This window comes from Anabrus simplex, chromosome 5 (genome assembly GCF_040414725.1).
Source record: "Anabrus simplex isolate iqAnaSimp1 chromosome 5, ASM4041472v1, whole genome shotgun sequence".
In the NCBI taxonomy this organism is placed as follows: domain Eukaryota; kingdom Metazoa; phylum Arthropoda; class Insecta; order Orthoptera; family Tettigoniidae; genus Anabrus; species Anabrus simplex.
The window spans coordinates 425,102,694-425,584,263 of record NC_090269.1 but is presented as its reverse complement, the minus strand read 5'-3'; the positions used below and the strand labels follow the sequence as shown (position 1 = coordinate 425,584,263).

At 39.4% G+C, this 481,570-nt stretch overlaps 4 protein-coding genes across 5 annotated transcripts; 2 read left to right on the top strand and 2 right to left on the bottom strand.

The window, feature by feature from the left end:
* Window positions 1–5,577: 5,577 nt before the first annotated feature.
* On the bottom strand, window positions 5,578–12,858 carry RpS28b (Ribosomal protein S28b). Its single transcript, XM_067148766.2, has 2 exons — window positions 12,590–12,858; window positions 5,578–5,746 (listed from the first exon to the last, which is right to left on the bottom strand). The coding sequence occupies exons 1-2, from the start codon at window positions 12,781–12,783 to the stop codon at window positions 5,743–5,745; spliced, it is 198 nt and encodes a 65-aa protein (XP_067004867.1). The 5' UTR covers window positions 12,784–12,858; the 3' UTR covers window positions 5,578–5,742.
* Window positions 12,859–69,015: 56,157 nt separating this feature from the next.
* On the top strand, window positions 69,016–119,829 carry ytr (U4/U6.U5 small nuclear ribonucleoprotein 27 kDa protein yantar). Of its 2 annotated transcripts, none has more exons than XM_068227965.1 (5): window positions 69,016–69,157; window positions 71,200–71,354; window positions 74,115–74,246; window positions 98,160–98,281; window positions 119,330–119,829. In XM_068227965.1, exons 3-5 carry the CDS (start codon window positions 74,131–74,133, stop codon window positions 119,524–119,526), a joined length of 435 nt encoding a protein of 144 aa, XP_068084066.1. In that variant the 5' UTR covers window positions 69,016–69,157; window positions 71,200–71,354; window positions 74,115–74,130; the 3' UTR covers window positions 119,527–119,829. The 2 variants fall into 2 exon arrangements, with proteins under 2 accessions (XP_068084066.1, XP_068084065.1); XM_068227964.1 differs by having other exon boundaries at window positions 69,017–69,157; window positions 74,112–74,246.
* Window positions 119,830–133,116: 13,287 nt separating this feature from the next.
* On the bottom strand, window positions 133,117–468,316 carry LOC136874603 (dual oxidase 1-like). The gene is made up of 34 exons (XM_068227874.1): window positions 468,313–468,316; window positions 467,843–468,037; window positions 443,062–443,223; window positions 430,425–430,606; window positions 406,402–406,642; window positions 390,512–390,739; window positions 387,016–387,099; window positions 361,942–362,045; window positions 358,076–358,190; window positions 357,826–357,965; window positions 346,734–346,761; window positions 343,058–343,073; window positions 340,377–340,386; window positions 339,909–340,051; window positions 325,666–325,787; window positions 317,434–317,649; window positions 306,523–306,638; window positions 276,298–276,516; window positions 276,031–276,216; window positions 265,755–265,895; window positions 229,821–229,902; window positions 228,822–228,915; window positions 228,546–228,639; window positions 222,103–222,278; window positions 210,779–210,984; window positions 203,725–203,955; window positions 197,293–197,386; window positions 196,982–197,192; window positions 194,842–194,962; window positions 194,524–194,756; window positions 185,495–185,653; window positions 164,534–164,689; window positions 162,686–162,814; window positions 133,117–133,506 (listed from the first exon to the last, which is right to left on the bottom strand). Exons 1-34 carry the CDS (start codon window positions 468,314–468,316, stop codon window positions 133,378–133,380), a joined length of 4,767 nt encoding a protein of 1,588 aa, XP_068083975.1. The 3' UTR covers window positions 133,117–133,377.
* Window positions 395,085–396,191, top strand: LOC137500950 (pyruvate dehydrogenase E1 component subunit beta, mitochondrial-like). Its single transcript, XM_068227706.1, has one exon. It carries the CDS (start codon window positions 395,085–395,087, stop codon window positions 396,189–396,191), a length of 1,107 nt encoding a protein of 368 aa, XP_068083807.1.
* Window positions 468,317–481,570: the final 13,254 nt, after the last annotated feature.

Below are 481,570 nucleotides of genomic sequence, written 5' to 3'. Positions count from 1 at the left end.
ATCACATGTGCCGTGAATAATTATAATTTGGGCATTGAATCCGGTTTTAACACTAATTGTTGATTTAACATTTTTGGACTCCATAATAATCATAAATAAATTGTGGTAGAAACGAGATAGGCACTTTTATAATATGGTCACGCTATGTTTGAAATCCAGAGGGATTGGAGCCAAAAGTTGAGATTTGGAGTTTTGTGGGACAGAAATCCGGCCCGAAATGAAAGTGAATTGTACTGATGTTGATGAAGAAATAGATGGATCTTAAGGCCCACATAGAGGTTGTATTTATATACCGGTGTATTGAGTGGCAGAATAGAGTCCACACACCGAGGGTTAATTTGTGAAAATGTTTTGAAGAGTTCCAATGGATAAATGGACTTCAAAATGGAAAAGGAAGGAATAATTTAACACTTGCAGAGGTTGGAGGTATTTGCCCAACTGCGAGGTGTTATGGGATTTGAGAATTGTCTTAGGAGCATATGGTCTCCATGAATTAACGACAGTACGAAAATAAGGTTGCGGGTTCGAACACGATTATGTCCCGACCGATGTGAATTCGGATCTTGGTGATTTCTGTTTGGGAGAGAACGCATGTGACTAAATTATAAAGATGGGAAATAAAAATAAAGATTCTCGAAAGAATAATAATACTATTAATAATAATATTCCAAGTAAATCATATCTGGATTGATTAGTGCCAAAATAAATCGGAATTGTAAAAGGGGTCATGCGTTAAACGTATTGAGAGTGGACTACCGTGTAACAGGCGAAATAAATTTTTTTTAAAAATTAATAATAATAATAATAAATATAAAAAAACTACTTTTTTTGAAGAAGAAATTCATTTTTTTTTATAATTTGGACATAATGATGATGTTGGGAGTTGAAATGAAAAATTTGAGATTTTTAACTTATAATAATAATAATAATAATAATAATAATAATAATGAGAAAATTTGAAGAAGGAGAAGAATAATCAAAGAAGCTACTTTTATTTATTTCAGATGAAAATAAAAATCGCGAAAAATTGAAATATTATTCCGAGGATGATTACGGGTTACGATAATCATGATCTCCACAAATAATAATAATAATGTTTAATAAAATATTTTTTATTTTATTTATTTTTCTCATTATTTCGGATGATGATGGATAATACTAGGGAAGTCAGCTGGCGAATTAACGTAATAATGGCAATTGGTTGTAAATAATAAGTTAATATGTGTACAATGAAGGCAAATCCCTACATCTGGACCATTAGGTTGGAGTCCCTTTGTCGTATTCCTTCAACTAACGATTAGCATATCTTGGTTAGGAACCCGGGGAGAGTTTGTAGTTTCCCGGGTTGGTCTCATCTCAATCAAAGTGGAGGCGATAACATGGTCCATGTGATCGCGCCTACTTAGCCAACAGGTAATTGGTCCATGATCAAATATGGTCATGGTGTTAACAAAGGTAAATCTGATACCTTCAGACATCAACGGTTCCACCACCCAAATGGAAGGGTGGTCAAAAGTGATAAATATTATGTAATCATTTTTCAGGAATAATTTGCCAAATTACCGGCAAATCAAGGGTCAACAGATTTTGATTGTGTGTACAATTTCATTTGTTTACTTAAATAAAATGCTCCTTTAGCATTTGCAAGGAAACAGTTCCAGGTTCTTGTTCTTGTAGAATAGAAAACCCTTGGTGACCGATTAAATATCCGTCCCCATTCCTAGGACGGGGCCTTCATAATTTCCCTTTGATCTGTATATAATTTGTGTGTTTTATGATGAGCCTTAAAATTAAAGATTAGAGTGTCCCGTTCAACCCTGTAGTACTGATTGGATGGCGCCCTTACATTTAGTTTGAGATCTTATATCTCAAAATATTTTTTTATTGTTTATTAGTTGCGATGGATTCCGACCGTAACACTCCCTGAGATAAATGCTGGTTGGGACTCAGGCTTTGAGCGGGTACACTAACAAGCTTGTTTGGGCATCACCTTAGCTCAAGTGAACTGGATGTTTACCAGTCAAGAGTTGAATGCCCTTAGCTGTGAAGAAGGCAGCACTGCCATTATTTAAACTTGCTATCTAACCATGAATATTAAACATTGGGGAATAAACTGCAAATTTGCCTAACTTTTTTTGAAATACACAAGGGACAAACATCACATTGGACTTCATTTTCTGGGATGTCTGTAAAATACTTGCTGGCTCATTCATAACATTCCCTTAATAGCCACAAATGTGTAGTAGAGTAGAAGAGTGCAGATCTTTCCAATCCACCATAAATTGAAGGTTCAGGCCCAAATAAAATTACATTCTATTCATTTATAACAGATTCTTCAGCTCTGTCGAACTAATTCAGTACAACAAATTTAGAAAATACGTGACAAAGGTACCACTAATGAAAAACCCAGTGATGATGATAATCTTCAAAGGTGGTTATCCATAGTTTCATGGTCTGCTGTAGATAAGGGAAGGTTATATTCAACCAGGAAACATGTGAAATAACATTCATCCCTTATAACACTAGTAGTAAAGAAAGATGACCACAGTGCCCTTCCGATGTATTCTTACTCTTCATGTTTCTTAGATTTCACATGGTGTCCTGGAGAGTTATAGTGTAGCCATGTTTATCTGAAAAAAATCGCGCTTGCAAGTTTCACAAAACACATGCTTTGGTGAAATTTTCAATGAATAGGCATGAAAACTCTCAAACTCTCCCGCATACCTTTTCCAATAATGCTGATTTACTGCAGATCAATTTTTGTCCATGGTCATTCATCTCTTAGTTGTTTTTACATTTACACAGTATCTTATTTTACTTAACTAGCTGTAGTACCCGTCGTTGAGAGGACAATCATGTAGCATGTGGAAAGCTATCCGATTCCCCAGCTACTTTCCGCCAATAGTCAATGAAATGGTATTGTTGATCAGTTTTATGAGCTTTTGATATTGTAGGCCTTCACATTTAAATTTAATCCGACTCAAATGTAAAGGGGGAGGTACCTTCCTTCTTTCGCAACTCCATCTTATTCTTCAAGCGATCGTACAGTAAAACTATATAGACATAAATGATACGGAAATTGTATTCTACTGTATAACTTTTGTTATGTAGTACTTTTTCACAGAACCAATAACATGGGTATGTAAAAATTATATTTTTTAGTCTCCTTCCCCTAAACTACCATTTCATGTAGCATGAACCAAATTATTTATAGCTTAGACTGCAGTGCCTTATTCTCAGACTTAACAGATTTTCATTAAATTCTGTTCATCCATTTTCTCGTGGTTTCGCACCAATATGGAATAGGCAACAAAAACCGAATTTCATGAATATCTCTTATTGTAGCCAGTATGGTAAAAATGTTGTTTATATTTAACAATAGGACCACAAATAACATACATATTGCTAACATTCTTTCACGGCCTGTACTTGTATAGACATATGGGTTTTTGGACTTATTCTGTATCAAGAAAACAAGGTGGAACTATGTTACGCAGAAAACTTGGTTCCGCATATTGAGAAGAAAATCTCAACTGTTCATGAGGAAGTCTTCTACAATAATGAGGGTTTGAATTTAAGAATACTTACCGCTGGAGCTGTAGGGATACTCTTGTTCGTCACCAGGTGGCTCGCTGCATGCTGGCACAGCGCTCCAACTTGGAGCTGATGACAACATTAAGCTCCAATTAAGATGTTCTATCATACCATGTGTGCATGCCAGTATCAGAGAGGACATCAGACGAATCAGGGAAGAATGTGGTAGAAGAAATAAACAAAAACAAATAAAATAAAATGCAACGAAAGACACCAGGATAGAATAGAACAGAGCTGAAGAATGGAAAGAGACATTTTATTAGTTTCTATTTATTTCTTCCATCACAGTCGTCCCAGATTCACCTGATGTTCTCTCTAATACTTCTCACTTGCACGCAATGTGATGGAACATCTTAATTGGAGCTTAATGTTGCCGTCAGCTCCCGCTTGGTGCACTGTGCCAGCATACAGAGAGCCACCTGGTGACGAACGAGCATACCACTCCAGTTCCAATGGTAAGCATTCTTAAATTCAAACCCTCATTATTGCAGAAGACCTACTCATAAACAGTAGAGATTTTCTTCTGAAGATGCAGAGCAAAGTTCTCCACGAAATGTAAAGAGTTTCACCTTGTTTCCTTGACACAGCATAAGTCCAAAAGCCTTTAACAGGTCTACACAAATATTTGAGAATTAAATTTTTTAAGCCTTCCCCTAAACTACCATTTCATTTAGCGTGAATAGAATTGTTTATAGCATTGCAGTGCCTCATTCCCAGACTTTACACACCAATTTTTATTAAATTCTAATCAGCCATTTTCTCGTGATGCATGGATACATACATACGACAGAAAATTAAAAAGAGCATTTCCTCCTTACTGTGGACTTCCACTATAGCCTCATGGATAGAATGACTTCACTGACCACCTTGCTTCCCGCTTTACACATGTTCGTAGTCTGTACATGAAAACCCTTCAGTGGCAGCAAGAAAACAAGCAGGCTGCATCATAGATGGCTGGCCCAATGAGTATCCTGTACCTAAGGAATCGAGTGGGAAGAGGGAACATAACATGGTCAGCTGTTGGTCTTGTAGCAAAGAATGTATCAAAATGTGAAAATGTTTAATACCGATAATAAAGAGCTGGACATTAATATGGCAGCGTAAGAGAAGTCAGGTGCATCACACCGGAGTATTGGTGTATGCTCTACAGATCTGCATTATGCATGGAACAGAATGTGGGACCCACAGTGCTAACTTAACTCTCCTGCTTTCTTCTTTCAGCAAGCTGAGAGAAAGTAAATGGAGCCCATGTTATCAGGTGCTGTCCTCTCCAGAGTGAGGTTATGTGTGACCGTACTTCACAGGTTACAATGATACAGAACTAATGCTATTCACTGTGAATGTAATACCAAGCTGCCTCTGACTCATTGGTCTGACAGAGATGTCAGTGTGTGTCATCGACCTCAGTACGCTGCGCAACATAAGATTATTTCATTTCCCATTCCAACGGTTCCAATTTGATACAGGCATTCTTCATCTTAATGAATTATTGTTTGATCCATTTTTAACTTACACATTCTTTCATGGCTTGTAGTTGATTAGCATTTCATTCAAAATTACAATATAAATATCAAAATTTGTATATAGTGAAGTGTAACAAAGGATTAAGAACCCTAATTATCTCTATGAAGATCATAAAATGTAGACTATTCTGCTACATAATTCAGAATGGTTTGAACACTTTCAGTAGTCCTTCAAGCAGGATTTTATGAAGATGACTCACAAACTGACCACATAATCGGAGGCCCATTTAATGTTGTAAAATACCATACCGTATTTCTTTGAAACCTGCTTTTAGTTAATATTATACATGACCTTGTACCTTCATACCCAGAATCCAGTCTGAAAATATTCTTTAAAAATGTGGGACTTCGTCTTTTCTGTTTAACAGGTTTCATAACTCGAAGTTCCAAGAGGTTGAGCACAGTTCTTCAGTATCTCAATGACTGCACCAAAGTATAATATTTAATAATAACAAGAAAGTTAATTCACATTCCTTTTTATTGTAATTTAATACACATAAAATGAAGATGGCATTGAGTCGAGATATTCAGAATGTCTCAGTATAGTAATTTTTTGTAAATTAATAACAGATTCATTATCACATGGTTGGAGGCTGATCTTTAAGTCCAAGGCTGGAATGCAAATTCACCTGAAAAATAAATAAAAACATATGTTAAGAGCTTTATACCAAAACATCCTTTAAATATTTGTAAACATTTTTTATGGATACACTTTTTCTAACAAAGAAACAAACAAACAAACACGTACATTAAATTTACCCAGGGAAATGTTTGGTAAATTTCAAAGTTCTTTGATATCATAGAAAGGACTATATAAACAATTCATATGGAATCTGCACCTAGGTGACAGCCCTTCCCTTTCTTTTGCCGATACTACATTCTTTGAAGTACTGAAACTCTTCGTTTTCCTCCCCACCTGATTAGTATTAAGGAAGGATGGTTGCAAATTCAGAAGTGTGATTATCTTCAAAATCTCACAAGTACTCATTCAGAAAGTTACAATGTCAGTACACACTGCCTCATGATTTTATCAACAGCACACTATTTTTTAAGTTTAAAATAACATTACAAAGAAGAAATAAACCATTAAAGATTTTACAAATGGTTGGAAAATCAGCAACTCCCCAACATGAAAGGAAATATAGTCATAGTAATGGAACGATGCTTCCTATCATTCTGTTCCAAGTCGACAAACCACTAACAGCCACTAGCAATAAGGATGAAATGATGACTGGATTCTTTGCAATGGTGTACATGGAAATCACAGCACAGTGAATGGTATTCTGCTGAATCTGATCTACGAGAATACAAACATGACTTCTCAGCATCGTGAAGATGAATTCATAAGACAACATAGCCATAAAGCTGTTCGGCTACACCTTAATCATTTCAACTTTATAAGAACAACAGACCAGGGAAGTTACATTAAGAATTTGAAACAAGGACTCAACATGCATTGTGCTGCATGTAGAGAAGGTAATCACAAAGAAATATTAGATCATGCAGTCGAAGAAATACAGGGTCTTTATTTATGCTTGGAAGGGAGTTTATCGCTCGAACTTGTCCGCCGATGACAGGTCGCTAGGTACCGGCTGCTGGCGCGCACGGTTTCCTACACTCTGCAGTTGTTGAGAGCTGAACTCCGAGATAGTAGGGTGTTCAATGAAGCTACTGCGTACTGCATGTCGTATTGTATAGTGTTTTATTGTGATAGTGCTGTAATGTATGTGAAATATTTGTTACGTGAACGTGTATATCTGCATAATACTTACATTAAATGCAGAAAATCGTGCGCTAGGACAAGACAAAAGTTTTGAGCGAAATTTCCAGGGTGACCCATTCCTGTCAATCGGACAATAAAACAACTGGCCAAGAGATTCAAATCTACAAGTTCAGTAAACAATAAAAATAGACGTAAAGGTAGTTATCTCCTTACTGAAGTGCGTTTGGTACGAGGATCATAAGTAAAAATCTGTGCATCACGGCATGTGATTTTTATTTGTGGGGAATGTTAAAAAATGTAGTTTATGGGAACAACCCTCACACACTAGATGAACTTAAAAGACGATATACGAGTTGCAATTGCATCCATCAGTGCTGAAGAACTTGGTAGAGTAACTGAAAACTTCATTAGGAGATGCCAATTATTTTGGCAGCGCATGGGGAACATTTTCAGCATAAACTGTAAGCATGGTGAGTAAAATGCATGATAATGATTTTTAGCACCGTATTCTCCCGTACATACGCACGCGTGATAGCCGGCAACTGAACCGTCACTGGCGGCCAAGGTCGAGCGAGAGAAAGTCCCTTCCAAGCATAAATAAAGACCTTGTAGCTATTTGCTCTTCATTAAGATCTACAGTGAACATGTAGAAGGGTAGTGGACTTGAACTTCATAATCATATAAGCCTACTAAAAATACACGCAGCTAATGTGCTATGTATCTGAGCATTGGCGGTGCAAAACCAGTGTGCTCGCCACGTCTTTTAAAAAAACAGTCTAGTCCTAAACAGTAACATCAGCAGAACTGGATTAAGCAAATATTTTAAATTACATGGAATGAAACTGTTTCCTAAGTATGAATACTAGGCTGTCAGTGAACTGTAGGATCAAATTTCGATCAATCACATTTTTAACACTTTATTACATCTTGTGTATTATTAAGACCTATGTAAATGTATTAAGTCTCGGGAAGCAAAGTAATATTTGCAAGCAAGAAATATCCTGCACTTGAGACAAAACACAGTGAAGCTAAATGTTCTGAAAGCCAGATCTGATGTGTATTCTCTAAACAGTGAGCGATAATCATAATTATCACTAATGACTGCTCATATGGTGTTTCTTGTTCTTTATTTGTTGTTGGTACCAGCTCCTTTCCCTAATTTTACTGAACAATGATAATTAAAATAGTTTCAATAGCTCCTGTTCATTACTGAGCAATTTGTGATATGCACTAAGTGTTGGAAAATGTTATAATTATACAACAACTACCTGTTGTGTATTGTACGCGCACTCTTTAGTGATAGATGGACACCCTAGTCCTGAATCGGTCGACTTCGGTTATCTTCGAGATTCGTATTGGCAACCTTTGAAACACAAACTAAGAATCGCGCATGATCGCTGTGCGACATCTGGCGTACACTTTACGTACTCGTACTGTTGTTGTTTACACAGCAAAGCCAAACTATAGAATTCATGCTAGGCTCTATTAATCATAAGCAAAAATAATACCAAAGTGACTTGAAACAGAGCTTATTTGGGACTAGTGACCTAGAAATCCTCCCACAATATTCAATGAAGGTAGATGCATGCACATATACCTGACACTGTACCTATAGCTGACAGCCTAACTTGAGGTGTAAAGAAATGAGAATGAGCGCCTAACCTGAAAATCCACAGCCTGTTTCCAGTCATTCGACCAGGTCGGGAATGGAATGAATGAAGCCCTATCTTGCGGCGAGGATAGGAAATGTGCCAGCTGCCGAAGCCTGTCACACTCCTCTGGGTCAATGATTAATGAATGACAGATGAAATGAAATTATATTAGAGAGTGTTGCTGGAATGAAATAAAAAACTAAACCCCATGGCACTACAGCCCTTGAAGGGCCTTGGCCTACCAAGCGACCGCTGTTCAGCCCGAAGGCCTGCAGATTGCGAGGTGTCATGGGGTCAGCACGAGCTGGAATGAAATATGACAGGGAAAACTGGAGTACCCGGGAAAAAAACCTTGTCCCACCTCCACTTTGTCCAGCACAAATCTCACATGGAGTGACCGAGATTTGAACCACGGACCCAGCGGTGAGAGGCCCGCGCATCCGCCTGAGCTACGGAGATTCCAGCGCCTAACTTAAAAAAAAAAAGGAGAATATCTCCACTCATACTTAATTTTTTTTTCATCAGCTTGTTGCTTAAATGTTGTTCCAGGGAATACAGAATACAGGAGGTGCCTTGGAGCTCTGAGAGTGCTCTACATAGTGGGCATAGTCGTGTACAGGCGCAAGAACGCATGTTGCATTTTCAATGAACGAAAATTGTAATTGGGGGAATTTTCAGGCATGAATGCTGTACGACAAACTAAAATGTGTTGTAGGTATTGTAATGTGTTGTGATTACAGTTGCACAAATCTGAAAACCAATAATATTTCTGGAATAACATTTATCAGATAAGATTCTAAGTATGGCTTATAGTATGTGGTACAATATATTACCTCCATTGTCATTGTGATAGTATTTCGGAGTCCCATAAGCACCGTCAACATTTCGTAAGAATTTTCAGATACTACTTGCTTACCGCCTCCGAAATATGTATCCTGTTGTGGGTGGGTGAGGTAGAAAAACCACGGTATCCCCTGCCTCTTGTAAACGGCAACTAAAAGGGGCCCAATGGGGGTCTTAACTTGGGAGTGTGGGGAGTTGGCAACCACAGGGCCCTTAGCTGAGTCCTCCATTGCTTACACTTGTGTCAGGCTCCTCATTTTTACCTATCCTATCCAAACTCCATTAGTAAACTCTTGTTCTTTCTCGACCCCGACGGCATTACATGTGGAGGCCTACTAGGGAGTCTCATTTTTATGTCCTTTGATGCCCTTGCCTTTCTTTGGAAAATACCTTCATTTTTCGAAGTGCTGGACCTCTTCCTCTTTTTCCCTCTGATTAGTGTTAATAGAGGATGGTTGTACTACCTATTAAAACAATCACCACCACCACCACATTAAAATATGTAATAAACAATGCTGCTAAGCCCAGTTTGATGATTTACTGCACATTCCCCTGAAGCATTCAGAATGTGGTATGTCATTATTAATAGCCTACCCCTTGTCTTTACAGTTATCTGGTGAAGATTTATATCTCCTATTTGCATGACACTCAATTTACAGTACAGATAGTCAACTAGGAGATGGTGCATTTAAGCCTACGAGTCATAAGTAATAAAACGCTTAATAGTCCTGTTGGCCAGAGGATTTTTTACAGTTAATCACCGAGTTATTTTGAAAATGATTACACAAATTGTGTGATTCGAAGCTTCCCAACTCCCGAGAATTATCTTACTTTGTATATATATCTACAATGTAAGAACTGCCACGTTTTACCCTACATGGGGGCGTGGTCGTTTGCTTCACATAATAGCCACAGAGAGTAGTGTAGTGGGCAGCTCCCTGTATTCTTTACTCTCCGTGTTTCTCTCTGGAAGAAAAATATCAGTTAGCAGTACTGAAAGATATGATCAAGATCTGCACATCCTTTGTATGAAGGGGAGCATCAGCAAGCAAAAGTTTGGAGGAACCCTTAGGATTTTTTTATAATGAGGTTAATGGAAGTAAATAAGGTATTATACTTTGTTGGGTTCTGAACGTTAAATCAATATTTGATACTATGTTTAAAAACTATATGGTGACTGGAGTGAAAGTTATAAAATATCACAAAATATGGAGGGTCAGCCACTACGGCCTACATCATAGTGGGCCTTATACCTATACCTGACACTTGTCAGCTTAGAATGCACAATTGTTTTGATCTGTTTTGAATTAGAAACATTCAGTTTATTCTAGCTGGATACAGATATACGGTAGTGGCCACGATTCTTCATACGGTCTGTCGCCATGGTTAACAGTCTGCACGGCAAGGATAAAACCAGGCCCTACCCTAACCAGTCCAGACCAATGGACTTTCCACACGAAACTAGAGGCCTAAAGCTGCTTAGCGGCTCTAACCTGCCCCCAGACCCCCTTTACTTGTCCTTATAACAATGGTCTTGTCCAGGCCCAATCTTAATCGTCCACAAGGCAAGACACTTGTCCAGGCTCTACCCTAATTTTACTTCACTGAGGTCCGTTGATTTCTTTACAATATCTTTAACCTCCAAGCTGACTTTTCATTTAAACTTTTCACTGATATCCAAGATTCAGTAAAATATTTCCAATGCATGAAGTTTATATAAACTTATCCGTCTGCAAAAACACTACACCATACTTTGAGTGAACGTAGATCAGACATGATTAGTAACCATAATAGGTAAGTTTCCTGAATACCATCACATTCCTCGCAGATTTCCTGAATTGTCTTGCTATGAGCTAGGCTTACACTAATCTGAAAGCTTTTCTCAAGTATAATTTAAAAATCCATACATTTGCAAATAAGCTATACTTGAGAGCCATTTGTTTCTCTCTCGCTCACTTCGCGTGATATGGTCGTAATCGTGTGGTGGACAGAGCTGCCAACTGTTCATCTAAAGAACTAGTCCTAGTGAAGCGGCGCTACTTTTGAATTTACGAATCTCGGACGGTGACAAAGCCATTGGTCTGGATACGTTAGGGTAGGTTAGTGACAAAACAATTAGTCTGGATATATTAGGGTAGGGTAGTGACAAAGCCATTGGTCTGGATCAAGCAAAAGGGGTCTGGGGGCACAAGCCCCCAATTAGAAACCGCGAAGTAGCCCTAGGCCTCTAGTATCCCGCGTGACACCTCCAATGGTCTGGATTGCTTAGGGTAAGTTAGCGACAAAGCCATTGATCTGGATGAAGCAAAGGGGTACCAGGTTAGAAGCCACGAAGCGGTCCTAAGCCTCTAGTACCCACGTGACACCTCCAATGGTCTGGATACGTTAGTGAAAAAGTTGTGTATTTTACTTCACTGCTGGGAGTGACATCATATCCCATTGTGTCTCGCCCAATGGAAATGCTGGTACGTAGTTAGGCAATGGACAATGGCGCGTGATAAACTGCATTAGGTTATAAAAGCAAAATTATTTCTGGGGGGGGGGGGGGAGGGGCGGTGGGTGGGTTCTTGCCTGTCGCAGTGAACACATCTCTCCTCTACAAGGTATTCCACTTAAGATTTCTAACATATTACATCCTTATCATGCTATAAAAGCATGGTAAATCGTACTGAATTTGTACAGGTAATTCACAAATCTCAAGACACTTTCCACGTATTAGTTCGTTACAACGACCTATTAATACAAAACTAATTTAGAGGAGTTAATGACAACCAAACGTCATGGAATGCCAGATTTAAAAACCTAAACATGCGATCAGACTCATAATTACCAAGTTTTCTCGTAAATCCATACGGAGAAAAGTGCCTCCCTGAATTTGGTAAGAAAGTAATGAAAGCCATATCCATTTAAAAGACAAGAAGGGGTCATGAAATGCCATCTATCTTGATCACCTAATACCACTGTCAGAAAGGTGTGGACACTTGAAACGAACCGGAAGTGCTCCAAGTTTACATGCTGATGATTCTGAAAGAGGATTCGATATATTCCACTGTATGAACTTACTTTGTCCAGATGTGGAATATGGAGAATTTTCCTTGGTAACAAACACAAGCTGGGGCTTGTACAAAATACAATGAACAAAAGGGAGGAATCCAGCTGGCATTCATGAATAACAGTAAAATTCCAACCAAGTTAGCACTCCTGAATATGTAAAACGCCAAAACTAAAAATATAAATGCGACAATAAAATTTACCTTAATCTTCTTGCTTCACGTTCGGATTCCAGAAGGGTTAGGATATCTCCCTCTCGGACAGGGCCTTTAACATTTCGGATAATTTGACGATTTTGTTCACCAATGAATTCGACTTTTACTTGCGTACATTGTCCCTGGGAACCTGTTCGTCCCAAAACTTTCATAACACGAGCTAGAACAACTGGCTTATCCATAACAGCAGAAACTTATGGAATTACCAACACGTGCTCAGCAACCTCCACAGTCAACGACAACAGGAAAAAAGGCAAAGAATAGACGAAATTTATTGTTCATACCCCACACCAAAGAGAATATGCTTCCCACCGCCGTCTCGATCCACGTATACAGCCTGCTCTATGCGAGCCTTTTTAATAATAATAGTATTGCAACCAAATGGTCATGATATATACACTTAAATAACTTAAATGTATATCACTAATAGTGATAATATGCAGTCAATGCTTGCAAAACATGATCAGTTATTTACACAGTTGTGTCAAGCTTCCTTTTCTATGGACACATTCGATAGCATGGTATATGCCGCATCGTTGGTCACAGAAGACACGTACGCAACCCGGTCCTGACTTGTGAAATTCCATGGTTCTGCACACCTTATGGTGGAACCCGTGTACGGCAAACCTGGTCACTGTATGCCTCAGGGCATATCCACCACGCGTCCAGTCCCTGTTTACCATCGACTACGCAGTGACAAAATTCCTCCGCTAGATGGCAGACATAGACGCACAATGTTCTAAACTTAATCTATTGGCGACAGCCTACAAAACACTATGCAGTATGGTCATATGTTCAATGAAGCTCGTAAATGACATCAGTAATATCAAATATAGGCAATAGTACCTGTATGCAGTCGCAGTTAGCCTCTTCATACGAAATTTAAGATTTTCCTGAACGAAGGCTTGCAGTGGCGCCGCACTTTCTGTGTTCTTGCCAACGCAATATCAAATAATATAGGTCTTACGAACTTGGTTAGGATAATATCACTAAGAGTTTGCTGATGTTCTTTGACCTCAAACTGTAACAAAACCCATTCTGAAAGGGGTTTCTTTTGCTATTTGTTTTACGTAGCACCGACACAGATAGGTCTTATGGGGACGATGGTATAGGAATGGGAAGGAAGCGGCCGCGGCCTTAATTAAGGTACAGCCCAAGCATTTGCCTGGTGTGAAAATGGGAAACCGCGGAAAACCATGTTCAGGGCTGCCAATAGTGGGGATCGAACCCACTATCTCCCGGATGCATGCTCACAGCTGCGCGCTCCTAACTGCACGGCCAACTCACCCGGTATTCTGAAAGGGAAGACGTCGCAACTCGTCGTATTACGCTCGTACGTTTGAAGGACTTCGAAAATAGGGCACAGTAGCTTAAACGAACTCCTGCAGATGCTTCACCAGAGTAACAAAACAAGGTTTTGGGTATCGAACTCCTCCTCTGTCCTGATGCATAATCAGTTCAATTTGGCGGTGTCGAAGCTCTAGGCAGTGATATGTTGCTGAGACAAATGTGACACTCCATCCTATCTTCAACAAAACGAACCTAGTACCTGCAAATTAGGATTTGATTTTCTGTTTCTAGTTTGATTGCAATATTATCGTCTGGATATCTGAGGTTGTCCAAAATGTCTAAACATGAAGACGTTTGTTTTGTGATTGTCCGTCACAATTCTTATCACAAGGAATCCACTATCCTTCACGGCTTCAATCACCTTCTGAAAAAAAAACCGCAGCCTGTTTCCAAGCATTCGACCGGGTAAGGAATGGAATGAATGAAACCCACATCTAGCAGCGAGGATAGGAATTGTGCCGGCTGCCGAAGCCTGTCGCACTCCTCCGGGGCAATGAATGAATGACGGATGAAATGAAATGATATTCGAGTGTGTTGCTGGAATGAAATATGACAGAGAAAACGGGAGTATCCGGAGAAAAACCTGTCCCGCATCCGCTTTGTCCAGCACAAATCTCGCATGGAGTGACCGGGATTTGAACCACAGAACCCAGCGGTGAGAGGCCGGCGCGCTGCCGCCTGATCCGCAGAGACACCATCACCTTCTGAAATAAGTTGTAAAGGCACAGATGCGAGAGTAATCTGAGGATATCCAATTACTTCATTTATTAGGTCATTGCCTAGATAAAGCCGACAGACGCTTTTCTCTTAATTCCCTTCTAGACGGTATTTCATGGAGTCGTATCTTTTCTGGCTGCGAACCACCTTGCCGAGATTGGCAAAATGGTACACAACAGTTGAATAATTCGGGGAAAGAATCTGAAGTTCCACTTCTACGAAAATTGTACCTTGCACAAACGGAAAGAAACAAGTACCAACACTTTAGAATCACTTTTGAAATATCTATAAGCATAACATGATTAATGAGTTTCACAGTTGTACACAATATATCTCTTGTACGAACGGAAGTGACCATACAGGTTTACTCATTGTACAAAATAACTCATGGTTTCACACACTTTCATGCACCAATAACACAGTGCTATACCCACACTGACAGCGAAGGTTGTGCGTCTACTGCTGCACTCTTATGGCGACTTTGAGAAATATTGGTAGTCGCGCCTTCCTGCGTTAAACTAGTGGCATAGAACAGGCAATATAAGACGATCGAGACGGCGGTGATGCTTCCAAAGTGCTTCAACAGTCAATAGCAAATTTCAGAAATCGCATTCGATATTTATCGAAAACGCTAAGGGCCCATTCGCAATGCAATCGTAACCGTAAATTTAACGACGTAACGAACCGTAAAATTAACATAAAATTTGTGGTATTCACAATGGTCACATTAACGTAAAGAGTACACAGCAGCCAATCAAAACACTGCCATGTTATTTAGCACGGCAGGAGGGTTTTCGGGCATCTCGCAGTTTTATATTTCAGTGCCTCGATGGAATCAAACAACGTGATAGCGGAATTCATATTACTTTAAACAACTATTGCTTTGCTTCTGGGAGCTGTGTAGGACCACCTGAAAAGGCGATCTAAAGAACAGTGCAGAAAATGGGTTCATCATTTGAATCAAAGAAGGTTATCTCAGTGCGATTTCGGTAATCTACTCTAAGAAATGACCCTCATCAGTTCGTTTTGGACATGCGGATGAAACCTGAACTGTTTGCCTTTCTTACGATTTGCTTCCCCTTTTCTAATAAAAAGAAATGTAAAGTCTCCTTTACCGAAATCTATGTCCCTATCTATCACACCCCCATGAGATGTTAGGATCTATTTGTTTGGATGATATCGTCTTCGTAAACTAGTAGTCCGTCATAATGTTAATAAATATACAGGGAGACTTTTATTTATGGCAGGGATTGTCTCTCGTCCGTTCACCAGCGCTGCGAGCTTGTCTCCCGCCATTTACCGTCAGATTTAATTGCTACAGGATGTATATTTCCACCTATTATTCTTCGGTACAGCGTCTTTGTAATCCTTTTTCATTTTATCATACATATTGAACCATTCCGTTCATTGTATTATAGTCATGATTTTAGCTTACAAGATTTGGAATATTCGAGACCACACAGAAAATACTCGTATACTAATTTATTACATGAGAGAAGTGGAGTGTGAGCAGTTCTCGTGGGAAGAAAGCAGCTATGTAATTATGAAGTTTCTAGAATCTCATAAGATAAATTTATTACCCCAAGCGAAGCTCATAATTGTAGGCAGAGGAAGCCAAACACGTCACCTATGTAGCGTGCCAACAAAGAATTTGGAGCGAAGAAAGAAATTAATTTATATCTGTGAGGACAGAAGAGATGCATTTGATTTGATGACAAAATTGCAACCTCTGTATTTTTTGCTAAATTTTGATATGCTACACGATTATAATTAGAAATGCATACGGTAAGTGAAGTACTTGGCGCGCATTGTGTGTGTACGCATCGTGCCGCGGGCGGGAGAAAATAGCCGCTAACCCGTCGGCGTGGGTAAGCCAGCCTCATTATAAATATAGAGCCGCAGAGTGCTTGAGATTCATTCTTTGACTGTCTTGCTGTCGGGACTGCGTGGTAACTCCGAGAATAGCATCTGAGCTGCGAGCCGTAAACACCAGGCACAATCTAGTTGGGAAAATAAGTAAGTAAATAATCTGCATGACTGTGTTGAAATTTTCATTATACATGTGATGGCTTGACCATCGTGAGAAGATGTACTGCCTATGATTTATCTGCTTAGCTAGTAGCTTCCTATGACTTTGAGGACCAATTGTTAGAAAGGAAGTACGGAGAATAATAATAGCTCAGGTTATTTCTGGTAGTTAAGAGTAACATTTCTATGAAAAGATAACAAGATCTTGTCATCATATGTGAATGAGTGAATTCTTGACTAAACTCTAGTAGAGAACCGCACTTAGAAGCGTGTGAGAGTGGGAATTTGTGGAAACTGGCATCGAATTGGAACCCTCTGTAACACATGTCTCTTTACAGTTTTCCCTTCACCGGCTAGCGGGAGCAACAACACGCTGAGAACAAGAAAGAAGTACGGCGAGTTGAAAAAGACGGGATCTGTCAAGACCCAGAGCATCGACGTGGGGACACCAGGAAGGCGTGCTCATCACGACGCCGAAGGATACAACTCACAACCTTCGAGGAAGCTGCAGGAGAAGCCTTCATCAGCCATCATGGATCCAGTAATCCGCACACCTGTGAAACCGGCGACGACAATTGTCAACATGCCGTAAACTCCAGGAGTCCACAGAGGGGTGCCTCGCAATGCCATCGATACGTCCAGGTTAGATCGCTCCAATTGGTTCTAAGCATGTAAATTATTGAAAGTAGATTCAAATGGCCGTCAGCCACAACAATAGCTGTCTGATGTAAATAACGATTTGGTTAGAGTAATCATGTACAGACCTCGAACTCAGGATAGTAGGACAGGCAGTAGGTTGTATATTCCCACTGGTAGAATTCTGATGTTTTTATTTCTTTATTTTGCGGTATCTGTTCCGTCTGGGTCATGTTTGCTAGGTCTGTTGACCAGATACTGTAGTTAGTGCAGCGAAGCCTATACTTATTTGTGATTGTACGTAATTCTGAGGAGATCTTGACTTAGTCCTTGACTCACATGGGCTAACGGGGATGGGTGTGTGTAACCGATTGCTTGAGATATCTTTACATCAACTTCTAGCTGATCACACGTTTTGTTATAGTTATGCCGAGCGCAGAGAAATAATGAACATTGTAAGGTGAATATTCCGCATTCGTCTGCTGTAGTAGCGCCAGGGAAGTGAGTCATTGTGTACTTATGGATGAGCCCGTGGAGGCAGATATCAGAGAACGTGATTTATGGATACACCCAATGGAGGCAGAGATATGATAGTGATTGAATAATTTCGGCGCTAAGAATGGCCTGTCATGTGATTATTGAAGTGAATTGAGGAACGCGGCAGGTATGCTGTTATCCGATCAGCTGAGCGCTCCTCAAGGGCAGCGGGGCCGACACACATCCCGTTGTTGTTTTTTTGTGGGTTTAAGGAAGTCAAGTTTTACGTCACAGGCTAGGGAGAGTAATATTGCTGTCTGCACTAGCTCAAGTGTTAGCCTGGAGAGACTTCCATGGCCGCGACCTTGTGTAGCCAGCAGGGGATCACATTTTTTGTCTGCATGGCTCTGGTGTAGTGTTATTTTTAGTCTACTTCAATATTTTGGTGAGTGATACATAATAGAATAATGGGCATGCTGGCATAGTGTTAAAAACCTGTTCCCTGTTTTTGAAGTTTCTTGGCAATTTCTTTTGATATTTTATTTCATTTGAGATCGTATCATTATTGATTAAAATAGTGGCCAGAATTTTTACACACTCCGTTATATTTTTTGTCGAAGGAACATCACACTTCCACACATCACTTGAATTATTAAAGTTACTTTCAAAGGTTAACACAAGGCTAAAACAAGGGCTTTATTTTGTAAAAAGTTCCCCAAAATAAAGACTCTGCCATTCATTTTAATACTACTCTCTTCATACCGTAAGTACCAAGGTGACTTACCACAATTTCACATATTCTCGATCTGTCACACTCCCTATTCATGTTTTTAATGAAGTCAAAATTGTTGGGTGTTGATACCTTGATTTTTGTAATGGATTTCCCCTTTTGCCTGTCATTTTACGTCGCACTAAAACATCAAAGGTTTTCGGTGACGGAAGGATGGGGCAGGCAGTGGCCGTGGCCTTAGTTAAGGTACAGCTCCAGAATTTGCTTGGTGTGAAAATGGGAAACCTCAGAAAACCATCTTCAGGGCTGCCGGTGGTGGGATTCGAACACTTTCCAAGGTCACAACTACTCAACCCTGACCCTGACCCTGACCGCGAGGCCAACTAATTTGGTGTAATGCTCGTACTTTTAAAATCCGCTCAAAGCATCTTACTCTCCTAGATACAGAGCGACTTAGCCGTTAGATTAGGGTCGCACAATTGTGAGCTTGCATTTGAGAGATGGAAAGGGTTCGAACCGATCACCGGCAGCCGTGAAGATAGTTTTCCGTGGTTTCCCATTATAACACCAGGCAAATGCCCCAGGCGACCGCTACCTACCTAATCCTAGCATTTTCCCACCCTTCCGTCGCCGAAAACCTTCGTTGTGCTCGTGCGGCGTTAAACAGGAAAACGCATCCGCTAGATAAAGAGCACGTAAAATTATTATTTCTCTTTTACGTATCAAACGCTAAGTTTTTTTTTTTGCAAATCTTCAATAAACATTTTCGTACTACAACATTCTCACGACCATTATTAGGTTATTCCTCGCCATGTCAGCTTTGGCCCGGTACGGGAGCCATGTTTTTGCTGTATTGTGGTCTGAGTATTGGAGTTGGTATTGGCGGGAGCTTCCGGTGTTCAGAAAAATCAAATTGTCAGTGATCACTGCCACGAACATCATTCCACATCCACCCCACTCCCCTCACACCTACACGGAAAAGTAGGCGATGCCTCCCCGCATGATTCATTAAAATGCTTCAGATTACGGTACTTATTTTTCTTTATATTCATTATTTCGGGGTGGGGGCAGGCACCTCATATACGGCCCCTGGGGAATCAAATCGTAAGATAGTGTCAAACAGTTCAGGTTTCATCCATATATACAAAACGAACTGATGAGGGTCATTTCTTACAATAGATTACCGAAATCGCTCTGAAATAACCTTCTTTGATTCAAGGGATGAACCCATTTTCTGCGCCGTTGTTTAGTTCGGCTTTTCATGTACATAGCTCCCACGAGAAAAGCAAGAGATGTCTGGAGATATAAATTCCGCTACCATGTTGTTTGATTCCATCTAGATATTAAAATATAAAACTGCGAGATAGCCTAAACCCCGACTTCCGTGCTAAATAACATGGCAGTATTTTGATTGGCTGCTGTGTACTCTTTAAGTCCATGTTACGTTCCTCCATTGTGAATACCACAAATTTTACGTTAATTTTACTGCTACGTTAAGTCGTTAAGTTTACGGCTCCATTTGCATTGTGAGTGGAGCCTTAGCGCTCTCCATTCTTGTATGAATGCCATCTGATGGATACAGCAGAAAATATCATTTATTAGAAAATTATTTTCATATATTTTCTTTGATTTAACTGTAACAGTGTAGGGTAATTTAATGTACAGATTGTTTTTATACAAATATATTAAAAACATATCTCAAGCGTATTTAGTTAGAATATACAGGTTTATTGCTGGTACATTGTTAGAAGAGCGCCTTTCGTTAGTTTTAAGAGTCCATGTGGCTCGTATTGCTGATGAAATAAGTGAATGTTAATTAAAGCTAGTATATAGAAGGTCCAGCCTTTGAACTAGGCGTACTTAGGCACACTCATTCCAAGGACCATCCATGCAGAGGCAATGAAGTGCTCTGAGTAGGTAATTTCATACAAGATGTTAGAAGACATCTGGAAGAGGTCCTACAATCTCCTACCCATTTACCTCGTGACCACTTAAAGACATAAATGGGAAGGGGTAAGAGGAGAAACCCGCCCACTTTACTTAACTACCAGCAGATATTGGTAGGACTCTTCCAGAGCACATGGCCTCAGCCTAAGTTAAAACTGTCTGCAGTGAGTCACAGCACTGTCACCACCCTACATTTGCTCACTCACTTTGATCATAGCCAAGAGGCCGAGAAACGATTGAAGTACTACTCAATGAAATATTCATCCTTACGAAAGAAATGTACTTCGAAAACAAATTAAAACAGAATTTGGAAATTATAACGAAAAAGGTAATACAATATTAGGAAACATATCCTCAGAAAATGAACATATCGAGGCCATTGTTAAGGACTGGTAAACTACTGAAAACCATCTGCATGGTAGCCGACGCTGTAATTCGATCCCACTACCTCCCGAGCGCAAGTCCGCAACTATGTATGTATGTATGTATGTATGTATGTATGTATGTATGTATGTATGTATGTATGTATGTATGTATGTATGTATGTATGTATGTATTAACAAACAAATGATTCTTGCTGAAATTATTCTTGACCCTCACGAATTTAAGATCGTTGAGAAAGTCTACATAATTAATTAATATATCTTGAACATCGTTGACATGTTGACTATTCGTAAAGAATAAAAAAAGAAAAAAATAGCATTCTATTGGCTACAAAAATAAAATTAAAGTGGATAAACTCCATCATAAACCATCCTGAATCTCAATGATATTTTAGAGCTTGATTTCACTTTTTTATTTATTTATTCACGAAGCACAAGATACAGCTACACTGAGCAAATTTCACTTGCACTGTCAACAGACTATTTAACAAACGTAAACTTTCATAATAAAACATAACAAACATAACAAAATATAACAAGATCAGGTACACATCCTACTAATAACTGTCCAAATCGAAAACCATGAGAATGTCCATGTTCATAGCCAAGTCGTCGTGGGTCAAGATGGCGGTATAATCCCTTCACATCAACTTATCTTTAAGATACTATTTACACACCTCTCGAATACACTTTTATTTGATGCTATATCAAGCTCTTGCCTCCTATTAATATTATAAAGAGTGTTGGGAGGCGGATTAGGAAAGATCGTTGAAGTATTGAGTGCTGAGTGTGGGGAATGTGGAGAAGGTCTTTGGTTCTGGTGGAGCGGGAAGGAACGCGGAGAGAGAAGAGTGAGACAAGATGTTCCGAGCGGTAATGTCCATTTAAGATCTCGTGGAGGAAACTCAGGTCAGCTACCTGTCGCCTGATGTGCAGCGGTGACACATTAATTGCCAGTAATACCTGCTGCGTAGACAGATTTCTGAGCTTGGGTTTCTGTTCCTTACAATTGCAGCAAAGAAGGACACTGCTCTGTCTAACTGCTTAGTATTGGAGGGGGAGGCTGTTGTCCAAATCGGAGAACGGTAGTTTAAGAGAGGTTGAACGATCGTGAGGAAGAAGTGACGAAGAGCAATGGGGTCAGAAATTTCTGTGAAGCGATAGAGAATGCCTAGTAATTTCATAGCCTTGGTTCTATATGTTTCTATATGGCTCTTAAATTGTAATTTTGTATCGTATATTACACCTAGGTCACGCTGTTGCGTAACCACGGTGATGGGCTTGCCGAGAAGGTAATATGATGTCGGTAGAGGTGATTTACGTAGTGTTATGGTCATGTGGCTGCATTTTTGTGGATTGGGGATAAGTTTTCAAGTACGGCACCAGTTCGAGAGGGCATTAAGTGAGGACTGTAGCAGAGCTGCATCTGCTGGATTCCTGATCTCCCTAAATATCTTGCAGTCGTCAGCAAAGTGTAGGGTATTCGTTGTTTCGTTCAGTTTGGACGCCAGATCGTCCATAAACAAAGAAAACAGCAAGGGGCCAAGAGTACTGTCTTGTGGGACACCAGAGGTGACTGGTAACCATGAGGATGAAGTGCCTGATATTACCACTCTCTGCCAACGGTTATGTAGGAAGCCAGCAAGAAGGGTCAGAAGACTGCCATGTATATTAAATCGTTCGGAGAGTTTATGGAGCAACAGAGTATGGTCAACAGAATCGAAAGCTTTCGAAATGTCTACGTAGCAGATATCCAGCTGTGATTTAGCTGCAATAGCGTGTGATGCAAAGCTATGCAGAGTGGCCAGGTTTGTTATACAAGAGCCACCTGGTAGAAAACCATGCTGCTTGGTTGAGTTATACGGCAAAGTGAATGCGAGGAGACGCTGGTGTATAATTTTTTCAAGATAAAGGATAGTGTGGGGAGAATAGAGATTGGTCGGCAAGATGAAACATTAAATTTGTTGCCTGATTTGAGAAGTGGAACAATATTTGCCTGTTTCCAGGTAATAGAAAAATAGCCCGCGTCGTGTAGGGGTGTAGAAGCAAAACTCACATCGCCATTTTTTCAATATTATGTTCTGTGTGAAGGCATATTCTCTACCTTAATGGGCATCATTTCCAATGAAACATCTGTAGCGAAACTAACATTTTACTTGTATAAAATCATTCTGAAATTAAGGGTTAGTTGCAAAACTCGCATTATTCATTTCCCAGCACGAAGCAAAAGTCACACTCTCCGGTTACACCAATCATGTTGCTACACTTGTTTCCGAGTGCATTGTGGGTATCGCATGTTTACACTAGATTACAGGTTATGTCATATTGTTAGGTGAAGGCTTCAGCAGTACATCAGTTGTTGATTGAAGATAAATAGTTCCCCAAAATAAGGTTTTTAAATGGAAGAAAGTGTGAAACCATGTTGTTCGGAGAAAAGAGGTCTGAAGAGGAGCAGCGATCAATCAAACTGGAAAAGAAACAAGGCTAAACAAATGAGGTCAGTTGGATGTGCACTTTCATGCTCTGGAGATGGATTATTAAGAGAAGGCTTCACTATTCCAAGTTTTTGTATTTACATGTTTTGAATTTGTTTTCATCCAGATATTCTTCAAAGAGGTTACCAAATTTTCCGGAATAATATTACAGTCAGGGAGCCGTCTTATGTCGTATAGTCTGATCTCAAGACCTTCGCAGGTTTCATGAGAGATTCTATTTTCATAAGGACAAATAATGCATTAGTGTTTAATAAACTGTATCTTTTAACATTATTCTCCTCCAAGTGTCCGTTCTTCTTTTATTTATTTGCTTCTTTTCACTGTTTGAATCCTATTTCTTAGCTTCAGCCTACTAAACATAAGAATGTTTGTACCAAAACTTACATTATCCACAGCCTTGTGATGCATAACTCTCATTATCCAAAAAAGTGGAGCAAAACTCACATTCTCCAAATTTAAAATGTAATTTGTCATCTTCAAGTTTACTTTCCACAAGAAAAGATTTTCTCCGACATTTATTATCACATTCAAGATGTAAATAAAAACGTATACAGCAAGATTCGTCCAGATGTGCATATTTGAGAGTTTTTCAGATTTACCGTAAATCATGAAAAGTGGACAATGTGAGTTTTGCTTCTACACCCCTCACTTGTATTTCTTTAAACAAAACAGAAACACTAGCCGTCCACTTAAACAGAGTCAATTAAAAATCTGAGCTTAAAGCTCCCAATTTAAAATGTGACTTGAGCACTACTACTCCATTCACTCCATAATCAAGGGGACGGACCTCCCAATTTCTTTTACAACCACAGTAAAAGCAATCAGATGATTTCTATAGAGAAACCGAAGTAATAGATGGTATTAGTGATCACGAAGCTGTTTTTGTCGTAGTTAAAATAAATGTAAAAGAAAGGAAGGTATTAAAATTAGGACTATTAGGCAGTACCACATGGCTGATAAAAAAAGCATGAGGGAGTTTTTAAAAAGTAACTATGATCGCTGGAAAACGCCAAATAAAATGTAAACAGACTCTGGGATGGGTTTAAAGCAATTTTTGAGGAATGTGAAAATAGGTTTATTCCTTTAAATGTGGTAAGGAATAGTAAGGAACCACTATATTATAACAGGGAAGAAAAGAGACTAAGGAGGAGGTGCAGGTTGGAAAGAAATAGAGATAGAAATGGTTATGGAAGTAAGGAGAAATTGAAGTAACTTACTAGGAAATTAATTCTAGCAAAGAAGTCAGCTAAGGACAACATGATGGCAAGCACAATTGGTAGTCATACAAATTTTAGTGAAAAGTGGAAGGGTATGTATAGGTACTTTAAGGCAGAAACAGGTTCAAAGGAAGACATTCCAGGAATCATAAATGATAAAGAAATTTTCTCACGGATCTGGAGTGTGTATCGTAGAGATAGGATAGGAATGGTGGGAGGGGGAGTATTCATTCTGGTGAAAGAAGAATTTGTGAGCTACGAAAAAGTTACAGAAGAGACACATGAAATTCTAGGTGAAGGGCTCATTTTTAAAGATAATAGGCAACCTGATATATTTGGACTGTACAGACCGGGAAATGGTAGCACTGACACGGATTCAGAATTATTTGAGAAGATAATCAGCTATGTAGGAAAAGACATGGAAAGAAATGTGATTGTAGCGGTAGATCTGAACTTACCAGATGCCAATTGGGAAGGAAATGCGAACGAGAGGAAGCATGACCAACAAATGGCAAATAAGATAATATGGGAAGGACAGCTGATTCAGAATGTGATGGAACCAACCAGAAGGAAAAATATCCTGGATGTGGTGCTGATAAAACCAGATGAGCACTATAGAGAAACTGAAGTAATAGATAGTATTAGTGATCATGAAGCTGCTTTTGTCGTAGTTAAAAATAAATGTGATAGAAAGGAAGGTCTTAAAAGTAGGACTCGTAGGCAGTACCATATGGCTGGTAAAGCAGTTATGAGGCATTTTCTAAAAAGTAACTATGATCGGTGCAAAACGGTAAATAAAAACGTAAACAGACTCTGGGATGGGTTTAAAGAAATTGTTGAGGAATGCGAAAACAGGTTTGTACCTTTAAGGGTGGTAAGGAATGGTAAAGACCCACCTTATTATAATAGAGAAATAAAGAGACTAAGAAGGAGGTGCAGACTGGAAAGAAATAGAGTTAGAAATGGCTATGGAAGTAAGAAGAAATTGAAGGACCTTACTAGAAAATTGAATCTAGCAAAGAAGGCAGCTAAGGATAACATGATGGCAGCATAATTGGCAGTCATACAAATTTTAGTGAAAATGGCAGGGTATGTATAGGTATTTTAAGGCAGAAACAGGTTCCAGGAAGGACATTCCAGGAATAGTTAATGAACAAGGGGAGTGTGTATGTGAGGATCTTCAAAAGGCAGAAATATTCAGTCAGCAGTATGTAAAGATTGTTCGTTACAAGGATAATATCCAGACAGAGGAGAAGACTAAGACTAGAGTCTGTCTGTTAGGTCATCAGCCCAGAGGCTGGTTGGATCCTCAAAAAGCACCACCAAAGGTCATGCGGTTATAAGGAAACCGCAAAAACCAATGGCAGCACCAAAATGAGGCGTACTAGGCAAGACGAGGAGTGAGGTAGTTTGCCATTGCTTTCCTCATTGGGTCAGAAAGTGCTATTGCAGCACGACTGACCCTATGAGCAACACCTTTCATAACACTCAGATGCACTAGTCGTTCTCTGAATGTCAATACTCAGCACCACCCATACCCCAGCAGCTTCCATATTGTCACAGCCATGGATGAGACTGGGACTTCGGTGAAAGCTACACTTTACTATGGCCTGTGCCAAGGGTACTGTATCCATCAAGAAATGGCAGCAGGCATAAAGAAGTAGAGAAGTATTAAAATTTACATATGATAACAAGTACATTCACAATAACATACAAAAGTTGAGAAATAGGAAAGCGGGTGGAATTGATAAGATTTCTGGGGATACACTAAAGACAATGGGTTGGGATATAGTAACATATCTGAAGTACTTATATGATTATTGTTTGGTCGGAGGAGCTATACCAGATGAATGTAGAGTTGCTATAGTAGCCCCTGTGTATAAAGGAAAGGGTGATGGACATAAAGCTGAAAATTACAGGCCAGTCAGTTTGACATGCATTGTATGTAAGCTTTGGGAAGGCATTCTTTCCGATTATATCAGACATGTTTGTTAAATTAATAACTGGTTCGATAGAAGGCAGTTCGGTTTTAGGAAAGGTTATTCCACTGAAGCTTAACGTGTAGGATTCCAGCAAGATATAGCAGATATCTTGGATTCAGGAGGTCAAATGGTCTGTATAGCGATTGACCTGTCTAAAACATATTATAGGGTGGATCATGGGAGACTACTGGCAATAATGAGTGCAGTTGGACTAGACAAAAGAGTGGCTGAATGGGTTGCTATATTTCTAGAAAATAGATCTCAGAGAATTAGAGTAGGTGAAGCTTTATCTGACCGTGTAATAATTAAGATGGGAATTCCTCAAGGCAGTATTATCGGACCTTTATGTTTTCTTATATATATAAATGATATGAGGAAAAGAGTGGTATCAGATGTAAGGCTTTTTGCGGATGACGTTATTCTCTATAGAGTAATAAATAAGTTACAATATTGTGAGCAACTGCAACGTGACCTCGAAAATGTTGAGAGATGGACAGCAGGCAATGTTGTGTTGATAAACGTGGATAAAAGTCAGGTTGTGAGTTTCATAAATAGGAAAAGTCCTCTCAGTTTCAATTAATGCGTCGATGGGGTGAAAGTTCCTTTTGGGGATCGTTGTAGGTATCTGGGTGTTATTATAAGGAAAGATCTTAATTTTGGGTAATCACATAAATAGGATTGTAAATAAAGGGTACAGATCTCTGCACATGCTTAAGAGGGTGCTTTGGGTTTGTAGTAAGGATGTAAGGGAGAGGGCATATAAGTCCCTGGTAAGACCCCACCTAGAGTATGGTTCCAGTGTATGGGACCCTCACCAGGATTACCTGATTCAAGAATTGGAAAAAATCCAAAGAAAAGCAGCTCGTTTTGTTCTGGGTGACTCCCGACAAATTAGTAGCGTTACAAATATGTTGCAAAGATTGGGGTGGGAAGAATTGAGAGAAAGAAGGAGAGCTGCTCGACTAAGTGGTATGTTTCGAGTTGTCAGCGGAGAGACGACGTGGAGTGACATTAGTAGACGAATAATTTTGAGTGGCGCTTGTAAAAGTAAGAAAGTTCACATTATGAAGATAAAGTTGGAATTCGAGAGAACAAACTGGGATAAATATTAATTTATAGTAAGGGGAGTTAGTGATTGGAATAACTTAACAAGGGTTATGTTCAATAAATTTCCAATTTCTTTGAAATCGTTTAGAAAAAGGCTAGGAAAACAACAGATAGGGAATCTTCCACCTGGGCGTCTGCCCTAAATGCAGACCAGTATTGATTTATTGATGGAACAAGGTGAGTGTGTATGCGAGGATCTTCAAAATGTAGAAGTATTCAGTCAGCAGTATGTAAAGATTGTTGGTTACAAGGATAATGTCCAGATAGGCGACGTGAGTAATTCTAAAGAAGTATTAAAATTTAACTATGACACAATTACATTTACAGTAAGATACAAAAGCTGAAAACTAGAAAAGCAGCTGGAATTGGTAAGATTTCTGGGGATATACTAAAGGCAATGGGTAGGGATATAGTATCATATCTGAAATACTTATTTGATTATTGTTTGGTTGAAGGAGCTATACCAAATGAATGGAGTGTTGCTATAGTAGCCCCTGTGTATAAAGGAAACGGTGATAGACACAAAGCTGAAAATTACAGGCAAGTCAGTTTAACGTGTATTGTATGTAAGCTTTGGGAAAGCATTCTTACTGATTATATTAGACATGTTTGCGAAATTAATAACTGGTTTGAGAGAAGGGAGTTTGGGTTTAGGGAAGGTTATTCGACTGAATCTCAGCTAGTAGGATTTCAGCAAGATATAGCAGATATTCTGGATTCAGGAGGCCAAATGGACTGTATTGCAATTGACTTATCTAAGGCATTTGATAGGGTAGATCATGGAAGACTACTGGCAAAAATGAGTGCAATTGGACTTGACAAAAGAGTGATTGAATGGGTGGCTATATTTCTAGAAAATAGAACTCAGTGAATTAGAGTAGGCGAAGCTTTATCTGACCCTGTAATAATTAAGAGGGGATTTCCTCAAGGCAGTATTATTGGACCTTTGTGTTTTCTTATATATATCAATGATTTGTTTAAGAAGTGGAATCAGAGATAAGGCTGTTTGCAGGTGATGCTATTCTGTACAGAGTAATAAATAAGTTACATTGAGCGGCTGCAGGGTGACCTTGATAATGTTGTGAGATGGACGGTGGAGAGTTAGGGATTGGAATAACTTACCATGAGAAATATTAAATTATTTTTCCAATTCTTTGCGTTCATTTAAGAAAAGGCTAGGAAAACGGCAGATTGATTGATTGATTGATTGATTGATTGATTGATTGATTGATTGATTGATTGATTGATTGATTGATTGATTGATTGATTGATTGATTGATTGATTGATTGATTGATTGAACTCACAGGTTTCCACCCAATACATGGTTCAAATTTGGAATAGCCTAAGACAGTTACAGGATGCAAAAGGACAGTACATTAGAATCTAGTAAACGACATAAAATAAGAAAATGAGACTAAAATAAAATAAAATTCAATCGGACAAATACTCCTCGGACATGCCATGAAGTCCGTCGAATACTCCGGAAACGTGACCCCCAAAGTGAGGGTCACCACAGCAGCCATCCTCGGTCTCTTCATGCCACGTCTAACTTCACCCCTGAATATTTCTATTGTCTTCCAGAATATGCTATTTACCGGGCGAGTTGGCCGTGCGCGTAGAGGCGCGCGGCTGTTAGCTTGCATCTGGGAGATAGTAGGTTCGAATCCCACTATCGGCAGCCCTGAAAATGGTTTTCCGTGGTTTCCCATTTTCACACCAGGCAAATGCTGGGGTTGTACCTTAATTAATGCCACGGCCGCTTCCTGCCAACTTCTAGGCCTTTCCTATCCCATCGTTGCCATAAGACCTATCTGTGTCGGTGCGACGTAAAGCCCATAGCAAAAAATATGCTATTTAAATAAAGAATAGTTAAAAGGCATATAATCAGATGGCCCACGATCAACTCGCTTCCGGAGAGTCGTTAGCCCTGGCGAAACGCAAACATATAATTAAAAATAAAATTAGAATACCACATATGCAAGCTATAAAAAGAAATACACCTTCCACCTGACCGGCCTCGCCGACGCAGCACATTTTATCACAGCTATTCTCATAACTCCTGACCTCGTTACTCTGCTGATCCAGCTCCCACGAACACTCTAACTACCTCCTCGTCAAAACAATGTCGTCATTCTTTGCCAACCAAACCATTAAATTTGCTTAACAACCACACAAATAATCTAAATCACATTCAAACTTTCCAATGTCATGCCACCAACTCCAACTTTTATACTTCGCCACTTACAGACACCTACTTCCAACTCATCTCATAACACACACCGCTATTCCATTCTCATCACTCTCAACACTTCCGCCAAACCAAAATTTACAAACAAACACCAATTCTCAATTCTCATCCCTCTCAACACTTAAATTCAGCCATTACATGTACCACCATTTCTCCATCTCCACATTTCAACAATAAATTACCAACTGAAGACTCCATCCAACTCCGCAATAATTCACTTACACTTAACATTCCCAATCAACTCTAAATTATCTTACTATATGCCACTTACAACTTACTCCATTATTACCCTATACCTATTATACCAACACATACCACCATCACCATCAAGTTCACTATATAGGCACACCAATTATAACTTCAACTCCACCTCATAAAACACCTCAAGACAATTATTCAAACAAACACGACTTCTCAGTTCTCATCCCTCTCAACAATTAAATTCTGCCATCACACACTACATACCAATTACTATACCTATCATACCAACACACATATCAATTACAACATCAGCAATAAACACACTTCACTACCTGCCAAAAACTACCACCACCACCACCACCGTATACTACCTACTATCAACTCCATCTCTTACTCATCACTTTTCAGTTCTCATCCCTCTCAACACTTAAATTACTTACAGACAGTCCAATACACTCCAGATATTACCATTAACACTATACAAACACCATCTTCATCCCTTACTCATACATTTCAATTACAACATAAATAAGCACACTTCATTACCTACCAAAAAACTACCACCATCATCGTAACAATTCTCTTACTTGTTGCTAAATGTATTAGCGTTTTTATTTTTTGTAGCAATACCCTCATTATTTCCTCCTGTTTCCCACATGTCTCTGGGGCTTCTACTTCTTAAATTTCTGCTCCACCCTTCGTTCCATCTCTGCTCTACTCTCTTCCAGGTTGCCTCCGAGCATCCCCTTTCCCCCTGAGCCGCCATTTCTTCACTGTTTCCACTCTGCTGACTTCCTTTGACTCTAGCTGTGACTGTGTCTGTGCACTTAGGCCTATCTTCTCTCGCCCCATTATCACCTGTTCCTTCATTATCGGTGTTTATGATCGCATTTTCACTTGGCAACTCTCCCTGTCTCTTTTCGCGCAGCACATTGTTTCTTTCGATATTAACATTTCAACCATCCCCCTCTTCTCTCATATCACTATCTTTCACTTGCCTATCTTCCCCACTAATCGCTACAGTTCTCTCTGTTTCTTCGTCTTGTTTTATCTTCATTTCTAGGACCATCAACCTATTCACAGACCAGATTCTACTCCTGTTGTTGCTTGACACCACTAGTTCTTGTCCTCTGATAGTTGCTCTCAGCCCTTGATGTTTAGCTCCTATCATGTGTTTTCTAAGTAGTCTTTCGTTCCTGACCACCTCCATTCCCACGTTCCTCTTGATCCATATTTTTTCCCTCTGTATGTTACTCGCTTTGCCAACCACAATATCAGTCATCAGCGTAGAAAACAGTTGTACTTTGATAGTCCTGTTGCCTATAAATCTTTCCACTCTCTGCACGTCATCTATGTCCACTGTGGATCCATGGTAGAGTGTCGGCCTCCGGATCCCAAGATAGCGGATTCAGACCCGGCAGAGCTGGTCGGATTTTTGAAGGACGGAAAAAATTCCATTCGACACTCCATGTCGTACGATGTCGGCATGTAAAAGATCTCTGGTGATACATTTGGTATTTACCCGACAAAATTCATTAAATCTCAGCCGTAGACGCCCAAGAGAGATCCGGTTTACTCTGTCTGCCATCTAGCTGGTCTAGAGTAAAACGGAACGTCGAAACTGACGAGCAGACAGCCAGATGGCGTCAAATTGAAATGTCTGCACACGGTAGCTGAGGCCATACGATTATTATTATTATTATTACTAAAATTAACTTTCATTTTCCCCTGGATTAAGTCCACCACTTTATAGGTTGTAAGCACTTTGTCCTCTCTCATCTCCTCAGGCAAAAAATTTATAAATAGGCACTTCTTCAAGCGATATAAAGTGTTGGCTTCCACTTCTGTTTTCAGTTTCAGCGTCTCCTATTCTAATCGTCCTATTTTCTCCCTTAATGCTGCAACTTCTTCGGCATTTTTCCTCACTTGAGATGTTGTGTCGTCTGCTCTTTCTCGGAAACATCCCTTCATTTTTTCAAACTCGTTCGTTTGTTCTTGAATCATATCTTTGAGTTGCTCAAAGGGTCAGACTTCTACAACCACCTCTTTTAATACTCTTCTGATTGCTTCCATGCCTTCCCAGCTCATATTTACACTAGATGTCGGGCCTGGTTTCAGCTCAACCCCTCCAATCCATAGCAAAATTATAATCACCGCCGCTGATAGCATTAATTTTCCTTTAATTTCCATTTCCATTTTACACCCTCCTGATTTCACTTCTTTCTTCTTTCTTCCCTGCCATCCTCCTATAATACGCCTGTATTGTTCCACACCAATCATTGTGGGTAAACTCCTCAGTACCTTCCTGCACTCAACACATGCACTCCCTTCTCCCAATCCAGGGACACTCCACTCAATACGTCTGCACTCGTCAGTGGCTTAGGCTGTACTGGATTGATTGATTGATTGATTGATTGATTGATTGATTGATTGATTGATTGATTGATTGATTGATTGATTGATCTTCGTTCTGCAAGTTTATCTAGGAGACTACTCTCCGAACCTTATGACATTACAGCCTTGCAAAGGCACCATTCAACCATTACATTAATAGAAATAATGCCTTTGCTCTATGAAATTTACACTTAGGAATCTTTTTCCAGGAATATCCAGGACTATCAACATTTTACAAATTCAAGCAATATGCTCAAAGTCTAACATCTATACATAAAAGGAATGAAATAGAATTTCAGGGGGGTGTCGAATACCCATTCTACCGGGCTTTTTTAAAAAACAACAGGTTAAAGTTACTGGCGCAAAAATCAAAATGGTGATCAGGTGGACACTTGTGCTCCTTCAAAATTGAAATGAAAAGTATAAAACACTATTTGGGCTTATGGCCCGAAGTTACAGAGTCTAATCTTATACTACTGAGGTGACTAGATGGAGAAAAGGTTTAAGTTATAAAGATTACAAACTGAAAAAGGTTAAACAATCATATTCCCTTCAAATTAAGTTGATAGGGAACACACGAGGGTCGCTTAGTCTCTATTCCACGAGTACGGTTCAGTTTCTTTAGCGTGTTTGAAATTTACATTGGAGGTCTGAAATTTACGTTAGAAGTTTGAAATTTGCATTTTAGAAAATTAAATTTGCATTATTAAAGATTGGAAACCATCCCCTCGAGCTAGCTTTCGAAGACTATCACTCAATTAAACAAGGACTGCCATTACCATGCGCTGATGGACTTCTCGACGTTGGACGAGGCAATCATCCTCCCTTCACAAACTCACACTAGACTGGAACGGTGAATAAGACAACCTGGTCAAAAAAGTGCCCGCTTTTACACCCGTGAGAAAAGTTCCAGAAAACTCTGGTCTAAGACCCGACACACCCCCAATTTTGATTGGGTAATTAAATAAATACTAGACACAGTTTGATTCGCTGAAAAATAAATATACAAAATTTTCCATTGGCCAAAGTCTATAGCTGGCGGGAAGAGATACAAATGTTTTGAAATTTAACACACCAAAAACAAAGAATAATCAACTCCGTTTAGTATACCTTGGAATACAAAATTACTTTATAATTTTAGTAGTCCATCCTCACACCAGAGGGCATAACGTAACTTTATGGTAGAGACATCCGTAGGGAAATATCCAAATTTATATTATTACTTGTTGCGAATTTTAGATGGTAGATGGCGTTCTCCAAGGCGCTTTATTTAAATGAACGGGGCGGGTGTACCTTCCGGTACAGTAACATTTAAAATAACAATTCTTTCTTGAAAATTAATTACACGAATTCACTGAAATTAATCACGTCTTTATATGAATTAAATAATCGCTAGTTATTACCATAACTCTTTCATTTATTTTATAAACTGGCTTATGCTTGCTTTTTAGACAATTTTACGTTCTTATTCACTTGCAAAAATCGCGTTATGATATACTTAAATGTCACTAAAATTTGTATAAAAATTGTTCAACAGCATTCTCAAAGAAATGAACAAAACACAGACAACGCTGGAATTATCTGATCCAACGTGCTGAATACGTGGTCAGATTGATGATGATGATGATGCTCGTTGTTTAAAGGGGCCTATCATCTAGGTCATCATTCGCGTGGTCAGATTAAGAACCACATTTCAAGAATTAGCACTTCAAAATTATCAATAACTACTTAACACACACCATGAACGCATGGATTATCGGATATTATATACAAATTTACAATCGGATCCTAGGGTAATTTTTTATGCTTATTATCATAAAAAGAAGGTTGAATGGAATAGGCAGATGACCTTCCTTTAAATTCAAACATGATCAACAATTGACGTGACTCGTGATATAATTAGACTGATCACTTAATTGAACATTATCTCTACATTATTATTACAACGGCAATCTCATCAAAAATTTAAAATTTTGTTCTGAAGATTCGGTTGAACAGTAATCATGCACATCGCCTGGGTTAACGTTGATTATTATCGGACACGTGGTCTTTGAGTGTCGATAAATTATTATTATTCCATAACCATTGGAATATTTCTCAACACGTGCTCCACATTTATCTCGGAATGCATTGTAACCTGTGACACATGCTTCCAAAATTCAATAAATATCACGCAGGAATACCATTTTCCAGGCAAATCACACTATAATTAAGCACATATTCCACCCAAAAAATTCTAACATCGTTTATCACTCATGACCATTAAATTTTTATTTAACCCGTTCTTAATTTTTTGTTATTATTATTATTATTATTATTATTATTATTATTATTATTATTATTATTATTATTATTATTATTATTATTATTATTATTATTATTATTATTATTATTAGCAGTGACTTTTAAATCCACCATCAACATCTGAATGAATATTTAAATAACATGACACAATCTGCATAGTCTCGTGCCAATGCACTTTATGACGCACAACCCAAATCTCGTCCCAGAATGTTTCATAAAACTCTTGTAATAATCATTTTAAATTCTTATTTAACCGAGAGGTGATTGACTATTAAACATGATTTAAAAAATTGCTTTGAGGTAGAAATATTCCCAGAAGACAAACTACTCTAAATCTACACTAATAGATCCCAATACACACTCTCTCATAATCAAAACTACCTTTACCAATGTAAGATAAAAAGGGAAAAATATCAATAAATTGCTCAAAGCTAATAGAAATGTTAATTAAGAGAAGAAGATAGGTAGTTAAATTTTCTACAAAGATGGATAATTATACAAATGTACTTAAATATCGCGATGAAGCTCGATTCCCGGAGCGGTCTGTTGTGGTCTCATGATGATGAAATCCGTCAGGTTCTCGCTCTGATGTTAGCTGTGCCTACATGTTTAGCACCACATTGTTGCAGTCGATTTCAATTCCCACGTAGAATGAATCGGTCCTCTTGAATGTAAGGTACATATCTTGGAATTGGTGTCGATATAATGCTGGCGGGAGCAGCTTCTTTCTTCGGAAGGTATTTCTCAGTTTAAACTGACATAAAATTTTTAGAACAAGTTCGTGCTAGGCCAGTTTAAATTTTTCAAATGTACACGTAACTTAACTCACTTCGTAGACTCTCGCAGAGTAAGGGGGTGATCAAGGAAACACTGAGTTTTTATAACCTTTCATTTGGCGGCGTGGCTCTCGGAGAAATTATTATTGGCTTTTATGCTCGTAATTTTACCTCGTAAATGGTTTCAGATCGTTCTAAAAATTACACGAAGACGGGCGAGCAACCGCACGAGGCAGTGGGTTTAACTTTGAAACAGGCCAGCTTATCACGTGATCGTCACATGTTATCGATCGATAAGGGTGAAGAGAAAAATCAATAATCTTGCAATTACATCCGGTCAAACAGCTGACTGAATGAGATAGCAGACTGTCTCAAAAAATAACCGAAACTTCGCTCACATTGAATGAATGACACTGGCTATTACAGGCACGTAATTGGACACTTGAAAAGCACAAAATTTACGGGGACAGTATGTATGTATGTATGTATGTATGTATGTATGTATGTATGTATGTATGTATGTATGTATGTATGTATGTATGTATGTATGTATGTATGTATGTATGTATGTATGTATGTATGTATGTAAGTGTGTATGTACGCATCACAAGAAAATGGCTGAAGGGAATTTAATCAAACTTGGCATGTAAAGTCAGGGAGTGAACCACTACAATCTAGGCTTAAATCATTTTATTCACGTTGAGCGAAATGGTAGTTTAGGGGAATGCGTGAAATTTAATTCTCAAATATTTGTTATTAGTGGTCCTATCGATAAATACTACATAACTAAAGTTATACAGAATTAAATTTCCGATCACTTATGTCTTATACATCCTTACCGTACCGGCTGTGATAACAAAGATATTCATGAATTTGTATTTTTTGCTAAGTCCACATCAATGCCGAGACACGAGCAAATGGGTAAATAGAATTTAATGAAAATCGGTATGTAGGGACGGGGAGCGAAACACCACAGTCTGGGCTATAAGTAATTTTTTCACCTTGGATGAAATGGTAGTTTAGGAGAAGGCGCCTAAAATTTAATTTTGAAATACCCATGTTATTGGTTATATCGAAAAGTACTACACAATAAATGTTATAGAGAATACCATTTCCAATGGATTATGTTTTATTCAGTTTTATGGTACAGACTATGGTAAGAGTAGTATTTCAGAGCTGGAAGAAAACTAAATTTGGCCTGCAATGTTGATGGCTCATAAAATTGATCAACAATAACAAACATTTCATTGACCGTTGTTTGTTGTGATGTCCTTTGTCTCTTATGCTCGCACTCATCTCCGATATTTGGGATTACTGCTGCGCATCGAATATAACAGCCTACCACTAAGAACCTTGAGCCTGCCAGAATAATGGCGGGGAATAGCCGGGGAGTTTGATAACTTTCTTCATTAGCATGCCTTTCCTCTGGTTCATACATTCTCTGATACTATTGGTACGTAACACACTGGTTCATCATGGTACCGTATTCCAACAATTCTATCCCTAGTCTGAAGCGCTGATTTGAATGAATAGTATGCAGACTTAAAGGAATACGGCAGACGAGCGTTCACAGCTGTCTGCAGTCTGCTCATTCCAGCTCTGGAACTTTGGACTGTTAGATTGGCAGCACAGTACTGTTCGTTAAAAGTGAGAAGATGTGTTGCTTTTAATTTGATCTAGTATTTCATATGATAGCATTGCTTTTAAGCGCGTCATTCCTACTGATGCCATGGTAATAACCTATGTTAATTTCAGTTCAGAAACCACTAAGGTAGTCTTTCTGAGGATGTTAAAAGGCAGGTTGAGAGCGAGTGTCTGCCATTATAATGTGAACTTATCTCTGGATGGCTTTAATCTGATGGAGCATGGTAAGCTTTCTATCTACCGAGCTCGATAGCTGCAGTCGCATTATTGCGGTCAGTATCCAGTATTCAGGCGATTTGTGTTCGAACGCCAATGTCGACAGCCATGAAGATGGTTTTCCGTGGTTTACCATTTTCACATCTGGCAAATGCTGAGGCTGAACCTTAATTAATGCCATGGCCGTGTCCTTCATACCCCTAGGCCTATCCCATCGTCGCCAAAAGACCTATCTGTGTCGGTACGACGTAAAACTACTTGTGAAAAACTTTCTATCTAGGACTACCCCTATGAATTTAGCTTTGTCGTGCCATGCTATATCCTGATAAAATACCGTTTGAGGTTTAATGTTGGCTGGCCTGCGTGTGCATCTATCCTTTCTCGTGGACAGCACAGCTTGGCACTTGCCATCATTGACCTTAATGCACTATTTATTAATTCGTAGTGCTACTTGTAGCCTCTTCCGAGTTCACGCTATCTGTGGGTGTTGAACTGTGATGTCAGTTTCGTAGGCGTGTAGGTGTGTTGTGGTAAGTTCCACTGTATGCATTTTGTTCGTATATAGAGCGAACAGGATTGGGCCTATAAAGGACCCTTGGGCTACTTGAAACTTTCGGCCCTCCAGATAAGTCTTTATTAGTCTTATATAGCCTGGGTGGAATTCTAGGTCTATTAGTTTCCCTAGTAGGCCTTACTGCCAGACTTTATCGAATGCTTTCTGAATATCAAGCAAAGCAGTGTGTGCGTGGGAGAAACGCTATCTTCTTCAATACCTGTTACATCTGGTATGGCTCAGGGTGGTGTTATTGGGCCAATTCTTTTATACGGTACTTTTCATGTATGATATGCCTGATTCGATAAAATCGGAAGTGCGCCTATTTGCCGATGATTGCCTCATGTATCGGGAGATAAAGACAGTGGAGGACGAACTATCGCTTCAACAGAATTTAGATACGATTGAAAAATTGGCGCGTGAAAATCGAATGAAAGACCACAGCAGAAAAGGCAAGAAATTGTGTTTCAGTAAAAAGAAAATGACGGGAAAGAGGGAGGGTAAATCCGGGACAGATGCCGCCCCGGTAGAGATGCCGCATACACTGTAGCTAAAGGTTCCCATCGTTACAGCTAGATGGCAATATGTGTGGTTTTTCAGTTTCTAAGGAAGAACTACTGTCTGCGAGTGTGACGAAATTTGCTCGTATATTACGCCTATTATAGCCGATATCATGAGGCGAGTACATGTTTCCTCCTGACAAAGTTTTTGCGTGTGTTAATTTATTGTATATTAAGTTGGCTTCAAATGCTTAAATCAGACGTTTTTAGTACATTAGACGTCAAAAACATAACTGTAGCTGAGAGTAAGCTAATTTTGGGCCATGATATCCTTGAGGTATGAAAACAGGAGGGTGCGGCGTCTCTACCTGATAGTTGGCCTTCGGGCTGAGCAGCGGTCGCTGTGCAGGCCAGAGCCATTTCAAGGGTGTTAAGTGCCGTGGGGTTTTATATAACACAGTGAAGAATCCATTGCACATGCACATTTATAGTAAATCGGAATTAAAATATGATTTTAATGTTGTAAATTATCAGATAGATTTTTTTCCATTGAATGATTATATTATGTGGATATAATTGTCTTGTAGTACGTTCTAGTGTTCGGTTATATTAAAGTTGAAGAAATTGGCTTAAATTTGATTTTGTCATTAATTATTTTACTCGTGGCATCTCTCCCGAGCAAAGTCGGTATCTATACCGGGATCCAGGGAGAGACGCCGCAGATGCAACAATTCCTTTGTTCACTCCTTTCTCCCATTTACTTTCAATTGCCAATATTTTGTTCATCCCTGATCAAATGTACATGTTTTCAAATTATACTCGATGAATTTGCAACAATTTTTAAAGTAAATATACTGAGATATAACAAAAGACATAAAAAGTGCGGCAACTCTACCGGAATTACCCTATTACAAAATTGGAGGGGAAAGTGTTGTTGAAGTTGATAGTTGTAAGTACTTAGGTGTTACTATTAGAAAATACTTAAACTGGTCAGAGCAAGTGGAAAATATTGTTAGGTAATCCTGGAGATTGTCTTTTTATTCTTAAATGCTATTTCTTCGGGGCGTCGACCCATGTGGATCTTTTCCCCTACTGGTAAGATATTGCATGAAGCTGCATGTGTTTGGAATGGCGGTAGTGTGGAATGTTATGTGGGAGGAAATGAAGATTAAGGACGTGAAAACACCCAGTCCCCAGGCCAGGGATATTAATCATTACAATTAAAAGCACCTGACCCGGCCGGAAATCGAACCCAGGACGCCGGGTAACAGGCTGACGCGTTGCCCCCTACTTCCAGGGGCCGGACCTGGACAATGCTATATTTTATTATGCGGAATCTCAAGAAAGCTAATTTTGGTGCCGAAAGTAAAGCTTATAAATGCTTAAAGCTTACAGTAAAATAAAGCTTATAAATGCTTGGTAAGGCCGATTCTCGAATATGGATCTGCGTGCTGGGATCCGTACAGGGTGAGTTTAATGAAATCCCTAGAAAAAGTTCAAAAAAGAGCGATGCGTTTCGTAACCGGTAATAGGAGAAATGCCATTAATTGAGAAAGTCTTGAATCTAGAAGAACTCGAGCTCGCCTGTGTGGTCTTTATAAGAGCTACGAGAAGGGCTGTCTGGAGTGGTATGAGGAATAGTTTGGAGCCTCCCTCACACTTACCGAGAAATGATCATAGGCTTAAAATTAGGGCCAGAAACCAGCATACGGATGTGGGCAAGTTTACCTTCGTGAACAGGACCATAAGGGATTGGAATAAATTACCTGCAGCCGCCTTTGATAGATTTCCTTCCGCTATGAGTCATTTTAGAAGACCATTGGTGCTAGTGTAAAATGAAAAGTAAAAGATGCAAATTACGGACACCAAATTTGTGATTTGCTGCTTGGTACAGATTGTGAAACTAGTACTTTTTCTTGTAGTTTATGAAACTAGTAGTTTTTCTTTCCAGGGAATTGCTTGTTGTACACATGTTGTTGTAGTTGTTGTTATTGTTGTGTAATTACCAATGTTTTTAACTTTACTTTATTATCACTTGTAATGTTAAGCTAGTAGTAAGTTCAAACTAGAGTATTGTAAGCTGTAGTGTTAAGCACTGGGAAATACCTAAGTTTTGTCTGAATTTGTATATGATGATGATGGATTCAGAATTTTAAAATTAAACTAGCAGTATTTCTTGTAATATTTCCTTTCCGTGGATTTGCTTGCTGTATTTTGCTGTTCTCGTAGGGTTATTATGTTTTAACTTTATTATTATTGTAATGTTAAGCTAGTAGTAAGCTCAACCTATAGTATTGTAAGCCGTAGTGTAATGCACTGGAGATACCTACTTAATTTGTGTAAGAAATTTTATACGATGATGCTGGATTTAGAATGTTAAAAACCGAACCAAACCAAACCCCATGGCACTACAGCCCTTGAAGGGCCTTGGCCTACCAAGCGGCCGCTGCTCAGGCCGATGGCCTGCTGATTATGAAGTGTCATGTGGTCAGCACGACGAATCCTCTCGGCCGTTATTCTTGGCTTTCTAGACCGGGGCCGCTATCTCACCATCAGATAGGTACTCAATTCTAATCATGTAGGCTGAGTGGCTCTCGAACCAGCCCTAAGGTCCAGGTAAAAATCCCTCACTTGGCCGGGAATCGAACATGTGGCCTCCGGTTAAGAGGCAGGCACGCTACCCCTACACCACGGGGGCCAGCTTGGAATGTTAAACTAGTAGTATTTCTTGCAATATTATTTTCGTGTAATTGCTTGTTGTACTCCAGTTGTTGTCGTTTGGTAATTTACTTTATTATCATTTGTAGTGTTAAGCTAGTAGTAAGCTCAACCTATAGTATTGTAAGTCGTAGTATTAAGTATTAAGTACTTGAAATACATAAGTTGTGTGTGAATTTGTATATGACCGAGCTCGATAGCTGCAGTCGCTAAAGTGCGGTCAGTATCCAGTATTCGGGAGATAGTGGGTTCGAACCCCACTGTCGGCAGCCCTGAGGATGTTTTTCCATGGTTTCACATTTTCACACAAGGCAAATGCTGGGGCTGTATCTTAATTAAGCCCCCGGCAGATTCCTTCCGAGTCCTAGCCTTTTCCTCTCCCATCGTCGCCGTAAGACGTATCTGTGTCGGTGCGAAGTAAAGCCAATAGCAAAAATTCGTATATGATGATGCTGGATTTAGAAAGTTAAACCAGTAGTATTTCTTGTCATATTTTCTTTCCATGAAATTGCTTGTTTTACACTTTTTGTTGTTGTTATAGTACAAGTGAGGCTATTGGTATCAAAAAGAGCAATCTCCACCTTCCTGCACTTTACAGTGGGAGTGATTTTTTATCTAATGCATTTCGATTCACTCTATCTGGGTGATTTTTGTCTTATATACACAACAGACAGGCTGTGAGCGAGTAATCAAAGAAAACCTACCATATAATTAATGGTTAATTAGGTATTTTAAATTGTATTTCGGAGATTGTCCCTTTTGATACTAACTTTCAGATTTTCGTGGATATTGATCTTTTTGATACCAACACGTAAGGAGATTGCTCTTTTTGCTAATAACTTACAGAATTGTGATACTTACACTATTTTTCTTTACACTAGATTGAAAGGTCAAGAAAGTCACTATAATGTACTGTACATTTATTTGAGAATTACAAAAGTGATGAATAATATTACCTAGACTGAAAAACGGAAGACCACCAGCACGAAAAACATCAGTTTAGCTTTGCAAACAATCTTATTACCAATACATTCAATATAGGGAACAATAAAATTTCAAAATTAACATTATCCTTCAGATAGTCAGTAAAAAGAAGGAAGATAAGTCTGTAAACTAAGGATAGCTGTTATATTTTTCGCTAGTTGCTTTACGTCGCACTGACACAGATAGCTCTTATGGCGACGATGGGACAGGGAAGGGCTAAGAGTGGGAAGGAAGCGGCCGTGGCCTTAATTAAGGTACAGCCCCAGCATTTGCCTGGTGTAAAAATGGGAAAACACGGAAAACCATCTTCAGGGCTGCCTACAGTGGGGTTCGAATCTACGGTCTCCCGAATACTGGATTCTGGCCGCACTTAAGCGACTGCAGCGGATAGCTGTTATAATAAAGCGCCCTGAGGTTATGATCAGTTCATATGGATATTGACAATACAAGAGTACCGTATATAAGTCCATTTCCCAATTGAATTTCTACCGGGTAAGAAAATCTTTACTGACTGAATGTTATTGCCACTTTTTTGAAACAACTGATTTCCATTTCCTATGATTGTGAGTCTATTCCCTCACTTTTGTGGGTGACACAGGTGTCGCGTTTTGAGGTAGCATGTCCATCACAGAACACAATGAAGAAAGCTACACTTTATTTTGGTAATATAATATGTTCGTGCACGTTCATATGCTTTCAAAACACCGAAAATACCTCCAGTATTACTCTAAAACCGAAAAATAAGCATGCATAAGCAAGACAGTCTCAATTTATAACTCAGTTGACCAATATGCTAGCACTCACATGGCGTGAGCAGAAAGAGCTGATTGGTAGTTCTGGAGATTGCCCCTTTTGATACCAACCGATAGCGGAGATTGTTCTGTTTGAAAGTCACACTGTACTTTCGTGCTCTGAAACGATGGTATTTTGTTCTTTTTGAGAAAGACAAACAACAGAGTTTTATAGACAGCTATTAATACAATATAACGGTATCAGTAACTCATTTCCAACGAAAAGTGGAGATTGCTCCTTTTGATACCAATAGCCTCAAGTATTGTTTAACTTCACTTTATTATCACTTACAATGTTAAGCTAGTAGTAAGCTCAACCTATAGTAGCCTATTGCAAGCCGTAGTGTTAAGCACTGAAATACTTAAGTAGTGTGTGAATTTTGATATGATGATGCTGGATTTAGAATTTTAACCTAGGTAGTAGGATTTCTTGTAATATTTTTTCAATGTAATTGCTTGTTGTACTCTTGTTTCTTGTTTGTTGGGTTATTATGTTAACTTTATTATTACACTACTGTAAGTGACCATTGCCGCAGGTATATTTCCTACTTGCGATGTACTTTTTCATAATAAAGAACCGAATCCGTTCCCCTTCGCTTATTGAAGCCAATGGTAGCTTGTTCTAAGAACCGCGTGAGCAGTTGGGGGGCAGAGTGCCCGTTCCTAAAACCAAATTTTTCGTTACGTATTTATCCCTTTCCCTTGATATGCCCTATTAACCTTTTCAATAGTATTTTCTCGAATACTTTACTGAGGTCGTGCAGCAGGCTGATTGGTTTATAGTTACCTGGTTTTCCGAATACGAGTATCCTAGAGTGTTTTTACTGTTCCGCGTAGTATTAAACCCTGAACATTGGATTGACGAAGCTGGTAGGTAGTGCAAGGGCTTTTTTTATTAATTTCTTAATGGTGATGTTTTGGATCTCATTCGGGCCAGGAACATTCTTGGGGTTAAGAAAGTATATTATCCACTTAATTTTGTGTATATTACTCCTTTTAATCTCGGCCTTAGGTGCATTTTTGAGAAACTATGGTACATTTGCCTCAGTTTGTCTGGTAAGAGGATGTTACGTTAGGAGTGAATGCCGCCTCAAGCGAGTCTGCTAAGATTTCAGCTTTGTCGCTAATCTCGTTTGATCCCTTAATGGTAGGGATTATGCGTGGTTATCGTGTGAAATGTCGCGCTAAGTTCGACTCTGACCTTGTATTATTGTCGAATAGACTTAATTTGTAGTTCCATTCGCGTGACTTTCTTTCCATTCGTTGGGTTTGTATTTCTGGATTGAGCTGGTTTTTCATTTCGCGAGCGTGATCACGATCGAATCACGCCCAGCTGCGTCTGTGGCTATTACGCGTGCGTATTTATTCCTTAACGTGAGCCGGAATTTCGAAGTGACGGTAGTATTTTGGTTTGTGTACTGGAATGCTCGCTGTGGCAGCTGTTTGGATTGCCTCTACTAGGGTTTTTACTGCTTCGTCAACATGGCCGGGTTTTTTATTAGTATGCCCATTTCCTCTGTACTAGAGTATTCAGTTTGCGTTCGAATTTACCCTATTTGCCCGGTTTGTAATTAAGCCTTCACCTGGGGTTATTTTCGTGTTCTTTATGGGTACGGTAACATGCAATGTGAATAGCTCTGGTTGGTGCCTCGACACTAGTCATGTATTGTAGTGATGGTATGACTTAGAGGAATATATTGTATTATGGCTGTGTCGAGTATGTCGGTACTTGTCCTTCGGGTGCTAAGAAAGTGAGTTCGTCGAGGGCTGTTACCACGTATTCCTCAGCATTAGGTTTTAGACACCCACAGCTAGCATTTTTAGAATTGAAGTTTCCTCCAACAATTTTGTTTCTGTTTAATCCTAGTAAAGTTTGAATAGCTTGCGTTTTTAAGCTTTTCTGCCCGGTGTATGCTGAGACGAAATTCAGTGTCCCTCGCACTGGCATGCTAATTCCACATGCTTCTAGCGCTACAAGTTCTGGTATGTCTAGCTCCATATGTTTAATGTTATTTCTTACCATTTCAACCCCACTGCGAGGAAATTTACTGTTAGGTGTGCTACGTGTATCGAATTCGCGGCTAGGAAGGCTGCGAGTTCAGTTTTATGGGTCCTGATGCCCTGACAGTTCTATAAGAGAACTCTATCCCCCTGCGCGTTGGCATTATTATTATTATTATTTTATATATATAATTCGCTGGGGCCATCAAGGACCACGTTAAGTCTTGTTGCATTTGACACTGAACTTGGCCTTCTTTAGAGCCCAAATTTCCCTCATTCTTTGTGAGTGGGCCTGCTTACGCTCCTCTGTCCAAGGGGCACCGTGTCTTCTCTTCGGCTGCTCGTCTCGGTTTAGCCCGTTCGTCAATATTTTCTTGCGGAAGAGATCTCTGTTAAGGGCGTCTTCAGCTGAGATATGTAGCATTTGCAGGTCTTCTTTGGTATTTCTAAACCAGGGAATTGTGGTTTTGGGGTTTGAATCAAAAAAGTGAAAGATTTCTTTAGTTAACTTTCTTCCGTGCATTCTTTTCAGATGACCGTAAAATCGTGCCCGTCTTTTTCTGATTGTGTCGGTAATTTTCTCTATTTTGCTGTAGACTTCTTTGTTAGATCTCTTTTGATGGATTCCATTTCTGTACTTTGATCCCAAGATTCCTCTCACAATTTTGCGTTCTATTTTCTCCAGTTCTTCAAGGAGTCCTTTGTTGGCATTTAGAGACAGGGTTTCGGCTGCATATAGAACTACTGGCTTCAGAACTGTTTCATAGTGACGTATCTTGGTGTTTTGGGAAAGGCATTTTTTGTTGTAGATTGTGCGGGATGTTTGGTAGGCTATTTCCAGTTTGCGTACTCACTCCTGAAGTGCTTCTTTGTCCAGTCCATTTTTCAGATGATCTCACCCAGGTATTTGAATTTTTCTACTCGGGTGATGTCCCCGTATTTTGTGTGGAGTTTTGGTGGAGCCTCTTTGATGTTAGTCATTACTTCTGTTTTCTCAAACGATATCTGCAAACCAGTTTGTTCGGCAATTTCCTTTAACATTTCAACTTGAGCTCTAGCGGTTTCTATGTCGTTTGAGAGAACAGCAATATCATCGGCAAATGCTAAGCAGTCTGTTGCGATCCCCTTGGATTTGGTTCCTATTCTCAATGGACTGTAGTTGGTTTCCTGTAATCTCACCCGCCAGGTTCTGATGATCTTTTCAAGAACACAGTTGAAGAGTATCGGGGATAGCCCATCACCTTGTCGGACTCCTGTTTTGATGTCAAAGGAATGCGAGAGACATCCGTGGAACTTCACCTTGGATTTTGTATCGGTCAGGGTGGCTCTAATTAATGCCAGCAGTTTCATATCAACTCCAAATTCATTTAAGATGTTTAGCAGGACTTCCCGGTCAATGGAGTTGTACGCTTTCTTAAAGTCCACAAAGACAGACACATACTGCTTGGACTTTAGTGTACAATATCTGATGATTGTTTTGAGATTTTGGATCTGTTCAGCTGTTGAGCGACCTTTTCTGAACCCTCCTTGGTATTCACCTATTTGATGTTCGACTTGTGCTTCCAAACGCTCCAGGATGGCAAGTGATAGAATTTTGTAAGTCACGGGTAGCAAAGATATTCCTCTGTAGTTGTTGATGTTCTTCATGCTGCCTTTTTTGTGTAATGGATGGATCAAAGCTATTTTCCAATCTTCGGGTAGGGTCTCCTTGTTCCAAATTTCTTCTATTTGCTTTTACAAGATATCAAGTGATTCCTCTGGGGCATATTTCCATAGTTCTGCTACTACTGAGTCTTCCACCGGCGTTTTGTTATTTTTGAGACGGGCAATGTGGCCCTTGATTTCATCTCTGTCGGGTGGCCTGGAATCTGGGTACCTGAGTAAGGGTTCCTTGGTCTCAATGGGGCTTTGCGGTTTAGAGCAATTAAGTAAATTCTTGAAGTAATCTGCCAGAATGCTGCAATTTTCTTCATTTGATGTCGCCAGTGTGTCGTCCTTTCGCTCAAAGCATAGAGATGGTGGTTTATAGCCAGTGAGTTTGCGTTTGAGGGCTCTGTAGTACTCTCTGCTTTCATTCTTCCTAAAGTTTTGTTCTATCTTTTCAATGAGAGATTTTTCGTATTTACGTTTCTCAGTTCTGAACACCCTAGCTGCTTGGGCACGTTGGGTTTTGTAGGTTTCCCAATCATTTTCTGATTTCGTAGAGTAGTACAGTTTTGACGCATTGAGTCTTTCTTGGAGGATTGACCATTCCACCAGGCATGCTTTTTGCTTCTCTTGATATCTGCAACGTCTTTGGCGGCCTCAACAAGGAGACTTTTGACGTTGTTAAAGTCACAGTCATTTGGTCTAGCCTTCTCCTGGAACTCCTCGACCCTTTGCCTAAGTTTATCATTGTCGAAGCGTGTGATCTGTTTGGTTGTCTTCCTTGTGTTTGCGGGAATTGGTTTGAATTTGATAAGAGACATATAATGATCTGAGGCCACATTGATGCCTTTCTTTACCTTGACACTCATAATCTCAGGGCTGTTTCTCCTGGAGATTGCAACATGATCAATTTGGAACTCTCCGAGAGCTTGGACGAGAGAACGCCAAGTCATTTGCTTTCTGGGTAGATGGCGAAAGTGGGTCGACATGGCCTGCAGGTTGTGATTTTCGCAAATGGACACCGGTCTTTTGCCGTTGGGATTGGTTCTTTTGTGAGCAGGGTAATTTCCTATAAGTTACTTGTACTTCTGTTCACGACCTAATTGGGCATTGAAGTCACCCAAAAGAAGCTTGACATGGTGTTTGGGGATTTTGTTTAATTTTTCATCCAGTAGGTCCCAGAAATTATCAACTTCGTCTGGATCAGACTTGTTCTTATCGTTTGTAGGAGCATGTGCGTTAACTAGGGCGTAGGTTTTGTTCGCGCATTTAATTGTGAGTATAGACAATCTGTCATTCACAGGTTCGAAATTTGCAACCGATTTAAGGATCTTGGTTCTAACAGCAAACGCGGTTCCAAGCATCACAGCTCCATTGAGGATTCCTCTTTGCGCTTTGCTCTTGAAAAATCGGTAGCCTTCGGATTCAAAAATCTCTTCATATGGGTACCTTGTTTCCTGTAGGGCCATTATGGATATCTGATTTTCGTGAAGAGCTTTGGTGAGGGTTTTCAGCTTGCCAGTTTATGTAAGTGAATTTATGTTGAAAGTTGCTAGAAAGGTTTTAGATTTTGGCCTGAGTTTTTGACTCTTCGGGGTACACCGAGACGCTCCGACTCGTCTCTTGCATGATGTCGAGTCTCCCCCAGAATCCGAACGAGACTCGTGCGCCGTGGCGTTCACGACGAGGGATTTATTCGAAGATTTACCCCCTGGGGTATGTTTCTAGAAATGTTGTGCCATCATGCTTTTTGACTTGACTTTGCTTTGGACGGGTACCCATCCTTTTACAACTAGGGTTGTTAGCCCTAGAGGTTGCCTCAAGATGTTTTCTGGCTTCTGGTCATTTACCAGTCTTCGCCGTAACCCTGGCAAGGGACCAGTTTTTTTTCACGGTGGTATTTTATTTCCCTACTACCCTCTGACTCTGCTGGCGGCAGAGCCAGCGAGCTTCCCCAATTCCAATGGGACGCGCCCGATGGAGGTAACCGGTAAATCCCCACACGGGTATTATTATTATTATTATTATTATTATTATTATTAGTATTATTATTGAAATACCGTGGATCACAGAGGGGTAAGAAGGGTGAGGGTTGAATGGGTGGACAAGGAATTAACTAGAACTGAATCTAACACAACAAATGTTGAAATTTTATTCATTTCCTTTTTCTTTAAATTTAATAATTGATAAATAGAAAATCTGAATGAAAAATATTTATTTGTGAAACCAAAACAGCGAAAAGCAGAATTACAGAGTTCTGCAATGGAAAATATGTATGCAATGCAGTAACACAATGCAAACATAAAAAATAATTGGAAGAACAATGAGGAAAAACATCTAATGATAAAAATACAGGAAAAAAAATTAAAAGCAAACAAAATAACTGTAGGGACACAACAATTAACGACAAAAATAAAGGCAAAAGAAACAACGCGTAACATTAAAGATTGAACGTAAAACGAAGAGAAGAACTTATAACTAGGCACAGTATGATAAATATAGATGTAACACATAAGTAACGGAATGGTACAGTAAGAAATAAATATTACATTAAGTACAATTGAGGGTATAGCAGTGAAAAGAGAAAAAAGGAATATGAAGAAAATGAGCTACGTTAAGTTAAGGAAGAGTCAATTAAAGGAGACGTACGAAGATAAAACGTCCAAATTCAGATAAAGAGAACAAGAGAGAGAGAGAGAGAGAGAGAGAGAGAGAGAGACGGGAATACGGAATGTGAAGAGCTGAGATTATCCTTGTTTTGCGAGTTGGAACATGTAGGGAAAAGAAGGATGCAGGTTCAGCAGAACGAAATAAATAGTTAACAGCGTTATGTGGGAATGTAAGGTCGGCTACTTTCCTGCGACTAGAAAACGGGCGAAGGTTTTTACTTATCCAGTATCTGATTACTGGTCGTGTTTCCACAATCAGATACTCTGGTCCTAATAATGGCACATAAGAATGACTGCACGCGGTTAATGTGATTCTGATTAGTGGGTGAAGTGGTAGACCAAATACGAAACACGAATTCAATAATACGTAGGATGAATGATACATAGTAGGCTCTGAGTGCGCGGATATAGATGATGTCAGAAAATCTATAGAAATGACATTGCTTGTGAGATTATCTTTTGTATATGGGGGAAAAGTAACAATTTACTGTCAAACAATACTCCTAAGTTATTTTGTTCTGTTAGAGTTGGTAACGGGTTACCGAGGAGGAAGTATTTACAAAGAATAGGGGATTTATGAAGCGTGATCGAAATGGGGGAACACTTGGTAGGATTAAGCGTAAGACGCCATGTGAAGCACCCGCATTCAGAGAGTGAGTTAAGATCACTCTATAAGGAGTTTACGTCTGATAAATAATCGATTTGTTTGATTATTTTACAGTCATCTTCAAGTAGTAGAATTCCACAAGAAACGGAGGATATAGTATTAATGACATCGTCAATAAATAGGACACAAAGAAGGGGACCTATAACACTGCCCTGAGGGACGCCAAAATATACCATAACACGAGTCGAACTGAACCCATCAAAACCGCACGCTGAGTTCTGGTGTTGAGGAAACTCTGCAGGAGAGTTAGGAAGCGACAATGGAAATTAAAAAGTTGTGAGAGTTTATAGGAAAGAAGTGCGTGGTCTACGGTATCAAAAGCCATTGCAATATCAATGTAGCACACGTCCAGCTGAGAACTGGCATTAAGAGCAAATGTTGCACGATGGAGAACAGCCAGATTAGTTAGGCAGGAGCTACCAGATAGAAAACCATGCTGCTGGGACGATATATAAGGAAGGGAGAAAGGAAGAAGACGCTGGTGGATAATCTTTTCACAGATGAGTAACAGGGTGGATAATATGGAAATCGGGCGATAGTTTCTGACATCAGACCTCTTTTCACTTTTAAGAACTGGAGTGACTTTAGAGACTTTCCAGTCGTCAGGAGAGTAGCCAGCTAAGAAACAACGGTTAAATATAACAGCAATAGGATGGGCAAGAGTCGTAGAGGTATTCTTAAGGAAGACAGAACTGAGACCATTCAAACTCATCAGCTCTCGCTATAATAAGGACATAAAAGTCTGAAAATCAGGTACCAAATTTACAATTTTAATAGTTTGGTTGATTTACATAGAAAAGGCATTAGTGCTGTTGTCAGGTACAAAATTGTATACGAGCTAGAAAAGCTACAGGAAAATACACTTCGTAGAAGTGTGTGCTCAAACTATATCGTGGTCCAGCCTCCCAGAGGTATCAATTTTCTTATGTCTCACTTACAACCTGTCGGCAGTCCTTAATTAAAGTATTTACACCAAGTAGCCGTGATTTGGGCTAATCTATTGATCAACAGTTGATAACTTACTGTCCTAACGGAAATTTCACACCAGAAGCTATTATCGAATAAAAGGGGGATAATTGCCCACAATAACTGGCCAATTCTTGAATCAAGTAACCCTGGTGAGGGTTCCATACACTGGAAGCATACACTAGTTGGGGGTATTACCAGAGACTTATATGCCCTCTCCTGTACATCCTTCCTACAACCCCTAAATACCCTCATAACCGTGTGCAGAAATCTGTAACTTACTCTTTATTTTTAATCATATTTATGTGATTACCTAATGAAAATCTAATATCGAACAAGTGGGCGCGGGATGATCCGATGTGAATGGGGCCCTGGACCACACAGTACCCTATCTAACCTTAGGCACCGAGAAGCGGTAGCCGGTTGGGGCAAGTAGTGTGGAATATCTAGAAGTTCTCGGAGAGAGGAGAGAGAGAGCGCGCAGTGAAAGGCACGTACGTCCTTTCACTTTCACTATCAAGCTGCTCTTCCAATTCTTTTTTTCCGGGGGGCGGGCGAAACCCGCTCCTCCCCGCGTGGTAATCGACACTAGTCTACATTGCCTCCGACATTCCATTTATTTCTAAGGTGAAAAGAGATAGCAGGGAGGAGTGGGGAAGTTACTACAGGAGTACCTGCCTGTTTGCACGTCATATGTTGCATATGTTGTCTCTTATTATTCCAATTCTATGTAGGTGTTTTTTTCAGATGGCAGGGTAATGTTAACAGTCCTACTACCCATCTTATGTTTTCTCTGATGAGTTTCAACTGTTCTTTGGTATGCTTCTTGTTTGGTCCTTTTTTTCAGTTCCTTTGCAAGCCTGCATCCTGGTGTAGTTTTCCAGTTTTCCATTTGTTTCTTCTGTACCCATTTTCCTATGTTGTATCGGGCTTGTCCATAGGAAATCCCGGATACAGATTCCGGGCCTACAAAATGTGTTTCTGCCCGTTTCCTGGTCAGTTTATCTGCCTTTTTGTTTCCTTCTATACCTGCATGCCCTGGTACCCATTTTATTTTTTCAATGTTGTACTTTAAGAGCTTCAGGAGAAGTAAGTGGCAATACCAGACAATTCTGGATATTATCCGTACTGCCTCTAGTGTCTTAATGGCCGCTTGGCTCTCCATAAAAATGAAAATGAAAATGTTCCTATTCCTATAGTTCATTTTCAGATTTTCTTCAAGATAGCTATCATTTCAGATTGAAAGACTGTATCGTGTCTGCCCAGGCTCATCTGGATTGATCTCTCAGGTCTTCCCCCGTTGATCCCTCGTTACCAGGCATGATGTTGAGGTGGTAAGATGGTGCTGACGCGTGGGTTTAAGGGTCAGGGAAAAAGCACATAGGCGGAAAAAAGAGGCTACATGTAAAACTTAACAAATTTCAAAAGCACATGCTAGGACGTGGTTTCTGTATACTGTAGGTCCAGGTGGTAGTGTTACTTGAGAATAGGTGCCATGCACAAGTCATTAGCCATATTTTCGCCAGCCAGTAATCAGGGGATCAGTCCGTCTGGCCACTGCCGTGACTAGCGCGGGCCTTGCCAGTTGTCGAGCCATGCGTCAATAGCCACTAGGGCCTGCACACCGCTCCGTTTCCTTGTGGTTCCTCGTACCCAGTCTCCGATCCCGGAGAATGGGGCCAAGCCAGCCTTGGCTGTGGCCTTCTGGATGGGGATATGTCATGACACTGGGCCTCCTTCCACTCTGCCCGCGCCATGGCTGGTAAACAGGGCAACGGCGATGGGAGGCCGTGCCCCCCTCGCAGTTGGCCCACACCGGCGCCTTTTTAAGTGCTGTGCAGGCCGTGTAGAAGGGATTACCCCCACAACGGGTGCACCTCACTAAGAGCTCACACCTATCCTGACGGTGGCCCCACCTCAGGCAACGAAAACACTGCAAGAGCTGCCGAGGAGGACGTTTTCCTCTCACCTGATTGACGCTGCCCGCTGAAGTCCTTTCCTGATTGGCTCCTCGGTCGACTGATGTCCTGGGAGCAGTCCTGGGCTGAAGTTGGTTGGCCCCCTCCTGGTGGGCCGGTGACGTCTTCTTCTTCCTGGTGCAGGGGAGGCGCCTGCTTGCTGGCTGAGGCGGTCTCTTCTCGGTTGAGAAGGAAGCCTCGTCCTGGTGTCCCTCCTAACGGCCTGACGACTCTGGTGTTGCGGGTAGCCCCTTCAGCGCCAGGTTCTCCCTCCTCCTGGCTTGCGGCGGAGGCGACGGTCGTTGCCGACACCTAATTGCGTTTCTTCTCCTGTGGAGTGAACATCGATATCTGCAACATGACAGACTCGTTGGCAGGTCAGGCCAGTATAGTAGCCTCTGAACGCTAGGGGGCTTCCTCCTGTACTTTCGTGCTGGCCTGGAGCACCTTTCTGGATTGCTCCCGGTAGTAGGCCCTGCCTGGTAGGCCTTGGTCTGCGTCCACCTCGCAGAGGTGCTCCTTGGAGGAATGGTCTGCGTCCACTTCGCAGTGCCTAGCCGCTCGGCATCGGTCGCACAGTCGCGGCGCCATGGTGCGGCGTGCTCCAGCTCCGTGGTGGTGTCGCTGGTCTCCGGCGTGGATGGAAGGACTAGGTCGGTATTAACCGCCTTATTCCTCGGCAATCTGTCCTTCCTGCCGTCTGGGTGGTAACTGAGCTGGTTTCCGTCTTGATGGCGCCAGCATTCACCCCTGGCGCGCCGTCCCTCCCTGGTAGTCGGACGACCTCGAACCTGACGGAAAGCTACTTCGCCGAGCTTTCCAAGTGCTCCTCGCTGTAGTGCCGGACGATCAGGCCTACCGAGAGAAAGCTCTCGATATACCGAGAAGGGGATACACTTAGAACCCCTGGGGGTTGCGCATCATATAGAGGACTATGTCCCCTTCTATGTTTGTGGGGCACCCCTTTCTGTAATACACGAGGAGAGCCTGGTCCTACGGGGTGACTCTGGTCTCCCGGAACTCGAAGGCATCAGTGAAGGGTCACACGCGTCCCTGTAGGGTTCCCACTCCATCCAGTTGTCCGCCGTAGCCCAGTTGTCCGCCGTAGTCATCCTGGTCCTCCTGAAGTAAATCTCCTGGTACTTTCAGTATTTGCTCCATTATATGTACAAATACTACATTTTTAAACCGAACGATTTGACGGTTCGGTTAGGGCCGCGCAGCTGTGAGCATGCATTCAGGAGATAGTGTTCACGAATCCCATCATCGGTAGCCCTGGAGATGTTTTCCGGATGTTCTCATCTTCACACCAGGAAAATGCTGGGGCCGTACATTAATTAAGGCCAATCCTAACCCTTTCCCATCCTTGCGTCGCCGAAAACCTTTGATGTGTTAGTGCGACGTAAAACCACTAGCAAAAAAACTGTGTATTCAGCAACTGCATGACGAATTGCTAGCTCATGAAGCTGTGTTAATGTTCTGTGCTTTTTCAGATCCTTCAAAAATCTAGTTGTAAATAGTACAGTATCAGTACTCTGTTAATGAGCTCCCAGTCCTTAAATATATAATCGCCGGGCTGAGTGGCTCAGACGGTTAATGCGCTGGCCTTCTAACCCCAACTTGGCAGGTTCGATCCTGGCTCAGTCCGGTGGTATTTGAAGGTACTCAAATACGACAGCCTCGTGTCGGTAGATTTACTGGCAAGTAAAAGAACTCCTGCGGGACTAAATTCCGGCACCTCAGTGACTCCGAAGACCTTAAAAGTAGTTAGTGGGACGTAAAACGAATAACATTAATTATATAATCAACTACTATTGTCAAAAACTGATTTTCTGATGATTTCCCCTCCGCAAATCAGTAGTAGCAGCCACAACTTCTTTTTCTTCTATTCCTAATATTTCCTCCCTAATTACTAGAGCTTGTGTTTTACAGGTGCGTGATGTTATTGTAGGCTCAATTGTAATGTCAGCAGCGTCAACATTACCCTATTTTACTCCAAAATTGATAACTTTCTGAAATGGTTTAGTGAATTTTGGTCCATTGAACAAACTAAATGGCCTTATATCCGCAATATTTGTGTCGATGCAAGAAATTTTATTTCATATTTGGCGTTACATGAACCTAATTTGTACCAGAACATGATTGAACAAACAATGGATAAATACCAAGTATTTTAAAGTGTTCTCGTCCCTTACGTTTCCGAATTAAGTTCAATCAGAGCTTGAATACAATTTGCCTTTTTTTTGTATTACCATAATACAAACTGTACTTGTTTAATGTTTTCTTTTTCATTTCATAATTTTTATATTATATCCGAGTTCCGATTTGAGGTTGACATTGCTGTACCATCATCAAGATTCATCTTGACGCTTAATTAATATGGGCTACAGTTTACTTACTACCGATATTACGAGAGGAGCATTAAACCGGCACTGATCACTCCCTATGACGTGAGCACTAGGTGTGTTTGAATTGGTTTCTCGTACTTCTAGGCTGGGTTATGGATTTTATGCTTTCTTTGTATCTATCCTCCTTCAGAGAACTTCTGTTTTTTTCTGAACCTATTTTTTTGGATTTTGTGATCAACTGTAGGAAGTAATTTGTTTTCACGCCACTAATGTTCGTTTACCTTTCCTTTGCCAATACCTTTATTTTTTAAATTATCCGATTTTTTCATTTTGCACCTAGTATGATTAGAAACACAAAGGAATCGTTGCCTATAGTTGAACTTCTACTAAAAATATAATGAATATATATATACCGGGTGGTACAGCTGCCCCTATTTTTTCCCGAATATATGCAACCAGCTAGGACGTAAATGCCTCTTAGTCCCATCTTGCGCAACACCTTACAGACCTTTCTGAAGTCTCTGATATTCTTCTACGGATTATAATAAACAGGTATCATAAATATCGCCACATAAGCACCGATTGTGAATACCACCTGAAACATAACGCTGGACTCATTCAACCAAGTAACGCGTAGAAAATGGTTGCAACTATCTGGGCGTAAGAGAGACGCGATTCTTTAGTTCACTGTGGTGTTTGCACATTCGAGTTCAGAACTTTTAACATCAACGATCAGTATCGAAGCGATAGCCTAGGTAATTCCATTAGTACAGAGCTACGAGACCAACTCTTTGTCGCCTGCAGTGGCTACATGGCACCAATGGCAGCGAGCATACGATATGTTAGCAGGCATTTAGAGTTCGCATTTAGTTACGAGCTTTTCAATTTTATTTTTATATTATACTTGTAAGGCCATTCGTAATAAATATTTAACGTTCTTAAGTCTCAAAAGTACTTTGCCACCTTTACAAAGAAAGCATACATACGAAAGGAATAATAACATGCGACTTCCATATGGCAAACGACTATAGGGAATGAAGCGCAGTGCACGTGTTGTCAACATTCTGACCCACCCATTCAACCAAGCAACTGCGCACGTTCGACTCGAATACCAACTAACAGCGGTCTACACGTCATACGTAGGGCACATGAAACAGCATATTGAAATCCTAGCAGCAGCGTGTGAGCACGTACTGTACGGTTAGCAAGAAAGCAAACATTATGTATTCACGGGATGATTATGTGAATATGGTACTACTTTATGGAGAAGCAAGGCAAAATGCACGGGAAGCCAGACGCTTGTATCAAGAACGATTTCCTGGACGAAGGCTGCCAACTGCAGATACATTTCGACGTGTTGAAAGACGGTTGCGTGCAACGGGGTCATTTCATACATTACCCCCCGTTCGGGATGCTCCAGTGACGTCTGGAAATAACGACGAAGCTGTCCAAAATGCAATTGCATACAACCCGCACACAAGCTCACGGGCCATACGAAATGAACTGAACATCAGTCATGCATCTGTACTGCGAATATTGCACCGCCATAAATTCCACCCTTTCCATCAACAGCTGCACCAGGAACTTCACGGAGATGACTTTCCAAAACGGATAGAATTTTCGCAATGGATATTAGAGTTGAAGCTGATGCGAATTTCTTAATTGGACATTCTCTTTAGTGATGAATCCAGATTTCACAACAACGGAACTGTTAATCGTCACAACTTCCATTACTGGAGCGTTGAAAATCCTCACTGGATCAGCGGAGCTCGATTTCAGGTACAATGGGGCGTCAACGTGTGGTGCGGGATACAAGGCGACAAGATAATTGGACCATATTTCTTCGAAGGAAACCTCACGGGACGACGCTATCTAGAGTTTCTTCGTGAGTACCTCCCACCCGTATTGGAGGATGTGCCCCTTATGACACGGTTACGGATGTGGTTCCAGCAGGATGGAGCTCCCCCACACTGGTCGTTGGCAGTACTGAACCACTTACATAGGACATATCCTGGACGATGGATTGGACGAGGGGGTCCTGTCACATGGCCGGCTAGATCACCTGACCTTACTCCACTCGACTTCTTCCTATGGGGTTATTTAAAGGAAAGAGTCTACGAGCAGGAGGCTGAGAGCCCGAATCATTTACGGCGGCTCATCACGGAAGCCTGCAGGCAGATTCCACCACATGTTGCAGCAAGCAACAATGTCTCTCCTCCACCGTGCTCAGATGTGCATTAACGAAGCAGGTGGTCATTTTGAACATTTGCTTCATTAATCGAATGACCATGCATAAGCCCATCGCACCGCTGTCGGTACAATCTCACTTTATTGCAAATAGCTCTTTTAAGAGCTCCTTAAAAAACAAACATAGCTGAGTACCTGCAATATGAGAACTGATCATGATTTAGATTTGTCGTCAACAGCACGACTCTCACGAACATCAACAACGCAATAAAAATATTCGTCGTACACAGGACTCGAACCGCCTACTAACGAACACCGGTACTCTCCTCTAACTTTTAGCAAGCTCGGCTATCACGGGTTGCTGTATAGCGCAGTTGTGTTGCTGCTACTTGTAGTCATTCACCAATAATATTCTCTGTACAGGACGTTTCTGCGACACATAATTTTCACGATTCTTTACCATCAATCGGTATTTTATCATTAATGCTGATTTGCTTGACACGAATAAACGAATTATGGAAAGAGTTGTAAGAGCAGGCATTGTAGTGAGTTGTCAAGGTCAATATTTTTAGGTTCGACTATAATCTGCGGGTTGCATAAAACTGCGTGAATAGGGGCAGCTGTACCACCCGGTATTTTTTAACGTGCAGGACGAATAAAAATGAATTGTGTGACGACTCCCTCTGAATCAAACGTTAACAGGCACGGTGTACATGTTCTCCGCCCCCTGCAACGCTGCTGTTGATAAAAATCCAAGTACGCGTACTTCTTGTCCGCTCCGTGTGGAAGTGTGTAAATATTTTGTGGTCTTTTTCCGTAGTTTTATGCGTTCTCCATTTTTCTACGTGCAAAATATCTGGCGTTTTTTCGTGAACTGGAAAGTAAAAAAGATTATGCATTTGAGAAGTAGGACGTATTCTTTAGCATATGCTCTACATCGTAATTTTTTAGCGCATGTGAATATGGCTACAACTTGCTATGATCCGGGTTGCAAGTCGGGTTACGATAAACATTCGACTGAAAAATGGCATTTGTTTCATCCCCAAAAGACCCAACTCTGTTCTCGAAGTGGTCGAACGCTATCCCACGTCAAGATCTGCCTTTAAGTGATTAAAGTCGTATCTGTGATCTACATTTTGCGGCCACATTTATAAAAAAATATGGCACTTTCATTATTAATGGTGACAAAGTAGAAATTCCAAGACAAAGATGCAAACTGGATCCCACAGCATTGCCACATATTTTTTCCTAATCTTCCGAAATATTTAACACGGAACATCACAGTAAGAAGATCTCCATATCAATGCCAGTCTACCGAATTAGGTGTTCCTTCCATTCGTGATTATTCCATAATTGACTCCCCTATTCTCCGGACCACCTTTTGAGCAGACTAAAGCGGAAGTGGGTGTATAGACTAGGGAATGGCGCGGGTGACTGTGGCAGCGCCTACGGTGTAGGCACACGTTCGGCTTTTCTAATGTCTTCAGTAACCTTAAAAAGTGGTGTCGCGGTATTGTGACCCTTCTTAAATCCAGATTGCAAAGGGTCCAAAAGAGCATTTTGATTTAGGTATTCCAGAACTTGCTCGTATACTAAACATTCAAAGGCTTTAGAAAGCGCAGGGAGTATAAACATAGGACGATAGTCAGAGGATGATTGTGGATCTAAACACTTAGGTACCGATATAATACAGGCTGTTTTCCAGACAGTAGGGAAAGTTCCGTTTAGTAAACAGTAGTTCAGTATGTACGTCAGTATAGGCAGGACAGCACCCATAATGTTAAGTACAAAAGTAATAGGAATTATCATCTACGGCTGTGGCCTTTGATTTAATGGAATACAAAGACTTTTTATCTTGATTTTCTGTGACACTGTGAAATGTGAATGGAGGATTGGCTGGAGGAGAGGGCGGTGAGTCGGTGCTGTTAATTGGGGTAGGTTGAATATTTATTCTACTAAAGTAATCGTTCAGTTCGTCAAGTGGAATATCTGGAGTTGTCTGTCTCTGTTGATGTTTTCCTTTCCCAGAGCTCTAAGTTGGATGCGCGATTAGAATTTAAGTTGTTAGCTAAATTCCGGAAGTATATACATTTTTATTTCCGATAACTTCTTTGTGCGATTTCTTCAGATGCTGTAATATTCTAAGTCTGTGTCATCTAGGGTTTGTTTATAATGTCGATAAAACGAGTCACGGTGGACCATTATTCTCTTGGCTTCCTCATCTAGCCATGGACAAGAAGGGCAAGAATCCTATATTCGAAGTGTGTGTGTATTTCTTTGCCACATTATTTGTATAAAATGGCACTTCTTTATTGCTTATGTGTAGTATCGGACCTGTATGTTTTCTTATATATATATAAATGATATGAGTAAAGAAGTGGAATCGGAGGTAAGGCTTTTTGCGGATGACGTTATTCTCTATAGAGTAATAAATAAGTTACAAGATTGTGAGCAACTGCAACGTGACCTCGAAAATGTTGTGAGATGGACAGCAAGCACTGGTATGTTGATAAACGGGGTTAAAAGTCAGGTTGTGAGTTTCACAAATAGGAAAAGTCCTCTGAGTTTTAATTACTGCGTTGATGGGGTGAAAGTTCCTTTTGGGGATCAATGTAAGTATCTAGGTGTTAACATAAGGAAAGATCTTCATTGGGGTAATCACATAAATGGGATTGTAAATAAAGGGTAAAGATCTCTGCACATGGTTATGAGGGTGTTTAGGGGTTGTAGTAATGATGTAAAGGAGAGGGCATATAAGTCTCTGGTAAGACCCCAACTAGAGTATGGTTCCAGTGTATGGGACCCTCACCAGGATTACCTGATTCTAGAACTAGAAAAATCCAAAGAAAAACAGCTCGATTTGTTCTGGGTGATTTCCGACAAAAGAGTAGCATTACAAAAATGTTGCAAAGTTTGGGATGGGAGGAATTGAGAGAAAGAAGAAGAGCTGCTCGACTAAATGGTATGTTCCGAACTGTCAGCGGAGAGATGGCGTGGAATGACATTAGTAGACGAATAAGTTTGAGTGGCGTTTATAAAAGTAGGAAAGATCACAATATGAAGATAAAGTTGGAATTCAAGAGGACAAATTGGGGCAAATATTCATTTATAGGAAGGGGAGTTAGGGATTGGAATAACTTACCAAGGGAGACGTTCAATAATTTTCCACTTTCTTTGAAATAATTTAGAAAAAGGCTAGGAAAACAACAGAGAGGGAATCTGCCACCTGGGCGACTGCCCTAAATGCAGATCAGTATTGATTGATTGACTGATCGATTGATTGACCATTATTATAATAACATTGCCGTACTTATTCTAAACCAGAATATTGCATTTTTACTCAAACTGTTTATTCTTGCATTCATTTCACTTGTACTCGGAATATATGAAATGCTGCAGCGATGTTGGGACGGGAGTTACAGAGGTAGCCGGGGGGGGGGGAGACTTTATCGTCCATGGAATCCAGGTACCCCAGGAGTTTTAACGAATGTACTTTTATTAAGCATTTTATATATAATGTAGGTATATTAATATTAGCTTTTGGAGTTCGACTAGTTGGCTGAATGATCAGTGTTGAGGCCCTAGTTTCAGAGGGGTCCCGGGTACGATAACCGGCCGGGTCGGGGATTTTAATCGCGTCTGATTAATTCTTCTGGCTCGGGGGCTGGGCGTTTGTCCCAACACTCTCCTCTTCATATTCAGACAACATAATACACTACCAACCACCAAATAATCACACAACAGTGATTACATCCCTCATTATAAGGTTGGCGTCGGGAAGGGCATACGGCCTTAAAACAGGGCCAAATCCATATATGTGGCACAGTTCGCACCCGCGATCGCACAGATGTGGGGAAAAGCGGGGGAAGAGAAGAAGGAGAAGATTAGTCCTACTATTTGCTTCCGGAATCCGCACAAATACACCACTCTTACTTGGATCCAAGGACACTCATTTCCTTTTTAGGTTTTCTACACCACCTAAACTCTGGAAGTTTTGACACCTATTAAAATAAAATTCTGGATGAAGGCCCCCCCCTCCAACAGAAATCCTGACTACGCTACTGCAGTAATATCAATTAGTACATCACTTTCTACTACTTTATACTGTCATAAAATCAAGTATTCGTTTATAAACTGAAGTTGTGTAAACATAAATCTAACCAAACATCTATACTCGTACTTACATTTCTTCATTTTTCGGAAATCTGTAGAAATAGGTTGACACGCATGGCGTGTGCCAGCCGTATCGGCAATTACTAGCACACGTTAACAAGGAAAAAACAAATTAAACCATTAAAGAGGAAATTTAAAGTGGAAGCAAAATACTTACCCTCAAGAACACCAACTGGACCATTTAAAAGAGGCAACACAGATCGTTACTAGCGGTTTTCACAGTGGTAAATGTTAGAGAACGTGAAAGAAAAACCCAAAAATCTTATTTGAACGAATTAAAAGTTTAATGACTCACACCAAAGCTTACAGATAACAATTTAAAGAAGTTCATTAAAAGGAAAGGTGCACCTTCATGAATTCACAAATATTAATTATCTTAACCCTAGACTGGTGGATAAAATAGACCTTGAAAGAGAATATCAGTAAATAATTGATTAACTGAGTAAAAATAACAAATACCTTTAAAACGAGGGACGCCCTCTAATAGAAGAAGTAACTTAAAATAAATTTTAAATGTAATGAATTACAAATTAATAATTTGCACCCAAGTTCATGGACTAATTTGACTGTCCCTTAGATGAGCTCAGATAATCCACTTTACTTTTACCAGATTTTAGTAGTATTTTGAACATCATAAGAAAACACATTCTGCAGGAATAATTACCTATGCATTAAGAGGAAAAAAGTTGGAATGAGGCTTCGAGACACTCTCCGGGGTCCGATCACGGGAGCCCAACAAGATTGAATACCAACAACACCACCCGATGGAAAATAAATAATCTTGCGCACTTTGATGGGTTTAGAAAATGCAGTTAACAGTTCAAAAAAATTCCTTTTCTAAAATATTCGTTGTTAAATTTAAAGTTCATTTCCATTGGAGAACAACAAGAAAAGGCAGTCACAGTACACTTGGAGTTCCACAATTTTGTTTAAAATATTAAATGCGACGAAATCCAACTCCCGTAGTTAAAGAGTAGAATGCAATGAAACTTACTTTTGTCCATGCGAAGAAACCAACTCCATGGTGTCAGTAGAAAATGTCGTTACTTACATTTTTCATGTACAGAAAGAAAACAGGCGTCCCCTCCAGGTAAAAATAAAATAATAAAAACCTTAAAATAAGATACATTTGGGCCTCAGCCCATATCCTTTTAAGATCACGGAGGCATTTTATGATGTTTAAAGGCCCTTACGCAGACCTGCAACACAAGGGTTCCAGAGATCATGGCGGACGACAATGAACTGACTCCCTTCCAACACGATTCTCAGAAGAAGCGGATCGTCCAGTGAACGAGCCTAAAACCGGACTCGCTCTCGAGCAAATTTGAGGCGAACTAATAGATAAAGGGAAATGGAGAGGTACAACAAATAAAACATCTAAAATTCTCCGCGGAGAAACAAAATACAGATACAGTTAGCGACAAAATCGCACACAACACAAAATTAAAGAAAATAGGAAAAATATTTCCAAGTAACATAGACTTCAATAGCATTTAGCCCAGGCCTAAAATGTAGTAGGGAAAGGCTAAAATCGTGTGCCAACCGGCACAGGCCTTCTGTAAATATTGCAATATATATAGCGCAAATACTCCCTATTCCAGCCATATTTTCTTTAAACAATTAAATATTATTAACATTTGTCACTGAATTACTTCACAGACGTTGGTACACAATTTTCCGTCTACACTGCGAGCATCGAGAGTGTGCCACAGTCGCAGCAGCAAGTTTTCACGCCTACTTTACGCTATTGTCTTTATAACTCACTAGCTGATGTACCCGTGCTTCGCTACGGGATTCTCAGAAAGACCGACCTTGTGGTTTTCCTAACTGAAATCAACATAGGTCATTACAGAAACGCTAGTAAGAATGTAGCGATTAAAAGCAATGTTATGATATAAAATACTCGATCAAATGCAAAAAGTGCTCATTTTCTCAATTTTAACGAACAGTACTAAGGTTCCTATCCAACAGTCCAAAGTTCCAGAGCTGGAATGACCAGGCCACAGACAGCTGTGAATACTCTTATGCCATTATTCCATTAGGTATGCACACTGCTCATTCGAATCAGTGCCTCAGAGTAGGGATTGAATAGCTCGAATGCTATGAAGAACCAGTGAGTTACGTACCAGTACTATCAGAAAATTTATGAACAAGAGGAATGTCATGTTAAAGAAGAAAGTTATCTAACTCTCCAGATACTTCCCGCCAATATTCAGGCAGGCTGTTACACTCGGTACTACCGGGCGAGTTGGCCGTGTGGTTAGGGGCGCGCAACTGTGAACTTGCATCCGGGAGATAGGGGATTCGAACCCCACTGTCGGCAGCCCTGAAGATGTTATTCTGTGGTTTCCCAGTTTCACACCAGGCAAGTGCTGGTGCTGTGCCTTAATTAAGTCCAAAGCCGCTTCCTTCACACTCCTAGCCCTTTCCTCTCCCATCGTCGCCATAAGACCTATCTGTTTCTGTACGACGTAAAGCAAATAAAAAATACTCGGTACGCAACACTAATTTATCGGAGGTGAGTGCCAACAGAAGACAGAAACCACATCACAACAAACAATGGTCAATGTACTGTTATTATTGATCAATTTTATGAGCTTTCTATATTGCAACCCCTCACATTTAGTTTTCTTTCGACTCTGCGATATTAGGACGTATTATAAAATTATTTATAGCATAGTGTTTAGTTCCTTATTCTCCGACTTTACATACCAATTTTTATTCATTTTCGTTTAACTGTCTTCTCGTGATTTTGCGCTGATATTGACTTACTAACAAAAATTCAATTTCATGAATATTTCTGTGATCATAGCCGGTACGATAACAATCTATAGGACATAAATCCAATTTCATGAATATCTCTGTGATCATAGCCGGTACGGTAACAATCTATAAGACATAAATGATCGGAAATATAATACTATACAACTTTAGTTATGTAGTGTTTATCGATACGACCATTAATTACATAAGTATTTGAGAATTCAATTTTAGGCCTTCCCCTAAACTACCATTTCACTCAGCGTGGTTACAATTATTTATGGGCTAAATTATAGCGACTTATTCTCCGAATTCACATACCGACTTTCATTAAGATAGGACCTCTAGTAACATAAATATCTGAGAATTAAAATTTAGGTCATCATCTAACTACCATTTTTCTCAGTGTGAATACAATTATTTATAGCCTAGATTTTAGCGACTTATTCCCCAACTTTGCACACCAATTTTCAATAAATTTTCTTCAACTGTTTTCTCGTGATGCGTTTACAGTGTATACAGACAGACAGACAGACAGACAGACAGACAGACAGACAGACAGACAGACAGACAGACAGACAGACAGACAGACAGACAGACAGACAGACAGACAGACAGACAGACAGACAGACAGACAGAAATTACGGGAAATTAAAAAGTGCATTCCTTGTACTACTTGCGCAACTTTTAGTGGTAGCTATTGTTACGGGAGGTCGAGTAAAGAGGGAGCTCTCCCGACTCCGGCAATAGTGCCAACTAAATGTAAATGAAATCTGAATTCCATCGACAGTATGATCCAATTTCTAAGCCTTTATTATCTTAAGCCAACAGCTGTGTCACACACACATCATAAACATTATATAACATTTATCGATGCGAATCTTGTTCCTAGCATGAATTCTATAGTTTGGCTTTGCTGTGTAAACAACAGTATTAGTACGTAAAGTGTACGTCAGATGTCTCACTGCGATGCATAAGCGATTCAAGTTTGTGTTTCAAAGGTTGGCGATACGAATCTCGAAGATTATCGAGGTCTACCGACTCATCACTAGGGTGTCCATCTATCACTAATAGTTGCGCGAGTAGTAAAGAGGACACGACTGATACAGAAATATCTCCTTTTTAAAATTCTGAGTAATGTACAGACAAAACTCTTTTTATATATGGATTTGGTTGAATATCGCAAATTAAAAGGAATTTGTAATGAATATAAAAATATATTATCGAACAGTAGATGCTTACCAATTACTGGCGTAGGGATGTGGCGACCCCATCGCCCAGTGGGAAACTACTTCAATCAGCCACCCGGGTGTTGGCGGGAAAACCATAACTTGTTGGGTTTGGAGGAAATGCCAATCCAAAACAAAACCGTGAACATCTTCGGTAAACAATGGCCCAGAGCGTAGCACCTGGGTAGAGTAGGGTAGACAGGGCTCCTTAGCCGTAGTGAAGGCGACCTGTCTAGGTGTGACAACCCCGATTAATAAGCCTCCCAAGCTAACAACTTGGGTAGTATCTTGGACGGTGTCTCGCCACTATCCCACGAAGAATGATCTTCAACTGAGCATGGATGAAAATTTCGCTGAATGCACTACCCCGGGCGGTAACCAATTCATCGACGTCCATGGTGACGTTAGCGGACCTTCGGATTCTGGGGAGTCCACACCGATATGCTTTAAGGGTGAGTCAGATTATCCTTAAATCATCGGACGTAAGCCGGATCAAGACGGCAAATTTTATTTACAACATTTAACGCTAACTCCCTGCTATAAGTGGGTAAACTAAAACATCTGACTGATTCAATAACATTACACAACATAGTACTGATAGCAGTGCAGAAAACGAGATTTACGGACGAGCATGTCTTTGAGTCCCAAGGCTATAGAATCCTCAAAGGAAAAGTTGGTCAGTGGGTAATGAAGAACGTACCCCACTTAGGTACAAGATTTATAATCAGTCACAGGATGCTGGATTCAATCACCGGCTTTACCTCCCCGAGCAGTCATGTATCCATCCTCTCTCTCAAATGTGCTAACAAGGGCTACAGTGTAGTCAATGTGCATGCCCCAACCAACCAGGACAACAGACGTAATCCAGACAGAACTGACAAATTCTGGGAAGACTTAGAAGATATTCTGTCTAAACTTCCCGAGAGGCACACCGTCATACTACTTGGTGACTTTAATTCCCAATTGGGAAGAGAGAAACATACAGAAAAACAGTGGGCAATTATCCTGCGCATATGCGAACCAACCGCAACGGAGGTCGCTTGGTGGATCTGTGTAGGACTTTTGGGTTGTTCATGAAGGCAACAGACTTCAAACACCCGCCAAGGAAACAGAAAACTTGGATTTCAGCTAATACCAACCTTCATGAATTCCAGATAGGGCATGTGACCATTTCACGAAAATCTCAAAAGGAAATACAAAGCGTGAAGGTACTAAGAAGCGCCAATCTGGACTCCAGACTAGAAACACTAGAATACACAGGACTTCCAAGATGGTAAGATTGGACGTAGAGCGACTTAAGAACAGTCAAGAAGTAAGTCAGAGACTCAACAGCTGGGACCAACTTGAAGGAGACTCTTGTTAAGGCGGCCAATGAACTTGCCCCCCTTGCTAGAAGAAGGAATCACCTGTTTTGGACTGAAGACTGTGACAATGCAATAACCAATAGACAATCAGCCTGGGTGAAGTGGAATTCTAAAAAGACCAAGGAAAATTGGCAGAACTTTTTGGAACAAGGAAAACTTACAGCTGAGATAATTCGAGGAACCAAACGGACCTTCACACAAAACCAACCCAAGTCGAAGAGAGCTTTGGTAAGAATAACTCCAGAGGTTTCTGCAGAACCTTCAAGCAGACACTCATAAAATACACTCCGCCATGCCTCCACTTCAGAGATTCACAGGGAAAACTGGCTTTTAATGACAAGGAATATTAATGTCAAGGAAAACTGCCACATTTTAGCTCGGTACTTTAAAAACCTACTCGAATGTGATCCGCCCAGCGAAGACTTCGACTGCAAACAATCCACGCCAAACCCGGACTCGCTGCCTCCTTCATTGGCTTGGCCAAATCATTCAACTTCTTATGAATAATGAGGCAGTTGGAGAGGACTCTATCGTTGCTGAACTGTGGAAATGTGCTGGAAGCAATGCCGTGGGCAAGCTCTCTAAGATCATCCAGGACATCTGGGAAACAGAGAAATTACCACCTGATTGGAAATCGGCTCTGATCCATCCGCTTCACAAAAAGGGAGATTTTTCTGATCGAAACAACTACCGTGGAATTTCCCTCGTCCCGGTAACATACAAGATTGTCTCCAATGCATTACTAACAACGGCAGAAAATCAGCTGGATAGTCAACTGGGAGAATATCACAGAGGCTTCAGGAAAACCCGATCCTGTGCTGAACAGATCCTCAACCTTAAAACTGTACTTGCATACTCCAAGATGAAAAACCGCTAGATGGTCGTCACCTTTGTTGATTTTAGGAAGGCCTACGATTCCGTTGATAGAGAAGCGCTTAACAAAGTACTCCAGGAACTAGGACTAAACAACAAAACCCGCAGACTCATCCTAGAAACCTTGACCAACACCCAATCCAAGGTTAAATTTAGAGGCGAGATCTCAGAAAGCTTCGAGATAAAAACTGGAGTGAGACTAAGGGATGGACTCTCGCCACTTCTCTTCAACTGTGTCCTTGAAAAGGTTGTGAGAGAATGGCGCAAGGAACTGATCAATTTGGGTGTTCAGAATGGTGTCTACTTGGGCCATAAGAAGTAGGGACTGTTTGTAGATTGCTTGGCCTTTGCAGATGACATGGGACAATTTGCTTATTCTCTTGAAATGACAGCAATACGGGTAAATTGCCTCAGGAAACAGGCTGCCAAAGTGTGTCTTCAAGTGTCGCTGGAGAAAACAAAATTCTTAACCAACATCAAAGAAGCAAACAGAGAGATGTTACTAGAACAGGGACACATCATGAGGACCGAGAAATTTAAATATCTCGGCGAATGGATTGATCCTAACTTATCAGAAAGAGCATCATTATCCATGAGAGTCAACAAGTTGGAACTAGCCTATCGACTGACTAAGAACACCTATAACAAGAAATGGCTGTCACGCAACCTGAAACTTAAACACTAGACATCAGTCATACGACCAGAAGCCCTGTATGCCATGGAGTGTCTTTCCTTAAACCGAAGAGGTTTGGCAGAGAAATTGGAAGTCAGAGAGAGGAGAATCCTCAAGAAGGTCCTAGGCCCGGTAAAGGAAGATGGGGAGTTCCGAAGGCGACATAACTCTCAGCTCTACGAACATATTGAGAAGCTCTCTGACTTTGCAAGGGAAAGAAGGGTAGCTTTCTATGTCCGTGTTACAAGATTGCCTCCAAACCGACTAATCACCCGTCTGTTCACTTTCTGGCAAAACAAGAAGGTTCGTACCGCTTGGTTGACGGAAACCGAGAAGGATATTAAATAATTGGGAATAACAGATCTCCAAAACAGACAGTCTGTGAGACACACCCTGAAGGAAATTCGTGGATTTGAGGAAAAATCCTGAAGAAAAGGTACCCCCTGAACAGGAGAGAGAAAGGAGTTACACCAGACGAAGCTGCGAGAATACCGGGCAAATGTCAACTGTTGAACAAGCGTGGTCCAAAGTAGGACCTTTCGAAAGAAGCGCCGGGAGAAGAAGAAGATGTTTACCAATTGGGAGGGAAACCATTGGCCTACTGATAGCTTTTGGCAGCCCTGTCTAGAAATTTAAGTCAAAGTAGATAGACCACTGCCTGCTCGATCTGCATCCGATGGCTGCTTAAACTGCCTGCTCATTCCATACTCAAACGTGTAACACGCCTTACAAACAATCTGCCGCTAGATGGCAGCACCAAACGTACCCATTTACCGCGTGAATACAACTAGATAAGCATACTAGCAAAATTTAAAATCTGAAAGTAAGAGAAATATTAAAGAATTTTACGTATAAAGTGGTGCTCTAGAGAGTTATAGCTTCAGCACTTTTCGAGAAAGAGGTTACGACGAACAAGAAAACCTGGAAACTTTGTCTGTATGGTACTTCCCTACATTACTAAGTAGAGGTTTCACGACTTTGGCCAGCACAGTTTCTGACACAAGTTCCTGGTGCTTATTGTTACTCAAACACTTTAAAAAATTACATTGGCACAAAGAAGGTAGAACATAGTTTTTTATAATCTGGAGCAGACTTGAAGATTTCTTGCAGTACGGTAGAGCCGTCTCAACAAATTTCTGAACCCTCATAATTAGGCCAATAAATCGTTGCTAGGGCTAGCGCAGCTATCAATGGGGATGAATTAAATGAGGTAGAAACGTTATTCAAGCACGTGCTGCATTCTGTGTTTTCTTCGATTACACGCACTAAATAACCACACACTAATCCCTGGTAAGCAGTTTCCGAAGTGACACACACTGACTCAGGGGGCTCACGAAAATCTTCCAGTAAATCAAGTACATACTCAGGGAATAATAATAATAGACGGCCTATTAGGCGACTTGCATATCTGTGAAGATGAAAGCCCTACCTAGGATGATTTCTAATGCTGAAGATGCCATACACACCCCAGCCCCCGAACCACTGGAATTAACCAATTAACTAAATAGGCCCTACTTGCGTAAATAATAATAGTAATAAAAAGAGCAGTATATTGACACGATATTATACTGCTAGCAAAAAACTCGTAATGGAATCTTAATCTGCTTACCCTCCAGGGTTTGCTTTTCCCTCGGACTCAGCGAAGGATCCCACCTCTACCGCCTCAAGGGCAGTGTCCTGGAGCTTCAGACTCTGGGTCGGGCGGATGAAACTGGGGAGGATGACCAGTCCCTCGCCCAGGCGGCCTCACCTGCTATGCTGAACAGGGGCCTTGGAAGGGATAGACAAGGAAGTGTGAAGGAAGCTCCCGGCATTTGCCTGGAGGAGAAACGGGAAACCACGGAAAACCACTTCCAGGATGGCTGAGGTGGGAATCGAACCCACCTCTACTGACCTCCCGAGGCTGAGTGGACCCCGTTCCAGCCCTCGTACCACTTTTCAAATTTCGTAGCAGAGTCGGGAATCGAACCCGGACCTCCGGCGTTAGCAGCTAATCACACTAACCACTACACCATAGAGGCGGACAATGGAATCTATGACAGCATATTATTCTGTTTTGTACCTTCACATTAACAGTACAGTGACCCCAGATATTATATTACTTAGTATGTAATACTTCAAACCTTACGCTTACCATTTTCTGCAATGGTGTTTGAAGAGCTCTTGTTAGACGTCTCTGTGCTTGAATCCCTTCTCTTAATCATCTCTGAAATTAGCGGTTGTTTATAAGCTGGATAATCAGGGAAAGGGCTGGGTACAGATCCTGTTTTTAATTTTCGCGTTTTGCTGGTCACTTTGAAATCGTCATTTACAAAATGTAGACTGCAAACCACGGAATAATCAGGAATCCATTTACTTCCCTTGCTGTTTCCTTCCCTGGATATAATACTTAACCACTTTCGACACAATTGTGTACTTGAAGGTATATCATGGAATGAAATATCACGGCATTCTGGTTTCCCATTCTTTGATTTGCAGAAAGGCACGCAGCAGTACACCATTTTCACTGAAAACAAGTACAGCCTATCCTATTTCCCGCTATTTCATTCCGACAGGTCTGGAGCCGGTTAGTGCTGCCACCTGCTGTGGGTATTTGTAAACGGAGTGTTTCATTTAGTGCCATGTTAAAATGTTGTAATGAGCAGGCAGTATAAGCAGCCATCGGATGCAGATCGAGCAGGCAGTGAGATAGACATAGGCAGTACTATCGAACTATCGACTCAGGTTTATTTATTACACTCAGGGTGTTTATACAGGGATACTTTAAATGAACACATTTTGACATTTCTTGTCTGAACGTGGACGATTCCTGAGCGCAGGAGTTACACTTATTGTTTTGGTATGTATGTGTAATGTGATATTTGTGTTAATAAATGCACATTGTGTTCAATGTGTAGATAACATGTCTTGTTTACTTTTTAGGTTAGGTCTAGCAGAATCAGTCAAAATTTTGCATTAGATTTTAGTTAAGACGGGTTTAAATATCAGACTTAATTTAATGGGTAAAATTTAATGTAATAGATCCTTGTATCAGAGGTTCTGCTATGGATGAAGCTCGTTTATACCAGTGTCATTTCGTCGATCTTGTTTTGCATACCGTGTTATATATATTCAGTGTTTGACATTTTGAATTTGTATGAGCTTAAATTATTGGGTGTTGTGTTCTTAAACGTATAGTACAAGGAGTAGGTTTACATAGTTTCTTTCATTTTTGGTTGTATGGTTGTTCTTTATTTGGTAATTTTGTTTGCACCTCCCGATTAGCGAACGCTAAAACGGCATGATGAATAACTATTTTATCATTGAGAGGATCCTGGCCTCGGATTATTAGTCACGGTACTACTTCGGGTTTATTTTGTTCCAAAGGAAATACATTGGATGCTTTCTTTTCACAAAGATTGTGTCCTCAAATGAACTACCGAACAGTTTAAAATTTAATCATTTCATTCATTTAGGGCTGTCGCTCTGGTGTCAGATTCCGTAGGATTAGTTGTTTACATAGTCGTTTCTTAAATTATTTCAGAGATGTTGGTATTTTGTCGAATATTTACCTTGGTAAATTATTCCAAATCCTTATTCCTCTTCGTATAAACGAATTGCCACAATTTGTCCTTATGGTTTCTGACTTTATAATCACATTATCTTAACAGGTCACCGTTATACAAATATATCTTCAAATCTGATAAGGCTTGTCATTATTGCCATTGCTAACAATGAGATAATGATAACAGCATTGTTTTTCTTTGAAATAAACTTATGCTATAGGCCTAGGCCTACTGGTTTTTGTTCTAGCATACGAGTTCGTAAGTAATGAATTTCTTTGACGATAAGTTTTATATATTAAACTTGGGATTTAAAAATAAGCTTCATTTTGTAATATTTCATCCATAGATTCCCTGCCTTTGTGTTAGAAAGAAAAAATGTGGGATGTGGTTAAAAGTTGCATTTTATCATAAAGATGTTTCTCTCTTGTTGCTACTGGAAATATAGAAAGTACAGTTTTAGGATATCAGTAAATATGGTATCATACAACTTTTATTTATTACTTTGCTTGAAATCATTCAATTGTTAATCATTGATCTGCATTTAGGGCTGTCATCTAGGTGACAGATTCCCTATCAGTTGTTTACCTAGTCGTTTCTTAAATGATTTCAGAAACTTTGGAAATTTATCAAATATTTCTTGTGATAAATTATTCCAAACACTCGATACCTCTTCCTATAAATTAATAGTTTGTCCTCTTGAATGGCAACTGTATATTGTAATCTTTTCTACCTTAAAAAACTTCACTTATGCTTATTCGTCTACTAATGTCATTTCATCTCATCTCTCCAGTGAAGGATAATGCTTAGTCTAGCAGCTTCTCTTCTTACTGCCAAGTTTTCCCAGCGCAAAATTTGTAGTATTTTTGTAACCCAACTCCTTTATAAGAGATAAATAGTATTACATTAGTCTTGGGACTAGTTTCAGCCACTTAGTGGCCATCATCAGCCAAAATAAAAATTAAGCGGATCATATGATAACTAAAACATATGTATATAAGAGAAAGACAATGTTGTAGGAATGTTTATAGCATCAAAATACAAATAACAGCAAAAGTTATGTGTGTGACCTTTGTGTCTTTAAATTGAATTAGGCAATGGAGTAAATTGGGAAATGATAGAAAGAATAAGGAATGAACAAACAGGAAAGAAGAAGGAAAAAAAAAAGGGGAGAAAATTATTTACAAGACTCACCTCCAGTGTGAAATTAGACATCTCATGTCTGAAGGTAAAACTGTAGAACAAAACAGACATGACCTGCCTGCTTCCTCTAGCATGTCCAGTTCCTTACCCATATCATTTATATACATGAGAAAACAAAGGTCTAAAAATACTGACCTCCACTAAATTATTACAGGATCAGGCAAATGCTGCTTCTACTCTGATTCTCTGAATTCAAATTTGTAGAAATTTATCCTTCCATTCAACCATACTTTTGTCTAGTCCAATTGCCCTCGTTTTTAATGAGCAATCTTCCATGATGTACATTATCACTGAGCTTTATAGTTAAGTGCGGCCAATATCCGGTATTTGGGAGATGGTGGGTTCAAACCCCAGTGTCGGCAGCCCTGAAGGTGTAATTAAGGCCATGGTCGCTCCTTCCCACTCCTAGCCCTTCCCTGTCCCATCGTCGCCATAAGACCTATCTGTGTCAGTGCAACGTAAAGCGACTTGTAAACAAACAAAAAAAGAGATGTAAATTATCAAAAGCTTTGAAAAGGTCATCAGTGATACAGTCCATTTGACCTCCTGCTACATCTTGCTGGAACCTAAAAAAATGAGCATCACTGAAATAACTTTTCCTAAACCAGGTCTCTTTTCTATCCAGCCAGTTAGTAATTTCACAGTTACATTTGTAGTAATCAGAAATAATACGTTCCCAGAGCCTACAAACGACATGTCAAACCAATTGGCCTGTAATTATCTGCTTTATAAATATCACCCTTTCCTATGTACACTGGTAGCAACTCTGCATTCATTAGGAGTACCTCCTTCATTCGAACTGTAATCACGTAAGTGTTTCAGACACTAATATTTGTATTTTTCTTTTTCAGTAGTTTGTACAGTGTACATATGGCACACAGTAGATCACCATCTCCCTCCTCTAGAAGACGACGCAGCAAGTCACGAGAGAGGGAGGGAAGAGAAAGAGATAGGCGTAGACGAAGGTCCAGGGAGAGAAGACGCAGGTATAACTTTTACAATTTGGGTGGCTTACGGTTCTAATAGTGCTTTCTTGTACAGTGTTTATGGTGTAGGCTTTGTACACTTGAACACACAGCTATGAATTTGATTCATATACAGTCTGATTAACATCCTTTTTAATGGGGTTAATGTCGAAGTGTATTGGAAAAATGTAATAATAGATAATTGTAGATAAATAAAGTGATTTGTGTTGTTGGTTTGAGGAGTCGTGCCCTAGTTTGTGGGTCCAGAATAATCTTCCAAAGTACATCTTGTCACTGGTTACTTTGGTCACATGTAACATTATTGTCGCAATTTAAGTAGGTCATATGTAGGGCCCAGATATTTTAAAAATGCATATGCAAATGCATATTTTGAATGTTAGTGCATATACAGGTATATTTTTCTCTTATGTGTGATTGATTATTTAAGATTTCTGAATGAAATGAAAATTCTAATGAATTCTATATGTTGTACATCCTTTGGCAAATTAAGAATCCTTCCCCTTATCAAGGAAAGGGCTTTCAGTGTCGCAACACAAGCAGGTAGACAGATAATGACCCATTTCACAACAGCTATTTCCTTCTTTCAGACATTCCTTTCTCCTTACAGTAGCCTACCAAGGTTGGCTTAAACAAGTGCGTTCAGTTGTTAACTTGCTGGTCGTCTATTGCAGTGTTTTATCAGATTCAGCTTTTAAAATGCCTAAAGATAAGAGCTCTGGGTCTTTTTAAATTAAACAGTGGATATCAGGCAATAGTGCCTATACAAGTGACGCTGATGTAGTAACTTCAAGTGTGCAGTAAGAGTGTATAATGTGATCAAAAATTTCAAATTGAACAGCATTCGAAAACAACTTCACATCTCAGATCAAGAGAGCAGAGTAAGAATATGCGACAGCTACTTTTAACCGACATGAAAACACGGTGTGTGTTAGTACATTTTCCGCTGATATTTGTAAAGCTTTTGTATGCAGCAACATTCCAGTGTATAAATTGAATAATTCACATCTACGCTTGTTTCTCAAAGTATTGTGCTAATCACAGGATACCAGATGACTCTACCCTTAGGAAGAACTATTTATTTTCACTGCACGCTTCTGTCGTTGATTCGATACGATCTGACATAGGAGGGAACTGTGTCTGGGTATCGGTAGATGAAACAACCAATTTATGTGGTCGATACATTGCAAACTTCATAGTGGGAAAATTATGTCCGGAAGAACCCGGCAAACCTCTTTTACTTTTGTGCAAAGTGTTAGAAAAAAACCAACCATGCTACAGTTGCAAGATTTGTTAACGATTCCCTGTGATTTTGTGGCCCGGTGAATCAGGGAGTGATTGTTACAAAGTCCGCCTTTTAGTCACAGATGCAGCTTCGTATATGTTGAAAGTTGGTCAGTCTTTTCGAGTATTTTTTCCAGATCTCATCCATGTCACATGTTTGGCTCATGGATTGCATCACATTGCAGAAAAGATATGTACCCTCTTTCCACCTGTCAACAATGTAATTTCAAGTGGGAAAAAACTCTTCCTAAAAGCATCAGCTCGTGTACAGTTGTACAAAACTCATCTGCCTATTCTCTTCCGCCGGAACCTGTTCTCACGAGATGTGGAACTTGGTTAACCGCAGTATCGTTCTACCAGGAGAATTTTAACCAAGTGAAAGATGTAGTTAAAAGTATTGATGACTAGCTGATGTACCCGTGCTTCGCTACGGGATTCTCAGTAAGACTGACTTTGTTGTTTTCCTAACTGAAATCAACATACGTCGTTACAAAAACGTATGAATGTAACGATTAAAAGCAATGCTATCATATAAAATACTCGATCAAATGTAAAGCCGCACGTTTTATCACTTTTAACGAATAGTGCTGCGGTTAGATTGCGGTGCCAATCTAATAGTCCAAAGTTCCAGAGCTGGGATGACCAGGCCGCAGATTGCCATGAACACTCATCTGCCATTATTCCGCTAAATATGCACACTGTTCATTCCAATCAGTGCCTCAGAGTAGGGATTGAATAGCCCGAATGCTATGATGATCCAGTGTGTTACGTACCAGTAGTATCAGAAAATTTATAAACCAGGGGAGTGGCATGCTAAAGAAGAAAGTTATCTAACTCCCCAGCTACTTCCCATCAATATTCAGGCAGGCTGTTACACTCTGTACGACTGGGCGAGTTGACCCTGTGGTTAGCGGTGCGCAGCTGTGAGCTTGCATCCGAGAGATAGTGGATTCGAACCCCATTGTCGGCAGCGCTGAAGATGGTATTCCGTAGAAACAGAGCGTGTTGTCTTCTTCATCTCGCGACATAGCTTTTCCGCCTCATGTCCCGCAATAAACATCACAGAAACCTGCCCCCCCCCCTACACGTAATGCTGCAACAATACACCACAAATACTGGCACAGTCAACCTCCAAACTCTCAAAAACGTATCCCTGAATACCAATTTTATATTCCTGTCGAGCTGAATACCGGACCTGTGAAGATTACAAGATTATTTTGTGCATCTACAGAATGGTTGTTATTGAAGCTATGTAATATAGAGAGAGAGACTTTCATAGGTGGTTAAATGAAGAAGTTATATCATGTTCAAGATCATCCTTTCACATCTCTACACAGTATTTAAAATACAACTCTTCTCAGAAGAACTCTTAAGGTTTCACCTTACTCTTTCCTGCCTGCTGGCTCTTTAGAAATGTGTGCGCGTGCGTTTTTATATTCAGGTATCATTCAAGGCTAATATTTTCGCACTGCAAGTTGTGTGGTTAAGCTCATTTTTAATATGCATTACGATGCATTTGTTTCTACATTCGGCCCTGTTTTCATCTCCTCGTAAGATGTGTATTGTTTAATGTAACACCTTGTGTAAAAATTGGGTTAAATGAAGGAGTTATATCATGTTCATAATCATGCTTTCACGTCTCTGCACAATATTTAAAATGAAATTTACCGTTGGTCTTTATAGCTATTGTTGAAAGTGAAGGAGAATTTCCTGTTGTATATGTTTATCAGGAACTCAAGGGAGATTTCATTAGCTAGTCGGAACATAGAAAAAATGATGAACTCTTCTCAGAAGAACTCTTAAAGTTTTCACCTTACTTTTTCCTGCCTGCTGGCTCTTCGGAATTGTATGCGCGTGTGTTTTGTATTCAGGAATCATTCAAGACGAATATTTTCACACTACAAGACGTGTGGTTAAGACTATTTTTAATATGTATAACTTTCCCTGTTTTTATCTCCTTGTAAGATGTATATTGTTTAATTTCCTGTTGTGTATGTTTATCAGGAACTCAAACGAGACTTCATTAGTTAGTCGGAACATTGAAAGTATGATGAACTCTTCTCAGAAGAACTCTTAAGGTTTCACCTTACTTTTTCCTGCCTGCTGGCTCTTTAGAAGTGTGTGCGCGTGCGTCTTTTATTCAAGAATCTTTCAAATTCAAATATTTTCGCACTGCAAGTTATGTGTTTAAGCTTATTTTTAATATGTACAACTTTTGCTCTCTCAACGGTGCATGTGTTTCTACATTCGTCCCTGTTTTTATCTCCTCGTGAGATATATTATTTAATGTAACACCTAGTGTAAAAAATGGGTTAAATGAAAGGAGTTACATCACGTTCAAGATCATGCCTTCACGTCTTTGAAAAATGAAATTTACCGTTGGTCTTTATAGCTATTGTTGAGAGTGAAGGAGAATTTCCTGTTGTGTATGTTTATCAGGAACTCAAGGGAGACTTCATTATTTAATCGGAACATAGAAAAATGATGAACTCTTCTCAGAAGATCTCTTAAGGTTTCACTTTACTTTGTCCTGCCTGCTGGCTCTTCAGAAATGTGTGCGCGTGTGTTTTATACTCAGGAATCATTCAAGAAGAATATTTTCGCACTGCAAGATGTGTGGTCAAGGTTATTTTTTAACATGTATAACTTTTGCTTTCTCAACGATTCATTTGTTTCTATATTCATCCATGTTTTTATCTCCTTGCAAGATTTGTATTGTTTAATGTAACACCTTGTGTAATATGAATGCCTACACACTGGCCTATTTTCCCATTTTTTGGCTGATGATGACGCCAACACAGCGTCGAAACTAGTCCCAAGTGCAAATACATGTTATAAATAAACCTATAACATTTTTGTATTGAAAAGGTGGAACCTTTCTAGTTTTTCCTATCTTCCGTTTACCCATTTTCTCGTTACTCGGCGCTGATATGGACTTAGTAACAAAAATCCAAATTCATGAATATCTTTGTGATCATAGCCAGTATGGTAACAATGTATAAGACATGAATAATAGGAAATTTAATACTATGTAACCTTAGTTATGTAGCATTCATCGATTACACCTCTAATATATTCACAATTAAGTATTTATTTTCCACCTAGTCGATACAATGATTGCTTAAGGCAATTTTTAATGGTCAAAAGTGGTACATGTTTCGTATATTATCAACATCTTCAGCCACATAACACTGTTTAGATGAAAAATGTATAAAATTGACAAAGTAATGCTTTAGAGGAAGTGTCCTTAAAATTAACATAAGGACACTTCCTCTAAAGCATTACTTTGTCAATTTTATACATTTTTCATCTAAACAGTGTTATGTGGCTGAAGATGTTGATAATATACGAAACATGTACCACTTTTGACCATTAAAAATTGCCTTAAGCAATCATTGTATCGACTAGGTGGAAAATAAATACTTAATTGTGAATCTATTGAAGTGCGATACGGACCATGAAGCTGATTTTATGTAATACACCTCTAATAAGAAATATTTGAGAATTACATTTTAGGCCTTCCCCTAAACTACCATTTCACTCAGCGTGAATAAAATAATTTACAGCCTAGACTATAGTGACTTATTTCCTGACTTTGCATACCGATTTTCATCAAGATAGGACTACTAATAACAACAATATTTGAGAATTAAATTTTAGGCCTTCCCCTAAACTATCATTTTTCTCAGTGTGAATACAATTATTGACAGCCTAGATTGTAGCAATTTATTTCCCAACTTTGCATACCCATTTTCTTTAAAATACGACCACTAATAACATAAATAGTTGAGAATTCTATTTTTGGCCTTCCCCTAAACTACCATTTCACTCAGTGTGAGTAAAATGATTTATAGCCTTGATTGTAGAGGCACATCCCCCGACTTCACATACCGATTTTCATTAGACCACTAATAACATTAATAGTTGAGAATTCAATTTTAGGCCTTCCCCTAAACTACCATTTCATTCAGCGTGAGTGAAATGATTTATAGCCTAGATTGTAGAGGCTCATCCCCCGACTTCACATACCAATTTTCATTAAATTCTCTTCAACCGTTTTCTCGTGATGCGTGTACATACATACAGACAGACAGACAGAAATTACGGAAAAGTAAAAAGTGCATTTTCTTGTTACTATGGACATGACCGATACAGAAATACCATTATTTTCAAATTCTGAGCAATGTACAGACAAAACTCTTATTTTATATATATAGATAGTCATACTGCGTGTGCTCATCAAGCAAAGTGTGCATTTGAATCTGAAACTGTATATAAAGATATCAGTTTCATCCATGTGCATTATTTATCATTTTCGAAGGTGATTAAGGACCTAGAAACTCATGGTGCACCCCTACACAAAAACCCTTCAGTTAATTCAAAACACCATTTGTTCTTTAAATGGTGTCCCTGGTGAAACTGGAGAAAAGGTTAAAAGGAAATTCAGTGGGATGTTGGACTCAAACCCAGGACAGAAGAAGATTCAATCCAAAAGCAACTATATAAGTGGAATCAGGCAGTCTTTGCCAGAAGAATGTTCTGAGCAGTCAGTGCCAGGTACAAGTATTGCCCAGTTACGTCTGTCGAAGTAGAACGTTCATTTTCAACGTATAAATTAATTCTGCCCAACAACAAAGTCATTGACCCCTGAAAACACTGAAAAAATTCTTGATAACCTACTGCCATGTATCATTTTGCAAGGAATGAAACATGTTTGTCAGTTTAACACTGAGTTAAAATTTAATAATACATTTGGTAAGTGTATTTTGTTTTATTTTTAGTGCATATTTTCAACATTTTTCGTGCACATGTGCATGCATATTTTTGGAGTTTTTAGTGCATATGAATCCAGGCCCTAGTCAAATGTATTACTGTCTGAGGTAATGATTATCATAATATATCTTTATCTTCCTATAACCCTTTCTCGCTTGAAAACTTTTGGTGATGGGTACAAAGTGTGGACAAGAGAAAGAGTATCATCACAAGCCACACGTTGTTCATAACGTTTCTGAAGATTATTGAACTTGTTGATGAACAGAGGTTGCCGTAAGGACATAAAAAATGATGTTATCTTCTCTTGTAATTCCAGGATGTTTGCAGGTCTTGAAAACTGATTTTTTTCAACATGCCTCGTGTAGGCCTCTGAGGCCGTGAGATCCAGAGAGCACAAGGGATACGGAAATGGAGTTCTGCATGAAATTAGGCTATCTCCATAGTGTCGTTGCAGAAGGGTAAGTGGGTTCGAACCCCACTGTTGGCAACTCTGAAAATGGCCACGGCCGCTTCCTTCTCACTCCTAGCCCTTTTCTATCCCCTTTGTAATTATAAGGCCTATGTGTTTTGGTGCGACGTAAAGCAACTAGTAAATTAAAAAAACTACCCCGCGGTGTGGGTTGTAGCTCCATCTTGCTACATCCACTGTCGTTGGAGAGGTAAGTTTCTGGCACAACAAAGCCGGTGAAAATCTAGCACGAATGAGTACTCAGTAGACCAGGGTGGGTCAAATCTTAAACAATAATCACTATTAAATCACATTCACTCCTCTAGACACTTGATTTAATGGGCCCAAATGTACTAAGCCCCGAGCATTTCTTATTACGTAATAGTACAGTACACAAAGAACATATTGGAGAAAATCTGGCACCAAAGCCGGCGAAAAGTGAAGGTTTAACTTGTCGATATAGTGGTTATGTGTGATCACAAGATATAGGCCTATCGGACACTCATGATTCAAGTCAGTGTTCAGATGTAACTGCTTCTAAACCTAATAATCTCTGTAATTAGATACACTAGAGACGACAAACAAAACACCTTAGGAACAAATTTTTTGTCGAGTTATTTTAAGTTCCACCAAAGTAATGTTGTATAAGTTGCTATTTTCAGAGTAGAAATAAATTCCAAAAATATTGATTTTCTTCATATTGGAATTTAGCGTTCATAATTTGAAAATGTTAGGTGCCTACACATTTCTTTTCGTCGCCATGGCGACTGGTGCCTGGGATTTTTCCAGCCCTGCTGTAGACTACCTGTTTAACTGTTTATGGATTCTCTGCAGCATTCTGAACAAAATAAGCGCACAGTCTTCCATGACCAGATGTGGTGTGCTAAATTGTAAGCTGCACACTGTGTAGTGGTTTCTGTATAAAGACATCAGGCCATTCAAACCCTAAAGAAAAATGTTGCTTTTGTTGGTTGCCATCAAAGTTAATAAGGTCTACATCTGAAAACCTGGTGTTGCAGAAGAAATCTGCATCCTTGTACATCATGGAAGTTCTGTAATTGGGCTCACTCATCCCTTTCTCTTAGGCACTGAGCAACTTGAACGCAGTACATAAGTCCACCCAGCTCTTTAAACATCCGTCAATAGACCTTTCGCTAAAATCAAGTTTTAGCAATGATAGTCATAGGTTATGCTTTGGGGATTGGAACACCTATTGGAGAAGTCGTCCATGATTCTCACTTGTGGTACCAGTTCTTGGGTGCCCTATTGTCCCCTCTTGTTGACATAAGACCGATCTCGTATGATGGCTATCTTGTCAACAGCAGCTAATGTTATTTGGTCCTGAGAATTGAGATTCCAGGAACCATGTAGTCGGAGCGGGCAGCTTGGACTAGATTATCCTAGCAAATAAGACGAGCAATCTGCTTACGATGTTTATAACAAATCAATCTTAGACCTTTGTTGTGAGTGATGGGAATCCAAATGTGATTCCAGTAAGCGATCTGGGATTCAGTGTTATGTTATGATATTGTAATGAGTTTGCGGGGTAGATTAATAAGCACAGAAACTGGTAGCATTCTGCTTCTAAAAATTATTAAGTAATTCTTTAAACTACACATTAAAACGGGCATACAAAGATCACAACTTACGTTCATAGTACATAACGCCACGAACCTACTACGCTGGCGTAGCAGGGGGAGAGGCGATACTCCCAGGTGGTGGATAGGAGGGTCGTAACCGTCTTGCCGGCGGACTTGAGGGAAATAAAATACTTCTCGCGGTCCAAACACACAACCCCGTGTGGGTGGGGGATGCAGACAAAGAATACACCCACGGTATCCCCTGCCTGTCGTATGAGGTGACTAAAAGGGGCAACTAAGGGATGATTATATTAGAACCATGAAACTCTTTGTGATTAGTACCACCACGCGGGGAACACCATGGGTCCCTTTTCCTTGCGCGTAGTAGCACTATGTTAGGTACTAAATAGGTTTGTGATTATCAGCAAACACGAGCGCGACGGCTTTTACAGTACCTGTGATTAGTAACACTATAATAACGACACCATGGGATGATGGAACCCATGGTTCTGGCTTGCCTATGATTAGTACCCACTATATGAGAAACACCACAGGATAGTAAGAGTCCCTGTGGTTAGTACACTTAGGTGATGAACACCATAGGTTTTCGTTGCCTATCAATGTCGCCGCAATGTGCGAAACACAGTAGGTCTGTAATACATGTGCGAATTTCAGTACCTGTGAGTAGTACCACCATGTGTGGAATACCGCGAGTCTATGCTACTCTTGATTAGTACTGCAACGTGACAAATACCATAGTTCCACTTTTCTAGCGCTAAGTACCATTATGAGGGGCCGATGACTTGGATTTTGGACAACTACAAGGATCATCGCGTCAGTATCGTGCTATAGAGGCAGTCCCTTGGTCAGTAATACTATTGTGTTAAGCCAGCTTCTGTGCATGTGAGGCACTGTGGGTCGGTTCCACTGATCGTTTTAAATTCATATCCATCCATTCATTCTTTGCCCTCACGTTTTGAATTGTGGTCACTGGAGGATTTTGGGTTTTTTAATTTGTCATTTCATTTTGTCTCATTTAGTACCATTAGGGGCCGGTGACCCTTTAAACAACGAGCATAGTACATAATGCACAATTACACAGTTCACTCGTTAGCTCTCTCTCTCTCAATTTCTCTGTTCACTTGCACTAGCAGACCAATATTTACAGGCTAAACAGTTAAGTCACATGGTTCACATACACATGCCCTTGTACCCTTGGGCAGTTTACTATTAACTCACTGTACCATATTTGTGGCCGCCCATGCGCCCGCAGTATTCTCACAAGTCTATACAAGGTACTTGGTTCAAACACTGAAATATTCTGCCTATGTCCCACGTTGCTTTTATGCTCAGTTTTCCCCTGCTGCACAGCTGGAGTACTCTGTCAACAGTCAGTCACAGGACTGAACTGTATCGCTCTCAGACTGAGCTCAAACTGAACTGGCTCGCATTCGTCAGCTGCCCTTATAAAAGAAGACCAAACTTTCCAGAATGTTCCGGGAGTTGGATACATCCAGAAACCTTACGTCGTAGAAAACTCCAGATTAATCATCTCATAATTTCCATCCCAATCTCGCTCTGCCTCTATGAGGGACTGGCCTAGCATTAGCTTGTCGATGAGTGGTGCAGCTGAGGTGGAAGCGGATGGGCCATACGGATGACGTCACAAAGCCCGCACATTTGGAATGGTGGACGCTATAACCATTGCACTATGAATTATTTATTGATTATGCACGAGATGATTTTAACAAGCTTCAAATGGGTTTTAGTAGAGTAAGGATGGGATTGTTTATTTTGAAAACAACCACCACTACCACCACCAGAATCCTATGTTAGAAGGGGGTGAGATTCTTCAAGCATGATCTTAATGAGTTGTGGGGAGGAGAGAACAAGAAATGAATAAAGTGGTATGGTGCCTGTAACTGACTCTGAATTCTGCAGGTCCCTAAGGGATGTGCATATATGATTCTAACCACAACCTGATCTTTAGTGAACTAGGCTACGTATTGCTACCTGTGTGTCTATGTGTATAAAATACCATGCACTTTTTTTTTTTTTCATGATGCCATTTAGTCAATTATTGTTTGGTCTATCATGGGATGTTGATTCTGTGCTTCAGTTTATTGCTGAGAAAGAGGCTTTTGCAGAGTTATAGAAGTTTATATTATTGAACTCTAATTATTCAGCCAGTGAAAGTAATTTCTTCTCTTGAATACCCATTGGAACAGTTAAATGTATACAAGGTACACAAGTGATGAATCTGGAAGTAGTGGAAATAAGGTTTTAAATAAAGGTGACGTGTAACTTTAAAAGGAATGGAGACTGGTTCAGATGATGCAGAACAGATCACCAGTGACCAAAAAAGATACTGGAAGTGATAGAAATGACTAGTGAGGTAGCAGATGAAACTGTTACTGAAATTTTTATTTCACAGTTTCTGATCATGGTTGATTTCTATATCATTTTGAAGCATTTAGCTGTTTAGGGAAAACTCTTCTTCTCCTTCTTTCCCTTTGAGCCGTTAGGCGTCAGGACATTTCAGCCATTTACTAAAGTTTCTTCTGTCATGTGCCATTCTCTGAACCTCACCCAGGATCTTCCCTCGCTTCCTGATCAGTCCCATGATGTACTCCTCCCATTCATTCCGTGGCCTCCCTCGTGTTCTTCCTGTTGGTCTGGCTCGCAACACCTGCTTGTCTTACCTTTTATCTTCCATTATTTCTAGGTGACCAATCCAGCCCAATCCTCTCCTCTCAATGACATCCATTATTGACTCCTGCTGAAGCTCATCTCTCACTGTGGTGTTTCTAATATGGTCTCTTCGTGTTTTCCCGGCAACTTTCCACAAATATCTCATCTCAGCGGCAGCCAAATGGCTCTCCAGCACTGTCCAACTCTCTGCACCATACAGGAGGGTTGGCAGGAACACGGCATGGTATACCCGCATTTTTGTGTTTCTAATAATTTCTTTCTTCCCTATGATTGTGTTGTTTATACCATAGTAAACTTGATTAGCTTTTCTAATTCTGTTGTTTATTTCTGCGTCTAATTTTCCATCCTCTCTGAAAATGGTGCCCAGATACTCAATTTGTTCTACTTGCTCAATATCCTCATTGTTCCACTTGATCTGAAGCTGTACTTTTTCTCCTTTGGTGAACTGCATGACCTTGGTTTTGCTCGCATTCACTTCCATCCCACGGTCCTGGAAGGCATAAGTCCATTCAGTAAGAGCTTGTTGGAGATCCTCTTTCCCAGTCTGCATAGACCAAGGATTGGACATATATTGGTCTCATGTTCCAGTTGCTAACCTTAATTCTTTAAGTTCTTCTTTTACTCTGCTTAATGAGACAAGTTGGAAGAAGAACAGTGTGCTTTCAGGCCAAGTCGACAAACACACGACCATATATACACACTAAGAACCGTTATAGAAAAACGACTTAGTCGAGGGAAAGATATACTCTCGCATACTAGACCTAAAGGCCGCATTTGACTCTGTCCCCAGGAAACAGGTTTGGGCAGCACTTGAAGACGAAAGGTAACCAAGACTCTCTTATGCAGCATTAGGAGCATGTACAGTAGAGTCCAAGGAGTGGTGAGAGTAGCTGGTGAATGCTCCAGGAAATTTGAAATGGCAAAGGGAGTAAAGCAGGGTGACAGCTTGAGCCCTCTTCTCTTTGTGATCTTCATGAACCAAGTCATTAAGCATGCTAATAACTCACGTGGAGCAAAATTAACAATTCAGAGAAACACGTGAGTAGCCAGCAGATAACAAGGCAACAACCTGGCACGAAAAGGTATATGAGAACTGGTACTTGGAATGTGACCTTGCTGTCGGGGAAGGAGGTAGAAATAGTCTAAGAAATGGAAAAGTACAAGCTTGCCATACTTGGATTCAGTGAAACCAAGAGAAAAGGTAATGGCCAAATAAATTTGGATAAGGGACATTTAATGAGATATTCAGGAGTCAGCAGGAATGAACGGGCAAAAGGAGTGGCCATTATATCCGAAGCAGTGGAAAACAAAGTGACAGGATGGTAATCAATTAACTCCAGACTTATCACAGTGGATGTGGAAGTAGAAGAAAGTATTATGCTAGTGCAGATCTATGCCCCCACTGAAGATATGCAAGAAGTAGATAAGGAGCAATTTTATGTTCAAATGCAAAAAGCTATAGACAAAGCCAGGGAAAGAAGTAGACATGTTATTGTGATGGGGGACTGGAATGCTAGGATTGGAAATAGGTTACGTCGAGGACATGGATGTGTGGGCCAACATGGAGCATAACGTACCATCAATACCAATGGTGAAAGAATGTTGGAATTCTGTATTGATAATGAGCTAAGGATTGGCAACACCTTTTCCCCCCAGAAAAGTATCCATAAAATAACTTTGAGGCAGTAGGCCGAGGAGCAAAGAGTTGCATTGACTACTTTTGTTACACTAAGAACATGACTTATGCAGCACTAGATATAAGGGTCTTCCGCAGTGCAGAGATGAGTACAGAACATCGGCTTCTGGTTATGAAAACAAGGTTCAAGACTACACCCACACCCTCTCATCTTCGATTTGAGAAAATAAGAATTTCTGCTTTTAGAGAAGAAGAGGTAAGGCAGAATTATGTTCAGAAGTTGGGGGGAAAACTTCAGCAAACAGAAAGAGAAGAACCTGAGAGAGGTTGAACGAATATTATCAAAGTAGCAGAAGAGGTCTGTGGGAAAACTACAGTAAACACATGAAGGAAACTAACAACGTGGTGGACTGAGGAAGTCAGGGAAGGTAAGACAGGAACCAGAAGATCCAAACGAGGCCATGGGATGGAGCACGTACTATGAGGATGTGTTCCGCGCAGACCAGAATTCACAAGACGACGCTGGTAACAGGCCAGAAGAAGAACTAAAAGAAGGGGAGACAGTTATGCAGAGTGAGGTAAGAGAGGCTGTAACTGAAATCAAGGTGGGCAAGGCAGCTGGTTGGGATGGAATTTCACTGGAATTGATGAAGTATCAATCAATCAATACTGATCTGCAGTTATGGCAGTCGCCCAGGTGGCAGATTCCCTATCTATTGTTTTCCTAGCCTTTTCCTAAATGATTTCAAAGAATTTGGAAATTTATTGAACATCTCCCTTGGTAAGATATTCCAATCCCTAACTTCCCTTCCTATAAATGAATATTTGCCCCAGTTTGTCCTCTTGAATTCCAACTTTATCTTCATATTGTGATCTTTCCTACTTTTATAAACGCCACTCAAACTTATTCGTCTACTAATGTCATTCCACGCCATTTCTCCGCTGACAGCTCGGAACATACCACTTACATGTTATAAATCTCATTTTTGGTCCATATTGAAAATTTACAGTTCAACAACAATAAAGGTGTTTTAATTTAATCCACCTATTCAATACTTTTACACTGACTGACAGAGCAAATGCAACACCAAGAAGGAGTGGTCAGAACTTTATGCCAATTGCAGGGTAGACTGACGTCACTCAGGTATGCTCATGATGTGAAATGCGCCGCTGTGCTGCGCACGTAGCGAACGATAAATGGGACACGGCGTTGGCGAATGGCCCACTTCGTACCGTGATTTCTCAGCCGACAGTCATTGTAGAACGTGTTGTCGTGTGCCACAGGACACGTGTATAGCTAAGAATGCCAGGCCGCCGTCAACGGAGGCATTTCCAGCAGACAGACGACTTTACGAGGGGTATGGTGATCGGGCTGAGAAGGGCAGGTTGGTCGCTTCGTCAAATCGCAGCCGATACCCATAGGGATGTGTCCACGGTGCAGCGCCTGTGGCGAAGATGGTTGGCGCAGGGACATGTGGCACGTGCGAGGGGTCCAGGCGCAGCTCGAGTGACGTCAGCACGCGAGGATCGGCGCATCCGCCGCCAAGCGGTGGCAGCCCCGCACGCCACGTCAACCGCCATTCTTCAGCATGTGCAAGACACCCTGGCTGTTCCAATATCGACCAGAACAATTTCCCGTCAATTGGTTGAAGGAGGCCTGCACTCCTGGCGTCCGCTCAGAAGACTACCATTGACTCCACAGCATAGACGTGCACGCCTGGCATGGTGCCGGGCTAGAGCGACTTGGATGAGGGAATGGCGGAACGTCGTGTTCTCCGATGAGTCACGCTTCTGTTCTGTCAGTGATAGTCACCGCAGACGAGTGTGGCGTCGGCGTGGAGAAAGGTCAAATCCGGCAGTAACTGTGGAGCGCCCTACCGCTAGACAACGCGGCATCATGGTTTGGGGCGCTATTGCGTATGATTCCACATCACCTCTAGTGCGTTTTCAAGGCACGTTAAATGCCCACCGCTCCGTGCAGCATGTGCTGCGGCCGGTGGCACTCCCGTACCTTCAGGGGCTACCCAATGCTCTGTTTCAGCAGGATAATGCCCGCCCACACACTGCTCGCATCTCCCAACAGGCTCTACGAGGTGTACAGATGCTTCCGTGGCCAGCGTACTCTCCGGATCTCTCACCAATCGAACATGTGTGGGATCTCATTGGACGCCGTTTGCAAACTCTGCCCCAGCCTCGTACGGACGACCAACTGTGGCAAATGGTTGACAGAGAATGGAGAACCATCCCTCAGGACACCATCCGCACTCTTATTGCCTCTGTACCTCGACGTGTTTCTGCGTGCATCGCCGCTCGCGGTGGTCCTGCATCCTACTGAGTCGATGCTGTGCGCATTGTGTAACCTGCATATCGGTTTGAAATAAACATCAATTATTCATCCGTGCCGTCTCTGTTTTTTCCCCAACTTTCATCCCTTTCGAACCACTCCTCCTTGGTGTTGCATTGTCACTGTCAGTCAGTGTATTTCCACTTATAGTGGTTACATAAATAGACTCACAGTTAAATGGGACATGTTTTGCCCTCAGCTTAAAAACAATAATCAAAAGTGGAAGCTAAAAGTTTAGCCAATTATTAAAATTTGGGACATAAAAATGTGAAAAATGAAACAATATATAAAGATGCTAATGGAAACACTGTCAATGATTAAACTATAATCTTGTCTGAGACTAAAACTTCTTCCATTAAAATTCCAATTAAAACAGTTCATTTAAAATGTTATTGGAAAACCAAAGTGGTAATAATATAAAGCCAACGACATGAGGGCATGAGCACAAACATAAACATGATTGTTATAAATACAATATGTCCAAGGTTGCTGATGAAATTCGTCAGCATGAAGTGAGACAGAAGCATCAGTTGAAAAATTGTAACTGGCCCTTAGCACCGGTAGGTAATACTATTGGCTGAAACCTTGCCAGGAAATGTCAGTAGATACTGATAGATAGATAGATAGATAGATAGATAGTGGAAATAAAAGTATTGAATTGGTGGATTAAATTAAAACACCTTTATTGTTGTTAAACATACCACTTAGTCGAGCAGCTCTCCTTCTTTCTCTCAATTCTTCCCAGCCCAAACTTTACAACATTTTTGTAACACTACTCTTTTGTCGGAAATCACCCAGAACAAACCGAGCTGCTTTTCTTTAGATTTTTTCCAGTTCTTGAATCAGGTAATCCTGGTGAGGGTCCCATACACTGGAACCATACTCTAGTTGGGGTCTTACCAGAGACTTATATGCCCTCTCCTTTACATCCTTACTACAACCCCTAAACACCCTCATAACCATGTGCAGAGATCTTTACCCTTTATTTACAATCCCATTTTTGTGATTACCCCAATGAAGATCTTTCCTTATATTAACACCTAGATACTTGCAATGATCCCCAAAAGTAACTTTCACCCCATGAACGCAGTAATTAAAACTGAGAGGACTTTTCCTATTTGTGAAACTCACAACCTGACTTTTAACCCCGTTTATCAACATACCATTGCCTGCTGTCCATCTCACAACATTTTCGATGTCACGTTGCAGTTGCCCACAATCTTGTAACTTATTTATTACTCTATAGAGAATAACATCATCCGCAAAAAGCCTTCCTCTGATTCAACTCCTTTACTCATATCATTTATATATATAAGAAAACATAAAGGTCTGATAATACTGCCTTGAGGAATTCCTCTCTTAATTATTACAGGGTCAGATAAAGCTTCACCTACTCTAATTCTGAGATCTATTTTCTAGAAATATAACAACCCATTCAATCACTCTTTTGTCTAGTCCAATTGCACTCATTTTTGCCAGTAGTCTCCCATGATCCACCCTATCAAATGCTTTAGACAGATCAATCGCGATACAGTCCATTTGATCTCCAGAATCCAAGATATCTGCTATATCTTGCTGGAATCCTACAAGTTGAGCTTCAGTGGAATAACCTTTCCTAAAACCGAACTGCCTTCTATCGAACCAGTTATTAATTTCACAAACATGTCTAATATAATCAGAAAGAATGCCTTCCCAAAGCTTACATACAATGCATGTCAAACTGTAATTTTCAGCTTTATGTCTATCACCCTTCATACACAGGGGCCACTATAGCAACTCTCCATTCACCTCTGACCAAACAATAATCAAATAAGTACTTCAGATATGGTACTATATCCCAACCCATTGCAGTGAAATGGATGACGAGGATATGCCAACAGGCATGAAGCATTCAGAAGATTCCAAAGGATTGGGAGAGCATCATTGCTGTTCCTATCCATAAGAAGGGCAGCACTCTGGACTGTGCAAACTATCCAGCAATTTATCTCTCCAGTATGGCCGGAAAGATACTGGAGGGGAGGCTGAGACAAGGTCAACAACAAATGCAACTAGAACATCCTTCCCCTCCTCTCCCGTTCTTCAGCTGAAATTTTCAGTATCCTCTTCTCTTAGCTCCCCCATTGGTATTTTCTTGTACCTTTCTCTGTTGTTCAGCTCTGGTATATTGATTGGTATATATTTCCACCCTGATCTCCACCTCAGTCCAGACAACCCATATGGTTCGTGTCTTTTGTCTTGCTCATTGTCTCGCATACCCTTCTGGTCATTCTGTCCATGACCATCCAATCTTGCTCTTTTAAGACTTTGAGATAATTCTCGTGCTCCAGGACAGTTCTTTCCTTGATCTTTGGTCCCAACCTTCACCTCCTCTGTTTGATCCCAGTATCTTCCTCAGGATTTTCCTTCTTTCTTCAGTCATTCTGCCCCATGTCTTCCTAGTGTCATAGTTTCGGATACATACCATACCACATCCCGCACCATTGCCTTGTGTCTGGTCTTCATATACGTCGATATTGTTACTTGTTGACGGGGTAGATTACCACTGGTAGAACTTATATTTTTTTTATGTAACTGCTTAATTTTACAAACTAATACACGGGCATACCAGGACCACAACTTACACAACACAGTACAGAACACACAATTACACAGTTGGCACTCTGTTCTCACTCGATTGGCCGGTCGGAGTGTAGAGCTATCGAAACACGGACCAGCTGTGGTCACACTAGTTCACACTCAGTTTTCAGTCACTAACACTTCCAGTCTCACTCAGTCCCACAGTTACTCTCACTGCTGCTATAGCAGGCCTCGGTTCACGACAGTCTCCAGCTTAGTACGATGTGCACTGTCCGTACTCACAGAAGAACTTTGTTCACTGTTCCATGCCGATGTCGTGTGATCTCTTCTGTGCTGCACCAGAGACACAACGTTCACTCGCAGCAACAGGCCCGAGAGACAACTCCACGATAACAGATAGGCAGAACAAACGCTCAATTCCACAGACATGTCTCCTCAACCTCAGGCTGTCAACATCCACAGTGACACTCACTCACACACACTGGCTCACCCACCGACAGCACAGCTGGACTCTCCACTGAAACTGAACCAAACTATTACTGGCAAGTCTCATGTACCTTATATAGCCAGACAGCCCTTTGAGAGACTTTGGACACTACAAACCTGTGGAAGCCTCTGGAGATGGAAGGCTCTCGGTTCTCATACTTTCTCATACTTCCAGTGACGTAATGGTCAATGACAGTAACGGCAGTAGGGTCTGACCAATGTGCGCCAGCTCTGTCAATTGGCTCGCTGTGTGGCGAGGGGTGAGGCTCCAACGTAGTGACATCACTCATGGCGGGGCCAGATTGGAATGCTCTCCCTTTGGTCTTGCTGCACAAAATGGCGAATATTCCACAATATATTGTTCTTTTTGTACACTTCTCGGGTTGCAAGGTAGGTCTTCCTCATCCCCCTCACTGTTTCTGCTTCTTCCTGTTATAAAATTTCTCAGATACTTAAAATTGTCTGTATTTTGCTTGGTGCCTTCCAGTATTTCCTAGTCCTGAGTGGTTTTCAGTGTCTTGGTTGGTATAAATACTAAGGGCATTTATAAAAGCCAAAGTAAAAAGAAAACTATGAATTGATGGTTTAAATGCTATGAGCAGTATTTTGCTGGTAACTTAATGCCTTCTCTAACAGGAGATCTTAACTAGGCTCGCTGCTGGAAAAATTCCCTGGAGCACTGTGGTTAGAGTTAAGAATTGTATTGGTGCCAATTTACTTATATCATAATCATCGTCATCTTTCCCTTTGTCCAATTTGATATTGGATTGGGTTATGAATCGTCGATCTCCACGTCTGTTTGTCTTTTCCCATTCTTCATCAAAGACGTTTTGAGAGTCAGAGTTTACCACTCTTTTTCCTCAGGTCTTATTCAATTTGTTCTCTCCATCATTTCGTGGATCTACTTCTTACTCTTTTCCCTCTAACCTCTATTTCAAGCATCAACTGTGGGATCCTTATTCCTCTCATTCTTGGTGTCATTTTACTTGTAAAACCAAAACCAAACCCCATGGCACTTAACGCCCTTGAAAGGGCCTTGGCCTGTCCAGCGGCCGCTGCTCAGCCCATAGGTCTGCAGATTACGAGGGGTCGTGTGGTCAGCATGAAGCACCCTCTCGGCTGTTATTCTGGGCTTTCGAGACTGGGGCCGCCATCTCACCGTGAGATAGCTCCTTAATTCTAATCACTTAGGCTGAGTGGACCTCGAGCCAGCCCTCAGGCCGAGAGAAAAATCCATAACCTGGCCGGGAATCGAACCCGGGGCCTCCGGGCGAGAGGCAAGCACGCTACCCGTACACCACGGGGCCAGCCATTTTACTTGTAGGTGCTGTTTAATGGTGTTCGTTAATACACAAGGAACAAGTTAAGGTGCTCAATTATCAGAGATATAGAATGTGTTTCTTTATAGTCATAACCCAGTCGGGAGTACTTGTTAGGATGGAATCCTCGGTTCCTTGGGCAGATTCTTTAGAAAAAGATATCCAACACCCTTCACATTCCCATCTGACGGGCTTTGGTTGAACACAGTAGTTATACCGTATGAATAGTTTTTACAAGTCCAGCTCGCAGCGCTAGCATTGCTTAGTATAAATGCCTGCTGTTCAAATCCTAACCACTAGATGTCTGTTGTGTACATTCTGAATTGACTGTAGACTTTGGAAATTCCCTAACTTAACACGTGTCTTAGTCGAGAAACAACAGTTTCTTTGTGGTATCTTTGCTCACATTTGATGTTGAATTGGTTTACAGATCATCAGTCTCCATCTCTGCTTGTCGTTCTACCGTTCTTCATCAAAGACATCTTGAGAGTTCACCACTCTCACTTTCGGGAGTACTTGTTAGGATGAAATCATGGGTTCCTTGGACAGATTCCTCAGAAAAAGATATCTACCACCCTTCACATTCCCATGTGAACGTATGGCTCATTCCCTTGTTTTCTAGAAAAGGTGTAGTTGGCGTAATATCAAGACAAGATAAGAAATGTAAATGGTGAGTAAGTAAATCAGGGTGATTTCATTATATGTAGAAGGGACAGAGTCTAGAGGAGGTAAAGTATTTATATGTGTGCGAAAGAACATAGGTAGTTGTTTAAAATGGGTTAATGAGCATCACAAAATGCTGTGTGTGTGTAAATCATGGATCAAGGGAATGCCAACCCCATTCAAATAATAGGAATATATAGGGCGCCTGGTAACAACCTCTCGGTACTCGGTAGGATGTACAATGTTACGTGTACAGGCAAAAAAGTTTTATAATTGCAGGTGACCTAAATCTTCCGGACATAAACTGGTCTGGCAAGACTACGGGAAGGGACTACAGTCAGGTCATGGTAAACAAGCTAATTAGGGATGGTGGATTTACCCAAGTAGTAGACTTTCCTACTAGAGGGAACAACACTTTAGATGTTTATCTTGTAAGACCCGATGACTTACACATTAGTTGTATGGCAGCACCAGAAATTAGCGGCCACTCTGCTGCAGAATTAAATATTAAACACTAAACTAGATAATGAGGAGAAGGTAAAAGTGTACCGATATAGTAAAGCTGACCCCTTTAAATTCCAAGAGTTTGTACGGCAAATATTTCCCAGCTGGGCATCACAAGGTGGGCACATAAACGTAATGTGGGATAATTTTGTTAATATTCTTAATAGGGCTGTTGAGCAGTTTGTGCCCCTTAAATTACTAAAACGGAATCCAGATCCCAAATACTACAATAGTAAAATTAGGAGCCTTAAAAGGGAAATATACAACAAAAGGCAATTTAGTTTGGAGCATATTAATAGGTTTCACAAGCTGTTCAAGTAACTCTCCTCTGAAAAGAAAACTGCACATGACAAATATATGAAAGGCATAACTTTCTTCTGGGGAAAATGGGTGGAAAAATCTCTATATGTTAGGAAAAGGAAAGGAGCCAGCCATGATGTGTCAGTGTCCAAAGAAGGTGAGGGAATTACGATCTACTAATAGCTAATGAATTAAATCATTAGTATGGGAACGTATTTAATGAGCAGAATTGCCTGGCGATAGACGTTATCAATAACACTGATTATCCTCTCTTCCAAATTAGCCATAGAAAAATTCAGGAAAGAATTAAGAACTTAAGGAAAAATAAGTAGACTGGGCCTGATGATATTGCTGGGGAGGTTCTGAAACTGGGAGGTAGTTATTCTATGCTATTTGTAAATACAGTACTATTTACTGTGTCTCTCAACAATACGCAAATTCCAGAAGACTGGAAGAAAGCAACTGTAATCCCAATTTTTAAAGGGGGTAACAGGCTGCTAATTGACAACTATAGACCCATTAACAGTAAGTCCATTGTATGCAAACAAATGGAACATCTCATTTCAGAATATCTAAGAGAACAATGGGAGAAAAGTTAAATGGATTAATGGTGGTCAACACTATTTTAGAAAGGGCTTCTCTTGTGAGAGCCAGATGTTGAGATGTTGTCGCTCTTTCAAGATATTAGCGAGTCATTAGACAAATTTGTGCAAGTTGATGCTATTGTAATGACATTCTGGTCCGAAAATTGGTGACAAACATTGATAAAAGGGTGGTTCTTTGGATCCAGGAATTTTTGACAGACCGCACGCAGAGGATAAAGATAAGAAGTAAAACTCTGACAAAGTTTCTATAACGTTGGGAGTAGTACACGGTAGTATTACAGGGCCGCTGCTATTTACAGGATAGTGTTATAGGGCCACTGCTATTTACGGCATTTATCAATGATCTTCCTAACTAAATTCAAAGTGAATGCAGATTGTTTGTGGACGACTGCATAATATACAGAAAAATTCAAATGCTAACGATAATAAGTTACTACAAGCCGATATAAATATACGCCATAAGTGAGCACTCAATAACAAAATGAAAATACATTCTCGAAGATGCAGTCTCATAAGAATGGTAAAGAAATATAGGCAAGAGGACTTTCAATATTGTCTTGGATCGGATGTTCTGGTTGAGAGTGATTCATGCAAGTACCTAGAAATCCACATAAAGAGAGATCTAAAATGGGACACCCACGTAGGAAGTGTAATTACCAAACCATGCAAGTCCTTACACTTTGTGATGAGAGTGTTAAAGGACAGCAGTTCCCGGGTGAAGGCGCAGGGCTATATATTATTTATTAGGCCAGTCCTGGAATATGGAGCAACCATATGGGATCCATACCAAACGGGACCCGTTAAGGAACTTGAGATGGAACAGCGAAAGGCTGCAAGATTTATGCTTCATGATTGTAATCCTAGAAGTAGCGTGACAAGTATGATAGAAAAACTTGCGTGGGAGACACTGCGGACTAGAAGGAAACAAATACATTACGTGCCATGTGCTTACATAAATAAGCCAGCGTGGGGAGAGTTGAAAAGTCGACTAGAAAAGCCCTGTTACATAATCAGGACAGATCATCCGCATAAAGTAAAAGGTACATCGCAGAAAACTATGGAAAATATTCATTCGTAAATCAGGGAATTGATCACTGCAGCTGTCTTGGAGCCTTTTCCCAAAAATGTAAGATGCTTCAAGAATAGATTCCAGCATTCTGTAAATTGTGTTTAAATTTCTATGTGATGGTATCATATTTCAATGCACTGTAAATTGTAGTATTAAGGCATCTGAATTATTTAAGGTATGTGTGAACTTGTACATGAATGTGCTGTATTTACAATGCTGAGATAATAAATCATAATTGGGCCGCTCAGTCTACCATAAGTCATAGTGTAAAATTTTGAAATACTTAAGGTTCATGTGAATTTGTATATAATGGTGTTGTAATGTTAAGTAACATATAGTATTGTAAGCCGTAGTATTAAGCACTGGAAATACTTAAGTGTATGTGAATTTGTATAAGCTGTTGCTGGATTTAGAGTGTTTAACTAGTAGTATAGGATATTTCCCAATTGCGATGTATTTGTTACTAATAATAAAAAAAATTCCTGGATGATGTTTTATTCTGTGGTTCTGAAGGCAGCGATTTTAGTGATGAAGCATTGTGTGAAGAAAATTCTGGTGATGCTCACAGTAGTAAGAAGGAAGGTGACGTAAACAATGACTACCTGCTGGTCTGTTTGAAGCGTGTTCACACTATAAAAAAAAACAAAAAAAAAAACAAACAAAGAAAACAGTGTGACTGGAATTGGACAAAAATCAACGGAGACCTTGTTATTTACACATTTGGCGAGTACAGTGGAGTTAGTAAAGACATATGTGACGAGTTAGAGATGCAGCCACCATCTGAACATTCAGTTTTCCTAAAATATATGAAATATTTGTTTGACAACATTTCTGACAAAACAGTCAAACACTTCTGACAGAAAGAAGTTGAAAGACTGGCAAATTCCCCCAGAAAAATGTTACCAAAAACTACGTCCTTCGCTATATTTGGGGGAAAAGAAGTGAATGTTTCTGGCGGTGAAAAAAGTGTGGTTATGGTTTTCATTTAGAAGTCTGTTTTGAGTCTGCCATATCAATCATATGGAGGCAACATAACTGTTGAGTTCATGTTCTTGTCAGTAACCTACAAATTTCAGAAAAACATCTTTATTGGTTGATTGGTTGATTTAATATGACTTTTTATATGTTAACATGCTTCTAACCTCTCTGCTAGGCTACTTAAATATGATTTCTAAGTTTACTCACAAGGTGTTTAAGTCAGCGTAATTGGGTAAAGGAGTTCCAATAAGAACATTGGTGAAAACTTGGTTTCTTTTGTACTTGAGATTTGGAGACGCTGGGCTGAGTGGCTCAGACAGTTGAGGCGCTGGCCTTCTGACACCAACTTCGTAGGTTTGATCCTGGCTCAGTTTGGTGGTGTTTGAAGGTACTCAAATATGTTAGCCTCGTGTTGGTAGATTTACTGGCACATAAAAGAATTCCTGCGGGACTAAATTACGGCACCTTGGTGTCTCTTAAAACCATAAAAGTAGTTAGTGGGATGTAAAGCCAATAACATTATTTAAGAAGATATGGAGATTTTATCATTCCCTAGTATATTCATACTGCTAACTCTGGGTGTTCTGTTTTCATCTTTTGGCAGTGTATTTAGAACCTATTTCTCATGCATGTTACAGATCATTGGACCGAGAACATAGACATAGACGGTCTCGATCATGGTCCCGTTCTCGCTCTCGTTCCCGAAGTAAAGACAGGAAAATAAATAGAAGCCAACTGGCTGAGAGACCACCCATAACAGGTAAGAATGATTACACACAATGTTGTTATTTTTAAGGATTTAATTGGTAGATACACTAGGTTTGATTTTTCTATAAAGAAAAGCTTATGTACGAAAAATTTTCTTTCAAAATACATTGGTGTGAACATACCTGACAAGTCACTTATCATCATCATCATCATCATCATCAATGTCCAACTTCAGTCGCCCAGGTGTGGTTAACAAGCCTCCTTCACTCCTTTCTGTCCTTCCACTTTTCCTGCTCCATTACTTCTGCCACATCCAATCCAGCTTCTCTAATGTCCTTCCAAATTTGATCCATCCACATTCTGCTCGGTCTTCCAACTGGTCTCTTTCCCTTAACTTCTCTTTCCAATTCCCTTCTTGCTACCCGTTCCTTTCCCATTCTTTTTACATGTCCGAACCATCTCAGTCTTGCTTTCTGTATGTTCTGTACTAACGGTTCTATATTTAACTCTTCTCTGATTTTAATATTTTGAATTCTATCTCTTCCTGTCTTTTTAACTGATGTTCTTAAAAATTTCATTTCTGCTGCTTGGATCTTACTATTTTGTCTCTTATTAGTTACCAGCGTTTCTAGTCTGTGTGTTACAATTGGTATGGAATACTGTTTATATATTGTTAATTTCATTCTCTTGCCTTAACTTCTCTTTCCAGTTCCCTTCTTGCTACCCGTTCCTTTCCCATTCTTTTTACATGTCTGAGCCATCTCAGTCTTGCTTTCTGTATGTTCTGTACTAATGGTTCTATATTTAGCTCTTTTCTGATTTTAATATTTTGAATTCTATCTCTTCTTCTCTTTTTAACTGATGTTCTTAAAAATTTCATTTCTACTGCTTGGATCTTACTATTTTGTCTCTTATTAGTTACCAGCATTTCTAGTCTGTGTGTTACAATTGGTATGGAATACTGTTTATATATTGTTAATTTCATTCTCTTGGGTACTTTGTTATCCCATAAAACCTCTCTGACTTGATAAAATGTTGTACCTTTACTTGTCTGTTATTAATTTCAGGGTTGATTTCATTACTTCCATTAATAATGCTACCCAGATATGTAAACTGTTCTACATTCTCTAACCGTTCTCCATCTATGTTCACGTGGCTTCTCTTTTTCTCTTTTCCACAGTGCATGGCTCAGTTTTCTTTTTACTAATTACCATTCTAAACTCCTTCAGATTTTCATTCCAAATGTTCAGTCTCCTTTGTACTTTTCTCCCTTTCCGCAAATCACCACATCATCTGCAAATACCAAAGCATTCACTTCATCACTCTGATACTCTGTTTTACACGTTTTGATGATTACATCCATCAATATAATAAACAATAATGGCAGCAGTGTACTTCCTTGCTTGAGACTTTTTGTATAAAATGTTTGAGTCACCACTCCCCACTTGTACACTGCTTTTACTCTCATGATACAACATTTTTATCTTGTTAATTAATTATTTTGGTACATTCCTTTTCAGTAGGCATTCCCATACATGTTTTTCTTTAACTGTATCATAAGCTTTTTCCAAATCCAAAAATACGGATATGATTTTCTTGTTCCTTTCCAGATGTTTTTCCATTATCGTTTGCACTGTAAATATCAAGTCTATTGATGATCTGTTCAGTGTAAAGCCATATTTTTCTTCCTCTAAGTGTGTTTTTATTATATCCCTCAGTCTTTTGTCTGTGACTTTCCCCATTATTTTTAGCCCATGTGATAATAGGGTTATACCTCTATAATTTTCACATTTCTTCCTATTTCCTTTTTTGAACAGTGGTACAATGCTTCCTTGTTGCCAGTCTTAAGGTATCCTTTCATCCTTCCATATGGCATTGAGGAATCTGTATATCCACTATAGTCCAATGCTTCCTACTGCCTTAATCATATCAGCATTGAATTTGTCTTTTCCACGTGCTTTACCTTTGGTCATTGCTTTCACTGCCCTTTCAAGTTCCAACCATGTTATCGGGTTCTCTTCTTTTTCTCCATCTATTATTTCCAGGTTTTATCTCACTTTTTTTTTTTTTTCTTTCCTAAATTGCATATCTGACATCAAATTTTTTGTCAGCACGATGAACTTGTAGGAGATGTGTTCCTGTGTTCCTGCATCACATGGTTTGTATGTGCCTGGTCTGCAATTCATCATTCACCCTGTCACCTGCTAGTTAAGCATTTTGCTACACGTCACACTGTCAGAAATATTGTTGCCACTCTACTGCAAGCTTGATCGCATCCCCTGACTGAGCAGGCAGTAAACCTTGCATGCATGATCGTCGTATGTTGCTAGTTTGACATTGTTAGTAGCACACTAAGGTAATCAGTACTGTTATGATTAACACAGTAACGCATACTGTAAGAAATCTGTAATGTTGCTTGTATTGTTGAACTTATCTCAAATAATTGTGAATATCTATATATATAAAATAAGAGTTTTGTCTTACATTGCTCAGAATTTGAAAATAATGGTATTTCTGTATCGGTCATGTCCATAGTAACAAGAAAATGCACTTTTTACTTTTCCGTAATTTCTGTCTGTCTGTCTCTCTGTCTGTCTGTCTGTCTCTCTGTCTGTATGTATGTATGTACACGCATCACGAGAAAACGGTTGAAGAGAATTTAATGAAAATCGGTATGTGAAGTCGGGGGATGAGCCTCTACAATCTAGGCTATAAATCATTTTACTCACGGTGAGTGAAATGGTAGTTTAGGGGAAGGCCTAAAATTGAATTCACAACTATTTATGTTATTAGTGGTCTAATGAAAATCAGTATGTGAAGTCGGGGATGAGCCGCTACAATCTAGGCTATAAATCATTTTACCCACGCTGAGTGAAATGGTAGTTTAGGGGAAGGCCTAAAATTGAATTCTCAACCATTTATGTTATTAGTGGTCGTATTTTCAAGAAAATGGGTATGCAAAGTTGGGGAATAAATTGCTACAATCTAGGCTGTCAATAATTGTATTCACGCTGAGAAAAATGGTAGTTTAGGGGAAGGCCTAAAATTTAATTCTCGAATATGTTATTAGTAGTCCTATCTTGATGAAAATCGGTACGCAAAGTCAGGAAATAAGTCGCTATAGTCTAGACTCTAAATTATTTTATTCACACTGAGTGAAATGGTAGTTTAAGGGAAGGCCTAAAATGTAATTCTCAAATATTTCTTATTAGAAGTGTAGTCGATGAATGCTAGATAACTAAGGTTATATAGTATTAAATTTCCTATTATTCATGTCTTACACATTGTTACCGTACTGGCTATGATCACCAAGATATTCATGAATTTGAATTTTTGTTACTAAGTCCATATCAGCGCCGAGTAGCGAGGAAATGGGTAAACAGTATTTAATGAAAATCGGTATGTAAAGTCGGAGAATAAGAAACTACAGTTTATGGTATAAAATATTTTATAAATCACAGAGTCGAAAGAAAACTAAATGTGTAGGCCTACAATGTAGAAAGCTCATAACACTGATCAACAATGACATTACATTGACCATTGTTTGTCGTGATGTGCTTTGTGTCTTCTGTTGCCCCTCATCTCCGGTAGATAGGATTACTGTTGCGTACAGAGTACTTTTCATTTGATTTCTGTCGCACTGACATAGATAGGTTTTATGGCGACGATGGGATATGAAAGGGCTAGGAGTGACTTAGGCCTTAAGGTACAGGCCCAACATTTGACTGGCGTGAAAGTGGGAAACCACGGAATACCATCTTCAGTGCTGCCGACAATGGGGTTCGAATCCACTATCTCTCGGATGCAAGCTCACAGCTGCGCACCGCTAACCACACGGTCAAATCTCCCAGTCGGACAGAGTGTAACAGCCTGCCTGAATATTGATGGGAAGTAGCTGGTGAGTTAGATAACTTTCTTCTTTAGCATGCCATTCCCCTGGTTTATAAATTTTTTGATACTACTGGTACGTAACACACTGGATCATCATAGCATTCGGGCTATTCAATCCCTACTCTGAGGTACTGATTGGAATGAACAGCGTGCACATTTAGCGGAATAATGACAGATGAGTGTTCATGGCAATCTGCGGCCCGGTCATCCCAGCTCTGGAACTTTGGACTATTAGATTGGCACCGCAATCTAACCGCAGCACTGTTCGTTAAAAGTGATAAAACGTGCGGCTTTCCATTTGATCGAGTATTTTATATGATAGCATTGCTTTTAATCGCTACATTCATACTTATGTTTTTTTTTTCTTTCTTTCTTTCTTTCTTTCTATTTGCTTTACGTCGCACTGACACAGATAGGTCTTATGGCGACGATGGGATAGGAAAGGCCTAGGAGGAGGAAGGAAGCGGCCGTGGCCTTAATTATGGTACAGCCCCGGCATTTGCCTGGTGTGAAAATGGGAAACCACGGAAAACCATCTTCAAGGCTGCCGACAGTGGGACTCGAACCCACGATCTCCCGATTACTGGATACTGGCCGCACTTAAGCGACTGCAGCTATCGAGCTCGGTACTTACGTTTTTGTAATGACCTATGTTGATTTCAGTTAGGAAACCACAAAGTCAGTCTTTCTGAGAATCCCGTAGCGAAGCACGGGTACATCAGCTAGTTGCTGAATAAAATTTAGGTATGACGGAATTCTTCAATATCTAAGGACTATGAGGTGGAAACATATAAATGACTCCTTAACCCTTTAAAGTTCAAAATTCTATGATAGGTGTAATTAAATATTTTTTGCAGTTTTTAGCTCCTTAGAAGGTCCTTTTTTGACAAAACATGGTTTTCCAAATTTTGGATGGTCAATTCCAACAAATATTTGAAGTGGGACACATATGTCCCACCAAACGTGACATAGGCATGGTTGTATTTTACGAGTTCTAAATATTTTGGGAATAGTTTTCAAATAAGCAATGTAACATATCATACTTTCAAAATGAATTTATTACCAGTAAAAGAAAGCTGAAAAATAAGAAAGAAAATCCCAGAATACTAAGTACCATCAAATAAAACTGACTTCAATTTGCAAACAAGGATGTGAAACAAAATTATTCTAGCAAATGGAACATTGCTATAAAATACCCTTATACTAGAAATACAGAGTCTGCAATTGCAATGTTACAAATCACTTTTCTTCTTAGTAGGAGGGTAGCAAAGTTGAAAATACACCTGGTCCTTGATAGTGAGGCGTCTTACAGATTATGAAAATGTGCAAAGCATGAGCTGGCACACACGGGTACATTGAAGGCCTTGCATAATATTTTAGTTTTCTTCTGTTTCTCTTTTGTGCTGCACATTCTGCACCTCCTTCTTGTCTCAGATTGCTTGAGAACATGGTTGCCCACATTTTGGAGTCGAACTTCATCAGGAACCCCTACATGACCAAGCTTTTTTCGTACCATAAACTGAGATTTGACTCCCCTTTTCTTCCTGGATGAATAGAAATCGATGACACAACGGAACCACTTGCATGCAACAGGGAAGAATTGCCACTTGATAGGGTTTCATTATCTTCAGAATCGTCCCAATCATCTCCTTCGACATCAGAAGAAGTTGGATCATCTGGTAAGCCATGCAGGTAGCGCAAAATGTCTTCCTCCTGCAATCTCTGGAAGGCAAGCAATTTGTATACATTTCTTGAAATATACTCGCCTGAATACTATTCTTAATTAATTAACAATAAGTCAATGACATTTTTACGAGAAAATACATTAGGAAACATCGCAAGTTCAGAAAGTAAACACCATCAAGTTAGCACCTGTTTTCGTATACCAATTCACTATAGTACTTATTTGTTACATTTATGAATGAGTATAAATACTACTTGATTTGTATGCATAAATATATCAACAAAATTAACATATGTTTACTAAATGAAGAAGTTTTGCGATAATATTTTGCTCAATTATAGTACGAATTTTGAGGTTAGGGAAAGAAGTCCACTCACACTGAGGTTAATGTTCCACATAAGGAACACTTGAAGAAACTGCCATTGAAATTAATTATATAACACTTGATTATCAAACTCTGGTTCATTTTACTTCAGAAACAGTATTCAACACAGTGATATTGAATATACTCACTTCATCCATGATGAACGCCAGATAATAACCAATTTGTGCCAAAATAGACTTGTGTAGCCTCCATACTCTGGTGAATCAGCTGTTCCACAGCGGTCAGGCGCTGCCACCACGATCTACAGTGAATGTTCGTATATAACTTCCATGTGTCATCATTATACAAGTCTTCCAGTAGATAGCAGCACCAGCTTCATGTGTTCCAGATAGATCCCAAAGAGTCTATGAAAGAAATTCGGAAGTGTTCCACATATGTCCCACCAAGCTATAAAGGGTTAAGATGTAAACAGGAACTTGTTTCTCAGTTCAAATGTGGAACCTGTGAAAAATAAATAATCACCAATAATGATTCAAAGCGGAAAGTTTTAAGATTCTACTCAATAATATAAGTGTATGCAGGACTCGCCCCATGTGGCCGTAGACCGATCGTAATGCAAATAACATGTAGTAAACAATGAACAGCTCGAGTCAGGTATGCATATTTGGACGAGACAAGGGAGGGGCGATAGGGGTAGGCAGGCGACCACTCCACACGCCCTACTTCTGATATTGTTCATTTTATTAAAAACCTACGTATGGTATTTACTTGGAATCAATAGAAGAATGGCTTGTTTCACTTCCGACTGCATCCATTGCTTTCTCGGAATCTTTCCTGTTTTTGTCATTTCCTATAGCATCATCTGTAGTGCCATCAAGTACATTGGAAATCCTAGTATTCATGAAGCTCTTGCGGACAGTCACTTCTGATATGTTACCCCAAGCTTGAATGACCCATTGACAGATCAGCTGGAACAACGGTCGCTTCAGCATACCACTGGCATGTACCAGTATTCATGGTTTCCAGCAGCCATCCAGTTGGAATACTTTCACCATAAGTGATCTTTAAATGGCTTGTTCACTGACTGCCCAAAGGTTGCAAGATTGATTTTAGACCACAGCAAGATCAGTTTTATTAGTTCCTAGCTCTTGCTTCACAGCATCAATGAGGTGGCCTCCTAAAGCTATCCAGCATAAATAAGGCCTGTTTTTGTAGCAGTGTGCGAGGTCTTCACTGCCAAACGGAAGGTATCCATTCGCACATCATTCATCGTCCAACCAGCCTTTTACCCGTGCACGTGCTGTTGGGAATGTGATGTTCTCTGGTCATGTGTTATGTTTAAATTCACTAAGGTGCCCTGGACAACAATCAGGTATACAGGAAAACCAGACATGGACAGTGGGTGGTGTCCCTCCGCCGGTGGAATACAGAATGTCAATACGGGGTGTAATGACTTCATGACAATACAGGATGCACTACAGCTATCCATACTCGTGCAGTAATGCATCCCATTGCTGGACAAGCACCCTTTGGAGGTCAACAGTGGTCCGTGGTGGTGGTATTAGATCTACAATCCTTCAGTCTAGAGCGTCCCATGCGTGTTCAATATGATTTAAGTCCGTGGAGCGAGCTGGCCACTCTAGACATGTGAGGTACTCTTCCACCGGGTCAGCTCTGTGTGGGTGTGCATTATCATCCATCAGATGGAACCGAAGTCCATATGCACCATGAAAAAGCTGCATGCACTGTTGCAGGATGTCGTCCCTTTAGATGGCACCCTTCAGAGTACCTGTAAGAAACATATGCAGTGAGGTACATGCTCCTAACATGATGCTGCCCCAGACGAGAACACTGGCGCTGCCAAATTGGTCCCTTACCGCAATATTGGCAGGGTTGTAACATGTCCACATGTCCTAGGGGCACACCAGATGAATAAGATGGCGAGAATCTCTCTCCAGGCTAAACCGCGACTCACCTGCGACACTACCCACTGTTTCCAATCACGATGAGCAAGACAGCGCCGTGAATGACGCTACGGGCATCATTCATCTCTTGGCCCCCCGGCGTTGAATGTGGCCTGCCTCTGATCTGCCGATGATCCGACCATGCATTATGTCATCCAAATGTGTTCTCTGTGCAGTCATGCTTCCCGACTGGAATACTTTATGCCAAATGCACACAACATACAGTCAGAACCACTGTTCCCAAAACCTCTGCCCACATGGCCTGTTGCAGGCACACTAATCGGTCTCATTCTGAGCTGGCAGGTTTGTCACTTGTTTTTGTGTTGTCCAGCCACAAAATGAAATGGAAATGGTGAATGGTTTTTAGTGCCGGGAGTGTCCAAGGACAGGTTCTGCTCGCCAGATGCAGGTCTTTTGATTTGACTCCTGTAGGCAACCTGCGCATTGTGATGAGGATGAAATGATGACGAAGACGACACGTATACCCAGCTCCTGTGCCAGCAATATTAACCAACAATGGTTAAAATTCCAGACCCTGCTGGGAATTGAACCCAGGATTCCTGTGACCAAAGGCCAGCACGCTAATCATTTAGCCATGGAGCCGGACGTCCAGCCACGTCCATGCATCATTGCCTTGACATAATGTTTTCTCGTGGATCTCAAAGATCTCTTGATGTATGGACACAAGTGTGTAAATGTATGGAGGTAGTTTATGGCTTAATATGCTAGGTCTAATTAAAACACTTGCTACTATGTTCTCAGAAACAGAAGTGTTCCTTGGCATGTTAAAATAAACGGGGGTTTGGTCAGCATTAACGATCTGTTGGAGGAACCAGTTCTGCTGCCTTAACCTGATTGAATGGTTGTGAATGTCTATAACTTTATCGATGCAGTTTTTGACACAAGGATGTTTACATAAAATCAACTTCAACATATTCACAACTAAGTGTTTCCTTGACAACCGCTTTCAATTGTAATAAGAATTTATATATTTTCTCATGGGTATTTTGTTTTTAATGTTGTCATTTAATCTTATGCTATTTTTAAGGACACTTTCTCTCAAAGCATTGATAATTTATAAATATGTGAATTTTTCATCTAAACAATGTTATGTGGCTGAAGATGTTAATAATATATGAAACATGTACCACTTTTAACCAATAAGTTGCCATAAGCAACTAATGTATCGACAAGATGGAAAATTAAAAAAATACTTAGTTGTGAACAAGGATGTTTTCCGATGCAATGACAGGTTATTAAGCATTGTAAGTTAAGAACTTCATTTTCCCGTATTGAACTGAGATTCACAATTAGAATTCAAGAAGGTTCAACCTATTCAATACAAAATGTGTTGTACAAGGTGTTCAAAACATATTATTTATTATTACTAGTACCGGTTTCGACGCTTAATGGCGTCATCATCAGCTAGAAATCACAAAGTGGGCATAGTACATGTCATAAAAGTTGTATAGAAAATACATACATTGCAAAATACAAATGATAGGCTGTTTTCTCATTAAAAGCTAGAAGAATGATGTGTAAAATATGGTGATATAGTATAACACATAAAGGTGTTATAGTCTAATGAGGCAAGTGAGTATTATACAATAAAATTGGTATGATGAATGAGAATAAAAGTCTTCATATGATAATAAAACGATGTAATAAAATTGTCCACTCTTCTATTGATGTTCTATGGAGACATACATACGTCCAGGTCCAGGGTTGTATGTGGTTGGCAAGACCATCAAATATTTGTCTAAGGCCGGGACACCTGACGTTGAGAGGTTGAATAAGGTTGCATACCTGCCAACCCTTCCGATTTACCCGGAAACTTTCCGGTTTTTAACTCGTCTTCCGATTTTCCGATTTATTTTCACTTCTTCCTATTTTTGACCAATATAACCTCTAGTACGGCCAATACTCTGCCCCTAGGATAAAAGATAAATTCTTATGTGCTTGTTTAATTTACGAAACCTCATTTTTAAGCGTATTTATTTGATGCTTTATTTCGTGAGTGTTTCCCGCTCACCACAGCAGCGTGTGGACAGCTGGGGATTCGGGGCGGCAATCGTCCTGCAAGCAAGAGAGGCTAGCGCGCGCTGGCGACTCAGTCGGGACGAAAGAAAGAGTTTGTTGTTGTGTTAGCGCGCTGTAAACTTCGTTTCTGTGCGTAGTTTCGTCGGAGTTGTAGGCCACGTGTTTTTGCTTGCATCTCTATGCTTTCTCCCTCTGTCAAAGTTGTATTTTAATACAGTATGGGACATATTGAATTGTTTTGTATGAGGTAGTTTAGCGTATTTAAGTGCATAATTTTAATGAGTTGAATGTTTTTAAAGGTGTTGTGTCGGTGACAGTTTCTGGTATTTTCTTTTCTCGTAATGGCGAAAAAATATAACAAACGTTATCTCCAAGTGTTCAGAGATACCTATAAATTTCCGTTCATGTTACCGTCTGATAAAGGAAACTACCTATTTTCTCACGTAATTAACGTCCTTTCATAATCCCACTGCCCTAGTTTTAGGAGTGTTTCGGGTACGGGACATTCTGTGATCTCAAAATTGTTTGTCAGTCCACAGTATTCGAGTAATATTAGATCATCCAAACTCGCGGTGATCAGTTTCGCCGAAACATACGGGAATAGGGCAGCGGGCAGCAAGTCTTCAGTGTCCAAATGAAACGTGCGTTACCGCGGTAACAGAAGTGCATTTAAGCGGCCAACAACTCTCGCAAAGCATTTCGCGGACCAAAAAGCGGCAAGTTTCCGCATGTAGAGGAGGTTCTGTTTAATTATATGATTTTGTTACGCAACGTTGGATAAGCTGTTTCTCACGTAATGCTTTACTGTATTTTAAAGAATGAGAAATAGCCGCTGCACATGGAATCAGTGTCTCTGATATGAAGGTTAGCCGAGGCTTGATTAATTTTATGAAGAGATATGGACTTTCTCTTCGACGAAGAACAACATTGTGCCAAAAAATGACGAATGATTTTAATCATTTTCATCGCTTTGTGATTGAGAAGCGTAAAGTGAAGGAATATTTGATCTCCCATATAGGAACCGCGGGTCAGACGCCAGTCAGTTTCCACATGCGACAAAGTCGAACAATCGATAAGAAAGGAACATATAGTGTTATCGTACGCGCTACTGGAAGCAAAAAAACAACGATGTACTGCAATGCTTGCTGTAACAGCTGATGGCAGAAATCTTACAACTTACATTGTTCTAAAACGAAAAACAATGCCTAAAGTAAAATTTCCGAGAGTGATCCACGTTCGTATTCAAGAAAAAGGGTGGATGGTCACATCACTCGTACAAGATTGGATACGAACGGTTTGCGGTAATGTAGCAGGGTCCCTCCTTCGATGACCATATTTTATGTAGCCTATCTTTTAAATGTAAATGAATTGTTAATAATTTGTAAATATCTGAATTCCTTGAATAATTTACGCATTCGAAGTTTTCGCCTGTATTTTTCGTCAAAAAAAGGCGTTAATTACGCGAGAAAATACGGTATTATGCATTTTGTTGTGTATGTCGGTGTGACAAATATTATTATTCGTATGTAAGTGTCATAAATGAGAATGATTAGGTACATTTTCTTGTAACCATTTTTATGTTTTCTTAGTTTAAGATTTTAAATTTAATGTTCAATTCGCATTGCAACTGTAGGATATGTATGCCTTTTATCCTGACCTTTTTTCACCTAGACCGTGGTGGATTATATGTGATGAAATCCAAGAATTTAAAAAATCTTCCTATTTTTGGTTTCTAAAAGTTGGCAGGTATGAGGTTGATTTATAAGGTTGTCTCAGCTAAACGTGGGTGGTGAAGCTTAAAAGGAAGAAAAAACTAAGTTAATGAAATGGATAGCTAAAAATGGGATCGCGGTCGAATATGATAGGATATGAGACTCGCCTTGTTTAGCGTGCTGGTTGTATGTTGTGAGAAGAGTTGTGGACGAGTGAAATGGGTGTGAGTAAGTTGAGTGAGTGTGAAGGTCGAGTGGGAGGAATGGGAAGAGGAGGGGGAGAAGGAGAGAGGAATGGAATGGAAGGGATGGGAAGGCGGAGTTCAAGGCCGGTCAGGGGGCGGAGTGGCGGTGGTGTGGGACATAGAAGAGTGTTTTGGAGAGCGTAAAAGATCGATTTCCTCTCCGTGATTTTGATATCTTTCAAGGCTTCGATTAGAAAATCGAAAAGGATATTAGGTTTTTCTGAAATTTCATTAAGGTTTAGATTAGGATTGAAAAATTGATCTAAGTGAATAAAACAGTTTTCCGTAACATCGAGTAAAGGGCCTTTGTTTATGTTTTTGAGAATTTCTAGGTCTTGTTCTATGGTAGTGAAATTATGCTTTGAGTCATGTATGTGTTCGCCTATAGCAGAAAACCTATTATACTTAATGGCATTGGCGTGTTCTAGGTATCTAACTTTGAAGCTTCTTCCAGTCTGTCCAATGTATGAGGAAAAACAGTTATTGCATTGGAAACAGTAAACACCTGATTTTGCGTGAATGTCGGATTTGTTTATTGATTTTGTATTGTGAACTATGTCCATATTTCTATTGTTGGTTCTGTACGATATTTTAATATTATGTTTCTTGAAGATGTTAGTTACACTGTGTATGTTTTCATTAAAAGTGAAGGTGGCGTATAGGGCAGGGTTAAGTCTTTCTTTGGTTAATGTTGTCTTTAGTCTATACTATATCACCAAACTTTACACATCATTCTTCTAGCTTTTAATGAGAAAACAGCCTATCATTTGTATTTTGCAATGTATGTATTATCTATAAAACTTTTATGACATGTACTATGCCCACTTCGTGATTTCTAGCTGATGATGACGCCATTGAGCGTCAAAACCGGTACTAGTAATAATAAATATGTTGTGAACACCTTGTACAACACATTTTGTATTGAATAGGTTGAACCTTCTTGAATTCTAATTGTGAGGTTATTAAGCCGCATAAGCAGAGTCGCCCAATGACGACTTTTATACCTTTGTCAAATATTTATATTGGAAACTGTAAGTACTGCAGTACAATAATTTCTAAAATTATGAATCAGCTTGTCGCTTTGTAATAATATTGTAGTCCAGTGGCATTTCAAAATATACTAGCGTCTATTCTACATTACCTATCTGTGAGAGTACATACTAATTTCTCTGGCTCAAACCAGTAGCAAATCTGTGGAGATTCACCATCTATTGTTCATAATTGGCTGGGAGACATCGTGCAGTGCTAGTTTTACTTTGGAAAATGAAGTGTGAGCTGTCCACATCCGTTGCCTACGAGATATTAGAGGCCAGGAAATACAGCACACTAGACTCGGCCCCAAGATACTTCCGACTACCATCACTAGAGATCTCTTTACTAAGCTATCTCGCCTGCTCATTACCACATGTTCAAATACAAAACAAAAAACAAAAAAAAACCAATTCATTAAAACTAGTAATTTCAGAAGACACTAAAGAGGTATGAGATAAAAATTGACCCAGAGCAATTGTATCAGTTTCTACGACGTATTTCTTACACTATGCTAACATGAAATAAGTAATTCACAAAACCTTTATGATAAATTAAAACAAATGTATCAGCAACATTGTTTACAAGGACCATTTCATTTCATCTTCTACAAATACCGGTATTGTATATATTGTGTGACGTACTTGTACATGTCTGTCTGTTAGGTCTTCAGCCCAGAGGCTGGTTGGATCCTCAAAGAGCACCACCAAAGGTTATGCAGTTATAAGGAAACCGCAAAAACCAATGGCAGCACCAAAATGAGGCGTACTAGGCAAGACGAGGAGTGAGGTAGTTTGCCATTGCTTTCTTCACTGGGTCAGAAAGTGCTATTGCAGCACGCTGACCCTATGAGCAACACCTTTCATAACACTCAGGTGCACTAGTCGTGCTCTGAATGTCATTACTCAGCACCATACGCCAGCAGCTTCCATATTGTCACAGCCATGGACGAGACTAGGACTTCAGTGGAAGCTACACTTTACTTTGGCCTGTGCTAAGAGATGGATACAAAAGTACTGTATCCATAAAGAAATGGCAGCAGGCAAACTTGTACATAAGATTAGATTACCTGAACTGCAGGAAGCTATCATAATTTCAGCACTTAGCGGTTCAGTGGTTTCGGAAATTTCCTTGATGCGATTATCCAGAATCAGTTTCAGAAACTTTGTAAGTATTATTTTAACTAGTCTTTTCTGGTCGCTACAACCAACATAGTGAAAGCATTGCAGGAATTTGGGCACAGCATAGACAATTAGCTTATTTACGAGATTTGTTTTTCCCAAGTAATGCAAAGCGGAGCATGTGAATTTTAAAGTATTTAGGAAATACACAAGCTTTCTTCATGGATACCACATTCTATTTAGGTGCGTTAGAGGACTATCACTGGTGGCTGATGATAGGCAGGTTTCACGTTGTGTATGCTCCTCGGCCACTCTTACCAAATGGCCAGCTATCATTGCCTGGGAGAAAAGCTCCTAAACGACCATTTTTACCATTCTTTTCTATTTGGTTTACTTTTTGGTGAAGTTCAGATACCTTCTGATTCTGATTTCATCACCGTATCCTACTTCTCAATTTAAAGATTGTGTTTTTAAAATCTGATATTTAATTTTCTCATTAATAGATATTTAAATTTATCACAACAACTCTTAGCCTTTCCTTGAAACAGGAACAAGACTTGTACTCCTTTTTTTCTTTGTGGCTGACGTAGAATAGTTATTTGCTGAAAATATGACATGTTCATTGTTATCTGAATCAGAAATTTTACTAAATTTTGGTGGCAATACGTTATTTCTGGGAGCTGGATCCTTTCTACGTTTGGCACTTTTGTGTTTGTGAACAGGATGCACATTAAAAACAGAAGGAAATTTGTTTGATATGATTACACTGAAATCTGATGTATTAAAATGCAAGCTACAAGCTCGGGAAGGATTGTTAGGTACTCAGAGATATCCATCCTACTTTATCACCTTGGCTAGAAATAGCTGGTCTGCATTTCTCTCTTAAACTGCACTCCAAAGTGAAACTATAGAACATCACATTTTCTTGCTTTTTAGCGGTATCCAAAGTACATAGAGGTACACAACCTTCACAGACCGTCGCAGGCACTCACCGACAGAAACAGTACTCATAATAAATTACATAAGGTCAACATAGCATCACAACATTAAAGTTCGCCTGGAACAGAAACCTGACATCTAGTGGCCAAACCGTAAACACGGTCTTGCCTTCTTTTCAGCAATAAATTAGTAGCTATATCCCGGTCTTGTATATATTGTAGGCATCGCCACAGCTAACCTTACAACCCACAATTTTTAACTCTTGCTTTAGCTTTCAACTGACACATTTCACTCGTGACTGCACATCGAAACTCTCTCTTTTCATGCACATATTCGCTTACCCTGCTTTTTATTTCTAGAAACTTTGCTTTCTATCTGTTACTGTTTGTTTATTGAAGCCGCTTTATTTCTCCTCCTATCATGTACGCAACTTGTCTACATTGTACTTTCTTTCCACACACACGATAACCAATTTACTGTGCTCTTCAGTAATGTGGAGCTTTTCTTAAGTAAGAAATCACACTGTCCATCCTGAACATATACTACTGCTGAAATTGATGCCGTGACATGTTGTGTATGCACTATGCTGTTCGTCTCTTGCTTTTGTCAGGAACAGAGTTGCCAAAAGAGTGAGCTGAGAAATACTAACTTCCAGATTTCTGTATGTCAGGAGCATTGTACCAGCCTTGATGTAAATACTACCTGCAACCCACTTTTCTACTGCCAGCTTTTGAGAAAAATATGTAGGGATTATTAGTGCATATTCAGTATTTTAATTGTTTTTAAACTCTTTCCTTTTCTTGTTTATGGGGACCTTTTCAGCATATGCACTTATTATAAGAAACAGGCATTTATGGGGAAAGTTGCCAGCTTTCATTAAATAAAAGGTTTGGATATTAGCCCTCTTATGTAGAACTTTGCTATTGTTGTCCCTTTTCTTTTAGTATTATAATCATAGTGCAGAAACTGCCGGGTAGCAAACGGCGTTCTTGCATTTCTGCTAGTGTCGTACTATTATTTTTTGTATAAAGGGATAATCTTAATATCTAAACCTTTACTTGAATTTGCCGTGTAAATCTTAGTGACCATGGCAGCTAGGTTCAATGATGGGTGACATGTACTCTGTCGCTAGGTTGTAACTTTTTCACAACATCGAAGTCTTGACGGGCAGGCAGATAGGATGCTGCTCAGCTTATTGTATTTTCTTGTCTTTTTTAAAAATCATGTTTTTTAAATTTCAGACTTAGCTGCTCATCTGTGCAACACATGAGAGACATCGTTGGTGCCACCAGTGTTAAACACCAACAATACATGAGTGGCTTTTTCTGGTTTGACTCCAGGCCTGGCACACATTTTATGACTAAAATATGGCAACTCTCAGAGTTGTCAGGTCCCATCTATACACATGGCAACGTACTGGAGACGTCCTAGTTGAGCACCAATCGATGTCTCTTTGTGAAGAACATGAAGCAGACAAAAACAGTATTTTCCATTTTTGTGGAATTATCCCATTTTAGTCAAGAGTGATGTAATATCTGTATTCTGTTTTGACTTACCAGATGGTAGAGAAACCACCTTTTTCTTTGCCTATGTTGCTTTATTCACTCTTTCTCTCCTTTCTCTTGTAATCACTGTCATCTTGCTTTTCTCCATCTAATATTCTTCCCCATTCTTCAATATTTGCCATTTACAGGATATATATTTTGGTACCTTTCTCAGACTGTTACTTATAGGTGTGTGGGAAAGCTGTAGCAGTGACCTTTCCTACAGCAAAATTTGTCTTCATAGCTATCTCATACTCCCAGAGGTTATCTTTATTTTGTCTCATAATTAAGGTAGGCTTTAGTGATCTTCTGAAACCAAACTACTGCTGTTGATGAAGTTACATCATCCTGTATTACTACTTTCTATAATTTTGCTGGTCACCATATGCAGTTTCCAGGTGTTGGCCAGGTCTGCTTCGAACATAAACCTCTGCATTTCCTCTTGCCTTCCCACCACTTCTCCCTTGTCACTCTTGCCCAGTCCTCCCCTCTTGTCTGTACACACTCTCCCACTCCTCTTATCCACCTGTCCCTTGGTCTTCTGGGTCGTTTTTCTGTTATCTCCATTTCATGCATCCTCTTTGGTATCGTTTTCTCTGTCATTCTCTTCATGTATCCATACCATCTAAGTGTAGATGCCTCTGTCCTGTTCTGTAGTGGCTCTTCTTTTACTATATCTCTAACCTTCTCATTTCTCATCTTATCCATTCTTGTCACTCCTGTACTGCTTCTCAGAAATTTCATTTCAGTTGCCTGTATACTAGTCACAGCTTTCTGGCTTATTACTCAAGTTTCTGCTGCATACGTCAGAATAGGTACATGGTACGTCCTGTACATCACTTCTTTACTCCTCTGAGAGACACCCTTGCTCAAATCAGGCTTCTGACACTTTTTAGGAACGCTCCTGCTTGTCTTCCACTCTCTTATTTCTTTATCATTTCTTCCACTTTATGATGTCCGGCTCCAAGGCTAAAGGGTTAGCATGCTATTCCCGGTAGGGTCGGGAATTTTAACCATCATTGGTTAATTTCGCTGGCACGAGGCCTGGGTGTATGTGTCGTCATCACCATCATTTCTTCTTCATCACGACGTGCAGGTCACCTACGGGCGTCGAATCAAGACCTGCACCTGGCAAGCTGAACATGTCCTCGGACACTCCCGGCACTAAAAGCCATACGCCATTTCATTTCCACTTTATGATACTTCCCAGATACCTGAAACTCTCTACCTTCCTAAGTTGTTCCCCTCCATCCCTCTTATAAGTCTCTCCTTCTTCCTAGTTGTGATCACGATCTCGCTCTTTATAGCATTAAATTTCATTTCATATTGTTCCACTAACTGTTCCTGGATATCCTTTTTGTTTTCTTCTCAGAATAACAAACTCGTCTGCAAACGTCATGACTTTCATTTTTCCTTTCTCAATTCAGTGGCTTGGTTCTAAAAGGGCCAATGTCAAAAAAAACCTGTTTTTGAGCTATGAGCGTTTGAAGTTTTGCTTATAGTTTTCCAACTATTTTTTTCATACATACATACATACATACATACATTATCATTATAGACTGTTATGCCTTTCAGCGTTCAGTCTGCAAGCCTCTGAGAATTTACTAAACGTCGCCACAATCCTCGATTTGCAACTAGTGTTGTGGCCTCATTTAGTTCTATACCTCTTATCTTTAAATCGTTAGAAACCGAGTCTAACCATCGTCGTCTTGGTCTCCCTCTACTTCTCTTACCCTCCATAACAGAGTCCATTATTCTCCTGGGTAACCTATCCTCCTCCATTCGCCTCACATGACCCCACCACCGAAGCCGGTTTATGCGTACAGCTTCATCCATCGAGTTCATTCCTAAATTAGCCTTTATCTCCTCATTCCGAGTACCATCCTGCCATTGTTCCCACCTGTTTGTACCAGCAATCATTCTTGCTACTTTCATGTCTGTTACTTCTAACTTATGAATAAGATATCCTGAGTCCACCCAGCTTTCGCTCCCGTAAAGCAAAGTTGGTCTGAAAACAGACCGATGTAAAGATAGTTTCGTCTGCGAGCTGACTTCCTTCTTACAGAATACTGCTGATCGCAACTGCGAGCTCACTGCATTAGCTTTACTACACCTTGATTCGATCTCACTATATTGCCATCCTGGGAGAACACACAACCTAAATACTTGAAATTATCGACCTGTTCTAGCTTTGTATCACCAATCTGACATTCAATTCTGTTGAATTTCTTACCTACTGACATCAATTTAGTCTTCGAGAGGCTAATTTTCATACCATACTCATTGCACCTATTTTCAAGTTCCAAGATATTAGACTGCAGGCTTTCGGCACAGTCTGCCATTAAGACCAAGTCGTCAGCATAGGCCAAACTGCTTACTACATTTCCATCTAACTGAATCCCTCCCTGCCATTTTATGTTTTTCAGCAGATGATCCATGTAAACTACGAACAGCAAAGGTGAAAGATTACAGCCTTGTCTAACTCCTGTAAGTACCCTGAACCAAGAACTCATTCTACCATCAATTCTCACTGAAGCCCAATTGTCAACATAAATGCAACTAACTTTAAATAACTTTATACTTTCTTTGTGGAAATCACCTGAATAAACACTAATTTTTTTCTGTCGTATTCTTTAAAAATTGCCAGGTCTCTAATCTTTATTGGTAATCGAACATTATTGGCAAGGGCTTATTTAATTAAACATTAACTGTTCGTTTAGTACTTATCAGAGACATTGGCCTTTTAACATATTGCAAGCCAGGATAAAACGCGTTTGTATAAGTTAATATCTCAGTTTCGATGAAAAATGACATTGGTCCTTTTAGAACCAAGCCACAGAATTTTCCTTGCCACTTTGTTTAGTTCGTCCATTACTACAATGAAGAGCAAAGGTGACAGAGTATTTCCTTGTCTTAATCCACTCTTTTGCTCAAACCAGTTTGTTCTCTCTCCTACTTTCACACAACTGACACTCCCATAGTACATCTCCCACACTTTTTATTGTCTGCTTCCTGACACCTTTTTTCTGTAAGGCTACCCATACCTTTTTTCTGCATACACATTCGTATGCTTTCTTGAAGTCCAAGAAGGCTATCAGTAGATCTTTACCCCACTCATAATGATGCTCTCGTAGTTGTCTTACTGAAAATATAAGGTCTACTGTGGACCTTCCTGATAGAAGCCATACTGCTCTTCTCATAATTTTTCTTCCACCCTCTGAGTCTGTTCTCCAGAATCTTCTCAAATACATTTGCACAGTGACATATCAATATGACTCCCCTATCGTTTTTAAAATCTTCCCTATTCTGTTTCTTGAAGACAGGTATGATTATCCCCTTATTCCAGTCTTCCTCTCCTTCCATACTACTTTCAGCATATGATAAAGCCACTGTTTCCCTACCTCTCCTGCTGCCTTCACCCTCTCGGTGCTCACTTCATCTAAACCTGGGGCTTTCCCTCCTTTCATCTTGTCCAGTCCTACCTCCACTTCTCCCCATGTTAAGTCCTTTTCCATCTTTCTTCTTTCCTCCTCAGTGCAGCCTTCTGGGTTTAGTAAATCTTCAAAATACTCCTGTGTTTAATTTCCATTTTTATCTATCATTATAATATCTTTCTTCATGCCTTTCCTCTTACTCTTGACCATTCCATACAGTACTTTATTTCCTTTGCTGTCTTCTTCCATCATGTTTGTCCACTTTTTCATCCATTTCTTCTTCTCCTCTGTTACAACCTTTTTAGCTTCTTCCTTTTTGGTCTTCTGTTTGGTCTTGTCTCCATTGTCCTCTGTTGAAACCACAGTCTAAAAGCTTTATTCTTCTTCCCAACTGCCACTTTGACTGTCGTTCTACCATGGGGTCTGCTTGCATCTTTTCCTGGTACTAGTTCTCCCACAAACTTCCTCTGCAGCTTTTATTAATGTCTTATTGAATATTTCCCATTCCTCCTCTCCTGCTTTTGTGTATATGATGGTAAGTTCAATCTTATTTTTTCCAGTTATATTCTTCCTTGGTTTTCTTCTCCTACAGTTTCCATATTTTGATAAGTCTTTCTTGCTTCCCTGTCCTCTTTCCTTCCTTCATTGTCCTCAGTTTCATTACCAATGGACTATGATCACTATCTAGGGCCACTGATGGTATTACCCTTTCATCTGTAACATTCCTCTTCATTCCACAGTAAGTAGATCATGTAATCCACGATGGATTTACTAGACCAGTCACTGCTGTACCAGGTTATCTTATGGTTTTCTCTCTTTTTGAACCATGAGTTCCCAACCATCATTCCATTTCTTTTGTACAAATCTAGTAGCTTTTTCCCCATTCTTCTGCTCCAAGTATGTTCTCATATCCCTTCCTTTCTATGCATACATGGGCTTTCAAGTCTTCCATTACTGTGTTACTTTGGCCATTCAACAGTCTCTCCAATTTTTCCTCAAAGTCATCTATATCCTGTTGCATGCATCCTACTTGTACTATTTCCCAACTTTTATTTTGACTTTCATAATTGTGATTCCTTTCTGATTTATAAGTTCTTTAAGCTAAGAACTGTGCAGTGAACAAGTATCATTCTATTTTTATAATTTATTTGTAAATCGTTATTTTGTTACAGAGGCTGATTTGGAAGGCAAGAGCCCTGATGAACAGGAGATGATGAAGTTGATGGGGTTTTGTGCTTTCGATACAACAAAAGGGAAGAAAGTTTCTGGCAATGAGGTCGGAACTGTGCATGTTATTCTTAAAAGGAAATACCGTCAGTACATGAACCGCAAAGGTGGTTTCAACAGGCCTCTTGATTTTGTGGCTTGATGCAGGTTGATTGAAGAGACTGAAGTGAAATTTTTCATTATTTTCTTTTGTGGAAATAAGTTTTCTGAGAACATTTTGTTTATTCTTCCTGTTATATGTATCTTATCATAAGTTTTCAAATACATAATGTAGAACTCATTTGTTTTCCTGTTTGGAGCAGTGAATGACACTGGTATACTGATTTCATAGAACTGAAGACCTGGACATACTAGCAGTACTCGACCTGCATTGAAGTTGGAATTAGATTTGTGAACTGTAGGTAAGAATAATAAACAGTCCAACAATAACTTAACCTCCTATAAATCTCTGTCACATTTCATTTCTCCCTCCGCCCAATATATCAGTATTGCCGGCCATGACTAGGGAACATTGTACTTTCATATAAAACTACTTCCATATAAAAAAATATGATGGTTGTTGATAATTCTCACACCAAATCACCCTAGCTTTACTGTGCTGACATGCGAGTATCCCTGTCTGCATGCTGAAAATGCTCCTATAGCATATAAAAATGCAATTTTCTCATGAACTGTTAGGTACAAAGAAGTTTAATTCTAAATCCTGCAGGTGATAGACTACAGTAGAACCTCGATAATTAGAAATCGGTTGATTCAAAATCCCGCCTAATTCAAAGCAGCTCTCGTTCTCAGAAACCTGAGGTACGGTTTTGCATGATATTTAAATTGTTTAATTCGAAATGCGTATAATTTGTCATTCGAAGAACAATGTCGGTCCCATTACCGAAATTCAAACTTTAAATTCGAAACTGCCCTTACATAAAAAAACAGTATTTTACAGAGGAATTTAAATTCAGAATTTATTCATGATAGAATGTGTCTTCCGGAGCTTGCAGGGGTAGCTTTCAAGTCTGAGGGTTTGATCTCTAATCCGTATCAACCTTCATCTGGCGTCCCACAGGGATCACTGTTAGGGCCTCTTCTATTTGTTTTGTTTCTAAATGATATTAGTACAGTCATTCAGAGCAGTGAGTGTCTCTTGTACACTGATGACTTGAAACTGTACAAAGTCATAGAAGAAGACAGTGATGGTGATTGTCTACAAGAGGATCTGAAGCAAATATGCGAGTGGTGTGATAAGTGGTCCCTTAAAGTGAATAAATTCAAGTGTGGTGTCATGTCATTTACTTGGAAATTAACACCTGTATGTTACAGATATAAAATCAGTGGAGAAAGTTTAAATCGTATGGAGGAGTTTAATGATCTAGGTGTAATTCTTAGTAACAGGAATGGCTTATCCTTTGAGAAACACATCAATGGTATTATAAAGAAAATTTTCAGACTCCTGGGGTTTGTCAAAAGAAATTGTAAAGATTTCAGTAATATTGCATGTGTCAAAACACTGTTTTGTTCCCTAGTGAGACCCTGTCTCGAGTATGGTTGTGAGGTGTGGCTCCCGTATCAGAAAGGCCACATACACCATCTTGAGAGAGTACAGATAAGGTTCATGAAGTGAATTAGTTTTTGATTCCTGGGCATGCCACTCTCTTCAAGCAGGTATAAAGAATTTGTAAACATTCTTGGAATGAATATGCTGACAACGCGCCGAAAATGTGCGAACGCAATGTTAGTGATTAAATGCTTGAAGAGTAAAGTGGACTGTCTGGCTATACTGGGGTTGATCCCACTTCATGTTCCAAGCAGACGAACAAGGCAGATATGTACATTCCACCTGCCCAAATGTAGGACGGTTGCACATGAAAATTCTTGGTTCATGCAAGCCCTTAGGACCATAAATCAGCTGGAAGGGTCACTCAACTTTTTTACAACTCTTCCACTACAATTCGGAAAGTTCTTCTCATGGGTAGAACTTGATAATTTTGTAAATTTGTAAATAATCTGTAGAAAACACGTGAAGATTTATATTTTTTATATATTTGTATATATATTATTTAATTTAATTTTTTAATTAATTTAATTATTTTATTTTATTTCAAATTTAATTTTCTATTACATCATCTGTAATTGAGACATCCTGTAGGTGATAAATAAATAAATTTTATTCTATTCTATTCCGTACTTTTGCTCACTTCGGTGTGTGTACAGTGTGCTTCATATTTGCTAAGTTTGAGTAAAATCGTAATTCTTTTGTATCTAGCATTTTAGGAAACGCCACAATATCACGTGGCAGGTAGTGTGCAGAGAAGCAGAATCCGCGAACACTGGCGATGCCGACAGTTGGCGAAAAAGCGTGACTTACATAATCAATTCGTACACACTGAACAGTATTGTCGATGCCGATGAAAGATTTTTTTTAAATGCCGAGCCCAAATGGACTTACGGTTTTAAAGGAGAGAAGTGCCAGCCGTGAAATCGTACAAGGGTGGGGGGTATTGTACTGTGTTGCAATGCACACGGAAACAAGAGACATCCTCCCCTCGTCATAGGAAAGTTTAATAGGCCACAATATTTTAAGGGCGTCGGGCATTTTCCGTGCAAATACAAGGCATCTAAAAATGCAAACAGTACAGTAATCCAAAGAATAAACCATTTGCACAGAGGAACCAGCATAATTTGCCCTTGTCTTTGAATCTTGAGTTTTTTCTTTTGTTGCATGGGGGTTACGTTTGCCAGTGTTCTATCCAAGTGCATTATTTGAATAATGTAAATGCACCTCGTTGGATACATTTCAGAAATACTTTTCTACGACATTTGAAAGGTTTAAACTGTGAATCAAGGTGATTGCATGCATTAATGGGTCTTAGAACACCACAAAATAACTTCAAAAATAAAAGGACTCAGATACGTAGACGACACGTTTGGAATAATTGACAGTAATCTCAACAATAGCAATGAAATCTTAGATTTTTAAACACCCTCGATCAAAATATCAAGTTCACTAAGGAGGATGAGGTCAACGGATCCATAAATTTTTTAGACTTAACTATAACACGCGAAAAGAACACATTTGATTTCCAAATTTACAGAAAACTCAACCACACCCTAATAACAATAAAAAATTCATCAATACACCCTAACTCCCATAAACAAACTACTTTTTACAGTTTAATTTACAGAGCCTTAAAAATCCCACTATCACCTAAGAATCTAAAAACAGAAATTCATTATATTAAAAATTTAGCAAAATTCAACGGTTTTAAAATAGAAATAATCAACCAAATAATTAATAAATTAAAATATAAACTAGCAACAAACCTCGTCCCTGATAAACCCAAAAAATCTAAATTCGCCACTTTTACTTACAATAATCCAGGCATTTACCAAGCAACAAACCCTCTGAAAAAACAAAACTTTAACATTGCCTTTAAGACAACAAACACCAACCGTAGCCTGTTTTTTTATCACAATACACTCAACATAAACAATAGTATGTACTCAAACTCAGGCACATACAGGCTCAAATGCACGCAATGTGAAAAATCATATATTGGGCAAACAGGCCGGAGCTTCCTTACTAGATATCAGGAGCACTATAATGCCGGTAGACATAACAAGTTTTCAGCCATGGGTTCTCATAAGAAAGATACAGGTCATCATTTCACAACTATCGAACAGGACCTTACAATCATCAAAATAGTAAGCAAAGGAAAATTAATGAACGAATTAGAAAACATTTACATATATCTGGATCAACATTACCACAAAGACCTAAATCTCAATGATCCCGTTGAAATAAAAAATCCCTTATACGAGACTTTACCCAATTTATTACAATCTTTAAATCCAAATTTAAACAAAATCCTTAAAAATCTTAAACTAACTTCCAATAAAGATCCCACCTTCCCCTTAAAGGTAACTCCCTCCGTCCCTGCCCCTGCTAATCCTCCACGGCCAATAGCGCGTAAGCTTAACGCTCCGCCCATCTCGTCTTCTCCATTATAGCCCTCTCGCTCAATTTCACATCTTCAACAGCCAATAGCGCGTAAGCTCAACGCTCTGCCCATTTCCTTTCCCCCATCACACCCCCCTTTCTCAGTTCCACACAGATACACAGATACAACACACGACATTCAAATCTTACTCATTCCGAGACCATACAGACAACCAGTTCATATCACAAAAATCGAGAACATAAGTAATTGAATACATATCATTTTGCCTAATTCAACCTTTTTTTTTTTTTTTTTTCCCCTCTGAACTTCATATCTTTTTATCTGATTTTCATTACAGATTCTTCACCATATACCCTTCAATAGTCAATCTATATTTAAAGCTACAGCCAACAACAAGTAAGAATGTTCCCGTTTAGCTATCAGTATAAGAGTTAATAACCACTCCAGCTAGCAAAGACCTACACGGCAACATTCAGTTGTGAACTTGCTATCACTCTTTCATCAAAATTATGGAGTCTGCGGACCCACTTCGTAAATAACGAGAATAATGGATCCAACAACTTTATCATCTACACAGAGCCATATCACAGTTTTCACAAGTCACAAGTTTTCAACAAGAAAGTTTCAATGTCATCTTAAGTAGCTACTAAGGTCCAGTTAACCTTCTCTTCAACATGTATCTCAAGTTGCTTTTAGCCGAATTTCACTCGAACTTTGATACAGCAACTTTAGCCATAGACTTTCTTGTTATTATGTGGATAAGGACCAGTTTGTCTATTTTATAAAATATTTTAAAACACTAGTGTAATATCATACCGAATTCAACCTTTCCTTCGTAAACATTTTAAATGAAGTTTCAATTGTAAATTATTATTTAAGAACTCATAACAATTTCTCACATTGTATAATACTCATTTCCAATCTTATATTCTCATTCTTATATTTTTTACCATGACAATCAGGATCCTGATTTTTTTATCGAGGTATGAGTGTAAAAAGGCTGATGATGCCCTTATAAAGGGCGAAACATGTCCCTTCAAATTTTATTGTAATAAGATGTAAATCCTAACTTTGGAAACTCAGTTTTATTGAATAGGTTGATCCTAATAAATTTTGGTATTATTTTAAAACCAACATCAGTCTGTCGCCTCAATTTCAGATCATAAAAATCACAGTATGTGACACACGCTAGGAAACCTACCTTAAGTCACGTAACAGAATTTTATGTTACGAAGGAAGAAGGCGGGAAGGGCAAGAAATATTGATTTTTAGATTCAAGCACCATCTGTTAGCCTGTTCCTTGAACTAAGTGATGAAAGATGTGACAGTGATTTGACCATATGGAAAAGTCTTCAAAACAACCTCGGAAACAAGCTGTGCAGTCTAACAAAACCCTACCTTAAGTCGCAATGGGTATTTAACATTGGCGACTTAAGGTATGGTTTCTAAATTTAAAGGCTTTTTCTCGACCAATGAATGACAAAGTATAATCATAATAAAATATCAAAGCCATATTATTAACAGTGCTGATGGTAGTACTCATTATAATTAATCATACTCAATTTTATTTCAAAACCAGTTTTCGGACTCTAAGGTCCACCATCAGTGTTGAAATTCTTTTAAAACATTTGATTTCACATGAGTGTGTTGTCACAGTGAGTTGAGCCTACATGCAAAGAAGGATCATTTAACCCGATGAGTGCTACGCCCGCCTATAGACGGGCTGACGCGGCCGGTCCACCAGTGCCACGCCCGTTTATAGACGGTGCACGAGAATTTTAATTTTTTTGAGAGTCCTGGTTCACTTTCGAGTGCGAAAATGATCTGACATGTTCTGGCATCTGTTGGGCATTATGTAGAACTAACTGATCAGAGATTATAGCTTCGGGAAGTAACCTACAGAGCTTTATGTAGACGTCTGTGGAGTTCATCTGTGATGTGAACAAACGTGGCGGTACAACAATTTAGTTGCTCTTGCAGCGATGTTATTTCGGATCACAGAATCTTTCAGTTATTAACCACAGCGAAAAGTGATGATGGAGATAATCATTTTAAGGAATTGTTAAGTGATTTTGAAAGTGAGAGTGATAGAGAGAGTGCCAAAAATATTGTATGTGAGAGAGAAACAGAGCCTCCTTCTAAACGAAAGAAGAAAAACACGGTGAGTACAAAAGCTATTTTATCGCTAATTTTGTGGCGGATGGATTAATTTTTTTCACCAGAGTTTCAGGTAACTGTGACAGGCTCTGAGGGCCAAGTAGTGTTTGATGACAACCCGAAAATCATTGATTTTTGAGAAACTTTTGTGTAAGTGGAGTTGGTGCAGATAGCTGAACAAATCGGCATCACAAACTACCTGTAGAAAACATTTAACTATCACCACATTCCAGATTTGGAAAGTATTTTAAAATACAAATTATATACTTCTAAGAAGTTAAATGTATTAGTTGCCTACAGATTTTAGGAAATAATATTATTTTGGGCTCTTTACTTTGTATAAAGACAATGCATGCATGGGCACATAAGTGTAACTTTTTCTCTTAAAATAATATTGAACATAAGTGTAGGATTTTCCATTTGCATTCAGATTTATGAACAAACAACATTTATAAACATTTTAAGCTAATCACCCCACTAATAAGTTAAAAATTGAGGCTTCTACAATTTTTTTTACATACGAATGAAAAAACACAGCACTGAGGTACCAAACGGTCAACTGGTAACTCAGCACTTAAAAGATTAAATGAAGAAGCTTTTCTCCTTCAGTTACAAGTTGTGAACACCTACAGTAAATTGGAATGGACCTCTCTTACAACACATATTCACGAATACATAAGAATTAGACTTGAGAAAAAACAAAAAAACAATTCAAAACACATTAAGTAAACTTAAGAAAAAAGACATATGTAATAGCTTTGATGATTTAGTTGAACACAAATTTTGTGAACCTGTTGCCAACATTTTGGACACTTTTAACCCAAGAAGATACCAACCTCGTAAAACTAGGTCTTAAACACAATCTTAAACAAAACCTTATTAAAGCCACACTAAAACAGCTAATAACGAGAATGAATTAGCTATCCAAAAAAGTCCTTGACAACAAAAAAGAAACTGTAAGACAATTAGTAGCAATTGAAATTGAGAAAATAAATAAAAAAACCAATCAAAGAAAACAAAGTAGTACATACTAATAAGCAACCTAAAATCTAAAATAAAAAATAATAACTTAATTATAACTAAAGCAGACAAGAGCAATGTCACAGTTATCCTAAATAAAGACTACATCCAAAAAATAATTGAATTCATAGAAATAAATAACATAAAGGAAATAAAGAAGGACCCCACCAGGAATCTAAACACAAAAATAAAAGAAAAACTGAAGGACACACAGTTCGTAATAAACTAAAAACAAAATTTAGTCCCGATGAATCCAAGATGCCCAACTTTAAAGCCTCTCCCAAAAATTCACGAAGAGAATTTCCCCGTTAGACCCATAATAGATTGTTGTAACAGTCCCACATTTAACTGTCTAAATTTTTACTTAAATATCTACAAAAACACATCAAAGGTAGAAAACAATAAATCAATATCAAACTCTTTGGAAGCCATTTCCAAAATACAATCAGCGGAAATAAACGAGGAAGCTATAATGGTATATGATGTGACCAACATTCATATTAAAGAGACCATAGACTTAATTGAAGAAAACTTAAAGAACCAAGATAGACTAAGCCACATAGAAATTAATGAAACAATAAATTTATTTAATATTAGACAATAATTACTTCACTTTCAGTGGGGAGTACTGCTAGTAAAACACAGATGTACCAATGGGAAGGTCCGCTATCAGGTTTCTTAGCCAACATTTATTTAAATAACCTTGAGAAAACCATCTTGGACGTACATCAGAAGGAAATAAAATTATGGGTCCCTTATGTTGATGACACAGTATTATTTTTAAATGGACACCTCATTACTCCCGGAACACTTCTGGCCATGCAGAGATTTGTCAGCAGACGAGGTGTGCCGCACACCATATATTCTGACAACGCTCAGACCTTCCTCACTGCTCATAACGAGCTTATAGAACTCAATAAGATTATGACAGACACCAAGGTGCACCACCACTGTGCTCACAATTGTATCCATTGGAAGTTTATCGCACCGAGGGCGGCTTGGTGGGGAGGCTTTTGGGAGAGAATGGTTGGCTCTGTAAAAAGATGTCTAAGGAAGGTTCTCGGCCATTCCCAGCTGAACGAAGAAAGTCTCAATACAGTATTGACAAGTGTTGAAGCCACCCTCAATAGCAGGCCAATCACTCAGGCCACAGACACGGGAGATCTCCTGACACCATCCCATTTTTTAGTTGGAAGAAAACTAACGTACATCCCGGAAGGGCCAGAACTGAGCACGAGGAAAAATGGGTCGGTGTTTCATATTATGCGCAATAGCTTTGCAAGTTGCTTCCTACGACCACGTCCTCCAGAGCTCCAACAAATTGCTGTTCCTCAGTTGCTCCTCCCACTTTCCCCTCCTTCCTCTCTTCAGTCCCGTCCAACCTTGGGCACTTGATTAGTATCACAAAACTGCTTGCTGTGCTTCATTGCGCTTCGCATGGGCGGCGATCTTTTGAGGTGAGTCACATAAAAACGATTACGTTATAAGACGTAATTTTATATCTTGCCTCTTCAGTGAAGTGATAGTTTATTACATTCTATTATTACAGGTCCGCATTGAACTGGGAACATTGTCCTTAATAACATCTCAAAGGACTTATGGCTTGTTTCCACCTCACTAGGATTGCTCCATTAAAGCGACACTGTAGTTTTTATTGAATCATTTCTACTACGATTTTACGTCAAGTTTTATGAATTACAATAAATAAACTTAATATTTCCACCTATTCAATACAGTTTTCATGCTGTTGTTCAATTACAACATTAAATTTCACAGGATTAGTTTCGACGCGGACTTGCGTCATCTTCAGCTTTTTCGGAAAATAGGCAACCTTAAAATTCATGACATGTCTTAAAATGTTTGGCATGAAATCCAGTTTTATGAAGCGCGATAAATTAAGCACAAAGTACTTCAAGAGTATTTTATTTTTAAGTTGTTGTTCTTTTAAATCCATGTTATTTCATAAGAGAGCAAACCGGTTTGCATGTGTTTTTATAAGTTTATGGCTTAAGACTCGCAAGTCTTGGACTTGTAGAAAATATAATATAATTTTAACACAGTTTCATGTTGTTAATATGGTTTTAAATTGTGATCAATTTGAAGTAGATAAACTTATATGATTGTCGATTTTTCCACAAACTTATATCAGCTGATGATGACGCAGAGGGGCATCAAAACTAGTTCTGATTGAAATATATGTTGTAATTACATTTAAGCAACAATTTTTATGTATTGAATAAGGTGGACCCAAATTATAATAAAAGTTGTAATATTGTTCCTCATACAAAGATCTTGAAGATGTTCGCCCTCTGTCGTCCTATTCCCATTCCATGAGGACCTAGGGAGGATTCATAGCCCAGTCTGTCTGATCCAACCTGAGCATTAAAATCTCCCATTACTACCAAATTTCCACAATCCATATGTTCTTCCAAGTTGGACAGGAAGGCTTCTTTTTCTTCATTTGGACATCCTGCTTGTGTAGCACAAACCTGTATTATATGACATTTGTCTCCATTCCAGTTTACCGACGCTTAGATTATTCTATCACTGACAAATTCAATCTGGCTACAAACATCAATATCTTTATGAATTATAAAGCCCACTCCAATTCTTGACCAAAATATTTCCAGACCAGTATAGTTTATAGTCTAGACGGAGGTATCTTATTCCTGTTAACTTCCATTTGGTTTTGCTCATTCCCTTGATAAGAATTTTTCCTCCTTTTCATCATATCAACTATTTCTTCAGTTTTATTTGTCAGTGTTAGAATATTCAAGGTTCCAATCCAGCAGCTGGGTTTTGATTTGGGTTTCGTAGCTGGTGAAGCTTCAGGCTGTAAGCCATCATACGCACCTAGCTGTTGTCGTTGTCTGAGTTCTTCGATCTGAGGCTTGTATTTGTCTTGAAAGCAATTGCAATTACTCTCCAGCTGACTTGCTAGGCCTAAAGTTAGAGAAGATTTTCTGTCAGGGTTATCTCCCTGCCACATCTGCATGGCAGCAGCTTCCTGTTGAATTTGTGTCATGTCCTACACAAAGGTTTCAAAAAGCCCCCTAAGGGTGAACTCCTGAGTATATAAAATAGTCCTGTCTGTACCTTTTGATACCTGGTTTTTCTACTGGATGAGAGAAATGCTTATGTTGAGTTCAGTTTATTTTTTTTTTTTTTGTCTGCTACAGCATCACAGAATTGGTGGATTTTCATGAAACTTGGTATTTATGTTTGGGCTAAGAGTGAGTAAGATCTTGCCTATAATTCCTTCAAACAAATTCAGTATGAGATGGACTTCAGAGGGGGTCATAATCATAAAACTCAATGTATCTCTTTTACAAGAAAATTGCTTACGACCAATTTATTTAGAATCAATAGCAGGTACAACAGCTACTCAGTCTATAAGATGAGACAATATTTAGAATAAGGAGTAGAACCCCAAACATCCAATACACAGCTATATAACTTACCTGATGTTTGCAGAGTGAAATGCCTATTATTCATCATCACAGAAATATCTATTAATACGAACACCGTAATCATATGGACTTCTCAACAGCTTAGCAAATAAAAGGTGTAGGAATATTATTGAAACTTTTTATTAAACTACTATTACTTTCAGACACAAGATATAAACAAGTTTACAGGAATACAGTACACACTGAAAGAATACTCTTAAGGATACTGTTTAAGGCAAGCCAAAGAATCCTAATTGTTTAGGTCAGTGGTATTCAAACTTTTTGGTTAGCGTACCCTCAGAATCTAATTGTTTAACCTTTGTATCCCTGAAGTACGAGTATATTGCGATTATACCGGAAATAACGAATGATTGTTGCAGGACGCCAAATAATATTAATTATAACTAGAGCCCGGAAGTTAGGCATTTATTTTTGGTTAAAATAGGCAGGCAAATAGGCACTTGAAATACTGAAAATAGGAAGTACTGTAATTAAAATAGGCATTTATTAGGAGTGAAAGCAAAGAGGAATCTCACTCATTAATGAAAATATGTATTTTAAATATTCATTTCTTTATTATCAATTTATCACATAATTAGCGTACTTACTCTTACTTTCCTTGGTTACAAGCAACAACAAGGTGCTTTTTCAAATTATCAACTGTCATAGACAGACGCTTGTCAGAAATAATGTTTTTCATCATGGAAAAGGAACGTTCTACTTCCATTGAAGTGATTGGCGCAAATTTGAAACAAGCTATTTCGGAAGGACACATGCCAGTTAAAGCAGAATTTTCACCTTTCAGAACATCACGAATGTTCTTCATTGTTTCAATGTCCACATTAGCACTCAGAACACGTTTACCTTTACACTAACATTGTTTCTTTTTTCTCCTGGTGCTTGCAGCAATTGATTTACTGCATCTTCAAAGATCGCTATAGAAGATACCATCATTGCTGAGCTCTTTATGGTCCAACACCTTTTTTACCTCGCGAACTGATGCAACTTCGTCTACAGATACAGCATGAAGTACCTCACACATCTTGTCCAAAGTGTTGCTGTAATATATGACTGCTGAGATACAGGTTCCCCATCTGGTGAGAACTGGCTGTGGAGGTAAAGGGGGCTCTGGTGCCACGTCCTTGAAACCCGGATTCGGGAGGGTGATTTTAGGAATTGGTATTCGAAATTAACTTATCCACGTGAGGATACAAACTTCTTATATCTTCAGCAATTCTGTGCAGTCCATGGGCTAGACATGTGAGGTGGAGCATTTTAGGAAAGAGAACTTTCAAGGCTTTTTTCATGTAAGGTGCCGCATCTGTGACAAAAAAGTAGGACATCATCATGCCGTATTCCATCCGGCCAGGGTAACATTAATGAATTTGTGAACAACTGTGCCACTGTGGAACCATTTGCTCTCTCCATCTCTTCTGTCATCAAAAGAAATACTGATGATAGGTCACTTTGCTTTGCTTCCATAGTTCCAATGATGACGTTGGCCATGTAACGTTCCATTGCATCCGTAGTTTCATCAATGGAGATCCAGATATTTTTTTCTGCAACTCTGCTTCGAATCCTCTGCAGGGTCTTTTCAAAGGAGATATTGAAATACGTTTTTCTTAATGTGGATTCTGACGGAACTTCTTCTTTAGTGTACTTCTGCAGAAACGTCGTGAGGGATTGATTTTCAAGTTTCCAGAATGGAATTCAGGAGTCCAAGAAAGCTTTACATAGATCCAGGGAAAACTGAGATTGCCTGCTGGATGTTGTAACTGCTGTTGATTATTATTTAAATTGATCTTAGGGCCAACAATATTTAACCTAGACGTTTGTTTCGTTGTTGCGAAATGTTGAGTTATAAAGTACTCTTTTTCGTGATTAATAGATTTTTCACAGATTATGCAAAACAGTGTAGCTCCATCAGTAGAAAATGTATCCGAACCAAATTCGCGAACATAACCATGTAATTTACCACGCAACGATGAAAATTTCGGCATGATAAATAAGTTGCCTTTAACAAGTTCAACAGTAGACTAATAGCTTCTTTTATGTTTGACCTGTGAGACAGAAGTGATTTCCTCCCTTCCTCTGCATTATCTTAACATTTCAAAATCGGGAATACCACGTAAATACGCATTGTCACAGAAAAGGGGTGTGAGGAAGGAGAAAAGACATACTTCCCTCATCCTCTCTCTTTCCTTGTGTTCATTATGCTTGTGCATTCCTTTCACTAATGAAGATTCTGCTATTTAAAGAGGTTAAATGAATGGGTTGAGAAAATAAGCTTTCGAATGCCTGAAAACAAATAAACGATTTACAGGGAACAATATTCTAAATAGATATTTGTGACGGCAATATGTTATTTAATTTGTGCAACCTTTTCGTCTTCGATGTACGGAAATACATTATGTACTTTTTTAAATGTGTAATTGGCAGGAAAAAATTGTATAACGATCAAAAAAAAGGCAAAAAAGGCAAAATAAAAATTGTCCCTACACTTCCTAAATGCACGAAAACATATTTATCTCTATCTGATTCTTCAATATATCCAGTTAGATAAAAAAGGCATTTTGCCTAACTTCCGGGCTCTAATTATAACAATCATCATCATCATCATCCGCAGCATATCCCGCTTGTTCAGGGTCCCTGCATTTGCTGGAAATCCCACCCCAGCAACACCAGGAATCAACCCACAGTCACCAGAACGACAGGCAAGCAGCTAATCCTGTTCCCTAATAATAACAATGTATTGTATACAAATATCATTGTTGAGCAAAGGAAATCTCGTGAAGTTTACAGGCGAAGCCCAACATTGAGCAGTGAACAATGGTCGGAGAACTGTTCCCGCCATTTTTAGTTATTAGTGATAGCCCAATTATTCAACCAATGGAGTTTTCTGTTGCCTTCTCAGGCAACGTGGCAAGCCTTTGCAAGGCAAATGGAGAACCGTGATTTTCTCGTGAGTGGAATTACGAAGTTTTCACTGCCTAGCAACAATACAAGAGTATAATTATTAATGCAACAATTACTACTGTACTATATGCGCTGCTACTGAAGAAAAATTGAAATGAGTGGATTTTGAAACAAACAATTAAAAAAAAAAGAACAGAGTAAAGAGTAAATATTTTTACATACCTACTTAATGGGAGGCACAAAGTGACGCACATTGTAGAATGCATAGTTTTGAAAGGGAACACAGGGTAGTGGTAGACCAAAGCACTAAATCAAAACAAGATTTTATTGAAAATCAGCAGGCTCAACTTTTTTTGAACTCCTCACCAAAAACAGTTGGAAGCTACAATAAATTTGCATACCCTTTAAGACGACCCCATGTACCCCTGGTGCTACGTTTACCACACTTTGAATACCACTGCTTTTGGTCATAATCACATGAAAAGTGATTGCCTGTTCTCAAAAGTTCTTAGAGTTGTGCTGGAATATTGGCCCTACTGTTGTCTGCTTATTAAGGGTCATGCATGCCCGTTGTATAGTCCGTGTCATGGAAGGTGGTCCACAGCTGAACACGCCCACTTTGCGCACCTGCAACATATGCAAACTCATTTACAAAGGTAACACAGTTTTTTCTTCTGTCTATGGAATCTAGTACTGACAGTTAAATGGCAGCACTTATTTCAAGAAAATAATTTTACATTTACACTAATCCAAGACTTTTAAAGGCAGTTAATAAATTTGAAACAGGCTGAACAATCATTTAGGCCGAGCTCCAAATAAGTGTATTTAATAAAATAAAAAAGTTCCTAGAAGGAAACAATAATTTAATTTCATCGACTGCAAATGTTAAAAAATTTAAGCTCTTTAAGTTTTTCTCAATCGTGAAATCACCAGCATTTCGCTCCAGTGTAGCAGTGGGCTCATCAGTTGGAATGCTACACCTTTCCAAGACGTTGGCACTAGTGCGCTGTTGAGACACCACTGTAAGCCTCCCATGTAGGACATTGCAGTGATGATGCACCAGGGGAAGCATGTGCCTCCATTTGTATAAATTCCTGGGGCGAAACGCTGATAATTTCACGACTGAAAAAGCCTGAAGAGGATTCCTATTTAAAACAGCACAGTTCTAAAGAAGTAAGCGTGCTCCAGTCCACACTGGAAGAAAAAACAAATCTTTCATTTACTTCACTGCACTTGTAATGGGATATTTGATTCATTTTACTTATTGATTCATTCCATTCATGTTACAGAATTGATACAGTGATCTGATTCACGGCACATTAGTCGCCGTTCCCATTACATCTATGTAGTGTTAACTGATAGACAGCAGCAACAACATTTAAAGCTCACTGTTGCCATCTGGTCTTTATTCTGTGAACTGCTTTCCTATGCATCTTTCAGATTTAGGTTTCTCCTGCAGCCACCTCATCGGATCAAGTTTTGATGTTACAAAGTCTTTCCTCCAGAGTGACAAATTCATTAAATGTGTGTATAGAATTACATGAAAAGATATCTGTACACACAATCACCAATGATCTGCATTTAGGGCTGTTGCCCAGGTGGCAAATTCCTCATGAATTGTATGTTTAGCCTTTTCTTAAATGATTTCAAAGAACTTGGAAATTTCACTGTATTCACAGTTTTGTGATTCAACATCTTTTTTAGTTAAGTTGTTAAGTTATTGTGTCAGTCGGCTTACTTACTCACTGTCCCCATACACATCTTGTGATTCAATTATTGAAATATTGTGCAGTGATGCGACATATGAACTGAGAGAATACTGAGTAGTTCTTCCCAATATAAAACAGGTAATTTTGAGTGGTCATGAGCATGACTCATAGTCATAGGTTAGGCTAGAGAGCTGAGTTGAATCAATAGCCAAATGTCAAATAATACTAAGATTCGTTAAACTTATAGAATAACCTAATAACCTACCTACTTACTTACTAGCTACTTTGGAATTATGTTCTGACTACCTTTTTAATACTGCAAATAAATCCTACTGTTATTCAACACTAGAACCGCCAGGATATATTATATACCTGAAACCACCGATGCAGTCATTTTGACCGCTATTGAAATTATTATATTTTTGTTCTCGATATGCATGGGTTACTCATTATCATTTTCCCTCTGTTTCTGTACATTGCTTCATGAGTTTCAATATTTATTTATCAATAAAAAGATGCCACACACTTGTTACATTGTCGTCAGAAACATTCTGCTCTGAATATGGAGTAAGTGCTGGATTTTCTTTCAAGGGAGTATGGCGAGCAATCCAACAAAGTGTCCTTCCCAGTCTGATACAGTCCACTCCTTGATGCCATCAGTACCTAATGGCGCATTATCTCTCCATGGGAGGCTTTTACCTTGGTTGTCGCATCCCCTATGATACCATGCTTTTACGGGTTACTGTTTCTACGGCTGTAGTATAATAACTGAAAGCTCGTCAGTGCTCAGCCTATGCGAGGCATCGTTGTAATTTGAATACGGTGTAAATCAAGTAATTTCACCAAACGTGTTATGCTGTTAGTTATAATAATACTAACTTACCTTCGACCTGAACAATCTGGTTTTCAGCGTTATCTGAATCTCTGCTTTCCGAGTTATCATTTGACTGGTGGTAATCTTCGTATGCATTTTCTCGTTTTAGGTCTTTTATGTCCGGACCACATTCTACAACAGACATATCTTCAGTAATGCATGCAATAGACTCCGCAACTGATGGTTTACAAGACATATTTACTGTACTGTGACAAGCTGACGAAACACTACCAGGGATGCAGCGGAAATAATGCTCGTACAATTCGTAATATAACAGAGTTCCGTTGTTGTGCTTTTTAACATTGCCGTTGTTGTTAGGATAATTATAAGTAGATGATTATCTCTCACCGAAATATAGGTGTTATAATACATTTTATTATGATAACGAATACAGCGGTCAAAATGACTGCTCCGGCGGTAGTAGGTATACCCGTTACTAACGCCCCATTTATTGATGCAAAATTAATTATACTTAATATGGATTTATCTGACCACTAATCAGGAAAAGTCACTGCAGCTCAATATCCTACAATAAAAACTGTAGACAAAATTGAGTTTGGAAAATCTGTAGCGGTTATAATGACCGCTCCGGCGGTTCTAGTGTTAAACCTCCCTCTAAGAAGAGGACAGTGAATGCAAGTGGGTATTAATTTCAAATGAGCCGAAAGCGAGCATCCGTTATAGCATACAATTCTTTCAATGAACCATGGCTCTGTATGTCCTGGCCGCAGCACAAGTTTGGCTCACTGCCAATGTCCAATGTTTGATAACGAACCGTGTGTGTGTGTTGTGTCTCACCGATCTGTGAGTGCACCACTCAGTCTGCTTGTTACGAGTCAGCTGAATCGTGTGCTGTGAACTTGCCGTTTCTGTGATTTGGTTCACTTAGACAGTTGAATGAATCAATACACTGCTTCAAAACATACAATGAGTAGCCAACATTATACCGCATGCCTTTTTAAGCACAAACTGTAGCAGTGATGTCACGGTTGTCATACAACATCGAACTAAGCTCCACCTCTGGAGGTTGAGGAGGATGAGAGAAAGAGTACTTCACTTCTCTGGTCACTGTGGCCAAAATCTCACTGTGCTCCCTGCCAGAACAGTAAAAGTCAGGCACCATACAAAAATATGTTTCTGTTACATACATGAAAAGGAAAATAAATTTTACAAATAATTCCGGTAAAAAAACTCGTGTCCTCATCCTGAGGTGGTGCAGCTCTTTTCAGGCACACCCCCATTGGAGGTGGGCTGCATGTACCATTTCAACCACATACCAGCCCTCCTGCCAATTTTTAAATTTCTGACAGTACCGGGAATTGAACCCGGGCTCCCGAGGACGGCAGCTAATAACACTAACCGTTACGCTACGGAGGCAGACAATAATTCTGGTAAAAAGTGGTGAACTGCCATTTCACCTGCTAACCCTCAATAGCTGTCTGCCTACCTTCTGAGGTGACATCACATCTGAGCCGCTAGGCAGACTTCTATGAAATTTTGCACAAACATTCTCAGAAGGAACTGTCACATGACTCTCTCTATTATATTTCAATCTGAAAATATATTTGCATAAAATCATGTAATAGCTTACTCATAGACAGCAGGTACCATGGTTATATGTACGAAGCAATGACACGAGTTAATTGATGAGAAAGCGATGGCCGACGCATTGATAGTCTGTAGTCTGCGGAGTGTGGTCCATGTAGGTTTCCTGCCCCAAAAATCTTCCTTTGGAAAATGTTTTTTCTAATTGAACTTGGGTTACTAACACGGCAACTTCAGGAGTGCAAAAAGTTCCACAGTTGCTCAAAAGTATGGGAGAAATTAAATTTTACAACTTCCATTATACTTCTAGGAATTAAGGAATTAAGAATCAGATATCACATATTTCCAGTGTAGGCATGTTGCTGGTTTTCGGTCATCAGTTTTGATGCAGTCTCCATGCCACCCTATTCCGTACTAACCTTTCATTTTAAATACTGCATCTTACATCTACTCTAATATGTTTGTACTATTCAAGCCTTGGTCTACTCCTACTGTTTTTGTCATGTACACATTTCTCCAAAACAAATTGAACAAGTCCTGTGTGCAGGTAAAACAGTCCCCCATTCAGACCTCTGGGTGGGAACTACACAAGTGGAATGGGAGGTGATCATCAGGAAGATAAATATGAACATTCTGCAAGTCACAGTGAGGAATGTTAGAAGTTTGAATTGCTGAGGTAGGTTACAGGACTTGAATGTTAGATGTAGTTGGTATAAGCGCAGCTCATTGACAGGTAGAGCAGGATTGACTACAGAATTATCAGCACAATGTAGAGATAAAGAAAATGATTTGGCACTGTGTCAATTCTACACAACATGTGAGCTAATGATGAAAGTCACTGGAAAGAGCATCTGGCTCTGTGTTTAAATGGTTAGCATGCTGGCCTTTGGGCACAGGGGTCCCGGGTTCAATTCCCGGCAGGGTCGGGAATTTTAACCATCTTTGGTTAATTTTTCTGGCACCGGGCTGGGTGTATGTGTCATCTTCATCATCATTTCATCCTCATCACGACGCGCAGGTCCCCTACGGGAGTCAAATCGAAAGACCTGCACCTGGCGAGCTGAACATGTCCTCGGACACTCCTGGCACTAAAAGCCATACGCCATTTCATTTCATTTTACTGGAAAGAGACTCCAGGGGTGATGGATTGATACATCGCAATAATAACACTAGCCTGCAAATTTCAACTTTACGTTTGCTGCCTGAAATAAATAATGTGATTTTATATAATGTTAATATGCTGAATCCGAATTTTCAATCCGTTTTCTTCTATCACGTCTTTTTTTTTTTTGCCAAATTGCTTGAAATGGATTATATAATTATGTGAATCTCATCATAAACTTCTCCATTTCACTTTTATATTTCAAATTCAAAAATAATATTAAAATAATACAACTTGCTGAAATTATGTGTATTGTTGTTCATACAGCTGATAAAACAGGCATGAGGGAGTTTTTAAAAAGTAACTATGCTCGGTGGAAAATTGTCATCATCATCATCATCATCATTATTTTACAGTTCCAGTTTCCCAGGTACTGTTGGTGAGCCTCTTCCATTCTCTCTTAATTAATGAGATACGTTCTGTTGTTAGTGACGTCCTCCAGTGTCCTTCCCCGATCTGCAATGTCCATCCAGTGGGTTCTTGGTCTTCCCACCATCCGTTTCCCTGCCACATGTCTTTCCAAGTTAACATATGCTGCCCTTGTTGGCTCCATCTTCATTACATGCCCAAACCACCTCAGTCTGGACTTGCTGACCCGATCTAACAATGATGAAACAATCCCAGCTTCCTTCTTAACCACATCATTCCTTAACTTGTGCAGTTTGGTTTTTTGAATTGTGGACCTAAGGAACTTCATTTCGGAAGCCTGCAACCTTGATGTCTTTCTTAGTGAGGGTGCTGGCTTCAATACCATACATTAAGATTAGTATGAAGTACCAGGTTTGATTTTGTTGGTACTTTGGAATCCCAGAAGAGATTGCACTTGCTGGTAAAAGTGAGAGCTCTTCTGCATTCTATTTGCCACCTCCTTTGTGGCTAGTGTATCTCGAGATATTACACTGCTAAGATATGTAAAACTTTTCACTCTTTCTAGTGGATGGTTTCCTAGCATGATGTTTGCTGGTCGTCTCTCTCTGTTTATTGCGATCGCTACTGTTTTGAGTTCGCTTATCTTGAGATTAAACTCCTAGAACTTAACCTTCCATTCATTGAGTCTCGAATGTACTTGTTCGTTAGTTTCTCCCCAGATCATATCATCATCAGTGAAAGCCATTGCATTTAGTTCACCAGAGGTTTTCTTGATGTTCATTATGTCATCCATGATGGTGATAAACAATAATGGGGATAGTGCACTGCCTTGCTGGACTCCACTTTAAGTCTTGAACTAGGATGAATGTCCGTCACCATATCGCACACACAGCTGGTACAGTTCTCCTACAGCATCTGAACTTTCCTTACCAGTCCCTCTGGGACATTCCTTTTTCCCAGGCATTCCCATATCTTCTCTCTTGCAATGTTGTCATATGTCTTCTCAGTGTCAAGGGAAACCATAAACAGATCTTTGCCTTTTCCCCAATATTTGTACATTAACATATGGACACTGAAGATAAGGTCTGTTGTGGACCTGCTAGGCCTGAAACCACACTGTTCCTCTTCAAACTGTGGGTCTAAGATGACTCGCAATCTGCTCTCTAGGATTTTCTCAAGGATCTTAAGCCCATGAGAAAGGAGTGTAGTTGGAGCATTTTCGGTGATTTCCTTTCTTAAACAGGGGGATGATGACACCCTTGCTCCAATCAGTAAATATCTTTACATCTTTCCAAACTGCATTGAGCACTCTGTAGCCACTGTAAACCCTGGATTGCTTTTATCATGTCCGTGCTGACTTCGTCGATTCCTGGGGATTTCCCTTGTGGCATCCTCTTAAAGGCTGGTTCTGTTTCATGCCCAAGTAATGGGAGGTTCCTCTGTGCAGGTTTTAACGGCTGGTTCTTTTGTTCTCTGATCTGCTTCTGTCCTGTTCAATAGGTGATCAAAATGATTCCTCAGAACCTCTCTGATGTCCTCTTCTTTCCTGGCCAAGTTTCCATTAGGATCCTCAATTGTTTTGATGGTTTCAACTGAATTCCTTTTGTTTTTGATCATTCTGAACAATAGCTTCATATTGCCTCTGCTGTCTTTCTTCAGTTTTTGAGTAAATTTCTCCCACCACTTTATCTTCTCCTTTTCTACTACTCTTTTAACTCTCAATTTCTTGTCCCAGTAAACTTGTTCCAGGTCTCTGGTCTTCTCCTCATCCCTTACCTGTTTTGGCTTGGATTTCTCTCTATCTACTTCTTTTTGTGCTATGTTCCTTTCCTTTATTGAGGATCTTACTCTTTCATTCCACTAGGGTGTCTCTTTTTCCCTTACTCATGCACTTGTCTTCCTGCAAACCTCTATTGCTTCTTTTATCAAGGTGTTTTTAAATCTTGTCCACTCTACCTCACCACTCTCCACTTCTTCTGTAGGCAGTTGTCCTCTTATACGGTCCTGATAGTCGGTCTTTTTTCCAATCTGTTGTGTTGTACATAAAAATGTAAACAGACTCTGGGATGGGTTTAAAGCAATTGTTGAGGAATGTGAAAACAGGTTTGTACTTTTAAAGGTGGTAAGTAATGGTAAAGGCCCACTATATTATAACAGAGAAGTAAAGAGACTAATAAGGAGGTGCAGATTGGAAAGAAATAGAGTTAGAAATGGCTGGGGAAGTAAGGAGAAATTGAAGGAACTTCCTAGGAAATTGAATCTAGCAAAGAAGTCAGTTAAGGATAACATGATAGCAAGCAAAATTGGCAGTCATACAAATTTTAGTGAAAAATGGAGGGGTATATAGAGGTACTTTAAGGCAGAGACAGGTTCCAAGAAGGAAATTCCAGGAATCAGTAATGAACAAGGTGAGTGTGTATGCGAGGATCTCCAAAAGGCAGAAGTATTCAGTCAGCAGTATGTAAAGATTGTTGGTTACAAGGATAATGTCCAGTTAGAGGAGGTGACTAATACTAAAGAAGTTAAAATTTACCTATGATAACAATGGTATTTACAAAAGATACAAAAGTTGGAAACTAGAAAAGCAGCTGGAATTGATAAGATTTCAGGGGCTATACTAAAGACAATGGGTTGGGATATAGTACCATATCTGAAGTACCGTATTTTATTTGATTATTGTTTGCATGAAGGAGCTATCCCAAATGAATGGAGAGTTGCTATAGTATCTCCTATGTATAAAGGAAAGGTTGATAGACATGAAGCTGAAAATTACAGGCCAGTCAGTTTGACATGCATTGCATGTAAGCGTGGGGAAAGCATTCTTTCTGATTATATTAGGCATGTTTGAAAAATTAATAACAGGTTGGATAGAAGGTAGTTTGTGTTTAGGAAAGGTTATTCCAGTGAATCCCAACTTGTAGGATTCCAACAACATATAGCACATATCTTGGATTCAGGAGGTCAAATGGACTGTATCGTGACTGACCTGTCTAAAGCATTTGATAGGGTGGATCATGGGAGAATACTGGCAAAAATGAGAGCAATAGGACTAGACAAAAGAGTGACCAAATGGGTGGCTATATTTCTAGAAAATAGATGACAGAGTATTAGAATAGGTGAAGCTTCATTTGACCCTGTAATAATTAAGAGGGGAATTCCTCAAGGTAGTATCATTTGACCTTTATGTTTTCTTATATACACTAGTGTCCAAAAGTTAAGCATAATCACTAAACGAGGCCATACTGCCTGATGGAAATGTCAGACAGATTGCTGAACAAACGGAAGCTGACTCACACACCATATGTCACACAACTTGTCCAAAAAAACATTTGTCAGAAAGGTTCTGATAGCTAAGGTACACCTTTGACCAGTAGCATAGCCAGGATTTCAGTTTGGGGGGGCACATTCATCCAGAATTTTATTTTTATAGGTGTCCAAACTTCCAGAGTTTAGGTGGTGTAGAATACCTAAAAAGGAAATTAGTGTCCCTGGATCCAAGTAAAGGTGGTAGATTCGTGGGGATTCCGGAAGCTAATAGTAAATTTTTTCTTCTCTTCCCCCGCTTTCCCCACATCTGTGGGGTCGCGGGTGTGAACTGTGCCGCACATGTGGATTTGGCCCTGTTTTACGGCCGGATATCCATCCCGACGCCAACACTATATGGAGGGATGAAATCATTGTTGTGTGTTTCTTTGGTGGTTGGTAGTGTAGTGCATTGTCTGAATATGAAGAGGAAAGTGTTGGGACAAGCGCCTAGTCCCTAAGCCAGAAGAATGAATCAGACTTGATTAAAATTCCCGACCCAACTGGGAATCAAACCCGGGACCCTGTGAACCGAAGGCCTCAACACTGATCATTCACCCAATGAGTCGGACTCTGGTAGCTAATATTAATGTACGTTATATATAAAATGTTTAATAAAAGTAGATTCGTTAAAACTCCTGGGGTGTCTGGACTCCTTGGACGACAACCCCCCCCCCCGTCTACCTCTGTTACTCCCATCCCAACATAACTGCAGTATTTCATATATTCCGAGTACAAGTGAAATGAATGTAAGAATAAACAGTCTGAGTAAAGATACAATATTCTGGTTTAGAATAAATACGGTAATGTTATTATAATAATGGTCATGTGATAAGCAATAAAGAAGTGACATTTTGTACAAATAATCTGGCAAAGAAATGTACACAGACACACAGACACACACGTTGAATACAGGTTTCTCGCCCTTCTTGTCCATGGCTAGATGATGAAGCCAAGAGAATGATGGCCCACCGTGACTCGTTATTTCGACATTATGAACAAACCCTAGATGACACAGACTTCGAATATCACTGCATCTTAAGAAATCGCACAAAGTAGTTATCAGAAATAAAAATGTATATACTTCCGGAATTTAGCGAACAACTTAAATTCTAATCGCGCATGGGACCAACTTAGAGCTCTGGGAATAGGAAAACATCAACAGAGACAGACGACTTCTGACATTCCACTTGACGAACTGAACGATTTCTTTAGTAGAATAAATATTCAACCTACCCCAATTAACTGCACCGACTCACCGCCCTCTCCTCCAGCCAATCCACCATTCACATTTCACAGTGTCACAGAAAATCAGGTTGAAAAGGCTTTGCATTCCATTAAATCAAAGCCTTCAGGTTTAGATGATATTCCTATTACTTTTATACATAACATTATGGGTGCTGTTCTGCCTATACTACCGACGCACACACTGAACTAGTTTATTAAATGGAACTTTCCCTACTGTCTGGAAAACAGGCAATATTATACCGGTACCAAGAGTTTAGACCCACAATCACCCTCTGACTATCATCCTATGTCTATACTCCCTGCGCTTTGTAAAGCTTTTGAACGTTTAGTATACGCACAAGTTCTGGAATACCTAAATCTTTTTTTTTTTTTTTTTTTTTTGCTAGGGGCTTTACGTCACACCGACGCAGATAGGTCTTATGGCGATGAAATACCTAAATCAAAATGTTCTTTTGGACCCTTTGCAGTCTGGATTTAAGAAGGGTCACAGTACCACGACAGCACTTTTGAAGGTTACTGAAGACATTAGAAACGCTATGGACAAACGACTGGTCACTATACTTATCTTTCCTGACTTCAGTAGAGCCTTTGACACTATAGTAATTCCGACTATGATAAAGAAAATAAAACTGCTAAATTTCGACCTGGCTGCTCTTAAGATTTTTAGTTCTTGCTTGAGTAACCGTCAGCAGTGTGTAACAGTAAACGACAAGGCCTCTAAATGGAAAATGAAACTTAGTGTTGCCCCACAGGGCAGTATTCCAGGGCCTCTCATTTTCTGTATTTATATCACTGACAAACCATCTGTGACAGGAAATAACACACACCACCTCTATGCTGACGATCTTCAAAAATATCGACGCTGCAAGACAAGATATTAACAATGACCTCCGACGACCCAATATATATGCAGAACGAAACACTCTTATACTAAACTGCACAAAATCTCAGGCAATCATAATTGGATCACGAAAATTACTGAGCTGCTCAAACAATGTCGCAATTTCGCCTATCCTACTGAATGGTAACATTATTCCCTACAGTAAAACGGTTTAAAATCTGGGCGTAATGACGAATGAAACAATTGATTGGTCTGATTACACGAAAGAAATACGTTTAAAAAATATTTTGAGTGCTTCATACTCTTAAATGGCAGAGGGATGTATTTCCATTGGAGCTACAGGCCAAACTCATACAGACACTCATTCTCCCTATTCTTGATTATTGTGACGTTTTAGTTGACATGACGAGAGAAGAAACACTTAAACTTCAACGAGCACTGAATTCCTGCCTGCGATTTATTTACAATATCGGGTACAATGTTCATATCACCCCATAGTATCAGGCTGTCTCATGGCTGATGTCTGATGAACGTCGGCAGCTACACACTTTAACAATGGTGTTTAGAATGGTAGCTGAAAGTCAGCCACTGTATATTTCTTCTAAATTAATCTTTTTATCATTATTTCACAACTTAAATACACGTTCTAGATTCATTCTTTCTATTCCACTGCACCCCACAAATAAAATTAATAGATCATTTGTGGCGACTATCGCCAGATTATGGAATTCCCTGCCAGCTCAGGTCAGAGAAACTAGCTTTTAAAAAAATCAAGGTTTAAGTTTACCTTATTACAAGATAATAACCACATTAAACGTGGAAAGTATTGAATAGGTGGTTTTTTATTAAATTATCCTTGATATCTATGCTTAAGTTTACCTGCCGAGACTACATGCTGTTGACTTAATGGTTGAAGTATGAATGTGTGCATGCCTGAGGATTAGTCATTTTTAAGAGTTTTTAATATTAATTAGTTTTAAGATTAATTTAGTCAGTAATATTTTTACATTTATTTTCAATTCTATTAATTTATGTAGTTTTAACTATTTTAAGTATCTCAGTATTTTATTTAATATTCTGATTAGTATGTGGTTAAGTGTACAAGAGGGCCTGGAGCCCTAACTTTGCCACTATAAATAAATAAATAAATAAATAAATAAATAAATAATGTAAAAAGTATGGGTATAGATATTTTGTTAGTTGGTAAAGGAAAATACACGTCACAACATATGCTCGGTAGGGTTTACCTTGTCCTACTAGTTTCCCTCGCGGTTAGGGCCGCGCAGCTGTGTGCGTGCATACGGGAGATAGTGGATTCGAACCCCACTCTCGGCAGCCCTGAAAATGGCTCCCCGTGGTTTCCCATTTTCACACCAAGCAAATGCTGGGGCTGTACCTTAATTAAGGCCACGGCCGCTTCCTTCTCACTCGTAGGACTTTTCTATCCCACCATCGCCATAAGACCTATCTGTTGTCGGTGCGACGTTAAGCAAATTGTTACTTAGTTTCCCTCGCAAGCCTGGGATACAGAATATAGAAGTATAAAGTTACAGTTTTGTGACGCTACTATTTGTATGTATAATTTTTATTAACGTGCCAGAAACCAACGACACGGAGCTGTTACCATTTCAACACCGTTTCAAGGGCCACCGACCCAAGCCAAGATTTGAACCTGTGAACTCGGACTCAGAAGGACAGCGACTCAACCAACGGAGCCACATGAAAAGGAGGCGTTTGTGATTATTGTTATAAATAGATGCAGTTAGTATTTTTACAAAGGTTTTATGAGGAGCATTTATTACGGCGTATGTTTTTAAACTGTCCTAAATGCATGAGACAGGACGGAAGAACTAGCTTGAAGCTGAAGAGCCTTGCAGGGATGTTGCTTCCTTCTTTGTTCACTTTTCCAAACCAACTCCATGGCGTAACAGCCCCGAAGGGCCATCACCTACCAAGCAACCGCTGTTCAGCCCGAAGACCTGCAGATTACGAGTTGTCGTGTCGTCAGCATGACGAATCCTCTCCTCCGTTATTCTTGGGTTTCTAGACCGGGGCTGCCACCTCATCCTCAGATAGCTCCTCAATTATAAGCATGTGGGCTGAGTGCACCTCGAACCAGCCCTCAGATCCAGGTAAAAATCCCTGGCCTGGCTGGGAATCGAGCCCGGGGCCTTCGGTAAGAGGCAGGCACGTTACCCCTACACCGCGGGCCAGCTGATTACTTTTAGATCTCCTTATTTTAGAATTTGACTTAAGGCATCCTGCATTCAATTCCCGGCACTGACAGAGTTAATAAGGGCATGGGATGGGTAAGATACAGCCTTGTTTGTGGGTGCAGTAGAGTTGGCTTTTGAGTCTCCCGTAATCGAAATATCTACGACCTGGAAGGTAGTCACCTGCATAGGGTGTAGTACCAAAGTGGTTCCTCTTTTTAAGAAGAGAAATTAAATTAAAATTCTACTTCCTCTCAAACGAAGAACGATATTATCAATTTTACCAACAGTTTCAGTAATGCAGCCAGTTTATGTTAAGAGTAACATGGTAACAATCAAAATCACCAATATCTACTGGAGATCAGTCACTGCACTCGGTAGGACCAGCTTTTTTCATATCCACCAGGCAAGTTGGCCATGCGGTTAGGGGCGCACAGCTGTGTGCTTGCATCTGGGAGATAGTGGGTTCAAATCCCACTGTCGGCAGCCCTAAAGATGGTTTTCCGTGGTTTCCCATTTTCACACCAGGCAAATGCTGGGGCTGTACCTTAAGGCCACGGCGTGTTCCTTCCCACTCTTAGCCCTTTCCTTTCCCATCATCGCCATAAGACCTACGGTGCGACATAAAGCAAATTCTAAATAAAATAATATTTTCACAACCCCTTCCAAGGAAACGTATCCACGCTACTGGCCTCGACTTACACTCCACCCGCTGAAATTATTTTGTGGGTGCGCCACTGCATCCACTCACCATTTAAGGTACAAGGTAAACCTGAAGAATGGTTGAATACTCAAAATACACCACCACAAATGATGCGGTTATGGCTCAAAAGTATAAAGAAAGGTAAGGGACGGAATCTTGTGTTTTAAGTAGAATCCGTATCAATAGAACATGAGTTCCCATTTTAAAAATGTTTCATGCATTGACTACGATTCAAGCCTGGGCCGTCCTGATGAGAAGTTAGAATCATTGGAACCGAGTTATCACGCCCGCCAATTACAAAGTATTTACCCGCACTTTTGATGGTGCAATTTGACGTTCCAATCAGTCGCCGGGCATTTGACAAAATATATAGGCCTACATATCGAACTTAGGCACGCATCTCCGATTGTCTTGCTACTGTTAGAATTTAAAAAAAAACTTTTTTATAACTTACCGAGGATGTACATAGTTTTGGCGTCTCAGTGACGAAATGGCCCTCTTCAAAAAAATTTACTTATATGGCACAAAATGGGGAACTAACATGCAGCTCAAAATCCTGTCACAGTCTTCCCAACGCTGTAACTTAAACACAGCACATCTCTCAACCACAGTACAGCCCGAGGATCCCTAGGACATTGTTGTTTCCCAGAACCGATGTGCAAAACTGACACTATGTTGTAAGCTTGCAACTGTTTCTGTCCGTGGCGCCAGTTATCTCGGTGGTCACATTCCGGCCCCCAACTGAGTAATCCCTTGGTAATTGCCCTTTTCCTGTCCGGCTCCATGGCTAAATGGTTAGCGTGCTGGCCTTTCGCCACAGGGGTCCCGGATTCGATTCCCGGTAGGGTCGGGAATTTTAACCTTAATTGGTTAATTTCGCTGGCACGGGGGCTGGGTATATGTGTCGTCTTCACCATCATTTCATCCTCATTACGATGCGCAGGTTGACTACAGACGTCAAATCAAAAGACCTGCATCTGGCGAGCCGAGCTTGTCCTCGGACCCTCCGGCACTGAAAGCCATATGCCATTTCATTTCATTTCTTTCCCCCCCCCCCTTTTCCTCATGTCTTGACATTTGATTTGTCAACACACGGTTACATTCCCAATACTGAGGCCTCTACAGGGAAATATCCTCGTGCATCACAATCCTAAGTGTTTTCCTTTCATTCAAGCAGTATAAATATAGAGAATTGTGATTAGCCCTATTGAGCCTTGCTAGTAGATTCTTTGTCACTACGTTAATTTAACATTTCTGTGCAAGTTTTTAAGTTGTTCGTACCGTAGGTGAAACAACGGCTGATCCTCGCTCTAGTTTCAGGAAATATTTGGGGGGGGGCCCTCTGGGCCTCCCTCTTGGCTACGCCAGTGCCTTTGACAACAACTAACAAAACTTGGCAATGTCTTCCACAACAAAATATGCTGTTAACAGGGTGTATGGTTACCCCTAACGGCCACACATGCTTCGCAATGACGTGGCATGCTCTCTATTGGATGGTCCAAGAGCTCTTGTGGCTGTCGATCCCATTCCTCCAAAAGGGCAATGTGAAGGTCTTGGAGGGTCCTTGGTGGAGGCTGACGGGATGAAATTCGCCTCCCCAATGCATCCCAGGCACATTGCATAGGATTCAGATCCGCAGACCTTGCTGGCCAGTCCATGCGATGAATGTGCTGGAATGAGCGGGACGCACACCGCTGGACGTCGGGCAAATAGCTCTGCAGTTCTGAGCCTCCGGTACACAGTTTGCCGGGAAACGGCAACCCCTGAGACAGCTGCAAGCTCTGCCGACAATTACCTTGCAGGTGCACTCCGATTTCGTTGGGCGGTTAAGGTCAGATATCGGTCCTGCTGTGGGGTGGTTACCCTTGGTCAGCGTGGTACTGGCCTATGACTAACATCACCTATGTCTTGAAATCATATCCAAAGCCTGGAAATGACACTTTGTGGCTCGTTCAAGGATATGGCAACTTTGGTCTGTGTCTGGCCTGCTTACAGGCAGCCGAGTATTCTACCCTGCAAAATGGGGTCCAAATGGCGTCGTTGTGTCATTATGTTGTCATGTTCACCACAAGGCTACACTCCGCACATTATAACAGGGCAAACATGACTGAAGGGTATATGGGGCGCAGGCACTGGCTGTGTTTACCTTGCAGTTATGCCGCTAGTCAAAGCAGGGAACACTCCTTTCCTATACAGAGCGAACACGTTAACACATTGGAGATGCCGCCCGTAGTTTCTATGGGTGCGTGATTTCATTGCTACTGACGGCGCTTGGAGAATCTACAAGCGTATATTTTCACTGTGGCTAGGAAGAGAAGCCGCTGATCCATTAAGTTCTTACTTCACCAGGACACTGTCTGATGCTTCTAGTGAGCATACAGTTTACTAGTTATGAGCTGAAGTCAAGAGCTCTTCTTTCAAAGCATTGATAACACAGCTGCATTCCGACATAGCCTGTGGCTCGTCATCGCTCACTTTCAGCTGTGAAACGAGCGGGAAAGTACATGCGTACGGACAGGAAAAGAGTGTGTTTCAGGAGCCTGGCTTGTTTGTGTCATTCTTGTGGCTATTATGTCTAATTTAAGCACACAAAATTTACATGATGAATCCATATTGGATGTTCTTGTGGAAGACTCGGGTTCTGAGATGAAGGACAATGATGACGATTTCATACAAAGTGACCATGATGATTCTGACTCTTCAGGCAAGTACACTTATTATTTAGGTGTTTTCAAACAGGTACAAAGTGGGTTCTGTAATATAGTTTTATTCCGGGTCCCTAATAATTTGGGTTGTTTCCTGTGTACAGATGACAACCTTCAGCAACCCGATGCAAGCCTGTCAAGTTACGAACTGCGGGAAAAACATCAAAACAAAGGGAGTAAGCGTGCAGTTCTGAGACCCGCTATTGATGACGGATGCTCATCTACCGATAATCTTCCTCAATTACCAGTATTTCAAGAAAAATGTGGAGTCAGTGATGCATGGGAAAGTTTTAGTAATTATCTGAACATAGATGTTTTTAGGGACATAAAGTCAGAAACAAATCGTTACGTAAGCGATGCAGTAAAAAAGAAAAGAAATCGCAGTGAACAGATAAAGCAAATATCACTCTTTGGCTGCTGGACTACAGTTACATTGAGGGAGATTTATCACTTTTTTACAATAATCCTTCATGTGTTTTTGGTTGTGAAGCCAAAGTTGACAGATTATTGGGCAAAATCGCTGATTCTTCGAGCTCCTTTCCCGAGGTCACTCTTATCCTTTCAAGTGATTTTGTCATTTTTACACTTGAATGACAATCGAACCTATGTTCCAAAAGGTCAAACCAACCATGATCCCCTGCATAAAATTAGACCTATTTATGATCATTTTATTAGAAAATGTAAAGAAAATTTCTATCCCACTGAAAATTTGACAATTGATGAGGGCATATGTCCCTTCCGAGGCTGGGTAGGTTTCCGTGTTTACATAAAGAATAAGCCAAACAAATATGGAATCAAGTTTTACATTGTCAGTGATGCAGAATCTGGTTACATTTGCAACTGCAAAATTTATACAGGGTCAGCTGGGGGAACAAATAACACGGTTCAGGAACTATTAAATTGGTTATGTGGTCCTTATTTCAATAAGGTTCACACTATTTATATCGATAGATTCTTTACTAGTGTCCCATTGTTTCATCATTTGTGGAGCAGAAAAACAATGGCAGTTGGCACTGTTCAAAAAAATAGGAAAAACCTAACGACAATTTTCAAAACAAGTAAATTGAGAAAGGGTGAAGTGTTATTCAGATGTAAACAACATTAACTTGCACTCAAGTGGAAAGACACAAGGGATATTTATTGTCTTTCTTCAAGACAAGAGGCAAAAATGACAAGTGTTCAGGTAAAATGTAAGGGAGGAAACATAAAGAAAAGTCCGTTGTAGTATTAGATTACTATTAAAACTGGAGTGGATCAGTTCCTTAGTTATTATCCACTCCATCGTAAGCAACTGAAATGGTGGAAAAAAGTACTTTTCCACACTTTTTGCATGCATATTGTAAATTTCTTCATAATTTACAAGAAAATCCAGTCAAATCCAAAGAAAGCACATTTAGAGGGCTTTATGATTCAATTAGCAAATAAGTTCGTGGAATTGGGAGGCACTGATAATCCAGTACTCAGCTGCGCGACTGACTGGGAGGCATTTTGCTGAAAGAACTCCGCCTACCACAGGGAAGAAGTATGAATCTAGGTACTGTAAAGTATGTTCAGACAAAGGGAAAAAGAATAATGGAAAGAGAATTAGTAGTGAAACACAGTAGTACTGCAGCATTTGTGATATTGGTTTGTGTATGCCGGATTGTTTCAAGGCCTACCACGCTAAAGCTAATTACCGCTTGTAAGCAATGATACCCACGCAAATTGACCTCGTAGGGTAGACTATGTATATACCAGTAGTATGTTTTAGTTGATTTGTTCTCAATATTAGCAAAATTTTAAAATATTAACCTGACTGGTATCCATAGCAACGACAGGAAAAAAAATTTCTTTTGCTCGTAAAACATACCATGTCCATTAATGTATAAAAAATAAACCAATGTACTATTATAAAAATCAAAACATATTTTTGTGAAGAGGAAAGTCAGGTCTTTCTAATTATTCCAACAGTTTTTACAACCATTGCTTTACCTAACAGTGAAAAAACTTTTAAAAATGATAAAAATCGTGCGATTTCTGGAGGATAGCACGTTCAAATATGGCCGTCTTCAATGTGTTAAGGTTGGTAGGTGCACATGTCATGCGATTTGCACTTTATTTCCTGTTATTTATTTATCATATGATGAATCTATGTACACACATATATATAGTTGAGGGTAAATGTGCGTAGTCACAAGTCCGTACAATACTATAACTCTAGGTCTAGCATTTTGACCCAATCAACTGCTTCATCCGATGTGCGGTGAATGTCCATTAGCGTTCCTTTGAAAGCTCGAATTGGGCAGTCAGCAACAATGTGGTGGATTGACTGAGAAGAGGCACCACAATCACAATCTGCAGACCTAGTCCAACCCCATTTGCACAACAGATAACCACATCTGCTTTGTTCAGTTCTTATCCGATTGATGATTCTCCACTGTCGTCTTGGAAGATCAAATCCTTGTAGTCGTTTAGAAGGATTCTCAACCAGATGTTTGTTCACTACTGAAGACTGATCCCACTGGGCTTCCATGAACTGTTAACATGAAAAGAGGTTCTTTCAAGATCCATTGCTGTACGCCAGGGTGGTTTCCTTGATTTCAGTCGTTGATGTTCAGTGTGCGTATTATCTTGATGGATGGGTAGTTGGGGGTTCTGCTGAATGTTCTTCCAAACCTTTAGGAGAGCTTCTGATCGTCTTAGGGCTGGAGGTGCAATATTGCTGAGAACAGGAAGCCATAGTGTGTTCGTGCTCCAAATGCAACTCGAGATTATGCGCATTGCCTGATTGAGTTGTACATCAATCTTCTTTGTGTGAACACTATTGATCCAAGAGGGGCAGCAGTATTCAGCAACAGAATATGGTAAGGCTAATGCTGTTGATCTTAGAACATGAGTATTGGCTCCCCATGATGTACCAGCAAGTTTCTGAAGAATATTATTTCTGGTTTTTACTTTAGCAGCTACATTTGAAAGATGTTGCTTGAAAGTCAAAGTTCTATCAAGTGTTATTCCCAAGTATTTTGGTGTACTGCAGAACGGCAACACTTCACCTCGGAATCTGACTGTTGGTTTGTAATTAGACTGTCTGTTGCGTAAGTGGAATGTAGATATAACTGTTTTTTGAGGATTTAGGTGAAGGCACCATTTCTTGAAGTATACATCCAAGGCTTCCAGATCAGTGGCTAAAGTAGGTTCAGCATCATAAAAGTTGGAGCACTGAGTCACCAAACAAATGTCATCAGCATAAATGAATTTTCTTGATGATGTGTCTGGGAGGTCATATATGTACAGACTGAAAAGAAGGGGGGAAAGGACTGATCCTTGAGGTAAACCATCGTTTAATTTAAACACTCTACTTCTGTTGTTATCAGCGTAGATCTGGAAGTACCTATTACTGAGCATATTGCTAAGTAAGGCCGTAAGTTCCCGACATGGGATCACACTCAAAAATTTTAGAAGGAGTCCTTCTTGCCAGACAGTATCATAGGCAGCTGATAGATCCAAAAAGGCAGCCACGCTTACTGATTTCCTCTCATATCCATTTTCGATATACGTGGTGAGAGACAGTACTTGATCATTACAACTCGTAACTTATGCTTAACTTTTGGACACTAGTGTATATAAATGATATCAGCAAAGAAGTGGAATCAGAGATAAGGCTTTTTGCAGATGATGTCAATCAATCACTACTATCAATCAATCACAATCACAATCATCCTGTATAGAATAACAAATAAGTTACAATATTGTGAGCAACTGCAAAATGACCTCGATAATTTTGTGAGATGGACAGTATGCAATGATATAATTATAAACAGGGTTAAAGATCAGTTTGTGTGTTTCACAAATAGGAAAAATTTTCTGAGTTTTAATTACTGTATTGATGGGATGAAAGTTCCTTATGGAAATCATTGTAAGTACCTAGGTGTTAATACATGGAAAGATCTTCATTGGGGTAATCACATAAATGGGATTGTAAATAAAGGGTACAGATCTCTGCACATGGTTATGAGGGTGTTTACGGGTTGTAGTAAGGATGTAAAGGAGAGGGCATATAAGTCTCTGGTAAGACCTCAACTAGGTCTTGGTAGGTGTGCTATTTACCAACTGATGAGCCCAACTTAGCACACTGGGGCGAAACACTGGCAACCAGGAATGAGATAGCTGGAAAATTTCATGCCCAATAATGGACCAACTATATTGGTGTTAAGCGGTATGTATTGAGCTATCAATGGAGAGATGGCGTGGAACAACATTAGTAGACGAATAAGTTTGAGTGGTGTGTTTAAAAGTAGGGAAGATCACAATATGAAGACGAAGTTGGAATTCAAGAGGACAAATTGGGGCAAGTATTTGTTTATGGGAAGGGAGTTAGGGACTGGAATAGCTTACCAAGGGAGATGTTCAATAAATTTCCAATTTTTTAAAAATCATTTAAGAGAAGGCGAGGAAACCAACAGATAATGAATCTGGCGACTGCCATAAATGTAGATCAGTAGTGATTGATTGACTGATTGATAAAAAATTATGAAGTTATATTAGATAAAGAAAAATTATGTTCTTAAATAGCCCTCCGCATCTTTGAAATATAATTACCCTGTTTTTAATCAGCTAGCTTTAACAACTGACAGGATTATGGTTCATGAAACATCTTAATTTCCTGTCTGTCGCATTAATACCACTAGCACATTTCCAATATCAGCGTGTATCTTCTTTTCGCCATCTATTATCAGTCAATGAGAATCACGTGTGAATAGGAAACAAACATGAGTTGTTACTGACGTTTCAGAACATGGTCATGTAGATCTACACTGTGCCAGCTAGAGCGATGCATCAAGTCATGTGTGCTCCGCTTTGCGAGATTTGCGCATGCTCACTAATGAATCAACACTTGACATCAACATGAAAGGATGATCTCTAGACTATCTTAGTATGCGGATAATCCATGTCTATAAATAACAGGATCTTGATCCGTAGTTAGTGCCGCCTAAGTCAGGATTAACTTTAGTTTGGACTAAGGCAGGACTAGTAAATGTTTAGAATAGCACCCATAGTTTTTATAGTGTCCAGCTCCTTGGCTGAATGATCAGTGTGGTTGCCAGGTGAAGAGAGGTACCCTTGTAGAATACTTGCTTCTGTACCCCATGGATTCCGTCTTATCCGACACTTCCTGCATTCAGACTGAAGATGCTGATGCTCGCCCTCCTGATGAACCTGAGAAGCAGAAACAAGCTCGTCAGGGACTGACAAGAGATGATGTAGAAGAACTGGGTTTGAAGAGGAGAGAGCCCATCTGTTCAAAGATGACAGTGTACGAAGATGTCTCCCCTTCCTGTTTCTCCCTCCTCCCACACTGAACTGCCACCATGTTCACGCTATTTGGTGCTCCTTTTTATGTTCCTCCTGTCTATCTGTCACTTGTTTGTTTCCAACACTTCGATTACTCACAAGTGTATAATTCATTGTAACACAAATTTTTGCTTGGAGTGGTGTGCAGTAAGTAGACTGGAGACTAGAAACTGTTTCAAAATTGTATACCTAATCCATTTTAATGTTGAAAATATTTCTTAGCAGACAAGTAGTGGTTCCCTTACTACAAAACATGTAAAATGAAGCAATTTCCTCAATTGGGCCAAAAGTTGAAGGGCTAAAGGGCCCAGAAAGGTTTCAAATTGTGAGTCTTGGATAGTGCTATCAAACTAAAAAAACACATTTCAAAAATAACTTCCCGCCTAAATGCAGTTCCGGAAAAACAGCCTAAAATTGCTTGTTCCTATACTAGTTTTCTTTTTGATGCAAATTCTAGCCAAATTAACTTATTTGCATTATTCTTTCTGTAATGTGTTCCTTGGGACCCTCAGGTGTTTTTCTCGATTTTTTTGAAAAATGTACACTGAATGTAGTTATAAGGGCTTGCAGTGGTGCTTGAGTGAAAACAATGCATTGACTAACATTAGCACTCAAAGCAGTAGAAAAAGGCAAACTGATAATCTAATCAACTGTATAATGATGATTAAGAAAAGGATTGTAATTTTTAGGAATAAATAAAGAATATATTCTCATACTTTCTTCTTCTTGTCCATTTCACCCTCTTTGGGGTACGATAGATCTATCAATGGTTAGTGAGTCGTGTTTTCCTGTCCTCCCAGTACTTTTTCATTCTTTCAGATCTTGCCTTCCTCTCTTCTTCAGAAATTCTGTATAGTCGCTTGGGCTTCACCCTGTCCTGAAACCTCATTTTATCTTTGGTTATTTTCTTTGCAGATCCATCTACAAGCATCTCTTCTGTAATTTGGAATTCTCGTAGGTCCTTCTGAGTTTCCTTAAACCAGTTCGGCTTGGTTTTCTTATTACGGAAATAGTCAAAGATTCTTTTAGTTATCCTTTTCGGATTCATTCTTGGGATGTGGCCATAGAAGTCAATTCTCCTTTTCCTTATAGTGTCGGAAATCCTTTCTGATTTCCTATACAGAGTTTCATTGCTGATGTGTGAAAGTTCGTTATTATGGAATTTGGGGCCTAGAATTTTTTGTAGTATTTTCCTTTCCTTTATCTCTAACTTTTCCATTGGACCATGCATAGTTATAGAGTTTCTGCAGCATACAGGGCTTCAGGCTTGACTACTGTATTATAATGTCTGATCTTGGAATTCCACGAGAGGGATTTTTTGTTATAGGTGTCTTTTGTAAGCTGGAAGGCTGTTTCTATTTTGGTTCGCTGAGATTCCATTGCTTTCTTCTCAAGACCATTCCAACTGATCCATTCACCAAGGTATTTGAAATCTGTGACGATCTCTATTTTTTGTTCCCCCACTTTCAAATATTGCCAACGGCCGTAGCCGTGTTGAAACACCGGATCCCGTGAGATCCCCGAAGTTAAGCAACATTGGGCGTGGTCAGGAGTTGGATGGGTTGCCACGCGTTGTTGGTGGGGGGTAAGGGAATGGAGGAGCGGAAAGGAACTGGCCACCCTACTGCACGCAAACTCTGGCCCAGGAACACCTCTGCGGAGGTTCGGATCTGCCTTCGGGCAGAATAACCCTTACCTTACCTACTTTCAAATATTTTGGAGGATTCTTAATGTTGGTTATTATTTTGGTCTTTCCAAAGGCGATTTTGAGACCTATCTTCTCTGCTTGCTTCAGCAGTTCGAAGGACTGCTCCTTGGCTTCCTCCCACGTCTCAGCTAGTAAGGCCATGTCGTCTGCGAAAGCTAAACATTTGATCTTGATACCCTTGTTTACCGATCCCAATCGAATTCCACCACTAGTTGTCTTATCCCATTCTCTGACTACCTTCTTCAAGGCACAATTGAACAGTATGGGGGACAGTCCGTCACCCTGTCGGACACCAGTTTTGATCTCAAAAGGAGCCGACAATTCTCCCATAAATTTGACTTTGGAAAATGTATTGGTGAGAGTTTCCCTGATGAGGTTTGTTGTCTAGACCAAATTCTTTGAGTACAGAAAGGAGACTTTCCCTGTCTAGTGAGTTATATGCCTTTTGGAAGTCAATAAAGGTGATGACGTATGTTTTTGCCCTAGATTTATGGTATGCCATGAGATTTTTAAGGTTCAGGATTTGTTCTGAACAGGATCTCCCCTTTCTGAATCCCGTTTGATATTCACCCAACTGATGATCTAACTGTGGTTCTGTCCTATTAAGTAAGGCCTTTGAGAATATCTTATATGTAATATCCAAAAGTGATATGCCTCTATAGTTGTTGGGGTTCATTTTATCCCCCTTCTTGTGGATTGGGTGGATGAGGGCCATCTTCCATTCTTCTGGAATTCTTTCTTTGATCCAGATTTCTTCAAAAACTTTTTGTAGGAATTCTATTGCTTCCTTGTTGGCATTCTTCCAAAGTTCGGCTGTGATCTGGTTTTCTCCCGATGCTTTGTTGTTTTTAAGGCTGGAAATGATCTTTTCTAGTTCCTCGAAGGTTGGCGGCTGTGAGTCAGGATTGGTATTTGTTGAGACATTAAATGTCATTTTTTCTACTGGCTTTTCACAGTTGAGGAGATTTTCAAAGTAGTCGGTTAGTATCCTGCAGTTATCAGTGTTGTTATGTGCTATATTTCCATTCTTGTCCCGTAATTGTATAGTCGGTGGCTTGTACTTCGTTGTTCTCTGTTTAAAGATTTTGTAGAAACTTCTTGTCTTGTTTTTGGTAAAGTCGTCATCTATTTGAATAAGCATCTGGTTTTCGTAAGCCTTTTTTAATTGTTTAGAATTTCTTATTGACCATCTTTCTGATATTCAAGAAATTTTCTCTATTGCTTTCTGTTCGCTGCGACTGCCATTTGTGTCATGCTTCCTTCCTTTGTTTCAACAGATCGTCACATTCTTCCTTCCTTTGTTTCAACAGATCGTCACATTCTTCCGACCACCAAGCATGTTTTTTGACTTTTGTTATAGGGGCAAATTTTTCGGCTTTTGATAATAAGTTCTGTTTTATTTGATCCCAATTTTGTTTGTGTATATCCTTTGTCGCAAGATGGTATTCTTTTGAATTTAAAATTTTCTCCGGGTCGTATCGTTTGCTTGTGTGTTTGCTTGTCTCTCCTTCTGGGGATGATTTTGATCTTTATCTTCGACATGTAATGGTCCGAGTCTAAATTAGCTCCCCTGAGGACTTTGACATTTTGTATTTCCCTATTGAACTTCTGTCTAATAGCCACATGGTCCAGTTGAAATTCACCCAAGTTAGGATTTGGTGAGATCCATGTTTTTTGTTTTCTAGGAAGCTTTTTAAAAGCTGTCGATTTCAGTATCATGCCGTGGGCTTGGCACAACTCTATAAGTCTGACACGATTTTGATTAGTTCTGTTATGCGCAGGATATTTCCCGACTACGTGTCGATACTTTCTCTCCTTCCCTATCTGGGCGTTGAAGTCTCCCATTAGTATGATGTTGTGATGGCCTTCACTTAAATCGCAGTGATACGTATAAGTTAGGAAATTTTTTTGGAAGGGTGATAGGGAGGTACATTCAGGGAGACGGTTTTTTCAGGTACCCTTTGGATGACATCGTCCAACTGATCCCAAAAGAGTTCCACTTTTTCCTTGTTCTTTCTGTTGTCCTCATTTATGGGGGCATGGGCATTCACAATAGTGTATATTCTATTGGTAGATTTGAAAACCAAAGTTGATAGTCCTTCAGATTGGGACTCAAACTGGACTATGGAATCCAGGACATTCTTGTTTATTATGAAGCCAGTTCCTAGGTGTGGCATGTTTTTCATGACTCTTTGACCAACTTTTCCCTTGTATATCCTGAACCCTTCAGAGTCGAAGTTGTTTTCATCTATATATCTGGTCTCCTGAAGTGCCATTATGATAATTCGATGATTTCTGAGAGTGTCCGTAAGGTGTTTTAACTTTCCAGTTTTAAGAAGAGAATTAGCATTGAAGGTGGCTATGAAATTTGGGTATTTACATTTGATTTTGTTTGAGGTTTCAAGACGCTCCAACTCGTCTTTGTGTAACCCTGCAGACTCCCCAGAATCCGAATGTCTGCTTGTGCACAACGGTGCACCTGAGGTAATTTGTTTCACATTACACTTTCCCATGAACGATAAACATGAGTTTGGGGTAACTACTTGAGTCACCAGTTTACAACCAAGGTTATGAGCCCTGGAGGTTTCTTCCAGCTGCCCCTAACCTGGGGTACAGACGCTGACCTCAGGCCGCCCAATCTGGGAACAAACGCCTGGGGAATTTTATGTTCTTCAACCAAGATTCGTTTCTTGGAGGTAGCTCACCCGCCCTCTCTGCCGTTGGGAGATTCTTCTCTTCATCCGCCATTGAGACCGTTGACCAGTTTTCACCTAGTAACCCTAGGCAAGGTTTGCCCCTTCCGCCATCTCCACCGTACTGAAGGTCATCTTCTCCACTGTAGATGCCGTTGAGGACTTCACCTATAACCCAGGCTAAGGGCCCTCCATATTTATGACCCCTGGAGAGAGGGTGTCCCAGTATTTTAAAGCCCCCAGGAATTGGACTACCCGTTGGTCCGCAGGTTGTATTGGGTATTTCAACCAGCCGTACAGACTGTAGGGTTCCCCTATCCGCCACCTGGGGACACACTCTGTAGGGGTCGGGTTCCCCTGGTTACTTTTGGAAGTTAACCTCACCCACAGAGGCTGAGGTTATTTGCAGAGGTCTCATACTTTATTATATTTTATTTACTTAAAACTCATAGCTCATAAATGCTTATAAATGCAGTCCCTCCCTATAATATATGCTAGACATTAAAACTGCGTACCAAACACTAGTGGACTCGGTACTGTATTCTTATTCTGTTGGCAGACCATCCAACATAGAATTGGAATGTATTTAACATCTGTATATGTACTTGTCAATATCTGATAGCTAAAAGTGTATTTCGAGGTCAAATTTGGTTGTGATAGCAAAACGTTATGTACCAAGCTTTACCTTGTATGTATGTACGTTCAGTTCTCAGCCTCAACGGCTCTACCATTAGCTGTCATAGATGGCCTAGGCATCACTGAAGAGGCATACTGGGTAAATGAGAAGTGAGGTAGTTTCCTGTTGCTTTCCTCCCTGAGCCAACAGTTGCTATTACACATCAGTAAGGTTCAGATATTAAGGAAAAGTCATACTTCTTTCCTGAGTTCATTTTACCCATAATCTGAAAAATAACTGAATGATAGGTCCCTGATCCCATTTAAAGCAATTTTATGTTGCATATATGAGTAAATGAATATTTTGACCATTTTTATTGTTTTGGTCATATTTTGCCCATTATCTGGAGCAGTTTCCAACCACAGGCTGAGTCTGCTCAGAACATATGCCTCTCCATCGTTTTCTGTCCATCCACTACTTCTCTCACTGTAGTCCAGTTCTCTCCTCTTGCCTTGATGTTCTTAATCACACCTTTCAGGCATGTGTCCCTCAGTCTTCCTCTAGGTTTTCTTCCCTTCAACTCCATTTCTAACACATTTCTTGGTATCGTCTCTTCTCCCATTCTCTTAATATGCCCATATCACTGCAGCCTTGATTTTCCTATCTTTTCCTGTCAGGGTACCTCATTTACCATTTCCCAAACGCTCTCATTTCTTACTCTGTCCATTCTTGTTAAACCTACTCGACACTTCTGAAACTTATTTCGACTGCTTGCATTTTACTTCTATCGCTCTCCTTCTCCTTATGAGGTCATATTTGGTTATCTTTTTAGCATTTTCAGGCATTGCTTTTAACAAGGCACACCTTATCTGCATCCAGTTTCAAACCCAGCATTTCCAAATACCATAGTAGAGGGATTTTTCTTTCTTTCCCTGAACCAGATAGGTGGCAGGTTTACAGGACATGATTCCAAGAAAGAGATGCTGTATGAACGTACGCCAAGAGATACCAATATGCCTGATACCACAACTTTAACACGTTGGCTGCCAGAGCGGTACATTGTACCGCTGAGTGAGTGTCTCACGAGGCCACGGAGGTACAAAGTACAGCTGACAGGTGTTGCTATTTGACTTTCCCTGCCGGGCCGGTGGACCACTGAGCCGTTGAATTCGCTATGGTAGCGTACCTCTATGGCCTCGGAGCAAATCCTGACGTGCTTGGTTTCCAAAATACAGTCTTTATTTTTTTATTAATCCAACCTCCTTTTATTGGCAATATTTGAGTAATTGTCCAGTCAGTTTAGCCATGCGCTTAGGTATGCCGGGTTAGCTAACTCGCAAGCTCAAGATTTTGGAGATCGTGGCCGTGAATACTACTGTTGGGAAACCTGGTTAGGGATTTCTGTGATTTCCCATTTTCACCCCAAGCTTATGCTTACCTAAACAATAGGCCACACTGATTCCTTCCAAATTGTTGCACCCATACCTGAGCTGATTTCTACGGTTATCGCAATAAATATAGCGTAAAAACGAGCGTATTTGTATTTTCTAAATTGACAACATTCATTGACAACATAGCAAAATTTTACATTACCGTTGAGCATTTGGCGAGGAGTAAACAGGAAATAAATATATTTCAAATTTAATTTGGTGAAGAGTTTTTGGTGTTGCAAAACGCAATAGATCAGTTTGACATGGACACTACTTACCAGAGATCTCATACTGAAGGGCTAGCGTCATTATCTTCCGAGTTCGAGAAGAAAACGGTTTCATTTTTATAACTAACCTCTCCGTTCACTGGTAAAATAACTTAGAAATATCTCGCAAGTATTTCACACACACCGTACTGTAAAAGAATGAGTGCCTTGCGATTGTAGTCCTACGCGCAGGTAAACAAATCGTGGCACGCTCTGTTATCTACAATGTGTACTATCAAGCGATGGAAGCTTCTGGTACCGCTAGACTGTACCGCTCTGGCTGTCTAGGCAAAACCATGCAGTGAACTTTTCTGTGGGGCCACGGCGGTACCTCGGGGTGCTGATAATTTTTATTGTATTTCGTACGTACATTGAACACTTAAGTGAAATATCACTTCGAAATTTGCTTTAAGGCTTATTTACTACATGCATAGTAGAAAAAAATGCTTTGGCCACCGGGACATTTCTTGCTATGTGTCCTGGCAGTCAACGTGTTAAAAAAAAAAAAAAACAGAGTGGTAACTCCGCCTCAGGGCTACTGAATAAATGTATAAAGTTTTAACATACCTACTGCAGCTCTGTCAGTTTGTGTGATTAAATGTGTCAGCTGTATCATCGCTAATCACTTTTTGGCACATTTAATGCTAGTAATAATATAATACTTGCTACCCATCCCTAAATGACTTCAGTCATATTTTACCTTTTCAAGGTCATGTTTAGCTAGTGTTTAGCATGTATTTACTAGTATATTTTGTAGTTCTTTAGGTCATAAACTTCTACTAGGGATTTTACGTCACACCGACACAGATAGGTCTTATGGCGACGATGGTATAGGAAAGGCCTAGAAGTTAGAAGGAAGCAGCCGTGGTCTTAATTAAGGTACAGCCCCAGCATTTGCCTGGTGTGAAAATGGGAAACCACGGAAACCATCTTCAGGGTTGCCGACAGTGGGGTTCGAACCCACTATCTCCCGGATGCGAGCTCACAGCTGTGCGCTCCTAACTGCACGGCCAACTCGCCCGGTAATAGTCCATACCAGAAAACAATGTAAACACTATGTCTCGCCAGCAAAGGCGTATGAATATCTTACCTGAGGATAAATTGACTGGATTGATGTGAAGAAGTGCAAGAATTGTGGTTTTCCAAAATGGGTAACAGCTTTTAAGCCGGTCAAAAGTGAGCGGTTGCTGACGCGCTGGAAGTGATGCTCGCAGATATACTGCCAGTAAAAAGAAAAACACAATATTATAATATCCTTAAATGATGATATCAGGAAAGATGTCTATCATCCTCTCCTATCACCTTCCTGCAATACATCGTCCTCGCTGCCATCAAGTGCATTCAAACCGAACCCCTTGATGATGAGCGACAATTACTCGTACAGAAAAACGATCAATGACTTCTTAATCATAATAGACAATGCGTCTCCTTGTAGACACCAAACTGAATAATGTTTTTGGACTGATTTGGGTGTCATAGCTCTGAGCTTGCATTCAAATGGTGAATTCAAAGCCTGCTGTTAGCAGCCCTGAAGAAGGTTATCTGTGGTTTCCTATTTTAAACAGGGCAAATGTTGTTGTGACTGTTTCTTAATTAAAGGCATGTTTGCTCCTTTCTCAGTCCTAGCCCAATTATCTCCCATCATCGCCATAAAACCTGACTGAGTTGATGCAACTGTTTTTGCAGGTAATCTTTGAACAAGTTTGAACATTGATTCTAAACAATATCGAGCACCTATAGGTTTGAAGACATGCCTGCAAATATTATGACAAGGGCTGTCTTTAACAGACTAAGTTTTTTCTTCACTTCAGGAATTAGGTGTTCTTAAAAGGCATGGCTCTCTTAGTAAACAGAATTCCAGGTCTGCAATTCCAAACAGCAGACAGCTAGTCAACAGTCAGTTCCGTTGTCATCCAGTCCTTTTCCTGGAATTTAGGAAAGGCTTCTTTGAACAAAGTTTCATGTTTTGATATGATACAAATTTAGGCCGCCAGTGTTAATTTGACATTCCAGATGATAGAGAAACTGGAAATTGGTGGAACAACTTGTGGCCGAGATGTAGTTCATTTTCTTGGATAAATACCAAATGTGTCACCATAGATTGTATGGTCTCAACTACCGTGTGCAGGCATTTCAATTTGACGCAATCTCGCTGTCTGTTCATCAATTTAGAAATCTCGTTCTGGCCTACCAGACGGCAGAGTAAACTCTATAAATCTTGGGCATCCATAGCTGAGTTTTAATTAATGTTGTCAGGTAAATATGAGATGTGTACTGTCCCGACCTCATCGTCATCATCATCTCACACCCAGAGGTGCTGGTTGCCCCATGGCTGTCAAATAGAAAGACCTGCACCAAGGAAGCTAAACATAACTTTGGACACTCTTGGCACAAAAAGCTCTACACTAAATACATTCTTACAGAACTGATTTTCTCCTACCAGCTGTACTTTATCTGGAGTTTGTTCATAGTTCAGTTACATTTCTTGCTATACTCTGAAAAAAGTTCAGTCAAGGATTTGTTACTGACATCACCAATGAAAGCTCTATTCACCGATATCATGATGCAATTTTCTTTTTTGGTTTTAGTTTAATTTCACATCCACATACAGGGTTTTTGGTGATGGAGTGGGAAAGGGCTAGTTAGCCATAGCGTTAATTGAAGTACAGCTCAATTATTTACCTGCTGTGTAAACGTGAAACTATGTAAAACCATTTCAAGGCTGCTTTGAACCCACCACTCTCTGAAAGCAAACTGTCAATTACAAGAAGCGAACAGCTGTGTCATTTCTTCATTAACATGAATTGCTTATTGACATGTCCTATTTCCAATAATAAATATGTAATCATACAAGTATGAAGTGATTTTCATGTCAACGACAGGCAAAACTGTTAATCTGATCATAAGGTTTATATCAGCAAGGAGAGTTTGTACTTACGAGTAATATAGTCCGTAGATCAAATTTCTCATAGAACTGGGTGATAAACAAGTGCACAGATACAGTGTTTGCATCGTCAGTGTTCTCCAGTTCACGCAAAATGTCCACAAGCCACTCAAAATGCTTCTGAGTTTTTGTAATCCACAAGAAGTAAACCTGTAAAAATATTATTTAGTTTTACATGCATTATCCGAGAATGATGGAAGTAAGAATATTTAACAGTTAGGTATAGCCTCCTCAGTCCGTATGTAGCATATGCTCTACATGTGGTTTTGTCTACTTACAATAAAACAAAATAATTTAAGGAAAAAAGTAATAATGGTAGGAAAGTCAACTCTGAGTCCTGATGTAGCATATATGCTACACGAATAAAACAACTTAGTGAAAGACACTAATTTTCTATGGTGAATTTTTAAAAATTATTTGAGCAAAATATAACACATTGAATGCATCAATAGGCTCGGGACTGAAGAGGATAGGTAAGAAAACTAACAGGAGGTAAGTACACATACAGTATACACTTAAGAAAATAGAAATTGCAACGCCATGAAGGCAATGGTCATTTGTATTGATTTTCAAGATATGGAACGATGCCATGTAGGTATGTAAACGATCAAAGTTTCAGACCCATTTGATTGTTGTTACAGGTCTCCCCACGTGATTGGTTGCGGAGGAATCAACTCCGGTATACGGACTCTGGTGTAGCGTAATTGACTTGCAGTCTGTGCAGTGAAGTGTTCCCTGTCAAACATGCCTCGACGACAGAGAAGAGCATGCTATCAACAACAGTCACCATTTCAGAGGGCTCGGATAATTGGTCTGTGTGAGGCTGGATTGTCGCTAAGGACTGTCGCTGCACGTATTGGCCGACAGGCATCTACAGTACAACATGTATGGCAGCAGTGGTCAAATGAAGGTACCCACACTTGTAGACCTGGCACAGGCCCAGCGCAACAGACAACTGTGAGAGAGGATCGCCGCATCATTCGGATGGCCCAGATGGAACCCCAGGCAACAGCAGCGCAAATTCGAGCAGCTGTGGCACCCCACGTTACACAAAAAACAGTTGGTAATCGCCTGCGTGCAGCTGGCTTACGAGCCCATGTCCCTGCAGAAGGTATTCCATTGACCCCACAAAAGCGACGTGTAAGGCTGGCCTATGTCGAGAAAGATCAACGTGGGTCGATGAATGGCATAGGGTCATCTTTAGTGATGAATCGCGCTTCTGTCTTGCCTGCAGTGATCGCCGGAATTGTGTGCGCCGATGTACCGGGGAGAGGGGCCGCTCAGATCTTATTGTCGAGAGGCACACAGGGCCAACACCAAGCATTATGGTCTGGGGAGCTATTGGCTTTAATGTGAAATCACAATTAGTGCTTGTTGAGGGCACTATGACTGCTCGACAGTACGTTGATAGGGTACTCAATCCAGTGGTTGTCCCTATGATGGCGAACATTGCTAATGGGATGTTTCAGCAGGACAATACCCAGGTTCACACTGCACGCATCTCCAGAGAAGCTATCCACGACATCACAACCTTAGAATGGCCCTGGACCTCAGTCCTATTGAGCATGTGTGGGACATGATGGGTCGACAACTGGCCAACCGTCCTCAGCCACCCACAACTCTGGAACAACTGACCCGTGCAGTGCAGCAAGTATGGGCCACAATTCCTCAGGAAGCAGTCCAGGGCATTATTGACTCCATGCCTCAACAAATTCATCAATGTATTGCAGCTCGTGGTGGGCAAATCCTGTATTGATTGTTGTCCAAACTTGCGGTCAGAAGGACCTGAAAGTGTAATCATCGAATCACAACTGATGTTTAATTGCAGCAATGTAGCACCACTCCTTCTGGGTGCTGCAATTTCCATTTTCTTCAGTGTATATAGAAAAAGTAAGTGACCCGCAGCGCGGAAAGGGACCCAACGTTGGCAATGGAAATTTTTCGTCAAAGCTGAACAAAGGTGTCTGGGGTGTAAAAATTGCATTTCTGTGTTTTGACTTCTTATGCTACCTATTGGGTTTCTTAACAAACTAAGTTACGCAGCAGTTTGAGTCTATTAAAAACTATTTAAAATACATATACTATTTTACATAGTTTTTAATAATTTTAGACAAGTCAGTATAGGAGCAATTACAAATACCCATTACGGTTAAGTTTAACAACAGCAGTTTGAATCTTTGCCACTTGATGTCATGAGAACTTTGTACAATTGGTAAGAAAATTAGTGAAAACCGTAACTGCACTTTTCTCAAAATACATTTTTCTTAATAGTAACAGACAATAATATCTTATGAAATATTGCAACTAGAAGCATGAACTCTTTTTTAAAATGCTCTGTAACTTATGCCAATTTTAGAACTACAAAAACTGAAAATGAAAAATCCAACTTTAAGTTGCTTTCTGCGAAACAGTTCACATATGGAGAAGGCCGACAAAGGCTGCAGCTGAAAATTATGAAGCCTTGTCTTTCTTTCATATGTACTCTATCTACGCATGCTTGCATGGTAAGTCACTCCTCTCTGTCTGTTCTCCCCACCCCCCACTCTCTCTCTCTCTTTCTTTGTCTGTTTGTATACATGGTAGACGAGGATCATCTGGGCACTGCAGAGTGCACTCAGAAGCTCTACCAGGTGGCAAGGAATCGCGACCACTCCATGCAGGACATTGGGCAAGTCATAACATTAAAGACATCCTCAGCTGTTGGAGGAGGCATTTTGAGAAAATTTGCAATGATGAATTTCCTCATCTTCCAATACCAAACACACAAGTGGGTTCGAACCCCACCGTTGGCAGCCCTGTGGTTTCCCATTTTCACACGAGGCAAATGCTGTAAGTAAGGCCACAGTCACTTCCTTCCCACTCCTAGGCCTTTCCTATCCCATCGCCACCATAAGACGTATCTGTCTCAGTGCAACGTAAAAACCCAACAGAACCTTCGTTTGGCTCTGCCCAACCCATCACTGCTGATGAAGTAGACACCACTATCAATAAAATGAACAATGGAAAGGTGACTGGAGCAGATGATCTTCCAGCTGATGTGTGGAAGTTGCTCAGTTTCTTTCAGATTTATTCTCCCGAATTATTGATGAAAACAAAGCCCCTCCCATCTAGCTTAGTAGCATTACAGTTCCAATATGGATGTCGTGGACTGTTCCAGGTACCGTCCAATTTGCATACTAGGTCACTCAATGAATATCTTCGAATGTGTTCTGCTTCGTGACCTAGTTGATCCCAAATCAATGTGGTTTTATAAAAGGCAAAGAAACTACCAATACTATATATATCCTACGCCTTCTAATGGAACAATACCATGAAAAACAGAGAACAATTCACTTGGGTTTCTTGGGTCTTAAAAAAAAAAAAAAAAAAAAAAAAAAGGTGCTTTTCAGAGTGCCACACAACCATATCTGGCATGCACTTAGGATGTCTGCAAAACCAGAAGTTTATATATGATGTACCCAGAATGGGTGCTGCCCACTCAGCATTTGGACATTTATCCCGTCATGTCTTCATGAATAAGGATCTTATAATGCACACCAAGATCATTGTTCATCATGCTGTTGTCATATGAACACTGTTTTATGGTTGTGAAACTTAGACCCTCTACCGTCAGGATATCAAAAAGCTAGAGCACTTCCATCTGCAAAATCTTAGATCCATCTTGAACATCAAATGGGAGGACCGTGTCACCAACCTTTAAGTTCTTGAGAAAGCGCATGCTATTGTGCCATATCATATATGCCCCAAATATTAATTATATAATATGGTGTAACATTGTGCATCTAATACAAGAGTCATGATGCGACCTAGAAGTTGCGTAATGCAGTATTCCGTCATCGCGTGACATCAGTAATAGCTTCTTACCTATGCATAGCGACAGTGAATAACTCGGGTATTCCGTATGATTCAACCGGGGATGCACGAGAGTGTTTGAGAGCGGCCGATTATAAAAGGACCAATCACAGCCCTGGAAGTGAATTGGCAGAATGAAGGGATTTACAAAACAAATTAAGTCAGTCTTACCAACTTCTAAATTTACAGTGCTGCACTACTCTTTATTTTATTAGGCAATTTGTTATAAAGCTATACTCCACGGTTTTAATATGAAATAGAAGCCAGTTAAACATTAAAAGAACTACCTGTAGACAGTTGCAATACTTAATTTGAATTAATAAAGTAATTAACATATTTTTATTGAATCAGCGCTTTGTAGAGTAGTGGGTGAGCAGTAACGTCATCACGCCAGTGGAATCCCCTAAGACATGACTAATACCGGGAGCTTGGTGTATATAGTAGCCTCTGGACATGGGAAGTCACTCTGCTTTTGAAGTGTGAACCGTGCGGGTCGGTGTTTTTGATATTAAGCCAGTGGTATAGGAAAGTAACCTTTTTTTTAAGTGACCAGTTTGAACATATAAGTAGTCAATTTGTGAAGCTGAAACGTTTTCCTTTATGAAAATATGCATTACATGAATGCAAGTGATAGATTGCAGTTACGAGTGTGCATAGTATATTAACAGAGCAATTACCTTTGCTATATAAATAATATCAGGTATCATGTATGTCAAAGTGCGGTGGTGACACGGGATAATATCAATAAAACGATAGTTACTGTTGATATTTCCGTACCCGTGTATGCTTAATTTGCATACGGTTTGTGCAAATACCGTGTCCGGTACGCGTTCGGTTTCGCGAAGAACTTGTACGAACCGTCGTCATCGTATCGGTACAATTAAATGGTGTGTGCGAAGCACTATTACATAATGATGAAGAGAGAAGAAAAGACTTGCAGAGTATTTGATAACGCCATGCAGTTTGGTGCAATAATGGCGTAATTTGCTGGACGCTGTGGCCTGGAATCATGAAGAAACTGAGACGCTACCAGTTAAGTTCATTTTTAATTATAGGCATGCTTAGATAGAAGGAATTAGGCTAATTCGATCCCAGTGTAATGTAATGTAAATGTAAATGTCAGTCTTGTTGTGACTGAGCTATGTTGTATTTTTATAGATTAGTGTCATGTTTCAGGGAAATGCATGTTTGGAACCCTGATTTTTATATTTTACTTTATTTCCTTTTTTATAAGATGGGAAAGAGGGAAATGATTAGGTGTAGATGAGGATATATATGTCTAAAGGTAACTGTGTATTCCATTTTGGTACAAGATGTAGACTCTTTTAGTATGAAGGCTACACAGCCTAAAGTTTGGTCTGGGAATAAAATTTAGCAAGGTATTTTTTTTCCTGCATGTAGCACGTTTATAGGAGTACATGGCAGTGATGACCAACGTAAAAGTGCACCGTCGAACTAATATCTTCTAGATCCGCAGAGAGAACTAGCTAATTGGTATTGAGTTATGTTTTTACGAGAAAAAGGCAAGATTAGCCTGAAACTGAGATTACAATGTGTTATTACAGGACGGTCGTGCCTGGAAGTGAATATCGGAAAGATATAATGGTGTCAGCTGCATGAAAAGAGAGAGGTTTGATTTGCCTCAAGTGTTCATTATGATTGTGAGAATCGAACTCACGGACCCCAAAGTGTTAGGCCAGATGTGTTGAGTATCATATCTGCAAGCTGTGTTATATTGGAATATGTAGTTAAGGCCATAGGAATGTGTATTGGCTCTTTAGTGTGAGTTCGAGGCCTTGCGTTAATTAAATGAACAGAGAAGTGAATGGCAGCGTAATTTATGTTTTCAAATATATTAAAATTTCTCAGGCAAGATTTACCAAACCAATTAGTTAGAGTCTTTTCTGGCGAAGTAAGGTGTTTCATAGCTGGCGCATTAGAAGTGTTCCGTGATTTATATTACAGCGTGCTAGTGAAAGATCAACAGACGGATAGCTGAGCCTGGAGTTCGGTGTTCTTTTTATATGAAGGAGTCTAGTATCTTATTGTTTATATTTTAGATATTGAATACACAGATGATATTATTTTTTTATTGCATGTCATTACAGGTTTCTCCGAGAGTGTATTTTGTATTAATTTGTGTTACTTGGATTGTTGTTGATTATGTCATGGCCAGCGTTGAAAAGATTTGTTCTTAAATATGAGTCCGAAACTCATTCTATTGGGGAAGCAGGCTTCTAAGCCATCCAATTTATAACAGAACGGTCTGTTAAGTAAATTCAGTGTAGATGTAAGCTAAGGTCCCTGAAATATTGATTTGATGCTAAGTGATGTACATATAGTTTTATTATGGATCGGATTTAGCATAATTTTATTCTGTCGCGGTATGTCCTGTAATTATAATTTAAATGATATCCGTCAGGATGCGTTAAAATGAATTTAACTGCGTAAGTCGAAGCGAAGTGTGAATTTCTTCCCCAGGTCGTTGCGTTTATTTTGTAAATGTTTTCATTTTGAAACGGGACTTTGCCCGTCTTTTGTAAATTGGTGTAATTTATGTTAATTATGTGCCCGGCACATATTAATTTTTTTGGCATTTATTTGAGCCATAATTTAATCATTTTCCATTTTTTTTGTTTATCTCAAAGTTCAATAATATTTATTAGTCAATAAATCCATCTTACCCCTTTATTTTGTATTTTATTTTGGAAATATGATACTGTTTCCCGTTCATATACCCATGGTATTTATTTTATCCTGAGATTTTTAATTTATTTTAGCCCGATCAATTTTTTTAAGAACCGAACACGCAGCTCTCCGATTGGCGCCGGTAGACTGTATTTCTTTTTTTTTTTTTTTGCTAGTTGCTTTACGTCGCACCGACACAGATAGGTCTTATGGCGACGATGGGACAGGAAAGGGCTAGGAGTGGGAAGGAAGCGGCCGTGGCCTTAATTAAGGTACAGCCCCAGCATTTGCCTGGTGTGAAAATGGGAAACCACGGAAAACCATTTTCAGGGCTGCCGACAGTGGGGTTCGAACCTACTATCTCCCGAATACTGGATACTGGCCGCATTTAAGCGACTGCAGCTATCGAGCTCGGTAGACTGTATTTCAGACGGGAACGGTACACTATAAACATTGAGACTATCATCATTGGCCACCGTCTCAGATGGATAGGGCGCATCCATCGCATGAGTGAAGTCAGGCTTCCTCGTTATCTCCTGTATGGTGAACTCTGCTCTGGCACAAGACTTCATGGAGCCCCTCTGAGGCATTTCAAGGGTCAACTAAAGCATACTATAAAAAGAGCTGGATTTAACACTCAATCCTGGGAAAAGCTAAGAATCTACACTTTGGCACCACACTGTTTCTACACTAGTTATGATGTTTGAGGATATCTATATAAATTTGTAGGGGGTCTGCTGTCTGTAATTTTGTTTGTTTTACCAATTTTTCAGATATTTATCCGTTTTAGGTCAACTCAAGACCGAATCGGTGGTTTTTATTTTTCGTGTCTGTTTGTCTGTTTGTTCCACCATCACGGTGAAACGGCTGGATGGATCTCAACCAAACTTCATATTTAGATTATACTCATACCAAGGAAGGTTTTGATATGCATATGATATTAAAATCTTTGAATAGACGGGGGGTTTATAGGAAAACCAGAACGGTTTTACTCCATTTTCTCTTATACTATTGATTTTCTGTAAACTCCGTGGACTGTATGTGAAACGCATCTTCATTATAAACAACTTTTGTTATGTTCATAATTTACCTTACTCTTCAATTGACGATGAAATTTACTATTTTCTGCGGGTATCATGCTCTGCATTGAGTGACCGCAGACCGACAACGAACCTACAGGTTACCATGGCAACGTCTCTGACTGTATGCCAGCAGGGAAGTAACGTATTGCCATTTTCCTCATCATGCCTTTAAATTCATGGTTGTTCCTTGGGCAGAAGGCAAGAGAGGCGTCAATTGGCCATTCTGCGGGATAATGGCGGAATATCGTTCAAGGTTATAACCGTCCTCGAATAGCTCAAGTAATAACACCATTACTCATCTTCTTATCTGTTTACCTAAGAATCCCTGCGCCTAAATTTCTCCTCTGTTACCGTTTTCTTATATCCATAACTCACACCAACATAATTTACTGAGGGGCATTTGATTTTCCAATACATTCACTTGGTATTTACATATTTGTCATCATCCAGCTACCCTCTGTTGTAATCCATTTTCTTTTAATGTCAGCTTTCTTAGATGTATTATTTTGCTTCCTTAATTACTCCGTATGTATGCAAGTGCTAATCCCGAAAGCTGGACACTCTTTTCTTTGAGGAAATATTCTAAGCTATGCAAATGTATAACTTTTGGCCCCAGAAAATACCGAAATATGGATGCAATTTTAACGACAGTGCAGACCTTCATTTCGGGATAATTGGTGGCTAATTGGTAGGTTGTATCACAAATCAGAAAGCACAATCGCCTTTCATTTTGGAGAGATCTACAACTTTGGTCGTATGACTTTTTGTCCTAATTCTATCCCTTATACGTTAAATAGAGTTGTATTTCTCGATTTCAAGTTAATTTTGTACTTTTACACATATATGTTATCATTTGGCACACTTATAGGAAAGATAGAATCATGACATTCGGCTCGCACATTAACATGACCAGCGGCCATGTGATAGCCAAATTTTGTGATTCTAGCTGTCACATGAGTACCAAAAATACAAAGTAGTATGTGAAAAATGTACAAAATTCCACCCCATTCAATGATTCTAACTCAATCAAACCATAAATATAGGAGATACGAGAAGATGTCATGGGACCAGCCATGTAGAACGCTGTACGATGCGTCTGATGGTGAAGTCCATTTGTAGATATGTCGTACAGTTTCAAAGCAGTAACTCTCGAAATAAAGGTCTGCAATGCTAGACGTGTCCATGCTTATCTATATAAATAAAGTTGTACAGGGTCCGCTGTCTGTAATTTCATTTGTTTTGCCAATTTTTCAGATATTTATCTGTTTTAGGTCAACTCAAGACCGAATCGGTGATTTTTATTTTTTGTGTCTGTTTGTCTGTTTGTTCCACCATCACGGCAAAACGGCTGGATAGATCTCAACCAAACTTCATATTTAGATTATACTCATCCCGGGGAAGGTTTCGATGTGCATATCATGTTAAAATCTTTGAATAGACGGGGGGTTTATAGGAAAACCAGAACGGTATTCCTCCTTTTTCCCTTATACTACTGATTTTTTGTAAACTCCGTAGGCCGTATGTGAAACGCATCTTCATTATAAACAACTTTTGTTATGTTCATAATTTACCTTACTCTTCAAATGACGGAGAAATTTACTATTTTCTGCGGGTACCATGCTCTGCACTGAGTGACCGACAGACCGACAACAAACCTACAGGTTACCATGGCAGTAATAACACCATTAGTCATCTTCTTATCTGTTTACCTAAGAAACCCTGCACCTAAATTTCTCCTCTGTTACAGCTTTCTTATATCCATAACTCATACCAGCATAATTTATTTAGGGGCATTTGATTTTCCAATACATTCACTTAGAATTTACATATTTGTACTCATCCCGCTGTCCTCAGTATTAATCCTATTTTCTGTTAATTTCAACTTTCTCAACTGTATTACTTTCTTCCTTAATTACTCCGTATTTATGCAAGTGCTAATCTCGAAACCTGGACAATCTTTTCTTGGAGGAAATACATCTTCCAGGCCATGTAAATGTATAACTTTTGGCCCCGGAAAATATTGAAATATGGATGCAATTTTAAAGACGGTGCAGACCTTCCTTTCGGAATAATTGGTGGCTAAACCATAAGTCTTATCACAAAAGATCGCGTTTCAATTTGGAGAGATCTACAACTTTGGGCCTATGACATTTTGTCGTATCTCTATCCCTTATTCGTAAAATAGTACGGCATTTCTTGAGTTCAAGTTAATGTACTTTTTAAGCGTGTATGTTGTTTGACACACTTATAGGAAGAATGCAATCATGACATTGGGCATGCACATTGACATGACCAGTGGCCATATGTTCGCAAAATTTTATGATTCCAGGGTCACATGAGTATAAAAAAAAATAAAGTAGTATGTGAAAACTGGACCAAATTTTACCCCATTCAATGAATAACTGAATCTAACCCATAAATATAGGAGATACAGGAAAATGTCACAGGATCAACCATGTAGAACACTCAACGAGTCGAGTGATGGTGAAGTCCATTTGTAGGTGCAATCTAATATAGTCTTACTCACTGCATTTACAGTAATTTACGGAGAAATCCGTATACAATATAGAATACCGTAGCGAAGCATGGGTACATTTGCTAGTAAGAAATAAATTGACAAAAGGGCCCACCTTTTCAATACAATATATATTTGAAGAGGAACGACGACGATGTGAAAAGGATAAACGACAAGCACAGAAGCTCTGTCAAGCTCAGCCCTGCCCTTCCCCAGCTATTCCATGTGATCTGTGTGCATGTATGTTTCATGCCAAGATTGGGCTACTAAGTCATATGAAACATATTCACAAAGCATCCTGAGTGTAAACATGTAAACTGCTGAAGAAAATGCCTACTTGGATACGAGTTGCAGCCGACAATGACCTAGATTCTTTATCATAATGTTACCAGCCAGGTCTGATGTGTTTGGACAGCCAAAGTAGGGGACTGCCTGTAGGGGTGAAGTACAGTGGGGACTTCGAGGGCCCTGAGACCGCTACGGTAGCTGTGAAGGCCCTTCAGGAACTCTGAAAAGTGGTGGCAAAAGGGGCTCTGGTTAAGACGCAGCAGGTCGTTATGCTACTTAGGTTCCAGAATGGGTAAAAAAAAAAAAAAAAATGCAATGTAAAGTTTAATCTTATACCATTTGTATAGTATCATTTGAAGTAATTCCACATACTGTATGTCAGTTGAGTATATTTGTAAGTAGTACAGGAGATATTATAAGTAGAATTTTGTAAACAATATAAATTTATTAAGGATGAGCTGTGTGTTTAATAGAAAAAATTGTTAGCGTAAATTGTATAATATTGTATTATAGGAAAATTTTCTTCTCTTGTTAATTTAATATTTAGTGCTTGACAATAGTGTATTTTAGTGTACCATTTGCCACTGAGGTAGACACCTCATTTGCAAATAAAGAGATTTGATTTGATTTTGATTTTGATGTGCCGCAGGAACCTCCACGCCTTCTAACAAGTTGATGCTCATCAAGGATCTCTATTACCTCTGCTACTGTTCATTCTGTGCCTTGACACCATAGCTGTGGAACTGCAGACTTCACACCCTTGGATACTGGTTTATGCTGATGATATAACAGTTGCCAGTAAAAATTGTCAAGACTTACAGTACATCAGTTAATCCAATGCTGGAAAACTCATCTCGATGAATATGGCTTGAGACTCAATCTGAAGGAGATGGCGTACTTGCAATGTAGAGAGTAGTATGATGGGTCAGTTAACATGATGGTGTTGATCTCTCTAAAACCAAGCATCGGCCATCTGTTTGGATAGTACCACACTTCCAGATACGTGGAACAGAGTCAATGTTGCCTGGACGAAGTGGCCCAGGTTACGGGAGTTCTTTTCTACCTAAAGATGCCCAATTCATAAATCGAAAATTTACAGAATGATTGTATGTCCAGTGGCATTGTATGAGATGGAGTGTTGGTCAGTCACAAAGAAACGTTAATGATGCCTGTATGTCATGGAAAGGAAGATGCTTCGATGGCCAATGGGACTCATTAAACTGGACCATGTCAGAAATCAATCAATCACTACTGATCTGCATTTAGGGCAGTCGCCCAGGTGGCAGATTCCCTACCTGTTGTTTTCCCTGTGTTGCCGTATGACCTGTAGAAATTCATACAAACAGTAAAACATCTTTTATACATTTTGCATTTGTGTTGTTGTGTTTGAGTCATCAGTCCATAGACTGGTTTGATGCAGCTCTACATGCCACCCTATCCTGTGCTAACCTTTTCATTTCTACGTAACTACTGCATCCTACATCTGCTCTAATCTGTTTGTCATATTCATACCTTGGTCTACCCCTACCGTTCTTGCCACCTACACTTCCTTCAAAAACCAACTGAACAAGTCCTGGGTGTCTTAAGATGTGTCCTATCATTCTATCTCTTCTTCTCGTCAAATTTAGCCAAATCGATCTCCTCTCACCAATTTGATTCAGTATCTCTTCATTCGTGATTCGATCTATCCATCTCACCTTCAGCATTCTTCTGTAACACCACATTTCAAAAGCTTCTATTCTCTTTCTTTCTGAGCTAGTTATCATCCATGTTTCACTTCCATACAATGTCACGCTCCACACAAAAGTCTTCAAAAACATCTTTCTAATTCCGATATCAATGTTTGAAGTGAGCAAATTTCTTTTCTTAAGAAAGCTCTTCCTTGCTTGTGCTAGTCTGCATTTTATGTCCTCCTTACTTCTGCCATCGTTGGTTATTTTACTACCCAAGTAACAATATTCATCTACTTCCTTTAAGACTTCGTTTCCTAATCTAATATTTCCTACATCACCTGCCTTCGTTCGACTGCACTCCATTACTTTTGTTTTGGACTTATTTATTTTCATCTTGTACTCCTTACCTAAGACTTCATCCATACCATTCAGCAACTTCTCGAGATCTTCAGCAGTCTCAGATAAAATAACAATATCTTTGGCAAATCTCAAGGTTTTGATTTCCTCTCCTTGGACTGTGATTCCCTTTCCAAATTTCTCTTTGATTTCCTTTACTGCCTGTTCTATGTAAACATTGAAAAGGAGAGGGGACAAACTGCAGCCTTGCCTCACTCCTTTCTGGATTGCTGCTTCTTTTTCAAAGCCCTCGATTCTTATCACTGCAGACTGATTTTTATACAGGTTGTAGATAATTCTTCGTTCTCGGTATCTGATCCCTATCATCTTCAGAATCATAAATAGCCTGGTCCAATCAACATTATCGAATGCCTTTTCTAGATCTACGAATGCCATGCACGTGGGCTTGTCCTTCTTGATTCGATCCTCTAAGATCAGACGTAAAGTCAGGATTGCTTCACGTGTTCCTACATTTCTTCGGAAGCCAAATTGATCTTCCCCCAACTCAGCTTCAACTTGTTTTTCCATTCTTCTGTAAATAATACGTGTTAAAATTTTGCAGGCACGAGATACTAAACTAATAGTGCGGTAGTTTTCACACCTGTCAGCACCGGCTTTCTTGGGAATAGGTATAACAACATTCTGCCGAAAATCGGATGGGACTTCTCCTGTCTCATACATCTTGCACACTAAATGAAATAACCTTACCATGCTGGTTTCTCCTAAGGCAGTCAGTAATTCAGAGGGAATATCATCAATTCCAGGTGCCTTGTTCCTATTTAGGTCACTCACAGCTCTGTCAAACTCTGACCTCAAAATTCGGTTTCCCATTTCATCAGCATCAACAGCCCCTTCATGTTCCAGAACGAAATTATCTACATCGTTACCTTGATACAACTGTTGGATATGCTCCTGCCATCTTTCTGCTTTGTCTTCTTTCCCTAGAAGTGGCTTTCCACCTGAGCTCTTAATATTCATGCACCTAGATTTCCTTTCTCCAAAGGTTTCCTTGATTTTCCTGTATGCAGCATCTACCTTTCCCAGGACCATACAGGCTTCGACATCCTTGCACTTCTCCTTCAGCCATTCTTCCTTAGCTACCTTGCACTTTCTATCCACTTGATTCTTTAATCGCCTGTATTCTTTTCTGCCCTCTTCATTTCTAGCATTCTTGTATTTTCGTCGTTCATCAATCAGGTCTAGTATCTCCTGAGTTATCCACTGATTCTTAGTTGATCTTTTCTTCCTTCCTAACATTTCTTCAGCAGCTCTACTGACTTCATTTTTCATGACTCTCCACTCTTCCTCTACTGTGTTTCCTTCGGCCTTTTCATTTAGTCCTTGTGCAACATGTTCCTTGAAACAATCCATCACACTCTTTTCTTTCAACTTGTCTAGATCCCATCTTTTTGCATTCTTTCCTTTCTTCAATTTCTTCAACTTCATATGGCATTTCATGACCAACAAGTTGTGGTCAGAGTCCACGTCTGCTCCTGGGAAAGTTTTGCAATCCAACACCTGGTTTCTGAATCTCTGCCTAATCATAATGAAGTCTATTTGATACCTTCCAGTGTCTCCAGGTCTCGTCCACGTATACAGCCGTCGTTTGTGGTGTCTGAACCAAGTATTGGTGAGGACTAAATTATGGTCAGTGCAGAATTCAACCAGCCGACTTCCTCTTTCGTTCCTTTGTCCCAATCCAAATTCTCCTACTGTGCTACCTTCTCTACCTTGGCCTACCACTGCGTTCCAGTCTCCCATCACAATTAGATTCTCGTCACCTTTGACATATTGTATTAAATCTTCTATCTCCTCATATATTCTTTCAATTTCTTCATCATCCGCTGAACTAGTAGGCATATAGACCTGCACTATTGTGGTGGGCATTGGTTTGGTGTCTATCTTGGCGACAATAATTATTTCACTATGCTGGTCGTAGTAGCTTATCCGCTGCCCTATTTTCTTATTCATTATTAAACCAACTCCTGCATTATCCCTGTTTGATTTCGTGTTGATAATTCGGTAGTCGCCTGACCAAAAATCCTGTTCTTCCTGCCAACGTACTTCACTTATACCAACTACATCTAACTTTAGCCTATCCATCTCCCTTTTCAGATTCTCTAACCTACCACAACGATTCAAACTTCTAACATTCCACGCTCCGACTCGCAGAATGTCAGTATCCATCTTCCTGATGATCGCCCCCTCTCGTGTAGTCCCCACCCGGAGATCCGAATGGGGGACTAGTTTACCTCCGGAATATTTTACCCGGGAGGAAGCCATCATCAGTACATCATTCATACAGAGAGAGCTGCATGTCCTCGGGAGGTGGTTACGGCTGTAGTTTCCCGTTGCTTTTAGCCGTGTAGCAGTATCAACACAGCTAAGCCATGTTGAGTATTATTACAAGGCCGTATCAGTCAATCATCTAGACTGCCGCCCTTGCAACTACCGAAAGGCTGCTACCCCCCTTTCGATGAACCATTCGTTAGTCTGGTCTCTCAACAGATACCCATCCGATATGGTTGCACCTGCGGCTCGGCTATCTGCATCATTGGGACACGCAAGCCTCCCCACCGCGGCAAGGTCACATGGTTCGTAGAGGAGGATTTTGCATTTATTTGTTTTTTTATCTTTCCATGTTAACTTATTTTCGATATATGTTTCTTGTTTATTCATTTTTTTTTACTTATGCAATCATTACATAAAATAAACCTCATGATGATTCCGTATTGATCTAAAAATCATTAAAAATTTACTCCTAAGAGAAAATTATATTTCTGCACCTTTCAATACACCATTAAGAAAGACTTTACATTATTAATAGATAATGAAAAGACATTTGAGTCCAGCATCAACATGACGTGATAGTGCACATAGGATGGAGCTTGCTCAGAGGGACCGAAGAATGGGGAACTCCTACAGACAATAATAATGAGTCAATCTGAATGAGTGATTTTTCCGTAATACCTATGTAAACACTCTACTATATAAGTTCCATCCTGAAACAACAGGGAGTCCCATAATCAGCTCACATATTGGTCCATTTCAACAAGAATGTAACAAGATGACTTCATTTTTATACACGTAACAACACAGGGTGTATTTAGCATTAAGACTTACAACAAGTGGACTTTTTAAAATCGTCGTGCTACATATTACACATATTACACACACCATCTCTTTTATGTATCATATTTTTCTAGTAATGTTTTAGAATGTCTTTTGCTAACTTATTTATTAGCCAGCTGATTATGGTCCAACGCAGCACCAAAATATTTTCTGGTGTTATAAAAAAAGTATTTTCATTGTTTATTAATAGTATTAAATTTTAACGGTGTAATGAAAGATGGAAAAATATAATTTTCTCTTAGGAGTCAATTTTGAATGATAAGGAATCATATTTTTTAATTTTAATTTTGATTTACGTTGCAGTTGCTGCAAAACTGTAAGTTGGAATGCAAATATTTGCTATGAACTACTTTTCCAGATAACTATCCATTGACACCAAGAAAGTGAGGTCATAGCTCGCCCAAACAACCACCTTGAAGGTATTTGTGGTACTGCTCAGTAAGAGTCAGTAAGCTGTTACTACTGGTATCATTGACACATCATTAATTACAGTGTGTCACAATAACATGAGTGGTAGGAAATGAAAGTGCATCACAATTGCTGAGAATCTCAATATATTAAAACTTGAGAAAGAAACTGGCAATAAGAAGCAAGTAGACATTGCCACGTATTGCTCTGTCCACTGTTAATTCTACTGTGGCAAAAACAACCGAGGTCACTATCAATGGTGTTCCTATGTCCAGCATGTGATGTGCAAAGAGAAAACAATATGAGGAAGCTGGAAAGTGCCAAAGATACTGTAGTTGAAAACAATGGTTATTAATTGAGCAGAGGATTCTAGTGATGCAAACGACAGTGAATTGTCCAATCTACAGGGAATCAAGCCTCTTGCAAGTTCAGATTAATGAAATACCAGTATCTGTCATGTAAGTAGGTCCACTTGTTAATTTTCATGGCAAATACATTTTTGTTACCGTATCTCAAATATGTTGAGGCAAAGCGTCTGTATCCGTCAATTTATTTTTATGTTCATATTTACATAAAGAGCAGGCAGTGAGAGATGTGAACCCTGTGGAGTGGTACAAAATGTTTCTTTATGTCTACTTTATTCTTTCATTCGCAAAAGTGTAGATGCCTGAAGTACAGTATTATGAAATAGTTGAAAATTTGGGAAATTTTCCTAAATGTCTAATTATCTTAATTTAAGCCTACCATAAACAAAAACAAGTAACGTAAGAAAGCCGAGATGGAAGAGCATCACATCTACTGCTCCCATCTAGTCCACAGTCACAGATGAGTCTGAGAACACTTAGGATGTCATCAAGTTGCTGGAGATAGGAAATAGTGCGATTATACAACCTGAACAATGTCATGTCTCTAAACCTCAACTCTGCACATCCACCTACACCCACACAACATATTTTATTCCCAAAGGACTTGCAGCTGTGGCTTCAACACAGCCACTGCCTATTCTTTTCTTTCTTTTTTTATATCTAAAACTGTGGACTTTATGTAGGTGTACAGATGTACTTATCGGAAATCCACAGATGCAAACATGTTAAATTGAACTTTCACTTATAATTTGTAGGTGTTTAATGTCATAACTGAATGTGAACTCTCTTAGATTTGCTGCATCCAGTTGGACCAACATAAATTTCACATGTGTTTACTAAGATATAAATCCATCAAGGTGCCATCTAAGGTAGCTGAATTGTTACTTGGAATGTTAAGCTAAAACAGTACCCGGAAAACCGGAACTGTAAACAGTAGGGAACGATATGATGATAAACGGGATTAGAAGTCAGATTGTGAGTTTCACAAATAGGAAAAGTCCTCTCAGTTTTAATTACTGCGTTGATGTGTTGGAAGTTCCTTATGGGAATCTAGGTGTTAATGTAGGGAAAGATCTTCATTGGTGTAATCACATGAAAATCACATATTACACATAATTACTATTTAACTGCACACTGAAGAAAATCATGCAAGAGTGGACTAAGAAATGCCAACCAAACATCAAGATTGGCAAAAATATCAAACTCAATTTGCTGGCATTTGCAGATGACCTTGCACTGCTCACAAATAGTGTGGAAGAGGCTAAACACCAAATTGAAGAACTCGAAAAAATAGCAGCAAAAGTCGGACTACAAATCTCATTTGAAAAGTTGGAAATGATGCCATATTTTAAGGTTGAAACACCAACTCTCACACTGAATAATAACAAACAAATTAAGATTGTAGAGATTTTTTTTTTGCTATGGGCTTTATGTCACACCGACACAGATAGGTCTTATGGCGACGATGAGCTAGGAAAGGCCTAGGAGTTGGAAGGAAGCGGCCGTGGCCTTAATTAAGGTACAGCCCCATCATTTGCCTGGTGTGAAAATGGGAAACAATGGAAAACCATCTTCAGGCCTGCCGACAATGGGATTCGAACCCACTATTTCCTGGATGCAAGCTCACAGCCGTGTGCCCCTAACCACACGGCCAACTCACCCGGTGGGGGAGATTATTACTTGGAACTTAAATGAGAGAGTATCAGTAGAAAACAGAACAACTAAACTGAAACAATCACAACCTATCACTTGGCCAACATACAAGAAGAAATCTCTCTTGATAAACGCAAAGTTCAAACACTACAACTCTGTTATTAAACCTCAAGCAAGCTATGCTAGTGAAACACTATTCAATTTGAACACGAAATCAACAACACATAAATTACAGAAGACAGAAAGAAGAATCCTTAGGATAATCATAAACAAAAAACACCATGTAAATGGATCATGGCGATTATTGCCTAATGAAGTTTTATACCAGGAAACTGAGTCAATAATAGACACAATGCAGAAAAGGAGGGTTGCATTTTTCTGCCACATATCAAGACAGCCAAAAACCAGGGTTCTGAAACATCTTTCAACTACTTTTGGAAAAGTAAAACCAAGAATAATTGGTTCAAAGAAGTCCTAGATGATTTAGGTGAGATAGGCTTGACAATGCAGCATATTGAAGACCAAGAAGAAAAGAGGATCCTGAGAAACAAAGACTTGAGACTTAAACTAAAAACTTTTACATGAAACAGTACACCATAACTGACGAAGAAAGGACAGCCAGGTCTCTAAGAATGAAGAAATTCTGGGAGCAGAAGAAGAAACATAAGCCAAATTTGTAGCTAATACTCTTAAGACTTAAATGTATAAGACAAATTTGTAGCTAATACTCTTGAGACTTAAATACATATGGATTGATTAAAGTGCTCCAATGTGGGTGTAAAATAATTTTTTTTAAAATGGGATTGTAAATAAAGGGTACAGATCTCTGTACAATAGTTATGAGGGTGTTTAGGGGTTGTAGTAAGGATGTAAAGGAGAAGGCATATAAGTCTCTGGTAATACCCCAAATAGAGTATGGTTCCAGTGTATGGGAACCTCACCAGGATTGATTCAAGAACTGGAAAAAATCCAAAGAAAAGCAGCTCGATTTGTTCTGGGTGATTTCCGAGAAAAGAGCAGTGTTATAAAAATGTTGCAAAGTTTGGGCTGGGAAGATTTGGTAGAAAGGAGACGAGCAGCTCGACTAAGTGGTATGTTCTGAGCTGTCGGTGGAGAGATGGAGTGGAATGGCATTAGTAGACGAATAAGTTTGAGTGGCGTCTTTAAAAGTAGGAAAGATCACAACATGAAGATAAAGTTGGAATTCAAGAGGACAATTTGGGGCAAATATTTGTTTATAGGAAGGGGAGTTAGAGACTGGGATAATTTACTAAGGGAGATGTTCAATAAATATCCAATTTCTTTGAAATACACTGACTGACAGAGCAAATGCAACACCAAGGAGGAGTGGTTCGAAAGGGATGAAAGTTGGGGAAAAAACAGAGACGCACGGACGAATAATTGATGTTTATTTCAAACCGATATGCAGGTTACACAATGCGCACGGCATCGACTCAGTAGGATGTAGGACCACCGCGAGCGGCGATGCACGCAGAAACACGTCGAGGTACAGAGTCAATAAGAATGCGGATGGTGTCCTGAGGGATGATTCTTCATTCTCTGTCAACCATTTGCCACAGTTGGTCGTCCGTACGAGGCTGGGGCAGAGTTTACAAACGGCGTCCAATGGGATCCCACACGTGTTCGATTGGTGAGAGATCCGGAGAGTACGCTGGCCACGGAAGCATCTGTACACCTCGTAGAGCCTGTTGGGAGATGCGAGCAGTGTGTGGGCGGGCATTATCCTGCTGAAACAGAGCACTGGGCAGCCCCTGAAGGTACGGGAGTGCCACCGGCCGCAGCACATGCTGCACGTAGCGGTGGGCATTTAACGTGCCTTGCATACGCACTAGAGGTGACGTGGAATCATACGCAATAGCGCCCCAAACCATGATGCCGCGTTGTCTAGCGGTAGGGCGCTCCACAGTTCTCCACGCCGACGCCACACTCGTCTGCGGTGACTATCACTGACAGAACAGAAGCGTGACTCATCGGAGAACACGACGTTCCGCCATTCCCTCATCCAAGTCGCTCTAGCCCGGCACCATGCCAGGCGTGCACGTCTATGCTGTGGAGTCAATGGTAGTCTTCTGAGCGGACGCCGGGAGTGCAGGCCTCCTTCAACCAATCGACTGGAAATTGTTCTGGTCGATATTGGAACAGCCAGGGTGTCTTGCACATGCTGAAGAATGGCGGTTGACGTGGCGTGCGGGGCTGCCACCGCTTGGCGGCGGATGCGCCGATCCTCGCGTGCTGACGTCACTTGGGCTGCGCCTGGACCCCTCGCACGTGCCACATGTCCCTGCGCCAACCATCTTCGCCACAGGCGCTGCACCGTGGACACATCCCTATGGGTATCGGCTGCGATTTGATGAAGCGACCAACCTGCCCTTCTCAGCCCGATCACCATACCCCTCGTAAAGTCGTCTGTCTGCTGGAAATGCCTCCATTGACGGCGGCCTGGTATTCTTAGCTATACACGTGTCCTGTGGCACACGACAACACGTTCTACAATGACTGTCGGCTGAGAAATCACGGTACGAAGTGGGCCATTCGCCAACGCCGTGTCCCATTTATCGTTCGCTACGTGCGCAGCACAGCGGCGCATTTCACATCATGAGCATACCTCAGTGACGTCAGTCTACCCTGCAATTGGCATAAAGTTCTGACCACTTCTTCTTGGTGTTGCATTTGCTCTGTCAGTCAGTGTAATATAAGAAAAGGCTAGGAAAACAACAGATAGGGAATCTATCACCTGGGCGACTGCCCTAAATGCAGATCAGTAGTGATTGATTGATTGATTGATTGATTGATTGATTGATTGATTGATTGATTGACTGATTGACTGATAGAGTGAGATAATGATTATGAATGTTAAGCTAAAATAATCATAATCGGGATACCTTTTTGCAACGTGATGGCTGCTTCGTATTAGACTGAAACACTATGTCCTTCAAGATGGATGCGAATGGTGTAACTCCAATCCCTCCTCCAATTAAGATGGACACTTCAAATTGATACCAGTCCTGGTGACTTTCCCCATAAGGGCCTTCCAGATGGATCTGAAAGAACACGAGCATTATTATATGACCTCCTTACTTTATGTAAACAGGTGGCTAAACTTTAAACATATCTACCAGGATAACAAGATGATGTATGAAATTCAACTGTGTCAAAAAAATCCAGATGGAGTAATTACACTCTGATCACAACAACATGCTTCATAAGTTATGGAAAGGAACAAACAAGAGAGGATCAAGTGATAGAGAGAGAGAGATAGGAACAAGGAACACATACTATTCGAAAAGAGGGAGCAATAGAAATAGGAAACAAGGACAAACATGGAAACAAAAAAAGAAGAAGGAGAATCTCCACATCTTCAAATAGACAGGGACCCAGTTTATTCAACCTCAGTTAACACTTAACTGCATGTTAAAATAATTTAACAGTGAACTTAACAAAATTAGCATTTAATCAACAGTGCTGTCATTGCTACAAGACCTATTCAGTATCATTAGCTTAATATAGTGTCCTACATAATTGATACTAGTTTTGACCTTATATACATTGCGTCATCTTTCAACTGCATCTACAGTGGAGGAGATGGACTTTGGTACGGTGGAGATGGCGGAAGGGCAAACCCGTAGCGTCTGTACTCCAGAGAAGCAGCTACAAAAGGTGTCTGACTCCATGTTAGCGGTGGCCTAATTTGAACCTGGCAGAAGGTAATAAAATGCCTTTGGGAGTAGTGAGCCCATCAGACAAACAGCCTATAAGCTGCAGTCGCTTAAGTGTGGCCAGTATCCAGTATTCGGGAGATAGTGGGTTCGAACCCCACTGTCTGCAGCCCTGAAGATGGTTTTCCATGGTTTCCCATTTTCACGCCAGGCAAATGCTGGGGCTGTACCTTAATTAAGGCCACAGACGCTTCCTTCCCACTCCTAGCCCTCTCCTGTCCCATCATCGCCATAAGACCTATCTGTGTCAGTGCGACGTAAAGCAACTAGCAAAAAACAGCCTATAAAATGAGTGGGAGTGAATCGAGGCCTCGGAAAATGCTAGGGCATCACCCTGAAGTGACACGCAGTTCCCGGTGCTCTGGGGGAACTGTGAGAAGTGGGCTACCAGACATCACAAGAATCGGTATCATCGTCATGACTTTGAATGGCGAGGTAGAAGAACTGATAGAGTATATGGAGAAGAAAGACATAGCAATGATGGGAATAAGTGAGGCAAAATGGAAGGGGAAAGGTCAAAAATAATTTAAGGGTATAGATTATATTGGAGTGGAGGAAAGATGGAAACAAATGGTGTTGGTGTTATATTGACCAGATAAGTGAGAGGATAATTAAAGTTAAAGTTAGACTTGGACTTGAGAGTGGAATCAAAGATTGTGTACAGGTTTATGCACCCCAATCAGGGAATGCAGATGAATGTTTAGAAGAGTTTCTAGAAGAACTGGAAAGTTGTATTGTAGACAAAGAGGTTATAAAAATGGGAGACATGAATGCACATGTTGGAACAGAGAGACAGGGAAAAGAAGAGATAATTGGCCTCTATAGTTATGGAAACCAAGATGAAGAAGGAGATTTGGTAAAAGATTTTTATAGAAGGAATGGATTAATTGTTGGCAATACATGGTTTAGGAAAAATAATTCACAAAAAATAACTAGATATGGTTGGGGAGATAGAAAGACAAAGACAATGATTGATCTTATTCTGGTGGAGAAAGAGAAACATAGACAACTGGAAGATATGACAGCAATGCCAAGAGCAGATTTCAAAGGAGACCATAAAATGGTGGTAGCCAAATTAAGACTTGGTAAAATAATGAAGTTAATAGAAAAAAAGGGAAAGAAAAATAAAGGGATGGAAGTTAAAAGAGAAAGAAATAAGAGAAAAGTTTCAAGAGGATCTGAAAAAAGAAATTCCCAAAGATGACATGAACAGTATGAAAGAGGAATGGACATGTTTCAGAAATGGATTTGTAAAGTGTGCAGTCAACACCTGTGGAAGACTATTAAGGAAGAAAAAGGAAAAGGTGACTCCTTGGTGGAACAGCAGGGTAAAGGAAGCAGTTAAAGAGAAACAAATGGCTTGGAGGAAATGGATAGGCAGCAACAGTACAGAGAATTGGCAGAAATATAAAGAAGCCAAAAAGGTATGTAAGAAAATACAACCTGTGACAATAAAGATCGGTGAATATTCCTATACTATCAACATAGATGAACAATGCATGACAGTGACCTTACTGTCCTTCGAAATAGTCCCCTCCCATAACTATGCACTGCTGAGATCGGCGATACATGTCCTGGAAACTTTGCAAGAAGGCTTCCTTTGGAATGTGTTCAAAAGCCTTGTCACATTTCGTTGGATGTCAGGAATATTATCAAATCTCTTTCCTTTGAAAGCGAGTTTGAATCGTGGGAATAGGAAGAAGTCTAGAGGACTGAGATCTGGCGAGTATGGGGGATGTTCAAGTTGCACCACCCCCTTCTTTTGCCATGAACTGTTTGACGATATTGGCTGTGTGTGGGCGAGCGTTGTCATGGACAAAAACCCATGAACCTTGTTGTGCATACTGGGATCGTACCCTGCGTAGACGTTTCATTAAATGGGTCAAAATTTCAATGTACCGTGCAGCATTCAGTGACGTTCCCTCAGGTAGAAATTCCTTGTGGATAAGCTAGGAGGAGAAATGGAAGAAGAAAGGAAAGACAGATCAATGTTTGACCTGATCTTTACATATGAGACATATGATGTAGAAAAGATGGGAGTCTGGAAAAGATATAGTGATGACATTTATTGATATTGAGAAAGCTTATGGCCCCGACAGTTGATATGGGACACATTAAGAAAAAAGCGCAAGTTAACAGAGTGGAAGTGCAAATGATAAAAGCTATGTATAAAAATTGTGTTAGTAGTGTGAAGATTAATATAGGAAAAACAAAATGGTTTAAAGTTGAAACTGGTCTCCGACAGGGAAATGTACTATCCCCCATACTATTCATCAGAGTCATCGATGAATTTCATACGAACATTAAACAGAGATTGGGAAGACAGGCAACAAAAGCCATGTTATTTGCAGATGATATAGTGATATGTGGTGAGGATGAAATGGAAATGCAAAAACAAGTAGATGTATGGAATCAAGTGATAGAAAAATTAGGGATGAAAGTAAGCACAGAGAAAAGTAAAACAATAGTGATGACAAGGGGAAGGAAGGAAGGAAGGAAGGAAGGAAGGAAGGAAGGAAGGAAGGAAGGAAGGAAGGAAGGAAGGAAGGAAGGAAGGAAGAGGGAAGGTAAAACTGAATGGTAAAATTCTGGAAGTGGTTAAAAATGTCAAGTACTTGGGAAGTGTAATCCCAGAAGAGGGAAAGATAACCGAGGAAGTTGGGAAAATAATACAACAAGCAAACAGCTTCTACCAGAGTATAAGGGGTATTTTGTGGAACCAAGATGTCCCGAAGAAATGTAAGAAAGTATTATATTCAACCTATCATGAATCCATACTAACCTATGCAGCTGGATCGTGGACTACAACAAAACGAGAGGAGAGTAGAATACAGGCAGTGGAGATGAAATTCCTAAGAGGTATCAAGGGCAAGACCAGAGAGGATAGAATTAGAAATGAGGAGATAAGGAAAAGGACAGGAATCTTGAAAGGATAGAAACAACAAAACTAAAATGGTATGGGCATATGATGAGAATGGGAGAAGAGAGTGTGCCAAAAAAAAAAAAAGCTTTTTCAGAGAAGAGGTGGACAGATTCAGTGTGGGAGTGCATAGAGAAGTGGGGAGGAAAACCGGAAGGTGTACATAAAAAAAAGGAGAAGAGTGGTGGAGAAACAGGCAGTGATGGAGGTCCTTGATTCACAACCTGACCTGGGAAGCTGGAAATGGGAAACGAAGATGGAGATGATGATACATTGGGTCATCTTCAGCCATGATCTAATTGGAAACATATGTTTACATACAACCAAAAATAAAGAATACAATTTGGTATATCTTAATTTAAAATCTAAGTCTAAAACATTGATGAAGTCAGAATACACATATAAAATTGATACCAAAATGACACATCAAAACTGCTGCTGTTGTTGTTGAACTATATCAATGTCCTTATAGTAACCAAGCGTTTTTGAGTCGATCTGGGAGTTGGTATTCCTTATCTGTATAGTTGAGCTGTTTGATTTATAAATTATGTCTTGATGAATAATAACATCAGTAATGGTTTATATGTAGCTTGAAGGGGACATTCACAACTTGAATAAGTGTTCCTTTTCATCAGATGTAGTGATCTATTGTATAATTTGGTTTGAAGTGTATGAAAAAGAAAATATTTGAAGTGAATTTTGAGAAAAGAAGGGAAGCTAGAAGATCGAGATTAACATACAGCTATATGAGACTCACCCCAATGTTCCTTGTAAATTGTATGCAGTTGGCATGGACACCAACACCAAACTGACTGTTAAGAGGGAACAGGAGTATAGCTTATGATGACAGGGGTTGGAGGAGGGGCAGGTAGGTAGGGGTGAACTGATTGGTGGGTTTAACGTGTCTCTTTTACGTTTATACTTTGCGTATACAGGAATTATTATATCAATCAGAATATTAGGTTTTTCATTGATTTCATTTTTAGTTAAGGTTAAAGAGCTGTTGTAAATGAATGTAACAGTTCTCCAAAATGTTGAACATGGTACCCTTCTTATCCACTTTCAATATGCTTAAATCTCAGTCAGTTGATGTAAAATTATGTCTTGTGTTGTGCCATGGCAAGAAACGATTGTATCTTGAAGCACTGACATGTTCCATGTACTGTATTGAAAAATTACATTCTGTTTGCCCTGTATATCTAATTTTAAATATAATCAACATTGGTTAAAACTGACAATCTGTTAAACCTTCAGTTATCTGTGCAGGTTCAAGCAGTTAAATTCTCTGTTAGCTTAAAATATGGCAGGTGTATTAGATGCAGAACTTCTGTATCTTAAATATTTGGAATATTATAGGCCTTTTCCAGAAGGAGTTAGAAACAGAAGGGAATGATGTTCATACAGTTGTTTCAGTTGCTTGATCGTACATTGGCTAACATCAGTATGCACATTCAGTTCATTACAAACCTTTTGCCAAGCGTCGCTTTTAGCTTTGAGCACAGATCCATTCGTTTGCTTATTTTCTATTAATAGGTAGTATATACTTAGAAATCATTTCCAAAAGAAGAAATATTTGAACCTCACATTCTCTTCTCGGCTTTTTTTTTTTTTTTCATATTTGTCTATAGAGCAACAGAAATTTCACGGTCAAGGCTAAAAATTCTAATAAATGTTGACTTTGCACACCTTGGTTTATAGCTGCATTCAAACAAAAGGGCATCGGAGTGCGCTCAAAAACTGCATGGTTCTGCCACTGCCTTGTAGATTCTCACTGATCCTGACTCTTGTGAGAGTTAACAACATGTTAGCTAACAGTTCCCAGGAAATGTTTAGATAAATGCAAGAATCTTAACATGCCGCTAAATTTTTAATGCTATGTTAACAAACAGTGCGTTAGTATTATTTTAACTAAGAATGAATAAACTAGGCCAGGCTCTTTCTCCTCAACAATCCCAGTTCTTCTACAGCTGCCTCTTCTCAGCTTGTTTCCGCCTCCCAGCTTTATCAGGAGGGCGAGCATCAACACTCATTGAGTGGCTACCTCGACAGAATTTCAGTCTTCATGTGGGGGGATAGGAGAGGCCTAGAAGTGGGAAGGAAGCGGCCATAGCCTTAATTCAGGAACAGCCCCAGCATTTGCCTGGTGTGAAAACGGGAAACCATGGAAAACCATCTTCGAGGATGCCGACAGTGGGATTCAAACCCACTACCTCCCAGATGCAAGCTAACAGCTGCGTTCCCCCTAACCGCATGGTCAACTCGCCCGTTAGAGGTAAGTATAGGATAAGAAGAGAGCCAGATAAGTACAGGAAAAGGGAACAAACATAAGACAAAGATAAATACAGTATTATCAGCACATGGAAGTAATGAAATCAATCCGGAAATTAATAACAGACTAAGTAAAGGTACAACATTTTATCATCAAGTCAGAGAGCTTTTATGGGATGACAAAGTACCCAAAAGAACGAAATTAACATTATATAAACAGTATTTCATACCAATTGTAACATACGGACTAGAAATGCTGGTAACTAATAAAAGACAAGGTAGTAAGATACAAGCAGTAGAAATGAAATTTTTAAGAACATCGGTTAAAAAGACAAGAAGAGATAGAATTCAAAATATTAAAATCAGAGAAGAGCTAAATATAGAACCGTTAGTACAGAACATACAGAAAGCAAGACTGAGATGGTTCGGACATGTAAAAAGAATGGGAAAGGAATGGGTGTAGCAAGAAGGGAATTGGAAAGGGAAGTTATGGGAAAGAGACCAGTTGGAAGAACGAGAAGAAGGTGGATGGATCAGATTTGGAAAGACATTAGAGAAGCTGGATTGGATGTGGCGGAAATAATGGAGCAGGAAAAGTGGAAAGACAGAAATGAGTGGAGGAGGCTTGTTAACCACACCCGGGTGACTGGAGTGGGAGACATTGATGATGATGATGATGATGATGATGATGATGATGACTTACAGTGATTCAGAAGGCAAAAACAATTTGAATAATTTAACCGAAAATTATATTGCATGTAAGTTGTTAGATTTAGAAGACAGTGATGTTGTTGGTGACAGTTATTTTATTGATCCAAGTGGTGGCAATGATGCTGAAGGTGGTGCAGGTGACAGTGACATAGACATTCAAAGTGGGCGGAGTTTACAGTAGCGTGAAAGGTTCCTATTTAACACTGATGCTGGTGGTTCTTCAACCTGTACTTATCTTTCTCTTATGTTTCTTCTCTTCTCCTGAACTTATACAGCTTTCTTCTTACCCCACATGAAGGCTAAATATCTGTCAAGACAGCCCCTCAACGAGTGTTGATACCCGCCCTCTTGATGAAGCTGGGAAGCAGAGCTCATCAGGGGCTGAGAAGACATGGATGTAGAAGAACTGGAATTAACCGCTTGCACACGACATGTAATTTCAAATTAGCAATGTGCGCTGCATGAGCTGCTTATAGGCAAAAAAACTTTTCTGAACCTTTCTACCATCTATTGATGGGCTGAGTAGCTCCAATGGTAGAGCGCTGCTCTTCTGAGCCCAACCTGGCACGTTCGATTCTGGCTCAGTCTGGTGGTATTTGAAGGTGCTCAGATACGTTGACCTTGTGTCAGTAGATTTAATGGCACATAAAAGAATTTTCCAGCACCTTGCTGTCTCCAAAAACCGTAAAAGTAGTTCATGGAACGTAAAAACCAATAACATTTTTAAAAATCTTACCATCGATTGAATATTGATTTACATCTTGCTGACATGGAATTCAAGTGGAGGGGGGAGAGAAAGTGCCTTCAGGATCTTCACCAGCCCTAGCTATAGCACCTAATAGGCAGTGCTAACAGCATGTCAATTTACAGTGGTTCAGGGGGCAAAAACAATTCAAAGGATTTAGCCAAAAGTAATTTTGCATGTATGTTGATAGATTCAGAAGACAGTGATACTGATAGTGACAGTCATTTTATTAATCCAAGTGGTGGCAATGATACAGAAAATGGTGCAGTTGACAGTGACGTTACAGACATTTAGAGTGGGCGGAGTTTGGAATAGCGTGAAAGGTTCTTATTTAGCACCGATGCTGGTTTGCATGTACACTTTGAGGATAACTCTGAACCTATAGATATTGTTCAGCATCTACACGAAGGCCAATATCATAAGAAGAATTTCTGAGCATTTATAGAGGTGTGAAAATTATTAGACTCAACATTTCTTTTCTTCATATTTGCACTGTCACATTACGTTACTTGACTGCCCATAAAAATGCTTTTAAGCTGGAGTGGAGCTCCTGTGCATCTTACTAGTTGTCTGTTTAAAGTAAATTATAGAAGGCAAGTTACATCTTTTTTTAAAATCACATCAATGACGACATTATAGTCAACAGACTCCTCGATCAATATTAAATTCCAATGTTGAGGATTGTTAATTTTTCTTTTGAGTGTAATTAGATAAAATGGAATTACATGAAGTGGTTCTGTGATATTTTGCTTTACTTGACTGCTGACTGTGCTTTGTGCTATTTACACTCTAAACTCTTGGAAACTGGTGTTCAGGAACAGACCAAACAGAAATATTTAATCTCAATATAATGTATAAAAAAATGCAAATAATACGGTATTTCAAAAAGTTCAGTAAGTTAGATGAATATTTGACTGAAAGTTCCAAGGATCAAATTAGAAAGACAAATGATGGCAAAAACTAAAACTAAGGCAATTTAATTTTTATCTTCTCCTTTGAGTATGATAATTTTAACACCTCTGTATTTTGTCATGAACTAGCAGAAATGATAGCATGGGTGGGGGGGTGTACATGTGTTTGATATTTTTTATGTTTCATGTAAATTTCGCCCTAGAAAAAAAAATGTTCATACTTGAGGAGGGAAAAAGTTACCAAAATAAATTATTCAACAGGTGGAAAATAAATAATCGGGTAAGAGGTTAACGAGAGAGAGCCTATCTATTTGAAGATGTTGAGATTGCCCTTGTCTTTTGTGTTTTCTTTCCATTTCTTCGTCTTCCTGCACTGACCTGTCACTGTGTTTTTCCTGTTATATGTTCCTATCCTTCTATACTCCTGACGGTAACAGGTCTGTGTGGGAAGAGTGAGAAATAGAAAGTTCTCTAATAACCTGAGCTGTAATGATGTTGCTGCTGCAGCGATAGTTTACACCTGGCTCTGGAATAGATACCCTGCGAGTTTAAGTAGGGTTCTATTGTATTTCCTTGAATGACTATAGAAAAACATGAGGAAAATCTATCGTATGTGATCTGAGCATGTTTCAGGTCTTACCTTGGGGAGAGGTTTATCTCCAAGAATGTTTGGATCGTAAACGTGACGAATGTTCCTTGTCCATGGACCCACGGCTCTAATGTGCACTGTCAGGTGAGGTTCATGTGGAGCAGATGAAATGGTGAATGGATGGTACTCACTGGGATTCAGAGCAGCGCATGCAACACGAACCCACTGACCAGACTTGTACTCAAAGTTAGTACTGGGTTTCTTAAATACCAGTAGTGTGACATCTGAAACAGGCAAAGGAGAACTTGCTATTAGGAGTATCTCAATGATTACTTGAAATGTAAAATATTCAACTAAGAACTATAGTACCTGATGGCAAGAGTTCAGCGTTGAGAACCGGGATCTCCAGAGTTTTCCTCGACATAGCAACAAGGCGATCCATAGTGAAGAGTATGCATGGTCCGAGGAAGAAGTACAACATGAATGGCTCCTGTTTGCGAGATCAGAGGTAGTTCATTAAGAAACAGTTGAAGGCTTGGTCCAGTTAACATTCTGGTATCAGTTCTCCATAGTAGGTTACAATCAATCACATCAAGCCAGAAGCAACAGGTTTTCACTAGGTCTTGACTGTTTCCCTTTGGGTTAGTTTTCAGATATTCAATCTTCTCATTCCTTAACATTATACTACAATAGCTAAACAATCCTGTCCATACTAAGTGACTAACGGCTCTGAGAAGGCCAGTTTGGCAGTGTGAAACAAATGGATATATTGCACTGGCTAGTACAATTACACATGGAATGGGGATAGGGGTAGCAACAGAAGAATAGGCTATAACACCAATGCTTGTATTTATAATACATCAGATTTAAATTTTGTATTCCATGAGTTTAAAGCTCTGTCCAGCACTACAGTGCACATCAAAACAAAACTTATCGCAGACCATCACACAGTAAAAATATTTTCATGCTGCTTTTTTTAATTTATCATGCAGAGGATTTGTACACATCAGTAATGATGCTTGAGAATTATGATTTGGTGTGATAAACTTCAAAGCACTCCACAATATGAGGAGACACTTATCTCTGCTGAATGATTATTGAATACTGGGCTTTCGAACCTGAGACTATAGAATGCAGTGAGGTAAAGAAAATTGTAGTATAATGTTAAGAAAATATTGACTGTTCACGAGGAAGACTTCTATAATAATGAGGGTTTGAATTTAGACGTTAGTAATAGAAGTGTAGGTGGTACGTTCATTCCCCACCAGACAGCTCACTGTACACAGTTCAGCGCTAGCATTCGAAGCGGAAGTTAACGGCACAATCATAATTGTACTATAATCTATTAGCTTCATAGTCCGTATTGATAGTTCAAGCACACAAGTATGAAGGATGTGTTCTCCACCTAATCAATACTTTATTTTACATAGTGTCAATATTATTATATATTATGTAAATAAAAATCCCTGACCTGGCCGGGAATCGAACCCGGGGCCTCCGGGCGAGAGGCAGGCATGCTACCCCTAATAATATTGACACTATGTAAAATAAAGTATTGATTAGGTGGAGAACTCGTCCTTCATACCTGTGTACCATCAGAACTGGCCTGGGATGGGGAGGGTTATAACTGGTGTACACACATATGAAAGTTGAGATGACCTTCCTTCATCGCCTTCAGCAACTTAAACTCCTTTGCCTGGACCTGCACTTAGAAAACAAGTGACGTTGTTGGTTTTAAGCTTTTGTCAGACAATTTTCTAGTTAAATCTTGACTTTGGTGCAGGTGCTGTGATGTCAAAAAAGAAAAGTGTACTCTGTGAATGATAAACTGAACATAATTGATCGTGTAAAGACTGGAATGCTGAATGTGTGTACAGTGCCCTTCATAAACTTGTGTTCTCCTGTTGCTTACCATTTTTTCCCAATCTTCTGTCTCCCTATAGGTCATTTTCCATTTATTGCAGTTAAGCTATAATGTGGTGTAAAGCATGTCCTCCAAAGGCCGCATTAAATTGAGCTTCTACAGTTCTTTCAGACAGAGTTGTCAACCTCACTTAAATTACTGTTATTATCATCATTATCGCTTTTACTACCTATCCACAATCCAAAACACTTTCAAGCAGACTCTGAACCTGGTCATACTGACCACTCCAAGGTACAGGAAGAGAATAATGCTGCAAATTATAATATCTAGAGTAAACCAAAGGTAATGGCGAGGGCAAAGTAGAACAGCCATATTCCTTAGGTATTAACAGAACTTAACCACTGGAGGTCTACTTGCAAGAGTAGCCAAACTACAAGCAGAAATGTAACAGTCTATGCTTGGCAGGCAAGACTCATCATGCAGCAAGCCTCCCACATCATTCAAGATGAATGGGTTAAAGCTTGGGCTCCCACTTTCTAGTCCCTGACAAGCTAAATCACAGGAGATGGGCATCCATACTCACTGAGGGATATGAGAGGCAGGAAGACAGATAAACACAGATTTAATATAAAAATCCTCTCTTACCTGTACCAAACGTCCAATACCATGAAGAATCAGGAGCAAGTAAAAGACTGGGTACAGCGAGTGTATAAACCAGAAGGCACCATACAGCTGTTTTCTTGCAATCGGAAGTGTAAAGATGTAAATGAGAGCTGTTAAGATTACGAGTAAGACACCTGTTATACCCGTAATGGTCTGCCAGCACCAATACTGGAACTTCGGAATTTCATGAGATCTGTGTATCAGAGGAGAAGATTTTCATAATTATTCAACATATACCATATCATGCATTCTTATCATACTTCTGAGTTCCATACATTGAAGAGATTACTTACGAATGGTAAAAATTTCGGAATAAGCAAGTCAGGTCATCTGAAGTTTGGGTTGAAATGCTGTAGAAATTGACGGCATGCCCAACGATGTGTATAACTATAAGAGAAGAATGCCAAACATTGTTACTGGACAATATTGGTTAATACGCACATCAAAAAAAACTTTTATACCACCTGGATTGTTGATTTTATGGCCTAACAGGACATATGGGAGGAACACATACACTTGCTGTAATGAATAACTTTATCTCTGATTCCAGTTCTTTACTCATATCATTTATGATATACATTGAGTGGCCAAAAGTCAAGAGAAGACACTGAATGTGACGTTAACACATTCACGCCCATATCCGAGTTATTGCCTACAGCACGTGACCATGCTGTGGACTGTATCCGAGTTAGCCCGGATAAGCGCAACCTTGAATTGGAGCTGTTCCTACGCAGCTGAGATCTATTTTGGTCACAAATATGTGCGAGAGAGATGAAGGTAATACCCTTATGAATGCTTCTCCTCACCAGAAACCACATGGCCACAGCGATTTTCCCTCCCAATGCACTTCTTTTGTTTTGTTTCTGAAGGTAGCCTAGCGCTGGCCCAACTAGCTGTGTAGTTGGTTTGTGATTGCACAAGCATGTGTATAACCGCGTTCTGAAGGGTAATCATGGCATGTAGGGACAATATAAATGATGCAAGTGGTGAGAATTTACAAAGAACAGTTTTTCAGCTGCTTGGAAATTATCTTGGCCAGGGGATACAGTCTATATGGACAATTATTACAATAGCGTTGGACTCGCAAAACAATTACAAGAACAGAACACTGCCGTATGTGGAACAATACGGTCAAATAGGGGTGTACCAAAAGATCTAAAGGAACACCAGGCAATTCTCAAACAGGGGGAAATGACTTTCAGGAGGGATGAGGAAATATTGTTTGTTTCTTGGAGGAACAAAGAGGTTATTACAATGGTAACTACAATCCATTCGGCAGAAATGGTTGAAACAAACAAATGTGAAAAAATACAAATGAAACCAGAGTCTGTGACTGACTATAATCAACACATGCATGGTGTTGATACTACAGATCAGTACTTGGCACTCTATCCTTTCATGAGGAAGACTATAAAGTGACCAAAAAAGGTTTTTTTTTTTTTTTTTTTAATTTACTGTAATGCTCACTTTTAAATGCATTTTGGCTCTTCCAGAACTCAAATCCTCAAAAATCAAAAACATTTTCTGAATTTCATGCAGACAGTAGTTAGGAACTTGCTCCTGGAAAAATGTGAACCCGACATACAAGTACAGTAACCTCTCTCTGACATCTCAGCTCCATCTACTTCATCAGCTCCAAGTCAACAACCGCGATTTTGCCATCAAAAAGGGCACCGGCCAGGAAACCACCATTTAGGTTAGATGGGAAGAGAAAAGAGCATATTTTCTTGAACTTTCCACCATCAAATAAAGTCAAGTTCCCTCAAGAAGGTGCAAAGTGTGCTTAAAAAAAAAAAAATTATTACTGAAACACGCTATTTTTGAGGAAAGTGTGGTGTTCTCATTCATCCAGGAAAGTGTGACATTACCTACCACACCCTACAGAGATACTAGAGGACTTCATTAAGGTATGTGGAAAATTTTGTTTCCATATCTTGATTAGTTTAGAACTTAATGTGAAAAGAATTTGTTGTTGTTTGCTCTGCCACTAACAGCTGGACTAGCTGGGCCAGCCCTTTAAATAGCCAGCTCAGATGATGGGCGTGAATGTGTTAATAATGAGTTGCTCCTCTGTGAGCCCTCAAAACGACGGCTATATGGCGAGGCATCGACCTACATGGTGTTGGAATCGTTCTGGAGGGATCTGGACCCCAAGCATCTTGCACTGTGTAACCACTACTACAGTGGTTACACAAAACAAAGCACTAAACACAATAAGGAGGGGGAAGTAAGAGCAACTACACAATGTCAGAAAACACTACACACTCAGCAAAACATCAGCTGGACTGCGCGGATCTCCGCCAACAACATGATACGTAAATATCAGTAGGGCCAACTAGTGGACAATAAACCAGGAAGGTGGAAGGAACTACGACCTACTGAGGGCATGGACATGGCTTAGGTTGCAATTTCTGAAATAATTCGCTGTGATCCTTAAATTTGAAAAATATTATTTACAAGTGAAATTTTACAAATACATTCCGAAACAAAATCCACCAACTTGCAACTTACGAATTATAAGCTCTGTGATACACATAACTTAGAGGTTCTTTGATAATGCTTTTCTGCAAGTTCAAAATTTCAAACCAACTATACATCTAGTTACCAATGCACTTGTACAATGCAATTTACAGTGAAGTAAACGTACTCTCCAAAACTCTAGCGTACATCAAGTGACACTGAACTACCAGAGGCAAACCCCAAGGTAAATACACTGACTGACAGAGCAAATGCAACATCAAGAAGGAGTGGTTCGAAAGGGATGAAAGTTGGGGAAAAAACAGAGACGGCACGGACGAATAATTGATATTTATTTCAAACCGATATGCAGGTTACACAATGCGCACGGCATCGACTCAGTAGGATGTAGGACCACCGCGAGCGGCGATGCACGCAGAAACACGTCGAGGTACAGAGTCAATAAGAGTGCGGATGGTGTCCTGAGGGATGGTTCTCCATTCTCTGTCAACCATTTGCCACAGTTGGTCGTCCTCACGAGGCTGGGGCAGAGTTTGCAAACGGCGTCCAATGAGATCCCACACATGTTCGATTGGTGAGAGATCCGGAGAGTACGCTGGCCATGGAAGCATCTGTACACCTCGTAGAGCCTGTTGGGAGATGCGAGCAGTGTGTGGGCGGGCATTATCCTGCTGAAACAGAGCATTGGGCAGCCCCTGAAGGTACGGGAGTGCCACCGGCCGCAACACATGCTGCACGTAGCGGTGGGCATTTAACGTGCCTTGAATACGCACTAGAGGTGACGTGGAATCATACGCAATAGCGCCCCAAACCATGATGCCGCGTTGTCTAGCGGTAGGGCGCTCCACAGTTACTGCCGGATTTGACCTTTCTCCACGCCAACGCCACACTCGTCTGCGGTGACTATCACTGACAGAACAGAAGCGTGACTCATCGGAGAACACGACGTTCCGCCATTCCCTCATCCAAGTCGCTCTAGCCCGGCACCATGCCAGGCGTGCACGTCTATGCTGTGGAGTCAATGGTAGTCTTCTGAGCGGACGCCGGGAGTGCAGGCCTCCTTCAACCAATTGACGGGAAATTGTTCTGGTCGATATTGGAACAGCCAGGGTGTCTTGCACATGCTGAAGAATGGCGGTTGACGTGGCGTGCGGGGCTGCCACCGCTTGGCGGCGGATGCGCCGATCCTCGCGTGCTGACGTCACTCGGGCTGCGCCTGGACCCCTCGCACGTGCCACATGTCCCTGCGCCAACCCTCTTCGCCACAGGCGCTGTACCGTGGACACATCCCTATGGGTATCGGCTGCGATTTGACGAAGCGACCAACCTGCCCTTCTCAGCCCGATCACCATACCCCTCGTAAAGTCGTCCGTCTGCTGGAAATGCCTCCGTTGACGGCAGCCTGGCATTCTTAGCTATACACGTGTCCTGTGGCACTCGACAACACGTTCTACAATGACTGTCGGCTGAGAAATCACGGTACGAAGTGGGCCATTCGCCAACGCCATGTCCCATTTATCGTTCGCTACGTGCGCAGCACAGCGGCGCATTTCACATCATGAGCATACCTCAGTGACGTCAGTCTACCCTGCAATTGGCATAAAGTTCTGACCACTCCTTCTTGGTGTTGCATTTGCTCTGTCAGTCAGTGTATATTAAATTACAATCTACATATTTAGTGAAATAAGAAATGGTCATGCCTTGAAAACAAACAGGCAAGCCCAGCTGAAAAGCTAAGGCGTCATAAATAATTAATTTGGCGAATCTAGGTTAGGTTAGGGCAGACTCCTATACGAAATAGCAACCGAACATTACGGAAATTTTAGCCGGAACTGAATTCAAGAGTGCTTACCCGAAGGTGGCCCATCCTGGTAGCGAAGCGTCGCACACGACGTAAAACTTCCGACAGACCAAGACAGACTAAGGCAGACCAGGCCAAGACAAGACCAAGACAGGTCCGAATTATCACGAACGCAGCTTCGCTCTCTCTATATAGGTAAACCCTGGCCTTGGAGTAGCAATTCAGAAAGCATGAGTCCGCCCATCCCCACCTAGTTTCACTAATCACAATTCCTACTTTCAGTCGCAAACTTTAACTAAACTTCTCGAATACGCATGTTCGCGAATCTTCCATTTCCAGAATAGTTAGAAAATGCCTTCTAGAACACATAACCAACAAAAGGCAACACACCCTGTTCAAAAATTCACGTAACTTTCTGGATACTTCCATTAAGTACAGAACTGAAATCTACTATTTACACATACCATATGTTACAAATATTACACAGTACAGGTTAGGTCATTACAAATAAAACATATTACCACACTTCACAAATAAAGTCTTCAATAAACATTTTCCACTTCCACTACATTGTTCACCTGTGACAACTGCTACCCCCAATTGGTCTTGTGTAGTTGGTGCGGGGTTCATGGAGCGTACACCAGCACAGACAGTATCCCACAAATGATTGATTGGATTAATATCAGGGAATCTGGAGGGACAATCCATGGCCGTACCTTCACTGGAGTGCTCCTCCAACCATCTGCGTGTTACCAGAGAGTGGTAACATGGCTCATTGTCCTGTTGAAACATGGCATCTCTTTCAGGGTACTCTAGAGCCAGAAAGGGATGCAGGTGGTCTGAAAGAATTTCCACATAACGTGCACCTGTCAGCGCTCCCTGCAGCCGGACAATGGGGCCTAATTGTAACCATGAGAACGCCACCCAGACCAGAACCGAGCAACCTTCCGCCTGGACACAACCCTGTTGACACGCAGGATCCATAGCTTCATGGGGCATACGCCACACTCTCATGTGCCCATCAGCTCGATACAATTGGACGATACCACACGCCGCCATTGTTCCATGGTCCATTGTCGATGTTCGTGGGCCCATGCACTTCGTTGAGCTCTGTGTTGAGGTGTGAGCAAGAGAACAGTAGTTGGTCGTCAGCTGGTGAAGCCTATGCGGTGCAGTTGCCTCCTTACAGTCCAGGTAGAAATGGGTTCCTGACTCCCAACATTCAAACAGGGCGGTGATCTGACTCGCAGTAGTCCGCCGAGTGCCCAGTATGGTTCTGCGGAGGGGACATGATGTCCGTTTGTTAAACACCTGTGGTCTTCCCGTGCAGCAGTTTACGCGGGTGGTAATATTCTCTCTGCGATATTGAAGATCCCCCTTCAAAGCTGTTGACCTCGGAACCCCAAATTCACGTGCAATCTCCGCAACGCTATAACCCATGCGGCATGCGCCAATGATCATCCCACGTTCAAAGTCAGTTAACTCACGATGTGTTGCCATCTTCAAGACACTGGTGTCTGTGACAGACTACTCAGGTATGCCGCATCTAGCTGCAATGCTCAGGGGTCATACACGGCACATTTTCTAATAGGATACCCCTTCTCGTAACTTTTGGCCACTCAGTGCATAAAGAAAATTGGTGGTCAAAGCGTTGAAATTGTGGACAGTTTCAAATACCAAATGCAGTGAATTTATACAGAACACAAAGCTGGACATGGAAATTAGCAAGAGGGTGCAACAGGGCAATGCATTCTACCAGAGTGTAAGAAACCTTGTCTGAAATAATAAAGTACCGGTACCAAGGAAGTAAAAAGAGATAATGTACAAAATGTATTATGTACCCATCTTGACTTATGTAGCTGAGATCTGGACAATGACAAGTAGGGAGGAGAGTAGAATTCAAGCCAGCAAAATGAAATACCTAAGAAGTATAATAGAAAAAACAAGGAAAGAGAGTGAGAAACAAAGATATTAGAAAGCAGATTGGAATGAAAAATCTAAATGAGAGAATTGATAGAAATAAACCAACATGGTTTGGATGTGTAAAGAGGATGAAAGAGAAAAGAATACCAAAATAGATGATGGAGATAAAATTTGAGGGAAAGCAAGTGAGTGACAGACCTAGAACAAGGTGGATTGATCTAGTAAAGAGGAGTACAAGAAGATGAAACCTGAACTGGGACAAAACGATGGAAGAGGAATGGTGGAAGGAGAGGAAGGTGGAGCAGTGCCATAAATTCCCTGACCCGGCAGGAGCTGGATGAGAGGAAAGGAGGATGATGATGATGATGATGAAGAAAATTTAAAGTCTAATAAAACTCCCTTGAGGAAATCCCCTCTCAATCATCACAGGATCACATAACGCTTCAGAAACATAACTTCTTCCATTACTGACCACATCATTTAAAATTTCTGGAAAGTGGTAGTTAACTGTGCAGTACTTTACCTGTGAACACAAGGGCCCAACCAGCAATGTATTTGTGTATAAAGACAAGGGCGTCGAATGGAAAGTAAAGATGCAGCATGGTATCCCTGAGAAGAGTGATGGTGTTACGACACATTGTCACCAGCAGACTGCTATAGGTGAACATCATGGCAGACGCTGCTCCTCTGGTGATTGTCACTCCCAGACCAGCAATCCTTCGAAGACCGGTATGCTCACGTTCCACAGTGTAATCTAAAACAATACCACACTCAATATTTATATCTTCTCAACATGGTTAAGTTCAGTGTAAACTTGTGTCACAATCTACTAAAGATGTCTGTCCTTCATTGATGGCTCTAGTTCACAGTGCATGCTACTGGGCGTTCTGCAAGCTGAACAGTGGTCATATGTGATGGGTGATGGTTCTTTGAGGCCTTCAAACATAGATGTGTGGCAACTATTCAAGAATCACGTCCCCTCACACTAAGGTGTCCGTGTCCATTATGGAAATGTGCTTAATAAAATACAGGAACATGAATAGTTCCTGCACGAGCTACTATGTTCAATGCTCCAGCTCTTTACCTCAAGTCAAAGAAACCATTCCAGACCATTAGTTAGCATGAGGGACTTAAGATCTCTTCTTCTTTTTTATTGCTAGTGGCTTTACGTCGCACTGACACAGATAGGTCTTATGGCAATGATGGGATAGGAAAGGCCTAGGAGTTGGAAGGAAACGGCCGTGGCCTTAATTAAGGTACAGCCCCAGCATTTGCCTGGTGTGAAAATGGGAAACCATGGAAAACCATTTTCAGGGCTGCCGACAGTGGGATTCAAACCCACTATCTTCCGGATGCAAGCTCACAGCTGCGCGCCTCTAACCACATGGCCAACTCGCCCGGTGGACTTAAGATCAATGATGTGTGGAATGCAACATGGAATATTCCAAACTTCAACCACAATCAGCTTGTTGTCTCTCTTATAAATCCAGACTGTCCAGCGACATTTCTACTCTCCAAGACCTAAACAGCTGTACAGGAGGTGTACGCATAGTTCTTGACCTTGGAAGAAGCGTGCATGTGTTCGACCTAGCACCAGCCTGAATCTCAGCTGTTAACCCGGTGAGACAGTTATCATTGCAACACTGTATTTTCGTATGTAAAAGTTATTTTAAGTACGAGTCGGCTCGACGGGGATGCAATGCATTTGTTCAGCAATTTCCTGGTGAAGTTCCATCTTCATGAGCAGAGATTCATATAATTATATATAAATTTGAAACTACTGGCTCAGTGCTCAACAAAAAACATGTGTGCGCACAAACATTTTTAACAGTGGAACATTGGTGTGAATCTTGAATGGTCACCAAATAAATCACTCATAAAGTTAGCACAACAAGTAGGGGTTTCGGTTTTTTCTGCACACAGAGTTAGAAATCTGTTACACATCAAAGCGTGCAGGTTTACACAGACCCATCGTTTAAAATCTGCTGATCCAGCCATATGAGTGAGATATTGTGAGCAGTATCCTGCATCACTGAATGATTGTTTATTTGACTCACAGCTTGTGTTCTTTCGGGATGAGGCCTGGTTTCATCGTAATGTTCATGTGAACAGTCATAACCCTCGCTATTGGTGCGCAGAAAATCATAATGGTGTTTATAAAGTCTCTTATTATTGAAGATGACACTCCCAGCATCTTTTATAAGTTAAGATTTCATATAAGATTGTATAAACACTTAAAGCAGGGTGGCTGCTTGCGACATAAGTTGGGTTGAGGCAGCTACTGTAGTGCAAACACTGTGCGCTTGGTCTGGGCTTATTAGAGAGACCCTGTATTTCATCCTTTGGCTCTGAAAAGAGCTGACAGGAACTCTTTATAAATTAGAGATCCAGTTGAGTCACTGTGTGTGTAGACCTTCTGCCTTCCTGCTCTTGAAGTCCGTTGATCATTCTGCACCAGTGTCGAAGTTGTTTACAAATCACTGTGCTGATGACACTGCCATAGAAATCCAAACAAAACATCTTGAAGACAGGGAGCAAATCTTTTTTTTTCTTTTTTGAAAGCTGCTTTACGTTGCATCGACACGGATAGGTCTTATGGCGATGATGGGATAGGAAAGGGCTAGGAGTGGGAAGGAAGCATCCGTGGCCTTAATTAAGGTACATGGAAAACCATCTTCAGGGCTGCCGACAGTGGGGTTCGGACCCACTATCTCTGGAATACTGGATTCTGGCCGCACTTAAACGACTGCATGAGAGAGAGAAAGCAAATACCAGTACAATATCTGAACAAACTTGACTGCTATTTTAGACTATGGAGGCTCCGTCCAAAGCCATCAAAAGCAGAGGCAACAACTATCCATCTCAGTAACCAGCAGGCAAGATGAGGATTGCATGTTACATTTTATGGAAAAAGACTATAGCATAACTCTTCTTCATCTTCTTAGCATGCCTGTCCACCTCGGACGTTGGCGATCAACATGGCTATTCTGGCTTTATCCATTGCAATTCGGAACATAACTCATACACTAAATATTAATTTGGGAGTAACTCTCGATCAGTCTACATACAAAAAAGTACCTGGAAAACACTGGTGGAAAACTTAAGGCAAGACCGAGCAAGTGGCTGTGTGTTTCGGTTCACGTAGCTATCAGCCTGCATTTGGGAGACAGTGGGTTGAACCCCAATGTCGACAGCCTTCAAGATGGTTTTCCATGGGTTCCCATTTCCACATCAGGCAAATGCTGGTGCTATACCTTAATTAAGGCCACGGTCACTTCCTTCTCACTCCTAGCCCTTTCCTATCCTATCGTCGCCATAAGACCTATCTGTGTCAGTGCGACGTAAGGCAGGTTGTAAAAAAAAAAAAAACCACTTACAACAAGGAACAATATAATCCATAAATTGGCAGATCCCACTTCGGGTGCAGAAATATTGTCAGTTACTGTTTCGCCAGTACGGTACAGAATTTCCTACATAAGGAGAGTTGATATGCAACTCGACGAGACCATTAGGATCATAACAAATACTTGTGGCCGGTTATATGTGCTGGCCAACAGACTTCCTCCACAGCTTAGAAGACAGCAAACAGCTGCATATGAATGGAGGAAGTATAGTTTCACCGACTCAGGCACCTGCCAATTTATCCCATATTGTGTAATCCACTGGACTTATATCTGAAATCGAGGAAGCCTTTTGGGGATGATGACATCGTTAAAGCCATTCCAGATCAAGAAAATATGGAAAGTCGACTCCACATCCCAACAAGTCCAACTAGATGATCCTACTCAGCCTCTTCCAGGAACTGAATTGCTGACAGTAACACGGTGTCAACTAAACTCTGTGCATGGGCAGGCCATAGATGTATTGCATCACTCTACAAGCAGAATTACTCCATTCCTCAAGGTGTAATTGTGGAGGCAAGGAACAAACAATTGCACATATCATCCAAGAATGCCCAAATTGATGGTTTGAGGGTGACTGGAATGAATTAGTGAATTGGTGAGGGCTTGCCCTGGTTGAATGTTCTAGACGTTTGACTATAATGTTTTGTTTAAATAATATAGTATATGTACTTTTACATATTTCATATGTAATTGTAGATCATTTGTAAATACCAAATGATAAATAAATACATAGGTAGTAGTAGTAGTAGTAGTAGTAGTAGTAGTAGTAGTAGTAGTAGTAGTAAGATTTATTAAAAAATAAATAAATCTGTCCTCTGGAATACATAACTTACAGCATGTAATTATAATGAAATAATACTTCTTCTGGAAAATTCACTGTAAGGAGATTATGAATTTAGGTATAAATGCAACTGTATAATTTGCAGAGAATCTCTTACGATCTATACTATTTCCTCTATGTCGCAAAAAGGAATTTTAAAATTTTGAAGGGTAGTGGCTGTGTTTTTGGCAGGCTACCTCTGGATCCAAACAAGAGGCCTCTGACAACGCACTGACCAAGAGGAATATTACATTTGGCTGAAAGATATGGCAGACATGATGTATAAATCTCTTGCTTTTCCAGGTTAACATCCTGAGCTTGTTGCAGGTCCCTCTCGAAGAATCTAAAACCATAATTTTATTCTCTTTCTTACTGACGGCTATGATGTCCACTCTTCTCGTGCCATCGGTAGACACATTGAACTTCTTCGTGCATCTCCCATCTGTGCTGCCTCAGGCCTTTTGCAACTGATGTCCTTACTCGATGGTGATGATTGTTATGTCATAATTCAGTGCTCCTGCAGAACCCCATCACATGTCCAAGCATTTTGGTCTCGTTGCAACTGTTTTGGCAGCAATGGATTGAGCTTAAAGTTCTGCCGGAAACCGATCTTACTGTGGTCAGGTTGCACAACATTTTTATAGCATTTATGTATTCGGATGAAGATAAAGATGACTTGCGAGACATCCAGGAGTTAGCTTTCGGGTGATCGGCGTTCAAAACCATTCCTCTCCCTTTATGAGGCAATTGACACCATAAGATCGATCTCTCATTATCTCTTGCAGCTTTCTTCCATTGGTTTTAGAGAGAATTTCTTTATCAATGTTTAGTTTATGGAGCACCATGTTCTACTCATCAGAAAATTTTCGTACAAGATGCAGCCATACGTCCTGAATTGGGAGTAAGCGACTGCAGATATTATAGTGCTGAAAATTAGCCTCCCATTCGTCGCAGAGTAGTCCCATACCTCTGTATCATCAGGTAGCATCATCATATCTTTAACCAACTTCTGATAATTTTGTTCAGATCTTTAAAAAAAGTGCTGGATAACTGATTTAGAGGTGCACACTGTAGTGGGTATATCAGTCCTGGCCAAATAAATGAATTGATAATTTTAACATTTTGTTCCAGTTTTAAAATAAACAAACAAACAAATATGCTCTACCAGGACATGAGTTACCCAGAGAAACCTTACCAAGTGAACCATCTGAGGACTGTTCATGCTTGAACTAAGGTAATATTGCACAAATGGGGAATAACTGACTCCCTAATGAGTGATTACAAATATTCACAATAGGTTGTGGCCAACACTACTCAAAAATCCCCAGGAGACATTTTAAGTTAGCTGGAGTATAATGATGGATGCCATGCCAAGAGCATGATGGTGGATTTAGTGACTGGACATCGACCCTTATCCTGCTCCTGTACATTCAGTAAATATTTATCTCTTCATTGCACTGCAAATAACTATCTTGTTCCATATGTTTAATAATAATAGTAAAGGTTTTTTTTTGTTTGTTTTTTGTTTTTAGAATTTGTTTTACGCCGCACTGACACAGATAGGTCTTATGGCAATGATGGAATAGGAAAGGGCCAGGAGTGAGAAGGAAGCAACTGTGGCCCCAAACAAGGTACAGCCCCAGCATTTTCCTGGTGGGAAAATGGGAAACCATAGAAAACCATTTTCAGGGCTACTGATAGTGGGGTTCGAACCCACTATCTCGCAGATGCAAGCTCACAGCTGCGCACCCCAAACCGCATGGCCAACTTGCCTGGTAATAATAATAATAATAATAATAATAATAATAATAATAATAATAATAATATACAAGGAACTGTACGCGAGAGTTGAAAAGATGACCATCTAATGTAAAACAAAAGCTAAAAGTTTCCACCTGTTCAATAATTTTAGCTTTTGTTGCTCTTCAGTACGGAATAATATGAAATTTATTACCTAAGATCACCATGGTTATAAAAAAACGAAGGTTAACTTTTCGTGGTCACCTGAAGAGGATGAATGCAGAGAGATTGGTGAACAAATTGCTCACTTTTCAGTAAAATGGAAATCTCATTCACGATGTAAATATATATCTGTTCATTACATGTGGATAAATGATGTAAGAGCAGAAGACATAATGGAAAGGACAATCTTTAGGAACAAAGTTGCGGGTTGAGGTACAATCCAGAGAAGGAATCTTCTAAACCATGGTATATCTCAGCAGAAGAATGGCTGAAAAGGAGTGTGAGGTTGAAAAACCTTTGGTTACAAAGTAAACAAGAAGGTATAAGCAGGCAGCTTGTGTAACTGTAGTCCACAATTGGCTGTAACGATGTAAAGAAAAAAATGTTACTGTTTTACATTTCATTAACTACTTGTATGGTTTTCAAAGTCTCCGAGGTGCCAGAAGTTTGTCCCATGGGAGTTGTTTTATGTGCCAGTAAATCTACTAACAAGGGGCTGAAGTATCTGAGCACCTTCAAATATCACCAGATTGAGGCAGGATCAAACCCACCAACTTGGGCTCAGAAAGCCAGCACCTTAACCATCTGAGCCACTCAGCCCGGTTGCAGACAAGACTATCCAGACTGCATAATTACAGGCTTTGCAACACTTTCAATTGTCCATGTACTATGTGTACCCCCATCATTCTCTTTTATGTATTTTATTATCACCAAGTAATTTACTGGGTTTATCACTGAGAGATCATCTCTGAAACATGGACATAAGGGTTAAAACTGGCTAAAGGATGTTTGGTCCAAGAAGTGGAGCTGGGCTGGACATGCAGCAAGATCTGGTCCCCGGAATTGGAGGAAGATAGTAAGGGAGTGTTATCCGAGAAGAAGGAACATTATCTATGTGGTCAGATATAGTGAGGTGAACTGTGGGGCCATTGTATATGATAACTGTCCCAGATAGAAAAACCTGGAAGTTGATGAGGAGGTCCTTGCTCCAAATGGGGACTGAACAGGTTTTAATTTTTTTATTTTTAGAATTTGCTTTACGTTGCACCGACACAGATAGGTCTTATGGCGACATTGGGATAGGAAAGGGCTAGGAGTGGGAAGGAAGCAACTATAGCCTTAATTAAGGTACAGCTCCCAATTTGCTTGGTGTGAAAATGGTAAACCATGGAAAACCATCTTCAGGGCTGCTGACGATTCAAACCCACTATCTCCCGGTTGCAAGTTCACAGTTACGTGCCCCTAACCACATGGCCAACTCGCCTGGTGAACAGGCTCTGATCATGATGATGATGATGATGATGATGATTCAATGTATATCCTGGGCATGCAGAATAAATAAAATAAGTATTTAAGTATTGAACTGACAATGAGTGCATGGAAATACTTACAGTAAGCTCTCTCTGCAAATATGGCCAGCATCACGAGGGTGTATAGGGTTATCCAGAAGATCTCCTTGGCATAATTGTGAATTATTCGGACTAGGGCCAAAATGGGAGTACATTTCAGATTAGCTGGTGTAGCAGTATCCAGTTTAATTTCTGGTCCATTACTGGTGTTCTTTTGATCATGAAGTTCAGGTACACTTTCCATTGTTCTGAAACAGATTTATTTTCACAACACAGCCATTTTCATTGCAATATTCTGAATGTCAAATTAACCCTTAACTGGTGTGGTGGGTATGTTAAACTCCAACAAAAATACAAGCCACCACTGCTCGATGAGTAATGGGTGGGGCTATGCAAGAACAACTTCAATTACATCAGACTGTAACATGGCAGACATCGGTCAGTGACATGAGAGGTTAAAGGGAAGATTAAACGTGTTTATTCTGAATCATCTGAAGAATACATCACTAGTCGATACATCACTCAAAATATGAACAATTATGTACCAAAAGCAATGTTATCATGTAATTTTATTGTAAATCTTATTGTAATTTCAGTGGGAAAATAGCGCAGGGAGAATTATTTTATCAACATCAGGCTGAAACAGACACACACAGGCGTTATAAAAATATTTCTGGACAGAAAATAAGACAAATAGATATCAACCAATAACATTATTAACTTTACATGAAATACTATGCAACATCATCATTAACCACAGCCCATTGGGTAAAACATGAAAAATACATTTCTTGAACAACATTTAAACTCTCCAAAATCCACCTGAATTGTCGAGTATGGTAAGAACTTAAGTCCAGGAATAACATCATTCGCAAACTGGCCAGCACAACATGGGGTGCTGATGCAAGTACTCTTTGTGTGGCAAGCCTTGCACTCGTCTACTCTGTTGCCAAATACTGTGCACTGGTATGGTCATGTGCTCATGTCCACAGAGTGGATACTCAGCTTAATGAGACCTTAAGGATCATAATAGGCACATTAAGATCAACGCCTGTGTCATGGTTGCACATACTGGCCTCCTCCACAACTGGGAAGATAACAAGCTGCTGCTCAAACTTGGAAAACTTACAACTGTCCTGACTTCAAACACCTTCCGGTTCACTCAGTACTGAGTAATCCGCCAACCATGCATCTGAAATCCAGGAAGCCTATTTGGGATGATAACATTATTAAGCAGCCAGGGCCTTTCAACATCAACAAAGTCTGGAAGGAAGGATGGAGAGATTTCTCATCACCTCGTCAAATCCAATTAGATGATCCTTTCCGGCATGTTCGAGGAACTGATCTAATGAGAGCTACATGGTGGCAACTAAACCACGTACGAACGTAGGTGCAAAGTAACACTGCACAAATGGGGATGGCTAGATTCACCTGCTTGCGACTGCGGGAGCTCAAGAACAGATGATGAACCACATCATTCGGGAGTGTCCACAGCGTAGCTTCACAGGTGTTAGGGAAGAGTTCATGAAAGCATCAGCTCCAGCGCTTTCCTGATTTAATTTATTATGTACATATTTGTTTGTAAATCATGTACATCATTTGTTCCATACAATATATATATATATATATATATACATAATAGATGGTAATTAACATTTTTGACAATATTTATTGATAATCTCAAGTAATTCACCCTGCTTCTCCTTCATCAAAATTAAATTTTCACTTGATCTCTTCAGAATGCAATTACGTAAATGAAATATATGCACTGTCACAATCCTATACATCCACTTGATGTTAATGTTCAAAATAAATATCAGTTTTCTAAGATCTTTTTTTTTTTTTTGCTAGGGGCTTTACGTCGCACCGACACAGATAGGTCTTATGACGACGATGGGATAGGAAAGGACAAGGAGTTGGAAGGAAGCGGCCGTGGCCTTAATTAAGGTACAGCCCCAGCATTCGCCTGGTGTGAAAATGGGAAACCACGGAAAACCATTTTCAGGGCTGTCGATAGTGGGATTCGAACCTACTATCTCCCGGATGCAAGCTCACAGCCGCGCGCCTCTACGCGCACGGCCAACTCGCCCGGTGTTTTCTAAGATCTCAATACACCCTAAAGTTCATCTAGGATCTCTCATAAAAACTCAAATTCAAAATAACACTTTGATCCTAGAACTTCATTCAACCACTTGGTGATTTACCAATATTTTTTAAATTGCAAATTAAGTCCATCACTTGTGGTGAAAACCTAAAGTCTTTTTAAAATTATTAAACGTAATATTAACTGACACTTGCTTTAGCAATCCTATAGTTCAAATTAAATATTTTCAATCACATGTTGGAGAAATCCTACAGTTCATCTCAACAATTATACAAGAATGTTAAATTGTGCACTTGTTATATGACAAGCTCTACAGTTCATCTAGTTATTGTGAAATGATTTCAGTTTACACAACTTCGAAGAGAAACCTAAAGTTCATTGAAATATGACTTGAAGTCTCCTACAATTTATACAAGCAGAATTCACATGATTAAAAATTATAAAGCACTTTTCATTTGATCAACGTAGCACTGTTGAATGATTGAGTGCATTATTAAAAGGTCAGTTATTGTCTAAGTGTAATTACTCACTTAAGAAAAGGTAAAATACACCTGCGTTCTGCTCATAAGAATGGATGAAGTACAGCTCTGCAGCTTGGTGACTGGAGCTTCCGCAGCAAACAGCCTGAACTCGAACTCAGCACCAGCAGCGTGCCACGTTCCATCCCACGATGACAACACGGTTAATCCCTCGTAGATACCACAATTAATTCCTCGCTGGATACCACGAATGTCCCTCGAAGACACCACGAATAATCCCACGCTGGGTATGATGTTCTACGTAGTGTGATATTACGAAACTTTGCCAAGATTTCTGGTGTTTTGAAAAGAAATGTGTGCGACGTAAAGCCACTAGCATTAAAAAAAAAAAAAAAAAGTTGAAACACGGGAAAGTTCAATTGGCACTATACAGCAAGTTGTAGGACTATCAATTATCATTTATGATTTGTATTTCACACTGAAATAAGTCCTAAGGCACAGTTTGTACTCGCACTTTTGTACTATGGCATTAAATGCGTGACTTGGAATAGTACAGTCTATGTCACAGTTCGAGCTATAAATCAAGTTACGGTAGTAATAAAATGATATCGTTCGTGAAGTGGAAAGCACATTCTTTCACCATACAGTTTATAAGACATGAAATGAGACACTAGCACAGTTCATAATAATCACAGATTATGTCGAAATTCAGTATAAGAATAACTATCACAGTCCATTAAATACTCGACTAAATGCAATTAAGGTCACTTCTAGAACAGTCTCTTGAATCCTAATATTCACTGCTTAAATGGTTTTTATGAATGAGTTCTCATAATGAGAGTTCGTATGACCTAATATCACCATAAAATGTCCTTAATATTCAGTTCTTTTCTTATGACAATAATCGAATGTTCAAGGAAAAATGTGAAATTAGCCACACTCAGTCCTATTAAATACTGAATATTTGAGTGGAATAGTACTTCAAATAACTTACAATCATAATTGTATACAAGAAATACGTCTCAAGACTAATGAAATTATAATTATTTGAAGGTTTAAATCATGCACAATTTCAGAACTTGCCTGTCACTGTAAATGATCCCGACAGATTTCAAATATATGGGGAATTAATACAGTCCATAATACTGTGGAATGGTAAATTAAACACAGGTATTCTCAATTCTACCTAAATGCACAGTCTCTATAGCAAGATCACTTGTTCAAGAAATTCATTAATATTACACGACGAAACTCAGTTCGACAGAACTTTATCACATCTCACACATCCACGACGCGGTTGAAACTTCACTTACTACGATCTTGCACAAATTCAAAGTTTTGGACTATGACTTACACATCTCATGCGATGCGCGATGGAGCAGTATGACCTCTAACCATGATCGAGTTGTAGATTTCAACTGACTATACCCTTGAGTCGTTGACCTATTTATATTCTGCTGGGAGCGAGCTCACTGGGTCATGCGACAGAGGGGTGGTTATGCATTCCAAACTAAACTACTAGGTGAATTGATTTCAAATTTTAACATTGTACATTTGAAATGTGGGCTACATGTTGGTGTTTGTCTTGTTTTTATCTGTCAAGCTGTTTAGAAGTTATAAAAATCATTTCTAGATGTTTCCATGGGAAGGTGAGATACATGTGGCGCTGACGTCACTTGACCTTGCTCCCCTCTTTCGCTGTCTCCCTCACACATACACGGAGCAGTAGAGACAAGAACATTCCCTTGGACAGCTGTTCCTTATGTCACAACTCAGCCATTCTCTCATAATTAAAGATTTTATAATGCTGATGTGCCAGGGCCTATGCCTTCCTGGTACAAAAAAAACCACACACACACACCCCCCTTAAAACTCACCAGAATTGAAGGCACATCATCCTCTTGTAATTTTTAAACAAAAAAAGAAGGTAATCCACAGTTCAACTCACACGGAATGGGGTTAGGTTTTGTTTAGATACCTCCGTTGTAAAACACTAAAAATTATTCAATTACATCATGCACCATCACTGCATTGTCCTACATAAGAGGCTTGCAGTGGTGTCTCAATGGCGCACTAGCCGTCAGCATCTTGGAGAGGTGTAGCAATCCAACTGATGAGCCCGATGCTGCACTGGAGCGAAACGCTGGTAGTTTCACGACTGAAAAGACTAAAGAATTTACATGTTTTTAACACTTGCAATCGGTGAAATTAAATTATGGTTTTCCTTCTAGGAACCCTTATTGTTGATATAAAGGCCAAAGGCAGGAATTTATAAAAGTGGAGGCACATGCTTCCCCTAGTGCTCCATCACTGCATTGTCCTACATAAGAGGCTTGCAGTGGTGTATCAATGGCGCACTAGCCTCCAGCGTTTTGAAAAGGTGTAGCAATTCAATTGATGAGCCCACTGCTACACTGGGGCGAAACGCTGGTAATTTGACAATTGAAACAGCCTAAAGAGCTTACATTTGCAATCGATGGAATTAAATTTGGTTTCCTTCCAGGGACCTTATTTTTTATATAAAAGCCAAAGGCAGACATTTATACAAGTGGAAGACATGCTTCCCCTAGAGCATCGTCATTGCACTGTCCTACATAAGAGACTTGCAGTGGTGTCTCAACGCTCAATGGCGCACCAGCCACCAGCATCTTGGATAGGTGTATCAATCCATCTGATGAGCCCAATGCTACACTGGGGTGAAACGTTGGTAATTTTACGAATGAAAAAGCCTAAAGAGCGTAAATGTTTTTACATCATTTTTGTTCCCATTTAAAATTATTTTCATATCTCCGTCATAACTCTTGAATCATAATTCTTTGGATCTTTCCGGGACTGATTTAATTTTGTAGTTAGGTACGTAGGCTGATTGGGGAAAATGCTAGGATAGGCATCGTTAGTTAACATTGGAAGTTTGCGTGGCACCTGAACTGGATCAACAGCTTCTATGGGTATAACATCTTCCCTAACAATAAATTTGATAGCAAAATGATTAATACACACAACACTAGTATCACTTGGTTCAAAGTTTTCCCTATGAATGCACCTAACCAATTTACCTTCATACTAGGTATTTTGGAAATCTGAACACTGAAGCTTTTGCTCTGCCCCTATAATTGGAACTACACCCAAGCACACATCACATATGACTCATCTGATTAAACTATAAACATAATGCACAAATAATTGAAAATATAGAGAAAACAGGTTCTGAGAAGAACAAATGGACAATAACCTTATTACCACTGGAATTGTTCAAATACATACGTTTTTTAAGGACAAACAGCTTCTTATGGCACTGAAAGAGACTCTATAGCCTTTTTAAGGTTATAAATAAGCATAATATTTTATTAATAATATTCAAATTGCCGTACATACTTGGTAACAACACGAATTCCACTAATCAAAACAAACAAAAGCGAGCATTTCAATTGCCACCATTATAGACAGTTTTGATAGGCCAGTTAAGATCTGAAGTATTGTAGTTAGGCTTGGGCTGTGGCAGCCCAGGTAGCTTTCCGTCAATCTATTGGTATTGCAAGTGATAAAAATCATTGTTGTCCGTATTGAAGATACTGAATGTAGGATGCTAAATGGTTTATTTTGTCACCTATTCAATACATATAAATTTTACATTTAGGAATTTATTATTAATTCTGCTTGAGACATGTTTCGCCCTTCATTGAGGGCATCATCAGTCAAATTACCTCCTCAAGGCAAAAATCAGGTACCTGTTAGTATTTAACATGCACAAATTAATACACATTACAATGGGAAAATTAAGTACGAGAAACTCTTGTACAATGGTGATGGTTAAACAATATAAGTTTAAAGAATAAGAAGTTGGCACCAATGCTTAAAATTACTGGGTAATTATAGCAGAGTTCAGCAGTGGTCCTCTGAAGAATAACTGATGCACTCACAGAAAAAATATAATATAATAGTTACCAACCACTGGCAGTAATTTTTGTTAAAAACATTGATGCCGAGCACTATACCCCCCCCCCCCCCCCCGACTGTTATACTGTAAATAATTTTATAAACTTTATAATTTATTTTGTCACCCAGTGGAAACTCCAGAGCTTCTAAGAGGGCTAGACACACTAGAAAGCAAGATCTTCAGGCTTTTATTATTGGTGATGGAAGAACAACCCACATTTTCTGCAATTTTAGAACCATCCATGAAGATAAATCTTGTGGCCCGATACTGGTGAACGGAGTCCTGGAAATACCTCTGATGAACAGAGGCATCCGTGTTCACCTTGGGTCCACAGAGTAGATCTAGCTGTATATATGGTAGTGGAACTAACCACGGAGGTACCTTGCTCAAGACAGCCATCGATAACCACATCTAACTCACAACACAAGCTATCAAACCAAAACCCAACCATGCCATGTGGCATTTGACCGGTCTTGGTACCTTTGGTTGTATTGGGTACTGAAGATGCATTTATAGCTTGAATGTAGTGGCATTTCATGAATTTTGGCAGTGTACATGAGTAGTAATTACTGCCTCATTTTCCATCAAGGTGGAACTTCTGCTTCAGCGAGTAGGGATAGAATAGGGCTAGTACAGAAAGCTACTGTTGCCAGCCTAACTCCACTATGTTGAATACTGCCTAAAACGTTCAGCATAGATCTTGATGCTGAACCATAAGCCCTACTACCATAGTCAATTCAGGAGAGGACAGTTGCTGTGTAGAAACATAGCAGAACCACACGGTCAGCCCCCAAGAAGTACTGCTGAGAAAAGTATACTTAATATACGTATATTAAGCTGCTTCATGCAGGCAACCTTCAAATGATGAATGTGGGGCTGCCACAAAATGGAGACCCAGGAACCTGCAGGTGTCTACTACTGGTAAGAAACTGTTCCGTAAGTGGAGTTCTGTTTCAGGATGCACAAGTCGACGTCAACAAACATGTACAACTGAAGTTATCGCTGCTGAAAATTGAAGAACCTGTTGCAAGGCCCATCTGTCGACTTGGTTAATAGCTTGCTGTAGCTGTCTCTCAGCAAATGCCATCCTTCTGGAGCGATAAAATGACTGCGGGCCCAGCAGCGGCAACTATGCCGTTGATGGTGATTGTGAACAATGTGACGCTCAATACACATCCCTGTGGTACTCCATTTTCATAAATGTAATATTTAGGAAATACATTCACTACTTGGGCTCAAAAAAACTGGAGGGACATGAAGTTCTCAATAAATGCTGGCAGTCTGCCCCAAAATCCCCAATGGTACAGTGTGCAGATAATCCCAAACTGCCAGGTAGTATCGTAAGCATTCTCCAGCTAAGAAAACACGGTGTCTGGATACAAAACTCAAGAGGGATGATGCGTTCCTAAGCCGAATTGTCACCAGTGACAAAACATGGGTGGTTTATGTTGCACCAGAATCAAAACAGCAATCTATGGAATGGAGACACTCAACATCACCCAAGAAAGTGAAGCACAAGCAAACAATTCCAGCTCACAAATTCATGTGCACTGTGTTTTGGGATAAGCAAGGTTTGTTGCTTGTGGATTTTATGCACCGGGGTGACACAATAAATGCCGAGACTTATTGCGAGACCTTAAGTAAACTCCGTTGTGCAGTCCAAAACAAACGGCGTGACGTGCTCACAAGGGGGATTCTTTTGGTTCATGACAACGTGTAACTCACACGGCTAATTGAACCCAAGACCTCATAGCTTAATTTGGTTGGGAACAATTTGATCATCCTCCATATAGTCCTGACCTAGTGCCTGGTGACTACCACTTGTTCCTACACAAAAAGAAGTATTTAGGAGGTCAGCACCACGACAACGATGATGACCTAAAAACAACCATGCAGCAGTGGGTGGCACATCAGGTGGCAGATTTATACGAGGATGGAATTCAGAAGCTGTTTTCAAGATATGACAAGTGCTTTAACATGCTTGGAACTAATGTTGAGAAGTAGTTTTAGGTACAGGCTTACATGTACAAAAAAATAGTTTTAAAAATTGCATTACTTTTTTTCCCGTATCAAAACGATGCTTACATAAACAATATCTGTCCTAGATGTGGAGCTACCCTGTTCATATAGGGATGGAAGACCTCATCACAATGTAACTGCAGAGAATAGGAACAGATAATTGACCACACTGTCCTTTATGTTGTTACGGAGGCTTTATAGACTTATATTGTGTATCATGTGAAGCTCTACTCTGGCTCTCCAACACTCATATGGAATTTTAGTTGTGAACTTGACATGGTTGTTACATATATGGTAATGTATTCATCATACACTAAATAAATAACCTCCAAAATAGTTGAAATTTGGCTGATAATGCCCTTTTTTCAAAACATCATCATTATGATATTTTGTCCAGCTTTTAAAGTTTTGAAATTATTGAATGAATTCTGGTATTTGAAACACGTGTATCCAAGAGAGTTGAATGTCAAATTGGGGATACAAAGCAAGAACAAGTAAATCATTTCAAGTATTTAGGATGTGTATTCTCCCAGAATGGGAGTATAGTATGTGAGATTGAATCAAGCTGCAGTAAAGTTAATGCAGTGAGCTCGCAGTTGCAATCAACAGTATTTTGTAAGAAGGAAGTCAGCTCCCAGAAGAAACTATCTTTACACTGGTCTGTTTTCAGACCAACTTTCTTCGGTCTTTCCATCACTCCTCCTCCAACACTGTGCCCCAGTCCAGGTTTTTTTCTATAATGCTGCATTGGATGGTATCCTTCCATCTCAATCGTGGTCGTCCACAGCCTCTCCTTCCTTGGATTTGCATTTCCATCACCTTTTTTGGCATTCTTTCGTCGCTCATTCGCTTTATGTGCCCAAACCATCTTAGTCGGCTCTTCTCTATTCTATCATTCATTTTTTCCACTCCAATTTCTTCCCAGATTTTCTCATTCCTTATTTTGTCTCTTCTACTCTTCTGTATCATACTCCTCAAGAACTTCATTTCGGCTGCCTGTATTCGACTCTCATCCTTCTTTGTCATTGTCCAAGTTTCTGCTCCGTAAGTTGTTATGGGTACGTAATACATCTTGTACATAGTATCCTTTGCTTCTGTTGGCACATCTTTGTCCCATAACATGTTTCTTACACTGTGATAGAAACAACTTCCAGCTTGAATCCTTTTACTAATCTCAGCATCCAGTCGAGCATTCTCCATTAATTCACTCCTCAGGTATTTAAACGTTTCCACTACTTCCAGGGGCTTGTCTGCAAGTCTAATCTGACCTTTCCCTTCTTTCTTCCCTCTCATCATAACAAGAGTTTTACTCTTTTCTACACTTATTTTCAATCCACATTCTTCGATCTTCCCATTCACCACATTCAACTGTTCTTGAACCTTCCTGTCATCTTCTCCCCAAATCACTTTTGCTTTACGGGAGTGAAAGCTGGGTGGACTCAGGATATATTATTCATAAGTTAGAAGTAACAGACATGAAAGTAGCGAGAATGGTTACTGGAGTTTTTAAAAATGATTAAAATAGTATGTGCTTGGTCCACCTTGTCAATATACTTTTATAATTGAAAATTATTTATTTATACATGTTTCAGGAACATAGTAGGCCTACATTCCCTTCATCAGTGAAGTCCAATCAAAGAATAAAAACAATATAACTCTATCTTTTGTTTAGCCTAAAATTTAAAGAAGTATTATATCATAATTCACCATATCAATGAATAAACAAACATTAGTGAAATATTACAAGAATTATCATTATATAAAATTTGAATATTTAGATGATGTTGAGTGAGAAACCTAAATAAATTTAATGTCTTCAAGTTTTATATTTTGCTTCTTTTTCTCTTTTCTACCTTAAAATGGGTTCTCAGCTGTACTTCTTTAATTTGAATACCTATTATGGTTAAGTTTATCAGTGATTACTGGTACAAACAGGTGGGAACAATGGCAGGAAGGCACTCAGAATGACAAGATAAAGGCTAAGTTAGGAATGTACTCGATGGATGAAACTGTACGCACAAACTGGCTTTGGTGGTGGGGTCATGTGAGGTGAATGGAGAAGGATAGGTTACCTAGGAGAAGAATAGACTCTATTATGGAGAGTAAGAGGACTAGAGGGAGACCAAGACAATGATGGTTAGACTCAATTTCTAATGATTTAGAGATAATAGGTATAGAACTAAATGAGGCAGAAGAGATTGTTACAAATAGAGGATTGTGGTGGCATTTAGCAAATTCACAGAGGCTTTCAGACTGAATGCTGAAAGGCATAACAGTCGATAATGTGGATAATGATGATGTATGTATGTATTTTTATTGAGTGAATGAAATGGAATGGATGAAATGAAATGATAAATGTATTCTATTTCAACAACAACAATGACAACAACAATGACAACAACAGTAGTCATCATACATGTACCAGACAAACACACAAGGTTTAAGAATACATTGCCTACAAATTGGCATAGAACTAACTATGCATTCAATGGGCCAAATTGAACGGATGTCAAGATCTCTACACAAAGTGGATATTGATATATTTAACTACTCATTGTCAAAATTTAGAAATCACTCACACAATATCCAGAATTAACTATTACTTTCCTGTGCTTGCTTGTAATATAACCTGTGTATATATCTGTACATCTTTTTCTACTTATACTCCCCTGAACTTTCTTTTTAGTGTGTCTTATTTTGTTTATTTTTCTCCATTTTTGTCTAAAATGCATTACCATTAATAAAGTATTATCATCATCATTATCACAATCATTTGCTGAAATGCCAAGAGTATTCCACTTATATCTGTGATGTAAACAGTACTTACTCATACAAGTTGTATGCTGTTTGCCGTATTGTACTGAGGTATGATGGTCGATAACCAGGCCTCATGACTGTCAGACTCTGGGCCATTGTAACACCAGGGAAGTTCAGTTCAGCATAGCCCAGTTCATCTTTATAATCATGCAGAAGGTGCTGGAAGTCTTCAAGTCTCATTGGATCCTGTATGTGACCAAAGAGTGATGAACATTGGTCACTCTTCCATAAAGATAGCAAAATGAATGAATAGGAAGACATGACAGGATAAACCACTGATAACAAAGATGGAAGTTGTAAACAAATCATTAACATTTAAAACTAAAAGTATTGTACTCACCTAAAGTGCCAATTACAAGACTGCCATGAAATAACAGAAATACTGAAATACTGATCCATTACTTTAACAAATAATGACATACATTCAAAATGAAATTAAACTTTACTTTATGAAAATATTTAACTGTATTAATTCTTCATTCATTACAAATATTCTTTAATATACCGTACATATTCAAATCCACTTGCATTAACATGTTGCAGCATGGGAATATTGCATTACAAGTTGGTGCAGAAAATTATGTTTGTATTCTGCATGGAAGCCATTGGTTGAGTCTGAACCATAAGACTTATGTGTTATAGAGAGTAACCTCTTATCAACTAATAATTAGGTCATAACTGATGTAGAATAAAATCAGGTATCACATCAACATAATTGAGTAATTCCACCACACAAGAATATAAGAACCTGTCTATAGTTATCCTAACAAGAATTCAGGAACAACTCGACCAAGAACTTCGAGAATATCAGGGAGGATTTTGACCTGTAAGAAGTTGTCCAGATCAAATCATCAGTCTTAAGAGGATCATGAACATCAAAGAGTGAGAAACAAAAGTTAGTCATCACTTTTGATGACTTCAAGAAAGCATATGACAGTATCCATCATGAGTCATTATTTAAAATCCTCAAGGAATTTGGAATACACCAGAAACTTATCGACCTTATTGGAATTTCCATTAAAAACACTAAATCAAAAGTTAAATTTAGAGGGGAGTTGTCTGAATCATTTGAAATCCAGAGTGGTCTTTGACAAGGTAACGGTCTTTCACTACTACTATTTAACTGCACACTGGAGAAAATCATGCAAGAGTGGACTAAGAAATGCCAACCAAACATGAAGATTGGCAAAAATATCAAACGCAATTGCCTAGCATTTGCAGATGACCTTGTGTTGCTCGTAAATAGTGTGGAAGAGGCTAACCAAGTTGAAGAACTCAAAAAAAATAGCAGCAGAAGTCGGACTACAAATCTCATTTGAAAAGAGGGAAATGATGCCATCCTTCAAGGTTGAAACACCAACTATCACACTGAATAATAACAAAAATATTAAGATTGTAAATAAATTCAAGTATCTTGGGGAGATTATTACTTGGAACTTAAACGAGAAAGTATCAGTAGAAAATAGAACAACTAAACTGAACAAGCACAACGTATCACTTGGCCAACCTACAAGAAGAAATCTCTCTCGATAAATGCAAAATTCAAACACTACAACTCTGTTATTAAACCTGAAGCAAGCTATGCTAGTGAAACACTATTCAATTTGAACACCAAATCAACAAATAAATTACAGAAGACAGAAAGAAGAATCCTTAGAACAATCATAAACAAAAAACACCAATTAGATGGACAATGGTAATTATTACCTAATGAAGTTGTATACCAGGAAACTGAGTCAGTAATACAGTAGACACAATGCAGAAAAGGAGGGTTGCATTTTTCTGCCACATATCAAGACTACCAGAAACCAGGGTACTGAAACATCTTTTCAACTACTTTTGCAAAAGTAAAACAAAGAATAATTGGTTCAAAGAAGTCCAAGAAGATTTAGATGAGTTAAGCTTGATGATGCAGCAAATTGAAGATTGAGAAGAGAAGAGGATCCTGAGAAACAGAGACTTGAGACTTATACTGAAAACTTTTACATGCAAACAGTACACAAAGAAAGGGCAGGCAGGTCAGAAAGAATGAAGAAGTTCTGGAAGCAGAAGAAGAAACATAAGCCAAATTTGTAGCTAATACTCTTAAGACTTAAATGTATATGGATTGGTTGAAGTGCTCCAATGTGGGCATAATTTTTTTTTTTAAAGGACATGTTTTGTCTCTTACTTGTGAGACATCTTCAGCCTAAAAATACTATAATAAGAAACACATGATTTGACCAGTACACAACCAGTATATTGGGAAATTCCACCTTGGAAAACAAGCCCTGTTTAATCAGATACATGTGCACTCAAGCATCCATAAACTTGAGATGAAATTAACCTAATTCAAAATTTATTTCTGCTTTTAGAACACTGTGATCTTCACATCAATTTTTTATTTTGAGAATCAAAACTCAATGGAAATGTATTCTCTAGTAATTTGTTCCTCATCATCATCATCCTAAACCATCTCCAGTTTCCCGGGTGTGGTATATGAGCCTCCTCCATCTCATCCTGTCCTTGTACCATTCTTCCTCCACCAACTTGTCCCAATCATGACCTCTCAGCAGTACATCGCTCTTAACTAAATCTATCCACTTCCTTCGTGGCCTTCCCATGGGTCGTCTTCCTTCTACCTTTCTGTCAAATTCCTTCCTTGCAGTTCTGTTTATTGGCATCCTCTTCATGTGACCAAACCACTTCAGTCTTGATATCTGAATCTTATTGAGGAGAGAATCATCTATTCCTACTTCTTCTCTAATTTTCTCATTCCTAATCTTGTCTTTCCTGGTTTTCTGGATCATAGTGCATAGGAATTTCATTTCAGCTGTCTGAAGTTTGGAATTATCTCTATTGGTCAGTGTTGTGGTTTCGAGACTGTATGTAAGAATTGGTGTATAATAGGACTTGTACAATGTCATTTTTGTTTTCATGGGTATTTGCTCATGCCACAGCAGGTGTCTTACCTGGTGGTAAAATTGTGTTGCCTTATTGATTCGATTGTTCACCTCATGTTTTGCTAGGTTGTCATTTGATATAACGCTACCCAAGTATTTGAAAACTGGAACGCTGTCCAGTTGAGCTTCATTTAACATGACTATTGGTTCTGCTCCTTCCCCATACACTTTCATCACCACCGTCTTGGTCTTGCTGATGTTTAAACCATATTACTTAAACTCCTCATTCCAGCTTTGTATTCTCTCTCCCAATTTCTCTTCTGAGTCACTCCAGATTGCAACATCATCTGCAAATGTGAAGGCTATGATATCTCCATGTTCTTTCCTTTTAATAGATTTCATTACTACATCCATTACAATAATAAATAGAAGTGGTGACAATGAGCTGCCCTGCTGCACTCCTCTCTTTGTTTCAAACCAGTCCGACAAACCACATCCTACTTGAATACAGCTTCTGTTCCCACTATACAACATTTTCACTTTGTCTATGAGGCTGTCTTGCACTTGAAGTTCTTTCATGCATTGCCAAATTCTTTCCCTTGGTACACTATCGTATGCTTTCTCAATGTCCAAAAATATTAGAAATAAAGGCTTGTTCTTCTCCCAGTATTTTTCCATTAGCATCCTAATTGCAAATATAAGGTCTGTAGTTGACCTTCCTGGTCTGAAACCATACTGCTCTTCTTCCAAAATTGGTTCAACAATATCTCTGATTCTGGTCTCTATTATTTTTTCCAATATTTTCAGGACATGAGACAGTAGTGTGATACCACGGTAATTAGTACATTTTCGTCGGCTTCCTTTCTTGAACAGAGGTACAATGATGCCCATCTTCCAGTCCTCAGGAATAGTATTTTCCTCCCATATCTTGTTGAGCACTGGATTCCTGGAATTCCTGCTGCTTTCAGCATATCTGCACTTAGTTCATCTATGCCCACTGCCTTTCCTTTCTTCATGCTCTTGAGCGCATTTTCAACCTCAAGCCATGTAATTGGTGGTTCAGCTGTGGTTCCTCGACTTGGCTCTCCTCTATCCGTTGTTATGTTTTCTGTATCTCCATTCAGCAGCTTTTCGAAATAGATATTGAGTTCTTGTTTAATTTCTCCCTCTTCTTGTGCCAGAGTTCCATCATCACGTTCTATTGCTTTTATGGTCTCTTGATCCCTTCGCTTGTTTTTCACTACTGCAATTTCATATTTCCTCTACTGTCCTCTTCCAGTTTGTCTGCAAACTCATTCCATTTCTTCTCTTTTTCTTCCCTTACAATGTTCTTTACAGCAAGTTTCTTGTTCCTGTATACTCCTTGAAGTATTTGTATTTCTTGTTCTTTTCGTTCTTGTCCCTGCTTTTGTTTTTCCTTGTCCAGTGCCTTCTTTATTTGGTTTCTTTCTTTCACCGCTGTTTTCACTCTATCATTCCACCATGGTGTCTCCTTTTTTCTATTGATAGAACTTGTAACTCCACATAGGTTTTTGGCTTCTCCCACAAAGGTGTCTTTGAAGGCCTTCCATTCTTCATTAACGCGGGTTACTTCACACTTCGGCAAACTCTGTTGAATCCTTACTTTGTATTCTTCCTTTATTTGGACTTCTTGCAACTTCCAAGTTTTAACCCTTGGTTTTTTCGTAATAAGTTTCTGTGTTTCCTTTGCCTTATGTTTGAAGTCTACTACCAACAATCTGTGGTCACTCTCCATGGTTTCACTAGGGATGACCTTCACATCTGTGATGAACCTGCCACCATCTTTATTTGTGATTACGTAGTCAATCAATGTTCTATACTGGCCATCCCAACTGTACCTTGTTATTCTGTGACTGTCTCTTTTTTTGAAGAATGTATCTTTGATTATAAGATCATTTCTTCTGCACAGATCTAATAGTTGTTCTCCTTCTGGGTTCCTTTGTCCAAATCCATGTGGACCAATGATGTTCTCGTACCCAAGTCTGTCTACCCCAACTTGCGCATTTAGATCTCCAATAATAATAACATTTTCCTCATTAACTGTATCTTCCAGGTCTTGCCGAAATTTCTCTTTGTCTTCCTCAATGCAGCCTGTCTGTGGGGCATACACTTGTATGATGGTGTACTTAGTGTTCTCCAGTTTCATGAACATTTTAATGATTCTATCACTTTTGCAGATAACTTCAGCTGTAGCATCAGTCCTTTCGTTAATTAAGAATCCAACACCATTTTTCGCTACCTTCTCCTGTCCACTCCAGTATAATTTATAACCTCCACGAAGTGTCTTACTTCCAATCCCTTTCCATTTGGTCTCACTTAATCCCAAAATTGATATTTTTCCTCTATCCATCATGTCTAGGAGTTCTTCTAACTTTCCAGTTAATGATAGAATGTTCATAGTTCCAATTCGGTATTTGGGTCTCTTTTTTATTTGGGGTTTCCTTTCAGAACATTGTATATCATCAGCCTTACGGTCATCATACTTTACAATTGTCTGAGAGGACGTGTCAGTCCGGTCTATAATATTCTTTCCGAGGCTCTTTTTCTTATGGAAAGCAACTGTACTCAATACTCTCCTGCTGACTTGCTAGGCCTAACGCATAAGAGGATTTTCTTTCAGGGTTTACTCCCTTAGCCTTTAAGGATGCCTTCCTCGTCCTACAAGGCAGTAGGTTCCACCTGTACACCCCTGAAGGATGGGTTGCCTCTTCCGCCATCTCCACCGTACCGAAGTTCATCTTCTCCGCCGTAGATGCTGTTGAGGTCTTCACCCTTAACCCAGGGCAAGGGCCCTCCATATTTATGACCCCTGGAGAGAGGGTGTCCCAGTATTTTAAAACCCCCAGGAATTGGGCTACCTGTTGGTCCACGGGTTGTATTGGTTATTTCAACCAGCCCTACACACTGTAGGGGCCCCCTATCCGCCACCTGGGGACGTGCTCTGTAGGGGTCAGGTTCTCCTGGTTACTTATTGGAAGTTAACCCCACCCACAAGGAGTAAGGTTATTTGTTCCTATGACACAAAATAAACTTGAGATGAAATTAACCTAATTTATTTCTGCTTTTAGAACACTGTGGCCTTCACATCAATTTTTTTATTTTGAGAATCAAAACTCAATGGAAATGTATTCTCTAGTAATTTGTTCCTATAACACACAATATTTTAATAACAACATGAACTGTTTTTTAACTGTGTTCACATATGATAGACTGAGTCATCTTGACTCTTAAACAATTTAAGGACAAGTCATTGTTTTTAGTGTTACAAAGAACATCTGTGTTACTTATTATAAATTATAATATTTTTAGGCTGAAGATGTCTCACAGGGAAGAGGCGAAACATATTCCTTTTAAAAGTAAAATAAAAACGAATAATATTGTACAGTACTGTAAAGGTGGAGTTACTCAAATATTAAGACCTTCTATATTGTTGAGGTTGACAATATGGATTAATTATGAAATTTATTTCTTGTGGCAGGTATCATATGTTAGTCTATCACAAAATTATTTCTAAAAGACCACAGCATTGAAAGCATAATTGAGATTTTACCTTTCTAGAAAGTCCAGCTTTTAAAATCATATCATCAATGACAGTATCCAGATTGCACTGTTCAACATCTGCATTTACAGTCTCCATGAGTGATCTAGAAAGAAGACGAACATTAATATTGTATCTCCCCTGAACTTGAGCTTATGTAATCTAGAAAGAAAAGGAACACCAACATTCTATCTCCCCTAAACTTGAGCTTATGTAATCTAGAAAGAAGAGGTACATCAACATCCTATCTCCCCTGAACTTTAGCTTACATACAAAGTACAATCTCACCTAATCATATTCTTGAATTCCTTCTGTGACAGCTGTCCTGTGTGGTTGATGTCATACATGTCAAACATGAGCTTTATCTTGTCATCAGCGGAACCTGCAGTCAAAGCAAATCTTGGGTTGGTGACAGCATTTCTGCAGATATTTGGACATTACATTCAGAATTACATTAAACAAGAAGGTACTTTAAGCAATGGAAAGGAAGAAATCAGTGCAAATAAAATTATATATAAAAATATAGGAATACATAACTAGAAAAATACAATGACAGGTCATTGTGGGAAAAGGGAGAAACAGAAAGGAAACACAGAAGGACAAAGAAAATCTCCACATCTTCATATACTGTTGTCTCTCCTCATCGATCCCTGTTCTTATACATCCATGATCCTTCAAAGGCAAACCTTCACATGCCCTGATAAAGGCCAATGTGATTTGGCAGAAAGCACGGCTTTCTAAATATATATAAGTGGCTTTAATCCAGTAAGCATATTTATTTCTTTATCTTAGGAAATATTATAGGAAAAGACAGAAATTATGTTCCAAATTCCAACATCATAAAAAGAAATAATCATAAATGGCAATAATGACAAAACAGTCACCCAATTCAAATACCTAGGAGAAGTAATAAAAAACCTGTGGCTACTGAATTAGGGCAAAACATGTCCCATCAAATTTTAGTATAATAAGATGTAAATCCTAACTTTAGGAACTTAACTGTATAGAATAAGTTGATCCTAATAAAAAAATTTAGTAATATTTTTTAAACTGATGTACAATTCAATACGGACCAGACAGAGATCCTATCCGATCATAAAATTGAAAGAAGAAGAGAGACAGGAACATGGAAGAATGAACACAATGACATGTCAATGTGGGACGAGAAGAGATAGAAAGAAAACACATAAGGACATGGAAAGTCTCCACATATTTATAGAATGGTATCTTCAAATAGACTGAAGACAGTTCTGTAGATAATTTTAAAAATTTTCCCAATTTGCTTACCTTTGGCAAATAAGATGAGCATGTCAAGGAATTCTCTGAAGGACACAAATCCATTGTTGTCTTTATCCACAAGAGCAAATATCTAGAAAGAAGAACTTATATATTTAATGAAGTATAATTTATGGTTCATCTATTGAAACAATCAAGAGTTGCAAACAACAACGACAACAACAACAACAACAACAACAAAATGAAAACAAATAATATTGTACAGTATTGTAAAGGTGCAGTTACTCAAATATTAAGACCTTCTATATTGTTGAGGTTGACAATATGGATTAATTATGAAATTTATTTCTTGTGGCAGGTATCATATGTTAGTCTATCACAAAATTATTTCTAAAACAACAACAACTACTACTACTACTGGCATTAGCCAGACTTATGCCTAACATCGGGGGACCAAGAACACTTAAGAGACAGATTATGTGCTCTGCAGTATATTCCATTTTACTTTATGCTGCACCTATCTGGCACAATGCACTCAGTAGGAAGATTCACCGAAGAGCTATGGAAAGAGTACAGAGGAAAATGCTGCTCAGAGTTACCTGTGCATATCGAACTCTTTCGACAGCAGCTTTACAAGTTGTAGCTGCCAGTATTCCCATTGACCTCCTCGTTGTAGAGAGAAAACTTTGGCATGAAAGAGGTGCGACTATATCTGCTGAAGAAAAGAAAGCCTTGAGGAACCAACTCTTACTAGACTGGCAAGACCGATGGGATGGCACAACCGATGTTGGCCAATGGACAAAAAAGCTAATACCCGACATAGGAGACTGGCTTAAATGTAGACATCGGCAGGTAGATTACTATCTGTCGCAGATCCTGACAGGACATGGAAGATTTGGCGTATACGCCATGAAGATGGGAAAGACGCAGGGAGATGGTTGTCGGTACTGTTCTGAAAGGGATACAGTAGAACACACTTTTTTTTACTGTGTTCGATGGGAAGGAAGAACGAAGGAAAGCCTGCCAACAACTTGGCCGACGACTCACGCCAGGGAATCTGGTTCATATTATGTTAGAGAGCCCGTTTGCCTGGAACACAGTAAAGGCAATGGCGACAAGCATTATGGGGATGAAGGAAAAAGAAGAGAAAGGAAGAACTTAATAATATACATCACTCCATTCTGATGTCATGCCGACAAGCAGTTCCAGAATGGGCTGAGTGAAGAGGGCAGGGGTTTTTAGTTGGTGGAAATCTAACTCCCACACAGAGTGGTGTCTTTAAAAGATTTTCCCCTGCCATAACAAAAAAACTACTACTACTACTACTACTACTACTACTACTACTACTACTACTACTACTACTGGTGTCTGGCTTCTAAAGAGGCCTTGTGAAGATCTTTTAATTTGATGCCATATATTCACCTGTAAGAATGGGGCCCTAACATGATGAATTCTAATGCTGAAGACGGCACACACACCCAATCCCCGAGCCATCGGAATTAACCAATGAAGGTCACTAGAAAAAATGGAATACCCACTGGCTCAGTTGTCTGATGTGAATATGAAATTAAAATTACGAAACAAAGCACTTGCGAATAAGCTGTCACTTTCACAAAGAAATGTTCACAAACTAAAGAAGAACATGAGTACTTTAGTGTCTGACAAAGTTAAACGAATATTGAGGAAAATATTTTCACCCAGCCAAATAAGACGTCTGTTAAATGGATCTAAACGAGTTCAATGGAATAAGGAGGACATTTGTAAAGCGATTACGCTACATGCTGTTTCGCAGAAATGCTACATTTACTTGCGAGAAAAAATGGAATACCCACTGCCTGCAGTTTCAACGCTAAGAACATGGATAAACCGCTCCTAATGCTGTCGGCCAGGCATACTGCTAGACATTCTACTTCTGATGAAAATGCTAGCTGAAAGACTGAGCAACAAAGAACGAATCTGCGTTGTATCATTCAATGAAATGAACATCGAGAGCAGAATTTGTTATGACCAAGAAGAAGACAGAATAGTAGACCCACATAGCAATGTTCTCGTTGTTATGGTATGAGGGTTGTTTTCATCTTGGAAACAACCTGTCTACTTTGATTTTGACATACAAATGACAGCTACGCTTCTGAAAAGAATAATATTGGCCTTAGAGTGCGTCTCATACCGTGTTGTAGCTACTGTAGCAGACATGGGAGCCAAGAATGCATCTGTGTGGAAAGAACTTGAGGTAACATACCTAAACACTCATTTTCCTAATCCTCACAATGCAAGCAGAAATGTGTGGGTGTTTGCTGACGTACCTCATTTATTTAAGTTAATGAGAAATCACTTCTTGGACAAAGGTATTGTACTACCTTGCAAAAAACCAGCAACGAAAAATGTGCTTGAAAAATTATTGGTTCTGGATAGTGGTGAATTTAAAATGTGTCCTAAGCTTTCTCAGCATCATATAAATGTGGTAGGCAGGGAGTGACAGCATGTATGATTAGCAGCTGAGTTGTTTTCTAACACAACAGCACAGGCTATCCGGTACTTGATGCCAGAGGAAGAACATGTTAGTGCGTTCATACAGCTTGCCGATGAGACACTAGACATTTTGAATTCTAGAATACCTGAGAGTGACAAGCCACTTGCATGTGGGTTTGGCATTCATCGCTATGAATAGGAGAAATGCCTCACAGAATTTTATGAATGTTGTGAGAACATGCGTGTTGGCTCTGCGAAACACATGCTTCCCTTTCAAAAAGGATTTTTGAAAAGTATCCATTCCCTGCTTGGCCTTTTCAAAGACATGGAATCTTTCAGCGTTAAATACATTCTCACAGCACGTTTGAATCAAGATTGCCTGGAAAATTTCTTTTCGCGCCTAAGTGGTCTTGGACATTTTTACGATCATCCATCTCCACCTGATGTCAAAAATAGGATCAGACTGTTGTTGTTAGGTGCCAATTCCAGCGATATTCCTCTTTCCAATGTGTCACCTGTAGCTCCTGCCGAAGGAGGAGAATTAGTTACGTTGGCTATGTTTGGCAACATCCTCCCGGATATGACTGAAGCTCTGGCGATGACTGAGGGTGACAAGGATATTAATGACATTGAATTTCCAGCTGTTGATAGTGATAATCTATCCTTACAGGAAGATACTGACTGTAGTGTGGAGGGATTCAAATACGTTGCGGGGTTCATCGCATAACGCTGCCGAAAATTTGACAGGTCCCTGGGCACGCCTACAGGAGAGTTGTTGACACTGCCTGATGACCCAAGTCTGGGGTGGATACACGTGCTGTCTCGGGGAGGTTTGCTCGTCCCTTCCGATGATTTCATGGAAATGATCACTAAATTCGAACTGATATTTGCTGAAGTTCACGGACGAACAGATTTGAACAGGGAACCAGAAGTTGTGAACAATATGTTTGTGAAGCTGAAAAGCCGTTTTCCTGACGTCCATCCACAAGTCTTGAAATCATATGCTAAGATCCGAACCTTACTCCGTTTGCGTTGGTTGGCTGCAAAACAGAAATCCATAAAAACAGAGGCTGCCCTTAAGCAAAAAGTGAGAATGTGGCATTTATCAACAAAATAAATGTTTTCAAGGTCAAGAAACGCTCGTGACCGTTGTATTTGTTATTTTAAACATATGCAAAGCCACGGGAACTTTGCCTTTTGTGCAGAACTCAGAAAAGAACTTATTTCATACCCTGTCTTAATTTCATCGACTACGATTCGAACTGTAGCCCTTTTGATGAAAATCGAGTAGGTAGTGAATATACTAGACTGTGATACTCTTCTTGACTTATGTGAACGGGAAGAAAGACCAACCATTTATTTGATGCTAGTGTTCCAAGACTTGAAGTGATTACGTATCACATTGTGTCCTGTAAGTTTTCACCGTGACGTGTTGAACAAATTAACAGTGTTTGTGATATAAAACAAACCCCCATCTGTCAGTCACAGTGAGGTGCAGATTCCATGCATTTATTCAACATCATCTTCACTGAGGTAAGAGTGAATATCAGTTAATATAAATAGTCTTATTTGTCCCGAATCTGTTGATTTAAACCTAACATATTGCGCGCTTCTAAGTACCTCTTATTTTGTAGCTCTACGACGTTACACATACTTTATCTTGTACAGAATATATGTTTCTATAGAATATATTGGATGACGTTCAAAAATTCTAAAATATCACTTCAGCATATTATTAAAATGTGAAACATTACCCGCGCGCTAATACAATCTGCCGTCAGCGGCTACCAGCGATGTTCCATGGTGACGTCCCAGCGACAGCCAATGGCAGCCCGTAACACGGAATGACTAACCTTACTGTTCTCTATTAACCTTGATAGAGATCATCTTATTCTTATTCTTTTTGGCTTCTTTAGGACCATGGGCAGCCTTGTCATGGTTTCAGTTTTCTTCTTCTCCTCCCAGCACCTCTTCGTCTTCTCTCTCCCCTCTCTCCCATTCTTCAGCTGATATTTTCAGTATGCTCTTGTCCTGTCTCGCCCACTGGTGCTTCTCTATCCTATTCCTGAACCTTTCTCTGTCACTGAGTCTGGCATATTGGTTCTTAACATTAAACACCGATGTTCCTTTAAATGCCACTGCAAGGTGTCTTTTCAGTAAATGCACAGATGTACTTTCCCTCAAGAGATTGAAGCTTAGCAATGAGAATTTCAAGAACCAATTATTTTATAAATTTTGTAAATGGTAAATTATTTAAAATGCTAAAAGTAACTAGCTAAAATATATTGGAGGGAAAAAAATATCATTTGGAAAGTTCTATCATGTTTAGTCTCTCTTAGTGACGATTGCTACTTAATGTCTCTATATACAAATATAAATGTAAAAGATCCACCAATTCCATACACTATTTATTCAAGATAAAAGTTTTTACCTGACACCAAATGCCAGTACATGCTTCAGTATTCAAGTACATGCTTTGTCCGCATAGTCGATGCTCGGTTAATACACAGAGAACCAGTTGCATTCTAAGAAGACTGCAGACCAGCCCGTGAATTTACAACGGTGCCAGCGGAGAGTAAGTTGTCACCTAACTTCCATATTCCTGTTTAGGTTCTTTCTCTTCAGTCTTTAATCTAATTTGGATATTTTCTTTGTTTATAGACCTCACGCGTTTTTCGTGTTACATGTGGTTGTCATCAGCAAGATCTCACTATTTCAAACGTTCAATGGTTCCCTGTTGAAGTTCACTGCAACATAAAATAAGACTGATCCGTGCCACAGGAGGATGTTTATCCTAATTTAAAGGTTTTTTATGCACTTTGTTATATGTGACACGTAATTTGGTTCTCAATACATCAAGATCTTGTGTATCAACACATCAAAGAACAATTTTAAGACTTCAGTGATTAGCTTGACTATAATATAATATGTGTGATAGATGCACTTTCTATTCATGTTTTAATTTGGTGTTTTGTTCTAAATTTGAATGAGTCAAGCACTAGTTTCCCCATAGATTTTAATTCCATTGTTCTCTTTAATAATTCAGTGTAAATGGTTTAGTGCTGATGGTATTTAGCAGATGATGTCCACTAAGTGAACAAAACATGTACTAGTATTTGCTGTCAGGTAAATAACTTTTATCTCAATAAATTAATAGTGGCAATTAATTGGCAATTAATTGAATTGGTCGATCCTTTCCATCAATATTTGTTTAGTGGTGTCAATCATAGTTTATTAGCTCAATTAGTCCTGTATTGATAGTTCTAACAATCACAATTATAGAGCTAGATTTCCTACCCAATCAATACTTTTTTATTTATTTGGATTATTTAATACATCTTGCAGTACGAGTTTGAGCCTGTATTATAGGCCATCTTGAGCTGCTGGTAAAATAACACACAATGTTAAAACACTACTTATTTCTAAGTTTAATTGATACTATCTGTAATAAAACTCGCATCAAGTTGGAGTTATAAGAGTCTAAAAGCTTGTTTGTGAAGTGTCAGTGGTGTGGTCTTGATGCTCTATTAACACACTTTTAATGAGTTGTACATATTAAAACAAGTACATATTTTGCATGTTTAAAACATGCAAATTTTGCTGAAATGAATAAAATGAGTTAAAATCTTCTTCCAGTTGGGTACTGGTCAACATCAGATTGTCTTGTGAGTCTGATGTCCAATGTTTTGGAGTAATACGGGGAGAACATTCCTTTTTTGCGTAAGTTGTGTTCTGTTGGAAACTTGTAATAAGATGTATCGGAATATCTAAAATGAAAGAAAGAGAAAAGGGTTTTCTGCATTGTTAGCGTAAGTGTGTTTTGACTTACTCTCCTCTTGTCTACAGCCGGTTGCTTACGTGGTTGTTGGGAGCATGTCGTGTACTGTTTCTTGTGCAGCGAGGTCTAGCGTTTGTGACAGTGAAGGGGAAATGGGGTGGAGCAGAAGGGAGGACTTGAGGAAGGGTTTGGGTAGGAGGGGTGTGTGTCCTGTGGAGTCTTGGTTGTGTGTTTTTGTTTGTTAACATTCTTTAAATAATATTTTTTAATGGAGGAATGGCAGCATGGAAAATAATATTGGTTTCTCCATTATCTCATTGAGATTAAAGTTCGGATTGGCAAACTGGTCCATGTTGATATAAAATTCCTCAGAGTTACTGAACAGAGGGCCTTTCGAATTTTTTTTTAGAATTTCCATATTGCCTTCAATATCGGAAAATTTATGTTAGGATTCTTCTACATGTTGCCCTGTGGAAGAAAATTGGTTGTATTTAACAGCATTTACATGTTCATTGTAACGGATGAAGAAACTACTCCAGTACGTCCAACATAACTTGCCTCACATTTAGTACCCCTTACATTTCATTCGGTATACTCCTAAATGGTTGTATTTATTGTTTTCATTGACGGATTTGGTGTTATGTAGAATAGCAGTATTATTACAAGAAGTTACGTCGTTTCAAATGTTAGTTATGAGATGGACATTGGCATTGTTGAAAGTGAAAATTACATGGTGATTGTAGTGACGTCAATACAGAGCCAACATGAGACTTTTAATATGTAATGTCTCTATGCTAAACGAAGCAAGCTGGCCACGTAGTTAGAGTAGTGTAGCTGTTAACTACATGACCCAAACCATGCCACCACCTGCTTGGTTCTCTGGAGTAAAATAATGCTCTATACACTACATGAGGGTTTCTGCTGGTTCAAGTGCAGTTTTTAGAAGAATACGATATCAAGGTACAGTCTCTTCTTCCTCGTCACTGTCCACGGGCACCAATTTTCCGTTTTCAAATCTTTCCATTATTGTAATTTTTGTTTCAATGTCCAACACTAGTGTTTTCTCTAATTAATTTGTTTCAAACACATTGTGTCGCAGGAAAGTTTATGCTCAGAGCAAAACTGACTATAGTTGACAAGTTGCAATCTTGTGACTGACTTTTAAAATCTTTAGTAAATGATCAGGCTAGTTTCAACAGCAGCAAATACGGCTCTCTCTCACTCACTAAACAGATGAGAATACCACGTGTTGTGAATGGCTCCACAAGGTACCAAAATGGTATTTAAAAAAAATAATGTAAATTTAAATCTTATAGCAGTTGCATAATATTATTTGAAGTGATTCCACATACTGTATGTACCGGGCGGTACACCCCCACGCCGCTAATTCAAACTTTGCGCCAGTTGAAACTCCCCTACTGGAGGAAGTCTGAACTTTATCTAAGGTGTTAATTTTCAAGTTTCTCAGAAGATGTCACTACTTGGAAATTTTGGAGTTTCTGAACTGGGTCGTTTTCGATGTATTTTTGTTTTACCTGTAGTAAGAAGTGTGAACTTTCTCTTCTAGAGGACACTACTGAAGAACTACAATGGTGCGCCCTAGTGCGAAGTGAAAGAACTGTTTTTTTGGAGAAATTTTTATTTCAAAAGTTTGTTCCTTGTTAAATTTCTTTCTGTTATTGTTTAAGTTGGCTGTATAACCCTTTCTTTCCCCTGGTTTTGAATTTAGCCAATCCCGAATTTCTTTAATTAATTTCTGACCAATCTGGTGTATCTCCTCCAACTTGAATATCTTGCTTAACCCTAGCCAATAAAGTTTTTGTGGGCGGGTGTTCTCATTCCTGAAACGCCTCGAACTTTCCACGAGAGTATATAAACTCCTGATTTTCGGGTCTCTGCGCCACTTCAGTACCAACTTTCAAAGTGTAAAGTACGTAGCAGGGGGCGGGAAGCGCCTCTTTCTTCGGACAGCCGTTCAACAACAAGGTAATGGCCGTTTAATAACTTCTTTTCTTGCTAGCTCAGCAGTTTAACTCTCGGGGCGGGTCCGAAGCGTTTCCACCATGTAACTTTCCCGAAAATGTAAAGACTCTTAGCATCTATTATCTTTTAAAGCTACATATTGAGATAGAGAGTGCTTAACCCTCTCGAGCTCCCACTCATATTGTTTTGAGGTGAACTTATTTTTCACAACCGATCCTTCCTTAACGTAATGTAAATTGTTTTTTTCTAAAGTCACCTCTTTAGTATGGGATTAGCCCTTGCATTAGTGGCCTAGAGCCAGATTAGGTTTTAAACAAAATGTATTAGGAGTGCAGATTGCCTCCTCTCAAATTGGTATTTTAGAGGCCATGTAATTAACCTTTTCTCACTTAATAGGCCTCAGTAGGTTGGGTATTTTACCCCTGTGTTTATGTCCTTAGAGGACAACTTGAAGGTGGAGTTTGGTGTGGCCTTTGATAGGCTTAAAGTTTGAGAGCGGGTGGCTCTTTCTTGAAAATTGAGTGTTGTATGCCTCGAGGAGGCTTTTCTGTGTAATTTGGAGCAAGCGTTCCTGAGCATGAATGGGGTTTTCTGCCCCTCTGTTAAAACTTATTTTGGAGTAAAGTTGGGCTAATTGCCCAAGAATTGTGAGTTCGGGGCTCGAAGCCCAAATCCGGTAAATACTGTAATTGTACTTTTGTTGCCTTGCTACTCTGTACCTGCCATTCTTGTTATTTCTGAATTTTGAAAAGAAAATATAACCTTGTTAAATTTTAAATTAACTTTAATTTCGTAGTTTGAGACCCGTTCACCCCCGCACCTTCTTTCACCTCTGCTGTTCCACAGATACCTCGGAACAAGTGGTAGCAGAGCGTGGTTGAATGGGTCTCAATTTAGCCCCTTTTGACGGCTAAACTTTGCTTTGATTACAACTCTAACTATTTTCTCACTTGCTGGAATTTTTACTTTTTCCTTTTTCAAAATTGTTCTGTCATCATGCCCGGCCCTCGGGATGTTCTTCATCTTAACTATTTGCGCAAGGAGGAGTTGATTAATGAGTTAACTATTAGAAATGTGCAATCTGGAGGCACGGTTGCGGTAGACACAAATAAGCTTAGAGAGTCCCTTGATTTGCCCATTTCCATTCCCACTTTGGGAGAGAAAGAAATTGACGACTCTCTTTCCACGATCACTGACAATACTACTGAGCTAGCATCTGTAGTTAGTTTTTTTGAAGAAAATGATCCTTCTCCTAATCAAATTAAGCGTGTGCAAGCCAGGCTATTTCATTTTTCAAATAGAGTTAACGATCTGTTGTCTCTGAAGTTGAATGACGTTCAGAGGAAGGAAGCTAGTATGGTTCTCGAAAATCTTTCTGAATTGTCCAGTAATGTTACCCAATTGTTAACTGGGGAAGTTCCTCCCAAAACTGATCAACCCGTCACGGTGAATGTAGGTAGCGAGGAAGAGCCTCCTAAGGGAGACGTCAATAGGAAAATCGTTGCAGCTCAAACAACCTCTGCCCCATTGGACAACGAGTCTGAACGCCGAACCTCGTTGAATAATGTACGTTCTGAATTGACATCCTTGCCACTTAAACCTTTACCTACTATGTCACCTGGGTTCAGCAGCTTGCCTCACCCATTAGCAATGTTGCTTAGAGGTATCTCTAAATTTTCTGTTAACACTACCAGTGAAGTTATTTCATTCTTAAGGTTTTTAGTTGAGTTCCAGGATCATGCCCTTGTTTTTTCTCTTTCTCCATGTCAGATTTTGCAAATCATCTATCCCTATGCAATTGGTATTCTCTCAGACAAAATAGTAAGAGCCATTGCCGAGCAATCATCTATTGAGGACTTCCACGCCCACTTGTTAGCTAACTTCATCCCGGCTAGGGCAAGGTCCTTCCTTATTCAGAAGTACTATTATCGTGTACAACGGTTGGATGAAAACTTGGCAGATTTCATCCAAGATATTAAGTTCTATACTAGGGTGTTTGCTCTTCACTTCCTGGAGGATCAGATCGTACAAGCTATTGTGGAAGGTATCTCACCATCCTATAGGTCATATTTGTGTTTCGCGGCGTGCCCGCAAACTTTCTCTGAACTTGAAGCATTGGCTGTCTCAGCGGAAGGAGTTAGATACGCCGATTCCTTGCGTGTTGCGAAAGAACCTCCTCGTTCTTTTGGTAATCCTCGGCCTCCACCTCGCCGACCTGTCACACCTCGTAAATGCTATGCTTGCGGGTCACCTGACCATCTTCGCAATAAGTGTCCATTGATCAAATCTAGTAGGGCAAATAATGGAGCTGGCTCATCACCAGGCTGTTTTAAATGTGGGGCTTTCTCACATATCGCCAAGAATTGCCCAAATTTGAATAGCACCCCCTCCTGCTCAACTTCTGGTGCAAATTCCACCAATGCCAATAATAAAAAATGACTAGTGGCTTCGGCTGAGTCGATTAGTCCCTCTTCCCGAGGCTCAGCCCCTGGTAAACAGGTCGTAAATTCAGGGAAAATTCAGTCCTCAAATTCATCTGTTGAATGCCCCACAGAATGTCTGAGGATTGCGGCGGATACCCCCGCACCTGTTCCTTTTCTTAAAATTGAGCTAAATAATGAACCTGTAACTGCTCTATTAGATTCAGGCAGCGTTTGTTCTATTATTTCGGCTGAATGGTATTCAAAATTGAAATCTGTTTGTAAACTATCTGATTATGGCTCATCTCCTGTTCAATATGTTTCGGCTAATTAATCTCCATTAGAAATTCTAGGTTCTGTTAATGTCAAAACATGCATTTTTAAATTTACATGGAAAATTAAATTGTTTGTGGCCAAGCACTTGTCTTGCCCCATTATATTGGGAGCTGACTTCATTTCTCACACTGGTCTTGTGCTCGATCTTCAGAGTAGGTCGTGCACTTTCAAATTTGCGTCTAATGGTAAAATTCCATTATTGAAATGTAATTCTGCATCATGTTCATCTATTTCGCCTACCCAGGATGAGATGTTGTTAGACCTTAGACATCTACCTGAGGAGCAGGCTGATAGTATTCGTAAGCTATGTCAGTCGTTTCCAGAGGTGTTCTCTGATACTCTTGGTGTTACTGACCTTATTGAATACAAAATTGAGGTCACGGATTCGATTCCTGTCCGTTTTCCACCATATAGGCTATCTCCACCTAAAATGAAGGCTCTGAAAGAAATCATCGATCAGATGTTGAAGGATGGTATTATTAGGCCCTCTAAGTCGGCGTATTCTTCGCCTATTTTTCTAGTCCTGAAACCCCAAGGTGGCTTCAGGCCTGTCATTGATTATAGGGCTCTCAATCGGAAGGTGGTGTTGCAATCTGTGCCCCTTCCTGACCTTCATTCTTGTTTTTCATGGTTTCGTAAGGCCAAGTTCTTTACTATCTTGGACCTGAATCAGGCCTATAATCCAATTCCCCTAGCGGAAGAGTCTAAACACCTTACAGCGTTTGCCACGGATGGGAATTTGTACGAATACAACCGCGTGCCTTTCGGGCTCCCCACGGGAGCAGCTGTACTCACTAGACTGCTAGATAGGGTCTTCTCCGACATCAAATTTGAGTACTGGATGATGTCGTCGTATTTTCGGAGACCTTTGAAGAACATCTAGATCATCTGCGAGAAGTTCTCAATCGCCTTCGTAAGGCTGGGTTAACTGTTAAGTTGTCCAAGGTTGCCTTTGCTAAGCCCTCTATGTCATTCCTAGGGCATATTGTCTCACCTGATGGTGTTGCAGTCGATCATTCTAGAACACAGGCCATCCGTGATTTTAAACCTCCTAAGGACATCAAAGGTATCGCCAGGTTAATTGGAATGGTGAATTTCTTCAGGAAGTTTATTCCTAACTTTGCTAATAGAGCAGCGCCCTTGAACCTTCTTCGTAGGAAAGGCATCAAATTTGAGTGGGGACCTTCTCAACAAGCCGCTTTTGAAGATCTTAAATTAGCTCTCTGTAATGCCCCTGTCCTTGCTATGCCTGATTTCTCAAAGAAATTCATCGTCCAAACCGACGCGTCGTTGTCGGCGGTAGCTGCAGTCCTTCTTCAAGAGACTGAACTAGGGAGGCGACCCATCGCCTATGCATCTAGGACTCTATCGGCTCAAGAAGCCAAGTATTCCATCTATGAGCTCGAAGGTTTGGCAGTCTTATTTGCCTTAGAAAAGTTCCGTCTCTACCTGGAACATGTCAAATTCGACCTGGAGACAGATAATCAAGCCTTAAGCTGGGTCTTAGGTAGGCCGCGTCGTACTGGTCGTATAGCCCGTTGGGCCATCCGTATTTCTGCCTTCCAATTCGATGTCAGGCATATCAGAGGTACCGAAAATGTTGTTGCTGATGGACTCAGCCGTATGTTTTCCAACGACGTTGAGACCCATGAACCGGTTGACAGTTCATCACCTCCCGAGTCCATACTATTTGATGTTAATGCCATCTTAACAGATGCTCCCATGCTCTTTAGGGATATCGAGAAATACCAACGTGAAGATCCGACGCTGGCTCCGATAATGGAAACCCTTTCTTCTGGGGAACATGTCGTCCCTTATGTACTGAGGAATGGTGTTTTATGTTGCCCATCGAGGCATGATAAGATGATGAAAGTTGTCGTTCCAGCTGTTCTTGTACCTATGATCTCCAAATACTATCATGAGACCCCATTAGGGGGGCATCTTGGAATCTTTAAAACTCGTGAAAAGATTCGTGAAAGGTTCATCTGGAAGGGTATGGACGGTGAAATCCGTGAACTAGTAAAGGCTTGTAAATCCTGTTTGCTTAGTAAACCAACCATGTCCACCAAGGTAGGCCTGTTGTCTTCTCATCAAGCATCGCGCCTCATGGAACGCCTGTATATTGATTATGTAGGACCCTTCCCCCAGTCAAAGGGAAATGCCAACAAGTTCATCTTTGTATGTGTAGATGGTTTTACAAGATTTTCCTGGTTATTTCCGACTAAGCTGGCTACTGCTCAGTCCACCATTACTTGTCTAAATTCTATCTTTGCTTCTTTTGGTCTGTGTCAATATATTGTATCTGATAATGCTAAGGCTTTTACATCTAATCTATTTCGTAAATTCTGCTTTGACCTGTCCATCTCTCATGTGACTATTCTGCTTATTACCCTCAACCATCTCTGGCTGAATGGGTTAATCGTAATCTCAGGTCCGCGCTTATTGCCTATCATCATGAAGATCATTCTAGGTGGGACACATCCCTGCATTGGTTAGCTTTTGCTTTGAATTCGGCGGTTCATGAATCTCACAAGTTTACTCCAGCTTCGCTGATGTTCAAGTTCGTTCCCAACACGCCGCTCTCTATCCTCTGGTCTCTGAGTGACATTCTACCTGAGACAATAGATCCGGATAACATTAAAGATCTTTGGAAGAAGGCTAAAGCCAATCTTAAGGTGTCTCATGAAAAGGTTAGGGAAAGATATGATCGTGGACGGAGACCCACCAATTTGAAAGTAGGCGACCAAGTGATGGTCAAGAATTTTGTTCCCACGGCCAAGCTTGCCCCCAGATTTCATGGGCCGTGTATCATTCTCGATTTCCTTACTCCCGTTACCTTATTGTTAAGCAATCCAGCCACCGAGAGGATATTTAGGGTTCACCTGTCACAGGTGAAACCGGTGTAATTTCTGTGTTAACTTGCTTCACATAATTTTGAAAGAAATAGGAAGTTTATATATATATATATATTTTTTTTTTTTTTTTTTGAGGGGTGTCACTTTTAAGGCCTTCTGCTCTTAGAATCTGTTTCCTTTGTGTGCAATTATTTATTGTAAACCTTCCCCGCACTGTTAAACTGCTACCCTGTCCTTGCCACGGCCATTACCACGCTCCCGTCTCCTGCTCCACAACACACGGTGGCTTATAAATGCCCTGAATATCTGCACGCCGCTGGCCCCTCAACCTCTCCACAAAGCCTGTGCCCTCAAAAAAGATGATGGTCCAACAAAATTCTGCCGCCGAGCTTTAATGTTTCAGTGCCCCCGCAGCAGAGCGGCGCCGTACCGCTCCTGAGGCAGGGTACGGGCCCGCCCTTCCCCAGTGAGGCCAACCTGTGTACGGCGAGCCGGAGTCCTCCTCCCGGCCAAGGCTGATGTGCGGCGCACAACCTGTAACTGGCCCGCGACCTGCATGCTCGCCGCGGGCGCGGCGTGCTTCAACTCCACTACTCCTCTCATAGTGCGGGCGAGCGGTATCTCAGGGTACTTAAGGGGTCCGAGCAGCCTCCTCTGAACTCAAGCAGCGGCGGCTGGTATGGCCGTCAAACTGATCAACGTTTAAAGTACATATTCAGCTATATGGACATTCCTGTTCAACAATTATTACCCTTTTGGATTTTAATGCAATATTTGGTGGACTTAGAAAATTTTCTTCTCTTTCAAGAATTTAAAGTTTTTCCTCCTGAATTCAACTTCTACAAACATAAAGACATTACATCAACAGTTACTACAAGAATTTTGAACCTGGATCAAACCAAATTTAGACAATTTTTATAAATGCTTCTGCAATTAATCTCCATAGCAACATCATAACTTGGACCTTGTTTTCAAACAATTTCATGTGTCACCCCTGGAGGGACTTTTGGGGGGGGAGGTCTGTACCGGGCAGTACACCCCCACGCCGCTAATTCAAACTTTGCGCCAGTTGAAACTCCCCTACTGGAGGAAGTCGGAACTTTATCTAAGGTGTTAATTTTCAAGTTTCTCAGAAGATGTCACTACTTGGAAATTTTGGAGTTTCTGAACTGGGTCGTTTTCGATGTATTTTTGTTTTACCTGTAGTAAGAAGTGTGAACTTTCTCTTCTAGAGGACACTACTGAAGAACTACAATGGTGCGCCCTAGTGCGAAGTGAAAGAACTGTTTTTTTGGAGAAATTTTTATTTCAAAAGTTTGTTCCTTGATAAATTTCTTTCTGTTATTGTTTAAGTTGGCTGTATAACCCTTTCTTTCCCCTGGTTTTGAATTTAGCCAATCCCGAATTTCTTTAATTAATTTCTGACCAATCTGGTGTATCTCCTCTAACTTGAATATCTTGCTTAACCCTAGCCAATAAAGTTTTTGTGGGCGGGTGTTCTCATTCCTGAAACGCCTCGAACTTTCCACGAGAGTATATAAACTCCTGATTTTCGGATCTCTGCGCCACTTCAGTACCAACTTTCAAAGTGTAAAGTACGTAGCAGGGGGCGGGAAGCGCCTCTTTCTTCGGGCAGCTGTTCAACAACAAGGTAATGGCCGTTTAATAACTTCTTTTCTTGCTAGCTCAGCAGTTTAACTCTCGGGGCGGGTCCGAAGCGTTTCCACCATGTAACTTTCCCGAAAATGTAAAGACTCTTAGCATCTATTATCTTTTAAAGCTACATATTGGGATAGAAAGTGCTTAACCCTCTCGAGCTCCCACTCATATCGTTTTGAGGTGAACTTATTTTTCACAACCGATCCTTCCTTAACGTAATGTAAATTGTTTTTTTCTAAAGTCACCTCTTTAGTATGGGATTAGCCCTTGCATTAGTGGCCTAGAGCCAGATTAGGTTTTAAACAAAATGTATTAGGAGTGCAGATCGCCTCCTCTCAAATTGGTATTTTAGAGGCCATGTAATTAACCTTTTCTCACTTAATAGGCCTCAGTAGGTTGGGTATTTTACCCCTGTGTTTATGTCCTTAGAGGACAACTTGAAGGTGGAGTTTGGTGTGGCCTTTGATAGGCTTAAAGTTTGAGAGCGGGTGGCTCTTTCTTGAAAATTGAGTGTTGTATGCCTCGAGGAGGCTTTTCTGTGTAATTTGGAGCAAGCGCTCCTGGGCATGAATGGGGTTTTCTGCCCCTCTGTTAAAACTTATTTTGGAGTAAAGTTGGGCTAATTGCCCAAGAATTGTGAGTTCAGGGCTCGAAGCCCAAATCCGGTAAATACTGTAATTGTACTTTTGTTGCCTTGCTACTCTGTACCTGCCATTCTTGTTATTTCTGAATTTTGAAAAGAAAATATAACCTTGTTAAATTTTAAATTAACTTTAATTTCGTAGTTTGAGACCCGTTCACCCCCGCACCTTCTTTCACCTCTGCTGTTCCACAGATACCTCGGAACAAGTGGTAGCAGAGCGTGGTTGAATGGGTCTCAATTTAGCCCCTTTTGACGGCTAAACTTTGCTTTGATTACAACTCTAACTATTTTCTCACTTGCTGGAATTTTTACTTTTTCCTTTTTCAAAATTGTTCTGTCATCATGCCCGGCCCTCGGGATGTTCTTCATCTTAACTATTTGCGCAAGGAGGAGTTGATTAATGAGTTAACTATTAGAAATGTGCAATCTGGAGGCACGGTTGCGGTAGACACAAATAAGCTTAGAGAGTCCCTTGATTTGCCCATTTCCATTCCCACTTTGGGAGAGAAAGAAATTGACGACTCTCTTTCCACGATCACTGACAATACTACTGAGCTAGCATCTGTAGTTAGTTTTTTTGAAGAAAATGATCCTTCTCCTAATCAAATTAAGCGTGTGCAAGCCAGGCTATTTCATTTTTCAAATAGAGTTAACGATCTGTTGTCTCTGAAGTTGAATGACGTTCAGAGGAAGGAAGCTAGTATGGTTCTCGAAAATCTTTCTGAATTGTCCAGTAATGTTACCCAATTGTTAACTGGGGAAGTTCCTCCCAAAACTGATCAACCCGTCACGGTGAATGTAGGTAGCGAGGAAGAGCCTCCTAAGGGAGACGTCAATAGGAAAATCGTTGCAGCTCAAACAACCTCTGCCCCATTGGACAACGAGTCTGAACGCCGAACCTCGTTGAATAATGTACGTTCTGAATTGACATCCTTGCCACTTAAACCTTTACCTACTATGTCACCTGGGTTCAGCAGCTTGCCTCACCCATTAGCAATGTTGCTTAGAGGTATCTCTAAATTTTCTGTTAACACTACCAGTGAAGTTATTTCATTCTTAAGGTTTTTAGTTGAGTTCCAGGATCATGCCCTTGTTTTTTCTCTTTCTCCATGTCAGATTTTGCAAATCATCTATCCCTATGCAATTGGTATTCTCTCAGACAAAATAGTAAGAGCCATTGCCGAGCAATCATCTATTGAGGACTTCCACGCCCACTTGTTAGCTAACTTCATCCCGGCTAGGGCAAGGTCCTTCCTTATTCAGAAGTACTATTATCGTGTACAACGGTTGGATGAAAACTTGGCAGATTTCATCCAAGATATTAAGTTCTATACTAGGGTGTTTGCTCTTCACTTCCTGGAGGATCAGATCGTACAAGCTATTGTGGAAGGTATCTCACCATCCTATAGGTCATATTTGTGTTTCGCGGCGTGCCCGCAAACTTTCTCTGAACTTGAAGCATTGGCTGTCTCAGCGGAAGGAGTTAGATACGCCGATTCCTTGCGTGTTGCGAAAGAACCTCCTCGTTCTTTTGGTAATCCTCGGCCTCCACCTCGCCGACCTGTCACACCTCGTAAATGCTATGCTTGCGGGTCACCTGACCATCTTCGCAATAAGTGTCCATTGATCAAATCTAGTAGGGCAAATAATGGAGCTGGCTCATCACCAGGCTGTTTTAAATGTGGGGCTTTCTCACATATCGCCAAGAATTGCCCAAATTTGAATAGCACCCCCTCCTGCTCAACTTCTGGTGCAAATTCCACCAATGCCAATAATAAAAAATGACTAGTGGCTTCGGCTGAGTCGATTAGTCCCTCTTCCCGAGGCTCAGCCCCTGGTAAACAGGTCGTAAATTCAGGGAAAATTCAGTCCTCAAATTCATCTGTTGAATGCCCCACAGAATGTCTGAGGATTGCGGCGGATACCCCCGCACCTGTTCCTTTTCTTAAAATTGAGCTAAATAATGAACCTGTAACTGCTCTATTAGATTCAGGCAGCGTTTGTTCTATTATTTCGGCTGAATGGTATTCAAAATTGAAATCTGTTTGTAAACTATCTGATTATGGCTCATCTCCTGTTCAATATGTTTCGGCTAATTAATCTCCATTAGAAATTCTAGGTTCTGTTAATGTCAAAACATGCATTTTTAAATTTACATGGAAAATTAAATTGTTTGTGGCCAAGCACTTGTCTTGCCCCATTATATTGGGAGCTGACTTCATTTCTCACACTGGTCTTGTGCTCGATCTTCAGAGTAGGTCGTGCACTTTCAAATTTGCGTCTAATGGTAAAATTCCATTATTGAAATGTAATTCTGCATCATGTTCATCTATTTCGCCTACCCAGGATGAGATGTTGTTAGACCTTAGACATCTACCTGAGGAGCAGGCTGATAGTATTCGTAAGCTATGTCAGTCGTTTCCAGAGGTGTTCTCTGATACTCTTGGTGTTACTGACCTTATTGAATACAAAATTGAGGTCACGGATTCGATTCCTGTCCGTTTTCCACCATATAGGCTATCTCCACCTAAAATGAAGGCTCTGAAAGAAATCATCGATCAGATGTTGAAGGATGGTATTATTAGGCCCTCTAAGTCGGCGTATTCTTCGCCTATTTTTCTAGTCCTGAAACCCCAAGGTGGCTTCAGGCCTGTCATTGATTATAGGGCTCTCAATCGGAAGGTGGTGTTGCAATCTGTGCCCCTTCCTGACCTTCATTCTTGTTTTTCATGGTTTCGTAAGGCCAAGTTCTTTACTATCTTGGACCTGAATCAGGCCTATAATCCAATTCCCCTAGCGGAAGAGTCTAAACACCTTACAGCGTTTGCCACGGATGGGAATTTGTACGAATACAACCGCGTGCCTTTCGGGCTCCCCACGGGAGCAGCTGTACTCACTAGACTGCTAGATAGGGTCTTCTCCGACATCAAATTTGAGTACTGGATGATGTCGTCGTATTTTCGGAGACCTTTGAAGAACATCTAGATCATCTGCGAGAAGTTCTCAATCGCCTTCGTAAGGCTGGGTTAACTGTTAAGTTGTCCAAGGTTGCCTTTGCTAAGCCCTCTATGTCATTCCTAGGGCATATTGTCTCACCTGATGGTGTTGCAGTCGATCATTCTAGAACACAGGCCATCCGTGATTTTAAACCTCCTAAGGACATCAAAGGTATCGCCAGGTTAATTGGAATGGTGAATTTCTTCAGGAAGTTTATTCCTAACTTTGCTAATAGAGCAGCGCCCTTGAACCTTCTTCGTAGGAAAGGCATCAAATTTGAGTGGGGACCTTCTCAACAAGCCGCTTTTGAAGATCTTAAATTAGCTCTCTGTAATGCCCCTGTCCTTGCTATGCCTGATTTCTCAAAGAAATTCATCGTCCAAACCGACGCGTCGTTGTCGGCGGTAGCTGCAGTCCTTCTTCAAGAGACTGAACTAGGGAGGCGACCCATCGCCTATGCATCTAGGACTCTATCGGCTCAAGAAGCCAAGTATTCCATCTATGAGCTCGAAGGTTTGGCAGTCTTATTTGCCTTAGAAAAGTTCCGTCTCTACCTGGAACATGTCAAATTCGACCTGGAGACAGATAATCAAGCCTTAAGCTGGGTCTTAGGTAGGCCGCGTCGTACTGGTCGTATAGCCCGTTGGGCCATCCGTATTTCTGCCTTCCAATTCGATGTCAGGCATATCAGAGGTACCGAAAATGTTGTTGCTGATGGACTCAGCCGTATGTTTTCCAACGACGTTGAGACCCATGAACCGGTTGACAGTTCATCACCTCCCGAGTCCATACTATTTGATGTTAATGCCATCTTAACAGATGCTCCCATGCTCTTTAGGGATATCGAGAAATACCAACGTGAAGATCCGACGCTGGCTCCGATAATGGAAACCCTTTCTTCTGGGGAACATGTCGTCCCTTATGTACTGAGGAATGGTGTTTTATGTTGCCCATCGAGGCATGATAAGATGATGAAAGTTGTCGTTCCAGCTGTTCTTGTACCTATGATCTCCAAATACTATCATGAGACCCCATTAGGGGGGCATCTTGGAATCTTTAAAACTCGTGAAAAGATTCGTGAAAGGTTCATCTGGAAGGGTATGGACGGTGAAATCCGTGAACTAGTAAAGGCTTGTAAATCCTGTTTGCTTAGTAAACCAACCATGTCCACCAAGGTAGGCCTGTTGTCTTCTCATCAAGCATCGCGCCTCATGGAACGCCTGTATATTGATTATGTAGGACCCTTCCCCCAGTCAAAGGGAAATGCCAACAAGTTCATCTTTGTATGTGTAGATGGTTTTACAAGATTTTCCTGGTTATTTCCGACTAAGCTGGCTACTGCTCAGTCCACCATTACTTGTCTAAATTCTATCTTTGCTTCTTTTGGTCTGTGTCAATATATTGTATCTGATAATGCTAAGGCTTTTACATCTAATCTATTTCGTAAATTCTGCTTTGACCTGTCCATCTCTCATGTGACTATTCTGCTTATTACCCTCAACCATCTCTGGCTGAATGGGTTAATCGTAATCTCAGGTCCGCGCTTATTGCCTATCATCATGAAGATCATTCTAGGTGGGACACATCCCTGCATTGGTTAGCTTTTGCTTTGAATTCGGCGGTTCATGAATCTCACAAGTTTACTCCAGCTTCGCTGATGTTCAAGTTCGTTCCCAACACGCCGCTCTCTATCCTCTGGTCTCTGAGTGACATTCTACCTGAGACAATAGATCCGGATAACATTAAAGATCTTTGGAAGAAGGCTAAAGCCAATCTTAAGGTGTCTCATGAAAAGGTTAGGGAAAGATATGATCGTGGACGGAGACCCACCAATTTGAAAGTAGGCGACCAAGTGATGGTCAAGAATTTTGTTCCCACGGCCAAGCTTGCCCCCAGATTTCATGGGCCGTGTATCATTCTCGATTTCCTTACTCCCGTTACCTTATTGTTAAGCAATCCAGCCACCGAGAGGATATTTAGGGTTCACCTGTCACAGGTGAAACCGGTGTAATTTCTGTGTTAACTTGCTTCACATAATTTTGAAAGAAATAGGAAGTTTATATATATATATATATATATTTTTTTTTTTTTTTGAGGGGTGTCACTTTTAAGGCCTTCTGCTCTTAGAATCTGTTTCCTTTGTGTGCAATTATTTATTGTAAACCTTCCCCGCACTGTTAAACTGCTACCCTGTCCTTGCCACGGCCATTACCACGCTCCCGTCTCCTGCTCCACAACACACGGTGGCTTATAAATGCCCTGAATATCTGCACGCCGCTGGCCCCTCAACCTCTCCACAAAGCCTGTGCCCTCAAAAAAGATGATGGTCCAACAAAATTCTGCCGCCGAGCTTTAATGTTTCAGTGCCCCCGCAGCAGAGCGGCGCCGTACCGCTCCTGAGGCAGGGTACGGGCCCGCCCTTCCCCAGTGAGGCCAACCTGTGTACGGCGAGCCGGAGTCCTCCTCCCGGCCAAGGCTGATGTGCGGCGCACAACCTGTAACTGGCCCGCGACCTGCATGCTCGCCGCGGGCGCGGCGTGCTTCAACTCCACTACTCCTCTCATAGTGCGGGCGAGCGGTATCTCAGGGTACTTAAGGGGTCCGAGCAGCCTCCTCTGAACTCAAGCAGCGGCGGCTGGTATGGCCGTCAAACTGATCAACGTTTAAAGTACATATTCAGCTATATGGACATTCCTGTTCAACAATTATTACCCTTTTGGATTTTAATGCAATATTTGGTGGACTTAGAAAATTTTCTTCTCTTTCAAGAATTTAAAGTTTTTCCTCCTGAATTCAACTTCTACAAACATAAAGACATTACATCAACAGTTACTACAAGAATTTTGAACCTGGATCAAACCAAATTTAGACAATTTTTATAAATGCTTCTGCAATTAATCTCCATAGCAACATCATAACTTGGACCTTGTTTTCAAACAATTTCATGTGTCACCCCTGGAGGGACTTTTGGGGGGGGAGGTCTGTACCGGGCAGTACACCCCCACGCCGCTAATTCAAACTTTGCGCCAGTTGAAACTCCCCTACTGGAGGAAGTCGGAACTTTATCTAAGGTGTTAATTTTCAAGTTTCTCAGAAGATGTCACTACTTGGAAATTTTGGAGTTTCTGAACTGGGTCGTTTTCGATGTATTTTTGTTTTACCTGTAGTAAGAAGTGTGAACTTTCTCTTCTAGAGGACACTACTGAAGAACTACAATGGTGCGCCCTAGTGCGAAGTGAAAGAACTGTTTTTTTGGAGAAATTTTTATTTCAAAAGTTTGTTCCTTGTTAAATTTCTTTCTGTTATTGTTTAAGTTGGCTGTATAACCCTTTCTTTCCCCTGGTTTTGAATTTAGCCAATCCCGAATTTCTTTAATTAATTTCTGACCAATCTGGTGTATCTCCTCTAACTTGAATATCTTGCTTAACCCTAGCCAATAAAGTTTTTGTGGGCGGGTGTTCTCATTCCTGAAACGCCTCGAACTTTCCACGAGAGTATATAAACTCCTGATTTTCGGATCTCTGCGCCACTTCAGTACCAACTTTCAAAGTGTAAAGTACGTAGCAGGGGGCGGGAAGCGCCTCTTTCTTCGGGCAGCTGTTCAACAACAAGGTAATGGCCGTTTAATAACTTCTTTTCTTGCTAGCTCAGCAGTTTAACTCTCGGGGCGGGTCCGAAGCGTTTCCACCATGTAACTTTCCCGAAAATGTAAAGACTCTTAGCATCTATTATCTTTTAAAGCTACATATTGGGATAGAAAGTGCTTAACCCTCTCGAGCTCCCACTCATATCGTTTTGAGGTGAACTTATTTTTCACAACCGATCCTTCCTTAACGTAATGTAAATTGTTTTTTTCTAAAGTCACCTCTTTAGTATGGGATTAGCCCTTGCATTAGTGGCCTAGAGCCAGATTAGGTTTTAAACAAAATGTATTAGGAGTGCAGATCGCCTCCTCTCAAATTGGTATTTTAGAGGCCATGTAATTAACCTTTTCTCACTTAATAGGCCTCAGTAGGTTGGGTATTTTACCCCTGTGTTTATGTCCTTAGAGGACAACTTGAAGGTGGAGTTTGGTGTGGCCTTTGATAGGCTTAAAGTTTGAGAGCGGGTGGCTCTTTCTTGAAAATTGAGTGTTGTATGCCTCGAGGAGGCTTTTCTGTGTAATTTGGAGCAAGCGCTCCTGGGCATGAATGGGGTTTTCTGCCCCTCTGTTAAAACTTATTTTGGAGTAAAGTTGGGCTAATTGCCCAAGAATTGTGAGTTCAGGGCTCGAAGCCCAAATCCGGTAAATACTGTAATTGTACTTTTGTTGCCTTGCTACTCTGTACCTGCCATTCTTGTTATTTCTGAATTTTGAAAAGAAAATATAACCTTGTTAAATTTTAAATTAACTTTAATTTCGTAGTTTGAGACCCGTTCACCCCCGCACCTTCTTTCACCTCTGCTGTTCCACAGATACCTCGGAACACTGTATATGACTTGATTGTGTGTGTAAGAACAGATCATCAGTAGAATTTTGTAAATAATATAAATTTATTAAGGTTCAGCTGTGTATTTAATAGAAAAATTGTTAGTGTAAATTGTATAATACTGTATTTTAGGAAAATATCTTCTCTTTTTAATTTAAGACTAGCTGAAGACAATCCACTTTGCTGGGTTTTGTTTGCACATCCATGCAGTTTTCTCTATATAATACAGAAGGTGTGCATTAAAAGACCACTCTTTTTCTGTCTCTTCTTTTTTTTTTTTTTTTTTTGGGTTGCATAAATATCTTATGTTTTAAGTCATTTAATACAAATACATTCTTATACACTACATTTGATATCTTGTTGTTTGGCACAGATTTTCTGCTCGTGTGACACGGGAGAAAGTAACGTAGAGCTAAACAGGTGTGAAACAGGAATCCTTCAAATCAACTTCACAATTGTGGAACGTTTGACCCTGAGCCTAATTGGCAGTCATACTATGAGCTAGTCTCACTGGAAATTGCAATTGTTTGAAACAAAATGACAAATCATTTGAGATCAATGGATTTCGTGGTATGAAACCAATTTTCCTTTTTCTTTGCCAGTTAGAATTACTGCCTCAATGCTATCATTAAGGAGCTGTTTTTGTAAGTATCTGCTATATACACAGAAAATACTCACAGATGTACTCAAGCTGCAAACTCTTATGGTTCTGAGATCACCATACTCCTGCGAGATCAATCAAAGATGGTATATAAAACCCCGGAGTACACATCATAGCCTTCTAGAGTACATTCTCATTCATTTTAATACATTCAATGACGAAGTCAGACACTTACAAGCCCCACATCTCCCACACCACCACAGCTACAGACACGTAACCACTATAATGTACAATGGGAGAATCAAGGCTGATACCGCACATGAACAGCAGTGGTTTGCAGTGAATAGTTGTGGCTGCAAGGGGAAATAGAGGAACACACATGTCTATTTTTCTATATAGTCAGCCACTTTTAACCCCCACATTTCCCACACCACTACAGCTACTGACACAGAACCACTACAGTGCACAATGGGAGACTCCAGGCTACTAACCACACACAAACACCAGTGTTCTGCGATGGGCAATTGTGGCTGCAAGTTGACATACGCGAACACACACATCTATTTATATATATAGTCAGCCACTTTCAACCCCTACATTTCCCACACCACCAGAGTTACCTACACGCAACCACCTTAGAGCATGACGGGAGATTCGAGGTTACTACCATGCAGAAGCATCAGTGGTCTGTGGGGGTAGCTGTGGCTGTAAGGTGAAATATGCAGACATGCGTCTATTTTTTTATATATAGTTGGCCAATTTCAACCCCTGTATTTCCCAAACCACCACATCTACCAACACAGAACCACTACAGTGCATTATGGGAGACTCCAGGCTACTAACACACACAAACATCAGTGATCTGCGGTGGGTAGTTGTGGCTGCAAGGTGAAATATACAAACATACACGTCTATTTTTATATATAGTCGGCCATTTTCAGCCCCCATATCTACCATACCACCACAGCTACCAACACACAACCACTATAGTGCAAGATGGGAGACTCGAGGCTACTACCACACATAAACACCAGTGGTCTGCGGTGGGTATTTGTGGCTCCAGGTGAAATATACGGGCACATGCATCTATTTTTACATATAGTTGGCAAATTTCAAACTCCACATCTACCACACCACTACAGACACTGACACGCAACACTACCACACCAGCACAGCTACTGACATGCAACCATCATAGTGCACAATGGGAGACTCGAGGCTACTACTGCACACAAACACCAGTAGTCTGCGATGGGCAGTTTTGGCTGCAAGGTGAAATATACAGACACACACGTCTATTTTTATATATACTGTATACAGATTTAGTGCTTGATAATGTATTTTTGTGCACTGAGGTGCACCTCATTTGCAAATAAAGTGGTCTTAATTTAATTTGATTTGTAGGTCTCTTCTTGGATGGTTTATACCTTATCCTTGTAAGATGATTTATATTCTAGCAGGCATATAAAATTTTAGCTGGGATTACTTTAAAAATGGAAAGACCGTTGGATAATCTGATGACCAGATGATGGAGGTGCTACTTGTACCACTTCTTGTTTTAGCTATCAAATATGCTGCACATTAACAGGATAGTCTAGTTCATTTTAATAAATGATTAGAAGAGGGGTTGGAATGTATCTTCAGCAATAAGCGGATAGATGGTGACAAAGATCCATTTTACTGTGTTTACTGTGCATACAGAAAGGACAGATCAATCAATCAATCAATCAATACTGATCTGCATTTAGGGCAGTCGCCCAGGTGGCAGATTCCCTATCTGTTGCTTTCCTAGCCCTTTCCGAAATGATTTCAAAGAAATTGGAAATTTATTGAACATCTCCCTTGGTAAGTTATTCCAATCCCTAACTCCCCTTCCTATAAATGAATATTTGCCCCAGTTTGTCCTCTTGAATTCCAACTTTATCTTCATATTGTGATCTTTCCTACTTTTATAAACGCCATTCAAACCTATTCGTCTACTAATGTCATTCCACGCCATCTCTCCGCTGACAGCTCGGAACATACCACTTAGTCGAGCAGCTCGTCTTCTTTCTCTCAATTCTTCCCAACCCAAACATTGCAACATTTTTGTAACGCTACTCTTTTGTCGGAAATCACCCAGAACAAATCGAGCTGCTTTTCTTTGGATTTTTCCCAGTTCTTGAATCAGGTAATCCTGGTGAGGGTCCCATACACTGGAACCATACTCTAGTTGGGGTCTTACCAGAGACTTATATGCACTCTCCTTTACATCCTTACTACAACCCCTGAACACCCTCATAACCATGTGCAGAGATCGGTACCCTTTATTTACAATCCCATTTATGTGATTACCCCAGTGAAGATCTTTCCTTATATTAACACCTAGATACTTACAATGATCCCCAAAAGGAACTTTCACCCCATCAATGCAGTAATTAAAACTGAGAGGACTTTTCCTATTTGTGAAACTCACAACCTGACTTTTAGCCCCGTTTATCAACATACCATTGTCTGCTGTCCATCTCACAACATTTTCGAGGTCACGTTGCAGTTGCTCACAATCTTGTAACTTATTTATCACTCTATAGAGAATAACATCATCCGCAAAAAGCCTTACCTCTGATTCCACTCCTTTACTCATATCATTTATATATATAAGAAAACATAAAGGTCCGATAACACTGCCCTGAGGAACTCCCCTCTCAACTATTACAGGGTCAGACAAAGCTTCACCTACTCTAACTCTCTGAGATCTATTTTCTAGAAATATAGCAACCCATTCAGTCACTCTTTTGTCTAGTCCAATTGCACTCATTTTTGCCAGTAGTCTCCCATGATCCACCCTATCAAATGCTTTAGACATGTCAATCGCGATACAGTCCATTTGACCTCCAGAATCCAAGATATCTGCTATATCTTGCTGGAATCCTACAAGTTGAGCTTCAGTGGAATAACCTTTCCTAAAACCGAATTGCCTTCTATCGAACCAGTTATTAATTTCACAAACATGTCTAATATAATCAGAAAGAATGCCTTCCCAAAGCTTACATACAATGCATGTCAAACTTACTGGCCTGTAATTTTCAGCTTTATGTCTATCACCCTTTCCTTTATACACAGGGGCTACTATAGCAACTCTCCATTCATCTGGTATAGCTCCTTCGACCAAACAATAATCAAATAAGTACTTCAGATATGGTACTATATTCCAACTCATTGTCTTTAGTATATCCCCAGAAATCTGATCAATTCCAGCCGCTTTTCTAGTTTTCAACTTTTGTATCTTATTGTAAATGTCATTGTTATCATATGTAAATTTTATTACTTCTTTGGCCTTAGTCTCTTCCTCTATCTCGACATTATCCTTGTAACCAACAATCTTTAGATACTGCTGACTGAATACTTCCGCCTTTTGAAGATCCTGACATACACACTCCCCTTGTTCATTAATTATTCCTGGAATGTCCTTCTTGGAACCTGTTTCTGCCTTAAAATACCTATACATACCCTTCCATTTTTCACTAAAATTTGTATGTTTTCAATTAATTAATTAATTACTTTATTTATATATTTTGACTTCAGCAGTTGCGAAGTTAGGGCTTGTGGCCCTCTCTTACTCAACCACATAAATTACAGGATATGTACATATAGAAGAAATTATATGAGACTGTGATTTGCATACAACCATGCTAACAGGGGCAGCTGATTCACCTTCTATTGCACTGTCCAGTAAGATGCTGGGAGAGTACCAATTCTACAAAGAGGTTGACAAGGTGTTTGTATTTATCTCTCCTGCATGCATACAGTATTTTATATTGTTCAACTTGTCTTTTAGTTGGTGAGTCTAATCATCAGGTTTAACAATTGCATGATTAATCCTGAGCTCTTCTCAATGAGGTCTAGGGTTTCATCTGACATCCAATGGTGGTTCTTCACCGCAGTATTGGGAATGATCATTTTCTGAACAGTTTGCACTACCTAGTTCTTAGTTTTATTCCGAGAAGTGATCAAGTGACCATAAAGGTGAGAGAGCAAGACGATGAAACATTGGTGCGAGATGAAGGAGACACCAGGGATGAACTCAAGACCTTCTTCCAAAACCTACTAAACGGAGATACAGAAACTAACAGTATATTTGGGTGAAGTTATGCCTACGACAGCAGTAGCGGCGATTAGAGAGGGGGGGGCAGTTGCCCCCTCCCCCCCCCAACTTTGTGGAGAAAACATTACATTTTTACTCCATTTTAGCCAGTTGAAACTATTAATGAAATTAATTTTAAAAATCAATTTGTACAAGCCTTGTTTACTTATCAGCTAATTCTGTCTCTTATTTTCTTTAATTATTAAAAAAATTATTAGCAGTAATACGCATAAAATGTCGTTCATCGCGGCTAACCGACTTGTATAGCGCCACAGCAAGTAGTGGACACCTTTGCATGTGCTGTGAGGAAGGGTAGCAGGAGTATATTTTTTTGCGAAGGTCATGGACTCTTGCCACGCACATTCATCATTCTGGCAGTCTCTTTTTAATGTCTTAGTTTCTTAGTGTGTAGTCTAATAATAAATAATTTTAATTGTATAATCACCCCGTACTTCTATTTAATTGTAATACATGTGTAATTATTGTTCCTTTGGTAAAAGTTTCATTGTAGTTTATTGCATCAATTAAAAAAACTATTATTACCGCAACTTAAGTTAGTAAACCATCAATCTTTACCTCTCTGTCGAAATTCGCTTAGAGAGCATCAAAAAACCTACCAGTTTGTAGCATTTTTTCATTTCTGATGTATATAGCCCCCTGCCCGCTATATTCGACAAACCTGGGTACATTTTGTTGTCTGTACATAACCCCCCCCCACTTCTAATTCCAAATCGCCGCTACTGTACAACAGTATATTGAGGGAAAGAATTTGGCAATGCATGAAAGATAAGACAGCTTTGTAGACAAAGTGAGGATGCTTTTTTTTTTTTGCTAGTAGTTTTACGTCTACCGACACAGATAGGTCTTATGGCGATGATGGGATAGGAAAGGCCTAGGAGTTGCAAGAAAGCGGCCGTGGCCTTAATTAAGGTACAGCATTTGCCTGGTGTATAAATGGGAAACCACTGAAAACCATTTTCAGGGCTGCTGACAGTGGGATTCAAACCCACTATCTCCCAAATGCACGCTCACAGCTGTGCGCCCCTAACTGCAAGGCCAATTCACCTGGTAGAGTGAGGATGCTGTACCATGGGAAAAGAAGCTGTGTTCAAGTAGGTGGTGTTTTCTTTTGGACTGGTTCAGAATAGAGAGAGGAGGGCAGTTCATTGCCACTTCTTCTATTCATCATGATGGATGTCATAACAAAATCATTTAAAAGTAAAAGGCACATCTGCAGATAATGTTGCCATTTGGAGCAAATCAGAAGAAAATTGGAAGAGACACTGCTCAATGAAGCAAAGGTGGACAGTGTCCCAGATTTTAAGTACTTGGGTGGCATTGTCTCAAAAGACAACCTGGTAAAACATGAGATGAACAACCAAATCAACAAGGTGACACAATTCTGTTCTCAAGTAAAGCAGCTATTGTGGGATAAACAGGTACCTCCAAAAACAAAGGTGACAATCTACAAGTTTTGCATACAGCCTCAAAACCACCACAGAGACCAATTCTTAACTCCAGGCAGCTGAAATGAAATTTCTCAGCACCATGATATAGAAGATGAGAGAAGATTGGAGAAGAAGTAGGAATAGGAGATTCTCTCCTCAATAATATCCAGGAATAAAGATTTGTGGTTTAGACACATGAAGAGAATGCCATCAAACAGAACTGCAAGGAGGGAATTTGAAAGAGGTGGAAAGAAGTCGACCTATTGGAAGACCAAGAAGAAAGTGGATTGATCTAGTGCAGCGGGATGTACTGTAGGATGGTAATGATTGGGCCATTCAGTGGAAAAAGAGTATTACAAGGACATGGTGAGATAGAGAGTGCTCGTACATCACACCCAGACAACTTGTAGCGGATCAAACACCCGATATAGATAATTAAAACCAATTGCACGCTGGACGCCAGGCTTCGAAATTAAATGTAATTTGAAACCGAATTTAGATATAAAAAGTACTAAACATAATTTAATGAGACTATCTCGGTCGTGAGGTATAGGGATACTAACCATTAAATACCATGTGGAAAAACATAGGGAACCTACTAAAAAGTCAATTATTTAATGACGTAAAAAGAAAAAAGTTTTATTTAAAAAATATGAAATTACGTAAAAACCTGTTTTTATATCAAAATTAAAAATTACTGACTGAGATTACAATTCAATACTACACTCGTGGACTTGCGATAACAGGGCTAACTCATGCTCACCGGAGTTGATCTTCTCGTAGTCTGCTTCCGTGGTTGATCGTTGTCGTCCCTCGTCCAGCAGCATCATCCTTGTCATCTGCTTCATGGAATGGATTCCACCCTGAATCTATCACTCCCTATTTTGCTGAGTACCAAAACTATAGTACCAGCCTTACAATGTGAAATTCCACATCGGAATTAATTGAATAGAGAGAACGGAAAATATCCAGTCCTTCTAAATTATTTGAACTTGGCTTTCTAAATAATCTGAGTAAGTCTCACAGAGCCGATAAGAAATGTTGAGTATAAGCACATCGTAAGCGATGCACCCAAATAGCAGAGTCAGATGCAGAATGCAGAATAAAGAATGAAGAGGAATGGTGAATGATCTTCACCACGCCGTGTAGATCTATATAAATCCTCTTCATATTCCCACTTCCTCCCTTGGTGTCACATGACATCTCGTTCCAATGAGAGCCGATATATGTCACTACCCTGTCTACATATAGATGAAGTATCTGTCCTTGACAGAAAAAGCCCTCCTGATAGGAGCACGTGATATGGGGTAATTTTGCGTCCCAACAACGAAATTATGTATCTTCCTCTTGCTGTTGCGTATGTTTCCAAGAACCATCCAAAATTAACCTTCCTGGACTCTTGCGAGATACCAAGTAGCCTGTTAGCGCAAGACCTGTCTTGGCATTACCACGGAATATTCTAATATATTACAAATAAAAATAATATCTCGTTCTTACATACAATTACATAAATGATGATGATGGACGTTAATAATGAATAAAATTATATATGATACATGATACATATATATACAATTAATTCGGGTGAGCAATCAAATTATGTAAGTGTCATGGCGACCACGATTATTACAAACTGGAGATGGTTTAACCTGATGATTATGATGATTTTGTAAACATGGACTGTTTACTTTTTAAATTATATAATAATCTTCATCATTTTCCAACTCCAGTTTCCTGGGTGTGGTATACAAGAGCTCATCGTCTCCACTTGTCTTCATACATCTCTTCCTGGACATTTTCCAATCTGAGATCTCTCTCCTTCACACCTGACTTTACTGTATTCAGCATTTCCTTGGCCTCCTCTTTGGTCTTTTGCCTTGGACAGGAAGGTCAAAGTATTTTCTGGCAGATCTTATGCTGTTCATTTTCATAATGTGCCCATACCACCAAAGTCTACAATTCTTTATTACACTGGTAATAAAGGACTGATTTTGTTCTTTCGAGTAGTTTGATTCATTGTTTTAATGAATGTCATTTCTGTTTTTCTTCTTGCTAGTTGTTTTACGTCGCACCAACACAGATAGGTCTTATGGCGACGATGGAACAGGAAAGGGCTAGGAGTGGGAAGGAAGCGGCCGTGGCCTTAATTAAGGTACAGCCCCAGCGTTTGCCTGGTGTGAAAATGGGAAACCACGGAAAACCATTTTCAGGGCTGCCGACAGTGGGGTTCGAACCTACTATCTCCCGAATACTGGATACTGGGCGCACTTAAGCGACTCCAGCTATCGAGCTCGGTGTCATTTCTGTTGCCTGAATTCTGCTATAGTCATTGTTTAATAGATTACATGTCTATAAACCATTCTCTACTTCTGTCTGTCCTTCACAACAATAATGAGAAAACAAAACTGCTTCAACAACTGAAATTGCCACCAGATATTGCTTTCTAACTCCCCTTTACAGAAAAAAATAAAAAGTACGATGAAACTCTCACGACCATGATTTTAGAACCTTTTAATGAAAACTTTTTTTCAGAGAAATGATTGTGTCATCTTTGCCATGTTGATGTGAACAGCTGTGCACATCACCACCTACTTACATCTAAGCTAAGCTAACCAGACTGATGCATTAACTCAGCTCTGCTCAGTTGTGTTGCCTTCCACACTGATACCAAGGAAACGAGAACATGTAGAAGGCTGAAATTGTCACCAGATATAAACTACAAGAACAACACAATTATGACTACTATATTTGAACAGTTTAATGAAAGATATCTTTCATTAGTGAGGTGAATGAAACTTCACCATTGCAGTATATTGTAAAGTGTTTGTGGGATGATTAACTGAGCACAACAACTGGTAGGGTTTAACTTCTAAGATTTATTAACTATCTACTAAGAGCTATATACACAACTACACAGGCACACCAGGACCACCACTTATATGACACAACAGAGCTCCCTCTACTTTAATTGTTCAGTCACACTAATTCACACTCAGTCTTCCTCGGCTGACACAGTCTCACTCAAGTACACTACACACCCTTCTGCAACTGATACTCATAGCCTTAATCAGTCCCACAGTTACTCTTACAGACATGACAGTCTTGCAGCTCAGTATGACGCACACCGTCTTTGTTCACTGTCCCTTACCAATAGACAGTCTAACTCTCACACAACTCTCACTCATAGCAGCCAGACATGAGCCACAACTCCTCGGAAACAGACACACAGACAGAACATTGTACAGACTGCCTCCTGAACTCAGGCTGTCACACTCAAACTGACTGCACTCACATACTGGACCAAACTGAACTGAAGTGGACTCCACTGGCAAGTCTCGTGTGTCTTATATAAACAGTCAATACTTCGGTAATCACGTAAATGGGATTGTAAATAAAGGGTACAGATCTTTGCACATGGTTATGAGGGTATTTAGGGGATGTAGTAACGATGTAAAAGAGAGGGCATATAAGTCTCTGGTAAGACCCCAACTAGAGTATGGTTCCAGTGTATGGGACCTTCACCAGAATTACTTGATTCAAGAACTGGAAAAAGAGAAAAAAAGAAAAGCAGCTCGGTTTGTTTTGGGTGATTTCCAATAAAAGAGTAGCATTACGAAAATGTTGCAGAGTTTAGGTTGGGAAGACCTTGGATAAAGGAGACGAAGTGGTTAACTAAGTGGTATGTTCTGAGCTGTCAGTGGAGATATGGCGTAGAATGACATCAGTAGACGAATAAGTTTGAGCGATGTTTTTAAAACTAGGAAAGATCGTAATACGAAGATAAAGTCAGAATTCAAGAGGTCAAATTAGAGCAAATATTTGTTTATAAGAAAAGGAGTTAGGGATTGGAATAATTTACCATGGGAGATGTTCAATAAATTTCCAGTTTCTTTGCAATCATTTAAGAAAAGGCTAGGAAAATAACAGATAGGGAATCTGCCATCTGGGCGACTGCCCTAATTGCAGATCAGTGGTGATTTTTATTGAATTGAAGGAGATACTTTGGACAGTAGAAACCCGTGGAAGCCTGTGTAGATGGAAGGCTCTAGTTCTCTCTCGTTATGTCAAATGAGGCCCGCGCTGGGGTCATGCAGCCACGTCAGTATTGGTAAAAGAGGCTGACCAATTGTGCAGCCAGCTCTCTCCTGACTGGTTCACTGTGTGGCGAATGTCGAGGCACCAGCAAAGTGACATCCAGTCCATGTTACTCCTCCCCATGACTTACGACCAATTGACGGAGAACCCACCACAATATATAACACCATTAACTTCATCTTTAGTTGTTAAGACAGAACTCTTACCACTGAACAGGTGGAGTGACATCTGACAAAGTTTGAAAGTGAATATTTTGTTGTAGGTATTTCCATGGTGGATATATGATTCAGGTAAGGTGGAATTCCAAGTGTTTAGCTCTTTCTAAATAAAATATATCTCATTCACTGAGGTGAGATTGTAATTTCAGTGCAAGTGGCAAAATTAACATACTCTGCTAAACCCTCAGCGATGGGGAACATTTGAGTGCCGCTTTACCCAGCGGATGGAGATGATTCAGGTGTGAACACTAAGAAAATGCAGGGACCTCTTTAGAAACTCCCTGTTACAACAGTTTAGCTCAGATAATTTTCAAATGTTTACAGTAGAGACTCAAAAGAATGTAGTTTACATTCATTGACTATATTTACCTTATAATCTACTAATGGAGAAGAGACCTTCCACATTTTACACAGAATGAAAGTGACGTTCTTGTATTTGCATAGGTTGTTTCACAATGCAATGAAAACTAGAGCAGTCATTACCTTGGGAACTTTCAGTGGAAGAACCGAGTTCAAAGATTCAATTAGCAAAAATTCCAGGTTAATGAGATGATTAGTTCATGATATTTTAACAATAAGCACTAATGGAACATTTTAACATGATGCAACGCATCTAATAATTTTAGAGCCTGATTTTAATTTTGTCATATTTTACATGTTGTGCACATAGTTCATCCCAGATGTTTTTAACACTTTTTAATGTCATTTGTGTGCGCCTGGACACTTGTTTTAGTTATTGGATGTGTTTGTACAGATTTTCATTAAGGCCAAAACTAGTTTCTAGATTAGATATGCAATTTAAATGTTGCATAATATAGTATTGAAAAGGTGGACCATTACGACATAAGTTTAATTATTATTGTGATCACAAGTCAATAAATATCAAAACCATGAAGTTTATATTCCATGATAAACTTAATTACTGCACTTCTCTTTCATTCAAACTCCAATGTGCTATGCATCTGCACCACACAATATTGTATTTCAAAGTGACAGCGCATCAAGTAATTACGAGTCATAAGAGGTTTCAAGGCATTTAAAGAATTACAGGAATCTTCATCAGATGATGTCAACATGTGTATCAGTGAAAAGGTGGTGATTAATACTAACAATCTACACAAGGAAACATCCTGTAATGAAACATACACCTACTAGAATGCAGCAGAAATTTAAGTCTATGTGCTCTCAAACGGAAGAGGTCCGACTATTTCAAACTCTTTAGAAAGAAAAAAGGGAACACTGGTTTGGGTTTTACCTTCAAAGATATACTGTTTCCATCTCAACAACTTTAAAATTTTCAAACCAAACCCCATGGCACAACAGTCCCGAAGGGTCATGGCCTACCAAGCGACCACTGCTCAGCCCGAAGGCTTGCAGATTACGAGGTGTCATGTAGGCAGTAATTCCTTCCCACAGCGTAATTTTGGCTGTCAATGACAGGCTTACTTACTAGTAAATACATGAAAATGAAAATCCACAGCCTGTTTCCAGTCATTTCACCAGGTCAGGAATGGAATGAATGAAGCCCCCATCTAGCGGCGAGGGGAGGAATTGTGCCGGCTGCCGAAGACTGTCGCACTCCTCTGGGGCAATGATTAATGAATGGCAGATGAAATGAAATGATATTGGAGAGTGTTGCTGGAATGAAATATGACAGCAAAAACCGGAGTACCCGGAGAAAAACCTGTCCCGCCTCTGCTTTGTCCAGAACAAATCTCACATGGAGTGACTGGGATTTCAACCACTGAACCCAGCGATGAGAGGCCGGCGCACTGCCGCCTGAGCCACGGAGGCTCACTAGTAAATACATATGATACCTAAATTCCAAGGACACAGGTTTGTTTTTTGTCACTTTACTCAGGTATTCTGGACAATATAAAACACCTACCTTCTGAACAAACTGTGAATCAGGTCTCATCCTGAGGGCCTCAGCAAACTCACTGAGAGTCACTTCAGTGTATATCACTTCCTTTGCTACTCGGGCATCAATCTTTAGAGTTTTCTTTTCTGCATGAATTATATCGAAGGCCTGAAAAATATAATTGAACAATCATACCCAGTATAATATTCCAGCAAACAACGTAACATAACTATAAGAAATAAGTGTAGAAATATAAAGCTAGGAATGAGGACAGAAATACACTAAAGCAGGGACACCTCGTGCAATATAACTAATTTTAAGTCAAGCTAAGTATTGCATCACGATGGCGGGAAAGCAGATAAATACATCGCTGGTAGTTTCCACTCTTCGTCCAGTGGCGATTCTACTCTCCGAGAATTAAGCAGCTGTACAGGAGGCGCGCGCATAGTTCTTGACTTTGCAAGGAGCGTGCACGTGTTCAACCTAGCATCAATAGCTAGCTAGTGAGACGGTTATCACTGCAACACCGTGTTTTCGTATGTGAAAGTAATTTTAAGTACGAGTTGGCTCGAAGAGTACGCAATGCATTTGTTCAGCAATTTCCTGGTGAAGTTCCATCTTCATGAGCACAGATTCACATAATTGTAAATAAATTTGAAACTACTGGCTCAGTGCTCAATAAAAAAAACATGCACGCACATGAACAGTTTTAACAGAGGAAAAGCAAATCTTGAACGGTCACCGAATAAATCACAAAATTATCAGAATAAGTAGGAGTTTCGGTTCCTTCTGCACACAGAACTACAAAGCTGTTACAAATCAAACCGAACAGGTTTACACGGACCTATTGCTTAAAACCTGCTGATCCAGCGACAAGAGTGAGATATTGTGAGTGGTACCTTACATCATTGTGCAACAGGCCTCGGCAGCTGGCACGATTCCTGTCCTCTCCGCAAGTTGGGGGCTTCATTCATCCCATTCCTGACCCGGTCATTGACTGGAAAACAGGTTGTAGGATTTCATTCCATCTTGCATCACTCACAGCTTGTGCTCTTTTCGGATGAGGCCTGGTTTCATCTTGATGGTTGTGTGAACAGTAATAACTCTTGCTGATGGTGTTTATGAAGTCCCTCATTATAAAGGATGACATTTCCAACATCTTTTATACGGTAAGGCTTAAAGCAAGTTGGGCTGAGGCAGCTGCACTCGGTCTGGGTTTATAAGAGAGACACAAAGTACACAATTACACTAGTTAGCACTCTATCTCTGTGTTCTCAGCATTCAGTCACACCAATTCACACCCTATCTTCCTCGACTGACACTTACAGTCTAAACAACTATGTTACACACACTCCCAAAATTGTCATTCGAGCCTTAGGGGAGTTCACGAGTAACTAAACAGCCACACTGTTCACAATTTAAGCGCCTAAGTCTTACAAGTCCGTATGAGATACATACTCACACTCTACTCATTTCTCGCTGTCCTTCGTCCTTCGCTGCATTGTTCTGTAGATGCTGACAGAACTGGACTCAAACCGAACCACTTGCTCTCAGTTGCTTACTCACACTGAACTCCTCACGTTTGCCTGCCTGCCCTTCTATAGGGGAGAGAACCTTAAAATGAGGGGAAGCCGCTCAAACTGTCTGGAGATGGAAAGCTCTGAGTTCATCTTTCTCATTGTTTCTACTGTACAGAGTGAGGAAGAGGACCGTCCACGAGTAGTGCGCGGGAGAGAACGGGAGGGCCCTATAGGTGACATCACTGCTATTGGTGCTGGATAGATTACCTGCCCAAAGTCCCACATTGGGATGGCGGATGTCGTAACTATTACAATAGTTGGAGATAGGAACAAGAAAAGGAATATGTAATGAACAAAAGTAATGGTAGAGAGCAACAGAAAAAGCAGACAAAGACAGTCTCCACATCTTCACACACTGCCGTCTTCAAACAGGCTCACTCCACATCAATCTGAGTTCTTGTACATACATCTGCAACCTCTTCACACTTGATGAACTCTGGCGGAGATCATGGCTGGGCTTGGTGAAGCTTGCATGCTTACCATTTGGACTCTTTGTGTCCACAACGTTCTTGTCAAACAGTTCAACTGCAGCAAGGATGGATCGCTGCCAAAGTAAGTGATTATCATGTCTGAGGGTTTACATTAGTCCCTTCATGGTTTGCTTAAGATGATCTTTATAGCATCTCACAGGGGCTTAGACAAGATGCTCCCAAGGTATGAAAAGTGGTCAACTTGTTCTCCTGTCATCTCTAAATTGGTGATATTGAATTCCACGATGGTTGTTCCTGGGGTAGGTTGTGAAAGTACCATGGTTTTCTCAGTGTTGATGGTGAGGCCAAAACAATTATAAGAACACTTGAAACAATTGATAGAGGTGGGGCTGTACGTTAATTAAGGCCACGGCCACTTCCTTCCCACTCATAGCCCTTCCCTATCTCATCATCACCATAAGACCTAACTGTGTTGGTATGACATTGACAGATTGTTGTAGTTCATATTTATATTTACTTTGGAGGTATTTCCATTTATCAGCAATTGGCTGTTCTCAGATGCCACATGTTCTTATTCTGCCACTCTCCTTTGAATAGACCTTTCCTTTCCATGGCTTTAGCTATTTTCCCCCTTCAGGCTGTCCTTCGTCTCCCTAGACATTTTCTCACTAGTGGAGACCAGTTGAGCAAACACTGTGGCCAACCCTGTTCCTCCATCTGTCGGACATGTCCGTACCATGTCACTAAATGAAATGGCATATGGCTTTTAGTGCCAGGAGTGTGTGAGAATAAGTTTGGCTCGCCAGATGCAGGTCTTTTGATTTGATGCTCATAGGCGACCTGCACATTGTGATGAGGATGAAAAGATGATGAACATGACACCTACACCCAACCCCCGTGCCAGCGGAATTAACCAAGTATAGTTAAAATTCCTGACCCTACCGGGAATCGAACCCGGAAACCCTGTGACCAAAGGCCAGCACACTAACCATATAGCTATGCAGCCGGACATCATGTCATTGGTTGACCATCAATCCTATCAGTAACCGGCTCTATTCTTACAAATTCATTCCTCACCGATCCAGACAGGTAGTTTGCATGCTCTGACATGACACATTAATTTCACAGCCCCAATATTACTCAATTGTGTCCCGTTCAGTGTCCAATACTCCGAGCCACAAGTCAGAATGTTTTCAATCCCAACACGTGGCACCATTTTCTTTGTTCGACTGGATATGTGGTGACTCCAAAAGATCCCATTTACAGACCTAATAACTACCCTTACTTGACTTATCCTGTGGGATATATCCATATCACATCGACCAGTCTTGTCCATTAGTGAATCCAGGTACCTGAACACATCTACATTTCGCACTCGGCCAAACTCAAAATTCAAATCCTCACCTTTCTCACGTCCAACAAGATATTCTGTTTTATCAATACTGACTGCTAATCCTCAGTGTCTAAGCATATGCATGACATCATCCCTATCCAGAACCAAACATTTGCTGATGATGGCTTAAAGGAGAAACTTATTGTTAGGAGAAACTCTTTTCTGCACTGATGTTTGGTGTGAATGTAAAGCCCGGTACAGTATTGAAATATTTTACTATGTGATGTAAAACAGGTCAAACTATAGTGACTTCTGAATTGTAAAGTTTGAAATAGTGAAGATTTACTGTGTATACATAAAGAAAATGATATGGATTTTTAACAGATCATGTCTGTATATTGTTGAATTATTGTTGCAGTATGTAGTATGGTAGCTCCCTCTGCAGATCAGTGGCAGAGTGCCGACCTCCAAATCCAAATATAGCAGGTTTGATCCAACAGATATGGCAGTGAAAGAAGATGACCAAAAAAGATTTTCATTGGGGTAATCACACAAACAGGATTGTACATAAGGTTACAGACCTCTTAAATAAGGATTATGAGGATATTTAGGGGTTGTATTAAGGATGTAAAGGAGAGGGCATATAAGTCGCTGTTAAGACCCCAATTAGATTATGGTTCCATTGTATAGGACCCTCACCAGGATTACTTGATATGATAACTGGAAAAGATCCAAAGGAAAGCAGCACGATTTGTTCTGGATGATTCCTGACAAAAGAGTAGTGTTGCAAAGAAGTTGCAAACTTTGGACTGCGAGTAAGGAGATGAACGTTCTGAGCTGACAGTGGAGAGATGACATTAGTAGATGTAAAAGCTTGGGTGGAGTTTTTAAAAGTAGGAAAGATCATAAGACGAAGATACAATTGGAATTCAAGAGGACAAATTGGGGCAAATATTTGTTTATAAGAAGAAGAGTTAGGGAGTGGAATAATTTACCACAGGAAATGTTCAATAAATTTCCAAATTCTTTGAAATCATTTAAGAAAATACTAGGTAAACAACTGTGAGGGATTCTGCCATGTGAGTGACAGCCTTAAGTGAAGATCAGTGCTGACTGATTGATTGTTTAATTGATTGATTGATGATTGAAGCACAGTTGACGTTTGAGGAATGAAAATACATTTTAAAGTGGTATATCAGGAGTGAAAATGTTGCTCAAGTACGACATCAGTGTAGGCATGAGTTTCAAACAGAACCTCCAATAAGCTAGACAATTACGTGGTTCAGTGACAAGTTTGATAAACATGTGATGTGCATAAGGAGAGATCCACAAGACCTCATAATGGTACAAGTCCTGCTTCTTCACTTATGGCTTTGGAAAGATTCACAACATTGCCTTGGAAATTGGCTAGCCTCGGAAGTTGGCTACACAATGTACATAATAATTTATTAGCTTCATTAGCCCCGTATTGATGGTTTTAACAATCTCAATTATAAAGCTGGATTTTCCAACTAATGAATACTTTTTATTTTATATTGATGTATTTAATACATTTTACAGTACCAGTTTTGGCCTTTATTATAGGAGCTGCTGAAGAACCTTAATTTTGGCAAAATAACATACCATGTTGAACACTACTTATTTCTAAGTTAAAGATGACTTATTTCTAAGTTTAAATTATGCAATGTTGTGATAAAACTTGCATCAAATTGGAGTTTAAATTATATCTAAAAGTTTGCTTGTGAAGTGTCACTGGTGTGGTCCTGATATTCAATGAACACACTCTTAATGAATTGTACATTTCTATGTTAAAACAGGTACATATTTTGCATGTTTAAAAGATGCCAATTCTGGTAAAATGAATAAAATGAGTTAAAATCTTCTCATAGTTGGGTACTGATTGACATCAGATTGTCTTGTGAGTTAATGTCCAATGTTTTGGAGTAATATGGTGAGAGCATTCTTTCTTGCTTAACTTGTGATCTGTTGGAAACTTGTATATTTTAAACTTAGAAATAAGTCGTCTTAAACTTAGAATTAAGTAGTGTTTAGCATTGTATGTTATTTTACCAAAATTAATGTTCTTCAGAAGCTGAGGACGGTCTATAATAAAGGCCAAAACTGGTACTGTAAAATGTATTAAATACATCAATATAAAATAAAAAGTATTCATTAGGTGGGAAATTCAGCTTTATAATTGTGATCAGTGATACACAGTGTACATGCAAGACAGTGGTTAATGGTGGTCTGGGTGTGAGATGATGATGATGCAGGGAGAGGGTGAAATCCAGTGTCAGTACATAGCTTACTCCTGTCAAATAACAACAAAGGGTCTGTTCGAGGCTCAACATCTCCATCTGACATATGAATCGCCATCAACAGTGTAATATGGAATCATTCCATATGAACAATGCAGAGAGGTTTGAACTCAATCCAGGCTTTTGGTATGTAATCTCGTGATTAGAAATTGTATACCGTAACGGGTCACATGGCCCAATACTTGGAAGGAAGATGATGATGATGATACCACCATTTGTCCCTACCGTGCCGGCCAACATTCTGATGATGACATTTTTCTCCACCAACGAGACTTGAAAAAGCTGATTAAGATGTGAAACCATACTTACCTCAGACGTTTAAAGTAAAGGGCATATGAATGTTACCTTTGGCTATGTTTCTTGGAAAAGAGGCCTGCTGTAATGAGAAAGTCTCGGTCACAAACAAACTGTGACCAAGAAGGGTGGCAGGTGGTTCAGCTACACAGTTCACTGAGTTGTATATCCAAATGTGCCATTGTTAAAAAAGCACTATAAGCATACCAATGAATAATGTGGAAAGAGAAAGGCATTTCTTTCAATAAAAAGGATAAAGACATTCCTGAGAAGTGCAACGGCAACTGAAGGGTAAAAATGCACTGGCTATCGAGAGATTTGTTACAGCTGAAGAAAGAGAGGTGGATCTTTTATATTAATGATAAGTAAAGTCTTGGTGTGTTGTGACATATTGCCTCTTAATTTTTGTAATTGTATATGTACTGTAAATACAGGAATACAGGATGACATGATACACAGGATCAAGAATTTGTATGAAGATACCCAAAGTAAAGTCAAAACACCTGTAGGAATGACTGAAACCTTTGATATAAAATCTGGGTTAAGACAGGGTGGTGTTTTGTCTCCTCTTCTTTTCATCACTGTGATGAACGAGATTCGGAGAAAAGTTCGCCAAACCATTGGAGGTAAGAAAATGAAAATTATATTGTTCGCGTATGATATACTGTATGCTTGTGGGGAGACTCTAAAGAAGACCTTCAAGAACAAATAAACTCCTGGACAGAAGCTGCTAAAGAATATGAACTCATCTTCAGCCAAGAGAAAAGTGAGGTTATGGTCATGAAGAGATATGGACAACCAATGGGACACATTGAAATGGAGAGGAAACAGCTACAGATGAACCATCAATTCAAATATCTTGAAAGTGTTATCTCTGATACTGGTTATATAGACAAGGAAATTTCCCACAGAATTAAGGCAGGTAGCAAGTTTTACAAAATAGTTAAAGACATAATATGGAACAAGAAAATACCAACAAAATGTAAGAGAGTCATATATGAAACCTATTACGTACCAACTCTGACCTATGTTTGCGAAACATGGACCATGAGAAATAAAGATGTTAGTAGAATCCAGGCAGCAGAAATGAGATTTGTCCGTTGAATGATCGGTAAAACACGGAGGGACAGAGTCCGTAATGAGGAAATCCGCTCAAGTTGTAAGAGTGCAGGACAGAATAACAGTGCAACGACTGAGATGGTATGGACATATGTGACGCATGGGAGATAACAGATTACCAAAAAAAAATGTATGATCTAAAACTTGAAGACAAAGGACCAAGAGGGCGACCAAGACTCAGGTACAAGGACATGGTGAAGATTGACATTCAACGGCAAGGACACACTTTGGAAAGCATCGAGAAGGAGAGAAGTTCAGAGACGCAACTGGCGGAGAAGCCTTGTTCGCTGACCCATCGCTTAAGATGGAACGACGTGGGATATGTATGTATGTACTGTAAATATGGGTAAGTAATGTAGATATATTATATGTGTCTGTATTTAAACTATAATGACCTTCCTATATGCAATTTCATGAGCCACAACTGGTAAATAGTGTTTGTGATAAAGATTTTGCAATCTGATGAGGTGCAATTCAATCTTAATGGAACTGTTATGATTGTCTTTAGTGAGCATCACACAACAGTAGAGGTATGTTTATAATGTTATAATTTACATATATTAACATTTTTGTGTGTTTGACAGACTGGAAAGCTTTTATGTTACATTAGTCAATCTATACGTTCATGTTGAAGAAAATCTAGTGTGGACTGTCACCTAGAGGTTTAACATGACCCTTGAAGGCATTGTTAGTGGTGAAGTGTGTCTGGAAATGTTCCAGCATTCATTTTACCAGCAATACATGTACTTTATGAAGACAGTGAGATCTTCTACGAACAAAACCCCCTGACTACCACTAAGCAGTGTAGTTTTTTCTGGGTGAGAATCTGCAAGGACACTGGATAGGACAATGTTATGATAGCAAGGATGTTACCACACAATATCTCACACAATGTAGAAACATGAAGTTACAAGGCTCATTCATAGCAGGATATTGAGGCTGTCAGTAACAGCCAAACTTGCCTCAGGCTGTGATGAGACAGATCCATAGCACTTAAAAGTATGCCCTGATGATTGCAGACCTGTACTTGTTTAGTATTAGATTTAAGGTAATCAACATTTGAGTTCCTGTCTGGCTCCATGGCTAAATGGTTAGCGTGCTGGCCTTTGGTCACAGGGGTCCCAAGTTCGATGCCCGGCAGGGTCGGGAAGTTTAACCATCATTGGTTAAGTTCGCTGGCATGGAGGCTGGGTATATGTGTTGTCTTCATAATCATTTCATCTTCATCACGACACGCAGGTCACCTACGGGCGTCAAATCGAAAGACCTTCACCTGGCAAGCCGAACATGTCCTCGGACACTCCCGGCACTAAAAGCCATACGTCATTTCATTTTTGTCATATGAGTTCCCACCTCATTCAACAGATTTAACACTTCTGGACTGTTGCATTTGGTGTAGGGCAGGAAACCAGCTATGCTGAAGGACCTTCATTCAGGCATGTGCACCAATCGCCAATAACCTCAATCAGCTGCTTGCCATTGTAGTAATAGGTGTCTGGCTATTGATACCAACCATTTTGAGCACTTCCCTTAACTGGACAGGTACAGGAAACTTGTCCTCAACTTGTGATAGAAAAAGTGTCCTCATCCCGAGGTGGTACAGAGTAAACTCATGTCCTCATTTTGAATGTATGCAGATTTTTTCAAACACACCCCCAATGGAGGTGATCTCCATGTACCTCTATAACCACATAACAGCCCTCCTGCCATTCTTAAATTTTTGGCAGTACCGGGAATTGAACCTGGGCCTCTGAAGATGACAACTTATAGTGTTAAAACTGAGATCTAACAATGAAGAGGCTTTTTTATGTTTAAGTGTGTATACAAAGTGTATACAATTTTTTCGCAAACACTGCGTATCCTCACCCTCCTTTCGCCTTACCCAGCCCCTGCCGGGTCGCACTTCTCCACCTTCCTCTCTCCTTCCGCCATTCCTCTTCCATCATTTAGTCCCAGTCCAGGTTTCTTCTTCTTGCACTCCTCTTTATCAAATCGATTCACCATGTTCTAGGTCTCCCTCTCACTCTCCCTCATACTTTATCTCCATCATCTGTTTTGGTATTCTTTCCTCCTCCATCCTCCCCACACATCCAAACCATCTTAGTTTACTCTTATGAATTCCCTCATTTAGGTTTTCCATTCTGACCTCCTTTTTCACATCTTTGTTTCTTAGTCTGTCTTTTGTTATCTTTCTTACCATACTTCTTAGGTATTTCATTTCACTGGCTTGAATTCTACTCTCGGCCACATAGATCAGTATGGGTGAATTATACATTCTCTCTTTACACTTCCTTATTCCAGACAAGGTTTCTTACACTCTGGTAGAATGCACTGCCCTCTTCTAATCTCCATGTCCAGCCTTGTATTCTACATTAACTCGCTCCCTACGTATTTGAAACTGTCAGCAATTTCAAGGCTTTGACCACCAATTTTCACAATGCATTTCCCTTGTCTTTCTCCTCTTGATATCACCATGATCTTGCTTTTCTTTTTGCTGATTTTCATACCATACTTTTCAATTTTCTCAGTCAGTGCATCAAGTTATTCTTGTACTTCTTTGCTATTCATTCCCCAGACCACATTGAATGAAAACCTACAATCTGTTTTCCAGTCATTGATCGGGTCAGGAATGGAATGAATGAAGCCCCCCCCCCATCTTACAGCAAGGATAGGAAATGTACCGGTTGCCGAGGCCTGTCGCACTCCTCTGAGGCAATGATTAATGCCTGTCAGATGAAATGAAATTATATTGGAGAGTGTTGCTGGAAAGAAAGAGGACAGGGAAAACTGGAGTAGCTGGACAAAAACCTGTTCCACCTCTATTTTGTCCAGTACAAATCTCACATGGAGTGACTGGGATTTGAACTACAGAACCCAGCGGTGAGAGCCAGATGCGCTTCCGCCTGAGCCACGGAGGCTTTACCCCCCCCCCCCCCCCCAGAACACAATATCATCTGTAAATAGTAATAACTTCATCTCCTTATGCCCAACATGCTACCTTTGTCTCCTTTACAATTTCATGCATCATCATTGGAAACAAAAGAGGTGACAGCTCACTCCCCTGTCTTAGTCCAGTTGCATTTGTAAACCATTCTGTCTTTCCAACTGGTGTCTGTAGACTGCTGATGCAGTTGTTGTATATTGCTTGCAAGATTTCCACAGTTTGTGTACCCAATCTCTTTTTGATCCTGTATATACTAATTGATAGTATAGAGAAAGGCATCTTACCTGGGAGAAAACCACACGGAAGAACTTTTCCAGTCTCTTCTGTCTGACTCGACGAGTAACAGTTTGCCTCAGAGCTGGTTTTAAAGTAATCTTAATTCTCTCACGCATTACCCCCAGTTCAGACAAAAAGTCTTCAAACTGTCGCAGGAAGGTGCTTCTCATTATTTCAGTGTCAAACTTCAGCACCTAACAGAAAAAAAATTATGTTAGTGAGGCAAAGAGGCAATGCGACACAATATCTCACAGAATGTATCAACATGACGTTACCAGGTCATAGTCATGGCTCATTCGTAGCATGATATGGAGGCCATCAGTAATAATGAAAACTTGTACCAGGCCACGATGAGACAGATCCATGGCCCGTAACAGTACCCCCTCGTGATTGTAGACCTGTACTTGTTTAGTACTGCTGTTCAACAGAATAGCAACTGGGCGGGAGGGATGGTGCTTATCCACCCATTCAGATGCTGCAACAGGAATATCACACACATATTAAACAAGAGATACTAGACCTGACTGTCTAACAATAGAAGTACAAGAACACAAAAAGAAAAGATTTTTCTGCTACAAGGAAAAGCATAGAATTATGGGTATGTTTCTGGGCTTCCAAGACGAGAGAGTGAATACAGATTCTTTGGTTGTTCCCCTCTTAGTAGCCTCTTACAACATGGAGGGGGTACACTCTCACTCCAACCATAGGATGATCAAGAGTTCTGATAAACTGAAAGGAATATGTAGCATCAAGATCTACACCCAACAATATGGCAACTGATCCAGCATACAACATTCCCATGCCATGTCAAAAGATTCTCCACCTATCAAGATCTATGTCCAAGAAAATGGTCGCTGATTCAGCACACAGAAAAAAAAGATTATGTCAGTGAGGCACAGAGGCATTGCGACACAATATCTTGCAGAATGTAGCAACATGATGTTACCAGGTCATAGTCATGGTTCATTCGTAGCATGATATGGAGGCCATCAGTAATAATGAAAACTTGTATCAGGCTGTGATGAGACAGATAAATGGCACGTAACAGTACTCCCTCTGGTTCATCAGAAAGAATATTCTCAAAAAGCTCTGTAATAGGTTAGAATAATGAACTTTCTTATTGGTGAATGAGAGAGTTGCGAATATCCTCCCGTGTCCTATGGCCATAAATATTTGCAAGAAGGCTTTACTGTGACCTAGACAAAATGCCAAAAACAGTAGAAACTCATTTAAAACACAGCATCATTTTTACCTACTGTATGTAGAAGGCAGAGTTCTGGCCCATGGTAATAACATGAGTAAGAAGATGACGAAGACTTAGTATGACGAACACTGGTTGATTCACTATCACAGTGTTGGTTTTCTGTCCACACAAAATTGTCTAAGCGAAATTGATGATGGTATTTATAGACAGACTCCTAGCCCACAAACATATCCATGTGTAAATGAGAAGGGCAGAAAGGAATACAGGTAACTAAAGAATTAAATAAACAGACAGTGCAAGCCAGGTAAGGAAGAGTGGCTGTAACAGAAGATGTTGAAGATTGTGTAGTTGTAGGAAAAGTAAATGCTTCATACAGGAAAATCAAGGAAACATTTGGAAAAAGGAAAACTGGGTGCATTAATTGTGACCTGTGTTTGTGGTATTTGATAAGGACTAAAAGAAGAATCATGATTTCAGAATTTTGTTTTGTGTTATATAAAGTTATTACATTGTTTTACTTGCTGTATTATTTGACTAGTGAAGAAAATTATTTATGTAACTTGAAGAAATTATGCGTATAAGATGGACACTGGACTTAATGTTAAATATGCTGTTTAAAATATTATTTTCTATTTATTGTAGAAAACAAATACTGTACGTGTGGACAATTTTGATTGAAAAAGTGTTAAGGTGAAATTTTGTGTTTTTTGAAGAGATTTTGTATTGTGTAACAGGATGTTTTAATGAGATAGGTAATTGTGAGGCAGGGTGTACTGCCACAAGTCATTTTTAGGAGTATTCTTCCAGTCGTTTACTGAAGTTGCTGGTTCATTAGAAAGAATATTCTTGAAAAGCTCTGTAATAGATTAGAATAACAAACTTTCTTATTGGTGAATGTGAGAGTCGCAAGTGTACTCCTGTGCCCTAATTGGTTATCTCCTGATTGCCCCATTTCCGGCTTCTGGCAACTTGGCCAGAGCCAAGCTTGGTTCAGGCGTCTTTACTATCTGACCGACCTAGTGAGTGGACGCGCTCGGGGTCTGCCCATCTGGGGTTTGCCGGCCTCTCTGGGTAAGTGCTATATTCTTGTGTTTGATTTAATTTAAATTCATTCTCGTGTTTTGGCCTTATCTTATTCAATGTAACTTTCGTGGTAATGTAACATATTGTTTTGCGTATGGGAGTTTACTCTAGACATGTGCATTCACCAAATTTGAGCATCAGTATAACTTAGCTGTTCAGCTAGTCCGCAACGTGTTGTTTTCAGAGGGAATTCTCTTTTTAGGCTCAGTATTTTGTAATTAAATGTAAATGTAACTTTCTTTCTTGAATAGCGATATTGTACGTCACATGAAAATGTTGATTTCTTTTGGGGTTGCCTCCAGTCATTCTGTGTCAATTCTATGTTAAAGTTTTAATCTCCTACTATTCAAGGAGCTGGATAATTCCGTTGTTCTGTTTTTTTAACTCTATTTAAAAGCCTTGTAACATCAGTGTTTCTTTAATTGTCAGCTACTATGCCATTTGTTTGTTTTTGTTTAATTTGATTTTGTAGCTTATTCTATCTTGTTAATCAGTAATATAATTAGTTGAGGATGACTATTGAGAACCTTTTCTTCCCCATAAGGTCATACTTTCCCACGGACCTCAATAGGGTTACCATGCCATTTCCACATCCTTTCCATAGTTGTCGTTTTGAACTACCTGTAATTTAAGAGTTACACCATCTCATGTATGGTTTGAATTTCATACATTTATAAGTTTAACGTGTCATTTTCATTATTTTATGAATCCACGATATTTCTTGCCACCACATTAATAACAAGAGATCTGAAGGAAAACCACTTCTAAAGAAAGGAAACAAGGCAGGAAGATGATAGGAACATATTCATCAACTGTATCAACAAAAAGAAGTAGATGATAATGTACTAGAAAAAGAAGAGGCTGTTGATGTTGATCAAATCAATCAATCAATACTGATCTGCAGTTAGGGCAGTCGCCCCGGTGGCAGATTCCCTATCTGTTGTTTTCCTAGCCTTTTCTTAAATCCTAACTCCCCTTCCTATGAATGAATATTTGCCCCAAATTTGTCCTCTTGAATTCCAACTTTATCTTCATATTGTGATCTTTCCTACTTTTAAAAACGCCACTCAAAATTATTTGTCTACTAATGTCATTCCACGCCATCTCTTCGCTGACAGTTCGGAACATACCACTTATGATATAGATGTTGATTCCCATAGCGAATCTGAAATATTTGTCCCGAATGAGTAAATTTATAATACCAATAAAAATGGTCCGTTATTGGACATTATAAATTTTCCAGCTAACTCATTCCTGGTTGCCAGCATTTCGCCCCCGTGTGCTAGGCTGGGCTCATTAGTTGGTACCTAGCACACCTAGCAAGATGCTGGCTAGTGCATACCGTGGAGGCCACTGCATAGGCTAATTGTAGCCACTGGCAGTGCCAATGCACTATGAGAGACCCTGTCTCACTACTAAAAATTGATGACTGCCTGGCCATCAGATGATGGCAACCAGGAATGAGTTAGCTGGAAAATTTATAATGTCCAATAACGGACCATTTTTATTGGTATTATAAATTTACTCATTTGGGACAAATATTTCAGATTCACTATGGGAATCAACACCTATATCATCTGATGGCCAGGCAGTCATCAATTTTTAGTAGTGAGACAGGGTCTCTCATAGTGCATTGGCACTGCCGGTGGCTACAATTAGCCTACGCAGTGGCCTCCATGGTATGCACTAACCAGCGTCTTGGTAGGTGTGCTAGGTACCAACTGATGAGCCCAGCCTAGCACATGGGGGCGAAACGCTGGCAATCAGGAATGAGTTAGCTGGAAAATTTATAATGTCCAATAACGGACCATTTTTATTGGTATTACATACCACTTAGTCGAGCAGCTCGTTTCTTTCTCCCAATTCTTCCCAGCTCAAACTTTGCAACCTTTTTTTTTTGATGCTACTCCTCTTTTAAAGATAAAAATTTCATTGTTCCGTATTGATAATAATAATATAATAATGTTATTTGTTTTACGTCCCACTAACTACTTTTTAAGGTCTTCGGAGACGCCGAGGTGCCGGAATTTAGTCCCGCAGGAGTTCTTTTACGTGCCAGTAAATCTACCGACACGGGGCTGTCGTATTTGAGCACCTTCAAATACCACCGGACTGAGCCAGGATCGAACCTGCCAAGTTGGGGTTAGAAGGCCAGCGCCTTAACCGTCTGAGCCACTCAGCCCGGCGGTGTTGTTCCGTATTGAAAAGTATCACAGTTAAAATTGAAATAATAAATAAAGAGGTTCAACCTATTCAATATCAAAGATTAAGAAATGCAGTGATTACATTCTTATTTAATAATAAGTAGAAGTGGTACTGGTTTCGACCCTAGTCCAGGTTATCATCAGCCGATTAAAACAAGAAAACACAAAAATAATAATAATAATAATAATAATTTCTCTAACATCCTCTTTTAGGCCAGATTTGTCGATGACACATTAGTAATTTTAAATGAAGAATCAACCAACGCAGCCTCTACACTTCTTTATCTCAACAACATAGACTCTAACATTGAATTCACCCTCGAATCAGAACACAACCAAACTCTTAATTTTCTAGACTTAACTATCACTAGACATCCTTCTTCTTTATCTTAAAAATATTCAGAAAACCAACCCAAACAGCAACCACAATACGACAAGATTCTTCGCACCCTCAAGCACATAAACGTGCTACTTATAACAGCTTAATTTTTCATGCCTTCAACACCCCTATGTCTAAAAAAGTGTAACGGTTCAAATCCCGTTACAAGATGATATCTGTATTTTTATTATTGTATGATTTTATCTGTATTTTATTATTATTATTATTATTATTATTATTATGTCAGTATTATTATTATGTTATCTGTGATATTGTACTATTATTGTAATTATCCGTTTTATTCAATTTTGCAATTGCCTGTTGCTTGCAAGATTGCACTTAGATGTATACATAGATACGTATGTGTAGTATAACACTCAATACCTGTACAGTGAGAATTGTTGTATATATCAGAGATCGGATGTGACGTTGGTGCATTGTGCAATATTACTGGCGATTCTGCCAAGTCATCGCCGCGCCTTGGCTACGTCATCGTATTTATTTAGATATGCGCGCATCGACTCAATCGCCGCAGGGCTATTTCATCACTGTATGTAATATCTGTCGCGTAGGTGGGAGTATGTCATTGTTATTTCTGGAGATTACGTAGCTGTGTCAACCAACGTCTATAAAAGGTGGATGCACATTGTAGCGTCAGTCATTACTTATACGGATGCAGTACAGTGAAGTAGTCTACTAGATCAAGAGGCCTTAAGTGGTCAGCCAACCAGTGTGAACGAGAGATGGTGAAGACTCAGTGAGCCATTATTGGTCATTGAGAGAGTGAGACCAAATGGTTGGTCCGTCACTTAGTGGAAGACGCGGACGCAAGGCTTACCAAGGAGTCAGAGAGGGCAACCCTGGACCTACCAAGAGGTCATACCATATTGACTTACAAAGAAGTCAGATGATATGGAGAAGAAGCAGTCGCAAGGATGTATCACCACGTTAGGCGTGACACATCTACAGTAAACCCCAGAGCAATGGATTACGTCGTAATTACACTCAAAGTGTTGAAGGTACAGTCAAGTGAATCAGTGAGGGAAATATTTCGTATAAATTGTTAAATGTCCGGTCAAGAAGAATCTAAATTCATGCCTAGTTTCTGTCAGTTGCAATGTCATAATTTCATATTTTCATCTGTTTTATCGCAACAAGACTCACTATTTTTTGATATATTATTTAAAGAATATATATTGTTCTATCAAACGAATTCATAGTTTCATTTCTTTGAAAGTAAAATATCTTAACCTCAAAATTAATGGGGAAACCGAACGCCAATCTCCTTTTCCCAGAACTTATATGGTATGTTGTCAAAAGTAAGCTTATTACCCCACACCCTGTTAGTTTTTAGTAATAAATGATCTCATTGTGTCGACGCAACGTGGGACTCGAATAAATTCAGAATTTGTTCTGAATGACAGCATATCATAGGTTCATTTTGGGAGGAGTGTGCGCATTTAAGCCAACGGAAATTATTACCGGTAAATGTCAAGAGTGTAATTTTGTGATATATATTTGTATTTTGGGGATATGTCAAGGGATTTGAAGAGGGAAATTAATTTGAGATCGCGTACTATCACTAGTGAACCAAAGATGGACAAGGAAGACAATAACAAGTCATGTGACGACGAGGTCATTGCTTCTGCGGACATCCAAGGTGAAATTCAGAGTAGGGAGCAGGTGAATACGATGGAAGCTTCTGAGATAATTCAGGAAAGTACAGAAATTGAGAAGCACACTGAAACTCAAAAGGAAATCGCGGGGGGAATGAACCAAGATTTTCTAAATTTGCTGATGGCCAAATTTACCGAGATCAGTAATGATAATAAAAAAGAGATGAAAGAATTTTTTAGTAGTAGTGAAAATAGTCAGAAACGTATGGAGGAAAAGATTGATACTAATAGTGAAAATAATAAGAAAGAGATGAAAGAATTATTTTGTAATAGTAGTGAAAATAATATGAAAGAGATGAAAGAATTAATTGATAGTAGTAATGAAAATTGTAATAAACAGATTAACTCTCTAAGTAATAAAATGGAACAAATAATTAGTAGTAACGAAAATAGTAAGGAAGAGATGAAAGAATTAATTTGTACTAATAATGAAAATTGTAATAAACAGATTGACTCCATAAGTAGTAAAATGGAGGAAATGATTGGTAGTTGTAACGAAAATCTTAATGTGATCAATGATAAAATAGATGGGTTAAGTGAATCACTAAATTCCAAAATAGATACTAAGATAGTAGAGGTAACTAGTCAAATATCTACGTTAGAAAATAAGTTAAATAAAGAGTGTGTTGACCTTAGAGGAGAAATGGAGTCGAGTCGGAGCGAGCTTCATACTCAAATTGAGCATGTCAAAGGAACTTGTACAGAGAATATCAAAGAATTAAGAAATGAAATATCTAGTAATCGGGAAGAAATTCATGAGGTAGTCGAGAAGAGATTGGACAAAATTTACAATGCAGTTAGGGAAGATACGAGGGAACAGATTAGTAGAATTGAACAAATTGAAAGCAAACTTGTGGAAGTCAGTGAACTACGGAACGAACAGGAAATGCTATCACAGCAGGTGAGAGAGAGAGAGGAAGAATTGCAGGAAGACGTGAGAATAGTGGAAGAGAATTCTGAGAGAGCAGCGGAAGTAGAAGAAGAAGAAGAAGAAGAAGAAGAAGAAGAAGAAGTTGTGAACTGCCAGGGATTGATTCGGCAGGAATTTGAATTTGCAGGTGAGATGACGGGAGAAATGATAGTGGTGAGTGGTTTGTTCAGTAGGGATCGTGATTTAACCAAGTTTTCTGGAAAACAGTTTAATTCTATAGAATTTGTAAAAGTAGTTGAGAAAAGATTTGCAAGTAAGTTGAGGAATAATATTATTGAATGGGAATACGTGCTGGAAATTTTGTCTAATGTTTTTATCGGTGAAAGTAAAATATGGTTTCGAGTGTACTGGGATAATATGTCTAATTTAGGAGAATTGAAAGACAAGTTCATTGACAGGCTTTGGGAAGAATGTTTACAGGGGCGCGAGAGAGAGCGCATGATGTCTAGGGAAAGTAATATTGTAGAGAGAAGGGGGGAAATGTTAGCCGTGTATCAGAGAGAGAGAGAGTATCAGAGGAGTAATCAGAGAGAATCGGAAGATGGGAGGCGTATGTATTTGCGTTATGAGAGAGAAGGTCAGAAGAGTAATCAGAGAGAATCGGAAGATGGGAGGCGTATGGATTTGAGTTATGAGAGAGAAGGTCAGAGGAGTAATCAGAGAGAATCGGAGGATGGGAGGCGTACGGATTTGAGTTATCAGAGAGATTATGATAGTCTTAATATGAATGTTATCCAAGTTTCTTTATGGAGCCAGAGTATTTCAGATTCACAGGGAATCGGGTAAGTTAAGTAGACAGGCTGAAGGTAGTAGATGAACAGGTATGTAGTATAAGTAGTTATGTAGTGAAAGTAGATTTAAGAGTACAGCGTGATTGTGACCTAAGTAATGTTAAGTGAGATATTTAAGTAATGACGTAGTCGTAGATAATGAAGTAATTAATAGTAATAGTAAGGTAGACGTAAGAAGTGTTCTGTTAAGTGATGTAAGTACTTGTAATGCCGAGAATGTGATGTAAGTAGTGAGGGAATAACTCCGATGATGGAAATTGTGATATGAAGAAGGTAAGTGAAGGTACTATCAGATCTTATAACAGCCGTTGGGTGAGTCAAAGTGAGTAAATAAAATGACAGCAGTACCGATCATAAGTAAAGATAATTGTAAGTTTCAGACATGCCTTGTTGTACCAGAACTTGTGTATTCAGTTGTTTTAGGAGCTGACTTGGTTGCAAATCATGGAAGTAGAGTAGACTTTGATTTAGGTAGTGTGTGTTTGTTCTATGAGGAAACTAGCAAAGAAGTACGTGTTAATTATGATGGTCTGAGGTAAGTGTGTTGGTGACGTGTGTTCTTTGAAATATATGAGAGGTAAGTGAAGTTGTTCCTAGTGAGAGGAAATGTGTTGTTGGGTGTGTTACGTGTCTATACGACCAGGATCTGAGGGATCGTCGGTATGAGGCAGTGACGTGAGGTAATTTGAGTGAATTACAGGAGGAGTAATTGTGGTCGATGTTAGGTAAGCATCGAGATGTATTTAGTGGTAAGTGAGGAAGAACACGTATATGAACATAAATTTGTAGTAAATGACCATTGATCGTTTGTGGGAGGTAAGTACCCCATTCAACTTAAAAATGCTAGTGAAGTCTAAGAACAAATAAACATTATGCTGGATTACGGAATAATTGAACCATCTTGTAGCCATAGTATTGGACCTTTAATTATTGTTGCCAAGAAGGATGTGATTTATTGAGATATGTAAGTTAATGAGGGCAAAATTGATTCAGTTTTAGTGACAGAGTGCGACTCAGAGTTCCATTTTCATCATCTGCAGAGGCGGGAAATATGTTGAAGTTATTTTTGTATCAGGGGTATTTCACTATTGTGAACCGTATCGGGAAGTGTGCATATTCCTTAAAAGATCAGGAAGGGGATATTGTCGGTATTTGTAGTATTATATATGTAAAGAAGTATTTCACGTGAGATTTGTTGAAATAAGAGTAAGATGATTAAATTTTTGTAAGAAACTGGCAAAATAAAATTAACATACATGAATTAGCGTGTGAACCAAGTGTCGTATTGGTGCATTGGAAGAATAAGTGCTACATTGTCATGTTCTGTGTGACAAAACTGAGAACAGGACATTGGACAGTTATCTGCGATAACCATATGTGAGAAAAGTTCTCATATAAGTGATATTTCACAAAATATTTTGATATGTTAAAAAAAAGGAGAAGAATGTTGTATATTGATTGAAAATTATTTGTGTGTGTTAAATTAAGGGCTATGCTCTTGTGATTTGTATGAGAGAAAGAGAGAGAATGGGACACTGGACAGTTATCTACGATGGCAATGTGCGAGAAGAATTCTCATATTTGTGATATTTTATAAAATGTATGGATGTTGAAAAAGAAAATTATTGTTGTATACTCATTTAAAGTGTTTATCTGTGTCAGTGTTATATATATAATTTTGTTCATAAATCAATCGATTCTTTGTTCTTCGATTTATTTATGAGGGAGGCGAATTGTAACGGTTCAAATCCCGTTACAAGATGATATCTGTATTTTTATTATTGTATGATTTTATCTGTATTTTATTATTATTATTATTATTATTATTATTATTATTATTATTATTATTATTATTATTATTATTATTATTATTATTATTATTATTATGTCAGTATTATTATTATGTTATCTGTGATATTGTACTATTATTGTAATTATCCGTTTTATTCAATTTTGCAATTGCCTGTTGCTTGCAAGATTGCACTTAGATGTATACATAGATACGTATGTGTAGTATAACACTCAATACCTGTACAGTGAGAATTGTTGTATATATCAGAGATCGGATGTGACGTTGGTGCATTGTGCAATATTACTGGCGATTCTGCCAAGTCATCGCCGCGCCTTGGCTACGTCATCGTATTTATTTAGATATGCGCGCATCGACTCAATCGCCGCAGGGCTATTTCATCACTGTATGTAATATCTGTCGCGTAGGTGGGAGTATGTCATTGTTATTTCTGGAGATTACGTAGCTGTGTCAACCAACGTCTATAAAAGGTGGATGCACATTGTAGCGTCAGTCATTACTTATACGGATGCAGTACAGTGAAGTAGTCTACTAGATCAAGAGGCCTTAAGTGGTCAGCCAACCAGTGTGAACGAGAGATGGTGAAGACTCAGTGAGCCATTATTGGTCATTGAGAGAGTGAGACCAAATGGTTGGTCCGTCACTTAGTGGAAGACGCGGACGCAAGGCTTACCAAGGAGTCAGAGAGGGCAACCCTGGACCTACCAAGAGGTCATACCATATTGACTTACAAAGAAGTCAGATGATATGGAGAAGAAGCAGTCGCAAGGATGTATCACCACGTTAGGCGTGACACATCTACAGTAAACCCCAGAGCAATGGATTACGTCGTAATTACACTCAAAGTGTTGAAGGTACAGTCAAGTGAATCAGTGAGGGAAATATTTCGTATAAATTGTTAAATGTCCGGTCAAGAAGAATCTAAATTCATGCCTAGTTTCTGTCAGTTGCAATGTCATAATTTTATATTTTCATCTGTTTTATCGCAACAAGACTCACTATTTTTTGATATATTATTTAAAGAATATATATTGTTCTATCAAACGAATTCATAGTTTCATTTCTTTGAAAGTAAAATATCTTAACCTCAAAATTAATGGGGAAACCGAACGCCAATCTCCTTTTCCCAGAACTTATATGGTATGTTGTCAAAAGTAAGCTTATTACCCCACACCCTAGAGATAGTCAAGAGTCTCATTCTATTATTGCTGTACTGAGTGACAGCTGGCGCCCTTCAAATAACGTATGTGTAAGTAAGCAGGTAACGAGTAAGTGTGAGTACAGGGTTCGACGAGTGTGTATTTTATTTAATGAATGTTAATTTTCAGATTTTCAATTTTAAATGCAGATATTCAGATTTCCATATTTAATCCAGATTTTTATAAGTTTCAAAAGTTAGTCAGCTAGTTAGGAAACTCTCAAAAGATTTAAATAATGAATTAAACACCATCCGTAACATTGCTAAATTCAATGGCTTTACCAACTCCTTCATAAACCGTATCATCAACAAATTCAAACACCGTCCTAAAACCACGTTATCTAAAGACATAACAAAACCAACTGCATTTTCCACTTTCACTCAAGATGCTTATAAAATAACTAATGTTTTTAAAAAACACAACATGAAAATTTCTTTTAGAACTAACAATAGAAATTTTGATTTTTTACACAACTCTAAATCACTAAATAAATCTAATGCTTCTTCTAAATCTGGAGTATACAGATTCAAATGTAACAACTGCAACTCCTCCTACATCGGACAAACTGGCCACAATTTCAATATCAGATACTCCGAACATATCAACGCCATTAAATACAACAGATTCTCCGCCATAGGACAACACATACAAGACTCCAAGCATAATTTCACCAATATTGAAAAAGACATTAAAATATTTAAAATCACTAACAAAGGCCCCCTCGTAAACACTACTGAAAATTGCTTTATTCACCTTGACCAATACTTCAACCCTAATTTCAATTTAAACGACATTTCTGAAAAACCCAACATCCTTTTCGACTTCCTAATTATTCTTCTCAAAAATTCTAAATTTCAAAATCCCAATTCTATTTTCCATGCCTTACAAAGTTCCTACCCACATTTTCTACCTCCAATAACCCACCCTAAACTACCCCTCCTTCATCTTCATATCTTATCCTTCCTCAACACCGTTTAACTTCAATCTCTTTTATTCTTCTCTTATTCCACTATTCCTCTTCCTCTATTAATTTCTCCTTTTATTTTCAAGTCAAAAAAAAAAAAAAAGACTGCCACTTTCATTTTGGTTCTTCTCATTTAAATTTAACTCTTGACTTACACCGACTTCGACTACTTCAATCACGACCTGAATTTTTACATTTTAAAAAATAGCGCACTGTGCATATATGTTTTCATTTGTTTCTGGTATTGTGCTTTTTACTATATTTTTTTTCACAATTGTTTTTTCACGTCAACTGTTCCAAAAATTCTACAGGATAACAATTACTTGTTCAATTATATCGAATTTTATTACATGTATCTATATATACCTACATTTCCGCAACCGAAGCAAATACTGGATCTTTAAGCTATTCTTCATTTTATGTTGGCGTTTGAAACCACATTGCCTGATGTTGAATATATCGCGCTGATCACCGGGAGCTGGCAAGTTACTTCAATTGATATACTCATCTTCAGCTTCAGCACGACTATGGATCTTCATATGTGTTCGACTGTGTTATGACTTTGTGCCTAACAGTGTATACAAGCTAGCTCATTTAACCGTTCTCCGCTTTTCATAAACATTATAAGACTTTGCCTAACACTGCATGTGCCATACTGCCGCTCAGAAAATTACGCACTGTTTCTTTTAAGTGACTTATATTTTACTTCTTCTGAATTTTACAGTGTCTACCCCTACCATTTTTTATATCGCCTCTTCTACTGATCCGGAGTGAGCTTGATCTTTTATTTTATTTTTCCTATGCATTGTTTTTCATGTTTTAATCGGCTGATGACAACCTGGACTAGGGTCGAAACCGGTACCACTTCTACTTATTATTAAATAAGAATGTAATCACTGCATTTCTTATTCTTTGGTATTGAATAAGTTGAACCTCTTTATTTATTATTTCAATTTTAACTCCTCTTTTGTCATGGTTCATGGTGTGGGTTAATGTAGTCACGTCCTAGTTTGTGAACCATGGGCAACAGCTGAGTGGCCTAGTAAGTGGTCCTGAGAGTCGGGATACCAGTTGCTATGGAATGGGAGTGGGCATCTCGGACATATTCTGAGTCATGGCCTTCCTTGTGCTCAGGTGGCTAGGACTATACAATTCACGGTAGTTCATAACCCATTAGAGGAGAGATCCTCACTTGGACTATGTGTAAGTAGGGTAGCATCCTGCTTCATGAATTTACTGAGCTCAGAACATTTTAAGCAAGCCTCGGACTTATGGGAGTAACGGAGTCACATTCCCATTGACAGGCGAGGGACTCCTTGGAAACAACTTGGCGAACGAAATGGAATTTGATGGAGTGCTATCAATATTAATGGGGCTTATGGAAGAAAGAAAGTAGAACTGTCTGAGTCAGCGAAGAGGATGCATCTGGATGTGCTAGGAGTAAGTGATATTCAGGTAAGGGGAGATAACGAGGAAGAGATAGGAGATTATAAAGTGTACTTGACGGATGTTAGAAAGGGAAGGGCAGAGTCTGGGGTAGGGCTCTTTATCAGGCACACTGTTGCATGCAACATAGTTTCTGTTAGGCACATAAATGAGCGAATGATGTGGGTAGATTTGGCAGTTGGAGGAATAAGGACTAGAATTGTCTCCGTGTATTCACCGTGTGAGGTTGCAGATGAGGATGAAGTTGACAAGTTTTATGAAGCATTGAGTGACATCGTGGTCAGAGTCAACAGCAAGGATAGAATAGTGCTAATGGGCAATTTCAATGCGAGAGTTGGGAATAGAACTGAAGGATACGAAAGGGTGATTGGTAAATGTGGGGAAGATATGGTAGCTAATGGGAATGAGAAGTGTTTGCTGGACTTCTGGGCTAGTATGGGTTTAGCAGTTATGAATACATTCTTCAAGCATAAGGCTATTCACAGCTACACATGGGAGGCTAGGGGTACCAGATCCATAATAGACTATATCTTAACTGACTTCGAATTCAGGAAATCTGTTAGGAATGTACGAGTTTTCCAGGGATTTTTCGATGATACAGACCACTATCTGATCTGTAGTGAACTAAGTATCTGTAGGTCTAGGGTAGAGAAAGTGAAATCTGTCTGCAAACGAATAAGGGTAGAAAATCTCCAGGACAAGGAAATTAGACAGAAGTACATGGATATGATTAGTGAGAAGTTTCGAACAGTAGACAGTAAGCAGGTTCAGGATATAGAAAGAGAATGGATGGCAAACAGGGATGCTGTAGTAGAAGCAGCAAGGGAATACCTAGGAACGACTGTGTGTAAAGATGGGAAAAGATGAACATCTTGGTGGAATGAAGAAGTGAGAGCAGATTGTAAACATAAAAAGAAGGCTTATCAGAAATGGCTCCAAACAAGGGCCGAGGCAGACAGAGATTTGTACGTAGATGAAAGAAACACAGCGAAACAAATAGTTGTTGAATCCAAAAAGAAGTCGTGGGAAGATTTTGGTAATAACCTGGAAAGGCTATATCAAGCAGCAGGGAAACCTTTCTGGACAGTAATTAAAAAACTTAAGAAGGGAGGGGAAAAAGGAAATGAACAGTGTTTTGAGTAATTCAGGTGAACTCATAATAGATCCCAGGGAATCACTGGAGAGGTGGAGGGAATATTTTGAACATCTTCTCAATGTAAAAGGAAATCTTCCTGGTGGTGTTGCGAACAGCCAAGCTCATGTGGAGGAGGAGAAGAATGATGGTGAAATCACACTTGAGGAAGTGGAAAGGATGGTAAATAAACTCCATTGTCATAAAGCAGCAGGAATAAATGAAATTAGACCTGAAATGGTGAAGTATAGTGGGAAGGCAGGGGTGAAATGGCTTCATAGAGTAGTAAGATTAGCGTGGAGTGTTGGTAAGGTACCTTCAGATTGGACAAAAGCAGTAATTGCACCTATCCATAAGCAAGGGAACAGGAAGGATTGCAACAACTATCGAGGTATCTCATTGATTAGTATACCAGGCAAAGTATTCACCGGAATCTTGGAAGGGAGGGTGCGATCAGTCGTTGAGGGGAAGTTGGATGAAAACCAGTGTGGTTTCAGACCACAAAGAGGCTGTCTGGATCAGATTTTCAATATGCGCCAGGTAATTGAAAAATGCTACGAGAGGAATAGGCAGTTGTGTTTATGTTTCATAGATCTAGAAAAAGCATGTGACAGGGTAACGAGGAAAAAAAAAAAAAAAAAAGTTCGCTGTACTGGGGGACTATGGAATTAAAGGTAGATTATTAAAATCAATCAAAGGTATGTTGACAATTGGGCTTCGATGAGAATTGATGGTAGAATGAGTTCTTGGTTCAGGGTACTTACAGGGGTTAGACAAGGCTGCAATCTTTCACCTTTTCTGTTCACAATTTACATGGATCATCTGTTGAAAGATATAAAATGGCAGGGGGGATTCAGTTAGGTGAAAATGAAGTAAACAGTCTAGCCTATGCTGACGACTTTGTCTTAATGGCAGATTGTGCCGAAAGCCTGCGGTCTACTAGCTTCGAACTTGAAAATAGGTGCAATGAGTATGGTATGAAAATTAGCCTCTCGAAGACTAAATTGATGTCAGTAGGTAAGAAATTCAACAGAATTGAATGTCAGATTGGTGATACAAAGCTAGAACAAGTCGATAATTTCATGTATTTAGGTTGTGTGTTCTCCCAGGAAGGTAATATAGTAAGTGGGATTGAATCAAGGTGTAGTAAAGCTAATGCAGTGAGCTCACAGTTGCGATCAACAGTATTCTGTAAGAAGGAAGTGTGGCGTGATAAGTCAATGTGGGGTGCCAATAAATATTTTATTCATACCAGTGGCAAAAGGAACGAAAACCTTAGCATAGAAAATGAGATGGTCGACCCACAACAACAAAGATCGTCAAAAGATAATCATTGGGACACCACAACGCTCAAGGTAAAACAAAGTTATTTCACTGGTGGTGACTTGTCGGACCACAGAAAGACTTGCGGTCAATGTCTCGTTGGGTGAAACCTAGTATATCAGATTTTATCATTCACCAATCAGCAGAGCCAGTGGACGCCACAGCGGGCTACCCGAGAGGGGTGTCCGTGGTAAGTACAATTTTTTTTTTTGTTTTAAAAAGAAGAAGGGAAAAGGGAAAGGTAAAGAATGAGAGAGAACGCACAACTAACCAAATGTAAGAAAAGGAGAATGGTTTTAAAACAAGTTGTATTTTAAACTTCAAATGACTAGAATAAGCAGGGTACAACAACCAAAGAAGGGGAATTACAAACTTTTGACAAGGGCTCAGCCCGTTTGGCAACCAAGACACAATCAAGAATAATAATTATTAAGATTTCTTGGGAACTATTATTATGACTTTCAAGAAAAGCCCAAGAGCAAGGTTCGACAGGGAAAACTAGAATCAACACCTATATAAGTACACAAACACTTTAATTAAGAAACAAAGCCACTAAATCTTTATATAAACAATGATTTAAGGCCACCCTTACAATCTTGATTTTGCACCCAAAGGAGGGCAGGAAAGTTATAGCGCATCGGAGGACAAGAATTTTTAGAACTCAATATCCGAAAGGAAGAAAAGGAAAGAAAAAGGAAGCGGAGTAAGGAGGGAAGAAGAGAAAAAAAAAAGGAATGAAGAGGGAGGGGGGGGGGGGAGAGATCCTTCCAGGCTGCTTAGACGCTATCACGTTGGTAATGTATACGACCACTCGGGTCAGTGAAAAGTTCAAGGTGTGGCAACACTACTCTCACTTGTCCAAGCACAGTTGATTCTGGCGTATGAGGTTGATAAAGGTTCCAGTCTGAAGGACTTAGTTAGAATTGAAACCACGAAACCCCTAAATAGTTTAACATTCAAAGTTCAAATCTTGATATTGAGCGTGAAAGATATAAAAGGTTGTAACTTTTGCTCACCCAGTCTGTTGATAAATCAATGCAGCAATTCACAAATAAAAGTAGATAAAACGTCGCAACGGACCAGCCGTTGGCGAACAGTTCCGCTCTCTCCACTCGAGTTGTTTTCCAACTGAATGTCTGACCCCTGAGAGTAAGGAATAGCTTGCTTATATAGGTGGTGAACATATTCGAGAAATTACTCGATGAAAAATACGTAGGTGTGACGTCACAACGAGGAAGCAGCAGCAGTGCCAGAGAGCAGACCAGTTAGTGAACAACTGGGCGAGCAAGCAGATGAATGTGACAGAAGGCAGAAGGTAAGACGTAGTAGAGCGGTCGTAACATATTCCCACCACTCGGTGAATCCGAAGGATGGGGGAGATGACGATGATCCAGAGGCGGAGAAGAAATTCCCATGGTAACCACGGAAGATACCATCGCCGGAACTCGTAGAACAATGAAGCAGAAACGGAAAGCAAAAAACCAAACAGGCATAAGCAGCGAAATAAAAGGAAAAGGGAAGAAAGGGAAAAAGGGATGGAAGGAGAGAGAGAGAGAGAGAAGAAGGGAAAACAAAGATGGTAGAAAGTAGAAAGGAAGAGAAAGGTGATATGGAGGGAAATAGAGAGTTAAAAAAATAGACATATATACATTAATAAAAAAGGGGTGGCCTAAATGTATGTATGTATATATATATATATGGAGAGAGAGATATACAATAAAAATAAATATTTTAGAATATTATATGTAATTTAAAGTAAAGTTTCCCATATGAGAAATCAAAAAAGGGAATGTAAAACCCCTAAAATTTATATATGGGAGAGTCAGACATAGGGGGAGGGTGAGTGGAGAGAGCAGAATTGAGTGAGCAAAATGAAAGAGAAAAAGAAAATACAAGTATAGAAAACTCAAAATGGACAAATGAAAGAAGATAAAAAACCTAACCAAAAGGAACAACAAAGGCAGCCTGGTAGAAATCTCTATCCCTAACCCTCAGGAGCGGAAGGAGGGAAAAATTTCTTCATGTGAGAAAAATGAGCTTTTTTAACCTCAGTAGGAGTGTCAAGGGCAGTGGTCGGAGAGGGAAAAGAGAGGATACGGAAATGACCAATCCAGCGAGGAGAAAGCTTTGCAGATAAATTTTGAGAAGTAGAACTAATGGGATGATTCTTTAATAATACAAAATCAGAAACTTGAAAAGATGGGGAACGGACTCGGGAATTACAAGCCTTACGATGAAGATCTCTGGCGTGAAGAAGTTGTTGAAGGGCTTGATTCAGTTGAGTATCAGTGAGAAGATGAGAGGGGGTATCCAATAATGAGGATAAATTCCAAGATAAAGAAAGGGGTGTGTGTAACTCTCTGCCAAGAAACAACTTGGCAGGAGTAAAGGAGGTAGAAGAATTAATAGTAGCATTTAATGCCAAAACAAAATGGGGGAGTTCGGAATCCCAAGACTTATGGTCAGTAGAATGAAAAATAGAAAGAAAAGTTTTGAGATTTCGATGGTAACGTTCTACAATGTTACCCTGAGGATGATAGGGGGAAGTAAAAACTTTCTTGATACCGTAAGAGAAACAAAAATTATAAAAGGCCTTAGAAGTAAAAATAGAGGCATTATCGGAAATTAATATTTTAGGAAGACCAATGATAGGAAAAATCTGAGTGGATAATAAATTAATAATTATTTGGGAAGAAATATTTCGTAACGGACGAACAATAAGAAACTTGGAGAAACCGTCGAGCAAAGTGAATATATAAGTATTAGCTTTTGAGGATTTTACTAACGGGCCAACAATATCAATATAGAATTTTTCAGCGGAATAAGTGGCAAGAGAAGCGGCATATGTCCCATAGGGTTGGTGGTTGAGTGGCTTATGTTTTTGACAAGAATCACATAAACGAACCCATCTGTGGCCAAAAAAATAAAGAGGCAAGACGAGCATAAGTTTTGGCCATTCCAAAGTGGCCCCCAACAGGGGAACCATGGAAATACTGAAAAATCATAGGACGTAAATTTGAAGGAAGAACGAGGCGAGAAATAGCACGTGGAGTAGGTTTAAAAATAAGAAGATGATTCTGCAAACGAAAAGGACCAGAGTAATTTGGAAGAGAAAGGTCTTGAATGAGCTGTTGACAATATGGATCTTTTTTCTGATGGTCCACACAGGACTGAAAAGAAAGGGGAAAATTAGTAAGGGAGGAAATAGAGGTAATAGCATTAACAGGCAAAGAATCAATTTCAGAGTCATGGGATTGAGTATCTTCAAAAAGGCGGGATAAAGCATCAGCAACTGAATTATGAAAACCCGATACAAACTTAAGCGAAAATTTAAAACGAGATAAGCGAAGGAGCCAACGACCAGTACGACCTATTTTAGGAGCATTATGAAGCAACCAGGATAATGCTTGATTGTCGGTCTGTACTACGAATTCGCGATGGTCCAAGTATTCGGCAAAATGTTCAATAGCCAAAAGAAGCCCCAGAGCTTCTCTTCCGTAGACAGAATATTTTCGTTCTGCAGGAGATAAAAGACGACTAAAATAGGCAATGGGTAAGGTTTGGCCATTACAAGTTTGTTGTAAAACAGCACCAAGAGCGATGTCAGAGGCATCAGTTGAAAGTTCAAAGGGGAGGGAAAAATCGGGGATTTGCAAGAGGGGGGCATGAGAAAGTTTGGATTTTAAGGTATCAAAAGCAACTTGTTGAGAATTAGTCCAATGAAATTTAACGCCTTTTCTTTTAAGGAAATTTAATGGTTCCAAAATTTGAGAAAAATTAGGAATGTATTTGGCATAAAAGCCCACCATGCCTAAAAAGGAGCGCAATTGTTTCAAATTCTGAGGAGGGGGAATTTTATGAATGGCGGAAACACGGTCAGGATCAACAGCGACACCCTGTGAGCTGAGGATATGACCAAGAAATTTGATAGATGTTTGAGCGACAAGAACCTTGGAAGGGTTAACAGTCAAGCCAACGGAACAAAGACGTGTAAGAACTTCACGTACATGCAATAGGTGAGATTCGAAATCAGGAGAATAAACAAGGATATCGTCAATAAGAGGAAACAAATATTTGTACTTAAGATTGGAAAATAAAGAATCAACAAAACGCTGCATGATCTGAGATCCAAGATTTAACCCAAAAGGAACTTTTTTGAACTGATATAAACCAGTAGGCGTAATAAACGCAGTGTAGCGAGAGCTAACATCATCAAGGGGAATCTGATTGTAAGCAGAGTTGAAGTCAAAAATAGTAAAATAATGAGAATTAGAAAAATGTTGGAAAGCGGATTGTAATTTAGGCATCGGATAGGCATCATACAGTATATGGGTGTTTAATTTTCTATAATCGACTATAAATCGAAAGGAGCCATCAGGTTTATTAACAATGAAGGCAGGAGAGGCATAATTGGAGGATGAAGGAACGATAGTGCCATCACGAAGCATCTTATCAATTAATTCATTAAGAATCTTCATCCTAGGAGGGCTAAGAAAATACGGAGAGGAGCGAACCGGAGTAGTGTCAGTCAAATCGATATGGGCTGTGAAGTTCTTAACAGTCCCTAAGTTAGGGGTGATTACATCAGAAAATTCCTGGAGGAGAGACTGTACCTGATCAGAATAAAGAGAATTAATTGTGAGGGAGGAAGACTGATGGGAAAAGGGATAATCAAAAGGGTTTATCAACGGAACAGATTTGGATGAAAAATGAAAAGAAACCTGGGAATGAACGGAATCAAGAATGAGACCAGTGTGAGAAAAAAAATCAAACCCTAAAATGAGAGGAGACGATAAATGTTCAACCACAAGAAAAGTAAAGGGCCAGGAAAAATATTGCATTTTAATGTTTAAAGATATAGTGCCAAGGACATGAAGAGGTTGGTTTGATGCGGAAATACATTGCCGAGAAGATGGAGTATACTGCAAATGAGGAAAATTGGCTTTTAAGGATTCAAAAAATGGCAAACTAATAAGGGATATGGCAGCACCTGAATCTAAGAGAGCAACTGATGGCAAATTTTTCACAGTTATCAACACATGAGAAGTACAAGGAAGAAAAGAAGCACTAGAAGAAAACGGAGGAACATTTTCAGGAGGAGAAAAAGTAAATGAAGGCAGGTTTTCCCCAATAATACGACGACTGCCTAACGACGTGGGTGGAAGGCGTTTCCCGAAAGTGAGGCAGTACAATACTTAGAAATATGTCCCTGACCTTTACAACGAAAGCATGTTATAGTTGAACGATGTGTTGATGAAGAAGGAGAGACAGAAGGCGAAGGTAACGAAATAGGGAGGGGAGGGGGTACGATATCAGGTGGGGGAATAGATGAATAATATGAAAGATCTCCTAAGGAATTAATGACATGACACTGAGCCAAATTGTATAACTGAAGCATGGTAGTGGGGGTGTTAAGTGCATCGAGGAGCTGACGAAAGGAAGGAGCAGCATAAAAACGGACAATTGAAATTAATTCAGAAGTATTACAAGCAATGTTCAGTACATCACTATAGGTAGTAATAGAATCAAGATAGTCATGTGTAGATTCAGTAGGTAGTTGGTGGCGACGGACAAACTCAGTGCTTAATTTGTAACGAATCTCATAGGGCAAAAAATAATTATGTATGATAGTCCGTAAGTGAAACCATGAAGAAAAATTAGACATATTATCAAGCCAAAATTTTGAAAAGAAACCAGTAGTTTTAGCCGACAAAAGACCAATTAATTGAGGAAAGGAAGCAAGTGTAATATTTAAAAATTTTCTCACAGAGAAAAGCCAAATGGTCAAGCTGCGAGGATCAGTAACTTGTAGCTGAGGTACAAGAAGCAATGATTGCTTAACTATCTGAATATTAAGTGCACTGTCAACAGAAGTAAGATGGGGGGAGGAAGAAAAATGGGATGGTGGAGATGGAAACATTGCATGTTGTTCAACGACTGGAGGAGATTTTATGTCATCAGAAGAATGCATTAGTGAATCCGAAGAAGGAGAGAAAGAAATCAAGTCCCCGATAAGAGGGTTCGGCAAGGACAGATTATGATATGAGGGAAGTGGTGAAGAATTAGAACTGTCACCCAGAGGAAAGTTATCCGAAAAACATGCCATAACGATAAGGAAAAAAAAACAGAGCGTATAATTAATGGAAAAGATTGTCTGCTACCATTTGTGGCGTGATAAGTCAATGTGGGGTGCCAATAAATATTTTATTCACACCAGTGGCAAAAGGAACGAAAACCTTAGCATAGAAAATGAGATGGTCGACCCACAACAACAAAGATCATCAAAAGATAATCATTGGGACACCACAACGCTCAAGGTAAAACAAAGTTATTTCACTGGTGGTGACTTGTCGGACCACGGAAAGACTTGCGGTCAATGCCTCGTTGGGTGAAACCTAGTATATCAGATTTTATCATTCACCAATCAGCAGAGCCAGTGGACGCCACAGCGGGCTACCCGAGAGGGGTGTCCGTGGTAAGTACAATTTTTTTTTTGTTTTAAAAAGAAGAAGGGAAAAGGGAAAGGTAAAGAATGAGAGAGAACGCACAACTAACCAAATGTAAGAAAAGGAGAATGGTTTTAAAACAAGTTGTATTTTAAACTTCAAGTGACTAGAATAAGCAGGGTACAACAACCAAAGAAGGGGAATTACAAACTTTTGACAAGGGCTCAGCCCGTTTGGCAACCAAGACACAATCAAGAATAATAATTATTAAGATTTCTTGGGAACTATTATTATGACTTTCAAGAAAAGCCCAAGAGCAAGGTTCGACAGGGAAAACTAGAATCAACACCTATATAAGTACACAAACACTTTAATTAAGAAACACTGGGCGAGTTGGCCGTGCGCGTAGAGGCGCGCGGCTGTGAGCTTGCATCCGGGAGATAGTAGGTTCGAATCCCACTATCGGCAGCCCTGAAAATGGTTTTCCGTGGTTTCCCACTTTCACACCAAGCAAATGCTGGGGCTGTACCTTAATTAAGGCCACGGCCGCTTCCTTCCAACTCCTAGGCCTTTCCTATCCTATCGTCGCCATAAGACCTATCTGTGTCGGTGCGACGTAAAGCCCCTAGCAAAAAAAAAAAAAAAAATTAAGAAACAAAGCCACTAAATCTTTATATAAACAATGATTTAAGGCCACCCTTACAATCTTGATTTTGCACCCAAAGGAGGGCAGGAAAGTTATAGCGCATCGGAGGACAAGAATTTTTAGAACTCAATATCTGAAAGGAAGAAAAGGAAAGAAAAAGGAAGCGGAGTAAGGAGGGAAGAAGAGAAAAAAAAAAGGAATGAAGAGGGAGGGGGGGGGGGGGGAGAGATCCTTCCAGGCTGCTTAGACGCTATCACGTTGGTAATGTATACGACCACTCGGGTCAGTGAAAAGTTCAAGGTGTGGCAACACTACTCTCACTTGTCCAAGCACAGTTGATTCTGGCGTATGAGGTTGATAAAGGTTCCAGTCTGAAGGACTTAGTTAGAATTGAAACCACGAAACCCCTAAATAGTTTAACATTCAAAGTTCAAATCTTGATATTGAGCGTGAAAGATATAAAAGGTTGTAACTTTTGCTCACCCAGTCTGTTGATAAATCAATGCAGCAATTCACAAATAAAAGTAGATAAAACGTCGCAACGGACCAGCCGTTGGCGAACAGTTCCGCTCTCTCCACTCGAGTTGTTTTCCAACTGAATGTCTGACCCCTGAGAGTAAGGAATAGCTTGCTTATATAGGTGGTGAACATATTCGAGAAATTACTCGATAAAAAATACGTAGGTGTGACGTCACAACAAGGAAGCAGCAGCAGTGCCAGAGAGCAGACCAGTTAGTGAACAGCTGGGCTAGCAAGCAGATGAATGTGACAGAAGGCAGAAGGTAAGACGTAGTAGAGCGGTCGTAACAGAAGTCAGCTCCCAGACAAAACTATCTTTACATCAATCTGTTTTCAGACAAACTTTGCTTTACAGAAGCGAAAGCTGGGTGGACTCAGGATATCTTATTCATAAGTTAGAAGTAACAGACATGAAAGTATCAAGAATGATTGCTGGTACAAACAGGTGGGAACAATTGCAGGAGGGTACTCAGAATGAGGAGATGAGGGCTAATTTAGGAATGAACTTGATGGATGAAGCTGTACTCATAAACCGGCTTCGGTGGTGGGGTCATGTGAGGCGAATGGAGGAGGATAGGCTACCTAGGAGAATAATGGATTCTGTTATGGAGGGTAAGAGAAGTAGAGGAATACCAAGGCGAGACTCAGTTTCAAACAATTTAAAGATAAGAGGTATAGAACTAAATGAGGCCACAACACTAGTTGCAAATCGAGGATTGTGGTGACGTTTAGTAAATTCACAGAGGCTTGCAGACTGAACGCTGAAAGGCATACCAGTCTATAATGATAATGTATGTATGTATGTATGTATGTATGTATGTATGTATGTATGTATGTATGTATGTATGTATGTATGTATGTATGTATGTATGTATGTATGTATGTGTGTGTGTATGTATGTATGTATGTATGTATGTATGTATGTATGTATGTATGTATGTATGTATGTATGTATGTATGTATGTATGTATGTATGTATGTACTCTTCTTTGGAAATCACCCAGAACAAATCAAGCTGCTTTCCTTTGGATTTTTTCCAGTTCTTGAATCAGGTAATCCTGGTGAGGGTTCCATATACTGGAACCATACTCTAGTTGGGGTCTTACCAGAGATTTATATGCCCTCTCCTTTACATCCTTACTACAATCCCTAAACACCCTCATAACCATGTGCAGAGATCTGTACCCTTTATTTACAATCCCATTTATGTGATTACCACAATGAAGATCTTTCCTTATATTAACACCTAAATACTTACAATGATCCTCAAAAGGAACTTTCACCCCATCAACGCAGTAATTAAAACTGAGAGGACTTTTCCTATTTGTGAAACGCACAACCTGACTTTTAAACCCGTTTATCAACATACCATTGCCTGCTGTCCATCTCACAAGATTATTGAGGTCGAGAGCCAATTTTGAGGTCAGAATTTGACATTTTCACTTGAAATTGATGATATACCTCAATTACCGATTGCCTCGGGATAAACTGGCATTGTGAAGCTAGTTTAGCTAGAGTGTATTATGATACAGGGGAAGCACAATTTGATTTTAGAAAGAATGTTATTATCTCTAGATCTGTGACAGCAAGTCCTGTAAAGTGTGAAAACTACCACACTAGTATCTCACGCATACAAAATTTTAACATATAATATTTACAGAGGAATGGAGAGACAAGTTGAAGCCATACTGGGAGATAAGCAGACAGACTTGTGAAGAAATTTCTTGAAGACACAAAGCAACGCTTACTATACGTCTGATCTTAGAGGATCGAATTAAGAAGGGCAAGCCCATGTACACAGCATTTGTAGATCAAGGAAATGCATTTGTAAACAATGATTAGACAAAGTTATTTGAGATTCAGTATGGCCCAGGGCCAAATGGTTAGCATGCTACTCTTTGGTTCAAGCGGTCCTAGGTTTGAGTCCTGACCAGGATGGAGATTTTAATCTTCATTTTTTATTAACTCTGGGTATTTACTTTGTAGTTATCTTTCACTGGTTGTATAAATAGTTTATAGGTTTTCATTCTGCCTGCTGTCATTTCTTGACGGATACAGTACTTTTGCATCCATCTCTTGGCACAGGCCAGAGTAAAGTGTAGCTTCCACCAAAGTCCCAGTCAACATCCATGGCTGTGACAATATGGAAGTTGCTGGGGTATGAGTAGTGCTGAGTAATAACATTCAGAAGCATGACTAGTGCATCTGAGTGTTATGAAAGGTGCTGCTCATAGGGTCAGTCGTGCTGCAATAGTACTTTCTGGGCCAGTGAGGAAAGCAATGGCAAGCTACCTCACTCCTCATCTTGCCTAGTACGCCTCATTTTGGTGCTGCCATTGGTTTTTTGGGGTTTCCGTATAACCGCATAACCTTTGGTGGTGCAATTTGAGGATCCAACCAGCCTCTGGGCTGATGACCTAACAGACAGACAGGTTTTCATTATTCATCATATGCCAAATAAATAAATAAACAAACTTAAGATTACATCCTATGTAAGACACAGACACACAAAAGTCATGGGCATGAACTCTAAAGACTGCACGCCTCTTTGTAGGCTGTAGAGTATTATTTCAGATTCTGGAGGTGATCGGGATCAACTGCCGAGAAAAGAAGCATTATCAATAATCTGTCAAGAGGTATGAGAAGGAAGCAGTGTTCCAGAAAGGAGTTGCAGTTAAAGTTCAAACTTAAATCAAATCAAAATCATTTTATTTGCAAATGAGGTGTCTACCTCATGGCAAATGATACAAAATAAAAAAAATAAAAATACATGATCAAGAACTAAATTTTAAATTAAAAAGAAAAGAAGACACTTTCCTAAAATACAGTATTACACAATTTACACTAACAATGTTTCTATTAAACACACAGCTCATCCTAATGAATTCTTCTCATAATATCTTCTGTACTTAACACACATGATTTTTTTTTCTAGAGGCTTTGCACTGACACAGATAGGTCTTATGGCGACGATGGGATAGGAAAGGCCTAGGAGTTGGAAGGAAGTGGCTGTGGCCTTAATTAAGGTACAGCCCCAGCATTTGCCTGGTGTGAAAATGGAAAACCACGGAAAACCATCCTCAGGGCTGCCGACAGTGGGATTCGAACCCACTATCTCCCGGATGAAACTCACAGCCGCGCGCCTCTAACTGCACGGCCAACTCGCCCAGTACATACATAATCAACTCATATACAGTATGTAGAGTCACTTCAAATAATACTATACAACTGCTATAAAATTTACATTGCTTCCTTTTACCATTTTGGTACCTAACATGCCTAACAACCTGCTGCGTCTTAACCAGAGCTCCTTTTGCCGCTGCTTTTCAGAGTTCCTGAAGGGCCTTCACAGCTACCGTAGCGGTTCCAGGGCCCTCGAAGTCCCTACTGTACTTCACCCCTACAGGCAGTCCCCTACTCTGGCTGTCCAGTCTCCATAGACAAGGGGATGGAATTCATTTATTCACAAAAATTCTTTATTTACAATAACCTGCACAGGTCGAATGCCCTCTAACGTTACTTTCTCTGTTGGTGTTTATTCTTTTCTTGAATATCTGTATAGATTTTGGAAAATGATCGAACACTTCCCATGGTAAACTGTCCTACTTCTTCACTCCCTTCCCAATGAATGAAAATTTACCGCAATCACTTCTGCTAAAATCCCGGCTAATTTTATACTTGTGGTCAGCTCTGCCGAGATAATTATTTTCCAACTGAAACCTCTAAAAGATCCCCCATGCTTCCTCTAATGTATAGGCTCTAGATAAAGTCTAGTTTTCTCCCTTCTCTTACTTAAAACTTCCCACCAAAGTTTCACTAACATTTCTGATACACTACTTTTCTTCTGAAATCCCCTGTTACAAATCTTGCTGCTTATACAGTACAGAACAAGCAGTACAGGCAATCAGAGACATATCTGGAAAAGAACCACAGTTCAAGGAGAAGAAATCAAAACTTTGAAATTTACTATTGTTATTTTGTCCAAGTCTGCTGAATGGTATGAACACAGTTTTGGAAAAGGAGTACAAGGTGAAAAATAAAATCCCTAACAAACGTAATGGAATGTAGTCAACTTGTGAAAATTTTAAAATTTTAAGACTTGCATCATCAGCATAACTCCACCGTATTCATCTAGTCAAGGAAGCTATTTTAATGTGGCATTGTCATCACACTCTTTTATGTACTACATGCATATAATTTTATTCGTACAGCCACTCATGTTGTTTTATAATTGGACAATTCTATGCATGTAACAACATTTTAATCTGTGTTTTAACTGGACTTCATATTATGTTCATGCTGCACCATTTCAACAATCAAGACTGGCAAGACGCTAACACGCCGCATCACAAGATTTAAAGACTTTTTATTTACTTATTTCAACGTGTCCTCACCTTATTTTCAATGTTTGTATATGTGACTGAAGATGTCCTGCAGGAGGACGAAACATGTATCATGAATATAATCTAATGTAGTCTTTTCAATAAAGACAGTTACAGTTTTGTAAAGGTGGAATTATCAATTTTAAAATTTTCACAAGTTTATACTATGACAATACGGGCTCAAATATGAAATTAATAACGTGTAATAAGGAATGTAGTCAAACAAAGTTAGATGATGCATGAAATATTAGATTGCAAAAGTAGACAAATATTGTTAGTTTGGTAGTAGAATAACTAACAATGGTAGAAGTAGGAAGGACACAAAGTTCAGACCAGCATGAGGAAAAAAGAAAGAAATAAAATTTGCTCACTTCAAACATCGATTTGTATATCACAAGGATGTTTCTGAAGAGTGCTATGTGGAGCATGGCATTGTATGGAAATGAAACATGGACAATAACTAACTCAGAAAGAAAGAGAATAGAAGCTTTTGAAATGTGGTGTTACAGAAGAATGCTGAACGTATGATGGGTAGATCGAATCAAAAATGAAGAGATACTGAATCTAGTTGGTGAGAGGAGAACGATTTTGCAAAATTTGATCAGAAGAAGAGACATGATGATGATGATGCTTGTTGTTTAAAGGGGCCTAACATCGAGGTCATCGGCCCCTAATGGTACGAAATTAAATAACAAAAAGTTCAAAAATCCACTGACCAAAATAAATAAAAATGTCATGAAAAATGAATGGATGGACATGAACCCAAAAAATAACAAAAACAAACAAAAACAGTGGATCCGACCCAAAAACGGTCATAAATAATAGTATTACTGACCAAGGGACCACTTATAAAGCACAGTCCTGAATCGATTATGCTTGATGTCTGAAGGGGTCCAAAAACCAGGTCTATGGCCCTCAGTATGGTACAAGTCGCGAGAAGTAGAACCATGATATTTCTCGAGCTGCGGTACTAAGCAAAGGTAGCGTAAACTCATGGTGTTCCAAGCATTAAGGTACTACTCACAAGTATTGTACGTCGTAAAGGTAATGCAGACCTATGGTGTTTCTCACAGAATGACGCCACTCATAGCCAACGCAAACCGATGAGGTTCCTCACCTAGGTGTACTAAGCACGGGTGCCGGCATTCCCGTGGTGTTCCTCACATAGTGGGTACTAATCACTGGCAACACAGACCTACGGTGTCGCTCATATAGTGGTACAACTCACAGGCTACGCCCAGACGCGTGGTGTCGCTCGTATAGTGGTACAACTCACAGGCAACGCCCAGACGCGTGGTGTCGCTCACATGGGTACAACTCACAGGCAACGCTCAGACCTGTGGTGTTGCACACACGGGCATGACTCACGGGTACTGGAAACCCACACTGAACCCCACTCGAGTAATACGAATCACAAAAATATGGAGTACCTAACAGAGTGGTACTACTCGCAAGTAAAAGCGACCGATGGTGTTCAGCGCGTGATGGTACTAATCAAAAGTAGTTTCATGGTTCTAATCCAAGCATCCCTTGGTCGCCCCTTTTAGTCGCCTCTCACAACAGGCAGGGGATACCGTGGGTGTATTATTCGTCTGCCTCCCCCACCCATAGGGGGTGTGTGTTTGGTCCACGATAGGTATTTTATTTCCCTCAAGTCCGCCGGCAAGCCGGTTAGGACCTCCTTATTCGCCACCTGGGACGCGCCACATGGGAGTATCACCTCTCCCCCTGCTATGCTTGCATAGCTGGATCGCGGAAAGAAGAGACAGAATGAAGGACAAATCTTAAGATGCCCAGGACTTGTTCAGTTTGTTTTTCAGGGAAGTGAATGTGACAAACAGATTCAAGTAGATGAAGGATGTAGTTTTGTAGTCAGCACAGAATGGGACTAAACACTAATCATCAATTAGGCCAGTCCTAGAATAACGAGCAGCCATATGGGATTCATATCAAACAGGACTCATTAAGGAATTTGAGATGGTACAGTGAAAGGCTGCAAGATTCGTGCTTAATGATTTCAATCCTAGAAGTAGTATGACAAGTATGATAGAAAACTTGGGTGGGAGACACTGCGGACTAGAAGGAAACAAATACGTTATGTGCCATGTATAATGCTTACATAAATAGCCCAGCTTGGGGAGAGTTGACTAGAAAAGCCCTGTTACATAGCAAGACAGATCATCTGCATAAAGTAAAAGGTACATCGCAGAAAACTAATGCTCAAAAATTCTTCTTCATTCTGTATTGGCCTGTGCATAGTGCTAAATCTAGACGCTCAAAAATATTTATAGGTTCCGAGTTATCCTCAAAGTGTACATGCAAACCAGCATCGCAGTAAATAAGAACCTTTTGTGGTATTCCAAACTGTGCCCACTCTGTTTGAACGTCTAACGTCACTGTCACCTGCGACATCTTCTGCATCATTGTCACCACTCGGATCACTAAAATGGCTATCACTATCAGCATCACTGTCTTCTGAATCTAACAACATATGCACAATATCATTTTCAGCTTAATTCTTCAAACTGTAATAATAATGTTATTGGTTTTACGTCCCACTAACTACTCTTCTGCGGTTTTCAAAGATGCAGAGGTGCAGGAATTTAGTCCCGCAGGAGTTCTTTTAGATGCTAGTAAATCTAGCGATATGAGGCTGACGTATTTAAGCGTCTTCAAATACCACCGGACTGAGCCAGGATCAAACCTGCCAAGTTGGGGTTAGAAGGTCAGCGCCTCAACCGTCTGAGCCACTCATCCTGACTCCTTCAAACTGTGTTTTGCTGATAGCACTGCCTACTAGCTGCACAATCAGTGTGCTGTAGGCAGGACAGGCAAAGATCCTAGCTTAAAAGCAGCTCGTGCAATGTACAGTGCCAATTTAAAATGGTTTGATGCTTAAAAGCGGTTCTCAGAAGTAATGGCCAGTATACCATGACGCATATAAGTGGATGATGCGGCTAAGCTGTTATATACTGGAATAGCATTTTCTGGCTCACTGAGGAAAGTAAAGGGAAAAAAACCTTACTCCTCATCTTACCTAGGACGCCCACCACAATTTTTGCGGTTATCCTAAATAAAAACATGGGGTGCTATTTGAGGATTAAATTAGCTTCTGTTATACCTTTTCTGTAGCTTTATCAATTAACTACAAGTGATTTATTTAAATTCCATATAGTAATTTCCTTACCTGAGAAAGGCGTAACATTTCTCTGAGTAATGACAGATATTCGAGCTCTTCTAGAAGCTTGTTGTATTTTTTTTGCTTCAGTTTTCTGCTTCAACTTCACACACACACAAAGAACAACGAAAAGAACTGGAAATAAAAATAAAAACCGATAAGGATTTATAAGAATCAATTTCTAAAGCAGAAGTTCATAGAAAATATGCAGTTATAATACAGGATGGCCTAAAAGTCAGTTTAACCTAAGAGAAAACCAACATGACACACAGGACAAATGCTAGGAAAGAAGTAGTGTAACATCTACAGTATATATATCAAATACGAGTTTTGTCTGTACATTGTTCAGAATTTTAAAATAATTGTGTATCTGTATCGGTCATGTCCACAGTAACAAGGAAATACAATTTTTAAAATACATCATTTCTGTATGTATGTATGAACTGTATGTATGTATGCATGTATGTATGCGTATCACAAGAAAATGGCTGAAGGGAATTTAATGAAAATGAGCCAATACAATCTAGGCTATAAATAATTTTATTCACACTGAGTGAAATGGTAGTTTAGGGGAAGGCCTAAAATTTAATTCTCAAATATTTATGTTATTAGTGGTCCTATCAATAAATACTGCATAACAAAAGTTATAATAATAGTATAGAATTTTGCACAATGTGCATGGAATAATTAATTTTCACAGAACTTTCTTAGAGAGGAACTGCGTCGATTACACTACAGTATGTCATATTTGTCACATGGTCGTCCGCATAGTTCACACAGACACTGTATATCCGGAACGTGGAACTTCTTAACACTACTGGCTCTATGGTGAAACCCATGAACCGCAAAGCGGGTCACTACATGTCACAGCTTGTAGTTTGAGTCCATCCAGTCAGTCAACATCATTCTTCGGTCGTATAGAAATCGTCCCATATTTCCTTCCATTTCTCTTGTAGCTCATGCAATAATTGTTGATAGGCCTCAGTAGATGGCAGATGCAACTGCATGCGAAGTTCTTCAATGTAGTATTCCTGCCGAGCCAGGACATACACCAGGTGGGAAGAGGTGAATTTTGAAAGATTCATAGCCTTTTCCAAATACCTTGCTTTGACACTTTCTAATAGTTTCAGGTCTTTCTTCTTCAGGTGGTCCCATATGCATTCCAAAGCATACGTCAAGACTGGTGTCCCTTTCAGCTTAAATAAACCATAGCCGTTTTGAGCGAAAGTTTACTAATATTCTTCACTTCACTCATTGAAGCCACTGTGGATGTTACCTTCTCCTTTATATGTATGGAGAAGATATCGCTATGGGTTTGGAATGTCAGACCCAGATACTTGAAGCTGTTCACTATTTGCAAGTTTATCCCTTCTAATTTTATTACTTGGTTTGTAGCTAGTCTTCCTCCCTTTCTGAAGATCATCATGACCGTTTTCACTTTATTAATTCTTAGCCCATTCTCTTTAGACCATTTCAGTAATTTGTCGTAGGCTACTTGTAACTGCGCAATCGATTCTGAAGTTAGAACCATGTTGTTCGCATACATATAGATTGTGACGTTGTTCATGCTAACTACTTGTACTACATCCAGAACAGCTATGTTAAACAGTAGGGGGCTTAGTGGGTCGCCCTGCAATATACCGTTTGTTTGTTCCAACACACTGGATACTGATCTGTTGTCGTCGATCTGGACCACGTTGTTCGCAAGAATACTCCTTATAAGCATTGCTATGTAGTTATACATAATTAAATTTCCAATCATTTGTGTCTTATATATTCTTACCGTACCAGCTATGATAACAGAAATGTTCATGAATTTGAATTTTTGTTGTTAAGTCCCTATCAACGCCCAGTCGCTAGAAAATGGGTAAACAAAATTGAATGAAAATCAGTACGTAAAGTCAGGGAATAAGGAAATACAATCTAGACTATAAATAATTTTATTCACACTGGATGATATGGTAGTTTAGGGGAAGGTGCCTAAAATTTAATTTTTAAATATGTATGTTATTGGTCCCATCGAAAAGTACTACACAACAAAAGTTATAGAGAATACAATTTCCTATCACATTCAGTTTTACTGTACTGACTATGATAAGAGTGGTGGTGGTGGTGGTGGTGGTGGTGGTGGTTATTGTTTTAAGAGGAAGAACAACTAGGCAAGCATTCAATGTAGAATTCTGTAGTGAAGCACGGGTACATTAGCTAATTCATCTGTATATGTGACCCACTGCACAGAAAGGGAGCTAAGGCAGGATTTTTCATTTTTGAGATTTTCTTCTTCTAAAATTAGCCTATGATAGCTTTTTTTTTTCAAAGTTTATTTTTCTAGGTGCAATACTTCAGAAGATATTAATTATTCTTGAAATAAACTTTCAACTTAATTGGGTTGTATTCAGTATGTATTGAAGAGATGTTAAGTACAGAACAAAAATGGCCAATCAGACACCAGTGGGATCCGAAACCATTCAATATATACTGAACACAATCTGATATATTGAAAGTTATTTCGAGTACAATGCGGTTGTGAAAATTCAATATTAATATTTATTATTGACTATTTCTATTAAAAAACTGTATTTTGAAAATAAATAAATAAATAAATAAATAAATAAATAAATAAATAAATAAATAAATAAATAAATAAATAAATAAATAAATAAATAAATAAATAAATAAATAAATAAATAAAAATCAATCAATCAATCAATCAATCAATCAATCAATCAATCAATCAATCAATCAATCAATCAATCAATCAATCAATCAATCAATCAATCAATCAATCAATCAATCAATCAATCTGTGATATTGAAATAAAGCAAGGAGTGAAGCAAGGCTGTGTTCTATAAAGGGTTTTTCCTCAGGCACTATAGTTCATTCCACATTAAGAAAACAGTATTGTTCTTATGACAACAGGGTTGTCATATCAAATGGCTCTGCTCAACACCATCACAGGTAAACGGCGGCACATAAATTTGTGAATACAGTACTTAAGTTCAAGACAAAAAAGCAAAATAAACTAGCTGCAAATTATTTTTATGAACTAAAGGGGACGAGGGGTTTACAGGGGCTATTTTTTGTTTGTACAGAATCAGAGAAACTACGGCACAAGAAAAACTCAGTATTGAAGTGTAAGGCAAATTGGGGGAGAAAATAGAAAAATATTATTTATGGGCTTGAGGGGTGAGGGATACATTTAACTGCATTTAATCAATTTCCCCAGGCAACGTGGGGTACTACTTTGCTGTCGTATCTCTCACATAAACAATAGTAAAAATTAAATGCAGTCATGAAAAAAGTGGTAAAATTAAACTGCACTTAAGAAAGAACCGCTAAATAACAAAACCAAGCACAAATAAAACACACGGCAAATTATTTTATCAGTACAAGTTATGCCATGATATACTGGTGCACTCCACAACACCAAAATCTTCAGTAACAACTTCTGTACAGTACGAAAATAATAGAACACACACAAATACTATGCAATATATAACCAACTCTCACTCAACACAAGACAAGTAGGCACTGATTTATAGCCTGAAAAAACATACCACAACAAATAAATACTGCAGATGACTTCACTACAGAACTGAGCTGCCGGCAGTTCACAGAGTGAGGGACTACACGAGCAACACAGAAGAAGGAAAATGAAGGAAGGCAACAAAGCGAAGGCTGTTATCGCCATTGTGCTTCCTCCCTGCGAATATATTAACGAAAAAGAAAATGTTATGTAGATATTTTAATAACTCACGGGCAAAATTACCTCATCCTTTTTATTTGTCTTTCATAATACATTACCAAGTACAGTATAAAATCCCTTAATCACGAGGAATTATGGGTGTCTCAGAGGGGGTGTGTTCAGTTCTTGTAGGTCCTTAAGAGCAATACTGTTTTCTTAACATGGAATGAGCTATAGAAGGAAAACAGGAGGGCATCATTGTTAATGGGATCATAATAAATAATCTGTGATAGGCAGACAATACTGTTCTGCTTGCAACAAGTGCTGAAGCTTTGCAGACATTACTAAACTGTGTGGTCGATCACAGTGCTGCAGGTCTGTATTTAAACATTAACGTGATGATCATAAACAAACATGACATTCAACCTATTAACTTGACAGTAGATGACACATCACTAGAACAAGTCCAATGCTTTAAGTATCTCGGCAGTGAATTTGATCACAGCTGGAACAATGCTGTTGAAATTAGGTCCCGAATTGAATAGGCAAGGACTACATTCAAGGGAATGAGCAAACTTCTCTATTTCAGGGACTTTAATATCAATCTCCATCTCCATTTACTTCAGTGTTATGTATTTTATGGTGCTGAGACTTGGACCCTAAACAGAGAACACTACTACCAAAAAAGTTTGATCTTTTGAGATATAAGATGTACAATATTATAGGGAAGGATCCACCTTTCAATACTATGCTATAGACGCCTGCTCAAAATATCATGGGTTGACAGATTACGTAATACTGAAGTACTCCAGTGCCTGAACAAAGAGCTAGAGGTCATGTACAACATCAAAAAGAAGAAACTTGAGTACTTTGGCCATATTATTCAAAATGATAAAAATAGACTCCTTCAGCTTATCTTACAAGCTAAAATTGAAGGAAGGAGAAGTACGGGAAGAAGGAGAATATCTTGGCTATGGATCTACAAGAATGGTATGGGCTCAATACCCTCACTCTTTTCCTAGTTGCTGAGAATAAGAACCAGATCGTCCTGATGACAGCCAACATCCAATGAAGATATGATACAAGAAGAATTAGAATAAGAAGAGAAATTATCTGCATTTAGAGCTGTAGCACAGGTGGCAGATTCCCTATCAATTGTTTACCTAGCACTTTCTTAAACATTTTCAACGAACTTCGAAATTTATCAAAGGTTTCCTGTGATAAATTATTCTAATCCCTTATTCCTCACCTAAAAATTAATATTTTCCCACAATTTGTCCCCTTGGATTTCAACTCCATCTTCATATTATGATCTTTCCTACTTAACCTTCGCTCAGACTTATTTTTCTACGTATGCCATTCCATACAATCTCTCCACTGACAGCTCAAAACATACCACATAGTCGAGCATCTTGTGTCCTTACTCCCAAATCTTCCCCGCCCAAAGTGTGCAACATTTTTGTAACCCTACTCTTTTGCTGGAAATCAAACAGAGCAAATCATGCTGCTTTGCTTTGGATCATTTCCAGTTCTCGTATCAAGTAATCCTGGTGTGGGTCCCATACGCTGGAGCCATACTCTAATTGGGATCTTACCGAGCTTGATAGCTGCAGTTGCTTAAGTGTGGCCAGTATCCAGTATTCGGGAGATAGTGGGTTCAAATCCCACTGTCGGCAGCCCTGAAGATGGTTTTCCGTGGTTTCCCATTTTCACGCTAGGCAAATGCTGGGCCGTATCTTAATTAAAGCCATAGCTGCTTCCTTCCCACTCCTAGCCCCTTCCTGTCCCATTGTTGCCGCAAGACCTGTCTGTGTCAGTGCGATGTGAAGCAATTTGTAAAAAAAAAAAAAATAAAAAAAAATAAATTGGAGTCTTACCAGAGACTTATACACCATCTCCTTTACATCCTTACTACAACCCCTATATACTTTCATAACCATGTGCAGAAATCTGTAACCTTTCTTAACAATGCTGTTAATATGATTACCACCGGGTGAGTTGGCCATGCGGTTAGGGGCGCATAGCCGTGAGCTTGCATCCGGGAAATAGTGGGTTAGAATCCCACTGTCGGCAGCCCTGAAGATGGTTTTCCGTGGTTTCCCACTTTCACACCAGGCAAATGCTGGGGCTGTACCTTAATTACGGCCACAGCCACTTCCTACCAACTCCTCGCACCTTCCTATCCTATCGTCACCATCAGACCTATCTGTGTCGGTGGGACGTAAAGCCACTAGCAAAAAAAGAATGATTACCGCAATGAAGATCATTCTTTAAATTAACACCTAAGTACTATTACCCCATCAGCACATTAATTAAAATTGAGAGGACGTTTACCTCTTGGTGAAACAACACGACGTTTGATCCCATTTACCATTATCCACTGTCCATCTCACAACATCGTCTAAGTCCCCATGCAGTCGCTCACAATCCTGCAACTCATTTACTACTCTCTGGGGGTCTATGTTGCTTCACGTCCGTAGGTTTAACCACTACACTGCCCTACATGTGTCCCCCAGGTGGTGCAAAGAAAGCAACCATGATTAGATGAGACCGAACTGTCAGAAACGACCTCTCAGTCAAAGAGCGAACAAGAAGGAGATGTGTGGTTCTTTTCAGGACCTTCAAGTTCGTAGAATTCAACCTTCGCTGCACATTTGTCAATTGAATATCGAAGGGATTAGTCAAGCCAAATGTGAGTATCTTTCCAGGATTGCACTGAAATATGCAGTTGATGTCATCGTGCTTCAAGAAACACACACAGCAGATGAACTACAGTTACAGAGTAGGGGGAAAATTCCAGGCTTTAAATTGGTAGCGTCTAACTATCATCAAAATTATGGCCTTGCAACTTAGCCAGGAATGATATAACAAATTACCAATTACTATCAGTAAACTCTGAAAATAACATTTTTACTACTACAGTTAGCATTGAAAACTTGACAATAGTTAATGTGTACAAGCGATCAATTATTACTTGTTCTAATCCTCCTATACCTTCTCTGCAGTATCCTACTATATGTTGCGGTAATTTCAACAGTCATCATCATCTTTGGGGATATAACAAGGATGACTCTAATGGTGAAATAGTTCTTGTGGACTGGATGGAAACTGAAAATGTGAATCTGATTTTTGATGCTAAGGACCTGCCTACCTTTCAATCAGCTTGCTGGTCTCAAGGCTACACCCCAGATCTTTGTTCCACAACTTGGCTTCATAATTCACACAATCAAGTTCGACGTACAGTGCTCAACGATTTCCTACATAGTCAACACAGATCTGTTCTCTTGGAGGTTGGGATGTCTTTACCTGTTGTTCGATCACATCCTAAACCGAGGTGGAACTTCAAGAAAGCCAACTGGACTGAATTTTGCAAAGCAAACAGACTCCAATATAAGATGGATCAAACCAACATACAACAACTACAGCAGATTTGTAGGGGTTATAAAAGGTGCAGCGAGATGATGCATCCCTAGAGGATATCGTAAGGAGTATATCCCTGGCTGGAGTTCAGAAAGTGAGGAATTACTACGAGATTATGGAGAACATCCTAATTCCGACAATGCAGCTGGTCTCCTCCAATCCTTGGATGAGAGTCGAAGAAGGAACTGGCATGAAACAGTGGAATCCCTAGATTACACCCATTCTAGCAGAAAGGCCTGGTCTATAATTAGAAAATTGGATTCTTCAAAGCCTGCAACTAAGAGATCAAAAACAGCCCATCAATCTGAATGATTTTGCTAATCACCTAATATCAGTTTCCAAAAGCACAAAAGGCAAGTGAACCAAAAAGAATATCAAATTAAAGTTGAACATCAAGAAAAGAGCAGCGCCACAGTCTTCTGAATTCTCTACTCCATTCAAATAAGGGGAAACTAAAGCCGCAATAAAAAGTATGAAACTTGGAAAAGCTGCAGGATTTGATGGAATTTATCCTGAATTTTTGGCTCATTGCAGACCAGCCACAATAAAATGGTTAACCAACTTCTTCACTAATATTCTACAAACGCAGAACATCCCACCTCTGATGAAGAAAACATAATAACCATACTGAAACCAAATAAAGTGGAAAGCTAACGTCCAATAGCACTTCTAAGGTTTAAATATAAACTCCTTGAGCGACTGATCTACAATAGAATTTATGAAACAATCAACAGCTACATTCCTATAGAGCAAGCAGGATTTAGACCTGGAAGAAGTTGTAATGATCAAGTACTGTCTCTCATCACATATATCGAAAATGGATATGAGAGGAAATCAGTAAGCGTAGCTGCCTTTTTGGATCTATCAGCTGCCTATGATACTGTCTGGCGAGAAGGACTCCTCTAAAATTTTTGTATGTGATCCCATGTCGTAAACTTACGGCCTTACTTAGCAATATGCTTAGTAATTGATACTTCCAGATCTACGCTGATAATGACAGAAGTAGAGTGTTTAAATTAAACGATGGTTTACCTCAAGGATCAGTCCTCGCCGCCCTTCTTTTCAGTCTGTACATATATGACTTCCCAGACACATCATCAAGAAAATTCATTTATGCTGATGACATTTGTTTGGTGACTCAGTGCGCTATGACTTCCCAGACACATCATCAAGAAAATTCATTTATGCTGATGACATTTGTTTGGTGACTCAGTGCGCCAATTTTTATGATGCTGAAATTACTTTAGCCACTGATCTGAAAGCCTTGGATGTATACTTCAAGAAATGGTTTCTTCACCTAAATCCTCAAAAAACAGTTATATCTACATTCCACTTACACAACAGACAGTCTAATTACAAACCAACAATAACATTCCGAGGTCAAGAGTTGCTGTTCTACAGTACACCAAAATACTTGGGAATACCACTTGATAGAACTTTGACTTTCAAGCAACATCTCTCAAATGTACCTGCTAAAGTAAAAACTAGAAATAATATTCTTCAGAAACTTGCTTGTACATCATGGGGAGCCAATACTCATGTTCTAAGATCAACAGCATTAGCTTTATCATATTCTGTTGCTGAATACTGCTGCCCCTCTTGGATCAATAGTGTTCACACAAAGAAGATCAATGTACAACTCAATCAGGCAATGCGCATAATCACGGGTTGCATTCGGAGCACGAACACAATATGGCTTCCTGTTCTCAGCAATATTCCACCTGCAGTCCTAAGACACTCAGAAGCTCTCCTAAAGGTTTAGAAGAACATTCAACAGAACCCTCAGCTACCCATCTATCAAGATATTACGCACACTGAACATCAATGACTAAAATCAAGGAAACCACCCTGGCATACAGCAATGGATCTTGAAGGAACCTCTTTTCATGTTAACAGTTTATGGAAAGCCCAGTGGGATCAGTCTTCAGTAGTGAACAAACATCTAGTTGAGAATCCTTCTAAATGCGTACAAGGATTTGATCTTCCAAGATGACAGTGGAGAATCATCAATTCGATAAGAACTGGACAAGGCAGATGTGGTTATCTGTTGTGCAAATGGGGTTGGACTAGCTCTGCAGATTGTGATTGTGGTGTCTCTTCTCAGTCAATCCACCAAATTGTTGCTGACTGCCCAATTCGAGCTTTCAAAGGAACGCTAATGGACATTCACCGCACATCAGATGAAGCAGATGATTGGGTCAAAATGCTAGACCTAGAGTTGTAGTATTGTACGGACTTATGACTATGCACATTTATCCTGAAACTATATATATGTGTGTGTATAGATTCATCATACGATAAATAAATAAATAAACAAACTACTCTATACAGTATAACATCATCTGCAATTACAGTTTTCACTAATTTTCTTACCAAGTACAAAAAGTTTTCTTGACATTGAGTGGCAAAGACTTAAACTGCAGCGTAACTTAGCTTATTAAGAAGACCCATAGGTAGCACAAGAAGTCAAAACATAGAAATGCAATTTTTGCATCCCAGACACTTCCTGTCAGCTCTGCTGTAAAATTTCTATTGCCGAATTTGAGTCCCCTTCTCTGCAACAGGTCACATATTGGCTGTAATGAACCTCTACAGATGCAAATGTTTGGTTCCCTATAGCTGAAGTTCACTATAACTGAAAATCATCTTCCAGGCAGAATTAAGTTAACAAGCGGCACAAAAATTGATTATCTTAAAAATACTACAGAAAATAGAACTATGTTACTGTAGGAGAAGCAAAGATATGATGGAGAATGTCAAAATGGTAAATAAAGATGTCAAGGAGATGGAGATAAAGAAGGAACTCAAAATGTTATGAAGGAAGTACTCTGAAGAAATTAAAAGTCCAAATGGACTCTCAGAGGAGAACGTAACTGAGCAATATGAAGATGAACTATAAATAGAATGGACTTTATATGGGAGGAAGTGGAAAATGAAATGAAGTGAGAGCAGCTCAAGAAACAATGGCTGCACACCAGCATAAAGCTACTCACACAGTATAAATACTCCAAGACAAAGGAATGTCAGTATAAAGGGCAAGCCACTTGTCTCAAAATAGTCATATGTTCCTGATATTGAACAGTTTTCCACAGTTGTTTCGTTTAGTTGCTCCAGATGATAACACACCACAATGGTGCCATTGTTTGGCAAGGTACAGTTGTCTGGTTTCATCTCTTGTATACAGTGAGGATCTAAATCTTTTACATCACCTGTAACATAAAGAGAAGCATATCGTTCAGACTGAAATAACAAACACTTTTTGTGAACCTCTTAGAAATGAACAATTAATAGGTCACATTTTAATATTAGAATGATTAACTCACTTCACAAACATTTAAATTATTTTACTCTCTCTATTTTACTTTACTCTATTTTGATGCATATTATTTTAAAACAAGCTCTATCATGAAACTCACATTGATTTGGGAGACAGTGGCTTTGAAACCTCATCAACAGTTTTTTCACGTCAACTGTTCTAAGAATTCTATGGGAGCACAATTACTCAATTATATTGAATTGTATTATATTTATCTATATACTTACTTTCCCGCAACCAAGGAAAATAACTGGATTGTCAAGCTATTCTCCATTTTACTTTGGCGTTTGAAACCACTGTGCCTGATATTGAATGTGTCGTGCTGATCACCGGGAGCTGGCAAGTTGCTTCAATGAATCTGCTCATCTTCAACTCCTACACGAATATGGACCTTCATATGTGTTCGATTGTGATGTGACTTTATGCCTGACAGTGTTTAAATAACTGGCTTTGAACAGTTCTCCACTATTCGTAATCATTGTGGGACTTTGCCCAGCGCTGCGTGTGCCTTGCTGCCGCTAAGAGAATTGCACACTGTTTTTCTTTTGAATGACTTGTATTTTACTTCTTCTAAGTTTTACAGTGTCTATCCCCGTTCATTTCCTTTTCATATTGCCTCTTCTACTGATCCTATGCATTGTTTTCCATTTCTTAATCGGCTGATGATGACCTGGACTAGGGTCGAAACCGGTACCATTTCTAATTATTATTAAATGAGAATGTAATTCACTACATTTCTTATTCTTTGGTATTGAATAGGTGGAATCTCCTTATCAATTATTTCAATTTTAATTGTACATTATAATGGCAGAAATTTAGATAACATTGACATTTTTAGCAAAAATTATAAATATTAGTCATTTTTCCCTACATCTGGAATAATTATTCAGCTAGGATGTAATGACTACACTAACTGAAAAAGTCCTGTGATCAAAAATTCTATGCACTAGTTTTTTGCTATAACTATGATACACACAGAATAAAAGTTTTGTTATGTTAAACGGAATATTAGAGAAGAAAAATGAAATTAAGTTAATCCTTTTAGGTATCGTGCAGCCAATCTTACAGCCTTCTCCGAATCATGACGAGACTAGTGACATGTGCAATATTGTTCAAATCATAGTGCATATCGATGCTCTAAGCCTACAGTCATTTGCAATAATGTATTTCAATGTATTTTGAGAAGTCACAGAATACAGCCTCCTTTGGTATGACATAATTTTCTCAATTCAATGCTTAAGATGTTCAGTTAAAGACTGATGCCAACTTGATGTTCATCAAACTAGTACAACCTCCTTTACAAGTATTCACCCCAACTGCATCTGTCAAGACCTGGTACCTGAAAGGAAAACTGCTGGTTACAGATAGCAAACACAGTGGATGGAATCATGGGGTTCTGTGATGTTTCAATGTCGATTATGAAGCTGCTTTAAACAACATAATTCATTTGAAAGGTGCTTTCCTAATTTTTATTCTAGATATGGCATATGATCTGTATTATTTGTTTAGTCAGGATACTTCTTAAAATCATGTTCAAAAACATTTTATGTTCAAATGCTTCCTTATTGTTATGCTTTCTTCATGTTAGCAACAGGTCCTCCAGAGAGTACCACTGAACATTTTTCTAGAAAATCAGCACTGGTTATATGAGGCACCTTACATAAGAGGACAGATCATTTTACCTAATGTATTCCCCATGAACCAGGAAGTGTTACAATGAGTTTTGTGAAGCTATGGATTGGATTAATTTTGCATGAACTGTTACATCAAGATGGTGCACAATGTGGGAAAGGTATCTGTTCCTGTTGGAAGGTTAAACAAAATTAAAATGTTTTTGACCTAAAGCTAGGATGATCTATACTACCAGAAAAAAGACCTGTGATCAAAACTTCTATGCACTGGTTTTCTACTATAAATATGATACACACAGAATAAAAGTTCTGTTAAGTTAAATGGAATGTTAGAGAAGAAAAATGAAATGCAGTTCCTTAAAGTTAAATGAGAATGGATGAAAATAGAGTTCCAAAGTGAGTATTTATGGAGAAAATAATGGGAGGAAGACAACCGGGAAGGCCCAGAAAGAGGTGACGGATAAAGTGAAGGATAGTATAGAGAAGAGACGAGTAAAAGTAGAAGAAATATTGGAGGATGGAAGGGAGTGGTGGAGAGATAGAACTGTGGAGGTCCTTGATTCACAACCCGATCCAGAAGACTGGAAATGGGAAATCAAGAAGAAAAAGAAGAAGTTAAATAGAATATTGCAAGGAGAAACTTTCAATATGTAAAATTTGAAAGATGGAGAAAAAACAAAACAACATTGTTTTTGTTGTTTGAGTCATCAGTCCATAGAGTGGTTTGATGCAACTCTCTATGCCACCCTATCCTGTGCTAACCTTTTCATATCTGCATAACTACCGCATCCTACATCTGCTATAATCTGCTAGTCATATTCATACCTTGGTCTACTCCTACTGTTCGTAACGCCTACACTTCCTTCATAAATCAACTGAACAAGTCCTGGGTGTCTTAAGATGTGTCCTATCATTCTATCTCTTCTTCTCGTCAAATTTAGCCCAATCGATCTCCTCTCACCAATTCAATTCAGTATCTCTTCATTCATACTTCGATCTACCCATCTCACCATTATTCTTCTGATACCATATTTCAAAAGCTTATATTCTCTTTCTTTCTGAGCTGATTATTGTCCATGTTTCACTTCCATATTCATTAATAATTTCCGCAGAGGAGTGAGATAGGCTTCGGCAGCCGGCACAATTCCTATCCTCACCGCTAGATGGGGGCTTCATTCATTCCATTCCTGATCCAGTCGAATGACTGGAAACAGGGTGTGGATTTTCATTTTCACAATGTTGGAAAAATACATCACTCACTCACTCACTCACTCACTCACTCCAGATGAAAGTCTTCAGAAACGTTTTTCTAATTCTTATATCAATGCTTGAAGTGAGCAAATTTCTTTTCTTGAGAAAGCTCTTCCTCGCTTGTGCTAGTTTGCATTTTATGTCCTTCTTACTTCTGCCATTGTTAGTTATTTTACTACCCAAGTAAAAATATTCATCTACTCCCTTTAAGACTGGAAAACAACGTTAGATGCAGTTTTCTCTGATGAATCATTAATTAAAAGTATTAAAAGTTTTCATAACCATGTGTATTTGCCAAAATGATCAAAACATCCACTTTTATCTCCAGGCTGTTTCCTTACTTAAATTGCTCAGACCTTTACAGTGTGTGCCAAAAGTCACAATTGGATATTAATATGAAAATTTTGTGAAAAAGAAAATATAATAATCCGTAAAAATAACAGTGTATGGCAACCAGAAAGGCGTGATGCAAGTCAATGGGCAACCTAGGCATCTGTAAAGATGAGTCTCTACCTATGATGAAGTCTGATGTTAAACACAGCTCAAACACCCAGTCTCCAAGCCAGAGGAGATTAAAATCACCAGCCTGTCTGGGAAACTTAACCAGGACCCCTTGGACCAAAAGTGAGCATGCTAACCAGTTAGCCATGGAGCCAGACATAATAATCAATGCAGAAATTCTAATGAACTTAACAAGATACATTTAAGTTAGTAGGAGGATAAAGATACAACTACAATTAATGTCATTTCAGCTCTCAATCTCCCAGCTTGAGATGCTGACCATCACAATTGATGCACTGATGGATTTCCCACCATGTACATTTGCTTGCTCACTTCAATATTTTGGGAGCAATCATTTTGAGGACATGACTTAGCCCTCATTTTGTCAATGTTTTCCTTTACTAAGGACCAAAACCAGTTGTTGCATCATGTTAAGTTTGGTCTCCTGGGAGATCAGTGGAGAGATTCATCTCATACAATCCACACCAAAAACAGCATTCTGTTGGAAAACAGGGAGATAATATTCCCATCTACCTGTGACAACTTTGCAGATCCAAATATATGTAACCTATATATGAGGATTGGGGCAAAAGTCATGGCAACTATTTTTTTTTTCTTGTAGATATGTGAATGGATCACAAATGCATATGTGTCATGTGGAAGTTCTGCAGGCATAGTGTGTATGCAGAACAACAGATGGATCTGTGATAGCTGGTAGTAGCGCAGTGAAGGCTGTGAAATCAGTCAGTTGGTGAGTGTCGTGCGAGATGGAAGTAACCTGTGTTGAGCAGCACGCTTACATCAAAATAGCCGTTCTGCGAGGGAGAAATGCGATGGTCACAGTGAATTAGTGGAAGCCCTTGGGAATAATGCCCTACCATACCGTATAGTAGCACGGTGGGTAGGAAAGTTTCAGCAAGGATGTGTGTCAACCAGTGGTGAGCAACGTTCGGGGCGACCTGTCAGTGTGCGGACTGACGTGGCATGTGCCGTCATCGAGCAGCTCCTGGATGAAGACAGACGATGATCAATTCTTGTCACGAATAATCGCCATCGATGAATTTTGGGCCAGGCCATACGAACCAGAACTGAAACGTCAGTCCACGGAGTGGCGACATGATGGATCACCAAGAAGGCAGAATCCCTCCCCAGTCAAATTGATGGTGATCATCGCGTATGACATCAGGGGTGTCACTGTTTGCCTCCTTGTTCCACATAGCAGAAAAGTGACCGCACAGTACTACAGGGACTTCCTGGTGCGACAGGTACGACGTGGTGTTCGGGAGAAACGTCCGGATCATGTGGACAGTGCAATAATCCTGCACGACAATGCAAAACCATGTAAAGCAGTGTGTGTAGGGCAGCTACTGTGACGTTGGGGATGGGAAGAATTGGAGCACCCACCGTACTCTCCCAACATTTTGCCCTGTGACTTTGATCTCATTCGAAAGATTAAGGAACCACTACGTGGTAGGCGGTTTGCAACATGAGAGGACATGCTGTGTGCCAACAGATGACCCAATTCACACATGGTGCAGCAAATGCTGAGGCAGATGGTATTCAGCGCCTCCCACAACGTTGGCAGCGTGTGGTGTCAGTAGCAGGGGACTACTTTGAGGGTCTTTAGGCCCAGGTTTGTCGTGTCAACTTTATGAGTACTGTGTTGTCATTCTTTTGCACTGGGAAGGCCATATTGCCCTGTATACTACCGTAATAAATTAGTGTGTTACGATATTTCAGTGCTATTCATTATCCAGACATGTAGTTAACACCTTCTCCTTTCGTCTGTATATGTCACATTTTTAAAAAATTTTTATTTAACGTAAAAACTTCATAATTGGTTCATATTGACAAAAAGATTTACATTCAAAGACAAAGGGTAGGATTCTTCACCTGTTCAATACTACTTAAAATGTGATATAATTAAAATGTCACATTTTTATTGTCAATTTTTAGGTACCGGTTTCGGCATTTTTATGCCATCGTCAGGCTAGGGTTAAGCAAACAAGGACATTAAGTAAATTACATATGTATGTACACAGATAAACATTCTCAAATACCTAGCAATTTATAATTGCGTCACAACATAAAACATTTGACTGCACAAATATCTCCTATATATATCATAATAAAGTTCTAGAAAAGAAGTAAAATTATTCTATATACAGTTCTGTGCATTTCTATCACCTGATATTGTTAAATGCTGTGATTGTATATAGAATTACAGTAGCCAACAAGTTTGTGTAAAATCTTCTTTCTTGACTATTTAAACAGCTGATTAAAATTAGACTATTTACCTTGGAGTAATATATAAAATCTTTTTGAACGTTCTATCATGAGAGATTTTAGCATATATACATTATTAGTTGTTTTTTTTTCTTCAGAGTATTACTATATAGTATAAAAGGGAAGACCATTTTATTGTCCAATGCTTGTAAAAAATAGTTCCTCTTGGATTATAATCAGAGAGCCATCATAAATTGATCAGATTTTTAGAATCAAGTAAAAAGAACTTTCATGGCATGTATCTTGCTTAAATCTTACTGAAATAGCTTGACTTAGTAGGGTATAAAATGGTTTTTGAACCTATATTTCTGTAGTATATTCAGTCCACTCAGGCCTCAGTCCACTCACATCAGCTGTTTAAATAGTCAAGAAAGAAGATTTTACACAAACTTGTTGGCTACTGTAATTCTATATGCAATCACAGCATTTAACAATATCAGGTGATAGAAATGCACAGAACTGTATATAGAATAATTTTACTTCTTTTCTAGAACTTTATTATGATATATATATAGGAGATATTTGTGCAGTCAAATGTTTTATGTTGTGACGCAATTATAAATTGCTAGGTATTTGAGAATGTTTATCTGTGTACATACATATGTAATTTACTTAATTTTCTTGTTTGCTTAACCCTAGGCTGATGATGGCATAAAAATGCCGAAACCGGTACCTAAAAATTGACAAAAATGTGACATTTTAATTATATCACATTTTAAGTAGTATTGAACAGGTGGAGAATCCTACCCTTTGTCTTTGAATGTATGTCACATTTTCCAACCGGACTGGTATCTTCAAGAAAAAAAATAGTTGCCATGAATTTTGCCCCAATCCTCGTATATAAAGTCCCTAATTCTGTCTGTCATTCACAGTGATATCGAGAAAACAGGAAGGTTTCAAAAGCTGAAACTGGTACCAGTTATAGATTGTTACGCCTTCTTTACACAAAAAAAAAAAAAAAAAAAAAAAAAAAAAAAAAAAAAAAAAAAAAAAAAAAAAAAACTTCTCACGACCATGACTTTTGTACTTCTTCTTCTTCTTCTTCTCCTTGTTTTATGACCACACAGGATCACTTTAGTCAGTACATCATCCAGGTCTCTTTGAAGGGATTGTTCAGGCTTTGTGTTCTTCCCAGTACTTCACATGGTCTGATCTTCGTTCCCTTTCCTCGGTTGAAAATGTGGATTGTTGGTTTGTTTCGCGAAAGGGTAAAGTGGAGGTTTGCATTCTTGAGTTTTGTATTCAATTTTGTCTTATTTGCGGTGTCTTCTGTTATAAGGCCTATGTCCTTCAGATCCTCTCTTACTTCTCTGATCCATTTACATCCTGTTGTGGTATTTTTTGAGACGTCATTGTGTTGTACTAGCTGTTTCAGAAGTCTCGAATTCTGTTTTTACTGTTTTAAAGAAAAGTATGTTTCTATCAGAGGAGTTGTTATCGCATATTTTCCATAATAATGTACGCATACAGCTATATCTATTGGCATAATGTTGAACTGCGAACATCCTGGCTTCTGTTACCTTCCACATATATGGGTTACAAGAATAATGCAATGATGATGATCATCATACTTGAACTGTTCAGTGAAAAATACTATCTTTCAGTGAAATGAATGAAGAATTTTTTTCCATTCCGGGCTTTACCTCTATCGATGAGTATGAGATAGAGCAGCCCACCTGGTGGCCACGGTCATTAACGCGTCAACCATTAGACACCATGGTCAGACAGTTCGAGTCCTGTTCATTGATATTTTTACCATCAGAATGTTGGCCGGTAGGATAGGGAGGTGCTGTTATAGAATTTCTAATCACTAGAATGAGTGCCAAAATCTTGGATTAAGTTGCAAAACCTCCCCGCAGTGCTCATATGGAGCGAGATATGACGCTGTTGATAGTGATTTGTTTTGGACAGTTGTATGTAGCTTTCTCAAGAGTATACAGATTCATAGTACAACTTTGAGCTACAACTGCACTCAATATGGTTTGTAAGGAATATCTATTTTGATTCCATTCGAATACTGTATAAAACCTGGAAAGTGTAACTTTTATTTGTAAGATATATTTGAATTTAGAATTTCCAATCACTTTGTAAATAGTAATTTCGACTGTGGAAGATAGGCGTATGTACTCGTTTCACTATAAAAACTATCCGATCATGACTTTTGGCCCATGCTGTACATCCTTGAGAGCAAAATATTTTACAAAGTAAGTACAACCTAAGTCGACACATAGTGACCTTACCTTCTGTTGGAGCTTTGAAAGGATGTCTCTGAATATCATTATGATCCATAAGTGTAACAGACATGATAACATCATAAAGAGTCAGTTGCTTCAGTCGTTCAATTTGATCCTCCGTGAACAATCTGAAAAATAATAGAATGAGCTACAGGTATCTATTAACTTGACCATGATGGCCACTAATGGTCCGATGGTCCGATTGACTTAATTATAACAGTTAATTGTGTCTATGTTCCGCCTAGTCAATTTAACTACACAGTCCTCTAAGAAAAGTGGAAATGAATGAATTTATTAATTTATTAATGTTTACACTTGAAAATAACTTTTTTTCACATATAATAATATTTATAAGCAAGTAAGAGGTTTGGCTATGGGATCACCTGCATCCAGTACCCTAGCAGATAAATATATGGACTATATAGAATCAACTAAAACAGTAAACAGTATAAAAGGTTTAGATCTTTGGCTAAGGTACGTGGATGATGCATTTGTTATTATCAATGAACAGGAACTTAAGCCGGATAGTTTGTTAGACAAGTTGAATAATATAGATAAATACATCAAGTTTACAATGGGAAACGAGGAGAACAAAAGTTTGAATTACTTAGATGTAATAATAACTAGAAAATGAAATTTTGGTATACAAATTATACAGGAAACCCACACAGATCATAATCAACAAGAGTTCTAACTACCCAGGACAACACAAAAAGGTGATATTCTATAGCATGATTAATAGAGCTATCAACATGCCATTAGAGAGAAATGAATTCAATAAGGAGATTAATATCATATACGGCATAGTCAAAAGAAATGGATATTCCAAAAACTACATCAATAGGCTCAAGAATAAGATCATGAATAAACCTAAAACCTTCCTTGTAAACAAGGAAGAAAAGAATAAATTTGTGACTTTTACTTATATTAATAGGCACTCATATAGTCTGGCCAAATTGTTTGCAAAACATAACCTTAATGTGACTACTACTACTACTACTACTACTACTACTACTACTACTACTACTACTACTACTACTACTACTACTACTACTACTACTACTACTACTACTACTACTACTACTACTACTACTACTACTACTACTACTACTACTACTACTACTACTACTACTACTACTACTACTACTACTACTACTACTACTACTACTACTACTACTACTACTACTACTACTACTACTACTACTACTACTACTACTACTACTACTACTACTACTACTACTACTACTACTACTACTACTACTACTACTACTACTACTACTACTACTACTACTACTACTACTACTACTACTACTACTACTACTACTACTACTACTACTACTACTACTACTACTACTACTACTACTACTACTACTACTACTACTACTACTACTACTACTACTACTACTACTACTACTACTACTACTACTACTACTACTACTACTACTACTACTACTACTACTACTACTACTACTACTACTACTACTACTACTACTACTACTACTACTACTACTACTACTACTACTACTACTACTACTACTACTACTACTACTACTACTACTACTACTACTACTACTACTACTACTACTACTACTACTACTACTACTACTACTACTACTACTACTACTACTACTACTACTACTACTACTACTACTACTACTACTACTACTACTACTACTACTACTACTACTACTACTACTACTACTACTACTACTACTACTACTACTACTACTACTACTACTACTACTACTACTACTACTACTACTACTACTACTACTACTACTACTACTACTACTACTACTACTACTACTACTACTACTACTACTACTACTACTACTACTACTACTACTACTGTCTTGGATTTGGACATAAAGCGCAACACTGCGACGTTAAGGATGACCGGTCACGGAGCTGTCTAAATTGTGGACAAGAAGGTCATTTGGCGAAGGATTGTAGGAACATTTCGTTTTGCACCATGTGCCAAGTGGAGGGCCACCGCTCAGATCAAATGAAATGCCCTACTTACAGGAAGCTAATATTAGAGGCAAGGAAGTTGAATTTAAACGACCAATAATGGACATACTGCAGGCGAATCTCATGAGGAAATCTGACAGTCATGACATCATGTATGCGACAGCCTTGGAAAAGAAAGTAGACTTAGTGCTTGTTAGCGAGCCAAACAGAAGGCGAGTAGCCGAAGGTGGTTGGTTCACGGACAAAAGATGTGATGTAGCTGCATATTTTTTAAATGATAAGTTGGAGGTGCTAAGCATAAGGGCAGAAGAAGGATATTTGTGTATTCAACTTCAGCAATATCAGATTTATTGTTGCTATATCTCTCCTAACATCCCTTTTGATATTTTCAAAGCTGAAGTAGATGCAATAGTTCAGGACTGCATGGCGTCAGGTACTGAATCTATCATTCTCGGAGACCTAAATGTCAAGTCGCCTCTGTGGGGGGCACCAACTGCAGATCGTAGGGGAGAATATTGGGCAGAATGGATAGCGACCCTAGACTTGGTGGTTCATAACACTGGAATCTTACCAACTTTTTCCAGAGGGAACTCAGAGTCTTTCATAGACGTCACCTGCTCAACGCAGGGTATAGCATCATTCATTGTTGACTGGGAAGTTATGGAAGATGAATCTCTCAGCGACCATCGTTTTATTTACTTCCAAGTTAAGGGATCGAAGAAGCTTAATGATATCACGAAAACGGTGTGGAACTATAATTGGGAAACCTTTAAAATTGCAATCGAGTGGATGTCACAAACTGCAGATACAGTGCAACATACTCTAAAAGATGTAACTGCTGCTCTTAAAGATGCTTGTAGGACCAGCCGATTGAGGGGATCAACAAAATATAAAACACGAGTCCCTTACTGGTGGAACAATGAAATAGACATGCAAAGGAAAGACTGCAATCACAAGAGACGAATTCTTACAAGATCTAGGAAAAAAATCAGCCAGGTCAACTTAATACCATTAGAAGCTGACTATAAGGCATCAAAGAGGCAACTAATGAAGCTAATAAAGGATTCTAAGAGAAATCTCTGGCAAAAGCTGTGCGAAGATCTAGACAGTGATATCTGGGGAGCCGGATATAAGATAGTGACCGGTCGAATAATCAACAGGGTACCAGTTCAGCTCCCAGCTGATAGAAGGAAAGCCATAGCAATGGAGTTGTTCCCTTGTACTAATGACAGACTTGATACGGAATCAGATTTTTGTGTTGCAGAACCGTTCACTGTGGTTGAGTTACAAGAGGTAGCACGCAATATGAAGACTGGTAAGGCACCAGGTGTAGATGGAATCCCACCAGAAGCCATCAAGTATGCAGTTGAGGTGGCACCTGGTTGGATATTATCAGTCTTCAATGATTTATTAAAAAAGCATGAATTCCCCGATGAGTGGAAAGTAGCCAAGCTAGTGCTGTTATTGAAGGCAGGGAAACTATCATTAGATCCATCAGCATACAGGCCACTGTGCTTATTAAACACCTTGAGCAAACTTTACCAAGGATTGATTAAAACTAGACTGGAGAAAGAACTTGAACAACAGGGAGGACTTTCTTCGAACCAGTTTGGATTTAGAAAGGGTAGAACCACAACTCAAGCTATTGAGAGGGTGATTCAAATACAGGCAGAAAGCAGTGAGAAATGGGCTGCCTTGATAACGCTAGATGTCAAAAATGCTTTTAACACTGCTTCTTGGAGCATTATTTTGAGAGAACTTCGTAGGATGAACATTTCTCAGTATCTACAACAAATAATCGTTAAGTACTTCAAAGGACGAAGAATTCGATTTCATGATTTAGAAGATCTTGAAATGAGTGCTGGCGTTCCACAGGGATCTGTCCTAGGACCCGCCTTGTGGAACATTCTATATGATGGTGTCTTACGCCTGCAGCTGACAAAAGGGACAACATCTATTGGTTATGCAGATGACCTTGCAATAGTGGTAATAGCAGAGAATATAGAAGAACTGACCTTCCGAGTAAATGAATCACTGAGACGAGTTAACCTTTGGATGGTAAATAGTAAGTTGAGATTGGCTCCACATAAGACTGAGGCTGTAATTTTGAAAGGTTCCAGGAATTGGAAAAATGCCCGTTTCTTATTAAATGATACAGTGATTATCCCAGGAAAGTCTGTACGATACCTTGGGGTTCTTATTGACAGGAATTGCACATTTGGTGCACATGTGAAGGCAGTAACCCAAAAGGCAGAGAAGAAGGCATCGGCATTAGCCAGACTTATGCCTAACATCGGGGAACCAAGAACAGTTAAGAGACAGATTATGTGCTCTGCAGTATATTCCATTTTACTTTATGCTGCACCTATCTGGCACAATGCACTCAGGAGGAAGATTCACCGAAGAGCTATGGAAAGAGTACAGAGGAAAATGCTGCTCAGAGTTACCTGTGCATATCGAACTGTTTCGACAGCAGCTTTACAAGTTGTAGCTGCCAGTATTCCCATTGACCTCCTCGTTGTAGAGAGAAAACTTTGGCATGAAAGGGGTGCAACTATATCTGCTGAGGAAAAGAAAGCCTCGAGGAACCAACTCTTACTAGATTGGCAAGACCGATGGGATGGCACAACTGATGTTGGCCAATGGACAAAAAAGCTAATACCCAACATAGGAGACTGGCTTAAATGTAGACATCGGCGGGTAGATTACTATCTGTCGCAGATCCTGACAGGACATGGAAGATTCAGCGTATACGCCATGAAGATGGGAAAGACGCAGGGAGATGGTTGTTGGTACTGTTCTGAAAGGGATACAGTAGAACACACCTTTTTCTACTGTGTTCGATGGGAAGAAGAACGAAGAAAAGCCTGCCAACAACTTGGCCGACAACTCACGCCAGGGAATCTGGTTCAGATTATGTTAGAGAGCCCGTTTGCCTGGAACACAGTAAAGGCAATGGCGACAAGCATTATGGGGATGAAGGAGAAAGAAGAGAAAGGAAGAACTTAATAACATACATCACTCCATTCTGATGTCATGCCGACAAGCAGTTCCAGAATGGTCTGAGTGAAGAGGGCAGGGGTTTTTAGTTGGTGGAAATCCAACTCCCACACAGAGTGGTGTCTTTAAAAGATTTTCCCCTGCCATAACAAAAAAAAAAAACTACTACTACTACTACTACTACTACAATAATAATAATAATAATAATAATAATAATAATAATAATAATAATAATAATAATAATAATAATAATAATAATAATAATAATAATAATAATTTGTTAAAACTTTAATCAAGAGATACAAATCAAGTGTGCTATTTACAACAATTGATCATTTAAGATTTTATAAGGCAAAACTGGTATTTTCCAAGAATATCAACAAGAGTAAAATGGACAATTTAACTATTTTATCTATCATATGACTTACAACTTTAACAAAATTTTGAAGATCTTATTTTAAATGTCGTAACCATACATCAATATTTTAATGTGTCTTTCCAATTTTAATAATATCTACTTTGTATTTATTAATGTTAATTTATTATTAGCTGATGATGTCCCTTAGGGGAAGAAACATGAACTAAATATAATAAATTATATATTGTATTGAATAGGCGGACCACTTAGTTATAAAATATAAGTTTATCTTGAATATTCACTAATTGATTATAGTCAATACGGGATTAGTATTACTTGAAATGAAGCTGTTAAAGCTTATCACTTGTAATGCACCTGCAATACGTGAAGCTGCTCTCCACTGTATGGCAGCTATCCTTCTCTGATACCATGCAAATCTCAAGGAATCAGCCCAGATTTCAAAGCCATACAGGAGCATTAACTGAACCGTCGACATGAGAAGACATCGTTTACTGGATTTCAGACCTTAATATTTCCCATCAGTCTGCTAAGTGCAGTCATGTATTTTACTGCCTTATCTGTCTCTCTCTGAATAAGATTCCAGAATGTGAGCTTGGAGTCACGTGTCGCTCCTAGATATTTTGTGCTCGCAGATGTTTCAATCACTAACTCTCCAACAGACATTCGCACAGGAGTGTCGATCCTTTTCCTCGTCAGAAGAACTATCTTCGTTTTGTATTCGGCTAGTGTTAGACTGTGGCTCATCATCCATTCTTTTATGCGCCACATCACCTGGTTCAGTTTGATTTGAGCCATTTCAACATTACGAACCACTATCAAGGCGGCCACATCATCAGCGTAGCTCACAAGCTTCGTGTCCTCTGGCATCTCCAAACATAACAAGCTATCATATATTATGTTCCAAAGATCTGGACTAAGGATCGATCCCTGCGCTGCACCAGCTGTCAGATGTTTTGTCTTTTGTCCATCTTCCGTATCATACAGCAGAGCGCGATCTTTGAAGTAATCTCTCATTATGCGCATAAGATATTGTGTGTGGTAGCTTGAAAGTTTCTTCAAGAACTCTACCTTGCCGAATTGAAGGCATTCTTCACATTCAGGGTCACAAGAAGTGTCAATTTACGGGAATGATGGTTGCCCATTTGTGCTCTTTGTGCTGTATTCACCACCTCCCACACTACATCTAGCGTCGAGTATCCTCTCCGAAATCCATGTTGGCGAACAGATAGATCCCCTGCTAGTTGAACTGCTGAGAGGATTCTGGGCTGCAAAAGTTTCTCCAGGCCTTTTCCAGCTGTGTCCAGCATACATAAAGGTCTATAACCACCAAGTTTTCCTTTGCTGATCAAAACCAAATAGGACATTTTCCATCAGGGACTGAAAACATCCACTTGCAGGCAATGATTGTACATATTCAGCAACAGTTCTGGACATAGTTCTGATATTATCTTTAACACTTCTGTAGGTATACCATCTGGTCCTGGAGTTTTCTTGTTTCTAAGAGAGCTAATAGCTCTATTCACCTCTTCTACTGTGAAAAGGGGTATATCATCCAGTTCTTTTTCATCGTCACAGTCAGTCCTCTCTGGATGGTCTGGGAATAGTGTATCCACAATTTGTTTAATGGTTTGCGGATCCGCACTCAGGGTTGGAAATGTCCCGAGTTTCTTCATTACAATCTTGTAACCTAGTCCCCATGGATCATCCTCTACTTCTTTAGCCAGTGCCCAACATTTATCGGCTTTACTTTTTCTAATTGCATTACGGAGTTCCTTTTTCGCTGACTTGTTCTCCGCTGTGACTGAGGTATTCTCTGGACTGCCTCTCATGCTCTGAGCCCTGCGTCGAAGTTGCAGACAATTCCTTCTCAGTTCAGCAATCTTTTCGGTCCACCAGTATGCTGGGCGCTTGCTATTTTGCGGTCTCTTCGGGGCATTGAGGCGTTGCATGCTTGATGGATTAGCTGCATGGTGAGTTCAACACATACACCAGCTGCTTCTTTCCCTCTACGAGCAAAACATTTTTCTGTTATGTTCTCCATTCCATTCCGTATTATATCAATGAACTTTTCGTTGTTGATACCGGCTACGTTCCACCGAGCTGGCCTGCACAAGATGTTTCTTTCTTGAGGAGACTCTTGGAGCAGTCAAAAAATTATATATTGATGATCACTCCCCGTATAGTTCTCGATCACTTGCCATTCAGTAATCTTAGGCGCGATATCCTCGGATGGGAAGGTTACATCCGGTATTGTTCCCTGGCATCCTGGCCATCGAAATGTTGGCACATTTCCAATGTTGTTGACCACCAAACCCGTTCTGGCTGCCATCTCCATTATACGCTGTCCTCTGGAGTCTGTGTGTGGCATGCCCAATTCCGATGCTTGAGCATTTACGTCACCAGCGACCACCAGTCTGTTTTCCATTCTGCATATTACATCCTCAAGGCCATCAAGTTTCATCTGAAAGTTGGAAACAGATTCATTTGCATAAAATAACAGCTTACAATAGTGATTCCCCCAGTCTGTATCTAAACAAAACAGTCTTCGCATCCATGCTGTGTTACTGAAACTTTTCCTAGATCTGGTATCCAAATTGCAGCTGTTCCAAGGTTATCCACAAACCACCCTGGATGATCCCTCTCTTGATATGGTTCGCTAATAATGATGATGTCTACTTTCATCTCATAAATCAGCTGTGTCATAAGATCGTTAGCTCTTTGACTCCTGTGATGTTTGCTTGAAGGATTCGCGTCATTTACGGTGATTTTTGGCATTTTCCAGAGCTTCACGAAATATTGCACATGCTCCCGATCCAGGAACATGATTTTGTTTAGCTTCATTGACACCCTTATTTGTACAAAGCACGCATCGTGGATTATTCTTTCTACAGTCTACTGCCTTGTGACCAGATTCTCCACACTTAAAACAGAGCTTTCTTCTGTCGGGGCCTGTGGAGTTTCTTGGCAGGTGTCCATATGATAGGCATCGAAAGCAGCAAGGTAATATGGTTCTAGCACGTACTCTGCAGTATAGCTATCCTATCTTAATTCTTCCTGCTTCCAGTAGTTCCTCATCTTTGATTTCAAAGGGCAAGCTTCTGTCCCCAGCTGTTTGGTTTCGAGACCGATATTTTCAGCTCTCCATAGAGATTGCCGTATTATTATTATTATTATTATTATTATTATTATTATTATTATTATTATTATTATTATTATTATTATTATTGTTGTTGTTGTTGTTGTTGTTGTTGTCCATAGACTGGTTTGATGCAGCTCTCCATTCTGCTCTAATCTGCTTGTCATATTCATACCTTGGTCTACCCCTACCGTTCTTATCACCTACACTTCCTTCAAAAACCAACTGAACAAGTCCTGGGTGTCTTAAGATGTGTCCTATCATTCTATCTCTTCTTCTCATCAAATTTAGCCAAATCAATCTCCTCTCACCAATTCTATTCAGTATCTCCATTCGTGATTCGATCTATCCATCTCATCTTCAGCATTCTTCTGTAATACCACATTTCAAAAGCTTCTATTCTCTTTCTTTCTGAGCTAGTTATCATCCATGTTTCACTTCCATACAATGCCACGCTCCACATGAAAGTCTTCAAAAACATCTTTCTAACCGATCTCAATGTTTGAAGTGAGCAAATTTCTTTTCTTAAGAAAGCTCTTCCTTGCTTGTGCTAGTCTGCATTTTATGTCCTCCTTACTTCTGCCATCGTTAGTTATTTTACTACCCAAGTAACAATATTCATCTACTTCCTTTAAGACTTCATTTCCTAATCTAATATTTCCTACATCACCTGCCTTCGTTCGACTGCACTCCATTACTTTTGTTTTGGACTTATTTATTTTCATCTTGTACTCCTTACCCAAGACTTCATCCATACCATTCAGCAACTTCTCAAGATCTTCTGCAGTCTCAGACAAAATAACAATATCATCGGCAAATCTCAAGGTTTTGATTTCCTCTCCTTGTACTGTGATTCCGTTTCCAAATTTCTCTTTGATTTCCTTTACTGCCCGTTCTATGTAAACATTGAAAAGGAGAGGGGACAAACTGCAGCCTTGCCTCACTCCTTTCTGGATTGCTGCTTCTTTTTCAAAGCCCTCGATTCTTATCACTGCAGACTGATTTTTATACAGGTTGTAGATAATTCTTCATTCTCGGTATCTGATCCCTATCATCTTCAGAATCATAAATAGCTTGGTCCAATCAACATTATCGAATGCCTTTTCTAGATCTACGAATGGCATGCACGTGGGCTTGTCCTTCTTGATTCGACCCTCTAAGATCAGATGTAAAGTCAGGATTGCTTCACGTGTTCCTACATTTCTTCTGAAGCCAAAATTGATCTTCTCCCAACTCAGCTTCAACTTGTTTTTCCATTCTTCTGTAAATAATACGTGTTAAAATTTTGCAGGCATGAGATACTAAACTAATGGTATGGTAGTTTTCACACCTGTCAGCACCGACTTTCATGGGAATAGGTATAACAACATTCTGCCAAAAATTATTATTATTATTGCCTATCACCAATTCTCTTTAACAGTGTTCTAGAAAAAATCATTAGAACCAGGGAAAAAGCCTTGGAAGTGAAAGGAATAAGAGGAATACATTTAGGGAGGAAAGGACAGAACTGAGAATTTAAGTGTTTGGCTTTTGCAGATGATCTTGCCCTCTTGGCTCACAACCGAGAAAATGCCCAAATTATGCTGAGTACTCTACATGAGATCGCTGAGAAAACGGCTCTCAAAGTCTCACATCAGAAGGCGGAATACATGGAATATGGACATCAATGGGAGAGACGCTTAGAAGTGAAGCATGGGACTTTAAAAAGAACTGAGAAATTTAAATATCTAGGGGAATGGATAGAACCTAATGGATTGGATAAAGAGGTGAATAGGGCAAGAATTAGAAAACTAGAATTAGCTTACAGGTTAACCCAGAACAGATACAACAAAAGAGCAATATCTTACAAGGCAAAGCTTAGACACTACAGCACAGTGGTAAAGCCAGAGAGTCTCTACGCTTCAGAGAGCCTGACAATGAATAAAAAGGGTGAGCTTCAAGATCTCGGAAAAAAAAAAAAGAGGAGAGGAGAGGAGAGGAGAGGAGAGGAGAGGAGAGGAGAGGAGAGGAGAGGAGAGGAGAGGAGAGGAGAATCAAGGAAAATTTTAGGACTACAGAAAAATGCTGATAGGGAGTGGAGGAATAGAAAAAATGATGATTTCTACAAATACACCAAAAAAATCACTGTCACCATGCGAAAGCGAAGGCTAAAATTCTATGGGCATCTAGAAAGAATGGATGAGAAACGGCTAACTAAGAAAATATTCAAGTACATCACTGGACTGAAAGCTTCGACGAAGTGGGTAGAAGAGGTAAAAAGAGATGCAATAGAAAGTGGACTTACAATGGATATGATTCACAACAGAAAAGAATTTAGAAGCCGAGTGGACAGCATCAAAACATTCTGGGAGAAACCAGCAAAATGTAGACCCAAATTGGTCATATCTGAGAAAGAAAGGAAGATCAGAAGTGAAAGGATGAAGAGGTTCAGGGAGAAGAAGAAGAAGGAGAAGAAGAAGAGAAAGCCTTAAGTTCAACGCAGTCCATATGCGGCCAAATTCGGAAATAATAATAATAATAATAATAATAATAATAATAATAATAATAATAATAATAATAATAATAATAATAATAATAATAATAAAATCCTGTTGAATTCTAATAGCATGAACACAAGCAGTATTTATAGTAAATCGGAAGTGTATAGGTTGACATGCCAAGAGTGTGATAAAAAGTATGTATGGCAATCAGGTAGAAGTGCAGCAGTACGCTATAAAGAGCATGTGAATGAAAGAAAATACGCTAAATACTCTGCCTTGTGTGAACATACGCATGATAATAATCACCAGTTCACGATCATAGAAAATGACATGGTTTTGCTACACCCCTTAAATAAGGGTAAACAAATGAACATTCTCAAGAAATTAGACATTTATAAATGATAGAAACATGACAATGAAAATAGTTCAAACGAACACATGGCAAATGATAATCTGTTTTAACTTGCAATCTCATATCCTAGAAAAAGTGCAACAACAACTCCCACCGAGCTTGATAGCTGCAGTCGCTTAAGTACGGCCAGTATCCAGTATTCAGGAGATAGTAGGTTCAAACCCCACTGTCGGCAGCCCTGAAAATGGTTTTCCGTGGTTTCCAATTTCACACCAGGCAAATGCTAGGGCTGTACCTTAATTAAGGCCACGGCCGCTTCCTTCCCACTCCTAGCCCTTTCCTGTCCCATCGTCGCGGTAAGACCTATCTGTGTCGGTGCGACGTAAAACAACTAGCAAAAAAAAAAAAAAAAAAAACAACTCCCCTCCCATGCTGCAAACTCCTCCCACTCCACCTCCCCACCCTCAAGTCATTCAACTCACTAGCTAATTAGTCTGCTGTTTGAACACACCCACATGACCTCTGCATCTTATGTAAGTTACTTTCTATTTCAACATTGGTTTCTCAGCCCGTCATGTTTGCCTTTGGTACCATTACATTTCAGATTTTTGTTTTTCCTTACAGACAAATGAAAAAGTCCATTTTAACCTGGCAGGCTTGATCTACACATTAACAGATTTACTTTCCGTTAAGATATTGTAATGATAAGCAAATGGTCTCAACACCAAACTGAGGGACTATGAAAGACCATAATAATGCCACATTTAAATACAATGCAATACAATACAATACAATACAATACAATACCAGCTGTATTTTAATACATCATACATAGACATTTCATAGATTTGGGACATAACATGAAAGATTCTCATGTTTGAATTTTTAAAATTGTTATATTATTATAGTGTCATTTTGTCCACAATCTGTCGGCACATAGTTCATTATAAATAAGGTCTTTGATACATGTGATTTTACTAACAAGCTGAAGAAGAGAATCTGTTTTCTCAAAACATGTACTTGTGTTTGTATATAAGTAAATGATAGTTTAAATAATAATACATTCTGAATTGTACTGACTTTTTTTGCTAGGGGCTTTACGTAGCACCGACACAGATAGGTCTTAAGGCGACGATGGGATAGGACAGGCCTAGGAGTTGGAAGGAAGCGACCGTGGCCTTAATTAAGGTACAGCCACAGCATTTGCCTGGTGTGAAAATGGGAAACCACAGAAAACCATCTTCTGGGCTGCTGACAGTGGGATTCGAACCCACTATATCCCGGATGCAAGCTCACAGCCACGCACCTATACGCACATGGCCAACTTGCCCGGTACTCGTATTTTTAGTCAATATTCATACACTATGACCTAATTAGACCTAATTAACCCATAACCAATTGTCAACATAAATGCCTTTGATTGATTTTAATAATCTACCCTTAATCCCACAGTCCCCCAGTATGGCGAATAACTTTTTGTTCAGTACCCTGTCATATGCTTTAGCCAAGAGTAATTTGTTATTTCTTTTATTCTTAATAATGTATTCTCGTTTTAGTGTCGGATGTTAGTAAGTGCATACAGCATCTTTGAAGTTTTTATGAATTTGTTTTCACTCGTGATTCATTAGCTTTTCTGGGTACATTATTACACTGTCTGAGAGCCGTGTTCTGTGGTAGTATTGCATCAGCTGTTCTTACAGCAGTGGAGCACCAACAACATAGGTAAGGTGATGTTCACGTGTTTTGCAAACTGTCAGTTTAGAAGTAAAGCTGTGCGGAACATAGAATCAATAAGCTCTGCAGAAGGAACTAACCAAATTCTGCAGTTGGTTGCAGCAGAATAACCTAGAAATAAATTCAGAAAAAATGAAGATCAGGTGAGGAGGAAATACAATCAAACCTCTCTTCTGTGGACACCATCGGTTCCGTGGAAGATATCTGTGGAGAGAGGTGTCCCCTAAAACAAGGTTGTAAAAAATATATTGTTATTATTCAACTGAGAGAGCAGACGGCTGTTAACTCTGCACAATTCACTACCCTGTCTTTTAAACATTACCACATAATCACAATGAGAGTGGAAATTCACATGTTCCATTAACTGCTGATTTCCATGCTTCCAATCATTGAAGCTTTCCCTCATTAATAATGCCCCAAAGCAGTTACAGAAACATGGATGTACCTCACTTCCACAAATCTGACAAGAATGGACTACGTAATATATATATATATATTTTTAGAAGTTGCTATACGTCGCACCGACACAGATAGGTCTCATGGTGATGATGGGACAGGAAAGGGCTAAGGAAGCAGCCATAGCATTAATTAAGGTACAGCCCCAGCATTTACCTGGTGTGAAAATGGGAAACCACGGTAAACCATCTTCAGGGCTCCTGAATACTGGATACTGGCCGCACTTAAGTGACTGCAGCTATCAAGCTCGGTCACGTAATCTTATATTCCACCCAAAGTTTTGTGGTTACGCATGTTAAAAAATTTGTGAACATGTCTTAGCCTTAAAGGAAGAGAGAGGGTAAAGTACCTGGGTCCTCGTAGCTATGGTATGGTAATGGTAATCCTAATCCTCCAGGTTACCTTCTATATTAAGAAATTAGAAACTCATAAGCTTCAAAAGATCTTTACAAGCTTAATTTTACAAGATCAAAATGGTATAAGCAATTAGCAAAAGATCTCACTGAATTAGGATAACGAAATCTGAAGGAGAGGAATGTAATCAGGAAAATTGTTCACACAACGGGTTTGAGGAAGACAAGAAGTAACCAACACAGCGTACTTGGTCAGAGGAACAGAAATCAGAACAATCGATGAAAATGAAGAACTATTGGGCAAGGAGAAAAGCTCAACAAATGTTGATTCAAGATGCTCCTAAGAGACCCATTCCTGCATAAGAAGTAGAGAAGAAGTAGTTCATACTTGTTTTTTGTGTTGTTGTACCAAAAACGGTCTCCATCTCGGATGCGCTGAAATTGGTCTTTTATTATGGCAGTGAAGAGTTCTCCAGGACCATCCTTGGTCTCCAACAGGCCTCCAACCCACACATCGACATCGTCCATGGACTTATACGAGTCACGTAAAGCATCTCGAACCTGAAAAACAGGAGTCTCAGAATTAATGGCAGAAGAAAATGGGCAAACAAGTTTGTTGTGTTTTCATTTCACTGCTTGATGGATCTGCACTTTGAGAATTGCCAAGTTCCTTTCAACACAAAATTGCATTTTGTTTCAAATTAAGCCATTCATAGACAGACAGGAACACTGAACAACAAGAGAAACAAATGAGAGGTCAGTATTTGAAGAGAGAGAGCAACAGAATGAAAACACAAGAGACACATCTTCATGCACTGCCGTCTTCAAACAGACGTGCTCTCTCCTCCTCGATCACATTTTTTCTGCTCATTTCAGCCTCCCTTCTTCATCAGGAGGGCAGGGCTCAACATTCATTGAAGGGCCATCTTGACAGATCTCCAGTCTTGATATGGAAAGTGTTTGTTTGGTGTTCCTTGCCTCTCACCAACTGTATTAATAAAATTTTTAAAAAGATTCCTTAAGTTAAAGGCTGCTTAACAAAAAGAAAAGCATATGAGGAAAAAACTCCGCTCTCGTACATTTTCTCCGCTACATGTAAAAGCATAGAATCATGGATTCTGTTACGTGTTGGCAGGTTAGTTAAATAAATACAACTGGTACCACTTGACTCTAAAAATTTATCCTACACACTATCACACAGGCACCAGGGCCACAACGCATCACACACAATTACACAGTTCGCACTCTCTCCACCCTCAGTGTTCATTTTGTTACTCATTAGAAATTTTTGCCAACTACAAAATACAGTACCAGTTCCTCTATCCTGACACCAATTGTAATGTAACAGTTTATTCCACTAGTTTGCCCCACTGGTCAATCCCATTTCTGACATCAGTTCTTAAGTGATAGCAGGGTAATAGATAAATAAATACACAGCTGGTGGCTTCTACTCTAAGGTTTATCAATAAGCACTAAGTTTATTAATAAGCACTAATAACTACTTACACACAGCACACAATTACATTAATTTACACTCAGTCTTACTCAGTCCCACAGTTACTGTCGCTGCCACTATCACAGTCCTCAGTTCACAGCCTACACACGACAGTCTCACATTTCGCTGGCCGCTCACTCCATGAGAAATTTGTTCACTTGCCCATGCCAATACCCACTTGATCTCTCACACACTGCATCAAAACACAATGTTCACTCACAGCAGCTGGCATGAGAGACAACTCCACAGACTGCCTCCTCAAACTTAAGCTGTCAATGTCCACAGCAACACTCACTCAGACTGACTACACTCATTCACCAACAGAGAACATTTGAACTCACCACTCCAACTGAAACGAACCCCCGAAGGGCAAGACTCACATGTCTTATATAGCCAGGTGGGCCTTTGAGATACATCAATCACTCGAGGTCCATGGAAGGCTCTAGGTTCACAGTTTTTGTTGTTTCCGGTCAACGCTAGCAGCTACAGAGAGACACTAGAGGGAGACCAGCACATCCCACTATGAGCTCTTCTTTCCTGAGTGAATGCCTAGGCGGTGGCCAATAGCCCAGCTATGATATCGCTTCTTGTGGGCAGGACCAGAGCAGCACGCTACACTCGGCTCAGAATGAGCATGAGATGCATTAAAACTGAATTTTTTCCATGAGACTGCTCTGGCAGTAGCGCTAATCCCAGTATAAAAAATCATATCAACATAACATCATCAAGACATCTTTTAGATAAAAATAATTTTTAATGTCTGGTAAGTTTTTAACTTATGTTTTATGGTAACAGCAGTATACAGGCACTTTGACTTTTATGTCACAATATTAAGTTACATGATTTTAAGACTTCAAGCACAAAAGTGTTAGTTTATTATACACAATACTTTTAAGAGAACCATCTGCAAAATTACTGGATCAGTGATGGACTCGAAATACCTACTTCAATGCATATGACTCAACCCAAACCAACAAAAACAAAGAAATTTCCCTAGTACTGTACTGGACAGCCAGGAACAAAGATGAAACAAGACTCTGTTTTTTATCATCATCATCATCATCATCATCATCATTATTATTATTATTATTATTATTCGTTTAGGCCTACGATGGACCACGTGGTTCTTAACTCTGGTGAGCACTTTTCTTCCTCTAAGCCCAGTATTCTTTCATTCTAGCGCTATGGATGTCTTTTCTTTCTTGAGTCCATTTCACTCCTACTCCTGGACGCAGTGATTTAGTTGTTAGTGACTGGAGAGAGTCAGATGTCTTGACTAACTTTCTGAATTTATCTCGGTTGTAAATGTCAATGTGATTATTATTATTATTATTATTATTATTATTATTATTATTATTATTATTAATATTATAATATTAATAATTAATATATATGACTTCCAGATTTGATTGAGCAATAGCTTTTGCTAGCTGATCAGCTCTCTCATTTCTGGTGGATCCAATGTGTAATAATAATAATAATAATAATAATAATAATAATAATAATAATAATAATAATAATAATAATAATAATAATAATAATAATAATAATAATAATAATAATAATAATAATAATAATAATAATAATAATAATAATAATAATAATAATAATAATAATAATAATAATAATAATAATAATAATAATAATAATAATAATAATAATAATAATAATAATAATAATAATAATAATAATAATAATAATAATAATAATAATAATAATAATAATAATAATAATAATAATAATAATAATAATAATAATAATAATAATAATAATAATAATAATAATAATAATAATAATAATAATAATAATAATAATAATAATAATAATAATAATAATAATAATAATAATAATAATAATAATAATAATAATAATAATAATAATAATAATAATAATAATAATAATAATAATAATAATAATAATAATAATAATAATAATAATAATAATATTATCTAATACAATTGAACTCTATTTTACAAAGTATTTTAGGGTTAGAGTTGAAACATACAATTATAAGTTAAACATAATGATGGTGATTACAGAACCAGTTTATGAAAGATGCTATGAATGAAAATTAGGAAATGTTTGTAACAGCATTTCTGTATGAAAATATGGTGTAGTGGTTGTGAAAGCTGAATATTACAGCAGTTCAAATGAGAGTCCAAATCAAATCTTGCTCTTGTAAATAAAGGACAATCAAATATTAAATGATCAACTGTTTGAGTAGACCAACAAAAGCAAGAATAGTCACCTGTCAAAATAATTTTAAAACGTTCAAAATATGATTTGAAATTTCCATGGCCTGACATAAATTGTGTTGACTAAAAATTTGGCACCAAAAGTTTGCACTGAAGTCAGTTGTAAACTGTGGGAAAAAATATCCTTCTAGTAACGAATCCATCTGAAGCAGAGGTCCAAACTAGGTTCCACTGATTCAAAATATATTCTCTGATCTGTCTTCTTGCATAACATAAGCGAGAATTGTCGTATATGACTTCCAGATTTGATTGAGCAATAGCTTTTGCTAGCTGATCAGCTCTCTCATTTCTGGTGGATCCAATGTGTCCACGAATCCAGGAAATGCAGATATGATGGTTTTGTTGAGCTATAGCTCTTATAGCAACTGCTAATGGGTTCGCATCATATTTGTTGTCTATAGACTTCAATGTAGCTTGCAAGTCACTGAGTATTTGAATCCTTTTGTTGTTGTCACGGCACCACTTTATTGCATATTTAATGGCTAGTAGTTCCGCCTGAAAGATCACAGGAGGATACTTTATACTGCACTGTAAAAACTTCACTTTCGTTTTCATAGACTAAAAAAGCACACCCAACAAGGTCCTTACTGTCGTTGCTTGATGTACGAGAGCCATCAGTATAAATGATACAGTCATGAGTGTCTATGCATAAGTTATGGAGAATCTTCTTGAACAATCTTGGATGACCAGACTGTAAAAAGTGGCATTGTTGTTCTATAACAGTATTGATGATAGGCTGAGGTGATGGCCTATTTTTCTTAAGTAATGTTATTACAGACTATGAATCTCATGTTAAATCCATATTGACAGTTGAACTTCTTAAAAAATTGTACAAAACTATTTTTAATCCTCCTAGTCAATACTATACATTTTATGTCCAATTAAGACGAAACTTTATATATAAATAGATATGTTTTGACCTGGCATTAGGTCATCCTCAGGAAGACATGTAAATTGAATTTAAAAAATAGAAAACACGCAAACGAAATGTTAGTTTTTTGAAAAAACATGATGAAAGTTAAAAACTGTGAAATGTTGATCGTTAAAACAGTCTTGAGCTGGAGGTCTTTCTGTTTCAATGTTTTGTTGTCTTTTGGTGTGGTTCAACTGGTATCTGTGTAACTGTTGGCTTAGTTGTTGTGTTCCGAACATGGGTCGATATACATAGGCATTATTGAAGTTGAACCGTCTGATTTTAGTCTGTAAAATAGATACGTAATGTAAGTTAATTTTTCGTTCATCATAACTTTATTTAAATATTGTTCCTGTTAGTCACCATTTTACAACCTTAGCTCCAAATTAAAGGGCAATTAATATAGTTTATCCGGAAGCTCTGTTATATTGTTTTAATATTATTTGTACCATCCACCAACCCGGTACATTTTAAGCATCAGAGTTACAAAATTTTTAAAATAAAATAATGTAATTAATACAATTCATGTAAAAACAATGTTCATTAATAAATATTTTTAATCTGCTTTTAAATAAATGGTTTTAAAAACATCTAGCTGTTGATTTAATAAACACGACTGATATACATAGGCATTGCTGAAGTTGAACCGTCTGATTTTAGTCTGTAAAATGGATATGTAACGTAAGTTAATTTTTCGTTCACATAACTTTATTTTTGTTCCTGTTAGTCACCATTTTTCAACCTTAATTCAATTGTATTATTCCAAAGGCAGGAGAGCCCATTGGAAGGCCCTTCTGGTGGTAAATTGTATTACTGAATGTGAAATACAGTAGTTATTTTGTAAAATGAAATCCAAAATAGAAATAAACTCATCCATTTCTTGTTTAGTGAGGGAACTCTGACTATTTAAATTACATTTTATTACTGCGACCATACTGTATATCAGAATGCTAGAGTACATGAAGAAATGTCAAAGGAATGTAAAGTGTAATGAGGTTTATAAATCCTTTGCTATTTTACAAAATTCAAACAAAACTTTAGTCCAAGAAATGAAGTTGTCAACGTCATCAACAAGCGACTTTTAAAAAATTACCTGGTGTTCTACAAATTTCCAGGTTTATCAACACAACATGTAATACAGATGAGGCTGTCAACTACACTACAGAGCTTCTGAACAGCTTGGAGTCACTTGGAGTACCATGAACATCTTGGAGTGGACGATTGTGGCACCGATTATCCTTCTCAGGAATAAGAATCCTCCTTCCCTTTGCATAGGAATATAACTCTCAGTCAAGAACCTGATGCCGAATATATTGAAGCCACCGTCATCACTGGTTATGCCACGGGTGTAGTATTCATTCCTCGGATTTGAATGATCTCTTCGGATATGCCGTTTCAATTTAGACATCTGTAGTATCCCCCATTTGTTTGAGTTTCGATATGCACATCAACAAGGCGCAAGGGCAATCGCTTAAAGTTGTAGGACTGGATCACTGGAAACTGTGTTTCTCTTATGGTCAATTGTCTTTTCATTGTGACATGTAATTTGGTTCTCACTACATCAACACATCAAAGTGATTAGCTTGCCAGTAATGTGTGTGATGTTTTACGACTTGATAGATGCACTTTCTATTCATATTTTTATTTGATGTTTCATTCTAGATTTTAAAGTCATTCATTAGTTTCCCCATAGATTTTAACTCCATTGTTCTTTTTAATAATTCAGTGTGAATTGTTTGGTACAGATGGTATTGGCTGAAGAGAGACACATAGGGAAACAAGAAGCTTCTCATTCACAAATGAAGATATTTTCAGAGAAATCCAACTGCTCCAGCAAGGAAAAGCAGCAGGAAGTGATCAAATTACTGGAGAGATATTAAAGACAATGGGGTGGTACATAGTGCCTTATTTAAAATTTATCTTTGACTATGTCATAAATAATAGTGTAATACCAAAGGAATGGAAGGAATCTATAATAATACCAATTTATAAAGGAAAGGGTGATAAAAGGAAACCAGAGAACTACAGATCAATCGGCCTGACCAGTATAGTTTCTAAAATACTGGAGAGTTTGATAGCAAAGTACATCAGAGGGATATGTGATGATAAATATTGGTTCATGAGGAGCCAGTATGGATTTAGAAAGAAATTTTCTTGTGAGGCACAACTGGTGGGATTTCACTGGGACATATCAGATCAGTTGGATTCAGGAGGCCAATTAGATTGCATAGCCATAGATCTTTCCAAAGCCTTTCATAGAGTGGACATGGAATATTATTAAAGAAATTGGTGGGAATAGGATTGGACGTAAGGGTTACACGTTGGATGAAAACATTTCTAAGTCAAAGTAGGAAATAATATATCACAGGAAGAGAAAGTTTGGAAGGGAATTGCACAGGGCAGTATAATCAGTCCGTTCATTCATTCAATCATTCATTCATTCATTTATTTAGCTTCCATAGACTGTACAATTACATATTTTGAAATATGCCAACCAGGGTTGCCAACTCCTAGATACTCATTATCACCAGATAGGGATGTGAAAAACACCAGAAATCTCCAGATCTGGATTTGAAAACTCTATAAATTCTCCAGATGTAGTAAGATAATGCATTAAATTTACACTTACCTCCTTTCAGTTGTGCTGTTCTGCCTCTAAAGTTTAGTAAGTCTAATGGTGTCCTCTTGTAAAGATAGGTCTAGCCTATATTATAGCCATATGATCAACTGAATACAAGTCACACTCAAACACTAGCACTATTATAATAATAAAATGTTCACTGCGTGTTATCAATTGTCGTAATCCTAACATAAGTGTATTAAATTGCAAACTATATACACAAATTAAAAACTGTACTATATTTGTTTATTTATGGCTGGTCTGTATAAGTTGAGGGTACTTGACCCGGATAGTTGTATGACTCTAATGTGCTTATTTTCTGCAGTACTTCTTTCGGTAGATCGTATGTATAACAGCATTTCCCTGTCCTATTCAATCCAAATTTTACACACAAGACCGAATGGAGAGTTTGTATTGACATTCTATTTCTCAGTTTATTTTTAGTTATATTGACTTGGCTGAACACTCGTTCTACATCCGCATTAGAATGAGGAAGTACGCGAGTCGATATAGCTAAATTTGCAAGTTCGCTGAAAGGGTTTTCACCAGTTGAATCCCTATACATATCAACTTCTGCCCAAAATTTCACAGTGTCCTTAACTTCAGTCCACTGGATATGATACAGACTTCTCCACTGGTTTTCTACTTTCGCAATAACATTATTGTCAGCATAAAAGAGTTGTGCTATATCAATAATTTGCAACTTAAAAGGCCTTAAACAATTTTCGGGTGAAAAGAGAGACATTTTTTCAAGGATCCCTATATTTTCAGGTAATCTTTGCCTCAATTGTTGGGTAAGTTCAACAATGAATTGCACGCATCTATCGCGTAGTTGTTTCTGTTGGTCTCCAGAAAGCGAGGACGATGATACTTTAGTTTCGAAATCATAACCTAGATAGGGCTTTGGGTCCAGATGATTATTAATTTCTGTTTTCAGGACATCTACATTGACAGTGGGCAGTAGAACCTTGGTGCATAATGACTTAACGAGAAGGATTAGGTCACCTAATAATTTTGTAGGATCTTGGTTTCGACTTTCGAACTTCTTATTTACGGTCTGCACTTCAACCAAAATTGGCTTCAGAAAAGACAAGTACAAGTAATTCTGAGGGTCGCTATACATTGCATATAAAATATCGACTGTATAACAGCGATCTTTAAGACGAGCGATTTCAAAGTGTGTTTTTAACTCGGTCCACTGTTGCATTATTCTTGTCACTGCACTTTCGATGGACAACCACCGAGTTTGGCATAACTGTACTAATTTCAGGGGAGAGTCGCCTTCATTTATTGCCTCGTATAGTTCTTTGTATACAACCTGCCGTAGAGATGATTGTGAAAACCAATTGGAACTTTCCCTTATGAGGAAATCTAAGTTCCTCGGTAAACACCCTGATGCATGTGAAACTGCCAATTGTAGAGAGTGACAAACGCATCTGATTAATTGTAGATTTGGCACTTTAGCCTTTAACTTTACATACACGCCATGATTTATGCCTACCATAACAGACGCATTGTCTGTTCCTATTGCTTGTAATTTAGTCAAATCCAAACCTTTATTACACAGACATTTCTCCAAAGCCTCAACTATAGCATCAGCTGTACATTCTGACAACTCTACTAACTGTAGACATGTCACGACAATCTCTCTTTTTCTTTTCGAATAGTATCTTATAACAATGCCTAGTAACTTGCTAACTGAAATATCATTCGTTTCATCCAACAACAAACTATAACCGATTTCACTTTCACATAAATCATCTATCAAGTCTTTTTCAAAATGAGGAGCTAACACGTTTTGTATTATAGCAGTGCATTTTGCACTATGCAACTTCAAATTATTAATCCCTTTGGTATCGGGAAAATTCACTTTACACAACTCGCTAAGACGGTCAACCACTTGAACCGAACAATGTTCTGCCGTTCTTCCTTCCACTAAATTTGTCTCAATATTAACTGGTTTAAAATTTAAAGTTTTCTGCATATTAGAACTAAAGGGTTCGGCTGCCTTGAGGTGTTTAGCAGTGTTCCTATGTTTTTCAATATCTCCTAATTTAGCAGCTAGTTGAGTTTTACAGTATTTGCAAAAGCCTTTTGTGGCATTTCCTTCTACTTTTAGTAACCACTTATTATACCTATCATCCTTAAGCCATTCGTCTCTAAATCGCTATTTATACTGAGGTTTCCCCATGGTTCCCAACTACACTAACTCTGTAATTAACACATTTAACATAAATTAAGAAGTAGACACTACCACACAATCACAACTCAAAAGTCCAGCGCACTATCTTTAATCACACAGCGACATTGGCACTGGAGCTCGGCTCCTCGTTCATTCTAACTTTTCCAGTTACAGCTGTTACAAGTAAGAATGATGTCGACCGCGCTATTACTCACCTTAATAATAAGATCAATAATGCACGGAAATACAACATTGATGCTGTTAAAAATCCAGCGCTCTTGCTCACACGCGACAATGGCGCTGGTTTTATTGTCAAGCGAGTCGCTTACGTAAACATGTTAAGATCATATTTTATATGATAGGTCATAATATTTTACTAAGTTATACGTCTCATGACCGTAGTTCTTTTTTAAATTGACATTTTATTATAAAATCACCAAATATGTCACCAAATTTTAAAGAAAAACACCATATTTTCGACTTGTCGCAAAATTCAAATTTTGTCACCATACGCCTTCCTGAAAACACCAGATCTGGTGACAAAATCACCAGATTGGCAACCCTGATGCCAACAGTATAGGAGTTGTCAAGTGATTTCCTAATACTAACAATAATATATGCACAACAATGAACATTTTGCAAAAGAAGAAAAACAGAAACACCACATACCTCAATGTTAGGACAGCACATCTTAATTTTTTAAAATAATATTAATAACCAATATTTACAAGACAAAATAAAAATATATTGGTGTGGTGTAAATAATGTGAACATAGTCAATGTGACATTAACATATTTTTAAGGCTATATACTAGATTACAAGTTAATAAGTAATAGCATCATTACCAGCACTTCATCATGTATTCTTCTGTACTGTAGAAGCAGCTACTCAGCAGGAGATTTTTTAAAGCTGTGGTAAATGAACTGATGGGACTAATATCTTTAATCGTATTTGGAAGCTTATTATACAATCTGATTCCAACAGAGTATACATGTCTCAAGGCAATGGTTTTACTCTTGTGCTTGATAAAAATATTATTTCTTGTTCGCGTCTGGTAACTGTGATTGTCAAAATTCTTTCTGAAGTGATCAATATTTTTTTCCACGTGTAGAATGCATTGCATGATGTATATGCTTGGTACTGGGAGTATCCTTAGTCTCTTAAATAATGGTCTGCAATGATCTAACCTGTTACGTCTCAATATAATTCTGATAGCTCGTTTCTGTATTTGAAAAATAACATCAAGATTTGATTTGTAGCAGCCCCAGAGACCAATAGCATAAGTGTTGACTGAATGGAAATATCCAAAATATGCTATTCTAACATATTCTTCACTAAAACTATTAGACAAAATCCTTAAGACAAAACAAACAGAACTCAGAGATTTCCCTATTCTTTTAATATGACAATACCATCTTAATTTTTCATCTATATGGACACCTAAAAATTTTGTGGTCAAAGTATTTTCAATTGCATTTGCATTTAATATAAGGTTGTGTTTTATTGCAGTTTTGTCATGGTAGTTAGATGCCTTGAATTCCATGTATTGGGTCTTTTTAAAGTTCAATGTTAATTTGTTTTTCCTGAACCATGATTCTAACCTAGACAGGACTGTATTTGCTGTAGTTTCTATAGACGTAGGGTCAGGATTATTAATAATTATGTTTGTATCATCAGCATACAGAACTGCTGTTTCTACTTGATTATTGTGAGGAAGATCATTCACATAGATCAGGAAAAGAACAGGCCCCAAAATACTACCGTGCGGAACACCTAAGTCTATGCTTTTTACCTGAGAGTGATATGTCTCATTAGGCCCTTTACTGTTACAATGTGTAATTTCAACAAACTGGGATCGTTTATTCAGGTATGATCTAAACCAGTCAATAACAATTCCTCTAACTCCAATCTGATATCATTTGTGCAACAATATTTCATGATCAACAGTATCAAATGCCTTTGAAAGGTCAAGAAATAGTCCTATCACAGTTTCATCATTATCAAGAGCATTTACGACCAACTGTGTAAAATGTGATAAAGCAGACAAAGTACTTCTGCCAGCTCTGAACCCATGTTGTGCATTATTTAACAAGTTATATTTGATTAGAAATTTAGTAAGCCGATCTTTCATAGCACATTCAAATATTTTTGAAATAACAGTAAGTATTGATATTGGTCTGTAGTTATGTAAATCGTGTAAGTTTCCACTTTTAAAGACTGGGATAACTTTAGCTATTTTTAGGAGATTAGGAAACTGACCACTAGAAAATGATTCATTGATGAGATAAGTTAAAGGCTGTACCAGATAGGGAGCACATTTTTTAATGAGTTTTGTGGGAACTTCATCTACACCTGTGGAAGTTTTGTTCTTCAAAGATTGTATGATTTTAAAAACTTCCAGTTCTGTTACTGGAGTTAACTGCATAGAGTTTTGCACAAAGGTTGGGAGTTCTGGTAATACATCTGATTTATTTGCATTTTCAAGTTTGTATGGTAGGGATAGAAAGAAATCATTTATATAATTAGCCAAATGATGAGGGTCATCCATTTGTATTCCCTTATCATTTTTTATGGCAGCAACTTTATTTCCAACTGTGTGTCTGTTGGTTTCTCCCTTGATTACCTTCCATATGGTTCGTGATTTATTGCATGACTCTTTAACTTTCTTGTTATTGTGCATTATCTTAGCCACCCTAAGAACTCTTCGATAGACTGATTTGTAGTTTTTAACATACTTACAAAAAACCTGGTCACAACTCTGTTGTGCTAATCTACTTAGTAATTTACATTTTTGACTTGAAATCCGTATACCCTTCGTGATCCATGGCTTTTTTGAAGATTCATTAATTACTGCAAGTTTTTTTGGAAAATGTAATTCAAATTCCATTTAAAAAATTCTTAAAAAGGTTCTATACTTTTGGTCAATGCTATGACCGAATGTTATTGGAGTCCAGGTCTGAAGTTTAAGGCTTTCAATGAAACTGCCACATGCAGCTGCAGAGAAAAAACGAGTTAACTGTGCTTGCTATATTTTGGTTGAATGCTTGCTAGCATTCTCAAATTCTAGTTGTAAAATTTGAGCATGATGCTCTGATAATCCAAAATTTATATTGGATGCTTGCATTTTAGAACAATGGAAATAAATACAAATGTTGTCTATCGTTGTAGCTGAGGTGGCAGTTACCCGAGTGGGTGCAAAAATTAAGTGTTTTAGATTACAGCTTTGAAGAACATGCAGTAGTTGTGATGTTGATGGAAGGTTTTCTTCAGCAAAATCTATGTTAAAATCACCACAAAGTATTACTTCTGCGCTGCTATTCCTACCGAAAATGTTATGAAGGACTTGATCTAATTTTTCTAAGAAAATCTCCACATCAGCATCCGGTGAACGGTACACGGTTAACAGAATTACCCTTTTACCATAGGGAAGCTTAAATTCCACTGAAGTTAGTTCAAATTCTAATTCAGAATTATGCACTTCAAGATCCTTCCTTTCTTTACATTCAATTCCTGACTTAGCAAAAATACAAACTCCCCCATGCTCTTTATTAACCCAACTGTAATTACCTGCCAGATAATAACCTTCAATATTAATGAGTTCAAGTTCATCATTATTACACCAATCTTCATCCAAACAGATAAACATAACATCCTGTATTGAATTTAAAATTACTTGTAATTCTAAAATTTTATTTTTAAGACATTGAATGTTCTGATGAAATATTTTGAACCGCCTATTCCCACCCTCCAAGTCATTACCGGTATTAAATTCTGGACCCACATTTTCGATTGAAATGTTATTGGGTCCAGAATCTAACACACATTTCCTGGACTAGGTAGTTCTAGGACAGTCTTTTCCTGATCTTTACTTGTAATGATGTTACTTATTAACTTGCTTACATATTGCTTCCCAAGTCTATTTCTTAATATACGCAAATGATTTAGGGAACAATATAACATCAAAAATAAGATTGTATGCAGATGACATAATTGTTTATAGGGAAATAAACAACATTGAGTATTGTTCAGAATTACAAAGGGACCTTGAGAGTACCCAACAATGGGTTGAAGAAAATAATATGAAGGTTAATGTAGGCAAATCAACTGTTATGCCTGTTGCTCACGGTAAAATTTTCTGTCAAGTTTATTGTACAATAATTTAATTTTATAAAATTTCTGTTGCTCACAGTCAAATTCAAGTTTTATAAAACCTTTTATAAAACTTTTCGTAAAATAGGACATGTTCTATTCCGTAAAATTAATTTTATGAAACAAACCAATCAGCGAAGCTGTTATCATGATTATACTGGCGCTACGTCGTGAAAAGATTGTGAAGCTCGATTGTAAACAAACACTTCTTTCTAAAATGGCAGGATCCAGGTGGACTAAGGAAGCTGTTAGTGTTTTATAGTGTTTTACTGGACGAATACCAGAAATATCCTTGTTTGTACGAAGTTAAAACGCCACTTTACCACAACAGAAATGCAAGAAGAAGGGCAGAAAACACAATTGCCAAATTCTTATATGAATGCTGGTCTTCTTATCTAAACTAATTTTTGACCAAGGACAGCAATCCTCTACCTTCTTCTCTTCTTTTGATCCAACCCGAGTCCAGCATTTCCTGGCATTTCTTTTCTTCTTTTTACCACTGTACAACATATAATTGCAGCTAAAGCAGCAAGTTTTGCTTTGTTTGTTGGAGCAATACTCTCAAACACACTGTAAGTTGAACAGCTGATTCTTGGTTTAAAAGTTTATCGATAGATGGCAGCACATGCACATCCTAGTTCAGGAGTGGGTTCATAGATGGCCATCCTGATGCTTAAACGGATTTTATAAAATAATTTTACCGTAAGCAACACAACTTGTTTTCACCAAATGTTTTTAAAATTAATTGTACAACAAATTTTATTAAACATTTTACCGTGAGCAATAGGCTTTACAACATTTACAAACAGGAGTTTTAAAACTGAATTTGAATATACTTTGGATGAGGTAGTTATCTCAAAAGATGGCAAGTGCAAATACTTAGGTGTGAGATTTGAAAGTAATTTGCACTGGAAGGGTCATGTTGATGACATTGTTGGGAAAGCATACAGATCGTTACATGTCATAATGAGGCTACTTAAAGGATGCAACAAAGAATTAAAAGAAAAAGTTGAACGCCCAAATTTTTTATTTTTTGAAACGTTCAATTTTTCTTAATAAACATTCTTAGGATAGGGTATTACTCAAGGAATATCCATTATTTTGAAGCAAACGTGTTTAGTTTCGGAAATATAGGGTGTTGCATATATGCAACGCTAGGCGCTTAAGTAATAGTCTGCAAGGTACCAACACATGTTGTTTTCTTCGAGAAAATAATGAAAATAAGAGGACAGTGAGTGTGGAGAAGAAGATAAAAGTTATTGCTGAGTTGATTATTTACTAAGAGATAAAATAAAATAGTTTATATACAGTAAGACATTATTTACAGTACCTATTATATATACATATGGTAATCAAAATAAATATATTTATTGGAAAATGATATTGAAAAGTGACAGGGTATTCAGAATTCTTCAATTTACTGGTGTGATCATTTGCTGTAGGTTTCTCTGAAGACTCAGTGATCTGTATGTCCCTTTATGTGGAACGGAATGTAGCAACTTATGCAGAGCCCAACGTCACACTTTACACACCCTGTACGGACTATGCTAGAGCATTTTTCGTATGCACACCGTCTTCTTTTATTGTCTGGGATATACATCACAAGGTGGTCTCGCCCGTCGTACCGTACAACTTCATGTACGTGACCTTGCCCCACGCGAGAGCGATGGGCGCCCCGCTCCCCTGGGCTCCGTGCCGTAGGATTTGACGTAGTATTGCGCCACTTCCCGCTTGAACTGAAGCTGCGTCATTTTAGGCCGTGACATGTTGCTGAGGTACCAAGCATTTTGCAGGCTGACGTATAAAATCCAGGAAAAAATTGCCCACCACCATTTTTTGCTCCTAACTGTCACGCAGAATCTGTTGGCGCTCTCCTCCATGAGATCTGTTCCTCCCATATATGTATTATAAATTCCTAACAGTACAGGGCGTTCTACCATGATGACTTTCTTATCTGCCCTGTAAAACTTCTTGACCAGATAATATGCATCACAAAACTGGTATATGAGTTTGAATTGCATGCACAGCAACGAAGGGTTGTTACGTCAATAACAAACCCTTAAATAACAAATTGGTACATGAGGACGTGATTAGACAACGGATGCACCTAGCGTGGAGAATATGGAACACCGGGAATATGTGGATCTCACTCGCCCACGAGTTATTAATTGTAAAAGGAATCGTGCTACATTCAAACTCCGATGAATTTACTTCTTGGATTTCCTAAAATAGGTTAATTATTTCTAAATCATAAAATTATATGGCGAATCTTACCTCTTACGGTATGATATTGTGATAGCTGGAACACACGGCGAAACATACACCTCATCAACAATCAAGCGGTGACTATTGATTAACCGACTCGTAACAAAGCACAACACTTCCCTTTACCGAATAAGCGCGCAATTTTCATTCTTTTACTGGAAAACAACTTCATACATTGAAAGAAAAGAGCACCGGCACGCCGTTGCACATATGCAATAGGCGTTAATGGGTTAAGTATGGTTCGTCCATTATTGGAATATGCAAACAGTGTTTGGGATCCTCACCAAGAATACCTAATAAAAGAAATAGATAGTGTGCAGAGGAAGGCAGCAAGATTTGTATCAGGGGATTTCAGGAGAAAAAGTAGTGTATCAGGAATGTTATAGGAACTTGGGTGGGAAACTTTAAGTAAGAGAAGGGAGAAAACTAGACTTATAGGGTTATATAGAGCCTATACAGGAGAAGAAGCATGGGGAGAAATCCGTGAGAGGCTTCAGTTGGAAAATAATTATATCGGCAGAACTGACCACAAGTATAAAATTAGAAGGAATTTTAGCAGAAGCGATTGGGGTAAATTTTTATTCATTGGGAAGGGCGTGAAGGAGTGGAACAGTTTACCAGGGGTAGTGTTTGATCCTTTTCCAAAATCTGTACAGATATTCAAGAAGAGAATAAACAGCAACAGAAAAAATAAATGAAATGTTAGAGGACATTCAACCAGTGCAGGTTATTGTAAATAAAAAATGTGTGTGAATAAATTAATTCCATCCCCTGGTCTATGGAGTTTGGACAGCCGAAGTAGGGGATTGCCTGTAGGGGTGAAGTACAGTGGGGACTTTGAGGGCCCTGGGACCGCTACGGTAGCTGTGAAGACCCTTCAGGAACTCTGAAAAGTGGTAGCAAAAGGGGCTCTGGTTAAGATGCAGCAGGTCGTTATGCTACTTAGTTTCCAAAAAGGGTAAAAATTAAATAAATATGTAAATAAATGCAATGTAAATTTTAATCTTATACAGGTTGTATAGTGTTATTTGAAGGAATTTGAGATACTGTATATGAGTTGACTATGTTTGTAAGTACAGGGGATATTATAAGTAGAATTTTGTAAACAATAAAAAATTATTGAGGATGAGCTGTGTGTTTAATAGAAAAAATTGTTAGCATAAATTGTATAATATTGTATTCTAAGAAAATTTTCTTCTTCTCTTGTTAATTTAAAATTTAGTGCTTGACAATAATGTATTTTAGTGTACCATTTACCATCAAGGTAGGCACCTCATTTGCAAATAAAGAGATTCTGATTTTGATTTTTTGATTTGATGTCCACTAAGTGTATGAAACATGTACTAGTATTTGCTGTCAGGTAATAACTTCTATCTGAATAAATAGTGTATTGATTTGGTAGATCTTTTACATTGGTACATATTTCTTCTCATCTTTTGACTTTGCTTTCCTAAGTAGCAGCTTCTATCATCATACCAGTTCTCCTGTTAGAGTCTTCAAAACTACCGTATTGAATGATGGACCCCCAACTAAGTAGAATTTTGTAAACAATATAAATTTATTGAGGATGAGCTGTGTGTTTAATAGAAAAAATTGTTAGCATAAATTGTAGAATATTGTATTCTAAAAAAATTTTCTTCTTCTCTTGTTAATTTAAAATTTAGTGCTTGACAATAATGCAGCAGCAGCAGCAGCAGCAGCAGTAGTACAACCAACATACAACACTAAAGTTCGTAATTTGCCAGGCTGGGTGGCTCAGGCGGTTGAGATACTGGCCTTCCGACCCCAGCTTGGCAGGTTCGATTCTGGCTCAGTCCGGTGGTATATGAAGGTGCTAAAATGCATCAGCCTTGTGTTGGTAGATTTACTGGCACGTAAAAGAACTCCTGCAGGACTAAATTTGGGCACCTCGGCGTCTCCGAAAACCGTAAAAGTGTAGTTAGTGGGACATAAAGCAAATAACATTATTTAAAGTTCCTAATTTTACATAACCACATCTAACCTTTTTCCGTCTTTAGTAATTTGTTTGGTGGTGGTTTCAAGACAGTGAAAATGTACGTTTGTCCTAAGAGGTTTTCAAAACATTTAAGACTGTCCGATAAACACCTATGTACTACCGTATCTGACTCTGAATAACTCGTTAAATGAGATGTTCCATTTTTCAGAAATCTTGTTAAGATTCCCTGTAGAGTTCCAGCTTTGGTCTAAATGGATAAAAATGTTCTAGAAAATATTGAGTTTTGTCTCTGTACATATGCAATTTTTAGCTTCTACAGTCCATACTTGTAACTTTGGACTTATACATTTATTTTCAGTAATCAACTAACTCTTTCATTGTTATTTCATTTGTTACAAAAGTCACTTTAGGCATAATTAACAGATATATTACCGTTTCATTAACCATATAGAAATGTTCATCGATTGCCTCTCTTGAAGATTTAATACGAGGCAGACCAAAGGCTTCTCTTGCTGTGTTATAATCAGGAAGACCATGATCACGTCCACGTTGAATATTCAAGGCCATGAGATCTCGCCGAGAAAATTCCAAGGGACCAAACACCCTACCTGTCAGTTGAAGAAAGGTAAGATGAAAATCATGTTATCAGTAAAGTACGGGGACAAATTTTAGTTTAACGCTGTTACTTAAGACTAGTGAGATGAAGGTATAACTGTACCTCTCAAGTCCTCCACAATCTCGTGGTCTTCCCTTTCACACAACTGACTGGCCATTCCCATGAGGAGATGATCAATGTCTATTATATCATCACCATTATGGGTGGAAATTGATTCCTATAACAAGAGTATAATGGTTTAAATACACTAAACTTCTACACATGAGAAAGATGTCAATCAAAGGAATGGTAGTGTCAGCATCAGTATAGTGAGTTAAACATAGAATAAAGACAAGAAATTAGACAATGAGGAAGGAAATGGACTGAGAAGAAAAACAGAAGACAAGACAAGCAATACCATTCGTAAATTTATTTAATGCATGGCATCAATGCAGGTGATAGATGGATGGTAGATTCTGAGAAGTGGTTCCGTAGGCCCACCACATCTTTGAAGGGCTTCAATTTGGATGATGAGTTTTGCCCGCTGAACACAGCACATTACATTTCTGTTTGCAAGTCAGCTACTCCTGGAACTACCTGGAACAAAATTTGGTTGTCCTACCCTCGTGTACCATTATCTTTTGTTTACTTTAAGTCTTAGAATTTCAGTTCACTATAGCATGGGGTTGTGATTATGACTGAATTTGAGTGTGCTTGAAAGTGTTGTAGATAGTCAATCAGAAGTAAGTATGCAGTACTAAAGAGAGTTCATGTGATAATATTGTAAGTAAGGTTGGCAACTCATCATCCCAAAATGAGAGTGAGATTATGGTTGATCTAGCAATCACAACTAAAATATGTGAGAAAGGATGAGGGTATAGGATATGAGTGACAGGGTGTGGCAGTATAAAGACAGAAGTGGGAATTGATTGGAAATTTCTTATTTTATTGTATTAAAAATTATTTGTATTTTTCTAAGATTTTATTCTGTTTGGACTCAAATTTTGGACTTGGAAGAATCTGTTTAATCTCATAAACCTGGACCTATCCTGATTAATTTTAAATTGTCTGTTTTAAAAACACTTATTTATGGGTTGTATAAAAAATTATCTTTTATCTGAGAATTTCTATATTTTCATCTTTAGTCGATTAGTATGAAACACCCTATATCTGCATGCATAGTTCTGGAAGCGTGTTTCCTGTTGCATAAACTAAGACTTTTCTCAAACACTTTATTATCACTGAGTCAGCAAGAAAGAAGACACTTTTGATAGGAGAAAAAATATAATTGATGAATGTGAAAGTCGAAAGTGAATTCTGCATCCTGATTGGTTTTCTTTGGTGGTTGCACCATTTCCTGTTTCTTGATTTTACCCCACTTCTTTGGTAGGAGTGAGGTAACATTTCTCTCTTTGATCATCTGACCATTATAGTGAGCAGGCATACTCGTTCTTAGGCACCACTTTGGAAACCCGGTCTCAGGGTAAGTACTGTTTCTTCCTTTATTTCAGTTTTTAACTTCATTCAAATGTGACAATTTACTGTTTTACTTATGAGGAGATTGCCCGTGAATTTCACGTTCACTGCTAATTTTGTCAGAATGACTCAGCTTCTCAGCTACGATCATATACAATTTGTTTGGAAGCAATACCCTTTATCTTAACCTTTGTATTATGTTGTAATTATCCCTCAGGTTTGCTCCCGGTATTTATGTGTCACCATACATACGGAAAATCTACACACATTATCTGAAGAGTTTTAGATATTGATGTAACTTTACTGTACCTCGGTGTTTGCTTTAAATTCTATATTTGTTTGTGTAGAATGGGACCAGCCTTGATTTTAGTCGACATGTATCATTGGATTAGGGTTTCTATAGGTTTGAATTTAGTGATTAAACTTTTAGTGCACTGCACATGTCTGCAGGCATGCCTATTAACTCTTTAATTCCCTTTGTAGAGGTCTTTCGTTTTTTGAGTTTCTGATTTTGTCTCGTCTTTAAAAAAAATAAATGTTGTAATCCAAAGGCAATTACCCTCTCCATTTTCTTTCATAGCAAAAGGCTACGGTCCATTACCTCGGTACATCTTATCTTATTTGATTATTTATCAGATGTTATTATTAAAAGTAATTATATGTAAATGGATACACTATTTAATTATAAGGTTTAAACAAACAATTTCTTATGAAGTAAGATTAGCAATAAAAAATAAAGGTTATGAAATACATTAAAGACTGAACCACTCATCACTAATCAATAAAGTAACATTAATATTCTTATTAACACTTCTATTATCAGTACATGCTGCTTTCCACATCTATTCCATAGCTGTCATATTTCCTAACTGGTTTGTTTACATTTTGTGCTGCGATACTTTTGTTGAATTTAAGTTTTCAACTCAGGTTTAAAATTTCATTTCAGCAATTCAGGTATGTGGGAAAACAAAAGCAAAGGATAAGGGAAAGAAGACATGGTGGTGGACAGACAAAACAAAAAAGAAATAAAAGAAAGGAACAACATGAAGAAAGAAATGGATAAGGAAAAGCAAAAAACGTATCAGAGGGATGAGAATAAGATAAAAAGGTTGCATGTGGAATACAAAAGATTGAAACTAAAAGTAAAGAGGAGTATCAAAGAAGAAAAGGAGAAATGTTGGGGAGAGTTTACCAACAAAATTGAGCAAGATAGTCGAGGAAATCAGAAACTATTATACAGAGTAATAAAATAGAAAAGAATAAATCAAGAAAAAATCAAAGCATTAGAGAAAGAAGATATATCCATAGTACATGACGAAAAGGGTCTTCAGAAGGTTATGGCAAAGTATTTTGAAAAACTTTATAATGAGGATGACTGCTCAGAGGAAGGAGATAAGAAAATGGAAATAATAGATGGGGAAAAGAAGAGAACCCAATAACATGGTTGGAACTTGAAAGGACAGTGAACGCAATGACCAAAGGTAAAGCAAGTGGAAAAGACAAATTCAATGCTGATATGATTAAGGCAGCAGGAAGCATTGGACTACAGTGGCTATACAGAGCCATCAATGCCATATGGAAGGATGAAAGGATACCTGAAGATTGGCAACAAGGAAGCATTGTACCACTGTTCAAAAAAGGAAATAGGAAGAAATGTGAAAATTATAGAGGTATAACCATATTATCACATGGGCTGATAAATCAATAGAAACATGTAGCATCATGATCTATGTCCAACAATAAGGCAGTTGATCCAGCACACAATATTCCCATGCCATGTCACAAGATGCTCAAGCTATCAAGATCTACATACAACAAAATGGTGGCTGATTTATCACACAATTTTATGGCCTTTAATATTTACTAGATACATATTAAGAGAAAAATTCTACTGCCTTTGGTGACGTTACCGTGTGTAAGGGATTTTGCTGTGACCTTAATTAATTAATTTTTTTTTTTTACAATTTGCTTTACGTCGCTCCGACACAGATAGGTTTTATGGCGACATTGGGATAGGAAAGGCCTAGGAATGGGAAGGAAGCTGCCATGGCCTTAATCAAGGTACAGCCCCAGCATTTGTCTGGTGTGAAAATGGGAAACCACAGAAAACCCTCTTCAGGGCTGCCGACAGTGGGGTTCGAACCCACTATCTCCCGGATGCAAGTTCACAGCTGCATGCCTCTAACCGTGTGGCCAACTTGCCCGGTAGATTAGACAATCAAAATAGTATAAATTTCATTAAAGTCTGAAGCATAATTACAAGAAAATGTCAATCTCAATATTGTAAGACATGTACATAAATATGGTCAGGTAGTGAAAGCGTTAACATGCCAACAACAATGAGAGAGTGTCAAAATTTTTGCCATCCTTCAAAAAATGATTACCACAGCTAGAATGAATTTGAGAACTTCGAACCATGAATCACACACTCCACCATCGATATATCAAGACAGTTTTCAAATCATGAAAAAAGCAGCATCAAGATGCTGTCTGTACCTGCAAGCTGTACTTACATGAGGTCTCCAGTAGTGTTGGCACGTGCGTAATGAGTGATAACCAGAATTGTTGAATTCTAGAGTCTTACACTTGTTCCTGGCATAGTTTCGCAAGTACACACCTGGAACAGGTTTTAAACAACCATCAATCAATCACCACTGATCTATATTCAGAGCTGTCGGCCAGGTGGCAGATTCCCTATCAATTGTTTACCTAGACCTGAATTAAATGGTTTCAAAGAACTTGGAAATTAATCAAACTTTTCCCTTGATAAATTATTCCAAACCCTTACTCCTCGTCCTATAAATTAATATTTGCCTTAATTTGTCCTCTTGAATTCCAACTTTATCTTCATATTATGATCTTTAAAGCCGACCCAGTGGTGTAGGGGTAGTGTGCTCGCCTCTTACCCGCAGGTCCCGGGTTCGATTCCCGACCAGGTCAGGGATTTGTACCTGGATCTGAGGGCTTGTTTGAGGTTGACTCAGCCTACGTGATTAGAGTTGAGGAGCTATCTGATGGTTAAACAGCGGCCCTGATCTATAAACCCAAGAAATATAGCTGAGAGGATTCATCGCGCTGACCACACGACACCTCGTAATCTGCAGGCCTTCGGACTGAGCAGCGGTCGCTTGGTAGGCCAATGCCCGTCAGGACTGTTATGCCTTGGGGTTTGTTTGTTTTTCCTACTTTTAAAAGCTCTGCTCAAGCTCATTCATCTAGTAATGTCATTCCATGCCATCTCTTCAAAGACAGCTCAGAACACACCACTTAATACCGTCATAGACCACCATAGTGAAGTGGTTGTATTCTATCCCTGGACCAAGAGTTTCAGCCTCGTGAGACCAACTGCATGATATAAGACACAGAAACTCTGTCATATGGCTGAGGATGATGCCACATCAATATCTACAGGCTCCATTGAGCCCCTATGCTTGCATACTCATTATGTTGTACATAAGCATTAATTGGAGCCATTTCGCAGAGTCACAAAATTTAAATGTGAGTTTTATCATTATGTTAACAACAAGCCAGGAAGGGAAAAGACAGCTGTGTGGAAAAGGACGGACAGGAAAACACACAACAATACCATACATATACCTGTCCCTATCTGTCATAAACCATGGCTATGAAAGTATATAGACGAAAGAGCGTACTGCATGCCCAGCGAAACAATACAACACAGGAGACAAAGCCTGGACCGACTGGATATGCTTGATAAAAGGGTGAGCAAAAAATATAAGATTTGTTAAAAACTACAGAAGAGCGTCATATAAAGGAAACAAAGCCTGAGAGAAGGTTGAGGGTTCGAAAACATCTTTCAAACCGAAAGGATGGAAGACGAGAACAAAAAGGCAGATTGAGGCCAGACCCCGGTCAACTGATGCCGGGATGGGGTTCAATAATAATAATGTCATTTGCTTTACGTCCCACTAACTACTTTTGCGGTTTTTGGAGATGCTGAGGTGCCGGAATTTAGTCCCGCAGGAGTTCTTTTACGTGCCAGCAAATCTACCGACACGAGGATGGCGTATTTAAGCACCTTCAAATACCACCAGACTGAGTCAGGATCAAACCTGCCAAGTTGGGGTCAGAAGGCCAGCGCCTCAACCGTCTGAGCCACTCAGCCCGGCAGGGTGGGGTTCAAACTTGGCAATCAATCCACCCGACACAAAAGTGAAGCCAGGACCAATGAGGGATAGTGCAGGAAGAAGGATTGAAATATGATTGGGACCCAGGAGGTGAATCTGAAAACCTAGCGTAGGAGGAGCAACAGAATTGATAACAAGTGCCAACTCGGAGCGTGGAGGAAGATTACCATTCTTTTTATCTGTCTATCAGTAACATTTTATGAGTCTGTTAGCAGTCGATTACCACATTCGATCTCCAGCAGAGACTTTAACCGTACATAACTGTCCTCGCACAGTTGAACTTTGGCAGAGCATTTCTTCAGACATAGGGTACGCGGTAACTGAGTGTCTCATTTTCCTGACTAAGGTGCGTGATTGTAATATGTATACAGCAGTGCCACAGTGCTAGAGTGTAGGTGCATGTGTGAAAGACATGAAAAAATTGATGACTGCAAGTCCAGAGCACAAAAACGTGACACTACATGAGCACGCAGAAGTTGAAGTGCCGAGTTCGATTCCGATATTACAGAACAAGTGATGGAGTGCGGGTGTTTTCTGTCGGTCATCGTGATGCAGAGATGCCATAATTCCTGAACTATGTGTATGCAGAGATGTATTGAACTAGCGGTTAAATTGACCCTAGCCAGATGTAACGTAGCCATAAACTTTTTATAGCTAAACCAAATACCTAACGGTCACAAATTTGCATATAAATGTTACCAGGCTACTAATCAGTCAACAGTGAACAAGATTTAGCACAGCTGGTTCCAGTACCAGCAGCATCAGAGAGGATTCATGATTATGGAACGAGACATCAAGATCAGACCCATGGAGAACGAGTTTCCGGAACACCCCGCGACAAGGAAGATGAACAAGTAAAACAGCATGGGGAGAGAGAGTGTTATCTGAGATGAATAGCTTTCTAAATTCCTAAGAATATAATATCTTAAGCAGTTAATTAGAGGGGTTCTCTTGTACATAGTAGTCATAATAAAATAATTTCTTTGATCAATTCTTAGTGATGAGGTAACTGCCAAATTTATTTAACTAGAGATAATGATAATATGGTCCGTGAATCGTATTTATTTCATACTCATTTAATTTTATTTGTGGGAAACAGTAAAGTAACAAGCATGTCATTTGAAGTAATTGTATATAAGGGAATGTTAATCTTCATATAAATCAGTAAACCTAAAGGACCAAAGCAAATGTCAAGTAAGCACATCAGCCCCTACGAGCATGTCAGGTCTAGCGTCCTTCAGTAGTTGCATGCCCAGTGTTATGAATATAAGCATGGATGTGAAAGCCGTTCTGTGAGTGTGATTTTGAATGAAATTGTTGCCATTTCCAGTTTATTTGTGTTTTAGAGACTCATCGTTGAAAATCTTGTGTGTTCAAATTGGAACAAGGGTCAGTGTGAATTTAGATTAGATGTGAATTTCAGGCTTAATTAGAAATCAGTTGAAAGTGGTAGGTCGTGGTTAAATAATTGCTGGATACAGAGAGGAATCGTCGAATGAAGTCGATCAGTTAGGTCGAAAGAGGTCTTGTGATAGAATCGTCATTCATATGCTATGAGAAAGTAGACTGTTAATGTAGTTCATGTAGGACTGTATGTATGTTCAGTAGGGTGAGCCGAAAAAACTTGAATTCTTTTTTCCAAGTCGTAATACGATGGAAAAGTTGCGAATTGGGAAGAATAAAACGGGGTAAAAAAAGAAACAAATTAGGTACATTTCTTCAGGTCGCGCACGTGCTCTAAAGTTTGCCGAAATTCGGAAAAATGTATATTTTTACGATAATTTTCTACCTTGCTTTACTTGTCAATATTTAAATGTCATAGCTCTAGTCGACTCCTACTCGAAGCAATAATGATTTAGAAAAAAATAATGGTTCATATCGGTTAAGGTCTTCCGCTCGCGCAACAGCCGTCAAAAATCTAACAAATTCTGCTGCTCGTCGTAACTCGCTCGGGTCAAAGACTCTGACGCTCAGCCCACCTACCACTCTCGCCACCACGCCGTCCCATTGTTGTGTCAGTCTGTACGTATCCCTCGTGTTTGATGTGTGTTTCATTCGCTCTTCCAGTTACTATTGTGGCATTTGAATCTACTGTATTTCGATGTTTCTTTTGTGTTATGACATTTTTGTGTAACTTTGTGACTTAACGGTGGTATACTATGGCTGTACCTCAGAAACTCATCACAAAACAGGTATTTGATTGCCTTATATTTTCTGCACCTAAAGACTTTTCATCAAACAAGCTTCCTACTGGTGAAGATGTGATTCAGTGTTGTTCACAGGAGAGATACCACTTGGTGCTTAAAGTTAATAATAAGAGCGTCAGTTTTTCACATGTTGCCAGTACAGTAGCTAACAAAATAAGTGGTTTGTATCAGAAAGCATCCATCCCAACGGTTACAGATAAGAGAATTTTGCAACTTATAAAAGCGTTGCATGATAAATATTATAGCATTCGAAAACTATATACTCGGGATAAGAATAAGATTCGTTTAAGCAGAAAATTGACGAGTTTAAGCAAATATGCTCATTGCTTTATGACGTAGCGGCTTGCAAATGCCCCATTGTTGTTAATTGCATTTGTAACAGAACCCCTGATTTATGTAAATGCGATATAACTGTCAACTGTGTGCAAAATCAAACAAAATTCCTGCTATTGAGCTAAGATTTGTTTACTTATTACGAGCACACGAAATAGGAAAAATTGGAGAGTTGGACATGTCTGAAACAAAGAAACGTATTACATCATTGGAAAGGAGATCGCATGACTGCCATTTAATTCTGGATGATGAATCTGAATCTCATCTGAAACCCTCGTGTTCGTATTCAAATGTAAATATTGTTGAAACTGATGATGAAGACCAATATCTTGGTCACTATCGCTACCTTTACTAGAAGGGTAACAACTATAACTTTAACTTTAGCTTGTTTGATGAAAAGTCTTTAGGTGCAGAAAATATAGGGCAATCAAATACCTGTCCTGTGATGAGTTTCTTAGGTACAGCCGTAGTATACCACCGTTAAGTCACAAAGTTACACAAAAATGTCATAACACAAAACAAACATCGAAATACAGTAGATGCAAATGCCCCAATAGTAACTGGAAGAGCGAATGAAACACACATCAAACAGACTGACACAACAATGGCACGGCGTGATGGCGTGAGTGGTAGGTGGGCTGAGCATCAGAGTCCTTGACCCGAGCGAGTTACAACGAACGCGAGAATTTGTTAGATTTTTTATGGCTGTTGCGTGAACGGAAGACCTTAACCGATTTGAACCATTCCTTTTTATAAATCATTATTGCTTTGAGTAAGAGTCGACTAGAGCTATTATATTTAAATATTGACAAGTTAAGCAAGGTAGAAAATTATCGTAAAAATATAAATTTTTCCGAATTTCGCCAAACTTTAGGGCACGTGCGCGACCGTAAGAAATGAACCTATTTTGTTTCTTTTTTTACCCCCATTTTATTCTCCCCAATTCGCAACTTTTCCGCGGTATTACGACTTGGAAAAAAGAATTCGAGTTTTTTCGGCCCACCCTAATGTTCAGTCCGTCAGCGATACCGCTGGTGGGATCCTCAACAGCTCTGCCATCAGCTGTCATAGATGGCCTGGCATCACTGAAGAGGCGTACTAGGGAAATGAGGAGTGAGGTAGTTTTCTGTTGCTTTCCTCACTGAGCCAGAGTTGCTATTACATATCAGTCTGCCAAGCCCACTGAAATGCATACACCAACCGACCCTCTGAGCAACATTTTCACACCATTCATAGCAGGGACTGGCTGCATAAGGATTGGCATTACTAGCATCGCTCATACCTCAGTCACTTTCATATTGTCAAAGCCAAGGATAAGACAGAGACAGATCTATGAAAGTAACAAAATTGCTCTAGCCTATACCAGAAGACATAGTGCACTGTAAACACTAGGTCTTGCTAGCAAAGTCATATGTAGAACTGTGGAATTATTTTATTGTGAAGTTCATATAAGAATTCGATAGAGAGCCCTTAATGCCAGGAATAGACAATTAATTGACAGCCCCTGGGGACAGTAATAATGATGTTTAGCAGCATGCTCTTCGAAGTGAAGATGGGGTCATGGTTGCCTGCATCTTAGATATGCTCAGTTTGAATCTTTAAGAGGATTTAATGAATTAGAGGAACCTGTGATCTCCTGCATGTACTGGATGTAGGGATCATCTAATGAGAGAAATATAGCTCCAAGAATTGTTTAGATAGTAGCCTATATGCAGGAAATATTCACAATAATTATATATGAGTGAATAATCATAGCCGTTCTGATCCTTCACACCAGATTAGAAATGACGATGCACAATTAGGAAATCGGTAGATAAGATTAATGAGGGAGCGTAAATTGAGATTCGTAGACAGTTAATCAGCGTCGGTATGCATAAAATGATGAACATGGAATTGTGGAGGTCTCTCTTGGTCACAGTGTGTTTTCTTTTGTGTACACTTGTGGGAATGACGTGATGTTACAGGTGCGTGTGCTACAGACCCATTTATTGATTTGATGTGTTCTAAATATGTTTTACTGTGGTGAATTGAAATCCACATTAGGATTTTATGTGAATGTATGTAATTTTATTGTGTGTGTAATTAGTTATAGTGATTCACGTACGATTATTAAGATAAGTGTAGGCTAAGTGATAATGCCCCCTAAATAATTACGTTAAGATGGTTAGGACTCCACCACCGTGTCTGCGGACATATAATTTCAAGCTACTCATTTCTCATGAATGAAATACAAGTCACCCGTGATTAAATCACAGGTGTAGTTTGGTTATACTTGAGTTATTTGATTCTGAATTGATAAGCATTTCTACGTTGCATTAAGCATGTTGATGGACTTGTGACCATCTGCTGATATAATGTAAATTTATTTGTGTGTGTTTTTGTTTGGTCGTTTTCATTGAGTTTAATCATTTTGTAGTTTCATGTCTGTTTATTTGAATAAACTTAGTAATTAATTTAACTGATTGTCACCCATTACTTAAGTAGATAGCTTCATCCGATATTAATGTCGGTCTGTCGAAGTATATGTTCTCCAAAATCTGTATTAGCGGTAAAAATTTTAAACTTTGCTTAGAGAGTTAGGACTGGACACATCTGAGTGCCTGGCTAGTTGTGGCATCATCAGATTTTAGTGGCAATATGAGGACACCGTGTCTGCTTCTCACCCAGAGACCCTGGGATTTTTTACGTAGATTTGAAGGCTAGTTCCAGGTCCACTTGGCCTGCATGTTTAAAATTGAGGAGCTATCTCATAGCGTGACAGGAGTCCTGGTCTAGAAAGCCAGGAATAATGGTTGAGAGTATTTGCTGTGCTAACCATGCAGCACCTCATAATCTGCAGACCTTGGAACTGAGGAGCAGTTGTTTGGTATGCCTAGGCCCATCAGGGCTGTTGTGCCGTATCTGGTAGGCCAAGGACCTTTCAGAGCAGGTGGATTTAAATGGCCTGCCTTTATTGAATATGGGAGGAACTTTAACAGGATATTTAAATGTTGAGTTAACATGCAATTTAAACTACCGTTCTCCTGGTAATTTTAAACAGATTTGGATTATTTCTCCATCTTTTGGCATTATATATACCATTCAACAACTGGATTACATAATCAACTCTCATGCTGGCAAACACCTGATATCAGGCTTTTGCTCTGTTCGCCCCATGGCAGCGCCTTTTATCAGGCATTTGGACAGGCTCTTTATTTCATCACTATAATCAAACTATTACGAGGCGTGTTTTTTAAGTAAGTACCGTCTTAATATAGAAAAAGTAATGCAACTTTTTAACATTTTTTTTTACATGTAAGCCTGTACCATAAACTACTTCTAAACACAAGTTCCAAGCATAGTGAGGCACTTGTAATATCGTGAAACCAGCTTCTGAATTCAATCCTCATAGAAATCTGCCGTCTAGCCACTGCAGCACTGTCGTTTTCAGGTCATCGTCATCGTCATGGCTCTTTTTCAAGAGCAGGAACAGTTGGTAGTCACTAGGCACCAGGTCAGGATTATACAGAGGATGCTCAAATTGTTCCCAACAAAATGAACTTATCAGGTCTCAGGTTCGATTAACTGTGCAAGGTCACACATTGTCAGGAAGCAAAGGAATCCCCCTAGTGAGCATGCCATGGCCATTTGTTTTGGATTGCGTGAGCACAATTTCATAAAGAACACTCCTTGAAATTTCAGGCAACTCATAACTTAAAGACAAAATTGTAAAGTGTCTATTTTCTCGAACCTTTGCATCAACCTTTTCACCGAGTCTTCAGTAATGACAGACAGTCGCCCACTACACTTCTCATCGTGAACATTAGTACGGCATTCTATATATGCTCCAACCCATTTTCTTACCGTTACTTTGCCCATAGTGTGTTCTCCATGCACTGCGTTAATCTTTACGTTTTTTGCATTTAAAAAATTAATCACAGCACATACTTCACATTTTGCAGGACAGTAAACTGCCAGAGGCATTTTCAGTACACACAAACAAATGTCAATAGGGGCGAATGATTCCGTAATGGTGTTTGTGGCTAGCCTACAGATGTACGTACTGAGCGTGCATGCTCTGAATGACAATGGAAGCGCTGCAGTGGCCATATTTAAAAATGGTACTTACTTAAAAAACATGCTTCGTATTTATCAAATACTGTACTAATTGCATATCACTAAAAACATAAGTGTTGATCATATTCAAGAAACAGGTTTACAATAGAATATTATACTAATGATTTGTGATGCGTTATACAATATTAAGTAGAGGTAAGGATCCACCTTTCAATACACTGGAACCGTACTCTAGTTGGGGTCTTACCAGAGACTTATATGCCCTCTCCTTTACATCCTTACTACAACCCTTAAATACCCTCAAAAACCATCTGTAGAGATCTGTACCCTTTATTTACAATCCCATTTATGTGATTACCGCAATGAAGGTCTTTCCTTATATTAACACCTAGATACTTACAATGATCCCCAACAGGAACTTTCACCCCATCAACGCAGTAATTAAAACTGAGAGGAATTTTTCTATTTGTGAAACTCACAACCTGACTTTTAACCCTGTTTATCAACATACCATTGCCTGCTGTCCATCTCACAACATTATCGAGGTCACGTTGCAGTTGCTCAGAATCTTGTAATTATTACTCTATACAGAATAACATCATCCGCAAAAAGCCTTACCTCCGATTCCACTCCTTTACTCATAACATTTATATATATAAGAAAACATAAAGGTCCGATAATACTGCCTTGAGGAATTCCCTTCTTAATTATTACAGGGTCAGGTAAAGCTTCACCTACTCTAATTCTCTGAGATCTATTTTCTAGAAATATAGCAACCCATTCAGTCACTCTTTTGTCTAGTCCAATTGCACTCATTTTTGCCAGTAGTCTCCCATGATCCACCCTATCAAATGCTTTAGACAGGTCAATCACGATACAGTCCATTTGACCTTCAGAATCCAAGATATCTGCTATATCTTGCTGGAATCCTACAAGTTGAGCTTCAGTGGAATAACCTTTCCTAAAACCGAACTGCCTTCTATCGAACCAGTTATTAATTTCACAAACATGTCTAATATAATCAGAAAGAATGCCTTCCCAAAGCTTACATACAACGCATGTCAAACTTACTGGCCTGTAATTTTCAGCTATCACCCTTTCCTTTATACACAGGGGCTACAATAGCAACTCTCCATTCATTTGGTATAGCTCCTCCGACCAAACAATAATCAAATAAGTACCTCAGGTATGGTACTACATCCCAATCCATTGTCTTTAGTATATCCCCAGAAATCTGATCAATTCCTGCCGCTTTTCTAGTTTTCAACTTTTGTATCTTATTGTAAATGTCATTGTTTTCATATGTAAATTTTAATACTTCATTGGCCTTAGTCTCCTCCTCTATCTCGACATTTTCCTTGTAACCAACAATCTTTACATACTGCTGACTGAATACTTCTGCCTTTTGAAGATCCTCACATACACACTCCCCTTGTTCATTAATTATTCCTGGAATGTCCTTCTTGGAACCTGTTTCTGCCTTAAAATACCTATACATACCCTTCCATTTTTCACTAAAATTTGTATGACTGCCAATTATGCTTGCCATCATGTTATCCTTAGCTGCCTTCTTTGCTAGATTCAGTTTTCTAGTATGTTCCTTCAATTTCTCCTTACTTCCACAGCCATGTCTAACGCTATTTCTTTCCAGTCTGCACCTCCTTCTTAGTCTCTTTATTTCTCTATTATAATAAGGTGGGTCTTTACCATTCCTTACCTCCCTTAAAGGTACAAACTTGTTTTCACATTCCTCAACAATTTCTTTAAACCCATCCCAGAGTCTGTTTACATTTTTATTTACCGTTTTCCACCGATCATAGTTACTTTTTAGAAACTGCCTCATGCTTGCTTTATCAGCCATACGGTACTGACTAATAGTCCTACTTTTAAAATCTTCCTTTCTATAACATTTATTTTTAACTACGACAAAAACTGCTTCGTGATCACTAATACCATCTATTACTTTGGTTTCTCTATAGAGCTCATCGGGTTTTATCAACACCACGTCCAGGATATTTTTCCCCCTAGTTGGTTCCATCACTTTCTGAATCAGGTGTCCTTCCCATATTAGCTTATTTGCCATTTGTTGGTCATGCTTCCTGTCATTTGCATTTTCTTCCCAATTGACATTTGGTAAATTCAGATCTCCCGCTACAATTACGTTCCTTTCCATGTCGTTTCCCACACAGCTGATTATCTTATCAAATAATTCTGAATCAGTGTCAGCACTAACCTTTCCCGGTCTGTACACTCCAATTACATCAAGTTGCCTCTTATCTTGAGCCTTACACCTAGAATTTCATGTGTCTCATCTTTAACTTTTTCGTAGCTTACAAATTCTTCTTTCACCAGAATGTACACTCCACCTCCTACCATTCCCATCTTATCTCTATGATACACATTCCAGTTTAGAGAAGAAATTTCTGCATCCATTAGGCTATATCATTTCTAGCCATGATTAAACTCCTATTACAATACCTGTTAAGCATAAATCTCTTAAATTAATTCTATTCCTTTCTTTACAATACTTATACATTGATGGTTATGAATTTCATGTTTTTGGTCCGTATTGAACAATATATAAGTAATAATAATAATAATAACTTAAATGTTTCCACCTTTTCAAAACAATATATTCACAAATTTACAAAATTATACGGTACTAGTTTCGACCCATCTAGGGGTCATCATCAGCCGTATTGAAGCAAAGATCATTTGTGGCGAAATCCTAAGACATCTCATGTCACTTGTTATTCTTTAAAATAATATTGTCTTAGGATTTCGCCACAAATGATCTTTGCTTCAATACGGCTGATGATGACCCCTAGATGGGTCGAAACTAGTACCGTATAATTTTGTAAATTTGTGAATATATTGTATTGAAAAGGTGGAAACATTTAAGTTATTATTATTATTACTTATACTTATACAGTTCAACACTAATATTTTTATGTCATCCCTACTTGACTTTCAGATCTGTGTATCCTCATCACCGCTCCCTAGACAACCCTGTTTCCCTGAATGTACCTCTCTATTACCCTTCTAAACAAATTTCCTAACTTATACGTACCACTGCGGTTTAAGCTGAGTGCAGATCCCTATCTCCTACCCACCCATTAGTGTCTAGAAATTTTATTCCCGGTTTCCCACATACCCTCTCCACAGACTCATTTAAATCCCCAATTACCCTCCAGTCAGAATCCCTCCTACACAGTATTCCATTGATAACAATCTCCGCTTCCATAAACTTCACCCGTGCTGCATTTACCAGATCCCACACTGGTTAGTACTATGTTAGTACTTATCTCAGCATCTGCCTCAACCAGTTCCACTAATAATACCATGCTGGATCCCCCTCTTAATCATTATAGGATCAGATAGCACTACTCTAATTCTCTGAGCTCGATTTTCTAAAAATGTAGCCAACTATTCAACCACTCTTTTGTCTAGTCCAATAGCCCTCATTTCCTTCAGCAGTTTCCCATGATCTACAAAGACAATTCAGTAAAAATAACAAATTTATTTTTCCTATAGCACAATGCACCTTATAGACTACATCTCACCAGAAATAGATCCGAGCTAATATCGAAACAATCTGGGTCAGAATGATATAATACTCTTTCCTCAGTTTCTCCTGATAGAAAACTAGAGGAATGGCAGGAGTTCAAACACCCTCTCCTTATTAACAGCAAAAGAATGTGCACGTCAACAATAACACAACACAGTGGACAGCTCTGTTACTGACGATGTTTCCATGACAATAACAAATAATGCTTCCTTCATTATGATATTTCCAAAATATTTGTAGCAATCCCGTCAACTTACCAACAAAATTATTGATTTTATTAACTTTATACATCAGGAGCAGTACTGCATGAAGGTTGTACTTTAATGTAGGCAATATCAGTGTTCTTATAGAATATGGCAATTAACATTTGTTGTTCCCAAATATTTTCCTGAGAGAATACTATATCCCTCTTTATTATAGTTTATGAACAAATAGAAAAATTGAATCTTTTTCACATGACTTCCTCTCAATTTCTGAAATGTTCATGTATCGTAACGTAACTTTTAAAGCTTTTTAGTTTGTCGATAAGACAGTAACATAACTGTAAAAAATACACACTATTAAATAAAGAATGGCATATTTAATTCTACAAGAGTATTCTATCACATCACTTTAAATACAGCGACATTCCCCTTCTCTCTTCCTCTCCAATGGACACAATCATGACCGGGGCCTGGGGGCAGATGACCTTCGATGTTAGGCCTCTTAAAACAACAAGCATCATCATCATCAAGCAAGAATCCTGGCCCACTACACTCCCCTACTTCCCTTCCCCTCTTCACAGAATTTTCTACTCACCCCTCTGCTTAGCTACCATGACTGGGTAAGGCCACACTGCAGTCCAGAAGCACTTTCTGAAGGTGTCAGACTATTCATTAGCAGCTTTATATAAGAACAGAAACATTTCTGTAAGCTAATAAGGTGACAGTTGAATACTACTACAATCATTATGTGTTATTACTTGTTCATAATATCATGGATCAGATCATAAAATCCATCAGAGAACATTGCAAAGAGCCTAACACTCTAATATTTGCAGATGATGTTCTGATTCGGGGAGAAAATGAAGCAGAAGTATAGGAGAAGCTAAATCTTTGGAATGGCAAGTTTAAAGAATATGGACTAAACATAATTTTTAATTTTTTTTGCTAGTGGCCTTACATCGCACTGACACAGATAGGTCTTATGGCGATGATGGGACAGGATAGGCCTAGGAGTTGGAAGGAAGCGGCCATGGCCCTAAACATCACTGAACCTCGACTGGCGTTATGGGGTCTTTAAAGATACCATTGACTTTGTACACCCCTGGTGTGCCATCCGCATTCTGTTCTGGCTATAGCCATTCACTGTAGCTATCACTTAGTGCAAGGTCAACTGCTATCTGGAGTTGTAGCATTTAGTAAATATTGGTTTTCTCAGGAACTTGATTTAAATATTGTGTGGTGCCATTTACGACCCCACAACGGCGTTTGTGTTACAAAGTTTGTCATAACTTAAAATTTTGTAAGTGTTCATATGAAGTGCATGTTTGGTACTTTTTCTTCGTGTAAGCCTTGCTATGGCTTCCACATCTTGCCCTGGCATCTCATCCTAGCAGTGTTTTCGAGGAAAATGCCGAAAGAAGTGACGACAGCGATCTCTCGGATGAAAATGATCCAGATTACAATTCCGAGCATGACATGGATTCAGAACAAGAAGGTGAGAAAGACAAAGAGGGTAGTTTCACAGACAACCTACATGTCCATAACCAGCCGTCATCTTTCTATAGTAGAAACAGAATAAGTGGTCAGCTACCGAAACCAGCAGGCAAGTGAGACGTTAAAGTCACAGCACTATTGTCAAAACTTCCAACCTTAAAAGGAGGTGCGAGCAGATTAGGTGATTTGTGCAGCCCACTAGAATCATGGCAGTGTTTATTTACTGAAGATATGCTGGACACAATTGTTAAACACACAAATGAAAAAACTGCTTCATGACGGTCACATTATTCTGATCAAACCAGAACAGAACTCAGAGACACTAATGTCACAGAAATTCTCAGAGACACTAATGTCACAGAAATTAGAGCATTGATAGGGTTATTTTATTTTACTGCTATTTTTAAATTAAACCATGAAAGTACTGAATCAATGTTCACCACAGACGGATCAGGAAGGGACATTTTTTGTGGGACATTATTGAAGTAGAGATTCTTGACTTTAATATATTGCTTGAGATTTGATGATCTGACCAGCCGAGCTGAAAGGAAGGAAAGTGATCGTGCAGCAGCAGTGTCATGGCTGTTTCAGAGGATGGTAGAAAATTTTCAGAAATGTTACAACATAGGTGCTCATGCTTGTGTAGACGAAATGCTCGCCGGCTTTCAAGGTCGTCATAAATTTCGAGTATACATGCAAAATAAGCCAGAAAAGTATGGACTGAAAATAATGATATTAGCTGATGCTCGCACAAACTATCTCTTGAATGCCTATCTATAATGTGGAAAAGACAGCGATGGAGTTGGTTTACAAGCAGAAGAAAGAAGGTTTCAGAAACCGACTTAGTCTGTGATTAGACTAGCAAAACTAATATGCGGCACAAATGGCAATATTACATCCAACAATTACTTCACTTCAATAGAACTCATGTCAGAACTGAAGAAACGCAAATTAACTTACACAAGGATGATCAGAAAGAATAAAAAGGAAATACGTCCTGAATTCCAGCCAAACAGGAAGCGTATGGTGGGCTTTACAGAGTATGGCTTCAATGGTGACCTCACACTAATCTCTCATGTTCTGTAAAAAGGGAAAGCTGTGTTATTAGTGTCCAGTATACACCATTGCAAAGCTGCAGACCCTGAAACTGGTAAAGATGAAATCACAACATTCTATAATAATACTAAAGGTGGAGTGGATACCCTTGATCAGTTTTGTGTTACCTACAACACAAGCAGAAGGACACGCAGATGGCCTCTTGCGATTTTCTTCACCATCCTCAATATTACTGGAATAAATTATTTCACTGTACAGACATCACTCTCAAACTACATGCCTGTCACTCACTTTCAGTTTCTAAAAACATTGGCCAGACAATTAGCTGAACCCTACCTCAATGAAAGACCGACTTCTGAAAGAACTGCGAATGGTAGTGTCAAGAATTTTTAATAAGAAAACTGTTCCAGAGGTGCAATTATCCAATAAAAACTCAAAAAGGAAGCAATGTGCACTGTGTCGTCACTCTGCTGAAAAAAAAAAAAGACAAATCAGAACTGTGTGAAATGTGACCATCCAAACTGCCAAACTTGCCGTTCTGCAGTGAGTAAGGATTGTGGAGAAGAAGACATTTAGTGGGTTTTAAGTGATTCTGAAAATGACGTAAATGACTGTGAAATTCAAAAGTTTTATGAGTTTTGTATACTATAATATTTAAATGTACCTTTGAATTTGCTTTGGAACAATGAACATTTAAATTTTTTTCATTTCAGTTTAATTCGTGGGAGTGTCTGGCTCCATGGCTAAATGGTTAATGTGCTGGCCTTTGGTCACAGGCGTCCCAGGTTCGATTCCCGGCAGGCTTGGGAATTTTAAACATAACTGGTTAATTCCCCTAGCATGGGGACTGGGTGCATGTGTCGCCTTCATCATCATTTCATCCTCATCATGACGCGTGGGTCGCCAACGGATGTCATATCTAAAGACCTGCACCTGGAGAGCCGAAGTCTTCGGACACGTCCCAGCACTAAAAGCCACACGCCATTTCATTTCATGGGAGTGAGATTTTCTTTTAAAATCAGTGATGGTAAAACAATTGTGCATTATCTCACAATCTATAATCAGTAAAGATATTAATTTCTTATCGTAGGTAATGCAAAAGGTATAAGGAAACATAATTGACATGTATTTATTTTTGAAACTTAAATGAAAGGTGTTTGTGGTTATCCATTCTATGGTATCATTTTAGACCACACAACGCCATTTACGTACCAAGGTTTTCACAACGCCAGTTGAGGGTTAAAACAAGAGCTGTTGAAATGACTATCAACAGGAAAGGCACAGATCAAACATTTTCCTGGAGGGAACTCTGTTACAATCTGTTTCCAACTTCAAATATCCTGGAAGTATCATGTTAAAAGATAGCACAATCTGTCTGTCTGTTAGGTCATCAGCCCAGAGGCTGGTTGGATCCTCAAATAACATCACCAAAGGCTATGCAGTTATAGGGAAACCACAAAAACCAATGGCAGAACCAAAATGAGGCGTACTAGGCAAGATGAGGAATGAAGTAGTTTGCCATTGCTTTCCTCACTGGGCCAGACAGTGCTATTGTAGCACAACTAACCCTATGAGCAACACCTTTCATGACACTCAGACACACTGGTTGTGCTCTGAATGTCATTAATCACCACCACCCATACCCCAGCAGCTTCCATATTGTCACAGCCATGGATGAGACTGGGACTTCAGTGGAAGCTACACTTTGCTCTGGCCTGTGCCAAGAGATGAATGCAAAAGTACTGTAACCATCAAGAAATGACAGCAGGCAGGATAATACAATAAAACAAGAAATACTTAATAGGACTCAGAAAACTTCTCAATTTTATTTTCAAGTGAGAAATCTACTCTAGGATGATAGAATACCCATGAAAGCAAAACTGACAATGTTTTATACCTACTTCATTCCAGTTCTCACCTATGGACTCGAAACATGTACCCTACATAATAAGACTAATAGTAAAATCCAGTCATCATTATCATTATTCATCATCATCATTATCGGTTTGCCCTTCCAGCGAGCCGGGTAGTGTTTGAAAACGAGCGTCTTCCAAAGTTGCCTATTCAAAAAGATTTTGTTGTCAATGAGAGATTCCCAATTCCATCTTCTTCTCTCCACGTCTTGCCTCAGTTGCTCCATCCATCTTCTTCTTGGCTTCCCACTGGTCTTCTACCTGTTATTCTCTTTTCTAAATAAGCACATGGTAACCTTGTGCTATTCATTCATTTAACATGCCCAAACCATTTAAGTCTAGATGACCTAAGTCTTTCCTCCATCGATTCATTTAGTCCTAGGTTAGATCAGATCTCATCATTTTTCACGTGATCAAGTTGTGTCTTGTGTGTGTGTAGGGGGGGGGGGGGGCAGTTCTAAGAAATTTCATTTCACAGGCTTGAATCCTACTACAATCATTTGATGTTAGTGTCAGGTTTCCAGAGAATATGTAATCCAGTCAACAGAAATGAAATTCATCAGAACTATGAACCAAAAGACCAGGAAGGACAAGATTAGAAATTAAGCAAACGGGAAGGAGGCTGACGTCAAAATACCTGTTACCGAGCTTTCAGTAAGGTGCAGGCTACAATGGTTTGGACATGTCATGAGGATGGACAGAACGAGAACAGCAGGGAATTACTTTGACAGAGAAGTGAAAGGGGAGAGGCCAGTGGGAGCCCAAGAATCGATGGATAGACATAGTGAAATCGGAGGTCAGCAAGATGAATGTCAAGTAGGAGGACATGGAGGAACAGAAACAATATTTTGACAGGAAAAAGAGGTGAAAGCTTGTACAACACATCCAGGAAACTGGAACTGGAAAATGATGATGATGATGATGATGATGATGATGATGATGATGATGATGATGATGATGATGATGATGATTATGAAGAAGAAGAAGAAGAAGAAGAAGAAGAAGAAGAAGAAGATGATGATGATGATTATGATGATGATGATGATGATGATGATGAATATCACCAACTCCCAATCACTGACAAGTTTACGCAACGTAAACAATTTTGTACATGTGCATGATTTGAAGTGATTTCACAGAATCTGAGGACATTCTTGTAGAATGAAACAAGTCATTCTTTGTTTAATAATGTGTATTTTTTTATAGTTATGTTATAGTGTTATGTGTGTTATAATTAGTGTTTTTGACAGACTTAAAAGCATTAAAGTTAAATTAACTAAGTCAAGACTGAAAAATACGGCTTCCTTCTTAACAAACTGTTCATAAATCATCATAATCTTTATAGATACTTAAGTTACTTGACGCTTGACATACCAACGACAAAAAAATTTGGTAATGTGATGTTTTAAGGAGATGATTCGAGCAGAATGGGATCCACAAAAGTCTGTGCAGATGGTTTTGCAATTAAAACCATTATAACCATCTGCACAGATCAAGTCAAGGCAGTGATTACTCAGCTAAGAGAAAGAGAAGTGTTTGAAAATGAAAGGGTCAAAGGAGAACAAAGGTTGACCAAGTGAAGGAGTCTGACACAAGTAAGTAGAAGCAAGGCCAAAATCAACTATGAGCTCCATGGTCGCCAACCCACACGACAAATATGAGTCCCTGGGGTTACTCCTCATAGTGTGGCTTGGCCTATAAATGTACCACGAACATAATATCCATCCTTGAATCTGCCTCACATACCCCTTCCTTCTATTGGCAGACTGTATGAAATCTCCCCTGCCTCCTATATCGTGCCAGCCAGCTTGGACCATTAGGGGATGAACTCTTTTTAAAGTAAAGTTTGCTGTAAAATATGCCTTTAACTTCATGTCTAAGAGTGTTCTGAAACTGTAGTATGTTTCGGCGTTCCACAAAATTTTATTTTTTTTACTAGGGGCTTTATGTCGCACCGACACAGATAGGTCTTATGGCGACGATGGGATAGGAAAGGGCTAGGAGTTGGAAGGAAGCGGCCGTGGCCTTAATTAAGGAACAGCCCCAGCATTTGCCTGGTGTGAAAATGGGAAACCACGGAAAACCATTTTCAGGGCTGCCGATAGTGGGATTCGAACCTACTATCTCCCGGATGCAAGCACACAGCCGCACGCCTCTACGCGCACGGCCAACTCGCCCGGTCACAAAATTTTTAAAAAATGTAAAGTATCGGTGATAAATGTTAATACAACTGTTGCAGGCATATGACACATTTGGTACCAATAGCTTTAGCTGTTTCTTTATAACTGTCTCACAAATTTCAGGTATGCTCATAAGAGATTAAAAACATATGTTCTCTTGTCACTTTAATTCAATTGAAACAATTTGTATTCCACACTTGATTGCTATAAATAAATGTAGCCTAATTTTGAAGTTTATTTTGTAAAAATAGACCAAGCAGTTCTCCAAATATTGAGCTTCGAACACAAACTCAAATACCAATAGTACCACCCGGACAGTCGAGTCTCACAGAAGTTAAGAAACAACTGACCATCTTCACTGTAAAAGGAAGAACAGCTGGGGAAGCATCCAGGAGAAAATGGAAGAGGTGTAACCCTTCAAAGAATGGGTGTATTCAAAAAAGAAAGAGAAGAGCCATGAAGGACTCCCAAATATAATCAGCATCAGAAGCGAACAAGTGTTGACCAAGAGAGATCAGATCTCTCTCTCTCTCTTCAATCTATACACCCTTGACAGCATCTTGTGTGTTATCAGAGAGTAAATGCCTTTCTCCCCAGTTCTGTGGCAGCAACGTCACCTCATGGAGTAATTTTCCGACCAAGGTTTTCAACTGGTCATCCCATTTTCTGAGGCGTCTACATGGGGTTGTTTTCCTTCTACTTTCCCCTGTGCCACCAAGTTTTGCATGGCACTGTTTCTTCAGGACTTAGGCATTATCTATTCTTCTGATGAGCCCTGCACACAAGGCTTTCATCCTCCTCTTCTCCCCTTACCCACCCCCTGCTGGGTCGTACTTCTCCACCTTCCGCTCTCCTTCCATCGTTCCTCTTCCATCATTTAGTCCCAGTCCAGGTTTCTTCTTCTTGCACTCCTCTTTACCAAATCGATCCACCATGTTCTAGGTCTCCCTCTCACTCTCTTTCCCTGAAACTTCCTCTCCATCATCCGTTTTGGTATTCTTTCCTCCTCCGTCCAAGGTTATGAATTTCATTATTAATTCCGTATTGAATTAAGAGTACATATGAGGCATATAGTTTCAAACATGCCAAGTCCGTTGAGGAGTTTTTTTCTTGTTTCCTCTTTCTCTGCTCTCTCTTCAATGATTGTGTTCAGGTGTCACTATTCATGTTCCCATCTATTTATCAGAAGCAATCCAGAAAAGAATGAGGCAAGGCTGCTGTTTGCCCCCTTTCCTGTTCAATATTTATATAGGACATGCGGTAAATCAAAGAGGAATTCGGAAAGGAATCACAATCCAAAGAGGGGAAATCAAAACCCTGATATTTTCCCACGATATTGTTATTTTATCTGAGTCTGCAAAAGATCTGGAGAAATTGCTCAGTGGTATGGTCAGAGTCTTAGAGAAGAAGTACAAGATGAAAATAAATAAATCCCAAACAAAAATAATGGGGTGCAGTCAAACAAAGTTGGGTGATGTAGGAAATACTAGATTAGGAGATGAAATCTTAAAGGAAGTAGATGAATATTGTTACTTGGGTAGTAAAATAACTAACGATGGCAGAAATAAGGAGACTAGCACAAGCAAGGAAGGCCTTTCTTAAGAAAAGTAATTTGTTCACTTCGAAGATTGATATAAGGATTAGAAAGATGTTTTTTTAAGACTTTTGTCTGGAGTGTCGCAATGTATGGAAGTGAAACAAACTCAGAAAGAAAGAGAATAGAAGCTTTTGAAATGTGGTGTTACACAAGAATGCTGAAGGCGAGATGGTCAGATCGAATCACGAATGAAGATATACTGAATTGAATTCATGAGAGGAGAATGATATGGCTAAATTTGATAAGAATGATTGGGCATATCTTAAGATACCCAGGACTTGTTCAGTTGGTCTTTGAGGGAAGTGTAAGTGGTAAGAATGGTAGGGGTAGACCAAGATATGATAAGCAGATTAGAGCAGATGTAGGGTATAGTAATTATGTAGAAATGAAAAGGTTAGTACAGGATAGGGTGGCATGGAGTACTGCATCAAACTAGTCTACAGACTGATGACTCAAACAATAACATCTATCTACCTACGTGTCTGCCATTTTGTTATAAGGTCTTGGAAGGATCTTGTTAGTCTAGACCGGCTACAAGTGACATCACCGAGTTAGGGCTCCGTCCTCTCGCCACCGCAGCAACTAGTCAGAGCGGGCTGAACATGCAAGGCCAGCCCCTCCTCTACCACTATGGTTATCATCCGTTCTCTCACTAACCAACTTTTTCAATACCATATTTGACTCTGGCTCTGTTCCCAGTGATTGGGCTACAAGCATCACTGTGCCTACCTTTTAGCAAAAACATTATCCAGAAGAATGTGAAAATTACTGTCTAATTTGCCTCCTATTACACACAATGAAAATCTTTGAGAGAATCCTTGGTCGAAGATTGCATTAAATACTGTAATCAGCATTGGAACCAACCAGTGTGGCTTCATCACGGGTGCTGGAACAATCGATGCAAACTTTGCTGCTAGAGCGCTCACTGAAAAGCATGGAGAGAAACAACACCCACTGCATGATGCTTTACATAATCTCGAAAAGGCCAAAAGACCCTTGACCGTGTTCCACACTGTGCGATCTGGTATACACTTCGTGACCACGTCATACTAGAAATGCTTATCAATGTTCGCTGCACTGTTGGTATCTTGGAGAACTTCCCATTGAAACCTGATGTACACCAAGGCTCCACATTGTCTCCATTGCTCTTTGTGCTCGTCAGGGACACAATCACACGGAACCTGCAAAGGAGTGTCCCTTGGACTTTCTTATATGCAGATGATGTTGCACTTGCTGATACCACCAGAAGAAGATCGCAACGTCAAGTTGACAATTGACCAGGTGTCTCTCCCAATATGGTCTTAGACTGACCAAAAAAGAAGACCAAATACCTAGAAACCATCCTAAGCAATGACTCCATCCAACATCATGGAGAGACTGTGCACTTTACATATCTAGGATCCAACCCATACACCGATCGTGGGATAGACAGGTGATGAAGTGCAAAGTAGGATAAAGGCAGGATGGATTAGCTGGAGGGAAGTCACAAATGTACTCTGTGACAAAACGATGGCATTAGATCTTAAGTAGGTAGTACGTCCCATTATTTTACATGGTGTTGAATGTTGACTAGCTGACAATGCTATGAAGCACCAACTGCACAACATGGAAATGTGTATGCTCTGTTGGTTGATGGGCATCACACACTTGCATCATGTCAAAAACGACACTGTTCACCAGCATATGGGCATCGCACCCACCACTGAGGAGGCACGGGAAAGTGTCTCCAATGGTATGACACACTTGCAACAATTGCCAAATTGCACCCTCATCGTTTGTGTTGCATAAACTTGTGCATGATTGTGAACTGGTGATATTATACATAAGTGAGATAAATTATAAATGTAGAAGTCCGTTATTGACACTCAGTTACTCTGAGAAAGTTTTCAGTACCTCAATCAGTTTTATGACCATGGCATTCATAATTTATTCCACTTGCTCATTATACCACCAAGTCACAATTATTGCCAAGTTTATGCAAAGTAAACAGATATATGCATGGTCTATAACTGTTAGGTTCTTCAGTCTGCCAAAACTAATATTTACGATTAAGTAAAATTTAGAAAATACCTGAAAAAGTAAAAAACATTTAACAACAGACTATACCATAAAAAAGAAAAGAAACAATTCAATTAAAAACTCAATTAATACTATTAATTATGAGTCTAAATATGAGCCTGCTAGAATATAAAATGTATTTTAAAATCTCTTTATGTAATTTTAAGACATATATGAAGGAATTTTAAGTCACAAATGCTTAATTTTTAAGGCATTATTTTGATAATTTTTAAGCCATCAAAATCATGGCTACTGAGTGAGTTCACTGTGTGGTTACGGGTGCATAGCTATCAGTCTGCATTCAGGACATAGATGGTTCAAACCACACTGTTGGCAACCTTAAAGATGATTATTCCATGGTTTCGCATTTTCACACCAGGAAAACGCTAGGGCTGTATCTTAATCAGGACCAACGCTGCTTCCTTCCCACTCCTAGTTCTTTCCTATCCCAGTGTCCCATAAGACCTATCTGTGTTGGTGTGACTCAAAAAGCCAATTGTAACATAATAATCATAGCCCTGATGCCTTCAATTAATCATTCACCTACACTTAGGCCCAGGTGGGAGATTCCCTATCAGTACCTAGACTTTTCTTAAATGATTTCAAAGAACTCAGGAAGTTATCAAATATTTCCCTCGATAAATTATTCCAAACCTTATTCCTCTTCCTATAAATGAATATTTGTACTCCTGAATTCCAACTTTATCTTCAAGGTCAATGACCTAGATGTTAGGCCCTTTAAACAACAAGCATCGTCTTCATCATCAACAACATTATCTTCATATTATGACCTTTCCTACTTTTAAAATTTCCATTCAAGCTTATTCATCGACTAATGTAATTTCAAGCCATCTCTCCACTGACAGCTCAGAACATACCGCTTAGTTGAGCAGCATCTCCTTACTCAAAAGCCATGTGCCCCGAAACATGTTACTCTTATCCGTCGGTGCGAACTTCCCAGAATTGCGAAGTAAGTAACTACGTCCCAGTTACGAATTTCCGTTAACTAATGGCAACGTAGTGTTTCAATTGAAGCAAAGGATCGAGGCATACTACTAGTTTTGATCGGCCCACCGGTGACCCGAAGGAAGTTTTTTTCATCTTCCATTCATATCGCTTCGGGTCACCTTGAGTCCCGATTGTTGTCTGACCTATATTTTTGCGCGGGAATCACTTAGCGCGGTTACGGTGAATAAAGCCTAGAGTGTTGCTGCCCTCAGATCGTAGATTGTTGTTTAAGGAGTACCACCCTTCTGATATCTGCTTTCTACATTGCTCTTAGGAAAGCCAATAGAGGTTATTGGAGTAGTTATTGATATATTTATTATCTTCTGTATATAATATTTACAAGCAATTTCACATCCTTTTTTAGGTATGGAGCTTTCACATTCTGACACACCGGTGGCACGGAAAAGAAAGAGGGTTAGGACAGCACTGGGGTGGGCCTATATCACGTTCCATGCGGTTCGGGTTACCATGTGCCCCGAAACATGTTACTCTTATCCGTCGGTGCGAACTTCCCAGAATTGCGAAGTAAGTAACTACGTCCTAGTTACAAATTTCTATTAACTAATGGCAACATAAGTGTTCCAACTGAAGTAAAGGATCGAGGCATACTGCTAGTTTTGATCGGCCCACCGGTGACCTAATTATTTCCGGGGTCATTTCTGTTTCACGCAATTGTTGAATCGGAACACTGTCGCACAGGTAAATACGCTGGAATGTCTCCTCAACAATAACGCACACAACAAGTGCACATGCATGGTTTAGGATGTCATACTAGGGAGTAAACAAAGTCAAATTCGTCAGGTCACCGGTGACTCGAACCGATAACAACTAAAGGCAGCATCGGGTCACCGGTGGGCCGATACGACGCAACATTAAGTGATCGAAATTTACTGCCGCAGGGAACGTGTTAATTGGGGTCATACCAGATACATACACTCTCCTTTACATCCATCCCCTGTGGCTGGGGGCAGTAGAATAACACCCACGGTATTATCTGCCTGTCATAAGAGGCGACTGAAAGGGCCCCAGGGCTCTGAACTCAGGAGCGAGGGTTGATGACCATGGGGCCCTTAGCTGAGTCCTGGCATTGCTTCCACTTACTTGTGCCAGGCTCCTCACTTTCATGTATTCTATCCAGCCTCCCTTGGTCAACTCCTGTTCTTTTCCGCCCCCGACGGTACTAGAGCACTCGAGTCCTAGGGAGTCTTTCATTTTCATGCCCTTCATGGCCCTTGTCTTCTTTTGACCGATACCTTAATTCTTCAAAGTGTTGGATACATTCCATTTTTCTCTCTGATTAGTATTATATAGAAGATGGTTGCCCGGTTGTACTTCCTCTTAAAACAATAATCACCACCACCACCATTACATCTTTACTACAATCCCTATGTACCCTCATAATTATGTGAAGAGACCTGTAACCATTCTTTACAACCTCGTTAATGTGATTACCCCCGATGAAGACCCTTCCTTATATTAACATCCAAGTACTCACAGTGATCCCCATAAGTAGCTTTCACCCCATCAACAGAACCATTAAGACTGAGGGGACTTCTCCTCAACATGACTTTTCATCCCATTCAGTATCATATCATTGCCTATTGCCCATCACACAACATTATCAACGTCTTTTGTGGTCGCTCACAATCCTACAATTAATTTACTACTCTATACAGTATAACACCATCTGCTTACACAGTAGTACAATATTTCTAAATGAATCCAGGAGATATCTCTTCAGTTTCTGTACATGATTATGAACTTACCTGGTGGAACCAATGTGTGTCCAAATCGAAATGCTGCAGCCTGGAAGAATTGGTCTATCTGTGGATCAATACTCGGATTGTAACCTGGGAAAGACAGAAAATATATAAAGCAAAATATTCACCCCAGAACTCACACCGAATTGTCACAATTTCAATTTCTGTTTAATTTTGAGTCTTTGGATTTTATAGTTATAAATCCTGGCTTCTTCTTGTACAATAACTGTGTTTTTATAACAACTATGAGAGCTGGTAATTTAATACAGGATATCTCTGTGTAAAACATGCTGCAGTGACACAAAGCTGTTGTATACTGATGCCTGTCACAAGATCTGTTCTCTGGATGGTGAGAATGGAGTGGTCTACCTCTTGTTCCCCTCATGGTGGGGGCAGGAGAAAACTCCCACCGTGAGAGGTGACTAAAAGGGGAACCCAAGGGCTCTCAACAAGGTAGCGTGGGTTGGTGACCAACTGGCCCCTATCTGAGTCTAGCATTGTTTCCAATTACTTGTGCCAGTCTCCTCACTTTCCCCTATCCTATCAGACCTCCCTTGGTCAATTATTGTTTTTTTTTCCTTCAATACCTTAATTCTTCAAAGGTTCAGTCATCTTCGTTTTTCCCTTTTGATTAGTGTAAACCTAGGATGTTTACTCAGTTGTACTTTCTGTTAAAACAATGATTATTATTATTATTATTATTATTATTATTATTATTATTATTATTATTATTATTATTGATTGGGCCTACTGAGGACCACAGGGCTTGTTTCGACTCCTTATATGGAAATTCTGTTTTTTCTTCGCCCAGAAAGCTTTCATCTTCTAGCTGTGTGCTTGTTTCCCTTCCTCGGTCCACTTCGGTCGGGCGGTGCCTGTACTCTGCTAGTGAGAGACTCTGGAAAGACACCTTGAAAGGTCAACTGCCGGAATAATACACAATCCTGTATGCTTTGTTCTGAAATCCCCAGCTATTCTTAAACGGGCTTCACTGTGGTGATCCATTTATTTTTGGACGCTTTCCCTCTGCCTGTTGTTGTTGTTGTTGTTATTATTATTATTATTATTATTATTATTATTTCGTATGGCAAAATAAGGATACACTGGAAATGTAAATATTACAATAACCTATATACAGAATTTACAGATCAGGTAAATTAAAGTGTAATGTCCAGTGTATTCAACCAGTTCACAACTTCATCAGTGGCACTGTGTATATCTTGAATAGTTCCTTCAAATCTTCTTCTTGGGCATTCCGTAGTAATGTGCTGGATGGTCTGGGGGACACTGTCACAGTCGCAGTATGAGTTTTCAGCTTTTCCCCACTTGTGAAGCCAGAATATGCATCTTCTGTGGTTTGTCCTAACTCTGTGTAAAGATATCCATGCTTTCTAGGTAAATTGAAACCAGGCGGAGCTTTACGTGGATCGTTAATTAAACCCAGCTGATCAGGGTTTGAAGAAGACCATTCTTCTTTCCAGGTCAGATTAGCATTAAAATATGTTTCTGCCAATGAAGCGACTGATGCATGATGAGGAACAACAAGACTGAATTCCATGCTAATATGAACTCTGAATTGTTAAGTGCTCTGTTAGTGCAGAGGATGCACATGATATGAAAAGAAAAAGCATGTCACCAGTGTATGTTTACCAAACGGGAATATACGCTGCTAAGGGAGCAACTACAGTACTCAACAAAAGAAATGATCCTTCAACCTCCACTCAGGTATGTACTGCAGATCACCTGTACTTTAGCAGGTAAGAATCATATATTCTTTATATGCCAGTCTTCGAATATGTTACATCTGGTTGAATTGTATGTTTTTCATTGATTTTTCAATGATATGTAAGTTAGTAAGATCTCGGGAAAAACATTCTATGGCCGCTCCCCCTCCCTCATATCCTAATGGCTGCATTACGAATTGCCTTTCTTGAAAGTTGGCATCTCTGCATGGCATGGGAATGTTGTGTGCTGGATCAGCTGCCATACTGCTGAATATAGATCATGATACTACATATTCCTTTTGATTTATCAGAACTCTTTATCTCCCCTGTGGGTGGAGTGAAAGGATGCATGTCGTAAGAAACTACTAAGAAGGGAACAACCAAAGAATCTGTACTCTCTCACCTTCTAAGCCCAAAACATACCCACGATTCTGTGCTTTTCCAGGTAGTGGAAAACTTTACATATCCCTCTCTCCCTCTCTTTTTTTTTAATTTTTTTTTTTTTTACAACTGAGCACAACAATATTGTACATATATATTGTGCACGCATGGTTAAAAGTGATTTGATGATATACGAGGGTGTTTTTGCAAAACAAAACATTCAGCTTGCAACAGAACAAAACATGTCATTCTGCTATTAATATATTTTTTTACAAGTACGTTGTAGTGTTTTAGGCATTATACTTTGTGTTTCAATAGACTGGAAAAACTCATAAGTTATATCCAAGAAAACTGTGACACTCTAGTATCAGGAGGTGAAAAAGGACGTAGAATGAACTGGAACAAAAGGAGCAGAATTCAACAACAAACCAAACCCCATGGCACTACAGCCCTTGAAGGGCCTTTGCCTACCAAGCGACCACTGCTCAGCCCAAAGGCCTGCAGATTACGAGGTATCGTGTGGTCAGCACGACAAATCCTCTCGGGCATTATTCTTAGTTTTTTTTGCTACGGGCTTTGCGTCGCACCGACTCAGATAGGTCTTATGGCGACAATGGGATAGGAAAGGCCTAGGAATGGGAAGGAAGCAGCCGTGGCCTTAATTAAGGTACAGCCCCAGCATTTGCTTGGTGTGAAAATGGGAAACCACGGAAAACCAACTTCAGGGCTGCCGGCAGTGGGATTCGAACCCACGATCTCCTGGATGCAAGCTCACAGCCGCGATTCTTAGTTTTCTAGACTGGGGCCTCTATCTCACCGTCAGATAGCTCCTCAATTCTAATCACGTAGGCTGAGTGGACCTCGAACCAGCCCTCAGATCCAGGTAAAAATTCCTGACCTGGACAGGAATCGAACCCGTGGCCTCCGGGTAAGAGGCAGGCACGCTACCCCTACATCACGGGGCCGGCAAATTCAGCAACAGCAAAGTCTAAATGTCTAAAATCACAAACACCAAGAGTTTCTATAAAAAGATTATATCCTGGATCCTGAATCTATTGATGGAAGAAAGGAGAAGAATATGGATTGAAAAAATGAGGGAGTATTAGGCAAGGATCAAAGCCTGGATATAGCCCAAATCGAATTAACCTGGTACACAATCACCCAAAACAAAAAGAAGAAAGAACACTGAAAAAGGACGCCTGGTAGCCAAACTAGACCTCAGATCTCTCCTGATTATTCTAATTCACAGTGTAAGATTGACCGAGTGTGAAAGAAACACTAGATATCAAAAAAGTGTGTATAAACTGTACTTCATATTTAATGAGAGAGAGATATGTGGGGTAAATGGTTGTTTCCTACACACAAAGAATTTATCACTTTCCTCCAGTAGTACTAACCTTGATATGGAGGTAAGTGATCATTGAGCCATGCTGGTAGCCACTCATTGATAACAATGTGCTGGTAAGTGGCAATCACCCACTTGCGTGCTTCGTTGAAGATCTTGTCATCGCTCCAGTTCCTGTGCGCCTCCTTCATGTGCTTAGCCAAGACATTGTGCCACCGGAACCACAGGATGCCAAATACCAACAGGAAAGGGTTCTCGTTTCCTCGAGGATTACCCAGCTCTGGAATAACAAGATACACGTTATTTATATCAAGTCGTAGAACATTGAAAGGAACTAAATTACAGGTCAGAGTGAAAAGATGGAGAAATAGATGGATATTACAAAAAGACAAGGAAAAACTCCATATCTTTATACACTGTTGTCTTCAAATATATCGGCTCTCTCCATATCAATCCCAGTTCTCCTTTATCCACCACTCCTTTTCCTCCTTTCTATTTCTTTTACTTTGTTAAGAAGGAAGCTGTCTTTTCCAGTGTCGACTTAATATACATTTCAGTTTGAAATAAATTTCATTTTGGATCCGTATTGACAATTATTAAGTTATATAATTTCAAACACTAGTATATTGGTTCGATCTAGTCAATACCTATAAGTTTATTTACAATTCAAAGTTGTAAAAACATCTTATTAAAATAACAGGTCATGTTTTGGCTGCATTAGGCCATCTTAGGCAAACTAAGAAAATTACAATCAGAACAATAGAAAAAGTACTGGTTAATAATAATAATAATAATAATAATAATAATAATAATAATAATAATAATAATAATAATAATAATAATAATAATAATAATAATAATAATAATAATAATAATAATAATAATAATAATAATAATAATAATAATAATAATAATAATAATAATAATAATAATAATAATAATAATAATAATAATAATAATAATAATAATAATAATAATAATAATAATAATAATAATAATAATAATAATAATAATAATAATAATAATAATAATAATAATGTTATTTGCTTTACGTCCCACTTACTACTTTTATGGCTTTATTTGGAGATGCCGAGGTGTCAGATCAATCAATCTGATCTGCATTTAGGGCAGTCACCCAAGTGGCAAATTCCCTATCTGTTGTTTTCCTAGCCTTTTCTTAAATTATTTCAATAACATTGGAAATTTACTGAACATCTCCCTTGGTAAGTTATTCCAATCCCTAACTCCCCTTCCTATAAACGAATATTTGCCCCAATTTGTCCTCTTGAATTCCAACATTATCTTCATATTGTATACCTTATGGGGCTGATGACATAGATGTTAGGCACCTTTAAACAAGAAGCCACAATTTTTCATTTAGAGCTAAATCAACAAAATATAGATACATATTTGTATTAAATTATTATAAATGAAAAAGCTCCATACAGTTCAATACAGCCACAGGATTCAACTTTGAGGAGTATTTTCTTCTTCCATTAATGCCTACTGGCAACAGACGTTTTTAATGAATATTGCAAGAGAGGCATATGTTTTAACTTTAAGTAGGATTTAAAAAATGGGACTGGTGTAATTTGAAGAAATGACATCTTTCGATTTTAGATTTTAATTTGGATTATGAACTTATTTTGAGATTCAAGTTGAATGCACATACGAAGGTAATCCCAAAAATAAAGTTTCCTATTTTTTTATAAATACGTAGACCTGTTTATTTCTACAATGGTTTACATCATTTTACAGCTTGAACAGTTAGCTATTTTTCTACATAATCACCATTTCGGTCCATGCATTTTTGTAGGCTGTGACAGTTTTTGTATGCCCATGTCGTACCAGCTCGCCGCCATGCTGTTCAGGAAGTTGTGAACCTCAACTTTCACCTCGTCGTTGGTGCTGAATCGCTTTCCAGCCAAATGTTCTTTTAACTTAGGGAACAGGTGATAATCACTGGGTGGCAGTCGGGACTATAGGGTGGGTGGGTGATGATGTTCCAGTGAAACTGTTGCAGGAGAGCAACGGTTTGCCCGGCGAAGTGTGGGCGCGCGTTCATGGAGAATATTTATGCCCTTGCTCAACATTCCTCTTCTCCAGTTCTGTATTTCCCATCTGAGTTTTTTCAGGGTCTCACAGTACCTGCCAGTGTTAACTGTGGTCCCAGGGGGCATAAAGTCAAACAACAATACCCCTTTTTGATCCCAAAAGACAGTTGTCATGACTTTACCGGCATACTGTGTTTGCTTGAGTTTCCGTGGCTTTGGTAAAGAGGGATGCTGCCACTGGCGTGATTGTTGCTTGGTCTCAGGTGTAAAGTGGAACGCCCAGGTTTCATCACCCGTGACAATTGAATCCAAATAGTTGTCCTGTTCAGCTGCAGAGCATTGAAGAAATGTGCGGGAAGAATCAACTCGTTGCCGCATGTGGTCTTCAGCCAGGATGCATGGCACCCATCTTGCACACACCTTCCGGTATTTCAACTTTTCTGTTAAAATTCCGTGAGCAGCGTTTCGGGAAACCTCAAGAACCAAAGTGCAGAGATCATCCAGGCTGATCCGCCGATCTTCACGCATGATTCGCTCAACCTTCACGACTGTCTCGACGGAAATTGGCGGTCTCCCGCTCCTTTGTTCGTTGTGAATTTCAGTCCAACCGGCTGCAAACTCTCTACACCACATACGAACATTTTTGACATCCATGCATGTCTCACCATACACTACCATCAATTGGTGATGGATTTCAAATGGTTCAGTACTTTTTGCATTCAAAAACTGAATAACTGCACACACTTTGCACTTGACAGTAACATCCAATGGGAGCTCCATTCTCAACAGCTGCCAAGCTAAGACTGAGAACCTCAGCGCAGCGTGCGCATGTTTATATGCGAGCGCGGGAAACACTCTTCACAATATTGTGACCAATAGCCACACAAACAGAGTTCTGTATTTATAAAATATAGGAGACCTTATTTTTGGGATTACCCTCTTATTTGATACATACTGTGTATACAGTGTTTTTAGTGTGTTAGATCTTGTTTTAAATGTTTAATATGTTTGTGCACACCATCACATAGACAATATCTTATTTATGGGTATTTTAATTTAGACTTTATAACAGCTGAAGAGGGCCAAAACATGAACTGTGTTTTTTGCACATATAATTGATCACTAAGAGTGACTGTAAGGCTGTATTGGTTTGGTGAATCTCCCCAAGAGTTATAATTTTAAATTTCGGAGTCAAGACGGAACAAGGATGAAGTTATTAACTTGTAACATATCACTTAGTTGAGCTGCTTGTCTCCTTTCTCCCAAGTCTTTCCAGCCCAAACTATGCAGCATTTTTGTAATGCTACTCTTTTGTTGGAAATCACCCAGGACAAATCTAGTTGCTTTTCTTTGGATTTTTTCCAGTTCTCCAATTAAGTAATCTTGGTGAGGGTCCCATATAGTGGAATCATAAACTGGGGTCTTACTACAACCCCTAAATACTCTCATAACCACGTGCAGAAATCTGTACACTTTATTTACAATCCCATTTATGCAATCACCACAATGAAGATCTTTCCTTATATTAACACCTAGGTACTTACAGTGACCTCCCAAAGAAACGTTCACCCCATCAATGCAGTAATTAAAACTGAGAGGACTTTTCCTATTTGTGAAACTCACAACCTGACTTTTAACATGTTTATCATCATACTCGCTGTCCATCTCACAACATTATCAAGGTCATTTTTCAGTTGCTCACAATCTTGTAACTTATTTATTACTCTACAAAGAATAACATCATCCGCAAAAAGCCTTATCTCTGATTCCAGTTCTTTGCTCGTATCATTTATATATATAAGAAGAAAACGTAAAGGTCCAATAATACTGTCTTGAAGAATTCCCCTCATAATGATTACAGGATTAGATAAAGCTTCACCTACTCCAATTCTCTAAGAAATTTAGCCACCCATTCAGTCACTTGTCTCTCTAGTCCAACTGCACTCATTTTTGCCAGTAATCTCCCATGATCTACCCTATCAAATGCCTTAGAATGGTCAGTCATGAAACTGACACAGGAATGCAGGTTAATCAAGCTTATTTGTTAAATTTCAAGAAATAGTCCCACTCTCTCCCTCTGCCTTCTCCTTGTATAATACACTTAAGCTTAACTGTGGCCACATCTTTTAAAAGTGTGAATTTTTATACATTGTATAGGAAATTACATGGACATCATTATTTATTATAAATCTGCCTCGACAATGTCTCTGTCTTAACAGATTCGAGTGCTGTGCAATACATTACTTGTCTCTGAAGGCGGCAGCCATTAGCAAGGTGGGAAAAAGTGTTTCTCAATGTGAGAAGTAGCAACAGACTTTTTAATACTCCTAAATACATTTGTCTATTTAAAATTATGAAAGATTTAAAATTAGACAAGTTTCTCTTAAAGCAATAATCACCACTGCCATTCAACATTTTTTAAAGAATAAATTGAAACAGTAATAAAAATCAATACAGGAAGAATTTTGAATAATCAAGCTTGACTGAATATATATACATTCAAAGCTGCCATGTGTTTCAAAAAGTAGCAATAAATAGTTGATTTATTTTCCTTCTCAGGTGAGAGCAATGATGTCCACTCGGAATGCCTCAAGTTCAGCTTTCAAAATTTCACTGAGAGCATGTCAAAGGATGTTCTCGACATCAGAGAGGACATTCAAGAAGATGACTGTAAGTGAGGCTATAAATCTAACGATGGACGAAGAAATTACGCGAGATGAACGTGTTTTCCTGATAGGGGAAGATGTAGGTCTGTTTGAAGGGGCTTTTAAAGTCTCTAAAGGTCTGCTAGAGAAGCACGGACATAAACGCATAATAGATACACCAATTACAGAAAGTGCATTCACTGGTATTGCAATAGGAGCAGCCTTAGCTGGATTACGTCCCATCTGTGAGTTCATGACTTACAATTTCTCGTTACAAGCAATTGATCAAGTAGTAAATTCCTGTGCCAAGATTCTGTATATGTCTGGAGGGAAAGTGGCATGTCCCATCGTATTTCGTGGAGCCAACGGTTGGACGGCAGGTGTGGGAGCGCAGCACGCACAGTGCTTTGCTTCATGGTACAGCAGTGTTCCTGGACTCAAGGTTCTGTCCCCGTACTCGAGCGAAGACGCTCGGGGTCTTCTGAGAGCTGCAATCCGAGATCCAGACCCGGTGGTTATATTAGAATCTTCCATGCTCTACAATGAATCTCATGAAGTCTCCCAGGAGGTCCTTTCAAAGGATTTCATCGTGCCAATTGGGAAAGCTAAAATCGAGAGGCCTGGCAAGGATGTAACCATAGTAAGCCACAGTATTGGAACTAAAATAGCTCTCGAAGGAGCAAAGTTACTTGAAAGTGAGAAAATAGACAGTGAGGTCATTAATCTGCGAACTCTACGGCCCTTGGATAGTGAAACCATTCAGAAATCAGTGGAAAAGACGCACAGGTTGATTACAGTGGAATTTGGTTGGCCACAGGGTGGTATTGGTTCATCCCTTTGTGCAACTGTGATGGAAAGTCCTGCATTCTTTTGCTTAGATGCCCCTCCTATTCGTTTAACAGGAGCTGATGTTCCAACACCATATGCATCACCACTAGAAAAAGCAGCATTTCCAAGACCAGAAGATGTTGTGAAAAATGTCAAGAAATTGATGAAGATAAGTATCGACCCACCAAAGTGTGGCTCAAAATGACTGTTCCATATTACTCGTACATCCAACAGTGTATGTTCCTATGTCTTGTTTTGAAAACATAATTATATTACCAGAAAATAAAATTCACTGAGCTCTTAATCCACACTCATTATGAACTGAGTTGCACAAGAATTAATTAATTAATTTAATAATTTATCAGACCAACCTTGCTTTTTTTTTTTTTTTTTTTTTACAATATGCTTTATGTCACTCTGACACAGATAGGTCTGATGGTGATGATGGGATAGGAAAGGGCTAGGACTGGGAAGCAAGCGACCATCACCTTAATTAAGGTACCCCCAACATTTGCCTGGTGTGAAAATGGTGAACACGGAATACCATCTTCAGGGCTGGCGACAGTGCGGTTCAAACTCACTATCTTCCGAATGCAAGCTCGTAGCTACGAGGCCCAAACCACACAGCCACTTGCTCGGTAAGACAGGAGTAACAGGCATGAAAGTAGTGAGAATGATTGCTGGTACAAACAGGTAGGAACAATGGCAGAAGGGTACTCGTGATGGGGAGATAAAGGCTAAGTTAGACATGAGCTCGATGGATGAAGCTATATGCATAAACCAGCTTTGGTGGTGAGGTCATGTGAGGCAAATGGAGGAGGCGAGGTTATCTAGGAGAATAATGGACTCTGTTATGGAGGGTAAGAGAAATGGAGAGAGACCAAGACGACAATGGTTAGACTCAGTTTCTAACGATTTAAAGATAAGAGGTATAGACCTAAACGAGGCCACATAACTAATTACAAATAGAGGATTGTGGCGGCATTTAGAAAAATTCACAGAGGCTTGTAGACCGAGTGCTGAAAGGCATAACAGAATATAATAAGGTTTGATTGATTGATTTATGTATTTATTTATTTATTTATTATTTATTTGCTAGTGGTTTAACATAGCACTAACACATCAAAGGTCTTCAACAATGGAAGGATGATGTGTCTGTAGCAATTCACGCTAGTAAAGCCCATCCGGATGCTTCTTGTAGGAATCTCTAAATCCATATTCTGTTTCCAGTTACTCAACCAGGTCAGGAATAGAATAAATGAAGTCCCCATCTAGCGGTGAATATAGGAATTGTGCCAGCTGCTGAAGCCTGTCACACTCCTATTGTAGGAATATAATATCAAAATATAAAAAGCTCATCAAAACAAAGTTTGTGTAACATAGATGAGAGCAGTCACCTATATGACAAAGTTTCTGATGTATTGAATTCTTGTAGTAACACCCCACCTCATGTATCAGAAAGTAAATTAGGCATTATAAAGGATTTTGAGGGAAAATTTAGTCATAGATAACAGTCTTGTCTGGCTGATCCAGTACGCTATGGTAGAGTAGATCTTACAGTCAGGCAGCAAGAAATAACTCAACCCCCTAAACGGACCAATGGCTTCGGACATATGAGTTCTCTTAGGAGGGGTAATGGTCTCCTCAGTATAGAAAACGACACTGGAACCCATCAGGCAGTATCTGTCCCCAGGTTAGGGGCAGCTGCAGAGAGTGTCTGTTCTCCATGTTAGGAGCAGCCTCATGACCTGCTGGCAGCAGCTCTAAAATGTCTTTGGGAATGGCAAGCCCATTGTAACAACAGCCTAAAAATGAGTGCAAATATGGTGCAGCCTTGAAAAATGCTACAGCATCCCTTGCAGGCGATGCGCAGCTCTTAAGGTACTGGGGGAGCTGTGAGAAGTGGGCAACCAGTACCACAATACGGTATATCCAAATCGGAACAGTTGAAAAAAAAAAAAGCATGAAAGGGAGGGGGAAGGGAAATAAGATGAGTATTAGGACGGGGAAAGGATTTTCTTCACCGGGTATTGCTGAAGTTTAGTAATAGCATAGATCTAGGATGACATCAGAAAATAATTTACAATCGTCCGTAGCGCAGTGCGTGAATAGAAGCAGTCTAAGTTATGAGTTTTTAAAGGGAAGCATAACCACTCGACAGAAGAAAGTATTACAGCAGGCAATAGCCCGAATGAAAGTTTAGAGTCCAAATGCAGATAAATATTATAAGTCTTGCTCACCAAGTCGCTGTAGATAGAGTCCAGATGAATTTGACATGAATACAATAAGCACGGTATTAGTGTGTGGTCCACCACTCCTCCACGAAGCCCGACTCAACGGCGGAAAGGCGGAGAGAGCAATATATAGTAGAAAGGAAGATTCCAGAAGAAGAACGCAGGCTACAAGCCAGCGAGTTCTAGAAACATAATGTCACGTGGTTACACAGCGCACAGGCACAGTGAAGTGCAGCGAAGATGACGTAATCAGTCAAGTAGACGACAGGTGAGCGAGGTGCATGGTGCGGCGAGAAGGAAGTAGAAGCGAGCAGCAGTAAACAAGGTAGGAATATGTAGAGTAGATTCGGCGATCGTAATACAGTCAACATCCTAACTCAGACAGACAATATAGTTGGTCCATTATTGGACATTATAAATTTTCCAGCTAACTCATTCCTGGTTGCCAGTGTTTCACCCCAGTGTGCTAATTTGGGCTCATCAGTTCGTAAATAGCACACCTACTGAACCATTCTGTTCATTACATAATAGGCGATATTTAACACAGGTGAAATATTGCGCAACATGACACCAAATATAAGGGCGTGTTGCAGTATAGAACGTGGGAACTTGGAGGTGGTTCCGTAGGCAGGGTGTGACTATGCATGAGTGAAACAGAAGATATGTTGGAGAAGGAAAGAGAGATAAGAATTTTGTTTTGGGAAGTACCATGCCACCCTAACAATATTTAAAGCGGGAATAGTCAGGTTCACCACGACATGGAAATCGAGTGATATCTCCTCTACCTAAGGGTTTACCAGGATAATAAAGTGTTGGAAATTATCTCCAGAATTTTAGGAAGCTAATGATATGTTTAACGCCATTAATAAGTAACAAGATTGATAACTTCACATTAATCCAACCACCGTGGGAAGCTGTTTAGTGGCTTCATACCAAACTCAAGAGTGTTTAAAGGGAGTTTCCCTGGCATGGCTTCACTTTTTGCTCCCTATAAGAGTTGAGAGATGTGGAAGGAGGCTGTTCATTCGATGGTAAGATTGCTGCTGGTGCGTGTCGCGAGTCTGTCTTACTGCGCCATTAACCTTTGTCTGAACAAAGACTGTAATTACTTCAGTGGGGTCGTGCTAATTTTATTCATCGGAGAAGTGATTTGTAAGCCTGTTCAATAACTATTTTAACATGTGGCTACATTAAGATTGTATTGAAAAGGTGGAATAAAAAATCACAATATTGTAAGCATATTATAGCAGATTCAATACGGGTCTAATCATGAGATTAGTTACATGTAATTAAGATTTTTTTGCCGTGTGGTCGCGAATTTGCGAGCATTCAACTAGAAACATTGCCGTATGTATAGACTTCTTCGCAGAAGTGGCAAGGGCGAATGTAGCAATAGACAATATTCGGTAATAGGATCAGAGCCGCTAACTAAAATTATCCAAGTTTTGTTTACAGGACACACATGTGTGGTGAAGTTGAGCTAATTGAAGTGACAATATAGTTCAGCAGATAAGGCTACTAGTTTTGCATTTCAGTAAAGTAGGCCTATACACATGTTAAGGCATAATTTCGTCTGTTGACAGGACAATAATGTTAACGTCATGATATGCAAGTCATTTATTTTACACCCATGAAATTCAGTAGGAGAGACGTTGGTGTTGTGAGGTTTATTCACTAAACATCTCATTCCAGTAAGTATCATAATGAGTTCAAGACCGAACGTACAAAATCTTCAAGCTGGTATTCGGGAAGACAACTTCAGAATGGAGCCGACCTACGCTGCTGGGAACAAGAGGATCAACCCAGGACAACATTGTCACCATGATGGGCTGAAAGGGCAGAGCTGAGCCCTGAAGGAACGATGAGAGGGTCACTGAATATGAGATAAGCGAACCACCCTGGTAAGCATGTGGTAGGATTAGCGACAATTACGCAGAAATTTAGTAATTAAGTATGTAAATATTAGTAGTTGAGCCCTCTTGGCAATTAGAATACGACTTGATCATAGCCCATCAGGCTATTTATCAAGATGGCTTTAAAATCATTAATGTTTTTAATGTACAGAATTTATTATGTAGGGAGTAGTAGGGTGCGTTGTATTATTTTATGGGCGGAAGAGAGCTAGAAGTTACTTAAGGTTGTTCATTTTAATGGTAGATCATAATATTCCCTAGTGTTTCGTCTTGAGGTTAAATTTTGTTGTAAGTAAGGATCATTTTGAATAGCTTATCACTCTCTCTTATATGGAAGGATAGAAAGATCTGTGTAACGTAGCATTTGCATGTTGTCTGGGCAGGGTTATTTGCATGTTTTCATTTAATTAAATTCTGTTGAGAAATTTAAAACACATTGTAAGCAATGTCATCAAAATCTCTGACTAAGTTTCACACTGCCAAATATGGACTCGAACCATGGGTCTGGAGGGTGTCAGATTACGCCATATGTACAGAGTGTCATGATTTTATGCGAAATAGTACGGTATAGTACTGTGAATGAAGACCTGAGGCCAGATATGTAAAATGAGAATTTCTTCCTTACTTGTCATAAGAAATTATGTAATGGCTCATAGGTTTGTCAAAAGACGAAAATGAAAGCCCTCTTGTGATGCCGAGTCCAGAAGCGCAGTGAAACGTGCAATGGGGGAAACTTTACTGGCTAGACAACCAGGTCAATGGTCCAAATACTGCACTCCAGGAAGTCTAGGCCATTTTTAAAAGGGCTGTAAGGGAATCTATCTTTCAGGCCGAGAGTTATTTGCGACAACGATTTTTCTTTTGTTTCTCTCTTCTTTTTCCACTTGTCATGTTGGTGGGTATTTTTATATGTGATATCTTTGTGTACTATTGGATCCGATCATGATTATTAGATTATCTAGTAAGTATGTAGTTCACCCAGAGGATATGAGTTCACATCTCTGTGATTTTTATGTGAAATCAGGTAACAAGTAGCTTCAGTGTTTGGTTTTATTTTAGTTGTCTTTTATAGCGTTTAGTGTTGCTGTTTATATGTAAATATTTCCCACATGTGAGGGAATCTTAGTAGTAAAATCTATTTCTGCAAAACGTCCCTAATCCTAGCACCATGTTTTTATTTGTAGGTCCAATGGTATTGTTCACCAAAAGACATCATATTTGGTTCATTCATCCTTCAGTCAGCACGACAACATCATTTTATTTTATCTTTGTAAATTATAAATGTAAGCCTTTATGGCATTTATCTTTGCACTACGAGGGTGATATGTTATAAAAAAGCACTGTGACAACAGAAATTTATGAATTGACTATGCTTTGTCAATTAAATAGCTAAATAACAACTGAGTTCCTCATTTCTGAAATTAAAATTATTAGAGTAGTATCCCTGTCCAATTATACTCTCGTCACAAGAACCCAAGCTGCCCATTCGCTGGTTGCAGCTAGGCTGGTGCAGTTTATTTTATGGACAGGTAAGCAGGTAAGTTATGTAACCCACTATTGTCTTATGTATCTACGCCCCTAAGAGTATACTACCAAGATGCATGGCTAGTGCACCACCACCGCCACCGCCACCAAACGGGGAGGCAGGCCTCTTAGATGGTGACACAGTCTCTCAGGCCGGGAGATTTGTTACGGTGAAGGAGACGCTCAGAGAATGTGAGGGGTTTGACGGCCATAGCCTATACTAGGAACTGTCCCGGCATTCGCCTTAGTGCAGGAGAATGGAAAACCATGGAAAACTATTCTCAGGACAGCTGACGGTTGGGGTCAGCCGTGAGATCCAGCACTATCCTGTCTCCCGAATGCAGAAGCGTAGAACCACCCCTCCTCTGCTTGATTGGCTGGTCAGAGTGCAGAGCTGTTGGACCACGGATCAGCCGTTGCCACTTAAGGGTCCCATGGAGGCCACTGTGTAGGCTACTTGGAGCCACCAGCAGTACCAATGCACTATGAGAGACTGCCTCATTTTCTAAAATTGATGCCTGCCTGACCATCAGATGATATAGATGTTGATTCCCATAGGGAACCTGAAATATTTGTCCCGGATGAGTAAATTTATAAAACCAATATAGTAGGTCCAGGACATTATAAATTTTCCATTTTCAAAAATTGATGCCTACCTGGCATATCCAATTTATAATTTATAAGGTCTAATAATGGACCAAGTACACTGACTGACAGTGACAATGCAACAAGAAGGAGGAGTGGTTCGAAAGGGATGAAAGTTGGGGAAAAAACAGAGACGGCACGGACGAATAATTGATGTTTATTTCAAACCGATATGCAGGTTACACAATGCGCACGGCATCGACTCAGTAGGATGTAGGACCACCGCGAGCGGCGATGCACGCAGAAACACGTCGAGGTACAGAGTCAATAAGAGTGCGGATGGTGTCCTGAGGGATGGTTCTCCATTCTCTGTGAACCATTTGCCACAGTTGGTCGTCCGTATGAGGCTGGGGCAGAGTTTGCAAACGGCGTCCAATGAGATCCCACACGTGTTCGATTGGTGAGAGATCCGGAGAGTACGCTGGCCACGGAAGCATCTGTACACCTCGTAGAGCCTGTTGGGAGATGCGAGCAGTGTGTGGGCGGGCATTATCCTGCTGAAACAGAGCATTGGGCAGCCCCTGAAGGTACGGGAGTGCCACCGGCCGCAGCACATGCTGCACGTAGCGGTGGGCATTTAACGTGCCTTGAATACGCACTAGAGGTGACGTGGAATCATATGCAATAGCGCCCCAAACCATGATGCCGCGTTGTCTAGCGGTAGGGCGCTCCACAGTTACTGCCGGATTTGACCTTTCTCCATGCTGACGCCACACTCGTCACCGGTGACTATCACTGACAGAACAGAAGCGTGACTCATCGGAGAACATGATGTTCTGCCATTCCCTCATCCAAGTCGCTCTAGCCCGGCACCATGCCAGGCGTGCACGTCTATGCTGTGGAGTCAATGGTAGTCTTCTGAGCGGACGCCAGGAGTGCAGGCCTCCTTCAACCAATCGACGGGAAATTGTTCTGGTCGATATTGGAACAGCCAGGGTGTCTTGCACGTGCTGAAGAATGGCGGTTGACGTGGCGTGCGGGGCTGCCACCGCTTGGCGGCGGATGCGCCGATCCTCGCGTGCTGACGTCACTCGGGCTGCGCCTGGACCCCTCGCACGTGCCACATGTCCCTGCGCCAACCATATTTGCCACAGGCGCTGCACTGTGGACACATCCCTATGGGTATCGGCTGCGATTTGACGAAGCGACCAACCTGCCCTTCTCAGCCCGATCACCAAACCCCTCATAAAGTCGTCTGTCTGCTGGAAATGCCTCCGTTGATGGCGGCCTGGCATTCTTAGCTATACACATGTCCTGTGGCACACGACAACACGTTCTACAATGACTGTCGGCTGAGAAATCACGGTACGAAGTGGGCCATTCGCCAACGCCGTGTCCCATTTATCGTTCGCTACATGCGCAGCACAGCGGCGCATTTCACATCATGAGCATACCTCAGTGACGTCAGTCTACCCTGCAATTGGCATAAAGTTCTGACCACTCCTTCTTGGTGTTGCATTTGCTCTGTCAGTCAGTGTATATTGGTATTATAAATTTATTTATTAGGAACAAATATTTCAGGTTCTCAATGGGAATCAACATCTACATCATCTGACAGACAAGACCAAGTAGCTGGTAGAGTTCATGAAGGAGAAGGACATAGCCATGCTTAGTTTTAGTGAAACAAAATGGAGAGAAAGAGGGGAAAGAGAATTGAAGGAAGGGTACAGGCTGTTTTACAGCGGAGGATAGGATGCAGTAAATGGAGTAGGAATGAACATCAGAAAGGATGTCGTGGAATATGTGGAAGAGGTGAAGAAGATCAATTACAGAATGATCATAGCAAGGATAGAGTTTGAGACAGGAACACAAAATTGCTTCAAGTATACGCTGCACAAACTGGAAATAAAGAAAATACAGAACAATCCTTGAAGAAGTGGAGAAATACATAGAAGATAAAAAAGTAATAATAATGAGAGACTAGAAAGAGAAGAGATTCTGGGGCTATATGGATATGGCAACAAGAATCAAGAAGGGGTGTACAATATCAGCACTGGCAAGAGCCGCGGTGGCCGAAGGGTTTCGGCGAGCAGTCTCCCCCAAGGGAGGAGGCCACCCAGGGACCGAGGATGGGAGCCACTATCCCTCAGTCCCAGGACGGACCCCATCAGTCGGGAGGACCTCTCAAGTGCTTTATTGAATATTGATTAAAGTACATCAAATGCCACATGCCTACCACCTCGCAGAGAGGCTCACAATACAAAATTACCCTCAACAACATAAAAGAAATATCAGATATATATACATATGAAAACCTACAACCTCTTTTCCAGTCAATGATTGGGTCAGGGATGGGATGAATGAAGTCCCCAACTTGCGGCGAGGATAGGAATTGTGGCGGCTGCCGAGGCCTGTCACACACCTCTGGGGCAATGATTAATGAGTGACAGATGAAATGAAATGATAGTGGAGTGTGTTGCTGGAATGAAAGATGACAGGGAAAACCAGAGTAACCGGAGAAAAACCTGCCCTGCCTCTGCTTTGTACAGCACAAATGTCACATGGAGTGACTGGGATTTGAACCACGATATCCAGCGGTGAGAGGCTGGCATGCTGCCGCCTGAGTCATGGAGGCTCCACATATACATATATACATATATAAATACTTAAATATCATCGATGCTTAAAGAGCACTTCGGCCTGAAAAAATATTAAAACGATAACCCCAAAACAAACAGAAAGATACACACAAATAATGACCACTCTGCAGTCCTTGATGGTGGCGGCGAGAAGATCCCTGGAGAGGCACCTGAGGTAGAGTTCCAGGCCCTAGGGGCTCCTCGAGCATTGTAGCCTCTACCACGTTTAGACTTGAAGCGATTGACCATCGAAGCGAGGGTGGGCTGTTGACATTGGAAGCCCAGCAGCAGGGGGGAGGATATCATTCACCACCACTGAGTACAATTGAAGGGCGTACTGCCACCCCCTAGCGAGGGCACAGTAAATCAGGGAGGTTCGAGGAGGGAAAAGTATTCTATTCTGCAGTGTCGCAAAGTTGCTCAGAGCAAAGTGAGGACAATAATGATGCTGACAATCCAAACAAGCCAATCTACTAATTATCAATGTGTAGTTCTACATAATATGTGAAAATAATCATTTGTAAACTTCTGTTCCTGTTTTGCAGAAAACCCACAATTTTCAACCCTACTTTTCTACTGTTGTTAGTAATTATTTTTAAAAGTGCTTTACAGAAATAACATTTGGCTTAATCCTCTATTATAAGTGAATTTTCTGTTTATTATATAATTTTTCTTTTGGAAGATACTCAATAACATGTGTTTCCTAAAAATTTTACTTTTTGTAGTTGTTGAGTTTTGCAAAAACGGTTTCTTTAGAATCACCCTTAGAAGTAAGGAAGAGAAAAGTATGGTAAGCGCCGTGCGGTACCATACTATACCATTGGAATAATTAGTATCATAACAGCGAACACAGAAATGCTGACCAATTGCTTGTTATTTCAAGTCATGGACTGATATTTCAAGATGATAAACCATGTGCTACAAAACTGTACTGTCAAAATTTATAAACATAATAAGGCAACTTAACTTAGACAGGCAGTCACGATCTCAAATTCTAAGTAGTTACCACCGCAAACACACCCTCAAATAAAACGCTCTGTTGATTTCAGGCATTTTTGACAATAATAATAATAATTTCGTGTGGCTATTTCTAGCCGAGTGCAGCCCTTGTAAGGCAGACCCTCCGATGAGGGTGGGCGGCATCTGCCATTTGTAGGTAACTGCGTGTTATTGTGGTGGAGGATAGTGTTATGTGTGGTGTGTGAGTTGCAGGGATGTTGGGGACAGCACAAACACCCAGCCCCCGGGCCATTGGAATTAACCAATTAAGGTTAAAATCCCCGACCCGGCCGGGAATCGAACCTGGGACCCTCTGAACCGAAGGCCAGTACGCTGACCATTCAGCCAACGAGTCGGACATTTTTGACAATGTAAAGTGGAGTTGGCAGATGTATGATACAAGTAATGATCAGTATGACAAAATCTGAAGTAAGGCACACTGGTACTACACGATACCACATGGCGTTGCCGGGTTAAGAAGGAACAATAGAGGAAGAATAAGTAATTACAGTAGTACTTACTGAAGAATCTTTTCACATCATCAGTTGAGTGCCTGTGAGTGAATTTATCATGGTATTTTGGAGGTGGTGGATTTGCCATTGGTAATCTTTGTGTGTTCATTGCTGGAAAATTTTTGCCCGAACTAGCCAGTAAACCACCTGGTACAAGATTTCCTTCCTCATCTCTGCGGAGCATATCTGCCCACGTCCTGGTCGTTCCATATACCAACCCTCCATCCAGCCAGGGGGTAATCTCGTTCAACTGGAAAATGAAACAAGATGCTACATTTGGTAGTGGTTACTCTTGTTACATCCATCAAGGACCACAACAGGTTCGTTCTGACCTATGAAAGTAATCTGAATTAGAGTAACAAAATAGTAGACCCCGGTAGATCATGGTGTCATGTAATTTGAATCATTCTTCCAAAAATGAATCTTGCACTTTGCATTTACATGTTACCTTTACCTTTTGCAATTACATGTTACCTTTTCAACTTCCTATGTAAAACTGTCCCATTTGAATGTTTTCCTTTCGCAATCTACATACAAAGAATGACCACAAGATCTCCTGATAAAATAGCTTACCAGTTGTGAAAATTCAAATGGAAGTGAAGTTTCAGAATGATAAACAGTGATGAAAAGTTGGACTGAACAATTTCAATCATTGGAATTAGAGTGAACTCTCTGAAGACAGTGATATCAAAGAAGTACCTGTAGGGATTGTAACAGTGATGGCTCGGCTTTGTCAGAGTTGGACTCAGGATCTATAACTGTTAGGTTCTTCAGTCTGTCTAAACTACAGGGTATTTAAAATAGAATATACGTGTATATAATTTAAAATTATTATTTTGTCAAAATCGAAAGCTGTCTCACGGCTCATTTATTGGAGGAATGAATACAATGTCTAGTTTATATTCACTGCTGCTAGATGTCAGTTGTCTTCTGTTTTGCTTGGTGACCGCCACGCTTCACTTCTACGTAAAATGGCTACTCCGCAGCAGAAATCATTTTGTGTTCTTGAGTTTGCGAAGTTTCCTCTTCTTTCCTACTCCAGTTCAGATGATCTGCCCTCTCGCTGGTATTGTGCCTCCAGCTATTCGACGCAAGGTGGCAGCTGAGAAAGAGAGAGACAACACTGAGTCAGATACCAGACATCCAATGTATAACCACAAGGTGACCACATCGTGCCTGAGATCCAGGAAGAGCTTCATGAAGAGAACAGAACCCCTCTATACCAACCCAGAAGTTTGACGTATATCACTCTATTATGGTCCGTTATCGGACATTATAAATTTTCCAGCTAACTCATTCTTGGTTGCCTGCGTTTCGCCCTCGTGTGCTAAGTTAGGCTCGTCAGTTGGGACTTAGCACACCACCAAAGACGCAAGGCTAGTGCATACCGTGGAGAAACAAACAAAACAAACATAAGTTATTTCATGCGGCGGGTGGGCCATCAGCCAAACTAGCGGCTCTTAGGCCTTGCGAAAAAAGTGGAGAGTGAGATTAACAAGTACTAGCCGGTATGTTATGCACATACGTAAAATAATATGTAGAATGTCCCAGCACAGGAGGCTACAATTGAAACAGAAAATTTTGAAAGTCCTGCATCATTGCTTACACTGCGCAACTATAATGAAAAGATATACAACAGAATCGTCCTGCAGCTCTTCTTGCGCTGCTATGGTAACACTAGACACAACTAAAAATATGAGTAAATTAGTAGAGATTGTTCAATTGTCTTACAGGGTACTTCGGTAGCGAGCACGAAAAGAAACCATAGAGACGTAACGAATAGAAATAAACACGGAGAGAAAGAAATGTGCTTGAATTACACTTTATTGCACTCGATAAAACACTCATTGAGGGCGCTTGTGGCGCCGGATCGTCGGTGGTGGACATGAGTGGTTGAAAGGTTTTACTGAGACGGAGAGGGGATAGTATACGGCTGTGCAAGGAAGTGTGAGTAAGGAGTAGGGTAATGTTGCAAGAGAAGGTAATAGAGGGTGGTGGTCATGTTGGTGATAGAAGTAGCAAAGAGACGGAGAAGATCCAGGATCTGAAGCGGGGGTAATAGGAAATTGGGCGGTGAAGCGGGGAGGTTAACTGAAGGCGAAGGGGGGTTGGGTGGCGAGGCAGACGAAGAGCGGGAAGAAGGGGTACGAGGGAGGGAAGGGCCAATACGGGGAGGGGAACGAGAAGGTTCCACTCGATAATGTTTTTGACGAAAGCGGGCCCCAGTGGTGATGAGTTGGTCGATAGCAGTAGCTGATGAAAGTTGCAGGCGAATCATGAAGGTCGGGCTGTCGTCATTAAAGATGCGAAACGCCCGTTGTGCTGGAATGCCGGTCCGTTGGAGCTCATGGAGGATGTTGCTTTCAGGAATAGCGGGGTCAACCCCACGGACAACGCAGCTCGGAAGACGAAGCAGTCGATTGGCAGAGGAAGAGACGTCGGCATTGCGCTGGGAAGATGGCGGAGCTGCAGTTGTGACAGGCTGGGAGTCAGTTGGAGGTAGCCGAGTACTAATAGCAAGGGAAGTGGTAGGGGTAGAGGTAGGGGTAGAGATTATAGGAGAAGGATGTCTGGACGTTAAAGTAACAGGAGAAGAAGACGGAGAAAGCTCGAGAGAGAGGCGGTGACTGTAGTGGTTGTAGTAGTAAGAGTGATGGTAGTAGAGGTAGTAATAGTGGGAGAAGTAGTGGTATGAGGAGGTGAAGTAGTAGTCGGTGGGAGACAGGAAGGCGGGAAATATAAGGGAAGTTAGGATCCGAGGCTAATTGTAGTAAAATACGGTCGGGATTGGGGGCAACTGCATATTTTTTGCCGAGGAGAGTGAAGTAGCCTTTCTCCAGGAACCGTGGACCTTGAAATTTATATTCAAAGAAGAGCACAATGTCAGGCGAAGGTTGCCCAGAGAAGGCATCCTGGAGGCGAAGAACCCACTGAACTGCAAGGTCTTCGTTGTGAAACAAGGTCCGAATTTCCCTCGGGGAATAGGTAGTCTCCACATTCTTGACGAGGCATGTAGACATAGTGGATCAGAAGGCGACAGCCAACTAGGCGTCTGCCCATTGTGCTTGTTCTTGGGCCGACTGGGAATGCGAAGAGAAGAGAAGAGCGCCACCCAGCCGAAAAAAGTGGAGGCGGCGACGTGCGAAGAGAGACGGAGCCTCAGCGACAAGGGAATCCCCTCCTGTTTATGTATGACCGTGGAGACCACTGCATAGACTACTTGAAGTCACCAGCAGTGCCAATGCACTATGAGAGCTATGTCTCATTTCCAAAAATTGATGCCTGCCTGGCCATCAAATGATGTAGATGTTGATTCCCATAGGGAACCTAAAATATTTGTCCTGAATGAGTAAATTTATAATACCTCCGCACGTCTCCCAAGGCAATGAAGACCCCTCTACATCAGTCTCTCAACCGTCCTTCTCACCGAGCTGTGTCATCCGTGGGATTGCACCCGACGTCTTGGACCAGGATATCCTCCACGAACTACAACAAGAGGGCGTCCTTGTCCGACGGGTATTTCGCATCTTCAACACTGATGGCCCGACTTTTCTGGTTCGCCTTCGCCTCGCCTCTCTTGCTGACGTCGACCATCTTATCACTACCGGCGTCCGTTTTCGAGGACAAATCCATCGAGTGGAGCATTCTCGCTCCCCACCGCGGCTTGCTGGATCTACTCGTTTCACGTCTCCTCCTTCTCCTACGCCCTCGTCGCCACCCACCCCACCACCGCCAAACATTCCCCTTCATGGTTCCCAACCACAGTTTTCCCTTTTACCATACCCTACTTTTGACCTTCTTCAACTTCTTGCCACCTCCATCACGAATATTACCACCACCCTCTATTATCTTCTCCTACAACATTACCCGAACCCTTCCTCCACCTTCATACCGACCGCACCTTTTGCACATGCGTCAACTATGTAACATGCTTTTGTAATTCTATGTATTCTCCTTTTCTGAAAGCGCGCCCGAGATACACTACGTAGCTGTCTCAATAAATCTCTGTCCCTTCTTCTCTGGTGTTTTTTGGGGTTGGCTTGTGCGGGGTGTTTTGCGGGTCTGCCCTGGGTCCGTCTTGTTGTGACCATGCCCTTGCGCCCACCTCACGAACCTTCTTTTTCAATATGTACGACACATACTTCCCGTGAGGTTTTTTGTTTCTTCTTACTCTTTCTTATCTGTCGGCCAAAGAGCTCCTTTGTTGAGCTGGTGGCCCGCCCCCTCCTCTCCCAAGGAGAGGGAATGAACCAACCACGTGATGATGATGATGATGGTCTCCACGGTATGCACTAGGCTTGCGTCTTGGGTGGTGTGCTAAGTCCCAACTGACGAGCCTAACTTAGCACACAAGGGCGAAATGCAGGCAACCAAGAATGAGTTAGCTGGAAAATTTATAATGTCCGATAACGGACCATAATATTGGTATTATAAATTTACTCATTCAGGACAAATATTTTAGGTTCCCTATGGGAATCAACATCTACATCATTTGATGGCCAGGCAGGCATCAATTTTTGGAAATGAGACATAGCTCTCATAGTGCACTGGCACTCCTGGTGGCTTCAAGTAGCCTATGCAGTGGTCTCCACGGTATGCACTAGCCTTGCGTCTTGGGTGGTGTGCTAAGTCCCAACTGACGAGCCTAATTTAGCACGCGAGGGCGAAATGCAGGCAACCAAGAATGAGTTAGCTGGAAAATTTATAATGTCCGATAACGGACCATAATATTGGTATTATAAATTTACTCATTCAGGACAAATATTTTAGGTTCCCTATGGGAATCAACATCTACATCATCGTATATCACTCTGGAAACAAGCACTGCCAGAGGAGTTTACTCCTAAAGAAGAACTGAGTAGTGGAAGCCATTTGTTATATATCACCTGGAAGTCATTAAACAGAATGACAACAGGTGCCATGTGCCGTAGTAATCTTGTGAAATGGGATTATGCGCAAGAACCAAGATGTGAATGTGGAGATCTCCAGACTCCACAACACCTACTCATATGTCAAGAGATAAAAAGGACTCCTGTACCCAGGAAGATCTTATGCTTGCCACAGACCGAGGCATTAGAGATGCAGAGTTCTGGAGAGGAAGAATTTAACATGTCTCCCAGACACAGAAAGTTTGTGAAGTGTAATTCTGCGATTATAACACAAAGACGTCTCAGATTGAGGTACGAAATTGATCCTCTGAATGGATGGAACATTTGCAGATAAACAAACACAATGTTCGAATTTGGGGCCTACAGAATCCACATGCATACAATGAACATGTATGAGATTCACCCAAAGTCAATGTGTTACATGCGTTATCCCACTCATCTGTTTACGGCCCATTCTTTTTTTTATTTTAATTTTAATGGAAACATGGTTAACGGTTGGCAGTATCTTGCTATGTTGTTGTTTGAGTCATCAGTCCATAGACTGGTTTGATGCAGCCCTTCATGCCACCCTATCCGTGCTAACCTTTTCATTTCTGCGTAACTACTGCATCCAACATCTGCTCTAATCTGCTTGTCATATTCATACCTTGGTCTACCCCTACCGTTCTTACCACCTACACTTCCTTCAAAAACCAACTGAACACGTCCTGGGTGTCTTAAGATGTATCCTATCATTCTATCTCTTTTTCTCGTCAAATTTAGCCAAATCAATCTCCTCTCGCCAATTCGATTCAGTATCCCTTAATTTGCGATTCGATCTATCCATCTCACCTTCAGCATTCTTCTGTAACACCACATTTCAAAAGCTTCTATTCTCTTTCTTTCTGAGTTAGTTATCGTCCATGTTTCACTTCCATACAATGTCACGCTCCACACAAAAGTCTTCAAAAGCATCTTTCTAATTCCTATATCAATGTTTGAAGTGAGCAAATTTCTTTTTTTTTTTTTAAGAAAGCTCTTTCTTGTTTGTGCTAATCTGCATTTTATGCCCCCCTTACTTCTGCCATCGTTAGTTATTTTACTACCCAAGTAACAATATTCATCTACTTCCTTTAAGACTTCATCTCCTAATTTAATATTTCCTGCATCACCTGCATTCGTTCGACTGCACTCCATTACTTTTGTTTTGGACTGATTTATTTTCATCTTGTACTTCTTACCCAAGACTTCATCCATACCATTTAGCAGCTTTGCAAGTGATAAAAATCATTGTTATCCGTATTGAAGATACTGAATGTAGGATGCTAAAAGGTTTGTTTTGTTACCTATTCAATACATATAAATTTTACAATTTAGGACTTTATTATTGATTCCACTTGAGACATGTTTCGCCCTTCATTGAGGGCATCATCAGTCAAATTATCTCCTCAAGGCAAAAATCAGGTACCTGGTTAGTAGTTGACATGCACAAATTAATACATATTATTAGTACACATTACAAAAATTAAGTATTAGAAACAGTTGTACAATAGTGATGGTTGAACATATAGGTTTATAGAATAAGAAGTCAGCACCAATGCCGAACTCTACTATTTTAATTTTACGCATTGGTGCTGACTTCTTATTCTATAAACCTATATGTTCAACCATCACTATTGTACAACTGTTTCTCATACTTAATTTTTGTAATGTGTATTAATAATATGTATTAATTTGTGCATGTCAACAACTAACCAGGTATCTGATTTTTGCCTTGAGGAGATAATTTGACTGATGATGCCCTCAATGAAGGGCGAAACATGTCTCAAGTGGAATCAATAATAAATTCCTAAATTGTAAAATTTATATGTATTGAATAGGTGACAAAACAAACCTTTTAGCATCCTACATTTAGCAGCTTCTCGAGATCTTCTGCAGTCTCAGATAAAATAACAATATCATCGGCAAATCTCAAGGTTTTGATTTCCTCTCCATCGATTGTGATTCCCTTTCCAAATTTCTCTTTGATTTCCCTTACTGCCTGTTCTATGTAAATGTTGAAAAGGAGGGGGGACAAATGGCAGCCTTGCCTCACTCCCTTCTGGATTGCTGCTTCTTTTTCAAAGCCCTCGATTTTTATCACTTTAAACTGATTTTTATACAGACTGTAGATAATTCTTCGTTCTCGGTATCTGATCCCAATCATCTTCATAATCTTAAATAGCTTGGTCTAATCGACATTATGAAATGCCTTTTCTAGATCTACGAATGCCATGTATGTGGGCTTGTCCTTCTTTATTCGATCCTCTAATAATAGACGTAAAGCCAGGATTGCTTCACATGTTCCTACATTATTTCTGAAACCAAAGTGATCTTCTCCCAACTCAGCTTCAACTTGTTTTTCCATTCTTCTGTAAACAATATGTGTTAAAATTTTGCAGGCTTGAGATACTAAACTAATGGTGCAATAGTTTTCACACCTGTCAGCACTGGCTTTCTTGGGAATAGGTATAACAACATTCTGCCGAAAATCGGATGGGACTTCTCCTCTCTCATACATCTTACACAATAAATGGAATAACCTTGCCAAGCTGGTTTCTCCTAAGGCAGTCAGTAATTCAGAGGGAATGTCATCAATTCCAGGTGCCTTGTTCCTATTTAGGTCACTCACAGCTCTGTCAAACTCTGACCACAAAATTGGGTCTCCCATTTCATCAACATCAACAGCCTCTTCTTGTTCCAGAACCAAATTATCTACATCTTCACCTTGATACAACTGTTGGATATGTTCCTGCCATCTTTCTGCTTTGTCTTCTTTCCCTAGAAGTGGCTTTCCATATGAGGTCTTATTATTCATACACCTAGATTTCCTTTCTCCAAAGGTTTCCTTGATTTTTCTGTATGCAACATCTACCTTTCCTAGGACCATACAACCTTCGACATCCTTGCACTTCTCCTTCAGCCAGTCTTCCTTAGCTACCTTGCACTTTCTATCCACTTCATTCTTTAATCGTTTGTATTCTTTTCTGCCCTCTTCATTTCTAGCATTCTTGTATTTTTGTCATTCATCAATCAGGTCTAGTATCTCCTGAGTTATCCACTGATTCTTAGTTGATATTTTCTTCCTTCCTAACATTTCTTCAGCAGCCCTGCTGACTTCATTTTTCATGACTATCCACTCTTCCTCTATTGTGTCTCCTTCAGCCTTTTCATTAAGTCCTTTTGCAACATGTTCCTTGAAACAATCCCTCACACTCTTTTCTTTCAACTTGTTTAGATCCCATCTTTTTGCATTCTTTCCTTTCTTCAATTTCTTCAGCTTCAGATGGCATTTCATGACCAACAAGTTGTGGTCAGAGTCCGCGTCTGCTCCTGGGAAAGTTTTGCAATCCAACACCTGGTTTCTGAATCTCTGCCTAATCATAATGAAGTCTATTTGATACCTTCCAGTGTCTCCAGGTCTCGTCCACGTATACAGCCGTCGTTTGTGGTTTTTGAACCAAGTATTGGCAAGGACTAAATTATGATCAGTGCAGAATTCAACCAGCCAACTTCCTCTTTCGTTCCTTTGTCCCAATCCAAATTCTCCTACTGTATTACTTTCTCTTCCTTGGCCTACCACTGCATTCCAGTCTCCCATCACAATTAGATTCTCATCACCTTTTACATATTGTATTAAATCTTCTATCTCTTCATATGTTCTTTCGATTTCCTCATCATCTGCTGAATTAGTAGGCATATAGACCTGCACTATTATGGTGGGCATTGGTTTGGTGTCTATCTTAACGACAATAATTCTTTCACTATGCTGGTCGTAGTAGCTTACCCACTGAGCTACTTTCTTGTTCATTATTAAACCAACTCCTGCATTTCCTCTGTTTGATTTTGTGTTGATAATTCGGTAGTCACCTGACCAGAAATCCTGTTCTTCCTGCCAACATACTTCACTTATACCAACTACATATAACTTTAGTCTATCCATCTCCCTTTTCAGATTCTCTAATCTACCACAACGATTCAAACTTCTAACATTCCACGCTCCGACTCGCAGAATGTCAGTATCCATCTTCCTGATGATTGCCCCTTCTTGTGTAGTCCCCACCCGGAGATTCGAATGGGGGACTAGTTTACCTCCGGAATATTTTACCCGGGAGGAAGCCATCATCAGTACATCATTCATACAGAGAGAGCTGCATGTCCTCGGGAGTTAGTTACGGCTGTAGTTTCCCGTTGCTTTAAGCCGTGTAGCAATATCAACACAGTTAAGCCATGTTGAGTATTATTACAAGGCCATATCAGTCAATCATCCAGACTGCCGCCCTTGCAACTACCGAAAGGCTGCTACCCCACTTTCGATGAACCATTCCTTAGTCTGGTCTCTCAACAGATACCCATCCGATATGGTTGCACCTGCGGCTCGGCTATCTGCTTCATTGGGACACGCAAGCCTCTACACTGTGGCAAGGTCACATGGTTCACAGGGGAGGCTTGCTATGTTACAAAACTGATTGTTTCCAAGGCTGCACGACAACTTCATTTTTCAACAAAATGGGGCACTCCCCTCGTTGGAGTCGCCAAGTGCGTGAATATCTGAATGAAACTCGACCGAACCGTTGGATTGATCGTCAAGGAGCTTGCAACTTAGCACTTCTCAGCTGGGTTCCATGGTCACCGGATTTGACGCCCTGCGACTTCTTCCTGCGGGATTTCGTTGAGGACAACGTTTATGTACCACCATTACCACAGAACCTAGAAGAGATGAAAGAACTGGATCTGTACTGGCATAAAGTCAGTGACGAAGGATGTGCTTACCCGAGTGTGGAAGAACTTTTAGTATCGATGTGATATTGTTTATGTCGCTGGTAGAGGACATGTTGAACATCTGTAATCTAAACTTGATAGATTCATGAATGTGTGTGCCAAGTTTCAGAGTATGTCTTACAGTTCAATAAATAGATGCATTCAAAATACATGTATTCTTTTTGAAACACCCTCTAATTTACAGGGTAGTTCAAAAAATGGTACTCGTTGTTTGTATTTCAATAATTTTGTATCAAAAGGACTTACACTTACTAATCTCATGTGTAAGTATAATGTAGTGGTTACATTTGCCATGGGTAGGTGACACTAGCAATTCACCATGCAGTCGTGAGTGGTGGTGTCCAGAATAGTGGAAGACAGTCCAGTAGCGACAATGGCCACAGTAAGGTTGTCACTTGCTGAACACAAGGCTGTATAGAAATAGTACTGGAAGTGCAAGAACACTCAGGAGGTACAAAGGCGGTGGCAGGAGGAGTTTGGAACACCTCCACCAACACGTCGTACAATTACCTGTATTCATGATAAATTTGAAACTGATGGAACGGCACGTGATGTGCACAAGGCAAGATCCAGCTGACCATGAACAACTACAAGTTAGGGATGGGCCACTCGATCGCCTGCTCGAGCAGGCTCGAGTGCTGACGTCACGAACTGGTGTGTCGAGCGTGGTCGAGCCAGATCGAGCAACACGGAATTCCCTCGTGACGTAGGCTTGCATGTGCGTTAAGCAGGAGTGTGTGTTAGGCTCCAGCCACAATTCCGTCTGCACTCATTCACGTTGATATTCACCTTCCGGCACTACGCGTAGAGTAGAAGTAGAGTCATTAGCGATAGCGTCCATTCTACAGAAATACATACGTACCGTAAGTCATAGTGGACACATCAGTTTATTAAATCCATATATGCCCAGAATTTTTTTTTTATCAAATGGAAGTGACTGCTCGACATGGCGATGAGCTCTGCATAGTGATAGTATTTGTGTGGTTTTCCTTTCGTTACTTGGTCACTACTTCCATTTTTGGTTCTTCTCAACATTGTATATATCATTTTAATAATATATTCTGTTCAGTTTTATTATAATGCTATATTTACTATTTCTCCTACATAATAAAAAAATGTGAACAGACCTGAAGTCCTGCGTCCGATATAATATAACTGGGTTTTTTGCTATTGGTTTTACGTCGCACCGACACAGATAGGTGTTATGGCGACGACGGGATAGGAAAGGTGTTAGGAGTGGGAAGGAAACGGCCGTAGCCTTAATTAAGCTACAGCCCCAGCATTTGCCTGATGTGAAAATGGGAAACCACGGAAAACCACTTCGAGGATGGCTGAGGTGGGAATCGAACCCACCTCTACTCAGTTGACCTCCAGAGGCTGAGTGGACCCCGTTCCAGCCCTCGTACCACTGTTCAAATTGCGTGGCAGAGCCGGGAATCGAACCCGGACCTCCGGGGTGGCGGCTAATCACGCTAACCACTACACCACAGAGGCGGACTTACATATTACGCCGTATCATTTCTCAGGCGATAATATTACTCTAGGATAACAACCATATAATCCATATACTCCTATGTTGTGTAAGGGATTCAATGTATTCCGTTAATAATGTTAAGATGTTATCATTATAAATATTATTTTCATGGTACGAAATGTAACAAACTATTTTTGAAATTGCCGGGTGAGGATATAGTTTGTTCAGTTGTGTTCCTGTACACACACTGGTTTCATTTCATTAGTATTAAAAGAGCAAAGAAGATTGCCACTCATCTGATTTAGTACAAGGTAATCACTCATAGATGGCAGGCCATACTCCTGCTCGAGTAGCCAGATCGAGCAGTGACGTCATCAGCTCGAGCCGCTCGAGCTGCACTCATGCCCATCCCTACTACAAGTTCAGCATCCAGTGCTGTGATGATGCAACTTTATGCATGATCATCACCAAAATCAACATATCAGGGCGCGCGTGAAAGTGGGGTGATAATACTAAATTCCCATGAAGGGAATTAGATATTTTTCCACCAATAGAACATATCAAAAATCAGATCAAAAATTGGATGTATGGCTTTTCAGGCGTTTGCTCTATTAACCAGCATTTCGTCTTAGGTCTGACACTAGACTCGTCAGAGTGGGATGTGTCAGACCCTACCCACTGATGCTGGGATGTATGCAGGTGAACTTATCAGAAGCCTCTTATGTGGCACAGTCTGATAACTGCATACGGGAGATAAAACTCCACAATGGAATTAATGCCCGCCTAGCAATTCCAAATGGTAATACTAAATTCCCATGAAGGGAATTAGATATTTTTCTACCAATAGAGCATATCAAAAATCAGATCAAAAATTGGATGTATGGCTTTTCAGGCGTTTGCTCTATTAACCAGCATTTCGTCTTAGGTCTGACACTAGACTCGTCAGAGTGGGATGTGTCTGACCCTACCCACTGATGCTGGGATGTATGCAGGTGAACTTATCAGAAGCCTCTTATGTGGCACAGTCTGATAACTGCATACGGGAGATAAAACTCCACAATGGAATTAATGCCCGCCTAGCAATTCCAAATGGTAATACTAAATTCCCATGAAGGGAATTAGATATTTTTCCACCAATAGAGCATATCAAAAATCAGGCTTCTGATAAGTTCACCTGCATACATCCCAGCATCAGTGGGTAGGGTCTGACACATCCCACTCTGACGAGTCTAGTGTCAGACCTAAGATGAAATGCTGGTTAATAGAGCAAACGCCTGAAAAGCCATACATCCAATTTTTGATCTGATTTTTGATATGCTCTATTGGTGGAAAAATATCTAATTCCCTTCATGGGAATTTAGTATTACCATTTGGAATTGCTAGGCGGGCATTAATTCCATTGTGGAGTTTTATCTCCCGTATGCAGTTATCAGACTGTGCCACATAAGAGGCTTCTGATAAGTTCACCTGCATACATCCCAGCATCAGTGGGTAGGGTCTGACACATCCCACTCTGACGAGTCTAGTGTCAGACCTAAGACGAAATGCTGGTTAATAGAGCAAACGCCTGAGAAGACATACATCCAATTTTTGATCTAAAGTGGGGTGAGCCGTTCAAGTATGAGACACATTCTTAAGGATGTAAAGTGTACGTTCCATGCCTGCTACACACAATGAATGAAGACGATCCAGATTGAAGGATTGAATACTATGATTAGTTTGAGTGCATGGTTCGTGAGGATGAGGGTTTTGCTGGGAAGTTTGTGTGGTCTGACGAGGCGCAATTTAAACTTAATGGTACAGTAAACTGTTTTCAATTTTTATTATGCATATTTTAATGTTTTTTACAAGCAGTCTTCAACAAAATGCAAAGTCATTAATGCCTTGTCCGGCCCCGTGGTGTAGGCGACAACGCGTCCGCCTGTCACACCGGGTTCGATTCCTGACCGGGTCAGGGTTTTCTAATTGTACATGATTAATATCCCTGGCCTGGGGACTGGGTATTTGTGTCGTCTTTAATGTTCCTTTCCTCACATTCAACACTTTACACTTCTGCAATTTCCAAACACATGCCGGTTCATAACATACGGTGCAAAGTAGGGGCAAAAGGTCTTCTTAGGTTGATGCCTCGAATAAATAGCATTTAAAAAGAAAATTAATGCTTTGAACTCTTTTGGCTATGAAAACGTTCAAACTGTGGCAATTTACTTTACCATTAAGTGAAATGGTTCAAAGGAAACTGACACTTATGAAGACATGCTTCCAAATCATACCAGAATCAATCAAGAAGTTAGAAAAATGTGAACTGTATCTTGGTGATTAACTGGACATTATGGAGAATGTGAAGTGCGAAATGGAAGGTATCTCAGGAAACCTCGGACTCCATTTGCAGACAAAATTTAAAAAACGCAATCCAAGCTACGGCATAAGAACAGCTATTTAATGTTAAAAACTTCATCATTGATCCGTATTGAACTAATAGTTACAATGCTAAAAAAGAGAAAAATGTTCCACCTTTTCAATACAATAACACTGTTGCACGAATCAATGTAGCAACATATTTAATTTATTAAGGGACCGGTTTTGACATCTGTCCATGTCATCATCAGCCTACACAAAAATGGCAAGAAGTTAACACAATTGTAACACTTGTGACACTTTTGTTGAATTAAAAATAGATGCATCTTTTTAACCTCAAGATCAGCAAGAGTGCTCACGAACCTCTACATGAACTTGAACATGAACATGCCAGTTCACCGATGGAGTTCCTGATTTATGACATCCTTGGTTGTCCCCTGGGTCTCTTTCCCAATACTTTACCTTCAGTGATGGTAAAGATTTTTTAAAATTGGCACAACTAGAAACATAAAAGACCACAAAACAAACAAAGACATCTAAAAGACAAACACATTAAAATCAATCTCTGGTGGCACTTATCTCAATGCATCAGAAATATTGTACAATGAATTTAAACCTTGGCATAATAAAAACATTAAACATGCCAAGATATCAAGACAAGAGAACACACGTTAATTCAATCTCCGATGGAAAGCTTGGTGACACTTGTGTCCTTAGGTCATAAAATGTTGTGCCCTGTCTTTGAATTGGTGAGTTATTGTGTGGAGTCTATTCTTGACTTGCTTGATCTTAACAAATAACTTATGCACACTTGTGAGTGATTGAGGGGGACATCAATAGTTATTGCAGAAATAGATAGTGGCCTAGTAGGTGTTCCGTCGATACGGATTAGGCCGATGTCTGTAATAAAGGGAGAAAAAGAGAAATATAAAGAATCTGAACTGCTGTGTAAGACAAGAAGCTAATTTTTGACCAAATATAGTTACATGTTTTATTCATGTGGTACTGAATAGGTGAACCCATTTTACCTATACACAACTTAGGCATAAGTGTGGACGAGATCTTTTTATACTGCAATCTGCAGGCAGACTGTAGATGTTGGATGAGGTCAATACTGGGTTCATGGCAGTTGCTCAAAGTGACTTCTGCTGACATGCTAGAGGTGGTGGTGGTGGTGGTGATGATGATGATGATGATGATGATGATGATGATGATGATGATGATGATGATCTTAAGGCATCAGCTACCATGTGCAAACATTTTAATTTGACATCATCTAGCTGCCTGCTCGTCAGTTTCAATATTCTGTTTACTCTAGGCCTATTAGATTGATTAGTAAACCGAATCTCTCTTGGGAGTCTATGGTTGAATTTTAATGAATTTTGTCAGGTAAACGCCAAATGTGCCACCAGACATCTTTTACATACCAATATCGTACAACATGGAGTCTGGAATGGACTTACCGCCCTTCAAAAATCCAACCTTCTCTGTCGGGTTTGAACCCACTATCTTGGACTCCACAGGCTGACACTCTACCACTCATCTACAGAGAGGGAGCTAAGCTAGAGATAATACAACACGTGCACATTCTTCCATAAATTTGATCTGCAACTACCGGATCATACTTCTTGGCTTACTATCCTCCTTATTATTACTCCAGTCACCTCTTTGTGTTTTGCCATAGAGGAGTGACTCACTCTGTATTGTATAGATTACAATACGGAGATGAGGGCAAGGGCAAACACCTTAGGTGACGGGCAGCAACATCATCTAACAGCAAGGACTACTGAAACAGGAATGATTGTGACTAAAGAAGTAAGTCAAGTTTATGGAGAGAGAAACGAGAATTGGAACTCTGTACGTATGTGTTGTGATTGAAAGTGGTAGACAAGAGGATGCTGGGCATTCTGTGTATATAGGAGATAAGGTGGGGGGGGAATAAAGCCAAGGCGCAAGGACATGACTACAAATTATTGTAACATGTTGTTGTTGGCTGATACTTAAACCCAAGTATTCATATTTCTCTTGCCATTCTTCCAGGGATGCAGATACCTTTGATGGCTAAGGAGACCAATCCTGGCATGAAACATACGACTACACTGGTTGCACCTTATAGACAGTGGAGGTCATGGTTGAGTCTGGCATTGTTTACAACTCTGACGTTTCTCTGCTTCCTGTCTATGATGTTCACGCTCAAACTGCGAAACAGCAGCTACAGTCTTCTGCAATGATATATCAAGTACTTGGATCCATGTCAGTGCTAGTGAAGGTCTTCTTAATCTGATTTTCACAACACTTCAGAGGGGCACCATGGGAGTCTCCTAACTGTACTCATTTCCAACTAACCGACCCACCCACCCACCCACCCAACCCATGGCACTACAGGCTTTAAAGGGCCGTGGTCTACCAAGCGAGTGCTTCTCAGCCCAAGGGCCTACAGATTACAATGTGTCATGTGGTCGGTGTGACGAATCCTCTCGGCCGTTATTCTTGGCTTCCTAGACCGATATCTCACCGTCACATAGCTCCTCAATTTTAATCACGTAGGCTGAGTGGACCTCAAACCAGCCCTCAGACACAGGTAAAAGTCCTTGGCCTGGTTGAAAATCAAATCTGGGGCCTCCGGGTAAGGGGCAGGCATGCTACCCCTACAACACAGGGCCGGCCTGTACTCATTTCACTATAGAGAATTTTTTTTTTTTTTTGCTAGGGGCTTTACGTCGCACTGACACAGATAGGCCTTATGGCGACAATGGGATAGGAAAGGCCTAGGAGTTGGAAGGAAGCGGCCGTGGCCTTAATTAAGGTACAGCCCCAGCATTTGCCTGGCGTGAAAATGGGAAACCACGGAAAACCATCTTCAGGGCTGCCGATAGTGGGATTCGAACCTACTATCTCCCGGATGCAAGCTCACAGCTGCGCGCCTCTACGCGCACGGCCAACTCGCCCAGTACAGAATTTTTTGAGGAAGTCTGTCATCCTTCATGCACTACACATGTCCAATCTATCTGAACTGGTGACCAACAATGGTGGCCTCAATACTGTTCATCTTTGCCCTCTCTGGAACTGTTGTGTTTGGAATGTAGCCATCCCATTTGATGTTCATAAAATATCCGAGCTACTGTTGACTGAAACGTTCTAGTTTCTTCGTATCATGGTGATACAGGCCAGGTTTATTCAACCTCAGTTAACATTTAACTGCATGTTAAAATAATTTAACAGTGAACTTAACCAAAATACCATTCATTCAAAATTGGTCAAAACAAACAACCTGTTAAAATCTCAGTTAACTTAACTGTCCAGGTTCAAGCAGTTAATTTCTCTGTTAGCTCAAAATATGGCAGGTGCATTAGATACAGAACTTGTTTATCTTCAATATCTGGAATATGATAGGCCTTTTCCAGAAAGAATTAGAAATAGAAGAAGTGATTTTCATACAGTTGTTTCAGTTGTTTGATCGTTCATTGACTAATGTCAGTATGTACATTGAATTACTACAAATTTTCTGCCAAGCATCACTTTTAGCTTTGAGCATGGCTTCATTAGTTTGCTTACTTTCTGTAATAGGTACATACTTGGAAATAATTTCCAAAAGAAAAGAAATTTGAACCACGTATACTCTTCTCGGCTTTTTCCATATTGGTCTATAGAGCAACAGAAAATTCATGGTCAACAGAAAGATTATAATAAATGTTGACTTCACTTGCCTTGGTTTACAACTGTATTCAAACAAAAGCACATTAGAGTGCACTCAAAAACTGTATGGTTCTGCCACTGCCTTCTAGATTCTCACTGATGGTGACTCTTTTGAGAGTTAACACCGTGTTAGCTAACACTTCCCAGGAAATGTATGGATAAACGCAAGAATCTTTACATGCTGCTAAATTTTTAACTCTAAATTTACAAACACTGCGTTAGTGTTTTTTAACTAAGATTGAATAAACCAGGCCAAAGAGTCCTGGTTCCACATCCATAGAGCAGGATGGAGATGAGAACTGCTCAATACACCATCATTTTTTTTATTTAGCGTATGGCGAATACAATATTATATACAATATGTACAACAACCATCTCAAGTTCATAACTAAAGTTCCATATCAAAAGTGGGGTGAGAGCCAGAAAAGAGCTTTGCTAGAGACACAGCATAAGTCCTCTATAGAGCCTCAATAAGCATGCAAAGGACGCTCAAATGCAACATGATCCACTGTCTGCTTCTCTTCTCCGCGGTCACATTGTAGTCTTCCATGCCCATTTGAAGAGAGTGGTTCCACATCTACCTTGGCCGGTCCTAATTCAGCTTAGCATCCTCCACTGCCGCCTGGGAAGGAAAAATCCAGCTGGGTACTTGCATGGGTTCTTAATGATGTGATGATGTGGTAATGAGGATAGCTGTTGCCATTGTTCTTTCCAGGCGTCTGATGCATTAAAGGAGGTGCCCTGTAGATTCATTGCAATGCTAAGAAGGGTGTCTGGAGAAGCTGCTAGGTCAGAATGAATAGGGAGGTGAGGATTGTTTTCTATCTTCTTCCATAAGTTAAGCAGTATCTGTGATCATCTTAGGGATGGAGGTGATATGTTGCTTAGGGTAAGAAGCCAGTGTGTGTTAGTTGGTCGGATGCACCCTGTAACGATACACATTGCTTGATTCAGCTGGGTGTCTACTAGTACAGTGTGAGCACTGTTAAACCAGGTTGAGCAGCAATATTCAGCGATGGAATAAGAAAGTGCAAGAGCAGTGGATCTCAGGATTTGAGCATTAGCACCCCAGGATGTACCCGCCAGCTTCTGAAGGATGTTATTCCCGGTCTTGATCTTGGCTGACACATTACAGAGGTGATTCTTGTAGGTCAAGGACCTGTCCAGGGTGACTTCCAGGTATTTTGGGTTGCTACAGTACTGTAGATTCTCTCCTCTGAATGGTATGGCACTTCTATTCTGCAAGTGGAAGGTAGACACAACAGTTTTCTGAGAGTTTGATCTAAGGTTGTTCTGATGAAAGTAAAATTGTTAGTGTTGAACTGTAGAAGTATTGTAAAGAAAGGAATAGAATTAAGTAATTTAATAGATATATATTTACCAGATATTGTAATAGGAGTTGAACCATGGCTGAGAAATGATATAATGGATGCAGAAATTTTCTCACGGCACTGGAGTATGTATCATAGAGATAGGATGGGAAGGGTCGGAGGGGGAGTGTTCATTCTGGTGAAAGAAAAATTTGTAAGCTACGAGAAAGTTAAAGATGAGACACATGAAATTCTAGGTGTAAGGCTCATTTCTAAAGATAATAGGCAACTTGATATATTTGGAGTGTACAGACCGGGAAAAGGTAGCACTGATGTGGATTCGGAATTATTTGATAGGATAGTCAGCTATGTGTGAAACGACATGGAAAGAAATGTGATTGTAGCGGGAGATCTGAATTTGCCAGATGTCAATTGGGAAAGAAATGCGAACGACAGGAAGCATGACCAACAAATGGCAAATAAGTTAATATGGGAAGGACAGCTGATTCAAAAAGTGATGGAACCAACCAGAGGGAAAAATATCCTGGATGTGGTGCTGATAAAACCAGATGAGCTCTACAGGGAAACTGAAGTAATAGATGGTATTAGTGATCATGAAGCTGTTTTGGCGGTAGTTAAAAATAAATGTGATAGAAAGGAAGGTCTTAAAAGTAGGACTATTAGGCAGTACCATATGGCTGATAAAGCAGGCATGAGGCAGTTTCTAAAACGTAACTATGATCGGTAGAAAACAGTAAATAAAAATGTAAACAGACTCTGGGATGGGTTTAAAGAAATTGTTGAGGAATGCAAAAACAGGTTTGTACCTTTAAGGGTGGTAAGGAATAGTAAAGACCCACCTTATTATAATAGAGAAATAAAGAGACTAAGAAGGAGGTGCAGATTGGAAAGAAATAGAGTTAGAAATGGCTGTGGAAGTAAGGAGAAACTGAAGGAACTTACTAGAAAATTGAATCTAGCAAAGAAGGCAGCTAAGGATAACATGATGGCAAGCACAACTGGCAGTCATACAAATTTGAGTGAAAAATGGAAGAGTATGTTTAGGTATTTTAAGGCAGATACAGGTTCCAAGAAGGACATTCCAGGAATAATTAATGAACAAGGGGAGTGTGTATGTGAGGATCTTCAAAAGGCAGAAGTATTCAGTCAGCAGTATGTAAAGATTGTTGGTTACAAGGATAATGTTGAGATAGAGGAGGAGACTAAGGCCAAAGAAGTAATAAAATTTACATATGATAACAATGACATTTACAATAAGATACAAAAGTTGAAAACTAGAAAAGCGGCTGGAATTGATCAGATTTCTGGGGATATACTAAAGACAATGGGTTGGGATATAGTACCATATCTGAAGTACTTATTTGATTATTGTTTGGTCGGAGGAGCTATACCAGATGAATGGAGAGTTGCTATAGTAGCCCCTGTGTATAAAGGAAAGGGTGATAGACAAAAAGCTGAAAATTACAGGTCAGTAAGTTTGACATGCATTGTATGTAAGCTTTGGGAAGGCATTCTTTCTGATTATATTAGACATGTTTGTGAAATTAATAACTGGTTCGATAGAAGGCAATTCGGTTTTAGGAAAGGTTATTCCACTGAAGCGCAACTTGTAGGATTCCAGCAAGATATAGCAGATATCTTGGATTCTGGAGGTCAAATGGACTGTATCGCGATTGACCTGTTTAAAGCATTTGATAGGGTGGATCATGGGAGACTACTGGCAAAAATGAGTGCAATTGGACTAGACAAAACAGTGACTGAATGGGTTGCTATATTTCTAGAAAATAGATCTCAGAGAGTTAGAGTAGGTGAAGCTTTGTCTGACCCTGTAATAGTTGAGAGGGGAGTTCCTCAGTGCAGTGTTATCGGACCTTTATGTTTTCTTATATATATAAATGATATGAGTAAAGGAGTGGAATCGGAGGTAAGGCTTTTTGCGGATGATGTTATTCTCTATAGAGTGATAAATAAGTTACAAGATTGTGAGTAACTGCAAGGTGACCTCGAAAATGTTGTGAGATGGACAGCAGGCAATGGCATGTTGATAAACGGGGTTAAAAGTCAGGTTGTGAGTTTCACAAATAGGAAAAGTCCTCTCAGTTTTAATTACTGCATTGATGGGGGTGAAAGTTCCTTTTGGGGATCATTGTAAGTATCTAGGTGTTAATATAAGGAAAGATCTTCATTCGGGTAATCACATAAATGGGATTGTAAATAAAGGGTACCGATCTCTGCACATGGTTATGAGGGTGTTTAGGGGTTGTAGTAAGGATGTAAAGGAGAGTGCATATAAGTCTCTGGTAAGACCCCAACTAGAGTATGGTTCCAGTGTATGGGACCCTCACCAGGATTACCTGATTCAAGAACTGGAAAAAATCCAAAGAAAAGCAGCGCTATTTGTTCTGGGTGATTTCCGACAAAAGAGTAGCGTTACAAAAATGTTACAAAGTTTGGGTTGGGAAGAACTGAGAGAAAGAAGAAGAGCTACTCAACTAAGTGGTATGTTCAACAATAACATGTTTATAACATGTAATTATAACACTTAAGTGGTATGTTCCGAGCTGTCAGCGGAGAGATGGCATGGAATGACATTAGTAGACGAATAAGTTTGAGTGGCGTTTATAAAAGTAGGAAAGATCACAATATGAAGATAAAGTTGGAATTCAAGAGGACAAACTTGGGCAAATATTCATTTATAGGAAGGGGAGTTAGGGATTGGAATAGCTTACCAAGGGAAACGTTCAATAAATTTCCAGTTTCTTTGAAATCATTTAGGAAAAGGCTAGGAAAGCAACAGATAGGAAATCTGCCACCTGGGCGACTGCCCTAAATGCAGATCAGTATTGAATGATTGACACCGTAGAATCTTTGAGCTAACGTTGCCATGGTAATGGCTGGTTGTTTCTTCAACCGTGTTCTAGAGCGGGGTAGTATGATGGCAATATCTCCATAACGGTTGGTTTAAGGCCCTTAAAACATGATTTTTGGGGCCCATAGAGCCTTACTGAGTTTTGTTCTTCGGGGTCATGAGGCTTAAACTGAGCTTTGTCTTGTCCTTGTGTGACAAATTCAATATTTGATCTATATTAGCCTATAATGACTTTTATAGGCAAATTTTTTATACCTTGGGTTATATTATTTCAATTTTTGTAGGGATCTCTAATTGTTTTGAAAATAAAATACAGCCCATGTTACTCACTGGTAATATAACATTCTATAGGTGAAAGAATAGTTAAAATCGATTCAGTAATTTTTGAGTTTATCTATTACAAACAAAATTTACAAACATACAATCTTTTTCTCTTTATAATATTAGTATAGAAGACCCGATGTGTAAGACTCCCGAAAGCTATATGGGCAGCACATATTCTGTTCTCCATCTCCTTCTCCATTGAGCAGTTATATTCTGTTCTCCATCTCCTTCTCCATTGAGCAGTTACTAGAGAGAATAAATGAACATACATTGGTAGAGTTTACTCTAAGATTTATTGACTATCTGAGATTTACTTGTGCAACTACACAGGCATGCAGTTACACTAGTTTGTGCTATCTGCTCTCACTGTCCAGTCTTACTAGTTATTCACTCTGACACTTACAGGCTAAAACATTTACACTACACACACTTCTACAACTGTCACTTGGTCCCCAAGGCAATTCACGATTAAACTCACTGTACAACTATAGTGGCCGCACAGTTCACAGTTTTGCATGTGCAACACAATCTTACAAGTCTGTATGTGCTACAGAGTACGCAAGCTCATGGCGTTTAGCAGTTGAGGCTTTCACGGCCAGCATTACGAACAATGCCTGTATTTATCCAAGCGTGCAGGCTGTGATCTAGGAACATATGATCGTCCTGACGTTTCACCGAAAACTATGTTCAGCATCTTCAAGGGTTCCAAATGACTTCCATGGCTACGAAGCTCTCAGAGGAATGGAGTGGCTTCAGAATTCAACCTCAATATATAGTGCAGGATAATGTCTGCCATGGTAGGGGGCAGTCACTGATTGGCTGTTCTTTGGCCAATGACAGTGGAGGTTACAGTGCGCTGCTCATCTATTGGTCCGTTGTGGTAGAGGGGCTTCCGCTGATTGACCATTCTTTTTCCAATGACTGAAGCAGTATGGAGCCCGGTGTGGGTCGACCTGCCTTGGTGGAGACAGGCGACTGATCACTTGTTGCTTTTCCTGGTCTGCCCTGGCCACCATGTCTCCAGATTTTGAGGTTTTCAGGACTGGAAACCAGGCTTTGTTGACCCATTCAGATTCTTCCTTACAGATGAAGCTGCTGGTGTGCTTCAGGATTTCAATGGCATCCCTTTGGGACTCTGGTAGCCTCTTTATTCTATTGGTTATTTTCCAAATGTATGGAAAGAAGGCTTCAGCTACTGGCTGCTCTTCTTTCTCCAGCCAATCAGCAACCGCCTCCACTATGGTGGACCACAGCCTGCACTATATAGTGAGGAGGAATTCTGACACCACTTCATTCTACTGAGAGCTTCATAGCCATCAAAGTCATCTGGAGCCCCTAAAGATGCTGAATGCAGTCTTCAATGAAACATCAGGACCATCATACACTTGTAGACCATGGCCTACAAACCCGAAAAAAACAGACATTGTTAAAACTCACGGCAGTCTTTGTTCACTGTCCCTTATCGCTCAGCTGCACTGTTATCCCTTGTTGCCATCAGGATACTCACACAAACAGCACTCACTTGTCACTATTCACTGGCTGATCCCGTATTCCACAGCAGCACTCCCAGCGGTCCACAGCAGTACACTCCAGCACTCTCTCTCTCTCTCTCTGACTGAATCACTAGCAGAACAGAGCACAAATTGAACTGTCTCAAGCTCATCCACCCTGCCTTATATAGGTAGGCCAGTCCTTCCAGTTACCTCCTGAGAACAGAAGTCCCTAGATTCCTCTGGAATCAGAAAGCTCTGGGTTCCTCTTGCACTGTCAGGGAAACCTGCGATGAGATCACGAAGCGACAACAGCAGTGGTGGCAGAGGGTGCTGGCCTTGAGCACTTAGCTCTTCTCTGACTGGTTGCTGCACTGGCGAGAGGGTGGGACTCTAACTCAGTGAAGTTGCTCGCGGCTGGAGCCAGGCCAACTTGCTACTCCTAAAGCTTTACATTAGAATGCCAGACACATTCACATTATTCTATAGTAGACCAAATGGAGTTGGAATTATGTTACCCACTAGGGTGGCAGGTGAGGTACAATTCTCTTCCTTTCTACGTCAGTTATCATCCATGTTTCATTCCATACAGTGCCATGTACACAACAAATACTTTCAGAAATGACAGTCTGCATAAAGAATAGTAACTTTACATTTGTGGTAATTGCTGGCTGAAAACACCTTCATATTACTTATAAAACATCAAAACACATTACTTAAATTTTAGGTATGTCACATACATCACAAATGCAGAAAATCATACATTCCTTCATCTCCCCATGATTAAAGTAATTTTTTTACCTGTTGTCTAGGATTGTTAGGTGAAAATCCTGTCCTCATATCATACCGCGTCCGTAGAAATGGAATCTCTGAATGCATGTTTTCATTTCTGTAAGAGTGGTCCAGAGGGATGTGAATGTTGAAGTATTCAGGAGGACAAGCTGGTCTCTGTGCGTCGAGGATCTCCTCTACAACTTGCTGACCTGCACATCAACATCACATTCAAAAGTCATGAAAAGAATGCAGTGAGTACGCTGAGGTGGTGGTGGACATTATTCTTTTAAGAGGAGGTACAACTAGGCAATGATCCTCTATATAACACTAATCAGAGAGAGAAAATGGAAGGGATCCAACACTTCAAAAAATGAAGAAATCAGCCAAAGATATGCAAGGGCCATGAAGGGAATGAAAATGAAAGACACCCTGGCCTTGAGTACTCTAATACTGTCCGGCTTGGAAAAGAACAAGAGATGACCAGGGAAGGTCAAATAGGATGGATGAAAGTGAGGAGCTAGGCACAAGTAAGTGGAAGCAATACCAGGGCTCGGCTGAGGGCCCCATGGTCGCTAACCCACGCTCTGATGTTAAGAGCCCATGGGGCTCCTTTTAGTCACCTTTTGCGACAGGCAGGGAATAACGTGGGTGTTATTCTAGTGCCCTTACCCACAGGGTAATGTGTGGGCTGAAGGAGGGCATATGCATACAGACTAGGGAGATAAATGGTTCTCCATATAAAACAAATTCCCATAAATAAATTATAAATGACTTAGCACTGTTAATAACATTGGAAGATGACCTGCAAAGATGTGTGTTCAATCTTCAGCACGTCTCTTTAAAATACAACTTGAATACACCAGCTAAAAAAAAAAAAAAAAAAGGATCCTGTACAAAGTGAAGTATGTTTAGAAAACAATATATTAGAGAGGGTTAATGAGTGTAATTATCTGCAGTATATAATCTGAGAGATAGATAGAAAAGTATACAAGATCAACAGGAATGCTGAACCATATAATGAAGCTATCTCTGGTGCAAAAATTAAAACCACACCCATTTGCACCGATATAATATTTTGGCTTGTCCAACTCTATGCTATAGCAGGGAGACATGGACTCCATAAACATCTCCAGAATCACAACACGTGAAAAGCGCTGAACAGTAGGCTATACAAAATGGGAGCATAAAAGAAGCAATGACATGCTCAAAAAGTTCAAAGTTAAACTAATAACTGAAGACATGTACAATTATCAGTTAAACTGGAAACACTCAAGGATATAAACTTCATGGTTTTGATTTGTACCAGTCGTACCGGCATTTACTGGCACAAGTAAACAAGGAAAAGAGATAGACCAAATCAAAGAAAAACATTAAAGTGAAACTAAGTGGTTTTCACAGTGGTAAATTATAGAAGAATGAAAGAAAAACACTGCTTAATTACTTTAAAAAACCTATATTGTTCAATTGCTGTGATTTAAAAACATTAACACATGATAATAGAACAAAACCTACATTGACTAGGAGGTGCACCTCTAAAACACTATTGAATTAATTGCTTAAAGGTCAATTAATTTTTTTAAAAACTTTGAACTAAATTAATGTAACAATAAATTGTTTAACAAATAGATTGGATTTGAAAAATTAATAGATATTTGGAGTAGAGTGACGTCGTTGGATTTCAAAACTAATTAAAGGTAAAACTGAAGGAAAATCAAATACAAGGTAGTTAAAAGTTAAGAATGTCCATGGTCACATCTATACTAACCGTCAGAAGAGCTCAAGAAGGTACCTTAAACTTACGAGGATTTACTTGAAAATTAATTTTTAAAAAACAAACTCTTTCTCCAAGAATAATTTGTACATCAGGTGAAATATGGCAAGGTGAGACCGCAAGATTCTTCTCTGAAACTGGTTCACAACTGACACAAGTAGAAACTAATGAACACGTCCGGAAGGCGTATCCAAAACGGAAGGCGCACGTCAAACCAAATACACTAAAACAGGGCACCAAAAGACCCCCAAAAATCCACCACCCTGCCAAATGGAGAAGATAGCACCAAGGTGGTTGCTTGTTGTTTTAAGGGGCCTAATATCGAAGGTCATCGGCTCGCACCAAGGTGGATAACGTGCCCACCAAAACAGAAGTCAAACATTAGTTAACCAGGTAAGCCGCTCAAATCAGAACAGAGTGAGCACACAACAAATCAAATGGGCATAAAACGCCAGGCAGCTCAATCCATAGGAAAAGCTCCCGAAATAACATCACAGATCACTTAGAAAGAAGAATAAATAGCCCACAGCTCACAGCATAAAAACACGCACGTCACCAATTAATATTCAAGGTCCATAATAATAATCATTTTTCAATAATGTTGAACAATAGTTCCTATGGGCGACAGTAACCATAGAAACGTAAACAAGATAGAGCGTTACCCCAGCAAAAGGAAAATATAACGGCAAGAGAAAACAAGGACAGAGAAAAAAATTAAGCAGAAAGCAGATTCCGATCCACAGAGATAATCTCGCAATCTCATACAATTTAATAGCATTACATGATTCCCTTTTAAAAATATTAAATTTACATTACTCCAAACTCTACACCGTTGAAACAGAAAAGTCTTTTAGCCTGTAAACACTTAGCCAAAAGGTATTACTCCCACAAAGATGCGTATTAAACCGAGCAGTCTGTAAGCCAAAAGTTTTTTTATGCATTGAAACATACTGAAATTTTCAAGCAGGCACGAAATGAAGGATTACCAGAATAGGAGATCGTAGAACATAGTACTGTCCACAAATCAAGTTTGGGTTTTGAGGCAATCCAATCCAGCTCCAGTAGAAAAATTAAATAAGATATGTTTGAATAACTTACATTTGGTCGTAGAAGCCCAGCTAATGCATAGCATCAGATAGATAAGCAGCTACTTACATTCTTGAAGAGCTCAAAATAAGCTAATTAAATAATCCTCGTCCACTCATTTGAGAAAATAATATTAAACTAAAAGAATAAATTACTTCAGGGCCGTAGCCCCGCATTCTTTACACGTTACCCAGGCATATTGCGGTGGGTAAAAGCTCTTTTGTAGAGCGACAGTGCAAAGCTTGCAAACAACATGGCTCCCAACAAAGCACTCCCCACGCCAGCAAGGCGAGGTACACCAACAGAGCGTAGGGTTCACAACCGGACCAAATCAAACTCACTCCTAAGCCGGCCTGAGATCAGACCAGTAAACAAAAGGCATAAAATCAGGGAAGAAAAAAGGCAAACGCATCGTATATAAATGATGGCAGTTACAGTTAGCGACAAAGTAGCGCCAAAAAAAAAAAATTAAAACGAAGTAGGAATAAGATTCCTAAATGATACACTTTTCAATGGCGAATTGCCCAGGTCTAAAATGTTGAAGGGAAAGGCTTAAAACGTGTCCTGATGGGCACAGATCTGTATTGAATTGTGATCACAATAATAATTAAACTTATGTCGTAATGGTCCAACTTTTCAATACTATATTATGAAATGTTTACATTTTTAATCTAGGAACTAGTTTCGGCGTTGTGAGATAAATGGTCTCCACATAAAACAAATTCCCATAAATAACTTATAAATGACTTAGCACTGTTAACAACATTAAAAGATGACCTGCAAAGACTTGTGTTCAATCTTCAGCAATGCAACGCATCTGAGAATTTTCAAGCCTGATTTTAATTTTGTCATATTTTACACTTGTGCACATAGTTCAATCGAGATATTTTTAACACTTTTTAATGTCATTTGTGTGTGTTTGTACACTCGTTTTAGTTATTGGATGTATTTGTACAGTTTTGCATTAAGGCTGATGATGGCCAGCCAAGGCCAAAACTAGTTCCTAGATTAGAAATGTAATTTAAGGAGGGATGTAACCGACGAGGGGTCAAAATTTTTTGAAATATATGTTTTCCGTATGTATGGTCTTATATATATATTGTGTAAAAGTTTCAAGCTCATAACTCAACTAGAAGTATTTTTTAAAGTAATTTATATCTGATGTTGCATACATATAGCCACACCCCATTTTATGTCATTCAAAAATCTTATATTTATTATATTCTACTCACTGGTCATAAAATTATTTTTACTCTATGGAACAGCTCCACAGATGTGTTATCTTTGGAATATTATGTGTACTTTTGGCACTAGGTAGCAGTTTATTTTGTTTTGGAATCTTCCATGCTACAGATGTGTTTATATTTAGGCCTACATAAGGTTTTGGTGAACTGTGATCTGTTTTCTGCACTTGTGAAGTAATTATTAAACATGCCAAGAGTCAAATCCTGTTTCAAGAAACAGAAATTCAAGGGCAATGTTCATTCCAGGAAGTTAATTCATCCATCAGAACTATCAGCTCAAGAACATAACCTATCAACTTCATTTACAAAACATTGCTCTGACTTTCATGGCCAGGTACACGCACGCACATTAATGGTGTCCCGACATAAACAATCAACACTGCCGCACTCCAGTACCGAAAAGGAGGGGAGAGAGTGAAGGGATAGTGTTGAAGGCCACTCCAGTACTGAAAAGGAGGGGAAGGGAGTGAACAGGTAGTGCTAAATACACAGTGTGTGTATTCCGGCGTTATACTGTAACATTGTAATAAGATGGCTCCTATCCTATCACAGGTGAATCGAGGCCATATTATTAGCATGTGGGAGGCTCACATGGTCCCCCAAGCAATAGCACAAGCAATACCATGCAGTCTTAAGACAGTTTGGAGATGGATAGAAATATGGCAGGAACAAGGTGAAGAAGGACTGGTAGACCCGATATAACGCAGCTACAAAATATTCCTAACTAGTATAAAATACTTTTTGGTTAGAAACCTCCTTTACCTCTTAATACTGTAATTAACAGAGTAGACTACTTTTTAATCTTTTTATGTTAAAATGTTATTTGTTCGGGCCCTCGACCTATAGAGTTCTTTTGCCCCTACTTGCACAATATATGAACCTGCATTTAATTGGAATTGCGGAAGTGTTGAGTGTTGAATGTGAGAAACATTAAGGACGACATGAACACGCAGTCCCCAGGCCAAGGATATAATCATTTACAATTAAAACCCACTGACCCGGCCGGGAATCGAACCCGGGGTGGACGGACGCATTGCCCCGTACACCGCGGGGCCGGACGAGTAGGTAACGTAATGCTGTACTTCAATACATCCGCCACTGTGCCCATTTCGATCACAACAAAGTCTTGTAGTGGGCTGTCTGCATGCAGTCCATGCAGCAATGAGTTAAGCGAGAAGGTGAGTCATTGTGCCTTCGACACTACCCCTTCACTCCCTTCCCCCATGTTTTGTACTGGATTGGCCTTCAACACTACCCCTTCACTCTCTCCCCTTCTTTTCAGTACTGGAGTGGGGCAGTGTTGATTGTTTATGTCGGGACACCATTAATGTGCACGTCTGTACAAGTTAAAAGTGAACAATTTTCTGCCTCTGGATATAGACTGGTTGATCTGAAAGTGTTGTCACAGGCCATTAGTGTTTCATGTTTGTGTGTGAACTGTAAGAATTCAATGTGTCTCAGTGTTGTAGAAGAGAAGAGAGTAGGTTTAGCTTGTGAACTGACAATATTTTTTGAACTGTGCAATAACAGGTCATCATTTGAGACATATTCAAAGACATCCTCTCGTATTTATAACTGTAATCACAGATTTACTTATGGTATGAGATGTATAGGGAAAGGTAGGGAAGCTTGTATTATATTTTGTGGTGTGATGAATATGCCACCACCGATTGCAAGGTTTGATAAAATAAACAAACATATTTTGAAAGATGTCAGTGATGTGGCCACGGAAAGCATGGCAGTGACTGTGAAGAAAAATTGTGAAAGACAGAGAAATTGAACTACAGGTGTTGGAGGAGAACACTGAGGTTCCAACACATCTCCGTGTTTCAGCCGATGGTTCATTGATGAAGCGTGGGCACACTTCTCTCTACAGAGTGTCATCCATAATCAGCATTGATTCAGGGAAAGTTATAGATGTTGAGACAATGTCTATATATTGTCATGAGTGTTCTGTTAGGAAGAAATTAGAAAATACTGAATTAGAGAATGAATGGCAAGAAGAACACTATCATGTTTGTTACAAAAATTACAGTAGATCCAGTGCTGGTATGGAGCCAGCTTCTGTAGTGAAAGTGTTCTGTCACTCACAAAATATGTATGGTGTTAGATATACTTGCTACTTAGGTGATGGTGATTCTAAATCTTTCAAATCTGTAGTTGACAGTAAACCATATGACTGTGGGGTGACCAAGTTAGAATGTATGGGTCATGTCCAGAAACATGTTGGAACCAGGCTGCGTCATTTAGTAAGGAAAGTAAAGGCCAAAAATTAAAAGATGGAAAACCCCTTGGTGGGAGAGGGAGACCTACCCAGAAGGAAATAGACTTTTTTCAGATTTATTATGGAAAAGAAATTAGAGAAAACAACAGCAGTGTTGATGCTATGAAAACTGCTGTTTGGGCTACCTTTTTTCACAAAATATCCACTGACAAAAATCCAGTGCACAATCTGTGTCCCAAAGAAGAGTGGTGCAAGCACAACAGTGATAGCCATACGTACAAGCACAATAATTCACAATAATTCACTTCCAGAGGCTAGCCATCAAGCCCATATTTAGGCCTCTTGCTGATCCAGAACTTCTGAAACATTGTTTGCATGGCAATAATGAGAGTTTTAATAATCTGGTTTGGTTGAGATGCCCAAAAACAACATTTTGTGGTTTGAAGGTGTTGAATATAGCAGTGTATGAAGGGAACAGGGGTAGATTGTTCTGTATTTTAATGAAGGAAACAGAGGTAGAACTAAAGAGGGCTGGAATAGATTCTGGTGTTTTCACTACACACTCCCTCCAAGAAATTGACCAGCGAAGGATTGACAAGGCTGAAGTATCACAAACTCATCTGGAAAAACAGAGCAAATTGAGAAAAGGTCCAAAAACAGAGCACAAGAAGATGAAGATGAAGACTAGTGTTATCATTGTGGTAGGCAAAGTACCTCAGATATGTTGTTTTCTCAACTTCAATATTTCCACCCCAAAGGTACAATTTTCTCTGAAACCCCAAGAAATAAAGCACTCAAATTTTCAGACACTGTATATTGAGTGATAGTACACATATTTATGAAGAATTATGTTTCTATTTAATCATCTGTACAATATGCAAGCATTTACATTGATTTTTTTTTAACTATCATTAACACCCTAAATTCAAATTTCCATTAAAAATATAGTTCTCATTGCATTTCCATAATTCTTCAAAAAAATAGAGATAATGACATATACATAAGCTTGTACAAGAATCAACCCAATATCTTTTGTAGTTTTGTTGTAAAGTGTACCTAAACAAGGGAATGTAACAAACTTTTTAAACTGACTGTACTGGTGCCATTTTTTAACTGAGGTAGCTATTGTTTGTTGTGTTATAGCCCAATCATTTACAATCAACTCTGCAAAGTTTCTGCTTTCTATTGTGGACTCAGTGAACTTTTAAAACCAGCAAAGCATTCTCGGTTCCCTCCCCCCCCCCAATTAAAGATTGCACAATATGGTATTGAAAAGGCAGACCATTACGACATAAGTTTAATTATTATTGGAAACACCATGTTAAAAGGAAGGAAGTTGTAAAACCACAAAAGGAAGTTCTTTGATATCAATTTAGAGGAAGAAAATCCAAAGGATGTCCGATGAAGCAATAGTGGGAGAATCCAAAAACACAACAGGCTACTAGGCCTAATAATAGGATGAGCATGATGATGACAATGATCACAATAATAAATAACAGGCATGTGGATGTTAACAGAACATGGTGAACAGTTTTGTGGGCTTTATTACAAGTGTAGCAAGCAGTACACTGAATGATAATTTAGTCAGTATGCAAGTACCTGATTACTTGTGCATTTCAGTATAAATTTAAGTCTGGTAGATAAGTGACACATGCTGTTCGGGGTCTCAAGTTTTCAAACTACTTTGTAAAGTTTTGATCTAGAGCAGGCCCGTCGAGGGTACATGGCAGTCACGGCAAAGAGCTGCTGATGATGTACTTTGCCCTGAGTCAGTTTGCTGTACATCTCGATGGTATAAACAGAACACTGTAAACTTGAAATGAAATTTCTTACATTCAAATCACATGTAAGCTGTTGGACCAAGGGACTCTTAACTTGGGGGGGAAAGCATGGATTGGCAACCACGGGGCCTTGAGCTGAGTCCTGGCATTGCTTCCACTTACTTGTGCCAGGCTCCTCATTTTCATATATCCTATCCGACCTCCTTTGGTCAACTCTTGTTCTTTTCTGACCCCAACGGTATTAGATTCATGAATCCTAGGGAGCCTTTCATTTTCATGCCCTTTGTGGCCCTTTGGCCAATACCTTCATTTTTTGAAGTAGCCGATTCCTTCCATTTTTGTTTTCTCTGATTAGTGTTATATAGAGGATGGTTGTCTTGTTGTACTTCCTTTTAAAACAATAACACTAACCAACATGATTTTGCAGTAACATAGAAAATACGTAATTTTTATGGAAATTACTGCCCTGATTCTGAAAATGATGTTTTTTTTTCCTATCACGTCTAGTTTTGATGCAATTCGGTGTTTTAGTATCTGCATGAATTCGTAAGATGTAACGTTGAGAGATGTTCTTGCGCAACCTTTTTTAGAATACAATTATGTGATTTGATTTGTTATTGTTTGCATTTTATTATAGGATTATTGCTGCCTAAATTTTCATTTTGTAGTTGGGGATTTCCTGGTGTTTTTCCATAATATGATACAAAGTACATTATAATATTCCCTAATCACAAGGTATTACTTATGTCTAAGAGGGTGTGTGTTAGCTACTTGTAGGTCCACAAGAGCAACACTGTTTTCTTTTTTTTCTTTGCTAGTTGTTTTACGTCGCACCGACACAGATAGGTCTTACGGCGACGATGGGACAGGAAAGGGCTAGGAGTGGGAAGGAAGCGGCCGTGGCCTTATTTAAGGTACAGCCCCAGCATTTGCCTGGTGTGAAAATGGGAAACCATGGAAAACCATTTTCAGAGCTGCCGACAGTGGGGTTCAAACCTACTATCTCCCAAATACTGGATACTGGCCGCACTTAAGCGACTGCAGCTATCGAGCTCAGTCACTGTTTTCTTAACATGGAATGAACTATAGAAGAGATGAGCTGAGGCAATGTAACTGCTTCCTTAATCTGGAGACTGGTGGGCAGCTATACTCCTACCTTTCTCCTTTCAGTCACTTCATTCCCAGAGATTTAAATAATCTTCAGGCTGAGGACATCACATACTGTGGGTAGGGGCAGTAGAATACATCCACGGTAACCCTGTCATAAGAGGTGACTAAAATGGGATGTCTCAGCTCGGGAGTGAGAGTTAGCCACTATGGTGTCGCTCTGGCATTGCTTGCACTTACTCGTGTCACACTCTTCACTTTGATCTTTCCTCTCCGACCTCCCTTGGTCAACTAATGTTCTTTTCCAGGCCAGGGAGTCTTTCATTTTCACACCCTTCCTGGCCCTTGTCTTTCTTTTGCCAATACCTCCACACTTCGAAGTGCTGGACCTCTTCAGTTTTCCCAGTGATTAATATTAATGGAGAATGATGAAGAGGAAATACAGACACAAGTTGATTTATGGAATGAGGAGATAAGAAATTTTGGAATGAAGATTAGCACTGCGAAAAGCAAGACTTTGATCATGACAAGAAGTAACAGAAAATCCAGGGGAGTGATAGAAATAGGAAATGAACCTCTTGAAGTAGTGAGAAATTTTAAATATTTGGGCAGCATGATGTCACAAGATGGAAATTTGGATAGAGAAATTGATTTAAGAATACAGCAGTATTCCAGTTTCTACCAGTGTGTGAGAGACAATGTATGGAACAAAGATGTGCCAATGAAGTGCAAGAAGCTTTTATACTCGTCCTATTATAAACATATACTGACCTATGCTTCAGCAGCCTGGACATTGACTAAGCGGAAACAAAGTAAGATACGAGCAGCCGAAATGAGGTTCTTGAGGTGCATACAGGGAAAGTCAAGACGAGATAGAATACAAAATGAGGAAATAAGAAGAAGTGTGGGAGTGTGTAAACTTCAAGAAGAGATTGATATAGCAAAGCTAAAATGGTTTAGTCACATGATGAGAATGCCAGGAGAGAGAATACCAAAGGGAACATTCATGGATGCAGACACTGGAAAGAGGACTAGGGGATTGAATTGAATTGAATTGAATTGAATTGAATTGAATTGAATTGAATTGAATTGAATTGAATTTATTGATCATGATTTACATGCCACTGAGACTGAAAAGCCCCTTTATGCAGCGTCTTCTTATAATACAATGCAGATTTATGAAAACAGTAACTACATTAAAAGTATTAAACTAAACAAGAAACTTAAAAGAAAAATGAAAAGACAGATACCAAATCCAGTAAGGTTAAGACATACATTATATGGCCTAAAAGGAGATGGAGGAGCTCTGCAAATAGAGGAGTCAATAACAATAAAGTACTAGAAGAGGAATGGTGGGATTTCAGCAGGATATATCAGATCAATTGGATTCAGGAGGCCAGTTAGATTGCGTAGCCATAGATCTTTCCAAAGCCTTTGATAGAATGGAACATGGAATAGTATTAAAGAAATTGGAGGGAATAGGATTGGACGTAAGGGTTACACGTTGGATAAAAACATTTCTAAATTCAAGGGTTCAGAAAGTCAAAGTAGGGAATAATGTATCCCAGGAAGAGAAAGTTTGTAAGGGAATCGCACAGGGTAGTATAATCGGTCCATTACTTTTCTTAATACACGTAAATGATTTAGGGAATAATATAACATCAAAAATAAGATTGTATGCAGATGACATAATTGTTTATAGGGAAATAAATAACATTGAGGATTGTTCAGAATTACAAAGGGACCTTGAGAATATCCAACAATGGGTTGAAGAGAATAATATTAAGGTCAACTGTTACAACATTTACAAACAGGAGTTTTAAAACTGAATTTGAATATACTTTGGATGAGGTAATTATCCCAAAAGATGGTAAGTGCAAATACTTAGGTGTGAGATTTGAAAGTAATTTGCACTGGAAAGGTCATGTGGATGACATTGTTGGGAAAGTCATAATGAGGCTACTTAAAGGAAGCAACAAAGAATTAAAAGAGAAAAGTTACTAAGTATGGTTCGTCCATTATTGGAATATGCAAACAGTGTTTGGGATCCTCACCAAGAATGCCTAATAAAAGAAATACAGTAGATAGTGTGCAGAGGAAAGCAGCAAGATTTGTAACAGGGGATTTCAGGGGAAAAGTAGTGTATCAGAAATGTTAAAGGAACTTGGGTGGGAAACTTTAAGTAAGAGAAGGGAGAAAACTAGACTTATAGGATTATATAGAGCTTATTCAGGAGAAGAAGCATTGGAGATATCCGTGAGAGGCTTCAGTTGGAAAATAATTATATCACCAGGACTGACCACAAATATAAAATTAGAAGGAATTTTAGCAGAAGCAATTGGGGTAAATTTTCATTCATTGGGAAGGGTGTGAAGGAGTGGAACAGTTTACCAGGGGTAGTGTTTGATCATTTTCCAAAATCTGTAGATATTCAAGAAGAGAATAAACAGGAAAAGAGAAAATAAATGAAATGTTAGAGGGCATTCGACCAGTGCAGGTTAATGTAAATAAAAAATGTGTGTGAATAAATTAATTCCATCCCCTGGTCTAAGGAGTTTGGACAGCCAAAGTAGGGGACTGCCTGTAGGGGTGAAGTACAGTGGGGGCTTCGAGGGCCCTGGGACCGCTACGGTAGCTGTGAAGGCCCATCAAGAACTCTGAAAAGTGGTGGTAAAAGGGGCTCTGGTTAAGACGCAGCAGGTCGTTATGCTACTTACGTTCCAGAATGGGTAAAAAAAAAAAAAAAAAAAAAAAAAAAAAAAAAAAAATTGTAAATTTTAATCTTATACCAGTTGTATAGTATCATTTGAAGTAATTCCACATACTGTATATCAGTTGACTATATTTGTAAGTAGTACAGGAAATATTATAAGTAGAATTTTGTAAACAATATCAATTTATTAAGGATGAGCTGTGTGTTTAATAGAAAATATTGTTAGCATAAATTGTATTATAGGAAAATTTTCTTCTCTTGTTAATTTAATACTTAGTGCTTGACAATAATGTATTTTAGTGTACCATTTGCCACCGAGGTAGACACCTCATTTGCAAATAAAGATGATCGGATCGGATCGGATCGGATCGGATCGGATCGGATCGGATCGGATCTGATTTGATTTGATTTGATTTGATTTGATTTGATTTGATTCGATTCGATTCGATTTGATTTGATTTGATTTGATTTGATTTGAAAGAGTGAGTAAGATGGAGGGCTTTGGTACACTACCCTACCCAGAGAGAATCTGGAAAAGGGAATGGATGAAGAAGAGAAGAAGAAGAAAGAAGAGGTTCCTCTTGAAACAATAACCACAACCACGACAGCCACTATATTCATTTATACTCTGTATATTACCATAAAAGGAGACACAATCCATAATGAAACAATTCTTTTTCGACTGATAATCACATAGAGAATCTAATAATATTCATTTAGGGGATGGTTTCAACTTACCGAAGAATACGAGAAGAGCAGTCTTCCCTGTCTTCGACTGGGTGCCAATATTCCCTTTCAGAAGCTTATCGCTAAGTGTCAGAGGATTTGGCAGGTCCTTCTTCCTGGGCTTGTACACACTATCTTCATAAGCTGCAGGAACTCGCCTCAGCAGTGGCGTATCTAAAATATAAGTACATATCTAAATCTAAAGTCATTACAAAACACTACTCTCTTCAATTAAAAATGAATAGATTTTGTTAAATCAAATATTTCAAAATAAGTTATAAATTCAAAGGTTGGAACATGAACAGGAAGTACAGTTATCGAAAAGTAGGGTATGAAAATAAGCAAGGACAAGAGTGAAACAAGGAAGAGGAGTGTAAAAATTACACGGGGAGCCATTAGAAGTCGTAGACAGCTGGAGGTCAGCAACAGGAAGATCCTAACAGAGCATAAGAGACTTGGTAGGGAATGAACAGGTACCAAGATGATACAAGGTGTTGTACAAGGCATATTTTGTCTCAATTTCGACATATGGAGCAGAAACATGGGTTACAAATGCCAGAGAGGAAAGAAAAATAGATAGATACATAGAAAGATAGAATGATTGATGTATTTAATTTACCTGGCAATGTTAGTGACACTTTTCCCTGTCTTACACTTCCCCAGTTAAATAAATAAATAAATAAATAAATAAATAAATAAATAAATAAATAAACAAATCAATCAATCAATCAATCAATCAATCAATCAATCAATCAATCAATCAATCAATCAATGACCTGTATTTAGGACTGTCGCCTAGGTGGCAGATTCCCTATCAATTGTTTACCTAGCATTTTCTTAACACGTTCAGTGTGGATCACGCGCTGGGCGGGTGGCACTAGTTTATATGCATGTGCGGATCACACGCCTAGCACATCATGGCACGAGTGCTAGAAAATGTGAATTACAGGTTTCCCGCATGGTAAGAAAGACTCTCCTTGTCATCCCACACATCCTGCAAGTCCATTCTACTGGCAGGTTTATCCGTAGCCAGATTTGTGCATGCGTATTCCGTTTCCATCGCATTTCCTCTGCACAGTTTTCCTTATATGTCATTCTTTTTGGGATCTTTGAGCAGCAAGACAACTTCAATGCGAGGTAAGACACTGTATTTTCTGTTTATTATTATTATTTCAAGAGAATTATGAGTGATTGCACTTTTGAAATAAGTTCAGTGAAAGGACTGAACTTGTAACTATCATTTATTCCTGCATCATATTTATGAATAACATGAAAGAACTTGTAGTAATCATTTTGAACTGAGTCATGATGCTTATGTTGTCATTTTATTTATATTTTGTTCAGATGGCTGACAATGCAGTTCCTTCAACACAACGAGGTCCGCTCAATAAATGGCATGCTTTGACAGAACAAATAATGCCTCGACAGTTAGCAATTTTGCAATGATAAAGACATTGTGACATAAAATTGTATAAAAGAGAAGTGTAAATATGAATATATTTATGTTTGTAATCATACTTATGCATTTGTTATCCGCAGTAAATAATGCACAGTAACCTACCCATGCACCTGGCACGTGATCCACCCAATGACCAGTATTACCTCTCGGTTTCAACTACCATGCGGGTCACGCACCAGGCGTATGAATGGGATAAGTCCACGAGTTCAATATAACTTGTCGTATCAACGTTCAAAAAATCAAATTATTACAATTTTTAAAGAGTTCCAAGCAAATATCTTGCTCAGGTTAGTGGGTATGTCATGCAGTGAACATGTTAAACATTTTCAAAGAACTTGGAAATGTACTGAACATTTCCAGTGTTAAATTGTTCCAATCCCTTACTCCTTGTCCTACAAATCAATATTTGCCCCAATTTGTCCAGTTGAATTCTAACTTTATGTTCATATTGTGATCTTTCATACTTTTAAAAGTTTCACTCAAGCTTATTCGCTTATTAATGTCATTCCATGTCATCTCTCCACTGACAGCTTGAAATATACCACTTATCACAGGTAATAAATTTCATCATCATCATCATCATCATCATCATCATCATCATCATCTGTTTACCCTCCAGGTTCAGCTTTTCCCTCAGACTCAGCGAGGGATCCCACCTCTACCGCCTCAAGGGCAGTGTCCTGGAGCTTCAGACTCTTGGTCGGGGGATACAACTGGGGAGAATGACCAGTACCTTGCCCAGGCGGCCTCACCTGCTATGCTGAACAGGGGCCTTGTGGAGGGATGGGAAGATTGGAAGGGATAGACAAGGAAGAGGGAAGGAAGCGGCCGTGGCCTTAAGTTAGGTACCATCCCGGCATTCGCCTGGAGGAGAAGTGGGAAACCACGGAAAACCACTTCGAGGATGGCTGAGGTGGGAATCGAACCCACCTCTACTCAGTTGACCTCCCGAGGCTGAGTGGACCCCGTTCCAGCCCTCGTACCACTTTTCAAATTTTCGTGGCAGAGCCGGGAATCGAACCCGGACCTCCGGGGGTGGCAGCTAATCACGCTAACCACTACACCACAGAGGCGGACAATAAATTTCATATTATTCCATATTGAAGAGCAATATAATTCAAAATAAAAGCTAAAGGTTTCCACCTGTTCAATACTATTTACTGTAACCTTAAAAACGTTACATATATTGGATGAAACTAGTTTTGGTCTTGCTAGAAGCCAACATCAGTCGAAATCAATAAAGTTAAGGCAAGACATGAATTATAGATACAATTTATGAAGCAAGTGTGTGTTGTTGCTTTCCATACACTGGAACCATACTCTAATTGGGGTCTTACCAGAGTCTCATACACCCTCTCCTTTACATCCTTATTACAACCCCTAAATATCCTCCTAGCCATATGAAGATCATTCCTTATATTAATACCTAGGTACAGTAATCCCCATGAGGTACTATCACCCCTTAAACACAGAGTGTTGAAGATGCTCTCCTGATCAAGCTGAGAAGCAGAAACAGGCTTGTTAATATACAAGAACTGGAAGTGATCAGGAGAGAGCCAATCTATGAGAAGACAGATGACCATACAGATGTAGAGATTGCCCTTGTCCTCTTTTGTTTTCATGCCTGTCCTTGTGTTTCTATTTCCTCCTCTTCTCTCACTGACTTGTCAGTGTGTTCTTCCTGTTATGTAAGTGCCTCTATGGATCAGGGGGTAGAGTGTCAGCCTCTGGATCGCAAGATAGCAGGTTCAAACCCCGCAGAAGTGGACCGATTTTTGAAGGGCAGAAAAAAGTATATTTGGCACTCTATGTCGTATGATGTCAGCATGTAAAAGATCTCTGGTGACATATTTAGTGTTTGTTGTTGTTGATGTTGTTGTTATTGTTGTTTGAGTTATCAATCCATAGATTGGTTTGATGCAGCTCTCAGTTCCACCCTATCCTGTGCAAATCTTTTCATTTCTACATAACTACATCCTACATTTGCTCTAATCATATGAAATTAATTTCATTTTGGTCTGTATTGATGATTTATCACTATCAACAAGGATGATAAGGTCCATCTATTCAATACTATATATAATATGTTATTTATTACATTGGGACTAGTTTCGACCCTTGTATTGGGTCATTGTTGGCGGCGGCAGCGTCAATTACTTGTTTCCAAGTTTACAGATTTCCTGGCTAATAGCACACTTCAATTCACAGCAGTTTGTGTTTAAACTTCCGGTGACTGTACAGGCCAATTCTTGCATAGAACATACGTCCACACATCGCGCAGCTGAGGGACGGGAGGGATCTTGGCTGGGTTTGGTGAAGTTTGCGTTCCTGTCGCTTAATATCTTCATGTCTGCGGCGTTCTTGTTCGAAGTGTTGAAATGAGGCACAGACACTTTGCCGCCAAAGTGAACGGTCCTTGACAAGTGTTTCCCAGGTTTGTGGGTTTACTTCTGCCATCTTTAAGGTTTGTTTCAGTTGGTCTTTGAAATGTCTCAGGGGGGCATCCCATGGTCTTGAGCCGTAGCTAAGTTCACCATAGAGGATCTGGCGCGCAAGAGCTGTACTTCAGAATAGGATATGGAAAACAGGCTTTGTGCTGCCCATATGGCCTTTGGCCAACTATCACACAAAGTTTTCAGGAATAAAAACTTTACAATTCACACAAAACTAATGGTGTACCAGGCTGTAGTCATCTCTACACTTCTTTATGGCTGCGAAGCGTAGACCTGATACCACCATGACATAAAAAAGCTGGAGCACTTTCACCAGCAAAAACTACGTTCCATCATGAACATCAAGTGAGATAACTACATTTCTAACGTTGAAGTTCTCGAGAAAGTATGTGCTAAGAATGTAGAAGCATTGATTGTTGGCCATCACCTCAGATGGGCAGGACATGTGCACTGTATGAATGACTGTATATTGGGTCATCTTAAGCTTTAAATTATACAAGGAACAGAACATTAAATGTAACTTGAAAACACAAACACCTAATATAACACTATTGGCATGTCTTGAAGCATTGATGAAATATGTTGTGGTTACACATGAGTCCATTAAAACTCATGTCTTTTTCACATATGACCGGGACTTTTGTGTCACTTTTTTTTAAAAAGAAAATTGTAGTCTTAATACAAAACAGTACATTTTTATGATGTCCGTTTGGTGTAGCTTTTATCTTGCATTATTTATTGTTGGAGTTAAAAAGATGGTTTACATGTGGTGGATGTCTTTGGACTTCAGATTTAACTATTGCTAAGAGAACATAAACTGCCATTTTTGTGGTATTAATAAGGACATTCACAGTATGAATCTGTGACCTTCTGATCTGTTGGAGTGATCTTTCAAATTCCATATAATTCCTTTCTGTTGAGCACCTTCTCGGTTTTTGGCTAAGAGAAAAGTAAAAGAAAATTAAATGGGAAATTAAACAATATAAAGAAAATATAGGAGATACATCTTTAGGTGCCTTATGAACTAGTGTGTAGCTACACAATACCAATGCTAGACAGATTGGCTAGTGGAGTATAGAGGAATACCTTACAGTGGTTGTGGGTCGGGAGGGTCAGGTGATGGTGGATTGGGTATGGGTATATGAACTGGGGGGTTTAATGTTGTACTTTTATTTGGTTTTCTTTTGATATAAATAGGAAGAATTATGTCATAAAGAATATTATGTTTCTCATTAATTTCATCTAAATTGTAATTTGGACTGATGTACTGTTCAAGACATATGTAAAAATTTTCCAAAATGTTACGCATTGGACCTTTCTTTTCTGTTTTTAGAATGGATAGATCTTAGTTAATAGATGTAAAATTATGATTGGAGTCTGTCATATGTTGTCCTATTACTGAAAACCGATTATACCTGAGAGCATTAACATATTCCATATATATTATTGAGAAACTGCAGCCTGTTTGTCTTACGTATGAAGTTTGGCAGTCAAGACGTCGTAATTTATAGACTTCTTGAGAAAATTTGCTGCTTTGATTAACTGTGTGCTTATTGTATAAAATAAAGAAGCTATTATTCTTAGTTTAAAAGGCTATTTTTTTATCATATTTCTTGAAAATATTGGCAACTTGATATAATAGTATTTAAATAAATAAAAAATAAATAAAATAAAATAAAATAAAAATAAATAAAAAATAATATATTATTTAAATACTATTGTAATCACAGTTCAATACGGATCTATCATAATGAAATTTATATCTTTTAACTTGATATATGTTTGAATTACTGAACGTGAACAAGGAGTAAGTTTTTTTTATTGATTCTCTACTTAGGATAGAAATCTGGTGTCTTTTAATTGTGTATATAATTTTGATAATGAACTGTTTCTTCTTCTTTTCCGAATTTGTCCATCTATGGACTGCAGAGAACTGAAAGTTTCTTGGCCTTTCTTCTCTTATCTTCCCAAAACCTCTTCATTCTTTTGCTTCTCATCCTTCTCTCTTCGTAAATGATCCGTTCGGGCCTCTGTTTTAGTGGGTTCTCTTCAAATGATTTTAGACTATCGACGCTTCTTCTGAACTCTCTTCTATTGTGGATCATCTGTAATGTAATTCCAACTTTGTCTGAATCCTTCTTGACCTCTTGTACCCACTTGGAGGTGACATTTAACCCCATGATGTATTTGAAGATCCTTTTGGTCAGCCATCCATTCTTACTGTGCCCATAGAATTTTCAGCCTTCGTTTTCACATTGTGTCTGTGATCTTTCAAGTGTACTTTTAGAGCTCATTTCTCCTTTCCTTCCAAGTCCCATCAGTAGTCTTCCATGGTCCCAGAATTTTCCTCAGAATCTTCCTTTCCTTTTTTTTCAAGTTCTTGCAATAGTTAGTTCAGTACGTTAGAAAGTGTCTAAAGACAGAAGAAAAAAATTTTAAAGGAACACTTTGTACTCTTCAAGGCCATTCACATATATTTTAGCTGTAATTTTTTTTACATACAAGAAAGTGTTGTGTTTTATGACATGTCTAACATCCCACAAACATTCATTGGTCTTTGTATTTTAATCACATGGATTTTAATGTATATACATAATTGTAAAACTTCACAACATAGGATAGCATGCTCTGTATATGTTTTATACTGTACAAACATTTCATGTAATTACCAAAAAAACCTTGCCATTTTTCCTTGGGTGATGATGGCACAGGAGGTGCCAAAACCGGTACCATAATGATAATAATAAATATGTGATATTTTAATTAAGTCACTATGTTAATGTATTGTGATGTTTGGGACATCACTGAATGTTTTTAATTATTGAACTATATATTTAATTGATAATATGTATATATTTAATCACTGATAGGTCATTTTAAATTAATATGTATATATATAGGGCTTTTATCATCCATTTCAATCATTTCATTTCTTTGTATCGCGGCTATAACGTATTCTGAACGAACAAATTATTGGGTAAAGTATTTCAACATCACGCATATTTATAACTTGCAGTAAATTTTCCAATAACCGTGGTGAGGTGACCAGAGTCAGCAGCCTAATTTCAGCCCAGTTCCAGGAAAAGTACGTCATCGAGGTTACGAGAGATATTACCCTCTCCACCTCATGAAAAGACAGTTGATACATTATTAACACCCACTTTTCAAACTCAGCTTCGAGACGCTTTATTTCAGCGGGAAAGTTCAGCCTATGTGAATGAACGTAATGAAGCAACGTGATGGATTCACAGCTGTACATCGGAGAAGGGATGAGACCTCGAATCTTACTGGACCATGTGATATGGCTGATGGAAGGAGACTTTTGAACCAATATATACCACCGACAAGGGCTGGAGAGGACATTCTCACATTCAGACTCTCATTCAGACTCACATTCAGAGATTCGGACATTCTGATTCTGATTCTCACGCTTGGAAGATACTCTTACTACGATTCTACGTCTACACATCGGAGAAGATTTTAACTTAGTTCACTTCCCATCTGAGTATATTCTACTCAAAAGTTACTCTCATTGGGACTTGTTATCTCAATGACGAGAGGTAGTCAACGGGAGACCGGTTCTGACTGGTATAGAGGAGGAGAGCTTTTATTATGAATTTAGCTACGCTACTGTTCCGTAATATGGAAGAATACGAAGGTATTCTCTCCATGAACATAACCCATGGTGGTTTTGCACTTAAAATTAGGACTCATTACGACTTTATGTAAGGAGTACAATAGGAAGTGTTAAAGACAGGAAATGTGGATGTAGGACTGGAATCCAACAACAGATGAGGCAGCCTGTACGAGAGATCCACCCATCTTCAGCTGCAAGACAACAGAGTCTACATTTGGTGAGCTTATGCCATAAGTTACTGCAAGTCTTCGCGCAACAGTTCATTTTCTTAAAGTTAATTTCATTCACTTTTTCTTTTGCTTCCGTAAGTTCAGATTTCGTTAATACGCCATTACGTCACGTTTTCATCTTAATAAATAGCTGTTTTAATTTGTATTTTATGAAATGATTATTAATGATCCTTAAATTCCAAGTTAGTGTACTTAATGATTTGTGTTCCGTTCACCCCACCCCTGGGAGTTTTTTGAGTCTCATTACGTATTTTTATTTATTATTATTATTATTAATTATCTACTTTTGTTTTCAAGCCATAAGCTTGAAGACTGGCGCCCTTGGGATACTGTTTCTGGAGAAACCATGACATATCATTTATTTATTTTAATATTAAAGTGACCCGCCACGTTAAAAATTTGTCATACATCTGTGGGCAAAGTGGGTACGTCACATATTGACGCCCAACGTGGGGCTCGTAAATCATTAAATACTGGTATAGAAGGATAAAATCAGTGGTTTGGGGGTAACTGTTGTGTATCCACAGTATATTTTTCTTGTGTGTTTGATTTTGGGGGTAACATGGCTGAGCAAGAGGAGAAAGACATGACGCTGCGTAGTGGACACGTGCTGAAGGGTAGTACTTTAAGTAATTCTAAGGAAGAGTTAGATAAATGTGCAGAGGAGGAAACTGATATTAGGAGCGAAGATAGCGAAGGGAATAAGAGTAGGAATGACGAAGTTACGTTAGATTCAGACGATAGTACAATGGGGGGCGAGGCGGAGGTTAGCCCTAACATTGAGGGTAATAATACTCAGTTACTTGAAATGATGCAGTTAATGTTGAGTAAGATAGAGGACAGTAAATCTGAAATAAAAAATGAAATGGAACAAAATAAATTGGAAATAAAAAATGAAATAAAAAAGGAATTGGAACAAACTAAATCAGAAATCAAAAATGAAGTAGAACAAACTAAACGAGAATTAAGTAAGGCATTGAATGAACACAAGGTAGAAGCTAATAAAAGGATGGACGAACATAGCAAACAGTTACAAGAATTATTCAAGCAGAATGAAAGATTTAACAAGCAGATAGAGGAACAGAAAGAGACAGCCAAGCAAAACAAACAAGAGGTAGAAAAGAAATTTGTAGAGCAGAGGAGTGAGTTGTTGGGACTAATGGAAAAAGAAAGCAACAACACTAGAAAGGAGTTAGAGACACAGGTGACAAGTATTAATAATAAAGTTGAGATCCAAAAGGAAGAAATAAAAGAATTTAAAGATCAGGTACAAAGCAATATCGATACCGTTAAGTGTATAATAGAAGACAACACTAGGGAACAAAGAGAAAAGTTTGCGATGGTAGAAGGCAATACAGTGGAAATTAAAACATTGAAAGAAAAACAGAACACTGTAGTTAATGAAACTGAAAGAAGAGATAAAGAGGTAGATAACCGCATAGCGATGGCAGAAGCACGCATTCGACGAGAAGTAAGAGAAAGGCAAGTTAACACTGAGAGGCAAAATCATGGAGGGATTTGCAGTAAGGAAATCGAATTACCGAAGTTCAATGGGAAACAAACTAATCCACTAGAATTTCTGAAAATAGTAGAAAAACGGTTTGGGAAACGGATTGAGGAAGGGTTTATGGACTGGGAAGAGGCGATCGACATTATTGATCATGCTTTTGTGGGAGAGACGCGTTCCTGGTTTTCAGTCTATAAAAGTAACATGAAAAGTCTGGAGGAATTTAAGACGAAGTTCACAGATAAATACTGGAACGAAAGCGTTCAAAGCCGTGAAAGAGAAAGGGTAGTATTTGGGAAATTCAAACATAATGAATGTGTCTCTATGACTGAGTATTTTTTGTCACATGTTATGATTTGCCAGAATTTAGACGGAATCACGGCTGATTCAGATGTAGTCAGATTACTGCTACGACATTTTCCAGACAGGGTACGCGAAGCAGCGTGTATGCAAAGTGTTAAAACTATTCAGGAAATGGAGCAGTTATTAGGGAGTTTTGATGCGCTAGGAAACATTGGGCATAGAACAGGAAACTCACATAATTTTGTTCCTCATAGTGAACCAAGGGACAATAGGAGACAGCCAAACTACGAGAATCGTAATCAGTTTCAGCCAAGGCATAGCGGTAGGGGTGGCGCACCTGAAAATAGAACGGGAAATGCCCAACAAGTCAGAGGACAAGTTACTAATGAGCCAAGTGTAGGTACACGATCACAACCTTTAAACTAAATGCAGGCTGTAATGATGGGTCAGAATTCCAGCCTTACCAGGAAGTAGTTAGGAATTGTGTTATGAAACTATTGCCATATGACCTAGATGTTGAGGAAGACCTTATGTGTGAACCAGATAATAATTATTTAGATTCGGGTGATGAAGTGATTAATCCTGTGGTTCAATTAGAAGTTTGGGGGGCGTATGTTCACGCGTTAATTGATACTGGAAGTCAGAAATCATGTATAAGTTCAGAATGGTATGACTCTTTAGTTAAACAGGGTATTATGATAGAAGAGATGCCTGTTAAGTCTACATTCATTATTACAGCTGTTGGTAAGAAGTCGAAACAAATATGCAAGCAGGTTGCGGTGCCGATTTGTATAGAGGGTTTTATTTCAGTACAGGTATGTTTGGTTATTCCTCACCTTGTATTTGATCTCATGTTGGGATGTGACTGGCTGACTTTAAAATCGGCTCAGCTAGATTACGATGATGCAACGGTAAATCTGAAGTGGGATAATAAGTATGTCAAACTCGAACTGAAAAATGAAATTCAGAGGAAAACGAATGTTTGTGCTATATGGAGTGTTATTGAGGTTTCTAGATATGAGGAGAAACCCAGTGGGGGGTTTAATTTATGCCAGTTGTGGTTGAAAGAGGATCAGAAGGATGCCTTATTTGAAGCTGCGAGTAACAGTAAATTAGAGGAAGTCCAGAGGGACGAATTGTTGGCAGTGTTATGTGAACACGCTGAGATTTTTTCTAAGAAACCCGGTAAAACACATGTTTATGAACATTCTTTTTCAGTGCTGGATGACAGTCCTTTCAGCGGGCCACGGTATGCTATCCCACACAAATATGCCAAGGCAGTTGACGATCAGATACAAGCTATGTTAGCTGATGGGATAATTGAAGTGTCTAATAGCCAGTATGTAAATTCTTTAATCGTTGTGCCTAAGAGTGATGGGAGCATTAGAATTTGCATTGATGGGAGGGATATGAATAGATGTATTTGTACTGACCAGTTAAAATCACAGACTATTGAAGAGTTAATTCAGGGCTTTGAGGGTAAAAAATGGTTTTCATCTGTTGATTTAAGAAGTAGTTTTTGGCAGATTCCTTTGAGAGTAGAGGACAGGCCTCTGACAGCATTTAGTCATAAGTACAGCTTGTATCAGTTTCAGCGCGTTCCCTACGGGACGAAGACTAGTTCTGCAGCCTTAATTAGAGCATTAAATATTGCATTAGGTGATGATACAGGTGATTTCGCCACGGTTTATATTGATGATCTGGTGATTGCGTCTAGGACCTTTGAAGAACATTTGTGTCACTTAGAGAAGGTGTTTACTAAGTTAGAGCGTGCTGGTTTTACTTTGAAGTTAGATAAGTGTGTTTTTGGTAGACAGGAGGTCACATTTTTGGGACACCGTGTATCTGCGATAGGGGTACGCCTGAGAGTACAAGGATTGAGAAAATATTGAATACCAGTACACCTAGAAATATCAAGGAATTAAGGTCGTATATTGGAGTATGCAATTTCTTTAGACGCTTTGTACTAAGATTTGCAAACTTACTTGAGCCGTTTAGAGACTTGTTAAAAGCCGGCAGTAAGTGGAAATGGACAGAAGGTCACCACAAAGCTTTTAGTGATTTAAAGGAAGGTTTCAGGCAAGCAGTTGTTCTTAAGTACCCCGTGGCAAATAAGAAGTATGTGTTACTCACTGACGCATCTCACTATGGTCTGGCTGGTGTATTATGTCAAGAGGATGACAACGGAGACCTAGGAATAGTGTCATTAGCGTCTAGAGGTTTAAGTGGACCGGAGAAACAGTATTCCATTACCGAGCTTGAATTCTTAGCTATTGTGTATTCCTTAAGTAAATTTAGGATGTATGTTTTAGGTGTTAAATTTGAGATTAGGACTGATCACCATGCTCTTTCATTTATACCTACATGTAAGCTATCATCCAATAGGGTTAGTAGGTGGATACTGGCCTTACAGGAGTACGATTTTTCTGTTGTGCATATAAAAGGAAAAGACAATGTCCTTGCTGATCTGTTGTCCAGAGATCAGAAATTGTGTGATGAAGGAAGTTTGCTGAAAACACAGGAAGGCATTTTAATTTGTGCATGCCTTAGTAAGGACAATAAGCCTGCTCTAAACAGATTACGCAACCTGTTGGTGGAACAGTCTGTGGACGAAGAATGTAGGGAACCTTTGTCTGTACTTCAGGGAGGTGAGCAGGTTACTGTGACTCGCGGTAGACACGTTTTTAAATTGTTAGACGGATTTCTAGCTAGAAAATATAGCGAACATAAATGGGCTATATGTGTACCCAAATCGCTACGTGTGGAGTTAATTTGGTTCATCCACAGGGAATTAGGGCATTATGGTGCTAATAAGGTTCTGTATGAAATCCAACAGAATTTTATCTGGGACAAGATGGGAAGAGAAATCAGAAAGGTTCTTGCCACTTGTGATCTATGTCAGAGAAGTAAGATACCGAACCGTTACTTAGAGGGACCTCGTCAGGCAGTAATTGCAGAAAAATCTGGTGACTTGGTGTGTATCGACCTTTTCGGTCCTATTGTAAAAGGACAATACGGCTTTCAATATATTTTCGTTTTGATAGACGCTTTTTCTAAATTGGTCAGATTATACCCTATGAGGAAAGCAACAGGAAAATCCTGTAGTCGTATAATCCAAGAGAAGTATGTCCCTGAATTAGGTACTCCTCAAAGAATATTGTCAGACAGTGGACCACAGTTTACATTGAAGAAGTGGAAAGCCGTAATTAGAGAATTAGGTATTACTCAGGTCCATTCATCCATCAGAAATCCTCAGGGGAACATGTGTGAACGGGTGATGAAGGAGCTAGCGCGCATGTTTAGGTCACTAGTTCACGAGAGGCATTCCGCTTGGGTAGCGAATTTATCCCTTATAGAGACATGGATCAATGCCGTCCAGCACGAAAGTACTAGATTGACACCTTTGCAAGTTCATTTCGGTACTAAGCCACAAAATGAATTGGTGAGAGTATTGGGTATTACTGAGGTGCCGCAGCGTAATGCTGAATTTTATGTTAGATTGGCCAGAGAAAAGCTAGTAAAAGCTGGCAACCTTCGAAAGAAGCAGCAAAAACGTAAGGTATTGGATGAATTTGAGATAGGTGACCTTGTTCTTTTGAGAGTTCCCATGTTATCTAACAGTGAAGATAAAGTCACAAAAAAGTTTTTCCTTTTATATCAAGGACCTTATCGTATACATAAGAAACTAGGACCTTGTGCTTATAAATTATCTGACGGTGATTTCATTTTATTGGGTTCATTCAACATTCTAAGTTTACGTAAATATATTACTAGTCCGGTGGATTTTCCATAGTGCTGGAATATAGGTCAGTGAGCCAGGCCACGCTTATCTCTTATATAATATACACCGGTCGCAGCGTGGAGTGACTGCTCTCTAGTAGGTGGAGTTTCCCAAGTTTTGTTTTGCTTACTACACGATGTGTGTGTATACGATTGACACGAGTTCATTACCAAGATTACGTCTGTTCTCTTTACGTAACGCCCTGTATGGGTAATTTAGTATTTGATTTTATATAACGAGGATCATTAATATTGCAGTTTAAAATTTGTAAATTCCCCGTAGACTATAAGAAGTCATCATAAAGACTTGCAATAATTTTACCCTAGGCTAAAACCACGTGAATGTGTTAGCGTGTGTAAAGTGAAAGTCATACAGCAAGAACGTATAAACACTTGAAAGAGTAATACGATGCATTTTGTTGGTGTAAATTTTGTACAGATCTAAATTGAATTGTCAAGTGTTGCATACACTGGATTCATGAAATCAGCAAGAGGTGACGAACATTTGAGAAAGTGAGACATCAGAAACTCGCTAAGTTGTAATATTGTGTTTTAATGGAAATTTTGAAGTGTTATATATTATTTGTTATTAAGTTGTAGGTGGAATCATCAAGTTGTAATTTTGTAAAATAGTGTTATGTTGTATACAGTAATGAATGAATGTACAGTTGTTTTGGAAACAAGTGTAACGTAAGTGGCAATGTGTAAGTGTGAGCCCTCAACGAAGTACTACTTGTTTCAGGCTCAGAGGGGCGAATGTGATGTTTGGGACATCACTGAATGTTTTTAATTATTGAACTATATATTTAATTGATAATATGTATATATTTAATCACTGATAGGTCATTTTAAATTTATATGTATATATATATAGGGCTTTTATCATCCATTTCAATCATCATTTCATTTCTTTGTATAGCGGCTATAACGTATTCTGAACGAACAAATTATTGGGTAAAGTATTTCAACATCACGCATATTTATAACTTGCAGTAAATTTTCCAATAGCCGTGGTGAAGTGACCAGAGTCAGCAGGCTAATTTCAGCCCAGTTCCAGGAAAAGTACGTCATCGAGGTTACGAGAGATATTACCCTCTCCACCTCATGAAAAGACAGTTGATACATTATTAACACCCACTTTTCAAACTCAGCTTCGAGACGCTTTATTTCAGCGGGAAAGTTCAGCCTATGTGAATGAACGTAATGAAGCAACGTGATGGATTCACAGCTGTACATCGGAGAAGGGATGAGACCTCGAATCTTACTGGACCATGTGATATGGCTGATGGAAGGAGACTTTTGAACCAATATATACCACCGACAAGGGCTGGAGAGGACATTCTCACATTCAGACTCTCATTCAGACTCACATTCAGAGATTCGGACATTCTGATTCTGATTCTCACGCTTGGAAGATACTCTTACTACGATTCTACGTCTACACATCGGAGAAGATTTTAACTTAGTTCACTTCCCATCTGAGTATATTCTACTCAAAAGTTACTCTCATTGGGACTTGTTATCTCAATGACGAGAGGTAGTCAACGGGAGACCGGTTCTGACTGGTATAGAGGAGGAGAGCTTTTATTATGAATTTAGCTACGCTACTGTTCCGTAATACGGAAGAATACGAAGGTATTCTCTCCATGAACATAACCCATGGTGGTTTTGCACTTAAAATTAGGACTCATTATGACTTTATGTAAGGAGTACAATAGGAAGTGTTAAAGACAGGAAATGTGGATGTAGGACTGGAATCCAACAACAGATGAGGCAGCCTGTACGAGAGATCCACCCATCTTCAGCTGCAAGACAACAGAGTCTACATTTGGTGAGCTTATGCCATAAGTTACTGCAAGTCTTCGCGCAACAGTTCATTTTCTTAAAGTTAATTTCATTCACTTTTTCTTTTGCTTCCGTAAGTTCAGATTTCGTTAATACGCCGTTACGTCACGTTTTCATCTTAATAAATAGCTGTTTTAATTTGTATTTTATGAAATGATTATTAATGATCCTTAAATTCCAAGTTAGTGTACTTAATGATTTGTGTTCCGTTCACCCCACCCCTGGGAGTTTTTTGAGTCTCATTACGTATTTTTATTTATTATTATTATTATTAATTATCTACTTTTGTTTTCAAGCCATAAGCTTGAAGACTGGCGCCCTTGGGATACTGTTTCTGGAGAAACCATGACATATCATTTATTTATTTTAATATTAAAGTGACCCGCCACGTTAAAAATTTGTCATACATCTGTGGGCAAAGTGGGTACGTCACAGTATTGAACAGGTGGAAACCTTTTATCCTTAATCAACATTGTAAATTTTGATTCAATACGGACCAAAATGAAATTCTTGACATTAAATAAGATGGCAAGGTCATCCGCGAAAGCTAAAAACTTGATTTCTAGGCTCTGTCCTTTCTTCCCAAGGTGAACTGTTTATTATAACAGTAATGTTTTCTTTCAGTTCCTCCAATGTGTGAAAATTTGTTCTCGAGTTCAGCAGGCTAATTAGTGACGGTCCCAATGACAGCTGGCATAGTGTACATCATATCTACTGTGCGACGCATAAACACATACAACCATCACTTAAGTTATTTTTATTATATGTCTGAAAGGATCATCTATAGTTCCGTTTCTAGAGATCGGGCCAGCTAGGAAGACATCCGGTGAGGGAAAGTGTGCGAGTGAGAAAGCAGAGCCGTGGGAGCGAGATCGCTGACTTCCCCTTCTCGCTCAGTGTTGTGGCGACGTACAGTTGACCCGAAATATTTGTTATAACCGACATGTAACACTCCGCAGGTTTTCAGTTAGTGGAATTCCCTTCCGGCTGTAAATTACAGACATACCTAGCCGAAATGAATGCATTTAGAAGTGTTACAGATGACAGATAGATTGAAGAAGTTAGAACATAATTTAACCTCTTATTACAGTAGCTGTCAAAATCGTTTCCGTGTATCAAATTGCGTAGTCCTTATTTTTAAATTATAATTTGATGTAAAATTAACTTTACGATGCTGTAAATGTACATTGTAGAATACGGTTTGCTATAACACCAGGCTTCATAACCTGAGCCACGTCATGTAAAATAACTCGATAGTAATAATAATAATAATAATAATAATAATAATAATAATAATAATAATAATAATAATAATAATAATAATAAGCTACAAGAAAATTGAAAAACCCTCAGATACTATGCGAAGAAGGAGGATAAATTTTTATGGTCATCTTCTTCTCAGAATGAACTCTATGATTAACCGAACAAATCTTGACTTCTTCCGTAACCCAAAACAAAACCAAACTGTTTTAAAGAAACTGAAAAAGACATGGTATAATTAAAAATTACAGAAAATTCACTATTTGGTCGAACAGCTAAAGTAATAACTAAAGAAGAAAGCATAACGTTCCAAAACAAATCTACATTAAAAGCCAAATCTATTATCTCGGAAGACGAGAAGAAATGAAGATCAGAAAGAATGAAGAAATACTGGACACTAAGAAAAGAACAACACACAGAGAAAGAATTGAATCAACATACCCCAAAGAGGGTGAAACATAATAATAATAATAATAATAATAATAATAATAATAATAATAATAATAATAATAATAATAATAATAATAATAATAATAATAATAATAATAATAATAATAATAATAATAATAATAAAATGTCCACCTCTGTAGTTAGTGTGATTAGCTGCCACCCCTGGAGGCCCGGGTTCGATTCCCGGCTCTGCCATGAAATTTGAAAAGTGGTTCGAGGGCTGGAACGGGGTCCACTCAGCCTCGGGAGGTCAACTGAGTAGATGTCGGTTCGATTCCCACCTCAGCCATCCTGGAAGTGGTTTTCCATGGTTTCCCACTTCTTCTCCAGGCAAATGCTGGGATGGTACCTAACTTAAGGCCATGGCTGCTTCCCTCCCTCTTCCTTGTCTATCCCTTCCAATCTTCCCATCCCCCACCAAGGCCCCTGTTTAGCATAGCAGATGAGGCCGCCTGGGCGAGGTACTGGTCATTCTCCCCAGTTTTATCCCCCGACCCAATGTCTCACGCTCCAGGACACTGCCCTTGAGGCGGTAGAGGTTGGATCCCTCGCTGAGTCCGAGGGAAAAACCGACCCTAAAGGGTAAGCAGATTAAGAAAGGAATAATAATAATAGTAATAATAATAATAATAATAATAATAATAATAATAATAATAATAATAATAATAATAATAATAATAATAATAATAATAATCCGCCCTGAAGCTTTATATGCTTCAGAATGTTTAACATTCAACAGGAAGGGACTCATGGAAAAACTTGAAATCCAGGAAAGAAAGATAATGAGGAAGATACTGGGGCCAGTCAAGGAAGGGGACAGTTATAAAAGACGGCCTAACCAAGAGCTCTACAAGTACTGTGAAAGAATAACGAGTGTAGCAAGGAAGAGACGCCTAGCATTCTATGGGCATGTCTACAGGATGCATCCTACCGGTTGACCAACCGGATTCTCAGCTACTGGCAAAATAGGAAGACCAAGTCACCATGGTTGATGGAAGTGAATAAAGATCTACAGGAACTGGGAATAACAGAAGGAATCTTAAAGGATCGTACAGCACTCAGGAAGATGCTTAAACATAAGAAGTTCCAGGACAGATTACCAACAAAGAAGACTGGCGCCCTTTGGACAAAGGAGAGGAAGGAGCAACACAGCCTGAGGATGCGCAACTACTGAGCAAACATCAAAGCCCATTCCAAAATGCAATAGTTGAATGTCGTGATCCTTAGCTGGCCTATACGAAACAAGAAGAAGAAGAATAATGATAAGAAGAAGAAGAAGAAGACGCACTTTTGCTTTAAGGCTAGAAAGCAGTGTTAGACTATATGATCGTTTGTCCCTAGCTCCTTAATGCCAATATTTTGTTGCTTTCTTGTAAAATAAGAAATGTGACTTAACGATATGACATATATAATTATATAAATGTTCTCAGGTACAGAAACAAAATATAATTCATAAAAGGAAACACCATAAAGGGTTTACATATGTTGAGTAACAACGTATGTATACGAAGATAACTTAAATGGCACTAGAAGTAATAAGTAATAAAATAATGACACTGTAATTATTCATAAAATGAGCACATTCTTGTTTTATTATGTCCACTACATCTCTTCAATTCCACTGAGTCCTCTGTCATCACTTCTGTCGTCCTCACCGGATGACGTGTCGTCGGCTCCCAGCTGGATCGCAAAGGACTCCATAATGTCTTCAAAATGTTCGCCATTGCTTATATTCCAGTCTTGGGTGGATATTGACGCGAATTTCTGTCTAGTGAGTTTCTCTACATCGTCAATAGGGAAGGTGACGTTGTGAGAAGCTACCCAGTTCTTCGCTTTTGCCCACATTATTTCAATACTGTTTAATTCAGGGTGATATGGGGCCAGTCGAATTACCGAGTGTTTGTACTGTTCCATGAGTTCATCTAGGACGTAGGTTTTGTGTGCCGGCTTGTGCAATTTGATAAGCTCATAAAGCTCGTGTTTGTACATCGTCTCACGGTGTGGAATGTTCCTATGCACTAGCCAGGAGATCATCGACACTTTACGTGAGCTGGAGGTTGGAGCACGATCTACTTCCTTGTTGTGATATGACACGTAGTCAATTACAAGAACACTGCAATGTGGAAGTTATCTTCCATATCTTTCATTCTCTTAAAAAAAAAGTCACTATTCATGTAATCGTGGTAGTCGCCACTCTTGCTGCCAGACTTCCAGATTAGCAGACAGTTCTCGATGAAACCCATTTCACCGCCAGCATGTACAACTATCCTCCACCCGATACTGGGCATTTTTTAATAAACAAACCTTTTGTATTTTATGTCATGTTTTTCCATTAGGATGCGCTTGTTAGTGTTAGTTTTTTCTGATGATATTCTAATGATCAAAGAATTCGCTTGACACTAGTTATGGATCCTTTGAACTTTAAGTCAAAACTTTGCACGAATTTTTGAAACTGTAGGTAAACATTTTTCATCTAAATAAAAATTGCTAACTGTACGACGTACAACACCTTCGTTAAAGTCGTCCAATCCAGTAATATTCTTTGTGCGCATTCTGTTTTTGTTTGGTGTTTCAAACAGACTATCCATATGTTTTCCTAATTCTTTCGTTTTTCGCCCTTAAGCCGTTCCAAATAACTTTCTGACACTCCAACAGCTGCTGCTACTCTTTCCTGCACTTTTTTACAATCTATCACGAACTTTTCTTCCATTGCCTCCCTTTCCATAAAGTCTATAACGTTCAAGATTGCTGCACGAGTCTAACTCTTTAGCACCTTACGATGCAGGCTACTTTTAACGCCTTCCATACTGTCACAGATAGGCCTAACGTACACCACCACTAACCACAGTTACTACTCAACGGGAAATTAGAAAGCAGAGCGCGCAGCTGAGTGTAAACTTATGCACTGAACTGTCCTTGTAGTAGGAGCTCTGTTAGGAGGGGATATGCTACGCGAGATAGTCCAAAGTGTGCATGCGCTCCCAGATGTCTTCCTGGCTGGCCTGATCTCTATGAGTTTTGACTTGACGGTTAACCGGAAGTCAGACATTGGTGCCAAATTATTATGAGTACAAACAGTTGATTCACAACACGCAACACGAACAGGAATGTATATACTGGAAAATAAGTGCAGAATCAATTATTCTTTGTAGCAACATGCTTAACTCACATAAGATTAATAATAAGACATAGCATATTTAAGATAAAGCTATAAGATAAAAGCAGATCAATGCTCAAACAGACAAAACGCAAAAAAGTGAAATTTCTACTCACCATCTAAAAAAACTTGCGCAGTTAGTAGATTCAATTACTCCTAAACAATGAAGAATCCTACAAAGGGAAACACCACTCATTTCTGAGTCACTATTGGCATTTCCATCGTTTGTTGAGGTTTCACTCTCGCTTGACCGTAACAAGATAATAATGTCTTCAACATAATCATCTGTGATACTTTCCCTCTCCCAAGCTTCACTTATCTCGGACTGTGTCTCACAACCTGCACTTACATAGCCTACAGCTTCCCAGAGAAGTCTTTCAACTTCCGAAACTGTGAAGAGTCGGTAATTCGCAGTTATATAATTCTTCACTAGGGCCAAAATCAATTCTGTGGCATTAAAATGGCAATGCTATGGTGGAAGATGAACAACTTCATACCCACACCTCCTGGCTATTTCATACACCAAGTAACTGGGTACTAGGGCTTGTTTTGTTTCACAAGATGCATGAGATCCCCCTCTCACAACATCGCGAAGCGAATATTGTGCTCCTTCAACCACTCAATTAACTCATTACTTCTAGTCCTCATTGTTGGTCTTTTGTCAAGAACTGATAAAGACCATGAAAAGAAATGAGCACAATATAACACACAGCTGATAGCATGTGGTCGTAGTAAACAACAGATCGACAACACTGGTAACCTGAACTAGAGTCTAACGCGCTCTACCGGAGCGACTGGCTGCGTATGATTGGCTGTTTATTATTTCACTTAGTCTCCACCAAAAGGCAGCACTCAAATGTCAAGTCAAAACTCATAAGAACTGAACTATAATTTGCAGACAATATGGGCTGCAACAAGGACAAACTTCCAGCTGAAACAATCTAAAACTTAGAGAACTTAAAAAAAAAATTTAAAATTTAAATTGAACACACAACAATAATTCTAAAAGTACAAAATTTTTATAAAATATCAGTCAATGTCACAATAAAAATTCCACAAAAATACACTTCACTCATTAACGGGTAATATAAATCCTAAAAGAAACTTTTCAAAAAGTACCACAGCATTGCATGGAGCAATTACTGTACATATCAAGACATGTTATTTGACCTGTTTATAATGAATGCTGCAGAGTAGTAGTTCCTCTAGTAGAAACCCCTACTTGCTGTGCTAATTTTGTGAGTGATTTATTCGGTGACTGTTCAAGATCGCACCAATGTCATCTAGCTTTTCATCTAGTAAAACTATTAATATGTGTGCCTGTTTTTTATTGAGCACTGAGTCAGTAGCTTCAGATTTATTTACAATCAAGTCATATGAATCTGTGTTCATGATGGTGGCACTTCACCAGGAAATTACTGAACAAATGCACTGGGTACCTGTCAAGCCGACTCGTACTTATACGGTGTTGCAGTGATAACTGTCTCACCATGTTCACAGCTGAGATTCAGACTGGCGACTGATGCTTGCGTGGTCGAACATCTGCACGCTCGCTGCTTGCAAGGTCAAGAACTATGCGCGCGCATCCAATAATGCAGCTCATGTATCGTAGAGTAAAAAGGCCGCTTGGACCATCTTAGTTTATATGAGAGACCCTGTATATCCATGATGATATTCCTTCTGTCATCAGAAACAGGCTTCGTTCCCATCATCCTCCACTCAAAACTGCAAGTGAGCTTGTTGAAGATGGATTTAATATAAACGACCAATGGCAGGGAAATATGGCAAAACAATGCTACACCTCAACAGCTTAAAATGCCGTGAATAATGACCAAAACCACCAGGATTTGATTTAAATTGTAGAAACTGGTCTGCTCTCAATAAAATAATGACTAACTGTGGCAAGTGTGCTGACTCATTGCATAAATGGAGCAGAAGATCCTCTCCAAGCTGCGATTGTGGAGCAGGAAACAAACAGTCAGTCATATAGTTGAAGAATGCCCCCTCAGATCCTTTCCTGGTGACCCAGCTGAACTCCTGTTGGCAACTATGAGAGCAACTGGCTAAATTCAAAATTTAGACATTAACCTGTGACCACTTTCTCCAGAAAATGTAGCTTCATTATACATATCTCTAGTATTAGTTAAGAAACTAGTTTTTTCCCCTTTGATGGTTATCTATAGTATTAGTTAGGAACTATTTTTTATGGTTTTCTATAGTGTGAGTTGTATGTACGTTCAGTCCTCAGACCGAAGACTAACTAGATCCTGAACAGCTTCACAATTAGCTGTCATAGATGGCCTAGTCATCACTGACAACGCGTACTACAGAAATGAGAATTGAGGTAATTTCCCGGTGCTTTCCTCATTGAGCCAGAAGTTGCTATCACATATCAGTCTGCCAAGCCCACTGAAATGCATGCACCAACTGACCCTATGAGCAACATTTTCACATCATTCGTAGCAGGGACTGGCTGCATCAGGAATGGCATTATTAGCATTGCTCATACCTCATAGTCATTTTCATTTTGTCAAAGCCAAGGATAAGACTGAGACAGATCAATGAAAGTAACAAAATTGCTCTAGCCTATACCAGAAGACATAGTGCATAGTAAACACTAAGTCTCCCCAACAAAGGCATAGTGTTAGTTAAGGAACAAATTGCTTTTTCTTTTGATTAATATTGTATTTTTCCTGCTTAATTGTTGTGATGTGATATTAGCTATATCTTAAATAAATAATCCTCTTCCTGTACATGAACATTTGCCTCAATTCATTTGTTTACAACTCTTTTGTTTGTTGCCACCATCAATATCATGCCTCATCAGCTGCCACTCATGACTGATGACAGAACATTGAGTTAAACAGATGTGTCACTTGCCAATAATACTCCTCCTCCTCCTCCTTCTTCTTTCTTAGCATTTGTCCCACATACTAGTGGGTTCTGCTCACTTAGCTCTCTGTTGCTACTTTACACAATTGTGTGCCATGTCAGGATGAAGGCGTTAGATCTTTGTGTATAGTGTCAAGCCAACACTGTTTCAGTCATCCAAATTGCCCTTTTCCATCACTCAGCAATGTCAATCCAATCTTTGCAACGGTTGTTTCAGCAGCTCGAAGTACGTACCCACACCAGCGGAGATGGCTTTCCCTCATCTCTTCAGTGACTGGTGCCGCTCCATATTGCTTGCAGACTTCATTGTTGCTGATATGATGATGAAGTGTCATGCCTACCGGGCGAGTTGGCCGTGCGCGTAGAGGCGCGCGGCTGTGAAGCTTGCATCCGGGAGATAGTAGGTTCGAATCCCACTATCGGCAGCCCTGAAAATGGTTTTCCATGGTTTCCCATTTTCACACCAGGCAAATGCTGGGGCTGTACCTTAATTAAGGCCATGGCCGCTTCCTTCCAACTCCTAGGCCTTTCCTATCCCATCGTCGCCATAAGACCTATCTGTGTCGGTGCGACGTAAAGCCCATAGCAAAAAAAAAAAAAGTGTCATGCCAGATGTCCATTGAAGCACCTTTGTTTCCATCACACCAAGTCACTGTTCCATCTCCTTAGTGCACCATACAGAGCAACTGGATGCACCACAGATCAATAAACTTCAGACTTCAGCTGGTCTGGAATATTCTTATCACGTAGCACACCAGCCAATGAGCACCACTTCAGCCATGTGCAGTTCACGCGATTTGATATTTTAGGATTGAGGGTTCCATCTGCAGTAATTGTTGAGCCAAGATATTTAAATTACATTGTCTTTGGAAGGTCAATGGCATTAATTTGAATCATATTCAGATCATTTAGATCTGTTGTCATATATTCAGTTTTCTCTATGTTGAACCGGAGTCCAAATTCTGTGAGCCGGTTGGTCCATGGCTGGTCTTGTAGTTGTAAGTTAGTCTTTATCTTCAGAGGCCAAAAGGACATCGTCAGCATAGAGCAAGGTCTAAGGTATTTATTGATGTGGTACCACCTCACCTGTTTGAAGTCAGCACTCTAGACGGCAAGTCTTCAAGAACATGACGTATTTCCCAGCCAGCACATTGACGAGTCTGTGACGTCAGCCCGCCTGTGATGTATATATAGGCAAGCAGGCGGAAGAAACAGGTAGGCTGTTAGCAGCTCTCCAATGACTATCCTACACCGTATGTCGGGTACGAAGGTCACGCCTCTTGAAAATGTGCACCGAACTGGTGGACTAATGCTAGCCGGGGGTTTCGCCTCGGGATAATCTCTCTAGCTTCATCCTATCTGCTTTGCATGGCTCTATCACTTGACACATTTTCTTTACTGACTGTTAAGATTGTAAGCTTCTAGCATTCTGCTAGAACTCTTCTCATGATCAATTTAGGCAGTCAATTATAGGGATACTGATTTGCATTTTGTTCTGACAACGAGACACTCATTGTACATATTAGGTTAGATTTGTACACATGTATCATTTTTGCAAGACATCCTCAAGCTTATTCAGATTACGGATTTAATGTACATACAGCAAAAGAAGCAAGTTAGAGAAACTTTTATTTTCTACAGAGCTTTAACAATTAACATTTTATTTGTGTTGTACAAATCTGCTTCTTAGTATACAACACTTATCTCTGGCAGCTAAACTGGAACATATGTTTTCAGGTAGGGTGATCAAACCTAAATATTAGTTAAGACAGAATTTGAGGACTCTGATGAATAATACTGTAAGTGTTAGTTTTACTCACCAACAGCACCCAAAGCAGGATGAGCTAAGTTGTTGTAAAATCCATCATATCCTTCATACTCTACATTCACATCTTCAGGTGCTATATTTTGGCAAGCCTCTGCCCAACAGCCATCAACAAGCCAGCTTGCCAGATAACCTCTAGTTTCATTACTCACCCAATTGTTTGGGTCTGGTTTTTCTTGAGTGAATATTCCTAAAAGAATAAAAACATTACCTTCAAGAGATACAAGAAAAACTGAACATTCATTCTACAAAAAATTAGTTTGATAATTATTAAGGACACATATAACTTGGAGGACACTGTAAAGCCTTTCAAGGAATGAAACATAATATTTACACAAGTAACTAAGGCTTGAGAAAATTAACCTAATGAAATCCTAAAGCAAAGCAATGACTGTTGGTATCATGGTGTATGGTATGGAGCTGGGGTGGAAGAGTCTAGGAAACATGTGACAAGATTTCAGTTACCCATGTTGTTTAATACAGCACCTTATGCTCTCCACTACCATCTATACAGTTTAAAGATATTAATATTAAAAGTTCCATCTTTACAATACTAACAAAATTTTATATTCTTAAAGCAAAGTTATAGGTATATGTTTTGTCCCTCTTGGGGGCACCTTTAGTGTTTCGAAGAACGGAAGTTAAATAGTAAAATTAGCATAACAAAAAAAAAAGAGGTTATATACATGTCTACAGCAAATCAAATTTACATGGTCTTAGTGATCCATTTGACAACAAAGTGGTGACGTGAAATCCATTTGAAATATCCCATCATTCTTCAAGGAAAAAAGACTCTTACGTTTGCTGACACACAGGTTAAGAGAGAAAAATCATAGTTCAATCTTGGTTCTATGCTGCTAATCATAGAATGTGCTCCATTAGTGCTTTAATGGATTATAAACAACTCATCACCGAACAAGTATAGAATCTTATGTTTGTTCACATATAGGTTAAGAAAAGAAAATTATGACTAGCAGTTCAGTCTTGGTTCTATGTTGCTAATCGTAAAATGTGTTCCATTAGTGGTTTAATGGATAATAAACATTGTGTGTTAAATTAGGCTGTTAACACAGGAGTAACTTTTCATGTGGTGCCATTAAAAGTTGAAAAGCTGGGCTTGGGTTGTATGGTTTCAATCATGGAATAATCTAGAATAAAAATAGGTTATTGAGAAATAGTGTAAATGTAAACAAGATCAAAAGGTAAAAAGAATATAAGACACGTCTAAATACTTACATTCCTTGCCGGTCGTTATGTGTCTGGCAGACAAGCCATGTGCTGTGTATGGGTTGTTGTCTATTGTTGGCTGGAGGTAACGGCCAATTGGGAGAAGGCTTGAGGGGGTCGAGGGGAATGGTGAGTGGGGAAAGAAGTAGGGCAGACTTGTATTCTCGATGGGCTTTCTTTAAAGAATGTCATTTATTTTACATTTTATGACCTACATTGGACCACTCTAGTCAATTATACAAAGGATTTCTTGATTTCCTAACAGCCCAATATTTTTTATTCTGAGATATGCTGCCTTCCTTTGTTATGTTGAAAATGCCCAACCATTAGACCTCTTATTGATCTTAGTTTGTAGCCTGGTGTGTGTGTCTTGAAGTATCTTAATATTTTCTGTTGTTGTTTTTTTGAGATCATCTATTGTTATTTGTAGTATTAATTATTTCTTCAGAAATAATAGTTTTCATGACTTATGCCCCAACCCTTGTATGTATTGATCTCTTGAAACAGTCCCAGGAGTGACATATAGGAGATAATTTAATTTAATGGTGTGCTGCAGGTGACCTGCGAGTCTGTAAGGATGGAGCCCTATCTACAGTATGATGAATGCTAATGCTGAAGACAGCACGCATGCCCAGGCCCCGAGCCATTGGAATTAACCAATCAAGGTTAAAAGCCACGACCTGGGTGGGAATTGAACCTTGGACCCTCTGGACCAAAGTCCAGCATGCTAACCATTTAGCCATGGAGCCAGACATAATGGAGGTGATAAATCTTTTCTGAGATGGAAGTAAACTTTTTTCCAAAGTGCACGGCTTGACAAACTTCCAAAAACCTTCTTAAGTATTTCCTTGGGTCAGAAGATTCAAGCTGAATCCACTAAGGAGTTCTGTGGTCATTACTAGGGCCCAGATGTTTATGACATGCCATGGATATGATTAGTGAGAAGTTTCGAACAGTAGACAGTAAGCAGGTTCAGGATATAGAAAGAGAATGGGTGGCATACAGGGATGCTGTAGTAGAAAACAGCAAGGGAATGCCTAGGAACAACTGTGTGTAAAGATGGGAAAAGGTGAACATCTTGGTGGAATGATGAAGTGAGAGCAGCTTGTAAACATAAAAAGGCTTATCAGAAATGGCTCCAAACAAGGGCCGAGGCAGACAGAGATTTGTACGTAGATGAAAGAAACAGAGCGAAACAAATAGTTGTTGAATCCAAAAAGAAGTCGTGGGAAGATTTTGGTAATAACCTGGAAAGGCTATGTCAAGCAGCAGGGAAACCTTTCTGGACAGTAATAAAGAATCTTAGGAAGGGAGGGAAAAAGGAAATGAACAGTGTTTTGAGTAATTCAGGTGAACTCATAATAGATCCCAGGGAATCACTGGAGAGGTGGAGGGAATATTTTGAACAACTTCTCAACGTAAAAGGAAATCTTCCTGGTGGTGTTGCGAACAGCCAAGCTCATCGGGAGAAGGAAAATGATGTTGGTGAAATTACGCTTGAGGAAGTGGAAAGGTTGGTAAATGAACTCCATTGTCATAGTGCAGCAGGAATAGATGAAATTAGACCTGAAATGGTGAAGTATAGTGGGAAGGCAGGGATGAAATGGCTTCATAGAGTAGTAAGATTAGCATGGAGTGTTGGTAAGGTACCTTGAGATTGGACAAAAGCAGTAATTGCACCTATCTATGAGCAAGGAAGCAGGAAGGATTGCAACAACTATAGAGGTATCTCATTGATTAGTATACCAGGCAAAGTATTCACTGGCATCTTGGAAGGGAGGGTGCGATCAGTCATTGAGAGGAACTTGGATGAAAACCAGTGTGGTTTCAGACCACAGAGAGGCTGTCAGGATCAGATTTTCACTATGTGCCAGGTAATTGAAAAATGCTACGAGATGAATAGGCAGTTGTGTTTATGTTTCGTAGATCTAGAGAAAGCATATGACAGGGTACCGAGGGAAAAGATGTTCGCCATACTGGGGACTATGGTATTAAAGGTAAATTATTAAAATCAATCAAAGGCATTTATGTTGACAATTGGGGTTCAGTGAGAATTGATGGTAGAATGAGTTCTTGGTTCAAGGTACTTACAGGAGTTAGACAAGGCTTTAATCTTTCACCTTTGCTGTTCGTAGTTTACATGGATCATCTGCTGAAAGGTATAAAATGGCAGGGAGGGATTCAGTTTTTGCTAACTGCTTTATGTCGCACCGACACAGATAGGTCTTATGGCGACGATGGGATAGGAAAGGCTTAGGAATGGGAAGGAAGCGGCCATGGCCTTAATTAAGGTACAGCCCCAGCATTTGCCTGGTGTGAAAATAGGAAACCGCAGAAAACCATCTTCAGGGCTGCTGACAGTGGGGGTTCGAACCCACTATCTCCCGGATGCAAGCTCACAGCTGCGCACTCCTAACCACACGGCTAACTCGCCCGGTCGGGATTCAGTTAGGTGGAAATGTAGTAAGCAGTCTGGCCTGTGCTGACGACTTGGTTTAATGGCAGATTGTGCTGAAAGCCTGCAGTCTAATATCTTGGAACTTGAAAATAGATGCTATGAGTATGGTATGAAAATTAGCCTCTTGAAGACTAACTTGATATCAGTAGGTAAGAAATTCAACAGAATTCAATGTCAGATTGGTGATACAAAGTTAGAACAGGTCGATAATTTCAAGTATTTAGGTTGTGTGTTCTCCCAGGATGGTAGTATAGTAAGTGAGATTGAATCAAGGTGTGGTAAAGCTAATGCAGTGACCTTGCAGTTGCGATCAACAGTATTCTGTAAAAAGGAAGTCAGCTCCCAGTAGAAACTATCTTTACATCGGTCTGTTTTCAGACCAACTTAGCTTTATGGGAGCGAAAGCTGGGTGCACTCATTCATTCATTCATTCATTTGTTTAGCTTCCATAGACTGTACAATTACATATTTTGAAATATGCCAACAGTGTAGGAGTTGTCGAGTGATTTCCTAATACTAACAGTAATATATACACAATAACGAACATTTTGAAAAAGAAGAAAATAGAAACACCAAATACCTCAATGTTAGGACAGCACATCTTAATTTTTTAAATAATAAATAATATTAATAACCAATATTTACAATACAAAATAAAAATCTATTGGTGTGTAATCTATATATATATAAAATAACTTGTCCTGACTGACTGACTGACTGACTGATCCATCATCGCCGAGCCAAAACTACTGGACATAAAGAAATGAAATTTTTGGGATATATTCATATTAAGATGTAGGTGCTTGCTAAGAGAGGATTTTTGGATATTCCTTCGCTAACGGGGTGAAAAGGGGGTTGAAATTTTAAAATGACTGTATCTATATCTCAAAACTTTTGAAGTTTACAAATGTAAAAATTGGTATTTAGAATCTTCTTTAAAAATAAGGAAACACGTATTTTTTTGTTTTCATAAAATCCCAATAGGAGGGGTGAAAAAGGGTGAAAAGTGGTTGAATGCCTTTAATCAGGATACCGGTACTTATATCTCAGAAACTGAAGATATTACAGACATGAAAATTGGTACTTTTGATCTCTTTTAAAAATAAAAAAACACGTATTTTTTGTTTTTGGAAAATCCAATTAATGGGAGGGAGAAAAGGGGGTGAATTTTTAAAATGAGTGCATCTATATCTTAAAACTTTTAAGGTTTACAGATGTAAAAATTGGTACTTAGAATCTTCATTAAAAACAAAGAAACACGTATTTTTTGTTTTCGTAAAATCCCACTAGAAGGGGTGAAAAGGGGTGAAAAAGGGGGTTGAATGAATTTAATGAGGATACTTATATCTCAGAAACTGAAGATATTAAAGACCTGAAAATTGGTGTTTGGGATCTCCTTTAAAAATAAAGAAACACGTATTTTTTTGTTTTTGGAAAATCCAATCAATGGGGGGAGGGGGAATTTTTAAAATGAGTGTATCTATATCTCAAAACTTTTAAATTTTATAGATGTAAAAATTGGTATTTAGAATCTTCTTTAAAAATTAAAAAACACGTATTTTTGAGTTTTCGGAAAATCCCAATAGGAAGGGTGGAAAAGGGTGAAAAAGCGGTTGAATGCCTTTAATGAGGCTACTTATATTTCAGAACCTGAAGATATTACAGACCTGAAAATTGGTATTTGGGATCTACTTTAAAAATAAAGAAACAGGTATTTTTGCGTTTTTGGAAAATCCAAATAATGGGGGTTGAAAAGGGGGGGGGGTGAATTTTTAAAATGAGTGTGTCTACATCTTAAAATTTTAAAAGTTTACAGGTGTGAAAATTTGGTATTTAGAATCTCCTTTAAAAATACAGGAACATGTAATTTTTGTTTTCTGTAAATCCCAATAGGAGGTGGTGTAAAAGGGTGAATAATGGGTTGAATGCCTTTAATGAGGATACATATATCTCAGAAACTGAAGATATTACAGATCTGAAAATTTGTATATGGGATCTCCTTTAAAAATAAAGGAACACATCTTTTTGTTTTTGGAAAATCCAATTAATGGCGGTTAAACAGGAGTGACAAATGGGTGTGAATTTTTTGAAAGACTATATCTACAGAATATCTGAGAAATGTAAAGTGTTACAGACGTAAAAAGTGGGTATTTGAAATCTCCTGTAAATGTAAATAAACATAAATGTAAGGAAACTCCACTTAAGGGGAACTAAAAAGGGTGAAATTTTAAAATGAGAATTTCTACAGTATATCTAAAAAACTGAACATGTTACAGAAGTGAAAAATTGTATTTTTATCTCTATTAAAGATAAAGAAACGTGTATTTTTAGTTTTCGGAAATACCACTTGGGTGGGAAGGGGTTGGGCGGTAAAAGTGACTGAAAATGGTGTTGAACTCTTTTAATTAGGCTACTGATATCTCAAAAATGAAGATATTACAGACGTGAAATTAGACATTTGGAATCCGCTTTAAAAGTAAAGAAACACTCATTCTCGGAAACTCCAATGAAGGGGGGGGGGGGGAGTGGTGAAAGAATTGAAAAATTAATTGACTTAATTGTATGAGAATACATACATCTAATAAAAACTAAAGTCGTTACGGACGTGAAAGTTGCTATTTGAATCTCCTTAAACAAAGAAAAACGCGTTTTGGGGGGAAACCATCTTGGGGGGCGGGAGTGAAAAGAAGTTGAATTTCCTTTCATGAGGACACATAAATCGTAACTGAAGAAGTTAGAGTCGTGATAATTGCTATTTAGAAGATCCTTTACTATTAAAGAAACATGTATTTTTTGCCGGAAAATTCACTTACCGGGGAGGGGGGAGAGAGGAGTGTGAAAGGAAGTGAAAAAGAAGTGAATTATTTTAATGGGGATACTTATATCTCAAAACTGAAGGTAACAGACGTGAACATTGGTGTTTGGAATCTCCTTTAAACATAAAGAAACACTCCTTCTTTAATTTTGTTTGGGGGGGGGGGGGCGTAAATAAACTTAACGGCGGTGGGGTGTAAAAGGAGGTGAGACCAATTGATTTTACTGTTCATAATGTACTTATAAGGAGCCTCCGATGCTCAGGCAGCAGCGCACCGGCCTCTCACAGCTGGGTTCCGTTGGTCAAATCCCGGTCACTCCATGTGGCATTCGTGCTGGATAAAACAGAGGCGGGACAGGTTTTTCTCCGGATACTCCGGTTTTCCCTGTCATCATTCATTCAAGCAACACTGTCCAAGTCACATTGTAACAATGACACTGGCAGCAGATGTAATTTACCGCCAAGTAGCGGTCTTGCATCTTGCTGTGGGTCCCAGAAAATAATAATAATAATAATAATAATAATAATAATAATAATAATAATAATAATAATAATAATAATAATAATAATAATAATAATAAAGTTCTGGACCGTCGTCAAATGTGCAGACCGCGCTGGAAACTGGCCCTGGACGGGTAATGACTAAGAATGCAGTCCGGCCGAGGGTTCAGTACCGCCAAGGCACCAAGAGGACACCACGCCGGATTTCCTCAAGGATTTGATCCATATTAAAAATTCTTATAGGAAAAGATGGCAAAGATTTAGGGACCCAACTGAATGGGTGGAATACCTGGACCTAGCCAGGGAAGTACGAAATCGATTGCTGGAAAGAAAGATTGAAAAATGGGAGGAAACTTGCCGTAATCTATCAGAAAACGAGTCAGATCGCGAATTTTGGCGGATTCTCTCAGATAACCAATCAGATCGCGAATTTCGGCGGATTATATATAAAACAATAAGCATTAAATTATAAATTTCAGTATAATACCGTAGCGAAGCACGGGTATCTTGCTAGTCTATATATATAAAATAACTTGTCCTGACTGACTGACTGACTGACTGACTGACTGACTGACTGATTCATCATCGCCGAGCCGAAACTACTGGACATAATGAAATGAAATTTTGGGGATACATTCATATTAAGATATAGGTGCTCGCTAAGAGAGGATTTTTGGACATTCCATCGCTAAAGGGGTGAAAATGGGGGTGAAATTTTAAAATGATTGTATCTATATCTCAAAACTTTAATAGTTTACAGATGTAAAAATTAGGATTTAGAATTGTCTTTAAAAATAAGGAAACACGTATTTTTTTGTTTTCAGAAAATCCCAATAGGAGGGGTGAAAAAGGGTGATAAAGGGGTTGAATGCCTTTAATCAGGATACCGGTACTTATATCTCAGAAACTGAACATATTACAGACCTGAAAATTAGTACTTTTGATCTCTTTTAAAAATAAAGAAACACGTATTTTTTCATTTTTGGAAAATCCAATTAATGGGAAATATGAGGGTGAAAAGGGGGGTGAATTTTTAAAATGAGTGTATCTATATCTCAAAACTTTGAAAGTTCACAGATGTAAAAATTGGTATTTAGAATCTTCATAAAAAATACAGAAAAACGTATTTTTTTGTTTTCGGAAAATCCCATTAGGAGGGGTGAAAACGGGGGAAAAACGGGTTGAATGCCTTTCAAGAAGATACTTATATCTCAGAAACTTAAGATATTGCAGACCTGAAAATTGGTGTTTGGGATCTCCTTTAAAAATAAAGAAACACTTATTTTTGTTTTTGGAAAATCCAATTAATGGGGGGTGAAAAGGGGGGGTGAATTTTTAAAATGAGTGTATCTATATCTCAAAACTTTTAAAGATTACAGATGTAAAAATTGGTATTTAGAATCTCCCTCAGAAATAAAGGTACACGTACTTTTTTGTTTTCAGAAAATCCTTATACTGTTATAAGGGTGGAAAAGGGTGAAAAATGGGTTGAATGCCTTTAATGAGGCTACTTTTATTTCAGAACCTGAAGATATTACAGACCTGAAAATTGGTATTTGGGATCTACTTTAAAAATAGAGAAACAGGTATTTTTTCGTTTTTGGAAAATCCAAATATGGGGGGTGAAAAGAGGGGTGAATTTTTAAAATGAGTGTATCTACATCTTAAAACTTGAAAAGTTTACAGATGTAAAAATTGCTATTTAAAACCTCCTTTTAAAATAAAGAAACAGGTATTTTTTGTTTTTGGAAAATCCCAATAGGAGGGGTGTAAAAGGGTGAATAATCGGTTGAATGCCATTAATGAGGATACATATATCTCAGAAACTGAAGACATTACAGAACTAAACATTTGTATATGGGATCTCCTTTAAAAATAAAGTAACATGTATTATTTTCTTTTTGGAAAATTCAATTACTGGCGGTTAAACAGGAGTGACAAATTGGGGTGAAATTTTTGAAAGACTATATCCACAGAATAGCTGAGAAACGTAAAATGTTACGGACGTAAAAAGTGGTATTTGGAATCTCCTGTAAATGTAAAGAAATATAGGTGATTTGTTTTTGGAAACTCCATTTAAGGGGAACAAAAAACGGGGTTAAATTTTAAAATGAGAATTTCTACAGTATATCTCAAAAACTTAACATGTTACAGAAGTGAAAAATGGTACTTTTTATCTCTATTAAATGACAAGAAACGTGACTGAAAATGGTGTTGAATTATTTTACTTAAGTTACTGATATCTCAGAAATGAAGATGTTACAGATGTGAAATTTGATATTTGGGTTCTGCTTTAAAGTAAAGAAACACGTATTCTCAAAAAATCCAATGAAGGGGGGGGGGGGGGGGCAGGTGAAAGAATTGAAAAATTCATTGACCTAATTGTATGAGAATACTTACGTCTAATAAAAACTACAGTTGTTGTAGACGAGAAAATTGGTATTTGGATCTCCTTTAGAAACAAAGAAAAGTGCTTTTTTGGGGAGGGGGAATCATCTTGGGGGCGGGATTGAAAAGGAGTTGAATTCCTTTCATGAGGTCACACAAATCAAAAACTGAGGAAGTTAGAGTCGTGATAATTGGTATTTAGAAGATCCTTTACTATTAAAGAAACAAGGTTTTTGCAGGAAAATTCAATTGGGAGGGAAGGGGGGGAGTGTGAAAGGAAGTGAAAAAAGTGAATTATTTTTATGGGGATACTTATATCTCAAAACTGAAGGTAATAGACGTGAACATTGGTGTTTGGAATCTCCTTTAAACACAAAGAAACATGCCTTTCTGTTATTTTTTGCGGGTTGGGGGGAGGGATGTAAATAAACTTAACGGCGGTGGGGTGTAAAAAGAGGTGAGAATAGTTGATTTTACTGTTCATAATGTACTTATAAGGAGCCTCCGTTGCTCAGGTGGCAGCGCGCCTGCCTCTCACAGCTGGGTTATGTGGTTCAAATCCCGGTCCCTCCATGAGACATTCGTGCTGGACAAAACTGAGGCGGGACAGGGTTTTCTCCAGATACTCCGGTTTTCCCTGTCATCATTAATTCCAGCAACACTGTCCAATATCATTTCATTTCATTTGTCATTCATTATCCATTGCCCCAGAGGAGTGCGACAGGCTTCGGCAGCCGGCAGAATTCCTATTGCCGCTGCCAGATGGGGGCTTTATTCATTCCATTCCTGACCCTGTCGAATGACTGGAAACAGGCTGTAGATTTCCGATGTACTTATTCTGATCATATCTCGATCATTTTTTAACTTTCCTGGGTTCGTTCTCAAGAGCCATCTTTTTCTTCGGAGAACGTTCTTAGATTACAGTACATTCTCCTGGCATATAAATAAAAATTTAAACACCTTCGAAATAAACGATAGGAATGAGATTGACCGTCCAATTGTTCACCTCTATAATAAGGTCAACACTGCACGGAATATGTCATTCGTATCACCAGAAATCCCGCACACTTGGCTACGCGCAACAATGGTGCTGGTCACATTGTTAACAATGACAGTGGCAGCAGATGTAATTTACCGCCAAGTAGCGGTCTTGCATCTTGCTATGGGGTCCAGAACATCTATAATAATAATAATAATAATAATAATAATAATAATAATAATAATAATAATAATAATAATAATAATAATCCCGTGGGGGTTTTGCCTGTTCCCCTATCGGGCGCGTCCCAGGTGGCGGATCGGGGGGCTCGCCGGACTTGTCCGGAGGGCTTGAGGGAAATAAAATACCTCTCGCGGACCAAAAACAGGCACAGCCAGAAAACATCTTGAGGCAACCTCTGAGGCTCAATACCTTAGTTGTAACTATGAGATTGACAAAGATCAATCTCCCCATTATCTTCAACTTACTAGCATGATGGCAACGTCAGTTAATGATACTACTACCCCAGGCCCTAGTATTCATACTAGGTTTTCTCGGTCATCGGATTCTGGGGGACCGAGAACATCATGCGGGAATGTATCGGAGCTTCCCAAATCTCTTCGCCCAAAGGAAAAACATTTTATTGGCACTTTAAACATCAACACGCTTCGCAAAATTGGAAAGTTGAAGCACTTAACAGACACATTAGACCAACTCAACATCCAAATTCTGGCACTCCAAGAAACTAGGTACAGTGACGAAAATAATTTTGAATCAGGAAACTATAGAATTTATAAAGGTAAACCAGCTACCCTCCTCCCTAACAAAATATTACAATTTGGCACTGGTTTTGCAGTGAGAAAAAATATCACAAATTCGGTATTATACTTTACATCTCCTTCTGAAAGAATTTCGCTAATGACAATCAAATCAGGAAACAAAGCTTATACACTAATCAATGCACATGCACCAACAAACAATTACAATCAAAAAGACCCACAGAAGGTAGATGACTTCTGGGAATTACTAGAAGAAACTACAGCCAAAGTTCCAAAACATCATGTCAAAATTCTGCTGGGGGACTTCAATGCACAAATTGGCAAAGAGAAGAAATTTAGGACCACTGTAGGACTTTACCCTGCTCACAAAAGAACCAATAAAAATGGAGAACGTTTAATTGGCTTCTGCGAGAATTTCGATCTAAAATTGATGTCAACCCATTTCCTGGCACTTCCACAAAAGAAAATGACATGGAGATCCCCGAACATGCATTTAGGAGAATTTCAACTAGACCATGTGGCTATTTCCAAGAAAAACCAAAAAGAAATTATGAATGTTAAAGTCAAAAAGGGAATTATTGACTCCGACCACCACCTATCTCTTGTTAAAGTAAAGTTTCAACCCAACAGGAAGAAAACCAAAACAATCAGAAACCCAAGAATCGACCCTGAATTTCTGAGACAGAACTCAGACAATTTCCTTGCGAATATCTCCAACGATGCTCCTTCAAACTGGCTAGAACTCAAGGACACACTCTTGAAAGCTTCACAAAACATCAGCAATCCCCCAAGGAAATGCAAACACAGGTGGTGGAATGACACCTGTGACAAGGCCATAGAAGTCAGAATTAGGTCCTGGCTAAACTGGAGTTCCCATAAAACTGATCAAAATCGTGATGAATTCTTCAAAACACAGAAACAAACCTCAAAAATCATCAGATCTAAAAAACGAAAATATGATCAAAACAGACTGGTAGAAATAGAAGAAGATTTCAAGAAAAACAATACACGGAACTTCTACAGAACATTCAGAGAAGAATTATCCAATTACCAGGCACCTAGTCTCTGTTTCAAACGTACAGATGGGACATTGGAAACAAGTAATAAGGGAAATTGTGAACTCCTAGCAAACCATTTCACGGACCTTTTAAACTGTGAATCTCCAAAGGAACAATTCACCTATGAAAAACCAACACCTAATCCAGATTCAGAACCCCCCACATTACAAGAAGTCAAACAAATAATCAGAGATTTAAAAGACAACAAAGCACCAGGAGAAGATGGAATAATCGCTGAAATGTTGAAAATTGGTGGTGACAAACTGGCCCAGAGTATTCAAAAAATCTTACAGGACATTTGGTTTTCTGAAGAAATTCCGGAGGATTGGAAATGTGCATTGATTCACCCGCTTCACAAGAAAGGAGACAAATCAGATATTAATAACTACAGAGGAATTTCTCTCCTCTCACTCGTATATAAAATCTTCTCTAAAGCTCTACTTAATAGATTAGAGAAACAAACAGACCACCTGATCGGAGATTATCAGGCTGGATTCCGAAAAGGGAGATCCTGCGCAGAACAAATCCTAAACCTAAAAACCATACTACAGATTCGCAAAACCAAACAAACAGTAATCACCTTTGTTGACTTCAAAAAAGCGTATGATTCCATAGATCGGCAGACCCTGTTCAACATACTAGAGGAATTTCAAGTCGACAGGAAAACGAGGGAATTGATTAAACAAACTCTGACCAACACAACATCAAAAGTTCTTGGGAGAAATTTCTGAACCGTTCGAAATCAGAACTGGCGTCCGACAGGGAGATGGACTATCCCCACTACTATTCAATTTAGTTTTGGAAAAAGTGATTCGTGAATGGAGAAAAGAAACTAAAGGTATAAACATTGGCAGACTTCTTAAAGACAAAATTCACCTTGACTGCTTAGCTTTCGCAGATGACCTTGCGATCCTTTCGAACAACAGACAAGAAGCAATCCAATCCATAGAAAAATTGAATGAAATAGCCGCAAAAACCGGACTTCAAATTTCATTTGAAAAGACGCAGTTTATGGAAGGAACTAAATCAAGATTCGACAATCAACCATTAATCACCAATTGTGGAATAATTTCCCAAGTAGACAAATTCAAGTATCTAGGTGAAATTATTCAGCCAGCAGGGTTAAATCAGGAAGCTAACAAAGAAAGAACTGCTAAACTGCAAAGGGCTTACAAAATCACATGGAACAGATACAACAAAAGATGTATATCAAAAAATGCAAAATTACGACACTACAATACAGTCATCAAACCAGAGGCACTTTATGCATCTGAAACACTGATCATTGGCGGCAGGTCACAAATGAAAAGCATTGAGAAACAAGAGAGGAAAATTCTCAGAAAAATCCTAGGACCAAAGTTCGAAAATGGAATTTGGATGAAAAAGAAACCACACGAAATTTTTCAATTCACAGAAAAAATCACAGATACCATCAGAAAGAGACGACTAAAATTCTACGGACACCTACACAGAATGGATAACAACAGGCTGACAAAGAAAATTCTAAATCTAGCTCTA

Coding starts and splice junctions, on each gene's coding strand:
- ytr (XM_068227965.1), top strand. CDS start 74,131: ATGGCACACAGTAGATCACCATCTCCCTCCTCTAGAAGACGACGCAGC. Junction 74,247..98,159: donor TCCAGGGAGAGAAGACGCAG/GTATAACTTTTA, acceptor TGCATGTTACAG/ATCATTGGACCGAGAACATA. Junction 98,282..119,329: donor TGAGAGACCACCCATAACAG/GTAAGAATGATT, acceptor ATTTTGTTACAG/AGGCTGATTTGGAAGGCAAG.
- RpS28b (XM_067148766.2), bottom strand. CDS start 12,783: ATGGATAAGCCAGTTGTTCTAGCTCGTGTTATGAAAGTTTTGGGACGA.
- LOC137500950 (XM_068227706.1), top strand. CDS start 395,085: ATGTCCACTCGGAATGCCTCAAGTTCAGCTTTCAAAATTTCACTGAGA.
- LOC136874603 (XM_068227874.1), bottom strand. Junction 276,517..306,522: donor GTTCAAACAGAGTGGGCACA/GTTTGGAATACC, acceptor GTTTAATATGTG/TGTGATATTCCTGTTGCAGC. Junction 265,896..276,030: donor TCCGTGTGGTTTTCTCCCAG/GTAAGATGCCTT, acceptor TATATTTTTCAG/GCCTTCGATATAATTCATGC.